General features: G+C 42.2%; 4 protein-coding genes and 4 pseudogenes across 5 annotated transcripts in view; 4 read left to right on the forward strand and 4 right to left on the reverse strand.

Moving 5' to 3' along the window:
- Nucleotides 1-91, reverse strand: part of LOC105484562 (SHC binding and spindle associated 1 like) — a 48,972-nt gene extending 48,881 nt beyond the window's left edge. The window contains exon 1 of the mRNA XM_011746303.3: nucleotides 1-91. This exon is cut by the window's left edge and continues 446 nt beyond it. The gene's annotated coding sequence lies outside the window, so the exon portion shown is untranslated.
- Nucleotides 92-1,721: 1,630 nt separating this feature from the next.
- Nucleotides 1,722-5,026, reverse strand: LOC105484941 (natural cytotoxicity triggering receptor 1-like; annotated as a pseudogene).
- On the reverse strand, nucleotides 4,140-7,071 carry LOC112427214 (keratin, type I cytoskeletal 18 pseudogene; annotated as a pseudogene).
- Nucleotides 7,072-38,845: 31,774 nt separating this feature from the next.
- Nucleotides 38,846-39,207, forward strand: LOC112427192 (HIG1 domain family member 1A, mitochondrial pseudogene; annotated as a pseudogene).
- Nucleotides 39,208-68,981: 29,774 nt separating this feature from the next.
- LOC105484563 (laminin subunit gamma 1) lies at nucleotides 68,982-192,234 on the forward strand. The gene is made up of 28 exons (XM_011746304.3): nucleotides 68,982-69,821; nucleotides 149,944-150,248; nucleotides 154,805-154,935; nucleotides 157,010-157,176; nucleotides 161,063-161,251; nucleotides 162,052-162,169; nucleotides 163,111-163,209; nucleotides 163,302-163,438; nucleotides 163,855-163,977; nucleotides 164,069-164,258; nucleotides 164,570-164,682; nucleotides 168,240-168,461; nucleotides 168,580-168,768; nucleotides 171,143-171,388; nucleotides 171,909-172,062; nucleotides 172,630-172,772; nucleotides 173,731-173,909; nucleotides 174,986-175,142; nucleotides 176,726-176,931; nucleotides 177,686-177,765; nucleotides 178,759-178,896; nucleotides 179,777-179,921; nucleotides 181,034-181,183; nucleotides 181,419-181,533; nucleotides 183,073-183,272; nucleotides 184,336-184,494; nucleotides 187,052-187,151; nucleotides 189,172-192,234. Exons 1-28 carry the CDS (start codon nucleotides 69,407-69,409, stop codon nucleotides 189,426-189,428), a joined length of 4,827 nt encoding a protein of 1,608 aa, XP_011744606.2. The 5' UTR covers nucleotides 68,982-69,406; the 3' UTR covers nucleotides 189,429-192,234.
- A 32,235-nt stretch (nucleotides 192,235-224,469) lies between these two features.
- Nucleotides 224,470-292,991, forward strand: LOC105484564 (laminin subunit gamma 2). 2 transcript variants are annotated; one of them, XM_071076819.1, is made up of 26 exons: nucleotides 224,470-224,735; nucleotides 225,861-225,958; nucleotides 230,795-230,974; nucleotides 233,644-233,865; nucleotides 255,698-255,886; nucleotides 263,642-263,777; nucleotides 266,557-266,655; nucleotides 268,999-269,135; nucleotides 269,937-270,059; nucleotides 270,970-271,159; nucleotides 273,346-273,458; nucleotides 274,435-274,653; nucleotides 275,243-275,425; nucleotides 276,101-276,346; nucleotides 278,713-278,855; nucleotides 279,945-280,101; nucleotides 280,410-280,615; nucleotides 282,485-282,564; nucleotides 283,696-283,851; nucleotides 284,588-284,732; nucleotides 285,474-285,626; nucleotides 286,423-286,537; nucleotides 287,480-287,679; nucleotides 288,164-288,322; nucleotides 288,416-288,515; nucleotides 291,249-292,991. In XM_071076819.1, the coding sequence occupies exons 3-26, from the start codon at nucleotides 230,917-230,919 to the stop codon at nucleotides 291,500-291,502; spliced, it is 3,783 nt and encodes a 1,260-aa protein (XP_070932920.1). In that variant the 5' UTR covers nucleotides 224,470-224,735; nucleotides 225,861-225,958; nucleotides 230,795-230,916; the 3' UTR covers nucleotides 291,503-292,991. The 2 variants fall into 2 exon arrangements, with proteins under 2 accessions (XP_070932920.1, XP_011744610.1); XM_011746308.3 differs by lacking the exons at nucleotides 224,470-224,735; nucleotides 230,795-230,974 and having other exon boundaries at nucleotides 225,746-225,958.
- A 3,337-nt stretch (nucleotides 292,992-296,328) lies between these two features.
- LOC105484565 (nicotinamide nucleotide adenylyltransferase 2) lies at nucleotides 296,329-472,274 on the reverse strand. Its single transcript, XM_011746309.2, has 11 exons — nucleotides 472,059-472,274; nucleotides 340,805-340,893; nucleotides 339,890-339,957; nucleotides 336,937-337,015; nucleotides 333,495-333,621; nucleotides 331,544-331,624; nucleotides 330,812-330,856; nucleotides 325,714-325,790; nucleotides 308,986-309,087; nucleotides 308,786-308,853; nucleotides 296,329-300,830 (listed from the first exon to the last, which is right to left on the reverse strand). The coding sequence occupies exons 1-11, from the start codon at nucleotides 472,141-472,143 to the stop codon at nucleotides 300,728-300,730; spliced, it is 924 nt and encodes a 307-aa protein (XP_011744611.1). The 5' UTR covers nucleotides 472,144-472,274; the 3' UTR covers nucleotides 296,329-300,727.
- Nucleotides 472,275-489,063: 16,789 nt separating this feature from the next.
- On the forward strand, nucleotides 489,064-491,664 carry LOC112426675 (endogenous retrovirus group K member 8 Gag polyprotein-like; annotated as a pseudogene).
- The last annotated feature ends 33,319 nt before the right edge of the window (nucleotides 491,665-524,983 follow it).

Consider the following 524,983-nt stretch of genomic DNA (forward strand, 5'->3'; position numbering starts at 1 on the left):
TGGCCACTTTTCCCGCCCTCGGCAGCTCTGGCCAGTAGGTGCGCTGCGCTTCAGGCCCGCAACGAGCGGCGGCTCGAGGGAGTCCGGTCCGGTGGGGTGTTGCGGCTCGGGGAGGGATGTGGGGCGCGGCCCAGGGCTAGGGGGCGCGGGGCCTGGGGGTAGAGCGCGGGGTCCTGCGGAGGCGGTCAGGGTGCTGGGGGCGCGCTGCTCAGAGCGGAGTGCCTGGGCTCAGAACAGGGGTGGGGGGCCCGGGCACTGTTGGCTGCAGCTCCGTGTGGAACCCCCACCAGGTGCCGCTCACACCAGAAGGTGCCAGTCGAGCCCCAACGCACTGGCTCTAACCCCAGCCCTTTCTCTCCCCCAGGGGAGGTTTCCTTAGGGTCCTCATACGTTTCAGGGTGATTACGAGTCACCCTCCAGGTCATCAGGACCTAAAAAAAGGCGCCACCTGCCACTCCACACACGTGTAATTGCACAAACGAAGCCTGAAAGAAAATTTATTTTCATACTGGGAGGTGACACTAACTGGAACCCTCTGGTTATTAGTAGAGGACACCCTAGTGACAAATCCAGCAACCTAGATTTCCCTCTCAGCCCCCACCTATTACAGGATTCACCAAATAAGATTTCCTTTACATTTTAAACAGGACTCTCACTTGTCGCCAAGATGTGGTAATACCAAGAAGTTAGTCTGTTTTCTTGTCTCTGTTGTGCTATTCAAAATTCTCACATAAAAGATTATATTATGTAACTGTTAAACTGGACAACAACTTCCAGCTGGGAGTGATACGTGCAAACTATGAACATTTTCACGATAAAAGTCTGTTCAAGATCCCACATTTTGGAGAACAACAGAGACCACTCACTTCTGGTATTTTACTGTTGAGTGTATATTGAGCCAATTGGAATTAACGTTTGTTTACAGTCTAGCTGTGAAATAGTGCACTGAAGCTGACAGCTCCCAAGGAGAACAGCACTGGGAAAACACCTGCCTGCCTTCACACTCGTCTGGAAGAACACTATGTTAAATTCTGAGTTTATTTTGAGGAAAATATTAATATCATGTTACTGTAGTTTAGGGAATAATTACAACATGCCTCATGTTTCCACTCTGTTCTTACTTTATTCCTTTCGTTGAGTCCTGGACTTTGTTTATAACGATACTAACTCTGCATATTTCACTCACGCACACACGAAAAAGTTTTACTCTAGTGTTTCTTCAAAAAAGTTTGTTTTGATAAATTATGGGTTTTTTAATTCTTAGGTTCTGTATAATAAAGACCCCCTGTCCTGGTCCAAAGTTTAAAAACAGCAACAGCTCCCTTTTCCTCCAAAAAGCAAATATTTGTTAGAAATCTGTTACATGCCACACAATTCATAGATGCCACAGTCACAGAGGTAAAAGACCAAATCCCTGCCCTCATAATCCTAATGAAAGATACAGGTGGGTCAGTAGATGATTGTGTTTGGTAAGGACCATGCTTTTATTTATGTATATGTACATAAATAAACATATATATTTATTTATACATAATTTATATTTATGTATATATACATGAAAAAAAATATATATAAAATATATATAGGAGAAAAGGACCTTTCTTCTCCGAAGAAGGGATACTTAAGTTGAGTTTTGAAAACAACTTTTTTTTCTTGTTTTTTGCCTCCCAAAGAAATTTAGCTTGTTTCTCCGACCTCCTTTCTTCTCCAGGATGCTTTGACAAATGGAATGCCATTGTCCCTTTTTCCTGCAATGACTCCCTTCTCCCTGGGTCCAACACAGAGCTCCCACCGTCCAGGCTCAAGATCAGCTTTCAGTTCCACCCATGGCCACTGCGTTTCTTGGTCATTCTTCAAGAGGTCTTTGTGTTCTCAACCTTCTCCTGTATTCCCAAGTGGAAGCTCTGTTGGCTCGCCCTCTAGTCCTCTTCCTGCTGAGCCAGTCTTCAACCAGAAGTCACACCAGAGTCACCAGGACAAGGAAAGCTGGGCCCATCTGAAGGAGATTCTGGGCAGTGTGGTCTCAGAGGGCACAGTCTTTCTGGAGTCCCGTCTGTGTGGTTAAAAGGTAGGTGTCCCAAGAGCCAGAAGAGGTGGGGTCTGGGTGTTCTCAATGTCCCCTGTGACCAGGAGCTTCACCGGTTCACTGGGGAAAGACCACACATGGTTGTTATAGGAACCAAAACACCGGTATGTCCCTCTGTGGGCTGTGGTCACAGGGCCCACGGGGAACTCCACCTGGAGATTCCCATATCTGCGCTGTACGCGCTGGATCTTCCCTCCTGTTACCACCAGATCCAGAGAGTCACTGGCCCCTGACCAGAGCTCCCAGTCAGATAGAAACAGCTGTATAGCCCTGCCGTGCAGGAGGTCGTGACCAGGATGTGGAATTCAACTTTGTTAATCCGTTCAGGGGGTTTTGGTCTCTCCATGGCAGAAAGGCTTCCTTCAAAGCACAGCTGGTATTCAACAGCCCCAGAATTTCCCTGGTGACAGATGGTCACCGGCTTTGCCTTTGGAATCATGAAACTGGGTTCAGCCCAGATGATGGGTTTTGGGAGAGTCTGCTGCTGAGTACTGATCCTCTGACTCAGACACAGCCAGTGGCAGAGCAGGGCAGGGAGTGTAGAAGGTGTCACTCAGATTCTGCCAGGCGAGTGCCAAGTAGCGGGGTGGAGACTGAGCCCAGCAGGCCAGGAGATGCACAGGATCTGGTGGGTGAGGCCCAGCACCTATCACCACGGGGCAGCTTTCACTTTGACTTTTTTCACAAGAAGGTTCACATCTCCTCTCCACCTCTGACCATGAGCCTACAGAAAGGCCATGGTCCCTATGACACATCTGACCATAGCTGTGGTCTAGCCAGCTCCTCTGATCATTGTCTGCTCAGCCCGAAATGCATTTCTGGGTCAACTTGTCAATTCTGCAATGTGGAAGTCATGCCCAGGGCATGGGTCAGTATACAGACCCATGATACTGCCTGAGAATCATAAAAATATAGGGAATTTCACAATGAGATACCATCTCACACCAGTCAGAATAGCTATTACTAAAAAGTCAGAAATTAACAGATGCTGGTGAGATTGTGGAGCAAAGAAGAAGGTTTACACACTGTTGGTGGGAGTGTAAATTAGTTCAGCCACTGTGGAAAGCAGTTTGGAGATTTTTCGAAGAACTACAAATAGAATTACCATTCAGCCCAGTAATCCCATTCCTGGGTATATAGCCAAAGGAAAATAAGTAAGTCTACCAAAAAGACACATGCACTTATATGTTCATTGGAGCACTTCATAATAGCAAAGACATGGAATCAACCCAGGTGCCCAACAGTAGTGCATTGGATTAGGAAAATGTGGTACATATACATCATGGAATACTATACAGCCATTAAAAGGCACAAGATTTTTGCAACCACATGGATGGAGGTGGAGGCCAATATCCTAAGCAAATTAACACAGAAACAGAAAATCAAATACCACATGTTCTCACTTATAAGTGGGAGCTAAACATTGGGTACACATGAACACAAAGAAGGGAACAACAGTCACTGGGGACTCCAAAAAGGAGGAGGGAAGGAGGGGGGCAAGACTTGAAAAACTATGTATTTGATACTATGCTCACTAGTTGGGCGACTGGATCATTAAAAGTGCAAGCTTCAGCATTACACAATATACTCATATAAGAAACCTGCACATGTATCTGCTGAATCTAAAAAAAAATAAGTAAAAATAGGGACTTTTTAACCTTGGCTCTTCTGTGTACAGCATGCACATGCTTGGGTAAGTTAATTGGTTTTGTCAGAATGGAATGATAACACTATCTTCTTCAATGATCAGTTATAATGTCTCAATAAAATAAAATAAAAGTGAAAAGAAAAGCTTCCCACTTAAAGACTTAATAAGGGTTGGGCACGGTGACTCATGCCTGTAATCCCAACACTTTGGGAGGCCAAGGCAGGTGGATCACAAGGTCAGGAGTTCAACACCAGCCTGGCCAATATGGTGAAACGCCATCTCTACTAAAAATACAAAAATTAGCCAGGAGTGGTGGCAGGCACCTGTAGTCCCAGCTACTTGGGAGGCTTAGGCAGGAGAATCACTCAAACCCAGGAGACAGAGGTTGCAGTGAGCTGATATCACGCCACTGTACTCCAGCCTGAGAGACAGAACGAGACTCTGTCTCCAAAAAAGAAAAAAAAGAAAAAAAAAAGAAAAAATTCTCTACTAAGGTTGTGAAGATCTACGGTAAGAACAGATGTTCTATTTGTGAAATTGTTAAGAAGAAAAAAGTAATTGGTGCATATATAGGGTATGGTACTATGCACGGTTTCCGGCATCCACTGGGGCCTTGGAATGTATCCTAGTGGATACGGGGGACTGCAAAGAAATGTGCTAATTCAAAACAGTGAGCAACGTTGGAGAGTCTCCCTGCAGGTACAAGAGGATGGACTGAGTGAGAAGTAGATTTCCCATATACTCTTGGGAGATGAATAACAATAGCAACAATTAGAGTGATGAAAGCGCAATAGTAGAAAGGGATCCCTCTCTCTCTCTTTTTTTTTTTCCAAGACAGAATCTTGCTCTGTCACCCAGGCTGGAGTACAGTGGTGTGATCTTGGCTCACTGCAATCTCCACCTCCCCAGTTCAAGTGATTCTCGTGCCTCAGCCACCCGAGTAACTGGGACCATAGGGATGCACCATCATGTCTGGGTAATTATTGTACTTTTAGTAGATACAGGGTTTCACCCTGTTGCCCAGGCTGGTCTCCAACTCCTGAACTCAAGTGATCCACCCACCTCGGCCTCCCAAAGTGCTGGGATTGCAGGAGTGAGCCACTGTGCCCAGGCTGATTCCTCTCTTTTGTCACCATCAAACTACTCTGTGCTATATGAGAAGAAAGGGGTGGAAGAGTTTTTCCCACTCTTCCACGTGTTCCTGAAAAGTGAAGCATGCACAGCCCCTGTCCCTCTTCTTGACAGAAAAGCCTTGTCTCTTTCTCACTTCCCAAATTTGGCTTGACTCTCATGGTGTAGTCAACTTCTTGAAGTTTGCAGGATAAGATGTCAGGCAGGATGAGGGTTCAAGTACCAAGTCTCTTTTTTCAATGCCTTCAACTCTTAGCCCTAAATTCCAGAATGTTCTTCCTTCATCCAGCCAGTATCCATCTATTCTACTTGTCCAGATAGTCCCTAACCAAATGTCCTTATAACATTTTGAGGGATGGCATCATTCTCATTTGTCTATAACATCTTTCCTAGAACCATCAGTTTTATAGGCAGTACAGGAAGCATAATGCTGGCATCTGCTTGGCTTCTGGGGAAGCCTCAGAAAACTTTCAATCATGGCAGAAGGAAAAGAGGAAGCAGGCACATCTTACATGGCTGGAGCAGAAGCAAGAAATCTAAAATAACTTATATAGCTTTTTTTTAAACCTCTGAACTTTCTATTAGCCTCCTGCTCCCCAAAGAGTATCCTGCTTCTGTTGGCTTAATGTCTCAGAACTTTGGTGTCGTTGGTCTCCAGACACCACTTTGCCATCCACTATCCAGCAGGTGGTGGTCTTTTGAATGGTTTGCATGGAGTTGCTGCTGTCCAGGGTATCACCAAGATTGAAGTCCTCACCATCTTCTAGCAGGCCGTGGCAGGTGGTGATCTCAGCCTCCAGCTTGACTTTGATGTTCAGCAGGGCCTTGTACTCCTGGGCCTGGCACTGTCCCTCTACCCGGATCTGTGCTAGCTCTGACTCCAAGTGCAGCAGGATCCCATTGAGCTGCTCCATCTGCAGGGCATAGTGGGCCTCTGCCTCCCTCAGGCTGTTCTCTAAGCTGGCCTTCAGATTTCTCATGGAGTCCAGGTTGATCTCCAAGGACTGGACTATACGTCTCAGCTCTGTGATCGTCATCTCAGCAACTCCAACCTGGGTGGATTGCGTGGTAACCACTGTGGTGCTCTCCTTAATCTACTGAGACCACTACTTGTCCAGCTCCTCTCGGTTCTTCCAAGCCAGCTTATCATATTGGGCCCAGATGTCTGCCATGATCTTGGCAAGGTCCTGAGATTTGGGGGCGTCTACCTCCAAGATCAACCCAGAGCTGACAGTCTGGGTTTGTAGGCCTTTTACTTCCTCTTCATGGTTCTTCTTCATGAAAAGCAGCTCCTCCTTGAGGGCCTCGATGTCTGTCTCCAGCTGCAGCTAAATGACACTGGTGTCATCAATGGCCTTCCAGAGCCCCTGGATGTCACTCTCCACAGCCTGTGCATGGCCAGCTCTGTCTCATACTTGACTCTAAAGTCATCAGCAGCAAGATGAGCACTGTTGATCTGCAGAAAAATGCGGGCATTGTCCACAGTATTTGCGAAGATCTGAGCCCTCAGGTCCTTAATGGTCTTGAAGTAATGGCTCCAGTCTCTGACCTGGGTCCCTTCTTCTCCAGGTGCTCCTGGATTTTGCTCTCCAGTTTCTGGTTCTCGGTCTCCAGGCTCCTCACTCTGTCCAGGTAGAAGGCCAGGCGGTGGTTCAGGCTTTGCATGGGCTCCTTTTCGTTCTGGATGCCTCCCATTCCTGCCAGACCCCCAGCCATCCCTGCGGCCAGGACCCCGACCCCATGCCACCCTGGAAGCTGGTGGAGCGGGACACGGAGGTTTGGGAACCAGAGCCCCAGACGTCTGCATAGATGCTGTCTGTGCTGCTGACTGGCAGGGGGCCATAGCTGGGCGCCTAGACAGAACCCAGGGACTGGTAGTTGGTGGAGGTGGAGCGAGTGGTGAAGCTCATGCTGTCTGCAGAGGAGAGCAAGAGACAGGACTCAGGCTTTGCTGACGACCTACTTTATACTAATTATGAAAGCAATGCCTCTACCCTGAGCCAATTTGGACAATACAGGAAAGGATAAGAAAGAAGAAAACTTAAATGAGCTGTAATTCCAATGCTCAGCAATAGCTACTACTAGATTTTGGTATATTTTCTTTCAGTATTTTTTTTCTATAACATTATTACAAAGTTTAGATCATATTAAATTTTATAGTTTGTTTTTCTATTTAGATAAGGATTTTCATATCATTAAAAATTACTTAAACACATAATTTTCAAGAGTGCCGTGTAATTTCTTGGTATAAATATAATTTGTATAACCTTATATTTTCAAGCATTTGGGCTACATTAATTTCTATAGCATCAAATATGCCATTTTGAATATCTTAGTGCATAAGCTTTTGCTTATATTTCAGATATTCCTCTAGGGGAAAGTGGGATTACTGAGTCAAGATGTAGAAACATTTTAATGTTCTCATTATTGCCAAACTGTTTCCCAAAAAGAATGTAATTAATTTCTACTTCTGTTAGCAGATAAAATTCCCAGGTTGGCTGAGTTATGAAAGAGAAGGAAACTGTAGGCACCTAAAGCAGGGACAGAATGCGGGGATGGAGTAAGGTAAATATTCTAAGCAGAGAGAGTAGTTAGTGGCTTTATTCAGGGGTAAAAGAACTTGGTCTAGGTAGCTGAATATAACAGGAGTAGAGAGGACAATTTGGGACAAAAACTCAGGCTGTAGAGATATGCATAAGCCATATTACAAAGAGTCACATATATTATGTTAAGAAGTTGAATTCTAGCCTTACTGATAAACTTACCCTTATTCAATTTTATGTCCCACCCCTGCTCCAGCACCCTCAGCATTCATTCCCATATAAATTATCCCAGCTCCTGCCAGAATATATTGACTAGCTCCTTCAGGGTATGGTTATTTTTCTCCCTTAGCCACTTTAGCAGTTCCCCAGCCAGTTATGTTGTGTCTTAACCCTATTTATTGGATTAGTGGCCAGGAGTAGATCCTCATAGTGGTGGCTATCATCTTCAGAAGCAGAAGCCTATGCATCATCTTCAGGTACAGGAGACTCTACCCTTTTATGAGGAGATATGAGCCCAGAGGGTACAGGGGAATCCGAGGATTCAATATTTTCAAGTGCATCAACCAAGATCTTCCTGTAACATCTCAGCATCTTACTCCTTCCCAATCAGAACCTGATTTTGGTGTGTCATTCCTGCTCAGGCTAAGAACTCAACCTTCTCTACAACTCTATTACCCTCATAAAAACCTGGAACTCTTTTTTTTCCTCCCCCTCAGCAAGAAATGAAAGTCATTTTTGTGTGTTGCAGTAGAGGCCCTCTAGCTTCCACAGTTCACCTTAAATTCATGATTAATTGCCTCAGCCTTCCTTTCTCTTTTGCCAAAAAGTCAATATTACCCAGAAAGAGCCGTTTGATTACACTGTCTTTATAATCACTACTTCCACAAAACCTCTCAGACTCCTGAAAACAGTACACCAGCAGTGCATTCCCTTCCCTTTTGCTGACTAAAAGATTTTGGCAATTGCACCTGCATAGCACACTAGGAGCTATCAGTATTTAAACTATCAAAGACAGTGTCCTTATTGACAGCTGCCTGGCAGGTGGGCCAGCACCAAAATATCATCTTATAGTCTATCTTCCACTAACTCTTAAACTGGGTTTCCTGGGAAGCAGACTCTGAAGCAATGATTTTCAGAAAGAGAATACAGGGGAATGCTTTTGAGAATGACACCTGTAAGGGAATGAGGGAAGCAGAAATGGCCAGAGTTATTGAACAGTAAATCATTTGTAACAGAGTCTTCAGCAATTCCTACTGGAAGCTCTGAACTGGGATGGCCCTTCAAAACTGTCCTACATTAAGGCAAGGGAGTGGGCTTTGTATCTTTACATCTGCCAGTCATTGGATATGGACTGCCTGTAGAGAGGAGACATAACCTTGATTGTGGCAGCTCCCTTTAGCTGAAATGAATGCCCAGAGAGGGACTCACGTGTGAGTCTTCATCAGCCAACACTCCCAGCAGTTGGGAGAGTGAATGTCGTGATCCTAAAATGGAGATGGGGGCAGCATCCCACAGCATCCACTACATTCAGTTATCACACCTGGGATATAAGATAGCATAGAACTCTCCAAAGTGGATTTGATGTTGACTTAGCTGACCTATTGGCTTAGGAGCAGGATTAGTTCCAGCACTTGAGACCATTTTCCGGAAGACAGTCCATCTTAGCTGTGGGTATTGATGGAAAATTAGGCAACTGCACTAGACTGCACAGTGTTAGTCAACCTATTACTTAGATTGGGACTCAAGTGACTTAAGAATGGAGATATGCAAAGAACTTGAAAAGTTTGAATGTCTGCATAATGGGTCTCATTAGACTCATGACTGAACTTCCTTTCCCTCCAGTGCTCGCTCTCTCTACAAAATCTAATTTTATTGAAGTTATATTGTAAAATAAATGATCAAAAGCATGAACTCTGGCCAACTTGCCTGAATTCAATGTCTTGACTATGATATAACTGGAAGTTTCTCCTCTCTAAGGCCTTGATTTCCTTGTCTATAAAATAGGACTTACATAATAACAGTGTTATGGTAATGAGATGATATATACTTAACATACAGGACAATGCCTGACACATGATAAGCACCCCATCAATGTCAAATCAGTCTATGCTTTCTCATAGCAGTTAAAAGCAATTATCATATTTGATTAGTGACTTAACTAGCAAGGCCTTATGTGCTGAATGATGCCAGCTTTGCTCTATAATCTTGGGGAAAAACTCATTTCCCCTCTTTTCTTGAAGGCTTTTCCTTGAGTTGGCTCTTCTGTGCCTTGAAGCAGTGTGGTACACGAGCCTAATGTTCAAGTGGGGGCCTGGGTAGAAAGAGGAGGGTGCTGCTGGGCTTGTTGGGCACTAGGAGCAACAAGGAGGGTCTTTGGTTTCTGCATACAAGGGCTAGTTTCCACATTAGGTTTTGTGGCCAAAAACTCCTGGTCTTGTCTTGCTCTCACAAAGACCTTGAATGGAATATGTGGCTATGACAGAACTGACTTGAGAATTTTAAGGTCCTGGGCATCTTTCTTTGTCTCTTGTTCCCAAGGATCTGACCAGTAGCCATTGTCCTGGCTTGTTCATGCTGTTTTCTTCACTTGGAATGCCCTTCCTGCTCCTCTCCACCTACCAAAATGTTTCTAGGTCAGGTTCTGATATGTGGCCCTAGTCAAAATCAACCCTTCTCTCTTTCACGTTCTCAGAGTACTTTCTGCCCCATATTATGCACTGGAAACACTTCATGTGCTAGCCCAATGACATTCATATTAGTTTTCATCCCCAGTACTTAACACAATGCTTGACATCTAACTAGTGAAAGTTTAAAGAACTGTACAACTATAGGGGTACAATTTTTCCCCCAATATTTGGGCTGAAATATGTATCTGTCCTTCTCTCACCCTCAGGTTGTGACCTCCTTGATGCCAGGATCAGGTTCTGTTCATCTTTATGTCCACTGGAGAGTTTACTTAGCACAGGGCTGTCACATCACAGGTTCTCAACAGATGTGCGCTAAATTCTATGAATCAATGTGAATATTTGTATGCTGTTATTATCTATGGGTTGGGCTGTCTGGGAGAGCTCTGGGTTAAATCCACAAGCTGTTTCCACATACGAATGATCCAAGTTATACATGCTTATTTTAAAATTAGAAGTCACTATTTTCTACCAAAAAAATTTCTTATCAAAACTTATATTCTTCCTGGTTCACTGTGAAGCAGAAAGTAGTCTCTGGGACTGCAACCCTGCAGTCTCTGAGCGTATAACTCTTTGAGATCTTTTTTCTTTCAGAAAGAAAAAGTTAAGCACTAATAAGTAATAATAGCTGGCTCTCAATAAAACAAAATAGATCAGAGTCACTGACATTTCAGAGATCCACCCAGACTCAGAGTTTCCGTGACATTTCATTATTATCTGGAGTAGGGATTTGGAGTTGAGAGCAAAGCAGATCTACTTGATATAAGAGCAGAGGCATAACAGGAGCTGGAGTGTAATGTAAGCAGCTCTGGAATGGGTAGGGGGTGTATTGAAGAGACAGCAGTGACCTGGAGGACTCACCTCCCCTTTATTCTAGTAAGGACTTTTAAACTGGCTGTAGGTAAAATGTTGGGACCAAAATTAAAAGGAACTGAAGGATCTCACTGGCAACAGGCTTGAGATTCTGCAGAGTAGAGAGAACAGCTCATTTATTTTACAGATATGTATTGAGCACCTATTCTGTGCTGGTATGGTATTTGGTGCTGGTGCTGAAGACAGATAATAAACATGATTTTTTTTAAGTAAAATTATCAAGAAAATAAAAACACATATCTACCCCAAAACTTGTACATTCATGTCCATAGCAGAATTATTTATAATAGCCAAAAAGTAGAAAGAACTTAAATGTCAATCAACTGATAAACAGATAAATAAAATGTGGTATAGCCATACAATAGAATACTATTTGGCTATTTAAAAAGGAATAAAGTACTGCTGATACATACTACAACATGGATGAACCTTGAAAGCATGCTAAATGACAGAAGATGAGGTCACAAAAACCCATATAACATATGATTCCATTTATATAAAATGTCCAGAATAGGCAAATCAAGAGAGACAGAAAGTACATTAGTGGTTGCCTAGGGCTGGGGGTGGGGGGTGCCAGGGAAGACGGGCAGAGTTTGAAAAGAAATGGGAGCTGACTGCTAATGGGCCCAGGATTTCTTTCTGGGGTGATGAGAATGTACTATAATTGATTGTGATGATGACTTCCCAACTCTGAGAACAGAAACCATTGAATTGTATGCTTAAATGGGTGAACCATATGGTATGTGAATTATATTTCAGTTTTTAGAAGTAAAATTTATGGTACATTATATGATAGGTGCTATGGAGAATGATAAAAATATGGAGATGGATAAGGCAGAGCAGGGATGAGGAAATTTTGGAGAGTAGTCCCGGGATATAATTTTTGTACCGGGCACAGAGGGAAGATCTCACCCGTAAGATGATATTTGAGTAAAGATCTGAAGGAGGTCAAAAGGAAAATCTTGGACTTTGACAGCTGCAAAATAAGGAAAGTTTTTTCCATCACAAAGTCATTTCCAGGATACAGTTCAGATATAAAGAACACAGATAAGTTAGTAGTAACACAGTTTTAGGAAGTCTTTAATACTAACACATTATTTTCATATTTCCCTATGTAAGAATTTAAAGGCTCACATCAGTCAGAAAACACTAAATGAGTACCCTGGGGATTTAGGTATTTTGGAAGTTTTGTGTGGTGGAGATTTGGTTTATATTATTTTGGAGGTGCACACTGGGATGCTGTGAAAGGCAGTTGTATTTCTTTTTCCTTTAGCTTTCCTCAATTGAAAAAATAAGTATTAACGAACACTTCATTTGGCGATTTATTCACAAATAATTTTTCCCTCTTAGAACACGCATTTTTTTCCTCCTCAACTCTTTGGCATTAACTTTGTAAATCACAAGGAAAAAACCCTAAAAACAAACAAACAAACAAACAAAACAGTTTGTAAACAAATATTCTGAATGGCAGTAAGAAACACAGTTCTTTGAAGCCTGTACCTCCTTATTTTGACCAGAGGAGAGCACTAGAGAGCTTTCGGGCTATTGAAGGGCCCCCAATCCCAAAGGGCTGGGTGGAGCCTGAAGCATTCCTTCAACCAGGCGTAGCTTAAGTCCTGACTCAGAAGACAACAGCACAGCATTTTGCTAAAGGGCAAGCTCAGACACATTTCCGTAACATATAACATTTCTTTCACCTCAGATGTGATGTTCTGCTAAATCTTCAACATTTCATAGTGTGTACTAACCCCCTGGTACTTGTTTTGTGTTCTGCTTTTGTTTTCAGCTCTTTGGGAGGTAAACAATGATTTTAATTTCATTTTACATATATCACACAGAAAAGAATCACCATACACGTTTAAGGGCACATGAACTCCACTAAGGAGAGGCAGTAATGGGTATGGAAAAGACACAACGTAAAACTTCCGACTAAAGTTACCCTGGTGGAAAGCCAATGGCCCAAACTTGTCTTAACCATCAGAAGTCTTAGGTTTCAATTTTGATAGGAAAAGACACGAAGAATAACATCAGCTAATTAGCTTACAATTTGAAAAGTGTATAAATATCTAATAAGGGAGCAGACATTTAAAATATATGATAACTGGGGTATCAAGGGCGGAAGACAACAGACACTCTCAACCACTGTTGATAGAAATAGAAACAGTTAAAATCTTATTGGAAGGCATTTTGGTAAAAAAAAAAAAAAAAAAAAAAAAGGGCCGGGCGCGGTGGCTCAAGCCTGTAATCCCAGCACTTTGGGAGGCCGAGGCGGGCGGATCACAAGGTCAGGAGATCGAGACCACAATGAAACCCCGTCTCTACTAAAAATACAAAAAATTAGCCGGGCGCGGTGGCGGGCGCCTGTAGTCCTAGCTACTCAGGAGGCTGAGGCAGGAGAATGGCGTGAACCCGGGAGGCGGAGCTTGCAGTGAGCCGAGATCGCGCCACTGCACTCCAGCCTGGGCAACAGCGTTAGACACCGTCTCAAAAAAAAAAAAAAAAAAAAAAGAAAAAGAAAAAAAAAACAAACTTTCAAAATTTTAAGTGTGCATAACTTCAACCCAGCAATTCCATCTCTAGATATAAGTTCCCCAGAAATGCTGCACATGCACACAAAAATTTTATTTATAATAGTTTTCATAATAATGATAATAGCATTTAGCACTTACTATGGGCTATGTGCCGTTCAAGAACTTTACATACGTTGACTAATTTATCTCTAAAAACATCCTGGCGATCCCCATTTTATTGACGAGGAAGCTGAGGCAGGGACAGGTTAAGTAACAGCTGTGGAGAGGTGGAGCCAGGATTCGAATGCAGGGAGTCTGATCCCAACACCCCTGCTCTTAATCACTATGCTATGCAATACAAGGATATTTATTGTAGCATTGTTTATAGTGGTGTAAAACTGGAAACAACCCATGTCTAGCACTAGTGGAATCGTTAAATAACCAATGATATATTCATATTGTCAAAATGAAGTCAATCTAGGGGTCCTGACTCGGAAAGGGCCCCAAAGGCATATTGTAGAGAAGGGGAGGGAGAGAAGCAATTCTCAGAATAATACATATCATATGATTCCGTTTGTGTTTCTTTTCAATTACACATTTGTATTTGGACATATATTCAAGCATAGAAAAAGGATGGAAGAACATATAGACACCAAACTGTACCAGTTGTAGTCTTTGAGGAGAGTGGTATTGGGAAGCGGGTGGTTGTAAAAGAGGAATTTCAATTTCATATTTTACCCTATGTAATTCTGTATTACTTAAAAGTTTTAAAGTAAAATATATTTACATACTACTTCTGCATCTTTTAAAAAACAGGAACACTCTTTCAAAGACTGAAAAAGGACACACTTGGGCTGGATGCGGTGGCTCACGCCCATAGTTCCAGCACTTTGGGAGGCCTAGGTGGGCGGATCGCTTGAGCTCAAGAGTTCGAGACCAGCCTGGGCAACATGGTGAAACTCCGTCTCTACAAATACAAAAAAAATTAGCCAGGTGTGGCGGTGAGCGCCTGTAGTCCCAGCTGCTCGGGAGGCTGAAGTAGGAGGATAGTTGAGCCCTGGAGGTCAAGGCAGCAGTGAATCATGACTGCACCACTGCACTTCAGCCTGGGTGACAGAGTGAGACCCTGTCTCAAATAAAATAAAATAAAATAAAATAAAGACATAGTGTAAACATCAAAGGGAATCTTAGCAAACAGTTCAGTCAACTCCTTGATAGTAGTAATAAAGATACTGCAGTGTTAGGAAGTAAAATGGAGCCTGTATTGTTACGCCTATAACGGCTGTTCTAAGCTACAGGCTGCCTGCCTGCCTGACTCCTGCCCCAGAGCTCTTTCTGTGTTACTACTTTGCCTTTCAGGCTGGAGAAACGTCTAAAAATGAGTTATGCACTATCTTAATGTGATTTGACAGCTACATGTTATTTCATAGATTCATAGTTATGTGGCCTTTTAAAATGTTTTAGAGGAACATATGTCACTCATTCATTTAACAAATATTTATTAAATAAAATAATTAGCCCGGCGTGGTGGCTCATTCCTGTAATCCCAGCACTTTGGGAGGCTGAGAAGGGTGGATCACAAGGTCAGGAGATCGAGACCATCCTGTGAATGGCGAAACCCCGTCTCTACTAAAAAAAATACAAAAAATTAGCCAGGCATGGTGGTGGCACCTGTAGTCCCAGCCACCCAGGAGGCTGAGGCAGGAGAATGGCACGAACCCAGGAGGCAGAGCTTGCAGTGAGCCGAGATTGCACCACTGCACTCCAGTCTGGGCGACAGAGCTAGACTCCGTTTCAAAAAATAAAAAATAAAAATAAATAAATAAAAAATAAAATAATTAGATGTTACTAATCAGGTGCTAATTGTTATATGCCAGGTACTGTGCTAGGCCCTGGAAATATAACATTGCTCAAGATACACACAGTTGTTGCCCTCAAGAATTATGGGAAAATATTCACCACATAACCACATAGGAAAAAACACAGTATGAAGCTGTATGTCCTAAATGAAAATGCACAAAAATGTTAACAGTTATCTCTGGAGTTTTAGGAGATTTTTATGTAGTTCTTTATGTATTTCTATGTTTTCTTTCTTTAAGAAGTTTTCAATTGGCATGTATTTCCTTCATAATGAGAAAAATATATTTTAAAGAATCAAATAGTAGCTCCTTGTGTAAGTTTTTTTTTTTTTTTTTTTTTTTTTTTTTTTTGAGGCGGAGTTTCGCTCTGTCTCCCAGGCTGGAGTGCAGTGGCCGGATCTCAGTTCACTGCAAGCTCCGCCTCCCGGGTTTACGCCATTCTCCTGCCTCAGCCTCCTGAGTAGCTGGGACTACAGGCGCCCGACACCTCGCCCGGCTAGTTTTTTTGTATTTTTTAGTAGAGACGGGGTTTCACCATGTTAGCCAGGATGGTCTCGATCTCCTGACCTCGTGATCCGCCCGCCTCGGCCTCCCAAAGTGCTGGGATTACAGGCTTGAGCCACCGCGCCCGGCCTCCTTGTGTAAGTTTTGAAACCTGTTGAACTATATGAAAAGAGAAGAGGGTCATTATACCAGGAAAAAGGAAATGTTTCCCTGAAAAGGAAAGGCTTGGACAAGTTCTTCTGTTTTTGATGCTGAACCATAAATCTATGGAATTTCCAAAGAAAAGGCTTTTCAGAGGGCACTTCTGGAGCTGTGAGACATCTTTTGTCATATTACTAAGGAACATCAGGCAGTACACTTTGGGGGAAAGAGCTATGGAAGCCAGTCCAGGCTAATGGTTTAGTCCTCAGGCTTTGGAGACAGACTGTATGGACGCAGATCCCAGCTCAACTGCTTTCTAGCTATGCAACCTCGAGAAACTTGTTTGCCTTTTCGAACTTTGGTTTCTCTATCTGTGAATGGGAATAATAATGGAACATACATTATCTGGTAGTTAGGAGAATTAAGCGAGATAATGTATATAAAGAGCGCATAATTGTGCTCAGTTTATGTTACCTGCCACTTAGCTCAGAAGCGGAATCAAATTCTCACTTCCCTGACAACCTACCTCCCCACCATACATACAGTCTGCACATGCATATGCACCCATACACCAAAGAAATACAGGCTATACCTTAGAGAAAATGTCTTCAGTATTGTTTCAGCAATTACACAAATTAACTCATCTACCTAACAATTGAACTAAAAATGGAACAATCCTGCATATTAAAATATAATGAATAGAAAATGATACACTAAAATGTTTTTCTTTTCGCAATGTGTTTTGGGCTTGCTCAATGCCCACAGAAATCAGTCTCAATATTTTGTTGTATCCTTTGCTTTATTTTCCAAATCCTTAAAGATAACTAACAATGGAGGAGGAACTCTGGCAACAAAAGAAGGCTTAGCCCTGTGTGCCAGAGCTCCCAATTAAGCTAAGGTCTGGGCGCTGCCCTGACATATGACAAGCAGAGCTATCCAGCTTGAAGAGACCATATAGGATTGGACAATGAGGACATCCACAGCACCCATGATACCTTAACCCTTACCCCTTGCCCATTACCAGAAAGCTGATGAGTCAGCACTTTGATACTTTGAAGAACCATTGTCAAAGACCCTGCTTTTGTGTAATGCAGTGTGTACTAGATTTTGAAGGAAAGTAAAACAATTTATTAAACCTACAATGAAATCATAAGATTATTTTCCAACAAGTAGTCCTATTGCTGAGAGTCCTCTTGTGACCATGATGGAAGCCAGCCTGAGTACAAACACAGCAGATGGCATAAATAATGGCAGAAAGAAGAAAAGCCATACTTCTGATCCAACTATGCCTGAAGCTTGGAACAACCTCTGGACTCCTCAGTTATGTGGGCCAATAAATACCCAAGCTTTTTTTTTTTTTGAGACAAAGTCTCAGTCTGTCGCCCAGGCTGGAGTGCAGTGGCCCGATCTTGGCTCACTGCAACATCCACCTGCGGGGTTCAAGTGATTGTCCTGCCTCAGCCTCCCGAGTAGCTGAGACTACAGGCACTGGCAACCATGCCCAGCTAACTTTTGTATTTTTAGTAGAGACGGGTTTGACCATGTTGGCCAGACTGGCCTCAAACTCCTAACTTCAGGTGATCTGCCCATCTTGTCCTCCCAAAGTGCTGGGATTGCAGGTCTGAGCCACCATGCCCAGACAGGTTTTTTGTTTGTTTGTTTGTTTTTTAATAAAAAAATACAAAAATTAGCCAGGCATGGTGGTGCGCGCCTGTAATCCTAGCTACTTGGGAAACTGAGGCAGGAGAATTGCTTGAACCTGAGAGGCAGATGTTGCAGTGAGCCAAGATTGCACCACTGCACTCCAGCCTGGGCGACAGAGAAAGATTCTGTCCCAAAAAACAAAACCAAAAAACCTAAGAGTTAATGTTGTAATGAAGCAATCAGGTATTTGGTAGAACAAGTGAGTTTCCCATTTTGGTGTTTTTGTCGTTTGTTTTGTTCTTTTGTTTAAGAAAGAGTCTCATTCCACTGTCCAGGCTAGAAGGCTGTGGTGCAATCTCAGCTCACTGCAACCTCTGCCTTCTGGGTTCAAGCAATTCTCATGCCTCAGACTCCCAAGTAGCTGGGATTACAGGCATGAGACACCAAGCCTGGTCAGTTATTTTTTTTAAAGTTTTTGGCCAGGCACCGTGGCTCACGTCTGTAATCCCAGCACTTTGGGAGGACAAGGCAGGTGGATCACTTGAGGTCAAGAGTTTGAGATCAGTCTGGTCAACATGTTCAAACCCCATCTCTATTAAAAATACAAAAATTAGCTGGGCATGGTGGCCGGCTCCCGTAATCCCAGCTACTCTGGTGGTTGAGGCAGGAGAATCGCTTGAACTCAGGATGCAGATGTTGCAGTGAGCCGAGATTGTGCTACTGCACTCCAGCCTGGGAGACAGAGCAAGACTCCATCTCAAACAAACAAACCAACGCTAATAGTTTATGTTGTATGTACTAGTAAAGCAATCAGGTATTTGGTAGAACAAGTGAGTTTCCCATTTTGCTGGGTTTTTTTGTTGTTTTGTTTTTTTGAGAAAGAGTCTCACTCTGTTGTCCAGGGTAGAAGGCAGTGGTGCAATCTCGTCAAGCAATGCTAATGACTCAGTCTCCCAAGTAGCTGGGATTACAGGCACACACACAACACCTGGCTAATTTTTGTATTTTTAGTAGAGACGGGGTTTCACCATGTTGGCCAGGCTGGTCTCGAACTCTCAGCCTTAAGTGATCTGTCCACCTCAGCCTCCCAAAGTGCTGGGATTACAGGTGTAAGCCATGGTGACTGACCCCTATTTGGTTTTGAGTCATAGACCCAAATTTACAGAGCATGGACTTTTATGCACAGTCGCACTGAGTTTTTAAAAAGAGTATGTTCCCTATCACTAAGAATTGCAAATCCTATTTCTTTTGGAGTACTCTGTAACTTAGATTCATTTCATGTTTTCAAAGTCTAAGCCATAAATGTGTTTGGCTGGTGAACATGTTTCATAGATCAACTCATTGGTTGCAGGTTTGGAAGGCTCGCCACATGAAGGAATTACTGCTGGATGAGAGATGCTAGAGCTTTGGACTGACCAGGGACTCTAGCCAGACCTAGTCTGGACCAGGGATTTAAGACCCAAGGGAACATAAGTGAACAGGCGCTGTTCAAGAGAGCCACTCACCCATCTTTTTCTGTGGATTTGTTCCTGCTGGGAACATACCAAACACGAAGGAAAGGGGAAACTAGCTTCATTTTAGATAAGGAACTGCACGACTTAAACATGATTTCTCCATACCATTCTCTTTGATCTTAGAGAGGGTGAGTAAGAGGGAAAAAATGTGCTTGTAGAGAGGTGAATGAGAAAAGTGGTCATATCTTTGCCTCATAAATGCTGAAAAACTTGAATCACTGAATAGTTTTAACTGGCTTTTGCCTGTTGAGATAATAACAATCACCTTTAGGCAGCTCAGGGAAGAATATAGTTATGGGGAATTTTAAAACTCCAGTAAAGGTCAGTTCAAAGTAGATTCCAATTTGTCTTATAAATGTAATTCATTGCATCTTGCCAACTTGAAAAGTTAATCTTTCCAAAGATCTTAGAAATGGAGGGTAACTATGGACTAGAAAAAAAATGGAACTGCCTGGGATAGAATGATTTGGGATGGGTTGAAGCTCCCCAGGCACAAAACAATTAAGATTTCATTACATTCATCATCAGGTGCCTCTCCCCAAAGTAGCACTTAAAGCACTCCACAATTTAGTCCATGTTGCCTTTTCTAGCCTTGTATCCTACTAACCTTTCCTTATCCCGTGCAAACGCCTGTGACTCCTTTCATATCATTTCTTACCTCTGGGCTTTTTTTCAAACTGCTCTATTACTGTTTGGAATGCCGTCTTTCCCTTCCTCTCTGCAATATCTGCCCATCAAATTTGCACTCTTTATTTAAGACATAGTTAAAACCTGACAGACTCCAAAATGTCTCACAAGGTGCTTGCAGAAAAGAATCTCACCATCCTTAATAGTTACATAATATTTTGTGTGTACCAATATCATACACTTATCACCATCTGTCTTGTATCACAGTTTATGTGTTTATCTTTCACATTTTCTTTCCAATGCATCTAGTGCAAGGGTCACACCTCGTTCATCTCTGAGCCTCCGTCTATGTGCTTTGCACATATTCTATAGTTCATAGGCTCAGTACGTTCCCATTTGGTTGTAGTACTTATTCATTACCCATGATAATAGCTCACTCTGATTCAGTCAAGCACTGTTTTAAAAGCTCTGCATACATTGACTCATTTAAAACATGCAATGCAGGTTACCATTATTATCCCCAGTTTACAGTTCAAGAAACAGATTACTTAAATATGCCCAAGGTTACACAGCTAATAAGGAGCAAAACTGGGTTTTGAATCCAGAAGATCTGCTTCCATAGATCATGCCCTTAACCACTAGGAGAAACCCAGTCAGCCCTCTGTATCTGTGGGAGGATTTGTTCTAGGACCCCTGCAGGTACCAAAAACTGTGGATGCTCAAGCCCCTTATACAAAATTGTGTAGTATAGTCCTGACGCACTCCATACTCTATCTGCAGGTTTCCATCTGGTTGGTTGAATCCTTTGCAGATACAGAGGGCTGACTGTATATACAGTCACCACTGATCTTATTGTATTCTTTTGAAGAAATCAGAGATTTGATGAGCCACACACTGGATGTAGAATTCTAGAGCTCTGGTATCAATAGTCCTGGATTAGGAGAATTTGGCTGAACATACATACATCCACCGACAATTGTAAGCTGTTGATATAGATATTTCTTATGTTTTTAGGCTGCCCAGCATCTTTGATCACTCTTGCTATTTTTAGGAAATCGCTGGCCTTAGGAATTCTGCTTCCCCAAGATACAAACCCAGAAAACTCAGTTCCCTGGGGTCCTTTGTAGCTAGAACATAAGCATATGAGATTTTATTTCAGAAAGGTTCTCACCCAGGAGATAGCTTTGGTGCTGGGCAGCAGTACGGGGCACTGCAAAGTCAGTCCTAGGCAGCAGGACCAATGGTGTGCCCCTCAGTGTGGGGAGGACAGAGGCGGCAGCAGCAGGTTCCTCATCAGCCAGTTCTGCACCACGGCCTTCAGTGTTATTCCTGGAAATGTAGCCTCAAACCAGTCCTCCCACTCTTCTGTTAGCTACCCAGTATCCTTTTTTTCTGTAACAGCTTTATTGAGAAGTAGTTTACATACCCTGAAATTCACCTGCTTTAACCCAATATCTTTTAAATAAACTTATGTTAATAAACTGCTTAAATATCCAGAGTCAGTTTCTCTTGCTTGTAACTAAAAATGCAAATTGAGTTGTTTATAATCATAAATGAAAGGGCATTTTCTTTGGAATGTTTTGTTGCTGCTTTCATTGTTATTGTTAAGTTATTTATCAGCCTCTCTTCATTTGTTCAACTGCATTTCTTTGGCTCACTTTTTCACATTCATGGTATACTTTATACTTTTTTTTTTTTTTTTTTTTGAGACGGAATCTCGCTCTGTTGCACAGGCTGGAGTGCAGTGGCACGATATCCGCTCACTGCAACCTTGGCCTCCCAGGCTCAAGTGATTCTTGTGCCTCAGCCTCCTGAGTAGCTGGAACTACATGTGTGTGCCACCATACCTGGCTAATTTTTGTATTTTTAGTAGAGATAGGGTTTCACCAAGTTGGCCAGGCTGGTCTTGAACTCCTGACTTCAGGTGATCCATCTGCCTGGGCCTCCCAAAGTGCTGAGATTACAGGCATGAGTCAGTGCTCCCGGTCCATAATATGCTTTTCAACAGGAAGATCATAAAAATGGCTTAAGTCAACACTAAAGTGTACTTTCTTAACAACCTTCACCTATCTGAGCTACCTGATGCCTATAGCATTAACTCTTGTAGCCAGGAGGTGGCTACTCCATTATGCTTGAGGCGTTTTGTTCTGAGACTTTTTTATGTCAGTTATTTTTAATATTGTGTCACCCACATCTAATTTGAGAACTAGAAAAGTTTAAGTGATTTAATCAATCAAGTGGTTCCAAGGCATTCAGCTTAGTTCTCAAAGAAACACTTTTCTTTCTTTTCACTTATATTTTATTTGCTTATGTAATTTTGAAAATTAAATTGTGTAATTAGATAATGCAAATGGAAATGTCAAACTTAAATATTGCCAATTAGGAAATCTATTCTTGGAGGCTACCTCTGCCTAATGTCACTGTGATATAATATGAAACACTGTGTAACTCATGAGAGAGGGAATACTGTCCTACATCAGTTTTGGAAGCCAGATTAGCTCAACAAATGTATTTTGCTTATCACCAGAGAAACTGAAGGCACCCAAAGAGTTCAGGCCTTTAACTGAAAACTGACAGTTACAGCAGAGGAATGAAGAGTCCCATCCCAAACAAGAGTTTGATATCTAAATGATAGCAAGATTAAGTTAAAAATGACAAGCTATTGGGGGTTTTTGTTCTTCTTTTTTAAATCTGAGGTCTTAGGGGTTTTAAACATTAAATCAGTCTGCTTACAAATCTTGCCTTAAAATGGGCTGGGATAAATTCAAGACACTGTAAGATACAAACAGTGTCTCAAATGGCATATTTTAGATAAACCTATCACTTATCTTTGCAGCATTCAGAATTCAACCTAAGTCCTCCCATACACAGCAGTGCCCTATAAACAAAGGTGCAGAGCCTAAGACAAATAGGGAGGATCACTGCCCCTTGGAAGTTCCTTCTAACAAGAAAGTAAATACAGTCAAACAATGGAGAAGGGCTGTGGTATTTTTCAGATATGGGCTAAATTCATCATGGTTCATTTCCAACGCACTCTTACTCAGTATGAAATGTTACAGTTCACAAGAAGGTGTGAGGAGGAGTCTCAGTTTACTTAACTTGCAACTGTAGTTTCGGAAAAAAGATAAAGGTTAAAAGTTATTTTTCTCATTCTAAAGTTTATTTTTGGTTTTTAAGGACTCTGTGGTTTCTAACGACATTGGGGCAAGGCATGCTTTTTTAAAAATATTTTTTAATTTTTTGCCGTGAAGTTACAGGATAGCTTATAATTACAGTAACTAGCTGGTGGTTTTTAAGAAGACGTGGAAAAGGGTTGCCTTTGTCAGTAGGCTGTTGGAAATAGACTACTCAAAGTCTGATGTTTAACTTCTTGAAGTAAACATTTAAGGTCACAGCAGTCCCTCCTTGTAAGTTTTATGTATTACTTCAGTTGGAGAGGTACAGGCATTAAAACAGTAAACTACACATTTGATCAATGAATCAGTCTCGCATGTTTAAGGGTTCAAAGTAAATTAAACTTATAAAATAAAATCGGGCTCTTAGATTCTAAATTATAACTTCATAATAAGTTCATAAAAATGTTTATAACTTTTAGAATTTCAATATGAAACCATGATTTTTTGACATTAAAGTTTGTGGCAGAAAGTAAAACCTTTAAAAGGTTTATCAAGCATTTCAAATTTGTTTGTTAAATTTCTATCAAACAGTAGGAATCTAAACATTCTAATAGTTGCTACACTTCTGGAAATAATTACCTGAAAGGAGATTAACATTTCTCAACTAGTTAGTGGCCCAGACCTCTGCTATTGTTTGTTAGTGAAGGGGCTATTCATTCATAAAGCTGGACCTACCCAACCGAACAAAGAGGCCGTTGGTGGCTGTTCAGGTGGACTCCAAGCCAAGAAAAAGGAATTGCTTCGTTTCCTCAAGACTGAACTTTTGATCAATGCTGTGCGGCCAGGCTAAGAACTTAGATGGAATTTTAAACAAGGCATTAATGGCATTTCGGAAGCCACCATCAAACATCCTCTAATTAAGGAAGCAACGTAACAAGGTAAATTGAACCAGACAGGAATTTATTAAGGAAATTCACCTCTATTACCACAAAACACATCTCCTGCCAAGGTCGATTAATAATAATCAATTATCGACTCTGGCACATCTCTGAATGTGATGTGGGTCTTACTTACCAGTGTCAAGTTTTAGTAACCAAAATGGGATTAAGTTTTCAAAATGCTGGGTAAACGCAGCGAAAAGACTGACAAGGCTTCTGCTTCAATGGGGTTTATGTTCTAATGGAGGAGGCAGGCTGTAAACAACTTTTTCAAATACATTTTTACAAATGTGATTAGTGTTTTGAAGGAAACAAAAATTTGCTGAGACAGAAAATAACAGAAGGGAACTAAATAAATAGGGTGGTCAGAGAAGTTCTCTCTGGGTTGGGAACTTTTAATTGAGACCTGAAAGATGAAAAGGGGCCATTCGTGGGGACCCTGGCAGGAGGAACATTGTAGGCAGAGGCAGTGCAAGTGCAAAGGCCCTACAAGGCAAAGGTCTTGCCATGTTATGGAAGGACTGACAGTAGCCCTGTACAGCCATGGCGTCAGACCCTGGGAAGGGTGGCACGAAGTGAGGTTAGAGAGGCAGATGGGGACAGATCGTGTAGAGCAGCTTTTCTCAAACATGTTTGACCATGGCTCATAGTAGGAAATATATTTTATGTCTCACCCAGTACTCAAATAAAACAAAATGTTTACATAGAAAATCCTACCCTTACAATGTGTAATGCCTATGATATTTTCTATTCATTTTAAAATACTAATCAATATCCACTAAATTTATTTCTTCGCCAACGAATGGACTTTTGCAAAAGCATCGATAAGAGTCTGGGAAACTTTTGGAAGCCTTTTTTAATTTTTATTTTATTATTTATTTATTTATTTATTTATTTATTTATTTTTGAGACGGAGTCTCACTCTGTCGCCCAGGCTGGAGTGCAGTGGCGCGATCTCGGCTCACTGCAAGCTCCGCCTCCCGGGTTCACGCCATTCTCCTGCCTCAGCCTCCCGAGTAGCTGGGACTACAGGCGCCCACAACCGCGCCCGGCTAATTTTTTGTATTTTTAGTAGAGACGGGGTTTCACCGTAGTCTCGATCTCCTGACCTTGTGATCCGCCCGTCTCGGCCTCCCAAAGTGCTGGGATTACAGGCGTGAGCCACCGCGCCCGGCTATTTTTTATTTATTTATTTATTTATTTATTTATTTATTTATTTATATTGTTGAGACGGAGTCTCCTTCTTTCGCTGAGGCTGGAGTGAAGTGGTGCGATCTCGGCTCAATGCAACCTCCGCCCCCTGGGTTCAAGCGATTCTACTGCCTCAGCCTTCCCAGTAGCTGGGATTACAGGCGCCCACCATCATGCCCAGCTAATTTTTAAATTTTTAATAGATATGGGGTTTCGTCACATTGGCCACGCTGGTCTCGAACTCCTCACCTCAGGTGATCTACCTGCCTTGGCCTCCCAAAGTGTTAGGATTACAGGTGTGAGCCACTGTGCACAGCCAGAAATCTTTACGGGAGAGCTTGATTGATAAATGGAAACTTCATTTTAGTCACTATAGAAAGATTGGATTTAAGGATAACAAAATAAAAGTGGAAGGATCTGTTACGATATCATTGTCAAAGCTCAGGTGAAAGATAATAGCTCGAGTTATGTTGGTGGCAGTCGAAGTGGAAAGACATTCAGATTCAGGATATATTTTAGAGGTAAAGCCAACAGGACATAGTGAGGAATTGACTGGATAGTGGTGAAGGAAAGGAAGGCATCAAGAGTTAGTCCCAGGCTACTGGCTTTAGTAGCTGAGAGTTTGATAGTGCTGTTTGTCAGGAGACTAGAGTTAGCACTGGATGTATGGTGAAAAATTTTAAATTCCATTTTAAACATGTTAAGTTTGAGATGACTCTGAGTCATCTGAGCAGTTAATTACACAAATGGAGTTCAGAGAAGAAGGCTGAGGGTCAATAGAATTAGGGTCTGAAACAAACAAATGGTATTTGAAGTTGTGGTAATGATGCGTTCTCCTAGAGAATGTGTGGATAAAGTTGAGAAAAGAAAGCACTCAGGAAGTACTTTCAAGGAGCTCTGATTTTAAGAGGTAGGATAGAGAGGATTAGGAGAGTTGGTAAAATATAGCGAGGAGAAGCTAGCTGCCTTTAGAATGGGAGCTGTGTCAGAGGTGTGGTGCCTGAGAACCACTGTAGTGGAATGTGAACCAAGGAGAGAAAAACTGCATTGAATATTAGTGAGAAGGGAACATTGCTCATCTGGCACTATAGAGGCCTTTGGTAACCTTGACAAAGGTGTTTCTGTGTTGTTGAAGGAACAAAAGCTAGATTGACCTTATACCCCAGAAATTTCACCCCTAAATTATAGCAAATAAGAAACTTGTGCACATGTGCACCAAGAGAACCGTACACAAAAAAATTCATAATTGCTTTGTTCACTGGAACAAGAAACTGGAAATGACCCAAATTTGTATCTTTAGGAGAATAGATTAAATAGATTATGATATATTTATAGTGTGGAATGAGTGCTTTAACTTGGGCAAGTATGTTGACAAAAAACACAACAAACAAAATAAAAAGTCCCAGAGTATATCTGTAGTATGATTCCATTTATACAAAGTTCAAAAAATGAAAAATAGCACATTGTTTAAGCATACGTAATAAGTAAGGGAATGATAAGCAAAACTGAAAAAGGCTATTACCTGGGTATGGGAATACTCAAAGATTAAACTCTGTCTGTGTTACACATGCATTTTGGTGTATATAAAATATTTCATTAAAAATAGCTACTTAGCGCTGTCTCCTGAATAGGTCTAAATATATTGACCGACTCGGTAACAATAAGCATTGCTAGTATCCTACCCGTGGTCTCCAAATACCATTTTTTACTGAAAGAAACAAGAACTCTCTGCAAAGGGGCTGATTTTAAGAAAAAGGGATTGGGAATATACAAGACAAAGCTAGAAAATCTTGTCTTTGGGGAATGGCTAGAGCGGTATCAAAAGAACACAGAAGCCAACTTGAAGTAGTTCCCACTGGCAAAGATGGAAATGCTTGATTATCATTAAGGATATTTACCCCAATGGATTGAAAAACACATAAAATGTGCATATCCTGCTTTTTAAAATACAAACTATTACTGTTGGTTATTCAAACAGTAAGTGAAAGAAGTTTCTCTTTATAGTATTCCAGATAATAAATGAAGAAGAACTGAGAAAATATAACCATTTTTCAATTTGTAATAAAATAATGGATTTAATTCTCATCAACTGCTGCTAACATCACAAAAGAGAGAGAAACAGACATTGTGTGCCTCCTGATGGAAGAGCACAAACCAACTGTGATGTCTAGCCAAAAGAAACTGAACCTGAATCTGATCCGTCTTCTAGATCCAACTACCAGTTTATAGAAAATACAGAGGACGGAGGAAATCTCACCTATACCACAGGGATGCATTCATTCTATGAAATCCATATTGTGAAAAATTCTAAAAGACAAAGAGCTCTGTTTTTTCAATAACCGCAATAAAAACACTACAAACTAGCAAAAGAAAAATCAGAGATGAGGGGAAAGCAATAGCTTCAAAGATACTTAAAAGATATCTCAACCACTCCCAATATGTAAACTTTATTTAGATTCTGATTTGTTCTAACTACTAAAATTTTCTAATAAATATATGAGACAATTGGAAATTCGAATACTTTGATATTATGATACTAAGAAATTATTAAATATTTTAATAGGTGATAGGTGTATTGTGGTTATGTTAAAGATAAATTTTACGTTTAAAATTAGTTTTATTTAAGGGTAAAACCTACTCATGAATAAATTACTTTGCTAAATTAGTGTAATTATTTAATTAGTTAAAATAGCAGATTAAAGGTACTTTTACAGCTGCTTCTTCCCAAATAAACTAGAATGAGAGAAAATACGTACATACATGTATGAACTTTAAAGTCATAAATCCACACATATAATATAAAAGATAAAGAGGGCCGAGCATGGTGGCTCGTGCCTGTAATACCAGCACTTTGGGAGGCTGAGGCGGGCAGATCACTTGAGGTCAGGAGTTTGAGACCAGCCTGGCCAGCATGGTAAAGTCCTGTCTCTACTAAAAATACAAAAATTAGCCAGGCGTGGTGGTGAGCACCTGTAATCCCAGCTACTTGGGAGGCTGAGGCATGAGAATTGCTTGAACCTGGGAGGCAGAGGTTGCAGTGAGCCGAGATCTTGCCATTGCACTCCAGCCTGGACGACAGAGCGAGACTTGGTCTCAAAATAAATAAATAAATAAATAAATAAATAAATAAATAAGATAAAGGGAAAGAAACAACTACAGATTTTTGGACTTCAGAGTAGATCGAAAACAGTATTAAGTGAAAGTTTCCTTGGCCAATCCAACTTGGAGAGTGTTCATTTGTTATTGCTTTAATTTCCATTTCCCTAATTACAGTCATGTGTTAATTAACAACGGGGATACATTTTGAGAAACTCATTTTTAGGCAATTTTGTAGTTGTGTGAACATCACAGAATGTACTTACACAAACATAGATGTCCTAGCCTACTACACACCTAGGTTATATGGTATAGCCTTGTGCTCATAGGCTACAAACCTGTGTAGCATGCTGCTGTACTGAATACTGTGAGCAACTGTGACACAATGTTAAGTATTTATGTATCTAAACATATCTTAACACAGAAAAGGTACAGTAAAAGTACAGTATAAAATATTAAAAACCGGTACACCTGTATAGGGCACTTACCATGAATACAGCTTGCAGGACTGGAAGTTGTTCTGTGTGAGTCAGGGAGTGAGTGGTGAGTGAATGTGAAGGCCTAGGACATTACTGTACAGCACTGTAGACTTTATCAACACTGGACACTTAGGCTACTCTAAGTTTATTTAAAATTTTTTTCTTTAATAATAAATTAAACTTGGCTTGCTGTAACTTTGTTACTTTTAAAATTTTTGACTCTTTACAATAACACTTAGCTTAAAACACAAACATGTTGTACATCTGTCCAAAAGTATTTTCTTTCCCTATGTCCTTATTCTATAAACTATCTTAATTGCTTTAAGCTTTTTTGGTGAAAAACTAAGGCACAAAGTTACACATTAGCCGAGGCCTACACAGTCAGGATCCTCATATCTCTGCCTTCCACCTTCATATCTTGCCCCTGGAAGGTCTTTAGGAGTAACAACATGCATGGAGCTGTTATCTCCTATGATAACAATGCCTTCTTCTGGAATACCTAGGACCAGCCTGAGGCTGTTTTACAGTTAGCTTTTTATTTTAATAAGTAGAAGAAGTACACTGTAAAATAATGATCCAAAGCATCATAAGTATGTATGCCAATAATATGGTTATTTATTATCATTATCAAGTATTATGTACTGTACATCATTGCATGTACAGTAGGTGGGTTTCCACTAGCATCATTAGAGGACTGGCAGCACAGTAGGTGTGTTTCCACAAGCATCACCACACCCATGTGAGTAATGCATTGTGCTACGACATTTCCATGGCTATGTCGGGATAACTACAATGTCACTAGACGATGGGGATTTTTCAGCTCCATTATAATCTTGTGAGACCACTGTCATATATGTGGTCCATTGTTGACCAAAACATTGTTATGGAGCACATGACTATACTAGTGAGGCTGATCATCTTTCTTATTGACCATTTAATTTCATTTTCATGAGTTGGCTGCTCGTGTATTCTGCCTAATTTTCTACTGGGTGGTTTGTTTTGAAATATTTTGGGTACTAATTTTTTATTAGTCACATATGTTGCATATATCTTCTCTGAGGTTGTCATTTGTATTTTAACTTGTTTATGCTATCTTTTGTCATATAGATGTTTTTAATTTTTTTTTTTTTTTCTGAGCCAGGGTCTGGCTCTGTTGCCTAGGCTGGAGTGCACACGATCTCGGTTCACTGCAACCTCTGCTTCCTGGGCTTAAGCCATTCTCCCACCTTAGCCTCCCTAGTAGCTGGGACTACAAGCACATGGCACCACCCCTGGCTAATTTTTGTATTTTTTGTAGAGTTGGGGTTTTGCCATGTTTCCAGGCTGGTCTCCAACTCTTGAACTCAAGCAATCTGCCCATCTCAACCTCCCAAAGTGCTGAGATTATAGATGTGAGCCATTGCACTCTGCCTTTAATTTTTATATAGTCAAATTTATCAGTGTTTTTCTTTGTGATTTATGGTGTTTATGTCTTAAGAAAACCTGATCTTTTCAAGGTCATAAAGATTTCCTTCTATATTTTCTTCTAAATGTTTTAAGATTTTACCTTTTGGCTGGGCATGGTGGCTCACGCCTATAATCCCAGCACTTTAGGAGGCCGAGGCGGGCAGATCATGAGGTCAGGAGTTCGAGACCAGCCTGACCAACATGGTGAAACCCTGTCTCTACTAAAAATATAAAAATTAGCCAGGGGTGGTGGCATGCGCCTGTAATGCCAGCTACTCACAAGGCTGAGGCAGGAGAATCACTGGAACCTGGGAGGCAGAGGTTACAGTGAGCCGAGATCACACCACTGCACTCCAGCCTGGACAACACAATAAGACTCCGTCTCAAAAAACAAAAGAAAAGGATTTTACCTTTCATACTGAAATCTTTAATCCCATCTGAAACTGATTTTTGTGTAAGATTTGCTGTAGAGATCTAGTAGTTTTTAAAAATATATTAATCGCCCAGTTGTCCCAAGATCATTTATTGAGTAGATATCATCTTCCCCCAATAATTTATACAGCTTTGTGTTACAAGCAATCCTTTTGTTGGATTGGGCAAGTAAAAGAAGACTTTGCCTTTTTAAGTGAAATCAAAACATATTATTAGAAGAGTAAGGAATTAGATTGAGGAGAGAAATTAATACAAAAAAATAGAATGAATAAGACATACTACTTGATTGTTCAACAGGGTGACCATAGTTAATAATAATTTAACCACATATTTGCAAATAACTGAAAGAGTGTAATTGGATTGTTTGTAACACAAAGGATAAATGTTTGAGGGGATGGAACCCCTGTTCTCCATGATGTGATTATTTCACACTGCATGCCTGTATCGAAACATCTCATGTACCCCACAAATATATACACCTACTATGTGCCCATAAGTTAAAAATATTTTTTTTTCAGACAAAGTTTCACTCTGTTACCCAGGCTGGAATGCAGTGGCACTGTCTCAGCTCACTGCAACATCCGCCTCCTGGGTTCAAGTGATTCTCCTGCCTCAGCCTCCAGAGTAGCTGGGATTACAGGCACCTGCCACCACGTCTGGCTAATTTTTTGTATTTTTAGTAGAGACAGGGTTTCTCCATGTTGTCCAGCTTGGTCTCGAACTTCTGACCTCGTGATCCGCCCACCTTGGCCTCCTAAAGTGCTGGGATTACAGGTGAAAAAAATTTTTTTGAAAGATTGACGAGAGAATAAAAAGGCCACAAAATGCTATGCTTTAATCTATAATGGCTCATTGTCGCTTTCAGTCTTTTTTTTTTTTTTTTTTTTTTTTTGAGACAGAGCCTCACTGGGTCACCCAGGCTGGAGTGCAGTGATGCGATCTCGTTTCACTACAACCTCTGCCTACCGGGTTCAAGCGATTCTCATGCCTCAGACTCCTTAGTAGCTGGAATTACAGGCACACACCACCATACCCGGCTAATTTTTGTATTTTTAGTAGAGACGGGATTTCGTCATGTTGGCCCCAGGCTAGTCTCAAACTCCCGACCTCAAGTGATCTGTCTGCTTTGGCTTCCCAAAGTGCTGGGATTACAGGCATGAGCCACTGCGCCCGGCTCATTTTCAGTTTCCTTTTTACAGAGAATAATTTGTTCTAGAACAAACTGAACATTTTTTTGTGCTGCAACTGAAAACTAACAGAGAATTTATATTAGACAAAACAAGAACTTGTCCTTTTGTAGCTAATGTGTTGCTACATAGACTTAAGTTTCATCCAAGTACTGATCAGATATTGGTTAAGCTTTTGCAGAAAGTGAACATATTGTGAGTAAATTATCCAGATAAGTTGCCTACTTTTTATCTAAAACGCCTAAGTACAACTTGCTATAGTGACGCATATGCCAAACTATGGTTAGGAAAACCAGAAATGTTCTGTGTTGAAAGATTTCTAAGTTGATAGAACCTATGACATCTATTAGTGGTTCTTTTAATAATTGTTTCACAAACAGCTCAGATCTGATAGCTACTTGAAACAGTAAATCACTTTTTTAAGCATAATTTTTTATATTATAGAGGCGGTTTTATGACAAAGCAGTATATTATGAGCCAATAGCCATAGTATAGAGAATTTAGAAAACTGAGGTTAACACACCTCATACAATCTTAATGTGTTAACACACAATTTTTGCTATTATTTTAGTGAACATTTTCAGTATATTTTTCACCTGAATACATTTTTATTAATAACTTTTTATTGCATTATACATAGACAGGTAAAAAGGCATTATTTTCTATTTGATTTTTCACCTCTAATAGCTTGCTTGTTATACATTCTTTTACTATTCTTCTAGCAGTTGCACTACAGATTCCAATATACATTGTTGACTTTCCTAAAAAAATAAAGGCATAAAATACACATAACAAAATTTGCCATTTTAGATCATTCTTAAATGAACAGTTCAGTAACATCAAGTACATTCACATTATTGTACAACCATCATCACTATCTACCTCCGGAATTTTTCATCTTCTCAATCTGAAACTCTGTACCAGTTAAACCATAATTCTCTATCCCCAGTCCCTTATCCCCTTACAGCCACTATTGTTTGTTCTGTCTGCATGAATTTGACTACTCCAGTTGCCTCATATTAAGTGGAAGCACACAGCATATACTCTTTTGTGGCTGGCTTATTTCATTTAACACAATGTCTTCAAGTTTTATCCATGTTGTAGCATGTGTCAGAATATCCTTTCTTGTGGCTGAATAATATTCCATTGTATATATAGACATTTTGCTGAACCATTTATCTGTTAATGAAAATTTAGGTGGCTTCCACCTTTTGGCTCATGTGAATAATGCTGCTATGAACATGGGTGTATAATTAACTTTTTGAGATGTCTGTTTTTAATTCTTGGGGGTATACACCCAGAAGTGGAATTATTGAATCATATGGTAATTCTATGTTTGATTTTTTTAGGAGCCTCCATACTGTTTTCCATAGTGGCTGCACCATTTTATATTTCCAATTTAAATTCACGGACACAGAACAAAGAATGGTGATTGATAAAGAATAGCGGGGAGTGGGGATGGAGAGTTATAGTTTAACTGGCACAGAGTTTCGAATTTAAAAGATGAAAAATTCCAGAAACAGGTGGTGGTGATGGTTGCACAATAATGTAAAGGTACTCGATGTCACTGAGTTGTTCATTTAAAAATGGTTCAGGCTGGGTGCGGTGGCTCACACCTGTAATCCCAGCACTTTGGGAGGCAGAGGCAAGTGAATTTCTTGAGGAGACCAGACTGGCCAACATGGTGAAACCCCATCTCTACTAAAATACAAAAACTAACTGGGCGTGCTGGCAGGCACCTGTAATCCCAACTACTAGGGAGGCTGAAGCAGGGAAATTGCTTTGAACCCAGGAGGTGGATGTTCCAGTGAGCCGAGATAGCACCACTGCACTCCAGCCTGGGCAACAGAGCAAGATTCCATCTCAAAAAAAAAAAAAAAAGGTTCAAACAGTAAATTTTATGTTATGTATATTTTACATAGGATTTCAATTTCTCCACATCTTCACCAACAGTTGTTATTTTCTGGTTTTTGTCTTTGTTTTAATAATAGTCTTTCTAATGGATGTAAAGGGGTAGCTCATTGTGATTTTGATTTGAATTTCTCCAATGATTAGTGATGATGAGTCACTATTGACCTTTTTAAGTCTAATTCCAATTATCACTTTTACTTCTTCCTAAACAGTGAAAGGACCTTAGAACACTTGGTCTCCATTTTCCCTCTTACTGCCCTATGTGCTGCTATCATCATGTAATTTAATTTAGATACATTTTTATTTTTGATTTTATTTTTTGAGACAGAGTCTTGCTCCGTCACCCAGGCTGGAGCGCAGTGGCGTGATCTCGGCTCACTGCAACCTCTGCCACCCGGGTTCAGCAATTCTCCTGTCTCAGCCTCCCGAGTAGCTGGGATTACAGGTGCATGCCACCACGCCTGGCTAATTTTTGTGTTTTTAGTAAAGATGGGGTTTCGGCATCTTGACCGGGCTGGTCTTGAACTTCTGATCTCATGATCCACCCGTCTCGGCCTCCCAAAGTGTTGGGATTACAGGCGTGAGCCACTGCACCTGGGCAATTTAGATATATTTTTAAACCTTTCAAGGCATTATGATTATTTCATATAGTCAATATTGATTTATATTTTTTGAAATATTTACCCTTTCCATTCTTATATTTGTTCTCTCATTTTAAAGTTTCTATCTTAGGTCATTTTTCTTCTATACCAAGAACATCCTTTAGTGTCGTCTGCTGGTTTCTTGCTTTTTTGTATTTGAAAAAAAGTTTTTATTTAGTGTTTGTTTGTTTGTTTGGTTGGTTGGTTGGTTGGTTGATTAGTTTTTGTAGAGATGAGGTCTTGCTGTGTTGCCCAAGCTGATCTTAAACTCCTGGACTCAAGTGATCCTCACACTTTGGCCTCCCAAAGTGCTGAGATTATAGGTGTGAGCAACTGTGCCTGGCTTTAATATTTATTTTAAAGTATATTTTTACTGGATGTGGAAGTCTAGGTTGGCAGGTTTTCCCACCATCATTTTGAAGATATGATTCATTGTTTTATGGCTTTCATCGTTTCTGTTGTGAGTGAGTAGTCAGTCACATTGGTGCTCTACTGCAGGTATCTGGGTTTATTTGACTTCTTTCGTATGGTTTTTCCCTTTGTGTTTGAGATTCAGCAGTTATACTGTGATGTGCTTAGGTGTGATTTTCTTGTATTTATCTTGTTTAAGAGTCTCAATATTTCTTCAACCTGTACAGGGCTCAATTTTTTTTTATTGGTTTTGGAAAATCCTTGGCTATTATCTCTTTAAGTATTACATCTGCCCGTTTTCTCTCTCTTCTCTATCTGCATCTCCACTTATATGTAGGTTAGACATTTTTAGTGAGTCTCATTTGTTTTTTATGCTCGTTTTGGTATTCCCCCTCTTTTATTCTCTCCATCTTCAGTCTGTCTCTTTTCTCTGACCTGTATTTCAGTTCACTAATTCTGTCTGCACTTACGTATTCTGTTGTTAAATCCATCCTTTGAATTCTTAATTTCAGGTTTTTTCAGTTCTAGAATTTCCCATTTGATTCTTTATATTTATTTTTAGTTCTTTGCCAAATTTCTCCATCTGAGATTTTCTTTCTATTGTTTTTATCTGTTATTTTGGGCAGACTTTTAGTTCCTATTTTGGTTTTAATATCAGCAGTTGAGTCCGGGTGCAGTGGCTCACGCCTGTAATCCCAGCACTTTGGGAGGCCAACGCGGGCGGATCACCTGAGGTCAGGAGTTTGAGACCAGCCTGACCAACATGGAGAAATCCATCTTTACTAAAAATAGAGAAACATTAGCTGGGCATGGTGGCACATGCCTGTAATCCCAGCTACTGGGGAGGCTGAGGCAGGAGAATTGCTTGAACCTAGGAGGCAGAGGTTGCGGTGAGCCGAGATTGCACCACTGCACTCCAGCCTAGTCAACAAGAGCAAAACTCCGTCTCCAAAAAAAAAAAGAAAACAACAACAACAAAAAAGCAGTTGAATACGGAAAATTGCAGCCTCAAATGACAGCTCACTTCTCTTGGTTTGTATGTCTGGCTATTTATTGTTCTGTGTCAGAAATTGTGTATTAAAAATTATGCAAAAAATTAATTTTGAGGCTCTGGATGACATTATCTTTTTCCACAGGTGATCTCCTTCTGCTCCTGACAAACAGGAAAGCTAGGGAAGATCAGTTTAATTCATTTAGGATTTAAGTTTATTCAGTGTTTGGCTTCAGCCTTTGTGAGGTCTGGTCTCTTTCTGATCTACCTTTACTTCTAGAATAGAGCCTGTCAGGTCTCATTCAAAAGCCTAGTGTTTACTGGACTTCTCCTCCTCCTTCTTGGGCCTGGGATTCCAATTTTTGTCTTTCTTGTACCATGAAATATTGAAAACTCTGCTAAGCATTGCACCCTTTGGCTGCTGCTTCCACTTTCAGAAGTGACAGGCACATCAAGGGAAAAAGCAATCCTAAAAAGGGCCTTTCTCCTTCTCACAGATCTTGGTCCTGCAAGGTTTTATAGCATTGAAAACTTTCTCTTTAAATCAGTTTGCTTGACCAAGCAATACATTACCATATGTAAGATAAAACTTTATTTAATTATCCTTTTTGTTTTCTTAACAGACAGGTTCTCACTTTGTTACCCAACTTGGAGTACAATGGTACAATCCTACAGCTCACTGCGGCCTCAAACTCCTGGCCTCAAGCTATTCTCCCACCTCAGCCTCCTGAGTAGCTGGGATTACAGGCATAAACCACTGCTCCAAGCTTTATTGATGCTTAATAGTTAAATATGTTAGCCAATCCAATTTCTACAAGGTACAGTTGAAATTTTTAGTCTCTCCAATAAACGGTCATACAACTTCTGCTTAAATATTTTCAGGAAGGACAAGTAGTTATACTCAAGCCAGTCCATTCCATTTTGGGATGGCTATAATTATAGTAATGTCTTATTACATTCAACAATAACAACAATAAACCCACTTATTTTCTCATAAATTTCTTAGTCCTACTATTAGCTTCTAAAACAACAGAGAACAAATTATTTTCCCTCTTTTCTAATGCATTCTTTAAAAAATATTAGTGTGGCTGTTGCATTCCCTTTTATTTAAAACAAACAAACAAACAAGTAAAACTGGCTGAATATTACTAGCTTTCTTTTTTTTTTTTAACCTAGTCTCTATCAAGCCAGGCCTTCCCCTGGCTATGATGGTGAGTTATTTTTAGACATATATGTGGGACTTTATATTTAGAACTATTAAATTTCTTTTTTTAAAATTTAGCTTAATATCTCAGTCTATTGAAATCACTTTAAAACTAGGTTTTTATCATCCCTATAAACTTTGTGTCATCTTAAAAGTGGCAAACATTCCTCCAAAATCTTAGGGACATTTATAAAGATTGTTGAATATTAAAGTGCCTTGAATAGATTCCTGTGGAAGTTGATGAGAGACTTTTCCAAGCTCGCTCCTCAACCATTAATCACATGTTTGGGCACATTCTACAACTAGATTTAAAACTGCCTAAAATTTATTGTCATTCCTATTTTTCAACCATCTTATTCACAAGAATATTTTCTGTGCCAAAGTCCTTGGAGAAAAAAACTATTATGTCTATAGCTTTCCTATAATCATATCAACTTAGCAATGCTATGAAAAAAAGAAATGAGTTTTATGTGCCATGACTTATACTCAATGAACAAATCACACCAGTTAATCCAAGTTTTTGGAAGGTGGAACATACATTTTTAAATGAATAAATACAAATGTAATAACATGTAGGCTAAGTGAAAAACTAAGAAAAGACATTATTAGAACTTGGAATTTTATAAATGCTTGTTGAACGTAATAGAAAATTTAACTTACTAGAGTCAACTGAATGAATTACCTAATTATTTTTATTTACTTTGTATCTGCATATATTTTCTCTTTCCAATTGGATTGTACTCTAATTATAATTCTTTTGTTCCTCATTCCTACTTCTATCCCCATTATCTAGTGTAATACCAGGTGCATTGTAAGAACTCAATCGTTGGTTGATTTGCTTTCTACCAGTGACATCAGTGAAATGCTTTATTCATTCCTTTAGTAAATATTTATTTATTTATTTATATTTTTTATTTTTGAGACAGAGTCTCACTCTGTCACGCAGGCTGAAGTGCAGTGGCATGATCTTGGCTCACTGCAACCTCCGCCTCCTGGGTTCAAGCAATTCTCCTACCTCAGCCTCCCTAGTAGCTGGAATTACAGGCACCCACCACCTTGCCCGGCTAATTTTGTATTTTAGTAGAGGTGGGGTTTCACCATATTGGCCAGGCTGGTCTTGAACTCCTGACCTCAAGCAATCCACCCACTTCAGCCTCCCAAAGTACTGGGATTATAGGTGTGAGCCACTGCGCCAGGCCAGTAAATATTTATTGAACCCTTAATTTATTCTAGGCATCGTACTGGGAACTGGGCTACCTTAGCACAATGCTCCGAAGTTGCTGTCAGTCCAATACAGAACTGGTGAGCAGACATCCAGACAAGTGGATAGGCACTTAGAATCCCATATATTAAAAAGCTAGTAAGAGATGGATTTCCTTTACTTTTAAAGGCCGATTCTAAATCTAAGAGACCATTCTAAAGCTAAGGGAAAAATCTCCTTGGCAGCATATATCCACCGAATATTTGAGTCACGATATATTGACAGATTAATTTAAATATGATCTTTTACCTGGACGATAATGTCTACCTTCTGCTGCCCCATGAGGTAGGAAAGCATTTTATCACATAAAAAAGTTATTGGTGGGGCATGGTGGCTTACTGCTATAATTCCAGCACTTTGGGAGGCCAAGGCAGTGGGTCATTTGAGGTCAGGAGTTCGAGACCAGCATGACCAACATGATGAAACCCCAACTCAACTAAAAATACAAAAATTAGCCAGGAGGTGGGCACACGCCTGTAATCTCAGCTACTCGGGAGGCTGAGGCATGATCACCTGAACCCGGGAGGCGGAGGTTGCAGTGAGCTGAGATCACGCCACTGCACTCCAGCCTGGGTGACAGAAAGAGACTCTGTCTCAAAAAAAAAATTTTTTTTAAGTTATTGATCTTTTTAATCTGTTAGGAAATAGAAATTGGTGGTGACAAAAGAGTATGTAAGAGATTGCCTGAAACTTTTTAAAAAATATAATCTATGAATATAAAAAAAATGGGCTTGTAAGGGGTTTTCTCACTCTAGGGAGATTTTTCGAGCTATCACTATGTCAACAGAAACAGATGTTTCCCTTTCTTCATATGATGATCAGGCATCCAAACTTACTTGAAAAGCTAGAGAGGCACCATTTGTCTGTATTGTAATGGCAGGTTTTGTAGCAATCGTTGCATATGGATTATACAGACTGAAGAGCAGGGGAAATAATAAAATGTCCCTTCATCTGAACCACATGCGTGTGGCAGCCCAAGGCTTTGTTGTAGGATCAATGACTGTTGGTATGGGTTATTCCATGTATCGGGAATTGTGGGCAAAACCTAAGCTTTAGAAGAAGAGATACTGTCTTGATCTTGTTGGAGGAGCTCGCTTCAGTTAAACATCTCATTATCGAAGTTACATATTAATGTTGAAAATAAACTATTTGAGTAGGTTCAGATGATGATAACATGGTATTTTGAATATCGGCTTCCTTTCTTTAGGCTTGATTTGCCTGTGACTGAATTACTAGTAATCACTGGTTTACTAACGAAGTCATTTGGGAGAGTCAAGTTAACACAAAAGAAACGTGTCACCTAAATCCACTTGGTGGCGTTGAAATGTCCAGCTTCTTAAACTGTTTAGATGAAATTAGTTCTAAAGAGGATAGCAGACCAACCCTGAAGTACTCCCAGTTTGTTGCAGAAGCTCGCATATTTTGGATGTTATATGAGTGTTATTTGCCCCAGTTAATTTAACTTTTTTCTGCCTGTCGTGTGGACTGGCTTCTGCCTTAGAACTCTGTCAAAAAAGTGCGTGGAATATAACTTGTAAAGCCTCCCACAACTGAAAGTATATATATATATGTGTGTGTTTTTAAACCAAATCTAGAAAGCTTACAATAGAGCTGCATAGTCATAGTATTTATTAAAGAATCACAATTGTAAGCATAAGAATAATTTACGAATTCTAGTTTAGTTCTTTTGTAATTGCAGAATTATATTTTTGCTGCTGTTATATTAGAATACTTTTTAAATGTCATCTTGAAATAGAAGCATGTATTTTAAGCACTCAAGCAAAGGTAAATGAAGAAACTTTAAAAATGTGTGTGTCGTTTATTCTTTCCATAAGAATTGTAAACATTAAACTAAATAAATTACTTATAATAGAATTGATTAATGATTTATGAGCAGGCTAGCTTGACCAGACATTATACGCAAACTTTTGTATACTACAGAATGCCATTGCACTTGTGAAATTCTCTTGTCTATCCTGAATTTACATTCCATGGTGATATCATGGTATATGCATTGTTATTAAAATAAGTGGCCATGTCAAAAAAAAAAAAGAAATTAGAAGGTTGCACCTCAACATGTTAATAGTGACTGACAATGGAGGAATTACTATTTATTTTATTTTCTTTGGGCTTTTTTGATACTTCCAAATTTCCCAAAATTAGCATATTTTATAAAATATTATTTGCAAAGAAGGTCATAGTTCATGAATCTCCCATACTTTGAGAGAAAGGACTACTTTTAATTTCAATATTGAGAATGCTGTAAGGATTAGGAACAGAGAAAAGACTGAATGAAACTAAATAAAATTCTTAGAATGAGAGAAGATATTGCTGCTTTATTTATCCAGGAACTGACTCTGAGTTTTAAATCCTAGGACTGCTACCACATGTGGTATTTCTCTGGTAGAAAATGACTTATCTCCATTTTGAAAAATCTGGTTCAAGTGGCAGGCTACAAAAGGGTTCTTTACCTTCCCTCATTCCAACATAAAAATACTGAGGTTTATCCATCTGTTGCAGGGCTCCCTACTTCATAATTTGTCTATAGGGATAAGGCCATGTAACCTATGTCACATGACTGGCATTTGAAATAGAAACAGATGTTAGCATTTTCTTCCTCACCCCACACCCTTATAATTTTGATGTAGATGGGAGGATTCAAAAGCCATGAGGATGCCCTATGTCAGACATGAAAATTAATCATACAAGGGGTATGGAAAGCTAAGGAACACGATACCTCAATGTGCCACATTTGCCATTTGTTCTCATCTCTTTCTCTCTATTGCCCTACTCTGTTCTGCATCACAGAGAATTGTGTTTCCCAGGATTTCTTACTAACTGCTTAGGTTCATCCAAATGGGAGGCAGTGGCAAAAGACTGGAAGGTAGGAAAAAGGGTGCTTCAGGTGATATCTCCAGCAGTCACTGTGCCTCCTCCGTGGCTGCAGCTCTTACTGGACATTCCTTCCCTCCAGGGTCCTAGCACTCACTGGGCAGTCCCAATTGTGGTGCTAGTTCCCTGTTGCACTCTGGCCTCTACACTCTGGGAAGAGCTCCCCACTGCATTGCCCCTGCTAATATCTTGGTGGCCACACTACCCCCTGGGATAGTGCAGCTTCTCAGTTCCTCCATTACCTATGGAATCAGTTTCTCATATTTAAGTCTCTTGGTTTATAAGTCTTGAAGGGGTTTCCATTTTCTGACTAGACCCTATTGTTATACTCTAGAAAAAGATATTACATAGTTCTGAAAAGAGACTCAAAACAATGAATGCAGTAAAGTCCATGTTAATTTTAATTCTTGGGAATGGTGTGGGTTGATTTCAGTTCTATTGTAAACTTTGGAAGCTTCAGATCAATGTTTGCCAAATAGGAAAAAATAAATACATTGATAATTAGGGGAAGGAAATGTTATTTTTAAGAGTCTAAGCTACATATTTAAAACAATAGACTGCTTAAAAAAGAAAATCTTAAGATATATAAAAAAATCTCATTTCCTCTGAAATATTGCAAATCATTAGTTCCTTTATGAAAAATTCAGTCAATATCTATTTAGAAAATAAAACTATTCGGCTGTGCTTTTACAAACAAATTTAAATTTATGATGTTTTTAAATTAAAAATTTAAATTTGAATTAAATAATTAAAAATGTATGGCATATCAGCTGTGTATTATGAAGCATACAAAGATGAATAAGACAAAAGTAGTTCAAAAGACAAAATACCAGAAAAAAAAGCATACGTATGAGGACAAAGCCCATGTGTAAAATCAGCCTTCATTTAATTTAAATTTAACTGACATTTAGATGATAGCTATTTTTGTTTCATTCTGGAATCAGAACAAAGATTTACTGTTAGGATACTAGTGATATAATGCTTTTATCTTTTTTTTTTTCCAATCAGCTTCCTCAGGTTGAAAATATAATGCTGATTTCATCTTATACCACCTTCCTTCTTGCTCCCCTCACTTCTGCTATACAGGCCTTATTGCTATCACTTAAACAAGCTAAACATGCAGCAGTGGCAGTGAAAGGATGGTTACATAACAGAAGATCAATCAAACAACAAAATATATTAATGATGATGGATGGCTGCCAGATTCCTCATTGTCAGAGAAGAGAGTTACAGATATGCGAAGGAAGAAAAGTGGAATGCACATTTTGTGTTGGATTGCAGTTAGAGATACAAGTGTGAATCCCTGGATTTCAGTGTGTATAAAAGTAAATGTAGACATAACATATATGCATTTCACAATTCTGACCTGGAATGGCAATTCCCCAGTATAATGAGTACACCAAGTGTCCAGAAGTTGGCTCCTAAATACTATTCTCCACTAAAAATAATCAGAACTCCTTATAAAAATGGCTGATTCCAGGGTGGTATAGGGAGGGTACAGATGACCCTGGAACATTTTATTGTGCCACTGAGAAAGAAATTACTTTAAAAATGATGGAGACATGTCAAAGGGACACAGAAGCCAATCTGAAGGAAGTTTCCATTGGCCCCAAAGGGGGTCTGTTTTAATAAGAAAACAGACTGCTTGGAACATAAACTAATAGACTGAATTTTGGTGAAACTTTATATAGTTTCAGAGTACCACTTTACAAATACTTATTAATTATAAAGGGAAAAAGAGTAACTGTAAAGTGGAGAAACCTGGCAGACAACATGTTAATCAAGTAATCAGAGTTAAATGGAACAAATCTAAGTTCTCTGCCCTCTGATAGGATGATACAGGAAGAACAGAGCATTACTTCCTGACAAGGATTCAATACCTGAACTCATGAGGATCCCTCAGACAAATCCAAATTGAAGAACATTCTACAAAATAACTTGCTAGTAATTCTCAAAAATATCAAGGTCTGGGAGGTCAAGAAAGACTGAGGAATTGTTTGGTACTGAAGGAGTCTAAGGAGATGTCACAAGTAAATTTAACAGGTAATTCTGTGTGGCATCCATTGTCTGTAAAGGAGATTTTAAGTGTTAATTTTCTGATTTCGACAGTTGTACTGTGGTTATGAATTCATAAAATATTCCAAGTTGTGGGGCAAGTTAGCAACTTGACTCTCAAATGATACAAAGACAATTTCTTTGTACTGGATTTGCAACTTTTCTCTGAGTTTCAGATGGTATCAGAATAAAACGACGTATACAAAGAAAAAGAATACACCTCTTATTATTCTGTAGGTTAGGTATTCAAGTGGGACTCAGCTGAGCAGTTTTTGTGCTCCATGTAGCAAAGGTTTGGTCACTCACTCGGCTGCGTTTAGCACGAAGCTGAGCTAGAAGTTCCAAGAAGTCTTCACTCACTGTCTGGCTCCTCTCTGCTCCTCCCTGCGTACCACCCTCTTCCCTTACATGGAGTGTCATCATTCAGGCGTCCAGCCCAAGATTCTTTCAGTCTGATGGCTGGATTTCCAGAGCCATAGGAAACAGCCAGGACTCGTAAAGTTCTCTTCACCTGGATGGTGGTTACACAGGCATGTTCGCTTTGTAAAAAATTAATCAGGCCGGGCGCGGTGGCTCAAGCCTGTAATCCCAGCACTTTGGGAGGCCGAGACGGGCGGATCACGAGGTCAGGAGATCGAGACCATCCTGGCTAACACGGTGAAACCCCCGTCTCTACTAAAAAATACAGAAAAAAAAAAAACAAACTAGCCGGGCGAGGTGGCGGCCGCCTGTAGTCCCAGCTACTCGGGAGGCTGAGGCCGGAGAATGGCGTGAACCCGGGAGGCGGAGCTTGCAGTGAGCCGAGATCGAGCCACTGCACTCCAGCCAGGGGGACAGAGCGAGACTCCGTCTCAAAAAAAAAAAAAAAAAAAAAAAAAAAAAAATTCATCAGGCCATATATTTAAGCTTTTGTGTACCTTATAGTATATATGAAATACTTCAACAGAAAAAGTAAAAATAAATTATAGTTACTGTTTTTCTAATTGCACATCCTCTTTTTTCACTTTTCTACTTAACACCATGCGACAGGGGCAGATTCTTCCTTGGATGAAGCCAAGATGGTAACGTAAGCGTGAGGATTTGATCACCTCCCTATCCAACCCCCTACAGACACAGCCTAGGCAAATATAAAATGGATAAGTTTTGACTTACTCTAGAAAATAAAGATCATCTCACCTCGATATCTCAAGACTCAAGGACTCTTCCCTGCGCTAACATGAGAAAGAAAGGCCAACCTATGTAGTCAGGTACTGCTGGCAGAAACGTGGTAAGTAGTAAAGAGAAATCCATATTCAGAATAAATGCTTACCTTTGCCTTCACCATAGTGGGAAGTGTTGTTAGACCCCTGAGTGTGCTGCATTTCAAGGTCTCAGTGCTGAGTTCTGTGGCACTGAGCATTGGTGCATGAGTTGTTCTCACTATATTCTTTCTTTGTTACACAATAGTAGAGTTTTTTAGCTGCCCACTTGGTTGCCCAAAATAAAAACGACATTTCCCAGCCTCATTCGCAGTTTGACCTCACAGATTAAATTCTAGGAAATAGGACGCATAATCTCCAGTTCATGCCCTTAAGGGGAAGTAGTGGGCTCCCATGCTAATTTCTTGACTTTATCCAGCTAAACTGTGGACTCAATTATGGGAGCTACAGTAGCTGCCATCAACCACAAAACGAAAATCGCATTTTGAAAATGACAGAAAAGCAAGTCGGAACAAATTAGGATCCCCAAAACTCTAAAGCCTGTATTACCTACGGGGATTTTAATTTAATTTTAATTTTTAGAATAATTTCAACTTTTATTTTAGATTTAGGGGATACATGTGCAGGTTTGTTACATGATTTGATTGCCTGTTGGTGAGGTTTGGGGTATGAATGATCCCATCATCCAGGTAATGAACATAGTTCCATAGGTAGTTTTTCAGCCCCTGCCCAACCTCTAGCAGTCCCCAGTGTCTTTTTTGGTGGAATGATTTATTTGCCTTTGAGTATATACCCAGTAACAGGATTGTTGGGTCAAATGGTAGTTCTAAGTTCTTTGAGAAATCTCCAAACTGCTTTCCACAGTGGCTGAACTAATTTACATTCCCACCAAGAGTGTATGAGCCTTCCCTTTTCTCTGCAGCCTCACTAGCATCTGTTATTTTTTGACTTTTTCATAATAGTCATTCTGACTGGTGTGAGATGGTATCTCACTGTGGTTTTGACGTGCATTTCTCTGATGATTAGTGATGTTCAGCATTTTTTCATAGGTTTGTTGGGTGCTTGTATGTCTTCTTTTGAGAAGTACCTGTTCATGTCTTTTGTCCACTTTTTAATTGGGTTATTTGTTTTTTGCTTGTTGATTTAAGTTCCTTATTCTACTGGCATTTTTATATGTAAGAGAATCACACTTCATTCCTATTACTTTTGCTTTGGTTAAGCCACTGTATTTTCAGACTAATTTATAACCTATTTTGTACAAGTACTTTGCAGTAGCAATCATGAAATCAACTTTGATAAGGGGAAGTCCATTTTGCTGAGCTCATACATAATCTCCATTATTACCATCATAGCTTGTTTGTACTTGTGTCCATTAAACATTAGAAGGCTGGAGAAAAAAGTTGACTGACATTCATTATGCAGGTCTACTTGTTCACCTAATTATTTCTCTGTAGGGTAGGGTAGAGAGTTGGGAGCTCATTCAAATGTGACATAAAGACCTCACATTCTGAATCTAGTCTGAGAAGCTCATATATATAGTTTACCCAAATCTCCTTGTTACTGATTCTTCCAATGAGCATTATTCCCAAGTCCCTGACCATTGGATAGCGCCCGTAAATCATTGTTGTTGTTCTGTTGTTGTTGTTGTTGTTTTGGGGGATTTTTTGTTTCTTTGTTTGTTTTGAGATGGAGTTTTGCTCTTATTGCCCAGCTGGAGTGCAATGGCACGATCTCGGCTCACTGCAATCTCCGTCTCCTGGGCTCAAGTGATTCTTCTGCCTTAGCCTCCTAAGTAGCTGAGGTTACAGGCACGTGCCACCATGCCTGGCTAATTTTGTGTTTTTAGTAGAGACGGGGTTTCACTATGTTGGTCAGGCTGGTCTCGAACTCCTGACCTCAGGTGATCCACCCACCTCGGCCTCCCAAAGTGCTGGGATTACAGGTGTGGGCCACCGCTCCCAGCCTATTTGTTTTGTGACACAGAGTCTTGCTCTGTCACCTAGGCCGGAGTGCAGTGGCATGATCTCAGCTACCTGCAACCTCCACTTCCCAGGCTCAAGGGATCCTCCTACCTCACCTCCTGAGTAGCTGGGACTATGGGTGTGTGCCAACATGCCTAGCTAATTTTTGTATTATTTGGAGAGAAGCAGTTTCACCATGTTGCCCAGGCTGTTCTTAGATTCCTGGGCTCAAGCTATCCACCTGCCTCAGCCTCCCAGAGTGATGGAATTACAGGAGTGAGCTACCATGCCTGCCTCATAAATCATTGTTTATTTTTGCCTTTGATCTTCTATCATTCCAGGCAAAGCAGATAACCACATTGCTGCTTGAAGTTCCTCTTACTAGAAAGGGAACTGTCTTTCAGGGCCACTTCCGGGCAGAGGTCTAATTCCATAGCAGCCTACTTCTTGCCAGCACCAGTATATATTCCAAAATCATCTGTAAATCAGGCATGAATTTTTCCTTGTCAATTAACCGATGATACTGGATCATGAAGTCATATACATGGATTAAGGGAGAGGAGCCAGTGTATAGCATGAACTGATGCATTGGAAGAATGAGCCACTGTGCTTTAAGGGCCTACTTCAGATGAAATTCCCAGTTTTTGCTTTCACTGGATGATGAAGCACAGGTCATTCCCAACTTTACCCTACAGTGGATTAGAGAAGAAGCACCCTGTTTGTGATGAGCAATCAGGCTGATTAATCATTTAGTGTCCTATGGCCATGTGAATAGTCTTTATCAGGTGAAGATTGAGGAGAGAATGTCTTTGTGATAAAATCCAAAGGGGCTTTGATGTGATTGTCTTGTTTAGAGCTGCCCCAGATTTCTAAGCAGCATTCCAAATTCACCATGAATACCTCAACCACCATTGTATCCTCTGGGACTCAAGGACCAGGTACTTTCATTGCAGCCGGGACCAGCTGACAGCTTCTCTCACGCTAAGCCTTACTAAACATGAATGGCATTATCAGTTACTTGGTAAAGAGGCCAGAGCAGTACACCCAATTATAGCACATGTTAACTCCAAATGAAAACAATCCCACCAAGTATTGTGTGTTTCTCAAAGTAGAGTTGCAAGGTGCATCAAGATATCTTTCCTTTTGGAGGGAATATCCTGATGTGACTCAAATAATTAGAATCCCAGAAACTTTACTGAGGTGACAGGACTGTGCACTTTTATGAGACATATCTACTACTCTTTGGCACACAGGACACCTGCACACCAAGATAGTGAAAGTGTACTGCTGTCCTCGTTAGTGAAAGTAGGCTATTTCTAGTGTTCTCAGCTTATAGGTAGAGAAAAAGGGCATTTATAAGATCAATAACTATATACAATATGTGATATTTTGTTGATTTGATCCGGTGAAGAGGTCATAGCTACAATTGTCAACTCTTCCTGATTAAGCTTGTAATGCCAAGACCTATTTGTCTTTAGCAAAAGTCAATGTCAAGTTCAATGAAGATAAGATGGGGATTACTACTTTCATTTAAGTATTTTAAGCTCTTTCAAACACTAATTTCTATGATTCTTCCAGGAATGCAGCATTGCTTTTGGTTTGCTGTTTTGATTGTGAGAGACCTTCTACTGGACCCTTTCTACCATAATAACACTTACTACTTGAATTAGGGTGTTAACGCTAGAATTCTTTTTTTTTTTTTTTTTTTTTTTGAGACGGAGTCTCGCTCTGTTGCCCAGGCTGGAGTGCAGTGGCGCGATCTCGGCTCACTGCAAGCTCCGCCTCCCGGGTTCATGCCATTCTCCTGCCTCAGCCTCCTGAGTAGCTGGGACTACAGGCGCCCGCCACCGCGCCCGGCTAATTTTTTGTATTTTTAGTAGAGACGGGGTTTCACCGTGGTCTCGATCTCCTGACCTTGTGATCCGCCCGCCTCGGCCTCCCGAAGTGCTGGGATTACAGGCGTGAGCCACCGCGCCCGGCCATTTTTTTTTTTTTTTTTTTTTTTTTTTTGAGACGGAGTCTCGCTCTGTCGCCCAGGCTGGAGTGCAATGGCCAGATCTCAGCTCACTGCAAGCTCCGCCTCCCGGGTTCCCGCCATTCTCCTGCCTCAGCCTCCCGAGTAGCTGGGACCACAGGCGCCGCCACCTCGCCCAGCTAATTTTTTGTGTTTTTAGTAGAGACGGGGTTTTGCTGTGTTAGCCAGGATGGTCTCGATTTCCTGACCTTGTGATCCGCCCGTCTCGGCCTCCCAAAGTGCTGGGATTACAGGCTTGAGCCACCGCGCCCGGCCTAACGCTAGAATTCTATCAGCTGCTGAGCATACTATCCCAATTCTACACTCTGGAATAAGGGGAGTAACCATAGGATGGGTTTTTTAAGTGTCAAGACCCCTTGTGAGATGGACTTAAGATCAACTCTATTTATGCCCTGACCCCTATAAGTTAAATTCCACTAATAATAATAATGTTCTGGGATCTCAGGGATTCGTGGCAGCTCAGAGCTGCCAGTGTCCACTAATACCTGAAAGTTATTTCTCCTCCCCCAGTGCACAGTTGTCTCAATAAGTAACGCAGGCTCTTTTTGGGAAAAGATAGGAGCTCTAGATTTGAAACAGTATTATGGTGAGGGGTCATGACTATTGGTGTGTCTTAAATCAGACTCCATATACCAATTCAAGGGACAGACTCAACAAAGAATTGTCCTGCATCCTGCATAACATTCAGTGTTCTCCCAGATATGACTCTATGTGAAAAACCTGTATAATGATCTGAACCTAGAACCTAACACCATTTAATATATAAACAGAAAAGCATTTTGGGGAGGTTTTAATACATACTAAATTTTCTGTAATACAAGAATTATATGCATACAGCTATTACTATATTTTGTTATATTTTGTTTAAAACTTTATCAAGAGTTGTTTCATCATTTTGGAAAAATCACATCACTGACTGCAATACTGCCTGCAAAATTTTATCTTCCAAACAACACATCTGTGTAAGTCTGCATATGGAGTTGTTGTAGTCATAGGTGATTCCACATATATATGCAAACACATGGCTACTTTATTGTGTAACTCTACTCTTCTAGTAGAGTTGTGCCTAAGAATTCACATGTAGAAATACTAATACTTTCCTTTTATTTCTTCTCTATGTCATAGTTAGAATATTAATGTTGATTTAAACAAATGTATAGGTAGGTCATATGAACTATGAATTTAATTTGAGAATAATAAAAGGTGTGTTATAAAAAATTATAAAAGGGGGCACTAAGTCCATAGGGTTGAGAATCACTGTTTCATAGAATAGCAAGGAATTTTTCTTATCTCAACTTAACTCAGCTTTAGGACACTGTTAAACCCCAGCCGACAATTAGAACTATTCTCAGCTGCTTGAGTTAGCTCACTGATTCCAGAATTTCTCATAGACACATGCCAATAGAGAAATTCAGCCAGTCTAAAATTACGTGCCTGCCTCCTGATCTAACACCCTTAGAATCCATTGTCACACATATTCACCAGGGTTTGGATGATAAAATTAGCACTTAGAAAAAGCCAGCCCACCTGACAGTTTTTGACTGGTTGTGCCCTCACTTAAGATCAATTGCAGCAGACATGATGTCTCCTAAAGCCTTGCCTTCAATGGACACTTCCTTCAAAGTAATCACAGGTGGTAATTTAAGTGTTTTGTCACTGGGTGCTTGGACTGCCAGTATCTCATCCGTTTTTCACTATTGTTTTCTGATACTATTTCATAGAGGATATGTCTTCTGGCATTTTACGAAGGCCAAAAAAAAAAAAAAAAGAATTTTATTCTGATAATGCTGTAGATGACTTTCAGAAGTATGTTCCATCTCACTCTCTTCTTTTGGATTGTCAGTCCACAAATGTTTAGCTAATGTCCAGAATCTACTATGTGCTGGACATTAGCTCAGTGTGGGAGGCAATAAGCCTGGCAATGTCCCTGCTCACATGGCATTTTAAAAATACTGTTCCTGGCTGGGCACGGTGGCTCACGCCTGTAATCCCAGCACTTTGGGAGGCCGAGGCAGGCAGATCATGAGGTCAGGAGACTGAGACCATCCTGGCTAACATGGTGAAACCCTGTCTCTACTAAAAATACAAAAATTAGTTGGGCGTAGTGGCATGTGCCTATAGTCCCAGCAACTTGAGAGGTTGAGGCAGGAGAATCGCTTGAACCCGGGAGGCGGAGGTTGCAGTGAGCTGAGGTCACACCACTGCACTCCAGCCTGGCGACAGAGTGAGACTCCACCTCGAAAGAGAGAAAGAAAGGAAGGAAGGAAGGAAGGAAGAAAGAAAGAGGAAGGAAGGAAGGAAGGAAGGAAGGAAGGAAGGAAGGAAGGAAGGAAGGAAGGAAGGAAGGAAACTGTTCCTTTCTCCTTGTTCTGCAGAATTGTTTCATAGTCCACCCTTAATTTTTATCTCTTTCCTCATTTCTCTCTGAGATGAAAACTTTCCAGACTTTCTGTCATTGTCCATAACAGTGACATTTGAGTAGACCTGATATCTAAATCTGGGTCATGCCTAAGTGCCTGCTAATGTAATTCAAAGAGAATATATCTACGATGTGAAGAACACTGTGCTGAGGACTGGACATGGTGGTTCACCGTGGCTTACAGAAGGGAGTGGGGTGGAACATCTAATCCCAGCACTTGGGGAGGCTGAAGCAGGAGGATGGCTTGAGCCCAGGAGATCAAGACCAGCCTGGGCAATATAGTGAGAGCTGTCTCTACACAAAATTTAAAAAATTAGCTAAGTGTGGTGATGCACCCCTGTGGTCCTAGTTACTCGGGAGGCTTAGGTAGGGAAAGATTGCTTCAGTCCAGGAAGTCGAGGCTGCAGTGAGCCAGACGGTATCTCAAGAAGACAAAACAAAACAAAAACCACTGTGCTAACACGTGTGGCAGATAATAATATATAATAATAGCTAACACTGAATGCTTAATAAGAGAAATTACTTTTAAGTACTTTGCATATACAACTTGGTTAGCCCTCAATCACTCTATGAGGTATTGCTGTTATTACCTGTATTCCCATTTTACAAAGGAAGGAATGGAGGCATTAATAGTGACTAAGAAGCTTGCTCAAGGTCACATACCAGTAATTAAATACAGGCTGTCTGGATCCAAGACCAACTCTCTTAAGTACTTCCTTGTGATAAATAAGATATTAAGTTGAAAAACATGCCTTGCCTCAAACAACTTGCCATCAAGGGAAAGCTGTGGAAATTACTATAACTTATCAGTCGTGAAAAGAGTCAACCAAGAGTCTTAAAGTTTCTTAGAACAGCTAGCTCAGGTAAACTTTCTGTTTATTTTTTTCTTTCTCTCTTTCACTTTTTTTTTTTCCCTAGTGATTCTCTTGATGATTCATGGAATTGTACTTCTGTATATTCACCTTTTGATCTTACTGCTTCTCTTTTCTACTACAATTGAGAATTTCTTAAAGATAGGAACTATATATTATTTCTCCTTTTATCTTTAGTCCCTAGTATATAATAGAGGACCACTCAACATAAAGACTCAATAAATTATTATATTCAAAGAAGTGACAGTAATTATTCATAATTAGTATCTATGAATACATTGTACCTAGGGGCACTATAGTATTTTAGAGCCTCTGATTGAGTAAGTCCCAATACTATTCTGGTAAGAGAGTTAAACATTATTATCCATGTTTCACAATCAACGGCTTAATTGTCAAAAGGTCGTGTGGCTTACCACAAGTTAGTCAGTAGGGGAAAAAACAGAATCTAGGAGGTTTTTTTTTCTTATTACCAAAAAAAAAAAAAAGATTTCCCCGAAGTTAAATTAATGCACATAAGAATATCAAAAAATATGGCAAAGATACTTTGTCAAAACCAAGCAACACTTAAACACAAAACATTAATTTATGTTAACTTTATGTAAGTTATTTTGAAAATCAACTCCAAAGATTATGTTCAGAAACTTCTTTTTATACTATTTTTGTTTTCTGCACATTATTTTAGTAATAAGGGCTATATCCTCCCATGAGATCTACAGGGCGGATATTAGATAAGCCACAGATGAGTTAACTTGTTTTGGCTTGAATGAGGAAATGTGGTGGTTCCAGATGCTTCCATGCTCCGAGCACATCGGATCCAGTAGGCAAGAGAAACTGGGCTAAGACTCAAACAAGGGAGGTGTTTTTAGCTAATCACAAAGTCTACTCTTCCAGTGTTTCCGTAGACAAGGATTTTTTTTTTTAAACAAAAATATTATTACAACATAGTTATAAATTCGTTTTTGGTAAACAAACTTCAACAAAGGATGATCCAAAAGGCTTGAATTTCTAGCCGCAGAAAGAGTTATTTTTACTCCTCAGTCTGTTCCGGTGACTGTTTTCCCTACTTTTGTTAATGGCTTCAACATCCATTGAACTGACCAAGCTAGAAACCTCAAATTCATTCTCCACAGCTCCTTCTCCCTCACCCTCATATGCCACTGGTTTTAGTTTTACTCATATGCCCATTCTGTCATCTAAGTAGATATATTTATTGTATCTACTTATATATCTACTATATCTACATGTATAATACATCTGTTATAACCTCCATTGCCTCTTCTAAAGGTTGAGCCTCTCCACCATCTCCAAGATGGTTTTACTGCCCCTGATAAAGTTATTTATTTACCTAAAAACCACCAATGAGGCCGGGCGCGGTGGCTCAAGCCTGTAATCCCAGCACTTTGGGAGGCCGAGACGGGCGGATCACGAGGTCAGGAGATCGAGACCATCCTGGCTAACACGGTGAAACCCCGTCTCTACTAAAAATACAAAAAAAGCCGGGCGAGGTGGTGGGCGCCTGTAGTCCCAGCTACTCGGGAGGCTGAGGCAGGAGAATGGCGTAAACCCGGGAGGCGGAGCTTGCAGTGAGCTGAGATCCGGCCACTGCACTCCAGCCTGGGCGACAAAGCGAGACTCCGTCTCAAAAAAAAAAAAAAAAAAAAAAACCACCAATGGCTCACCCTCATCTACAGATCAGAATACAACCTCCTGAGCATATCTGTGCCCTCTCTAATCTGTATAATCACCTGTTTTCTTCTACTTCCCTGAAAACCTCTACTCTGTCAGTTTCTTCTCAGCATTCCCCAGATATCTTCAGCATATCCTGCTCTTACATGTTTCAGTGTTTTTGTATGTAATGTTCCTTTAACTTGCCGTCCTTCCTCTGTCTTCATTACATGGTCAGTCCTAAGGCTTCCTTTAACTCCCAGCACAAATGTGGCCTCTCTCTGAAAGATGTCCTCAAATAATTAACCACTCCCATTTCATATTTGTGGCAGAGATTCTTGCTCCTCATTGAATAGAATCTCTTGATGCTACACATTTCCCAGCTCCTTTCCAGTGAGGTAAGGCCATGTGACTTCTTCTGGTCAAAGGGATGTGAGTGGAAGTGAGATGCGCCACTGCTGGTCCAAAACACCTAAGAGTTGGTGCATGACCCCCCAACTCTCTCTTCTCTTGGCAACTGTAAAGGTCTTATGACGAGATGGTAAAACCACAAGATGGAAATGGCCTAAACAGACCACATGCTTGGAGCTGCTCTGGGAAGTCCTCTGATCCTGCATTAGATTTCATGTAAGCAAGAAATAAACTTTTGTTGGTTAAGTCATTGAGCTTTGGGGTTTCACTACCACAGTGTAAACTCCCCTAACCAGCCTAACTCAACATCCTACATATCTCTATTTAGCCTTTTATTTTACAAAACTATAATAATGGATATTATTCTGTACTATTAACCCTCAAAGTCAGGCACTATACCTTATTTAGCATCTAACACAGTATTATAAACAAAATTGAACTTGAAAACTGGACTTTGCATCTTCAAACTTAATTTCCAAACCTGTTCTCCTACCAGTGTTTCTTATCTCAGTAAATGGCATCATCACTTACCCAGTCAGTCATTCAATCCAGAATATAGAAGTATCTTTCTTGTGTCTTTTCAAGCTTCTAAAGCCAGAAAATACCTTGGAGGTTCTTATTCTACCTCCCAAGTGTATCTTAAGTTTGCCATGTTTCTCCATTCTCTTATTCATCACTTTCTACCTCTTACTGAAGTGGTAGCCACCAGCTTTCTTTATATATACACACACACATATACACACACACATATATACACACACACACATAGAGGCATATATATGTATACACATGCACATATATAAGCTTTCATTTTATATATACATATGTAACATTATTAGGTAAACATGTGTATATTAACTTCAATAGTTTTTGGAGTATAAGTGGTTTTTGGTGACACAGATGAATTGTATAGGGGTGAAGTCTGAGATTTTAGTGCACCCGTCACTCAAGTAGTGTACATTAAACCCAATATGTAGTTTTTTTTTAATCCCTCTTTCCACTCCCACCCACTCCCCTTCTGAGTCTTCAAAGTCCATTATACCACTCTGTATGCCTTTGGGTACCCATAGCTTAGCTCCTATTTATAAGTGAGAACATGCAGTATTTGGTTTTCCACTCCTAAGTTACTTCACTTCGAATAATGGCCTCCAGCTCCATCCAATTCATTGCAAAAGATGTAATTGTGTTCCTTTTTATGGCTGAGTAGTATTCCATGGTGTGTATATACCACATTTTATTTATCCACTAATTGGTTGATGGGCAATTAGGTTGGTTCCATATCTTTGCAATTGTGAATTGTGCTGTGATAAACATACGTGTGCAGGTGTCTTTTCGATGTGACTTCTTTTCCTTTGGGTAGATACCCAGGATTGGAATTGCTGGATTGAATGGTAGATCTACTTTTAGTTCTTTAAGAAATCTCCATACTGTTTTCCATGGAGGTTGTACTAATTTACATTCCCACTAGCAGTGTATAAGCATTCCCTTTTCATCACACCCATGTCAACATTTATTGCTTTTTAACTTTTTTTTTTTTTTTTTTTTTGAGATGGAATGCCACTCTGTAGCCCAGGCTGAAGTGCAATGGTGTGATCTCAGTGCACTGCAACCAAGAGATTCTCCTGCCTCAGCCTCCTGAGTAGCTGAGATTACAGGCGCATGCCACCACATCCAGCTAATTTTTGTATTCTTAGTAGAGACGGGGTTTCACCATGTTGGCCAGGCTGGTCTCAAACTCCTGACCTCAGGTGATCCACCCGCCTTGGCCTCCCAAAGTTCTGGGATTACAGGTGTGAGCCACCATGCCTGGCCAGTTTTTAAATTTTTTAATAATGATCATTCTGGCTGGGGTAAGGTGGTATCTCATTGTGGTTTTAATTTGCATTTCTCTGATGATTAGCAGTGTTAATCACTTTTTCATATGTTTGTTGACATTTATACATCTTTTGAGAAGTGTCTATTCATGTCATTTGCCCAATTTTTGATGGGATTATTTTTTTATTGTTGATTTGTTTGAGTTCCTTGTAGATTCTGGATATTAGTCCTTTGTTAGTTGCACAGTTTGCAAATGTTTTCTCATTCTGCAGGTTGTCTGTTTAATCTGACGATTGTTTCTTTTGCTGACCAGCTGTCTAAATAGCTCTCTTCTATTATTTCTTTGTGATTCAGTTTTCTTTTGCAATAAGAGAAATGTTTTTTAAAATTTACAAATATAATCATATTACTTCCATGCTTAAATAATTCCCAGTTGTTTAGTATTTAGTATTCCTTTCAATAATTTTCAGTAGTGGCTGTATTTCTTATGTCATACACCATCTTATTATAATTGTTTATTTAAATGTTTGTCCTTCTCATTAAATTTCAAGTGTGTTCAGGGCATAGCATAGCCCTGTCTTGCCTATTCACTGCTATTTTTCCAGCTTCTGATACAAAACAGGAAAATAAGTATTTGTTGAATGAATGAACGAATACTGGGAAAATAGTATATAGTCAATAGGAATTTATTGAATAGATAAGCAACCACATATCTTCAAGCAGGTATGAATTTTTCCATACATTCTGAAATATTTTATCAGCATATATTTTTACTTGCAACACTCTTTTCTTTCTTTTATGCTATCCCACAATCCTTGCAACCTTTAAAATTCTAATTCATGGCTAATTTATTCACTCATTCACTGGGGGTGGAAGCTCTTTGCATATTAATTCATACCCACTTTATACATTTGAGTTATATAATATGACTTAAGCTTTTGTTATTTTGTAAATGTGCTTGAATAATTTTTACACTTATATACTCTATCTTCTAGACTAAATTATAGATTCCCCTTCAATTGAAACCATGATCCCTATTTGTTTTGAAACTCTTGCCTCTCCTCATACCTGTAACCTCCAGGTACTTAGCATGGCGTTCTGCATTTAGAGACCGCTTAATTTATTGAAGGATTGGCAAGGGTTAGGGTGTAAGAGTGAAAACTGGATGGGTGAAACGTCAACAGACAGATACTGGAATGGATCCTGGCTTTGCCTTGAGGGAGAAATGAACTTTGGGGAGGCTTCTAAGACTTGAGTCAGAGGTACAAGATCCTTGGTGTTAATTGTCTTAATTTTGTTGGGCTCTATCCCAAGATTCATTTTTTTTTTTTTTTTTTTGCCCAGGCTGAAGTGCAGTGGCATAATCTCGGCTCACTGCAACCTCCGTCTCCCAGGTTCAAGCGATTATCCTGCCTCAGCCTCCTGAGAAGCTGGGATTACAGCCGCACGCTGCCATGCCCAACTAATTTTTGTATTTTTTAGTAGAGATGGGGTTTCACTATGTTGATAAGGCTGGTCTCGAACTCCTGGTCTCGTGATCCGCCTGCCTCGGCCTCTCAAAGTGCTGAGATTACAGGTGTGAGCCACCGCGCCGGTCTTTTTTTTTTTTTTAATTGAGATAGAGTCTCGCTTTGTTGCCCAGTCTGGAGTGCAGTGGCATGATCTTGGCTCACTGTAACCTCTGCCTCCCGGGTTCAAATACCATCACATTAGGAGTTGGGGCTTTGATGTATGAATTTTGGAGGGGACAGAAACACTCAGTCTGTAACAATAATTTAAAGTTCTTTTTTTTTTTCTTGAAGCACTTCTGGCTGTTGGTTATTGCCATGGTGCCAATTTCCAGGGAGTTACTTTTATCTATTTATTTGTTTTTTGAGACAGAATCTCACTCTGTCACCCAGGCTGGAGTGCAGTGGCACAATCTCGGCTCACTGCAACCTCTGCCTCCCCGGTCCAAGCGATTCTCCTACCTCAGCCTCCTGAGTGAGTAGCTGCGATTACAGGCATGAACCACCACGCCCAGCTAACGTTTGTATTTTTGGTAGAGAAGGGGTTTCACCATGTTGACCAGGCTGATCTCAAACTCCTGGCCCCAAGTGATCTCCCTGCCTCAGCCTCCCAAACTGCTGGGATTACAGGCGTGAGCTCCCGGTCAAGGAGTTACTTTTTTTTTTTGAAACGGAGTCTTGCTCTGTCGCCCAGGCTGGAGTGCAGTGGCGCCATCTCGGCTCACTGCAAGCTCCGCCTCCCGGGTTCACGCCATTCACGGAGTTACTTTTAAAAATATTGTGCTGATTTTCATGTCCCCAAATTTAGCAATTGCTTTGATCTTGCTCAATATTCATGGGCTGTTTATTTTGTGAAACACTAAGAAGAATTCTTTGAGGGTGATCATTTTATTTTTCTGCTTAAAGTTTCAAAACCTGTGAAATATTTTTTGTTTACTTGCCTTATGTAGTGATTATATTGAATTCCTGCATTATAGGCTGGATTATTTTCTTTGCTAAAGCTGCAATGATGTCAAAGAATTCTTTTCTATTCAGATTGTCCTTTTCCACAACTCATTCCAGAATAAGCGATCAATGCTTCCATTAGCACAAATGTTCAGATGCTATTAAAAATAAGACAAGGGTGCTTTATGTCTGAAAAATTCTGTGGATGCTTATGCCTGAAAAATTCTGTGGATGCTCGTATAAACTGGACATCCAAAAAGTCATCCAGCTCTTTGAATGAAAATGTCATTCTTGTATTCAGTGAGTTCTCTGATGTCAAATTACTTCCTGGAATGACCTTTCCATAAAATCAGTTTGAATCAGTAGTAATCCTTGCTTTGGAAAAGCATATCCTATGTGGATAACAAATGGATATAGTGAACATACACCAAAGACAAGAGATGAAAGGTTAGTAGGAAATTATCATTACTGCAGTTAAAAAAAAAAAAAAAAGATCGGATAAAGGATTTAAAGTCCTATACCTGGCACACTAACATTTAAAAAAATCTTTAAAAACTAAAAAAGAAATTTTTTGAGACAGGGTCTCACTCTGTTGCCCAGGTTGGAGTGCAGTGGCATAATTTTGGCTCACTGCAACCTCTGCCTCCCAAGCAATCCTCCCACCTCAGTCTTCTGAGTAGCTGAGACTACAGGCATGCGCCACTATGCCCAACTTTTTTTTTTTTTTTTGTATTTTTAGTAGAGACTGGGTCTTGCCATGTTGCCCAGGCTGGTCTCGAACTCCTCGACTCATGTGATCCACCCAATTCGGCCTCCCAAAATGCTAGGATTACAGGCGCGAGCCACTTTCCATTACAATTGAAGGACTGTATAATTTGCTGAACAGTTTTTAAAATGTGATGTATGGGGAGAGGATTCTTTGGCTTTGCTGCCTGTAAGCTTACTTGAGTATGGCCATCCTGTCTCTGGACTTGGATAAAAATGGACCCTTTTTCCCTTCCTGTGGAACTAACATTGAATAAACCTTGTCTCTCCAGCATATTTATGAAGTCCTCGAGTGGTTTAACATTAAAGTTTAAGTTTTAACTTTAATAATTCAGATTGCAGCCATGGAAGAAATAATCTGTGTGCATAAATTAAATTGAATTTTTATTTCCCTGAGCTGATCTTATCTACAACAGTGATTCCTTTTTGCAGCAGAATACAAACTGAGAATACATGTATTTTTGTGTAATGGTTATTTATCAACATTATTGTTTGTAGATTATTTCTATTATGCCTATAAATTATGTTTTTACATTTTAAAAATTCAAAACAACTTTATGAAGATATTATTTATTAGCAAAACATCCATTCAAAGATAAATGTTTTGTTATTTCGGACATAAATATCAAACCTAGGTGAATGTTAATTTGTGACTGATAGTATGACAACATACACATAAGCCAATGTTTGACCCTTGCTATGTCTTTGATAAGTCAATATAATTTGAGAGGCAGTATTATGTAATGGTGAAGACAGAGACTGTAACCAGACTGCCCGTGTCTGAATCTCAGCTCCGCCACCTATTAGCAGTATAATCCTGAGTAAGTTACTGAATCTTCTTCACCTATAAAAAACCTAGGTGTTTTCTCACCTATAAAATGGAATGATAGTAAAACTATATATCTCATAGGATTATTGCAATGATTAAATAAGTTAACATATACTGAGCACTTAAAATGTCATTGCTACAAACTCCAAATAAGTATTTGTTATTGTTGTACATCAGGGGTAAGCACATTGACTCTAATGTCAGACATCCCCAGTTTGAATCCAGTCTTTACCAGCAGCCGAATGACCTTGGAGAAGCTACTTAAAATCTTCATCTGAAAATCGGGAAAATAACAAATACAAGGACTAACTAAAATAATAGAGGCAAAAGGCATAGAAGAGTGCCCAACATATAGTAAGTGGTGAGTGAATATTAGCTATGGGTATTATTTTCACATTAGAGAGACTAAATTATATATATGTCTCCTAAATATCAAACACAGTGTGAAATGATAAGTATGCTATCAAATGAAAAATGTTATTTCCTGTTTCACTAGCTTGGAGAATAACTTAAGGTCACATATTTTTAGTAGTAATATGACTCCAAATATCTATCCTGCTTATTATAAGAATGTCTTCCTTTCTTAGGTCCCCATATCATGGTAAGTTGGGGAACCCAGGGGTTGTTACTCAATTTCAAGGCATTGATTCTGATTATTCTTTTTTGCTGCTGAAAGACCATTGCTACTTCTGTAGTAGCTCCTCAGAGTAGTGCGTCAGATAGGTTCTGGTGCCAGCCCTCCTTTTCCAATTTGTTCAAACCACTGAGTCTTTCTTCTCATCTCTTTAAAGCACAGCTAGGACAGACTCCATGATTGATGCAAGGAAGAAAGTCAAGTTCCCAGTTACTTACTTTTAAATAACAATACATAGTAATAACAGACCGTACACTAAGAAAGACAACTAGAAAATCTCCTAATGTTTGGAACTAGAAAATCTCCTAATGTTTGGAAATTAAGCAACACATATAAGTAACCTATGGGTTAAAATAGAAATTGCAACCAAAATTAGAAAATGTTTTGAACTGAATAATAACAAATAATAAGCCACATCAAAAGTCATGAGATGTGGCCGGATGCGGTGGCTCATGCCTGTAATCCCAGCACCTTGGGAGGCTGAGGTGGGCAGATCACTTTGAGGCCAAGAGTTTGAGACCAGCCTGGCCAACATGGTGAGACCTTGTCTCTACTAAAAATACAAAAAATTAGCCGCGCATGGTGGCACGCACCTATAATCCCAGCTACTCAGGAGGCTGAGGCATGAGAATCGCTTGAACCTGGGAGGTGGAGGTTGCAGTGAGCTGAGATCGTGCCACTGCACTCTACCCTGGAGGACAGAGGGAGATTCTGTCTCAAAAAAAAAAAAAAAAAAAAAAAAAAGTAATGAGATGCAGCTAAAGTGCTGTTTAGAGGGAAATCTATATTCTTTAGCATGTGTTAGGAAAAAATGGCTGAAATTCATTATCTAGGATTTCATCTCAAGAGGTTAGAATATGACATCCATTGTTTAGTTCCCACTTATAAGTGAGTACGTGTGGTATTTGATTTTCTGTTTCTGCATTAATTCACTAGGATAATGGCCTCTAGCTGCATCCACGTTGCTGCAGAGGACATGATTTTGTTCTTTTTTTTATGGTTGTATAGTATTTCATAGTGCATACACACCATATTTTCTTTATCCAATCCACTGTTAATGGATACTTAGGTTGATTTCATGCCTTTACTATCATAATTAGTGCTGTGATAAACATACTAGTGCAGAAGTCTTTTTGATACAACTATTTATTTTCCTTCGGGTAGATACCCAATAGTGGGATTGCTGGGTTGCATGGTAGTTTTATTTTTAATTCTTTGAGAAATCTCCATAATATGTTCTATGGAGATTTAACTAATTTACATTCCCACCAACACTTTTGCTTATGTTTGAATTTTTTCATAATAAAAATTTCAAAAGGAGAAACACTATTGAAGAGGGAAAAGGCAAACCACAAAGAAGACATTTGCAACACATAGCACAAGGAAAGGAGACTATATCCAAAATAGGTAAAGAATCCCTACAAATCAGTAAGAAAGAGAAAGATAACTCAATAGAGTAATTAGCAAAAACATAAAGTGGCACAAAAGAAGATACCCAAATGGTTAATAAATATATGAAAAGGAGGCCAGTTGAATTAGTAATCAAGGAATTAGAAATTAAACCCACCAATTATAAAGTACGATCCAATAATACACATAATTTATATTTTGTGCAAATACGTATATAAATGGGAGTTAGAGTACCTCAAGTTCAGTGCCAATATCAAAATAATATTAGCCGAGAATAGCTACAATTTAAAACACTCGAAAATACCAAGTTTGGTTGAGGATGTGGTGAAACAGCAACTCTTGTATGCAGCTGATTGGAGCGAATATTGGTACAACCAATTTGGAAAACAGTTTGGTATTGCCTACCAAATTTGAATATATGCCTACCCCTATGACCCAACAATTCCACTCCTATGTATATACCCACCAAAAGTGTGTGTGTGTAAAAAAATGTGTCTGCAAAAAACAAGTAAGATGATAAAAACATAGTAACATCCTTCGGAATAGTTTCAAACTGGAAACTACTGAAATGTCCAACAACAGTTAAATGAATAAATAAATTGTAGTGTATTTATACAATAGAATAGCATACAACAAGGAAAAATAAGGAATTTTTGCACATACATCAATTGACACGTCAAAACCTAATATTGACCAAAACAAGCCATTCCCACACAACATACAATGTGATTTCATTTAAATAGCATTCAAAAGCAAGCAAAACTAATCTGCAGTGACATAAGCAAGAACTGAAGTTACATTTGAGGAGAAGTGGGGGATACTGACTGGCCAGGGACAGGACAGGGCTTTGGGGTTAGGGTAATATTTCATTTTTAGACTTGGGTAGTGATCACAGGAGCATACACTTTGTGATTCTCTCATCCAACTTTCAAACTATACCCTTGGATTTTATGTACTTTTCTATATCTACGCTGAATTTCAATAAAAGATGTCTATTACAACAAAAGAAAGATATGAACTAGGAGAGAGAGTTCTGATAAATGAAAAAGCCATTTTAGTGCATAGAATGATGGGGGAAATGTTTTAAAATCTTGCTTTAATTTGGTCATTACAATAAACACAATTTGGGTGGGAAGAAAAAGTAATTAACATTTGTTCAAATACAGATATAAACTAGAGATGGAGGCCGTTAAGTTCTGTGCCTGGACCATAATAATTTCAGCTGGAAATTTTTTTAAAAGCTGGTGTTACAACATTCCACCACAGCCCAAAAAAGAATATTACTCAAAGAGCTGTGAACTTCTAATTTTGCACAATATAACTTCCAGGCACACCCTCCAAAAAAATCTGTTGCAATATATACCAACATAATGGAATGAGGTGATAAACTATTTAATATAAGACAATTAAATTCTGGGGGAAACTACCAATAATAATAGCTTTGGTTTTAAAAAAATTACCTGGTCGGGCGCGGTGGCTTACTCCTGTAGTCCCAACACTTTGGGAAGCTGAGTGGGGGTGGATCACGAGGTCAGGAATTCAAGACCAGCCTGGCCAAGAAGGTGAAACCCCGACTACTAAAAACTACAAAAATTAGCCGGGTGTGGTGGCAGGTGTCTGTAATCCCAGCTACTCGGGAGGCTGAGGCAGGTGAATTGCTTGAACCTGGGCAGCAGAGGTTGCAGTGAGCCAAGATCACGCCACTGCACTGCAGCCTGGGAGACAGAGTGAGACTACATCTCAAAAAAAAAAAAAAAAAAAAAAATTACCCTTTCTTTCTAAGAGTAATCAGTTAACCCTGTCAGGGTCAACAACTTATTAAGGAAATTCTGAGTTCCCATGATAAAACCATGTTATCTACACATAAAAGAGTATCTCTGTTCTTTATAGTGAGATACAGTTCGCATTTGGTTAGCAGAATAACAAGATTTTTGAGATGTGAAGTTCTCTCTTTTCTTCATGGGAAAATTTTGAGTGGGGTGAGGTTGGTCTTTGCTACTCATTTTTGGAAATACTTCCTTTTTTATTGTACTTGTATATTGTTATAAATAAAATTCTGGTTTAAATATTATGAATTAGGGATGTGTCCTTTTGTCTCTCTTTCAAAACTAGTATCACGAGATAAACATAGTTTGCATTGGACGCATGGGTAAAAACAGGGGAACCCTTATACGCTGCTGGTGAGAGTGTAAATAAGTACAGTCACTATGAAGAACAGTATTGAGGTTCTTCAAAGAACTACAAATAGAACTGTCGTATAATCCGGCAATCCCACTACTGGATATATATTCAAAGAAAGGAAATCAGTACACCGAAGATATATCTGTTCCCTAAGTTTACTGCAACATTACTCACAACAGCTAAGATATGGAATCTACCCACCTGTCCATCAACAGATGACTGAATAAAGAAAATGTGGTATACACACACAGTCACACACAATGGAATACTATTCAACCATTAAAAAGAGTGAAATTCTGTCATTCATAGCAACATGGATGAGCCTGGAGGACATTATGTTAAGTGAAATAAGCCAGGAATAGAAAGACAAATGCCACATGTTCTCACTCATATGTTGAAGCTAAAAAAGTTAATCTTGTAGAAGTAGAGAGCAGAATAGTGGTTACTAGAGACTGGGAAAAGTAGTTGGGATGGGGGATAGATGCAGATTGGTTAAATTATATAAAATTACAGCTAGTTAGGAGAAATAAATTCCAGTTTTCCATATAGCACTATAGGCTGACTATAGTTAAAAATAATTTGTTATATATTTTTAAATAGCTAGAGGAGAGGATATTGAATGTTCTTAACACAAAGAAATGATGACTGGGCATGATGGCTCACAACTGTAATTCCAGCCCTTCGGGAGGCCAAGGTGGGAGGATCGCTTGAACCCAGAAGTTCAAGATTAGCCTGGGCAGCAAGGTGAGACCACATCTTCACTAAAATTAAAAAAAAATTAGTCGGGCATGGTGGCCCATGCCTGTGGTACCAGCTACTCGGGAGGCTGAGGTGGGATGACCACTTGAGCCCTGGAGTTGGAGGCTGCAGTGAGCTGTGTTTGCACCATTGCACTCCAGGGTGGGTGACTTAAAAAAAAAAAAAAGATAAATGTTTGAGGTGACATATATGCAAGTCACCCTCATTTGATGAATATACACTGTATGTATCAAAACATCATTAGGTACTCCATAAATATGTGTGATTATTATTAGAAAAGTAAATTTTTTTTCAAAACAAAGGAGTTTGGGCAATTCTGTAAAAAAAAAAAAAAAAAAAAGAAGAAGAATAATTGGGTGCATGGGCCTGAGTGGGGAGGAAGGGTTTTACCTCATACAAGAGGAATCCTGTCTTTACCTGAGCTCGCCACAAAAGATACCTTATCTTGTTTTGCTTGGATTTGTACCAAGGACCTAGGCAGGATCTATAAACGTAACACAAAGCATCATGTGTAGTCATTGTAACTTTGAAGAGGGATATTGTCATTCTCTTCCAGTATCACATTAATTTTTACCTAATTTTAAATTCTTATTTGATAACCTAAAAACTTTGGGAATGTGAGAACGCTCTTCCCTTATCCTCTTTCCTATCATGACCTTTACATAACCGAAAAGGAAACAGCATTGGTCAGGGAGCCAGAAAGAGCAGGTTCCCGGCCTGACTTTCCTCCTACTTGTCTTTGAGCCTTAATTTCTTCAGCTCCACATAGGTGATAACATTCTTCACTTCCGTGTAATTTTGAAAAGTGTAACATAGAATGTAAATATAGGCTAATACTGTCAATCATTATTAATAATTATTATGTTTAGGTTGCATTTCTAAATATAAAAAGATAAAGCATATAGTATAGTGAGGCTTAGGCTTGGGAAGAATACAAGGAAATGAGGTCAGAAAGAATAAGGACTGAAAAAATAAACGCATTGGTAATTATAAAAAGATAAAAAATGACAAAGTTGCAATGGAAAGGTCAGTGCAAACTTTTAAATTATTTTTCTAATTATATCACACATTCTAAATCCTGCTGTAGTAGACATCGGTTGTTTTTCCTGCCTTGTAACCTGCCCTCTTCTGGCAACAGCAAGCTTTCCTTTCGACTGCTTTTCCCACATTCCATGGTTTTCTGGTGGGCTGCCAACCACCACACACATGGTATTCTATTTACCTAGCTTTGGGGGTATGCCAGGTGACCAAAGTCGAGCCAATCAGCATCCTTCCTTGAATTTATAGATTATGAAGGGATAAATCTCTTTTCTCTGGAGTTTCACATTTTTTTTTCTTTAATTGGAGCTCTCTTGCCTGTACAATAAACAATAAACAATTTCATTTCCTCATCCTGCCTTCATTGCTGCATAGACACTGATAATTGGGCACTAAGATTATCTTTTGAGGGACCTGAATAAAACATTTTTCGTCTAAGTACCATGTCTGGTGGATAATGAAACTCCCCACCCCCTCCCTCTCCCCTCTCCCTCCCTCCATTCTCTCTTTTCTTTTCTTTTTCTTTCTTCTTTCTTTTCTTTCTCTCTTTTTTCTTTCCTTCCTTTCTTCCTTTTTTTCTTTCTTTCTTCCTCTCTCTTTCAGATAATCCCCTTCCCTCCCCTCCCCCTCCCTCCTCTCCTCCCCTCCCCCTCCCTCCCCTCCCCTCCCCTCTTCTCTCCCCTCCCCTCCCCTCCTCTCTCCCCTCCCCTCCCCTCCCCTCCCCTCCCCTCCCCTCTTCTCTTCTCTTTCTTGAGACAGAGCCTCACCCAGGCTGGAGTGCAGTGGTACAATTTCGCTCATTGTGACTTCCGCCTCCTGGATTCAGGTAATTCTACTGTCTCAGCTTCCCGAGTAGCTGGGATTACAGGCATGCGACACAACGCCGGGATGATTTTTTTTTTTTTTCTTTGAGACAGAGTCTTCCTCTGTCGCTCAGGCTGGAGTGCAGTGGCGTGATCTTGGCTCACTGCAACCTCCGCCCTCCCCAGTTCAAGCGATTGTCCTGCCTCAACTGCCTGAGTAGCTGGGATTACAGGCGCGCGCCACCACACCTAACTAATTTTTGTATTTTTTAGTAGAGTTGGGGTTTCACCACGTTGGCTAGGCTGGTCTGGAACTCCTGACCTCAAGTGATCCACCTGCCTCAGCCTTCCAAAGTGCTGGGATTACAGGCGTGAGCCAACGACCCCGGCCGGCCCGGCTAATTTTTGTAATTTTAGTAGAGTCAGGGTTTCACTATGTTGGCTGGGCTGGTCTTGAACTCAAGCAATCCTCCGCCTTGGCTTCCCAAAGTGCTGGAATTACAGGCGTGAGCCACCGCGCCCGGCTGATAATGAAATTTCTAAGCACTTAAGAACATGCATTCAAAAGGCTCTGGAGTTTTTTGAAAAATAGGGTAACCTGCAGTAAAATAAAATTTTACACACTTTCACTTTTTTTTTCTTTAAATACTAAGTCTATTTAGTAGACTGGCATCTCCAGGTGGCTAAAATAATTCGTTGATATCATCAAACATCTAATTAGTGTTCAAATTTCTCAAATTGTCTTAAAAATTCTGTTTTAACCATTGATTTGTTTGAATCAAGATCCAAATAACGGAGCAGAATTTTTATCACCAAGCCCACTGGCTGGTTACACTTTACCTCTTTTCAAAACAGATGTTTGTCACTGTAACACATTTCTATAAGCAAGAGAATTGAGGGATTAATTCAAGGTCTCTATATGTGCTTTACAAATATCAGATAGGCTCTGGTAATTAAATTACGGAAAATTCGCATAAGTAATATCTTGATGTTAATCTTGGACATTAGGACTCAAAAGGCAGCAATGACAAAGAAACCCATTTATGTTGATTTCACAGCCTTTGGGGGTCTCCTTGCCTTTATTTTGATTGTTGGAAACAGACCCACTCTTTGGCCACTATATAACAAAGTACTAAAAATGTATAATAACGCAAATTCATTAACATGTTTATTAAAATACAGACACGTTTATTACAAATCTGTAGCTTTATTTACAACTAACATCCTTATTTTTGTTCTATATGCCCACGTTTGTTCTCAAGTACAACGAAGGACTGAGAGAGCACATAATCCCCTCTAGGTGTAAATGAACGTATTTATTTTGCTTCAACTCATGTATGAAAGGATTAAAAAATTATTATAGCCCCCACAACTTAGTTCTCCCAAAGAGAAGGTGCCAAGAATGAGGCACCTTTAGCCATCCATAATCTCCACCCATCTCATCAAATAAACGGAACAGTGATGAACATACTTGCTAAGTAAGCTCAGTCGTGTAATACGTCCCTAGATTCCCCTCCCTTCTTCATCCGACCAGAACATTATCCTTAAGGTTTTCCTAACTAGCAGTCTGCGTCTAACACTGACCCTAACTATCCAGAGTCACCTAACATATGCTTATTTCTTTGTTTCAGATTCCCATTATCCCTATCTTAATGGGACAACTGGGTCCGAAACTATGCATGTGGTTTTTTTTTTGTTCTGTTTTTGCCGTGTACTTATTATCCACACCTTATCATCAAGTTCCTCAAAAGCTAGAACAAAACAAATCCGTGTCATCCACTATGTGCATCCTTCCTCTCTGCTTGGGGACGCCAAGGGTTTCAAGCTGCTGCCTCCTTGCCCTGGTCTCTGCTTGCCGTATCAGCCCTGGGTAAGCGCCCAGGTTCTGCTCAGGGACTAAAACTCATGATCTTCTGGCTCAGTTTCTGTGAACTGAGTCATTCTGGCACTGAGAATATTCCGTGACTCAGCAGGCCCGAAAAGGAGGATGTCAGAATCCACATAATTTCGAGTCTTTTAAAGGCAAGCCGAGGGACACAAACAACACAGCGGAAGAATTTCGCAGTGGGTCGTGCGTACCCAAGGGAAAAATGTCATTCCATTCCCAGCCTTTTCACTTCCTTCCTTGCCCCGGTAAAACGACTGGTTACACTTTAATTCAGCGGCAGGAAATCACTTCACAAAACTCATCTGGCTGCTGCGGGCCCTTCTGATTCTCCAGGGACAGTGTCGGCCCCATGGACGCCCCGGACTTCTGTTCGGGAGGGGCTGGCGCGGGACCCCGGGCAGCAGCGGGCGCTCCCGGGTGGGACCGACACCTGGCTGGGCGGGGACCCTCCTGCCGCAGCCCAAATGGGCGCGAGGCCCCAGGGACGACCCCGAGCGACCTCCTGACCCGGCGTCGCCCCTCTAAGGCGCCCTCCCCCGCCTCCTCCCGCAACCCAGAGTCTCCCAGGCCGCGGAGGCCGAGGACCCCGGCGACTCCCGCGCAGGGAGCCGGGTCTGCGAGGCCGCCCTTCCCTCCCGGCATGCACCATCCTGCCGCCCTCTCCTCCCCTCCCCTCCTCTCCCCTCCCCTCCCCCAACCCCCTCCCCGGCTCCCCGCCCACCCCGCGCGCCCCTCCCCCCGGTCGCGCGCAGCGGGCCCGAGCACGAGACGCCGCCGCCCCCGCCGCCGCCTGGAGTTGCCGGGACGGACGCGCAGTCCATGGGGCGCGCAGGGCCAGGGAGTTGCCCCAGGGACCGCGGGAGTTGCTGAGAGGAGACCGGGTTGGGCTTTCTCCTCTCCCAGACCCCACCCGACCCTGCCGATCCCACCCCCTGCTCCTTCCTCCCCGGGGGCGCGCACTCGGGCACGCGCTCGGAAGTCGGGGGTCGGCGCGGAGTGCAGGCTGCTTCGCGGGGTAGGTTAGGGAAGCGCGGAGGCGGCGCGCGGGGGCCGCGGTCGGCGAGCAGCGCGGTCCTCGCTAGGGGCGCCCGCCCGTCAGTCTCTCCGGCGCGAGTCGCCGCCACCGCCCGCCCGGGAGTCAGGCCCCTGGGCCCCCAGGCTCAAGCAGCGAAGCGGCCTCCGGGGAACGCCGCTAGGCTAGAGGAACGCGCCGGTGCCCTTGCCTTCGCCGTGGCCCAGCGTGCGGGCGGCGGGATGAGGGGGAGCCAGCGGGCCGCGTCGGCCCTGCGGCGCCGGGGGCGGCTCTGGCCCGTGTTGGCCGTGCTGGCGGCCGCCGCGGCGGGCTGTGCCCAGGCAGCCATGGACGAGTGCACGGACGAGGGCGGGCGGCCGCAGCGCTGCATGCCCGAGTTCGTCAACGCCGCCTTCAACGTGACCGTGGTGGCTACCAACACGTGTGGGACTCCGCCCGAGGAGTACTGTGTGCAGACCGGGGTGACCGGGGTCACCAAGTCCTGTCACCTGTGCGACGCCGGGCAGCCCCACCTGCAGCACGGGGCAGCCTTCCTGACCGACTACAACAACCAGGCCGACACCACCTGGTGGCAAAGCCAGACCATGCTGGCCGGGGTGCAGTACCCCAGCTCCATCAACCTCACGCTGCACCTGGGTAAGCGGTGACAGCCCCGTCCCCTGCTACTGCTCGCCAGCAGCCCAGCACCCGGACCGGCTCCGTCCCCGTAGCCGGCCTCACGGACCCAGACAGCCGCGTGTTGGCTCTCTGTTCCCCGGCATGGGCCACACAGAAACTCCTTTCTCCAACTTCTGAAATCTAGCTTTTAACATCCCGTGAGGGCCAGAATGTTCCGCACGAGTCTCTCTGCTTTCCTGTTCTTTCTGACTTAACGGGATTCTGGCTCTCTGATTATTCTGCATTTCGGCTGTTAGGATTGTGGTTCCTCCCCTCCACCTTTTTTTTTTTTTCTGAAGCGTTAATCAGAAACTCCCATCCCCACTTTTCTCTTTGCTAGCAAGGCCGTCACAGCGCATACTTGGATCAGAAACAAGAAGGTCTGCCTTAAACATTTTCGTCTTTAAAATGTTTAGATGTCCCTCCAGGGCTGAGGGTGATTGTTCTGTTAAGGGGGAATTTGAGAGGAGCAAATGCCTTCGCTGCCTATATTGCCTATGTGGAATTAAAACATAAATTCACTTTTGAAGTTATTGTTCTTTATAGCTGCTCAGCCTTAAAAGCCAATTTGACTGCTAATCCTGGTGCAGAATAAACAAAAGGAAGTGCACTCACTGTAATTGCTGGGCACAGCCTTGTCCCTGGGTAAAAAGGCTCTCCTTTACTGTCTTCCCTTTTGCTTTCATTCAAAGCAAGTGTAGAAACACGTATAAGTGATCTTTCAGAAATCAGGAAAGGGATGTATAGAAAACTTCATGGCAGGGCAGTGGATGAGGATGGACATGTGTATCTGGAAGTACCAAAAATAATGTTCGATCTAGGTAAGTTTTTCCTCATCTATTGAGATATGTAAATAGGCAGAAAGTTTCATTATTGTGTTTAACCGAGGAACCAATGTGTGAGAAACTGACGTTTGACTTAGCGCTTCACTCCCCATTGCCTTGGAAGGCTTGATTATTACCAGTAGCTGGTACTAACGAACTTCCAGAGAGAACAGACTGCCCCAAGCCATTCTTCTGTCAAGGGAGGGTAATTCTGTGAGGCTAATATCCCTTAGGGGTGTTGGAAAGGAACATGTTGTTGGCAAATGGTTCTTTTGATCATGGTTTTGCTGCTCTCCGGTACACTAAACTTTATTTAAGTATCAGGATTCCAGAGAAAGAATTTGACTTACAAAAAGTACTTTGAAAAGTGGGATTAAATTATTGTGTGTGGAATAAGTGTCAGAAAAGCAGAATTATTTAACATCTTATTTGCAGTTGAGTCATTAAACAAATGAAACATTTTGAAAATAATTTCATAAAATGATACTATGAGGTATCTGTTTTTCAGGGATTGAAGAAGTAAAGTGCACTGAGTTCAGTTTTTTAAAGGTGCCTTTCTAAAGACATAGCTAGTGACCGAGGGTTTCCTAAGATGTGTGGGATTGCTCTTTTTTTTCTCCTGTTATATTTTTTAAATTGGTCAAAATTATTTTTGAAATTTGTATCTAAGTATTTTTGTTTAACTTTTGACTTGTTAAAGTTTCTGTGTTCAAGTTTGAATACCCTTGAAGTCTTATTTTGTTCATTTTCAGATTTTAAAATTTTCAAAGAAAAGGCGTTGCCTGATGTCTCAAATCTCAGATGCCTGAAATTCAATCGACAATTACTGAACAACAGTCTCTTATTTACATAAAGGTGGGGCTCTTGGCTCTCTGAACTTTCTCTTGTAGGCACTGTGTAGCTAAAGGTCATTTAAGGTGATTTCAGAGGTAGATAGATTACTCAGTGATTACTACCCTGTTGCAAAGATAATGTGGTAGAGTAAGCTGGTATCAGTTAAGTTAGATTGCTCCCACTGGGAGGCAGGTATGTTAACTTTGGGCCATGGTTGATTAAAAGGTCAAAAGAGATCTTAGAGTTTGCCTCTAACATCACTTTTTACTATAAAATGTTTTATGCTTGGACTTGGTTTTGCTGAAATTTCCCTCAACTTTTGGTAATATTGTTGCTAAATGAAATTCATAAAACTGAGTTTAAAACTTTGTAAGTTAAAAGTATTTTCTTACAAGTATTGTGATTAACTGTAAAAATACGTACTTTTTAGTTTAAGCTAACTTGACTCGGATACTTGACTTACACTTGTTCTTGGATCAGAAATGACATCCTGGAAGAAGTCATGTGTCGTGGAGGAGGTGGGAAGGGGGAAAGGTTTGTGTGTAGTGAGGTTGAGGTTTCTCTTTCTCTCCCCCCCCCCACCTCGTCTTTAATGATAAGATTATATGTATACATGTATGTTTTGATCAACAATTTATGACAAGTATGCAAGGTGTTATATGTCACTGTGTGTTTTGATGTTCAGCATACTCACTCCCCAACTCCAGTTACTCCATGGGCTGCAGCTAACTGATTATTTCCCATGAATTAAAGTACCATGACTGTTTTGTGCATCTATTAAATCTCCCTTCCAGTTCAAATTTCACATACCCTTAAGCAAGTGATGCATATTGTGCTTCGCCCTTACAGAGCATGTGAAACTAGAAATGAGTAGTGTGAAAGAGCTAGGTCTAGGCACCACTTTTCTAGCCTTCCTTTTGATGTTGAACTTTCAGTACAGTAAACTTTAAAATAAGCAGTCAAATCGTACATAAGAAATGTAAGTAGTTATGTAAGTGTTTGGGCACTGACTTTTTTAAATTATAAAAATGAAACATGACATTGTAAATTCAAACAGTAAGTATAGTGACAAGTGAGTCTCTTTATCACTACCTGCTAAGCTCCATGCCCTAGAGACCACCATTCACAATTTCTTACATTAATATGACCCTCTAGAAATTTTTCGTGCATACACGTGTATATATCAAATTATAGGATCATTGTAACTGGTACTTTTTGGGAGGCTGAGGCGTATTTTAACAGATGGCAAATACAAATCTGATTATTGTACCTGTATCATCATTTGCTATACAAAAGCCAGGAAAATCAGCGTTGATTTTGAAAACGGCCATCTTAAAAGCTTAAAAGCACCATACACAGTAATCCAGGGTGCAGGGTGTAGTGTGTCCTCGGATAAAAAGAGTTAAAGTTGCTATGGGAACCAGAATTGCACTTTCTGCTTGTTATGGGGAGAAATCTCAACCAGCCACCCTTTTCTAAAAAGAAGTCTTTTTTGTTTCGCCATCAACTTCTGGATGGATTATTCAATTGCTGTTAAAAAGTTTGGCTTTTATGTCTTATAGTAAGTTTTTATCCGTACTAGTGGGGTAGTTGATACTATGATTGTAGCTGAGGATTTGCCTTTTATTAAACAGCCCCTTTAATTAATTTGATAATCATTGTGGATGGAAACTTGGCAGACAGGATCCTAATCTTGAGAAAGGTAGCTTTTCCTTTTTCTAAAAACAGTTAGATTAAGGAAAAGAGTGCTTATAAAACCAACCCAATCAAAGTTTATGGAACTCCTAAAATTAACACTGAGACCAGATTAGTTTCCAAGCTCCTCGTAAACTGTAGGAACCAGTAGTGATTAAATGAAGCTTTTAAATCTGTATCTGAATATCTTTTTGTGTGTGTGTAAATTAGAATAATTGATATATAGGCTATTGCCATTTATTCTCTTTGGTCCTCTGCTGAGTGTGTATGTATTTAACATGGAACAAATGGCAATTTCTCCCTCCAGGAAAAACCTTTGCAAGGTGGGTTCTCACTGTGTCAGGGAATAGCTCACTGTGGTGACTTCACTGTGGTATTTGTGCACCCTGAGGGGACACTATTTTAGTTTGTCTCACAAAGGCCTGATTTACATTTTGCAGGTTTCAACTTGAGGAGTTAAGGAGCTCTTCCTTAATGGCCAGCAGTTGTTGAACACAGTTTTATAAAGTTGCTGTTGGCTGTTTTCCTGTTCTATAGTTCACTGCTTTTTCTCCAAATTCCTTCTCCATTCTAAGGGCATTCAAAAAAGAATTTACACATTAGGTGAGAAGTTGGAGCTATAAGGCATCCTGAGCTCACCTCTTCCATTTGTCATTGGTCACATATGTGGGAGGAATCAAGTTTTGACTATTTCAATTCTAAATAATTTTTAAAAATTGGGTGTGTCTTTTGCTATGCACTCCTTCCTCCTGTGCATACTTTCTCATGTTATTGGCAGATATTCTGCAAACGTTTTAAAAAATACTCTTGAAGTATATACCACTGTACCTGATAGAAAGATGTAGAAGATTGAGGGTCCTGTCTTCAGAAGATTATACTCTATTAGGAATTTATACACTCATAATGACATTACAATAATAAATCAAGGATGTCTGTATTTTACATTTTACAGCTTATAAGGCCTCCAATTTATCACTGATGAGATTTCTCACAATGCGATGAAGGCAAAGATGCTTAGGGTTGTGATTTGCCAAAAGTCATGGGGGAGATACGTCTTTGACTACTTAGTTGATTGCATTCGTTCTTGCAGCTTGCAGCTTCTCTAACGAGTCTGTCAAAAGAATGTCTACTTTATCCTAAGCCACTTTAAAAATTTCACGTATACCCTGGTTCAGAGATACCATACTCCTTTGGTTTTCCTTGTTTTTTCTCCTGCCTACTCCTTTTTATTTTTGTTTCATTTTTTATTTTTATTTATTTATTTTTTTGTTAGATGAGTCTCGCTCTGTCGCCCAGGCTGGAGTGCAGTGGCCCCATCTTGGCTCACTGCAAGCTTCGCCTCCCGGGTTCATGCCATTCTCCTGCCTCAGCCTCCCGAGTAGCTGGGACTACAGGCATCCGCCACCACCACGCACGGCTAATTTTTTGTAGTTTTAGTAGACACTGGATTTCACCGTGTTAGCCAGGATGCTCTCGATCTCCTGACCTCGTGATGCACCCGCCTGGGCCTCCCAAAGTGCAGGGATTACAGGCGTGAGCCACCGCGCCTGGCCTTACTCCTTTTTATTTATGTTCCTAGATTCCTGTCTTTTCATGCTGTTCACGCTTTGTAGATGAACTCATGTTGGTCTCAAGGCTTTATTTGCAACTTCATTTGTAAATTTTTAAATTCTAAAGTTGTATTTCTAGGCACCTCTTTTTCCATATCTGAAAACTTGTTGGTTCTGGTCAATTTGGGATGTCCAGAGACCATATTCAAAACTAAATTCACTCCTTGTTGTCTCACCCAACTCAAAGCTCTTTTGGTATTCCCTATGTTAATGAACTACACTGCTGTCTAACCCTGAGGCTGTCAACTTATGTTGCCCAAGTCTCTCCTGAAAGAACCATGCTTGACAGGCTTCATGAGTAAAGACTACCCTGGGAAACAGTTAGGATCCACTGCTGTGAGGTGGGTCAGTTCTGGGTGGCTGTAACTTCACTCCTTTCTTTCCCACCAATCCTTACTATAATCTGTCCAAGACTCTACTTTTACCTTCTATATCTAGGCACTATGTGTCTTGAATGCTTATCTTTCCATCCTCTTTGTCCCTGCTTTACTGTAAGTTCCCATTGCATTTCACCTGGATTGTTGCCACAGCCTCCTAATAAACTGGTGGGCTTTCTACCTCCAGCTTTGCCCTTTATATTTGGGCAGCCATCCTTTGGATTGAGTGATGGTTCTAAAATGCAAATCTGATTATACAATTTTGCAGCTAAAAATTCTGCAGTGGTTCCTCAAGATTTTAGGATGAAGTCCAAACTCCTTGGCATGGTGTACAGGGTACTTTAAGATCTGGACCCTTTTGTCGCTTCGTGTGCTCACAGGGCTGTTCTTTGGTTTGGAACACTTCTCCCAGGTGTTAATATCCTTTAGGACTCCTTCCCCCGTTTCTCTCTCTCTCTCTCCCCTTTCTACCCTACTCCCTGGCTTGGATTAGGTCTCCCACTCACACCACCCTGTGGGTATTTATCGCAGTCCCTATCACACAGGATTATCTGTTTCTTTACTTGTCTGTTTCCACCTTTAAACCATGAAGTTTTTGAAGGACGAGTCAGGGGTTTAGTAATCTTTTAGTTCAGTTAAAGATGACTAGTATTGGTTAATTTTTTGTTATGTATTAGCACCAATGCAAATTCTTGGATGTGTAGTGATTCAGGGGATCGTTGCCCTGACCTCATTCTTAGATGAGGTGTAGATGCAGAGGCCCATGTGTCTCTATTTGGGGGTAGGCAAATGATGGCCTTCTTAGCCAAGTCCAGTCCAGGCCTGCCACCTATTTTTGTATGGACTGTGAACTAAGAATGGTTTGTACATTTTTAATTGGTTAGAAAAAATCAGAAGAATAATATTTTGTGACATGTGAAAATTTCATGAAATTCAAATTTTGGTTATCCATAAATTTTTGTTGGAGCACAGTTTAGCTCATGTAGCAAAGCATTGTCTGTGGCTGTTTTTGCACAGCAAAGGCAGAGTTGAGTAATAGTGACAGACTCCATATGTCCCAGCCCACAAAGGCTGAAGTATTTACTATCTGGCTGTCATAGCACAGGTTTGTTGACCTCTGTTCTGGAGCAGTACTTTCATGTTATATAGTAAGTCCCAAGTGACAGATGCAAGCACAGAGAGGATTCGCTTCACTATTTGGGTGGAGGCTGGAGGCATTCTGTCTCCAGTGACCCTTGTCTGGCATAGTGTTCATAAAAATATATGTACAGTGAGTGAATAAATGAATGCCTGAATTATAAAACTCCCAGAACATTGAACATTAATTTAAATTCTTCAAAGCAAAACTTTTGAGCTTGTGTTTATTTTTTATCAGTGCCATCTCTCCATTTTATAAGATATATGTAACTGTAATAGCTAATGTTAAATGTAGTATGTGGTTTTATTTCTGTAAATTTTTTCAAAAAGTACTAAGGTATGGAACTGGTATGGAATTGGAAAGGCCTATGATTGTCCTTTTTTGGGTAAAAATTAGACTGTTATGTGACTTGAAGTCAGCCTAGATAAATCTTAGGAGAAAACTCATGAATTCTCACATGTGAATATGTGTTTCTGAAATGTTAATTTGTATTTTTTTCCTTTAAAAATGGACATAAGCAAATTTTATTTAAAGCATATATATATATTCTATAGTTTCAGCTACTTGGGAGGCTGAGGCAGAGGGATCACTTGAGCTAAGAAGTTTGAGGCTGTAGTACACCATGATTGCGCCTGTTGAATACCCACTACACCCGAGCCTGGACGACATAGACGCTATCTCAAAAATTAAATAAAATATGTATATTCACATGTACATTGTTGAAATAGATTCTTAAAGGGAATTATTAAGCAGTTGAGGGGAGAGGTTACAGTGAAGTATCTTATTTGCTTGTTGTATATAGCATCCTTTTAAGTTTAGTGAAGTCATCATGAGTAGATTTAGAAGATAGGCATACTGTCTCTTTAGGATAGTGAAGAACTGTAAATGTAGAGTATGGTATAGCCCAGTGTATTCCACATTAAAGTGGTTAGGCTGTTGAGCAGTAACCACATATTCATCTAGAGTTAATAGGCAGCAGCAACAGTTGCTTCTTTTTTTTTTTTTTTTTTTTTTGACAGAGTTTCTCTCTTGTCGCCCAGGCTGGAGTGCAGTGGCATGATCTTGGCTCACTGCAACCTCCGCCTCCCAGGTTCAAGAGATTCTCCTGCCTCAGCCTCCTGAATAGCTGGGATTACAGGCATGTGCCACCACACCCAGCTAATTTTGTATTTTTAGTAGAGAGGGGGTTTTACCATGTTGGTCAGGCTGGTTTGGAACTCCCGACCTCAGGTGATCTGCGCATCTCGGCTTCCCAAAGTGCTGGGAGTACAGGCCTGAGCCACCATACCCGGCCCTGCTTCTTTACTTGTTCATTTTTCCTGCTGGACTTTATTGACAGCTCTACCACTGTTCTGTTTGGGTTTTAGGGAAAGGTGTTAAAGTTTAGAGCAGAGCTGTTTGTTTATTTTTACTGCTGAAAATTTCTGAGGTTTTTAAAAATATGGGATTGATGTTTCTTTTAAGTTGTCAGCTTGAAAGTGTATAGTTTCAAGATGATTTTGTGCTGATTTTATTACTTTGCCTTGGTTGCTTGCTATAAGACTTAAGATAGAACTTGCCCTGTGGAGAAGAATAGAGTAAAATAAAATAATTTAAAAATAAGGAAAAAAAGATTAAAAAAAAAAAAAAACAACAAACCACCTGTGTAACAGGGCCCTGCTGGAATTTGCAAGCATCCCCTTTCTTGTGACATGATAAAGTTAGGTGTTTGCTCATTTGGGTCTAAAACTGACAGCTTGCTAATAGGGGTTACCAGAAAACCCATTTATAGAAACATTCCTGAGATTTTAGAGTACTGCACCAGACTAGGGTGGCACTAATTAAGTGTGTCTGCTTTTCTATGCGTGTGCTCTTCTAGGGGCCAGCCTGAAATAAGTGGGCCCAGTCAGCCTGGTACAGCTACATATTCATGAAATAGAATAAAGCAGACTTCACTCTTTCTTAGACAATGGCACCCTCAGATCTCTTGTGGGAGAAGAACCTTATGGTAAGGCTGGGAAAGGAATAAGGGGATTTACCTTATTTCTTTTGAACTTTAGGAGTTACATTTCCTCAGTTCCCTTCTTTTACTCTTTGTTTCCAACCGCGTGTGGCCGCTTCCTCTTATATTGAGGCCAACGTTGGATTGTTTTATTTTTAGATTTTTGTTATTTTATCTTTTTGTTTTGAAAGTTGGAGGAGATATTAATTCAGAATCAGTCTTCTTCACATTGCTTGCTTTTTTTTTTAATTTAAAGAGACAAAGTCTTACTCTGTTGCCCAAGCTGGAAGTGCAGTGGTGCAATCAGAACTCACTGCAGCCTTGACCTCCTAGGTGCAAGTGATCCTCTTGCCTTGGCCTCCCACAGGGCTGGGAATAGAGGTATGAGTCACCATGCCTGGCCTCTTTTTCCTTTTCTTGAATTTGGTATGTGGTCTTGTGTAGAGTTAAGAACTCAGTAAATTTTGTTTCATGATGATAAATCACAGTACTGTGTATGTATGAAAGTTTCTGCTAACCAGAATGATTGTGGCAGTGACTCTACAGGTACCTGTCTGTTTTCAGAGACCTGGTTAATGACCAGTCTCTTTTTTTCCCATCTTCTTTAGAGTTCTGATTTTGTGTTCTATTCTTGAGCTGGGTGGAGCTCAAGAATAAATTTTACATATGTAAAATTTCAGAGCTATACATTTAATATTTGTATCCTTCGTTATATGTAAATTATTCCTCAAATAAAAAAGTTAATTAAGAAACTCTCAGCCAATTGTAGTACAATATAATATAATTGATTTTTTTTTTTTTGGTATGATTTTTGGCTTAGAATAGGAGAGAACACCATGTGAGGCTTCATCATCTAAAATATGTTTCTCTTACTGTCTTTCTCCCCTCTACCAAAAGTTGCTGGCATTAATAGGCATTGACAGATAGTTGTTGAGTGATCACATCAGTGAACTAGCTGGTTTTAATTGAGTTATGAGCCCATTTTCATTGAAGTACCTGCAGAGCCCTCTCATACGATCATGCTTGATAGACGCCTCAGGCAGTGCAGCATGGGAAACCTGGGGAAGAGCGGTCCTCTGTTCTCACCTCACTTTAAGCAGGTAGTGGTTTTGGTTGATGCTTCATCGTTTGATGTGGTAAGATGATAAGTCTGTGGGTTTTGCTGCAGGTTTAGAGAATTCTTTAAGAATGTCTTTCCGTGGCATATGCTTTGGTCACAATGTCTGGTGCTTATGTAACTTGCTATTTAATTTCCGTGGTGAAACATAAATGTTCCACATACCACTTAAATATGGGAAGACCCCATCTTCCTTCATTTAAACATGGTCTAGGTAATGGCTTTCTCTTATTGAGCCTTTTAGAAATAAAAAGTCTGAAGTTTGAATTATGTGGCTTTCTTGGAGAAACTTATTTATTTATTTATTTATTTATTTATTTATTTATTTATTTTTGAGACAGTCTCAGTCTTTTGCCCAGGCTGGAGTGCAGTGGCATGATCTTGGCTCACTGCAGCCTCCACCTCCCAGGTTCAAGCGATTCTCCTGTCTCAGCCTCCCGAGTAGCTGGGATTACAGGCACACACCACCATGCCCGGCTAGGTTTTTTGTATTTTTTTTTTTAGTAGAGATCGGGTTTCACCATGTTAGCCAGGCTGGTCTCGGTCTCCCAAAGTGCTGGGATTACAGGCGTGAGCCACTGTGCCTGGCCGGAGAAACTTACAAAGCTATGAAATATTTCCAATGATCTGAAAAGATCTACCTGCTTAAAATGAGATGAGCTTTATTGCATTTTGATTCTAATTAGTGGGACGAAGGACTTATGTAAATAAGACTGCTGGGGGGAAAATGGTTCACTCATAGACGTTGTAGTATGGGGTGTGTGAGTTATGATAGATATTGAAGGTGCTTTTTATATCCTAAAGATACTTTTATTTGTAATGTATTTGAGGAGATCAGACAGAAACATTGACCTGTAGGCAAAATAATTCAGTTGAAACTTTTTTTCTGAGATGGAATCTTGCTCTGTTGCCCAGGCTGGAGTACAGTGGCACGATCTCAGCTCACTGCAACCTCCGTCTCCTGGGTTCAAGTGATTCTCCTGCCTCAGCCTCCTGAGTAGCTGGGACTCTATAGGCACATGACACCATGCCCAGCTAATTTTTGTATTTTTAGTAGAGTCGGGGTTTCATCATATTGGTCAGACTGGTCTCGAACTCCTGACCTCGTGATCTGCCTGCCTCCGCCTCCCAAAGTGCTGGGATTACAGGAGTGAGCCACCGCGCCCAGCCCAGTTGAAACTTTTTAAATTGTTGGGAGAATACCTGCGGAGCATTTTGAAGAGTAGGGATTGAAGTCAGCCAGGAAAGCTTCCTGGATCTTGAAGAAAAGTAATAGACATGAGTGTAGAGTTTTTCCAGGAAGGTAGACTTGTTTGAATAAAGATCTAAAAGTAGTTAGATAATGGTGAAGGCATTATTTGCCATTCATGGAGCAATGAGGATGTGCCAGATGGATTCTGGGGAGAAGAAGAACTTGAAAGCGGGGTGACAAAAGAAAGTGAATTACCTTTTGTCAAGTGCCTGCTGGTTACCTCTTTTAATTCTTCAGACTTGAGAACTATTGTTAACCCCTGGGGAATAATTGTATGACTAGTGACTTTTCTGAGGTTGCATAGGTTGAAATCCAGACCTGCTTTGATACATAGATTTTGCCTTTGCCACTCTGCCATGTTAGGTCAGACCTGCTGTAAGTGAAAGTGAATTCTAGGAAGACCTCAAATTGAGAAGTGAAATGAGAGTGCTAAAGAACTAAGCATTGTTTCTCTGATAGACCACTGCTTGAGGATCTCTGGATTTAGATTGCTCCTGTTAAAAGGGCTTTACACTTATTCTTGAAGAACAGAGGATTTTTTTTTAATTAAAAATACATATTTTTTTATTTAGACAGGGTCTTGCTCTGTCATCCAGGTTGGGGTGCAGTGGCACGATCGCATTTCATTGCAGCCTCAAACACCTGGGCTCAAGCAAACCTCCTACCTCAGCCTCCTGAGTAGCTAGGACTACAGGCATATACCACCATGCCTAGCTAATTTTATTTTTTTGTAGAGATGAGGTCTCTCTGTGTTGCCCAGACTGGACCCGAACTCCTGGCCTCAAACAGTTCTCCTGCCTCGGCCTTCCAAAGTGCTGGGATTACAGGTGTAAGCCACCATGCCCAGCTGAGGATTGTTTTCAGTGGAAGAATTTTAGGTTTGGGGCACATGTACTAGTTGTATGATATTTAGCTGTTAATGCTTCTAGAAATTTCTAAGGAGTTTATTGAATTTGAGAATGAGGTCCTGGATTTTGTCAGTGTCTATTGATAGAAAAAAATATGCTGTACTTGTGAAAAGAAAATTTCTACACCTTCTGAATTTATTATGCCAAAGGGAAAAGTTAGGCCCTGGAAACTGAGTCACATAGCGTAGCTGTTTTTCTTCTCTGGTGCGTGACAGTTGCTTAGGGACCTTTGTGTTGAGACGTTACGTATAACCAGATACCCTATTCTTTATTCAAACCTAGACTAAGTGAAGCTGGAGGTAGAGACCCCTGTGATTGTTATTGCTTTACAATGGAATGTTAAGCAACCCCCTTAGAGTATAATAGTAACCAATCAAATCTTGTATCTGTATGTTAGCTTTATATAGAAAATGTTGTAATTCTGTTCTACTCCCCTATTTTTGCCCATATAAATGATCCTAACCTTTCCCAACACTGCGGAGTGCTGAGCACCATTCTTTAGTGTCAGTGTTTCCTGGACAACTGCCCTCACTCTTTGCGCTTGAATGAATTCTTTTTTTTTTTTTTTTTTTGAGACGGGGTCTTGCTATGTGTCCCAGGCTAGAGTGCAGTGGCGCAATCTCGGCTCACTGCAACCTCTGCCTCCCAGGTTCAAGTGATTCTTCTGCCTCAGCCTCCTGAGTAGCTGGGATTACAGGTACTTACCACTGTGCCCAGCTGATTTTTGGATTTTTTAGTAGAGATGGGGTTTCGCCATGTTAGCCAGGCTGGTCTCGAACTCCTGACCAGGTGATCTACCCACCTTGGCCTCCCAAAGTGCTGGGATTACTGGCGTGAGCCACCACACCTTGCCTTTTTTTTTTTTTATTCTGTTGCCAGGCTGGAGTGCAATGGCGTGATCTTGGTGCACTGCTACCTCTGCCTCCTGGGTTCAAGCGATTCTCCTGCCTCAGCCTCCTGAGTAGCTGCAATTACAGGCATGTGCTACCACACCCAGCTAATTTTTGTATTTTTAGTAGAGATGGGAGTTCACCATGTTGGCCAGGCTCCCGACCTCAAGTGATTGCCCGCCTTGGCCTCCCAAAGTGCTGGGATTACAGACGTGAGCCACCGCGCGCAACCGAATGAATTCTTTCAACTGGATCCTCTGTGAGAAAGACATGACTCTTATTTGTGAAGAACAAAGGATTGTTTTCTTTTTTCTTTTTTCTTTTTTTTTTGTTTTTTGTTTTTTAGATGGTGTTTCACTCTTGTCACCCAGGCTGGAATGCAGTGGCACGATCTTGGCTTACTGCAACCTCCACCTCCTGGGTTCAAGCAATTCTTCTGTCTCAGCCTCCTGAGTAGCTGGAATTACAGGCGCCCACCACCACGCCTGGCTAATTTTTGTATTTTTAGTAGAGATGGGGTTTCAGCATGTTGGTCAGGCTAGCCTCGAACTCCTGACCTCAGGTGATCCATCTACCTTGGCCTCCCAAAGTGCTGGGATTACAGGCGTGAGCCGCCGCACCTGGCCCAAAGGATTGTTTTCAATGGAAGACTTGTAGGTTTTGGGTACTTGAACTAGTTGCATGATATTCAGTTGTTAATGGTTCTAGGAATTTCTAAGGAATTTATTGAATTTCAGAGTGAGGTCCTGGATTTTATCAGTGTCTGACAGGAAAAGTGTACCCTATCCCATTTCCTCAGGGATGGTCAGTGCTTTCATTTATACAGGGAATGCCACCATCTTATCTCCTTTCTGCCTTATCCATGACTTCTTTCTGGTTGTTGAGAATTGCTGAGTTTAGTTCACTTGCTTACTTTATCTGACATTATTAAAGATAAGGCTGCCTGGTCTATCTTCACATTCTAGTTCTTTCCCTCTCTGCTCCAAGTAAATTCTAACCCTTACATGGTATGTTTTGTTGTTAAAGTTTGCTAACTGAATAGGTCTAACCCACCTTTTGTTAATTGATGGATAGATAGCTACTGTAGTCCCGGGAGCTTTCTTTGTCAGTATTAACATTATTCAGATTCAGAAGTGATACCATTCACTTTGATGTCTGTATATGTGAATTTGCAGATCTGTAAGTCTCTCTTTCCATCTTCCCCTCTCTCTTTCTGCCTCCCTCCTTTTCTCTTTAGTTTCCCCAGAGTGTTGCTGGGCTAAGGTTCAGTCAGAGGACTCTTAGATACCTTAACTTTTTTTGGTTTTATTTTTGAAGAAAGGGATCATAGTTCCCATTAGGACATGTATTTACAATGTGTTTTCTTTTGCTCTCCCACCACACTCTCCCTCTACTTCTAGATCTTAAAATTCTACGATTGTTTTTTCTCCCTCATGCCCCATCCCCTTTTTTAAAAAAGTCAGAACTCTTCTTACTATAGTAGAACTTTACAGGTTTGAGTTGGCTGATTAAATATACTAAGTATTACTGAATCACTGCCCTGCCTTTTCTGCTTTCTTTACAGACCTGTTTAGTATACATTGTATGTACTTTTTTTTTTTTTTTTTTTGAGACAATCTTGCTCTGTTGCCCAGGCTGTAGTGCAGTGGTGTGATCTCAGCTCACTGCAACTTCTTTCTCCTGGGTTCAAGCAATTGTCCTGCCTTAGCCTCCTGAGTAGCTGGGACTGCAGCCGTGGGCCCCCATGCGTGGCTAATTTTTGTATTTTTAGTAAAGATGGAGTTTTACCATGTTGGCCAGGCTGGTCTAGAACTCCTGACCTCAGGTGATCCACCCACCTAAAGTCCTGAGATTACAGGCCTGAGCTGCCGCTCCTGGCCCACAGATGAATTTTTTTTTTTTTTGAGAGGGAGTCTTGCTCTGTTGCCCAGACTAGAGTGCAGTGGCGCGATCTGGGCTCACTGCAAGCTCCGCCTCCCAGGTTCACGCCATTCTCCTGCCTCAGCCTCCCAAGTAGCTGGGACTACAGGCGCCCGCCAACACGTCCAGCTAATTTTTTTGTATTTTTAGTAGAGACGGGGTTTCACCGTGGTCTCGATCTCCTGACCTTGTGATCTACCCGCCTCAGCCTCCCAAAGTGCTGGGATTACAGGCGTGAGCCACCGCGCCTGGCCCACAGATGATTTTTAAATGCTCTTGCTCAGTTTCCTTTCTTATAGGGAGAGTGGGTGGCACCCTGTGCTACACCAGAGGGCTGAGTGTTGGGTTTAGAATGTCCTCAATGTCCTCCCTTGTCTCCGTTGTTTTTTATTTTGTTTTGTTTTTGGTCAGTTGGTAAAATATAAATACATAAACGTTTTCTCAGGGCTTTTCCATCAACTTTCTCCAGAGAGAGTGAAGGGATCCCAATGATTTCCAAGGAAAAAGTTTTGCAGTTTTTAGAAGCGGGGTAGTGACAGCATGATGAAATGAGCTGAATAGCTTTTTTTGAGTTTTCACTGGCAGGGACTGGGAAGTGATATTTTCCTGCCCTGGCATCACAAATCCCAATTAGAGGCATACCCCTATTTTGATGGTGCTGGTGACGTCATCTGTTTTGATGCCACTAAGTTTAAAGAATTTTTTCTTTTTTTTTTTTTTTTTTTTTTTGAGACGGAGTCTCGCTCTGTCACCCAGGCTGGAGTGCGGTGGCCGGATCTCAGCTCACTGCAAGCTCCGCCTCCCGGGTTCACGCCATTCTCCTGCCTCAGCCTCCCGAGTAGCTGGGACTACAGGCGCCCGCCATCTCGCCCGGCTAGTTTTTTGTATTTTTTAGTAGTGACGGGGTTTCACCGTGTTAGCCAGGATGGTCTCGATCTCCTGACCTCGTGATCCGCCCGTCTCGGCCTCCCAAAGTGCTGGGATTACAGGCGTGAGCCACCGCGCCTGGCCTAAAGAATTTTTTCTAAAAAAATTCTGGATCGTGATCTGATAGAGTTGAGCATGCCAGAATTTTCATTGAAATTGTGTTCTTTTGGAGGTGGGAATAAACAAGGGACTAAGGGTAAAGATTGTGGTGAGGTTGGGGGAGGGCTAGAAACCAAAAGAGCAATTGTGTACTTGAATTGCTTTGGTCATGTGATTGCCCCTTCTTTTTTTTTTTTTTTTTTTTTGAGACGGAGTCTCGCTCTGTCGCCCAGGCTGGAGTGCAGTGGCGCGATCTTGGCTCACTGCAAGCTCCGCCTCCCGGGTTCACGCCATTCTCCTGCCTCAGCCTCCCGAGTAGCTGGGACTACAGGCGCCCACAACCGCGCCCGGCTTATTTTTTTGTATTTTTAGTAGAGACGGGGTTTCACCGTGGTCTCGATCTCCTGACCTTGTGATCCGCCCGCCTCGGCCTCCCAAAGTGCTGGGATTACAGGCGTGAGCCACCGCGCCCGGCTATTGCCCCTTCTTGGGTAAAGGGTCATGATCAGTGGCCTTCAGTGTCTTGGATTAACTTTCAGAGCAGTCCATACATAGTTTTGAATTTGTGGTATTTTAGACAAGTTCATGGGATAGAAAATCTATTGGAGACTATAAATTCTTAGAATTCTACAAATTATGAGCATTTGCGGGAACATCTGTAATGCAGCTGTAATAAAATTTGTTTATTGTCAGGATTGCTTTAGAGGCTTTTGCTGGATTATTACTGTTTTCAGTGTTTTTGCCACATGCGCTGAAATAGCATCGACTCCTGGGTAGACTTCAGGATCATTCAGTTTTGTAGCCATTCTAATCAGGTTTAAAACATATGTCCACTTTAGAGCTCTTACGTCCTGGCACAGGCGTCTATGGTGAATACAGGCCATTTCAAGATGGACACTGATTCTGGAATTAACATACTTCCCAGATGTTTGTAGTACAGATTTGTTTTCTGTGCTGTCTGTCATGTGTTGTTGTGTGTCTGTCTCCATCTGTGCTTTCCTCTGTTTTTCCTTTTAGAATCCCTGGGGAAAGGTAGGGATCTGCTTTTTGGATTGGGAAATAGAATAGGCATTAAATTTTCGGTGAAAACCTTTGAGTTGGTATTGACATTTCTGTGAGAGGAGAGGCTGCTTTGTTCCCTCAAGGGAGACTGTTGGTGAGGGTGGTATTGGGGGTGAGACTCTGAATGTAACTAGACACGGACTTCTTCACATCTCTAGTGGTTTTCAATTATGAAATGGGCAACTGATGCTCTGAGTCAGCAGCCTTTTAACCATGCCTGACTGAAGAGACCTTGTGTTTGAAATTCACAGCATTGCCTGGATCCCTGCTGTCTTTTTGTGCCTCCCGCTAACACACAGCTGTTTTTGTTCATACATCGTTTTGTGTTCAACTGCCTGGTTACTTCCTCAGGTCCCTTTTATGGTGAATAATGGACACATGGGAGTTTGAACACCCAAGTGTGTGGTTATTCAAACAGGAAGTCTCAAGGAAGCACAGTAACTTTGTCAGAGGAACAAAAGATGGGACAGGAAAGGCTATTGATGATTCTAGGCTTCAAACATCTGTCGGGAAATCTGATAATTTCTGAAGTACAGATATTCCATAGCTTACAAACAAGATGGTTTGTTTATTTGGAACTTGTTCCATTTTAAAAAAATCAGGGTATTAAATCCTAATCCATAAAATAGAAGTGGTGGGAAAAAAAGGATATAATGTGGCATCATTAGTGTGAAAAAGAGGAGAGAGGTTCTGCCTGTGGCTTGACTGGGTTTCAGGAGAAAGGCTGGAGCAGCTCATCTTGACTGAAGGTAACCCTGAGGCTGTATCCAGGGGTGAGCACATAGGTGGGACTTGACAGAGGCTGCTAGAGCTGACAGAATTGGATTAAAAGATGATTTTATGCAGAGCTTTTGATGATTGAGCACTGGAGGAATATGAGATAAAGAAGAATGTAGGTTGCACTTAAAGAGCATGCAGTCCAGTGGGAGAGTAAGAATGTATCAACAAATATACTCTGAGACAAAACATAAAGTGCCTTGAGAGAAGGATAGAAATTCCATGTGCCTGCAAAGGAGATATGACTATAGCAGATCAAAATAAATGCTTCCCAGGACGTTTATCTGGTGACTGTTAAGATTCCTTATGACCTTGGGATTCCTTGTTTATGTGATAAAGGACTTGCCAGAAATAGTCAAATAAATCCTGATTTTAGATTTAACAATGAAAATTAAATCTGGAAGTCAAAGAAGGGGGAGCTCTGGGTTCATAGCAATTTATATTAAGCCAGCGGGGTGATGCAAATGCTAAAGGAAAGAGTACTGTGTCCGGCTTAATTAATGGAAGTGATAGTATTCAAAGGAGCACAACTTCTGTGCATCTTATTCCCCTGCCTTTAATTTCAGTCATGGTAAACTGTTCATAGTAAAACATGCTCCCACCGCGTGGGTACTACTACATTTTTTTCTTGACTCTTTACTTTTCTGTTTTTTTTGTTTTTGTTTTTGTTTTTGTTTTTGTTTTTGAGACGGAGTCTCGCTCTGTCACCCAAGGCTGGAGTGCAGTGGCCGGATCTCAGCTCACTGCAAGCTCCGCCTCCCGGGTTCACGCCATTCTCCTGCCTCAGCCTCCCGAGTAGCTGGGACTACAGGCGCCCGCCACCTCGCCCGGCTAGTTTTTTGTATTTTTTAGTAGAGACGGGGTTTCACCGTGTTAGCCAGGATGGTCTCGATCTCCTGACCTCGTGATCCGCCCGTCTCGGCCTCCCAAAGTGCTGGGATTACAGGCTTGAGTCACCGCGCCCGGCCTACTTTTCTGTTTTTTCCTTTGGCTGCTTCCTAATCATCTTTAAAACTCCTGACAAATTTCAACTCCTCCAAGAAGATTTTGCTAATTTCCAATTCCTCTGTTCCCTCCATAGCACTTGCCTTCATGTCATTTGATGTTTATACGTCCACTCACTTCTAAAATCCAGTAAGCATATTGCAAACCTAGGATGTGAGGGGTGCTATATTGTATCGTTTTCTTTTTCCCCCATTAGCTGAGTTCATCAAAGATGAGACGAATTCATAGATTTCTTAATTCATTCATTTACAAATATTTATTAAGCACCTGTTATGCAAAAGGTACTGCATAGTACTGGAGACAGGGCAGAGAAGACCTAGAGCTTAAGTTCTGGGTAAAAAAAAGCATGCAGTACAAGGGACCTGACCTAGGGAGGATTTCATTGACTTCCCCCACCGCCACCCCCACTGACTTTTATGCCCCTAATGTGTGTACAGCATAATACCTTTTATATGGTAGTAGGGGCTCAAAAAATTTGTTGAATGAGTGAATTTCTATTTCTTTGAGGGTATGGCCATAGAATGCAGATGAGTACAAGAAACAGCAATTTTGTTTAGGTTTTCCCATGATGGAATTTGCCTTGTAGATAGGGTTTTTAAAATTGGTCAGTCAGAATAGGATGGCTAGTACATGGTGTAGTTTCCTCGCCAGCATTGTTAGATAAAGAGTAAGTCACTGTATCAGAGAGCTCCAGTATAAAGTAATAAAGTAAATAAAAACCCAGTTTGAAATCATTGGAGTTTGTTTCTCCTTCAGGTGGTAGTTCTGAGGTCAGTGGTTCAGGACAGCAGAGTAGTTCTCCACACTGACATTCTGGGACTCATGAGTGTTTCCTGGAAATCATCTGGGATCCTTTAGGATATCATTCTACGTGCCTGGTTGAGGCTGGGTGATAGGCCCCTGTGCTTTCCAATTGGGAAGATATTGAGGAGTGTGTACCTAAATCTTAACACTTGAAAATCTTACCTCCCAAAAGTGCCGTAATACCTGAAAGTGTATTATCTGCACGAGAGAGAGCTTAGTCACTTGACCACTTCATAAACACAGTAGAGGCTGGGAAATGGGGTCTAGCTGGGTGGTCTTGTGCCTGGCCACAGATCTCTTACAGTGATGGATGGGTTGGTGGGGAGAGAACAGATTTTTGGCAGACAGCTCTGCCATGCCAACTCCTGTGCTGAAGAATTGGGTTTCTCCCAAGTTTTGGTCTTTCTGGAGAGTCTTCAGAGGTTCCCATTCTGTGGCTGGCAGTTTTAGGGAGTGGATATAGAAAAATAGTGACCACGCTCACTGTGGATCCTCACAACTTTAGCTTTTCAGGAAAAAGAGCCTCTGAAGAAAGGATGTGTGCTCATTCTCCTCTTCTGGGTGCACAACCTTCACTCCCTCACTTTGCAGAATTGGTTTATTCTTTGACCTTTTCCATTTTCATACCCCCAGCCCTCTCCTGGCACTGAGATCCCACTGTCCCTTCTTGGAATTGTGTACTTACACTGATGGACTCCATGTGGATCTGCCTCGGAGGAGCACATCCCACATGGGCATTGTCTCAATTCACTTGACGATGCTGGTCGTGTTTACCTTCCGCTGTGACAGACCAATCAGAGCTGTTTTAAAATCCAGATGTCTTTTAGGAATGAGAGTTCCAGAAGTGATAAATCAGTGCTTTTTGTGGCTTGAACATATACAGTTTTGTTGTGGAATCTTCTTAAATGTCTGTTTACCTTTTTCTTCAGTGCAAGTTCATTGAAGGCGGGAATCATGTTTTAACCATTAATTAGGTGTCCAACTTCGAGTGGGGTGCTTATGATCTAGTAGATATAGGAAGATGGGTGTATGTTACATAACACCCTCAGCAGTACCCCCCTCTCCAAGCAGTTGAATATATCTGCAGTAAAACGTATTCATATGAAATAGGCTGATGAAAGGCTATCACATAGCCTCACACTAGGTCATGTTTTGTTGTCACACATTATGAAAATCTTCTGCTGTTTAGGGCTTTTTGAATTGAGAATCACAGGTGAAGGATTATGGACTTACATCACATTTGATTATATAAGTTATATCACTTATACAGATAGTGATAAAACTACTGAAGACTATATAAAAATGTGAACAGTAGGCATCTGGTAAATTAGTTATCTAATTAAGCAGATAAAGTTTAATAGGAAATTTCATTTCATTGAAAGAGTGAAGTTTGACATGTTCTAAGAATTTGATTGAATGGGTTATTAAATTATGGTAACAATATTTAGAACTACAAATAGGGCATTACATAAATGTTTAAAAGAAGAAAACAAATAGGGTTGAATTCTGATAAAAAGTGACCTATTTAGAAAAGTATTTCTATTCCTCTAGGGACATGAGTTAATTTTGTTGTCGCTTGTTTCTTTTTTGTAAAAAGGCATTGCCTTTTAAAAATCATTTAAAAAAGGGAGTGTCATTTTTAATGACATTACTACCATGCATAGTTTTGTTAGAAACCTGGCTATGTTAAAGCCATTTCGTTTGAGATACATTTTGAATTGGAAGTTATTCTGTTTTTCTTGTTTTCAGAAGCAGATGCTTTTGGTGATATCTGTGTCCTGCTTGTCTGCTCTTTGTCTGTTTACCTACCTGCTTATCACAACTTTCTTACTGTCCAGTTTTTTTTTTAAATCCTTAATAAATCAGTGTCTAGGAATCTTTAATCACTCAATTTTGAGGATGACTGTGTAAATGGTTATAAATGATTGCTTTTTCCTGTTGTGTTCTGTCAGCTTGGTTTTTGCTTTCTAAAAGATTACAATCTCCTTGAATTGACATCTTTCTTTTTTATTTTTTTAAAGTCAAACTCATTCTCTTCATTCGCGCAGAGTCCTTTGCCCAAAATACATCATGTTGTCCTCTGGGCTTTATTGTCCTAGTTTCTTTTGGAAGAAAAATGCCTTCTTCCCCACATCTTAGAAGTGTGACACAGCAGTGCTTACTGTATCACTCACTCATTGGTCACTTGAGCATACCATCTTCTTTGGGAATCTTTTTTATGTTTATTTATTTATTTTCATATGCGCCCAGCATGGGAACCATGTTTTAAACCATTAGGTCAGTAACTTAGAGCTGGGTACTTGACTCGTAAAACGATAGGCATTTAAATATTCTTTGTCTCTTTTGATGAATCAGAAGACTCAACTCTAAACTGACAGAGAAGCATAGGACTAAATTAAAAAAATATTTCTGGACCATGGCTTTGGAAGGGTGTTTGGAAGAGCTGTGTTCACTAATCATTGGCGAAAGTCCACGGAGCTATTTTCTCAAGATTTAAGACATCCCCCTTTTGTGGACGGTAGTAATAGAAGACCTGTCTGTGTGTTCTGTTTAACTTTCCTTTAAGAACTGGAAAATAACTGAAACTAGCCACAAAACTGTTTCTTTTTAAGAAGCGTCGTCTTCCTTTCCAGGATCTACAGTGCCAAGTTAAATACCTTTCTTTTTTTAGGGTAGCAGAGTTTCTCACAGTGATACTTTTAAACGTTTCTGTTATATTAACTGTAAAGTGTCATGAAATTGATGTCTAAATGCTTTAAGAAAAATAAAGATCCACTAAAGCCTTCTTGTCATTTGAAGGTTATTAAAATATAATGCTTCTCTTGTAAATTCTTAATACTGATTTCCAGTGAACCCAGGGATTATTTCTCAGAGAGGAAATTCTGTTGTCACCTAGGCTAATAATTACCAAGTGCTCACCAGTAGCGAGTAGAATCTTCTCAGTAGGTTTTTTTTTTTTTTAAATATATATGGCCAGTTGTTGATTAGTATGAATTACTGTTTTGTACTTACAAGTCAATACAAGGTAAAATAGATAATTGTTTATGCAGACAAGTATTCTGTTTTAGTGCATATAAATAGGGAGTAGAAATAAAAGCTTCCATATGAAGTAGATTAGTAACTCTGGGGACATTTCTTCCAATTTTCCTCACCCCAGGTATCTACTACCATGGATTTTATGTTTTAGTCTTTTGCTTTCAAAAGAAAATAGTTTTATAATTCCTAAACAATGTATTGTTTGTTTTTGAGCTTAGTAAAAGTGGTATTCTATATGTGGTAAATTGCCAACTTGCCAATTGAGAAGAGTTCAGTATATTTTTGAAGTGTAGCTGTAGTTCATTCATTTGCATTCCTGTCTAGTTAAGATTATACTACACCTAAGCTTTTGATTATCCTGCTGATGGATTTGTTGTTGTTGTTTTACGAATAGAATGCTTCTGTGGGCGTTCTCACACGTGTCTCCTGATGCCTGTGTGTGAGATTCTCTCTACCTGGGTTGCTGGGTCATCATACGTGAGTTTTTCAATGTTACAAAATAATGCAAGTTGTTTCCCAGAGTGATCGTGCTAGTTTAGTTGCTTACCTAGCAGTGTTAATAGGCCTATTGATCCACATTGGGTATTGTGAGAATTCTCAAATTTTGATCATTTGGTGGTATAAAATTGTATCTTAGTGGTTTAATTTATAAAGGAGAGTATCTTTTCATGTATTTATTGGTCTTTCATATTTCCTCTCTGCAAAATGTCTCATCATGTTTTCTTTCCTCTATTGATTTGTAGAATTCTTCATATATTCTTTATACTAATCCTTTGTCAGTTATGTGTTTTCCTTATCTTTCAGTGTGTCCGGTGTGTAATTTGTCTTTTACATTTTTTGTATGGTATCTTTTGAACAAAATGTCTTAATTTTAATGTGATCACATTTGTGGGTACTTTTTCCGTTAGTTAGCCCTTTTGCGTCTTATGTAAGAAATCTTTCCTTATATTTTCTTTTAAGGATCTTCTAAAGTTTTGCTTTTCTACGTTTAAGTTTATCTGGAGTTGATTCATGTGCATTGTCTTTATCTGCTAGGACAATTTCCTTTCCAACTTATTCTTCTATTTTAGAAATATCTTAGCTATGTTTAGGCCTCTGCTTGTCCATGTAAAATTTAGAATCAGGTTGTCAAGTTCCTCAGTAAGCTGTTTGCATCTTGATTGAAGTTGCATTAACTTTGTATATCCATTTGGATTGAATCAACATCTTTATTATTGATTTTTTTTCTCCATGAACATGGTGTAATTTATATCTTCTCTATTTAACTCCAGTAATGTTTAATAGTTCTCTCCTCATGAGCCTTGCTCTTTTCCTGATGGATTTATTCCTAAATACGTTTTATTTTTTGTTGCTATTATAATTTTTTCTGAATTACACTTTCTAACTCTTTTGTCACTGGTATATAAAAATAAAACTTTTTTTTGTATATTGACCTTATAACCACTTGCTTAATTGTTTTATTCTAATAAATTTGTCTTTACCTTCTATTGGGTTTATATGTAGATAGTCATCATCTGTAATAATGACAATTTTGTTTCTCCTTGCCAAGCCTTAACTCTTTTACTTTTTTCTTTGTTGATTAGAACAATATACAAAATACATTAAAAAAATTCCCCTTAAATATTATGCCTTTACAAAGCTCTGCTAATTTGATAAGTGAGATATGTCTTAAAGTTTATCTCTTTTATAATTGTGGAGGCCATTTTTAATTCTGTTGCATAATATTTATTTCTGTAAGCTACTTCACTTTTTTTGTAAAGAGGTATGATACTAACAATTTCTTTCAGCTTAGTTTTTAACTTGTTTTGCTGTAAGACCATTTTAAGAAATGTTTTGGGTACAGGTTTCAGTGAATTAAAATAGCTCTAAAATATCAAATTAGGTAGTATACAGATATTATTCACCTCTTTGGTAAAATTAACTACCAAATTAGTTGCTGTTCATACTGTTTGATGCAATAAGTGGTAATTTGGAAAATGGAAACATTTCTATTCATAAAATTCACTGGAGATTTGATTGATACATGTATTTCCTTAAAAAACAAAGCAAACTGAACCAGTGGTAACTCGAGGAAGCATTGATAGAGGCACTTGGGTTTTGTTTTGTTCTTCGTAACTAAATCACTCGATTACAGAGTGTGATTAAGTTTCTCAAGCTTCTGAGATATTTTAAGTCAGTCTTTATATTTTTATATCAATTCTGTGGATCATGTATTTTAAGCTCTTTTTTCTCCTTCTCTTTAAAACTGTCTAACACCCTCTGAAACTTTATTTATAATCTGAGAAAGGATTGCATTTAAAAAACTTGGAACAAAGAGTGTTGAATGTGTGGGACCTTGTTAAAATGTTGTCTTGTAAAATGTGATAGATATGAGTCTTTTAAGTTTTGGGGATAGATAGGCCCATGTGTAATTTCTCTGTAAACACTACAGAAGTATTCTCAATTGAGTGTGGTACTGTCCCCATAGGGATATTTAGTGGACAGGAGGGGGTTGTGGGGAATTGGAGGGGATGGGAGACAGTCCCATACAACAAAGAACTGCCCAAATCCTGCCTAACTTTTCGATTTCTCACTGTGCATTTGTGCTATTAGAAAACCTGATTATAAACATCTGAGCCTAGAACACAACTTTGTCTTTACATATAGTTTTTTTGCATAACTTTATTATATGTAATTTCCCATGAGTACAACCACCATGTAAATAAATATATTTTTTAGCTTACCAAGAGTTAGTTCACCAATTAGGAAGGCCCCATCTTGCCAACACTGCCTCTCATGGTATTCAAGTTGCCCATACAACACATGTAAATCAGTCTGCTTTTCTAGCAATCAGAGTGAATCTGTGTACAAATTTGTATATTCTTAGCCTCTTTTTTCCTAAAATATCAAATATAAGTAAGTGTTGATAGTAGCTGAAATTTTGAAATTTGCTTTCAACCATCTTTTCCTAAATGTAAATAGCTATTACTGTGTCTACCCTGTTTCTTCTTATGGAACAATGAAATCACTAAGAGTAAGTGAACATTTTACAAGGAAACATGCTGATAAAGTTGGCAGAAATACGTCATTGTTCCTCATGTTGTCTTCTCTCTGACAGTCTGTAATATGTTCTGACCTGTTACACCTACTCAGTTAAAATGTCCTCTTCATCTTAAAACATACAGGTAAATCTGCTGGTGCTACGTTTCCCAACACTGATTTTTTATTGCAGTGTCCACTTATACCTCTGCCCTTTCATTTCCTGTATGCCTTGTACAGAATGACATCCAATTCTGTTTTTTAAAAGTATGAACTTGTTTTAAATAAGTACAAATGTCTGATAGCTTTGTTATGCGTTCTAGTATAGTAATCCCTGAGCTATTACCTATTAAAAGGCGTGTATTTCCTTTTAACTTCTGCTTTATGTTATAGTTAGAGCTACACACACATACGCCACCTACCCCACTTGTAAGTTATGTATCTTGTAGATTATATAATTAATGGGTTTTATTTTGGGATGGTAAAGGAGAAGCATTACAAAATATTTGTTATAGGATTGGGGGCATGAGTGTCTGTTGGGCTTGAAAATCTTCACTTTACAGCACCTCATCCTCACACATGTAGTCTTTTAAATAGTCTCCTGCCCCTGTATTCTCTCTCCCCTCCACTCTGTTGTACACAGGAAGCCAAAGCCCTCTCGAAAATACCAGGTATCACTTCCTCCTATTCAGATTCTTAGCCAAGTTGTTACCTGCTATTAACATTTTGGTATATATATTGTCTCAGCAACTGGAGATATGATGGCAGGGACTACATCTTAAATTTCTTCCTGTTTTTGTTATTAATATAGTTCTTTGCATCTCATGTATACTCCAGAAATGTTTGCTGATATTTCTAGTCTATTTTCCCACTCTTATAGAAGAAACTAAATTTGGAGCAAATTTTTCCAAGTTTTCTTACTAAATCTTCATATTTGTTGTATACAACTGCTCTTTAAATGGGTCTCAGCAGTATCATCTTAATATTTTTCTTGGTAAAATGCCATCTATAGCATCCCCGGGTATAGAGAAGACATATAGAAATGGAAAGGCTTTAATACTGGTCTGATTGTAATTACAGTATTAGAATAATTTGTGGCAGAAGCCTTTTTAAAAAATTAATTGTGGTAAAAGAAATCTAATTTTTTAAGTTTATCTAAAAAGGTTGTGTCAGTACCATATTCTTGATTTATTTTCTTGTAACTATTTTCTCCAGTTTGAAATTTAATTTTTTTTTTTTTTTTTTTTTTGAGACGGAGTTTAGCTCTGTCACCCAGGCTGAAGTGTAGCGGTGTGATCTCAGCTCACTGCAACCTCCGCTTCCTGGGTTCAAGCAATTCTCCTGCCTCAGCCTCCCATGTAGCTGGGATTACAGGCATGTGCCACCATGCCCAGCTAATTTTTGTAATTTTAGTAGGCACGGGGTTTCACCATGTTGGCCAGGCTGGCCTGAAACTCCTGACCCCAAGTGATCCACCTGCCTCAGCCTCCCAGAGTGCTGGGATTACAGGCGTGAGCCACCGCACCAAGCCAAAAGTGTCTGTTTTCTTATCTCCTTAAATACCATACTCTCCCATTCTCACCAAACTGAAACAAAAAAAACAAAAAAAGGCATTCTGGATCTTCTTCCTTTGTGTCAATTGTGTCTTTATTTTTTAACTGGATATCATAGGAACAGTTTGGGCAGCATCAATAGTAAATCAAATCTGTAGTAGATACCATTTGACATGTGTTTCCATGCATTATTTTTTTCAAATTCAGTCTCCTTGCATAATACACTTAGAATCTTATGTGCTAAAGATGTAGTTCCCACTCAAGGTAGTGTTATCTGCCAGTTGACTTTTATCAGTCAGATTTCAAAGTTGATGTTGGTTATACTGTGTAGAGTTTTATTACTTGTTCACTGTCCGTGTGAGCTTTGTTATGTTGTTTAGTCATCTTTTGAAAGATACTTTTGTCTCTATTTAACCCTATGTCTTATTAGAAATTACTTCTACATTGTGACTGTCATAGTAGTTCTTTGATATATTTACCTCACTTTATCATTGTTTCTGCTTGTTGTCTCAGATTCTTAAAGATAGAATCACTGGGCCGGACTCGGTGGTTCACACCTGTAATCCCAGCACTTTAGGAGGCTGAGACTGGTGGATCACATGAGGTCAGGAGTTCGAGACCAGCCTGACCAACATGGTGAAACCCCATCTCTACTAAAAATACAGAATTAGCCGGGCCTGGTGGTACATGCCTGTAATCTCAGGTACCTGGGAGGCTGAGGCAGGAGAATTGCTTGAACCTGGGAGGCGGAGGTTGCAGTGAGCTGAGATCGTGCCATTACACTCCAGCCTGGGCAACAGGAGTGAAACTCCATCTCAAAAAAAAAAAAAAAAAAGAATTACTGAATTAAAAGACATGGATATTTTTAAGGCCTTTAGATGTTTCAGTCTTAAACTCTGAGTTAGTAGGTTATGAGAATATCTGTTGCTCTGAGAATTACCTTTCCTCTTCTCCTTTCAAATATTTTTTTTAATCTGAGGTGTTTACTTTTCAATATTCAGTAGTTAATAAATCACGGCTATCTAGGATGCAACTCTGATTTTGATTGTTATGATGGATTAAAGATGACCACAAATGCTTTGACACCCCTCCTTTTGTGTGTGGACTGGGCTGTAACTGCTTTAACCAATATGGGATAGTATATGTGATGATATGGCAGTTCTAGGCTTAGCCTTTGAGAAGATGGGCAGCTTCCACCTGCCTTTTGGATCCTGAGCTGCCTTGTAGAAAGAAGTTCAACTATCCTGAGACCACCATATTTGAGAGGACATGAGCAGGCATTTCTGGTGAGCATTCCTAGCTGTGTCCAGCCTTTCCTCCATCCCCATCAAGGCAACAGGCATGATCAGCCCACCTGCCAGCTGAGTACCAGTCAGTCTGATTCTGGTGTGACTTTAGGCAATACCGTGTGGAGTACACAAATCACCCAGCTGAACCCATCCCAGATTCTTGACTCTCAAAATCATGAGATAAAAATGGTAGTTGTTTTAAGCTACTGAGCTTTGGAATAGCTTGTTGTGCAGCAGTAGGTAACTGGAACACTTACTGAGTCTCTGGGGTTATTGAGTTGGAGTGCCTATGCTGCTCTTCCCCAAGGGGAATCAGCCTTTTTTCCTTCCTGGAATGGTTGCTTAGAAGAACCTGTGGACACCCAGCGGAAGTTACACTTTTCTTTGGCTTTAACTAGAGAGCAATGGGAGAGGAGCCAGAAGTATCCCGAGGCTATGCATTTCTGCGTTCTAACTGAAGCCTGGCAGAAATTTCAAACCAAGTTATCACAGGGATCTTGTGTCTGACAGAGCAGACTCTCTTCTGGTCAGTATCCTTGTGTGTCTAATGAAGGGAAGACAGGTGCAGGGACCCATCTTCAGGGTGTTCTCCAGGATAGCTGTAAATGTAACAGTAGGAAAACAAGCTGTGATTATTCTTGGTTTCTGCTTATTTTTCTCTTATAAAAAATCATTCCTTTCATTGGTTTCTGCTTGTTCGTCGGATAAAAAATCATTCCTTTTGTTACCTGTCAAAACACACAGCCCCTGATTGCAACTCAAGGTGCTTTGCACTGTGTATCCAAGAGTAACCATCACTTCAGCTTCCCCCGTTTTCTTGCACAATCTTGTATAATACAAAACATTCATAATGAAAGATCGGGGTTTTTTTGTTTTGTTTTTTTTTGACAGAGTCTTGCTCTATCGCCCAGGCTGGAGTGCAGTGGCACGAACTTGGCTCATTGCAACCTCCATCTCCTGGGTTCAAACAATTCTTGTGCTTCAACCTCCTGAGTAGCTGGGATTACAGGCGCACACCACCACGCCCAGCTAATTTTTTGTATTTTAGTAGAGACGAGGGTTTTACCATGTTGCCCAGGATGGTCTTAAACTCCTGAGCTCAGGCAGTCCACCCGCCTCGGCCTCCCAAAGTGCTAGGATTACAGATGTGAGCCACTGCTCCTGGCCAAAGATAGGTTTTATTATTGGGAAAAAGTGTTAAGGTAGGTGAAATCTAGAGTCTTTGCTCAAATGTTGCTTTTTATTTTCTAAGCATCATCACTAGTGTTTTGCAGAATGTTCTCTCAACAAACAGTACTGCCTATTGAGGTGGGTTGGTTTGTTGTTCTAAATAGTTCTGCTGCCTCTAATTTCATTTCAAAGTCATTGATTTTCAGGTGCATTTGTAAGACTAGCATCATTAATATCAGCACTTAATAGCTAACATTTATTGAGTAACTACTATGTGCTAGGCATGGTATTGAGTGCTTTTCTTAGATTATTTTAATCCTCAGCACAACCCAGTGCGGATGGAGCACTCTCCCAGTTTACAGAGGAGGAAGCCGAGGCATAGAGGCCACATAGTTATTTGTGAGGAGTCAGGCTGTGCACTCTAGGGTCTGGTTATAGAGGCTGTTCTCTGCCTCAGAATAAAATGCCTTCTATACAATGTGGTTGTAATGTTAACTTTTGGGGACTGGTACCACTTGTTCCTCTTTCTTAAATTTAGGGGTCATTTCCAGTATTCTAATGGCAATGATGCTATAACACAACCCCTAGGATACTGATATTCTGTTATATTGAGAAGAAACCAGGGGTAATAAAGTCTTTGACATTTTAATGAACCAATTGCTTAGGGTTTCAAGATTAACCCACCCCATATATTGTAAGGTCACTTCTCTTAGCCTAAAGTTTACTTAGGTGAAAAACAGAACATTTTATTTCTTTAGTGTTTAGTTCATGCTAGACACTGTTCCTGGCTTGGAGACTACAAAACTCAGTGTGGAGCATTTGGCCCTGATTAAGAGGGAAGCCATTGATTATTCATAGACTTCTAAGACCACAGCCACCTTAGAGCCTTAGAGGCTTTTCCCACCCGACCCCTTCTTCTACTGAAGAGGAGCAGGCCAGGAGGCCAGTGGTTCCTCATGGTATCAGGATTCCTTGTTCTTGGTGCTCTACTGTGTTGCCTTTCCGTCTGCCATCTTATTCCTTTGATTAGTGAGAACTTTGTGCATCTTTTTTTTTTTTTTTTTTTTTTTGAGATGGTGTTTCGCTCTTGTTGTCTAGGCTGGAGTGCAGTGGCGCAATCTTGGCTCACTGCAACCTCCACCTCCCAGGTTCAAGCGATTCTCCTGCCTCAGCCTCCCAAGTAACTGGGATTACAGATGCCTGCCACCACGCCCAACTAATTTTTTGTATTTTTAGTAGAGATGGGATTCCACCATGCTGTCCAGGCGGTCTGGAACTCTTGACCTCAGGTGATCCACCTGCCTTGGCCTCCCAAAGTGCTGGGATTACAGGTATGAGCCATCATGTCTGGACGCATCCTTTCTTTATCATTCTCTTCCTAGTGTGTGAAATGTGGCAATAGATGTTTATAACCACTTACTAGGGATTGACTCAGCTATGAACTTGACATCTGCTTAGGGTGACTTATTCAGCCTCTTGAAGGCTCAATTTTCTTGTTTGTAAAAAAAATAGGGTAAAATTGACCGGATGCAGTGGCTCAAGCCTGTAATCCCTGCACTTTGGGAGGCCGAGACGGGTGGATCACGAGGTCAGGAGATCGAGACCATCCTGGCTGACATGGTGAAACCCCATCTCTACTAAAAAATACAAAAAACTAGCTGGGCGCAGTGGCGGGCGCCTGTAGTCCCAGCTACTCGGGAGGCTGAGGCAGGAGAATGGCGTAAACCCGGGAGGCGGAGCTTGCAGTGAGCTGAGATCGTGCCACTGCACTCCAGCCTGGGCGACAGAGTGAGACTCCGTCTCAAAAAAAAAAAAAAAATTGGGTAAAATTATACGCTATTACATGTAAAAAAAATACCTACTTTATAGGATTGATGTGAGGATTAAATGAAATAAAGGCATTAGGCCAGGTGCAGTGGCTCATGCCTGTAATCCCAGCATTTTGGGAGGCCAAGGTGGGCAGATCACAAGGTCAAGAGATTGAGACCATCCTGGCCAACATGGTGAAACCCTGTCTCTACTAAAAATAAAAAAATGAGCTGGGCATGATGGCGTGCACCTGTAGTTGCAGCTACTCGGGAGGCTGAGGCAGGATAATCGCTTGAACCTGGGGGGCAGAGATTGCAGTGAGCTGAGATCATGCCACTGCACTCCAGCCTGGGCAACAGAGGGAGAGTCCGTCTCAAAAATAAATAAATAAATAAATAAATAAAAATAAAAAAGAAATAAAGGCAATAATAGTGTTTATGTGGTGTTTGGTGCAAATCAAGCATACAATTGATGATTATTTTTCATGAGCTTAATAAAATTGAGGGTCTAGCTGGGGACACTTTTTGGAAGAGAGAGATTATATACAGTTACTGTTGCATTAAAAAGTCTCTTGTCTATGGAATAAGAATCAAGTAGCATTTTTATATTTTTATATTTCAGTCCTCTTTCTTTTTTTTTTTTTTTTTTTTTTTGAGACGGAGTCTGGCTCTGTCACCCGGGCTGGAGTGCAGTGGCCAGATCTCAGCTCACTGCAAGCTCCGCCTCCCGGGTTTATGCCATTCTCCTGCCTCAGCCTCCCGAGTAGCTGGGACTACAGGCGCCCGCCGCCTCGCCCGGCTAGTTTTTTGTATTTTTTAGTAGAGACGGGGTTTCACCGTGTTCGCCAGGATGGTCTCGATCTCCTGACCTCGTGATCCGCCCGTCTCGGCCTCCCAAAGTGCTGGGATTACAGGCTTGAGCCACCGCGCCCGGCCTCAGTCCTCTTTCTTTAGTAAAGATGGAGTAGAACTGGCCGAGTCCCTTCTGCTGCTGCCCAGTGCTGCTGAAAGGGCAGTGTGGTGCAGTGGTTAGAGCATGGGCTGTGGAGGCAGATGGATGTCAGGCCAGCCGTGCTTCAGCTGCCTGCTGCCATGTGTCAGGCCTCCTTGGATATAAAGTTCCATAATTTCCTCAGGTATTAAAAATGAGCCATAGTGTTTCCCTTATGGGATTGTAAAGATTAAACAGAATGGTGAACATAGAGCAGCCAGTGCAGCACCCACCCCATGGTCGATCCATCCTCTGCTTCCTTTTCCTTTTCTCTGATACTTGATGCTTGCCGTATGTGGGCTCCTCTTGCTCCCGGTTTCTGTTTCTTCCCTGTATGACCTTGCCAAATCTGGTGTGTTTTTGTCTTTCAAGGCCTGACCTGAGCCATCTTCATCCTTGAAGAGTTCTTCACCCTCCCCCCTACCCCCGCAACCACCAACTCATTGATCTGTCCTGAATTTCTCCAGTAATACCTGTTTGGCACTTTACTAGTCAATGAGGCGGCATAAAAGGACCTTGTAGACCTTGGAAGTCATTTAGTCGAACACCCTCATTATACAGGTGAGGAAGCTGAGGTCCAGGGAGATAGCAGTTGCCTAAGATCAGGTTTTGCACTTCTAGACTAGGGCTCTCTCTACCACACTATATACCATCTCTGTTTTTGAGCCTGTAAAACAACAAACACCAGAATAAGCATCAAAACCTGGAAATAGGAGATTATGTATGCAGACTTGTACTTCATGGGACAGAGAGCTGCTTCTGGGTTTGTACTGTGCTACGAAGCTGTATGCCTTATTTTACTTTAGTTGGTAGGTATACTATATGTGTAATTCTATTTTCTTTAAAATTGTAACACGTGAATTAATAAGCATACATTTACTAAGCATCTCCTCTATGCAAAGCTTTGAGGACTGTGAGCTTCATAAAAGCGTATGCGCTTTCAGGGAGTTCACAGCCTACTTGGGCTGTTAAAAAGCTGTAAGGATAAGGAAAACGCAATCCGTATTGAGGTTCTTAAGCTTTCCAAAGTGGTGTTTCCCCACAAGAACTAAGAGGAAACAGATTCAGAGAAACACAGATTGGTGTTCTTACCTTGTTCTCTCCTGTACCCTCTCCAAGAAAAGGTATTTGGTAGTGGAAGGTATATTTGTTTGTATTTCAGAGGCACAGTGATGTCTGTTTCACAGCCTTCTGGATGTGGCGAGGGACTTTATTTGGCCAACCCTCATTCCTTACCACTCCCTTTGCTATCTTTGATGGGTAAGCAGATTTCATGAGGCAGGCCAGTCTCTCGTTTCACCAGGTTGCCTGTCTCTCTGAAAACTTCCTGACTATCCCAAACCATATAGAAATTTATTTTAAAAATTTGACAGCTGGCTGGGTGCCGTGGCTTACACCTGTAATCCCAGCATTTTGGGAGCCCGAGGTGGGTGGATCACCTGAGGTCAGAAGTTTGAGACCCACGTGGCCAACATGGTGAAACCCCGTCTCCACTGAAAATACAAAAATTAGCCGGGCTTGATGGTGGGCGCCTGTAATCCCAGCTACTCAGGAGGCTGAGGCAGGACAATTGCTTGAGCCCAGGGAGGTTTCTGTGAGCCAAGATCACACCACTGCACTCCAACCTGGGTGACAGAGCAAGACTCTGTCATACTTTTTTTTTTTTGACAGCTGTCAAACTGTAGCCTAAGCCTGAAGGGTTGGGAAGTTGAAAATACATGTTATGTATATCACCCTCATTTAATCTCTATTGAGGATGTTCTTTTTTTCCTTCTTACATAAATATTATGTGCTCTAACTAAACTTATTATATATTTTTATGTGCAGTTCAGTACATAACGAATTGAATCACAATTGGAAGTCCTCTTTAGAAGGATTTGCTCTTGTTTGACAGATAATAGCAGACTTCATCGCTTTTTAAAAATAAACCATCAGTTTATGTCATTGAGTATATTTGATCCTTCTAAAAAGAGGTTCTCTCATACTTATTTTTTGTCTATGATGTAGTTTTCTAAAAGTTCGTCTCTATTGGCTACTTCATTTCTGTTCTAAATGTCGTAAGTTCTTGGAAGTGTGCTTAGAGGCAATTTAAGGATTTTATCTTAAGCCTGCTGACTGTGTAGTTGAGTGGATGCTAATATTTGGTCAGTTATGTTTCATACCTGTAACAGAAAGATATTGAGGGTGACTAAATTTTACGGTGCTTTGCATTTTGTACATCTTTGTATGTGTCTACTTCTTGAAACCATTGCTTTTTGTGATAAAAACTCGTCTATGGTTATTTCAATTTGCTTGGCAGGTGTATATTTAAGTCTGATTTTGTTTCTTCTAGATAGTTATTTGATAATAGAGATTCATATTGTTTTCTGTCTCCAGCAAATACTCACTGAAATGAAGAATGATAGATTTGGTAATTTGGGAGTCCGGTGTTTGAATGAATCATTAGAAAACACATCTTAAAGGATTCAGGTTTAAGTTTTTTAGTTCTTATACACGGCTCCCATTTTTCTGTAATGTCTTCTTATGTCTCAATACGTAAATATTTTGTCTTACGCTAATGTTTCTTGTTACCCAAATTATCTCCTAAGACTGTTTATGTAGACTTGAAATATTTCTTCTGTCTGTGGGTGTGGGTGTTCTGAGTACCTTCCCAAAAACATCCAGGAATTTTTGCCCACCTACTTGGTTTCCCTGTAGCATGAAAGAAGGTGATTAATGGGGGAGAAAAAAACTCACAAAAAGCTACCTACATGTTTACATGTATTTTAAAGGAAAGGCCTGTCAGCTGCAATCAAAGCAGCAAGGGCTTTTCAAGGAAGGTAATATCTATATATTGTTCTGTTTTGTAACATGTAAAATTTCGTCCCTTCAGGAAAAAATGTCTCACAGAAGATTTTCTTGCAAGATGACTGTGATATGACAGGCTCTGTTTTTATTATGCATAGGCAGCTGCTTCTGTTGTGTTCCCTGCAGCCTAGTGCATGTGTGTTTTCTTAGAATCATCTGGTAGTGAAGTAGCCTCTAGCTCGGGTCTTCGCAGGCAGAATATCCATGCTTTGAGGAGGCTGTATTAGCAATATAAGAAACCTACTCAGAGATAAGGGAGAGGCTTCATTGTTGATGATACTGTTTTTTTTTTTTTTTTTTTGAGACGGAGTCTCGCTGTGTCGCCCAGGCTGGAGTGCAGTGGCCGGATCTCAGCTCACTGCAAGCTCTGCCTCCCGGGTTTTTACGCCATTCTCCTGCCTCAGCCTCCCGAGTAGCCGGGACTACAGGCGCCCGCCACCTCGCCCGGCTAGTTTTTTGTATTTTTTAGTAGAGACGGGGTTTCACCGTGTTAGCCAGGATGGTCTCGAACTCCTGACCTCGTGATCCGCCCGTCTCGGCCTCCCAAAGTGCTGGGATTACAGGCTTGAGCCACCGCGCCCGGCAATGATATTGTTAACTCAGGCTCAGCTTCCTGGTTTGAGAGATGTTCTGAATACATATTGATGGATGGGCTATTAATAAATTACCGATGCATTACATCATGGTGGAACTTGGCATCCCAGACTGGATAAGCCCACTTGCCCTGTTATATACCAGCATTTGTGGTTTGTATTAATAACTCTGTAATCCAGCTACTTGGGAGACCAAGGCAGGAGAATTGCTTGAACCCGGGAGGTGGAGGTTGCAGTAAACCAAGATCACACCATTGCACTCCAGTAGGGGCAACAAGAGCAAAACTCCGGCCCAACAATAAAAATAACTAACTCAGATTGTGTGGCAGGAGATAATGGAAATGATCTGAGTGGCCACCTAATTTCAATGAAGAAACTAGCCAAGGTAAGTGACTTGCTCAGTGTAAGTCCACAGCTAATTTGTGGCCTTACTCAGGACATTGAACTGGATCTGGGAACAAATTATAAGATAGGTAAAACAGAGGGGACACAAATGTGAAATAGTGAGAGGATGAGGAGAGTGCAGTTCAGGCTGGGATCGTGTGTGGCATGTTTGTAGGAGACCACAGAATCTGAAGTTAGTTAGGTTTGGATTCCATTTACCACTTAGAAACTACGTGCATTAGAGTAAGAAATTTAATTTCTCTGACTGTAGGTTCCTTGATTATAGAGAAGTTGTAAGGATTAAATGAGATGACATGTCAGAAGTGTCTGGCACTGTGTGGGGGACATCACATGTTCCATGATGGCATATGTTTTTGTTCTGGTACCTGAAGTGGGAAGGGGAGCAAGGAAGGAAACATGAGGATTGTGATAGTAGGGAGGGCTCTGTTGATTTTGAAAGGAGAGTCCTTTCAAAGCAAGTCTTTAGAAACCTCACATCTGATCGTGTCACTCACTTTCTGCTTAGAAATCACCCTTGGCCCCTCATCATGTAACTAGACTTAAGTCCTTGTGAATGTGCCTTTCCCACTTGCTCCTTGCATTCCACTTGTGCTGTACTCTGGCAGTTCCTGGAACATAACATGCATTTTCATTTTCATCTTAAGTAGTGTGGCATGCACCAATAGTTGCAGCTACTCAGAAGGCTGAAGCAGGAGGATTGCTTGAGCCCAGGAGTTCAAGGCCAGCCTGGGCTACATAGCAAGACCCCATCTCAAAAAAGATAAAAAACACAATTACCCCTTTACCCTGTCCCTCTGTCCTGCATTTGCCATCCTTCAAGACTCAATTCAAACTTTATTTCTACTGTGAAGTCTCTTGGACCAGGCTCTCCTCATGTCTTACTTTCTCTTGCAGTGATTCACTGTGCCTATTGTGTTTCCATAGTACCCTGTACACAATATTACAGTGGTTACTACACTGTGTCCTAACGATTTGTTTACATGTCCGACTCATAATTATTACATTCCCTGGGGACAAGAGCTAGCTCTTAATCATCTTTGTATTCTTAGCAGTAGGGTGATGCCAAACACACAGTAGGCACTTATTAGATGCTTATATGACCGAATGAATGGGTGAAAAGCAGAAATAGAGAAGTTATCTTAAGTTGATATAACAGTATGAGCAAAATATGGATGCAAAATTAGTGTTATTGTGATGGCAGGAATGAGACAGTTTGAGAAAATATTGTGTTGAGAAGTAGATTTGTGTAAAATAGAGATAGGAAGATATGATCACTTCATGGAAGGCTTTGAATATGAAGCAGACCAATTGAGATGTGGTAGGAAAGGTAGCCATTTTAGTTTTTTTTGTTGGAAGTGACATGGTTAGATAGTAGAGTTGCAGGAAAATTAGTCTAATGGTACTAGGTTAAGTTATTGTAGCAATCCAGATGTGAGTTAATGAGGGGTGGGACTAGGGTGATGTCAATCAGAAAGGCAAAAGGAGAGACACTGAAAACAGCAAACCGCGAAACTCTGGCAAACCAGTTCACTTTTAGATTTCTCACATTTTGGTGTGCCAAGGTTCCCTTCAAAAATAAAGTCCTTTCCATTTTAGTCTTGGGTTATTAGTGTCTGAAAACTCTGCCTAAATCCTGAACTTATTTGTCAAAGGAACAGTTCTTTCAGTTTTAATTTTTGTCTTTAGATTTTTTTTTTTTCTTCCCCTAGGCTCATCTATATTGGGCTGTGAGTCCAAAAGGAAAGTTGGGAAATAATTTGTCTGTTCTCTTTGGCATTTGCAAGATGTTCCTGTAGTCTCATTATAACATGGTTTCCTGACATTTTGTTATGGTTGTTGTTCATAGTGCTTATTGGAATACAACACCTACATCTTTTTTTCTTTTTTAAAAAATTCCTGTATCTTTTAAGTTTTATGTTACTTTGAGATATTCCTATAAGTTCTTTTGATCATAGATTATGAAAAACGTCAAAAGGAATTCTAATCAGAAATCAGTTTTGCTCTGTGAATTTGTATGTTGAAATATAAATGATCTAGTTGATACATTCTATCTCATTTTCATTTAATATTGAGGTAAATGCACACATATAAGGCCATGTAAGAAGGGAATAACTAATGAGTGCCTATTCTGTCCCAGTCTTGGGCTTCACAGACATCATTTGTATTGAATGCTCATAACACCTGGTAAAGTAAATATTAATAATCTAGTAAGGAAATTAAGGCTTTGGGCAATTAATTTCTTACTGTATATCACTGGGACGTGGCAGAGAAGGATGCCTGTGTCTTTTTCTGACTATAGTGCCAGTTGACTCTGCACATTCGCATACAGCAGTTCTCAGATCTTCTTAGAATCCTTTATCCTATGAAATCAGACTCCCAATATATAAAACAGGTAAGAATAGTGTTCGGTTATATACATTTATTGTATTTGGTACATTAAATTTAAGGTGGAAAGCTATGTTTCAATCTTCACTTGGTTTCATCTTATAATTTATTTCTATATATTTTGTTTGCAAAAATTCAAAGTTTCAAAGATACGAAGATTCTAATGGCTTTTTTTGCTGCATCAATACTGTTGTTTTCTTGTCAGAACATGATTAAAAATTACAATGTGGAACTTTAATATAGCTTTTTGAATACTTTGTCTTGTAGTTTCAGGGCAGCGTTTGATTATATGGATGCAGAAAACTTGAGAAATAGAAGGAAATTTTGTTTTATTTATTTATTTTTTAATTTTTATTTTTTTGAGACAGAGTCTCGCTCTGTGGCCCAGGCTGGAGTGCAGTGGCGCGATCTCGGCTCACTGCACGCTCTGCCTCCCAGGTTTACGCTTTTCTCCTGCCTCAGCCTCCGAGTAGCTGGGACTACGGGCGCCCGCCACCACGCCCGGCTAATTTTGTGTGTGTGTGTTTTTTTTTTTTTTTTTTTTTTTTTTTTTTTTTTTTAAGTAGAGACGGGGTTTCACTGTGTTCGCCAAGCCAAGATGGTCTCGACCCCTGACCTCGTGATCCGCCCGCCTCGGCCTCCCAAAGTGCTGGGATTACAGGCTTGAGCCACCGCACCCGGCCTTTTGGAAATTTTGTTTTAAAGTTGTATTAGCTGAGGCGCTGGATCACCTGAGGTCAGGAGTTTAAGACCACCTGGCCAAGATGGCAAAACCCCATCTCTACTAAAAACATAAAAATTAGCTGGGTGTGGTGGGGCATGCCTGTAGTCCCAGGTACTCGGGAGACTGAGGCATGAGAATCGCTTGAACCCAGAAGGTGGAGTGAGCTGAAATTGTACCACTACACTCCAGCCTGGGTGACAGAGCGAGACTCTGTCAAAAAAAATAAAAAGGTTTTATTACTGGCCGGGTGCAGTGGCTCACGCCTGTAATCGTAGCACTTTGGGAGGCTGAGGTTGGCAGATCATTTGAGGCCAGGAGTTCAAGACCTGCCTGGGCAACATGGTGAAACCCCATCTCTACTAAAAATACAAAAAAATTAGCTGGGCTTGGTGGTGCATGCCTGTAATCAGAGCTACTTGGGCAGATGAGGCTCAAGAATTGCTTGAACCCAGGAGGCAGAGTTGCAGTGAGTCAAGATCACACCACTGCACTCCAGCCTGGGCGGATAGAGCAAGACTCAGTCTTAAAAAAATAAAAATAAAGTAGTATTACTAATCATATTTAGTGACATCCACAGTAATTATCAGTTCAGTACATTTCGAGGGCAGGAAGGGAGTTAGTGAATGCCTCCACATCCAATATTAAATTCATTGTTTGGCAGAAAAACCGTTTTTGAATGTACCTTGTAATATTTTAAGATGTTACTTTAAACAGTCAAAAAAGGCTGTCACCTTTTTACTCAAAGTTCCAGAATAGTCAAATTTCTTTTGTTTTACATGTTGAGTCTAAATGAACACTTTTCTGCAGTCCTGAGTGTAGTAAGATTGGAGCTTGTTCAGCAAGATAGGCAAGTTTGTGCATATGCGTTTTATTTCAGAGCTAAGTAATTAACATAATTTATCAACCAAAGTCATTTATTTTAGAAACACCTCATTAGAAAAACTCAGATCTGCACATTGCCACAAAGGAAATGAAAATAAGTTGGAAGTTGGAGTTGTATTGGGTATACATACCCTGGAAGTGAGAACTTCCAAGGTGCCTTAGTGAAATTGACAGCTTAAATGGCATTGTCTGTTACTGCTTGGAAGATGCTGACATCTGATGTTTGTAATTGACCACTAGAACATGTGTCAGCAGTTGCTTTTGTAGGGGACATGCTATTCTCCTGGTCTTCCCTGTCATTGCTTTAAATAGTACACTGTAATGTCTTATAAATCTTCCATGTATTTTTTCTGCAGAAACAAACACAAACACAAGGAAGATAGAGACACATCTGTCTCATCAATTCCATTTGAATCATTATAAAGAGTTTAGTCAAATTTATACATCGGATGAACTCATCAAATACGGAGGGTGCTCTTGCTTGAAATCTTCCCCGGATAGTAATATGAGATAATGTTCTTAATTTTATTAATGTAATACCTTGCTCATCCATCATACTTGATACAGATCCCTCCATTGCCTCTGGATACTGTTTACTTCTCACATAGTTCATTCTGTGTTGTGGTAATTTACTTTGAATGACAAATTACTTAAATTTTTATTGTCAGGCTTTAAGTATAAAAGAGACAGTAAGACCTGAAATTTGAAATCTGTATTAGGTATTGTGAAGCAAAGTGGGTAAGCTTTATTATTGTAGAATTGACTCTTAAACTATGGCCAAGTGCAGGTACCATCCAAGCAGGTGTGTTTAGGCTTTCGCTGGCATTGGAGCATGGTACAAGGCAGTAATGATGTAAGTGCTTTTATATATGTATATATATAGTCATGCATTACTTAACAATGGAGTATGTTCTGAGAAATGCATCATTAGGTGATCTTGTCGTGTGAATGTCATAGGGTGGACTTAGACAAACTTCGATGGTATGGGCCTACTGCATACCTAGGCTATATGGGATGGCCTGTTGGTCCTAGGCTATAAATAGCATGTGACTGTATTGAATACTGGAGGCCATTGTAACACATTGGTAGGTATAGTAAGTCCTTACTTAGTGTCTTCAATAGGCTTTTGGTAACTGCTACTTGAAATGACATTGTGGGGAAACCCATTTTACCATAGGCTAACTGATATAAACAGGAGTTAAGTTCCTGTGGCATGCTTCTGGTCACAAAAATATAACCAAACACAAACACTTCTAAAACTAAACTTTGAAATAAGCATGAGTTACATGTACAGTTTTAAAAGGTTAATAAAAACAAGTAAGACAATTTTTACCCAATTTTTGGTGAATCAGTGAGTAACAGTGGCCGTAGTGGTGGTGGGTTAAATCAAGGAATAAAGTTTGTAAAGTAAAAATTGTAAGGGGCACCTTCTGTTACCATATAATTAAAAAACAAACCAAAAAACCAAAACAAAGTAACAAATGTGGCAGGTCACCACGTACTTTTGGACTGTATCGTTCTTTCATTGTGATGCATTTATATGATTACTATATGTTCAATGAATTTGTAGTTTACAATAATTTGTATTAATTTTCTAACTTATTCTAGTTTAGGGTCATATGTGGCTGGAGCCTATCCCAGCAGTTCAGGAACCAATTTTGCTAGGATGCCATTCCACTGGAGGGTGCACTCACACACACACCCACACTCACTCAGACTGGAATCATCTAGACATGCCAGTTAACCTGACATGCACATCTTTGAGATGTGTACATGGGGAGAATGTGCAAACTCCACCAAGACAGTGGCCCTGGCTGGGAAATGATTTTTTTTTTTTTCTTATCAGCATTATAACTGAACAGTGTTGAAACAATGTTGAACGAAATGGCACTACTTAAGGATCTGTTGTATTTGTGTATCTGAACATACCAAAAGATAGGAAAAGGTACAGTAAAAATATGGTACTATAATTTATGGGAACACCATCTTATATGTGGCTTGTCTTTGAAACATTGTTATGCCGTGCATGACTGTATGTATAGCGAGGGAGACAGAGACTGTGTATATATATCGAAAGAGATTTAAGTAATTGACTTATATGAGTGTAGGGGCTGGAAGTCCAAAATTTGTGGGGCAGGCCAGCAGTCTGCAAATTTGGGTAAGAATTGATGTTGCAATCTTGAGTCCAAAAGCTGGAAACTCAACCAGAATTTCTAGGTTGCAGTTTGGAAGCAGAATTCCTTCTTCTGGAACTTAAGTCTGCTATTAAGACCTTTGACACATTGGATGAGGCCCACTCATATTATGGATTTGTTTTACTCAGAGCCTACTGATTTAAATAGGTTAATCCCATCTAAAAATCCTTTAAAAGCAATGGTTAGACTGGTGTTTGATCAAGCAGCTGGATACCATAGCCTAGCCAAGATGACACATGAGATTAATTGTTACGTGATATTTTTAATTATAATTTTTGAAACATTAATATTTTAAAATTAAGTTTGATTCAGTGTGACTATGTCTTTGGAAGTCTGGAGCTCTGAGAAGAATGAAAAGGTGTTGTTTACTTTGAGAGGCAAATAGTATTGAAAGAGCCAGTGATTTGCAATTGGGTAATTTGGGTTCAAATAAATTCCAGCTATGCCATTTACAGTTTGTGTGACTTTGGTCAGGTTTCTTGAACTTGAGTCTCAATTTCCATGTTAATAAAATAAGATATTACTTTATCAAGCTACTTTAATAAGCGAGAGAATGCTTGCAAAACTCCCACTGAAGTGACTGGCATATAGTGGCATTTAATACATGATAACTCATTATTATCATAGTGATTATTATTATAAGCTTAGGTTTATATTACGAAGTTTTTTATTTCCCTTTATATCTTTTAAACTATATCCTTTTACCAAGTGTACTGTACTTTCTATCATTTATGGGAAAAATTGAATCAAAATCTGGCATTCTCAATTTTAGGGTTCTTTTTTGTAAGAATATTTTAATTGAACAAATAAAAGAGACAGTTGACATTATGCCATCAGAGGGTTGGACAAAGGTTAACTGAGGTATCCTGAAAAGCATCTGCCATGCTGGAGAGGATGTGGAGAAATAGGAATGCTTTTACGCTGTTGGTAGGAGTGTAAATTAGTTCCACCATTGAGGAAGACAGTGTGGTGATTCCTCAAGGATCTAGAACCAGAAATATCATTTGACTCAGCAGTACCATTACTGGGTATATAGCCAAAGGATTATAAATCATTCTACTATAAAGACACATGTACACATAGGTTTATTGCAGCACTGTTCACAATAGCAAAGACTTGGAACCAACCCAAATGCCCATCAGTGATAGACTGGATAAAGGAAATATGGCATATAAACACCATGGAATACTATGCAGCCATAAAAAAGGATGAGCTCATGTCCTTTGCAGGGACATGGATGAAGCTGGAAACCATCATTCTCAGCAAACTAACACAGGAACAGAAAACCAAACACTGCATGTTCTCACTTATAAGTGGGAGTTGAACAATGAGAACACATGGACACAGGGAGGGGAACTTCACACACCGGGACCTTTCAGGGGGTCCGTGGGGGTCCCAGGGGGGGTGGGGGACTAGGGGAGGGATAGCATTAGGAGAAATACCTAATGTAGATGACAGGTTGATGGGTTGATGGGTGCAGCAAAACTCCATGACATACTGTATACTTATGTAACAAACCTGCACATTCTGCACATGTATCCCAGAACTTAAAAGTATAATTTAAAAAAAAAAAAAAAAAAAAGCATCTGCCCCAGAGCTGGGGCCAATAAGTTTGGCTTATTGTGTTTTAGTCATTGATATATAACTTTTCTGAAGTTATGTGTTACAGTTAAGTACTTTCTAAGAGTGCATTATAAGCTTAATTTATTGTTTTGATACCAGCATTTGTTAAAATGGAACAGTATTTTCTAGAAAAGCTTTAAAGTAGTCATATTCTTACAGATTTTAAATCTAGGATTTTGTCTAATTATTGATTTATTGAGTAGCTCTGGGTTTTTTTCAGAAATTAAAAAAAAATCTTTCATCTGTATGATTTTTCAGTTTTGTTTGGAATTCTTTTTTTGTCATAGCATTTTTAAAGCACTCATTTTAATTTAATAAAATGATGAGTGTGTCTCCTAAAGTTGACCACACAACTGCAAATTGTATTTTTTGCATTTCTTTGTTGGCAGTAGTTTCCTATTGGCTGTTCTGTACTTCTCTCTCTCTCTTTCTCTCTCTCTCTATATATAAAATATATTTTATTTTATTTTATTTTGTTTTATTTTGTTTTATTTTTTGAGAGATGGGGTCTCGCTTTGTCACCCAGGCTGGAGTGCAGTGGCACAATCTCAGCTCACCGCAACCTCTGCCTCCCAGGTTCAAGTAATTCTCCTGCCTCAGCCTCCTGAGTAGCTGGGACTACAGGTGCATGCCACCACACCCAGCTAATTTTTTTTGTAGTTTTAGTAGAGGCGGAGTTTTACTATATTGGTCAGGCTGGTCTCAAACTCCTGACCTCGTGATCCACCTGCCTTGGCCTCCCAAAGTGCTGGGATTACAGGCGTGAGCCACTGCTTCCGGCCACTTGTCAATATATTTTAAATTTTTTTTTATTTTTAGCTTGTCAGTATTGACCTTAATATTTGTAGTATTGGGAGTATCATGATAGCAGAAAGGACTTTGGAAAGTCTGTTATTAGAGGGCTTCACATGGGTGTTTCTGTAGTAAAATGAATGGTGAAAAGAGACTTAACCATTTATAGCCGTTAGCTTTGGATAAATCTCCCAGAAAATAAGTGGATTGGAGTCCATTAACCTGAGCTTCCGATAGCATAATGGGAGTTGAGCTTAGGGCCTGTTTCCTAGTAAGTAACCTACTGAGGCTAGATCAAAAGGATCTGGTGATACTGAGTTTCTTAGTACCAAATTGAAAATGGAATTCTTTTTTTTTAAAAAGGCCTTTGTTACAACCTTATTGCCTGAGATGATGTAACATGTTAATGGGTTATCCATTTTGTATTGTTGTGTGTGTGTGTGTGTGTGTGTGTGTGTGTGTAGAGAATACACACAATCTCAATGCTGAAATGTAAGCTAATTATTTTCAAGCACTTAGGGTATTACAGTCTAAGGTAAGAAACAGTAAGCTAGTACTCATTTGTTGTGCTAAGCAAATTACTAATTATTTAGGTGAGCATGAAGAAGAAATCAAAACCAGAAAGATTTAGGGATATTAATGTTCTTCAAGTTAGTTAAGAAAGTTAGCAGCAGCCACTGACTGCTAATGAGGACCTACTATGTGTAAGCACTGTACTACTATTTTATGCTCATTTTCCTCACAAGAACTCTATGAAGTAGATATTAAATTATTGCAGGTCTCCAGTCGCATATCCAGTACTCAAGGCAAGACATGTTTCACAATTCGTGACTTTTTTAGGTTTTTAGAAAAATGACACATGGGCCAGGCGCAGTGGCTCATGCCTGTAATCCCAGCACTTTGGAAGGCTGAGGCAGGCGGATCCACGAGATCAGGAGATTGAGACCATCCTGGCTAACACGGTGAAACCCCATCTCTACTAAAAATACCAAAAATTAGCTGGGCGTGATGGCACGCGCCTGTAGTCCCAGCTACTTGGGAGGCTGAGGCAGAAGAATTGCTTGAACCCGGGAGGCGGAGGTTGCAGTGAGCCAAGATTGCACCACTGCACTCCAGCCTGGCTACAGAGCAAGACTCCATCTCAAAAAAAAAAAAAAAAAAAAAAAAAGAAAGAAAGAAAAGTGACACATGTATATACTTTATATCAATCGTCCCCAACCTTTTTGGCACCAGGAACTGGTTTGTGGAAGACAGTTTTCCACTATTGAATTCTGCCTGGAGTATACGTTTTAAAATTCAATATGTGCCTTCATATTACAGACTCTCTACTGTACCCACTATATTGTGTATTACAACATCTGAACTCAGTGAATGGTTTTAGGTTCATTGTCAGGACTCTGGGTCCTTTTATATGGCATATAAGCATTTTAACTTGTTTCTTGCCATATTTTCAGAACAGCCTTGTGTATGTCTGGGAACAATAAATAGGCAGTTTCATTATCACTGTTGTGCTAGGGCATGTTCAAAGTTAGATGAGTAGCTGTTCATCAATATATGTAAAACCTAGACAGATGATTAGCTATTCATCAATATATGTAAAACCTAATTATTAAAAAATGTAATGTCCTATGTCTGTGCACTGGGAGATCCAGGAAAGGTAAAAGTTAAGTCATTATCCTCAAGGAGATTGCTGTCTAGTTGGAGGTGTATATTATACTGTTTGTTCTGTTGTTTCAGTGGGAGTTGGAGTGGGAGAGAAAGATATGTTAAACAGAAAGCCTGAAGAGAGGTGTGGGTGTCCGGTGTGTCAGAGAATGCCTCTTTCTTGTAGCGTCCCACCAGATTGTTTTGGGAGTTAGAAATATAACGCAGTCCCCCAACTTACAGAAATACAACGTAGACCATCTGGTATGTCACAGTTGTGTGGTAACAGCAGGAGGGAGCATTGGCTGCATCTGAGGGGAGAGCTGGGTGCTCCTTGCGCCTCCCTGGCCCTGGCAGGTCTCTTTGCTGATCTTGTGCTGCTTTCCGAGGAGCCTGTTTTTAGAATGTTTCTCCAGGTAGCCAGCACCAGTGGACCATCATTGAAGTAGGAGTGGGAGTTGAAAGAGATAGGGAGGGCCTTCCAGGTAGATAGTGTGGACAAAGGCACTGAGCCTGAAAAGAGAATGGCCCGGTTGAGTAATTTTAAGTAGTTTGAGATGGCACAGTGCCAGGCACACAGTCTCTTCATAAATGATTATTCAAAGATTGAGTGAGTGAACAGATGAATGAATGGGCTAGATTGTAGCATGTGTGTGGAATTAGGTAAGAGATTCTTAGACTTGGCCATAATTGCCTAGTAAATCATCCTTCCATAGCCCCTTTATAAGGTAAATACCTAGTCATAAAGTTCAATCTGTGATTCACTAGTTATATTTGCAAATTGCTTAGTCTCTGGGCCTGTTTCCTCACCTATAAACAAGGTAGTTAGGCTTGGGAACTCTTCTATTCCTTCCACCTTTAGAATAGCTGTGATTTTAAAAGGAACAGGGAACAACTAGTGCTTCTGTTGGGGGTTCAGAGCTGAGCCTCTTCTGCTGTCCTGGCTCTCTAGGCATCTCTCTGGCCTGTCACAGAGGTTTGATGACTGGGATGCCTTGTGGATGCCCAGATGTTCCTGGGATACTTCCAGTTTTGTGGGTGATGGTAATGTCTGTGTGTTCTTCCTTTGCCATCTGGGCCATGAATTTGAAAGGTATACCACCATTTATATTTAATATCTAGGGTGGTGAGATGAAAGCTCCTATTAGATTTTTATAACTAGAAATGGAATAAATGCTGTATCTAGTTAATAATTAGGAAAACTTTACTGATATTTTTTATTTGGGGCTTAAGGAGAAAATAAACTTTAGGGATTTTTTTTTCCTGCTTGAATTCAGTGGGGTCTTCCTCAAAATCTTAAGTGGGAGTTTTCAGTTCCCCTTGTAATGTCAACCTCAGCAAATTTCTTCTGTTAATATGGAAAGAATTGTTGGACAGGTGGTAAGGGTAACTGAGCAGTGGGTAGGGGTGAGTTCAAAGAAGAGAAATCCTACAGACGATGGTTGGTTGGATGATAAATATGAAGGATTGTGTACTGATATATTCCCTGTGGTGGTCTGCAAGAGTGTGTGGGAGACATTTGTTCTCATTTCCTGTTTCATCACAGCCTGCCACCTGCTGTGTCGCTATACAAAGTAACAGTACTTTTAAAGATTGCTGTTTAGGAAATCATGTTTTATATGTCAGGAAGCTGGGTTTTTTTTTTTTTTTTTTTTTTTTGAGTCCCATTAAAGACTGATCCAGGAAGCATCTCTCTGTATGAAAGTTGGTGTGTATGTGTGTGTTTGTGTGTGTGTTGACAACTTAGGAAATTGGTGATTGATGCAGAAAGGAAGATAATGAGTAACTTGGGATTGTGCCTGTATGGATGTTTTGTCTACACGTGGGTGGAGGAAAATACTTGACGCTGTGTTCTGTAGCTATTACCCTGTGGAGTTTCTCACTTGAAAATTGAAGCCGCGTCCAGGTACAGCTGTAATTCAGAATAATAGCAAGTATAGTACCATCTTTGTTTTTCTGGGCCCTGGGAAGACAAGTCTACAGCTCTTTGAGGTTCATGTGTGACTCTACATTCCGGCATCATTATTTGCAGGTTTGATATTTGCATGTTTGCCTACTTGCTAAGCTTTGAAACCACAGAAATCAATCTTTATGGTAGTTTTGTGGTCATTTGGGGACATCTACAGAGCAGTGAAAAATGTGAGTCCCTGAAACACATTCTCAGCTGAAGTGAAAGGAGGTAATGTTCTGCCTTCTTGTTTCAGCCGCCCTACTGTAAATAAGGATCACTTTCTCAGCCTATTTAGTGCCAGATTTTCCCCATTTCTGTCCTTTTTATTGGTGATTTCACTGCCTAACATGACCCTCAAGCATAGTGCTGAAGTACCCTCTTAAGTTCCCAAACACAAGAAGGTGTGCGCTTTAGGGAGAAGGTGCGTGTGATGGGTAAGCTTTATTCGGGTAAAACACATGGGAAACAAGGTTGTATTCTGTCCAGTTGACGAAAATGTTGAGACCAGAGGCTCGCAGATGTCAAATCCTGGAACAATGGTTCTGTATTCTCTAATGCAGTGTTATGTTATAGAAATACAAGTACCACGAGCAGTGACAATTGTATTTAGAGTAGAAGCTAATTGCTCCTAGTCATGGTTCATATGTCTGGGTGAACATGGGGCATTTTTATGCCTTGTGAAACATATTTTAAAAGTTACCTTTTGAAAGTTAAGGGAACTGTTTGGTTTGGAGCTAAGAACAAATAATAGCACATAGGTAGTTTGACTTTCTGAATTCTTTTAAGTCTGCTATTTGGAAGCACTGTTTGTGATAATGTGACCTTAGTGAGCTTCTGAGTGTGGATGAAATCTTGTTACAACACATTCCAAAGACCATGAGGCATGGGGACATTTAATTCAAGTGTCCTTGCAGGGTCTGCAGACAGCATTTTGAATATCTTAAACTCCAAGGGTCCTAGCTGACTTATGTATCTGTCTGCTTCCTTAGAGGCCAGTTTCATAGAGAACATTCTTTCCTCAGATTTTCAACATTGTATTTGCAAAGACCCTTATTTATGGGTGTGGTCACTTCTAGAATGAATGCCTCAATTGAAGCTGGGAAATGGTGGAAGAGACTTTTTCCACATTGCTATTACTGGGAGCTGTGAGAGACTATTGGGGTGGTGTGATTAATGAATGTCTTTTGGGTATTGTAGATTAAAACAGGGGTCCCCAACCCCTGGGCTGTGAACTGGTACCAGTCTGTGGCCCTGTTAGGAACTGGGCTGCACAGCAGGAGGGGAGCAGCGGGCAAGTGAGCGAAGCTTTATTTGTATTTATATCTGCTCCCCATTGCTTGCCTTATGGCCTGAGCTCTGCCTTGTGTCAGGTCAGCTGCAGCATTAGATTCTCATAGGAGCATGAACCCTGTTGTGAACTGTGCATGCAAGGGATCTAGATTGTGTGCTTCTTATGAGAATCTAATGCCTGATGATCTGTCACTGTCTTCCATCACCCCCAGATGGGACCGTCTAGTTGCAGGAAAACAAGCTCAGGGCTTCCACTGATTCTACATTATGGTGAGTTGTATAATTATTTCATTATATATTACAATGTAATAATAATAGAAATAAAGTGCACAATAAATGTAATGTGCTTGAATCATCCTGAAACCGGTTCCTGGTGCCAAAAAGGTTGCGGACTGCTGGATTAAAGGGCAGAGTCAACTGGACATCATTGCACCATCATTGCTTGGTGTTTTAGTAGCATTAAGACTGAAGTTTTGCTTTTTAAATTTACTTTTACATGTTGCTAGAGAGGATTTAGTTTTGCCTCTGGTGATACTCAGCTAGGTTTTTTAGAATGGTCTTTCTGTGGGACAAGAAAAAAATCTCAGAAAGCTAACAAAATAGGTAGGGATTTCTGGATATAAACCTAGGAGAAGTTAGGAACAACAGAAGTAAGCCTTGAATGCCTTTTCCAATTTGAAAAAAAAATAGCTATAAAAACAAAGATTTTGGCAGCCGTATAGGGAGACAGAGTCAGAGTTCAGGGCCTTTCAAAGATAGGTGGTCTGATAACCCTCCCAAACCTTTCGGCTTGTTCTCTAAAAAGCTTTTATCATCTGGGTAAAGGGAAAACAGAAATACACCATTCTGTGAGTAGAGTTGGAGCCAGCTTTGCATCACCTAGGTAACCCAGCAGGCATTCAAGCCTTGAACTTGTGTTAAGGTCAAGCCAGTTTGGTGTTACTCCCAGGTGTCTGGTATAAGCAATTGAACATTCTTTTAGAGCAAGATAGTGGGCCTCAAAGTACTCATATATATATGTATGTCTCTTCTAAAATACAGTGTCCAGCACATAGTCAAAGATGACCAGGCACATTAAAAAACAGGGCTATAAGTGAAAGAAAACCTAGCAAAATAATAGACAAGAGAAGCGGATACCCAGATTTCAGGTGTAGAAATTACAGCTGTGTTTAATATGCTTAAAGGAAAAAAGGACAAGTTTGAAGATCAGGCTACTGGAAACGACAAAAAAGTGGCATAGATTACATAGGTGAGAAAACAACCTTGTAATTCTGGAACTAAAAAAATCCATTGCTGGGTTTAATTTGCAGGGCTTATACATGTTGACCCATGATTTTTATTACTCCTTTTTCCCTTAGATGATTTGGTATCAAAGTTATACTAGCTTCATAAAGTGAAATGGAAAATATTCATTGTTTTTCTGTTCTAAAAAAATGAAATTATGCAATTATTCAAATGGAATACATACCAACATTAGTCATATGTATCTTTTATAAACTGACAGGTTAGTGCCACCAAGGAGTCACAAGTTTCTGTTCATAAAGAGTATTTTTATACAGAAAAGCAGTGAATTTAATAGCACTTTTTATTCTCTTGAGTTTTAGGGACCTATAACTCAGGAAAGGCTGAGTATTTGGAATGTAAGAGTGACATGTTCATGTGTAAAACAAGTGCTGTTATTTCAAAAATACATCATAAAAGTTTACCATACAGTGTGTGGTTTACCCTTGGAGATGAATAGAAGACAGAGGCAGTAAAGCCACTTACTTAGTAGTGGTTTACTGAGTGTTCTGCCACTCTTGACAGGGTCCTGGTCTAAAGCTGGCACTATCAGCATGTGAAAGACTGCAGTCCGTAAAGACCTGGGGAAGAGAAGACATTTTCTGTAGGAACTTAATTGTACAGTAATATTGAGCTGAGTTGCAGGTTTTATAAAGGAAGAGGAGGCTAAGTACTTATTGAAGGAAGAGCTAGATATAGAACACCTTTTCCCTTTATTCTATTATGGGAGATTTTTGACATTTTAGGAGTTAGAAAAGGTTATCTTTTTCATTCTGATCTGTTGGTTTTATACCTTTAATCCCCAGCCTTACTGTGAATTACTGGAGTCTGTTTTTAAAATCTTGGAAATTTTTTATTTAGTGCTGCAAAAAAGAAATATGAAACTTTACCTGAATACTAGGTAATTGAACAGACGTAACTAAAACCTCTTCCATTTATCTACCTTGGGTGTATATATTGGCCTTCATCTCACTTAGTTTTTATTTCCTGCCAAGTTCAAACACAACCTCAATCCCACTTAAGACTAAAAGAATTATACTGAAACAAGATTTGCCCACTGCTTATGTTTTTCTTGTCTAACGGAAAGTATTTTCCAAGATAGATTATTAAAATTATAGATACATTTGAGCAAGAATGAAAAAGAAAATGAACTCTTAGGTTACCTCAGAGTTCTGTCTGATGTGGGCTTTTTTTTTTTTTTTTTTTTGAGACAGGGTGTTACTCTGTCACCCAGACTGGAGTGTAGTAGTATGATCACAGCCCACTGCAGCCTGAACCTCTCCAGGCTCACGTGATTCTCCCACCTCAGCCCCAAGCAGCTGAGACTGCTGGTGTGCGCCACCACACTTGGCTAATTTTTACAAAGACGGTTTTTTGCCACGTTGCCCAGGCTGTTCTCAAAGTCCTGGACTCAAGCAGTCCACCCACCTTGGCCTCCCAAAATGTTGGGAATACAGGAATGAGTCACCGCATCCGGCCTATCTGATGTTTTTAGTCTCTTTACAAGCACGGGTTCTGAGTGGCTGTCAGTCCTGTGGTCTCTAAACTTTGATTAAGCATGCTAGTAGTAAAATATGTCTTGGCATACTCCTGTAATGCCTGTATATTGATTTATACTTATAAATAATACACATATATGGTATAGTAACATATATATTACAAGGATAGAAAATAGCTTAGAAGGATGTGGCAAAACTAAATATAGTGTTTTTAATATTTTCTCACACATCTCAAGGGACCTCTTGTTTACTCATTTTGGATACTGATGATCCAGACTCCCCACTTCTCCCAGAAACAGGGAACTTACACTTTCTAGAGTTGGCCCATTTCAAGTATTGTGTTAGTTTGTATAGTACAGTGATTGGAATGAGTAGCCACAAGCATTTGATGGAGCACAACTCTCATATTCTGGGAGAATTTTTAAAACTTCATTTCCTTTCAAACAGATCCTTGAGTTCTGGATATTTGAAATGTTTGGTTTGTGACTTTCAGTTACCTCCTTTGTGAAGAGGAAGAATAAGAGCTATTACAGTAACAGTTTCTTAATGTCTTGGCACTCTGGGACATATGAAATCAGTAGATTTGACATTATGTTGTCTGATCAATTTCTCTAAATGCTTCTGCAGCTGTCATAAGCAATGGCTCATAAAACCTCATTCTGTATTTTACCAGATCTTATAGCTGTGGATACAGAGAGAACTTTTTATTTCTTTAGCAGTTCCTTTCCCACAGTAAACCTGTAACTATGCCTCAGCAGTAAAGAAGGATGGAAATGAAGAATCCCATCACCCTTTGGAAGTTTGTGTGCTTTCCAAGCTTTTTTGTGATTGTTGGGCACATTTTATATTCATGCTTTCAGCTTACTTTCGTTCTCCTTTATCCCTGAGTAGGAAAAAAAGACGTTTTGTCTAGTTGAGATTTGTCATTTTTAATTGTTAGCAGTAAGGAACAAAAGAGTGCTGCAGTGGGATGTTTGATGAAAAATGAGAAACATGAGGGAAAGCACCTCAGTAGTTGTACTTTGCTCCTTCGATGTTTTCCATGACTGTTTGTTCATCCTTCTTAACCATCTTTGTCCATCAGCCCAGGGGAGCAGTGGAACCAAGCTGCTGGGTGAGAAGGCAGGAGGGGCTAGCCTCCTTTTTCTCTTCCCTAGTTCTTCCCCCTCACGTCAGCATATCCTACCTTGGTAGCCCTTTAGGAAGAGACAGTGTACCCAGACCGTATTGAATTCATCAAATCCCCCATCAAGACAAAGTCAGTCTGCCAGTTGCTTTCCTTCTTTTCTACCATCTGTTGCCAGTCCATCATGTGGGTATACTCTCTAATGTGGTAGGTTTGACCATTGGTTATTGAAGCTCAGATATACATTTGTATAGAAAATCACTGGCACTCAAAACATTTGTACACATACAGAAGAAAAATCTCTTAGAGACCCCACTGTGTCTCCCCTTACCATCTAATACCGTGTCCTAAATACTTAAACACAGAAAAATAGTATAACTTTATTCCCAGGTACTTAAGGAAGGACCTCTTGATTTTAGTTGTTACCTAGTGACTTTTCACTGCAGTCTCTTGAAGTAGCCAAGATTGCGTTTTATGAGTTCGTTTTGGTAACTGATGTAATCAAGAGATACTTTGGAAAACAGTGTGGGTTGCTTTTGTCGAATTTAGAGAAAACAGAAGAAAGGACCTAAAAGGAAAACAATTTCAAACTTAACTTGCCCCTGCATTTCTCCTTTTTTTTTTTTTTTTTTTGAAAAGCATGTATTCTTGGTGAAAGTCTTAGGGAAGTGATTCCTTTGAAGTACTCGGCAGAATAATTATATAGCATTTTCATTTTACATTGTGATCCCAGAGGTAATCCTGTTAGTCATTTTGGAGAGGGAAGGCTAAATGATAGCAGACAATGCTGGCTATTTGCAGGAATGCCTTTCCCTGTATCCTCTTCCCTGTTGTTTGTTCTCAGTGCTGTTGCTTCTGATGACTAGCTCTTTTTCTAAACAAATGTTTGTTTTTTCCGTAGGTTATTGGGGTACAGGTGGTGTTTAGTTACATAAGTTCTTTCGTGGTGATTTGTCAGATTTTGGTGTACCCGAGCATTATACACTGCACCCTATGTGTAATCTTTTGTCCCTTGCCCCCCTCCCACCCTTCCCATCAAGTCCCCAAAGTCCATTGTATCATTCTTATGCCTTTGCATCCTCATAGCCACATATCAGTAAGAACATACGATGTTTGGTTTTCCATTTCTGAGTTACTTCACTTAGAGTAAGAGTCTTCAGTCTCATTCAGGTCACTGCAAATGCCATTAATCTGTTCTTTTTTATGGCTGAGTAGTAGTTTTATGGCCATCATATATATATATACACACCACAGTTTCTTTATCAACTCCTTGATTGATGGGCATTTGGGTTGGTTCCACGATTTTGCAGTTGTGAATTGTGCTGTTATAAAACCGATGACTAGCTCTTACCAGTTTTCTCTCTCATGTGTTTGGGGCAATAAGTTGTCTCTCAAATTTATTCAACCCTGACATTATATTTTTCTTATCCCTTAAAAGTTGTGTTTTGCTTTTTGTTTGCTTGTGTGTATGTTTGTGTGTTTGCATTTTAGTGTACTTACAAAAGGTTTTGGTTCAGAGAGATTACTCCCAACAAGAATTTTATTACATTTGGTATTCTTGACTAGTTATGTATCCTATTGTTTTCTGCATCTGGAGATAAGGTGTTAACTGGAAAGATACTTACCACATTGGAATGTTAATTGCTTTTTAAAATGTGCTTAAGGCCCAAAGTTCAATTAATAAGATAGGATTCTCATATCCCAAAATCTTGAGCTAAGGGCAGGAACTAAACCTTTAATAGATGGAGTTGGCCGGGGGCGGTGGCTCACGCCAGTAATCCCAGCACTTTGGGAGGCCAAGGCGGGCGGATCATGAGGTCAGGAGATTGAGACCATTCTGGCTAACACGGTGAAACCCTGTCTCTACTAAAAATACAGAAAAATTAGCCAGGCATGGTGGCGGGCGCCTGTAGTCCCAGCTACTCGGGAGGCTGAGGCAGGAGAATGGCGTGAACCCGGGAGGCGGAACTTGCAGTGAGCAGAGATCACGCCACTGCACTCCAGCCTGGGCTACAGAGTGAGAGTCCGTCTCAGGAAAAAAAAAAAAAAATAGATGGAGTAATTTAAACTCATTCTTATGTTGTTGTTTAAAGGCAACGCTGTGAGATTAAGGGAATCATGACATGTAATTCATGTAAGAAATTGTAATAGTAGGAGCTTTATTAGCATATAAAGAATATTGAGTCCAGGCATGGTGGCTCACGCCTGTAATCCCAGCAATTTGGGAGGCCGAGGTGGGCGGATCTCCTGAGGTCAGGAGTTCAAGACCAGCCTGACCAACATGGAGAAACCCTGTCTCTACTAAAAATACAAAGAAATTAGCTGGCCATGGTGGTGCATGCCTGTAATCCCAGCTACTCGGGAGGCTGAGGCAGGAGAATTGCTTGAACCTGGGAGGTGGAGGTTGCAGTGAGCCGAGATCATGCCTTTGTACTCCAGCCTGGGCAACAAGAGCAAAACTCCATCTTAAAAAAAAAATATATTGGAAACAAGGAGGATTGAAGAGTGAAAATTTTAATCTCTGTCCTGCTCTCTGGGAGAGAGAGTGCTCTAATTTTAGACAACTAGACATTATTTTTAGACAGAACCATTGCTACAGAAGGGCAGTTTGCCATAATTCGATAGAACTGTTGCCTAAGAGTGTTCAGCTTTCATTTGTTCCATTTCTCTGCTTATCAAGCAACTTTCTGATCTCTAATCTGTTGTTTTTATTTGTTTGTTTGTCTTTGAGATGGAGTCTAACTCTGTCACCCAGGCTGGAGTGCAGTGGTGTGATCTCAGCTCACTGCATCCTCCATCTCCCAGGTTCAAGCGATTCTCCTGCCTCAGCCTCCCAAGTAGGTTGGACTACAGGCATATGCCACCACACCCAGCTAATTTTTGTATTTTTAGTAGAGACAGGGTTTCACCATGTTGGCTAGGCTGGTCTTGAACTTCTGACCTCAAGTGATCTGCCTGCCTTGGCCTCCCAAAGTGCTGGGAGGCAATTCACCTTCCTCAGCCTCCCAAGTAGCTGGGATTACAGGTGTGAGCCCTGCACATGCCCAGCCCTCTAATCTGGTCTTCTGTGAGGACTTGTCCTGTGCAGATATCTATTCCCATTGTTTTAACAAAAATAGCTTTCGTTGAAATTTTTACATATGATTGTTTATGGTATTTAAATCAGTTTGGTTATCACAAGTCAGTTCCCTGGAACCTAATCAGCATTTAATGGACTGATAAAAATTCTGAATTTGAAAAGCTGTAGATCAGGTGATTTTACTTGAAATAACTAACCAGCATTATTAGATTACACAGAATTCTGCCAAAAAGAAACATAAATGTTTTTATTACTGTAGTCATTTTACAGTGATACTCCAGATCCCATTGAGTAATAATAATGCCATCCATGACAATATTAAAAAGGTTTTTTTTTTTTTTGGATGGGCATGGTGGCTCATGCCTGTAATCCCAGTACTTTGCGGGACTGAGGTGGGTGGATCACCTGAGGTCAGGAGTTTGAGACTAGGCTGGCCAACATGGTGAAACCCCATCTCTACTAAAAATACAAAAAATTAGCACGTGTGTAATCCCAACTACTCCGGAGGCTGAGGCAGGTGAATTGCTTGAACCTGGGAAGCGGAGGTTGCAGTGAGAAGAGATTATGCCATTGCACTCCAGCCTGGGCGACAGAGACTCTGTCTCAAAATAAAAAATTTTTTTTTTGCTTTTTAAAAATTGTACTAGCTATTTTTTCCACAGGTGCTATTTAAGTTATCACAGTTTCTAGGCTGTGTCCTTCATCATTGATTATCTACATCCATATAGCTGATCACTGATGAAATATACATGTGCAAAACTTGGAGATGTGGACACTAGTTTTAGCTGCAACTTCTGAAGGGACAGGATGGGGTGGGGCAGGGTGAAGTAGTGGGTATACCTGGAGTCTTCAGTGGATCAGCCCCACTGTTGTCACCTCCCTTTCTCTGGAAGCTAAGGATTCTCTGTTAGATCTTTTATCTCCTCAGCTGCAGCCTTGGGGCTTAGGATGGTTGATAATAACCCCAGCTCCACTTATTGGTCACTGAGTTGAGTCAGACCTGCTGGGGATCAGAGGTTTTGTTTCTTCCTGTTTATTTCTTCCATCCTCAGTAGCTGGTTAAATCTCAACCATTATAGTTTGATGCCAGTATTTTAAATCCTGTGTTAAATAGGAAACTTAATGTTGTTAGACTGTGTGGTAAGGTTTTAGTTTTTAGTTTTTTTTCCAACACAATCCTTGGCTTTGCTGATTTGGACCTGATAGCTGGCCTTAGGACAACTTTTTGGCAGTACTAATGTTCTCAGATATTTTTAAAATGTATTTTGTTTATTTATTTATTTTGAGACGGAGTTTCACTCTTGTTGCCCAGGGTTGAGTGCACTGGTGCGATCTCGGCTCACTGCAACTTCCATCTTCTGGTTTCAAGTGATTCTCCTGCCTCAGCCTCCTGAGTAGCTGGGACTACAGGTGCCTGCCACCACACCCACCTAATTTTTATATTTTTGATAGAGATGGGGTTTCACTATCTTGGCCAGGCTGGTCTTGAACTCTTGACCACATGATCTGCCCGCATCGGCCTCCCAAAGTGCTGGGATTACAGGTGTGAGCCACTGTGCCCAACCTGTTCTCAGATTTTAATACTTTTGAATGTAAACTGCCTTCGAAAGGCTATAACACAGTTCATTTGGCTTCTAAAACAAGTGTTTTAAATGAAATTTAGTAACTTTATGGCAAGGTGTAGTGGCTCACACCTGTAATCCAGCACTTTGGGAGGCCGAGGCAGACGCATCACTTGAGGTCAGGAATTCGAGACCAGCTTGGCCAATGTGGTGAAACCCCATCTCTCCTGAAAATGCAAAAATTAGCTGGGCGTGGTGTGCACACCTGTGGTCCCAGCTACAGTGAGCTGAAATTGCGCCACTATACTCCAGCCTGGGCAACAGAGTGAGACTCTGCCTCAAAAATAAATACATCCATCCATCCATCTTTAGAGCATTTTTAGGTTCACAGAAAAATTAAGTCAAAAGTGCAGAAATCCCACATATTTTCTTCCTAGATCACCACACACATAGCCTCTGCGATTGTCAACTTTTCCTATCAGAATGGCATGATTGTTATAATCAATGAAACATTAACATATCATAATCCCCTAAAGTCCATAGTTTAGGCTCACTCTTGGTGTTGTGCATTCTAAGGATTTGGACAAATGTTTCATGACGTGCTGTTACAGTATCATTCAAAGTAGTTTCACTGCCCTGACAGTCCTCTGCTCTGCCTTTCATCTTTCTCTCCTCCCCTACCTCCAGGCAATCACAGAACCCTTTTACTGTCTCCTTTCTCAGAATGTCATATAATTGGAGTCATAGAGTATGTAGCCTTTTCAGATTGGCTTCTTTCATTTACTTATATGAATATAAGTTTCCTCTGTATCTTTTTGTGGCTTGATAGCTCATTCTTTTTATCAGTGGATAATATTCCATTGTATGCATGTACCACAGTGTATCCATTCAATTACTGAAGGACATATTGATTGCTTCCAAGTTTTGTCAATTGTGAATAAAATTTCTATAGACACATCTGTGTACATATTTTTGTGTGAACATACATTTTCAACTCAGCTGAGCAAATTCAAGAGTAAATCACCATACATTTATCAGAGCATTCATCAATTGTATGCTAAGAGTATATTTACTTTTGTAAGAAACTGCCAAACTGTCTTCCAAAGTAGCTGTACCATTTTGCATTCCCACCAGCGATGAATGAGAGGAGTAATGCTTTTGAATCCTAAAGAGATTGTGATGTTAAATGTACTTTTGATGATTTCCTTGTGGAAATGTCATTATGGTAAAGGAGGTGACTGGTGATAGGTGTGTGTGCAGGCAGGAGTTGAAGGGCAAGGATTTCCCAATGTTTTCCCATCTCCAAATTACCATAGCTCATCCAGAAACTGTCTTACATTTTAGAATCACTGCTGGAAATGGAGTTACACTGTGGAGTTACATTGTTAATATGATTATGCACTAATGTGCCTTCATTATATTAGTACTGATGATGAAAGTATCTCTGTCATTTTAGACATGTAACTAGGCCTGTAAAGATGTCTTAATTGGGGGTTTATTAGGATTAGTGTCAACCATATGGCAACCATATCCCAGTGCTGGGAGTCCAAGTTAGAACTGTGGCTTTGGACATTGCTCTTTAAGGTCAGGGTAGTTTCCCGTGAGGTTCTGCCAGCCTGAACCTTGATGTGGATAATATCATTTGTAATGTGGTGATATGGTGGCACAAGAGTTCTCTGGCCTCAGAAAACATAGCTTGTGTGAAGTTAGTGAAATGCTCATGCTTCTGCTGTCTGTGATACTGCATCTTTCAACATTTTTGGCCTTAACTGTGACTTGTTCTGGTGGGAGAACTTGGAAGAAGTGAAGAAAGATCAATAACTTTTTGAATTGGTGCAAGACAGAGAACGAAGAGAAGTATTGGGCTTTCTCTTACATTATTCTGTTACCATCAAAGGTAGATTCCCTATTATTGCCATATACAAATGCTCTTTCATTCCACAGGATTAGTGTTGATGATGATCTATCTGCCTTTAAAGGTAGATCTCAATTTTAAAGTTGAGTTTTCTTTTGTAAAGTGAGAGTAAAATGGCAAGCAGATGGAAGCATCTCAAGCAAGCCATCCTTCCATCTGGGTGAATTGTAGCTAATGTCCAGAAACAGTAAGAATCACACCTGGACGAGCTGCCAGCCAGCTGCCCATATGCTACCTGATGTACACTGGTATGTCCTGAGACTGAAACTTTGGTATAGGTACTGCTCAGTTAAATGTAGGTCATTCTCACACAGAATCCCATTTGGCCTACCATCTTGTTTCTTTTGAATCATGACATGAAATTTACTATGTAAGTATGTATAAAATATTAGGCTATTTATCATTTTTCCTTTTAGAAGATTTTAAAAAAGGTTTTTGCCAACTTGAAGGTTTAAAAATGTTAATATAAGTGAAATAATTGCACGTCTATTTAAAATATTCATTTACATGTTTTAAATCACATATATACAGAATTGGGATTGTTTTCCACATTCTTACATTTTACAGGACAATTTTATTCTAGTTTTTTTCCATACATCTTTGATATCAGTAGTTATTGAAGTCACTTTTTAGTCATCAGCATAATTTCCCAGATCATACTTTATTCATTTTCATGAATACATTGTGATGCAGTACTTTTTAAATTTGTGTAAGATTGCTGTCACTAGAAGTTTTATCTCAAGCCGTGCATACTGATTTACATAACGTTAGGATAGTTTTTTGCCCCCTTTCTCTCATTGGTTTATATGTGGGATCTTTACAATATAACTACGCACTCTCCTGCCTTTAAAAAGCATATTATTTACAATATTCAGCACTTTTAATTTTAAAGCCATATCTACTAAGAATGACTACATAAATCTGGGTTAATTTCCTTTTCTCTTAAAAAAAAGCAAAAGAAAACGAAACAAAATACTTTACATTACATATCCCAAATAAGCTTCTGACACTTGTATTATTTGAAGTCATATTAAGCTAATTTGATTTTCCCACAGTAATTGGTGGTGTAAAGTGAAGTACTTGGGAAGCTCTGTAAGAACTAGAAGATAAGACAGTTCTCCCTTTTCTGAGAGGAGAACTTAGAGGAGAAATTCTTTCATTATACTAGGCATATATGGTATTTAGAACTAGCCTGTGTCCCTATCTGTACATGTATTCATTTAAGTTCTCTGTGGGTTCCTTACGATGCATCCTTTTTTTATTGTGACATTAAGAGTGACAATAACAGGCATTTTACTCAATGTGAATATTCTTAAAATTCATTTATGAAAACTTCAGGAGAAACTCTGAAAGAAAATGTGGTTGAGGGTGTATATTTTATTGGTCCATTGTGTCAAAACCATCCATTCATATTTTATTACTTATTCAGAAGAAGAAATGTAAATTTGGTCGGGCACAGTGGCTCACGCCTGTAATCCCAGCACTTTGGGAGGCCGAGGCAGGAGGACCACGAGGTCAGGAGTTCGAGATCAGCCTGGCCAACATGGTGAAACCCCATCTCTACTAAAACTACAAAAATTTGCTGGGTGTGGTGGCACACGCCTGTAATCCCAGCTACTCGGGAGACTGAGGCACGAGAATTGCTTGAACCCAGGAGGTGGGAGGCTGCAGTGAGCTGAGATCACGCCAGTGCACTCCAGCCTGGGCAACAGAGTGAGACTCTGTCTCAAAAAAAAAAAAAAAAAAAGTTTATGAAATCATCTATTTGGGCTTCGATTTTACTGTTTGTGCCTTTCCTAAGGCTTAGCACACCCTGCTCTGTGTTGCTCTCTGATTGGTGGTTTCACTGAATTGTCCCTGTTTTTTTGTTTGTTTGTTTTGTTTTTTGCATCAGGGTCTTGCTGTATCACCTAGACTGGAGTGCATTAGTATGAACATGACTTACTGCAGCCTTGACCTCCCAGGCTCAAGGGATCCTCCCACCTTAGCCACCTGAGTAGCTAGGACCACAGGTGCACACCACCATGCTTGGCTAATTTTTGTGTTTTTTTTTTTTTTTCTGTAGAGATGGGATTTTACCATAGTTGCCCAGGCTTGTCTCGAACACTTGGGGTCAGGCGATCTGCCCACCTTGGCCTCCCAAAATGCTAGGATTGCAGGCATGAGCCAGCATGCCCGGCTGTATTCTTTTTGAGGGCAGGGGGAATGCATTTGTCCTTATAGGCTCCATTGCTGTAGGCATTTAGTACTGCTTGAAAATTAAATTAGAAAGTAAGTGCCACTTGGAAAGTTTATAAATATGCTTTATAAATTCTAAAGGTGTGGAAAATCGGTGATAATTGCTTTAGCCTCATACCATTCTTTTACTCTTGTTTTCTACCACTTAGCTATTTTTCTCCTTCTTATATGCCTTTTATTTTTCACACTAATATTTTTCTTTTTCACTTATCACTGGACATTTAAGAACTTGGAGTGCTTGATCCTTAGGATACATTTGTGTCCACTTAGGTCTTTTAGGGGAGCCCTTGAAGGGCACTAAGTATAAGCAGACAATAAAAACAGAAATGCCTATATCCATTAATAAATAAATAAATGTATATACAGGCCTTATTTCTCCTACATTACACAATTATACTGTATAGTAGACTTGAAATTATATTTTTGTGGAAAGAAGGAAAGTCAGGAGACAAATCTAGTGAAGGCTGCCTTGACTTAATAGTGCAGAATCACTGTGCAGCAATGTGCTATATGGCCGCATTGCGATTCTAATCCGCCTACATGCATAAGTCAATGGGGTCTTTGCTCCAAACTTGTGGGAGAATGAATGAGCCAAGTAGTGGTGGGAGTTCAGTTTAGTTCCACTGTTTTGTAAATTGGGCTAATTTTCAAAGGGATTCAGACGTTTACCTTTTCAAGTGATAGAAGCAAGAGGAGAGAATTCATCCTTTCTTGCTACTGAAGAATTTATTCTAAAACATTACATGTCACTTGTCCCTTGTGGCTAGATGTGGATAGAGATGTTGGATTATTTGTTTGGAGCCTGCAGATTGCACTGCTTCATCTTTTGTAGACATAGAAATCAAGAGTTATCTTTTTTCATCCAAAGATGGAGACAATTATTTGAGAACCCCATCATTAGAAAATTTTTAGCCTTTAAAATAGAACCTTACCTTCTGTTACTCATTGCAAATTATTTTAACATAAACTTACCTGCAGCTGGGCTTATAGGACTCGACTTAGTACAGAATATTGGCAAAAGCATCGTACAGGGTCAGAAAATTGCTTAAGTCTGAACTTGATTGGAAATCAGCTGATATTTCATGTCTCTGATGTCCCTCATCGTTGTAAAATCAGTTGCTGTGGCATTTTAACATTTCTGTAGAACATTACTATGAGAAAGTATTGAAAAGATCTAGTAATAGAGATATTTTCAGAAATCTAACAGATAAGATTGTAGAGTCAAGCTCTTTGGAGCTAGATGTGTACATTAAAGTTCATCTTGTATAAACTCTTTATTTTACACTTAGAAAATTGAGGTATGGTTGTCCCTTACTCCCTGGTACAGTACTTATCTCACTGTGTATCTTAATTATTTGTATCTTATCTCATCTGTCATATGGAATTCCTTTAAGTCAGGGACTCACCCTTATTTTATCTATGTATCTTCAGTACTCAGCCTGTTGCCTGGCACACAGGAAGTTTCAGGGTGTGTTTGTAAATTGAGTGAATCATTGACTGTATTAACCAAACAACAAGTCAGACTCACCTAGGTTCACTCTCTTTCTTCTACTGGGTTGCTGCTTATTTTAAAAGTCAGACAATTCTCTCCCTATAAAAGGCAACAACAAAAACATACCTCAAAATAAAAAGATAGCAGGGGATGAGTCCTGGCCCTCAAAATCTTGCGTTCTTGTGTGTGTATGTGTGTGACATGAATAAAACATGCAGAAAATAAAGAGGATAATTCCAGGTACTGATAATACCATGAAAAAAGTGTCATGAGCATCAAACAGTAATTATCCAAATGTCTTCTTTTTAGTAGAAATCTAACCCCACGCACTGGGCCTCAGTCCATCTATCTCACAGAGAGGAAATCTTGCTACTACCATGAAAGCTTATCACATGCTCATGGCTGAAGGAGTTCTTCTGGAAAGCCAGAGCTGCTAAAAGGAACTTAGGGGATCCGTTCCTAAGTTCCTCTAAGATCCCTTAGAGGGCTAGAGGCTTCTTTCCCTCTTGGGGATGCCATGTTGATTAATGAAATTTTTGCTACTTAGCTTTAGGAAAAGGGCATTTCTTTTCTTTTCTTTCTTTCTTTTTTTTTTCTGAGACGGAATTTTGCTCTTGTTGCCCAGCCTGGAGTGCAATGGTGTGATCTTGGCTCACCACAACCTCCACCTCCCGGGTTCAAACAATTTTCCTGTCTCAGACTCCCAAGTATCTGGGATTACAGGCGTGCCTCACCATGCCCAGCTAATTTTGTACTTTTAGTAGAGATGTGGTTTCTCTATGTTGGTCAGGCTGGTCTCGAACTCCTGACCTCAGGTGATCCGCCTCCTAAAGTGTTGGGATTACAGGCATGAGCCACCATGCCCGACCTGTTTTCTTTGATCTTGTTAAAGGCTGCCATGTACAAAGATTTTCTTTTAATGTTGATCTGTTTTTAAAATATGGAAGAAGGCCTTGAAAGGCATCGTCATAAGCTCTACGTCAATATCCAGAAAATATTGTCTTGTTTTAGAATTCTAGCCTGTTTTGTTTGGTAGATGAGTCAGTCTACTGTAAATAAATATTTGTTGAGCACTTGTTTTTTGACAAGCACAGTGCCCTAGGAATTGCAGTGTTTTTCAAATTGTGGGTCACAGCTCCCTAATGTCATAAAATCAATTTAGTGAACTATAACCAGCATATTCGATCAAATGGAATGAAAACTAGAATATCAGATTGCATCATGTATAGTATTGCATTATTTTATCAAACTTGAGTTTCAATTGTATATGTATGTGTGAGTTCAAGATTGCAATGTAAAGTGTCTTTTTTATTTGTGTAATGGTTAGAAAAGCTTGAAAAGCACTATTATAGAATATACCCAAAAGTATATATTCCTTGCTTTTGAATAAGTTAAATTTGTTGGGGCAAAGAGACATGAAAGAATAAATACTCAAGTAGTGAATTACAGTAAGTGCTATGTGTTCAGAAAAGTAAGATGATAATACAAGTTGATAGTGGCATGGATGGATATGGTGGAACTTGAACCAAACCTGGAAAGATGGATAGGGCTTGGAAGGAGTCAAGACTAGAGAATGGCTTAGGGGTGAGATGTGGCATATGGATAATAAAGTTGGCAAGACTGGAACAGAGGTTTTAGTTTACACTAGAGAACTGTAGGATATGGTTTGGAGATAGAAAATGAAGCACAATTGTCCAGACTTATGGGTGCCTTGTGATAACATGCCTGAGGAGTGTGCATTAGATCAGGTGAGCTGCACAGATTCTTAAGCTGGGGAGTGATAATGATACAGGGTGGGTTTATAGAATACTTTCTATCTTCTTCCTAACTCCTCTTTAGTCATGGAACTCCTAAGGGAATTTCTTCTAGGTAGGTGTTGGATACTAAGTCTCTGGCATCAGATCAAAGAGAGCCAGAAAGGACTTTGGCTGTTCTCCAGAATGTAAATAGAAAGGTAGAACAAGTCCCATTGTGGGTGCATGTGAAATACTCCCATGGAGGAGAACTGCAGTGCTATCTGTTTGAAATATGGCAAAGACTGGATTGAAGAACATTTCTTCTGATATCACTGTTTAATGTTTGCTCTCAATGTAAAGGGAAAAGCAGATTAAAGGGCCCATGTTTTTGAAGTGCTGGGAACCTGACTGACCTACCTGAAATATGCTATGTAAATAATTTGTGTGATCTCCTTACCCTCAAGACACCTTCACTGAATATGCTATCTACATAATTTATAAAACAGTTTCAAGCGTGATTGCAAAAAGTTTTTCCTCATTGGAAAGGGACATTCTGATATTTATCTGCCAAATTCTTTACTACTTTCCAATTAAAGATAAATTTAAAGAAGTTTCTGGAATGAAAATGTGCTTTAAGGGGAAGGTGATTTAACTAGAAAGAAGCTTTTTAAAAAAAGACTATTTAATGTATAACACTAAATACACCAATAATTTAGACTGACTTCTGATTGAAAGTTATGATTCTTTGTTGTGGCAGATTATCAAATGTTCTAAATTGAGACTATTCTAGGACATAGTTTTTAATCTAAGTCATATTAAATAAAGTTTATGGGGGCCCATTGTTTTAGACTAGCCTCTTGCACTAGGCCCCAGCAGACCAGACTAAACTAGAATGGAGTTGCTCATGCTGGTACATAATTCAGGTACCACATAATTAACCTGAATTCTGAAACAACCAATTGTTTCAGATTCACGAAAACCAGTTAGAAGGGGCCCAGTTTACCTGGTCATAAAAAGACGTCTTCTCTGTTTAACCCTAAAAGGAAAGTAACTTTTGAAACAGTCAACCTGCTTTTTGTTCTGTTTCTGCTTTTCTCAGACGTTTTTTGTCTATAAAACCAATTCCTCTGCTCAGCTCATTGGAATACTCATTCTATTTTATAGAGTAAGATGTTGCTCAATTCTGGAATCACAAAAGCCAATTAAGACCTTTAAATTTGTTGTAATTTTGTTTCTTAACAGTCATTAGAAAAAATAAGCAGATGCATCTAGGAGTACAAGATTATTTACATGTAGTCCAGGGGAATTACATACATTTTAGCTACTTTGTAGAAGATATAATTTAATCAGGAACACAATAGCATGTTCAAGCACAGCCCATGAGAGAGAAAGGGATACGAAGAACACTAACTTTGGTTTCTACGGGAGAGTGTGTAGAGTGTACATTCTTATTCCTTTGCAAAGAGGGTAGATGAATGAAAAATGAAGAAGGGGGTGTATTCGTTTATACTTACGAAGGCATCTGCTCACAATCAGTCGCTTGTAGAGAGAGTGCCAGCTGGCAGGGTACTTTCGTGATGTAAATTGTCCATCCGCTCAGAAGAGCAGAAGTACAAGGAGGCCTTGTGCGAAGGACTGAATTCCTACCCAGAGGTCAAGGGAGGGAGATTCTTGTAGATATCTAAATGAGATCTACTTACATTTTCCACTTTATTTGCGGTTTTCAACATGTCATTTTTCCTGCTGTCCCAGTTACGTTTACTGTTTGACTTGAGTAATCAGTTTCCCCCCTTCACTGCAACTGCTGCTTATTAAGCCTCTGCCTGGTGGGGGGAGGGTGGGTATGGGAGGGGGCACCGCTGGAAAAATGGTGTCACTTGTTCCAAGAGTGTTGTTTTCCTTGTCTTTCTGCTTCACTGGTTCATTTTTGTGAGCTGTATAAGAGCTAAAGGATATTATTACAGATTTTATTTTTTGAAATGCATCAAATCTCCATCCCCTCCCCTACCTGCTAATCTTTTTGCTTATTAAGAAAAGAAAGTGCTTCTTTCTGTGAAATCATAGGTAATTCTAGGGGTATCAAATGTAATTGAATTAAATCTTATAACATTTCTGAATGGGCTTCCTTCTGCTTTTTTTTCGTGAGAGTAGAGGAAAAATTTAAACTTCCTTGGACCAAATTTTAAAACAGTATGCCCTGCAGAAGAAGAGGTTTTAGTAGAAATCTTCGTTTTTGTATTCTTTCATTTCTTAGATCAGGAATCACCAAACTTTTTCTGTAAAAGGCCACTTAGTAAATATTTTAGGCTTTGCTGACCATGCAGGGTCTCCACAATTGCCCACCCCTGCCCTTGTAGCCAGAAAAGCAGCGATAAACAGTGTAAAACGTTGTTTACAAAAATAGGTGGTGGGCTAGATTTAATCTGCCAGCTGTGGTTTGCCAGCCTCTGTCTTGGATTCTAAGCTACTTAAAGTGTGTCCTAAGTGAGTCTGGAAGGAGGTTGGATCAGTGACCCAAGGAGTTTCTAAAGTGAAAAGAAAGCATGCCCTATAGATAGTTGTGCATGTCGTGAGATCATTTAAAATCCAGAATATCAAGTCTGGACTTTTACAGTGTTTTTATAATTCTTCAATCTTACTCTTTCCCCATTCTCTCCTTCTTCTTTTCCCTCTCCCCCCCCCCCCACTCCTTCCTCTTTCTTCTTCCCTTCCCTCTCTAATTACTATATGAACATCTGGCGCTTTGTACTTAAGCCCCCCTTTTAATATATATTTTTTAAATACCTAAAATTTCTTCTCTGAAAAATAAATATTTCTATGCTAGTCTGTAGCCAACAGAATGTAACACCCTCCCTGAAAACGCCGACATTACCCGACACAGACTGGGATTAAACAAGTCTAGGCTTCTAGACAAAGAAGAAGAAGTGTTTTCTTATCTTTTTGAGTGTACTGAAGCAGAAGTTAACTCTTTGCTTTCAGCTGTGTCCCTTACCATTGAGAATCCTGGTGGTCCTGTATCATTTTATTATAGGAAGGAAGGGTGGACACCAGAGAGGGTGGGGAATTTGGTTTACAAGGAATCTTGACCAATGCCTGCCTGTAAAGGATACCACTGTGAAATCCCCAGCAGTAGATAGGTTTTCTAAAAATCAAGTGTGTATTTCTACTTGCCTAGGATTTAGGGCCTTGTGAATGCATGTTGAATGATAGAGGAAATTGGCATGGAGGAAAATGTTGGGGAGTTTGGGCTCAGTTTGTGCAGTCACCCCCAGACTTGGATGTGGAGTGAGTATCCCTGTTGACTAACATCTGTGTGTGTCTTAAAGAAGACTGCTGCTTTTCCGGTTTACTGCCTATGCATGCCTACAGTTGATGCATGGAATAAATTGCACCTTGAAATGTCTGACATGAAAATCAGAAGAACTTAAGTTCATTCCACAGAAGCCTTTTGTTACCCGATTCTTTAAAGAATGAGAACCAGGATGGAGAAGAGTTTATAGTAGGGAAGTATTTCTCAACTGTAATTATACATAAAAATTGTCTTTATAAAAATACCGAGTCTGGGGGCACATGTTCTGGGGATCTCCTAAGGGCTGTGTCACAGACCATAAAGTTTAAAAAGAGAAAAAAACACACAAGAGTTTGGGACCTCACCCAAAACCTTGGGACCTCACCCAAAACCTTCCAAAATGGAACTTGTGGAGATGAGGCTCAACAATATGCATTTTCAAAAGCTCTGTGGGTGATTCTGGTAGCCAGTCTGGGACCTTACTGTGGGCCAGATGATGGGAACTACTGTAACAGGAAGACATAGACGTGAGCTGGCTCTAATGGAAAGGGACCTTCTAGAGCGCCTGTGGGTTTTGAACTGTTTGGGTACAGGTAACTCTTTTTAGTCCGGATACTTATAGTGATCCTGAAAATATATATTATGCCTTTTCTGTTTAGGAAATCTTTGGGAAGGCTTTTTTAGAGAACGTCTTTGTGGATGAAAGGGACTCTCTTGGACCCACTCCAGTCCAGTGATGCCACCAGAGAAAGTCCTCACTGTTGAGTAGAAACCCAGCTGCCCCACTGGATCCTTCCCATCAACACAATACATGATGTCTTCCCATCTTAAAAAGCAATTTGTTCTTGATCACCCCTTTCCCTCTCCAGCTACCACCTCATTTCTTTATAGAAAAATTACTTAGTGGGCTGGGTGCAGTGGTTCACGCCTATAATCCTAGCACCTTGGGAGGCCCAGGTGGGAGGATTGCTTGAGGCCAGGAGTTCAAGGTTGCAGTGAGCTATGATAGTACCATTGCAGTCCAGCCTGGGCAATTTAGGGCTCTCCTCTGTCTCTAACAGAAAATAAATAAGAAAAATTACTTGGAAAATTGTTTTTATTACCTGTTTCCAGTGCCCCCTTCCCTTGTACCCAGTATTCTCTTGGCTTTCATTCCTGTCAATTCTAACAAAACACTCAAGGTCAGACCTCCAGGTTGCCAAATCCAGTAGCCAGTGCTCAGTTGTCATCTTTCTTAGCATTTCAGGAGTGTATGACAAAGTTCAGTTGATCACTCTCTTCTTCTTTTTAAAAGAAGCTTTTTAAAATTTGGCTTCTGGAATTCTACTCTTTTGGTATTCTTTCTACTTCAGTGGCTATTTCTCTCCGGTCTCCTTTGCTGGGTCCTCCCCATTTCCCCCATTGCTAAAAGTTGGTATGTCCCGAGACCCAGTCTGTGTACCTCTTATCTATCTATATCCCTTCCCTAGTTGTTTTCCTCTAATCCCATGGCTTTGAATACTAACTGTATGCTGATGACTTCCAGATTTCTCTCTCCTGCTGCGGCCTCTTCCTGAACTCCAGACTTGTATATCCTAACTGCTGAATTGATATTTTCACTTAGAGGTTTCATGGGCATCTTCAACTTACTATATCTGAAATTGAACTCCCAGTTTCTTACTCTCCATCCCTCCATGACTGCTTCATCATTCCAATTGTATAAGGCAAAGCTTTCATGCCACATCCAGTCCATCACTAAAACTGGTTTGTTCCACCCTCAAAATAAGTCCAAAATACCATTATTTGTTAGCTGGATTGTTGCAAAACTCCTCTAACTCATCTTCTTGTTTCTCTGTCATCCCCTCTGTAGTCTTTGGTAAGTACAGCAACCAGAGTCGTCCTTTTGAAATACTAGTTAGAGCCTGTTACTCCTTTGTATAAAATTCTCCAGTGGGTTTTCATCTCATTCAGAGTAGAAACCAAGTCTTACAGTGACCTACAAAGCCCTCCATGTTGGCATCCCCTCCCCCTCTCAGCTTCTCTCACCTCATCTCCTAATACCTTTCCACCCTACTCACTGCTGCTTCAGCCGCACTGGCCTCCTCAGCACTCCCTGGAACTTGCCAGCATGTGCCTGCCTCAGGGTATTGCACTTGCTGTTCCTGGAATGCTCTTCCCCGAGATGTTGCACTGTTTCACTTCTTCAGGGCTCTGCTCAGGTATCACCTTATCCATGTCATGAGAACATCTCTGATAATGCTGAATTAAATAGGCTCTCCACAAACTTTCTATTCCCGCTTCGTTTTTCACCGTCGTCTGACACACAGAATTTTCATTTTTATTTTAAAATCTATCCCTTTCCCAGGCATGCTCCCTACTTCACTATAAGTTCTACAACGTTGAGACCTTGTCTTATTCTCTGCTAAGCCCCAGTGCCTAGAACAGGGACTGGCACGTAGTAGGTTTTCAGTAAATGTTTGTTGAATGAATGGAAGAATTTGAACTTGAGTAATTATCAAGACCAGTCATAGCTATTAACCTTGATCTAATGGCTGGTTGTGGTAAGAAATTAATAAGCAGTTGTGAAAACTGAGAAAGCCATTTTAGTATGTAAGATATCTTATGGTATTTGTAATTTGTAATTATTTCCTCTTTTGAGGACAGATGCAAATAGTACATGATCTAGGGGAATTAGGGACCGAGTTTATTAGGAATGAAACTAAAGAATAAAAGGCACTCTAGCAAAATGAAGGACTAGAGTTTTTTGTTTGTTTGTTTGTTTGTTTGTTTTTTGAGACAGAGCCTTGCTCTGTCACCCAAGCTGGAGTGCAGTGGTGTGATTTCAGCTCACTGCAACCTCTGCCTCCTGGGTTCAAGTGATTCTCCTGCCTCAGCCTCCTGAGTAGCTGGGAGTACAGGCATCCGCCACCACACTCAGCTAATTTATATATTTTTAGTAGAGATGGGGTTTCACCATGTTGATGAGGCTGGTCTCGAACTCCTGAACTAAGGTGATCTCCCACCTTGGCCTTCCAAAGTGCTGGGACTACAGGCGTGAGCCACCGCGCCTGGCCAGATTGAAGTATTTTAAATAGCACATCACAGTGGACTTATTAACTTCACTTAGCAGATAGTTGTTGAATAAAAAAAGTAAACTTTGGTCAACTTTTTGTGACTTTGTGGGATTATTGGAGTTGACCTTAGTCTATTACTATACCTAGAATCTAATACCTAGATTCTAGGTATTAGAATCTTGTTTTTTTAATTAGATGGTTTTCTCTTTTTTTTAAAAAAAAATATTTTTCACCCTTCTGTTATAGATAAAAGCCAAACTATAGCCAACTTTCAATAGTATATGAATATCACAGAACAAGAAATAGCTTCCCATAAAATTATGGTGTCTTTTTCATATCTTAACAATTATACATTTCTAAAATATGGCTTATGTAGCTTATATTTAATTGTCTTTTTATTTATTTAGTGTTATAATTAACTTAGTTGCCTTCTTTGTGACTCTATTAAATCTTATGTCAGTCAAATCCCTGTAGTGGGAACTTTGTTCAGCAGAGTGAATGGATTTTTTGCCTCAGCTTGCATGAGTGGGGGTGAATGCTGGCCTTGTTCCTTTAGCCCAGCTGCAGGACTTATTCATGCCTGTGGTCTACCACCATGAATTAGGTCTGGTATTGAGTCTTGGAAGCATGGGGTTTGGGTTAATAAGGCATATTCCCCAGTTCTTGGCTTAAAATTTCACTTAGGAATCTTATCTTTTTTGGTATGTCAAATAAAATGCCAAAGATATGCAGATCAGGATGAATTTATCATATGTTTTGATAGTGGAAAGTGTTTGTACCCTCTAACAGTGATTTGCACTTATTTGAAATTACTCTCCAAGGGTGTTTGACATTCTAGTGTTCAGTTAAGAATTCTCTCTGTATGCATGTAATGGCTGTTTTATGATCACATTTTAATTACCATGATTAGTCAATTTTGGCCCTTCAGTTTACTGAAGTGTATATGGCATTTTGGGACATTGCAATTAGGTAATGCAAGCAGAAAGCTTTTATTTTTGAGAACTTCTACATTAGATTAGTGCTGTGATCTTATTTAACCATAGCACCAAGTAGTATTTTGAGGGTGATAGGGAAAGAAAAGTGTCTTTTTTGTCTTAAACTTTAATTTTGATACTTCATGGAAAAATCTAATTTCCATAGAGATTATGGGTTTATCTTCTCCAAAATCATACTGTCTATTTCAAAACTTTTGTTTTCCTCTTAGCTCCATAGTGATAATCATTCCATTATTTTTATAAATAGCTTTTGATACAGAATTCTGTTAGCTTTGAGAAATTCTAAAATATCTTCTCTTTTACCCATCTGCTTTGTTATATTTCACTGTGGCAACATAGAATTGAGACTTTCCATATTCTATCTCTGCTTGTCTTAGTGTGTCTTTCGGTTCTTAACAATGGCTCAAGTGTGATAGGAAGTGCTTATTGCCTGTACTCAGAAAACATGATTATTGAAGCCCTTTGTTCATTCATTTGAAAGGGATGCTTTCTCAAATTGTAAGTTCCATTGCATTTGTTGTCATAAATTTAGTTAGGAATTACTGTTTTATACAAAGCTGTAAAGTTTACTTGTCTGCATTTTTAAGTTGTGCTAATCTAAATATACTTTCTAAGGGATTGTCCTCTTGCACTGTCGGCATTTGACTGATTGGCAAGGGGGAGGCAATGAAAAGGGAGTACAGAAATTTAGGGGAAAGGAACAGGATAATAAGTTTTTAAAAACAAACCATTTTAAAGATAAGTTTTAGCCAATAGAAACTAGCCCTTCAACAGGCAATAAGGAGGAGTGAGTGTTACAGCAACTAGAGTGACCGCACTGTACCAGATCATCTCAGTAGATTCCTTCTGTGCTTAGTTGTTCTGTAGGGCTTTCCGATCGCCTGCCTGTGTCTGCTTGAGGATCCCACAGTCAGTATTAACTTGGCCTTGGGTCGTCTTAATCGGTGAGACTCTGTTTGTGCAATCCATCCGCTGAGGTGGAACAATAACAGCTGGTGTGCAGCTGGATGTGTTGCCTGGGAACTCTTGTTTCAGCCAGCAGTTATGCTAACAAAATTGAAAACATTTTCAAATAGTTGCTTTCTGTGACTACTGTTTGTGTTAACTGTTTGGAGAATCCCATTTAGTAGCCTAAACACACCCCATCTCTAATTGACTTTGTGCTACAACTTTATTAGTTTTATATTCCTAAAATCAAGTCTGGCTTCAAGGAGAGCATTCCTTTTCTGACTTCCAGAGAGTTAGCACATAAGAGCCAGTGGTGAACCAGTGACTCCTAATTTGATACTTTAGAATGAACTAGTTTTCTTTTTCTAATTCAAGCTGTGGAAGGGCATTTTGCAATTTTGTGAAATTCTATATGGCCATTGTCATTCATTACTAAACTCTAAAGGAGGTTATTTCACAAGATCCTTATGGAATTTTTCTGAGTAGCACATAACAGAGAAGCATTTATGTTCCCCAGCAGTCAGTGCTTCAATCCAATTCTAAGACAAGAAGAGTTTCTCCCCTATTCTGAGAGATTAGAAATACTTCACCACGTAGGAGGCTTAAGCAGAATTCCTTGGCTTGGTCCTACATGAACAAAGGCTGGATTCTCATTGTTGATGCGGCCTGTTCCCCTCCTCTCATTCCCTCAGCCAGCATGAACTGTAGGACCCAGAGCAGGAAGTACTGGTTAATTTTGTGTGCTTCATTCTAAACATCTGCCCTTGAGTTTTTTGTTTATGGAAGGGATATGGCAGGGGGAGGAAGAGGGGCAGTAGAACACTCAGAAGCTAAACATTTTCTTGGTGGTGTGTACATCCATGGTTAGTCTTCATGTGCGTGAACATGGGGTGAGGGGTGGAAGATGTTCTGGTTGAATAGTTGCTGGAATACATCCAGAAATGCACTTACTGTTTTCCTTAATTGTTTGGCTTGGCTACTTTACCTTAAAGCCATACTGTCTACTTTGACTTGCTCCCACAGTGTGATGATAATTTAGTAGTGTCATCGGACTGGAAATTAGAAGATCTGGTCCTGTTTTCTATTCATCTACCTGTTAACTGAATCTTCTTACTTTGTCAATTGTGAAATGAGTAGGATGGACAGAGTAGGAAAGTATGGTGAGAGAGACGACATGGTAACCCTCCAGTGGAGTTATTTAACAGAATAAGAAGCTCCTTAGTGTTCCAGTTCTGGTTGTAGTTAATTCCAGATAACACACATACCTCGCACTTTGACCCCTCTATTCCATTTTCTGTATTTGCCTTCTTATTTATCCAGACTGGATTCCAAATTCCTTGAAGCAACTTTAGTCCCCTTGTCTTGTTGTTTTTCTGTTATATTGGCAGTGGGGATGCTGAATGCTGCAGTGGAGATCACACTTCCACAGAGATGTTCTACAAAGGCATGGCCTTCTGCTGTCTTTTTAGCCACCTGGTCTCTGCCCAGTAAGCCTTCTTTTTTCTAGTCAGCTATCTTTGCTGGACTTCACAGTGGCTATTAAGCAGAATTTCTTGGCTTGGTCCTACATGAACAAAGGCTGGATTCTCATTGTTGATGCGGCCTGTTCCCCTCCTCTCATTCCCTCAGCCAGCATGAACTGTAGGACCCAGAGCAGGAAGTATTGGTTAATTTTGTGTGCTTCATTCTAAACATCTGCCCTTGAGTTTTTTGTTTATGGAGGGGATATGACTTTACAGGCTACACTCCGTTCAAATATTCCCCACCCAACGTTACTCCCTGACTTTGCCGCCAGTCATTAGCAGGTATCCTTGAATTTTCGCTACACAGAAAAAAAGTCATTGGTAGAACTCGAATTTCAACTTCTGTCCCTTAAAACCTGCAAAGTCACTTTGCATATGTACCCAGACAGAGAGCAAAGAGGCAGGTTTCTTTCTGTAGAGAACCAGTCTCCCAACAAACATGGAATCCCGTTCTTGTTTTCCAGCTTGTTTTTCACCTTTCCCTCTCTGCTGACTCAAGTACAACAGTGTTTAATACACGTTCATCTCTACTATCAGAAAACAAAAAAGAAAAAAAGATAAGTCTTTCCTTGGCCCTGTAACCCTTCCAAATATCATCTTCCCCTCCTTCTCCTCTTCTTTAGCCGGACCACATGGTAGATTAACTACACTTACTGTGTCTGCCTGCTGTCCATTCTGAATAATTCCTTTTTTTTTTTTGAAAAGGAGTCTCGCTCTGTTGCCTAGGCTGGAGTGCAATGTCATGATCTCAGCTCACTGCAACCTCTGCCTCCCTAGGCTGGAGTGCAGTGTCATGATCTCGGCTCACTGCAACCTCCGCCTCCTGGGTTCCAGCGATTCTCCCACCTCATCCTCCTGAGTAGCTGGGATTATAGGTGCACACCACCATGCCCGGCTAATTTTTTGAATTTTTAGTAGAGATGGGGTTTCACCATGTTGGCCAGGCTAGTCTCGAACTCCTGACTTCGTGATCCGCCTGCCTCGACCTTGCAAAGTGCTGGGATTACAGGCGTTAGCCACCACGCCCGGCCCATTCTCAATTCCAACCACTACCATCCTGTCCCTGGAACTGCTTTTGGTGCAGCTGTGACCTCTGTGGCTTGAAGCTGATGGATACTTCTTAGTATGTTACTTGACACTACTAGCATATTTGAACCCCGTTGATTTCTCCCTCCTTGAAACTGTCTTTCCTTGGCTTCTGTGACATTTTTATTCTTTTACTTGCCTTCTTCCCTCTGGCTGGCCCTTCATAGCCTCCTCTGTCATCTTCCTCTGTGTGTGCTGTGAACGTTTGTGCACCTTAGGGTGGTCTCAGAAGTCAGCTTTCACGCAACACACTTACTCCATGGGCTTCAACTGTACTCAAGTCTCCGGTGTCCATCTACATACTAGTGAGTCCCAAGTCTCTGTTTCTAACTCAGATATCTCTCTTGACCCGTCAAACTGCTCACATCCAGCTCCCTACAGACATTTCCTCATCTACATGACCTGTAGGCATCCCCAAACTAGTGTATCTGAAACTGAATTCATCTTCCCAACCTGCCCCTGCGCCTGCCTCCAGTCCTGCCCACTCTTCTCTGTTCTCTATTCAGTGAATAGTACTACCCTCCACTTGATTCATTTTAAACTAGAAAACTGAATGTTACTCTTAATGCTTCCACCTCATGGAATGGGAAAAGCAACTTTGACAGTGAAACAGGGTACTGACAGTGACAAGTGAGGAGGCCTTCAAAAGCAGCTCCCTATTGCCTTGTAGTGCATCAGTTACTAAGTTACTGTTGAAAACGGCTTCCTACACCTCACTCAGGTCCATTCATTTCTCTCCATTCCTCTGTTCCCATTTTTCAGCCTCTGTCATCTTCCCTGGATTACTGCCACATCTTGACCTCCCCATCTTCGTTCCTGTCCCTTCCAACCTAATCTCCACACTAATCTTTCTAAAAATCAAACCTGATCATGTATTTTCTGGTTTAATGCCTTCAGTGGCTGGCCATTACCTTTAAGGTAAAGTTGCTCCTTAAACATGACCGTAGCCTGGCGTGCTCTGCTTCTTGTTTGCCTCATCTCCAGCCACTTTCTAGTTCTAGCTACCCTAGACAACTCTAATTCCTCCAGTGATCACTCCTCTGTGTTTTCTGGGCTTTCATACATGCCATTTCATGTGCCTGGACGATGGGTCCCTGTTTGCTTAGCTCATTCTAAGCATTCCTCACGTCTTGGATTTAGATGCCTCTTCCTCTAGGAAGCATTTCTTGAACTTGTAAATCTGGGTTAGATGATCTTCTCCATGCTTTCCAAACATGATGCACTTCCCCTGTCATGGAATCATCTCATGATGATTTGTAAATTGCAGCTGTCTGTATGCGCTGTTGGGTTGATGCAACTCTGAGGACAGTGCCCATGGCTCTCTTGTCCTGGAGGTGTGTGAGCCTCCATACAGACTGCCACAGAGCTCCCTCATTTCCAGCTGTGGCTGTAGGTTGTCATGAGAAAGGTAGCCCTGCAAATGAAGCTAATTGCCAGCAAGGCCAGGCCAGCACCTGCAAAGTAGACTGCATCAGAGTTTAATGCTAGCATAATTGCTTTCTGGACATTTTGCTACTTGTGGCTGTGCGTCTATGCCTGCAGCAAGAGACATATGCCTGGTTCTTTCAGAGTGTGGCTTTGTAGTATAGATGTTGATTGGAACACAGGATGACTTGATTGATTTTACCTTCTCTCCTTTGGCCCAGTCAGTTGCCATTGGGTTGCTAAAGAACAATGAGATATCAGAAAGATAGAAAATAGAGAAGCAAGGATAATCTGTGATCTATAGACTAGTGAGTGAGCCTTTGAACAATCCAGGCCACTTACTCATGAGTAAAATTACTTTAACCATTCTGGAATGTCTTAGATAGTGAGTCTCTGGAATGCCACAGATACTGTACTATAACCTCGCCCTCATTCAAAGGTGATGTCTTGACATTTTTGACGGAATAAAGAGATACAGGTAAAACTTGCATTCTTTTAACAGGAAGTGTGTAAACTGTATTTTGTGTGACCTCTGTCTAGGCAAAATGCACTGCATCCTAGATAGAATATTCATGTTTGTATAATATCCTTTGGTAATTGTATCAGGAATAGTCAGGTCCTTTTTTGTGAACATATTCAGAATCCCAGTTCAGGAATGTTCTTTATAAACCCTATTGTGATAATGCCTTATATTTGTATCGAATTTTACAATTAGTCAAGTATGTGTAGATCTTAGTTTGACCTTCCAGCAACTCTTGAAGTAGGTGGGGACAGGGATTGTCATCATTTTTACAAAGAGAAAATGGCAGAGCAGAAATCATATGGTTAGTGAAGGAGGGAGGCAGGATCTGAACTCAGGTCTCAAAATGCCCAGTCCTGTGTTCTTTCTGTCATGCCACATGGCTTTGTGTTGAAGCTAAGGTGTGCGCAAGTATGTTTCATGTATGTGGGGGACAGTTAATCCAGCCTCCTCTAAGATCTGGGCCAGTTGAGAAATAGTCAGATATGGCTCTTCCTGTCAGTATTATTATAGAGAACGCTCAGTTGAAGAATGTGGCCTGGACACATAGCTTGCATAGGCTTTCTGCTCTTTTCCTCCCTGAATTGACCACACCCACTTAGTCCCAGATCCAGCAACAGGATAGCAGCAGGCCCCACCCCACACAGAGGCAGAGCTGCACTGTGTTGCACTGAGTGCAGGAGTGGAGAGAGGGGGACTCCAGTCAGCAGCCAGAGAGAGACATAGCGGGGTCCAGGCCACACGTGAGGAATCGCTCCTTGTCTCTCAGGGACTAGTGGGTATGAGGAACTGAAAGTGGCAGAAGTCTCTCCTCAACACTTCTGAGAGCACAGAAGCTGCTGTTCTGTGGGTTTTGTAGGAGAGGGTTAGGATGGTTCTTGAATTGGCTTAGGGAGGAAAAAAACTGTAAGCTCCTCGAGTACAAGGATCCCTGTGTCTAACACATTCCGTTCCCTGATGTATATAGCATAGAGCTGAGCATAGATTTGTGCCTAACAAGTTCTTGTTGACCAAACTGGGATCTTCACTATAACATAGAAGTAGCAAAGTATAGATATTGTTAGAGATAGCAGGACCCAATGTGTGAATGAATGGTGTTTGTTTCTTTTACCCATGTGAAGACACACTGGCTGGCAACCAAGCCATCCTGACCATAAGACCACACTCTGGCTTTTGCAGTGAACTGTCTGCCCCAGTGACTGCTGTCTTTTCCTCTCTGCTCAGAGCTCATTTCTCATATATTCTCTTTTGAACATATTCAAACAACCTCTTTAGACCTCCTTTCTACCTTTCTCTTTTATTCCCCCATTTCATTGTTCATCTACTGAAGGAATTTTTTATTCTTCTTTCTTATTCTACTCCCTGCTATGTCTCTCAAACACTGTCCTCCCTTCTTCAAATGTCTGTATCTTAACCTGGTAGATAAGTAGAAGAATAGTGCTGATGATATTCTTCCTGCATCAAGAGTAACATTACAGTTAATAGAGAATAAGGTTTTTTTAAAGTCTTAAAGGGTCTGGAGACCCATTTAGAAAGTCAGCATATATTTGCTTTTGTATCTTTTAATTAAGCTTTTACTGAAGTACCAGCATTAAGAATAAATGTGCTTTTAATTCAATTTTAGTTTTAATTAATAGTATAAGTACAGTACTAACATATACCACCAGTTTTCATTGCACACAAAATTTCCACAACGCACCTCACGACAGGCCTTTATGAGCCAATTTATGGACCCAACTGCCATTTGTCATTTTGTGGGAAAATACGTAGTTTTCTGTTTTAGAATAGCCTGTCTTCTTGGTTTAATGTGTACAAGGTGGTTTGTATCCTTTGTCAAGTTCCAGACTAAGCTGGGAATATAGGGCATTTCTTTGCTTCATACATATGACTGACGACCTTCGATGTGTTTGTCCCACAGGAAAAGCTTTTGACATCACCTATGTGCGTCTCAAGTTCCACACCAGCCGCCCAGAGAGCTTTGCCATTTACAAACGCACGCGGGAAGATGGGCCCTGGATTCCTTACCAGTACTACAGTGGTTCCTGCGAGAACACCTACTCCAAGGCAAACCGCGGCTTCATCAGGACAGGAGGGGACGAGCAGCAGGCCTTGTGTACTGATGAATTCAGTGACATTTCTCCCCTCACTGGGGGCAACGTGGCCTTTTCTACCCTGGAAGGAAGGCCAAGTGCCTATAACTTTGACAATAGCCCTGTGCTGCAGGTAAGTTCTCACAGGTTGGCCTGAAGCCAGCTAGTTCTATAACGTGAGGTGCGGGAAGATTATTGTAGCGGGGCCTGTGGTCCCACTTCTGAGGTACCAGGTCAGAGTAGAATACTTGAGCAACACAGACAGAGAGCTTGATTCTGCTCTCTGTGTACTATTAATAAGTAAAGGAAAGTAGTTTTGTTCCTGCTGCCTGGTTGATGTTTGTTCGTATGCACTTGCAGGTCTATTCTAGGATGTAAACTTTACACATTTTTTAAAAAGTCAAACAATTTTAACGGTAGTCTCTGTATCTGAGGTGGAAACATTTTCCTTCTGACCTTTTGAAGAGAACATTTGACCTAATTACTCAGATTTCTTGAATTTTTTCTTACCTATTTGACAAAATAAAAAGTATTTTTTAAAATTAGCAAAGGGAAACAGTTGAAGCAAGACATTTACACATTTTTACACAGGAAAATCTTGATTAGGTTTGTCTGGCACCACTGCCTATCATTAAAGAAACTCCTCATCACCTAAAAGGATGGATGTTAGTAACAGGATATTAATTTAGGTACCCATAGCATTGTACTTAAACACTGTGATAGAAACATTTCTCTGTTTGAGAAGGATTTATTTGTCCTCATGAATTCTGCATGCATATTCCTCATACACCATAATATGGAATTCTTCTGTGTTGCTCAGATTTCTGCGAACTTTTCATATGTCCCGGCTATTTGATGATGGAAAAGCTGATGAGCCTCATGCTGTATTCAGTACTTGAACACAGAATTGGAGATGCTGCTGCATATGGCTGAAGTCAACAGCCACATGGGGATAGCCTGTATCAGTTGACTGCAACAAGATAGTCTGATCATGGGTTTTCAAATGCTGTGTACATTATGTGAAAAGCTGTTGTGATTTCTCAGTGGGAAATACCCCATTTTTCTAGGGTTTCTAATTTGGATCTTCTTATTCTTTCTCTCCATTATTATGTTCAGGGACTCTCTTTCTAATTGTATGGTTTTGGACAGTGACAAAAGATAAGAATGTATTTTTCTGTAGGTCTAGTTTCCCCCCTTCCATTGTGTTTCTGTAAGTTGCTGGGAGAGCATGAATGTGAAAGCTGTTGGTAAACTCTGAGGTTATAGTGAGCAATGAGTGTTCTTGCCAAGGCCTTGCAAAAAAGTGTTTCTTGCGATGGAGATAAGTTGTGTTCAAAATAAATGGCGGAGAGGATAGCTGATTTTGACAGATGAAAAAGCAGGGCCAGGCACAGTGGCTCATGCCTGTAATCCCAGCACTTTGGGAGGCCGAGGCAGGTGGATCACTTGAGGTCAGGCGTTCAAAACCTACCTGACCAACATGGTGAAACCCTCTCTCTACTAAAAATACGAAAAAAAAGTTAGCCAGGCATGGTGGTAGGTTCCTGTAATCCCAGCTACCCTGGAGGCTGAGGTAGGAGAATCACTTGAACCCGGGAGGTAGAGGTTGCAGTGAGCAGAGATCATGCCACTGCACTCCAGCCTGGGCAACAGAGTGAGACTCCATCTCAAAAAAAAAAAAAAAAAAAGAAGAAAGAAAAGAAAAAGCAGAAGACTGAATGCCCAGTGGAGAGGTGACCTTACAAATACTCTTTAAGTTGATCAGTTAGCAAGCATTTGCCAGACTTCTTTCTTTCCTACAGCAAATTATTGCATTTTCCTGTCCTGATGAGGCAACAATAGAAAGAACAGTGTAGTCAATAGGAAAATGCAGTAATACAAAGTTGTAACTGTGGTTTTCTGGCACCTTTGCTAACTGTACACCTGCTCTGCCTGTCTTGAGCCATTTCCCCAACTGTAGGAATTGTGATGTTTGTTGCTCTTTATGCCATAGAAACTCGTGAAACTATAAGAGGTGATGAGACTATGTGTGGTAAAAATGCTATGGGTGGCCGGGCGCGGTGGCTCAAGCCTGTAATCCCAGCACTTTGGGAGGCCGAGATGGGCGGATCACGAGGTCAGGAGATCGAGACCATCCTGGCTAACACGGTGAAACCCCGTCTCTACTAAGAAATACAAAAAATAGCTGGGCGAGGTGGCAGCGCCTGTAGTCCCAGCTACTCGGGAGGCTGAGGCCGGAGAATGGCGTGAACCCGGGAGGCGGAGCTTGCAGTGAGCTGAGATCCGGCCACTGCACTCCAGCCTGGGCTACAGAGCGAGACTCCGTCTCAAAAAAAAAAAAAAAAAAAAAATGCTATGGGTTATGACCTGGCATTAAAAAAAAATTGCTATGGGCATCTGCATAGACGTGGTCAGTCTGTTTCATTATGGAGTAACATGTGTCTCTGGATGTAAGAGCTCTGTCTCTGATATCCAGTTGCCAAAGAAGTTGAGCTAATTTGACTTTTAGCTGATCTGACAATGAGAGGGAACTCCCACCTCTCTCCCTCTCTTCATTGTTCCCTGAACCTCCCTGCAGAAGCTGTAATCTCCCAGATGGGGAAGGAGACCCTTCTTGGTTTCACCCTATTATAAGTATTACTAAGCATGTATCGATTTATGGTAATAATTTACGTTTATTGAAGCACTTACTGTAGCATACTATAATGTGACAAGCACTGTTCTAAACCTTTTGATTTTCTACCTCAGTTAACCCTCACAGTAACTCTGTAAGGTAGATACTTTTATTGTCTCCATTTTACGGGTGAGGAATCAGAGGCCCAGAAAGGACGTAACTTGCCTCAAATCACACAGTTTAAGTGGCAGAACTGGGATTCAGAACCTGCAGGGTCTAGCTCCAGGGTCTGTTCTTTAAAGATGCCCATTAGTAAGAAAAATGGCTTAGCTTTTTGAGAAGCTGTTATTCAAAGAGAGCTGTGATAAGGTTGAAGCCTGTAGAAGATATAATAAGCACTAAACACAGAGATATGTTTAGCTGTTTACATTACAGACGACTAAAATATTCCTACCGTTGTGGCTGTGAGTAGGAGTTGTTATTGGAGTTCCAAGTTTGGATATGGTGAAATCATCGTCTCTTCTCCTTTCTAATTATACTTGAAGGCTTTGTGGAGATTAGCTTTTATGAGCTCTCCATGTTGTTCTGTATGCCAGGTATTTGGTGTGGCTTAAGGCAGTGGTTCCAAATCAAGGCTGTGCCTCCCAGACTCACCTGGAGCTTTCTGAAAACATAGATGTCTGCACCTCTGCACTTGCTTGTTACGTCTCCAAAGGTGATTTTGTTGTGCAGTCCCTAGGAAGGACTTAAAATGGAAATGCTATCTTTGCGTGGTTATATGTAATACACCACCCCAAAACCTAATGGTTTTAGATAACTGTGATTTATGATTTCTCATGATTCTGTGTTAGCCTGGGTCACTTCGCCTGACAGGTCAGCTGGGGCCTAGGTCTCTGTCTCCCTGTGGTCTTCTATTATCAGGAGGCTAGACCAGGATTTATACCACAGTGGAAGTGATCTGGGAGGGTGAGTCCCTGTGCACAAGTACTTATCAAGCCTCTGCTTATGTCACATTTGTTGATGTACCCGCGGCTGAAACCAGTCACACCCAAGCCTAGAGTCAGCATAGAAAGAGACTGCACTGGGTGTGGACCCTAGCAGACATTATTCACTGGGATCATTAGCATAGCATTCTACCACACATGTAAATATCTGCCTAAAATTAGCTCAGTGTAAGGGCTTAGATCTCATAAAACCTAGGGAAAAACTCTACAGCTCCCATTCTTGTCCTCTGCCATTATGGTATACCTACCAACTTGATAAGTTGTGGTTTCTTCAAATTCATTCATTCACGTAGCAAATAATAGTTTGCATACCTCCTGCATGCTAGGGAAATTGCAGTGGACAAAACAGAAGTTTCCTGCCCTCATGGTACTACTTACAGTGTGGTGGGAAGGTTAGGGTGTGTGTGAAAAAAGACAATGTAAATAAAGTGAGAGTGGGAAATAGGAAGTTGGGGAGGGGTAGCAATGTTAGATAAGGTGGCCAGGGAAGGCCTCAGAGAGAAGGTGATATTGTGGGGAGGGTCAAGACAAACACAGACAACATCCTATTGGTTCAAGCCTATGTAATGATTTATTAGCAAGTACTTGGGCATCTCCCTCAGATCTGTCAGTAGTGGTTTGGGTTGGCAGGGAAGAATAGATGCTATAACATGGGCAGGGGCAGGCAATGACCAGCATCTCTGATCCAAGTGTGGTGCTCCATGAGCTCTGAGTTGGTATCCCTGACTGTATTTGGGGTGCGGATGCAGGATGGAGGGAAGGGGCATGTGTATTGAGTCCCTAATGTATGCTGCACATTATATTTTAAGCCTCTCAGCAGCCTTGCAAAGAAATTTGTTATTATCCTTGTGTTTTGAGACTCTGAGTAGTACAGTAACAAATCAAAGAAGGGAAGAGTCAAGAAGGAGAAAAATATTAGAAAATTAAAGAAGTCGAGTATTACAATAGATTGAGTGCTGGAAGAGGGCGTAAGCTAAATGATAAGTTAGTGATTGAGAACGTTTTGTCATGTTTATATCATTTTCAGTCCCTCCACTTCTCTTTTGTGTTTCTATTTTTGCTTCCTGACAGGAATGGGTAACTGCCACTGACATCAGAGTAACTCTTAATCGCCTGAACACTTTTGGAGATGAAGTGTTTAACGATCCCAAAGTTCTCAAGTCCTATTATTATGCGATCTCTGATTTTGCTGTGGGTGGCAGGTAAGTAAACTATTAAATTAGTCTTGAAAGTGTTTGGAGCTTTTCGTAGAGGTGAATCTAGCAACTTGTCCTACAACTGTGTTAATACCGTTGTTAGATGTTTTCTCTACCAAGAATAGGAGCGACAGTCCTTCCTGTGTGATAATGCTTAGCTGGAAAGACAGACAGCAGCCTAGGATATTTTCACTGTCAGATCTCGTTCTGGAAACTAAGCATGTAGGTTTTCCAAAACCTTGTCAAGTCCACACACTTAGTGAATTCTTATTGACAATTTAAGTACAAAGGCACTGTGAAGCACTTGAGGAAGGGTAAGACTCACCTTATCCTACTGAGAAGTCCTGACCTTCTCGGATCTTACAAATGAACAGGGTAGGAGATGTATGAATATGTGAAAACTGAAATACTGGTGGTCACCTGTTTTTTAAAAATAGATAAAGCAGCAGTAGAATAGATGCCACATATCAAGAATGATTCAAAACTGCCGGGCTAGAGAAGCAGATGGCATTTGAGCTGGGTCTTGAAAGCTTTGGATAAGGAAGGGGAGGATGCCTTGGTTGGATGCAAGAGAATGGACATGTCATAAGCAGAAGTTTAGAGATGGGAGAGTATAAACCCATTTAACCGAAGGAAAATCTCTTATGAATCTGTAGAGTTGTAAACCAGAAAGATAGTTTGGTAGCCAGAGACCTTAAATAGCAGATGAAGAATCTTGGACTTACCTCCCCTGTGTTAGACCGTGAGATCCCAAGAGCAGAAAACTTACTTTTGCTTACGTTGTTTCCTGTATGGGATTGGTGCTTAGTGTAAGTTGATGGGAACTGTACCCAGTGAGAAATCAGGCAGGATATTTGGAGTAAGACTCTGATAAGAAAACAGTGGGCCAGGAGGATTAATGTGCAAACAGGGTAAAAGTAGTGTACAATTGAGGGAATTTATATTCATGTTATGATGCTGGGTTAGGCAACAAATACATGACATTAAGCTGGTGGCAACAGAATGGAAAGGAACATATAGATGCATTTTATTTGAACCAGGACTTCAGTCAAAGGTGCTTTTTTAATTTTAAGGTTTAGTGATCAGGAGAATGGTTGGTACTATTAACAAAATAAAGATGAGCTACACTGATGAGTTTGGTTATACATATGTAAAATTTCAGGTCATGGGGGACATCAAAGTTTGTGCAGCAGTGAAGGATAAGAGCTTGAGAGAAGAATGAAAGCTGGAGATCTAAGTTTGGGACTCGTCCTGCCACACTGTCAATGATCCTGAAATGTTTTAGTGTATCAGTGAATGGTAGTTGAAGCTATGAGACCGATTGCTGTCATTAAGGAAGCAAGTGAGGGAAACATTACTACTCCACGGTGCACATTAGTATTGATGGGAATTTCCATGAGTCCTTAGTTTGTTATCATACTTGCATCTAGGGGATCTTCAGGGATTCTTGCTCCAAACAACCTCAGGGGATATTAGTCTGACTACCAGACATCCATATGGGGATGAGGTATCTAATGTGTCTCACCACCTTTAGGTCGGAATACTTTAAAATCATTATGGCGAATAATTGCTGATGTTCATCGACTTATTTTGTGGTTGTGCAATCCTGAGCACATAAATAAAGCGCTCCTTGATCTTCCCATTAACCTTATGAAATAGGCATTATCATCATCCCTGTTTTACAGGCGAGGCACAGAGGCTAAGTTACACTGGTAAGTGATGGGGAAGGGTTTCAAACCCAGGCAGCCTGGCCTCAGAGTCCATGCTTTTCTGAACCACTACATTCTGCTGCCTCTTGATACACAGGTTTGACTTCAGGAATTGATCCTCAGATATCCTCAGAAATTGTTAGGGACTTTCTTTTCATGTCTGGTTAATCCCTACCCCTGTTAAGTAAAGCTACCTTGTTTAATTTTTTTTCATCCTTGAAAATTCAGACAGCCATTACTTAATCTTGCTCAGTTCCTTAGTTTACGCTTTTGAATGGTAAAACTTACTTCTTTGGGTACATAGTTTTTCTGTGTGCATGTCTGGGACTTTGCAGCCATTCAATTTTTTGGAGCGTCTCTTCTCTCCCCAGATGTAAATGTAATGGACACGCAAGCGAGTGTATGAAGAACGAATTTGATAAGCTGGTGTGTAACTGCAAACATAACACATATGGAGTAGACTGTGAAAAGTGTCTTCCTTTCTTCAATGACCGGCCATGGAGGAGGGCAACTGCAGAAAGTGCCAGTGAATGCCTGCGTGAGTGCCCCATTGAGTGCCCCATGGCGTCAGTCTGTCGATTGTCTTGAGGACTTCCAAGGGTGGAAGAAGGAATGGGTGACTTCCTTTTATTCCTCCTTCAAAGGAAAGCTCTGAAAGGCCATGCTTTTTCTGTAATTTGAGTAGTATTCAAGTCAGAGGAAAGTCATAGATGAGGGCAATTCACTGTAAAGGCAAACTGAGGGTTTTGTGTTTCCTTCATGAACACACGTCCCAGAGTTGGAGGAGCATCTGCAAGGTTTAGAAGTTTATTTAGATGCAAATACTGGGCCAGTGTACTCTACTCCAGAATATGGTTTCTCTAGTCTTCTTTGTTCCCCTTTAAAATAGTATTATTTTTATGAATGCTCAGGCAGCCAAGGTAATTAACATGTATCAAATATAATGAATTCTAGGCTAAGATGGCCATTCCAAGATTATTTTATTATTATTATTTTTTTGATACTGAGTCTCACTCTGTCACCTAGGCTGGAGTGAGTGATCTCAACTCACTACAACCTCCGCCTCCCAGGTTCAAGCGATTGTCCTGCCACAGCATCCCAAGTAGCTAGGATTACAGGTGCGTGCCACCATGCCCAGTTAATTTTTGTGTTTTTAGTAAGACAGGGTTTCACCATGTTGGCCAGGCTGGTCTCGAACTCCTGACCTCACTCAGGTGATCCACCTGCCTCAGCCTCCTAAAGTGCTGGGATTACAGGTGGGAGCCACTGCGCCTGGCTGCACAAGATTATTTCTCAAAACTATTTTTTTCTTTATCTCACTAAAGAGTACAACAGGGAGAATTTTCCCACTCCTCCGATGGAGAGGTGGGTAACTTTGGGAAGAAGAATAGGTCCTAGTATTCCTAGAAAAAGGTAAAATGAAAAAACTTAAAACATTGTTTATCCCTTCACAATATCGTGGTTTATTCTGAACAGATAGAGAAAGAAATCTCAGGAGAAGGGAACCTTTTAATCATGATTTTAAAGCAGCGATAATTTTCTTATGTCCTTACAAATATTCTTTATCATGTTCTTTTAAGAATAAAGAGAATAAGAAAGAAGATACTCTTAACTTGCAGAAATTATTGGCAGAGACTGGGAATGGTGGCTCACGCCTGTAATCTTTGCACTTTGGGAGGCCGATGGGGTTGGATCACCTGAGGTCAGGAGTTTGAGACCAGCCTGGCTAACATGGTGAAACCCTGCCTCTACTAAAAATACAAAAATTAGCCAGGTGTGGTGGCACATGCCTGTAATCACAGCTACTCACTTGGGAAACTGAGGCAGAAGAATTGCTTGAACTCGGGAGGCGGAGGTTGCAGTGAGCCAAGATTGCACCACTGCACTCCAGCTTGGGCAACAGAGCGAGACTCCATTTCAAAAAACAAAAACAAACAAAAAAATTATTTGCAGAAACCCCGAGAAGGGACCACTATCTTAACTCATGACTATTTCCAATGAGCTGCCGAGTCTTTTCAACAAATCCTAAGATTTGCAAGTAAAATTTACAGCCTCCTCTAACATTTGTAAGCACTTGCTTGAGCTTCTTTAATTCTATTACTGAACTGTAATATTCAGTGTTGGAAGCTATACAATAAAGGCTGGTACAAGAATGAAATACTCCTAAGATGTGGCATTTAAATAAATGGACGTGTGCTTGAAAAGCATTCTGCTTAATAATGTCGTATTTTGAGTCTATCCAGGAAGTTACTTAAAAAAGCAAACATTGCCATTTCACCTCTAGCAAATGAACTGAGTACTGTAGCTAAAGGACTTTGATGACGAACTAAGTCAATTTGCTTTTCTCGTTAGTCCCCTCAGCACTGTGACACTTCAAAGAGTGACATTTCTGGATGTCGTGACAATACTGCATTATTGTCAGGATGCTAGGGTTAGGGAAGAGAACTACCTTCTCTCAAGGAGGGAGCCATGGCATTTGCTTTAGCTGTGGGTTGGGACGGCGTGGACAGGGGTGTTATTCCGCTTCACCGTCTCACAACATCAGATCTTTAGGTGGGCTGGGCTTGGTGGATTGAGGGATAAACTAGGGCGTCTTGAGGGAAGAGAAATAGCTAATGAAGAAGGAAAAGGGCCCTTTAAAACTAACTTAACAAAACTCAGATTTTTTGGTGGCAATAACTCAAGTTTCTAAAGAAGTTTACAATTATATTACTGTGCTATAAATAACTGATCATAAGGAAGAGAGAAAAAGAACAAAAGGGGCTGGGTATGGTGACTCCCACTTGCAGTCCCAGCACTTTGGGAGACCAAGGTGGGAGACTCATTCGGGACCAACCTAGGCAATACAGTGAAACCCTGTCTCTGCAGAAATAAAAAATAAAATAAAATAATTAGCTAGGCATGGTGGCATGTGCCTGTACTCCCAGCTACGCGGCAGGATGAGGCAGGAGGATCAGTTGAGCCTGGGAGTTTGGGACCAGCCTGAGCAACATAGCAAGACCTTGTCTCTACAAAAAATTTTTTAAAAATTAGCTGAGTATAGTGGCACACATCTGCAGTCCCAGCTACTTGGGAGGCTAAGGCAGGAGGAGGATCACTTGAGCTCAGGAATTTGAGGCTGCAATGAGTTATGGTGACACCACTGCACTCCAGAGTGAGACCCTGTCTCCAAAAAACAAATCAAAATGTGTTCATGATTTTGGTTGGAAGAAGTCTACATTAAGAAAAGAAAAATGTATACAAAAAAAGATATATTCAAATATTTTTTTAAAACAACAATATCCTGTTCGATTTGAAACCAAATAAAACTTCTTTTTATTTCTGTTATTTTATATTTTATTTAAGTTACTTATTTTATAATTTCAAGATACTGTCTACATTTAGGGAAGAATCAATAACTCAGAAAAAAATCTTTTTATTGTAAATATAGTAAGGAATTTCTGTGACTACAGATACTTGGTCTTAAAATATGGTTGTGCCCTGCAGGGAATATAGCTACTTAACAGATCACCCATTTGGAGTTGAGGCTTCCCTGTACATGGATGTTTCTGGAGGATCTAGATTTCTTTTTAATTCTGCTTTCATCTGTCGTGGCACTAATTTTAACCCATGTGTCTCAAGTTACCCCAGTCTAGATATATAAATAATCTGGCACTTTGGAAGTTAGTGTTTTAATGTATTTGACTCATCTGAGGCCTAAAAAGTTAAGGTAAATTGAAGCCTGCATATAAAATGCCACCTTGTTTTTGGAGCTGATATTAGAATAAAGGCTAAAGATTCAGGAGAATTGTAATTTGATTTGACTTTTACTTGTATATGAACAATTACCTGGAGGCAGTTTCTTTTCTAAGTATGGGAATTCCTTGTAATTTATGATGGTGCTATTTTTTAGAGGGAGGAACATTTCTTTATCTTCTGGCTATATATACCCTTTATTGACATACTGTTGGGTTTTGTTGGTGGTGGTTTTTTGTTTGTTTTTGAGACAGAGTTTTAGCTCTTGTCGCCCAGCCTGCTGCCCAGTGGCGTGATCTCAGCTCACTGCAACCTCCGCCTCTCGGGCTCAAGCGATTCTCTTGCCTCAGCCTCCCGAGTAGCTGGGATTACAGGCACCTGCTACCACACCTGGTTAATTTTTTGTATTTTTAGTAGAGACAGGGTTTCACCATGTTGGTCAGGCTGGTCTTGAACTCCTTACCTCAGGTGATCTGCCTGCGTCAGCCTTCCAAAGTGCTGGGATTATAGGCATGAGCCACTGCACCTGGCCTTCTTGTTGTTGATAAACAGTGCATCTGGTAGTCATTCTTAGTCTACCACCGTCTGTCTGTCTCAGAGATGTGGGAAATTATGTTTGGTTTTAAGTCTTAAAATGCTGTTCTTAAAGGTACCCAGATCTGATGTAACTCATGTGTTTTGACTGACAGCCTGTGACTGCAATGGTCGATCCCAGGAATGCTACTTCGACCCTGAACTCTATCGTTCTACTGGCCATGGGGGTCACTGTACCAACTGCCAGGATAACACAGATGGCGCCCACTGTGAGAGGTGCCGGGAGAACTTCTTCCGCCTTGGAAACAATGAAGCCTGCTCTCCATGCCACTGTAGTCCTGTGGGTAAGTGACAGGAAGATGGATTGAAAGACAAAATGATAGTTCCGTGGACCCCCAGAAAGGAAAGCTTTGTTTCCAAGGCATTTGCACAACTAAGTGTGGAAGTGTGTACAATATTGTAACACAGAAATGAGTCAAGATCTGTCTGTACCCCACACCTCCACCTTTTTTAACCAAGTTGAACTTTCAGATGAGTTTCTGGTGTGTAAGGGGGGGTGGTGGTCTGAGTAATGGTTCTGTAAATAATTACCAACAGGATCGTAGAGACAATTTGAACTTTGACTGTAAAAGGTTAACTGCTTTGTGAGTTCTTCCTTGTTAATGATTTTGTTTAGTCTAATCTCCTTAGAGTGCTAAACTATTCTTAGCATGTTGGTGTGTGTACAGAGATGCACAGCTTTCTTAGTCTAGCCCATTTCTTCAAGAGTTTGACCTTTATTTTTGTAATTTAGCCCTATAAATACTTAAATTCTAGACATGGGCCTTAAGGGACTGTGATCGCCCACAGAGAAGTAACTGGTCTTGTGTGTAGTGTTTCATTGGGTACAAAGTGATTTTCAACATTGATGAGTGAATTCATTTTAGCATGTGTCTAGAAACTTAAAATCCCATGGCTTAAAGGGGCATGATTTTGAGAAAGTTCTGATTTAAAATTTGGTTTTTATTCTCTTTGTGACCATCAGGAGATTGCATACTGGTTCTCAGGCATTGCTTTTAATTACCAGTTATCTTTCTTTAACACATTGATTTTACTTACGTATCTGGCCGAATTTTTGTTTGACAATAGGCACTTTACATTTTAGGCTCTCTAAGCACACAGTGTGATAGTTACGGCAGATGCAGCTGTAAGCCAGGAGTAATGGGGGACAAATGTGACCGTTGCCAGCCTGGATTCCATTCTCTCACTGAGGCAGGATGCAGGTAAAATATTTTCAAAGCCAGAAGAAGAGGGCAGAGTCTATATGTAGTCAACACATATTAATAGATCTTGTGGCTTATTGGCAGCATGGTAAATATTTTTCCCATAATAATTGTCAGCAAGACTGAGGACTAGCTGTAATGGTGAGCCACAGGGGTTTGGCTTGTACAGAGAGTAAGCAGAGTTTTAATGGGATGACTATCTTAGACTGAAACCAATATAAAAATGACTTTAGGCTCACTCCTGTAATCCCAGCACTTTGGGAGGCCGAGGCGGGCGGATCACAAGGACAGGAGATCGAGATCATGGTGAAACCCCGTCTCTACTAAAAATACAAAAAAAATTAGCTGGGCATAGTGGCAGGTGCCTATAGTCCCAGCTACTCAGGAGGCTGAGGCAGGAGAATGGCATGAACCTGGGAGGCTGAGCTTGCAGTGAACTGAGATCTCGCCACTGCATTCCAGTCTGGGTGACAGGGCGAGATTCTGTCTCAAAAAAAAAAAAAAAAAAAGGCTTTAGGATCCATTTTGTTCTATGTGTATTTCTTTTAAAAAAAAAAATCTGTTGGCTGGGCGCCAGTGGCTCATGCCTGTAATCCCAGCACTTTGGGAAGCCGAGGTGGGCGGATCACGAGGTCAAGAGATCGAGACCATCCTGGCCAACATTGTGAAACCCTGTCTCTACTTAAAATACAAAAATTAGCTGGGTGTGGTGGCGTGCACCTGTAGTCCCAGCTACTCAGGAGGCTGAGGTAGGAGATTCGCTTGAATCCTGGAGGTGGAGGTTACAGTGAGCTGAGATGGCGCTACTGCACTCCAGCCTGGGCGACAGTGTGAGACTCTGTCTCAAAAAAAAAAAACTGTCTCAGAGAAAGAAAGGGTTGGCTTTAAGAATAGAATTTTTCTCCCTTCTCTGATTGTTTTATCCATTTTTCATTGAATAGGCCATGCTCTTGTGATCCCTCTGGCAGCATAGATGAATGTAATGTTGAAACAGGAAGATGTGTTTGCAAAGACAATGTCGAAGGCTTCAATTGTGAAAGGTAGTGCATTCTTTCTCTGGCTGCATTGTGTTTTCTCTGTTACCATAGTTCAAGTAAAAAAAAGTAACCGAGTGTGTCTTAATCTTTTTCAGATGCAAACCTGGATTTTTTAATCTGGAATCATCTAATCCTAGGGGTTGCACACCCTGCTTCTGCTTTGGGCATTCTTCTGTCTGTACAAATGCTGTTGGCTACAGTGTTTATTCTATCTCCTCTTCCTTTCAGATTGGTAATTTAGACCTCATCCCCCAACCTGTTAGAGCTGTGAGACTACACTTAAAATATTTTTAAACATAAAATCAGTAACTCTTTGAGGGCTTTTTGATGGTTGGCAACACTTTGTATTATTTAGCATGCATAGTTTTTATAGTTTGGCCTTTTAATTTAATGAAAATGTACTTTTGGCTTTAGAATTTATCTCAATGAATAGTGATTGCAAATGTTATGTAAATAGTAATAAAGTAAAATATAGTTTGAGTGGTATAGCATATATAGGTACTGTTGTAGGATCCATTTATTTAAAAAGGTTTATTGATGCCTTTCTGTATACAAGGTGTGGTCTTACACATTTTTATGGTACATAGAAGACCTGAATTCAGGATGTTTACAGTGTAAAGTGCTTGTGTTTTCCTTCTCTACCTGCAGATGAGGATGGGTGGCGTGTGGAACAGAGAGATGGCTCTGAAGCATCTCTGGAATGGTCCTCTGAGAGGCAAGATATTGCCGTGATCTCAGACAGCTACTTTCCTAGGTACTTCATTGCTCCTGGTAAGTAAGGCTAGAAAGCAGTCTGACTTGCTGTGTGCCTCTGTTTAATCTCAGTCTCACATTCTTGCCCACCATTGTGTCTGCATTCCAGCAAAGTTCTTGGGCAAGCAGGTGTTGAGTTATGGTCAGAACCTCTCCTTCTCCTTTCGAGTGGACAGGCGAGATACTCGCCTCTCTGCAGAAGACCTTGTGCTTGAGGGAGCTGGCTTAAGAGTATCTGTGCCCTTGATCGCTCAGGGCAATTCCTATCCAAGTGAGACCACTGTGAAGTATGTCTTCAGGTAAGATAGCCTTCTTTGTAAAATGAGACTTGACTAGCATTGTGAAAGTGGTGTCTTTATTTAAGTTTAACTGGCCTCTAGATATATTTTAAAGAAAACCTTCTGGGTTATTGTGGTGATTTTGTAAAAGGGAGCCTTCCTTTGTTTACCTTTATCTTTTCCAATTGTACTAACAAATCAATAGTCTCATTTTTTATTTGATTTGATTGTCAGAGCATTGCGTTGTTGGTGGCATAAATGAATAAGAAATGTTTCCCCAACATCCAGAATTATCCTTACAGAGGTTAATGTGGCCCTTTCTTTCTCTCCAGGCTCCATGAAGCAACAGATTACCCTTGGAGGCCTGCTCTTACCCCTTTTGAATTTCAGAAGCTCCTAAACAACTTGACCTCTATCAAGATCCGTGGGACATACAGTGAGAGAAGTAAGTTATGATATAATTTAGGAGAGTTGTTTAAAAAGATGATCGGGTAGAAAGATTCGTGATAATGCAAAAGTTTCTCTTTCCTAATATATAACGCTGAGAAGTGTATAACAACCACATTATACATGAATTATATATAAGAACAATGCGTTTTTTAACTGCTTTCAAGGACCTGGAAAAAATTTGGTAAAATTAGTAAATAGTATTATTCACTAATTGATTACTCAATTGATCAGTAGGTCAATTGAGGTTACATTGTATATGAATAGATTTTCTAGAAAACCTAATTATAGGCCAGACACAGTTACTTACACCTGTAATCCCAGCACTTTGGGAGGCTGAGACGAGCAGATAACTTGAGGCCAGGAGTTTGAGACCAGCCTGGGCAACATGGTGAAACCCTATCTCTATTAAAAATGCAAAAATTAGCCAGGTGAGGTGGCGAAAGCCTGTAATCCCAGCTACTTGGGTGACTGAGGGATGGGAATTGCTGAAACCCGGGAGGCAGTGTTGCAGTGAGCTGAGCTCATGCCACTGCATTCCAGCCTGGGTGACAAAATGAGAATCTGTCTCAGAAAAAAAAAAAAAAAATTCTAATTATAATTCTACTGGCTCAAGTTGCCTCATCTTCATTTCTTTTTATTTACTGTTGTGTAATTATAATTTATAATTTGAGCCATTGGTTAAATTATTAAAAGTCATAAATTATTGAATGATTTTGTTATAATTTTAGGTGAAAAAGAATTTAAGACTTAAAATTTTTTTTTTTTTGAGACGGAGTCTTGCTCTGTCACCCAGGCTGGGGTGCAATAGCATGATCTTGGCTCACTGCAACCTCCGCCTCCCGGTTCAAGCGATTCTCCTGCTCAGCCTCCCAAGTAGCTGGGATTACAGGCATGCCCCACCACACCCAGCTAATTTTTTGTATTTTTAGTAGAGATGGGGTTTCACCATGTTACCCAGGCTGGTCTCAAACTCCTGACCTCAGGTGATTCCCCCACCTCGACCTCCAAAAGTGCTGGGATTACAGGCATGAGCCCCTGCACCTGGCCAAAATTTTTTTCCTAAAAAAATGTTTTAAACAAGGACCTTTTTCTCTAGCAAGGTGCAGCTATTTGGGGAGGTGGAGTTAGTGATGATGTGGTATTGGGAGAGGCATCTGCAGCTTAGATGTGTTGATTTTTGAGAAGCCTGCGTGAATATCCAGATAAAAATGGCTTATAAGTAGTTAGAAATATGAATCTGGGGCTTAGAGATTAGGACTAGAGATCCAGATTTAGAAGGTTGTCAACATATGGGCAATAATTTTTAAACTTGGAAATATGACAGAAAATATAGATGGGAAAGAAGGATGGAATCCTGGAAACAGTTAAGGTCCATGCTCCAAGACCCAGGGGCAACATGGCGAAACCCCATCTCTACTAAAAAGTACAAAAAATTAGCAGAGTATGGTGGTGCACGCCTGTAGTACCAGCTTCTCAGGAGGCTGAGGTGAGAGGATCATGTGCGCTCAGGAGGTCAAGGCTGCAGTGAGCAGTAATTGTGCCACTGCACTGTAGCCTGGCCAGTGGAGTGTGACCCTGTCTCAAAAAAATTAAATAAATAAGACCCAAGGGAGAAAAAGAATTTTAAGAAAGAGAAACAACAAGTTTAGGAAGCTAGCATCATTGGGTTTTGGATTGGGTGATCCCTTAATCATTGCTGAGTTTCTGTTTTTAGGAAGTGTTAAAACTGTCCAGGTGTGGTGGCTCACGCCTGTCATTCCAGCAGTTTGGGAGGCTGAGGCAGGAAGATTGCTTGAGGCTAGGTGTTCAAGACCAGCTTGGGCAACATAGCAAGATTCTGTCTCTATAAATCAAAAAACTTAGCTGGGTGTGGTGGCACACACCTGTGGTCCTAGCTACTTTGGAGGCTGAGGGCAGGGGGATGCGTGAGCCCAAAAGGTTGAGCCCTCAGTGAGCTGTGATCATGTCATTGCATACCAGCCTGAGTTTACAGAGTGAATCTGTCTCAATCAATCAATCAATCAATCAGTGGGGGGAGGGTATGAAACTGAAAGATCACAGTGCTTTAAAAAGTAATTTGAAGTTGAAGTAAAATACAGAATGTTCTGTTAAGAAGTTTGGCTATGAGGAAAAGACATGGGCTATAATTTGGGAGTAGGGACAAGATCGATGAAAGAGTATTTTTAGAATGGGGAGATTTAACAATGTTTAGAATTGGAAGCACAGTAAACCATAAAGTCATATCTCATGACCTAACTAGGCAAGAGAAACCTGTAAACATACTAAAGTAGTACGTTTAGGGTAGTAATGGAGGTGTCCTTCAGCCTTAGGTGGTCAATTTTCAAATGAATTTTATAAACAGCAAGTGCTATTTCATAACATGAAAAATACGCTTTAAGCGTAAGACTGCAAAACCCAAGAGTAGAATGGAGATTACAGGGAAATATGATGATGTTACTGAAGCCTCTACCTCTCTGATAAAATGTTCCTGCTGATGCTTGTATCAGGGGCACCACTGGATTGGATGAACCATTGATCTAATGCAATATAAGGTTTCCTCTGGTTTCTTATAGAAATGGAAAAGCATTGGGCTTTGTTGTATACTTGTAAGAAGTAACCCTGAGTATTAGAACTTTACTTGAGAGTTTTTGTTTTTTGTTTTTTGTGGGTTTTTTGGCTGTTTTACAGAGGACAGAAATTATATAACCTGAGTATTACCTGTTGACAGGTGCTTTCCCATCTGTCTTATCCTTGAATTCTGTAGTTAGTGCCTGCTTTTGTAGCAAAAGAATGAAAACACTGCTTAATGGCTATAGATGTAAACTCTTTTTTCCCCCACACTCTTGCTCATATCTCTTCTCACTTCAAATGATTGTCTAATGCTTTTCATTTTTCACATAGGTGGGGACTATAAAATTCAGCAAATCTAAGGGTACGTGTGTGTGTTTTAAAAAATGTAAAAGTTTGGGCCGGGCATAGTGGCTCACGCCTGTAATCCCAGCACTTTGGGAGGCCGAAGTAGGCTGATCACCTAAGGTCAGGAGTTCGAGACCAGCCTGGCCAACATGGTGAAACCCCATCTCTACTAAAAAAAAACAAAAACAAAAACAAAAATTAGCCGGGCATGGTGGCACGTGCCTGTAATCCCACCTACTCAAGAGGCTGAGACAGGAGAATTGCTTGAACCCAGGAGACGGAGGTTGCAGTGAGCCAAGATCACACCACTGCACTCCAGCCTGGGAGACGGAGTGAAACTCCATCTCAATAAATAAATAAATAAATGAACAAATTAATAAATAAAATAAAAGTTTGCTATACCACTACTCCAGATACTTAGCACTCAGTACCACATGATTTTTCTAAATGCTGTTTTCTAATTCTCTTCTCCAGGGGATAGATGTGGATATCTTGTTTAGTGTATCAGAGCCCAGTTAAGCTAATGGCTAATTTTCTCTGGAAGTTGGGGTCTAGTTACTTTTTAGTGTTACTGAGGTTACACAAGGTGTGGAAAACAAGCCAGTTTGGTGATTTTCTTTTCCTCACCATACACAGGTGCTGGATATTTGGATGATGTCACCCTGGCAAGTGCTCGTCCTGGGCCTGGAGTCCCTGCAACTTGGGTGGAGTCCTGCACCTGTCCTGTGGGATATGGAGGGCAGTTTTGTGAGATGTGCCTTTCAGGTTACAGAAGAGAAACTCCTAGTCTTGGACCATACAGTCCATGTGTGCTTTGCACCTGCAATGGACACAGCGAGACCTGTGATCCTGAGACAGGTGAGATGATCTTTGGCAGCTCTTAGACCTAACTTCTCTTTAGCAGTTGGGTAGAAAGTGCTCATTGTCTTACATACTTGTACACTTGCCTGTTTTCTCACACCTGCCCTCCAAATAGGTGTTTGTAACTGCAGAGACAATACGGCTGGCCCGCACTGTGAGAAGTGCAGTGATGGGTACTATGGAGATTCAACTGCAGGAACCTCCTCTGATTGCCAGCCCTGTCCGTGTCCTGGAGGCTCAAGTTGTGCTGTTGTCCCCAAGACAAAAGAGGTGGTGTGCACCAACTGTCCTACTGGCACCACTGGTAAGTCTGCTCGCTCTGTCTGCTTTCAGTGTTCCATTCTATAAAAAGACCTCGGGGAAAGGGGCTTCGGGGTTGTTTTGGATCTTTGTGTTTGGTTCAGTTTCAGTGGTTATGGTTTTCCTAATAGGAAACTGAGGCTCACTCTCCTTGTTTCCTTCCATCTCTCTTTTGGGTATCCCCTCATTGTCTCCGTCTCTCAACCAAGGGCTTTCATGTCACCTTGATCTACCATCTCCCCTTTAGATGATCAAATCTCGTCTTTAGGCTTCAAAAGCCTTTCTATATGATAGCTAAGTTTGTATTTCCAGCCCTGACACCTCTCCTGAGCTACCTACTTGCCATTTCCACTTGGGTGGTGGGCTAGAAGCCTTCCGCTTGCCTTTCCACATCCCTGTTCACCTTTCTCCACCCTGACTGAGAACTGCATGCACTGCATCAAATGCCAGGCTCCATCTGCATTCAGACAGCAGGAAGCACATACGGGAGCTCACAGAGAAGGAAGAGGGTGAGGACAGAGTATTTATCCCATGGCTCCTTCTCTATGGGGTTCTCTGGATTGATGACCTCAAATCAAAGTTCTCAGCTCCTGGCAGACCTTGTCCAAACAGCTCTTTTCACCTTTAGGTTCTGCTAGCTGTTCCACCTACCACCTGAGGGCCCAGGGTATGGAGCCTATCTCAAGTGCTACACTCTCCTCGCAGTTTCCCTACACTCCGTGCTGATTTGATTGTATCAGCCATTTTCTGCTGTGATCTTGATTCACATAGCCTAAGGAATTCAAATTTAAACAAATCCAAGTTAAATATTTGATTTCCTCCCTTTTCTTCAACCCTTTGTTTCTCCTCCAATCTTGTTCATCTTAGTAAATATGCTGCCATTAGCCTAGTTGCTCAAGCTGAAACCTCAGGGCTTATACTTGATTCATCTTCCTTTCAAGTCCTAGAAACAGTAGCAAATCTTACTGATTTTATCTCAGATCTGACCAGTTTTCACCACTTCCACTGTCACTACCCTGGTTCAAACCTATTATCTCTCACCTGGGATTGCCTAATTGTTCTCCCTGCTTCACCTGCTCCCCTACAGTGGATCCAATCTCCACATGGAAGCCAAAATGGTCCTTTAAAAATGTACCTCACATTATACCACTTTTAAACCCTCCAGTAGCTTCTTAATACACTAAAACCAAATCCCTTACTTACTCTGACCTCCATGCTCCTACATGGGTTTGAACTGCTTCCATGGCTTATCTTGTTTTGTCTGAAACTTTCTTCCCTTGGATAATATCCTGGCTGGTCTCTTCTCTGTCTTTCCATTGCTATCCCAACGTCGTCTTCTTACAGAATTTTTCCCCACCCACCAGTATAAAGTAGCCCTCACCTTCACCCCATCATGTTGCTCTATTTTGTTTAAATTTTTTATGCGTATCCCTATCTGAAGTAATCTTGTTTATCTGTGTGTCTATGTATTGGTCTTCACCAACCGCTGCATAAGCTTCATGAGAGCAGAGACCTTATCCACCTTGTTCACATCATCCTAATGACCTAGAACAGTGCTGGCTGTTATGTAGTAGAGCTCAGAAAATACTTGTTGAATGAATTAATAAACCTCGGATTCACCAGAAATTTTAGGCTAATTCAGGCCCTACTGATTACAAAGATATCATGAGCCCAACTTGAACTAATCATGGTAGGTAAGTGGAAAAGGAAGGATGAGGAGTGGTGAATTTAGGACAGTGGAAAGAGCCCTGGATTCTAGCTCTCCCTCTCTACCTGTCAGTTCTTTGGTTGCAGGCAAAGTACTTATCCTGTCTCTTCCTTGATCTATAATATTTAACACAAGCAGGCAGCAACTGATGATTTCTAAGTTCTCTTCTAACATACCCTGATTTTGTACCAATTGATACTGATTAACAAGGATTAGCACATGCCTGTTACATTTTAAGAGAATGGTTCTGCTCACCCTGTTGTGTGGGAAACCTATGGTGTCAAGAGTGGCACTTCACCTCTTTTAATATCATCTGCCAAAACAACATATACGAATGTACTATCCTTTGAGACTGGAGAGGTTTATAAACCTTGGGCTTAACTCATTTACAGAGCACTTTTAATAGATGGTTTGGGTTGATTGTCACAACAGTTGAAGTGAAGTAGGCAGACCAGGTGCTTCCTTTCTAGTGAGGAAATAGAGATGTGCTCAAGGTCACTCTGATGATCTGGCCCCATGCCAGGGCTGCAGCCCAGGTCCTTTGCCCTTTGTTGCACCATGTCTTCTCTCATGTGATGATTACTCTGGACTACCTGTAGCCAGTGGTAATCTAGCACCAAAAACGTCTAAGGCTTTTCTTTCTCATAACATCAGATTGTCTCATCCCCAGGTAAGAGATGTGAGCTCTGTGATGATGGCTACTTTGGAGACCCCCTAGGTAGAAACGGCCCTGTGAGACTTTGCCGCCTGTGCCAGTGCAATGACAACATTGATCCCAACGCAGTTGGAAATTGCAATCGCTTGACAGGAGAATGCCTGAAGTGCATCTATAATACTGCTGGCTTCTATTGTGACCGGTGCAAAGACGGATTTTTTGGAAATCCCCTGGCTCCCAATCCAGCAGACAAATGCAAAGGTAATCAGCCTTTAACCAGATTCTGTCACAGTTAAATGTCCCTTTATTGTGACAATTCTTATGTGTCTCTTAAAATACATGTAGTTGTTTAGTCCAATAGAAGTACATTGTGAACTGCTTTTGTCATTTAGAATTTTCTAGTCACCACATTAAAAAAGTATAAAAAGGACAGTCATGGCGTCTGACACCTGTGGTCCCGTAAAAAGAAACAGGTGAAATGAATACTAATGTATTTTATTTAATATATCTAACATATTATTTCTTATTGTAATCAATAAAAATTATTAATGAAATATATATTCTTTCTCAGGCTAAACCTTGAAAATCCATTGCGTATCTCACATTTATAGCACATCTCAATTCAGACCAGCCAGCCACATTTCAAGTGCTCAGTAGCCACATGTGACCAGCAGCTACCAACCTGGCAACACAAGTCTAAAGAATCTCTTTGGATTGTTTATATTTTAGTATTTCTCTCAGGTGATTTGTGTCTTTTGCTGTCTCTGTCTTCCTGCCTTAGCCTGCAGTTGCAATCCGTATGGGACAGTGAAGCAGCAGAGCAACTGTAACCCCGTGACGGGGCAATGTGAATGTTTGCCTCATGTGACTGGCCGGGACTGTGGTGCTTGCGACCCTGGATTCTACAACCTGCAGAGTGGGCAAGGCTGTGAGAGGTGAGACATAGGTGCCTTTGGTGGAAGTAATCTTTGCTTTTTCTGTTATAAAAAATGAATTTTTATAAGTTACGTTTAATAGTTGACTGTTCAGAAATTCCTGGAGTGCCTAATGTAGGCAACGCATCCTTCAGGGGCAATGCTGGAGAATTGTAATAAAGCTATTGAAAGAAAGGAGTGGAGCACAGTGGCCCCAGCTGTGCCAGAATCATCTGAACAACCTTTTAAAAGTACAAATTGCCAGGTCCTTTCTGAGGCACTTAGAATCAGACTCTCCAGGGTTGCAGCCTGGGAACTTCTGTTTTCAGAGTTGTTACTTAGTGTCCATACAGTCCCAGGTTGGAGAACACTGGTAGCAGTTAAGTGAGGAAAAGAAGTTCTGAATACCACTCATGAAAATTACTTGAACCTTAGGGGCTTAATAACCCTTAACATTCCATCTTAGTAACGCTTACCATTCAGTTTTCTGATACAAGATCAGTGCTATACTTAAAAAAAAAAAAAAAAGGTTTTGCTTAAAGTCTTTTTTTTTTTTTTGCCTGAGAAATGTCCTGTGTTCATTTTCAGGTGTGACTGCCATGCCTTGGGCTCCACCAATGGGCAGTGTGACATCCGCACCGGCCAGTGTGAGTGCCAGCCTGGCATCACCGGTCAGCACTGTGAGCGCTGTGAGGTCAACCACTTTGGGTTTGGACCTGAAGGCTGCAAACGTAAGGGGTGTTGGTGGCATACAACTCTAAGCCTCCCCTAATTCCAGTTAGTGTCTTAAGGCCAGAAAAGACTTTGACACCCTCCGTCTAGCCACTTGGCTCATAGTCAGGGCTGTACCTAAGTCATCGTAGATGCTTTATTTGATGAATATTATCCATTTCTAAAACTCTGCAGATCAAAGCCTTCTCTGGTTTCTTTGTATGTTTTCTTTTATAACATTTCTGATTCTTCCTTTTTCCAATCTTTTATTTTTTCCAAGGAAGTCTTCCTTTGATTACTGAGCTTTCCCACTGTGGTTAACGAAACTTCTTTATTGATTGCATTCTTAGTGCAGATAATGAAATAGTGGAGGATTGTGTTCACGATGTGTTTGTTGACTTACTGGCTTTAGTTGCTTCCCACCCTTGGGGCCCTTTTGGTATGATTACGTATAAACATCTGCTTCTCTTTGGCATAAACACTTGCCTGGAATTGGGCCTCAGAACAGATTGGCTTTTGCTTTCTGAATTCCTTCATTTCTCCTGTGGAATGTAGCATAAGTAATTGACTCAGTTCAGAGAACACAGTGAATAAACAAACTATAAGATAATGCAAAAGAAGCATTAGCATTTGGGTTTTCTAGTTCCTTAGAGAAATATTAAACAGTGGAGAATTGAAGGTAGAGATGAATTCTTGAAGTGCATGAAAAGAGCACTGGGACTTTCATAACTTCTCTAATTACTAAGTAACCTGAAGTGTGTCCCAAAGGTTGCACGTTTTCCTTTAAAGCTCATTTTGACTTTAAAAACTGTCCGTTTTCTCTGCTAAACAGACTTAGCCATTTAATATCTCATAAATAGTCCTGTTTTTCAGAAAATTATAACAATAGTATAGTCAGCTTATTGTTGCCAGTCTGAAATAAGAGATATACTCTTCCTTCTTTTGCTAATTATGTATTATTTTCTCCTTATTCTGCAGCCTGTGACTGTCATCCCGAGGGGTCTCTTTCACTTCAGTGCAAAGACGATGGTCGCTGTGAATGCAGAGAAGGCTTTGTGGGAAATCGCTGTGACCAGTGTGAAGAAAACTATTTCTACAATCGGTCTTGGCCTGGCTGCCAGGAATGTCCAGCTTGTTACCGTTTGGTAAAGGATAAGGTAAGCTGTCAATAGTGCATTCATTTATTCTTCCAGCAGACATTGAGTGGAAACTTACTGTGCACTAATCTTTATAGAAAAAGTGGTGAACAAGATAGATGTGGTCCCTATTCTTAAAGACTTATGTTCCAGTTGGGAGGCAAATAATAAAAAATAAATAAATAAACAAAACAAACACTGAGATAAGTGCCAGGAAGAATACAAAAGGAGAATAACTGGGGGAAGCTACTTTATATAAGGCCTCTCTACAGAATTCATCTAAGGTGAGATCTTATGGATACGAAGGAATGAGCCAAGTGAAAAGTAATGGTAGGTTTGTTCCAGGCAGAAGGAACCTGGCATTCAGAGGCCTGGGAGCTGGAGAGTGGCTGGAGCCTGCTAAGTGCGGAGAGTGTGGTCTGTGATAAGACTGGAGAGGTTGGTCGGGACAGATTATATGGGACCGTGATGACCATAGTAAGGAGTTTAGATTTGATCCCAAATCCAATAAGAATGCATTGAAGAAACTCTTAAAATCTAGGAAATCCAGATTATATTTTAAGAGGAGCGCTTTTGACTGCTGTGTGAACAATGATGGTTAGGAATGGGGCTTAATGGGAAGCCTCAATTGGATTGGATAAATATGCGTGTTTGGGGACAGGATAGGGAAAGAGAAGAATAAGGATGTGTCTTGAGTTTTTTGCTTAAGGTAGCTGGAGGCCTTATTTACTGAGGTGGAGAATTCATCAGGGAGAATAGAGGTAAGAGGTATAATTTTGGATGTTAAGTTTGAGATACCTATCAGAGAGCTGAGTGGAGATGTCACGAAGGTAATCTGACACTCAAGGGAGAGGTCAGAGCTGAAGAATCATCAGCATGCAGTCTTTAAAGTCAAAGGAATGACTCTGAAGGTTTTCTTTTGAAGCTAGAAAAATAAAGAAAAACTAGCCATGTCTTCTCTTCAGAAGTAGACATCCATGGAGTGGATAGAACTACATATTCATGGAGTGCCCATGATTCTTGCAGGAAGTATGATTGAGTTCTTCAAGAATACTTGTGTGTCCTACCTTTCCCTTTTCTTTCTTCTGTGTGTTTAGGTTGCTGATCATCGAGTGAAGCTCCAGGAATTAGAGAGTCTCATAGCAAACCTTGGAACTGGGGATGAGATGGTGACGGATCAAGCCTTCGAGGATAGACTAAAGGAAGCAGAGAGGGAAGTTATGGACCTCCTTCGTGAGGCCCAGGATGTCAAAGGTATGCATGATTGAACAGTGCGTGACTTCAGTGAGGTGGACCAATCTTTAGATGTGGCTCCTAAAGCAAGGTTAATTAGTGTGGTTTTATAAAATTCTTTCTCAATATTTAAACTACTTGTAGATTATAAATTATTTCATTTTTTAAACACTAATTCAAAAACAACCTGACAAACTTACTGCTTTAAGATATAGTAACTAGGGTGATTTTCCAACAGATAAAAAACTATTTGATATTGAAATTTCAAGCATTTTTTGAATCTGTTCTATTACAGGGTGTCTTAAAATAGTTTTAAAAATCATGAAAGGCATGCGTTTTCATAAGCTGCTTTTTTTTTTTTTTTTTTGAGCCAGAGTCACTGTCACCGAGGCTGGAGTGCAGTGGCCTGATCTTGGCTCATTGCAACCTCCGCCTCCTGGGTTCAAGTGGTTCTCCTGCCTCAGCCTCCCAAGTACCTGGGACTACAGGCACATGCCCACCGTGCCCGGGTAATTTTTTGTATTTTGAGTAGAGATGGTGGTTCGCCGTGTTAGCCAGGATGGTCTTGATCTCCTGACCTCGTGATTTGCCCACCTCGGCCTCCCAAAGTGCTGGGATTACAGGCATGAGCCGCTGCGCCCAGCCAAAAAATTTTTACATTATCAAATAATTGAGTAACCCTCCAAGCAGGACCACCATACACAGTTAGGCAAGAGTTTATAGAATATCACCTCTGTACATGCATTTGGTAGCCCTGCTTCAGTTTAGTTTTTTCCAAACCTGTATTCATCTTTGTTGGTCTTACCTTTGACTTCTCATCTTTTTTTATTTTATTTTTTACATTCCTTAGAAAATTTAGACCCCAACACTGAGCATGATGCTGAAATATGAATTGGTCAATTTACTTAATGGTTTTTATATATTAATAAAACCTCATGATACATGAAAGTTTTAATAATAGGGTTATATTTTATCTTTTGATTTGTTAGGACCTGCATATGAGATTTAAGTTGAATGAGCATATTAATAAAGAATAATTTTAAGAACTATTCAAAAACAGAGATCACTTTGAAAGAAATTATACTGATATGCTGGGGCATGGGGGTGGCAGAAGAGTCTATTTAGTTTAAAATGCAAAATGAGTTTAATTTGTCATACTTCAACATATGTTTTAAACCTAGTTTTTTTCTGGATTTTGAAAAATGTTTGGCTTTTAGGGCTGGCAGCATTTTTAACAACGTTGTATATTTATGACTAAATTGCACGTGCTGGTATTAAAGTCAATCATTCTTGCCTTCATCAAACATTCCTTGGGTGTCTTCTCTTTGCCATCCACTGCATAAGACCAGCGATATAGTGATGAGTAAGAAAGAGTTCATAGTCAAGTGGGCAGATGGGCACACGGTTGGAGAAGTGTGATGAGTATACAGAGAAGGACCTACTGGGCATGGTAAAGGCTGTCCAGCTATGCCAGGGGCTTTGCAGAAACCTGGCAGAAAGCTGCTATGTTTCAAGAGTAAAGATACATAGGGCCTCAGATTTCATGTGAGATGATACGATCCTCTTCAGATAATTTACAGACTTTCTTCTGCAAACCATTTTAGATGTTGACCAGAATTTGATGGATCGCCTACAGAGAGTGAATAACAGTCTGTCCAGCCAAATTAGCCGTTTACAAAATATCCGGAATACCATTGAAGAGACTGGAAACTTGGCTGAACAAGCACGTGCCCATGTAGAGAACACAGAGAGGTTGATTGAAATCGCGTCCAGAGAACTTGAAAAAGCAAAAGTAGCTGCTGCCAATGTGGTAAGTGATTGCAAACGTCTGAGGTGGGGATGGGGGAGGCCCTTGGGATTTGTAGCAAGTCTGTTACTGGCAGTGGAGTGCTTCTTCAACTAAATTGACTCCATGCATCTTTCTATTTGTCCCTAATTATGGAGCAAGAAAGCCACATTGCTCATAGTTGGCATGAAACAGTTATTACAAACTGGATAAAAACCAAGGGACATCTGGGTTATTTCTCTAGCTTTGTTCCTTCTATGGTACTAGGCAGTTTAATCTTCCTTTATCCTTTACTGAAAATAGAAAGAATCTGCAATCGAGGGTGGTGATATTAAATAAAGATCCCTGAAAATAAGAAGAGGCATTCTTGGGGCCAGGCGCGGTGGCTCACGCCTGTAATCCCAACACTTTGGGAGGCTGAGGCGGGTAGATCACCTGAGGTCGAGAGTTCGAGACCAGCTTGACCAACATGGAGAAACCCCATCTCTACTAAAAGTACAAAATTAGCTGGTCATGGTGGCGCATGCCTGTAATCCCAGCTACTTGGAAGGCTGAGGCAGGAGAACCACTTGAACCCAGGAGGCAGAGGTTGTGGTGAACTGAGATTGTACCGTTGCACTTCTGCCTCGGCAACAAGAGTAAAACTCCATCTCAAAAAAAAAAAAAAAAAGGAAGAGGCGTTCTTTTTGCCCTCTAACAAAAATTTAGTTTTGATTCTTGCTTTATTAAATTGAAATAATTCAGTCTTTTGAGAATAAGTGCTTTATTTCCTGTGCAGTCAGTCACTCAGCCAGAATCTACAGGGGACCCAAACAACATGACTCTTTTGGCGGAAGAGGCTCGAAAGCTTGCTGAACGGTAACTTCTGGACCTCTGTTTAATGGTTAAGTTGTGGCTTCCGTTATGGTGTGTGTGTGTGTGTTGTCTTATTCCATAACCCATAAACGCTTTCCACATAACCCACTTCTGCAAGGTTTGCTCTCTTTTCTAAGATGTTATCGGCTGTGTATACTCTTTTCTTCCTTTTAGTTTTACATTAGAATATTCACACTTTGAATATTAGAATACAGTGGCTTGAAGACAGTTCATATTTATATATCTCAAAACCATAACATTTTTAGATTCTTAACTTATTTAAGACTGTAGTAACTGAGTGAAACTAGCAGATTGTTGTTAATAAAGATTAGGCGTGGGATTTGTTTATGATTAGATAAATGATGTCTTGCTGGCATACACAGTTTTATATATACATTACTCTCAATTAAATTTAAAAATAGTTTTTCTGAAGAATTATAATTATAAACATTTTCTCTTATAAATTTATACCAATAATTTTTTGGAAAATATTCTCATCTCAGTTTTAGAAGGCTATTCATAAATTCAGCCCCACTGAAATGATCGCAAAATTCCAAATGAATGAGGTTTTCCAATATTTGTAGAATTCTTGCCCATGTTAGTATATGTACATATAATAAAGTAGTCTGGGCGCAGTGGCTCATGCCTGTAATCCCAGCACTTTGGGAGGCTGAGGCAGGTGAATCACCTAAGGTCAGGAGTTCGAGACCAGCCCGGCCAACATGGCGAATCCCATTTCTACTAAAGACACATTAGCTGGGCATGGTGGCGTACGCATGTAATACCAGCTACTCAAGAGGCTGAGGCAGGAGAATTGCTTGAACTGGGAGGTGGAGGTTGCAATAAGCCAAGATTGCGCCACTGCACTCCAGCCTGAGTGACAGAGCGAGACTCCATTTCAAAAAATAGTAATAATAAAGTAAGCATTACCTAAATTTTACTTATTTCCCTATCAGATGGTTGTTTCATGGCTTATTTTTTGTTTTATCTGTATAGTCATAAACAGGAAGCTGATGACATTGTTCGAGTGGCAAAGACAGCCAATGATACATCAACTGAGGCATACAACCTGCTTTTGAGGACATTGGCAGGAGAAAATCAAACAGCATTTGAGATTGAAGAGCTTAATAGGAAGTGAGTATAATTTAAAAGTGGTTTACACCCCTTCAGATGTTCTGGTAAGTAACACTAATTCAATGAAAAATTAAATGCTGGTGGATTCAGGGCATGCATTCATGCAGTAAGATTTCCTTTGTTAATCATGCTTTTGAAATGGCACAGTAAGTAGAGAAGGGCGTGTGGAGCCACAGAGATTTGGTTTAATTCAATTACTGTTATAACTACAGAGAATAGTAACAAGATGAGCCATGATACTTAAAATTCTGCACAAATGAAGAAGAGAAAAAAATATAATAGAGTAAGTAGAGGAAACATAATTGAACTACAAATCTTTAAAGGGTGTCTGAAATAAGAAAATATATGGTAAGCCATACATTATAGAAAAATTTTTCTTTTTCTTTTCTTTTTTTTTTTTTTTTTTTGAAACCAAGTCTCGCCCTTGTCCCCCAGGCTGGAGTGCAGTGGCGTGATCTCGGCTCACTACAACCTCTGCCTCGCAAGTTCAAGTGATTCTCCTGCCTCGGCCTCCCGGGTAGCTGGAATTATAGGCACCTGCCACCACGCCAGGCTAATTTTTGTATTTTTAGTAGAGACAGGGTTTCACCATGTTGGCCAGGCTGGTCTCAAACTCCTGACCTCAGGTGATCCGCCCACCTTGGCTTCTGAAAGTGCTGGGATTACAGGTGTGAGCCACCGCACCCGCCAAGCCATACATTATAAATAGAAATGATAAGAGAAAATGTAAATATGCAAAATGTTATTAAAATGCAAGCATTTTAATGTAGCATTTCCTTTGAGGTTTTGGGCATATTATCACATGATCATGTTAATCTGGTTAACATTAAGATGCTAAAAGCAGCTAAGTTGTCATTAAATCACATTATTTGTGTCTTAGGTATGAACAAGCGAAGAACATCTCACAAGATCTGGAAAAACAAGCTGCCCGAGTACATGAGGAGGCCAAAAGGGCCGGTGACAAAGCTGTTGAGATCTATGCCAGCGTGGCTCAGCTGAGCCCTTTGGACTCTGAGACACTGGAGGTATGGGGGCAGCCTGTACGCACAGCCCCACCCTGTCTCTCCCCCAAGTCTATGTGAGAGCCGACTGCTCTGCACCTCCCTCTGTCCTCCCACTGACTCGCTGCTAAAGTTGAGTCTATTTCACATACGCTAATAGAACTTACCAAGGTAGCCAGATATGGTGGCTCACGCCTGTAATGCCAACCCTGGGAGGCTGAGGTGGGGTGAGAGGATCGCTTGAGGCCAGGAGTTCAAGACCAGCCTGGTCAACATAGTGAGACCCCATCTCTTAAAAAAACAAAAACAAAAACTTGTCAAGGTAAAGAATCCTGTGATTGTAAACATTAAATAGCAAAGACTACTTTAATGATATGAACAATCACTCCTAAGTCTTTAGTACAAATCCAAATTATAATACATTTGAATTGGTTAAAACAGAGTACATGTAGACATTTACTCCCAGGCTCTGTCTAGTAGAGACCTAGAGAGAAATAAGAGAGAATGGTTTAATTAAAGGACTGTAGCAGGACATTGTGGGGCAGGTAAAATATTTTGGAATTGGTAGGATTTTATTTAATATCTGTACTCTAATCATGGATCCTCACTCCAAGCTCTGTATAAATGGTGTATTTTTTGCATTAAGCTTGAGATTTACTAAGTTTCACTTCTTATATCTGAAGTGTTGACTTGATTTTTATCATAAAGGTTTAGGTCTCTTCAGACATGTACAGATTGTCTGATTCTGTATATTTAGAATTAGAAAAGAGGCAGAATTAGTCTATGATGATAAAAATCAGAACAATGGCAGGCACAGTGTTGGAAAGATGGAGTAGAGATCAGGTGGAAAGGGAGAAAAGGGAGCTTCTTGGGTGATGGAAATCTGTATCTTGATTGGGGTGTTGGTTATGCAGAAATACGTTTGTCAAAACTCATCAAACTGTATGTGGATGCTGTGAATTTCAGTGAGTCTGAAATATATCTCATTTTTAAAAAGAAAGCCCATAAAATCTTGATCTGTGCAGTTCTTTTAAACATATCAATTGAGTATTATGAGTTACAGAGTTCCTAAGCCTACCTTTTCATTAGTTTAAATGTTTTATCCAAAGTGTAGTGATCTTACTTGATTTTCACAGAATGAAGCAAATAACATAAAGATGGAAGCTGAGAATCTGGAACGTCTGATTGACCAGAAGTTGAAAGATTATGAGGACCTCAGAGAAGACATGAGAGGGAAGGAACTTGAAGTCAAGAACCTTCTGGAGAAAGGAAAGACTGAACAGCAGGTTGGTTTGATTTGCAGGTCGCTTCATTTCTTGAGGCAACATTTGAACAGTCCAAATGGGTCTGTGGTGATCTTGTCTCTCTGATGCAGACAGCAGACCATAGTGCTGAGAGAGCACCCTAACATGTTGTATGCTGGCAAGTCTCAGGGTGGCACCTCTGGAGAGCCTTGTCTGTCCAGGAGACAGAAGGGATTTGCTTTGAGGGTTCATCCTCTCATCTGCCATGTGTTTGCAGACCGCAGACCAACTCCTAGCCCGAGCTGATGCTGCCAAGGCCCTCGCCGAAGAGGCTGCAAAGAAGGGACGTGATACCTTACAAGAAGCTAATGACATTCTCAACAACCTGAAAGGTAGAAAAGGCTGAGATAACAGGGGCAAATGCTTCTACCACTAGAGTGATTGTTTTTTTTTTTAATTACGACTTTTACCATATTTATTACTTCATCCCCAGCTCCCTACTTTTTTTATGCTAAAGCATTTCAAAGAGAAATCCCAGAACTCATGTCATTTTATCCCTGCATACTTCAGTATGGATTTTTTTTTTTTTTAAAGATATTTTCTTATTAGGCAAACTCACATAATCAAGATGCCTATTTAGAGAACTTACAGGCCAGGCACGGTGGCTCAAGCCTGTAATCCCAGCACTTTGGGAGGCCGAGATGGGCGGATCACGAGGTCAGGAGATCGAGACCATCCTGGCTAACACGGTGAAACCCCGTCTCTACTAAAAATACAAAAAACCAGCCGGGCAAGGTGGCGGGCGCCTGTAGTCCCAGCTACTCGGGAGGCTGAGACGGGAGAATGGCGTAAACCCAGGAGGCGGAGCTTGCAGTGAACTGAGATCCAGCCACTGCACTCCAGCCTGGGTGACAGAGTGAGACTCCATCTCAAAAAAAATAAAAAAAGAACTTACATAGGTAAATGGAGATTATCTTTCATTTTCTCTGCCAGTGGCATCTGATGCTTTGATGGTTTTTTTTTTCTTCACCCCAGACAGAAGAGAAATGTGACCAATTCACGGAGCAACTGTGAATTCATGTCTGATAAAATAGTCATAGGTTCTATAAATAGAGAAGCTTTACAGGATGCTTTACAGGATACTAGTTGAATGTATGGGCCAGGCACGGTGGCCTGTAATCCCAACACTTTGGGAGGGAGGATCCCTGGAGGCCAGGAGTTCAAGACCAGTTTCTCACTGGGGAATATAGTGAGACCCTATCTCTACAATGTTTTTTTTTTTTTTAAATTAGCCAGGCATGCTGACACACACCCGTAGTCCTAGCTACTTGGGAGGCTGAGGTGGGAGGATCCCTTGAGCCCAGGAGGTCAAGGCTGCAGTAAGCAGTGATTGTGCCCCTGCACTCCAGCCAGGGTGACAGAGTGAAACCTTGTCTCTCCAAAAAAAAAAAAAAATATTTCAAAGTATGGGCTCTGGTGTCAGGGGGTCTTGGTTCAAAACCTTGCACCCTGCACCACAGGTCATCTAACTTCTTTAATCCTCAATTTTCTTATAAAAATCATACAGCCTATTTTATGTCAAAGACACAAAACTCTTAACTCAGTACCTGACACACAGTAAACACTAAATAAATTGCCACTGCTTTTAATAATGGTTGAGGTAGTGGTAATGGGATGTTCAGCACTCTGCATTTTAAAGCACATTGTTCAAGTAAGAATTGTAGTTCCAGAAACGGGGAACATTTCTGTAACACTACCTGGGGGACCTTTTCTGTAGAGATGTGTAATTTCTAAAACTTCAGCCCATGCTGTCTTCCATTTTTTACCCTGACTTCCATTGTTCAAAAACAAAATTCAGTTGGAACTCCCTGAAAGGCCCCCTTTTTACTTGTTGGGAGTTTAGCTCAAATGTGTCCTTGAACTCGTTTCAGATTTTGATAGGCGCGTGAACGATAACAAGACGGCCGCAGAGGAGGCACTAAGGAAGATTCCTGCCATCAACCAGACCATCATTGAAGCCAATGAAAAGACCAGGGAAGCCCAGCAGGCCCTGGGCAACGCTGCGGCGGACGCCACAGAGGCCAAGAACAAGGCCCATGAGGCGGAGAGGATCGCGAGCGCTGTCCAAAAGGTGTGCGTTTCCTCTTCTCCAAGAGTCCCTGCCCATACCTTTCTCTAGTCACCTTCCAGTTTCTTTCCAGACCCTCAGAGCCCTTGCAGACTTTTTCCCTGAACTTCGGTAAAATTGTCTTAAACCATATTTGTCTTTTTTTTTTTTTTCTTTTGACTAGGTGTGAGAGTAGGTATCCACATTGATTGAGGAGGGGGAATCAGTAAAAGGGTGCTTTACTCTAAAATTTCTGCTGTGTCTCAGTGTGAGGTCTGGCTTCAGAGGTCTGTAGAGACCATTCCCACAAAGAATCAGACTTTTTCTAAATAAACATTCTTCTTTGACTCAGACAGGTGGTATTTATTTCAATACTATGTAGTGTGCCTTATCAATACAACTTTCAAGTCCCCCTTTCAAGCATATCGCCATATGTAAGCTACTCCTAGGAGAGACTTCCCATACTTGCCACTGCTAGGATTCATCTTAAAGAATAATGTTTTTTAGTCTGGCTTTCTCTTATTTCAAGGTCAGTCTGTTTTGTTTAAAAGAGAGATTGGAGCAATTTTAGAATTAGGTACTTAAGAATCTCAGAAACCTCTTAGTTTCCTTAGAACAGTTGGCTTTTATAAAATACTCATATTTTAGGATTGTGGTCTTTTTGTACATTATGATGAACTGCCAAGAAGAAACCAAGCTAGCTTTGAATTTAAATTTTATCTCAGTGAAAGCATCTAATCAATATGATGTTGTAGAAAGTGTATGCCATTAAATGTTTATTATTTGCTATCTGTGTGACCCCAGCTAAAAATGGCAATAATAGAAAAGAAGTTTCCAGGATTAAAGAAGAGGATACAAATGAAAGTGCTAGATAAAATACAAAATGTTATCATGTGGGTAGTAATTTTTTTTTTACTATTATTTATAACCCAAATTGATAATGTAAGTCATGAGATAGTATAAATCAATATATTATTGTTTCCGGATTATATTTTTGAGTCATTTTACAAATTATAAAAGGAATGGGAGCATACTTGAGAAAAAGGAAAGCTTTTTCAAAAAAATTGCAATTTGCTTTTGTGCCTAGAATGCCACCAGCACTAAGGCAGAAGCTGAAAGAACTTTTGCAGAAGTTACAGATCTGGATAATGAGGTGAACAATATGTTGAAGCAACTACAGGAAGCAGAAAAAGAGCTAAAGCGAAAACAAGATGACGCTGACCAGGACATGATGATGGCAGGGATGGTAAGAGGTTTTGGTATATTTGTTCATTGGCAGAAAGTGAACAGTGTTTAATAATAAAGATCCCCCACTTGTTAAGAAGGATCTTTTTTATATTGACTTCTGTTTTTCATCACGTTGTCTCGTCAAGAATTGGGTTAGTAGCTTACATAGAAGACAAAGAATTTGGATCTTCTGCCAGGTATTTTTGTTGCACAATTGTCGTGTCCCAAAGTTACTCAGTTAAAAGTAAAACATCGTTTTACACGTTTGACGTTTTAGGACATTAAAAAGTATGTATTTATATTTTTCAATGGGTAATTCATAAATGTTAATAAAAAAGGAATGCAGCGAAAAGTTAATTTTTCTCCTATTCTTGTTCTCCCAGCACCTTGCTCCTTAGAGACAAAGACAGGTTTCTTGTATGTAAGAAATTTTTGAAGATGGCATTGTCCACCACCCAACCAAAACATATGAAACTTACATCTAGTTTAATTTTTCACCTTTTGTGGTAATGTGTATGCAAGGTACCGTTTATAACAAAATTGACTTGTTAATGGATGGCCCAAGGAAGAACTAAGGTCCATTTTTCTGTTCTATGCTATATTTTGCTTTGAAACGACTTTAATGGAGTTACAGTAGGAATATTCTTTTTCCAGTTGGGTGTAGCAATCATGGTAATGACATACATGAACTTGTTTACTTGCTCGCTTTCAGTGGCAAGGAAGAGGCCTTTGTTCACTGCTGCCAAAAAACAGAGTCCCTCAGTGTGGGTCATTTTCACCTTGGGATGGAAAAAAGAAGTACAAAGCCTGTTAATCTCAGTGAAGACTCTAGGGAAGTGATAAAAGAAACTCTCCCTGTGCAAACACCTGATTTTATTATGCTTTTTGTAGGTGGGGGTGGGGGGTGGGTGTTGGTTTGGATTATCCTTATTTTCTCTGTCATGGTGTGGCTCAAGTAAAAATTCCCATAAAGGTGTCTGGGTGCAGTGGCTCACTCCTGTAATCCCAGCACTTTGGGAGGCCGAGGTGGGCAGATCTCCTGTGGTCAGGAGTTCGAGACTAGCCTGGCCAACATGGTGGGCATGGTGGTAGGTGCCTGTAATCCCAGCTACATAGGAGGCTGAGGCAGGAGAATCGTTTGAACTTGGGAGGTGGAGGTTGTGATGAGCCAAGATCACTCCACTGCACTCCAGCCTGGGCCACAGAGGAAGACTCCATCTCAAAAAAAAAAAAAAAAATTAATATAAAGTTAAAAAAATAGATATTTCTCACATATGTTGAGCATATATGGATTTCATTTTTAATATGGTTATAGAAACATTAGATTTAAAACATTGAAAAAAGAAAACAGTGTATTCTTTAGGAGCTTCAAAAAAGGATTTTGGTTTAGGTCAAAGGGTGAAAGAAGATTTTTTATTATTTTTGGTAAATAACTTCTAAGGAAACAAACCACCCTCACATGTACTATCTCATTTGTATTTCTGTCAATTCTGAAAGGCCAACATTTGGCCAGTATTATTTGAGTCTGTAATGTATTTTTTAACCAGAAGAATGAAGGTGTATAGCTTCATTCTTTTGAAAGAGGAGGCTGGAGACCACAGGTTAAATGCAGGGACATCGCTCTTGGCCGGCCCTGGCAGGGTCCTTTCTCCCTCGTTTTATACTCGCAGACAAGTTTGTGGATGCTCAATAAGGACAGCTGCCATTTGGACAGAGATTAATCATTTATTTTTGAAGGTTTTTTTGTCTTGTTTTCTTGTTCTTTTTTAAATCTTCACATTGTTTTGATCCCAAAATGTTTGCGTTGTCCTGACCCAAAACTAGGAAAAGCAATTATGTGGTAAGAGGCTCAAAGCCACTCACTTAAATCTCAACTAGATTTATTTGTGAGAACATCTGTTTTCCGATACTTAGATACTTCCTCTTCCATTGCTGTTTCCTATGACTCATGCACAGTTATTTGTTCAGGTTTCATGGAATTTCCCAAGTGTATTTACCTTTGTTTGGTTTTTAAAATGTAAATTATATTGCCCCAATAAACAAGTATGTGTGTCAGGGGTATTGTGGCTGGGTCATTGCATGTGGAAGGGGAGTTTACAGAAGAGCTTTACTTAACTGTGAAAATTTTCAAAGAATAGGACATTTCTAATAAGTCCCTAAGAGTGTCCCAAAGGACATGTTTTGGTTCTGAAACATAGTTTCTGTATTCATCCTTAAAAAATAACTTCTTTCTGCTTAATAGGTTTTACTATGAATATACCTCCGTATATTATTGAGTGAGAACGTGAGAAAAGGAGATAATTTTTGAAATACAAATATAGTGAGTGAGTGAGTGTAGGCATCCTGACTGCCTACTCATAACTTTGATGAAGTAGAAATAATAACATCCTCAATATGAAGATATGCAGCAGCCCCACCGGGAAAAAAAAGAAAAAAGGCAGTGAGAGATTTCAATTTCCTAAGTTAGAAAAGGGAAGAAAATCTGCAAATTTAAATTTGTTGGGTCATTGGGAAAAAAGATTTAAAGAAGATGAAAACATACAGTCAGGACTTTTTGCCTCATTTTTCCCTTACAGGCTTCACAGGCTGCTCAAGAAGCCGAGATCAATGCCAGAAAAGCCAAGAACTCTGTTACTAGCCTCCTCAGCATTATTAATGACCTCTTGGAACAGCTGGGTACGTAGCTATAGAGTCATTTTTGTCAGTCTCTGAATCTTTTGTACTGTTCTTGGGATCTGATACAGTACAGTTGACTCAAAAGCAGATGATACAGGTTTACATGAATCCCTTTTAAGTCGTTAATTATTAATATTTCCTTTTGCTCTTGCTTATTTTTGAAAGCCTTATAAAATCAGTGTTTGTCTTACACAGTAGGGTCTTTAAGAGCAACTTGCTGCTTTACCATACTGACGATTTGTCAGCTTTACATTGTGACCTGAATCATGACTTTAGGCCGTGTTAATGTGACAAGCACTTACTAGGTGCCTTCTGTGGACCTTGCCCTAAATAGAACATTGTGGTCTGAGGAGTTTCTTTTTGTATTTTGAAGATATATTGCCAGCTAGGGTGGTATTTATGGTCCAGTATCATTGTATAACTAAAGAGTGATTTTTCTTAACTCATCTTGCTGGCAGTATCTTTAAGGGATTTAAAGTAAAGAATTTCAATAGTAGAATAAAAGAACACAGGCTGGGTGTGATGGCTCACACTGGTAATCCCAGTACTTTAAGAAGCCATGGAAGGAGGATAGCTTGAGGCCAGGAGTTTGAGACCAGCCTAGGCAATATAGCGGTGGAGATCTCACCTCGTCTCTTCAAAATATTTTAAAAATTAGCTGGGTGTGGTGCTATGCGCCTGTAGTCCTAGATACTCAGGAGACTGAAGCAGGTGCGTCACTTGAGTTTGAGGTGATAGTGAGCTGTTGCGCTCCCCCCTGGACAACAGAGCGAAACCCTGTCTCAATTTAAAAAATGAAAAAGAACACTTAAAACTGGTCATGACTTTACTGCCTGGAATTCTCTTCATTTGCTAAGTAAGGACAGTCTGATGAGGGGAAAGCTTTCATGCCAAAAGAGAGAAAAAACTTGATTTTTCAAGGAAATCTATGCCTACGGAAACCTTCTTTTAATCCCATTTGGTAGGGTGATAGGGAGCAGGCTTCATTTTGGGACAGATGCACTTTTGTCACCGGACTCCGTTATAAAGTGTCAGCACTCCAGCCAGGACTCTTTGTAGCAAGGCATTATATTTTAATTTGCTAGCATTTAAAGCCTGGTGCATTTTGTTTTGGTGGGGGGCTACGGGGGTATTTTTTATTGGTCTCAAATGTCAAGAATAAGTTATGTACCAACAGATGGATATAAAATGAAAGTAAGCTAGAAGAGAAAGCTTTTTGTGGAACAGGTAGACTTTTAACATTAGTCTGACTCGGGTTAGTATATTTGCTTTGTTGCCTATAAGCTGTGCAAACTTGGGCAAATTATTTAACATCTGAGAATCACTGATGTAAAATAGTTTTGTGAGACTTTAATCAAGTATGCATGAAATGCTGTCCATTGTGTCTGCTTTTGTTTGTTATGGAAACGTTTCATTTCTTTCCAAAGAGCCTCTTTTTCTTGCTAAGCTTAAAGTGAAGACCGACTGAAATTATTTCAGCGTTTTACTCCTGGCCATTTTCCATAGGAAGGCTCCTAATAGTGTCTAACTCCTGAAAGCAGAAAGTGAGCTTCTAAAACTAACCCATCTTCCCTGGAATCTCTAAGAGCTGAGGGATTAGGGGTCTTAGAGATTTGTATATCTTTGCTGGCACTAAAATGACACATAGCTTACATGTATACACCTGGAAAAGGTATTAAATGTTATCAGATGACCCTCAAAACCACAAGTGAAGCTTAAGGTCTAGAACATGGTAGCTGTGCATTTAGGAAACATTCTGCAAAAGACATTGTCTCAGAAAAAAACACCCAGCTTGATATTAATTATATGCTCAGACCTATCCCTGCTGGGTTAGGTCAGCGTTTGTACTTGGTTTGCATATTTTATACCATTGTGTGACATCAACAATCTGCAAGTTACATTTGCAGGGCTGCCTGTGCAGAGTGGCAGCTGCTGGGCCTAGAGACTAGTGGAGGTACTTGTGAAGGGATCATTCTTCCTGAAGGTGTCTGTTCTCTTCTGTGTACTTTCTGACCTCCAGGGCAGCTTGACACAGTGGACCTGAATAAGCTAAACGAGATTGAAGGCACCCTAAACAAAGCCAAAGATGAAATGAAGGTCAGCGATCTTGATAGGAAAGTGTCTGACCTGGAGAATGAAGCCAAGAAGCAGGAGGCTGCCATCATGGACTATAATCGAGATATCGAGGAGATCATGAAGGACATTCGCAATCTGGAAGACATCAGGAAGACCTTACCATCTGGCTGCTTCAACACCCCGTCCATTGAAAAGCCCTAGCGTCATTAGGGCTGGAAGGCAGCATCCCTCTGACGGGGGGCAGTTGTGAGGCCACAGAGTGCCTTAACACAAAGATTACATTTTTCAGACCCCACTCCTCTGCTGCTGTCCATCACTGTCCTTTTGAACCAGGAAAAGTCACAAAGTTTAAAGAGAAGCAAATTAAACATCCTGAATCGGGAACAAAGGGTTTTATCTAATAAAGTCTCTCTTCCACTCACGTTGCTACCTTACCCACACTTTCCCTTCTGATTTGCGTGAGGACGTGGCATCCTACATTACTGTACAGTGGCATAAGCACATCGTGTGAGCCCGTGTATGCTGGGGCAGAGCAAGTAGCCCTCCCCTGTCTCATCGATACCAGCAGAACCTCCTCAGTCTCAGTACTCGTTTCTATGAAGGAAAAGTTTGGCTACTAACAGTAGCATTGTGATGGCCAGTATATCCAGTCCATGGATAAAGAAAATGCATCTGCATCTCCTGCCCCTCTTCCTTCTAAGCAAAAGGAAATAAACATCCTGTGCCAAAGGTATTGGTCATTTAGAATGTCGGTAGCCATCCATCAGTGCTTTTAGCTATTTTGAGTGTAGGACACTGAGCCATCCATGGGTCAGGATGCAATTATTTATAAAAGTCTCCAGGTGAACATGGCTGAAGAAGATTTTTCTAGTATATTAATAATTGACTAGGAAGATGAACTTTTTTCAGATCTTTGGGCAGCTGATAATTTAAATCTGGATGGGCAGCTTGCACTCACCAATAGACCAAAAGACATCTTTTGATATTCTTATAAACGGAACTTACACAGAAGAAATAGGGATATGATAACCACTAAAGTTTTGTTTTCAAAATCAAACTAATTCTTACAGCTTTTTTATTAGTTAGTCTTGGAACTAGTGTTAAGTATCTGGCAGAGAACAGTTAATCCCTAAGGTCTTGACAAAGCAGAAGAAAAACAAGCCTCCTCGTCCTAGTCTTTTCTGGCAAAGGGATAAAACTTAGATGGCAGCTTGTACTGTCAGAATCCCGTGTATCCATTTGTTCTTCTGTTGGAGAGAGATGAGACATTTGACCCTTAGCTCCAGTTTTCTTCTGATGTTTCCATCTTCCAGAATCCCTCAAAAAACATTGTTTGCCAAATCCTGGTGGCAAATACTTGCACTCAGTATTTCACACAGCTGCCAATGCTATTGAGTTCCTGCACTTTGTGATTTAAATCCACTCTAAACCTTCCCTCTAAGTGTAGAGGGAAGACCCTTACGTGGAGTTTCCTAGTGGGCTTCTCAACTTTTGATCCTCAGCTCTGTGGTTTTAAGACCACAGTGTGACAATTCCCTGCCACACACCCCCTTCCTCCTACCAACCCGCCTTTGAGATTCATATATAGCCTTTAACACTATGCAACTTTGTACTTTGCGTAGCAGGGGCAGGGTGGGGGGAAAGAAACTATTATCTGACACACTGGTGCTATTAATTATTTCAAATTTATATTTTTGTGTGAATGTTTTGTGTTTTGTTTATCATGATTATAGAATAAGGAATTTATGTAAATATACTTGGTCCTATTTCTAGAATGGCACTCTCTGTTCACTTTGCTCAATTTTTCCTCTTCACTGGCACAGTGTATCTGAATACCTCCTTCCCTTCCATCTAGAATTGTTTGGATTGTACTTGTTCCCACTACTTTGCTCTCTGCCTTGTGTTTGCAGCATCTCCATTCTCTAAAATTAATATCATTGCTTTCCTCCACACCCAGCCACTGTAAAGAGGTAACTTGGGTCCTCTTCCATTGCAGTCCTGATGATCCTAACCTGCAGCACGATGGTTTTACAATGTTCCAGAGCAGGAATGCCAGGTTGACAAGCTATGGTAGGATTAGGAAAGTTTGCTGAAGAGGATCTTTGACGCCATAGTGGGACTAGCCAGGAATGAGGGAGAAATGCCCTTTCTGGCAATTATTGGAGCTGGATGGGTCAATTTTATAAGAGAGTGCATTTTGAGCACTTTTAGGGCATCAGGAACAATGCTACTGATGGGTAGACTGGGAGAGGTGGTGTAACTTAGTTCTTGATGATCCCACTTCCTGTTTCCATCTGCGTGGGATATACCAGAGTTTACCACAAGTGTTTTGACCTGATACACTCCTGAGCTTTCACTCTGCTGCTTCTCCCAGGCCTCTTTTACAATGGCAGGAGATGTGGCATGCTCTTGCCAAGTTTTCACATCATTTCCTGGCTAGTTCATGTCATTAAGTGGGTACATCCTAACATATACGTTTGGTCAAGTTTGCAGAAAAGGACTGAAGATTGACTGCCAAGCTTGTTTGGGTGAAGTTCACTCCAGCAAGTCTCAGGCAACAATGGAGTGGTTTGGTTTGGTTTGGTTTCCTTTTAACTTACTTTTTGTTATTTTCTTCTCCACCTGTGTGGTATATTTTTTAAACAGAATTTTATTTTTAAAATAAAAGGTTCTTTACAAGATGATACCTTAATTACACTCCTGCAACACAGCCATTATTTTATTGTCTAGCTCCAGTTATCTGTAGTTTATGTAATGTAATTGACAGGATGGCTGCTGCAGAATGCTGGGTGACACAGGGATTGTTATACTGCTGTTTTTCCCTGAATTTTTTCCTTTGAATTCCAACTGTGGACCTTTTATATGTGCCTTCACTTTAGCTGTTTGCCTTAATCTCTACAGCCTTGCTCTCCAGGGTGGTTAATAAAATGCAACACTTGGCATTTTTTATGTTTTAAGAAAAACAGTATTTTATTTATAATAAAATCTGAATATTTGTAACCCTTTATATTTGGTGTGGCCTGAGTGTGGTACTGGGGACATAAGATGTTTTAAAAGATACAATGAATGAAAAGCCATACATAATATCTTCTTTGGGTGACTTATTTTCTTGATAACAATTCAGTATACATATAGTATATGTATGTATGTATGTACGTGTGTGTGTATATATATATACACACACACACACATATATATATGCCTCTCTCAAGTTGGGATGCTGCAGTGTAGTCTGGGAGTTGAACTTTTTCTGTAAAGAGCTAGATAGTAAATGTTTTAGACTTTGCAGGCCATGCACCTGTGGACTGTAGTTTACTGGAACCCTGGTGTAGCCTCAATACTCAATAACAACTGACAGCCTGGCACAGTGGCTCACACCTGTAATCCCAACACTTTAGGAGGCTGAGGTGGGTGGATCACTTAAGGTTAGGAGCTCAAGACCAGCCTGACCAACATGGTAAAACCCAGTCTCTACTAAAAATACAAAAATTAACTGAGCATGGTGGTGCATACCTGTAATCTCAGCTACTCAGGAGGCTGAGGCAGGAGAATAGCTTGAACCGAGAAGGTGGAGTGCAGTGAGCTGAGATTGTGCCACTGCACTCCAACTAAGGCAGCAAAGCAAGACTCTGTCTCAAAAAAAAAAAAAAAAAAAAAACCCAAAAAACTATTTTTAAATTTGTTGGACTTCCTAAATTAGCAGATGTATGTTAAAAGTTGTCTTTCTGTCTCTCAATACACACGTGTCTAGCTTAAGGTAGTTTCTTTAGATGATGAGAAAAACCTATGATGTAATAAAAAGTAATGTGCTAAACTAACAGGCTAGAATCAGGTAATTTTACTAGAATCGGGTAATTTTACCTCACTGTTTCTGGAGGGTGGACCCATCTGAAGGGACCTGAGACCAGGTGAGGACTTTGGGAGTTACAGAGACAGCAGGAAGGCTTTGGGTCTGCAAACACCTTCCCTTTACTCTTTGATGCCCCGTTTATTGCCCTGGGTCCCCGTGGATTCCATGCCACCTTCCCAATCTTAGGAATTGTTATAACTGTGATACCTGTAAAGAAGAACCTGGACTCCTCTCATTAGACTTCCTCGGAGAAAGCTTTAGAGGGCACTAATTACTAGTACTATTATAGCTTTCTTACATGCCCTGTTTCTAACCTTTATTGAGGACCGTTTTCCCTCATTTGTAGGACTAATTCAGATGTAGCTGTATGTCCTTTATCATTACTGTCAGAGTGATGAGTGAGATTTTAAAATTTTGCTCCTATTCCATCATTTTCAGGATAGCAGTTTCTCGAAAGTTGCTACTAGCATAATCTGATTCAGAATATCCCCAGAGGTTTACTCCATAAATAAGTAAATGTCCTAGCCCCTTAATACACCTGAACTCATCAGCTCCACCTGCATTAAGCTCAAAATGGAATGTCTGAAGAAGACCCCAGGTACCCAGGAAGGTGAGGAGGTGGGAAAGCAGGTGGATACATTCATAATGTAAGGAAGGACAGGCCCGAGGAAAGATCAGATCTCTCCAGGCACGTAGATTATGAAAACAGAAACGAGAATTGTAAATGGCAGATAATTTTGTCTGTTCACGCTAAGCAGGTTTAAATTAATAATAAGTAAAGTAAAAAATACGAAGCGTTTTAGGAAGTTATCTGTCCAAGGCTCCACTGGGGAACTATGATCAACTATAGTGCCTTATATTTGTATCGAGTCTCCTAGAATGACTATATTTGTTCTACATTAGTGAATGAATTCTAAATAATAGAAATCAAATGCATAAAGAGAATTATTTTTCTTTAAATCCAATGAAAAGCCAAAAAGCCCTGACTAGGAATTCAAGTATTAGAAACATCAGCATTTCAAAAGTTACAACACCTTCATGTCCTTGCCTTAACTTCTCTCTCTGCCTTGAATGTCCTCTCCTCTGCCCAGTACAGTAAAGCCTAAGGTCAAGGTATCACCTCCTGTGTTGGAATTGGCCAGTCCTTCTTGTGTCCATCACTTCTCCCACCTTTGCTCTGTCTTCTAGAATGGCCCTTGGGCACATCTTTATAGTTCAGGTGCCACTAATCTTTCCCTCCCGCTTTGCTTCCACCCCCAAAGATCAGGGTCTGTGTTATTCGTGTTATCCTTGGGGCTAGGAGACATACACTAGGCACTCAGGTTGTATGATAGTGAGAAGATAGCCTTTCTCCACCTATGCTCCCATACCTGTTACTTTTTTCCTACTGTGCACAGATATGGAGTCTTACGGCAGTTTGTTCATGCACTCTGTCAACTCCTAACAGCGTTCTGCTCTCTCAACATTCTCACCTAAGTATGGATTGGCCTCTTGTTTGCAGGAAGATAAAGCCACAGTCTTGCATTATATGGCACAGCACACACCACGTACACTGCCATGTGGTCAACAACTGGCTAGTGCAATCTGGTCTGCAGCGCCCATTGCCCTGGCTCCCAGCCTCAGACCCACCATTCCCAATGCAGGTTTTCCACACAGTTCCTCCTGCAGCCCAGCATTAATTTCCTTTTTCTCTAATTCCTGGAAACGATCCCAGTAAATTTCAATCAACCAATTAATTTGGTGTTTTATCCTGTTTGCATGTGCACTTTAGCAAGCCTTGTAATTAATACTGGCCATAAAGTTATTATTTATGATTAACTTAGTATAGTTTGTTTATTTCTATAAAAAAGTCAAGCATCAGGTCCTTGATCAAGAATGTGACCTTCTATTACACTGTTGTTCCCATGAGTAAGTCCAACTCAATTTAAGTGATTCTCCATGAAACATGCCTGGTTTGAAGACAACCCTTCCATCTTCTCATCATTCTTTTCACCTTGGCTATTAACAAAAAAAATCACTTGAACTTCAGACCGATGCTTTTCAGGCCCATCCCATGGTATCTGCCCTAATACAGAGATCCTTTGTCATTTAGTAACTAGATGCAGCCATCAAATTTTGTCCATGTTAATTTTGTTAATGTTAAGAATTTCTAATGCAATTCCTTTCTGAATATTCAGTGCCTTCTAGGATATTCTATTCTAATTTTCCTTACACTTCTCTGTTGATCCCCGTCACTTTTTCCACAGACATTTCTTTCCTCCTAACCATGGTCTCTGTGTTGGGGTTACTGCAGAGTAAGCACAAATCAGCCATGATCTGAAATGTCTGGGAGATGTGCTGTCCTAGTGTGGATTATAAGTTCCTGGGTTGCTGAGCCAGCGTCCAAAATAAAGGCTCAGGAGGTAAGCTATGATTTCAATGATTATATGTTCAGCGTGGTCAGAGAGGTGTGTGTTACAACTTGCTGATCCTTCGTGGCTCAGACAGTCTGCTCTCGGAGCTGTCTCACTTGGACTGATACAGGAGATCAAACCTGGCCGGAGAGAGTTTTGCCTCGTTGGTTTCAGATAGCCTGCCCTCTAAGTTTCTGAAGGACTTAGGAAGGATTGGCATTATCAAGATAGCGTGTATGATTATTTTCTTTCATTTCTCCCTCATTTGAAGAGAGTCTTCATTTGGCCAAGGGGGAAATTCAAAGCATAGTTTGCTGTTCCACCACCCTTACCATTGTTTTAGCACATTGCCTTATTCTCTCTCACGATTTGGATCCATTTTCCTTTTATGAAGGAAATATACTTGTATTTTATTATAAGCTGCCTCAAATCTCTTTTTTGGAAAGAGCGAGGCAGGATTTAAACATATTAGCAACTTACGCAATATTAAGGACCCACTTAGTGGCAAAATTATTACGTGGAACATGATTGTCCTCAAGCAACTTGGGCCACACACACCATACAGCTCACGCTCCTATCCTGCTCACATACCACACACACAGCTCACACCCCTCCCCCCCCCACACACCACACAGCTCACACCCTCTCCCCCTCACACACCACACAGCTCACACCCCTCTCCCGCTCACAAACCACATAGCTCACACCCCTCTCCTCCTCAGACACCACACAGCTCACACACCTCTCCTCACACACCACACAGCTCACATGTCTCTCCCCCTCACACACCACACAGCTCACACCCTCTCCCCCTCACAAACCACACAGCTCGCACCCCTCCCCTCACACACCATACTCACACCCCTCTCCTCACCACACAGCTCACACACCTCTCCTCCTCACACACCACACAGCTCGCACCCCTCTCCTCACACACCATACTCACACCCCTCTCCTCACATACCACGCAGCTCACAACCCTCTCCTCACATAACACAGCTCAGCCCTCACACACCACACAGCTCACACCCCTCTCCTCCTCACACACCACACAGCTCACAACCCTCTCCTCCTCACACACCATACAGCTCACACCCCTCTCCTGCTCATACACCTCACAGTTCACACCCCTCACACACCACACAGCTCACACGTCTCTCCCCCTCACACACCACACAGCTCACACTCCTCTCCCCCTCACACACTACACAGCCCACACCCCTTTCCTGCTCACACACCACCCAGCTCACACCCCTCTCCCGCTCACACACCATACAGCTCACACCCCTGTCCCCCTCACACACCACACAGCTCACACCCCTCTCCCCCTCACACACCACACAGCTCACACCCTTCTCCCGCTCACACATCACATAGCTCACACCCCTCTCCCCCTCACACACTACACAGCCCACACCCCTCTCCCGCTCACACATCACATAGCTCACACCCCTCTCCCCCTCACACACTAGACAGCCCACACCCCTCTCCCACTCACATACCACACAGCTCACACCCCTTTCTCCCTCACACACCACACAGCTCACACCCCTCTCCCCCTCACATACCACACAGCTCACACCCTTCTGTTCACACACCACACAGCTCACACCCCCTCCCCCTTACACACCACATAGCTCACACCCCTTTCCCCCCACACACCACACAGCTCAAACCCCTCTCCCGGTCACACACCACACAGCTCACACCCCTCTCCCCCTCACACACCACGCAGCTCACACCTCTCTCCTGCTCAACATCACACAGCTCACACCCCTCTCCTGCTCACACACCACACAGCTCACACCCCTCTCCTTCTCAAACACCACACAGCTCACACCCTTCTCCCCCTCACACACCACACAGCTCACACCCCTCTTCCCCCACACAGCTCAAACCCCTCTCCCGTTCACACACCACACAGCTCATACCCCTCTCCCCCTCACACACTACACAGCTTACACCCCCTCCTGCTCACACACCACACAGCTCTCACCCCTCTCCCCCTCCCACACCACACAGCTCACACCCTCTCCCACTCACACACCACACAGCTCACCCCCCTCTCCTGCTCACACACCACACAGCTCACCCCCCTCTCCCGCTCACACACCACACAGCTCACACCCCTCTCTAACACACCACACAGCTCACACCCCTCTCCCGCTCACACACCACACAGCTCACACCCCTCTCTAACACACTACACAGCTCACACCCCTCTCCTGCTCACACACCACACAGCTCACATGTCTCTCCCCCTCACACACCACACAGCTCACACCCCCTCCTGCTCACACACCACACAGCTCACATGTCTCTCCCCTTCACACACCACACAGCTCACACCCCCTCCTACTCACACACCACATAGTTCACACCCCTCTCCTGTTGGCCTTGTTTCTCCCTCTCTTCCCCTTTCCCTACTTAGACTCAAGGATAATACACATAAGGCTAGTTTACCTAGATAATTTTGCTTAATAAGGGAATTCACCTAAATTTTAACCCTCTTTGGCATATTTTTGTACTATTTTCATTTTCCTATTCTTTTTACTTTTTAATAACTTTTTTTTTTTTGAGATGGAGTTTTGCTCTTGTTGCCCAGGCTGGAGTGCAATGGCGTGATCCCAACTCACTGCAACCTCCACCTCCTGGGTTCTAGTAATTCTCCTGCCTCAGCCTCCTAAGTAGCTGGGATTACAGGCATGTGCCACCATGCCTGGCTAATTTTTTGTATTTTTAGTAGAGACACGGTTTCTCCATGTTGGTCAGGCTGGTCACAAACTCCCAACCTCAGGTGATCCGCCCCCCTTGGCCTCCCAAAGCGCTGGGATTACAGGCATGAGCACCATGCCTGGCTGCTTTTTAATAACTTTAATCAGTTTTTGCAATTTTCTTCTTTTAAATAAGTCCCATTGTCACAGCATTTTATAAATGATGAAATTGTTTTGTATTTTTATGAAAGACTATTTTTTTCTTTTCTACTTGTTAAACCCTTTTATTTTGAAATAATTTTAGTTTTGCAGAAGATTTACAAAGGTAGTACAGAGAGTTTCCATATACCCTTCACCCAGCCTCCCTCAACATTAGCATCTGACATAACTATGGTATATTTACATTATTAACAGTGGTACAGTACTATTATTTAAAGTACAGTCTTTTCTCTACTTTAAAACATGTTTTTTTCTAAGGTCCCATTTTGAAAGTAATACTGGGTTTTATAACAGAAAATCAGAATATTTGACATTAATACCCAAGTTATGGGGCAATAGGAATTTGAAGTCCAAAATAATTGATTTTACTTTTATATTATGCTCAAGACTTCCCAATATATAATATATTCATAGTTAACTGCAGATAATGACATTAAGCAACTTAATAAAATACCCTTAAAGTTTTAGAAAGAGATATTGAAATATCCATCTGAATAAACATGACATTCACAATATGTCACAAATTTAAGTATTTATTAGATATAGGAAATTTACTTACAAGGATTTGTTTTTAAATTTTTTGTATTAAGACATAATTTCAGACTTATGAAAAAATTTCAAGAGTAATAAAAAAATTCCCATTTTTTTTTTACCCAGATTCCCCTAGTGTTAATATTTTACTACTGTTGCTTTATCCTTTCTCTCTCTGGCTCTCACAAACGAGAGGGAGAGAAAAGTGTTTTAAGTTGCAGAGGTGATGCCCCTTTACCCATCATAATTCCATGTGTATTCCCTAAAGACAGAGAACATTCTTACATAATTATAGTATAATTGTTAAAATCAAGAAATTAACATTGATGCAGTGTTTTTAATCTACAGCCATTATTCAGATTTTACTATATGTGGTAGACAGACTAATGCCCACTGCAAAGATGTTCACTTCTCAGTTCCTAGAATTTGTGAGTGCATTAGATTACTAATGTAATTAAATTGTAAATCAGCTGACCTTAAAATAGAGAGATTATCTTGGACTCTCTGGTTGGGCCCAATGTAATCAAAAGGCTCTTCTAATAAGAAGAGGAATACAGAAGCCGAATGCGGTGGCTCACGCCTGTAATCCCAGCACTTTGAGAAGCTGAGGTGGATGGATCACCTGAGGTCAGAAGTTCGAGACCAGCCTGGCCAACATGGGGAAACCCCGTCTCTACTAAAAATACAAAAATTAGCCAGGCCTAGTGGTGTGTGCCTGTAGTCCCAGCTACTTGGAAGTCTGAGACAGGAGAATTGCTTGAACCTGGGAGGTGGAGGGCAGTGAGATGAGATCAGTCTGGGCGACAGAGCAAGACTCCATCTCAAAAAAAGAAAAAAAAGAAAAAAGAAAGAGGAAGACAGAAAAGGAGATCAGAGGGATACAATGTAAGAAGGACTCCGAACAATTGCTGGTTTGAAGGAGGAGGAAGGGGGCATGAGCCAAGGAATGTGGGGCAGCCTCTAGGAGCTGGGAAGGGAAAGGGAATGGGTCTTCCCCAGAGCCTCCAGAAAGAATGCAGCTCTGCTGACACTGGGATTTTAGTGCAGAGACCCCCATCTGACTTTTAACCCATAGAATCATAAAATAATAAATTAGTGTTTTTTTTTTTTTTTCGAGACGGAGTTTCATTCTTGTTGCCCAGGCTAGAGTGCAATGGTGTGATCTCAGCTCACTGCAATCTCCGCCTCTCAAGTTCAAGCGATTCTCCTGCCTCAGCCTCCCAAGTAGCTGGGATTACAGGTGCACACGACCATGCCTGGCTAGTTTTTGTATTTTTAGTAGAGATGGGGTTTCACCATGTTGGTCAGGCTGATCTCAAACTCCTGACCTCAGGTGATCCACCCGCCTCAGCCTCCCAAAGTGGTGGGATTACAGGCATGAGCTACCGCGCCTGGCCCTTTGTGTTCTTTTAAGCCACTAAGTTTTAGGTAATTTGTTATGACTGTCAAATATACCATTTGCCTTGATAATACATTTTATAGCAAAAGAAGATCCAGGATCATGTGTTGTGTTCAGCTGTCTTGTCTCCTTTGTTTCTTTTAGCTCCTGGTCTTTCTATTTCATGACATTGACATTTTTTTAGAACGAGGGTGTTTTGAAGAATGAGCCTCGATTTGCTTTGTCTGATGTTTTCTGTTGATTAGATTCAGATTATAAGCTTTTGGCAGGGAGATCACAGAAGTGATGCTGAATTCTTTTTAATAATATATTGAATCAGGAAGCACATAAGTCATTACTGGCAATGTTAACTTTGAAATTTGATTAGGGTCATGTCTTCCAGGTCTCCATTGCAAAGTTACTCTGTTACCTTTTGTAATAAATACGTATTTTGTGAGAAGATATTCTGAGACTATATAAATATCCTGTTACTCCCCACATTTTTGTCCACCAGTTTTGGTATCCAGTGATGATGGCTACTAAATGAAGATTTAGTAAACCTCCGCCTCCCGGGTTCAAGCAGTTCTCTGCTTCAGCCTCCCAAGTAGCTGGGATTACAGCCACCTGCCCCCACACCTGGCTAATTTTTGTATTTTCAGTAGAGACGGGGTTTCGCCATCTTGGCCAGTCTGGTCTTGAAGTCCTGACCTCGTGATCCACCCTCCTCAGCCTCCCAAAGTGCTGGGATTATAAGCGTGAGCCACCGCGCCCAGCCTATATGACATATATTAATTGGCATTATGCTGGAGGTAGAGCTTTTGCTTCTCCCTTATTTATTTACTTACATATTTATATTATTTTAGATTCATGGGGTCTTATTTTATTTAATGGGGTACAATATATTGTTCTTGATTTTTATTTTGATTCCTAATTGTTCCGTATTTGACCATTGGGAGCACTTTTTATTTTGTTTTTAATTGACACATAAAAATTGTACCTTATTTGTGGGGTACAGAGGGAAGTTTCAATACATGTGTACAATATATGATGATCAAATCATGGTGTTCAGCATATTCATCACCTCAAACAGTCATCATTTCTTTGTGATGAGAACATTCAGCCCCCTCTTTTCTAGTTATTTAGATATGTAGAAATATACACTGTAATATCATTTACTAGAGTCACCCTATTGTGCTATAGAACACCAGAACTTATTCTCATCTAACTGTAATTTTGTATTCTTAACCAATCTCTCCCCATCTGCCCTTCTTCTCTCCTCTCCCCAGATTCTGGTAACCACAATTCTACTCTATACTTCTGTGAGATTATCTTTTTTAGATTCCACAAATGAGTGAGATCATGCTGTATTTGTCTTTCTTTACCTGGCATATTTCACTTAACACAGTGTCCTCCAGCTTTATCCATGTTGCCAAAAAAGACAAGATTTCATTATTTTTATGGCTGAGTAGTAGTCCATTGTGTATATACTGTATACCACATTTTATTCATCATTTCATTCATTGTTGGATACTTTGGTTAATTCCATATCTTGGGTATTGTGAATAGTGCTGCAATAAACATGGGAGTACAGATTTGTCTTTGACATACTGATTTTATTTCCTTAAAATAGAGCCCCAGGAGTGAGACTGCTGGATTATGTGGTAGTTCTATTTTCAGCTTTTGAGGAACCTCCATGCTGTTTTCCATAATGGCTGTACCAATTTACATTCCTGCCAGCAGTATGTAAGGATTCCTTTTTCTCCACATCCGCACCATCATTTGTTATGTTTTTGCCCTTTTGATAATTGCCATTCTAATTGGGGTGAAGTGATATCTCACTGTGGTTTTGGCTTGCATTTCCTGGATGATTAGTGATTAGTACATGTTTTATGTACTTGTTGGTCATTTGTATGTCTTCTTTTGAGAAATGTCTACTCAAGTCCTTTGCCATTATAAATTGGATTACAGCTGATCCTTGAACAATATGGGTTTGCACTGGAATCACTGGAAAATACTTTGGAGATAAGTGGCAGTTTGAAAAAGCTCACAGATTAACTGCATAGTCTAGAAATAGTTTTAAAATAAGAAAAAGTTAAGTATGTCATGAATGCATAAAATATATGTAGATACTAATCTATTTTATCGTTTACTATCATAAGATATACACAAATCTATTATAAAAAGTTAAGGTCAGGTGCAGTGGCTTCACACCTGTAATCCCAGCTCTTTGGGAGGCCGAGGAGGGCGAATCACCTGAGGTCAGGAGTTCAAGACCAGCCTGGCCAAAATGGTAAAACCCCGTCTCTACTAAAAATACAAACAAAATTAGCCGGGTGTGGTGGCACATGCCTGTAATCCCAGCTGCTCAGGAGGCTGAGGCAGGAGAATCGCTTAAACCCAGGAGGCGGGGGTTGCAGTGAGCCGAGATCATACCACTGCACTCCAGCCTGGACAACAAGAGTAAAAACTCCATCTCAAAGAAAAAAAAAAAAAAGAAAGTTGGCTGGGCATGGTGGCTCATGCCTGTAATCCCAGCACTTTGGGAGTCCAAGGCAGGTGGATCACGAGGTCAGGAGTTCAAGACCAGCCTGGCCAAGATAGTGAAACCCCATTTCTACTAAAAATAGAAAAATTAACTGGGTGCAGTGGCAGGCACTTGTAATCCCAGCTACTCGGGAGGGTGAGGGAGGAGAACTGCTTGAACCCGGAGGTAGGAGGTTGTGGTGAGCAGAGATTGCACCACTGCACTCTAGCCTGGGAGACAGTGAGAGTATGTCTCAAAAACAAAAACAAGTTAAAATTTATTACAATTTACACACACAAACACAGGCTGTATGTGTTGCCATTTATAGTCAAGAGAAACATAAAAAACAAAGATGCAGCATTAAATCATAACTGCGTAACATTTACTGCGGTACATACTGTACTACTGTAATGATTTTATTGCCACCTCCTGTTGCTCTTGCTGTGAGCACAAGTGTTGTGAGTGTCTGCTTAAAACACCCTATGACATTAATCATCTCCACATGAACCGTTCATCTCTTCAGTAAATTGTGTATCACAGAAAAAAGTGATCTCTTGCAATTCCCACATCTTTGTCATCATGTTTAGTGTAATACCATAAACCTTGAATAATGGCATCAGACCCATATGAACTGCCACTAGTGATACTGGAAGTGCTCCCAAGAAGCAAAGAAAAGTCATAATGTTACAGGAGAAAGTTGAATTGCTTGACATGTACTGTAGATCGAGGTCTGCAGCTGTAGCTGCTACCATTTCAGATGATTCATCTTATAAACAGATTATGTAAATTTATGGTATTGATAAATACAGTACAGTATTATAAATGTGCTTTTTCTTCCTTAGGATTTTCTTAATAATGTTTTATTTTCTCTAGCATACTCTTGTAATCATAGAGGATATGTAATATACAAAATGTGTTAATTCACTGTTTATGTTATCATTCAGGATTTCAGTCAATAGTAGGCTATTAGTAGCTAAGTTTAGAGGGAGTCAAAAGTTCAATGCAAATTTTTGACTGCATGGGGGTCGGCGCCCCTAACTCCTGCATTGTTTAAGGGTCAGCCGTATTTGCTTTTTTGGTATTGTGTTGTTTGAGTTCCTTGTAATTTCTGGATCTTAACCCCTTGTCAGATGCATATTTTTCAAAGTTTTCCTCCCATTCTGTAGGTTGTCTCTTCACTCTGCTAATTATTTCCTTTTGCTGGGACTGTCTTTAGATGGGCTCCTTGATCCTCTGATACATCCCGGTCGTTCTTGAGTGTTGTTTTACTTTTGGCACATCAAGACATTTCAGGCTAATCTTCTACCTTCCCTGCCCTAGTCCTGGAATCAGTTATTTCTACAAGAAGCAAAAATAGGTTTCTTTGATTCTCAAAATGCCACTGACCAAGAGCAACAAAAAATAACAAAAAATAGGTTTCTCAAATGGATGTAAAACTCTCAAAAATTATGCTGAAATGTTAAGCAAACAGCTCATTAGACTAATTAGCTTTAGGAGACATGGACTTTTCCCCTCCCTATAGATGACTGCTTTTAAAAAATGCATTATCAACAAATACTTTTGGAACACCCATGGCTCTTGTAGCTTACCCTGCTGGTACCTATGGGTTTTATACTGTGACAAAGGCAACTTTTTTCTGTTTCATGAAACTTAAGAAGAGAAGGCAGCAAAAAATAAAACATAAAAAACAGTAGTCAGCCCGTTATCCACAGGGGATATGTTCCAAGACCCACAGTGGATGCCTGAAACCACAGATAGTACCAAACCCTATTATATATTTTATGTGCAGTCTGCTGAGATGGCTACTTCGTGCAAAGGGGCAGGGTAGCATATACGCTGTGGGTATACTAGACGAGGGGATGATGCATGTACTGGGTGGAATGAAGCAGGATGGCACAAGATTTTATCACGCTACTCAGAACAGCACACAACTTAAAATGAATTATTTACTTCTGGAATTTTCCATGTGATATTTTTGGAGCATGATTGTCTGCAGGTTAACTGAAACCACAGAAAGCAAACCCATGGATAAGTGGAGATTACTGTACACACAAAAATAGAGGAGATGTATTTTCATAAACTAGAAATACATAAGCATGTTAATTTAAAAATGCACAGGGAAAATATCTATATTTATGTCTATCTAATCAATGTATATATAATGAAGGCTCAGGACTGTTCATTATGAGAAGTCTTTGAAGGACAAATTGTATTTGTATGAAAGGGTATATTTTTAGCTGTGTTGGAGAGAATATAATCTAGAAAATGAGCTTGGGGACATGGATCCAGATATGAAAATGCATGGACAGAGATTCAGTGATATGCCACTGAGAAGCTGAGTTTTTCTGGTTTTCCTCTCATCCATTCCTCTCTGTGTATTGATGTCCTGGAGACCCAGCCCTGTGGTCTCTATTCCCAGAGAGAACTCTTACGCTCCCTGTGCTTATTTTCCATGTTCTAGTTTTTGGCTGATCATTGTTGGCCACTCTTGTAACATGATGTTGTCCTCATAAAACCAATGACGGCCGGGCACAGTGGCTCACGCCTGTAATCCCAGCACTTTGGGAGGCCAAGGCAGGTGGATCACCTGAGGTCAGGAGTTTGAGACCATCCTGGCCAACATGGTGAAACCCCATCTCTACTAAAAATACAAAAAATTGGCCAGGCGTGGTGGCGGGCGCCTGTAGTCCCAGCTACTCAGGAGGTTGAGGCAGGAGAATCACTTGAACCTGGGAGGCAGAGGTTGCAGTGAGCAGAGAGCACGCCACTGCACTCCAGCCTGGGCGACAGAGTGAGACTCGGTCTCAAAAAAGAAACAAACCAACAAAAAACCACATACACACAAAAACCAATGACAACATAGCAAGTTTTCAGTTATTTCAAGCTCTCATTGCTTATCTGAGGCTTTAAAGAAATGCCTGGTCATTAATCAGGGCCCAAAGTATAAAGATCTTACCATGTTGACATCAAAAGCATATCAATGATAGTCTACCGGTGTCTTATTACATTCTAAGGAAGGTCTGTCAAAAACTACTGAGGGCTTTATTATGCTCTTGCACTGAGCTTTATGTGGGTTGAATATGTAATAAGACCAAGTTTGTATCTGCACAGGATTGTGGACTGCAAAACATCTTCAAGAGTGGTAGTTCTCAAAGTGAGGCTCTGGGCCCAGCAACATCTGTCTTGCCTGGGAACCTCTTAGAAATGCATTGTCAAACCCCACCCTAGACCGACTGAATCAGACAGTAGGGGTGGAGGGATGGAGAACAGTGTGGGTTTAATAAGCCCCTCACCCAAGTGATTCATCACACCTAATATATCTAGTAACTAGTGTACTGGTTCTTAACAATTTTCCCCCTGGTGTTAGCTTTTACCATTTGTATATCCTATGTGTCTGCATGTTGGACTCAACCAGACATTATCTTTACTTTCAGCTGCCCTTGCTAGGGAACAGGTTGCAACCTCTTTGAATTAGGAAGAGAGAAGTTCAGAATATGTCTGTGCTCATCACAGAGTTAGAAACAATGAATGTTAACTCTTCTCTGAGTTTCTTAAGATACTGAGATACTCTAAGTATTATATACACATTGACTTGGTTAATTAATCAAGATGTTCCATCTATGGAGGACAAAAGCCTTCTGAAAAACTAGGTGGAGACTGATACAGCTGATTTTTAAAAACTTAACATAAGTATTTTAGTTCCCATTGGTTTCTCTACTTTTCACAAGATCTTCTAAATGGCAATTTTTTTTTTTTTTTTTTTTTTTTTGAGATGGAGTCTCCCTCTGTCACCCAGGTTGGAGTGCAGTGGTGTGATCTTGGCTCACTGCAGCCTCTGCCTCCTGGGTTCCAGTGATTCTCCTGCTTCAGTCTCCTGGGTAGCTGGGATTACAGGCTTAAATGGCAATTTCTCTTCATAGATGTGAACAGGCTGAGAGATGATGGAATGGACTGGGCTTCCTGGGGTTCATCATTACTCTCTATTGCTAGGACTTGGCACGTTTGTTCTGCATGGTTCCACGAGCATAAAATAAAAGTGAGCCAAGTCTTTTAATGTGGGAGATGCATTTGAAATCAGGACAACAAGTAAATATACCTAAAGACATCAAAACAAGTTCAATTAAACCTTAGGCCCTACTGAGTGGCGGCCACAGTTCATGGACAATTTAGCTGTGTGACCTCAGGTTAAATCTCTCAACCTTGCCTGTGTTTCCTGTAAATGGGAGCAACAACACTTTATAAGTACTTCACACAAATGGGTAAGTATATGAAACAATATACAAAATTTAGTATAGTCATGGCAAACTAAGTTTTTGTGGGGCCTGAAGCTTATACAATTTGGGAGTCCTATTTTAAAAAAAAAAGAATATGGGATTTCAAAAGCAAGCACAGGGCTGGGAGGGGTCCCTGAGCCCTGCTCTCCTCGCACAGGAAATCCACCTTTGTGCAGTTACTCTGTTTATTTTAAGCCTGGGGGGAGCAGAGCAATTGCTTCCTTCAATGTGGAGGTGTCCACCGGTGGCTCTGTCATCGGGCGTGTGCATGACTGTACTTCCCTCTGCCGCAGACACCTCAGCCGCCGTCTAGCCAGGCGAACCTGTTTGGTGTGCTCACTGCGTGATGAAGGCGGGTGTGGCTCCCAGGGGGAGTGTCCCGCCTCCAGAACATGGCCAGAGGCTACAGAATCAGACTTTTGCCAAAGGAAGAAAGAGCGCCCGAGAGGCATGTGTTCACGGGGCAACTATGAAAGGCTTGACTGGGCGGAGCCTTCACTATCTTTTCAGTTCAGCCTTTTAGTCTCAAAAATGGAAGAGGCAAAGCTCAATTCTTAAAGATCACTTCTTAAAAGATAATCCCATCCGCCTCCATCCTCATCAAATTGCATATCAGAAATGGTAGTTTTGGGGTTGCTCTCAGACCCGAGCCTGCTCCAGACTGAACAGCAAGGACATAGACCCTGACTTTTCAGCCAGGACTTGGTGCTAGATTTATTTTTATGAAAACAAGACAAAACAGCAACAACAACCAAAACAATGCTATTTCAGTGAGTTGAAAGATCTAAACTCTTTTTTTTTTTCTTTTTTGAGACTGAGTCTCGCTCTGTCACCCAGGCTGGAGTGCAATGGCATGATCCCAGCAGACTACAACCTCCGTTTCCCAGGTTCAATTGATTCTCCTGCCTCAGCCTCCCGAGTAGCTGGGACTACAGGCACCCGCCACTATGCCTGGCTAATTTTTGTGTTTTTAGTAGAGACAAGGTTTCACCGTGTTAGCCAGGATGGTCTTGATCTCCTGACCTCGTAATCCGCTCACCTCAGCCCCCTAAAGTGCTGGGATTATAGGCGTGAGCCACCGCACCCAGCCAGGGGAGAAAGTTCTATGAAGAAAAATAAAGCTGGGAAGGGAGAGAGAACATGTTTGGGGGTAGGGTGAGCTTGTAAATTTATACAAGATGATAGAGAAAGCCTCTTTAAGGAAATGGCGTTTAATTGAAGACTGGGCCCACGTAGATATCTAGAGAAAGCACATTCCAGGCAGAGGCACCAGCAAGGGCAAAAGTCCTGCAGTGGAAGTGGTCCCGTGGCTGGGGCTGTGTGAGAAGGAGGACAGTGAGACCCATGGGATGGGAGGTGGGGCAGGACACATAGTGTTGGCTCTTGAGGCCATTCCAAAGACTTTGGCTTTTACTCAGAACGAGATAGAATGCCACTGGATGCCTCTGTAACGAGGAATGACATGACCTGAGTCATACTATAATAGGAGTTTTCTGGCAGTTGTGTTAAAGTAGACCAAAGTGGGACAAGGGCAGAAGTAGGGAGAGGAGATGGGATGCAATGACAATAATCCATGCAGAAGACAAGGGGGTCTTGAATCAAGGTGATTATAGTGGAGGTTGATGAGAAGTGATCCAATTCTGATTATGATCTGAAGGTAGAGTAAGACAGCAAGATTTGCTGTGAAAGAAAAGAGTCAAGAATGACTTCAAGATTCTTGGACTGAACAAGGATATGGCAGACTGAGGCAGAAGAGGTCTAGGGAGACAGAACATCAGTCAGCTCTGCATGTATTACATTGGTGATATTAATTACCCATCTACATGGAGATTTCGATTATGCAGTTAGATATATGAGCATAGTGTTCAGGACAGCTGTGTAAGCAGGCTGAAGGCATACATTTGAAAGTCATCAGCATGTATGCTTAAAGCTTTGAAACTAGGTGGGAAAATCAAAGGAGTGGGAGTAGACATAAAAGAGATTCAAGGCCTGAGCTTCCGGTGGTTTCTTCTACATTAAGGGGCACTTCTATGTTAAGAGGTCGAGAGAAAAGGATTCAGCAAAGTCGACTGAGAAGGAGGTGCCTCATGGAGAAAAGCCTCATGAGCACAATGTCCTGGAAACCAAGAAAAGAAAGTGTTTTAAGGAGAAAGAAATGATCAGTTATGTTAAACGATGCTGTCAGGGTCAAGAAGATTATGGCTGAGAATTGGCCATTGAGTTTACAACATGGAAGGCCGTTGGAATAGTGGAGGCCAAAACCTATTCCATGGAGAGGTTTCTTGAAACCTAATTGCAGCAGTTTCAAGAGAGACTAGGAGAACAGAAACTGGGGAGAGTCGTATGCACAACTCTTTTGTATTGCTCTAAAGGGGAGCAGAAAAATAGGGCAGAAGCTAAAGTATAGCATGGGTTCAAGGCAGTTCTTTTGTTTTTTTAAGACAGGAAAAATCAACAGCATGTTTGTAGGCAGGTGGGCAATATCCTAGAAGAAAGATAAAAACCAACGATGCAGGTAGAGAATCCCTGAATGTGGTCTTTGATGAGGGCAAGGGAGGAGCCCTCCCGTTGGCCTGAGATGGTTATGTGATGGTGGGGAAGGTAGGCAAATTGTGGGATGTGGCTGTAGAAGTGTGTGGTAGAAGTTCTCTTCTGAGTACTTCTTTTTTGTGTGTGTCTTAGGAAATAAATCATTAGCAGAGTGACATGGGGGAGGAAGAGTGGAAGGTTTAAAGAAAAAGGGAAAGTGTGAAATGGTCTTTGAGGAGAATAGGAGAGCCAATGAACTGGGGAAATGAATCTGATGGCCAGGTAGTATTAAGAACCCCTTGAAGTTAATGAACATGAATTCAAAGTGAGGCAGTAAGTTGTGGGTGTGTGTGAAGGATGGACTCTAATGACTGACCATGGAATTTAAAATGGGTTAGGAGGGCTATGATGGTAAAGGAAGGTGGGAAAAGTGCAAAGGTGGCAGGTTCAATGGATCATAGGCTCCAGAGGGTTGAGGTATTATTAAAGTCTGGGCACTTGAGAGACTGAGCTTCAAGAATCAATGCGGTGATTAGAGATGGGGTGCTTGAAACTGAGGTTGTGGAAGAAGTACAGTTGATTGAAATGGCACCATCTAGATGTGATCACCGTAGTGAGTAGCTGAGGTAGATGTTTTACTAGATAATTTATTTGGTTAAGTCATCACACTTTTCTCTCTTTCAATCCTGTCCCAGTTGAAGCCACTTCAGTACATTGTCCTGAAGTTTTATTTCTCAAATAAAGCCTAATGAAATCTTTGTTCACTTTGTCAGCCCATAGGCCATGAATGACACATCGTGATTCATGGATGCCCTGGCTCTTTGCATCCTGCACTCAGACACATGACGGACACTTGATGAGACTCCTTAATACAAAAGGGTGGGTTTGAGTCCCACATGAATACTAGAGGACATGCTTGGGGTTGATGAAGTACACTTGAGTAATTTCTGTAAAGCCAATGGTTTAAATAGGGATATCTGATTTACTCTAACCAAATATCAGATTACTGTATTTCCTTTTGTGGTTGCATGTGCATTCTGCAAACTGGCATTCTTTTAGTGTACCTCTGCAAGCAAAGAATTTGGAAACTAAATACATATAAAACATAAATCAAAGCCCTTAGATTAGCTAGATCCCACCCCCCACTCCCCCCAATGAGCAATTGAGTTAATTAAAAGAAAAATATCTCAAGAATATAAGCTCCTATCAATAATTTCATTTAAAAAAATAAACAAAGATTTCCAAAATTTCCAAGTGAGCAAAGGGTGAGCAAAACTTTGACTTATACTGTCTGTATTAACTATAGTGCTAAATAAAAATAATGGTTAAGAATGAACAAGATCCAAATCTTCCAGAAAGATGATAATAATCACGCTTTACATAGTGGGTGACACAGTGAGGACACCTATTTTGTTAAATGAAGGTGTGAGTGCGCCTAATCTGGAAATGAAGTGTCATACTTTAGAAAAATACTGTTAGCAGGGGTTTAGTTGGCCAGAAACCACTTGCAACCCCAACATCTTCCCTGAACTTTCTGTGTAATCAGGGCAGTTCTCCATTTGCTGCATTTACAGGAAATGGGGAAATTGAGGAGGCTCTGAAATGGCCATGATAATTCTTTTTAAGAATCTTCACCACGATTACACTGGAGCTGTTTAAGGGGTTTTTTTCCTTCTGCTCATTTTAATGGCCTGAGATAATAGATCAAAATGAAGGCCTGTCCTCAGATGTGGGTGAAAGCACAGAAGAACAGGATAAGACAGGAATCAAGGCCTCTACCACTGGGGAATGCAGGTTGCTATATACCAGGCAATGGGTGGGTTTCCAAGGAGATGTGTCAGAGCCACGGAATGCTGCAACTGAGCTGTGCCTGACCCAAGGTGAGGGCGGGCGCAAGGAACCTGCTGGCACATTAGAGGTCTTTCTGTCTGGAGGCAAACTTTGGAGAAATGCACAACACTAGTCTATGTCTGTAAGTTCATGCTTTGGGAGCAAATTTTGAATTGCTTTCAGAGAAAACAAATATACTGATAGAGTGAAGATAATGGTGGCTAATGTTTGATCTGACCAAACAGATGTGGAAACTTTACAGGCTGATCCAACAATAAACTTCTCCCATTTTCCTTCAAATGAACAACCCCAAAGCATATACTTTTTAGTTTTACAAGGAAGGAGTCTCTCCAAGAAAAAGTTCAAGTGGATTTTTGGTTACCCAGCAAATTATTCAGAGTAAGACATGGCTTTTATTCTAATAATAATAATAATAATAATAATAAAAGGGTGTGTGTATGTGTGTGATTTTAAGAGCATGTTGATGCTAGGACAATCTGAACATGTGTGCCTTAGGAGGGGCATGTTTTAGGAGATTGCCTCCTTTTGGAGGAGGGGCAGGATGCATGCCTCCAAAGGGCGCCCAGTGGCCTGGAACACCGAAAGCACATTCTCAGGGCACGCAGAGGTAACCGGTTGAAACTTGCCAAAGGATGCTTTTCTATTTGGCTCACAGCAATTCATTTATATTGGTTTTGACCATCCCACTCATTTTATTTTTAAGTTCTTATTCATTTTCGGGCCTTTCCATATAGGGTTAGCAAGGAATTACTAATTCCGGATCTGCCCACTGTGACACTCAACTAGAAGATTAAGTCAGGTTTTAGAAACCTTGTTTTTGTCATATTTTCCCCATGCCCAGGCTTATGAACACTCCAAATACTAATACTTAATTACAGAAAATTCCTTCGACTTGGGGGAATTGGCTTTAGACTATTTTTTAGTTGGTGTTGAGTGAAAATAAAATAATTCATTCAAGCAAAGACTAGATGGGAAAAATTACTTGAGGAGAAAAGACACATCTCCCATACAGAGGAACTGCAAATGATTTATGTAGATATTCTGCCCTCAGAGAGGTGCAGGATAACTCCCAATCCGTAAGTGTGGGCAGCACATAGCGACTTCCTCTCGGAACACAGTGTGGAAAAGGGCGGGGAGAGTGATGTTACTGTGGGCAGCACGACAAACTCTACTTCACCCGGCGGCTCCAGAGTAACCCCAACGGTGAGAGTCACGCGGACGGCGTGTACTCTTGACACGATGAAATGAAAATGGCACTTGCCTCTGTGGTCTTCCTCGCCACAGCCAGTAACCCGTTCTGTTATAATCATGAGAAAAACATCAGACAAACCCCAGTTGGAGGATGTTCTACAAAACACCTCCCCATTACTCCTCCAAACTATCAAGGCAGTCAAAAACACGGACAGTCTGAGAAACTGTCACAGCCACGAGGAATCTAAGGTGACAACCAAGTGTGACGTGATATCCTGGATGGAACCCTGGAACAGAAAAAGGACACTGGGTAAAAACTGAAGAAAATAGGAAGAGAATATGAACATAATAAAAGTAATGTGCCAATATTGGTGGTTAATGGTAACAAATGTCCCTTCCTGATGTGGGATGCTAGTAATTCCCCTAGTAATAGGGGAAACTGAATGTGCCATGTATGGGAATTCCATTATATTCTCAATCTTCTGTAAATTTATAGCCATGCAAAAAAAAATCTGTTTAAGGAAAAAATTACTTGACTGAAAAATAACACTCCATCCACCCCACCCACCCCACCGACCCTGGCACCCCTGCTTTCCCAGAGTCAGCCTGATGCAGAAAGTCTAAAGATGAATTGTGCAGTTCGGGGTAGTTGGAACCCTGTAAATATGGATTATACAGCAGATGATGTTGTGAAGAGAAGTGTGTTTCAGAGCTCCCAGCTTTCCCATTCTGGATGTGCTTCCCCCTTTCCCCACCCTGCCACCCTAATGATAGGGCTAATACTTACATAGTATATTGGGCTAAGTTTGTAGCCCATGTATTGCCTTTCTCCTTCACAGCAGTCAACACTATGAAATAGGAGGGTTCTATTAGCATTACTGTATCCACGAAGAAAATGAGACCTAGAGAAGTTAAGGACCTTGCCCAAGATCCCTTGCCTGTAAGGATGGAGCTGGGATTCAAATTCAGACAGCCTGGGCCCCAGAGCCAGTGTGCTTTTAACTTTTGTCATTGGTCTACTTCCCTCCCGCATTCACTTCTCTTCCAGGTATTCAGAGGCTCATACTTCCTTTAAGCAGGATTATCCTTAGGATAAGAATAGTCAAGTTTACTACCAACCATGGTGTCAGCTGTACTGTGTAGACTCCATCACGAAATAATAGATGTGGAGGTGAGTGCTTGGAGCAGGGGAAAAGCGCCACTCTGTGAATAATGCCTGGTTAAAATTACAGCGTTGGCCCACATCCTATACTCAGATCACTGTAGGACCTGGATGATACTGAATCCCATCCTATCTTCAATTTTAGCCCTAAAACTAATGTTGTTCCTGTTTGGTGTCTTGGAAACAAACCAGCGTTGGGCATTTTCAAGTGGTTTCTATACTGAGCATTAGTAAACCCACAGGTGTGCCTAAGTGAGGATTTGTGAAGCTGAGCATACTTTCCCAACCCTACATTTCAGAAAAGTTGGCTTCCTTTTATTTACAAAATGAGGTGGAATTGGATGTACTAGTCCAAATGAAGAGAAATAGGTTCTCTTTCATGTTTGAAAGAGATGTACATAAGACTCTAAAAGATGTACATAACAATAAGTTATTCAAAATAGCAACTTCTCAAACCCTGCCCTTTTCCATAAATTTTTTTAAACAGTCAGAAAGTTCACAATTTAATAAAGACTGTCAGAAAGGCTAGTCAAAGAATAGGCCCATTCAGTAACTTCATAAATATAGGGGGTTAAAAAATGAAATCCTCCATGATGACTTCCTGCTGGAAAAGTCAAAGCTAGTTCAGACCACTTGGAGGGAAGACTTCACCTCCGGAACACACTGTTTGTTTTTAAAGTTCCCTAGGAGTGTGGGATGGTGACAATCTTTTTTTTTTTTTTTTTTTTGTTATCTGTGTTGCTAATGTTTCCAAAATGGACATCCATTGCTCTTGTCATAATAAAAGTAAACGAGAAAAGCTATTATTAAAAGAAAGTTCAGATTGCTATTTGGACAGGAAATCACTTACCTGGAAAATCATTGATGTGAGGCTCGGTGCAGTGGCTCACACCTGTAATCCCAGCACTTTGTGAGGCCAAGGCAGGCGGATCACCCAAGGTCAGGCATTAGAGAGCAGCCTGGCCAACATGGCAAAACCCCGTCTCTGCTAAAAATACAAAAATTAGTGGGACATAGTAGTGCATACCTGTAATCCCAGCTACTTGGGAGGCTAAGGCTAGAGAATTACTTGAACCTGGGAGGTGGAGGTCGCAGTGAGGCAAGATCGTGCCATCGCTCTCCTGCCTGGGCTGACAGAGCAGGACTCCATCTCAAAAACAAAACAAAACAAAAGAAAATCATTGATGTGAACGTGGAGAGGAGCCATTCTGCCTGTGACTGACTGACAGGCATTGCAAAGCAGTGCCCTGGTTTTAGGGATAATGTTTCTTCTATGACTGCAGCAGGACTCTGGGGAATTCCATCTAACACTGTTGGTGGGTTGAAGATCTGGCAGATGGTTTGGGTAGTCCAGTTCCATGGAATTAACAAATAACTTCAAGTCAATCCAACAAAACAACATATAGCCAAGGCTGGAACATCGATCAATGTCAGGAACAGATACTCATCACTCTAGAAGAGAGAAATGCAGATCAGTCAGTGGACTTACAAAAGTAAAGCCTTTCGTTCTGAAGTTTGTGTGCTCAGTTCTTTTCCAGTTTTGCTTTGGAAAGAACAAAAGAAAAAAATAGCCTTAGGTTGACATGGGAGGAGATCTACACTGAGTCTAAACTTTCCCTCTCTGTGTAGGAGTATCATAGTTTGGGGGATTAAACACAGGTCCAAAGCAGACCCATGTTAAAGTAAACCAGGGCTGGGCAGACTTTTTCTGTAAAGGACCAGATAGCAAATAGTAGAGGCTTTTGGGGCTTCATGGTCTTTGTTGGAGCTGTTGAATTCTGCCGTTGTAGTAAAAGTAGCCATAGACAATATGTAGAGGAAGACTGTGTTTTAATAAAACTTCCCCCAAACATCTGGCAAGCAGGATTTGGCCTGCATCTATAGTTTTCTGACCTCTGGCCTAAGCCAATCGTAAGTGTCCCATCCCTTTTGCCAGTGGTTAGGATACCAAGGCTTAAACCAATCCGCATGAAGCATTTTCCTGGTGATAATTACAGGTTCAGAGATGGCATATGATAGGCTCAATCAGGAAAGATTTTTGTTTGGAGTTTGAGGGAGAAGGGTCAGATCTCTCCTGTTTACAAAAATAAGGAAGCATCCAACCTTGATTGCTACTGGCACCCAGTCTACAACTATGAGGGGAATAAGCCTTCAGATGAAGTGGACGATGGAAGAGAAAGATAGAACTTGTATTCTTGATGATATTATTGAACTACAGGGTAATTTAACTCTATTTGCCACTCATGCTCAGAATTTTCTGTATGTAAGCCTATAAATCTACTTCTTATAAATACCACTATTTTTTTTCCCGAGATGGGTCTCTGTTGCCCAGGCTGGTGTGCAGTGGCACAATCTCAGCTCACTGCAAGCTCTGCCTCCCGGGTTCATGTCATTCTCCTGCCTCAGCCTCCCAAGTAGCTGGGACTATAGGCGCCCAAGTAGCTGGGACTACAGGTGCCCGTCACCACACCTGGCTAATTTCTTGTATTTTTAGTAGAGATGGGTTTTCACCATGTTAGCCAGGATGGTCTCGATCTCCTGACCTCGTGATCCACCCGCCTCGGCCTCCCAAAGCGCTGGGATTATAGGCATGAGCCACCGCGCCTGGCTATAAATGACATTTTCAGTTGAGATTTCTGTGACTTGCAGATAAATGTATCCCAGCTGATGGAAAGTTTAAAAATAAGTTTATGGCTTTCAAAGTTTGCGAACACTGAAGTGAGTTAGTTACACCTGCTGCCATAAAATTTCCTTCCCATCACAAAAAATGAATGTGAAAAATAGGGAATAAAAACAACTCTGATTCTTTTTAACTGCCTAAATTGGTGAATGCAGGTCTCCCAGGGGACAGGGAAGGTATCTTAGTTTGTTTTGTGCAGTTATAACAGAATACCTGAAATGGGGTAATTTATAAACAACAGAAATGTATTTCTCACAGTTCTGGAGGCTGGGAAGTTCAAGGTCAAGGTGCTGGCAGGCTTGGTGCCTGGTAAGGTCTGGGTCACCACTTCCAAGATGGCGTCTTAAATGCTGCATCCCACAGAAGGGAGGAACACCTTTCCTCAAATGGTAGAAGAGCAAAGGAGCCAAGAAAGAGAACACACTCCTAAAAGCCCTTTTAAAAAGGGAATTAAACTGACCCTATGGATGTTTTAATACCTAATCACCTCTTATTGTTCATACCTCTTAATACCATTACAACGGCAATTAAATTTCAACATGAGTTTTGGAAGGGAGAAACATTTAAAGTGTAGCAGAAGTTTTGATTAAATGACTCTTAATTTATGGTACTGAGGAATGCCTGGGTGGGTGGACACTTTCCCTGAGATGAGACCAATAACTTGAATGCAAAGAGGCATTGAAGATTTGAACTTTCTCTCTGCCTTCCATTAACACCCTCGGTCTATGTGCAAGTCTCTTCCCTTCTTAATCTTCACACTGTAAACCTAAGGAATGATTTATAAACATCAGCATAAGCATTATCTTTTTTTTTTTTTTTTTTTTGAGATGGAGTCTTGCTCTGTCATTCAGGCTGGAGTCTAGTGGCACAATCTTGGCTCACTGCAACTTCCACCTTCTGAGTTCGAGAGATTCTCCTGCCTCAGCTTCCCGAGTAGCTGGAACCACAGTCATGTGCACCATGCCAGCTAATTTTTGTATTTTTAGTAGAAACAGGGTTTCACCATGTTGGCCAGGCGGATCTCAAACTCCTGACCTCAGGTGTTCCACCTGCTTAGCCCTCCCAAAGTACTAGAATTACAGGCGTGAACCACCGTGCCTGGCAGCATTATCTCATTTTGACGTTTACTGGTTCTTACAAAGTTTCTATTATAGTTGTATGCCATTCTTTTATATTAATTTTAGTTGTATGAATGTATGGTTTGGCATTCTTTCAATAAAATAAAAAAATTGAGTTTTAGAATGGTTTGTCTTCCAGCAGGTCAAATCTGAATATGAATAACATTAATTATCTTCCTAACATTCTTTTTTTCTTCTTCTTCTTTTTCTTTTTTTAACGTGGAGTCTCACTCTTTTGCCTAGGCTGGAGTGAAGTGGTGTGATCTCAGCTCACTGCAACCTCCGCCCCCTGGGTTCAAGCGATTCTCCTGCCTCAGCCTCCCAAGTAGCTGGAATTACAGGCATGTGCCACCACACCCAGCTAATTTTTGTACTTTTAGTAGAGACGGGGTTTCACCATGTTGGTCAGGCTGGTCTCGAACTACTGACCTCAGGTGATCTGCCCACCTCGGCCTCCCAAAGTACTGGGATTACAGGTGTGAGCCACCGCACCTGGCCTTTCCTAACACTCTTAAGGGGTAATTTAATAAGGTATAACTTCTCTCTTCATACTAATGTTTAAACTTAGATATAGAAAGGTGAGTAATTCAACCTTATAAAATAAGTACAAAGCATGTATCATTTATTCATTCAAAAAGATATTACTGAGGGCCTAGTAAGAGGCAGGTACTCTTCCATGCCTTGCCATAATGCAAAGTCCCTGCCATCATGAAACTTATATTCTATAGGGGGAGACAAATAATAAATAATGAATCTTATGTTGGGGGGTGATAAGTAATAAGAAAAAACATAAAGCAAAGGAAAGGAATAGAGGCTAACTAAGCAGGAGCGGGAGGTGGCATGTGATTGTAGGCACCCTCAGGTGGGGATGAGCTTGGAGGTGGAGTTTGCTTCCTTGTCTGGAAAACAGCAGAGGGACCAGAGTGGCTGGAATAGATAGGATGAGGGGAGAGAACTGCAGAGGATGAGTTGGAAAGGTGGGGCAGGGCATATCACATATGACCTGAGATGACACAGAATGACTTTGGGTTTTATTCTGAGGAAGATGAGAAAATGGGTACCATTGGAAGAGTCCCCAGCCTACACACTCTCTGACGAGCCCAAATGTCCCCAGCATACCAAAGACAGTAATATTTAAGATCCCTCACTCTTCATCAAGCAGATTTACAGTCTTAACAGTTGAGTAGTCATTTATTAGAAAGATCAAAGTGGGGCTGGGCGCAATGGCTCATGCCTGTAATCCCAGCACTTGCGGAGGCCAAGGCATGTGGATTGCTTCAGCACAGGAGTTTGAGACCAGCCTGTTCAACATGGTGAAACCCCATCTCTACAAAAATTAAAAAATTAGCTAGGCTTCATGGCGTGCACCTGTAGTGCCAGTTGCCTGGGATACTGTGGTGGGCGTAAACAGAGAACATGCCACTGCACGCCAGCTTGGCTGATAGAATGAGACCCTGTCTCAAGAAAAGAAAAAAGAAAGAAAGATTGAAGTGGTTAATTCATTGTTCTCTTGCAATGAAACTTACTATATCAGGAAAAGCCTTGAAACTGTACCTCATAATCTTATTTTTTCCTTTAGTTCCAGCCTTCTTGCCTAGGATTTATCATCCTTTTCCATAGATTATGTAGGGTGGCACTGTATTACTTACCAAGTGTCTACCACAGTGCTGGCTCATAGCAAATAATCCAAGAAATTCCCTGAAGAAGGAAATAAAAGAATGAGCACAGTAAAATATTTTACTGAGACAAAATATTCTCCGCCTGAACCCGGGAGCCAGAGGTTGCAGTGAGCCTAGATCACGCCATTGCACTCCAGCCTGGGCGACAAGAGCGAAACTCCATCTCAAAAACAAACAAAAAAAAGATTCTCTATCAAAATTATCTCAATCAAATAAATTTGTCAGACTTTAATATAAAGAATTTAATATAAAGAATTTAGCCTACAGTGACCAAAAAGAGACAGGTTATAATCACTTTTTTTCTCTTTCCTGTATCATATTATTTTCTTTAAAAAGATTATATACTTTTGAAACCTGTGATTGTGATGATTGTTTTTGTAGGTAAATTCCATTTGTAGATGATTATAATACCTAAGTTTTCAAGAATGTACTAGAAAGCACATTTAAACACATTTTTCTGGGACATATTTTACAAACTTTAACCGTTTCATTTTTCACAGGATACCCTTCAAATATAGTGACTTTCCTAGGCAAGTATGAATGCCCTACAATTGTGGAAACAAAAATATGCACAACTCTCCAAATGTCAGTCTCAAGAAGGTAAAACTAAAAGAGCAAAGGACTTACTCCCAAGTTCTAGGCATCTAGTTTACGGGGTTTATTAATGTAAAAGTGATATTTGGTTGAGTGCAGTGGCTCACACCTGTATTCCCAGCACTTTTGGGAGGCCGAGATGGGCAGATCACTTGAGCTCAGAAGTTTGAGACTACCCTGGGCAACATAGTGAAACCTCATCTCTACAAAAAATACAAAAATTAGTTGGGTGTGGTGGTGCACACCTGTAGTTCCAGCTGTCTGGGAGTTTGAGGTGGGAGAATCACCTAAAACCAGAAGGCTGAGACTACAGGGAGCTGTGATCACGCCACTGCACTCCAGCCTGGATGACAGAGAGAGACCCTATTTAAAAAACAAAAAACCCTGTAATATATGCTAATGAAAATTCAGGGTCAGAAAATTTTATGTAACACGTAAGATAATTTCACAAGAACTTGGGCGAGAAACTATGGTACTGCTGACAAGAAGAAGCAGCATTTTGTTACAAGCAATCACTGTGAAGGAGGGACTTAGTGTGATATCCATTCATGAAAAGGGTTCCAGAGAAGGCCTTGGACCTGTACTGACCAATACAGTAGTTACTGGCCACAAGTGGCTATTAAAGTTAAAATTTAATTAATTAAAAATTCAGCTCCTGACTCACATTACACATATGGCTGGCGGCTACCCTATTAGGGAGCAAAAATATAGAACATTTGCATCATTGCAGAAATTTTCACTAGATAGAGCTGCCTGAGATTCTGTCTAACTCCCCTATACAGATTATAGATTCTGTCTAACTCCCCTATACAGTTACGCTGATAGAATCTCTCAAAAAGTTAGGCAAGCAACTTAGTCTGGAAAAGGAAGCATGGTTTTCTGGAGACAGGATCACGCTAGAATGGCTCTTCGGGAGCATAAATAAATTTAGAGATAAGATAGAACAATAGTCATTTGTTTAGACATTCAAAAAAGTTACTAAGATTCCACACCACAAATTATTTAAAAATTTAGGTACCCCAGAACTAGAGATAATACTTTGCTATACATACGGACCTGCTTAGAGAGAAAGCGCAGTTTTTTTTGGATGGAGGAAAATGTGCTGGAAGAAATATCCCCCAAAGATTGGTATAGTAAGCAATGTTTTCTACAATGATTGCAAATTACCTGGAACACGTAATACATGGTTTAATCTTCCAGATGGTATTTCACTGAAGTTGATGCTGAATATGAAATCAGTGCAGAGAAAAAGAAACCTTTTAGAAAAGCTCATAAGAACTGGAGTAAGCAGAAAGGTGAAATATGAAGTTCAGTGAAAAGTGGTATTATTATATTGAAAACAATCCAAATTAGAATTATTAAATGATGGGATCTGAATTATCAGCTTCTTACCAAGAAGTCGTCTAGACTGATCCTTTGGTTTTTATTTGCTGCTGATGACTGAGGAGGAGGGCCATGGCAAGCTCAGCAGACACTTTAGTGCAAATTAGAAAATGTGATGCCTCCAGGCAGAAGGCTAGCAAAAAGGTGCTTCTCTGGGTTCCTCAAAAAACTAAAAACAGAGCTGCCATATGACTAGCAATCCCACTGCTAGATATATACCCACTGCTAGATATATACCACTGCTAGATATATACCCCGAAATAAAGAAAATCAGTGTATCAAAGAAATATCTGCACTCCCATGTTTTTTGCAGCACTGTTCACAAGAGCCAAGATTTGGAAGCAACCTAAGTGTTCATCAACAGGTGAATGGAGGAAGAAAATGTGACACATATACACAATGGAGGACTATTCAGCCATAAAAAATGAATGAGATCCTGTCATCTACAACAACATGGATGAAACTGAAGGTCATATGTTAAATGAAGTCAGCCAGGCACACAAAGACAAACTTTGCACATTCTCACTTTTTTGTGGGAGCTAAAAATCAAAACAATTAAACTCATGGAGATGGGGAGTGGAAGACTGGTTACCAGAGGCTGGGAAGGGTAGCAGGAGGTGGAGGAAAAGCGGGGATGTTTAATGCGTACAAAAAAAAACTGTGGCCGGGCGTGGTGCCTCACGCCTGTAATCCCAGGACTTTCGGAGGGTGAGGCAGGCGAATCACGAGGTCAAGAGATCGAGACCATCCTGGCCAACATGGTGAAACCCCATCTCTACTAAAAATACAAAAAATTAGCCTGGCGTGGTGACACATGCCTGTAGTCCCAGCTACTTGGGAGGCTGAGGCAGGAGAATCACTTGAACCCAGGAGGCAGAAGTTGCAGTGAGCTGAGATCATACCACTGCACTCCAGCCTGGTGACAGAGCGAGACTCTGTCTCAAAAAATAATAACAATAACTTAAAAAATAAAAATAACTAAAAGAGTATAACTGAATTGTTTGTAACACAAAGGATAAATGCTTAAGGGGATGGATACCTCATTTTCCACGACATGATTATTACTCATTGCATACCTATATCAAGGTATCTCATATACCTCATAAATATATATACCTAGTATGGACCCACAAAAATAAAAAATTAAATTAAGAGAGCCTCTCTAAACAGAGCAATTAGAGAAAAGTTTTCCTTCCTCTAGAGGCACGCAGGCCTGTGCCAGGGTGCATGGCATGGCAAGGGAAAATCTGTGTTGAATTTCAGCGCTCTGCCAATCCCACCCTCTGAACTGTCCTGTGCCAGGTGCCAGCACTGGGCTTAATTATACTCGATGACCTGTCTGGAACCACTCCAGCCCCATCAGAAAGAGTTATGCCCCAGTATACAAGCTGCAGTGTATTCAAATGTAAGAAATTTTTACAATCTGATCTTTCTTTATCAAGACACATGGGAAAGCTTAGAAACTTCCAAAGTAACCAAAATCGTCACCAGGGCAGGCTACTAGAAGAGTGTAAAAGTAGGGTTTTTCAGCCAGAAAGGCAAAGAAACATATAGATGAAGTTTACAAAACCTTAAGAGATTGGAAAAAAGGATTAGCAAATCCTAAAGCACTAGAACCAGTAACAACTGTGAGGTCCTTGTATTAATAATGTAATAAAAATTGATTTTATTTATCAGACCAACAATACCTAGGAAATATATTTTAAAAATATTTAAAAGAGTTGGTTAAATTTGTGGATGATAATTCCATAGCATGCGAATTAGAAAATATGAGGATCTTTTAGACTGTTTTCCTAATCATTGAAGTTGGTGTAATGAGAGCAACCCATTCCCAAAACATCCACGGGTGCTTCTGTCAGATACAGCTTGGTTCGGTGTAAGGGCACATTGGTCTGAATTAACATGGCATTCTCTGTTATCATTCTTTCAGCTCTGTCTGTATTTCAGAGGAAACATCAACAATGTGGTTGACTGATTAGACAAGATCTGGTTCTAAGAGGAAGTTCATTAAAATAATATTTATTAAAATAAACGTATTTATCAAGTTAATAAAATTTCTTCAGAAATTTCCAACAAGAAAGATTAGCGCACAGATAACAATGAGACAGTTTCTTCTAAGATGGGTTTTACATCAGGCCTTGAAGGGTCCAAAGATTTAGAATTGCCACCCCCCAGCCCCACCCCTTTTAAAAGGTAATAGGCTGGGTGCCGTGGCTCACACCTGTAATCCCAGCACTTTGGGAGGCCAAGGTGGGCAGATCACGAGGTCCAGAGATTGAGACCATCCTGGCTAACATGCTGAAACCTCATCTCTACTGAAAATACAAAAAATTAGCTGGGCACACACACCTGTAGTCTCAGCTACTGGGGAGGCTGAGGCAGGAGAATCGCTTGAACCCGGGAGGCAGAGGTTGCAGTGAGCCGAGATCATGCCACTGCACTCCAGCCTGGGTGACAGAGCAACACTCTGACTCAAAAAAAAGATAATATAGAGTACAAGATTAAAACCTAAAATCCAAATCAACTGGCTAGGCGCAGTGGCTCACACCTGTAATCCCAGCACTTTGGGAGGCCAAGTCGGGCGGATCACAAGGTCAGGAAATCGAGACCATCCTGGCTAAGACGGTGAAACCCCATCTCTACTAAAAATACAAAACATTAGCCGGACGTGGTGGCGGGCGCCTGTAGTCCCAGCTACTCAGGAGGTTGAGGCAGGAGAATAGCGTGAACCCAGGAGGGGGAGCTTACAGCCGAGATCGGCCACTGCTCTCCAGCCTGGGCGACAGAGCAAGACTTCATCTCAAAACAACAACAACAACAACAACAACAACAAATCAACCAAAGCCCCCAAAATCTTACTTAAAAGGAGATTTTCTACCTAGAGCTCAAGTAATACATATCCATGTGTGTGTAGAATTTTTAGCTTAAGTGTAATCCACTGTAAACCAAAAAGTATCTGAAACAAATCTCAATCAATTTGGAAGTTTAGAAGTCAAAGTTAAGGACATCTTGCACCTGGAAGACAGACCTATGCCTTTCTCCAAAGATGATTTTGAGAGCTTCAATACTTAAAGGGGAAAGGGCTGATAATTGGAAAGGAGGAAGGAATGTTTTGAAGGTGTGTATAGATAAGAGGCAAACGGTTGCATTATTTTGAATCTTCGATTAGCCATTCACATGTAAGGGTGGGTAAAGGAATAGTCGCTTATGTATCCCTTTAGCTCATTGAATCTGCATTTTTACATAAGATAAAATACAGAGCAGAGGAAGTGATCAGATATGCATTTGTCTCAGGTGAGTAGAGGGATGACTTTAAGTTCTGTCCTTTGTCCGGTACCGGTGAAGATAAACTCTCAGTTTTCCTTGTCAGGGTGAAATGCAACAGAACTTGATCTTGGGACCCACAAGGAATTTCCTAGTGGGCAAATTGTGAGAGAGGTATGTAGCTTTTTTATCTTTGTAACTATCTTCTTTAAAAACAAAATGGGAGGCCGGGCGCGGTGGCTCAAGCCTGTAATCCCAGCACTTTGGGAGGCCGAGACGGGCGGATCATGAGGTCAGGAGATCGAGACCATCCTGGCTAACACGGTGAAACCCCGTCTCTACTAAAAGATACAAAAAACTAGCCGGGCGAAGTGGCGGGTGCCTGTAGTCCCAGCTACTGGGGAGGCTGAGGCAGGAGAATGGCGTGAACCCGAGAGGAGGAGCTTGCAGTGGGCTGAGATCCAGCCACTGCACTCCAGCCTGGGTGACAGAGCAAGACTCCGTCTCAAAAAAAAAAAAAAAAATGGGAGGCAGGTTTGTGTAATGCAGTTCGCAGCTTGACTCTTCCCTTTGGCTTAGTGATTTGGGGGTCCCATGATTTATGTTCCTTTCACACCATTTTATGTTTACCTGAGGCACATAGATGTATTCAGTTCCATGTAAACAATTCTGTGGCAAAACCACGTAGCCATATTGTGCTTAAGCTGAAAGTTTCTAAGTTAATTATAAGGGTTGTATTAATAGAGGACCCTAAAGAAAGAGAATAGCAAAGGCATTAGTTAATTTGATAAAGCAATGACGATTAAACCTTGTTTTTCTTTGTATTCATACAATAAAAAACAGAGCGCTGAAATAGTTGTCCAAATAATTCAGGCCTAAAATAAATTCACCTAAAATAGCCAGGTGGTTGAGGCAAATGTGTCATTTTGGTTTAAGTTGTCTGAATCACTGAATTAATTTTCCTACTTAATCTAAATAAACATATTGAGGCTATGAGAAATTTTTAGGTTAGTGAGGAAGGTCTCTAGATTTTTCTGTGATTATTTGTAGCTCTCTCCATCGTTGGAGCGCAGTGGAATAACCAATCTGCAGGTTTCCTGCAAAAGAAACACCCAGGAATGTTTGGGGATTTCTGTATAACCCAGCCCTAGAAAAGCTGAGTTCGGGATATAGTTACTAAATTCTTGAGCTCTTGCACACAGCTCAGACTATTTCCACTATGCCGAAAATAACTTCCAATTGTTCTAAGGCGTTCAAGAACTGAGTTACTTAATAATGTACTCTTATATCTGGATTAAGGTATCAGACCAACAGAAAACGATGCAAGACCTGATTGGATGACATAAAAAGATGTTGCATAAGAATCGAAGTCGTCGTACACTGAAGAATAACAAAAGGTAATATGACAAAGAAAATGTACCCCTAATAGCCAAACCTTGTTTATTGCTTATCTGCTGCAGAGGGGTGACTATGGAACATACAGTATATGTTATAAGGAATAGGCATGTCATATTTTATTAAAGATCCAATTCAATTTTTTTTTTAATTATAGAGTATATTTGTTCAGTGAGTGGCTTAATTTGCTTTTATATTGTAGTTGAATAATAATTCTAGAGAGAGGTATTGGTGTGGATTTGCATGGGAGCCTGGGTAACCTGAAAATGAGGATAATAATAACACCTGCTTCATGGGATGGTGGTGAACAGTGAACTCCATAATCCCTATAAAGGCTCTCATCACTGAGCTGGGCGTATGCAGAATATTCACTACAGTTTGGCTGTTAGTATTATAATTGTCAAGATTATTATTAGACATTGAAAATACACCCAAAGTTTGCCATTTAAAGGCAGAGGACAGATCTCTAAATGCTATAGAGTTTTTCAGACTTTGTAATTTAAATTATTATTATTATTATTATTTTTTTTGAGAGGGAGTCTAATTTAAATTATTAAAGGTGGAAAAAATTCAGATTTAAATTTAGAAAGACATTTAGAAACATTATTTCCTGAACTCATTTCTTCCTTACAAAGGCAAAAGTAGGATGTCTGATCTAAGGGTAGCCACCTCTCATTTCTAGCTTATCTTGTCAAGTCTGCATGTGATACAGCCCTGGCCCCCACCACTGCAATGGAGACAAGAATTTTCACTGCAGCCGGGCGCGGTGGCTCAAGCCTGTAATCCCAGCACTTTGGGAGGCCGAGACGGGTGGATCACGAGGTCAGGAGATCGAGACCATCCTGGCTAACACGGTGAAACCCCGTCTCTACTAAAAAATACAAAAAACTAGCCGGGCGAGGTGGCGGGCGCCTGTAGTCCCAGCTACTCGGGAGGCTGAGGCAGGAGAATGGCGTGAACCCGGGAGGCGGAGCTTGCAGTGAGCTGAGATCCGGCCATTGCACTCCAGTCTGGGCGACAGAGCAAGACTCCGTCTCAAAAAAAAAAAAAAAAGAATTTTCACTGCAGTGGTCTCCTTTGCCTCTCTCATTCAAATCCGAATATCTATGGTCCAAGCATAAGCATGGCTGAGGAATCTTGGGCAATGTTTCATCTACTAATCAATATTTCACAGAGGCATCGATGACCAAATTTCATTTTAAGGGAACACAACAACTGACACAGCCTTGAAATCTACCAATTGCCCCTCTTTCAGAGAATCTTTTGTCCTGTTTTGTTTTGATTGTTTTTTGTCTATTTTGCTTTCCTCAGCTTATGCCCCTCTTCTCTGTGCTCCTTCTCAATTTTTTTTTTTTTTTTTTTTTTTGAGACGAAGTCTCACTTTTTTGCCCAGGTTGGAGTGTAGTGGCGTGATCTCGGCTTACTGCAACCTTTGCCTCCAGGTTCAAGCGATTCTCCTGCCTCAGCCTCCCAGGTAGCTGGGACTACAGGTGCATGCCACCAGGCTGGGTTTTTTTTTTTTTGTTTTTTTTTTTTTGTATTTTTAGTAGAGACGGAGTTTCACCGTGTTGGCCAGGCTGGTCTTGAACTCCTGATCTCAACTGATCCACCCGCCTCGGCCTCCCAAAGTGCTGGGATTACAATCGTGAGCCACCACGTCCGGCCTCATTTTTTTGTATTGTTTAACAATTAATTGATTTGAATATTTCAGTCTATAATAGCTACGCCAAAAAAGAAGCAAATGAAGTTCTTCTTCATGTGCTGATTTCCCACCACATCTCTGGCCCAGATGTACCACCAGCCAACTACAGAAAAACGATCATGTCCCTTTAATAAATAAACGGCATTACTTCAGTTCTGCTCTGGCCTCTACCGCTCCCTGAAAACTAGCTGTGGGCACACCACATATGTTTCTGCAGAAAGTGGAAGCTTGCCACTTCAGCCAGGGTTTTGCTTCAGAGAACATTGTTTTCTGGAGTCCGGCCAGCCTCAGAGAATTTACCCAGACGATCCAGGAAACACTGAACCATTTCCATTTATGGACATTTTCCTTTACCAATTAAGAACAAAGGGGAGTTTAAAAAATTTTTCTTTTCTGATTGCTATATTTTACATTTAAAATTGTAATGTGAATGCTGACATAATTAGAACTATCTGGGGAGATTGTTTAAAGGGCAGGGAACTGGGACCAACAGCCCTGTCCATTGCTGGCATGTTAACAGCCAGTACTTCAGTTTTTATCATAAGTCAGTTTGAAAGCGGATGACATGCCAGACATTCCTTCTGAAAGTAAACTAAGGTAATGATGGAACTGAAGGGAAAAATCAACATGTTACTTATAATTCTACTTGGGGGGTTGGGTGGAGGGATGACCGTTCTGTGAAATGATTTATACAGCACTGTAGAAACAAAAGTCCCCTGGGCAATGACTGAGCTGCAAAAGCAACAATGAACAAAGGGGACTTCCAGGGCCTCAGCCTTCCTGGCCACACCCGGTGGGAATGCCCCAGTCCTTTTCCGCTCTGTGGTTGGAGAACCTCTACACAGAGCATTATCCTCACCAACATCAGGAGTTACACTATAAATGGACAAATTTGGGGAGGATCAGATGCAAATTCAAGCACTCACTTTCTAGAACAAAAGTCTGAGATGGGTTTAAAATTCATGCCCCTATGCAAACATTTCAAAAAGCATCTTTTACTTTTTGTAAATTGCCGAAACAGACAGGTTTCCAGAAGAAGGGTCCTCCTGCAGTGCTTGGGTGGTGTCTCTGCCCAAAGGTCTGAGCTGGCAACTTGGTGCTGATCCAAACCAGCAGAGATGTCAGGCCTGGTTTTGTCACACAACTTATGCAAACGCTGGTATGTTTCCGGTTGTTGCTTTGAGTTTGCACATTTGAATTAAAGTATCTGAATTATGAAATTTTTTTTTGAGATTTTCTCTTTTTAATATCAGTTTATTGAGACATTTTGTATACAATCCAATTTTAAGTGCACAATCGAGTTTGTTTTTTTGTTTTTTTTTTTGAGACGGAGTCCCACTCTGTCGCCCAAGCTGGAGTGCAGTGGCACGATCTCAGCTTACTGCAAGCTCCGTCCCCCGGGTTCTCGGCATTCTCATGCCTTAGCCTCCCGAGTAGCTGGGACTACAGGCGGCCGCCACCATGGCCAGCTAATTTTTTTGTATTTTTTTTAGTAGAGATGGGGTTTCACTGCGTTAGCCAGGTTGGTCTTGATCTCCTGACCTTGTGATCCACGTGCCTCGGCCTCCCAAAGTGTTGGGATTCGCGCCTGACCTTTTTGGGTTTTTTTTGAGACAGAGTTTCTCTCTGTCGCCCCAGCTAGAATGCAGTGGCATGATCTCGGCTCACTGCAACCTCCGCCTCCTAGATTCAAACGATTCTCCTGCCTCAGCCTCCCAAGCAGCAGGGATTACAGGTGTGCACCACCAGGCCCAGCTAATTTTTGTATTTTTAGTAGAGACGGGGTTTTACCATGTTGGCCAGGCTGGTCTCAAACCCCTAACCTCAGGTGATCCGCTCGCCTCAGCCTCCCAGAGTGCTGGATTACAGGTGTGAGCCACTGAGCCAGGCCAGCAATTGATTACTTTTGACCACAATAATATTTTAGAATATTTCTTCCATCCTCCAGAAGTATCCTCATGGCCCATTGCAGTCAGTCCCTGTCCCTGACAACCACTGATCTGCTTTCTTGCTTTGTAACTTTACCTTTTCTAGAATTCTATTTAAATGGAATCACATCAGATCTGGGCTTTTGTGCCTGGCGTGTTTTAGCACAATGCTTTGAGATTCACCCACGCTGTGTATGTATCAGTAGTTTATTCCTTTTTATTACTGAGTAGTATTAAGTTGACTTTTGTCTGGATTTGAAAAAATATATATTTATTTGGGTCATATGGAAAAGCAAATAGATTTTTGTTTTTGCTTTTTTGAAAAGCCATGTGTTAATTAAAGGTAATGTATTAAATTAAAGGTAATTTAATACATTTAAATCTTTACCTTTACCTTTTCCTTGAAATGTAAGATCCCAACCTGTCTGAAAGTGAAGTTTTAAATTCACATTTTTTTTTTTTTTCCGAGATAGAGTCTTGCTCTGTTTCACAAATTTTGAAACAGGCTAGGCACTGTGACTCAGGCCTGTAATCCCAGAACTTTGGGAGGCTGAGGCGGGCAGATCACTTGAGGTCAGGGGTCCAAGACCAGCCTGGCCAACATGGTGAAACCCCATCTCTATTAAAAAACACAAAAATGAGCCACGTGTGGTGGCACCTGCCAGCAATCCCAGCTGCTCAGAAGGCTTAGGCAGGAGAATCCCTTGAACCCAGGAGGTGGAGGTTGCAGTGAGCTGAGACTGTGCCACTGTACTTCAGCCTGGGTGACAGAGTGAGACTCTGTCTCAAAAAAAAAAAAGGAAACATTCGGTAAGAAAATCTGTATGTGAAGGAAATTTCCAGATATGCAGCAAAAATATGAATTCATTAATAGCATCCAAGTAAATGTTGGTAATCTGGGCATGAACTTGGATTAGGCCAAGAGTTCCACAAAATTTTCAAATAATGATTCAATAATTAATTAGTAGATGGGTTGAAGCAAAAACTTCATCTTTCTCATATGGTATTTGTTAGTAATTATAACAACAGAAAAATGATTAGTGCTTACTCAGAGATAATAATAATTTTAAAACAATAATTATTATTCTTATTATGACTACATCTGTATAGTACATATTATGTACCTGGTGCTGTTCTGAGCCCTAGATAATTCATTAACTCTAATAGCCCTCCTAGGTAAGTGTTTTATTATTATCTCCATTTTATAGATTAAGAAACTAAGGATCACAGAAAGCAAAGTAACTACCTTGATGAATAGAAGCTAGAATTTGGCCCTAGGAACCTGCCCAAGCATCAACATTTGGCCACTAGAACACTCTTAACCCCAGTAATGCACCAGAGAAGAATTCTCAGATTGGTAAAAGGGGTTGATATTGCCGCTGAGCAAGGTAAGGGATGAGGCCAGAGCAGGGGTGTCAAGCCTGAGCCGGACAGTTGTTTGGATGTGTGGAGAAGCCCAGAATAAGGCAATGTGAAGAGGTGGGAACTGAGAAAAGTTAGGGAGTGCCTGCCTTAAAGCATTTATGTTTTAAAAATGTTTTAAATCCTGCACTGTTCACATAAAAGAGGCTGCTGGTGGGTCTGGTGCCCAGGGGCCTGCTGTCCATTTGCTACCCGTGGTCCAGATGACCTCTGGGAGTCCTTCTAGAACTAACATCTTGGGAAAAATTGGAAATATTTGTTCAAAGTCCTTTGTGACTTGAATTTATCGATGTAGGCCAATAGTCTACAATCTGGCCAGGTTATAATGGTCATTGATAAATAACCTTTGATTGCATGTTGAATTCATTCAGTGATGTGAATTTGTCTTTTTTTATGGTACTTTTTAATCTGACCTAACAAAGAGCTAATGCATTGTAGAGTCATATTGCCTGATTTTAAACCTTGGCTTTGCAACTTACTAGCAGTGTGACTTTGAGCATGTTACCTGACTTTCGCATGCCTGTGTTTTCTTGTCTGTAAAATGGGGAAATTAATAGTACACCTAATTCATAAAGTTGTTTTAAAGATTAAAATGTTAATGTGATAAGGATTTACAACAGCGACTGACAAACAGTAAGCATTACTTATGTGTTTGTATTGCTATTATCACTGTGCCAAAAGGATGCTAGATGAACACATCTGTTCCAACTTTTAAGATATAATAAACTATAGCAATCTGTACTAAAATGAAATCTTCCTTCAAGACTTTATTTTGTAGGGCCCTGTCCCTTGTTCCTGCAGGACTGTGGTGAACTGCACAACATGGATGGGACTCAGGGAGAGGACCTCAGCCCTCACAAGGCACCAGCGACTAGGAGGGAAAATTCTAAAGACCTGGTCTCTGTGAACTGAAACCTTAGTTGTAGCTGGAGACTCTGAGTTTTGAGAGAGAAGAATATTTGTGTAATTTGTTTGAATCCTGGGTAGAGTAGAAGAGAATCAAGCCCTGGATGAGAAAGTTGGAGTTTCTTTTCTATTCCTCAGGTTTTGTTGCTGGAGATTTTAGATTAGGTGTCAGCCATTTTGCAGCAACCTGTCTTACCCCTACCATTCTTGGGTTCTGTATTCAGACCCCAGTTATTCCGAACACCCAGTTCATGCTCCACATTCTGTACAAAGCCATCCTTAGCTATCCCAGTCAGCCCACACTGGTCTCCATGACATGCATGAACTGAAGTTCTTAGAACCTTTGACACTTATGTCTGCCCTGGATGATTTGTTTGTTATCTTATGTTGTCATCCACAGAACAATCTAGAGAACATTCATACATTTAGTCAGCAAACAGCTATTTATTGGGGGCCTTTGTAGGCCTCGATGTTGGGAAGAAGGGTTGGTTGTTTTGGACAGATTGTGTATTTATAAAGCTCTAGCAATTTTTAAATCTCCAGCAGGAACCAAAACCTTCTTGACAGCCACCTCTCTGAATTATTGTCACTAGCCTCCTTAGGAGAAGGGACAATATAGTTTATGCCAAGATTTGCAATTGTCTAGATATGACTCACCTCACCTAGCACAGTGGATACCATTCAAAGGTGGTCTCAACAACTATTTTCTCTAGTGCCCAAGGAGAATAGCTGAGAAATACACTCTAAGATAAAAGAGTTTGGTATTTAGATCCTCTTTCTTATTCATTTCAACCCCATATTTATTAAGCACCAACTGCAAGCTAGATACTGTACTAGTTAGGAGTATAAAGTGGGCCAGGGATGGTGTTTATGCCTGTAATCCCAGCACTTTGGGAGGCCAAGGCAGGACGATTACTTGAGGCCAGGAATTCAAGGTCAAGTCTGCCTAACACAACAAGACCTCGTCTCTACAAAAAATTCAAAAATTAGCTGGATGTGGTGGCATTTGCCTGTAGCCCTAGCTACTCAAGAGGCTGAGGCAGGAGGATTGCTTGAGCCCAGGGGTTGGAGGCTGCAGTGCGCGATGATGGTGCCATTGAAAACAAAACAAAAACAAACAAACAAACAAAAAAACAAAAAGAAAACGATACTCAGTCTTTATAGGGAGGTTGGCCAGTCAACAGGTTACTTTATGAGTTGCTAACCCTGGTGAGCAGGAAGTTATGTGGGCCAGCAGAGGAACCCTTGGTTCAGCCTGGAGAAAGGAGGCTGCTGTATTTCAGAGAGGTTGACCCTAAGCTGGAGGGTGGAGAGGACCCTGTTGTGACTCTCCGACTGACTTGTCTTCCTTGATGTCCTTTAAGCCGGAGCTGATTCGAGCTGCTGCCGTATTTCTGAGTTAGCGCACTTAAGATTGGGCCTCCCAGTTTGAGGAAGGGGTGGGCTGCTATCTACCTCTGTGAATCTGCCCCGGACCACCCCGGGAGAGAAGGAGGGCTCCGGGGAATCCGGCACATTCCAGGCGAAGGCTCCCAGGCCGCAGCCTCTGTGCCACACCCTTGGCCCGGGCCAGGTGTGCGCCCTCTTCGCTGCAAGGGGGAGCGGGCGGCTGCGGGGAGCGCTTTTCCAGCCCGGTGTGTGCTGTGTGTGTTTGTCTGCCTCTGGAGGGCTGGGTCCTCCTTATTCACAGGTGAGTCACACCCTGAAACACAGGCTCTCTTCCTGTCAGGACTGAGTCAGGTAGAAGAGTCGATAAAACCACCTGACCAAGGAAAAGGAAGACACAGCAGAGCGCAGAGTGAGAACCAGCAGCCGAGGCGCCGGGCAGCGACCCCTGCAGCGGAGACAGAGACGGAGCGGCCCGGCCCCGCCATGCCTGCGCTCTGGCTGGGCTGCTGCCTCTGCTTCTCGCTCCTCCTGCCCGCAGCCCGGGCCACCTCCAGGAGGGAAGGTGAGTCGGCTTCCACGAGGAAACGTCTCAGCCCTGGGCTGAGAACCTGCCTTTCTCTGCAGACTGTGATGGCTGAACGTACCTCCGAGGATTCCCACTTTGTCCAGAACCTTGTTAGCGCTCCCTTCTCCTCCCCCATCTGGGGCTTCTCCAGAGACTGATTTTAAATGAGACTAATATGTAAAGTTATCTGCTTTTTAAAAATAGGAAGCCAATAAGCTGTGCCAAAAGAGAGTCTTCCTTACTTTAAAAATGTTCCTTCTTGATTTCTTTTTTCGACCAAGGGCCCCCTATTTGATCAGTAATATGTTGTTATATACGTTCTTTCCCCACCGTATGCTTTTATTAAGAGGTTTTGGTGGGAATGTTTCCCGTGACTATGAACACCACAAAGATTGCAAAGGAACCTCTTCAATAATCCTGTAATTCATGTTTCAACTTTCAGATAGAAAAATGAGCCTTAAGAGTATTAGCAATACCCTTAACTTTGGCATCACGTTACTTTTCGTAGTATTTTCATGTAATATTCATTCAACAGTCACTTATTGGGCACCTGTGTCATATATCATTTGATCTTATCTAGGGCACCTAGTTGGCTGTCATGTATTAGACGTTAAGTTCATGTCAACAACACTTTGTGAGAACCTAGCAACTGTTAAATGTAAGCATGTGTCGCTATGGCAACATTTCATGGGTGTTTTCCTTGTCACCTAGTTCTATCCATATATGCCTGTATAATTGCCCTGATGCTTTATGTTTATATTACCTCCTTCACCTGATGGCATTTCAATCATTATTTCAATACGTCCAAGGCCAGAAGCCATTTCCACACATGTGCATGCATGGATATGAGATAATGCTCACATGCACATGGAATTGTATAAACCATTCCCAATATTATTGTGCACTCTGGCTGATGCTGGCCTGAATTGGATTTGAGTGGCACGAATAATGTTTGAGCATGTGTTTGAATGCAATGCTACAGTCCTTTTTTTCTAAGATAGTCTTGGAATTAACTTCCAACCTATCATCTCTGACTACCATTTTCAAAACCATTTATGATTGCCACCAAAAAAAAAAAAAAAAAGAGTGGAGGTAACTATGTGAAATAATGAATATATTAATTTGCCTGACTAGAATACTATTTTACTGTGTATATCGAAACATCATGTTGTATACCTTCAATATATGTAGTTTTAAAATGTGATAAATAAAAGGTTCTGAAAATGGTCATGAAGGGTAGGTTCTCTTAGGGCTGGGATAAGAAGTCTCAGCCTAATGGAAGACATCCCCAAAGTAAGAATAGTGTCTGAATATTAGAATTTAAAGGGACTGCTTATGGATCAACTACTTGGAATCTCCTGATTTGAAAAATGAGAAAATGAAAATGTGTTTCTCAAGGTCACACAGGCAGCCATTGGCAGAGATGAAACTGGTACTTGATCCAGGGGCTCTTAGACTGGAGCTTTTTGAGCCACATTATAAAAGTAATAAAGGAATAAGATACATCTTTTATACATGAGAAGTAATTATTTAAGCAATTTTCTTGTTGGCTATAGTTGAGTGCATATGTGTGTATTAGGGTTAGGGAACAAAAATAAATATGTAGGATGCTATCAATCATTTAATAAAATCAGGCTTAAGAGGACAGAGCTAGGACTCTCAGTTCTTAAAAACATACCAGCTTCTCGGCATCCATCCACCCCAAGAAGTCAGAAATACCCCTGAGGCTCATTTCCACTTTCCCCTTCCTCGGTGGCAGATTGAGGTTTTATTCTCCCTCCTCAGAGGCCTTCATTTTGGGATTCAATGGGAATGTGAAGTTTGTTGTCAGGGTAGAACACACATGCTTTTTCATTCATGGGATGCTGGGATGTGCTAGAAGTTGGACTGAAAATATGGTACCTGCCATGTCCCAAAGTGACCGTGTCTGAGTGTCCTGTGGGCTGCACATACGAGAACCTAAGGCAGTGAGGTTGCTTCCTGGTTGTTTCCTTGCAGTAGAAATTATGACAATAGATGAAATCGGCAAGACTTTCAGGGCTGGGCTCAGCTAAAGCACAGGCTTTAGAGTCAGCCTGACCCGGCTTTACATTTTGGTTCATTCACTTACTAGTTCCTTATTAGTAACACTTGGTGTCTGCTTCTTCGTTGTTAAATAGAGGCAATGGTACTTCAAACTTGTAGAGTTTTTGAAAGGATGAACAATTACTGTAAAGTGCCTTAAAATGCCTGGAACCACATTTCTTTAAAAAATCCAAAGCCAACAGTACAGTATAGTGAACTCATTTGTCCAGAGATCAGGAAGACCAAGTCTCCCCTTCAGGATAGGATTGCCTGGTGTGACATAAAGTGTCATGTGGCCCCAGTGGTCTGGATCTTAGTTCACAGCAAGAGGTATGACTAGAGAAGGATTGAATAAGAGATAAGAAAGAGACTAGAAACATAGCCATCAATATGCTTGTGAAGGGCTTTATGTGCCAGGCTGTGCAGTAGAATGGCACCCTATAGGCAAAGAAGAGCTGTGTGAATGATACGTAAGCAGGAATGAGTGTGACTGGATTCATGTTTTAGAAAGGTCACTCAAGGGCTAAGAGAATGAAGTGGAGCTGGGGAAGCCAGATAAATGATTATTACAGTAATTCAAATGAGAGATGATGAAGGCTTTCATCATGGTAATGAAAGCAAAGAGGACACAGATTACAGGGACATTTAGAAGATGAAATCTGAAGAATCTGGTGATCCAATAAGTCTGCGTGTTAGGGATACGAGTACAGGAAAGTTGTGAGAAATAAGGAAGAGTCCAAGATGGATCCAAGGCTTTAGGTTTGTATATGGTTAGACAGTGATGCCATTAAAGGATGAGGACTATAAAAGAAGGGTCAGCCTGGGCACAGTGACTCATGCCTATAATCCCAGCACTTTCGGAGGCTGAGGTGGGTGGATCACTTGAGCCCAGGAGTTCGAGACCGGCCTGGGCAACATGGAGAAACTCCACCTCTAGGAGGCTGAGGCAGGAGGATCACTTGAGCCTGTGACGGTGAGGCTACAGTGAGTTGAGATTGCACCATTGCACTCTAGCCTGCGTGACAGAGTGAGACCCTATCTCAAAAAAAAAATAATAATAATAAAAGAAGGATCAGATTTGGGAACAAGGTTGGACAGTGAGTGGAGAGGAGAGAGTAAATTCTTGTGGGGACCTGTTGAATTTGAGATGCACATAGAGATATCCAGCAGTTCCAGTGAACAGCTGGAACTATGATTTTGAAGTTTAGAAAAGAAATTTGAGATATAAATTTGGGGGCCCACAGGTAGAAAGCAAAGCCTTGACCACAGACGAGATTGCCTAGGATATGGAGGTAAAAGAAACCTCAGCACTTAAACAAGAGACAGAGGAACAATGGAGCAGAATCAGGAGGAATGAGCACTGAGGATAGAGGAGAATCAAGGAAGAAGAGGGTTTTGTTAGTCAAAGGAAGACTGTCAGCAACATGGCAGTAATAACTGGTATTCAGATATCCAAATGTGTATATACAAGGAATGAGGACTAACACATCTGGATTTAGCCATCAGGTGAGTTTTGAAGCAATTGTTCTTCTAGAATGGCGAATTCAGAATCCATGATTATTACAGATCACTAATTTGGTTCCTCCCATGCCCTGACGCTAGAAAAAAGATGCTGTGGATAGTAGGAAGGAACCTTTGAAATGTTTATGCTCCCTTGCAGATTCTGTTATTTAAATCATTGAAGTGGTATAGCATCATACATAAAAGTGCAGGCTCTGGAGTAAGACTGCCTGGGTTCAAATCCCAGCCCTATCATGTACCTTTGTGGCACATTTATACTTTGGGACTTGGGCAAGCTACCTCACCTGTTACTTAGCTTCTATATCTCTAGAATAAGGATGATAAATTGATATGATCATTACACAAAAAGCACTTTGCACATTGTCTGGTAAGCACTTAATACATGTTAATAGATTACTATTGTTATTACAACTAACTGCCCTGCCAGTACTGAATTTGGTATATTGCCTTCTGTATTTTAAGTGGTAACATTTTTGAAGGGCCTCCTTTTTACTGTCCTTTCATCAGTCCAAGAAAGGTGCTGAGGAGCCTTCCTGCTCAAGCAGAAATGAGCTTCAAGTTTTACCCAACGAAACAAGGAACCCAAAGCAGGTTGCAGTTTCAAGATTGGATCTCGTATCATTACTTCTCTTTGCCTTTTTCATCCATCAGACCTCATCACATACAGATTCAGCAAATCTGATGCTTTCTAAAACGTGCTCAAATATAAGATGACCCCACAAAGATCATCTCTCATTTCCCAATGGGAAGAACTTCCCCCACATCCAAAGAAAGGATTTGGACAACTTGATTATGAAAACATTTAGCAATATACATGTAGTAGTCAAATGTCTCTTTATGTTTAATTTAGTAAATTAATTACACAGATATAGTGAAAGTCACATAATTGATGAAATAACATACTTGGATTGATTTGTTCACTCACATTTTATGAAGTAATTATACTCAAATTATATTCATTTATATTCATCTCACCAGATGACTTGAGATATAGTACTGTTTGAATCTGTTTTTGATGTGGTCACTAGAAAGTACATCATTTCAAAACATTTAAAAGATAGAAAAATTATCCCTCAATGTGTATTGTGATCTTCACAGCATGATCACTCTGAAAGGCTTATATGCAACAACTTTCAGCATTCACAATTATGAAGAAATGCACCATTATGAGAATTATTTAGATAGCTGGGCCCCTTTCTTACTGATAACTCTCCAATACATTGATTGAGGTCATTTTAACTTAATGTATCTTCCCTAAACAATATTTTTACAATAAAGTAATTGAGAAAGTACCCTATAATATGCAAGATTTTGAAAGGACTTAAATATGATCTTTTTTTTTTTTCCTGAGGGATAATTTTGGAAAAATTAAAACCTCTACCTTATATTCAAGCATGAACAGAGATATAGAATTGGGTTGGAGGTGGGCTGGAAATTCCCATGTGGGCTTAAATTCTGGGTGTTCTAAACTGGGGCCAGTCACTAGTTCAGCCTCATTGGCCCAAGAAGCTGAGAAAGATTGTTGATTTGTGATTAATGTTTATGGGAAAGTCAGGGCATAAAGTTAAGGTGTTGAGAGAATCCTGGGAATATCTTTCCCATTTAAGGTTTTAGTGGTTCAAACTTACTGACTTTTTTTTTTTTTTTTTTCCTGTCCTGGAGAAATTTCTAAGGGCAAGACTTGAATCATCTATTAGAGATCAGTGTAGAGGACTGGGTGCAGTGACTCATGCCTTTAATCCCAGCATTTTGGGAGGCCCGAGGTGGGCGGATCACTTGAGGTCAGGAGTTCAAGACCAGCTTGGCCAGCGTGGTGAAACCCTGTCTCTATTAAAAAATAAAAAAATTAGCTGGGTGTGGTGGCATGTGCCTATAATCCCAGCTACTTGGGAGGCTGAGGCAGGGGGACTGCTTGAACCTGGGAGGCAGAGATTGCAGTGACCCGAGATCATGCCACTGCACTCCATCCTGGGTGACAGAATGAGATTCCATATCAAAAAAATAAATAAAAATAAAAAAAGAGAGAGATCAGTGTAGAAATAGGAGCTCCATAGATTCTGGAATACTCTCATTTAGTCAAAAATTAAACCTAATAGGTGACTGAATCATTACTAGGCTGTGTTCTAATATAATCCCTAGATAGGTGATGTAACATTTGAATCATGTCCAAAGCCAAAGGCTAAGTCTTTTCTGTCTGTAGGTGACTGTATGTCTGCGTATATAATTCCCCAACAAGCATGTGCTTCTTTATCTTCACAACCGTGGAAATAGAAGAGAATGGTTCTTCCTCCAACACTGATCTAGGGAAGAACCTGAGTCTTTCCCTTCTCTTGTATCAGGTGAGGGGTGGAGATCAATTGGCCAAAGGTATACGGATCCTGCACTTCTTCAGGGCTTATATTTATAGAATTCTGTGTCTTTTTATTTATTGTGGGGGTATGTATCTCCTCAATAGAAAAGAATCAAATTGCAGCCAAATCATTTCCTACAACTAACTTAAAACTTGGACAAATCATCCAAATGCTCAGCTGCACTGATGTGGGGCATTTCTTACAAAATATTTTATGTTTCACCATGTTTTTCTCTTATTACAGTATTGTAAAACTAAAATGAGAGTAGGCCTCAGGGGTTCTCTACAAGAGCCTCTCATTTTTATACATGAGAAAAATGACACCCAGTGAGGTAAATTAACTGCCCAAATTCTCACTATTGGTCATAGCAGAGCTGGGCTCCAGCATGTTTCATCCTTTTATAGATAGGAAAATTGAGACACAGAAGAGTGACTGCCTTGACCAGGGCCAGATTTCAGTTGCTAGTTTAATGTTCTTTTTCTGAGATAATTCGTTGGCATGTTTCTCAATTTTCTTTTTTTGAGGTGGAGTCTTGCTCTGTCACCCAGGCTGGAGTGCAGTGGCACCATCTTGGTTCACTAAAACCTCTGCCTCCCAGGTTTAAGCAATTCTCCTGCATCAGCTTCCCGGGTAGCTGGGACTACAGGGGTGCAACACCATGGCCGACTAATTTTTGTATTTTTAGTGGAGATGGGGTTTCACCGTGTTAGCCAGGACGGTCTCGGATCTCCTGACCTCGTAATCTGCCCACCTCAGCCTCCCAAAGTGCTGGGATTGCAGGCGCGAGCCACTGTGCCCAGCCAGAATTTTCATTTAAACTAAGTTTCAAGCTTGATGGAACCTTTATCTATTGTTGAAATACCACCTGTATTTCAAAAGGAGACATCTATCTCATCTTTTCAGAAGTCTCCATTTGTGTATGTGATTCAATATATTGGCCTTTCCTTTAAAAATATCAGAGAACAACAGGTTAAAACCAAGCACAGCTCTAGTTTGTGAGGCATTGACAAGAGAACAGATTTCAAATTACCAAGTTTCCTCTTCCCTTTGTTCCACTCTGTTGTCAGGTTATCATGCAGCTTGGAATTGACCAAGGGGCTCAGTTTAGATAGTACTGTGATAAGACTTTCTCATTTATCAATCATTGTTCTTTAATGACTGTTGACACTTTGCATCTATATATACGTAGTCGTGTCCAGAGATTATTTCTCTCTCCCTGCTACAGACCATTGTAAGTTTTGGAGTCTTTCAGGAAGTGGTCAGTTTCATGGCCAAAATGTTGACCATGTAAGCTTTATACTAATACTTACTGCTGTTTCAAATCACTGCCCATTTTGCTCTTGGTAAAAGGATACTTTCTGGTAAGGGATTCCTAGTGTTTAAAAATCATTTTTCATCCCAAATAGCCTGGCCTACTTCAGGAAGGCAGTGGATCCAACAGTAATCTGAAGCTGCTGCTATTGCCCCACCCAGGCAGTTGTACCATGGTAGGAGGGGATCTTCACATTCTGAGATCTGCAGGGAGCAGGGGAGAGGCCACGGTGGACCTGCCATAGGAAGTGGTAGGTGGAGAAACAGCATATTTGTTCGACTGAGATGCAAGATACTCCCTGATGCAGTCTTCATGGTCCAGTCTCTTCTCAAAATGTTCGTTACTTCTTTTTATGGATTTATAAAGGTAGTTTGGCCCATAAGACCTCATTTAATTCATTCTTCTGACTTTAGGCAATACAGTGTTTTTGTTTTTGAGATGGAGTCTCCCTCTGTCACCCAGGCTGGTTTGCCGTGGTGCAATCTTGGCTACTGGATTCAAGCGATTCTCCCATCTCAGCCTCCTGAGTAGCTGAGATTACAGGTGAGCACCACCATGCCCAGCTAATTTTTATGTTTTTAGTAGAGATGGAGATTTTCCATGATGGCCAGCCTGGTCTCAAACTCTTGACCTCACATGATCTGCCCACCTTGGCCTCCCAAAGTGTTGGAATTATAGATGTGAGCCACCATACTCAGTCAGCAATACAGTTTTAATTCATCTTTTTTTCTGAAAAAAAAAAAAAAAAAAAAATCTGTAAGGAAGATGCTATAAACGCACTCCATGCATATTTTCCCAACATTGCAAATGCACATGAATTACCATTGTTCTTTTGTGAAGACTAAGAACTATATAATGGTATGTAAGCCCACACACATACCTAAATGCTTGTATGTTTGTGAAGGGATGTAGTGATAGCAAAAAATCTGTGCCTAATCTCCTTGTACAAAAAAAGTATTATTCACAAAAGCAATAAGGATTTAAAAAGGAAGATTTATTGTTTTTTTTTTTTTAAAGGAACCAATGAAACATAAATTTAAATAATTGAAAAATCATGGTTAACATATACTCCAATTATCTCCAAAAGGCATTTTAATACAAATTAGAATCTCCTTTTTAACTTTTCTTTGTTCAGACATATCATACATGATTTCTTTCCTTTTGGTCCTCTTTGCTTCAAGTATTTACCTCTAGCTTCCCTGGAATCTCTGATTCCCTTTATTTCAACTGCTTCTTAGAAGGGCATAGGATACCTTTTTCTAAGCCGTGCAAGAAATGTCCAGAGAACACTGTGCTCTTCGAATAACAGTTAAATGTCCTTTCTGTGCTGGAATGCTTTTCTTTGTGGGTGACTTCACAGAAATGTATAACCCATTGTTTCTGTGGTCAGAAGAGTGTGGAGTTCCATGCAGGTGGTGGCTGTCATATAGAATCTTACCACAATCACTTCCTGAGTCTGTGCTGCAGCTGAAAGCAGCTGGTTTGTGGTAGAGCCTTTGACAGTGCCAGCTATAACTCTGATGTCCTCATTTTGCCTTCCCTTTCACCTTTGAGCTTACTCAGACTGAACCCTCAGCTTTTACCTTTGCCCTCCACTCCTTTGCTAGTCAGACAAAATGTGGTGTCCCCAGTTTCCCTGTTCGCTGGGACTTTCTTCCCCCTCCTCATTGTCTGCCTGGGGCTGGTGTTCCAGTGGAGTGTCAGGGGAAGACATCTCCAGGTGTGAACTCCTGATGGAGTGAGTCCTCACCAGGCTGAGTCATCTACAGTTCACATGGGCACATTCCCAAGTCTAGGTTGTGATATCATGTACTATGAACTCTCGGTGAGAGAGGTGTCTCCTCTGAAGCCATAATCATTCAAAAGGAAATGGTAGTGATCTGAGTTTCACTGACTCTTGATGACTTTGGACTATTTAGAGTTGAAAAGACTCACCCGTACTTTATGATTCAAAATTGCCTGTGTGTTTAGAGAACTGAGCTCCGTCGTTCCTTCCTCTCATCCTTGCACTTCTTGCTGCAGCCTTACTCACACTGCTTGGACATTTAAATGTCAACTGGTGCCATACCCTTTATTTAAATTAAACAAATGATCAGGCTCAGGAGGATATGGCATCAGTCCTCTGGCTGTGGTGGCTTAAAATGTGGCTATGAAAAATTTGCGAAAGAAGACTAAATTCACTTAAAAGGCTTAGTGAGAGAAGTACCATTTCAGTTTTCTTATTCTAATTAGGGAACATATTGTGACATTCTTTAAAAAGATAAAACTGGGAGCAGATATTCACACATTAAACAATAAAGTTCAAGGCCAGTTTAAATGATGAAGGATTCAGATTTTGTTTTAAAATATCTGCTTCAGCCGAGAAACATATTAAAATTTGGAAAGAAAAATTCCATGTAGGAGGTTTTAAAACTAGAAAAATCCTTATAAGCATTTTCATCATCACATGTAAATATAATATAATAAAAATATTCATCTTTTCATCTTGAATATCTCAGATTTGAAGAGACAGATTTTTGCAAAGAGGATCATAGCTTCTGATGCCTTTGATATCAAACTGATAAATGACAGATGGTATCTTGCTTTAGATTGCATACATAATATGCAATTTGAATATTTTGTCAAAATTATTTGTTTTTCATAAATTTTTTTTTTTTTTTTTGAGACGGAGTTTCACTCTTGCTCCCCAGGCTGGAGTGCGATGGCACAATCTAGGCTCACTGCAACCTCTGCCTCCCAGGTTCAAGTGATTCTCCTGCCTTAGCCTCCCGAGTAACTGGGATTATAGGTGTGTGTCACCATGCCCAGCTAATTTTGTATTTTTAGTAGAGACAGGGTTTCACCATTTTGGTAAGGCTGGTCTCAAACTCCTGACCTCAAGTGATTCACTTGCCTTGGCCTCCCAAAGTGGTGGGATTACAGGTGTGAACCACTGTGCCTGGCTGATAAAAATGTTTAAAATACATTAGGATAAATTTCTATTTAAAGGACACTTTCAATAATTGCTTTTGTACTGAGAAGAAACTTTGCTAGATTTTTAAAAGTGGTTATATGCAACTGAAACTTTATTCACCATCTTCAGTATAGCTTTTTACATTTGGACTTCCCACTGAAAGACCTCATTATAGGTGACTTCATGGAGGCAACTGTTGCTGTCTTTGAACATAAAAGAGTTGTCGGTTTACATGAGAGCAGTCCTTTGACTCAGAAGAAGGGAATGGTATCCAATAAGGTGTATTAAGATTTAGTTTTTAGTGTAATTTCTTTGAAAAAAATGAAATAGGAGACCAGTTGAGATTGTCAGCCTCAACTCGTCTCTGCCCACCATGATGGTTTTCTTTTATAAAGCAAGAATTTTAAGAAGCAGAGGAAATGAAGACATAAAATGAAGTGTATGTGAATGAATGGAAGAGAGATGAAGATGTCCCAGTGGTGAGCGTTATATGAAATTAGGCGGGAAAAATAGATAGGATAAGACCATGATAGTCCTTGAGGCAATATTGAGGAATTCTGGTGCTTAACTTCAAAGGAAAGGAAAGAAACTACAGAATATTAAGCAGAGAAGTCGTGATACAATTTGTATTTTGGAAAGATTTTCTGATTGCTGAGTGGAGGGAAGGAAAAGGAGTTGCAGAGAATTCAGCTAGAAAGTGATGGCAGGCAAGAGATGGTTGAGGTTTGGTCTAGATATGGCCATAGTGGAGATGGACTTGAATGGATTTGAGATATTTAGTGGGTTATAGCAACAAAATTCAGTGTTAAATAGGCGGGTGAGAAAGATGGAGAACCTGTAAGGATGGCTTCCAGCTTTCTGACTTAAAGGCATGGCAATCACAAGTTTGGTTTTAAAGAGGTTTTCTGTGAAGAACTTTTGAGATAACCAATTGGAAATGCAAAGTGAGCTGGGCGCGGTGGCTGTAATCCTAGCACTTTGGGACGGTGAGGTGGGCAGATAATTTGAGGTCAGGAGTTTGAGACCAACCTGGCAAACGAGGCAAAACCCTGTCTCTACTAAAAATACAAAAATTAGCCAGGTGTGGTGGTGTGTGCCTGTAATCCCAGCTACTCAGGAGGCTGAGGAAGGAGAATCGCTTGAACCTGGGAGGTGGAGGTTGCAGTGAACCAAGATCGTGTGACTGCGCTCCAGCCTGGGCGGCAGAGTGAGACTCTGCCTCTTAAAAAAAAAAAAAAAAAAAAAAAAAAGGAAATGTAAAAGTAATAAGTAAATAAATAAAGTGGATGGCAGACTTGAGGACCTGAAGTTGAGGATGAAGTCTGGACCAAGGAAGTATCTTGGGATGTCAACACCTATGGTGGTTATCGAAGCCCTTGCCATTGATGAGATCACCCCAGGGGAGACTCAGACAGAGAAGTTGTGGAGATTAAGGAGCCCTGAGGAGCACCGACAGATTAAGGAGCCCTGAGGAGCACTGACATTTAGAGTTGGGGTAAGGAGAGGGGCCAGCAAAGCCTTGAATAGGGAAGGTCAGAAGGCGGACAGACACCTGGCAGCATGACATCATCACACCCAAGGGAAGAGAGTGGCACAAAGGAAGGAGGGGAAAAGATTTGATGTCTCAGAAAGGGAATGAGGGACACAAAATGCAGGAAAGGAAACACAGGGCACATCCTTTCCTCTAAATAAGAAAGATAATTGAATATCACCTTTTTTTTTTTTTTTTTTAATTGAGACAGAGTCTTGCTCTGTTGCCAGGCTAGAGTGCAGTTTCGTGATCTCGGCTCACTGCAACCTCCACCTCCTGTGTTCAAGTGATTCCCCTGCCTTAGCCTCTCCAGTAGCTGGGACTACAGGCGCCTGCCACCACACCTGGCTAATATTTTTGTGTGTATTTTAGTAGAGACAGTGTTTCACCACGTTGGCCAGGATGGTCTCAACCTCCTGACCTTGTGATCTGCCCGCCTCAGCCTCCCAAAGTGCTGGGATTATAGGCGTGAGCCACTGCGCCGGGCCAAGCATCATTTTTAAATGATTTATAGTTGGGCTAATTCACGGGAGATTATAGGTCACATCATATAAACTTACTGTTTCACTGAATCAGTTTTAGTGCACTAAGCAACTGAAATGGTAGCAAGAGCAACAAAGCACTACGTAATAGCAGCCAGCACACACTGTCAGGTTTAAACATGATGCTCAAATTCCTAGCTCCTGACATCGTCCCACACAGCTGCCAAGTACACTACCTATCAAGGCTGCCGGAGCACTGCAAACTGATCTCATGCTCTGAGGCCTGCCTCATCCCTTGCCCTCCTCCCACACAGCCCTAGGCTCGCTGCCTTTTGAGATGGCAGGCAGAAAGCATTGCAGCTCTGGGCTCATAGACCACAGATGGGTGGGCATTCCTGGGGTGGAAATAGTTCATCTGGTATGAGCAGCAACCTGAAAGTCCCAGACCCTTAATCTCATTGAAAATCTCATGTTCCTTTCACAATTCTTTCTGTTCCCATCTCACCATGGATTTTTTTGCTTGGAACATCAGTTTTTTTACACTGATTGTCATCTATGTAGACAATGGAAACTTTGTGTAATGTATTGGGGAAATTTGAAAGTAGGCTTCTGGACTTCAGGGAGATTTCTGTATGTTCAGGTTATTGTTTGGTTTTTCTTTTCTTTTTTCTTTTTCTCTCTTTCTCTCTCTCTCTCTCTCTCTCTTTCTCTCTTTCTTTCTTTCTCTCGTTCGTTCATCCGTCGTTCGTTTTTTAGACAGAGGCTCGCACTGTTGCCCAGGCTGGAGTGCTGTGGCACCATCTCAGCTCACTGCACCCTCCACTTCCCAGGTTCAAGCGATTCTCCTGCCTCAGCCTCCCGAGTAGCTGGGACTACAGGCGTGTGCCACCACACCCAGCTAATTTTTGTATTTTTAGTAGAGGTGGGGTTTCACTGTGTTGGCCAGGATGGTCTCAATCTCTTAATCTTGTGATCCACCCACCTTGGCCTCCCAAAGTGCTGGGATTACAGACTTTTCTTACAGTCAGACTACCTATATTCCTTCCTTCCTTCCTTTCCCCTTCCTTCCTTTCTTCCTTCCTTCCTTCCTTCCTTTCTTCCTTCCTTCCTTCCTTCCTTCCTCCCTCCCTCTCTTCCTTCCTTCCCTCCCTAATTTCCTCTCTCCCTTCCTTTCTCTCTCCTTCTATCCATCATGCTGTCCACCATCTTTTCATCCATCCATCCATCCATCCATCCATCCATCCATCCATCCATCCAAGCATTGCATTAGGTACTGTGGGGATATAAGGTGAGAAATGCTGTAGAAGAAATAAGTCATAGACATAAACAATGATGACACAGGCTAGAACAAGGCAAATGCTGAGAGAGGTGAGGACGAAGTGCTCTGGGCATTTATGGGAGAGAGAAGCTATCGGAGGTTATCCGCAAGGAAGTGCACAATCTGATTTACGCATCTGAAAAGAAGACTGGCTGTTACCTGGAAATGGATTTAGGGAGGGTGGAAGCAGGGAGTGCTCCCGATAAAGGAAATAGCAAGCCTAAAAGCCAGAGGTGGGACAGGGTTAGTGCAGCCTAGATCTGTGCGTTGGAGCCCAGTGAACTCTTGATGAGGTAAAGTTGGAAAGGTTGGCGGGGGCCACATCTGCTGAGTTTTGAAAGGAGTTTGGATTTTTAATTTTGTCATTACCGTTAAAGCAATAAAAAGCACGATGATTTCACAGATTATACAAAGACAGCGATTAGATCACCTTAGTGAAAAGCAGAGCATGTTTTTCAGTTCAGAACAATAAAAAAAGGGCCAGGCGCGGTGGCTCATGCCTGTAATCCCAGCACTTTGGGAGGCCAAGGCGGGCAAATCACCTGAGGTCAGGAGTTCAAGACCAGCCTGGCCGACAAGGCAAAACCCCGTCTCTACTAAACATGCAAAATCAGCCGGGCGTTGTGATGGGTGCCTGTAATCCCACCTGAGGCAGGAGAATCACTTGAATCTGGGAGGCGGAGGTTGCAATGAGCCAAGATCGCCCCATTGCACTCCAACCTGGGCGACAGAACGAGACTGTTTCAAAAAAAAAAAAAAAAAAGAACAATAGAAAGAGGACCTGGTTATAGACAAATAATCATATGTATGCCAAGTGATTGAAATTTCTCATAATTGTATGCCTCAAAAGGGCACTATTTCTTAGGGGAAATTTAAAATGAGATCCCAATGAACTGCGACTACTGATGATGATTATTCCAAGGCCTTGCCCTGAGTACAACCTGAGGAAATATTTTCTGTTTCCTTTTATTCTCCTAAGGCCACAGCTGGGAAACCTCCTTTGCCCCTTTGCTTCCTGACCTAACTCGTTGGAGCTGCATGTTTTAGTGAGGGGTGGGAGTGTTGTGAAATGAGCCCGAGGGATCCTGCACGCCTCACTCTATTGTTTAAGGAGGGGCTCCGGCTGCTTTGATCTGTGTCTCCCGGTGAGTGTGGGTGGTAGTGGGCGGTCCAGCCTGTGTCTGGCTGCCTGGCGGTCTTTCCTAAGAAGCACCTTGAGGGTCAGCGACTGTGTGCTATTATAGTTATTATTGTAATAAATGCTTCAGTGCCAGAGAAGTAGTATACAGCAGTCAGACGCAATTACCATCCATGCTTTACTAGACTTAAAGAAATCTGTGAAAATCTGACTCAGATGACTCTGTTTTGGATGGGTTTATGTAGGATTTGAGGTAAACTTGCAGAGTCTCATTTCCTTGGCTTTGGAGAGAACGCTGGCTGGCAGAATCAAGGATTTTGAGGGACCTGGAGTGAGGGGGCAGAAAATGGAGAGGATGAAACCTTGAAGAGGTGTCCCTGGCTCTGTACAAATGAATAGTCAAAGGAATGATGGATGGGACCTAGGTCAGAGTTCAGCGAAAGATGGAGAAAAACCTGCTTGTTTTATTTACTGACCCCAGAATGGCTTTAGGTCTGTTCAGGGTTCGAGTCTGATTTTTAAAATTTTATTTTCTGATGATCTGCAATATCTTAATGCCAGATCCCGAACACATACCTGGACTCCAACGCACAAATCCTTGCATGAGTTCTAGAATGCACCAGACTGTTTCCCACCTTGGGCTTTTAGGTTTGCTCTTTCCTTTGTCAGGGGCACTCCCTGCTTCCACCCTCCCTAACTCCATTTCCCCATAATAGCCAGTCTTCTTTTTAGATGCATACATCAGATCATGCACTGATTCCTGCTCAAGTAGGAAACCATGGATAATATGATACATGCTTGACAAAGGCAAATATCTTTGGCAAAATAAAACACTAGCAACCCTCTTGGCTGGGTGCAGTGGCTTACGCCTGTAATCCCAACACTTTGGGAGGCTGAGGCAGGCAGATCACTTGAGGTCAGGAGTTCACAGCCTGGCCAACATGGTGAAACCCCTTCTCTACTAGAAATACTAAAATATTCCATTGTATTTCAGAAGATTATAAAAGCTATAAGGTGAATTTTGAAGTCTTCATCAGCATATCCATATTAAAAGGAGATGACAGAAGCCAAAATAAAATAATTATGGGCTGACACGACTACTGGGTTAAAACAAGCATCGGTTTCATTAAAAATGGCTAACTTGAAGATAAATTGTTCGACTCCAGCTCTCTAGAGGATCCAAGGTGACCTTGATGGCCAGCGGAAGAAATCACAACATGAAACTCCTTGAATAAAAATTTATTGACTTAAAAAAAATACTAAAATTAGCTGGGTATGGTGGCAAATGCCTGTAATCCTGGATACTCAGGGGGCTGAGGCACGAGAATCCCTTGAACCTGGGAAGTAGAGGTTGCAATGAGCTGAGATCACACCACTGCACTTCAGCCTGGGCAACAGAGTGAGACTTTGTCTCGAAAAAAGAAAAACAACAACAACAACAACAACAACAACAACAAAAAACCCAAAAAAACCACACAAAAAATTAGCAACCTCCTTCTTTGAAATGTTACTAGCTCATAAAGTCTGTATTCAAGCATGTAGTATAACCTCCCTGTTGGATGTGAGGTGGTATTTATTGAATTAATAAGATAAATATACATCTCATTGACCAAGGATAAAAGAAGGAAGGGGGAAAAGGGGCTTAAATCAGCAAAACAAAATCTACTGATGAGGTACTTTGGAAAGAAAGATGATTTGTCAGGAACGGGTAAAAGAAAATCTGCAATAAAGTGATATAGACAAATATTTTGATGTATTTGTTATGTAAATAATTCATAAGAAAACATTGTGCCGTAAGAAAAACATAGATAAATGGACAAAGATCATGAACCAGACAAGTATGAAAATATAACTAAAACAGCAAACCGGCATATGGCACTTTCTACCCTCCTTCCCACCCATCTTACCACCTCCCAACTTCCTATTCCTTTCCACTGCTTTTTATATTTCTCCTTAACAAATACCACTATCCTAATATTCTCTCTCGATATTACTTATTTATCTTGTTTATTTTCTTTCCCCCCAAATTGCATGTAAACGCCATGTGGGCTGGGACATCTGCTGGTTTTGTTTGCTACCGTATGCATCCCATTACCTAGAACTCAGGGAAGGTCCAAGACAACCATCTATGGGTTTTTTAAAGTTCAACGGAACATTCATTAATTTGTTAAAAAAGACTAAATGCCTACCATCGACTAGGCACTGTGTGATATAATAGGGCTTCATTTTTCCTTTTTCAAAAGCATGAGATGTGTTTTCTACCTGTTAGAACTGCAGAGTTGAGTGCAGAGATTTGCCTGTGGGCACAGCTTTGTTTCAAAAAGAATTTTTTTTTTTTTTAAATTTTGGCCAAAATTTTACAACCAATAGATTTCATACACAAAGCCAGATTTCTGTCTTCTTTTAAAAGAAGAGTTGATGCTGACTACAACAGGCATCAATTGCATGTGGCTACAACTGGCAGGGGGTGAAGTGCTGCTTCTTACGCCCTTTGGGCAGGATCCCAAAGGACCAGGGAAGGTCTTAGAGTAAGGCAACGGGGAAGGACCACTTCCTATTGCCTTACTCTAAGCCTAGCAGTGCCCGCTGGCAGCCAGTAGGTGCCAAACCATGGTAGTAGTTGTGCAGGTATTGGTCACAGAATAAAAAAGACCACGTACAAGCTACGTTACACCATTTTATTAAGTCCAGTTGCAGGAATATTCTAGAATTTTAAATAGAAAAGTTGTTTCCTGCCCCCTGTCCCCCCCACCCACCACCCCCAGTAGCGAGAGTAAATACTAAATGATTTTAGGGAAGTTCGTCTCAATTTGGGAGATGATTTGAGGGAGACCATTTTTCAAACTCATTAATGATGAAAAGCATCATTCCATGCAAAAGGAGCCTGGAACAAGCTCTCCCATCATTCTCTTGGTGAGACCATTTTAAAGACTCAATACTGAGCTAAGTGCAATACAGCTGGGTGTTTAATCTCAGTGAAGCTTGGTAACTTCAAAGTCCTGCAGGCAAGGCTGTAGAGAGTGTCTTCACGGAGTTCTCATGCAATGCAGATACCCAAGGCCAATACACTCCCCAGACATGAGGCCCATACATCCCCTCACTCTAGATGGCATAGCCCTTGGCTTTAAGGGAGACCCATTTGAATGAGAAAGGGGTATGTATGCAATAGGCTTGGAATCTGTTGGGCAAGCTCTGGAGTGGAGATGTGGACTAAGGACCTCCATCCCTGGAACCGTAATGCAACTCCATTGAAGGCTGTGCATTTAAAGGACAATGGGGGCAAATGTGGTAGCTCGTGCCTATAATTCCAGCAGTTTGGGAAGCTGAGGTGGGAGGATTGCTTGAGGCCAGGAGTTTAAGACCAACCTGGGCAATACCACGAGAACCTGTCTATAACCAAAAAGTAACATATTTAGCTGAGTGTTGTGGCACACATCTGTGGTCCCAGCTACTCAGGAGGCTGAAGTGAGAAGATGGCTCGAGCCCGGGAGGCTGAGGCTGCAGTGAGCCATGATCACACTACTGCACTCCACTCTGGGTGACAGAGTGAGACTCTATCTCAAAAATAAACAAAAGAAAATAGGCTGGGTATGATGGTGCACACCTGTAATTCCCAGCACTTTGAGCAATCAAGTTAGGCGGATAGCTTGAATCCAGGAGTTTACGACCAGACTGGGCAACATGGTGAAACCCTGTCTCTGCAAAAACAAAAAACAAACAGACAGAAAAAAAAAAAAAGCCACAACAAAAATTAGTTGGGCATGGTGGCACACAACTGTATTCCCAGCTACTTGGGAGGCTGAGGTTGGAGGATCGCTTGAGCCTAGGAGGTCGAGGCTACAGTGAACTGAGATTGTGACACTGCACTCCAGCCTGGACAACAGAGTGAGATCCTGTCTCAATAAAAATAAAAATTAAAATAAAATAAAAGAAGGACACCCATTGTCTTCAAAGTAGAACTTTAGAGGGGGAGACAGAAGAGGAGGGATGTGATATAAAAAGATTATAACAAGTTTATATATTTTGAAAATATTGCTCTGAATAAATATATCATGAGCTGCCCTTGTGAAGTTAATTTTTACCACCATAAAGCGGGTTCTTTTTTTTTTTTTCTTTTTTGTGACAGAATTTCTCTCTTGTCACCCAGGCTAGAGTGCAATGGCACAATCTCAGCTCACAGCAACCTCCGCCTCCCAGGTTCAAGCTATTCTCCTGCCTTAGCCTCCCGAGTAGCTGGGTTTACAGACAACTGCCACCACGCCCCACTAATTTTTGTATTTTTAGTAGAGATGGGGTTTCACTATATTGGCCAGGCTGGTCTTGAACTCCTGACCTCAGGTGATCCACCCTCCTCAGCCTCCCAAAGTGCTGGGTTTACAGGCGTGAATCACTGTGCCCAGCCCCTGTTCTAAATAAGAAAGGCACGATGAAAAATTTGTAGTTATTTTGAGATTGCTTCCAAAAGGCATCCAGGGCAGGGAGGGCATTGGCTCATTGGGTTAGCCAGATGAAGAACCTCACAAGGACCGCTGAACAGAGAATTTAGCTCTTGTACGTGTATAGTCAAGTACTTGGTACAAATTTCACAGCACATGACAGCTGTGTGGCACATCTGTTGGAGATCCAAAAAATCAGTTTCACAAGCATTGGTTGGGAAAGATTCAGCTTGGCACTAGTTCTGAGAAAAGCCCTGCAACTTTGAATTGTGTGCAAATGTAATATGCTGTAAGTTCACTGAAATGTTAGTCTTTGCCCATGGATAAAAATATCCAGTCCTGTTACAAGCCAAGCTGTTTAAGTCACACTTACAGTACTGGTCATATGAAGAAGGATATTGGAAATTAGAATTTGTTCCTAGGATGGTAGACAAGAAGAATCTAGAAATTATGACACAGGAAGTGGTTGAAAGACTTGGAGATGACAGATCTCTAGTTCAACTTGAACAGGAAAAGACTAAGGAGGGAGATGCCATAGCTATCTTCAGATTCGCAAAAACCTGATGATGCAGGGCCCTTTGGTTGTAAAACAACATCCAAAGATTATGTCTGTTGGATAAATAAAAGAATAAAAAGAGAGTAGGGGTGTATGTCTGTGTCTGTGTGTGCGTGAGTGCTGTATGTATCTGTATGTGTTGTGTGTGTATCTGGCTTTTCAGGCAAGAGAAAAAACACATGATGAAAATTACAGACAGAGGTAGATTTAAAACACCATAAAAATGTTACTGTTTGTAATGGCCAAGCTGAATGACCCTCTATTAGGGGTTTATAAAAAGAACGTCTACATGCAATGGTAAACTCAATCTTGAGAAGGAACATAAAATGGAAAGATGAGGGCTTTGGAGTCAGACACATCTGGGAGCAAATTATATCTTTGCCATTTAGCTTTGTGACTTTAGGCAAGATACCTAGCCTCTCTGAGTATTCGTTTTTCCATCTATTAAATGGGGACAATAAAACCCATGTTAAAATGTGAGAATTAACTGAGCTGACGAATGTAAAGTCCTAGAAACGGTACACTTTGGATAAGTGTTAGCTGACTTTTCTAGATTAGATGTCATCCAAAGTAGAAAGAGTGAGTTATAGAAATTATTGTAAGGCAGTCACTTAGCAGCTCCATTAGATGTACGTGGTCACCGCTGGGCATGGTGGCTCATGCCTGTAATCCCAGCACTTTGGGAGGCCAAGGCAGGCAGATCACCTGAGGTCAGGGGTTTGAGACCAGCCTGGCCAGCACTGGCAAAACCCCATCTCTACTAAAAATATAAAAATTAGCTGGGCATGGTGGTGTGCACCTGTAATCCCAACTACTTGGGAGGCTGAGGCAGGAGAATCACTTGAACCCAGGAGGCAGAGGTTTCGGCGAGCTGAGATCATCCCACTGCACTCCAGACTCCAGCCTGGGCAACAGAGTGAGACTTGGTCTCAAAAAAAAAAAAAAAAAAAAAAAAGATGTACACGGTCCCCTTGTATCGTCAGTGCCTGACACAGAGCCTGCACAGGGAGCCATTCAGCAGGTGATGGCACATCTGTTGACTTTATTGTCAGCACTATGGGTAAGTCACACCCTAGAAACAGGTTCTCAATATGGCAGCATGGCCAACAGAGCCAGCCTGCGTAGGGAAGGGGGGTAGGTGTTGGCATCAGAGAGGTTCAAATCTCAGTTCTCCACTGGATTGAGTTACTTCACCTTTCCGAGCTGCATGTGTCTCTTCTGAGGCAGTACGTGTTTCATGGCAGTGAGTGATGAAATTGCATATGCAAAGGCATTTGATATTCTTTTCCCAGAGGGATCCTCTTTACAATCCAGGAAGGCAGATAATGCACTCTGTATGGAAGAAAAAACAAGATTCAGAAAATTGAAGTGATGTGCCCAAGGAAATAGCAGAATTGGTATTTGATTCTTTCCTTTTAACCTGAAGGCCCATCATCTTTCCGAGACCATGATGGAAACATTTTTTGGTGTCTCAGTGTGCCGGGTCCTATGCTGGCTGTTTCCGTGTATCGCCTCCTTTGCTGTTCGGGTCCCCATGGAGATGTTAGTCACTTTGCGAGTCTCTTTGGAACATCTGCAGGATGGGCTTCTTAGACACTTGAGAAAGGTCATTCTTCATGGGACACCTGGCATTGGGAGGAGACATCTGCCCAGACAGTCACGTCTGCTCCTCGCCTTGACGGGCACCGGAGGGATGGCTGTTGTGTATCTTGAGCAGCGACACCGTCGGCTAGTGGCTATGCTGAGTCCGCAGCTGCCCATCCTCAGGTCTCCTTGAGCCCACAGACTTGCTGCGTGGGATTACAGTGTTTTGAAATGAACTCCTTGCAAGCATTTAAATCAGAAATATCCGCATAAAAATGTAATTTAACAGTTTGGGTTTCTCTCGAGGAACTGGATGGTCTGGCAAACCTGAGCCCATGTTCTCCCAGGCAGCAGCCCACCAGCACTGCTGGTGCAAGGGGACCGTGTACATCTCCTTTAAGTGAAGCAGGCGTCCCCACGGTCCCCGCACTGCCAATTGCACTCCCATCCCTTCCTCCCCCAAAGAGTTTAGGTTACCATATAGTACTCATGCATAATTTCTATCAATAATAACATAAACACCTGCTAGAACAGTTCCTGAGGTGTTTTTTCTGACCATCTCTTTTGTATGCTTCCTCCCCAGTCTGTGATTGCAATGGGAAGTCCAGGCAGTGTATCTTTGATCAGGAACTTTACAGACAAACTGGTAATGGATTCCGCTGCCTCAACTGCAATGACAACACTGATGGCATTCACTGCGAGAGGTGCAAGGACGGCTTTTACCGGCACAGAGAAAGGGACCGCTGTTTGCCCTGCAATTGTAACTCCAAAGGTAGCTGAAAAGGGGGGAAAGAGGGAGAGGGAGATGGAGCAGTGGGGAGACAAGAGGGAAGGAAGGAGCGAGGAAAAGAAGAAGGAAGGGAACAAGGGAGGAAAAAAGAAAGAAAACAGGGGAAGCAAGTAGGCCAAGAGGGAGATGTTCAACTTCACGAGCAACTGGGAACCTACCAGACATTGGTCTTTTTAGCAGTTTCAGTCTGAAAGGAAACATGTTTCTCTTAAGTAGGGGTTGGTGGAACCAGCTGGGACCTTAAGGGCATATTGTCTTGAATTCTAATACAAAGAGTCACATTATTAACTGTTCCAGGCAGGTGACAGTCTTTTCCAGGCAGATAATAAAGGAAGCTTGCACTCTTTGACGGATAGTTCTTCATATCCATAGCCATCCATTTGACCAACCTCTTGAAAAATAAGGAATTAGAAAGATCTGTTTCTAGTGCTGTGCTAGGTGCTAGCAATATGAAGTTGTACTAATAAAGGAGACAGACAAGTAAATAGGAAAATTAAAGTCTTTCATTAGGTTGCTAACAAGATAAAACAAAATAACAAATAGGAAACACCTAATGGGGTGGCTGGTTCATAGGAGAGCTAGTTGTTTTTTGTTTGTTTGTTGTTTTTTTTTTTGAGACAGAGTCTCGCGCTGTCATCCAGGCTGGAGTGCAGTGGTGCCATCTCGGCTCACTGCAACCTCCGCCTCCCAGGTTCAAGCGATTCTTCTGCGTTAGCCTCCCAAATAGCTGGGATTATAGACACCTGCCACCACGCCCAGCTAATTTTTTGTATTTTTAGTAGAGATGGAGTTTCATTACGTTGGCCAGGTTGGTCTCGAGTGCCTGACCTCATGATCCACCCACCTCAGCCTCCCAAAGTGCTGAGACTACAGGTATGAGCCACCGCACCTGGCCAGTTGCTTTTTTTTCTTAAAAAGTATCCCACACAGTACTATATTCATATAACTGTAGGTCTTTGCTGTGCACACAGATACACACACTGTGTTGTATTCATTGTGGACAGACAATAAAGACAATTTAGTAAATATAAAGGGGGAGAGAGAGGTGGTTCTATAAATAAGATTTTTTTTAATGGTTCATTTGTCTATTATCTTTCTTGGCATTATCAACTTTTCTTGCTAGAAAGTGTTTAATAGCATCGTATGATAAATATTGATCCACTTAAAGCATACAGCCTTACTGCATGGCAATGACTTAGTGTAGTAGGTCTGTGCAACCAACTGATAGCTGCAGATTGAAAGAATCTAAAAATAGGCAGATTCTGGTGCAGCCATGAGTTGCCGGTAGAGTGGGTTGGGAGTCTTATAGAAAACTGGGTGACCCTGTGGTGAGATAGACCCATGTCACAGCAGTCACCCCCCAAATTCACCTAAGTTGCTGTTACAATGTAGTTTGACTCAGATTAGTTTAGCTTTGTTGTATAGAATTTGCACCCAGAATCTTTTGGACTTAGCAGTCCTCCCTATGAATCAAAGAACTTCATAAAAAAATTAAAAGACAAATTATTCCATTTTAATCAGCATTTAATCTCTCTGAAGAGCCCCTATTGCCTTAGGTCATGCAGCTTCATTGTGAGTCACCAGAGTTGGGTCATCCCAGTGGAATGATCAGTGAGAATGAAACTAGAAATTTAATTGGCTCAGCTTGAAAGCCTGGCCTGAAGACAAGGTTATTAGTCTCAGGGTAGACCAGGAAACTGCTGCCTAGCACAGAAGGATGGGAAAGAAGGATTTACCATGCCATCTCTTCTGTTTCAGCATGTAGTCTACTGCTTGCCCAGTGGTAGTGAAACTGGCTCCTTCTTTCTATTTGGGGAATAGATATCCCAGATTCAGTGGGAACAGCTTGGCAGGAAGTGGTGGAGCCCAATATTGATTTATGTCTTATATGATAGTTAACATGTGCCATGTGCCAACCCTGGGCCAGGCACTTTTCTAGGTGTTTTTAATCCAGTAATTAATCAATCTTCACAAATAGCTTTATAAAGAGAGGGCTATGTTTTTGTCCATTTCACAAATGATGTAGCAGAGACTTAGGGAGGGAGGGGAAGAAACTTGTCCAAGTTTATAGAGCTAAGGGGCAGAGTAAGAGTTCAGGACCAGGTTTGTTGACATCAAAGGTAATAATGTAGAGTATAGTGGTAGGTTATGGAGCCAGACAGCCTGGGTGCAAATCTGGACATGACCACCACCACTAGGTCACTCTGGGCAGGTTCCTTAACCTCTTGCTGCTCCAGCATCCTCATCTGTTAAAGAGTGATCATGATATTTATGTCACGGGATCCTGTGGAGATAAAATGGTGTTTGACAAGCACATGGCAGGCAACTCGGTAAATTGTTAATTGATGTAGTTGTTTTTCTTATTAAGACAGTGGGGAAACTGAGACCTAGAAAAGTTAATGAATGGCCTAAAGTCTTCCAGCAACTGATTGCAAGAACTAAAGTTGTAAGCCAGATCTTCTGACCAAGAACAGTTCTCTTATTCCTTCTCTATGAAAGAAAAAAAAATCAGAATGGCATTTTTCTATGCCCAAAAGCAGACAATTTATGTGTACACAAAAAGCTTGATGGATATTATTTCCTAAGATCTGACTAATGCTTTATAATTTTCCAAAACATTTTCATAGATGATGTCCTTTTCAGTCCTCATAACAGTCTGACAACCTGTGTTAACACATCCCACATCCCCTGTTAAAGAGATGAAGAAACTGAACTTTCAGGGTCCAAACTGCCGAGGATGAAAGACACATTGGTGGCAGAGACTGTTCCCACCATGTGCTGTCCCCAGCTGCTCCTCAGCTGCACATGTCACTTAACCACTAGCACAAGTTTAATTCCCTATGTGATTTCTCAATCTCCCAATTAGCCAGAGGATATTTTTCACTTTCAGATAGTAACTTGACAGAGGAGTGTGTTGTATATTCAATTTCAAATGCAAAAGAACATGTCTTACAAAAAATGCTATCATTACATGTATGTCAAATGAAGCCAACGGTATTAATAAACCCCAGAGTAGTCACCAATTTTGGACTTCATATCGATTTCCCATAAATGTAGCAACTAGGCTTATTTTTAGATTATGACTTTGTGGACTCAGCAACAGGGCTGAGTTATCTTCAGCTCTTCCAGCCGCATATTTAAGCCCTGATAACCATTTGCAGATACTTTGAAATTCACTGTGTGTGCAAGTTTTTCCCCCCATGACAGCTAAGTTTTTGAGGTCTATGTGATATTGGACTTACTCTCTTAATTTTATATTTTTCACATATCTTTGATGCTGACAGTGTATTATTCAGACTATACCATTTGAGTAATTATTTAAAACATGTTTTTAAATGCAAGTGTATATATTTTTAAAAGGGTTCTCAAAAGGAGGCAAGTTCTCTCAGTTTATATTTTTTGTTTATTTTTTTTTATTGGGTTTGTTGTTGTTGTTTTGGGACAAGATCTCACTGTGTGGCCAAGGCTGGAGTATAGCGGCTCCATCATGGCTTACTGCAACCTCAAACTCTTGGGCTCAAGCAGTCCTCCTCCCTCAGCCTGCTGAGTAGCTGGGACTACTGGTGTGTTCCACCATGCCTGACTAATTTTTAATGTTTTTGTAGAGACAGGGTCTATGTTGCCCAGGCTGGTCTCAAATTCCTCGGCTCAAGCAATCCTCCTGCCTCAGCCTCCCCTAACTGCTGGTATTACAAGTATGAGCCACCATGCTCGGCCCTCAATTTTAAATATTAATCAGTTTTTAATACCTTCCTGAGTCTTCAAATGCATGTAGACTGTATCTACATAAACCATGAATGTGCTTACTGGGACACAAATTTGAAACAGGAATTATTCCTTGTCTATTCTTTAAAACCAATTGTTCACAATCCCTAAGTACAGTTCATGATGTGGGAATTGGGGCAGGTGGTTTTTTTTTGAGTGAGACTTTGAAGAACCAGTGCTATTGTTTTGGAACATGAAATAAGTTAGTCATATTCAGAGTTAGAGCCCAAATGACCGTCTTCCCCCACTTTATAAAAATAATTCATTTCTGAAAAACTACTGCAAGGTGAGTTTTCTGAAGTTGAAAGTGTAATTACCATTAATTCGAATGGAGAAAAAATGTGTTTCTGGTACCCAAATCAGCATCCATTCATGTTAAAAACAACCACATTTCATCATAAGGGACTTCTATTTAATGTTACTTATCAGAGCATTATTCAGAAAGGAAATTTCCTTCCTTCTGCCCACCACTCACAGAGCAATGAGCATGAAGTCTCTCAACATCAAACCAAATAACCTCTCTTCATTCTCATTTTATTTAAATGCTCTCTTGCCTTAGGCTCTGAAAACCTTCTTTCTCTCCTCCTCCCCTCACCCTCCTTAGACTTCTCCTCCCTGCCTTCCATTGCTTATTGTTTGATTAGACCCTGTCCTGAGACTTCTCCCTCTCTGATCATCCTCTCTCTTTTTTTTTTTTTTTTTTTTTTTTTTGAGACAGTCTCGCTCTGTCGCCCAGGCTGGAGTGCAGTGGCCGGATCTCAGCTCACTGCAAGCTCCACCTCCTCCACGGGTTCACGCCATTCTCCTACCTCAGCCTCCCAAGTAGCTGGGACTACAGGCACCCGCCACCTCGCCCAGCTAGTTTTTTGTATTTTTTTTTTAGTAGAGACGGGGTTTCACCGTGTTAGCCAGGATGGTCTCGATCTCCTGACCTCATGATCCGCCCGTCTCAGCCTCCCAAAGTGCTGGGATTACAGGCGTGAGCCACCGCACCCGGCCCATCCTCTCTCTTAATAGATGGGCTCTATCTCTGTCCTTACCACTTCCTGTCCTCTCTCCATCTACTTCTGGACTGATCTCACATTTACTATGGCTTCCTATTCAGCCTGTGTGTTGAAGGCTCCTAGATCTTCATCTCTAGACTCTGAGCTCCAGATGAGCATTTCCACCTTTATATGCCCCTAGAAACTCAAGTTCATATATCCCAAACTAAACTCATTATCTTCTCTTGATGATTCAGCCTGAGATCTTGGTCCTCCTCCTCCTGTCTTCCCTGGTTTGGTAAATAGCATCACAGTCCAGTCAGGCATGCACTCTGGGGACCTGAGTGTCATCAATGTGATCCTCTCCCCCTCGTCATTCCTAACCCAAGAGTCATCTCAATCTGTTTGTTCTATATCCACAGTGTCTCTCACAATGCTTTCCTCCTTCTCTTCTCACCGAGACCCCTCTAATCCAGGCCATCATGGCATGGGAGGAGACAGGCTCATCTTGTCTTCCCCAAGCCATCCTGCAGACTGTTCTAGAGTTCTCTTTCTAAGTGCAGGTCTGAACTTATCACTGCCTGCCTAAACCTCTGAGAGTTCCTATTATGCAGAAATTGATCTGTTATTCTGCTGTGAACTTTTAATTCACTACTAAATAGCGTGAGCTAATACATATAAAGTGCCTAACTCAACATCTAAGGAGATGCTCAAAAAATGTCATTTACGCTATTATCACTGAACGCTCCTTCAAGCCTTGCAAAGTTGACATGTAGATGTTCATAGACTCAAACTGTGAATGTGACTCATTTATTTCACATTCCACATGCTGCATAAAGTCTTCATATAGACACAGAACTGATACCTTTATCGATTTGACTTCTACTAGTGAATTAAAAGTTCACAGAAAGGTAATAGATTTAAAAAACAAACATGTAGAGACTGGTCAATGTTCCCTTGGCTTCATAGACTATGGATAGCCTAATCCTTACAGATACTTAAGATACAGGCCGGGTGCAGTGGCTCATGCCTATAATCCCAGCACTTTGGGAGGCTGAGGCAGGTGGATCATGAGGTCAGGAGTTCGAGACCAGCCTGGCCAACATGGTGAAATCCCGTCTCCACTAAAATACAAATCAGGCATGGTGGCACACACCTGTAGTCCCAGCTGCTCAGGAGACTGAGGAAGGGGAATCGCTTGAGCCAGGGAGGCAGAGGTTGCAATGAGCTGAGATCATACCACTGCCTGGCAACAGAGCAAGACTCCATCTCAAAAAAAGAAAAAAAAAAAGATATCCAGATTATGGCCAGGTGCGGTGGCTCATGCCTATAATCCCAGCACTTTGGGAGGCCAAGGCAGGTGGATCACCTAAGGTTGGGAGTTCGAGACCAGCCTGGCCAACAGGGAGAAACCCCCGTCTCTACTAAAAATACAGAATTAGCTGGGCATGGTGGTGCATGCCTGTAATCTGAGCTACTTGGGAGGCTGAGGCAGGAAAATCACTTGAACCCGGGAGTTGGAAGTTGCCAACAAGAACGAAACTTCGTCTCAAAAAAAAAAAAAAAAAAAGATACACAGATTATTTTACAATTCCACTGAACTGCAGGGGGATTATAAGGTAGCTGAGGTGTACCTAGCTAGCCTTCCACCTCATCTTTTGGCTTTCTCTCAGCTCCTTCCACAACAGCCCAGCCCTCTTCCTTGGCATACACACATTAGTTGGACAGATTTCTGGGCACCTGCCTTGTGTCAGGCACAATGCTGAGCAGTGGGAATACAGCAGGTGACATAAGGTGAGATCATCCTAAATCAAGTAGGGCTGAGGACTGTGGTAGGGGTGGGATGGGATTTTAGATGCAGGAGTCAGAGAAGATTTCTCTAGAAAAGTAATATTTAATCAAGACCTGAGTGCTGAGGATGTGCCAACTAGGGGAAGTTTGAGGAAAGAGCATTCCAGACTGAGGGAACAGCAAGTGCAAACACCTTGAGGGAAGCTGCTTAGCACTTTGCCCCAACCAAGAGGGTTGGGTCGCTGGAACCTAGTGAAGGAGGGTAGGAGATGAGGTAAGAGAGGTACGGTCTTGCAGGCCATGATAGAGAGTCGGCATCTTATTCTGCTTGGGGGAGGCGGGGCGCTGGAGGACCTAAATATCTGAATTACATTTTTAAAGAACATCCTGACTTCTCTGTGGACTATGGAGAGGCAAGGATGGAGGCAGGGAGGAGAGTGTGAGGCAGGGCCCAGGTGAGAGAAAGTGGAGGCTGGAATGGAGTGAGTGTGGAAGGGCAGGTGGTGAAACCTGGGGGCATCCCACGGTGACACATTTTGTTGCCCTGAGTTTTTCATGAACACTCAATCTGAGAGGACCCATTTACAACTAGGAGCATATCTGTAAAAAGTGGAATCATAAGACAAGTACAGTCCCCTAGGAAAGGCACACAGGGTGCATCCCGCCAGGGGGCGCACCACAGGGGATACTCTCCAGCACTCTTGGCAGGTGGATATTTTTGGTTAATAGCCCTTTTTAAGCTCATAAAAATCATACCGTATAAGCACTGACCCTTAAAAGATGGCTTTGCCTGCCAGGGATAAGAGAGAATGCTGCTCACTTTCAGATACGAACTCTCTTCTAGGAGGCCAATGTGCTCATTCACAAATTTTCCTTGAGATCTTAAAGATTTGATGGACTTCTTTTAAAAAGCGGTGAGCTGTATGCTACCTACTGTCACAATCAGAGTAGACAGACAGAGACAAATGCTTTTATGAGTAATTTAATTCTTCTCCCTGAGGAAGACATCCTCGGCTGTCAGCACCGTCCCCGGTGGGTGGAAGAACACGCAGACGATGTGAAGTGACTGTTAAAGGCAGCAGATGGTGCTTCTTACTTCGTGTTTACGGAGCACCCATAGGGTGATAGTTGCTTCCAATGCCGCATACACTAAATAGTTCCTCTTCTTCTTTCCTTTCCCCTACCTTGTGGGTTTCAGGTTCTCTTAGTGCTCGATGTGACAACTCCGGACGGTGCAGCTGTAAACCGGGCGTGACAGGAGCCAGATGCGACCGATGTCTGCCAGGCTTCCACATGCTCACGGATGCGGGGTGCACCCAAGACCAGAGACTGCTGTGAGCATCTACATCCCACCATTGCTGTCACTAACTCAGTGATGACAATTATAGAAATCTTAGCAACCACTTGTGTTTACTGAGCCCCTACCCTGTGCCAAACACTGCTTTGAGAGTACATGATGTGGGCTATCTACTTTAATCCTCACAATACCCCTAAGAGGTTGGGATTATCATTATATGCATTTCAAAGATAAGAAACTTAAACAATATGAGGTTAAGTTGCCTGATGTTACTGGTGAGGCGGGACCTAATGCTTAAGCTCAGGGTTTTGGGTCCAGAGTCCATGTCCTTCTCTCTGGCAACGGCTTCCCTCTAGATGAAGGGAGGCAACGAGTCCTTCAAGTAACCTGGGACTCATTTTGGCCCCAGTGAATTTAGGTAGAACTTTTCTGCATAATCTTGATCCCCTTTAGTTTGGAATGTCCTGTATCCCTGCTCAAATTTTTTTTGGAAGATGAGTGAGTATGCATTAAATATCACATAACCAATTTGCAGAGATGCAGAGCTGGCAAGCGTTGGGATGGCTTGGTGGGGGCTTGGCAGTGAAGCACTGGGCACTGGCTAGCAAGGCTCTCACAGAGGAGGCGCGTCCCATTGCCCACTTTGCTGGCTCCTTGCTGGGACAGGAACTGCCCTTCAGCCACACTGCATTGTCCCAGTTGTCAAGGTCCCCAGTTCTCATACTCTCTTGGCATTTGTTCTGGTCCAGCTTTCCCTGACCCTTTCAGATGGTCTTCAGAGATCACCCCTGCCCCAGTCCTCCTTTGTAACCCTTTTAAAACATAACCCTCTGTTAGCTCCACCTCCCTGACCCAATTCAGAATGAGATAAAACTTATCAAGGTCCTTCAAGGTCCTCCTCCCTCTCCACCCTCAGCCTAGGTGCCTGCTTGATTTCTCACCGCTTCCCTCCCTGCTCCCTGCACTCTGCAGAGAAGCCACACCAGCCTTCCTTCCCTTCTTCAAAGACCCAAGTGCATGTGACTTTGGCACATCCTGGAGCGCTCTGCCTTCCCCAAAGCCGTGCAGCGCCTCCTGCTCCATCCCCACCCCACTATCTCCTCACAGAGGCCTTCCTGCACCAGTCCCACCCCTCTGTGTTCTCACTCTGCTGTTTCACTCCATATCTTATTTTCTATTCATGTTTGTCCATTTCTACCACTAAAATGTAAGCCCCCTGTGGCTCCGTCTTGTTTGCTTCTGTGTCCCCATGCCTGGAGTGGGAAGAGGCACCTCGAGGGTGTCCAGTGCATCTGCAGCTGTCCCTGTGCCTGCTGCCCTGGCACAGGACTCCTGTGGAATGGGGACTGTTCCTATTTCTCTTAGCATCCCTGGTTCTGAGCAACCAGTAGATGCTGAATATGTGTTTGTCAAATGGTCCAGATAAGCAGTAGAGAGGGAGCTAAGAAGGAAGGAGGCTGTGAGAATTCAAAGATAAAGATTGGCAAAGAAATTCCAGCCATAAGCATTGCTAGACTTGGCATGTGACTGGATGAGGAATGTGAGGGAGAGGGAGGGGTCAAGGGTGCCCCAGGTTTGGGCAGGATTTGGGTGGGGTCACAGGGCAGGCAGAGGAGGAACAGATCAGTAGAGAAGAGACAGTAAACTTAGTTTTTGAGCAATGAGATAAAACACATGACTGCGTGCAAAGTGGGTGACAGAAGCAGGGGTGGACGAGATAGGGAGATTGTGCCAGAATTCAGTGAAAGCCCTGATACCTTCATTGAGAAAATCTTGCCACAGACAAACAAAAAAAAGTCCATTAAACCCAGCAATCCCAGCAATTCCACTCCTAGGTATACATCCAAGAGAAATGAGAAAGTAGATATCTGCAAGTAGATATCTGCACAAAAACTTGTACACACACATTCATAGCAATATTACTCATAATAGCTGAAAAGTGAAAACTGTAACCAAAAAGTATATATGTATTCCGTCACCAAAAAGAATTTATGTACTGACACATGCTATGACATGGATGAGCCTCAAAAGCATCATGCTAAGTGAAAGAAGCCAGTCATGAAAGACCACATATGGTATAATTCCATTTATAGGAAATGTCTAGAATAGGCAAGTCTGGAGAGACAGAAAGTAGACTGGTGGCTGCCGAGGGCTGGAAGTGGGACTGGAGGGAGGAGATGTAGCAGGGTTGGGGACACAACTGCTAAAGGACACAGGATTTCTTTCCAGAATGATCAAAATGTTCTAAAAATTAATATTGATGGTGATGGCTGTACAGTTCTGAGAATCAGCTAAAAACCATTGGATTGTATATTTTAAATGGGTGAATTGCATGGCATACGAATTACATCTCATTTGAGGAATTACCAACGGAAAGAACTGAATGGAATAAAATAGCAGGTAGATGGAATTAATCATGATAAAAAGCAGACATCATTGAATTAAACAATAGGGAAACAAATGATAATTTTTTTAAAAAAATGTAAACAGAGCCAAACAGTCAACCAAAGTAAACTAAACAGTTGAGTGATGAACCTGGTTTACATTCTGGCACAAACCCCTGCTCTCTTTAGGAGTGGCTGACAGTTCTCGGCCCAGCTGCCACCCACCAAGTACACTCTGAGCAGCACTGGTGGAGGCAAGTGAGTCCTCAGGTGTGTGAGAGAGGTCCGCACAGGTGAGGATGGCTAGGAGAAGCCTCATCGAAGAAGGACTTGCCCAGCTTAGTGATGTTTGCTCATGAGCAGTTGATTTTTATGTGCTACTTGTGAAGCATTTGGAAGCATGTCCCTAATTTTCTTTTTCTTCTTTCCCAGAGACTCCAAGTGTGACTGTGACCCAGCTGGCATCGCAGGGCCCTGTGACGCGGGCCGCTGTGTCTGCAAGCCAGCTGTCACTGGAGAACGCTGTGATAGGTCTGTGTGAACTGTGGCCCTACAAACAGCAGAGAGAGTCCCTTGCCAACTAAGGGATTAATCGTCTGAGTGTAATTATGGAAAAGGGATACTTGACAAATGTTGATGACTTTCTTCCTGCTCTGCCCTCAAAAACTAAGCTTTTACAAAAAACAAAAAAACAAAAAACAAAACAAAACTAAAAAACCACTGAGCGCCCAAATCTCACTGGACTCCATACTCTGCTCTGGGCCCCTTCTCTTTGTTTTGACAGTGGGAGAGGCACAGGGCCCCAGAGATTCGCCCCACCAGCTGGCTCCTAATTCCAGGTGCTCTGTCTGAGGCAGTAATCCATAGTGAGATCCTGGGACTCAGGCTGGTTTCAGGAAAGGCCTGGCCCAATTAAACATGCTGTGAAAATTCTTGTAAGAGGGCCTATCACAGCATATGGCCATATATAACCATCGTGTACAAAAAAGGCACTGCCCTGGGGATAGGATGGCAGTTACATGCACACACACGTATGGGCGTGGGGCTGTGAGGGCGAGGTAAGAGCCCCTTGGGCCAAGCCACACTGGAGGAGGTGGAGCAGTGAGGCACCATCCCCCAAGCTGCCGGTGCAGGATGTGCCTTAAGTACAACTGTGCTCAGGCTTTAAACTCTTCCCTCCCAGAGGTTGTTGAGCAGAGGGCTGTGAGGCTGGTGTCAGAAGCAAGGCTTCCTCCTCATTTCCTTAAAAGTAAGAAAGCAGTTCTTTGGCACTCTGCCAATCACTTATACCTGCACAGAGGAAATGCCAAATACACTCCTAACTTGTGTTTTCAGGGGTTCCTGGCTGCTGAGGTGAAGGCAGGGAAATAAAGCTTAAGTGTTAAAAGGGAAGTCACTCGTCGAAAGCCTTTTTAATTTCAAAATAAAAGACAGAAATAGAATGCCACATAAAATAAATGTTATCACCACCAATGATAAGAAATAGACCTCTGCTAAAACTGCGTCCCAGTGACAATGCTCTCCCCCTCCCTAGAAGTGACCTCTATTCTGACTTTTATGGTAATCACTTTCTTTCTTTGCTTCATAATTTATTACCCCAGTGCGTTCCTAAACAAAATCGTTTAGTTTTGTCTAATTCCCTTCCTTTCTCTTCTTTTTTCTTCCCTCCCCATTGCTCCTCTCTTATCCTTCCTTGTTTTTTCAAGCTCTTTTAATCGGCAGGTTTCTTCTCCATAGAAATCATAATAATTCTTTTAACTCTTGCTCTTAGAGAAAAAACAAAGCGTGTTTAGTTACAACTGTCCTCTGAAGCACCTGCCCTTCACAGCTACCCTGCTTTTCTGTGATACTGTACTCAGAACATTCCCCCCAACATGAGGTGCAGTAGCTTTTACACTACATGATTTGGAGGCAGATGTACATGATTTTCAATCTTGCCTCAGCCACTTACCTGCTATATGTCAAGAGTTTCTTAACCTCTTGGCCTTAGTCTCCTCATTTAAGAAAACTAGAAATAGCAATTCCTCATAGAGTTGGAGGGAGGTTAAATGAGAGAGTACACTCAAGGTGCCTGGCACAACGTAAGTGCTAAATAAATGATCATTGAAACCATCATTGTTTCACATTATTTCATGTGGAAGGATGTAGTTAACTTGAGCAGAGGATAAACAAGTCCTCCCCAGCTTCCCCTGCCCTCTTCTCTGTGACTCCAGCATCGAAGACTCGCCTGGCAGCCATGGTCCTCACAGAAGCCACTGGAGGGCTTGAGTTGGGAGCGGAGGTGGAATGCAAGCCTACACCTGGCTTTTGGAGAGTGTCTTAGCCATCCTTTTTCTTTGTCATATCCTCACCTGCACTTTTCCCTAGTGAGCCAGAGCCCAGGTGCAAGAGTCAGAGATGGGGATCAACACCTAAGTGGTCTTGGGGAGGGGTTCAATACAGCTAAGTAATGCTGAGGCAGGAGCCTCACCTTCCCTGGTCCCCACTTCCCAGTCTTTGTCCCCATTAAGCAGTAGCTCCAAAACAGGGCAGCTTTGCATAGCCCTGCCCACACCATTCTGCTCATCTGACCACCACTCAATTTCCTACCAAGGATTGGCCAACTACTCAGATGCCAGACCACCAAGACAAACGTGGCTCTGTTCTACAAAGGAACAGAAAGTGAATGTTCCCTATGCTGTCTCATTTAGGGGGTCGTGATTCCATCTGGCAGTCTGGGGGTGGGGTAGTATGTGAAATCTGGTATTTCCCTCCTCTGAAAATTAATAGGGCCAAGTGGAAGAGAAGGTAGAGAGAGGATGACTCATTCATCATATTCTCTCTACAGAATAAAAAATAACCTATAATATCCTGATTTCTACAATGCTACTGCAGGTGTCGATCAGGTTACTATAATCTGGATAGGGGGAACCCTGAGGGCTGCACCCAGTGTTTCTGCTATGGGCATTCAGCCAGCTGCCGCAGCTCTGCAGACTACAGTGTCCATAAGATCACCTCTACCTTTAATCAAGGTAAAGCCTTCCATTTTCTAGGTTTTAGTTTTTGAATGTTGTATAGGGCTTTGTACTTACAGACAACCACCTCCGTATTCACAGGATGGATTCTCTTTAGCAATTCTCTTATAGTATTTAATGTACATTATTTTGTCAGGGCACTCAGGCATACTCTGATGTCTTGAAAAAGTCATAGGCTGAAAATAGTTCACTCGTATAACTCAAAAGAATAACTACAAAAGAGATTAGATTTTTATTTCCTTGAATTTTCCATCCCCATCTATTTCAAAACCACAAAGGAATCATTCATTTGGTTTGGAGAGTGTATAAGAGTCTTCCTGGAATTCACATTCACTAATAATGCTGTTTTCACATATAATAAATGAGCTAATTTATGTGAAATTAGTTCCCAAGCTACAGAGCACTATAAAAATATTGGAAATTGATATTATTTCAACACTCACTAAGTCTGAGTTTCCCTTTGAAAAGCCTGGGCCCTCTCACTTCATTAAGGCCAGAGCCTGTTTATATAAATATAAAAAATGGAAATTACAGGCAGAAGAAAACCTGCTATCTTATCGCAAGAGTCAGACTCAAAGATGAGAAATCCTAGCAGCTGCGGGGCGGGAGCAGGTGAAGTAGAGACCCACATAGAGAGGTACATGGATAATTTTAAGGACCATTTACAAATGTGGAAATATTGAGAAAACCCCACTTGCTACTCACCACTAGGACTTGTTGGCAAGCAAATCTTTCCTTGTTTAACTTAATAGATGAGGAGGGCTTTTCCAATGCAGACTGATTTTGTTTGTGTTCCAGATGTTGATGGCTGGAAGGCTGTCCAACGAAATGGGTCTCCTGCAAAGCTCCAATGGTCACAGCGCCATCAAGATGTGTTTAGCTCAGCCCGACGACCAGACCCTGTCTATTTTGTGGCTCCTGGTATGTGAGGAATGATTTCTCCTATGGAAGCCAGCTTATAGGACTAGGAAGTCAGGATAGAGAAATTGAGTTAGAAATTGTGGAAACCATATCACTTTGCATTCAGGGTAGCAGCATCTCCAGAAGAGAGTTGGGGGTTAAGCCTGATTTGAGAGTCACTAATAAATGGCCCCAACAGAGTAGAATGGGGTGTCCCAGAGGTCAGACCCTGGTTGAGCTGCCTCCTTTAATCAAATGAGAAGTTTCTATGTTTACCACCAAGGCAAGAAATCAAGGACTGTGGCCAAACCTATGGATCTATTGAGAAGCAGGTGGAAAGCAAAAACAAAGCATTTCTTAAAACTTCAAATACTTGTAAGTTAAAAAAAAAAAAAATCAGTCAGTGGTATGTGCTTTGGTGGAAAAGCACTGGCTAGAATTCTGACCCCAGTTCATTTCCTCAGCACATATGTGATTCTTGGGCAAGTTGTTCTCTTAACTTCGCTGAACTTAAGTTTTCCCTACTGTTAAATGAGAATACTAATGCCTGCCTCCCAGAATTATTGTCAGCAAATGTGATGATATTTATGAAGGCATTCTGTCAACTAAAGCATTATGTAACAAGTCGTGCTATGCTGATAGGCCTAGGATTTTTACAAAACAGTCTGTCATAAGGGCCACATCATGAATCATCTAATAGATGGAATTGTCTTATAACAAGGCCCTCTTATCATTTCAGTAACTAACCCTCCTTCATAGCCCAAAGTGTCATAGCTATGTCCAGTACCAGGTCCTGACTCTCCTAGCAAGGAGTTTTGGGGCAGCATGACACACGACTTCAACAAAAATTGCCGACACCAGTGCAAACTTGCATTTGTTTGCCTCTCCAGTTTCACAACTGATCTCAATCTTTTAAAACTCTGTTTCACAGCCAAATTTCTTGGGAATCAACAGGTGAGCTATGGGCAAAGCCTGTCCTTTGACTACCGTGTGGACAGAGGAGGCAGACACCCATCTGCCCACGATGTGATCCTGGAAGGTGCTGGTCTACGGATCACAGCTCCCTTGATGCCACTTGGCAAGACACTGCCTTGTGGGCTCACCAAGACTTACACACTCAGGTAAAAAGAGAGACCACAAGTAGGTCAATTAGAGCAAACTGTGATTGAAGTTTGAGTCCATTCTTTATTCGTTCAATCATCATTCATTTGTTCAACAAGCCTTTCTGAGCACCTTTTACGTACCATGAAGGTTGCTATGTGCTCAGAAAGGACATTATTCCTTCCCTCAAGCAGCTGACAGGCTAACGGGAGAGAAAAATGAATAGATAATTACAGTGCAGTTTGTCAAGGGACAGAAATAGACAAGGTAGACACAGAAGTTCTGAGCACATACAGGAGGCATGACTGAACCACACTGGCATGATGAAGGAAAGCTTCCCAGGACCACATGACAAATGTGAAAGGCAGACCTCTAAGGAAAGAAAAGGAAGGAAAGGTTAACAAGGCGGAGGAAATGCAATGCTTGAAGAAGGTTTTTGCATTTAGAAAATTCCAAATGGTCGAGCATGAGTGGAGCATTAAGTCGGCGAGAGGAGTGCAGTGAGAAGTGAGGTAGGAGAAAGAGGTGGGAGTGACTTTATGGATCTTTTTGTGCGTGTCTACAGGGATTGCATGGTATCCTATAGAATAGGGGTTCTGCATGGTGTTTGCAGAGAGGCTGGAGAAGGGAGCTGTGCCTACTAAGTGCTCAGTACTGCACTGGAGGCTGAGAAATAAAGATGGAACATGGTCTTTGCCTTCCAAGAGCTCATGGTCTAGTACAATGTATAACATGTCAAAAAGCAAGCATAATACAGTAGGGTAATTGCTTTAGGGGTGGTGCATGTTCATGGGGTCTTGGAAAGTGCCTGATTCTGCCTGGAAGCATCAGGGAAACCTTCAGGAAGCGGCAATGTGTGGGCTAATAATGGAAAGGTCCACAGGGCTTTTCCAGGGAGAAAAGTCAGAGAAGGGCAACCCTTCTCTGTGAATGTATGTGGGGATGCAGAAAGGCATAATATAGGGGAGAACTGGCAAGCAATATTTATGGCTGGAATACAGCATGCAAAGGGAAGATAGGTAGATAACGTTTGCAAAGGTTGGAAAAGGACCCATCATGTTGGGCCTTGTATGTCACGTCAAGGAGCTGAGATCTTGTCCATGCTGGAAAGACGATGCAGAGCCATTGAGAGATTGTTAAGTCAAGTGTGATCATCAGGTGTGAAGGCTAGGTGCAAATACAGGCACCATATGGGTGATAGTTTGGGTAGGGCCCTTAACTGGACCATCAGAACACATTCACAGTGGCTCAATGGAGAGTAGTTAGGGGCCTAACCCAGGGCAGAGGTAATGGCAAAGCTCTCCTGCCTGGAATGCCCATTCCCACCTTCCAGGCTTGGTGAACTTACTCTTTGAGATTCAGCTTCCACGTTCTTCCTTTGTATTAGCCTTCTCAGAATCCCAGGTAAAGTTACAGTCACTTTGTGTTTCCATGGCACTCTGTGCATGCATTTGTTATAGCATTCATGCCATCTTATTATAACTGTGTGTCTACCCACCCGACTCCCCTGGCTGGATGGTGATCACCTCTCCCTGTTGTCTGTGTCCTCCAGCCTAACAGAGCTTCTAGCCCAAACCAAGTGCACAGTCAACTTTTGTTTAACAAATCAGTGAATGAAATGAAGGTGGGTAGGGTTGTTCCTGTAGGAGATACTTCAGTAATAAACAAAACAAAGTTTAGAAGAACAGCACAGGGGCTGGTGATATGTTACAGTGAGCCACTACGATGCCAAATTAAAAAGTATTAAATGTGGACAATGTAAAAGTGGAAACTGGTTTTTGAAAAAAGTAAGTAAAATGTGCTCAGATAACAAAGAAATGATTTTTTTTAAAAAAGACGAATGGTTGCTCTTGAGAATCAGAACTTCTGGAACGTGGAGATATTCCTAATACTAGCTTATGGGTGGCCAGGAATAGAAAGTGGTATCTGAGGACTTGGGATCAACATGGTTTCAGGTGACGTCACCCCTGGATCTGGACTTCCCACACTGGGATGCCCTCCATCACTTTCTCTGGGGTTTGCCCTCCCCATGGAGCGAGGAAGGTCCAAGTACATGCCTATGAAAAGGCGTCTCTCAGTCCTGTGCCCCCTTCTAAGCAGGACTGGGAAGGGGCTTAGCTGTTCCCATATCCTCAGGCATAGTTTATAACAGGTAGGTATGTGGTAAGAATCGGATTTTTAAAGCTTTTGATTTTAAATTATGCAGGTTAAATGAGCATCCAAGCAGTAATTGGAGCCCCCAGCTGAGTTACTTTGAGTATCGAAGGTTACTGCGGAATCTCACAGCCCTCCGCATCCGAGCTACATATGGAGAATACAGTAAGTGGCTGAGATAAATGAATTTCTCTCTTCTTAGGTTTTAGTTTAATTTGATTCAGCTCTCTAAGGTGGTGGCAGTCTCCAAACAAGTAGGTAAGTTATTTGATGATTCTGACCTAGAATAATTGATTCGATCTGAATTTTTATATTCTAGAAGCTTTTTTAGAAGAAATGTTTCTCTAAAAAGACGTCAGCACCCAGCACCAGTGAAGGGTGAATGACGCTATCTTGCTAAAAGGACCACTTAATTTTTATTAAAGCTGATTATCTGAGAAAGATAATCTACAATAAATGGACACATTTCCTTAGCTGGGAAATGGTACCTACAACACAGTCTTATTTGTTCCTTGAGCAGCTTTTCCTTTTGAGATTATACTCTATGCTACCCTGTTTGAGTCATCATGTATTCTATTAATTCCTTTGTTTGTTTGTTTGAATTTCACATGTTGGGTCCTCCTAATCCCAACTGGAATTATTTAACAAGAGTTCCTTAAGCTTTTCTGCACTCACTCACATAAAAAGGAAGCGTGGCTAGCATGCACCATTTCCATGTCATTGATGCAGCAAATAAAGTCGGAAGCAGAAACGTGTAACAATGTATTGACTCTTACTGTACGCCAGGTAGATTTTAATACATGCATTATCTAATTTAATTTTCACAACAGACATAGGAGATAAATACCACTGTTACTTCTTGTCTATAGTCGAGGAAACACAGTCATGGAGAGGCTAAGTGACTTGCCCAATTTACACAGCTAGTGAGGGTGGAGTCAGAGTTTAAGCCCTGGGTTTTCTGACCCCAGAGCCTGTGTGCTCAGTCACAGTGGGGGACTGCTATACCTCTCTACGTGGCATGATGTATGAACACCACCTGTCTTTGTTAGGGAGTTAAGAAAAATAAAATCCCAAGAAAGATCTGACTTGAGATCTTCACACTGTACCACTTGCAACTTCTAAACTGTTCTCTCAATTGCAGGTACTGGGTACATTGACAATGTGACCCTGATTTCAGCCCGACCCGTCTCTGGAGCCCCGGCACCCTGGGTTGAACAGTGTATATGTCCTGTTGGGTACAAGGGGCAATTCTGCCAGGATTGTGCTTCTGGCTACAAGAGAGATTCAGCGAAACTGGGGCCTTTTGGCACCTGTATTCCTTGTAACTGTCAAGGGGGAGGGGCCTGTGATCCAGACACAGGTGAGTGAAATGACACCTGGACCAGGTGGCTGGGGTGTTGTGTGGAGGAGAGAGAGCTGTGTAAGAAAGACCGTGGCTGAACTCACATCAGAGGTGGGAAAGGATTAAGGAGAGCTGAGCTGGAGTCAGGGAAGATGGCCATGGTGCCTTATTACACTCAATCCTATTCATTGTGGAAATGCCACGAGGTTGTGAGAAAGGTGCCAGGTTACAGGAAATGGTCGTCATGGTTCAGTGCTGAGTAGGGGAGTTGGTGTCGAGTTGCAAGAATTCTGTGGGGAGATCAAAGACAAGTCCGGGTCTAAATGAATGTGCAGACAAGTGGTGTCAGGCCACAGAGAACATGGGGAACAGTGTTAAGTTATGGATAGTAAAAGAAGTGGGTGTCTACTTTGGATAGGGGAGCGAGGGTGAGATTCAGGGCCTTGGTCGTGTGTAGATTTGGGTCTGTGGCAAGGGTGAATGCCAGTGCTCAGGCACTTTGACATTCTCCGCTCTGACCCATGTTGAAGGAAATGTATTGTCTGACCCTGCTCACTTCTCTGCCCCTCCACACTTCTCTGCCCCTCCACTCTTCACCTACTCTCAGGAGACTGTTATTCAGGGGATGAGAATCCTGACATTGAGTGTGCTGACTGCCCAATTGGTTTCTACAACGATCCGCACGACCCCCGCAGCTGCAAGCCCTGTCCCTGTCATAACGGGTTCAGCTGCTCAGTGATGCCAGAGACAGAGGAGGTGGTGTGCAATAACTGCCCTCCCGGGGTCACCGGTAAGGCCACGGGTCTGCTCCGCTACCTGCCTCCTCCTGTCCTGATGCCATGAATGTGTGCAAATAGCTTCTATTCTGAGGAATTTCTAGGAAATTGTAATGACTTCGGGTTCACCTAAATGTGCTCATTCTAAAGATAATGTCTTAAAGATAAGATATTGCGATGCCCAAGAGGTAAAGTGGATTAAGCAAGAGCAGAGTGCAATTATGGGGGAAAACACCTGAAGCTGTTTTGAGAGGTTTGTCATTAGAAGATGACATTTTCAGACCAAGCACATGGTTTGTTTCTTAATGAACTGAGATAAAGAGGGAAAACTTAGTGACCTCTTAAATGTCACGTCCTTCTGCTGGTCAGTCTGAAAGAAGAATGGATTCTTCAGCAGCCGTTTTGGGGGTATTGCTCAAAACCTTACTACTTCTGTGGAGCTGCCTGCTTTTTCCCAGCCAGCTAGTTAAGCCTCCTAGTGGCGCTGCTGTGTTCTGCAACCTGCGGTGGGCATGGAGTGAGAGGGCCAGCCCTGCCTTGACACCTGCTCCTGAGGGCTTTGTTCGGGGGTCCCTGGAGAAGCACATTTCTCTGGTTCTTCTAGAGGGTGACTTGCAACTTTAGGTCTCTGCATCTGGTCTTCCTCCCGATGGATGTCGACCTAGGCTTGGTCATTTGTTCCTTTCCAGGTGCCCGCTGTGAGCTCTGTGCTGATGGCTACTTTGGGGACCCCTTTGGTGAACATGGCCCAGTGAGGCCTTGTCAGCCCTGTCAATGCAACAACAATGTGGACCCCAGTGCCTCTGGGAACTGTGACCGGCTGACAGGCAGGTGTCTGAAGTGTATCCACAACACAGCCGGCATCTACTGTGACCAGTGCAAAGCAGGCTACTTCGGGGACCCGTTGGCTCCCAATCCAGCAGAAAAGTGTCGAGGTAGGACTCCACCCCAGGCAGGCTGTGTCTGTGTGTGCCTGTGTACATATGCGCTTGCTTGCCATCTAAGCAGGGGCAATGGCAGTTCATATTGCGATGTTACTTTGGTTCTCTGACCAAATTGACCCGTGAGCACCTTGGGCCTTTCTTCATCTGTCAAAGGCCTTAAGACACGTTTCCCCTGTAGCCAGGTCTGGAAGACAGAGCTAGGTTAAAGCTAGGTGGGAGAAGTGAAAAGGGTCAGGTTTACATTCCTACGCAGAAGGGGAGATAACACGGGGCCATATCCTATGCCCAATCCCAAGCAGCGAGGCAGGGAAGTGGCCACCAAACCTGTTGTAGGAGAGTAATAAGTGACTCGAGAGTAAGCCTGAGCAAACTCAAGTGGGAAGGGGAGTGGGCTGTAAAGTAGTTTAAGAGACTCTCTCAGAAGTCAGCATAATTGATGTATAGAAAGGTAAGAGTCGAAAGTTCTCCTAACAAGACAGCTTCAAAGTAGCAGCTGTAGTGGAGCATTCCTGAGGCCTGCTGCACATCAAAGCATGAATGTGCAGACTGGTCCTCTTGCCCAGCTCTGCTTTCAAATCTTTGTACATCTTATATTCTAGAGGCAAGTTCAGTTCTAGAGGAGCTGGCCTGCCCCACAGACTCACCCCTCAGTCCCAGGCTGACCTTGGTGCCCAGAACTCAGAATTTTGTTCACCCTAACTTTGTTTATAAAGTCCAGAATGGGGCCAGGCATAGTGGCTCAAGCCTGTAGTCCCAGCACTTTGGGAGGCCGAGGCGAGTGGATCACCTGAGGTTGCGAGTTCAAGAGCAGCCTGGCTAACATGGTGAAACCCCATCTCTACTAAAAATACAAATATTAGCTGGATGTGGTGGTGGGTGCCTGGAATCCCAGCTACTCAGGAGGCTGAGGCACAAGAATCTCTTGAACCCGGGAGGCAGAGGTTGTAGTGAGCCGAGATCATGCCACTGTACTCCAGCCTGGGCAACAGCACAAGAGTCTGTCTCAAAAAACAACAACAACAACAAAAAAAAGTCCAGAGCCACTCTGGACAACCAGGTTAGAAGACTCTTGGTTCCTCATGAAGACCCGGAGGTTTGCATGGAGCTCACAGCCTCCCACTCACACAAGAGTCTCCACTTTGAAGTGCTTGAGGACCTCTGCAACCTGAGGCTTCTACTTAGTGGTACAAATCCCTTGGGGAATTCTGGACCAGACCAGCCCAGACCCCAATCTCTGGGTTGGCTGTGATGTGCTAGAAAGCACCTCATGAGAGGAAAAGCCCATGTGACACCAGCAGGACTGAGTTCAAGTCCAGTTTTGTAACATACCTATTATATTGTGCTAATTATGCCAATTGCTCCCTCTGAGCCTCAGTTTCCTCATATGTATGATTAATATTTAACTCAAAGTGGTGGATAAAAGAAAGCTCACTATACACACTATAATTCTAGTTATATATTCTAACTATATTCTGTCTTTAATTGTAGCTGTAATTCTAGGTTACTAACAGAAATTTCACTGGCTTTATACCACACATTTCTTCACTCAACTATCCTTTATCAAGCACATACCATGTACCCAGTGTGGACCTAGATACTGAGGCTATAATGGTGAATAAGTCATCCCAACTCTCGAAGAGTTTGTATGATAATAAGGAAGATATACAAATATGTATGCAAATAATGACAATACATGTAGATATGTAATCAGCGTTTTGTGCGCACTGAAGATAGAACAACCCAGAGAATCACTGTCACCCAGAGAATCACTGTAATCATCAAAGTGTCTCACCCACTATCATATCCTTAACTCCTATAACAGAACCTGGCTTAATCAATTTGATTGGATGAATAAAGGTATTACTTTCTTAACTGTATTTCCTACACCAGAGGCCGCAGAACAGAGGAAAGAACACTGGCCCTTCCTGAGCTCTCATTGTCACTTGCCATTTACTTGCCATGTAACGTCAGGCAAATTACTCAACTTCCCTGAGCTCACATTCCTCATCTGCAAAATAGAGGGGGATGTCTACATCTGGCATGTAATGGGCCCAGAAGAAATGTTATTCACCTTGAAAGCAAAGCCAGAGTGCCTGCAGAATATCTAACAGGCTTTTAGTTTAACAGGGGGAGGAAAATGAGCACTGCCAGAAAGGCTATAATCTCCCCGCAGGCACACACACCAGGCAAACCTGCCGCGTGATTCCTAAGACCTATCTGTATTAAGAAGGTGCATGGAGGCGTAGAAGGATTCTCTGCTGTTGGAGGCTTGATCTCCTTCCTTGTATCTTTGCTCTACCTCCAGTTTCTAGACTAGTTTGATGTGAATGCTCCATTTGTCTGTCTTTTGTCTCTAGCTTGCAACTGCAACCCCATGGGCTCAGAGCCTGTAGAATGTCGAAGTGATGGCACCTGTGTTTGTAAGCCAGGATTCGGTGGCCCCAACTGTGAGCACGGAGCATTCAGCTGTCCAGCTTGCTATAATCAAGTGAAGATTCAGGTATGCATTCTTCTCTTTACCACCCCTAACCCCACAGAATCAAATCCTTAAGTGTCCACTGGGTGGTTCTGTCACAGATCTAGGACCCTCCTAGTCTCCTGAGGATGGGAGTGTGATTACTATTTCTTTCTTTAAAAATTGCTGTATTAAAAAAATTCTGTATGGTGATAATACTTCAGGTTTATGTTCTTATATATACCATTTTCAAAACCTCTTTTGCAGATACTGTTTCATTTGGCACTAATGATAACTTAGTTGAGTTGAATGGAAAAGTATTCTGACCTCAGTTTTCATTGGTCAAATAAAGTCTCAAAATACTTGAAATTTTTCAAAGTGATATGGCTAGGTGGAACTCGGAATCCCGACCATGTCCCCTAACTGAGTTCAGGGCTCTTCCCACTATAATATGTCACTTTCCAGCTTGATTTTTTTTTCAACAGATGTCTTTGTAAAACAAATGAAGAAAAACATAAACATAAAAGATACCAGGAGTCCAGAAAGTATCAAGGCTTCCCAAACAATAATGGCCTCCAGAAATTTCTCATTTGAATTCCAGAGAAGAATGAACTTGATGTTCTTGTTAATTATTAACTATTTTTCTTCCTGGAGTGAGGATTGGGGAAGACAAAGGTCCAAACAGAACTCCAAATGTAGAACAAACTCAACTTGTTTTTTAAACTGATCTATTTAACAAGCCTTTTACGCATTTCCTTTGCGTCAGGCACTGTTCTCTTGTCTCTAGCTTGCAACTGCTTTCACTTTACAAATACTAACTGCATAGTAAAGCTTGAGCTTTACAGATGTTAACCCAGGTAGTCCAAGTAATAACTTTAGGAGATACTATTCTTATTTTCATTATCCTAATTTTATAGATAAAGAAAGTGACTTGCCCAAGGTCATACAGCTAGTGAGTAGTGAGGCCAGGATTCAAACTCAAGGACTCTAGGCTCCAGGGTCTAAAATTTTAACCACTATGACATGCTAAGCGTTTCTGGACTTTTAGTATTATCCCCAGGGTACCTGGTATTGGACAATCCCTTGGGTACATGGTCTCCACCCTCTGTTCTGATCTTTCTTTTGTGGTTTCAGATGGATCAGTTTATGCAGCAGCTTCAGAGAATGGAGGCCCTGATTTCAAAGGCTCAGGGTGGTGATGGAGCAGTTCTTGATACAGAGCTGGAAGGCAGGATGCAGCAGGCTGAGCAGGCCCTTCGGGACATTCTGAGAGATGCCCAGATTTCAGAAGGTGATGAAGGCCAAATTCCCTTCAGACAGAAGAGAATTCATAGTCCTAGAAGGAATGGCTACGTTAGGTCATAAAATCTTCTATGGTTATCAGTTCAGCAAATATCTCCAACCAGCCCTTGCAGAAGTGGAAGGACTGTCTGTGACATTCCCCCTGCAACTTGAATGATGGAGATAAAAGAATGGTTGCATGCATTTCTCTATTGTGTTTTTGTCATTTGGCCATAAGCCAGTCAACCCTCTGTTATGTTTGCTAACTCTATGCTGACCCAGAAAGTGCTCATGCTCCCTTTCCTTCTTTGCTTTCAGGTGCTAGCAGATCCCTTGGTCTCCAGTTGGCCAAGGTGAGAAGCCAAGAGAACAGCTACCGGAGCCGCCTGGATGACCTCAAGATGACTGTGGAAAGAATTCGGGCCCTGGGAAGTCAGTACCAGAACCAAGTTCGGGATACTCACAGGCTCATCACTCAGATGCAGCTGAGCCTGGCAGAAAGCGAAGCTTCCTTGGGAAACACTGTAGGTTTTGCTGGGCTAGGGTATTGAGAATTACTGCTGTGTTGGGAGATCTACTTCTAGATCTCACTGACTCATTTTGTTTCTCAGTGGCTCACTTTCTGCTTCTGATCTACCTGACAGGTGGTTGGACTTCTTTTCCTTGCAACAGTCACATCTATTTATGTCTTTGGCCTTCTGCAGTTTCCTATTTTACTGCATTATGTTCTTCTCCCTAGTTCATTTATTTCTAACTACATCCTCATCTTGGCCCTGCCTCACCTCCCTTCTGCCTATCTCCTAGCTTGTTAACTCCCAGAGGGCAGGATTTACTTTAGTTCATATTTACTTTCTCAGCCTACAGTACAGTGTATAGCTGTGGTAAATGTCTGGTGCATGAATGAATGGATGGATGAATGAATGAATGAATGAATGAATGAATGAAAAGGAAGGAAGGAAAGAAGGAAGAAAGGAGGAAGGAAGGGACAGAGGGAAAGAAGGATAAAGGAAGAGAGGAAGGAAGGAAGGAAGGAAGGAAGGAAGGGAGGGAGGGAGGGAGGGAGGGAGCCCAATAAAGACATGGTTTTGAAAATGGGAAAAAAATGCTGCCAATATGATTTTCTTAATGTAGTTTGTAATGTGGTAGGAGGGAGAGATTTGATTGAGCACTCTTCTATTTCTGAATGAAGAAGGCTATGGTGACAGTAATGTAAATGATGGGTGGGAGATGAATAGAGGAAGTGGAATGATAATCAGATACTATAATAAGGAAGTCACATTGAAAATAATGTGTATTGCCGGGCGCGGTGGCTCACGCCTGTAATCCCAGCACTTTGGGAGGCCGAGGCGGGCGGATCACAAGGTCAGGAGATCGAGACCACGGTGAAACCCCGTCTCTACTAAAAATACAAAAAATTAGCCGGGCGCGGTTGTGGGCGCCTGTAGTCCCAGCTACTCGGGAGGCTGAGGCAGGAGAATGGCGTGAACCCGGGAGGCGGAGCTTGCAGTGAGCCGAGATCGCACCACTGCACTCCAGCCTGGGCGACAGAGCGAGACTCCGTCTCAAAAAAAAAAAAAAAAAAAAAGAAAAGAATGTGTATTGATTGTTTCCTTTATTACGAAAATGTTTGCTGTAGAAAATAAATAAAAATTCTCTATGATCCCATTACTATCAAATAACTACTGTTAAAACTTGGAATATATTCTACTGGACTTTAAATTCATATAAAAATATGTACATGTATATATTTTTATTTTTAATTTTTTTGGCTCCCAGCAAGAAAAGAATTTTTGTTTTGTTTGTTTGTTGTTGTTTTGGGGTTTTTTTATGTATATATATTTTAATGCATCTATATCTATATACAGACTTTTTTGAACTTGGATTTCTTTGTTCTTGTCTATACATACTTTTTTTTTTTTTTTTGGAGATGGAGTTTTGCTCTCGTTGCCCAGCCTGGAGTACAATGGTGCGATCTTGGCTCACTGCAACCTTCACCTCCCAGGTTCAGGCGATTTTTCTGCCTCAGCCTCCCGAGTAGCTGGGATCACAGGCGTCTGCCACCATGTCTGGCTAATTATTGCATTTTTGGTAGGAATGGGGTTTCACCATGTTGGTCAGGCTGATCTTGAACTCCTGACCTCAGGTGATTCACCCGCCCTGGTCTCCCAAAGTGCTGGGATTACAGGTATGAGCCACCACACCCAGCCTATACATACTTTTTAAAAATAGAATGATAATGGTGAATAGAGGCATGGTGTAAGTGTCAGCGTGTGGAACCCTGTGTGACTAATGACAAGTGGTTCTGACAGGACAGATGCTGCACCTGCTTAAGTTCCATGGCCAAGTGCAAATCCTTAACTGATTCGCCTTAACCGATTCTCCTTTTCCCACAGAACATTCCTGCCTCAGACCACTACGTGGGGCCAAATGGCTTTAAAAGTCTGGCTCAGGAGGCCACGAGATTAGCAGAAAGGTGAGCAGCATTAGAGGGCACCTCTGCTTCAAGCCGTCTCTGCCAGGTCAGACTTGAATAAGACGGTAGGGTATCAGGGACCCAAGCATGATATTTATTCTCTCCAGGCTCCTTTGCAGCCATTCCCTACCTTGAAACCAATTTTTAACCACTTGGCTTTTACTGCATGTAAGTGGCCACTGGGCAGGGTCATTTGGCAGGAGTTGGGGGTGAGGGTGTTTCTTTCCCACATTTCCCTATGACTCACAGTATGGCTGTGGTGTATGTCAGATGTGATTCCTCGGGCCACGTGAAATGAATCAGCCCTTGGAAGAGAAAGCTCTGCAGCTTTCAGGGACTCCCACACCAAGCCTGGGAACAAGTAGCAACGAGTTGTTTGTTAGCCTGTGGGGGCCAAGACTGCAGAGGGGGAACTTCCTCCTGAAAACCGGCTCTGCAGGGCCCCAATGATAACATGCATCTCCCTTCATCCTTGACTCTGACTAGAAATCCTATGGTGTTTAAGAGGTTTGCTGGTAGGGGAGTGCTCAGCAGGGTGGCAGACTCTGTTAATCCCAAGTGGAATTCAGTCAGCGGAAGAGGGCTGATTTGTGTATTTGTAACATGAGCTGCCTCCTGAGTGCATTGATTTTTGGTTTTGTTTCTCTGGGTTTTTTTCAAAAAAGCACTTTTTAGAACCAGGAGGAACCAAAAGTATCCAGGGAAATTTTATAGACATGCTTTGTCCCCCTAGTGGTGGGTCCAGTTTAGAGCTGAAGCGAAAGTGAGTAGGGGTTGGATCCTGGGTGAAACAAGACCTAGAGGTTTCTTCCTGCAGCAAACAACTTACAGATGCAGTGTTTTATCACCTGAGACTGCTCCCACCCATCTCCACCCTCCACTCCGCTCCGGGCCTCCAGTGATTATGCCATAAACGGAAAAGATCACTACAAGGTCTATGACATGAGGCGAATTCTCCAAAACACCTTCTGCTTCTTGATAGCGCCTCTAATTCCATGTAATTTGGGTCAGTTCTGTAGGGTTTTTCTAAATCAAACCAGCTCCCATACTCTTTGCCCTTCGTTTAACTGAACGACCTAAAGGAAGCCCTTTGCGTGAAAACTCTTATTCTTTTGTTTTTAATCCTTTCAGCCACGTTGAGTCGGCCAGTAACATGGAGCAACTGACAAAAGAAACTGAGGACTATTCCAAACAAGCCCTCTCACTGGTGCACAAGGCCCTGCGTGAAGGAGGCGGAAGCGGAAGCGGTAGCCTTGACGGTGCTGTGGTGCAGGGGGTTGTGGAAAAGTATGTTCCTAGGGGTCCTCCCGTGGCTCATATACCTTAGATACTCCCAGGGCAAAATGCTAACTGTACTTGAGGGGCACCGTACTAGCTGTAAAAACATATTATTAGTGAGAATAAGAGGGCCGAATACATGGGAGTTTTACTTTGGGGAAAAGTAGATATTTTTAAGACTGGAAGAAAAAAAGGTTGGTTAGTCTAAATAAAATTTATGTTTTGATTGTGATTACAATACTTGGAGGTATGGTCACTCTCTGGTGTATGAAGGGTGTGAGTAAATCCATCTGATGGCATGGGGAGATATAAAAATACAGAAATATATTTCTGTTATCAAGAAGTGGGGAACTTGGGATTGAATTTTTCTGACCCAACCTATATAAATTAAAAGGCTTATGTTTAGTAGAGAGGGACACGTATCTGATAAATAATTTTATTTGGTTCTTCTGGTTATTCCAACTACATACTTTCAGGACAACAGGGTGAAATTTTGCTTTTATTAAGAAAAAGAGGGGGGCTGGGTGTGGTGGTTCACTCTTGTAGTCTCAGCTACTTAGGAGGCTGAATTGGGAGGATTGCTTGAGCGTGGGAGGATGAGGCTGCAGTGAGCTGTGATCATGCCACTGCACTCCAGCCTGGACAACAGAGTGAAACCCTGTCTCAAAAAAAAAAAAAAAAAAAAAAGAATTCTCAAAGTCCTCTTTTTGTTACTGCGCCCTTCCCACCCCACCCCCAATACCAGATTGGAGAAAACCAAGTCCCTGGCCCAGCAGTTGACAAGGGAGGCCACTCAAGCGGAAACTGAAGCAGATAGGTCTTATCAGCACAGTCTCCGCCTCCTGGATTCAGTGTCTCAGCTTCAGGGAGTCAATGATCAGACCTTTCAGGTGAGGGCATCTGGCCTGTGTGCTTGACATACAGGAGGGCCATAAATACTTTCTTCTCTGGGGGTGCCATAATATTGTTCAACCATTCAGTTTTTTCTCCATGTTGACCATTTCTGTTTTAGAGTGGGAAGAGTATTTAGCCTTCTTAATTATCCATTTCCTTGTTCTTAAACCCCAATCCTAGTCTCAGGAAGGGCTTTGACCCATACTAAACCTATTACTGGATAAAAGTTTTATGTATCTTCCTTAGTTGTGGGGACTGTTGAAATCTGTGGGAAATTTTTATAAAGTTTTTTGTTTACACTTGAGTCCAACCTATAGTATATCTCTATGTATAGCCACTCGGAGATGACTTGTTCTCAAAAGTTTTGCATTGTTTCTGCCATCAGTTCCCTTAACAATTCCAAACTTACTCGATTAAGAAAATTTTGTTTACTACCTACAGAAAAAAAAATTCACAATTCCCATGGATATATGCTCCCATGAATATATAAACTAATATGTAAAAATTTAAAAAATAAAAAAGAACAGACACAAAGCCTGTTTGACATTGAGGGGACCTGCTGCCTTACTTTCATGGGGCATACTGACTCATTAGGTTTGGGGCCTGGATGGCTAGTGACTATTTTCTTGGCTTCTTAAGGCAGTTGCTATTTTCAAACAATGGTGCCAGGTCCTAACAAAGCTGGTGTGGTAACTGGTAAGCAGAAGTCAGACTCCTTGGTTTCTTTGGGCTCACAGGTGGAAGAAGCAAAGAGGATCAAACAAAAAGCTGATTCACTCTCAAGCCTGGTGACCAGGCATATGGATGAGTTCGAACGTGCACAAAAGAATCTGGGAGACTGGAAAGAAGAAACACAGCAGCTCTTACAGAATGGAAAGAATGGGAGAGAAGTATTACTTTGTTAATTCATTAACTCAATAAACATGTATTGAATGCCTACCATATGAATACATATGGCAAGAAGAATAATCAAAAGCTCTCTGACCAGGCACGGTGGTTCATCCCTATAATCCCAGCACTTTTAGAGGCCAAGCCGGGAGGATCACTTGAACTCAGGAGTTTGAGACCAGCGTAGGCAGCATAGTGAGGCCCCTATCTCTACAAAAAATAAAAAATAAAAAAATAGCTGGGCATGATGACACATGCCTATAGTCCCAGCTACTTGAGAGGCTGAGGTGAGAGGATCGCTTGAGCTCAGGAATTCGAGTGAGCCACGATTACATCACTGTACTCCAGCCTGGGTGACAGAGCAAGACTTTGTTTCTGGAAAAATCAACAATGAAGGCACTGCTTATGGAAGAAGTAACAGTTGCAGAGATCTTGGTGTGATTAGCTCAGCTCCACCCAGTGAGTCAGCCCTCAAACCTAGGAATAGGACCTAGGCCTCTTGGGTCTAATTTTGGTCTAGCTCAGTCTACTACTTGACTTCAGGAAATATTTAGAGTTAAAATTATGATTTATAAAACCGTTCCTGTCCCTGATGGTGGACTAGAGTTTGACCATTCTCTATATGGAATGTGTCGTGGACTTATAAAGTTTGCTTTGTCCCAGATTGTAGAGGGGTTTGCTACAGCACCCCTAGATTCTGCAGTGAATCACAACAATCTGCTGTCATGGAATGTGTCAGAATGATTTTGCCAGCAGGAATGTACTTCCTCTAATCTTGTTCTGTCTGCCTTTTTATAGAAATCAGATCAGCTGCTTTCCCGTGCCAATCTTGCTAAAAGCAGAGCACAAGAAGCACTAAGTATGGGCAATGCCACTTTTTATGAAGTTGAGAGCATCCTTAAAAACCTCAGAGGTTAGTACTTCATGGTTCAGGTCACTTGAGTATTTTAAGGGTATAGCCATGACTGATTTCCTTTGAATTCTCGTATATCTCTCAAAGTGGCAGGTATATTGGGATCCTTAGTAAATATCTTTCTAAATAAAATATTAATCCATTAATATTTAATGTAGTAGTAATAATAGAGCTAGATGTCAGAAGCCTTGAGTTCTGATTTCTGCTGGGCCACCTGACCAGGCCAGACTAGCTGTGTGACCATAGGCAAGTCACGTAACCTTTCCAGAACCTAATATCTTCCTCTTTAGAGACAAGGTTAAACTATGTGATCTCTAAAGTCCCTCACAGATGCAACATACTACTACTGTACAGACATTTTTCCTTTTCCTCTGTAGTCTGGTTGGTTCCAGTATAGAACTGATATGTTTCTTTGTGGTGATAACAGAGCAACCTTTGTCACTGCATCTAGATCCCATGAGATTTGGATTTGTGCCTTGCAGATTTCATTAAAATGTCAGGCTTCTTCAGTAAAGCACAAAAGAGAAACATTCCTAAAATTTTGAAATTTTTTTCATGGAAAGTACTTCTCTATCCATTCAAACCCAAACCCAATTCTTATCATTGGAGCTTAGGGCTTAAAGCTCTGGCTTGATGCTTTGGGCTTCAAAGATTCTACCTGCTTCTGATCCACTCTGCAGTTTCTATACTCTTGCAGCGCTGTGGAACTTGGGCTGATTTTCGGTTTCTCTAAGCAACAGAATAATTATAACCCCTCCAATGCATCTTTTAAGATGCTTTCTCTTAGATAAGAAAGTTAATTCCAGCTGCAACTTCCCACACCCTCACCCCCAGTCAGTAATAACACTCTTTCAGGAATTTTTCTTTACAACATCAGCCCCTTTCACTCATTTGTAAGTTTGCTTTCATCTTCATGGCAGTTTTTTCTTTTCTTCATTTCAGAGTTTGACCTGCAGGTGGACAACAGAAAAGCAGAAGCTGAAGAAGCCATGAAGAGACTCTCCTACATCAGCCAGAAGGTTTCAGATGCCAGTGACAAGACCCAGCAAGCAGAAAGAGCCCTGGGGAGTGCTGCTGCTGACGCACAGAGGGCAAAGAATGGGGCCAGGGAGGCCCTGAAGATCTCCAGTGAGATTGAACAGGTAAAAGAGAAATCAACATGTGTGTTGGTACCAGTAGCACCAAACACAAGGGTGGTGTGGAGGGAAAGAGAGCATTGAGCTTATTTTAACCTCTGAGGCTCAGAGCCCTGTTGTGGTCCATGGCAGCCCCAGATTAAAAGACTATGACAGCAAAGAGGCATGACAGAGAATGATGTGTTTTTGGTCCTCTGGGTTTTCCCAAATGGTTCCTATCTCTTGTTCAACATTTGGTGAGCGTTGAGTTGAGAGGGAAGCAGTGTCTTGCCACTGACCTTCCTAGTCCCTAAAAACATACCCCCAAATTAGCTTGTTTGAGGCAAAGCTTGGCAAAGGGTGTGTCCCTAAGTCTGATTCTCTCATTATTCATCTAACTTACTCCATCAGGGCCTGGCTGCAGCTGTATTTTTTCTACGGTTGTCTTTGGGATGCTTTTGTACCTCACCTCTATCTCTCCTTCCGTCCCTGGCTCCTTTTCTTCTCCCAGGAGATTGGGAGTCTGAACTTGGAAGCCAATGTGACAGCAGATGGAGCCTTGGCCATGGAAAAGGGACTGGCCTCTCTTAAGAGTGAGATGAGGGAAGTGGAAGGAGAGCTGGAAAGGAAGGAGCTGGAGTTTGACACGAATATGGATGCAGTACAGATGGTGAGTTCCTGTTGCTTTCAACAGGAGATCCCTTTCAACTTGCCAACATGGAAAATACCTTTTCAAGGCTGGTTTGTGCTTATTTGTCCACAGGTGATTACAGAAGCCCAGAGGGTTGACACCAGAGCCAAGAACACTGGGGTTACAATCCAAGACACACTCAACACATTGGATGGCCTCCTGTATCTGATGGGTATGTGAAGTACCCACATTCTCCAGGGCTTTGCTCCAGAACACTTGCTATACCTAGCCCCAGTGAAGGGAAATCTCAGCTTTCCTTAAGAATATCAGTAAATGTGCTTTGTTTCCAGGCCCAGATACTTTGGGCAGGTTCCCTTACATTTATTGGACCCTGTTTTACCATTGCTAAGATGGGTCACTGAACGCCTATTGCACTTGTGGGTAAAGGTCTGTGGGCCAAAGAACTGGGTGTATACAAGCAACTTCACAGAACATGAGACAGCTTGGGAATCCTGCTTAGGAGTCTGGCCTGGACCCTGAGAAGCCAGTGGACAGTTTTAAGCAGAGGAATAACATCACCACTGTATAAGATCCCTAGGGCAGCCAAGTGGAGAAAAGCTTGAAGGGGGGTTAGAGAGAAGGCAGGTTGAGACCACTTAAGATATTGTTGAAATAATTGAGGAGAGAAATGACAGGAGCCTGCTCTAAGGCAGTAGAATGGTGGCTGGGAAGATGTGAAGGAAGATTCTGCCAGTCTGTGAAGTCAAGAATCACTTGCCGGCCGGGTGTGGTGGCTCACACCTGTAATCCTAGCACTTTGGGAGACTGAAGCGGGTGGATCACCTGAGGTGAGGAGTTCAAGACCATCCTGGCCAACATGGTGAAACCCTGTCTCTACTAAAAGTACAAAAATTAGCCAGATGTGGTCATGGGTGCCTGTAATCCCAGCTACTCGGGAGGCTGAGGCAGGAGAATCACTTGAACCCGGCAGAGGTTGCAGTGAGCCAAGATTGTACCACTGCACTCCAGCCTAGGGGACAGAGCAAGACTGTCTCAAAAAAAAAAAAGGAAAAAAAAAAAAAAAAGACTCGCTTGCCAATTTTACATTTGTTCCTTCCCAAACCAAAGTTATACCTTGATGTAACCAGTGGGAGGAATTTGAGCTGCTCGGGTAAATAACCCAGAAGAAATGTGGTGAGAGTAGGCCTGTGAGATAATTTTAGGAAGATCTGATGGCATGGTGTGGAAGAAAATCAGATTTCCTTACAGAATCACTCCCAGAAGAAAACTTATTTTGGTTAAATTTCTGGATTTAGATAGAGCTGATATCAAACCCTTACTTGGACTGTTTTATCAAGCTTGGACTGCAGCAGATGTGGAACTAGGGATTCGTCACAGATTCCAGTAACATTTAGGAAAAGGTTTGGCTCTGCTATTCCAGTTCAGTAGAACACGTTTAAAACTGGATTTTTCTGTAGGGTGTCATCATCACCCTTAGAGACCAATATTATCTGTGTTGTTAGAGTCTTGGGTCTGCTTTGTGATCCAATGAGCCTACAACAGTAAAATGCCCTCAAAGGATTGAGAAGAAAAAAACAAAACAAAACCAAAAACCTCCCCAATTGAAACTTTAGCAGGGTTGTTTAGTGTTCTTAAAAAAAAAAAAGGCAATGAAACTAATGAGACCTGTAAAGAGAATACAAGAGAGTAGGGACAGCAGGGTAGATGGAAGCTATTAAACATTTACTATGTGTCAGGTACCATGCCAGATGTTTTCATGGTGTAATATCATTTGTCTTGTAAAAGTCCTCTATGGTGGGTTTTATCATTTTTATTATTTTATTTCATGAAGGACTGAACTGAGGCTCAGAGGTTAATAATGCCCCACAGGTCACATAGTAAATTGTAGAGGCAGGATCCAAACTGAGATATTTTTGCCTCCAATGCTTGTGTTCTTTTCTAGTAACTCGTGCCACCTTCCCATCGACAAGGTTATCTTGTTCCCAAGCTTACTTAACTTCCTCTGCATGTCAGAAAATCCTAAATTCCTAAATTCTCTCTAGCCCCAAGTGAAAGATCCATTTGGATCAACATTTTTGTTACAGTGTTGTTTCTACTCTGTGTGCTCTCTTAAGTCCTGGAGCAATAAGAGATTAATTGTTCTAGGTATAATAAACTCATGCAGTCAAATACTATCACTTCAGCTCAGATACGTGAGGCAACTTGACCTTGAGTTCGAATTGACCAAGGGCCACTCAAACCTATTTGAACTAAATGGGTCTGGCCAGGTGCCCTTCATACTGACGTTAGTTTTAAATGGTCTATGGGTAACACATACCTGAACGAATGTGATTTTATTTTAAATTGGAAATAAAATAACATCTAATCAGATGACTGCTGTTTCAGGCCAGAATGATGTCTGACATCAATTTCTAGCAGCTGGAATCCATTCCCCAAATGGCAAAGCATACCTTGGCCTCTTTAACCCTGAAGCTCAGCCAGTTTCTAAAGGTCTTCTAATAGAAAACAGCAAGATATTTCTTAAGAGTGGTTTGGAAAGCATAATTTGGAGTTGATTCTAATCCTAGCAGTGACCTATGTTAGGCAAAGGGCTTGGATAGTGCTCAGTCCCCTATGACCTTCAGTCCTCTTTTTTTTTTTTTTTTTTTTCTCAGAGCATTAACTACTGACCCTAACATGAAAGGAAAACTCCAGACATCATGTTGCTGAACTAGATAGCTCAGAGTCTCGAATAGGGTTGTTCATAGTCCAGTAGCTAGGCTAGCCTTCTCAGAACTCTTTCTAGATGATTTCTAATTTAAAATAAGCTTTAAAATTCATGGTATACTATTTGCTATAGGCAAGTGGAAACGGGAATTAGTTATGGGTATAGAAAGGCACTCATGTTCAAGGAAATCTAACTACAGGTTTTCTATGTTAACTCATGTCTCATTCCTTGAAATAGACCAGCCTGTCAGTGTAGATGAAGAGGGGCTGATCTTATTGGAGCAGAAGCTTTCCCGAGCCAAGAACCAGATCAACAGCCAACTGCGGCCCATGATGTCAGAGCTGGAAGAGAGGGCACGTCGGCAGAGGGGCCACCTCCATTTGCTGGAGACAAGCATAGATGGGATTCTGGCTGATGTGAAGAACTTAGAGAACATTAGGGACAACCTGCCCCCAGGCTGCTACAATACCCCGGTTCTTGAGCAACAGTGAAGCTGCCATAAAGATTTCTCAACTGAGGTTCTTGGGATACAGATCTCAGGGCTCGGGACCATGTCATGTGGGTGGGTGGGATGGGAACATTTGAACATGTTTAATGAGTATGCTCGTCAACTGACCTGACCCCATTCCTGATCCCGTGGCCAGGTTGTTGTCTTATTGCACCATACTCTTTGCTTCCTGATGCTGGGCAATGAGGCAGATAGCACTGGGTGTGAGATTGACCAAGGATCTGGACCCCAAAGAATAGACTGGATGGAAGGACAAACTGCACAGGCAGATGCTTGCCTCAGAATAGTCATAAATGGAGTCCTGGAATTTGGACAAGTGCTGTTGGGTTACAGTCAACTTATTCTTTGAGTAATGTGACTAAAGGAAAAAACTTTGACTTTGCCCAGGCATAAAATTCTTCCTAATGTCAGAACAGAGTGCAACCCAGTCACACTGTGGCCAGTAAAATACTAATGCCTCATATTGTCCACTGCAAGCTTCTTGCTGATCAGAGTTCCTCCTACTTACCACCCAGCATGTGAACATGTTCTCCACTTTCAAGCTGGAGGAAGTGAGCAGTGTTGGAGTGAGGACCTGTAAGGCAGGCCCATTTGGAGCAATCGTGCTTGCTGGTGCCTGCCACCTTTAAGTTCTGGACCCGGGCATGACATCCTTTCTTTTAATAATGCCATGGCAACTTAGAGATTATTAAAGTGTTTCCTACCAGCAAAGCAAATGTTAGAAAGGCATTTATGTTTTCAGTTTAAGAGTGATAGAAAAGTGTGGCTTGGGCATTGAAAGAGGTAAAATTCTCTAGATGTCTTAGTCATAATTCAATCCTACTTTTCAAACACCAAAAATGATAAGCATCAATGTATTTTATCTTATTTTCTCAATCTCCCCTCTCTTTCCTCCACCCATAACAAGAGAATGTTCCTAATCACACTTCGACTGGGTCACATCCATCCCTCCATTCATCCTTCCATCCATCCTTCCATCCATTACCTCCATCCATCCTTCCAACTTATATTTATTGAGTACCTACTGTGTGCCAGGAGCTGGTGGTACAGTGTTGACATAGTCTCTGCCCTCATAGAGTTGATTGTCTAGTGAGGAAGACAAGCATTTTTAAAAAATAAATTGAAACTTACAAACCTTGTTTGTCACAAGTGGTGTTTATTGCAATAACTGCTTGGTTTGCAACCTCTTTGCTCAACAGAACATATGTTGCAAGACCCTCCCATGGGGGCACTTGAGTTTTGGCAAAGCTGAGAGAGCTCTGGGTTGTGCACATTTCTTTGCATTCCAACTGTCACTCTGCGCCTTTCTACAACTGATTGCAACAGACTCTTGAGTCATGATAACTCCAGTGGGAATTGCTGGAGAAACCAGAGGCACTTCCATCTCGGCTGGGAAGACTATGGTGCTGCCTTGCTTCTGTATTTCCTTGGATTTTCCTGAAAGTGTTTTTCAATAAAGAACAATTGCTAGATGCCTGGGGTCAGTTTCTGATTTACTAAACTCTAAGCCTATCACGGTACCAAAGCAATGGAAATGAAAATGCCACAGACATGGCAATAGGTCCTAGAGTTAGCATCTTCAGTTCCCACTTCTGAGCATCTTACTTTGCTCTTTCCAACCATAAGGGATTGATGATGCTGTCAATGAGATTTTTATGAGGTTTAACTTATGCTGTCTCCTAAGCATAAAGCTTTATTTCTAGAACAACTCAAGCTGGGTGGAGGGGGGTGGTATAGTTAATATTCTTATCTTTTTCATCAGCTATAAAATGCAGGTTGTGGTGCATATGTCATGCTTTTTAAGAAGTTAAAGTGTACTAAATTAAGATCATGAATTGGCCATCTACATAAGCGACTGAGGAAAGAATCCTGCTTGTGTCCATTGACCCCCAAATTCTGATAGGTCTGGTCACTTTGCTTTACCTTCTGTGAAAATGAATTTGTAATCCTGTCTTGGCATACCCAATTACACATTCTACAGATCTCTTGCTATAATAAACAACCAGTGCCCAGACTCCACAGTCATTTCAGAGGCCCTGCCATTTACAACATGTGACTTCTGAGGTTGCCTGGGGGATGGAGGGTTATGGCCATTCCAGCAGGTTGTCACCAGCTGATGGAAAGGGAAAAGAACATGGAGTAAGGAGACACAGGAAGGCCAAGCTTAGGAGGGCCTCACATGCCATGGTCCAAAACCCATGAAAACAATCACATCTACCCTGCAAAGGGGTCTGGAAGATGTAGTCCTTTGTTGGAAGCCACTTCTCAGTGACAATTCTACATTATGAAAGGAGAAAATGCATTGTCGGTGATTGGCTGTCTCTTCCAAGTGTAAGATTAGACAGTATGTGTTGTGGGAAACTTGGTGAGGGATCCCATTAGTTAATAACCATGATATGTGTAATCATATAAGGATTCCTCAATGGAATAGATTGTTTTAAAAGTCATAAGAGGCTGGGCGCGGTGGCTCACGCCTGTAATTCCAGCACTTTTGGAGGCCGAGGCGGGCAGATCACGACATCAAGAGATTGAGACCATCCTGGCTAACACAGTGAAATCCCGTCTCTACCAAAAATACAAAAAATTAGCCGGACGTGGTGGCGGGCACTTGTAGTCCCAGCTACTTGGGAGGCTGAGTCAGGAGAATGGTGTGAACCTGGGAGGCAAAGCTTGCAGTGAGCCGAGATCGTGCCATTGCACTCAAGCCTGGGTGACAGAGCGAGACTCCGTCTCAAAAAAAAAAAAAAAAAAAAAAAAAAAAAAAAAAAAATTTGTAAAGCTGTCTGACTGTCTTCCCTGACAAATGGGAAATGATACCTGAGTAGAGATGGGGAATAGACAAATGACTTATGGGACTTCCCTTGGTGTACAAATAATTCTCTCATTTCTAAGGACCTGAAAAGTTATCCGTAAGAAGAGAGAAGGGGATGTGGCTTCCCCAGCACCTAGACTCATGTTGTCAGTCCTTAACCTGACCCTGCCAAGATAAGGAAGCTTTCCTTCTGATTTTTCATCATTATTAGTAGTTCATAGTGAAAGCTTTCTTGAACTTCTCCTCTGAGAGTTTCTGGTTAATTATGCTGTTGGTAAGCTATTACACACATCATCTACTTTAACTCTTAGGGACCTCTCTTTGGAGAGAGGGGTGGACGTGAAACTGCCCATAGACTATAACTTCTTAGCAGATGTATTTCTGGTCTTCTCCGAGGATGTGGTTTCTTTTCAGTACTCTCCAGTACTTCTCTCAGCCTCTTGGGAAGCTGGAGAAAAGGACAAGAAAATGCTTAGTAATATTCAGTGTTTTGAACAAGTCTCAAGGACCAGGAATATGTTTATTGTGTCTTCTTTTAATGTTTTGCATGGCAATGGGAAGGTTATGGATTCTTGCTGTGGTTCAATTTTCCACCTGGAGAACATAGGTTAGAATTTTTCTCTCCTTTCTTCATACTATTGGCTACATGGAACTTTCTAGGAAATCCGAAGATCTAAAGCTTACATATAGGTCATAAGGGAAGAAATGTCTATGTGCACATATGTTAATTCATATTTAGTATATATATTTTATAAGTTAGCAAATTAAACCAGTGTTTATATTTCACTTTAAATGAGCTCTTGGCTGAAAGCGGTGGCTCATGCCTGTAATCCCAGCACTTTGGGAGACCAAGGCAGGTGGATCACCTGAGGTCAGGAGTTTGAGACCAGCCTGGCCAACACGGCAAAATTCTGTCTCCACTAAAAATACAAAAATTAGCTTGGTGTGGTGGCAGGCACCTGTAATCCCAGTCACTCTAGAGACTGAGGCAGGAGACTCACTTGAACCCAGGAGGCTGATGTTGCAGTGAACTGAGATTGTGCCATTGCACTCCAGCATGGGCGACAAAAGCGAAACTGTGTTTCAAAACAAAACAAAACAAAACAAAAACAAAACTCAAAGCAAATAAATGAGCTTTCATCATTATGTACTCTCAGGACAAGGGAAAAAAAAGGCAGTGTTTAGCTTTGTGAACAAAATAGCAAATGTAAACACAAGTGATCAATTTACAAACATATCAAGCATCATTACGATGTGCCACGAAACCCACACAGATGCATACAAAGCTGCCACATCTCAATTTTAAGCCAAAAATAAAAGATAAAAGAAAAAAATACTAAGAACCCCAAAAACCAAATGATTCGTTTAAAAAATTAATCTGATAAACAAATGGCTAACCCTTCAATGAACTAGCCTAACAGGGAATTACTGTTTCACCTTCTGAATCATATCTGATAATTAGCTAATGGCAATCACCATTCACACCTAACCCAATACAGGACTGAAGGTGAAATAAGAACTGCTAATCACAGCAGGATTGAACAGTTAACAAATTATTCATTTTTGCTTGTTTACATTGCCAAAGCAAATTATGAGTTTAACAAGTTCTGTTTTAGTTAAGATCTTTCAGGCTAAAAAGTTGTTCAAATTTTTCGTTTTCACAAATATAATTTTATTTCATAAAGTACTAATTTCATTGAGGAGCCAAAGTTAACCAACACTGGACTATGCAGATTATCAAGATCTAAGATTTAATGTTTTAAAACTAAGAAAATGGAGACACAATTTACAAATTTGCTAATTATTCTTCCCTTTATCGTGCTTGGATGTGGCTGTACATACTTTTATATTACACATGTGGCATCAGCTGAACCAGGCAGGAAACTGCTTGTTCTACATACATTTTTACAACTGTTGTCTCCTGTCAAGTAAGATTATGAAGAAAAAGTGATTAATGCTGCAACTCACAGAGAAGGTTCTTGAGCAAGACACAAGACTCTTGTAGCATTGTCTTATTTATTAACATAATTGAAACATTTTGCATAAAACTCTTGCCCATGACTATTCTAGCAACAAAATCGTACTCAAAATATTTCACTGTGAAATGGTATTGCAACTTGAATATCATTTTTTATTAATGAATTGATTCCATAAAGCAAATCTTACTCTTAAAATGGCAGATTATGTGATCAAAAAGTGATTCAAAAAAAGCTTCCCCCTCCCCATGCCAACCCTCAAGACCATGTGGATCCAGCTGAATCCTCAGCCCTGGGACTAGACTAAGGTCGAGGGAAAGAGCCGTTACTCATTCCTAACCAGAACAGGCTAATAGGACACTCCAAACTCACACTACAAAGAGACCACATGAACAGTCGAGTGTGCTGGGCAGCTATAAGATGGTGCAGACTGGATGAATCTGGCAGAGCATATTCATCGCCATTACTACAATGCTATTCCTAAGGTGTCCTAATTGTATGAGCTACAAAATCGGTCCCTGTTTCCATTCTTCCCATCTCACCTGTTGGCCCTTCTGCAGTAGATAGCCTTAGGAGAGATCCTGAGCTTTTCATATTCTTCCGTTTTATTTTTGCATTACTGTTTGGATGAGTAAAATGTAATAACATGCTTCTCTCTCTTAGTCCTCTAAAAGAGTGTGTGTGTATGTGTGTGTGTGTGTGTGTGTGTGTGTGTGTGTGTGTGTGTATCAGTTTGGGGAGAGTAGAATTGGGTTGTTAAGTAAAAGTTGTTTCTCCCTGTAATTCTCTGCCTTTTGCTGTAGTTCAATTATTGAGTCTCACTTTCTATTTAATTTGAACAGCAAGTTCTTTAATTCTTTCTGAGAAGCTGGAGCTTGAAACTAGAGAACATTGTTGAAAGGCTGGCCAAGCTAAGACAGGAAGAACGGTGTCTCTAGAAGCTCTAGCTTTGGGTTTCAGGCACTTCAGTAAGAGACTTTTCCCCCTTGTTCCTATGTACATTCAAGGAAAATGAAAGCAAGAAGGCTCTAGAGGCTACCTGGGGTTGGGGATGTGTGACTGAGGTACCCACTAGCAGCACAGCTCTCCGGGAGGACCATTCCTTAAGGACAGAGTTATTGACAAAAATTCCTTCTGCCTGTTCTTACATCAGCCACTTTCAGAAAAATGGGAGGGATATTTTTTTGCTGGTGGGCAGGAAACAAAGCTCCAGACCCCTCTGGACATGATTGTTCCAGTCCATGCCTTTCTCACAACCTCTGAGCCATGCCAGTCTTGGATTGGCCTTGCAGGAAGGAGCAGGACCCCAGAGGCAAAGTCGGGGCCCAGAGGTTATCCTTTTGGCACCTGGGGCACCACTTCAGATTCTGAATCATCTTTCTGGTATTGGCTGTGGCTGGGTCACAGTCACAATGTCGTGTCCTGGATTCAGTTGTGCTGTGACCTTTCCCTAGCAAATGAAAGGGGGCGTGTGTGTGTGTGTGTGTGTGTGTGTGTGTGTGTGTGTGTGTGTGTGTGTGTGGGGAGGGGGGGCGGGGCGGTGATGGGAATGGACGATTCTATCCAAAAGAAGATTCACTTTCTTTTTATATTAAATAGGAAACCTGTTTTTAGTACAGCACCTGTAATCCACAAAGATAAGATCTGCCCCACTTCATTCCTAGAAATCTACTTCTATGGCACCTGTTCTTTGTCTTCATTCATCTCACTTTCCCTCCCCACTCCCACATGCCTTCTGCCTGTATGCAGAGAGTGCAGAGCCAGCTTCATTCCTTCTCGTGGGCTGTAGACCAAATGGGGCTTGACCACAGCAGAGTAACAGAGAGGACCAAAGAAAAAGAAATCGAGTCTTCCTCAGGTCTGCTCATGTGGGTCCCATAAAGTCTACCCATAACTCCAAGTCCTTAAACAAGCCATGTTTCCCAGGAAATTCAGGCACCTGTTTTCCTTTGTTTCATTTCCTGGCTTATGACTGTCCTGCCTGGACAAAGGCTGTTCCAGATTTCGCTCTCCAGCAGTAGCATCATCCTGAGCACTCTCTGCGTCTCCCTTCACCTTCCCCAAAGCAATTCTTTCTTGGATTCATGGAGTCCGTTTCTGGGATTTCTTCCAAGTTGTTGAGATCTCTTTCTAAAGGAAACCTAACAGTGGCCTTCCTTACTATCACACCCTACCCTGGGACTGGTGTTACCATCCTCTGTGTGGGGAGCACCTGGGACTGACATAATTTAAAAGAAATATGCCAGGGTAAGGCTTGGGAAGTGTAGAAATCACATGGGTACCTGGTCAGCAACATGAGGAAATGGAGGGTGTGGTGTGACGGCCTAGGGGTCAGGGAAACAATGTCTTCTTGTCAGGCTTTACACCTGCTGGCTGACCTGGACCAGCCATTTAATCCCATGGGCCTCTGCTCCCTCACCTTTTAAAGGAAAGTGTTGGATCAACTGAACTCTAAAGTGTTTTTCAGTTTATTACTTCATGATCCCTAGTCAAACACTGATACTCAAAAATAGGATTTTCCTTCCTTCCTCTTAAGATTATTTTAAAAAATCCAAGAGGAATAACAGACTCTCTGGATGCTGCTCTACCATGTTCTTCTGTTCCTTTTCCCACAACTGAAGGATGTTGCAGATGTGAAATGTGTGGTAAAGAACATTGTCTTTGCTTTCAGGTCCCACATGGCCCCTCCTGGCCATAATTGGTACTAGATTTTGATAGAAGTATCCTAATACTCAGGGACTATTTCTCAAAGACCAGAATCCCAAGAGCCAGAGACTGGATGAGAGACAAAAAGCATAAGAGAGCAGTTTCCTTATGGCTCTCCAAGCAGGACATGCATGAGACCCTAGTAACCAGAAGGAAAGCTGGCAAAACTGTCTGCATGAGCAGAGAGGAAAGTAGAAAATTAGAGAAAAAAGGAGTGAAACAACTTAGTGGCTCCTGAGCCCTCCCAGATCTCCCTTCTGGGAACCCCCTCCCCTGTTAGGGAGATTTTCTCAGACAGTTCCTGCCGCTTCCGGGCTCTGCAGGGGCTAGAACCAACCACAGAAACAAGGCCAAGGCACTGCCTCTCAAGAAGGAACTGACCTCAGGCACTGTCTGAGTTACCTCAGCTAGAGAGGGTGAAAATAATCAGTTATTATCAGGGCAACAAATTGCTTTCTCCTAGTTCATCCTGGACTTACAATATGAAAGAGACATTTCCCGGCCCAACAGACAATACATAATTCCAATTAGCAAAGACCTCCAGGACTGAGTGGACTCCTAGTGTTGTTTTGTATAGTTTTGCTTTTTTAAAGACACGACTGCCTGATCTGGATCTAGTCCTGCTTATGTGATTCTTCTCAGATGCAGGAATGTGTCTAAGCATGGCCTCCAAAGGTCCCTTGGAAATCCCTGGCTGGTAGGGAACCTGCACTGTGCCATCAGCTACAGCCCACATAAGTAAATGAACAGATGCCACCAGGAAATGAGGATGGACTGGCTCTGTGTGATCATAAGCTCAGAGCAACAGGGAAATGATCATTTGAAACTAAGAAAACAGATTCAAATTATTCTGAGAAAACCGACTATCCCCAGACTTGCGTCCCAGGTTTCAGAAGCTGAAAATCTCACTCCTGATCAAAGGTTGCTGCTGCTGCTGCTACTGCTATATGTGTGTGTGTATGTGCATACGCAAGTGCGCACGCGTGTGTGTGTGTGTGTGCGTGGTGCTGGAGAAGTGGAGGTTGCTTGGCCTTCTCTACTGGGTGTGGCCCTGATGCACTCACTACTGAGTGCTGAGGCTGGCTACAGTGTCCTATCAGAGGGGAAGTAATACCACAGGAGCACATCAAGACTACAAACGTAAAGAACCATGGACACTGATTTCATCCAAGTTCTACAGGGAGTGAACAAAGAAAAATAAATAAACAAAAGAAAGAAAAGAAAAACAGCCCTTTGTAGTAAAGGGCATGCTGGGAAGGCGAGAGCCAGAGCTGCCTCCCCAGAACATGCTGGGAGGAGAGGCACCAGAGCCACCTCTCTAGAGCATGCTGGGAGGAGGGGCACCAGAGCCGCCTCCCCAGAGCATGCTGGGAGGATGGGCACCAGAGCCGCCTCTCTAGAGCGTGCTGGGAGACGGACACCAGTACATCTCCAAGGACTGCACTTCCCCCGACTCCCACCCCATTCCCTCACCCACCCCCAACCCGGAGACTAGAGGAAAGTCTGTCCAAAGATGACTGTGGAATAGGGAATGCCATGGTTCTCTGCAGGTCCCCCACACTATGGGGGGTTAAGTCAGCAAATAGGGAAAACAGTCAAGACGAGGAGATTGAAAAACAGAGAGGCAGGAGAGAAACAGGGGGCTGACAAAGATGGAGGGGCCATTGTGTTGCTGGAGGACGAGGGGAGAGTGGAGCTGAGCGCTGTGTAGCTGCTAGCCGGAGGCATTGATGTACAGCTGGCTTTTAAGGATGTAGTCGATGACCGGCTGGGACAGGTAATCCACAACATGGCCATCCCCATGCTGCAGGGCCAGCCTGCACAAGAAGAGATGACAATCAGATGGACGTCCACACCCAAAGCAAGCCAGGAGGACTGACATGCCCCATGTCTCCCCAACACCCCATTTCTAGCCTTTTCTCAGGTTGAGTAAATGGTTCTGTATTAGGAAAAGCCCTCTTGCCTCCACAACTCCTTCCCTACCTTGGTGACATCATTCATTGTGGTTCTGCCACTTCCTAGGCGAGAGGCCTTGGGAAAGTTATTTAAGCCCTTGTGTTCTTCAGCTTTTTTCCTCTAAAATGAGGGTAATATCTGGGCCCCTCTCATTTAGTTATTCAAAGGATTAAATGAGTCATTATGCAAAGCACTTAGAAGAGCACCAGACACACAGCGGGCATCTAATGTATTCACTATTCTTTTTTCTCAAATAAATTGTATTGTGTATATTTAAGTCATACAATCTGATGTTGTAAGATACACATGTATTATCATCATATAATATAGTATATACTATCTATGTTATATTACATATTTATTATATATTTTATAATTTTTATATTATACTATATTATTTATATAATAGTGTTAATATTATATATTATTTACATAACAGTGTTAATATTATATTATTTATATAATATAGTTTAATGGTTACAGTAGTAGAACAATATTAATATATCCATCATCTCACTCAGATACATATTTGTTCTTATGGCGAGAATAGCTATAATCTACTAATTTAGCAAAAATCCTAAATATAATACACTATATTAGCTGTCATCCTCATGTCACACATTAGATCTTTCAACTTGTTTGTCTTACATATTTGCTACCTTGTATCCTTTGATCAATATCTCCCCACTTTCTGCCCTCCACACTTGACCCTGATAATCATGTTTTATTCTCTATCTGTATGTTTAAGATTCCACATATATTCCTACATATTTGCTACTTTGTATCCTTTGACCTATATCTCTCCACTTTCTGCCCTCCACACTTGACCTTGGTAATCATTGTTTTATTCTCTACCTCTATATTTAAGATTCCACATATAAGTGAAATCATGCAATATTTTTCTTTCTGTGTCTGGCTGATATCACTTGGCAGAATGTCTTCCAGGTCTAGCCAAGTTGTGGCAAGTGGTAGGATCTTCTTTTTTAAGTCGAATAATATTCCACTTCCGTGTGTGTGTGTGTGTGTGTGTGTGTGTGAACACATTTTCTTTATTTATTCATCCATTGATGGAAATCTAGGTTGTTTCCATATCTTGGCTACTGTGAATAATGCCACAATAAACTTGGAAATGCAGGTATCTTTACAAGGTGGTGATTTCATTTCCTTTGGGTGTATACCCAGAAGAAGGATTGCTGGGTCATATGGCAGTTCCATTTTTAATCTCTTTAGGAACCTCTATACTGTTTTCTATAATAGTTGTACCAATCTACATTCCCACCAACAGTTTACAAGGGTTCCCTTTCTCCACACCCTCATCAACATTTGTTATCTCTTGTCTTTTTGATAATAGCTATTCTAATAGGTGTGATGTAGAATCTCATAGTGCCTTTAATTTGTATTTCCCTGGTGATTAGTGATGTTGAGCATCTTTTTATGCACCTGTTAGCAATTTTTAATGTCATCTCTGGAGAGATGTCTACTCAAATCCTCTGGTGGTTTTTTGTTTGTTTGTTTGTTTGTTTTGAGAGAGACAGGGTCTTACTCTGTTGCCCAGGCTGGAGTGCAGTAGTGCAGTTATGTCTCACTGGAGCCTCAAACTCCTGGGCTCAAGCAATTCTCCTGCCTCAGCCTGTCAAGCAGCTAGGACTTCAGGCACATGCTACCATGCCTGGCTCATTTTTGTTTTTGTTTTTTTTTTGTTTTTTTTGGTGGCAACGGGTAAGGATAGAGACAGGGTCTCACTATGTCTGGAACTCCTGGCCTCAAGCAATCTTTCTACCTCAGCCACCTAGTATGCTGGGATTATAGGTATGAGCCATCACACCCTGACCCTTTGCCCAGTTTTTAGTTGAGTAATATGTTTTCTTGCTATTTTGAGTTGTGTAAGTTCTTTATAAATCTTGGATATTAATCCCTATCTGATATATGATTTGAAAATATTTGATTGTTTCCTTGCTGTACAGAAGCTTTTTAGTTTGAAGTCTTATTTATTTTTTTACTTGCTTTTGTAGCCTGTGTTTTCGGCGTGGCATCCAAGACATAATTGCCAAGACCAATGTCAAGGAGATTTTCCCCTATGTTTTCTTCTGTTTTTTTTTTTTTTTCCCTCAGGTCTTACGCTTAGGTCCTTTATCATTTTGAGCTGATTTTTGTGGCTGGTGTAAGATAAGGTCCAATTTCATTATTCTGCATATAGAAATCCAGTTTTCTTGGCACCATCTATTGAAGAGACTATCCTCTCTTTATTGTGCCTTTTTGGTACCTTTGTCAAAAATCAGTTGACCATGTATGTTTGCATTTATTTCTGGGCTCACTATTCTGTTCCACTGCTCTATGTGTCTGCTTTTATGCCAGTACCATACTATTTTGATTACTATAACTTTGTAATATCATTTTAAATGAAGAAGTGTGATACCTCCAACTTTTTTTGTTCTCATAATTGCTTTGGTTATTCAGGGTCTTTTGCAGTTCTGAGCAAATTTTAGGGTTGATTTTTCTATTTCTGTGAAGTATGAATGCCCCTATTGGGATTTTGATAGGGATTTCATTAAATCTTTATATTGCTTTAGGTAGCATGGACATTTTAACAATATTAACTTTTCTGATCCATGAGCATGAAATGCTTTTCATTTATTTCATTTATTTGTGTCATCTTCAATTTCTTTTGTCCATGTTTTATACTCCTCTATGTACAGATTTTTCACTTCCTTGGTTAAATTTATTCCTAAGGGTTTCTGTTTCTTTCTTTCTTTCTTTATTTTTTTTTCCAGACAGAGTCTCACTCTGTCACCCAGCCTGGAGTGCAATGGTGTGATCTTGGTTCACTGCAACCTCAGCCTCCTGGGTTCAGGTGATTCTCCTGCCTCAGCCTCCTGAGTAGCTGAGATTACAGGCACATGCCACCACGCCCAGCTAATTTTTGTATTTTTATTAGAGTCGGGATTTCACCATGTTGGCCAGGCTGGTCTCTAACTCCTGACCTCAAGTGATCCACATGCCTCGGCCACCCAAACTGCTGGGATTACAGGTGTGAGCCGCCGCACCTGGTTGTCTAACTGCTCTTGATAGTACTTTCAGTACTATGCTGAATGGAACTGGGGATAGTGGGCATTCTTGCTTTATACCAGGTCTTAGAGGAAAAGCTTTCATTTTCTCCCCATTGATTATAATGCTAGCTGTGGGTTTAAAAATAAATAAATAAATGGCCTTGCTGGGTGCGGTGGCTCATGCCTGTAATCCCAGCACTTTGGGAGGCTGAGGCAGGCAGATCACAAGGTGAGGAGATCGAGACCATCTGGCCAACATAGTGAAATCCTGTCTCTACTAAAAATACACAAAAAATTAGCCGGGCGTGGTGGTATGCGCCTGTAATTCCAGCTATTCAGGAGGCTGAGGCAGGAGAATCGTGTGAACCTGGGAGGCGGAGGTTGCAGTGATCTGAGACCGTGCCACTACACTCCAGCCTGGGTGAAAGAACGAGACTCCATCTCAAAAAATAAAAATAAAAATAAATAAATAAATAAAAATGGCCTTTATTATGTTGAAGAACTTTCCTTCTATATTTAAACTGTCAAGAAAGGATGTTGAACTTTGTCCAGTGCTTCATCTGCATCAACTGCTATGGTCATGTGGTTTTTATCTTTCAGTCTATTTATGTGATGTATCACATTGACTGATTTGCATATGTTAAACCAGCCTTGTGTGCCAGGGATAAATCCTACTTGATCATCATGTATAAACTTCATGTTGTGTTGTTGAATTCAATTTGCTAATATTTTATTGAGGACTTTTGCATCAATGTTCATCAGAAATATTGGCCTACAGTTTTCTTTTCTTGCGGTGCCTTTATTTTTTTTAATACAGAGTCTCGCTCTGTTGCCCAGGCTGGAGTGCAGTGGCACGTGATCTAAGATCACTGCAACCTCCGCCTTCTGGGTTCAAGCAATTCTCCTGCCTCAGCCTCCCAAGTAGCTGGGATTACAGTCACATGCCTGGATAATTTTTGTGTTTTTAGTAGAGATAGGGTTTCACCATATTGGCCAGGCTCGTCTTGAACTCCTGACCTCAAGTGATCCACCAGCCTTGGCCTCCCAAAGTGCTAGGATTACAGGTGTGAGCCACTGTGCCTGGCCTCTTGTGGTATCTTCCCATCTGGCGTAGGTATCAAGGCGATGCTGGCCTCATAGAATGTGCTAGGAGGTATTCCTTCCAGCTGTATTTCTTTGAAGAGTTTAAAATGTATAGGCCGGGTGCAGTGGTTCATGCCTGTAATCCCAGTACTTTGGGAGGCCGAGGTGGGTGGATCACAAGGTCAAGAGTTCAAGACCAGCCTGGCCAACATAGTGAAACCCTGTCTCTACCAAAAATACACAAATTAGCTGGGCATGGTGGCAGGCACCTGTAGTCCCAGCTACTTGGGAAGCTGAGGCAGGAGAATCACTTGAACCCGGTATGCAGAAGTTGCAGTGAGCCAAGATCACGCTACTGCACTCCAACCTGGGTGACAAAGTAAGACTCTGTCTCAAAAAGAAAAGAAAAGAAAAAAAAAAAAAACCCAGAAGTATTGGTATTAATTATTCTTTGAAAATTTGGTAGAATTCAGCTCTGAAGTCATCTGGTCCTGGCTTTTCTTTGCTGGGAGGTTTTTAATTACTACTTCAATCTATTTGTTATTGGTTTTTTCAGGCTATTCCTGATTCAATCTTGCCAGATTATCTTTTTAAAGGAATTTATCCACGTCCTCTAGGTTACCAAATTTGTTTGCATATAATTGTTCATAATAATTCTTTATGATCCATCTTATTTCTGAAACATTTGTTATAATGTCTACACCTTCATTTCTGGTTTTATACATTTGAGTCTTTTTCAGTCTAGATAAAGGTTTGTCAATTTTGTTTATTTTTTTCAAAAAACCAACTCTTCATTTTATTAATTTTTTCTATTTAGTTTTGCTCTAATCTTTATTATTTCCTTCCTTTGGCTTTAGTTTGTTTTTCTTTTTCTAGTTCCTTGAGGCATAATGCTAGGCAATTTATTTGGGGTTTTTCTTCTGTTTTAATGTGAGCATTTATTGTTAGAAGCTTTCCTCTTAGAACTATCCTTATTTTATCCTTTTGGGTTCCTCTGCATGCTGGCCTCAAGAGTATGAATCCTCTTCCAGCGATTCTTGGGATTCACTACATCTTTTCTTTCCTACAGGAGCCCATGGAGGAGAGGCACCAACAGGTATAAAGGACCCCAGTGACACATTTTGGCTTCTGCACAGTTTTTTTCCAGCCTTGGTCTGGCTGCTTCCTGTTCTCTCCTAACACAATAGTCTAGGTGTCAGACCCAAATGAATTATTTTTAAAAATTCAAATATTCCTCCACATACCTAGATTCTAAAAGGCGTCTGAGTCCTGCCTGTGAGATCTCACTGGAGACCAGCTCACTGCCTTTCAATGCATGCACAGCCCTTGAAACCACCTTGCAAACTTATGACTGAGACAGTGAAAGAGATCTAACTTAACTGACTCTATCTTGCTTCTAACCTCCAAGTTGTCCTTGTTCCCGGTGTAGGCTGAACTAACTTCGGGAGAAACTTAGTTCATAGTTTATAGTTTGGGAGAAACTTAGTTTATAGTTTAAAAAAAGATGATAACAGCCCTTTCCCAAAACAGACCTCCTTCTTGCCTGGGGACTACATTGCCTTTGTAGGACTAACATTAGCCACAAGATTAGAAATTATGGTTTAGGAGTCATGCAGCTGAAGGCTACAAGATCTGACCCTCCCTAAACTGCTCCTAAGATCAGTGCTTGCGATATTTTGTAGACCCTGCACTTGATGGACCAGCTGGCACCATCCAGATCAATAAACTGGCTCATTTGAACTTGCGCCCCGCTCCCACCCAGGAACTGACTCAGTGCAAGAAGACAGCTTCGACTGCCTATGATTTCATCTCCGACCAGTCAGTACTCCTGGCTCACTGGCTTCCCCAACCCACGAAGTTATCCTTAAAAACTCTGCTCCCCAAATGCTCAGGAAGACTGATTTGAGTACCAATAAAACTCTGGTCTGCCTCACAGCCAGCTCTGCGTGAATTACTCTTTCTCTACTGCAATTCCCCTGTCTTGATTAATCTGCTCTGTCTAGGCAGCCAGCAAGGTGAACCCCTTGGGCGGTTACACCCTGACCTTGCAAGTTAGGTCCCTAAGTGCCTCCTCACATAGTTAAGCTTTTTGAAAAAGTGTGTATACCTGTGACTCAGAAGCAGATTCCTAAGCCCACCCCCCATAAATTCTGATTCAGTGGGACTGGGCGGGACACAGGAATTTGTACTGTTGTATAACTCTGCATGGCGACTCTAATGTGCAGCCATGTTTGGAACCACATCCTACTCCTCTCCCCTTACTGCCCATTGCTTCTGCCCTCACTTCACAGTGGATGCTACCCTTGTGAGTGCCTCTGTAATTGCCTTCCAGGGAAGAAGGCAATTACTTTTTAAAGTCCTGGTCTCATTTGATTTCTCTGAAAGATGGGACGCAGATGGCAATGCTCTCCATCTTTGTATCCTCTCTCACCTTGGCTTCTGGGCCACCACTGCTGGTGGTTTCTAACTGCCTTTTAACTTTCTATCAAATGCTAAAATGTTTGCAATGTTCCCCATAGTCTTCTATTCTTGACTCTTTCTGTGAGCTTGTCCACACCTAGAATTTTAATTGACACTTACATGTTCGTGGCTTTCAGTTTTACACTTCTAAGCCTCTATATTCTGTATACTTCACCATTCCACTTAACATTTCCACTTTGGGTTTATGGTAGAAACTGGTAACTGGCCCCTAACACCCATTCTTTCCTTCTTTGGGTTAGTAATAAAGCATACTGAGTTTTATCTGGGTGTGTGGCTGCCTAGCTACACAGTCTATTTCCCAGCTGTCCTTCACCCCTGAGTCAGTGTGATGCAAAGGGAAGTGGTATGCACAACTCTGGGTCACCTTAAAGACAAAGCTTCTTGCCATGGGCTTCACCTTGCCTTTTCCCACTGGCTGAGAAGAGCCACCGTTGCAGCAGCTGTGCACCCAGAGATGGAAGTTTTATATGGATGAGGCCGTAGATTCCATCTTTGACTTCAGTAAGAGGGAACTAAACATCTAACATTTAAAACTCTGAATACTGGATTTTTGTTTTGTTTTGTTTTGGCAGCTTAGCCTGTACCCTTGTCAAATATTATTCCGTAAGTACCTCCAACTAAAGCGTCTACAACTGAAAACACCCTCTTCTCCCCTTAAAGCAGGTAAGACTAGCTAATGGACTGTCCCCCCTTTTAAAAGTAAATGGCTGGGGCCGGGCACAGTGGCTCACGCCTGTATTCCCAGCACTTTGGGAGGCCGAGGTGGGTGGATCACTTGAGGTCAGGAGTTCAAGACCAGCCTGGCCAACATGGTGAAATCCCCATCTCTACTAAAAATACAAAAATTAGCCGGGCGTGGTAGCATGTGCCTGTAATCCCAGCTCCTCGGGAGGCAGAGGTAGGAGAATTGCTTGAACCTGGGAGGCAGGGGTTGCAGTGAGTCAAGACTGTACCACTGAACTCCAGCCTGGGCAACAAGAGTGAGACTCTGTCTCAAAAAAATAAACAAAAAACAAAAAACAAAAACAAAAACAAAAACAAAAAAAGGTAAAATGGCTGGGAACAAATGAGGTCCAAACAGAAAGCTAAACACCAGGGCAGCAGATGTCTGCCTGAATCTTAGGGTCATCTCTGATGGAGGAAAGTTATGCGGAGACTTATAAGACGGTTTGACTAAAGTCTCTCCGGCCATTTGTCAAACATACCTGCTCTTGGTTGAGCTGACAACAGACATGGGATGGTTGATGTCATCCTTCACCACCATGATGTTGTTCTGAGGACAGAGCAGAGAGAGTCAGTTGCCAGTCCCTCCCACTAAACTCCTTTTGCTCTCTCACTCCTCCAGCTGCCAGGACTCTCACACAAGGGCCATATCACAGATGCACTAGCAGGATGGAGGACTCACTTTGTATTTGCGGAGTATTGAGGAGTGATTCATGATTCGGTCTGTGTCGGCTGCATCCCGGGGCACCACCACAATCCCAAAGTCGCCAACAATCACCTCCATCTGAAGAAACAGAGAGAGGGCGCTTTGGTGAAACCCTGATCCCAAACTCCTACCAAGCAACTACTTAGCAGCGCCCGCTTCCATTCATCCACATGCAGCCCCAAACTTTAGTCCCAAACTGGCCTTCTTCTCAGCCCCATCAGCCAGCTCCTTCAAGGAACAACCCTCAAAGGTGTTAATAGACTAAGTGAAAGCATTGACTGGTACACAGAAGTCGCTTAATAAATACCCTAGACTTAAGGAATAAATGAACTCTTACATGTCTGGCAAGATCTCTCCAGTTCCTGAGGCTCCCATTGAGTTCACAATGCTGCAGAATCACATGAATGACATTGCGTCCTTACCTGGTAAACACCCTCTGGAGTGAAACAGATCCCTCTGTTCAGCAAGCACATTTGAGCCCTCAGATGGACGTCATGAGAGGGACCAAATGCTCTTCCAGCTCACCCTCATAAAAACTGCTGTGGGACTCAAGGGGTAGCCAAGAGCTAGAACTAGAAGTTCTTGGAATGCATCACTGGGCACCCAGGCTGTGGTAGGGAGATGATGATGATGATTAGGGTCACTTCAGAGATCAGTTTTTGATAGACGCGCGGTGCCATGTGAGAAATGAAACTTTTTTTTTTTTTTTTGAGGCATGTTCTCAGTCTGTCTCCCAAGCTGGAGTGCAGTGGCACGATCATGGCTCACTGCAGCCTCAACCTCCTGGGCTTAAGCAATCTTCCCACCTCAGCCTCCAAATAGCTGAGACCACAGGCACATACTACCATGACTGGCTAATTTTTTAAAATTATTTTTTTGAAGAGAAGGGGTCTTGCTATGATGCCCAGGCCAGTCTTCAGCTCCTGGACTCAAGTGATTCTCCCACCTCAGCCTCCCAAAGTGTTAAGATTACAGACGTGAGCCATTGCACCTAGCCAAACCTTGTTTTCATTTAAAAGAAATAACATTTTTATTTTCTGACTGTAGATGCAATGCAAGCTTAGAGAATCTAGGAAAATAAAAAGAAATAAATCACAATCACACAATCCAGGTAGTGACTGTGAATGGTTGAGTGTATATCTGTAGTTTTTTTTTCTCTCTGCAAATAGGTGTATATATCCACAATTGGATTAAACTATAAAATTAGTCGCTTTACCTACCTTTTTTCACTAGCATTATATTTTGAGAATTTTCTTACATTGTTAAAAATTATTTGAAAACATAACTTTTAATAATCTGTACATTTTACACTATGTGTACAGTTACTTCTGATTTTTTGCCATTATACATAACACTTTAGTGAAGATCTTTGTACATAAATCTTTTATCACACCTCTGATTATTTCCTTAGGATAAGAAATGACATAATTGGATAAAAGGAGATAAGCTGGACATAATTCAAGCTCTTGAGACATATCACCAAGTTGCTTCCGGGAAATTTGTGCCAACTTTTATTTTGAAAGAGCCTGAAAGTTATGGCATTTAATACTCTTGGATCTACCCTGGGCATATTACTGTTTAGATCTTGCCAATTACAGATCCCAGACGGGGGAAGGGAGGAGGAGATAGGTGGCTTCTAAACAGCACAGTTCATTGAGCAAGACCTGATTTGAGGGCAAGGGTTTTTTCCCATAATTATCTAAACAAGTGGCACAAAAACAGATATACTGGGGCACGGTGGCCCCTTCTCCCCAGAGGATTTCTACACCAGCAGAATTCCATTTCTAAGCCTGATTTACTGGTTGTGTGTGTGTGTGCACATTCTGATTATTTCTGTCCACTTTTACTCTGCTTCTCCTACTGCTTACAACTGGACCTACACTTGCAGCTGGAGCTCTGATGTCGCTGAAATAAAAAGTTAGCTAAAGGTGTCTTAGGAGGAAAGTCGTAGAGAGAAGTTAAAAAGCTAGGTGTAGAATATCAGAGCCCCCATTGGATCATGTAATCTAGAAGATACAGAGCATTGCACAACACACTGCATCTATTGGTGTTGTTCGTATCAGGTAAACTGACACCAAACCTCTTGTCTTATAAACCAGAAATGGTAGGGAGAGGCAGGGCAGGGAGTTGGAGTTAGAGTCAGCTCCTTCTGCCATGGCATTTAGGATATTGCACTGGGACTCACTACTTAGACACTGGTTCTCAAACTTGGCTGCACATTAGAATCACCTGAGGAGCTTTAAACATTTCCAAAGCCTAGCTCACATCTAAGATCAATTAAACCAGAATCTCTGGTGCTGGAACTCAGGCAGCAGAAGTTCTTTAAATTCCCCAGGTGATATCAATATACAACAAAGCTGGTGAACCAGTGGTCTAAGTACTTAATTAAAGTTCTGGGGAAATTGGCAGAGAAAGAGACAGAAAAGAGAAAGGAGGAGAAGAGCAGAAGAGAGTGAGGAAGAGAAAGGAGGGAAGAGGAGAGGAGGACAGGAGAGAAGACAGAATCTATCCAAGCTGGTATCCATGGGGATTCCTAAGCTGCGTGGTTATGTAGATGTTTCAAGATAATCTAGTATAGATTGCATAATGTAGGATCTGCCTTCAAATTGATTCTGTAAACTTGATGAATGTTTCATATATGATGTTTGTAATAATGGGTCTATAAAAAGTGAGCATTCTAGTTCAAACCAGGAAAATAATGGCTCAGAATAGCAGTCCTCATGGGGGAATCGCCCTGTGGGTGACAACAGTGCAGCTGCTGCTCTGCACTCAGTACCTAATGAACTGAGCGCCCAGTGAATAACTGTGCCAGGCTGTTCAGTGGGTGGCAAGCAGATGGAGGCCTTACTGCTTAGGATGTTTTCCTTTTCCAAAAACAGTGACAGACTTGTCCCTGGGAATCACAGATGGGTCGAGGAAGAGAGGATCTATGAGACAAGATCTACAGCTTTAGGGCATCACGGCCAGGGTTTAGGCCAGAGACTGCAGATACTCTCTGCTGCTTTGGCCAGACACTGTTGTTTTTGTAGCACCAGTTTGGAGAATTATGGGAGAAAATCTGGGTGTCTTGCCCCCAAAGCAGGCCTTGCTCAATGAGCTGCACTGCTTAGAAACATTGTTCATGGTGGAGGGTATTTGTGTGTGTGCGTGTGTGCGTGTTCGGGAAGGGAAGGTACTAGGTGCTAGAGCTGGTGAGATGTGCCCTCAGTCCAACGAGTGCCCATCTCCCTCTAGGAGCTTAGCTGTCCTTCCCACCTCAAGCCCCCATTGCCTGCCTTCACCAGGCCTCAGGACACTACCCTCTCCTGGTTGTCCTTCTACCTCTCTGGCTGCTGGCTACTCCTTTTTGGGCCCCCGTGCTAATTCCTCCTGTTCTATCTGACCTTGAGCCACTGACCTCCTCCAAGCCTCAGTCCCTGGATGTTTTTTCTTTTCTATTCACACTCACACCCTTCATGATTTCATTCAATTTTGAAGCTTTAAAAGCACACTAAAGGCTTCCAAATTAATGTTTCCAGCAATAACTTCTCTCCTGAACTGGAGGCTCATATGTCAGCTGCCTTCTCAATATGCCCACTTGGATAGGCCATCTCAAACTCGTTATGTCCATGAGCCCCTGGCCCTGCTAACATAAACAAACAGTTAAACCAACCACTCCCCTCAAAGAAATGGTTTTCCTGTCATCTTTTCCATAAAGAGAAATTCTCTTCCTTTTTTTTTTTTTTTTTTTTTTGAGACAGAGTCTCGCTGTTGCCCAGGCTGGAGTACAGTGGTGTGATCTTGGCTCACTGCAACCTCTGCCTCCCGGGTTCAAGCAATTCTCCTGCCTCAGCCTCCTGAGTAGCTGGGATTACAGGCGCGCGCCACCATGCCCGGCTAATTTTTGTAATTTTTAGTAGATACAAGATTTCACCACGTTGGTTAGGCTGGTCTCGAACTCCCGAGCTCGTGATCCGCCTGCCTTGGCCTCCCAAAATGCTGGGATTACAGGTGTGAGCCACCATGCCCAGCAGAAATTCTCTTCTTATAATTGCTCACACAAAAAGCTTTGGTATTTTCCCTGATTCCTCTCTTTCTCTTATATCCCACATTCAGTCTATAAGTTAGTCCAATGGACTCTACCTTCAAAGCAAATCCAAGAATCTGCTCATTTCTCACCATGTCAGCCCCTTCTATACTGGTCCAAGGCTATTTTGTTAGGCTGAATAATGAACCTAAAAGATATCCAGGTTCTAATCTCTGGAACCTGTGAATATGGCAAAAGAGACTCTGCAGATATGATTAAACTAAGGATCTTGAGATTACCCTGGGTTATCTGGGCAGGCCCTAAATGCAGTAACAAGTACCCTTACAAGAGGCAGAGGGAGACTGGACTCAGAAGAGATAAGATAATGGGAGATGGAGCAGAAAGAGATTTGAAGATGCTCCACTGTGGGACTTGAAGTTGGAGGAAGGGACCATGAACCAATGAATATGACAAATGCAGCTCTAGAAGCTGAAAAAGTCAAGGAAACTAATTTTCCCCTAGATCCTCTGGAGTTGTTGGCTTTGCCAACAACTTGATTTGGGCCCAATAAAACCTATTTCAGACTTCTGACTTCTGGGACTGTAAGACAATAAATATGTGTTATCCTAAACCACCAAGTTTGCAGAACTAGGAGACTAGCTCACCTCTATCATCTCTCGTTTGAATTTCTCTGGTCTCCCTGTTATTTTCTTGCCTTTTTTTAGTCTATTCCCAATAGCCAGACTGATAATGTTAAAATATAAGCCAAATCATGTTGCTCCTTGGCTTAAAATCTTTCACTTAAATGTCACCTTCTTGGTGAGATCCTCTCTGGCCACCCTAATTAAACCTGCATCCCTTGTGCGCTCCCACCCCTTAAGCCTAAATTCTCACCAGAGTTGCACTTTCACCCTTTTGGTTCTCTGAGCAGCACTAAGGTGGTTGGCAAGAATAGTCACTTTACAAAATGTGGCAAAAAGGGAGCCAAGAAGAGAGCACTTGATTCATTTTATAAGACTGGTATGATGTAAAAATACCAGCTATATGTTTCATATAAGAAATAATGGAAAAACACCAGTCCCAAGGATGCGAGAAACCAAAATTGCATGGAGCTGTGATGGCCTCAAGTGTTGTGCATTTGAAGTGAGTTTTGCTCATCTGCAAAATGCTGAAGTTGCATTTAGAAAATTCAAGCTAATTACTGAAGATCCCCAGGGCAAAAACTGCCTGACTCACTTCCACAGCCTGGATCTTACCTGTGACAAAATGTGTTCCACGGTCAAAAAAAATGACAGACCATGACTGAAGCTCAGTCTGAATCAAGACCACCAATGGTTATTTGCTTCATCTATTCTGCGTTGGTTTTACTAAAAAGAGGCAACAATCGGATATGGAAGACATCTTAGGCTCAGGTCTGCCAAATCTTGGAGAAGATGATGGTAATAATGACCAGGTGCAGGGTGGAGGGGTTGTTGTAGACAAATGACTTGAAGGAAGTGGTCAATAAATTGATCCCAGACAGCATTGGAAAACAGAAAAGGCTTGCCAATCTGTCCTCTCCGTGATGTTTTCATTAGTTTTTCCACAGCCGCTACCTTTGTGTGAAGGTAGTGGCTCTGGAAAAACTACTGCGGGGAGAGATAGGGGCTAAAGTTGAACAAGCTAGTGGATAAAAGCCACTGGACCAAGAATCTGTTAAAATTCAGACTTTAAGGGTGACAAATAAAAAGTATTATTTGTGAAAATAAAATAAAATAAAATAAAATAAACGACAACAACAAACATATTCCCCAGACCTCACCTGAGAAATTTTGATATAGCATGTGTCAAGGGGCTGGAGCCTTTATCTTTACAAAGTTCCCAAATCCTTCGGATATACACCCACCTTTGGGAATTGTTGCTTTAAACCACATGGACAATTACCTAAGCTGCTAATATTCTGGCCTGGTTTAGGATGGGGTCAAAATGAGATACTCGTGGGACAGGTACCTCAGCACCTCTGAGAAGTCCAGCAAGAATAAGGACATTCCCCCTGTGCCCTCAGGAGCGGGGGGTGTAAGGGCAGACATCTGACCCCAGGAAGCATAGGGCACTCAGATCCCCTTCCTATGGCGCCTGCAGGAGTGTGCCCAGGCCTCTGGAACTGAACTCTTGTTTCTGCTCGAGGGGACCAGCACCTCCTGTCTTCATGAAGAGCTCTCTGTGGGTCTTGCCCTTGGGGTGGAAAGGTGGGGTGGACGAGTGGCCAATGTGGTAGAACTGTCCTGATTGGTAAATCTCATTCCTGATGGTGACCAATGTGACCCCACACCGTGGGCAGGATCAGGACACAATCTTCTCCCCCTGCAGCACACAGTGGCCCTCACTTTAGCACTGGCCTGTGTCGAGCCTCAGAGGCGGGGGTCTGTGGCATTCATCCTGCTTCTACTTCCTGCTCACAGGCACAACTTTGATCATATCTTTTCATCTTCTGGTCAAAGGCTCCCCAGGGGAGGTAGGGAAAGGGATGGGGAGAGGATGTGGGAGGTGGTAGACTCTGCTTCCCCAAACGTGGGGAATCTGAGGGAAGGATATGAGACATGTTGAGGCAGGAAGCAACTTGGCCTTGGAAGAGAAAACACTCATGACCCAGGCAGCAGAGCTCTTGGAAGGAACGTAGAGTTTGCATCATCCCTCCAAGAGGCTGAATTTCAAGACCTGCCCTGCTGGATTTAAAGGGATGCTTTGAGGGGGTGGATGCCTTGTGGTCTTAGCCAGGCACTTTCCTAGACACTAGGGATGCAGGGTTGAGCAAGGCAGATATGGCTTCATCTCTTGGACAGATCACTGTCTGGTATGAGACATTAAACAAATGATTATTTTCAATTGTATCTACTGCTGTGAAGATATGAGTAGGTTGCTACTGGGTGGCTAATATCTTACAGTGACTAATATATCATGGGTAACTGGCAAAAGTTTGGGCCATATCCCATGGGGGAGGCAAACTGTATTATGAGCTGAACTCCTCTAACCAAGTTGTTCTCAACTTTCATTCAACAAACTTTTATTGAGCATGTATATGGTGAACTGGGCACTGTTCTGGTATCGGCGAATAAGACAGGCAAGCTTCCTGTACTCAAAGGGCTTACCTTCAAGTAAGGAGAGATCATAAACAAATAAATACATAAATAAGAAAACATCATGGCAAGGTGTGATGTCTCACACCTGTAATCCCAGCACTTTAAGAGGCCAAGGTGGGAGGATCACTTGAGCCTAGGAGTTCCAGACAGCCTGGGCAACATGGTGGTAAGACCTCATCTCTACAAAAACAAATTTTATTTTAAATTAGCTGAGTGTGTTGGCACGTGCCTGAGTCCCAGCTACTTGTGAGGCTGAGGCAAGAGGATCGCTTGACCCCAGGATGATCACTTGAGTCTAGGAGTTCAAGGCTGCAGTGAGCTATGATCACGCCACTGTACTCTAGCCTGGGTGACAGAGTGAGACCCTGTCTCTGAAAAATAAATAAATAAAAGGAAAACATCAAATAGGGTTAAGTACAATATTCATTATAAAACCAAATGACCTTTATGTTGAAACCTACGTGATATGAAGGGATGGGTACAGGGATATCTAGGAGAAGAGGATTCCCAACGAAGCCACAGCTAGTACAAAGACCCTGAGGTGGGGAAAACTGTTCAAATAAACTAGGTGGGACTAGGGTACGCGGCGGTTGGAAAAGTAGACAAGGACCAGATCATGATGAAGATGGGGTTTCATTCCAATTGCAAATAAACGCCATTAGAGTGTTTTAAACAGAGGGCTTGACTTCCATTAGCAACAGGATCCAATGTATGTGGATTTGCCCTGGCAGGCTTAACTGGCAAGATCTTCTGCAGGGCCATCCTGAGATCAGCGTTCTGAAGCCTGACTTTCCCTCCCAAACAGTGCTCTCTTCTCAGGTACAGTACATCAACGACTGCAGCCCACTTGTGTTTCTTCTCTGAATAAGGATTAGTCAGGGATGCACATGGGCCCATTGGGAAGGAGGGGAAGAAACATTGATTAAGGTGCCTGCTATGTGCCATGCACAGTACTAGGAACTTATCACATTTAATCCTTATGACAACTATCTTCTGAGATATTATTTCATAGATGGGGAAACAAAGACTCAGTGAGATTTAATAACCTATCCAAGTTGCACAGCTAACAAGTGAATGGAATCCACTCTGGTCTGCCTTAAAGACTCTTTCCTCCACATCACACCTCTTCTAGATCCATTTTTAAGACTCATATTGTAGTGACTTGAAACTGTTTTGGTTAAAAAATTTATATTTGAAAATATATTCTACCTTATTTTTCCCCCCAGCTTACCACAGCTACTTGGGAGGCTGGGGTACTCTGCATCACCCTTAGAGTATTATAATTTTAGAATACTTCTGGATGACTTTAAAAAGATGCCAAGAGAGAACTTCTGGCAAAAGTCATGCAGTACGTGAGCAGCTTCTGAAACATGCTCCCTCCATTTCAGGAAAGGATGCTCCACCCTTGCTCTAGCCCCTGCCACTCTCTGGAGGGAAGGCTGGAAGGAAACTAGTAGGGTCAGAGTTCAGCAGGTGGAAATGCATTTCCAGGATGGCCCTCTTAAAGAAAAAAAAAAAAAAAAGAGAGAGAGAGAACCATTCTTAAGAGGGGCTTCCCAAATGAAATCATCCCCCCTCCCACTGCCAACTTAACTGGGGGTGTGGGAAGGCAGGGGATTCCAGACTCAAGTCAACAGCCTGGAAACCAAACCAACAGTGCCTTTCACATGAGAACAACCAGAATCCCCCATTGGTAGAAGCTGAGCCTCCTTCCCCTGAGCCTGTAATTTGGTATCATTTGGTATCAGTCATATCAGTGTGGGGGCCTAATCCCTGGGGTGCAAGAGTCCATCAGGCTTCCTGGCTGGAGCTGGACTGTCTGATAAAAACCATCTGAGCCTGAATAGCCAAATGTTTGTCTTTGTTCCATTTATCCTGGGGCCCTGGGATTTCTTCTGGAGTGGCTAATGCCCCAGGCTCTTCCTCTGTTTATTTTCTTTGGTTGTTTTCCCATAGCTGATGGATGTAGGAAGCAGTTAGCCCATGGCTGGTTGGCTGGAAAAATGTAGGATACAGCCAATTAGAACCAGCCCGTGGAATGCTGGGCTTTGAGGAGTGCAAAGAGGAAAAAAGAGAAAACAATTCCCTCAGTGGCCATCTCTGGTGGCTGATGTTCCATCCCCAAGTTTTTGCTCCTTTGGGTTAAATATTGACTCTTGCTCATTTGAAATGGAAATACTCCTGAGAGCAGCTAATACGTGTAATCATTAAACTTAATGATTTTGCTGCTTGCTCAAAAGTTAATACCATCTCAAATAAATACCAGGATCCACCTATTTCAAGCAACCAGAACATCTCCCCAAAGGTCTTGCTTCCTCCACTGAATCTTTTATATCCTCTTTCCTCCTTAAAAAGCTCTTCTCTTTCCACCTACTTAACCTAGTCCTGCTCACAATTGAAAGCCCAGCTCAAGGGCCACCCCCTCCCACAGAAAGTAAAGTGCACAGTCAGGTACTTTGTCTACTTTGTTTTCTCACATGGCTGGGTGCTCAATAAATATTTTAAAATAAGTGAATAACGGCCAACATTTATGGAATGTGTACTAGGTTCAGGAACTCTTCTAAACTTTTCATGTGTTATATTTAATAGAGTATAAAGAAATACTATAATGAAAAAGTAAGATACTTTTAGACTGCAAGTGCCTCAAGGATAAATGCATGCTATGTTTATCCTGGACACTTAATAAGCATTTGTTGAAAGATTGATTGAAGAAAGGAATGCTTGAATCAGAATTTTCTTTTCTTTTCTTTTCTTTTTTTTTTTTTTGAGATGGTGTTTCACCCTTGTCGCCCAGGCTGGAGTGCAGTGGCGCTCTCTCGGCTCCCTGCAACCTGTGCCTCCCGGGTTCAAGCAATTCTCCTGCCTCAGCCTCCAGAGTAGTTGGGATTACAGGAGCCCGCCACCACGCCTGGGTAATTTTTGTATTTGTAGTAGAGATGGGGTTTCACCATGTTGGCCAGGCTGGTTTTGAACTCCTGACCTTAGGTGATCCACCCGCCTTGGCCTCCCAAAGTGCTGGGATTATAGGCATGAGCCACCACTCTCGGCCTTGAGTCAGAATTAATTTGCCTGCTGGGCACAGTGATGGACAAAGCAGTTGGCAGCATCGGATCCCTATACAACAGGTTTTGTTTTGGGGAAGGGAGTGAGTGCAGATGCCTTCTGCTTCACAAATCTGCCCATGGTTGACCCTATTGCCTTTGGCCTTGGCTTCCCACAGTCCCTGATCCATGCCTGGATGCCTGCACTGATGCTGGTGTCAGGATGCAGAAAAGCAAAGCAAAGGAGCAGGTCTCCTGGGAGAGACTAGTTCTCCAATAAAGAACTCGGGAATGCAGTGGCGTGGCAGGAGCTGGGTTCTGATCTCCGAGGCTGGTCCAAAAGTCTGGATCTTGATTTCCCATACAGCAACTCTATTCTGTTACACTTGAGAGAAACTCGATGACTATGTATGGAATTTTTTCTCCACGGAATGTAAGGGGAAGGGTGTGTCACTGGTCAGAGAAGGTCAGAATGTGCTGTGGGCTAATGGATCTTTATGCCTAATGGGAAATGCCACAAGGGAGGTGTCTGGGGGGGGGATGGGGGTCATCCCATTAGTCATGTAATTAGATTTCTGGATGGAGAGCTTTGGTTCAAGAATCCAAAGTGAAAGAAAGAGCAAAACTGACTTAGTAGAGAGTGTGTGTTGGTGCTGGAGGAGGCCTTGGCAGTCCTGCTGTCCAACAGACGGTCTCAGCCAGTTCCCAGCCTGGCTGGAGGCCAGGCTGCTCCACAGCCCCTTCAAGCTTTCTCCCCAGACCCGTTTGAACCAGTGGCTTCCCTCCTGCCTTGTTTCTGAAGATTCTGGAGAAGATATGAGAGGCTGGAGTGTGGGGCCGGGGCCTAGGACGTTTCCAAGAAAAAGCTTTGATCTCTCTCCTGCCCTCCTGTCCCCAGTCATGGGCAGTGTTAAATCAAGTTTAGCCTAAAGCTGCCTCCCTGCATATTTTAAGTTCAGCCTAAAGGTTTCTCTGTACATGCTGAACTATAACAAGTGGAGATGTTAACAGGCTTTAGCTTACATTTGTGCCAATCACCAAGTTTTGGCCAATCAAATGTAGCCAGCTGTTCGAACTGTGTTCAAATAAGGCTGTTTCTGTACTTGACTTCCATTTTCTGTACATCACCTTCCTTTTTCTGTCCATAAATCTTCCACCACATGGCTGCTCTGGAGTCTGAGAGCCTACTCTGGCATGGGATGCTGCCTGATTCACCAATTGTTCATGGCTCAATTAAACTCTTTTAAATTTCATTTGGCTGAGGTTTTTCTTTTAACAGCAGATTTCAGGGTTTTGGCCTCATGGTCTCCAAGCAAAGGTCTATGGTCAACAAGTATCACTTGGGGCACCAGGTAATAAAGAGAAATGTGCTCTGAGAAAGGGATGAATGAACGGGCAAATGAATGAAACCTGAAGCAGAAGCAGGTCTCACATATCTCATTTCCAGGAGTCTCATGGTTAGGAACAGACATTCCTAAAACAGGCCGTTTCCAGGCAAACCCCAGATGGTAGAACTTGCTGGTACAATAAGCAGAGCTCATTCTGTACCTACTCCTGAAAGATGTTCCTTTTCCAGAACTTGAGATCCACCCTTCCCCAAATAAGGGCAGTGGACTAATTCACTGACATGCTAACTAGTTTTGTGCTCCCTATACCCTCCTCTGCCAGCTCTGTTTTTTCCCTTCCTTCCTTCCTTCCTTCCTTCCTTCCTTCCTGCCTTCCTGCCTTCCTTCCTGCCTTCCTGCCTTCCTGCCTTCCTGCCTTCCTGCCTTCCTGCCTTCCTGCCTTCCTCCCTCCCTTCCTCCCTCCCTCCCTCCCTTCCTTCCTTCCTTTCTTTCCCTCCTTCCCTCCCTCCCTCCCTCTTTCCCTCCCTCCCTCCCTCCCTCTTTCCCTCCCTCCTTCCCTTCCCTTCCCTCCCTCCCTCCCTTCTTGCTTTCTTGCTTTTTGGAGTCTTGCCTTGCCACCCAGGCTAGAGTGCAGTGGCGCATTCTTGGCACACTGCAACCTCCATCTCCTGGGTTCATGCAACTCTTCTGCCTCAGCCACCCAAGTAGCTGGGATTACAGGCATGCACCACCACACCTGGCTGATTTTTGTATTTTTAGTAGAGATGGGGTTTCTCCATGTTGGCCAGGCTTGTCTCAAACTCCTGACCTCAAGTGATCCACCCACTTCAGCCTCCCAAAGTGCTGGAATTACAGGTGTGAGCCACCACGCCTGGCTGGCCAGCTCTATTTCTAGCAGAGAGCCAGATCTTTTACGGGAGGAATTTGCAGGACAAAACCAGAATGCTTTAAAGTCAATGACTTTATTTTAATATTTATTTATTTATTGAGGCAGAGTCTTGCTCTATCACCCAGGCTGGAGTGCAATGGCACGATCTCTGCTCACTGCAACCTCTGCCTCCTGGGTTCAAGCGATTCTCCTGTCTCAGCCTCCCGAGTAGCTGGGATTACAGGTGCCCGCCACCACGCCTGGCTAATTTTTTGTATTTTTAGTAGAGATGGGGTTTCACCATGTTGGCCAGGGTGGTCTCAAACCCTTGACCTCAGGTGATCTACCTGCTTGGCCTCCCAAAGTGCTGGTATTGCAGGCGTGAGTCACAGCGCCCGGCCTGAAGTCAATGCCTTTAAACTCACTGAAGAAATTTTGAACCTAGTGCAGTGGCTCAGGTTTGTAATCCCAGCACTTTGGGAGACCGAGGTGGGAGGATCACTTGGGCTCAGGAGTTCGAGACCAGCCTGGGCAACATAGTGAGACCTTGTCTCTTAGGGAAAAAAAAAAAAAAAAAAAAAGACATTTCATTAGATGTCCTGAAGAGGGGAGAGAAAATAGGGAAGATGACTTGGGGATAGAAAGAACAAAGAAGAGGTTCTGCTGCCCTCCCACCAACTTTCCCTACAATAGGAAGAGGCTAGAGCTCTGTGGAGCCCACTCCTCCTCCTCCTGGGCAGCACACCAGGGGCAAAGCCTCAGAGGAGAACGGGCCTGGTGATCACAATGGGGCCCAGCACAAGGCCTCCAGACTCAGCCAGGAGTTTCCTGCTCCCGGTGGGTGCAGAGCAGGGCACCTTTGACTTCAAGGGACCACAAAGGCTTGGACAGGGAAGATGTCTGTGGTGACCATGGTGAACTGAAATTGAAGGACTGTCCTCATGTTCGGGGTGTGCAAGAGTCTTTCAGGTCTGCTAATTAGTAATGGCTGAGACGAAATTACCACCATCCCTGTGGGATAGGGATTTGGACTGGTATGTTAATTTGATATAAATACATTAACATGATATTTCCGGCACACCTCTGTCGCAGGCTGAGATTCACACTCATTATGTGAGGAAACAGCTTCTTGAAACTTTCCCCCCTCTGTCTCAGACTCAGTGATTCTAAGGACCTCTAAGGATCACTTGGGCTCAGTTGAGGCAGGGGACTGAGCAGTTGGCTGGCAGGACGTGGAAGCAGGTCTGCTCCAGGCTCCAGAAAGCCATCTGGAGGAAGCTTGAGGGTCTGCTTCACCCAAATCCTTCTGCTGCCTCTGCAGGGGACTGGATTTCTCACCACCCTGGACAAGCTAGATGTGGGTCCCTACTGGCCTGGGACGTGGTACCCTCTGTGCATAGCTAGGCTGGGTGTCCTGGGACTCCAGGGTGGCTAACCCGGGACTGAGGGAGGTCCCAGGATATAAGCATTTCCATTTTTTATTTTATTTTATTTTATTTTTTAGACAGAGTCTTGCTCTGTCACCCAGGCCGGAGTGCAATGGCGTGATCTCAGCTCCTGCAATCTTTGCCTCCAGGGTTCAAGCAATTCTCCTGCCTCAGCCTCCCAAGTACTAGGACTACAGGTGCCCACCACCACGTCCAGCTAATTTTTTGTATTTTTAGTAGAGACAGGGGGTTCAACATGTTAACCAGGATGGTCTCGATCTCCTGACCTCGTGATCCGCCCACCTTGGCCTCCCAAAGTGCTGGGATTACAGGTGTGAGCCACCGCGCCTGGCCTAGTATTTCAGTTTTAAAACTGGGTAAGTCTTGCAGAAACGGGGACTAGTTGGTCACCTGATCTTGCTGTTGGTTCATTATCTCATCCGTCCCTGGCTTCCAGGGGATGTTCCAAAGTCATCCATCTCAGATGGTGATTGGAAATGGGATGGGAGAATCCCTCCCCTTTTTCCACAACCACCCAGATGGGACAGAAATTCTATGATCTCCCTGGGGAATCCAGAAAGGGAAGAGGGTTGGGGCTGGGACTTGCCAAGTAGTCAAGTGGGAACGTATTTGACCCAATGAGTTCACTCCACCTCTGCTGTCACATCCCTGGTAAATCAACAGCTACTGGTTTCTCAGATTTTCTGTCTAAACCAACCAACCCTGGTCTCAGCACCAGGGACCAACCAGAAAAGGAGAGACCTGGGGCTCTTCTCCCTGGTCCAATAATGTTGGTATCTGACAACACCAAGACCAGCCGTTTTGGAGAGAAGTTAGAGGACCTGCAATGTAAGTCAGCAATCTAACTGGGAGGAGCAGAGAGGGATTGGCCTGCAGCAAGGCCCCGAATTGTGTAAGTTTCAGGCTCCAGGAAGCCTGGGTCTGCCCCTGAGAGGAGGTTCCTCACCCATCACACTTAGTAATAGCCCTCAGGGATTCCTGCTCCACAGCACTCCAGGCTGTGCCACAGCTGCTGACTTTGTCTCTCTAAATTCCTCCAGGACGGCCTAGGCCTCCGCAATAAAATGGGGCCCCAGGTGATTGCCCAGATTTGCCTGGATTCTTGAAAGAGCTTTGATGAGCTCTTGTACAGAACTTTGCCACATTACTTTTGACTTTCACAGCTCCTTGTGAATTATCGAGGAAAGCAAAAGCTAATTAAGCCACATAATTTAGAACTGAAAGGAGGTTTAAAATCTCCTACCTGAAAGGAGGTAGGAAATGGTTCCAGGGTGGAGAGGACTGTATATTTCACACAGTAGACTTTACTTCCTGGAAACTTTCCCTCCCATCTTGGTTATCCCACAGCATGTTAGCATTTATGCCCTTCACCCTGCATAGCTTTGTGTGTATCTGTGTGTCTAGGTAAATTCACTTATTAGCTTTGCTGAGCTTGACTGTGTGTCAGGTGCAGGGGCTAGGCACTTTCAAAACACAATACCATTTAAGCCTTCCAAACCCAGGGGATGTAGGCACTCTTATTAGGCTCATTTCAGGGATGCAAAAAACTGAAGCTCAGAATATATTTTGTTGGCAGGGAACAGTGGCTCACGCCTGTAATCCCAGCACTTTGGGAGGCCGAGGCAGGCAGACCACCTGAGGTCAGGGGTTCAAGACCAGCCTGGCCAACATGGCAAAACCCCGTCTCTACTAAAAATACAAAAGTTAGCTGGGCATGGTGGCGAGTGCCTGTAATTCCAGGTGCCTGGGAGGCTGAGGTAGAAGAATCGCTTGAACCTGGGGGGCGGAGGTTGCAGTGAGCCGAGATCACACCACTGCACTCCAGCCTGGGCGACAGAGTGACTCTGTCTCAAAAACAAGTAAAAAAAAAAGCAATATATTTTGTCATGAGTTGTGTTGGAGTAGAACTCGAATCTTGAGCCTGACCCTGTCCTGCCTCTGTCCTGACTCTCTATCTCTGTCCAGAGACACACAAATGTACACGAAAATATTTCATATGTGTATGTCATGCCACATATTACTTGGGGACAAGGATTGTGTGGTACGACGTTTCTTTAAAATCTCAGAATGCTGTAGATAACATTCTATAGATTTCATAGATTAAAACAACAACAACAACAACAAACTGAGGCAGGTCCAGAGTCACATAGCAAGTTAATCAAAAAGCACTACGTCTAGAATTGTTGCCTTGGGAATTCAATGTGCATACAGCTATGGGTTTGGGAGCTAGCATTAGCTTAGGCTACCAGATGAATGAATTAATGAAGGGATAAGAATGAATGTATGTGTGAAGAGTGAGTCATTTATGGGTGAGCTGGTTTGAGATCATCACAGTCAGACCTGGCAACGAAAGGTGTCATTGAGCTCCTGAGTGGTGTAAGTTTAACCTCCTGGTTCCCTCAATGCCAAGTCAATTGCCAAGGATCCTGCTGACCTCTTGCCATGAACTTCTCCCCTCTGGACCAATTTTCCCTTGTTGAGGGGATTCCAGGGTGGTATTTACCACCTCTTCAAAAGGAATCAAAGGAAAACAAAACACACAATAATCTCAAAAGGGCAAAGATTTTTTTTTTTCTCCCTTCCTTCTCCTCACCTGCAACACATGAATACCCCAGCACTATTTGGAGCCAGATACTGCATGATTCAGCTTGCTTTTTTCCCAGGGGCTTTACTGGAGCAAGCTTGAGGAGGAGTAACTGTAAAAATGCAGTAGGAGATAAAGCTTGGGGGTAGGTGAGAATTTTCTACCATAGTGATATGAATGGACTGCCCTCTTAGGAGTTCAGAAGAAGTGAAGACAAGAGGCCAAAATCAAATGTACCCTTCCCATCCCTGCCAGTCCCAGCTGGGTGCCAGGCGATAACCTTGCTACTCACATCTGCCTCGTTCCAGAGCCCCGGGATGCAGAAGGACTCCAGCAGGTCACTACCACACAGCAGCAGGATCCGCAGCTCTGAGCAAGGGGAGCAAAGTTTGCAAAGGGAGTAAGTGGAGGCCTGGGAAGTATTAAACCCTCAGCCTTCTTCCCCTGGTGAATACGTAACTCTCCCACCTCTGGGGCTGTGGGACCCAGTTCTCCCAGGTGCCCCTGCCCCTGAGTGTGTGCAGTGCAGAAACTCCTGCTCACCTCTCCCTCGGGCTCATTTCCAGACCACCTTCCTCCCCTGTGGGAGGAATTATTCATGCAAGGAGAGTAGGGCACAGGGGGTGATCGACTGCCCTGGCTTTCCCAGGACATGGACCTTTGAGGGCTAAGCCAGGATGGCTTATGATCGTTTTCGTAACAGTGGCTGAGCCAGCTACGCATCTTGTCTAAGGTCTGAGGTACTCTCTTGCTCCCTGTCAAGCTCAAACGTCAACGGAGTTTGGATTCTCTGTTTCTGTGCATTGTCTGGGGTTTGTCTCCCTGACATGGGAGGGGGTGTGAGGGGACATTGAATGTACCTTGAGGTAGATGAGTGTATAAAATGTGCCACATGGCCACTATCCCCAGCAAATGGCTTGAGAAGCAAGGCTGAGGCCCCTCCCAGTGCTCATACTTTTCCTGGCACCCAGGCACACTTCCTGCTTGTCAGTTGTGTTTCTTCCCTCATTAAGCTCACTCTGAATTATCCCAGTGAGGCCCATTGTTGTTTAAAAGAGGCAGCAAACTGACTCACTTATTAAAACTGGGCAGTGGGGAACAACATTCTGAGAACACCATGAGGAGAGTCCTCGCCCAGGATGTGGCTCAAGGTGGAGCATAGCGTGGCTCCCAGGCGTTGCAGTCGCTCCCATCGAGAGGCCGAGGCTGTTGGGCATCTTGTCTGAAACAGTGAGGCAGCTCTGCACTGAGGGTACCACCAGCCTTCCAGAGACAGCTACCGGCACAGGCCCCGGAGCCCCGAGGCCCAGGCGAGAGACGAAGAAGCTGTGGGCAGCCCTGCCTGCCTTAGACCCTGTAGCTAATTCTGGGGCCTGATGGGGGCTTTCAGGTGGTCAGCTGTCCCCTGCTGTGGAGTCTCTAGGTGGGACTCCTAAAGCAGGGGAGAGGCTACTGGGCCAATGGTGGGCAATGCCAGCATCTCATGGTCCCAGGGTCAGGGCAGCCTTCCCACCTCAGGGAGTCCCACTGAGGACTGGATTGTAACTATGAAATATTCCTGCCTCCTGTCTTCTCTCCTGTCTATCATACCTTAGTCTAATGATCTGTTTGTGTGCAGGGATTGTGCTTTATCTTTACAGCCCCAGGGTCTGGCAGAGTCACTGGCATACAGTAGGTGCTCAGACATGTTGAATGGATGAGGCAACAGATGAGCTGACAGCAGAGGTCCTGCAGGCTGCCTTCCGGGCAATCTGGGAGGCGTGTGGTGGCTATTGTGGCCTCTGCTCTTGCAGCAGGGGCCACTGGGGGAAATGTTTGCCTGAGTCAGTGGCTCCTCTGTGTTGCGCCATAGGATTTCTGGCCCAACTCCCCAACTGTGGAGAGGAACCACGCTTGGTATTGCAGACGGGGCTTATTTCTGGGATTCTGTTGTTCCTCAGGCCCACTTGGAGCCACCCAGGGTTCTAGGTCAGTTCTTTGTTGAAAGGGCACGTCTCTGTAATTCTGACTGCCTATGCATTCAGTTAGATCAAGCTTGTCCAACCCATGGCTCGTAGGCCACATGCGGCCCAGGGTGGCTTTGAATGCAGTCTAACATAAATTTGTAAACTTTCTTTTTTTTTTTTTTCTTTTTTTGGAGACAAAGTCTCCCTCTGTCACCCAGGCTGGAGTGCAGTGGCATGATCTTGGCTCACTGCAACCTCCACCTTTCAGGTTCAAGCAATTCTCTTGCCTCAGCCTCCCAAGTAGCTGGGATTACAGGTGCCCGCTACCACACCTGGCTAATTTTTGTATTTTTAGTAGAGAGGGGGTTTCACCATGTTGGCCAGGCAGGTCTCGAACTCCGGACCTCAAGTGATCTGCCCACTGTAGCCTCCCAAAGTGCTGGGATTACAGGTATGAGCCACTACACCCAACATGTAAACTTTCTTAAAACATTATGAGATTTTTTTTTTTGGCAATTTTTTTTTTTTTTTTTTTTTTTTGCTCATAAGCTATTGCTAGTGTTAGTGTATTTTATGTGTGGTCCAAGATAATTCTTCCTCTTCCAGTATTGCCCAGGGAAGCCAAAAGATTGGACAGCCCTGAATTAGATGGTCACATCAACAGGGAATGTGCTGGCCCTCAGCTTTCACTACATCAGTAGTTCTCAACTGAGGGCAATTTTGCAATTGCCAGGGGACATTGGGCAATGTCTGGACATTTTTGGATGTCAGGACTGGAGGGGGAGGGTGGCATGCTACTGGCATCTAGTGGGTGGAGGCTAGGAGTGCTGCTAAACATCCTACAATCTGTTCCCAAATGTCAGTTAGTGCCAAGGTTAAAAATCCCTGCTTACACAGGCATGAAAATAAATCTCTTTCCTATTCTCAAGCCAGGGACGCACTATCCCAATCAAGTATAATATGAGACTTTTGTTTTTTAAGCCAAAGCACAAAGAGTTCAAGAGTGGGGTCTCTGCACCTTTTCTTGCAGGACCAGTGCAAACATTTAAGTCACAGACAAGCGGCCCCAGCAGGGCTTGAGATCCCACGTGTGGCCACTGGAGGGCAGCAGTGACTTCTCCCAGTTAGTCGTATGAGGCTAAGGCAAGTTTCCAGCCCACCAGCCTGTGGCCTAGGGCAGCCCTGGAGGAGCAGTCAGTTGTTAGAAGCATGTAAATAGGGTCAACAAGTGCTAATGGAACTAGGAGAAAATCGCTTTTCCTCCTCATTTAGTGTGCAAGGAAATATCAAAAAGGGGGACATGTGAGCCCCAGGGCCTTACCCAGTGCAGGAGTCGGGAGGCAGCATAACTCCCTTCCAGTTTCTTTGGGCCTCCTTCCCCAGGTCACCCTGATTCAGGGCCACGAGCCAGAATGCACGCTGTCTGTCCACACTCCCCTCCCAGGAATCCGGGCTATGTGAAGCCCGAGCCCTGCAGCCCATCCCAGTTTCCACTGCACGCAGCCACCACCTGGACCATGCCAGGACCTGAGCCCAATCTGACAGCTGTGGCTGTTGAGCTGTCCTTTCTCGGAACCTAGGTGTTCTCCATTCTCTACCCCCACGGTCCCTTCTCCATCACGTGCCGGTAGACCCTCCCTCTCAGCGAGCACAGGAATGTGGAAGGGGACAGGCAGAGCCTCAGGGAAACCAGAGGTGAGAGGTCGGTCACTCCCCAGCTGCATTTTTGGACCCTGGCGGCTGTCTCACCATAACTCCAGAGCTGCTATGGAGCAAGAAGAGTAAGCAGAGGCCCCTGCCCCTCCCAAGGTAGCCATGAGCTACTGGAAGTGAACACAGCAATATGCTGTGCAACATTGATCACCACTGACCTCTCCCAGAGGGGACTCCTTGAGTCAGGGTGGGGAAAGCCCGATCCACCTGCCCCGGGCACTGGGAAGACAAGCAAGGCCACGGTTCAAGCTTGCCACAATACATCTCTGGACTAAGGAAAGAGAAATACACATTGGAATACAATGAGAAGTCCTAAGGCTGCTCTGAGCTCTGCCGGCCAAGAGACTGCGTGGGAAGGCAGCAGGTGACGGCCAGGCTGGAACTGCAGGGAAGTGGAGTGCGGGAGCTTTCAGCCCAGTCCCGGCACCTTCACTCCCATCCTTGACTGTTGGGTGTTCTGGGGCTACAGAACCTAGAGCCAAATGCTCCTGCCTGTTTTGGGGAGCAAGCAGGAAGGCGGGTGCTCCTTCCTGTGGCCTTCAGAGAGTACCTGCTGGTCAATAAAGGATATTAAAATATAGTAAAATAATTAAGAAGTGAGGAGTTTTGAGTCTTCATTCCTTTTGTTTTTAATTCAATTTGATTTTAAGTTAATGTAACTTAATTTTTAGTAATGCCTGTATTTAAAACTGGTTCACAAAATTCCTGAAAACTTTACAAATGGTTGTAGGAAACCAACTGAGCCAATTCAGGGACACCACTGCACCTCAGGCGAGAGGATGAGACCCAGAGAAGCCCCTTGAAATGACATCACATCTGCCAGGTCTGCAGGAAGAACCAAGTGCTCAGGACAAACCCTGCCTCTCAGGATTGCAGCGGGAGCCCTGACTTCCAGTTCTTGGACAGAAAAGTACCGGGAGGGGATGCTTGGAGGATCTTTTCAGCTGGAAGTTGAAGATCGAGGGTGTGGACACCAGGCTGTCTTGCCCTAGAGCTCCAGGCATTCCTGATATCACTGACCCTTCTTCTACCCTGGTACCTGTGCCAGCTCCAGTTCTATTATGGTGTCTCCCTGCCCTTTCCCCAGCGTCTCCCACTTGTGTCTCTCACCCATTCTGAAACCCTGGGAAGATTTCAGTGTTCCTATCTGCTTCTCAACTTGCTTGTAGGGGTCATCAACGCCTTCCCACCCTGACAGATGTGTAACCGCCCTCCACTGGCTCGGGCCCGCCCTGGCCTGCTCTGGGATTGGGTTGGGCAGGCAGCCCTCACACACAGTGAAGTGCCTTAGCCTCTGCCCAAGGCTGCAAGGGAGGTGTGGAGGTGGCTTTCAGTCCCCTCTCTATTTCTTCATCTTCACGCACTGAATGAGGAAGGCGGGGGTGCTCTTCCGCCTCATTTGTGTGCAGTGTCTGTGCTCAGAAGAAGGGTCTTTCCAACTGGTGCCAAAGCTCAAGTTTCATGTTTTTTAGAGGAAGGAGAGGCTCTGAAGGAAAAATCACCAAATGATCCAGTCCTATCTCTTGGGAGCTGGCCGGAGTCCAGTTGAGAGATGTTAAAGGGAGCTAACTATGAATGCAATCTTAGCCTGGGAACGATCCGTCTTCCGAGAGGAGACCCTGCTGCAAAACAGTCCCGTGTTTTCAAGCCTCTCTGTTCCCCATGTTGCCTGTCATGAAGGCAGGGGGCTCCAAATGTCCCCATTTTCCCCACTTTCACAGTCCCACTCACCGATCTCTTCATACCGCATCACCGTGCCCAGATTGGCATTCTCATCTAAGGAAGAAAGAAGGAAAGAAGGGCATTAGGGAACCGGCTTCCTTGTACCCAACACACAGTCTGCCTGAGGGCCTCAGCAGGAGTTACTGGGATGGGGTGGGGTGGGTGCAAGTAAGGGGGTGGTGTGCCACCCTGCACAAGTGACACCTGAGGAGGGTGAATGGAGAGCACAGTCAGGCATAAAATGGACAGGAAGCTCTCCTCCCGCTCCAGGAGCAGCACTTCACATTGCTGGGGCTTTCAGAATGAGATAGCCTGACTGGGGAGTCAATGATGAACACACACATGCTCATGCTGAGCGCCTTCTGTTGTTTCTGTATTTGAGTGAGCTGGCCACAAGAGCAACATCCTTACAACCTACAGAGATGGCTTTTGGGGTCACAAGAGGTGGCCGGCTCTCAGGGATTACCTGGTTTAAAGTACAAGCACACTCGGGGTGCAGAACTTTTTCACATGGTGGAATGTAGCAAGCGCCTGCAGGAAGCTGAGGAAGACTGAGTCTTTGATGTGCTCTTGTGTGTGCAATGCCTGTGTGGGGTAATACGGTGTGCACAAGTATGTGCACACACACAGTCACAGGAATTTGCGGTGGGGGGAATGTGCTTGAGGATCTTTGCTGAAGCAATGAAGGGAGGAGAGAAAGAAAAGAGACAGGACTGGGAATCAAGTTCCTTAGTTCCTCACCTACAAAGGTGAAACGCTCCACCGGTGGGCGGACACAGCAGATCCGGCTGAGGCTTTCTCCCACCTTCCCCAAGATCTTGGCTATGGGAGAGAGCAAGACAGACAGGGACAGAGTGGGAGAGAACCACTCACAACTGGCACTCATGTCGGCCCGCCATTGGGGCCACTGTAAACATCAGGGTGCATGGATGGGGCAGGAGTGGGGAGCAGGAGGTAGCAGGAGGGTAGAGAGAAAGAACAGAAATATGACAGCACAAATTTCTTCTTCTCATTCACAGTCTGAGGCACACACATTGTGAGCCCTAGACTGGAAGCCATTTTCTGGTTATGTTTATTTCATTGTTGGAAACTTGGAAAATATAGAAGAGGGAAATACATAAAGAGGAAAACTTAAGGCACTCATAATCCCACCCCAAGATATAACTACTGCCAACCTGTTGGTATATTATTTATTTTCTTTCATGTTTTAAATGTGTATTATGCAGGTATGTCTACATAAATTGGATCAGATTTTCCATTTAAAGGCCATATAGGCGGCTGGCTTCTTTCATTTTCTATATCATGAACATTTCTTCCCCAGGTTTGTCCCAAGCCTATCCTTAGCTGCTCCTCCCACTGGACAGCTACACCCACATCCAAGGAGACTCAGCAAAGTACATGTTTGGAACCATTTCTGCTGGGCTAAGGCGTTCCTTCCCATGCAGATGGTCTTTAGAATCATCAGACATCCTATTTGGCTGAGAGGGATCTGGTTTTCAATTATCCCTCCGGGCTCCAAGCCAGCAAAATTTTCTGAGCCCCCCACATGTAGCTGTATGCAAACTGTGAAATTCTGACTTTTCTTTGTGAATTACCCTGTTTATAATAGACCAATAATATAATAGCTTATGGTCTCAAGGCTTGAAAAGTAATATCAGAATCTGTCTCTTGGAGTTGGCTTGGAGGAAAATTTCAGAGCATGGACCTCGGAGCCTGCCAGTACTGAATATGAATTCTAGCTCTTCTACTTTTGAGCTGTGTGACAAATCAGCAAATCGCTTTTCTTCTCTGAATCTGTTTTTTATTTGAAATGAGAACATAGTGTCTATATCACAGTACTACTGCATTAAATAAGAACGCAGGTAAAGCACGAGCATCATTTGGGCACATAGTCCTAGGTCTGGGGTATGTGTTGGTGCTCTCTGTCACTGGATTGGTGGCTAAGAGTGTGGGGATTCAGGGTGCAGACCGCCTGGGTGTGACTCATGGCCCTGCTTCTTCCTCACTGTGTGACCCTGGGCAAGATCCTTAACCTCCCTAGAAGAGGCAGAGAAAAATGCTCCATTTTGTACATTCAATTCCCAGTTAACACAATTATTTCTTAAAATTCATGTATGTTTTTGAGACAGGGTCTCACTCTGTCTCCCAGCCTAGAGTGCAGTGGCACAATCCCCCACTCCCTGCAACCTCTGCCTCCTGGGCTCAAGAGATCCTCCCACCTCAGCCGTCTGAGTAGCTGGGACTACAGGCATGTGCCACCATGCCTGGTTAATTTTTGTTGTTGTTATTATTATTATTATTTGGTAGAGGTGGGGTCTCATCATGTTGCCCAGGCTACTCTCAAACTCCTGGGCTCAAGCCATCCACCCACCTCAGCTTCCTAAAGTGCTGGGATCACAGGCGTGAGCCACCAGGCCCGGCCCTATGCTTATATTTAAATGCAAGAGAAGAGTGCACACCACCACCTGCCTCTCTCTGATTGTGACTGGTTTGCTCTGATGCTCAGTATTCAGGGTTCTCAAAGTATTGTCTGTGGACTAGCAGCATCAGCAGCACCTTGTTAAAAATACAAGTCCTCTTTCCCCTCCCAGACCTACTGAATCAAGTTCTGGATGGATCCCAGCAATCACTATTTTAACAAGCCCTCCACATGATTCTGAGGTTTGGGTACCCCACATCAGTGTTCCCCTACCTGCAGTGGGCTTGGTGGGCACGTTGCTGTTCTGGTAAATGGGCTGGGGGGTCTCGTTTTGTGGCTGTCCGATCACAGGCGTCATGGAAGGTGTGTTGACATTGGAGAGGATGCAGCCAGTCACCCTCTAAGGAGAGGGAGAAGAGTGTTATTAGCCACATGACTTTGAGAATCATTTCAAAGTTATTTCCAAATGGTTATCAGCTTGTCCATCATGGAGAGGCCACCCAGAGCTGAGGAAGAGCCCTGGGGATGGTTCTAGACCCAGCTGCATCACGTGGTCGCTAGGCTGGCAGGAGTAGCTCAGTAAGAAAAGCATGAGATGTGGTGTTATAATGGGTCCTGGGGCCAAATTTGGGCTCTGCCTCCTAGCTATGTGAGCTTGGACAGTTACTTCATCGCTCCTGAACCTCAACTCAGGAGTCTAACCATATACCCGCCTTTTCCAATTGTGGTCGGGTCGCACAGGCGAGTATATGCAAAGTGCCTGTGGGGTGCCTGACACATGGCAGGAGCTCCGTCAGCAGCAGGTGATGCTGGAACCTTCTGTGTAACATGAATATCTGCCCCCCCCAAATGTTTCATGGGGCTCAAATGAGATCATGTCTGCAAAAGGGCTCTGTAAGCTTGGGAAAGGTCACACAAACACAAGGCAATATCACCACCTGCGGCTTCTTCAGGCCAGAGTTGTCAGTAACACAGCCAAGCAAGAGGGAGAGCGGTGCCAGGCAGCACAGGATGTGTTTGTGCTGCGGGAAGCAGGGTGGGTGGGTTCTGAGCACTCTCTCGCCTGCTCAGTGTGAATACACATGCCAGAGCCAAGCGGAAATTCTGTGTGCATTATCCATTGTCCTGAGTTATCTGCCAGGCTACTCCTCGCCAGTGCTGCAGAAAACACAGAGCTGATAAGACAGCATTCCTCACAGCTGACCCACTAGCAACCCCACTGGGCCGAGGTGACGGGGAGAGTGTGGCTGTTGGGCAACAGAGAAACAAAGGATGAATTCCCAATCTCTTTAGCTTCACAAGGGCCACTGCTTATTCGAGGTTTCTTTATTCCCAAAAGCCAGCTGCCTGGGTACCCACCACCCACTCCTGCACGCCACCCTTTCTGGATTCAGATTCTGCTGCCAGGGGACCCCCAGGCCCAAGGCTGGGGTGATTTTCTAGGCACCTGTTCCACAGGCCATCCTGTGGGCAGAGCAGTGTGTGAGTCCTTCTCAGCCCTAGAAGGGCAGGCATTTGTCCTGTGGGGTAACCTGTCACCTTTGTAAGACTCCTGATAGGAGGAGGTCACATCTGACCACATCTGGGAGCCAGCTGAGGTGGGTACCGTGGGATCTTTTCACCTCTCGGTGGGCTTCTTTTCCCAGCTGTGGCTGGTGGGGTGGAAGGGGTGGTCTGCCTCCATGTATTATTTCACCAGCAGAAAAGAAAACACTGCATTCCTGTTTCCTGACTGGTCTGGTAGCTGAGGAGTTTCTTCCTCTTGCTGCACTGTAGGTCCCATTTGACTTGTTCTATCTCAGAGAAGTAGAAAATGGCTGGCTGCACTCCCTGATCCTGCCCTCGCCAGCCCCCATGGGCTCCTGCGTTCTCAGAGGCCTTGACATTGGAGAGTTGTCCCAAGTCACCTGTTAAGTCATGCATCTATCTCTGCGGTTGGTCTACTCTGCATGCCGGGAACACCTGCCTCATGCTTGCTAGGAGTTTGAAGGCTGAGAGTTCTTAGGAAGCAGCTCCAAGCTCTTACTCCAAGGCAGGGGGGCCGGCAGTGACCTACGTTCTTTGACAGCCTCTGCCCATTGCTGAAACAGCTGGGGCTCCTGGTGGAGCTTCTCTGGCCTAGACTCATTCCCTGGGCATGAGTAATACAGGTAGAGTTCAGGAAGCCTGGGCATTTAGACAACAAATGATAGCCAGGCTTTCCAGCCAGTATTGCCAGCACTGAGGAATGCCTGCAGGGTCCCCATTCCTCCCTTCTGTCGTGGAGCCTGAGGCTTCTGTGTGACCAGAAAGAGCACAGGCCCACAGGTACTTCCCAGGTGACATGTAGTGTGAGAAATAAACTTGTGTGAAGTCACTGAGCTTTTAGGGATGTTTGTCATCACAGCACATCTTTGCCTATCCTGACAGATACACTCTTACACAGTGCCTTTCATTACTGCTATTGTGGAGACCAGCACAGAGGAGCAAGTCAGTGTGGCCCCAAGTCAGCCTCCTTTGAAGGGGACCAGAAGGGTCAGGATGTGTGAGAAAGGTTCTGAAAGCCAAAGGGAAAGGAAATTAGTTTTCTCCAATTGCATGGGGGAGAAAACAACAGATAGAGAACAGCCAGCTGGTCCTCTCTACCTCACTTGCCCTTGGCTCCCCAGGACAGAGCTCTGAAGCTCCACATCTGTTAAAATAAAGCCTGGCTGTGCACCTGGTGGAGTGTGGGGTGGTCAGGGGCTGCTCCCCAGGAAGGACATGGTGACAGGCCCTCTGGCAGCAAGGACACAGATGGGACAGAGGCTCTCCCTGTAGGAAGGCAGTGCCAGGTGGATGCTATCTGGGGCTGTGGAGGGCTCTGCTGCAGAGTCCGTGGAGGCGAGCAGAACTGATTGTTTGCTGTCTTGGTTGGTCAGGCTTCTCGCCGTCGGTGGCATTGCTTTTCGTCCTGTCACTGTGGAGTTGATGGGTTGGCATTGATCTGGGAAGGGTGCTTCCTGCACACTCTGGCCAGTGCTGCTGGCTGGTATGGAGCCCATTCTAACCTGGCAACCAGCCCTGAAGTCTCTGCAGCCCAGCCACAGGCCCCAGGCTCCAGTGGGGAATACAGAAGCTCTCGCCTATCTGTGTTCACCAAACACTCACTGTGTGTGCTCAGATATGTGGTCTCCCCTCTCTGCTCCCTTTCACGCACTAATAAAACAGGCATCAGACACCGTCTGCCCATGGGGCTCTTGTGAGGAGGAATGGGTGGGAATGGGGTGCAATGACTGGCAGGTGTGACGTGCCAATGGGGTCCCCACAGGCAGGGCACGGGGCTTGGCTGCTTGTACCTCCCCTAAGTGCTCCTCTCTTCTCCTGCCTTTCGTTGCCCAGTCTCCTCCTCCCTCACTTTCTGAAGTCCTATCACTGTGGTCTCCTTAATCCCACCTTGAACTTGCTCCCAGCTGATAAAAGCTGCCTACCATACCCAGCAGCAACGTCCCAAATGGGAAGTCAAGACTGAGGGTGGAAGACAGGGAGTAGCCCCTGGTGCTACTCGGGGTTTCTCATTCATTGTTCTTTGTGCTATACACAGGCTGGTCTCTCTCGAAACAGGCAGAGAAATAAGAGGCTGAAAGTAGGTCGAGAGGCCAGCAGCACCCTCTCCTCTCCTTGCCTGACTTCTGCGGGTCCAGCCCCTCCCCTGCAGCCTGGTGGTTCATGCATCCCCAGGCTCAGCCCAGCTCACCTTCATGAGGTCCCGGTGGTGTTCCAACACGCTGCAGGTCGTCTGCCAGGTGTCCTGGTAGCACTCCCAAGGGTCCACCCTAACATCATCAGAAAGAAATTTCTCTTGGTTTCTGTTCTCATACTCTTTCCTTATTGTTTCCTTCCAAAGATTATAGCTCAGGAAGCATGGAAGACCTGGCCATACCATGTGCTTAGATCTTGAATCAGATAAAACCCAGGTGTGAAACACTTTTCTGAGCTTCAGTTTCCTCCTTTGTAAAATGAGAAGAGCATGGTATAGGCTTATGAGAAGAGATGCTGGTGCCAGTCTGCCTGGGTTTAATTCCAGCCTCAGCTCTTTGCAACTGTGTGGCTTTGGGAAAGTTATGTGATCTCCCAGTGCCTCACCTTCCCCATCGGTAAAATGGGAATAACAACAGTAACGAGCTTACGGTCTTGTTAGAAAGGCTTGGTAAGTTTTATGTGTACAATGCTCAGTACAGCATCTTGCTCCTATTATTACCTACAAAATAAACCCTCCTTTGGACCCTTGAGGGTTGTGACAAGGATTAGCTGAGCTGGGCCTTTGTCAAGTGGTAGCCAGGCTGCAAGCCCTCGAAAATCAGTCTTGCCTGCCTCCCTCTGCAGTGAGGTGCTTTATGGGTGTGGAGGTGAGGCATGGCAGGCAGATGAGAGGGCGCAGACACAGCAATGGCCAGCCCCTCTGAGATACTGCTTGTGAAGTAAGCAGGGATCCAGCCCCAGACTGAGGCAGCACTGGGCCTTAATTGCCAACTTAATGATTTTTTTTTAGATGGAGTCTCGCTCTGTCACCCAGGCTGGAGTGCAGTGGTGAGATCTCGGCTCACCGCAACCTCCACCTCCTGGGTTCAAGCGATTCTCCTGCCTCAGCCTCCCGAGTAGCTGGGATTATAGGCACATGCCGCCATGCCCAGTTAATTTTTGTATTTTTAGTAGAGATGGGGTTTCACCACATTGGCCAGGCTGGTCTCAAACTCCTGACCTCAGGTGATCCGCCCACCTTGGCCTCCCAAAGTGCTGGAATTACAGGCATGAGCCCCCACGCCCTGCCTTCGCAAACATTTTCTTAGCAGTCGTGCATCCCCTTAACACCACCACCCTACCCCACCACCCCACCTAAAGTGCCCAGAGGTGAGATCTCACTAGCTGAAAACCCTTAGAGAGTCAGCTTGCCGTTTGCCCGGAGCCTAGCTCCCCCTAGGCAGGCCCTGTGCCCGGGAGCGCACCTGTGCCAGAGACAAACACTTCATCTGGCTAAATGGGCTCCCAGTGTTAGGCACCCCATCTCAGCCAACCCTCATCTCTAGAGGCAATGCTTAGACTCCCTAGTGATCTCAATTCTCAGGATTCTGATTTTCCAACCTAGAGCAGCCCAGGGAAGGTGGTAGGCACTCAGTAGTTGTTGAATGAATGAGGGAATTATTCCAGAATCTTCTAAGCACATCCAAGCAGTAACAGTCTCCTGCCCAGTGATTTCCTCACTGGACCCTTATTCAAGGTCCTCAGCATCCCCAGAAGATCAGGAGTTACAATGTTAAGAGGCTTCATTTCTTTTTTTTTTTTTTTTTTTTTTTTTTTTTGAGACGGAGTCTCGCTCTGTCGCCCAGGCTGGAGTGCAGTGGCCGGATCTCAGCTCACTGCAAGCTCCGCCTCCCGGGTTCGGGCCATTCTCCTGTCTCAGCCTCCTGAGTAGCTGGGACTACAGGGGCCCGCCACCTTGCCTGGCTAGTTTTTTGTATTTTTTAGTAGAGACGGGGTTTCACTGTGTTAGCCAGGATGGTCTCGATCTCCTGACCTAGTGATCCGCCCGTCTCGGCCTCCCAAAGTGCTGGGATTACAGGCTTGAGCCACCGCGCCCGGCCAAGAGGCTTCATTTCTAATCCTTTCTTCCCTATGGATGTATCAATGTATCATTGCTCAAACCCTTTGATTTCTCTGGGCCTGTTTCTCGCCTGAGAAAAAGCAGCCGTCTCTCTACCAAAGCTTTGTCGTTAGGGGGATGAGAAAGTCTATAAAGGGCATGTGCTTCTCACACAAATCACTGTGCACGAATGGCAAGGATCACTGCTGAATTATTACTGTCGCTTCCCTTCACTGCTCTCATTCCCGCCCACCCTACTCTTCCCGGGCGAACTCTCTGCATTCCTCATTCTGAGGTCAGCATCCCGTCACTTTGCCTCTTTCATGGAAACCTCTAGGTGCTGCTTATTTTTCCATAGAGGGGGAAATTACAGCACACACGGCATGCCATTATTTTTTTTAAACATCATCTTCTCATGCAAATTATAATGGTAGGAACTTTGGGGAGCATCATTAGCATAATTAGTGGAAGCTTGCTTTAATTACACTGCAAGCTCAGTGGAGGGGTTGGGGTGGAGTTGCCTTCCTAGCAGCACGTCTGGCCAGAAAGGCATTGAGCAGGAAAGCCACCTAGTGGGTGTGATTTGGTGTGGCTGCCGTTAAGGGCAGACTCGCACCTCTCTCCTGGGGCCAGTGTGGGGCCCTTAGGCAGCCTGAGTTCAGGAATGGGAAATTGCAAAGGCCGGGGAACATTCCCTGAAAGGTAGTGAGGGTTCATGGAAGTTAGTGGGAATGAAAGTGAGAGGCATTTCTGATTTTCTGGTCATGCTTCACCCAAAACCCAGTGATATTTCTGGAAGCTCCAAGAATCACGCCAGGACTCAGAGATGCCAAAACAGGTGCAACATTCAAGCTCTTTCTTTACTTTCATGGGCCTCATAGTTTGGTTCAAAAATAAAGTTACCGGTATCCCTGGAGGTCTACGTATTGCCTCCACAAGGCTAGCATCTTGCCCCTGCCTCCCCATCCTTTCAGGATCCAAATTACTGCTGGAACTCTTCTTTTTTCCCCACCTCACTCCCAGTAAGTCTCCGGGCCACCTGCCTCTGGCATCTTCAGGCCAGTCCTACCTGATCCAGTCGGAATTCTGGACGGCCAGCTGACACATGATGAGACGGTGCCGGCTTGACACGAGGCCCTGGGAAGCAACAGAGCAATCATTGGGAGACTCCCTCTGTTCCCCACAACATCCTTGGGGTACCAGCCCAAGCCCACCCATTGTTAAGGTGCAGCCTTTTTCCAGTGGTGAGAGGGAATGAGGGATGTGACCCCTTTACTTGTCCGTTTGCCACAGGCAGGCCTGGAATGGTGGTGGGGAAAGGAAACGAATAAAGGGTGTGTGGTGTATACCACCCCAACAGGGTCGATAGATGAGCCTCCATTTGCAAAGCAGCCCCTCTGTGCCCTGCAGAGATGAGACTTAACTCAGCAAATGTGGCCTTGTCTTATGACTCAGTCTGGCTCGTTAGGTGAGTTTTCCCAGAGCCCACCAAGGTGCATCTGTGGGAGAAAGGGGGAATGATGGGTAGAGCTCCTAGATTTGCCGGAATATGTGGTAGGGAGGGATGGGCAGGGAAATGAATTTTAAATCAGACTATATGAGGCATAGGCCATTTTCTCCTAAAACCCTGAGAAGACTTGCCCAATGCAGCTCAACCCATAACCAGCTGCCAACCTGGCATCCACCATACCAAACCACACCCGGTGGGTGTTCCTGCTCCCCTTTCAATGAGTCCTGACCGGCCTGTGAGTGGCTCTATGGTCATGGACAGCTGGTCTTTCCAGCTGCTGCTTCAACACCCATCCACTCAGGTCCAACTGTGGTCCTGAGATGGGAAGCAGGATGGATGCATGGACCTGGGCATTTTGTGTCTCCAGGAATCTTAGCAGAGACAGAGTTGGGGCAGTTTTTCTGCCAGGAACTATCAGGCCAGGGATGGGAGGGCGGGAGTTGAAGGAGGACAGAGGCACAGGAAGGAACCCACCTGTTTTCCATAGGAGTCGTGGACAGGGGAGACAATCCCGCCAATCACAATAAACCTTCCAGTTTTGTGCAGATAATCCCTGGCTCTTTCTAATTAAGAGAAGAAATCCATACATTATAAAGAAGAAAGGCATGGATTAAAGGTGATAATTGAAATCAATATGCTCTGCTCTGTAATGCTGAGGTTTATTTCCCATCTCTCTTGCCATTTAAATAGAAAATGTCAACTTTCAAAGCAAACATTGGTGATTCAAAAGGTTACAGAACCAGATTTCAGCCCTCAAAGCAAAAGGATTTAGAACTCAGAGTTTTAAAAGTCCTCTGTGGGAGGAGCCAGTGTAGCTCAGAGGGATTTAAAACAAGCGCCTCATTAGCAGCCGTTAGAGCTACAGATTGGAATTTACCCCTATTGTCACTTGCAGAAATTATAACGTGGAGGAGTAGTGTTTAAAAAAAAAAAAAAAGCCTCCTTATAATATGAAAGATGTGCTGATTGCCTCATCTAATTATTCAGAAGAGAAAAACCACCAAAACAAATTTAAAGGGCCTTGTAGATAATTACAGAGAATTAGCAATCAACCCAGAAGACCATCATCTTAGACTTGGTTGAGACGAAAAATTTGGCCAGATAAAAGCCTTTTATCCTTTGGAAGGTATGCAATATTGCTTTTTCAAATCTATCAGAGAAACTCAATTTTATTTTCGCAATAAATTTCGGCAAACTAAGAAGGGGCTGAAAAGTCTGGTTCTATCTTACTTCCAAAAAAGTTCCTTTTAAGAATGTCAACAGAGGCCGGGTGTGGTGGCTCACACCTGTAATCCCAGCACTTTGGGAGGCCCAGGCGGGTGGGTCATGAGGTCAGGAGTTGACGACCAGTCTGGCCAAGATGGTAAAACCCCATCTCTACTAAAAATACAAAAATTAGCCAGGCGTGGTGGCAGACACCATAATCCCAGTTACTCCGGAGGCTGAGGCAGGAGAATTGCTTGAACCTGGACGGCAGAGATTGCAGTAAGCCGAGATCATGCTACTGCACTCCAGCCTGGGCAACAGAGGGAGACTCTGTCTAAAAAATTAAAAAAAAAAAAAAAAAAAAAAAAAATGTCAGTAGGGCCTGAGCTTATCCCACTGAGGAAAAATCTGGCATGGAGTTTACAGTAAAGGAATTTTTAAGTAGAAGGGAGCCTGGGCAGCAAGGCTGGCTGTGTAGTTTACAAGCAAGTTTTCAGAATGACTTTGCTGGATTTCTTAACACTTGAAAAAAAGATCTCACCATATTTGCTTCTTTTTTTTTCTTTCTTTGTTTTTTGAGACAAAGTCTCACCCTGTTGCTTAGGCTGCAGTGCAGTGGCACGATCTTGGCTCACTGCAACCTCCACCTCCTGGGTTCAAGCAATTCTTATGCCTCAGTCTCCCAAGTAGCTGAGATTACAGGCGTGAGCCACCATGCTTGGCTAATTTTTGTATTTTTAGTAGAGACAGGTTTCACATGTTGGCCAGGCTGGCCTCAAACTCCCGGCCTCAAGTGATCTGCCCGCCCTGGCCTCCCAAAGTGCAAGGGTTACAGGCATGAGCCGCGGCACCTGGCTGCTTCTTTTTCTTTCAATGTGAAATTTCTTAGATTTAAAAAACAAATAGACTATTTTTAACACCGTTTTAGATTTACAGAATAATTGAGGAGATTGCACATGGAGTTCCATATATTTAGACCCTTCCCACCTTTTTACCTCCCTCCATGCACAGTTTCCCCCATTATATTAATAATTTTGCACTAGTGTGGCACACTTGTTATACTTGACAAATCGATATTAACACATTATTAACTATAGTCCGTAGTTTACATTAAGATTTACTCTGTGTTGTAGAGTTCTGTGGGTTTTGACAATTGTATCCCTCATTATAGTATCATACCCAGTATTTTCATGTCCCTAAAAATTCAGTGTTCCACCCATTCATGCCTCCTCTTTTCCCAAACCCCTGGCAACCACGGATCTGTTTACTATTTCCATAGATTTGACGTTTCCAAAATGCCATATGGTTGGAATCATACAGTATGTAGCCTCTTTGGACTTGCTGTTTTCACTAAGCAGTATGCATTTAAACTTCCTCCATGCCTTTTCATAGCTCGACAGCTCATTTCTTTCTTTTTTTTTTTGAGACGAAGTCTCGCTCTTGTCTCCTAGGCTGGAGTGCAGTGGCACCATCTCAATTCACTGCAACCTCCGCCTCCCAGGTTCAAGCGATTCTCCTGCCTCAGCCTCCCGAGTAGTTGGGATTACAGGCCCCCGCCACCACACCCAGCTAATTTTTGTATTTTTAGTAGAGATAGGGTTTCACCATGTTGGCCAAACAGGTCTCAAACTCCTGACCTCAGGTGATCCGCCTGCCTCGGCTTCCCAAAGTGCTGGGATTACAGGCATGAGCCACCGCGCCCTGCCGACAGCTCATTTCTTTTAATAACTGAATGATAGTCTATTGTCTGGAAGTACCTCAGTTTAGCCATTCATTTACCAAAGAACATCTTTGCTGCTTCCAGTTTTTAGTGATTATAAATAAAGTTGATATGACATTCATGTGCAGGTTTTTGTGTAGACATAGGTTGGGGAATCTACACAAGGAGCCATATGAATCACATGGTAAGATTATGTTTAGCTTTTTAAGAAGCTGTCAAATTGTCTTCCAAAGTGGTTGTGCCATTTTATATTCCCACCAGGAATGAATGAGACTTTCTGCTGCTCCAACTTATTACCAGCATTTGGCATTATTTGGATTTTGATAAGTGGGTCACTCTGATAAGTGTGCCACATTTGCTTTTTTTTGCTAGAGTCTAGCTCTGTTGCCCAGGCTAGAGTACAGTGGCACCATCTTGGCTCACTGCAACCTCTGCCTCCTGGGTTCAAGTGATTCTTGTGCCTCAGCCTCCTAGGTAGCTGGGATTAAAGACGTGCATCACCATACCCAGCTAATTTTTAAATTTTTTAATAGAGATGGGGTTTCACCATATTGGCCAGGCTGGTCTCGAACTTCCGACCTCAGGTGACCTGATCGCCTCAGCCTCCCAAAGTGCTGGGATTACAGGCATGAGCCACCGTACCCGGTCCCACATTTGCTTTTTAAAAGAGTTGTAGTACTTCACTTGTTTTCAGATTTTATTCTGAGGTCAAATTAAAGGCCTTGCAACAATCTCTTCTGATACTTGAAGAAACTGCACAGCCTCTCCCTGTTTCTCTTGGGCCTTCACACTCCAGTCCTCCTTGGGGTTATTTCTATCTGGCCTTTGGCAGTCACAGACCCTCTGCTGCAATAAACCAGACCTTCTTTACTCTCCCTGTTCTCCAAATAGTGCCTTCTCCTAACTCTTCACTTCCCAAGCACTTCATTCAAACCCAGCTCTACCCTACCCCACGTCTAGCATGCCTGCCCTGCCCAACATCCTCCTGCTCTGGACTTATTGCCCGGCCACCTCACTAATCTCACTATGCATCCAGTGCAGTCCAAGGGACCTGGAAACTGTTTCTGTAAAATGTCTCCTTTGCAAAGTTGTTATGAGGATCAAATCAAATTACAAAAGTAAAAGTGCATAGTGCTAGGTGGTTTTACTGGAGAATTCCACCAAACTTATAAAGAACTAAAACCAAGTCTACATAAACTCTTCAAGAAAGTAGAAAAGGAAGGAACTCTTTTTCTTTTTCTTTTTCTTTTTTGAGACGGAGTTTAGCTCTTGTTGCCCAGGCTGGAGTGCAATGGCGTGATCTCTGCTCACTGCAACCTCTGCCTCCTGGGTTCAAGCGATTCTCCTGCCTCAGCCTCCCGAGTAGCTGGGATTACAGGGATGTGCCACTATGCCCGGCTAATTTTGTATTTTTAGTAGAGACGAGGTTTCTCCATGTTGGTCAGGTTGGTCTCGAACTTCCGACCTCAGGTGATCCGCCCACCTTGGCCTCCCAAAGTGCTGGGATTATAGGCGTGAGCCGCCATGCCTGGCCTAGGAAAGAACACTTTTCGATTTATTTTATAAAGCCAGTATTACCCTGATATCAAAACCAGGCAAAGATAGTACAAAGAAGAAACTACAGACCAATATCCTTTATGATTGAATACTCAAAAATCCTTAACAAATGTTAGCAAATAGAATCCAGCTATATATAGAAAGAATTATACACTGTGACTAAGTGGTATATATTCCAGGGATACAAGGCTGTTTTTTCAGTATTTGAAAAATCATTCAATGTAATCCATCAGCAAGCTAAAGAAAAATCTCATGATCCTATCAATTGATACAGAAAACGCGTTTGACAAAATTCAACATTCACTCATGACAAAAACTCTCAGTATAATAGGAATAGAAAGAAACTTCCTCGACTTGACAAAAAGCATCTGCAAAAACCTGCAACTAACATCATACTTAGTGGTGAAAGATTGAATGCCTTCTCCCTAAAATCAAGAACAGGGAAGGACGTCTGCTCTTATTGCTGTTATTCAACCAGAAGTTCTAGTGCACACCATGAGACAAGAAAAGGAAATAAAAGCCATACAGATAAAAAAAAAAAGGAAAATAAAAAACCTGTCTCTATTTGTAGATGACTTGATGATCTACCTAGAAATCCCAAAAAATTTACAAGGAAACTCCAGCAGCTAATAAGTGAGTTCATAAGTTCATAACTTATCACAAGGTCATAAGTTACAAGATCAACATAAGAAAATTAATTGTATTTCCATATGTTAGCAACAAACAAATGAAAATCAAAATAAAAATACAAAGCAAATGTTAATCAATCAAATGAAATACTTAGGTATAAATATAATAAAACATATATAGGGCTTATATGTTAAAAACTATAAGATACTGATGAAAAAATCAAAGATCTAAATAAATGTAGAGACATATGCATTTTAAATCTTAACTGAGAGTCCTTTTCAAGGATGCCTTCAACCCTTTATTCCCATATGCACTATATCTATGTTGCCTCCGTGAACACAGGAACAAATATTTGAATTCAGTGCCATGACAAATAACAGAAGATGCTGATAATCCTGAATTTCTTTGGGTGATCATGCTTCTATTGAGTTGGATGGCATAGTCTAGTGGTTAGGAACAACAACAAAAAAATAAAGGGACATACTATGTTATGGATTGGAAGACTCAACACAGTCAAGATGCTAATTCTCCCCAAAATGATATATAAATTTAATGTATTTCCTGTCAAAATTACAAGATTTTTAAAAATGTAAATATCAACAGAATTCTAAAATGTATATGGAAAGTTATAGGAGCTAGAATAGTTCATAGCAGCTTTATTTGTAATAATCAAATACAGGAAACCACCCAAATGTCTTATAATAGGTAAATGGTTAACTAAATTGTGGTACGCCCATAGCAGGGACTATACTCAGCAATAAAAAGGAAAAAATTGGCTGGGCACTGTGGCTCATGCCTGTAATCCCAACACATTGGGAGGCAGAAGTGGGTGGGTCACTTGAGGTCAGGAATTCGAGACCAGCCTGGCCAGCATGGTGAAACCCTGTCTCTACTAAAAATACAAAAATTAGCTGGGCATGGTGGGTGGCACACACTTGTACTCCCAGCTATTTGGGAGGTTGAGGTGGGAGGATTGCTTGAACCTGAGAATTGGAGGTTGCAGTGAGCCAAGATGGTGCCACTGCACTCCAGCCTGGGTGACACAGTGAGATTCTGCTTCAAAAAATAAAAAAATAAAAACAAATAAAAATAAAAAAAGGAACACATTATTGATATGTGCAACAATTTGGATGGATCTTTAGTTCATTATGCTGAGTGAAGAAAAGGCAATCTCAAAAGTTTGCTCATTATATGATTTCATTTATATAACATGGTCAAAAAGTTGTTCAAAAGTCTGGACATTTCGGCTCATGCCTATAATCCCAACATTTTGGGAGGCTGAGGCAGGAGGCTCGCTTGAGCTTAGGAGTTCATGACCAACATGGGCAATATAGTGAGACCTCTGTCTCTTAAAAAAAAAAAAAAAGTGTTAAGAAGATTAGTGCTTTCCAGGGGTTAGGGATGGTGGGTCAGGGAAAGGGGTAGGTATGACTTTAAAGCTGTAGCTTGTGGGAGATCTTTGTGGTAAGGAGCTAGTTCTATAGCTTACTTGTGTTGGTTCTGTAAATCTACCCTTTTGATAAGATAACATATAAACTATACATACACCTTATGCCATTGTCAATGTCCTCATTTCAATAGTCTACTATAGTTACAGAAAATATAACTGTTATGGTCTGAATATCTGTCTCTCCAAAATTCATATGTTGAAATCTAATCTCCAACATGTTGCTATTAAGAGGTGGGGCCTTAGGGAGGTGACTAGGTCATGAGGGTGGAACCCTCATGGATGGAATTACAGACCTTATAAAAGAGGCCTGGGGGACCCCATTTGCCCTTCCATGTTGTGAGGACACATAGACGCCACCATTTAGGCTGGGCACAGTGGCTCACGCCTGTAATCCCAACACTTTGGGAAGCTGAGGTGGGTGTATCAGAAGGTCAGGAGTTCGAGACCAGCCTGGCCACTATGGTGAAACCCTGTCTCTACCAAAAATACAAAAATTAGCCGGTCTTGGTGGCACGTGCCTGTAGTCCCAGTTACTCAGGAGGCTGAGGCAGAAGAATCGCTTGAACCCAGGAGGCAGAGGTTGCAGTGAGCCGATAGTGCACCACTGCACTCCAGCATGGGTGACAGAGCGAGACTCCATCTCAAAAAAAAAAAAAAAGAAGGCACCATTTATCAGGAACAGGCCTTCACTAGACACCACATCTACGAGGGCCTTTATCTTGGACTTCCCAGACTCCAGAACTGTAAGCAATAAATTTACGTTATTTATAAACTACCCAGTCTAACGTATTTTGTTACAGCAGCCCAAATGGACTAAGTAATCAGTAATCACTAGGGGAAACTGAGTGAAGAGTACATGGGCTCTCTCTGTATTAAACTTGCAACTTCCTGCAAATCTATAGTTATCTCAAAAAAAAAAAAAAGGTTTTGAAATGTTCATGGTAAATTATAGAACACTGCAATTTTAAGGTGGTGGTGTGCAAACCCAGGCAATGGCAAGCAAGCTGGAGGAGTTAGATGCTTCTGAAACTTTATTTCTGCTCATACCTTTCTATCTTTGCTGCTGTCTAGATTCTAAGATTTTGGTTTGTTACATTGTGGGTTATGTTGTCTAAAGCTGTGCTTCTTAAACTTTGATTTACATATGAATCCTCTGGGGGTCTTTTTAGAATATAGATTCTGATTCTATAGGTCTGGGATGGAACCTGAGATCAGAGTCAAGATTAGCATGAGGTAAGTGCGGCAGATTTGTTTAAGTGCTGAGTCAGATCTCGCTTTTATTTAAAATGTTGATATTTTGTGTATCATGGATTTTTGGCAGTGATTTCGGTATTTTAAAATATTGTTTATCTTGATTACTGAGTTTTGGGGCACCTCCTTCCATTTTGCACTATAGGCGGCCATCTCTCACTCTAGTCCCAGGCTTGCCTGAGATTCCGCATTTCTGGCAAGCTCCGAAATGAGACCAAGGCTGCAGGTCTGCAAATTATATTTTAAATAGCGAGGGACTAAAGACAGGTGGAGCAGCCCCTGCCATGTTAGAATACCCATAAAAGAAGCTCTCCTCCCTTCCCCACTCCACCACCGTCTTCAACTTGCATGACAAGGGCATTTCTGCACATGGTAGAAAGCCAGCCCATTGGCAAAGCTGTAGCTATGGCCCTGGAATTTAATTTCATGCCAGGCTTCCCAAAATGAGGTCTATTTTTGTCCATCAGTTCTGCCCCAAAAAAGGAGCCAAATTACTCTAACATTGGACATGCAAGTCAGACCCGTTCTGCATTTGGTCACCATCTTTGCTCCTGTGCTCATGGAGGAGGACCCCATGACCATTGCCACATCCTGTCCTCAGGACCGTGAGGGTCCACTGTGTCTCATGGATCATTCCAGGCCACTTGGAAACAAGTAAATCTCCCTTCCTTATAGCTTGTGCTGGATTCTTGGATGTCCAGCCAAGGACAGACACAACACACAACATGAGTGATTTGCCCATTAATAAAAATTCATGAGAGACTGGGCGTGGTAGCTCACGCCTGTAATCCCAGCACTTTGGGAGGCCAAGGAGGGCAGATCACAAGGTCAGGATATTGAGACCATCCTGGCTAACACAGTGAAACCTCATCTCTACTAAAAACACAAAAAATAAAATAAAAATTCGCCAGGTGTGGTGGCAGGCACCTGTAGTCCCAGCTGAAGGCTGAGACAGGAGAATGGCGGCGTGAACCTGGGAGGCGGAGCTTGCAGTGAGCCGAGATCACACCACTGCACTCCAGTCTGGGCGACAGAGTGAGACTCTGTCTCAAAAAAAAAAAAAAAAATTCATGAGACACACATATCCTCCTGGCTACTCAGTGAACCTGGCTGACATGTGTAATCTACTCCTTCCTTCTAGGGAGTTAGTGGAAGAAACACTGCGGTCAGAACATCAACACTAACTCCATTTTTCCTTTTCAGCTGCAATTAGAAATGACCCCTTCTGAATTGTAGTCATAGCTGGAGCTGCCTGTATTTTCCTTGTTTGTGAATTTCACAAAGATTGTCTGGATTTGTAAACATTCTAAATTTTAGGAAGACCAAGTGCTGGATGATAAAGGAAGAAACCAAGCTTTGAGTGCCTCTTAGCAGGGTTATTCCTGCTAAGGAGTTAAGAAAAAAACTTTAAGGAATCATCCCTGTGGCCTCCTAAACTGAACCTTGAGTGTTCCCTAACAAAAATTTAATGAGTGCTTATTACGTTGAAGGCTCTGTGCCAGTCGCTGTAAGGGACATAGAGAAGTAAGACACAATTCCCATCTCCAAGAAGCCGAGGTTTCTGATGGGGGACACAGCATACACTTTGCTGAAATAATAAGACACCAAAATGAACAGCAGAGACATTAAGTGCTATAGGACTTCAGGGAGGGACTCATCCAGTGGGATAGGGTGGCCTAGGAAGCCTTCTTAGAACAGATTAGACCTAAGCTAGAATCCAACAGCAGAGAAGAGGGTGTTATTAACTATGTCTTTTTATTTTCTGTATTTTGATGTTTGACATTTGGGGACTTGCTGACCCTTGAAGGGAGGAATTATCCCTCTAGCCAATTCCTAGGGATAGTAAATAACTGGCCCTTGAGCACACTTTTCAAATGCAAACCAACCAATCCAGACCAACCACCCCCCAACCACCTTCACCACAGGGCTGTCACACTCAGGGTCACTGTTCCCCTACCCTAATCTCCCCAAGGCTAGGTACCAAACAACTAGGGATATCCCCTATGCCCCAGAGGCTGCTGAATTTATTTAAACTAGGCAAAGGACAGCCTGCCTCACCTGTCATTCCCAGAACCACAATCACATCTTTTGCCCTTGTTTCTCCACTCCCTCTGCCTTCTGACTGACCCTGGAGCCTCCTTGCCGGCCCCTTATGGCTCAGTGTGCCCCATCCTCTTGGGACCTGTGAGTGTAACAACTTTCTTTTCAACAGCAGCCATCTCCTGATCTGTTGGCCTTGTCATATCTAAGAAATAATAAAACCTCAATTTTAAAACAGAAGGAAGATACTCACTCCAGGGGGACAAAATGAGGTGAGCAGATGAATTGAGTCAGGAATGAAGTCTCTAAGCCCTACTGAAGCCTCCTTTTCTTGGTTTTGTTTGAAGAGCAATGATACCATTTTCATCCATTGTCACCAAGGGTGTCTCACCCTCCCCCACACAGCCGGAGCACCTTTGCAAAACTGAGGGGAAGAGGCTAGCTGGGAAGAAGGCAGGGAAGAATTAGGCCAAATCAGGAGGTTATTGTGTGCCAAACCAAGGAATTAACTTACTCACCATTTGTTGGTGATCTGCTCTGTGTTAGGTGCAGTGTTAGGCACTTTGGTCTGTATTTTCTCATTCTAAATTTCACAACAACTCTGTAATAGGTGTTATAATCACTGTTTATCACTGTTAGGTGATATAATCACTGTTTTCCAAATAAGGAAGCCAAGGTTCAGAGTCATTCAGCAGTTTTGCCTGAGATCACAGAGACAGGAAGTGGCTGTTGGAATTTGAAGTGGGATTTGAACATAGCATTTTTGACTCTAAGGTGAGTGCTTATTCGATTTGGTCCTTTAGTCCCAGATCCTTCCGTTCCAGTCTGGATAGTTTTGGGAAGCAGGGAGTTAGGTGCTCACATTCTTCAGGGAGCATGAAACAGACAATCCTACCAGGCCCTCCCTCTTCAAATTGTCCAGCCTAAGCCTTAAGACAGTTTTCAAGTGAGATAGTTCTACTTGAGTCTGAAGTCAGTCTGAAAGCGTAGTATGGTCCACAAAGTTTGATCCATAGATGGGACCACAGGAGCCTACCATGCCATCCCTTGGAACTGTTAGCTGAGTGGGCTGAGGCCCCCAATAAATACAGGCTAGTTATGGATTTCCTCTCCACAGGGAGCAATTTTCCTTGCTCTTCCTCCAGCTAGCCAGTCATGCCTAGGCCAGCCGTCTACTAACACTTGTCCTTAGGCCTCTGGGCAGAGAATGGGGGTATATCAGCACAATGCCCTCTCCCTGCCCTCATACCCTTTACTCCAATGCATTGTGGAGCCAGCATCTTCCCAGGCTTGTGTCTGTGATTCATGACAGCAGCTGGATTTCCCAACTTACCAACACTTAACGTGACTTGTGTCTTGGGTATTTCAGTTTGAAGCTGGGTGGAAGTTTTCTAGGAAGACAAAGGAAATAGGAAGTGGTGGAAGGCATTTCTGGAAGAGGGGGCAGCACATACAAAGGCATGAAGATAGGAGATTTTTCAGGTATTGAAGAAAAGATCTATATGCCAGAAAGAAAGATGTATGTAGAAGAAGGTAAGGCTGGAAAGAAAGTGGGGAGATAGCATGATAGGAACTGGACTTTTTTAGGGGAAACAATTGACCGCAGAAGGCACATGATGGCAGCTGGATTTCCCAAGGGGATGATGGGTTACCCACATCTGGTATGTTCTTCTACCCAGACTCAGTGGCCGGTGGCTGACCAGCAGAAGGGGTGGCTGGGCTTGCATGCATATAGAGATCAGGATGACGTCCCTAAACGGACTTGCACAGAGCAGCCCTGCAAACCTTAAGAAGCTCCGCTGGCCGCTGGCGACAGAACCCTGTTTTCTTGACCATCTGCACCTCCCTCCATACCATGTGCCTCAGGCTGTCTGAACTCACCAGAGAGAACAACATACACTTCCCAGAGCCCCTTGCAGGCCTGAATTTCCTCTAGTTCCTGGATTTCCATCTATTTGTCTGGCTTTTGCAGCCACTACTTGCAGCCCTGCGCTGGCCATCAGGGAGTAACACAACGTGGCGCAGTTGCTCCCTCATTGCTGCTGATCTTGTTGGCTACACTACCTCTGGCTTGGGAGACTTTGAATCCCTTTGTCCTCACAGCTAGGAAATGATTTATGACCCTCCCTTCCATAACTGTCACTTCTGCCAGACCATGCTGATATGCTCCGGCTTGTAGGAGCCACTCCAGAAGTGTGGCCTCTGTTCAAATCCTTTCCACTGGAAAAGCTACCCAATTCCCATCCCCCATCCTTTCCAAATCAGACTCCAGGCTTCTTGGAATTCACCCATTGTTGAAAAATGCTTTTTTTGGGGTATATATTTCTTCAGAAATGGAAACTTAAATATATATGTAAAAATATGACACGAACTAAATACATATGTAAAAATACGACACAAAACCAAGGTTTCCCCTTCAGTGAAACTCAAAAATACATGAGAGAATTCTTTCAGAAACCCACAGACTATGGTACTAAATATAGCTGTGCGGGGGGTGGAGTGGGGCGGGGGATAGAGTGGAAGGTGAGGAGGAAGGAATGAACACAGGAGGAGGACGTGTGATGCAGAAGCCCACCATGGCTCCGCAGTGGAGTATCAAGTCTGTGTCATTCGCATGGAATCGGGCTCTATTTTTAACTACATGTCTATTTTATTCTACACTTTTATTAACCTTTCTGAGTACAAGCGTACCACATAGGCTTCTTAACATAGGGACAATTCGAGCTTTGAAATAGACTTTATCCAGGAGATAGCTGTTTTTCTTGGGTAAAACAGGTGACAGAATATTCAGCACAGATACCTTTTTGTGAGGGTATGGCCGTGCTGAGGCTGCAGTGCGGGGATGTTTGGAAAGGTCAAAGGTTGCTTTTTCCCTAAAGAATGACATTGGAAAAACAGTTTCCTTTACAGCTTTTTTTTTTTTTTTAAAGAAAGAGTTTCTCTCTTGTTGCCCAGGCTGGAGTGCAGTGGCATGACCTCGGTTCACTGCAACCTCCACCTTCCAGGTTCAAGCGATTTTCCCACCTTAGCCTTCCAAGTAGCTGGGATTACAGGCATGCGCCACGATGCTCGGCCAATTTTTTGTATTTTTAGTAGAGATGGGGCTTCACCATGTTGGCCAGGCTGGTCTCGAACTCCTAACCTCAGGTGATCCACCTGCTTCGGCCTCCCAAAGTGCTGGGATTACAGGTGTGAGTCACCACGCCCGGCCCCTTACAGCTGTCTTATTTGTGTTTATCTTCCCTCTCTATTTCCCCTAGTAAGAATATCTTCATGGAACAGAGTCCCCTTCTAGGGAACCAGCTGTCCAGGTTTGCGGGGACTTTCTTGGTTTTAGCACTAAAAATCCCATGTCCTGGGAGACCTTAGTCCCCGACAAACTGTTGGTTGGTGCTGCAGGCTGAATAATGGCCTTCCAAAAATGTCCACACTCTAATCCCTGGAACCTGTGAATATGTTATCTTAACATGGTAAAAGGAATCCAGATAGCCCCTGGAAGCTAGAAAAGGCAAAAGAATGGATTTTTCCAGAAAGAATGTTTTCTTCCAGAAAGAACATTCTTTGATTTTCAAACTTCTATAAGATCATAAATTTGTGTTGTTTTAAGCTAGTAAGTTTCCAGTATTTATTGCAGCAGCAATAGGAAGTGAATACACTTGGTTATCCAGCCCCTCCCTCAACCAGGAAGCCCAATGAACCGCTGAACCACTCATGCACTGAACCGAAGAAGCTCAATTACTGCAGAAGTGGAGAAACAAAGTCAGCTCATTGAAAATGTACCATGTGTGAGAATTTCAGGGACACAGAAAGACACAGTTTTAAATTAATTCCACTGTTATTTTGGATTTTCTCTAAAAAATCTGAAAGTAAAGAAATGCACAATAACCTACAAATGCCCCAAAATAAAGCCTTTGTAATTCCTTAGGTTAAAATACTAACCTCCACCTAGAGGCAACAGAACCTGTTTACAGGTTCAGGTTTAAATCCTGCCCCAGGTGTCACTAGCTGGGTGACCTTGGGTGCCCAACTAGTTACTCAATTGCTCTGGCTGCCAACTCTTATCTCTAAGCTGGAGGTAATAATATTAATCTGGCTCACAGTGCTGTTAGATAAATGGTATAAAGAGTTTAGCACCGCACCAGCACTCAGGGACGTTGGACATATTTCTATTTCCTGAGGAAGTCCAATCACCCCTTGGGGAGGAAAGTAGAGGGGGACAGGGAAAACTCAAAAATTCTTTGGAAAAAAAAAAAAACAAACAAATGTGCAGCTTGCCAATGTGGGAGTTATTAAATCTAAGAAGATTTTCTTTTGACCAGCAAAGCTTGTCCCTGGCCTGGCCTCAATGAGATGTTTTTCTTGGTCTTGCTGCCCCTTTTGTCCTGCTGTCCCTTAGAGAGAGCAGATGTTTCCTTTCCGGCTTAGAAAGCCATCTCTAGAGAATGAGGGTCTGACTACAACCAGACCCTGATATCTTCTCTCCTCTTTAAGTGAAACCAAACAAAGGGTTCTTTTTTTTTTGAGATGGAGTTTTGTTCTTGTTGCCCAGGCTGGAGTGCAATGGCGTGATCTTGGCTCACTGCAACCTCCGCCTCCTGGGTTCAAGCGATTTTCCTGCCTCAGCCTCCTTAGTAGCTGAAATTACAGGCACCCGCACTGTGTCCAGCTAATATTTGTATTATTATTTTTTTTTTTAGACAGAGTTTTGCTTCTGTTGCCCAGGCTGGAGTGCAATGGCATGATCTTGGATCGCTGCAACCTCTGTCTCCCGAGTTCAAGTGATTCTCCTGCCTCAGCCTCCCAAGTAGCTGGGATTACAGGCTCCCACCACCGCACCTGGTTAATTTTTGTGTTTTTAGTAAAGACAGGGTTTCACCACATTGGCTAGGCTGGTCTTGAACTCCTGACTTCACGTGATCCGCCCACCTTGGCCTCCCAAAGTGCTGGGATTAGAGGTGTGAGTCACGCGCCTGGCCTAATTTTTGTATTTCTAGTGGAGATGGGGTTTCATCATGTTGGCCAGTCTGGTCTCGAACTTCTGACCTTAGATGATCTGCCCACCTCAGCCTCCCAGAGTGCTGGGATTATAGGCGTGAGCTACCGCACCCCGCCCACAGTATTCTGAGTAATGTCAGAGCAGCCAAGGTTGGGGAGGGCGTGTGCTGCACTTGGGCAGATTTTGACGGACTTTAGAGCCTCAGCTGAGGTGTGTTTGGATGATGGATGGGGGAGAGCCGCATGCAGGAACGTCAGGCTGGTCCACAGTTCTCCAAGTTATTGACTGAGCTCTGCTGGCATTGAGACAGAGGAGGTTTCTGCTGCGATGGACGACATTGCTTTGAAAGATTTCATGTGTCTTATGAAAGTCTCAGAGCTCATAGAGGATTTTGCTGCTTCTCCCTCAACTGACCCAGAGGTATGATCCCAGTGGACGCCAGCATGAAACAATCTTGAAATGGTCTTTAGGATTCTGATGTGAAATAAGACACCACTGTGTATCACTTAAAGCAAATGTTTTTAAAATGCCAATGACTAGTGCTGGTGAGGATGGGGAAGTGTACATGCTAACACATGGTTGACGAGAGCATAAATTGATAAAGCCTTTTAGGAGGGCAATATGGCAGTCAGCATCTAACAAAATGAGAGATGGGCATGACCTCGACCTGGCACTTCCACCTCCAGGAATCTATACTACAGAAAAAACTTGCACATGTGCACAGAGATGTATTCAAAAAGATGGTTCACTTCAGCATTATTCGTAATAGTAAAAAATCGAGAATAAAAAAGGAAGCTGTTAAATTTCGGTACCTCCATTTGAAGGAATATTATATAGCCATTTAAAAGAATAAAGTAGATTTGTCTAATCTGACATGGGAAGATCTCCAAGACACATCACTAGATGGGAAAAAAATATCAAATCACAGAACAATACCAAGTAAAACTGTGAGTCTAAAGTAACTTCAGATAGTGATGATAAGAGCAGCAAAGAAAATAACACAGGGAAAGAAGGTAGAGATTGGGTGCTGTGGGCTGCTGGGGAGAGAAGCAAATGGCAAGCCACCAGTCACACGACAGTGAGGAGGAAAGTGTCACAGAGAGAGGGAGCAGCTTTGTAGCCCCTGAGGTGGGAGAGCTGCTGGCATGGCTGCAGCGCTGGGAAAACAGGCTGAAGTCAGAGGCTTGAAGGAGCAGATAGAAAAGGCCTGGAAAGCCCAGAGAACAAGTTTCGGATTTTATTCAAAACCTTTGGAGGGTTTTTGTTTATTTTGAGACAGGGTCTCACTCTGTGCCCTGGCTGGAGTGCAGTGGCGCAATCACGGCTCACTGTAACCTCAAACTCCTGGGCTCAGCCTCCCGAGTAGCGGGGACTACAGGTGCATGCCACCACACTAGGCTAATTTTTAAATTTGTTGTAGAGATAAGGTCTCAGTATGTTGCCCAGGCTGGTCTCAAACTCCTGGCCTCAAATGATCTTCCCACCTTGGCCTCTCAAAGTGCTGGAATTATAGGCACTGTGCCCGGCCTTTGGAGGGTCTTAAGCAACAGAGTGATCTGAGTTACATTTCAGAGATTGGCTGTTGGGTGGAAAATCAATGTAGGGCAGCAAGAGCAGAGGCAGTGAGATCATTTAGGAGTCGATTCCAGGAGTCTGAAATAAAACAGGCCCGAATTCACTCATCTCTAGGCCTCATGTCACTCCCTCTGAGTTAAACACGATACTATGCACGTTAATGTGTTTGATAACTATGATATTAGTTTTAAAAGTAAAAAGGCCTACATTAAGTGGAGAGTAATATTATAGTAGAATTGAATTTTGTTACAGCTCATTCATTACACAGATTGTTTTGTTGTGATTGTATCCAACCTGATCAAATCCCGTCCCAAGAATATAGCAGTTTATTCAACAACCTGGTTTTATCTCATTGGTTTATGAAATGGATGGCAGCACTGTCCCCCCAAGCCCAAGACTAGAAGGGAGACCCCAGGAATTATGAAAACCTGTACAAAATTCCTAAGTAAGGCTAAGGTCCCACAGCCTCATGCTCTTAAGTGGGTTGCTCAAGTGCTTCTGCATACTTCTCTCGCTCATTTTGGTTTTGTTCATTTTTTAGCTAAAGTTGCAGTGCTCTCTGGAAGATCAGACTTTATCTTTTTCACCCTAATTCAAGGCATGGCAAATATTTTATCCTGGGTGAACCTTCTCAGTACTTCCCTGAAAATATTGGGTGGACACCTGAAGAATCATGGAAATTCACTTTGGGCAGTCCATAGCTTTGTTCTTGGAATGTAAAAGACGAATTTGTTGACCTTTACCGAGAGGGCAGTTTTAATTTAAGAGGAAGGAGAAAGACTGCCTAGAATAGGTAAATCTGGAGAGTCAACCTGGGTGGGTCTCAGATGGGCTCTCCCAAACATTCTTAAAATACTGTATTTCTAATTGTTCAAAGACCTTGGCCTGGTGGTCTGAATCTTAGTATCTCTAGGCCAGCTTCCTGTACTGCCCTGATCCTGGAACCGCTTTCAAAAGCTCCTTGCATGAACAGCAAATGCAGAGTATAACATCATTCTAATGCTTTAGAACTAGCACCAGAGTAATACAGCAAACCCTGTCTTCCAGAATGCCTCTGATATAAAATCATAATTACTCCTCTTTCCTTCATGAGCCTGAGTTTGAGTCAAATGCATCCAGCCTGCTCTGATCTCTCTCCTGTCTCCAGTGGTTTCCCAGGAAAACCAGGAAGACCCTTATTCCTAAAAAGGTTCTAGATCAATCATTTTCAACCAGGGTTAATCACCCCCCAGGGCACATTTGGCAATGTCTGGAGACATTTTTGGTTGTCACAATTGTAAGAAGAAAGTGCTACTGTCATTTAGTTGGCAGAAGCCAGGGGTGTTGCTAAACATCCTATAATACACAGGATAGCCCCATAACAAAGAATCATCTGGTCCAGTTTGTCAACTGTGCCAGGGTTGAAAAACCCTGTTCTACACATAAACAAGGCCTCTGTTTCAAAGGGAAACTAGAAACTCATAATGCCAACACAGGTGGAAGAATTACAGCCCAAAGGGAAGGGAAAAAGAAAAAAAAACAAGGACATTGGAATTTCAGAGTGTTTTTCCACCCCTTTTAGCACAAGGGACTGTTATTGGAAAAAGTGACCAAGTCAAATAGCATATGACAAATGTCCTGCGTGACAAAGGGATTTCCCAGCTACTTACGCAGATCGTAAGAGATTAGTCCTAAGGTTCCTGCTCACCCTGTGAGGCTGCTCATGGAGATCTGCCCCTGCTTGAGTGGGGCGCCCTGGTCTAGAACCAGCTCCTGCTCAACTGCCTTCTTCCTTCACTATCCACTCCCCTCCCTTTGTTTTGACAAACCAAATTCCAGTCTAGGGTGTCAGGTACTGAAGCTTCGCAATACCCCCTGACCTGACAGAATTAATGGTTTCTGTGCCCAGTCATTAAGAGCACAGGATTTTGGAACAAGCAGAGTGAGCGATTTGGGGAATTCTTGGCCAAAGATCAAGAAAGCCTGTTTCTCCTTACAGGCCCTAATTAATTAACTGGCTCTTTATGAAACACTGTGAGGGAACAACTCAGACAAGAAGCAGTAAAGGGATTTTTCAGCAGTCTTTTATTTTCTAGATTCAAAACAGTGTTAGGTAATAATTAGGCAAAGCTAATTGCACTGGTGTCTTAGCGCTGGGAAGGATATTTTCTCCTGAAAGTGAAAATGGTGGGGATGGACAAAGAGGCCTGTCCCCAGTCAAGCTCCCTGACAGGACCTGCCGACCGCTTCTCAGGGGTCTGCTTTACGACCTGAATGATTAATGGCCACCGTGAAATCTGGTTACTGATTTGCTTTTCTCACACAGGATCCAAGAAGTGGGCTTCTTCTCAGAACAGAGTTAAGAAAAGAGTTGTGCGGTTCACCTCACACGTCTGGCCCCTACACACACACAGACACACACACACCCGCACACACGCCCTGGTGTTCTGCCCAGTGTAACCATGTGATATAATTTGGCTGTGTCCCCATTCAAATCTCATTTTGAATTCCCACATGTTGTGGGAGGGACCCCGTGGGAGGTAACTGAATCATGGGGGCAGGTCTTTCCTGTGCTGTTCTCGTGATAGCAAGTAAGTCTCATGAGATCTGATGGTATTATAAGGGGGAGCTTCCCTGCACAGGCACGCTTTTTGCCTGCTGCCCTACATGTAAGATGCGACTTGCTCCTCTTTGCCTTCCAACCATGATTGTGAGGGCTCCCCAGCCACATGGAACTGTGAGTCCATTAAACCCTCTTTCTTTCGTAAATTGCCCAGTCTCAGTTATGTCTTTATCGGCAGTGTGAAAACGGACTAATACACCATGACAGATTTAGAAACTTATAAGCATACTATGAAGTAGAAGATAATCTTTTTTTTTTTTTTTTTTTTTGTAGGCACATTAGTCACAGGTTTGAGATTTCTTTTGTAATTTCTTTTCAGTTTAAATGATTTAAGCCTTTTTTTTTTTTTTTTTCTAATGAGGTCTCACTATGTTTCCCAGACTGGTCTCAAATTCTTTGGCTCAAGCAGTCCTCCTGCCTCAGCCTCCCAAGTAGCTGGGATTACAGTAGGCATGAGTCACCATACCTGGCAATTTCAGATTTTTCAACAAGCTGCAAGAATAGTACAAAGAACTCCCATATACCAATCTCCCAGATTCCCTATTTGTTTACGTCTTACCACATTTGTTTTATTTGTTTTGCTTTCTGTATATTTATTAGTTTTAAAACTATTTAGTAGTAATTGCCTTACACTTCCTAAAAAAAAGGACATATTGGTGACAGTTTGTCAAGCTCATCTTTTTTCAGTTGAAGAAAGTATGAATGTTTGGCAAATGGCCTACAAGTCTGGGCCTACTAAATAGGATTTTCCAAGTATCCCCCAGGATATCTGGGTTCAAATCCTGACTCTACTTCTTTCCAGCAGTGTGACTTTGGGTACCTTCTTAAGTCTCAATTTCTTCATCTGTAAGGTGGGATAATGACCGTATCCCTCTCAGGGTTGCTGTGAGGATCCAATGAACTAAGTGACTAAATAAGTCCACGCACACATAGGTTCACCTGCGTATGCCACCATGTTCAATAACAACATTGCTTCATTTTTGGCTACTATTATCTCCTTTTCCTTTCTCATTTTCTTGTAATTATTCGGGGTTATTATTCTCCAATATTTCCCCAACTAGTGTCTTTTCCAATGAAGCCCAATTCCAGTTTTCACTTGTGGAGCTGTCATGGAACACTCAATCTCCCTAATTTCTCTCTCCCACTGCTAGCCCCCAGCCCCATCCCCTGTTCCCCCAACACACACACATCCTGGTCTTCTATTCAATTTAACCAGAACAAATTCAGAAGCTTACAAGCATACCATGGAATACCAAAGAACAAAGAACCATTTCTTGTAAGGTTATTAAAATACTTGTGATTTAAAGCAGGACAACCCTGAAGAATCCAGCATGCCTGAGATCACACATCTCTGAACAAGCAGTAGGCTGTGATTGGAGTAATTACCCCTGAAGAGAGGGAGGTACCTGGCTTCTGGGTATTTGGGTCAATCAGCTGGACTTTCTTTCCTTAGGCATGGATAATTGGGTATTTGGTTAACAAGGAAAAAAGAAAATTAATGTTTAATATACACATAATATTCCTGGCACTTCCATTAGATGTTTAGAGATTTTCACTTTTAAGCATTTCTTTTTGTGAAACATACTTTTTTTTTTGGAGATGGAGTCTTGCTCTTTTGCCCAAGTTGGAATGCAGTGGTGTGATCTTGGCTCACTGCAACCGCTGCCTCCTGGGTTCAGGTGATTCTCATGCCTCTGGTAGCTGGGATTACAAGCACATGCCACCACGCCTGGCTAATTTTTGTATTTTTAGTAGAGATGGGGTTTCACCATGTTGGCCAGGCTGGTCTCGAACTCTTGGCCTCAAGTGGTCTGCCTGCCTTGGCCTCCCAATGTGCAGGGATTACAGGCGTGAGCTGCTCTTCCCGGTCAATGGGAAATATACCTTTTAAAATCCAGCAACAACAGCACATATTAATTGATTACTAATTATTACCAATGGGCAACCCTCAAGAGGAAGGCCGGAAGAAGGGTCTTGAAGCAGAAATCTCTGCTTGCAAGGGCCGCAGCTACAGCTGGGATTTGTCTCTAGGGCCCTGATAGGTGTGCAGCCACCGAGAACAGGGTGGCTTTTGCTGAGCAACAGCTTTGAGCCACGTGTTTATGAGACAGGCTCTACCAACAGCAATTGTAGATGAACAATGGAAGCAGTCTTCAGTGTCTGCTGTGTGGAACCTTGTGCCCGTTTCCAGAGGTGCACATTCACTCTCTTACATGCCGTCAAACTTTGTGCAACTATTTGCCTGTAGGATAAGATCCAAACTCCCAAACAGAGCAAATATAAAGGGTTCTTTAAATCTGAGCCCTACAGCTCTCTCCTGAACCTCCTGCATGCCCTTTTCCCCCAGCAACATATGCCTTCACTCTTGTGTTCCTTCTGTCCCAAATGCCCTTTCCTACCTTGGTAACCCCTGCCAACCCTTTAAAATCCAACTTTCCATGCCACCTTCCCTGACTTTCAGAGCTGGAATTGATCTGTCCTTCCACAAGTCCATAAATGTCACTGTAATAGGTTTGATCCCATTTTCTTGGGAGCAGTTCCAGGTCAGGCCTGTGCTTTACTCTTCCTTGCATCCCCAGCATCTTGTCCAGTGTCTGGCACCCAACTGATGCTCAATTACTGTTTGTTGGGTTAAACTGGAAGGCATAACCAGGTCAGGGGCAGAGCAGCCTTGGCTATGGCGTTTCTCTGTTTCTAGCTCCTCCTTATCAACTAGACATTTGACAATACTCAACAAGCCCTCATGGTGTGCACAGCCTTTTGCTGAACTACAGTGTATGCATATGTAAAAATGCAGGCACCTTAAAGAAAAGAATTCACTGGACATGGTGGCTTATACATATAATCTCAGCTACTCTCAGCTGAGGCAGGAGGCTTCCTTGAGCCCAGGAGTTTGAAGTTACAGTGAGCTATAATGGCACCACTGCATTCAGCCCTGGGCAACAGAGTGAGACTCCATCTTTAAAAACAAACAAACAACAAACAAACAAGCAAACAATCCTAAGAATTCCCAGTCTAAAGGTAAATTGCCTGACACAAGTGTAGGAACCTATGGGGGAAAACGTTGTACACTTTGTATATGCTAGTTTTGTGAATGTAAGTTTCTAACATCAGCTCATGCAGATTTCAAAAATCAAAAGTTTAACGTCCCATCTTAATATTAAACCAATTATATTTTTTCTCTTGTCATTCTGATCATTGGTCTATCTCAACAAAAATATGGGGAAAAAATAGAGGCAAATATTCACTTGGCCATCCATCATGCTGTGATGGCTGTCCATAGCTGATTCTGAAATCACTCGGGGCAGACACACAGATAGGAATAAAATAGTTCCACACATATTTTTAAAGGGTCAATTGATATCTCAGTTGTTTTAACAAAATAAAGAATAGCACTAAGTTCACCACTGACAAAATATTCCCATGTTGGTGAACACTCAAAAATGTGTCACGCATTCAGTAACATGTGCAATAACAAGCCTTGGATTCCTTTAGAGGGTACAATCCACAGAGGTCAAGTTTGTGTGTGTGTGTGTGTGTGTGCGCGCGTGTGTGTGTATGTGTGTAATTCAATCCAAATTAAAGACATCATATCCAAATTACTTTTAAAATATGAGTAGCTTTGGGAGGCCGAGGTGGGTGGATCACGAAGTCAGGGGTTCAAGACCAGCCTGACCAAGATAGTGAAACCCCGTCTCTACTAAAAATACAAAAATTAGCCAGGTGTGGTGGTGGACGCCTGTAATCCCGGCTACTCAGGAGGCTGAGGCAGAGAATTGCTTGAACCTGGGAGGCAGAGGTTGCAGTGAGCCGAGATCATGCCACTGCACTCCAGCCTGGGCGACAAAGCAGACTCCGTATCAAAAAAAAAAAAAAAAAAAAAAGAATACCTAATGTAGATGACGGGTTGATGGGTGCAACAAACCACCAGGGCGTATGTATACCTATGTAACAAACCTGCACGTTCTGCACATGTACCCCAGAACTTAAAGTAAAAAAATAAAATGAGTAGCCCATGAACTAAAAAACCAACAAATTTAGAATAACGTAAGTCTTTAATTTTTGATTCTTAGAGCTTTTTCTCCTTAATTGGTGGAAATTAAACACCCACCCTAGGAGAGGGGTCAGCCAGGACCTCTGTTCTTGAGCTGTTTCTGTCCATCCCTGACATTCTCTGCACATTAGGGTGTTTGAGGCAGCAAGGCACGCTCTCCTGGGGAATGAAGGTGACATCACAGGCCCAGAGTCCCCACTGACCCTGAGTGCTCCACTTCCCAGGGACTTCCTCCCTGGAATCTGGAATTCATTTTGGCACAAGTCACGGAGAGCCATGTGAACGATGAAGAGGAAGAGGGTGGCAGGGCTCAGTGTCTGTGTCACAGGGTCCATCACCCCCGACTCTTCCCTGAGATCAGTGGCTGCTCAGTGGGGTGGGGAGCTAAGAGGAGAGGGCTGGCCCCTCTGTCCCCTGCAGGCCCTCCAGCTTGAAAAGAGAGCAGCAAATCCATGCCCCCTCACCTCCCTACACACATTCTTTCTGACCCATTTTCTTTCATGTCTGTGTAGATCAGATGCTGAGTCAAACAGCAGCCCAGGATTTCTTCCTGGGCTGCTGCAGTACCAGCTCCAGAGCCAGGGCCAGCTAGTCCCCCGCCAGGCACCTCGGGCCCCTGAGCTGGCCAGGCACTGAGGCCTGAGGGACTGAGCGCTTTACTTGCACTCTGGAGGGCAGTCACTCTGTCTCATCCAGCTTGCTCCCTTCCTCAGCTCCACCCCACAGCCCTTACCAGGGTTCCTTCTATATTGTTGATATTCAGCAAACATTGATTCATTGGGTAAGTGAACGTAAGCAGAGCTTGCCATAGGGAATATTATGTACTAGGTAAAATTTGTTGGAAATAACCCTTTATCTGATTCCCCTTCTTTCCACTTACAGAAATTGAAGTCTTTCCCTCCGGTCCTGCATGTTGGGACTCTAATTCAGCATCCTTGGCATGCCTATGTTCCAGATCTCCATCCCCCATGCCCTCAGCTGGTTGTTACCTAGTAGTCGGACACTACTAATCATTAGACCTGTGTCCCTTCTAAATGGGAACCATCAGGTCATACCTCAAACATGGCAGCCTCAGAGTGGTGTGAGCCTGGCTGGTCAGCTCTTTTATCCCAGAAAGTAGGCTCAGCTTCATCCCCCCATATCTCAGCCCACATCCTCCAGCATACCCTGAGCCTAACCAATGAATTTTTTTTTTTTTTTTTTGAGACAGGGTCTGTCACCCAGGCTGAAGTACAGTGGCTACCTCTGGCTCAAGTGATCCTCCTGGGCTCAAGAGATCCTCTTGCCTCAGCCTCTCAAGTAGCTGGCATTCAGCCACCATGTTCAGCTAATTTAAAATTATTTTTTTGTGTGTGTGGAGATGAGGTCTCACCACCATGTTGCCCAGGCTGGTCTGGAACTGCTGGGCTCCAGCTATCCTCCTGCTTGAGTCTCCCAAAGTGCTGGGATTATAGGCATGAGCCACTGTGCCTGGCCATGACCCATGGATTTTTATGTACTCTCTTACCCACTCCCTCATCACCTACAATCAAGTCACCTCTTGCCAGTCTTTGGAAGCCAGGAAGACTTTTAGAGTTGACTCTGTTTTCCTCTCATTTTATTGACAAAGAAGTAAAGGTCCAGAGACTGCCTAAGATAACCCCAAGGGTTGGAAATGGATTCACGAACCCCCACTCAAGTCTATTAACCCCAGGGCTATTGACACTAGCAGAGGGAAAGGCTTCTACCCAGATTAATGCCAGGAGCTAGTCAAAGATTCTTGACCAGTGTCCAAAAGAAAAAAATATTTAAACTACATCCACTGTGGGCTGGATTCTATGCTGAGCACTAGAGTCACAGGTAGAGCACCGACTGTGAGAGACAAATACACAGTAAACAAACAAATACAGTGTTAAAGGAGACGTAATAGCCAAAATGTCTGAGTGTCTGTTAAGTGCTGGGCACTGTTCTATAGCCTTTACAACTAGTTATTCTAAGGACAGAGGTAAGTTCATGGTCCTATGGAAGCTCTGAGTTCTACTGACACAGTGGGAAATTGGGCTTCGACTCCCAGACACTGGGCCTGGGCTAGCGAAGTCCCTGCCTCACCTCCCCAGCAGGCCCTGGGACCCCAGTGACATGGCCTGAGCCTTGGATCCTAAGACCTCCTCTCACTTTTGTGTTACTGGGCCTTCCGTGCCCCAGTCTGAAGTCCTCTTGCCTGTCTTCAGGCCACAGTCTGTTAGAGAAAAAGTCCAGGCTGGATGAGGAAACGGGGCTCTGCCTTTGAGACAGGAGGTGGGGGGACTGCGGAGGTGATGGCCCACAGGTGGAGAGGAATGACTTGAGTTCTGTGCGTGGAAGTCAGGGCAGCTCTGCAAGATTTTTTTCTGGCCAGTTTTGGATTTCCAAAACCAGAGAGAGATTCATTGTGTTCGCCTTGAGAAAGGAAATCCCCCAAACAGGACAACGGGGGAGGAATTTCTGAGGCAGAGAGTTTCTAGAACTGAGAAGGGAGGGTTTAGGGAGGCCAGGACAGAATCATTGCACAACCCTCCTCTCTCTGGGAAAAACGCTCTGTCCTTCCTGCCTTGAGTCAGAGGCCACGGGCTCCATCTGCTGAGGGCTTGTAGAGACACACATCAAACAAGTCCCAAACTGCTGACCTCTACTTCTGCCTTTGCTGAACTCCCTCAAATCTGATGCAGGAGCAGAGGTTTGGGGCCTGGGAGCCTGGGGCAGGAAAGAGCCAAGGGCAAAGAAGCACAAGCCAGCTATGGATTTTTAATATCATTTTGTTGTTATTATTTATTGAATCATCACATCAGCTCTATTGGGGGTGGTATCATTAAGCACAATTTATAGAGGAGAAGTTAAGGACTTGCTTATAAGGGCAGAAATGGGAATCATATAGGGACTCAAAGCCCCTGCATTCTCCTCGTTGCAATGCTACTGCCTTGTGGGGACACCGGCGTGTGCACGCCCCGTACCCCCACACACACACTACCCATGACGGTGCTGCAGCAGAAGCCATGCTGAAGTAGAAGTCAAGATTGCTGAGCTCTAGTCCTGACTCCACTGGAAACTGGCTGGGGGCTCAGGACTCTAGCTGATTCACCCCAAAAAATCTGCTCTGGTTTCTTCCATTCTGCCAACATTGAGCACCTACTGTGTACCTGTGCTGAGTGCCAGGAATACAAGAATTCAGAAAATGAAAGTCCTGCCCTGGAGGCGTTTACACACGAGTCAGACTTATAAACACCAGAGAACGACTTATAAACAGATCACTTCAGCACAGTGCCTACATTTCCAAGCAGTTGTAAAGTTTAGGTGAGATGATACACGCCGCTGTTTAGCAAACCCAAGAATTGCCCCAATGTTCCCAAGGTTGAGCCAGCTCTCTTAGAGGCAGCAGGAGAATCACAAGCAGGCTGGGACACTCTTGGTCATCCTTCCCTTCTTAGCAGCGCCTCTGTACGCCAAGGCCAGGCCTGCCGTCAGCTTCCACTTGCCATGGTGACAGTGCCATCTGCCATCCTTTGTTTCTTCCCTCCTTCCTTCCTTCTTTCCTTCTTCTCCTCTGCCTCTCTCCCTCTCTCTTTCTCTCTCTCTCTCCCCCTCTCTCTTTCTCTCTTCCTTTATTTTTTGGCTTCCACTATTCTATGTGTCCGCAGCAGGGAAACCGGTAGGATATTCCTTCTCCATCTGACAAGAGTCAGCAATTGGGGAACTTCCATAGCCATGGGGTTGAGAGTGGGATGCAACCTAAGATGACCCTGGGAGGGAGTTTTCCATGATCTGCCATGTCTCTGAGCATCTGCAGTTCCCGTCCTCTCATTCCCATTTTTCTGGACTTATCTCATTATGATAGGAAAGTCATTTATTTACCTCTATTAACAGCCTCTCCCCTTCTCTGCCCATGGGGGGGAATTCTGGGATAGCCACTGTCTCTCTGGCTGAACTAGGGTAAAGGGAAAGGAGGGAACTGAGTGAAACCAGACCAGGTGAATTGATTTCCTCTAAAAAAGTAACTCTGATTTCCTGATGAAGGAGAAATAAATAGATCCTGAGGATGAGATGAGAGGAGAAACAAGATGAGAATCTTCTGGGCTTAGAGAGAATTTTTAGGAATGAGGAGAGAGGTGATAGTATTTCAGAGGTAGTATATGTGAAATATACAGAGGAAGATAATGTTTTTGAAGTGCTGCTCTAGTTTGAGTTGAACATCCTTTTGGTATTCTTTGAGAGATTTTAGCAGAGATTAAAATTTCTGGCCCGGCGCGGTGGCTCATGCCTGTAATCCCAGCACTTTGAGAGGCCGATGTGGGCAGATCCCCCGATGTCAGGAGTTCAAGAACAGCCTGGCCAATGTGGTGAAACCCCCGTCTCTACGCAATAAAAAATGATAAAGGGGATATCACCACTGATCCCACAGAAATACAAAACACCATCAGACAATACTATAATAAACACCTCTAAGCAAATAAACTAGAAAATCTAGAAGAAATGGATAAATTCCTGGACATATACACCCTCCCAAGACTAAACCAGGAAGAAGTTGAATCCCTGAATAGACCAATAACAGGCTCTGAAAGTGAGGCAATAATTAATAGCCTACCAACCAAAAAAAGTCCAGGACCAAACAGATTCACAGGCGAATTCTGGTAGTGCCAGAGCAGCTTTAGTCTGTAAGGTATTTGAAAGGAAACAGAAATATTTGGCCAGGCCACGGTGGCTCACACCTGAAATCCCAGCACTTTAGGAGGGAGAGGCGGATGGATCTACTTGAGGTCAGGACCAGCCTGGCCAACATGGTGAAACCCTGTCTCTACTAAAAATACAAAAATTAGCTGGGTATGTTGGCATGTGCCTGTAATCCCAGCTGCTCCGGAGGCTGAGGCGGGAGAATGGCTTGAACCTGAAGGGTAGAGATTGTGCCACTGCACTTCAGCCTGGGCAACAGAGTGAGACTCTATCTCAAATAAAAAGAAAAAAAGAAAAGAAAAAGAAACAAATATGTTAATTAATGTTACTTGGACTAGATTTTTGGTTTTTGTTTTGTTTTGTTTTGGTTTTGGTTTTGGTTTTGAGACAGGGTCTCGATTTGTCACCCAGGCTGGAGTGAGGCTGGAGTGCAGTGGTATGATCACAGCTCACTGCAGCCTCGACCTCCTGGGCTCAAGTGAACCTCCCACCTCAGTTTCCTGAATAACTGGAGCCACAGGCATGTTCCACCACATTTGGCTAATTTTTTAATTTTTTTTTTTTTTTGTAGAGACAGGGTCTCGCTTTGCTACCTAGGCTGGTTTGGAACTCTGGGGCTCAAGTGATCCTCCAGCCTTGGCTTCCCAAAGTGATAGGATTATAGACATGAGCCATCGCACCCAGCCTGGGCTAGATATTTGGATGCCTCTAATATCCTTCACAGTAAAGATGGAATTCCTTTTAAATTACAAGTAAAGATTGAACTGACTTTCCTGCATGTGACGCCCCTCTGAGACTGAATTATGTGGGTTTCTGGATTCATAAGGATTGCAAATGTGAGAGATTGTGTCATTTGAATGTGACATCCTTTAAGGGAGAACATGACCAGGTGTATGGTCCCAGGCTGTCAGACCTGGGTATGGGGGCCTCATGCTCCACTTCTTCATTATCTTGTACTGCACCTGCAGCCTTGAGGCTCAAAGGACAATTGAAACTCTAGAGCTAGGTACCTTCATCTCATCTAGAATGATCCTTCTCCACCTGACCCATCCAGCTGGGCAGATTAGTCCCCACTCCTACTCCTGCTCCTCCAAAGCTGGGCCTGTCCCAACTGCTATCCCCAGCTGAGAGCTCCCACAGATTACCAGACCAACAGTCTACAGACTGAGCAGCAGCAGCTCTCAGGGGATTAATGATCCACCACCTGAGTCCCAGTGGCCCCTCAAGAAGCCATCTGGAGCTAAAGCTCTTCCCCTTACCCAGATGACGGGGTGAAATTTTCCGGACCACACAGCAAAGCCTAAGGCCCTCCCAAACACTTGGGACTATTCAAGGTGCAGTCCCATGATTTAAAATACCATCTGTCTGCTGGTATCTCCCAAATTTATATTACCTTGCAGACCTCTCCTCCGAGCCCTAATCTCAGAAATCGAATCATCTGCTTGACATCTCTCCTTTGGCTGGCTCTCACAAACATCTCAATACATACAAAACTAGATTCTTTATTTTGCTTTATTTTTATTTATATATTTTTTAGATGGAGTCTTGCTCTGTCACCCAGACTGGAGTGCAGTGGCGGGGTTTCGGCTCGCTGCAACCTCCGCCTCCCGGGTTCAAGTGATTCTCCAGCCTCAGCCTCCTGAGTAGCTGAAACTACAGGCATAAGCCACCATGCCGGGCTAATTTTTGTATACTTAGTAAAGAAGGGATTTCGCCATGTTGGCCAGGCTGGTCTCGAACTCCTGACCTCAGGTGATCCACCCACCTCAGTCTCCCAAAGTGCTGGGATTACAGTCATGAACCACTGCACCTGGCCACAAAACTAGATTCTTGATATTCATCCCTAAATCTGCACCACCACTTCCTCCCTCCCTGCAATGGTGACACCACCTAGAAACCAGCTGCTGAAGCCAGAAGCCAGGGAGTTATCCTTACTTCCTCCTTCACCCTTCACCCTCATATCCCATTCATTGGCAGCCTCTAAAATTGCTAGCTTCTTCCATCTCCACTGCCACCACCATACTCCAAGTGACCCTATGTCTTGTTTGGACAACCAAAGGATGGAGCTTAGAGAATGGATTGGAAAGCGAGCACATGTAAACACGTATGGAGCCTTCTGCCCTACCCTCATTATCATTGCATGGAATCAAAAAAACTTGGAAATCTGAGAATGCAAAGAAGTGGACCCACCACCTTCTGCAACTCTGGAAAGAGACAGAGATTCCAGCACCAGCAAGAGATGCTCCATTAGTATGGGTGAGCAGATTTAGGCAGGATGTAGGTCTGAGATACTACCTTCCTTACAACCTTCCCCCCAGCTTGTCATCCTTGCTTCCTATGGCATAGGGAACACATCTGACAAAGGTAGATGTAAAACCTCTCCCCCATGGGAGAGAGGAAAGAATCTCTTAGGATTTGGCCTCTCTCCTATGAGATTTGGCCTAAGAGGCTAAGAGAGAGAAAGGCAGGAGAGGAAGCCTCAGAGGCTGGGGTGGAAGAGAAGTTTATTTAGGCAAATTAGAGAGTGAGGTTTAAGAATGAGCCAAAGTCGGGTAACAGTTAGCTGAGACTTGAGAGCTTGGGGGCCTGCTGGGGGATCACCATAAAGTGAGCAAGGGGACCCAGTGGTGGGTCAGGGTGGATGACTCAAACTGGAGACCTGAGAGGTGGCATAGCTGAGATGAAGGCAGATGTAGGAAGGGGAGATTCCTCAGCTCCCCTAGAAAATAGATACCAAGGTGCATGAATACAGCAGATGCCAGCAGAAGATCAATATGGGTCAGACACCCTTCCTGCAATACCAGGAAGACACACCAGCCCTTTGGAATTTTGAGCACATCCAGAGAGAGGGAAGAGGAAGGGAAGAATTCTGAAACTGCTGAGAGAGTACTCAAAAGAGACTGTGAGAACTGACGATGCTTCTTGCATTGACAAGGGGGAATGAGCTAAGCTGAATTTCATCATAGGAAAATAAATACAATTAAATGTTTGCACATTGAACTGTTTGAAGTGGGAAATTTCCCACTTGTGACATGTAAATCCTACCATACTATTTCCTTTACTTAAACTCCGAACTGCTTATCTTGAGCCAGAAGGCCCTGCATGGTTTGGTCTACTTTCTTCACCATCCTCAGTTCAAGCCTCTCTTCCAGAACCACCAGTGCAAACCACTCTGGCTTTCTTTGAGTTCCCCCAATACTCTGAGCCTTTTCTTGCTTTCACACTTGCTCTCCATGTCCATTCCTCCTTTCCGATCCATCAAAAGGATGCCACCTCCTCCGGGAAGTCTTCTCAGATCACTTTCCAAATGGTTTCCCTGTGCCGCCCTTTATCTCAGCACCTTACTGCCATCCTCTTAGCACTTCACACTGTACTTCCCTCATCTTTGCTTGCTACCTGTCTCTTCCATTAGACTTAAACTCCCTGGGGGCAGGGTCTTAGCCTTTCCTTCATCACCATTACATGCCTATCTCCTGGTACTGTGTGTAGTAGGTGCTTGATCAATGTGTGTTGAATGAATGGATCTCTGGACTCCAAGGCCCCACCCAGCAGAGTATCTAACACAGGGTGGATGTGGGTTCAGTGACAGTGACCAAGAACTCCCTTACCAAGCAGACCCCGAGGAACCAGAAGTCACATCAAATTGTCTCTCTGGGTAGAGCATACGTGACTGGGGGCCCTGGCCCAGGGTTTCCCGTTTTGCCACTATCCATCCTGATCTGCTGAAGTGCGAAGGAGGAAGCAAATCTAGCCCAGCCCCTGGATTCTCCAAGTCAAAAAGCTGAGGCCCAGTGAGATGATCTGACTTAGTGGTAGGAGGGGACTCAGAATCTCAGCTTCCCAACTCCAACTCAGCAAGCTTCCCCGCACATTTCACCCTCAATTCAATTTCTTCCTCTGCATAGAAAAGGAATTTTATTCCCTCTCTTTCAATTGAATGCAAACATGGCCAACTTGTTTAAGAACTAAAATTCATAAATACTCTGGAGAAATACATACATTTATCTGCATGAAAAGATGGAAAAATGAGAAGTGTCGTATTCTTTAAGTGACTCAGGACTGTCTTTATGGTTGTCTTTAAGCTACTTTAATGTTGTAATGGCTTGACTGAGGAGAGCCCTCCAGAAACCTCTAGAGAAAATGGCTCAGTAGATCCAAGGTTGTACACCTGGGCTGGAGTGCCTTTAAATAAAACTCCCTTTCACCTCATTTGATTTCCTCACTGCAACATTTCACACATAGCAAACGTACGTCTGTTGCTCCTGTCTTGTTTTTTAAATGTAATTTCAGAGTGCTTTCAATATTAAAAGAGCCATAACCTTTTCTCCCCTCACACTCTAACAATAGTTAAATCATGTGTAATGAGGGTCAACCCTATTGCCCAGTACATAGTACAATTCATTTCACATAGTGGGTGCTCACAAAAGAAGGAAATAACTATTTATAGAGCACCTATTCTATCCTGGGTACCCAGCCTAGGTGCTGATGTTTAGAGGTGGACCAAGCAGACATGGTCGCTTCCATGTCCCTGCCACGAATTTACAACCTGAGGAGGGAGACAAACAGCACACAAGTATTTAAGCATACACATAAACACACATATACATGTGAATCGAGCAAGGTGGTATGAGAGTAATGGACGGAATGCAGTCATCAGGCACACACAAGACAGGGGAGGAGGCCGGGCACAGTGGCTCACGCCTGTACTTCGAACACTTTAGGAGGCTGAGCTGGGTGGATCACTTGAGGTCAGGAGTTCAAGACCAGCCTGGCCAACATGGAGAAACCCCGCCTATACTAAAAATACAAAAATTAGCCGGATATGGTAGTGCACACTCATAATCCCAGCTACTTGGGAGGCTGAGGTGGGAGAATTGCTTGAACCCAGGAGGTGGAGGTTGTAGGGGCTGAGATCATGCCACTGCACTCCACTCCAGCCTGGGCAACAGAGTGAGACTCCATCTCAAAAAAAAAAAAAAAAAAAAAAAAAGACAGGAGAAGAGAACTATTTAGATACGGTTGCGAGGGAAAATATGTTGTGAGGAAGAAATAATTTCACTTTGAGGCATGAATGAAGAGGAGGATCCAGGGGCAGAGACTTAGAAGCTTAGCTTTCCATATGGAGACAGCAGCATGTGCAAAGGCTCTAGGACAGGGAAAATGTGATGTTCTAGAACTTGAAGAATCTATATCACTAGGGTGGTCAATAGGCACCATATCATGTTGGGTGTGCTCTAACGGAAATAGGAAGTTACTGGGGGATTTAAGAAAGAGAGTGACATGATCTTACTCATGAAAAGCACCCTGGGCTGTGAGAAGAATGAATTGAGAAGCTCGCAGAACAAGATTGCAATGGACAAGGTGAGACTCCATTAGAGAGATGGAAAGAAGAGGATGGATTTAAAATATACATTGGAGGAAGAATCACCAGGTGAGCTGAAACTTTGACTCTGAGGGTTAAAGAAGGGACTGGATAACCAGGTGGATGGAAGGGGACTGGGAGAGGACCAAGAAAAAGAAATGAATAGGATTAGTCTCCAGTCACACAACAGAGAGGGAAGGAGTGGAAATAGCTATCCCCATCACCCTTTCTCAGCAGTATTCATAATTATATTTTATTTATTTATTTATTTATTTATTTATTTATTTATTTATTTTTGAGACAGAGCCTCACTCTGTCACCCAGGCTGGAGTGAGGTGGCACAATCTTGGCTCACTGCAACCTCCGCCTCCCAGGCTCAAGCAATTCTCCTGCCTCAGCCTCCCAAGTAACTGGAATTACAGGCACGCACCACCATTCTCGGCCAATTTTTGTATTTTTAGTAGAGACAGCTGGTCTCTACTACATGTTGGCCAGGCTGGTCTCAAACTCCTGACCTCAAATGATCCACCCGCCTCGGCCTTCGACAGTGCTGGGATTACAGGCATGAGCCACCACGCCTGGCCGTAATTATATATTTTTTAAATAACAAAGTGGAGACAGAAATTTAAGATAACTTCTCTCAGTTCACACGGCGAATTATGAAGACGTATTGGCTCAAGCATCAGTACTCCAAAAGGGCCATATTTGCAGGCATTCCTTCTTGCTACCTCGACAGCTCATGTATACCAGTGCTTCTTACTGTTTTCCAGCAACTCTTCTGAAATTCAGATATCTGTACACTTCACAGACATCAGTATGTCCCAGAATCGTTTCCAATGGAGTGGTGGGTAGGGGTGAGTGGCTGAAGAAGAGCAGGGATGTTTATTCGCCAGCACTGAGTTCTCTATACTCACAAACTAGGTGATTTCTCAGTGCCACAAGGACATTTCTGAGTCACTTGGGCAGATCTCTTGGGAGCAATGCTTGGAGAATTAGAAATAAAAATAGTCTTCTTGGCTGCTTTTTTTTTTTTTTTTTTTCCTTTTGCCCTGGGAAGCTACTACTTTCCCTCCCTCTCCTCCCTGGCCCTGTCTACTCCCTGGCTCCCTTGGGTTTCAGAGGAGCTGGCACTAAACACTGCTTTTTCTCACTTGACATCCTCTCTCCAACTTAGCAAGCAGCTTTTCTGCCAAATCTCCAGGTCGGTGGCTCATCAACGTCAGCTGCCCCCACAGCTTCTAAGGCAGGCGGAGAGGTTGCTCCCTCCAGGACTTGGGCCAGAGAGGGGAGAATAGGGGTCATGGGAGTGAACCATCACCTGGTCTTGGACCACACAGCATTGCAGCTGGACTCCAGCCACTCACGCACACTAAGTTGGCAGGTCCCTGAAAACTGAAAAGGGAGAGGGGTCAGATGCCACAGGCCAGGACCCTGGCTTCCTGACTCCCTGGCTTCCTCCCCACCCATCAGCTCTACCCCTTCTCACCTCCAGAAGCTTTGGAGGGGCTATGATTGTTTTGGACACAGATTGAAGCTGAGATCAGCAAAATATAAACCCTCAGAGAGCATTTTGAAAAGAGCCTCTCTGGTGCTAAATGTTAATAAACCCTTCTGGGAGAATCCTCTTTTGGAATTTGCCATTTCTGCCTCTCTGCCATTCCTCCTTGGGCAATGTCCTTGGGCAGTAAACCCTCTGTTCTCTTGTCCTTTCTGAGGGAGATGATGATCAGGACAAAGCCCTAGCCAGCCCCATGAGTCAGCATGGTCACTGCTGATGTGACCATCAGGCCTGGTGTCAGGAGCTAGCGATCCTCCTGGCTCTAGTTAGGTGACTTGTCTCTGGGAGCCCTGCCTACAGTCCTCCCAACCTCAACACCTAGTGCCATGGGAACGATGTTCTGTACCAACAAACCTTTGCCTCCTGTGGGGGAGATCTTGTGGAATGTCTGCCCCAATCTACAGAGTCTCCTAGCCTGACCTGTGGACTCATGGTAATAGTTGGTAGCCGCCTTGTAAAATGTGACCCTGCTTCCCATTCCACCATCAGTTGATTGGACTATAAGAGCCAATAGAAATCCTTCCCCTGGTATTTGGATTACAGGAGAGAGAGACAGAGGAACATGGAGACAGAGATTTGGTCCTTCTGTGGGGCTGTGGTTGTCTGTTTTTGTACTGTGCATCTAGAGGGGCAGAGGTAGCAAGTCAGTAGAAATAGCAAACAATGTATCAGCTACAGAGAAAGAGGCAAAGATGACAGACCGACATACTCCAAGGGTTCCCCACAGCTTTCCAAATCAGGGTTCCTAGCCTCCCTGAAGCCCACTTCTGCCTATGGGGGTTCATGATTTCTATTCCCCTACCAGCATAAACTAGAGTAACAATCATGCTATTGTATTTCCTTAATTCAAACAAGTATCATCCATTTTAATTGCATGTGTGTGTGTGTGTGTGTGTGTGTGTGTGAAGAAACACTAAATTGAAGATAAATATTGTGAGATTTATTGCAGTTTCAGAAATGCTCAGCATGAAAATCATATATCTTAGCATTGAGGAAATACGATACTTTAAACTCCCTGATCCAGACTCTTAATTAGGTAAAATGGTCCATTTTAACCCATTAAAGTGTACATTCCTCCAAGTCATTCAGGAGTGGTTGGAAACTATCTGTTACCACCTGCATGGGAGGAGACCTACTTGGATAATCTTCGGCTGGATAAGAACAGCTTTTAGCAATTTCCTACTGAGCCTGCCATGGGGATGACCCTGCTAAGGTCATTATTCAAGCCCTTACTGTTCCCCTCATGGAGGGCTGCAGCCAGAGCCACACTGAGCTGTCTTCCTTTCCAACAGATACTGCCCACCCATCGACTTTTTGCTGAACATATTCACTTTCCTTCCTGCTCCTACCTTTTCTTGATAACACCCAAGGTGAGATCCAGGAGGCTGCAGAGATGGTTGGTTCCAAGCTTGGCTGAGTGCTCTATGGGGGCATTGCAAGCATCTGGTGTTAGAGAGGTATAGACGTCATCTAATCTACTCCCTCCTCTGAAAGTCATGGAACTGGGGCTCAGAAAGCTTAAATACATTGCACGGGGTCACCCAGCCAGATAGCGGCACAACCCAGACTAGCATTCAGGTTTACTGACTTCCGGTTCTGTGCTCCATTCCCTCTATCATAACTCCTCTTCCCCCAAAAACTAGGAGGCCAGATATCGAACGGGGAGACAATGGGAGCCATCATGAGATGCAGCAAAACAGTCACTGAGCATATGGATCTGGAGCCAGAGTGTCCAGGTTCAAATCCCAGCTCTACCACTCCCCAGTTGCATGAACTCAGGCCAGCTACTTAGTGACTTTATGCCTCAGTTGCCTCATCTGTAAAATGGAGGTAAAAACAGCATCTATCACATAGGATTGTTATAAACATTATTTGAGTCAATGTGAGTACAGCGTTTTGAACAGTACCTGGCACACTGTACACTCTATTTGTGTATTTGGTAAATAAAATCAAGCAGTCTCTGAAGACCCAGGATTTGGTTAGGCATCTGGAATTAGAGCTATCCTGAGACGTCAACTGAGCGGAGGCCCTCAACACCAGGCTCTGGGACTGTGTTACAAAAGCAGCCAGGCAGAGAGCAGAACAAAGGAGGGTGGGACAGGTGCTGGCTTTCAGCTTGGACTGCTTCACCATGGTCCCTACCTACACTCCCTCCCCAGGAAGCCTCCCTGCTCTTCCTCAACCATGCCTTCACTAGGTGAGAACATTGTTGGTGGCATTGGCGCCACGGCTGACTGGCCAGTTATCTCCCCATCCTAAAGCAAAACTTGGTGGGCTATGCGTGCCTCAGGAAGTCTGGGTCGACCGCTACAAATGTAAGCATAGAGCTGGGGCACTCCTGAATTAATGAGGCATTTCTTAATGACCTAAAAATATATTTCTTTTGCCAACCTGCATCTTTCATGGTTAATTCAAATAGAATCAGCGAGGTGAATTCTATTCCAATTGGTAGTTCCTCCCCACTTTAATGTCCTTTCAGATATCTAGAGTAAAATATGCAGAAAATCGTTTCTACCTCCTTCAGGGTTCAGAGCTCCCAATCCCTGAGTAAATGATCCTAATGTTTCCTTCAGATCTCCACTCAACCACTCAGACATGCTGAAGGAGCCTCCTCTGTCTCTTTTCTTTCCTTTCATTTCTTTTTCTCTCTCTCCCCTCCCTTTCCTTCCTTCCTTCCTTCCTTCCTTCCTTCCTTCCTTCCTTCCTTCCTTCCTTCCTTCCTTCCTTCCTTCCCTCCCTCCCTCCCTCCCTCCCTCCCTCCCTCCCTCCCTCCCTCCCTCCTTCCTTCCTTCCTTCCTTCCTTCCTCCCTCCCTCCCTCTCTCCCTCTCTCCCTCTCTCCCTCCCTCCTTCCCAGGCTTTATTCAAGGTCCAGGCTGATTTTCAGCCTGCTACTCAGCTGGGAGCCCCTGCAAATGAAACCCCTCACTGCTTTTCCAGCAAAAGCACAGAGGCATGTGAAATCATGAGGAGCAGGTGGGGGTGGCTGTGGTGCACTGAGCACTGGAACTGGAAAGAGGGCAGACATCAATCACAGCTGCTGTCATAAAACATGCATGAAAAGCAGGGTGGGGTCTGGGGGAGGGTTGCCAAAGCCTATTTTTCAGCTCACAGCTGGGGACTTGAGGAGGAGACAGGCTGACGACGGGAGGCGAGGCGAGGCGTGAAGGAGAGAGAAGGGAGTTGGAGGGTGCAGCGCTGCATAGACAAGATGAAAGGCAGGTACCCAGAAGCTGAGAGCCAGAGGGAAGCAGAGGCAGGTTTGGTCTCCAACAAGAGGCAGCCAAGGGAATCAGGAGCCTGGAATGTAAACACCTTTTCTTCCTACATGAAAAGCCACCAGTCTTTCTTTTTCCAACTCCCTACCTTTCTGGGGGCTCCCTGCTCTCTCCTGTTGGGCCAGTGACCTGACACTCCCGCAGCTGCCTGAGCCTTCCAGACAGCCCTGCACCTGCACACTGCTGCTGCTGGTAACGCAGGACCTTCCCTCCCCAGAGGAACACAGCCCGCCTCCACCCACCCAGGCTATCTCATAGCCAGCCGCACGCCCCTTGGTGCATAGTTTTTAATTTTTATTTATTTATTTTTTGAGACGGAGTCTCACCCTGTCGCCCAGGCTGGAGTACAGTGGTGCAATCTTGGCTCACTGCAACCTCTGCCTCCCCAGTTCAAGCGATTCTCCTGCCTCAGCCTTGTAGCTGGGGTTCTAGGTGCTCGACAACATGCCCAGTTAATTTTTGTATTTTTGCAGAGACGGGGTTTCACCATGTGGGCCAGGCTGGCCTCAAACCCCTGACCTCAGGTGATCCACCCGCCTCAGCCTCCTAAAGTGCTGGGATTACAGGCGTGAACCACCGTGCCTGGCTTCCATGTTGCACACTTTTGTAGCCCTCCAAATCAAACCTGTGTCCTCAGATGCAAGCTCTGCCAAAGCACTATGCATACCTCCCAGCCAGGAGGGCCAGCTTTCTGTTAGAGAACTGTTTATTTTTAACATAAACACAAAGCCAATGGGCCTTTTCTAGAATTTTCTAGACTCAGCAGGGCCCAGAGTCTTAAAGTTAAGCCTGCTCCTTTGTGTGTTCTCTGATCTCACCAATGTGGGATTTTTTAATAGACAACTTTATCTTACCTAACTGTCTTTTGGGGAAATGATAACCCAGGATGTGCCTCAGAATTAAATTATAAGAGGCAGAATGTGATATTAATCACTGCGAATACTCAGGTTAAAAAGCACTAAATGCGAATAAATTAGAGTACTCAGTCACATAGACTGGAACCAAAGTGGGGGGAAACTGAGGGCAAACGGAATGGAGAAAAGGCTTAAAATGAGGTTTGGGATTTATAGGAACACATGGGATGAAAGTGAGATGCAACCAGACACTGTTACCAGCCAACCCTGCGTATGGGGGCGGGGGAGGAGATTCCAAAAAGCCAAAAAGACACTTGCCTGCGTTTTAGCCTGACTGACAACATGCTAGCCAAGCCCAGGAGGACCACCCAAATTCACTTTTAAACTATTCTGGACCAGAGGAAATGCACAGCTTCCTTGGATCTAACAATTTCTCTAGGGATCCAGACTTACCAGGGGAAATTCTCAGCCTCGCCCAGGTCTGGGTGCACTGTCTTCTCACCCTCCCTGCTGATTTCTGGGCCTTCAAAAACTCTGCACATTTATCCTCATTTTGTTTGCAGTAGCAGCCATCAGCCTGTTAGGAACCACAGGGTGACAGCTCTCAGAGATGATGATCTTAGGATGGCCTTATGGCTGGACCAGGCCATGAATCAGTGTTACCAGGTAATGACATCCACTCTGATACAAAACTGGGATGAAGCTGGCTCCCATTGGAAAACCCCATAGAAAAGGACTCCAACCAGCTGCACGAATCTCTTTTAGGGGAAGGAACAAAACCCAGGTGGAAGCCAATGCCCAGAGAACCCTCCAGGGGATACCTGGAGCTGGTAAAAGTGTGGTCACTCCAGCACTCGGAGGCATTTACTAAACATCTTCAGAGACGTCCTTGGACCTAAAGAAAATTCAGGCTGGAGGTGCGATGAGAGGGTCATCTCTACTATCGTAGGCAGAATAATGGCCCCCCTGAAGATCTCCACATCCTAATCCCCAGAATCTGAGAGTATGTTATCTTATATGGCAAAAGGGGCTTTACAGATGTGATTCAGTTAAGGATCTTCAAATGGGAAGGCAATCCTGATTATTTAACTTAAGCATCCTTATAAGAGGGAGGTTGGAGTATCAGAATCAGAGAGGGAGATGTGAGGAAGGAAGCAGAGGTCAGAGTAATGTGGGGCCATGAGCCAAGGAGTGCAAGCAGCCTCTGGAAGGTGGAAATGGGCAGGAAACAGATTCTCCCCTAGAGCCTCCAGAAGAAATGCAGCCCACATAATTTGTTTTGGACTTCTGACTTTCAGAACTGTAAGACAATACACTTGTATTGTTTTAAGCCACTAAATTTCTGGTAATTTGTCACAGCAATAATAGGAAACGAATACACTTTCCAAGCAGTTTGACTTCCCCTTAACTCAAGTCATTGCTGGATAAACCTGAAACATGGTGCTCCTTTTGGCTTTCTTCACAGATAATCTGCTGCTGGTTCTTCCCCCTCCTGACTTACAAATGCTGCCATTAGCTCTGTCGTTTCCAGCTGTGTCCTTGTTCTCTTCAACTATCTGAGGGACCCACCAATGCCGTCTAATTGTCCCCAGTAAGTAAGAAAGCTGAAAGGAGAAAATAATCTCATTGTTCCCTGTTAAGTAAGAAAGATGAGAGGAGAAAGTGATAAAGTGAAGTGCAGACGCTTTGGGAAACGTGCACCATGCATCTTCCTCACCCCTTTTTTTTTTTTTTTGAGGCGGAGTCTGGCTCTGTCGCCCAGGCTGGAGTGCAGTTGCGCGATCTCGGCTCACTGCGAGCTCCGCCTCCTGGGTTCACACCATTCTCCTGCCTCAGCCTCCCGAGTAGCTAGGACTACAGGCGCCCGCCACCACACCCGGCTAAGTTTTTTGTATTTTTTAGTAGAGACGGGGTTTCACTGTGTTAGCCAGGATGGTCTGGATCTCCTGACCTTGTGATCCGCCCGCCTCGGCCTCCCAAAGTGCTGGGATTACAGGAATGAGCCACCGCTCCCGGCCTCCCCACCGTCTCATTTTTTTGAGACAGTGTCTTGCTCTGTCACCTGGGCTGGAGTGCAGTGGCGCCATCTCTGCTTACTGCAACCACCGTCTCTTTCAAGCTCAAGCAATTCTCCTGCCTCACCCTGCCCTGTAGCTGGGATTACAGGTGTGCATCACCATGCCCGACTAACTTTTGTATTTTTAGTAGAGACGGGGTTTCACCATATTGGCCAGGCTGGTCTCAGACTCCTGACCTCAGGCGATCCATCCGCCTCAGCCTCCCTGTTGTGCTGGGATTATAGGGGTGAGCCATCATGCCCGGCCCTGTTGAATTTCAATAGACTCTCTGCTTTCTATGAAAGCCTCCTCAGGCTGAAAACCCAGATTCAACTAAGTTCATTTCAGTACACTCAAGAGTCTGTGTCTGCCCTGCCAAAGGGCCCATGGAAGGCAGCTGAGGTAGGTACAAGGCCACCCATTCTTTTTTTTTTTTTTTGAGACAGAGTCTTGCTCTGTCTCCCAGGCTGGAGTACAGTGGCATGATGCAACCTCCACCTCCTGGGTTCAAGCGATTCCCCCACCTCAGCCTCCTGAGTAGCTGGGATTACAGGCACCCGCCACCACGCCTGGCTAACTTTTGTATTTTTAGTAGAGATGGGGTTTCACCATGTTGGCCAGTCTGGTCTCGAACTCCTGACCTCAAGTGATCTGCCCATCTCAGCCTCCCAAAATGCTGGGATTACAGGCATGAGCCACCGCACCCGGCCCAAGGTCACCCATTCTTCAGGTCCTGACCCAAACTGCCAGGACAGCTGAGCCCTGGGTTTGGGAGACTCCAGGGTGCCCTAGTGAGGAAGCTCTGGGCTCACTTCCTGTCTGTTCTGGGTCAGGAAAAGGTTACACGATATTGTCCTAAGTGGAGAGAGTTAAGGAACTGGAGCACAACATGGAATTAAGTTAACATAAAAATCTGATTCAGCCAGGTCTCCCAGCATCTCACTATATTGATTAATAATAATTGTTAAGTATAACCTACCAGGTACCTTACAGATATCTCCTCATTTACTCCACTCAGCTGTTCCATTATTCCCATTTTGCTGGGCTTCTGTGAAAAGTCACCGAACAATCACAACCAAAATAACAATTCACCAAACAACTAGTTTCCTTCTTCTTACTAGATCCCATCTCTGTTAACAGCAACACCATCTACTTAGATGTCCAAATTAGAAAAGTCTGGTAGAAACAACATGGTCTCTTCCTACTCTACACCTCTGCACAAATCTGGCCCTATGTCTTGAAAAATCTATACCTCTGGCTGTGGATGCTAATGGGAAGGAAATAGCCCTTCACTCATTAGTGTAAAATGTGAATGAACCACCAACATGGCTACTACCTGAGTCTCCTCTGCACCCCTCTGTGGCGAGGTGATGTGAGGAGACTCTTTTTCTGATTATGGATGCTTTTGCTACAGCCAAGCTTGAAGATGTTTCTGCTGTAGTCATCTTCAGTTCCAGCTTGGCTATGTTTCCTTGGGATAGACATGGGAGAAATGTCTGTATAATGCCTTCCTAAACCTTGGGGAAAAAATAGAACTTCCCTGGTGTCCCAGGGTGGGGTTAGTTGATCATACCTTTGTGCTCCCACATTGCACATACCCCTTTTTGCAGTTATCCCTGTGTATTTCATTCATTTTATTTCATTATTTTTACTATATGTTTTGCCAACTAGATTATAGGCTCTCAGAAGTCAGGATCATGTCTAATATATCTTTTGATCCCAAGCTTTAGCCAGTGCTTGACACATTACAGGCACCCATCAATGTTTGTTGGATAAATAATCTGTGAATACAACAGGCTGGCCTATCTTTGGGCACAGGATGATCTCAGGAGATAAGGAGGTTTACAAGGAGAGTAGGAGGGAGAGACCTTCACAACAAGGGTATCTGAACGCTGTGAAATTCATTTCTGTGAGAAACTAAAACATAGTCTAAAATTCTTCTCTAAATGTATGTGATTTCTTCTCATACCAACTTTATTCCCTGGCAACAGACTATAATGTTTTCCTAAATCAGCCCGGTGAACTTAGGCTTGTTGGGTTTTAACCAACAGTAGCACCGTAGTGTTACTAGAGTAGTGCCACAATCAAATCTAAGCCTAATAGACTAGGATGCAAGTCATTTAATAACAAAAAGACAAACAAGCCAATTAAAAGAAAATGTATGAAAACTTGATCAGACATTTCACAAAAGAAGATATATATAAGCAGCCAATAACCACATGAAAAAGTACTCAATGTCATTAGAAATCAAATAAATGCAAAAGAAAACTACAATGAGATACCACTTCATACCAGTTTGAAAAACCAATATGTTTTAAAACCTTTTTATTTTCAAAATAATTGTAGCTTCACAGGAAGTTGCAAAGAGAGTATAGAGAGAATACTCTTCACCCAGTTTCCCCCACTGGTTATATCTCATATCACTTCATGTGGATTTGAAAACCTACAATTAAAAAGACTGACATTACCAAATACTGTTGGTGATGTGGAGGAAATGGAATTCTCATACTGAATAGGAATTCAATCCTATTGCTGGTAGGATTGTCAAATGGCAACCACTTTGGAAAGCCATGTAGTAGTTCTTTACAAAGTTAAACACCAGATGATCCAGCAATTTTATTCCTAAATACTTACCTAAAAGAAATGAAAACCCATGACCACAAAAATACTTACATGAGAATGTTTATAGCAATTGTGTTTACAATAGCTCCAAACCAGAAACAACCCAAATGTTCATCAATAGGAAAATGGATAAATAAACTGCAGTAGATTCAAACAATGGAATACTACATATCAACACAAAAGGATACACTATGCTACTTGCAAGAACAAAGATAAGCCTGTTGGGGTAAGTCTATCAGGAATAGAAAGCCAAATACAAAATAATGTATTCTGTTTAATTTTATTGATCTAAAGGTCAAGAATGCAAAACTAATCTATAGTGGCAAAAATCAGAATAGCTGCCTAAGGGGGAGGAGGATTGCCTGGAAGGGAGCAGGGGAAAATTTCTAGGGTGATGGGAATGGTCTGTATCTTGATTGCAGAGTTGGTTACACAGGTGTATTTATCAAAATTTATTGACTTGAACATTTAAGATCCATGCTTGCTACTCTATGTAAATCTTTTCCTTAATTTGAAAAAAATGAAAATAATGAGAAAAAAGATTTCTACAATGAGAGAGAAAGAATTACATAATGAAGGGATAAAAATAAGAAAAAAATTAGGAAGAGAGAGAGTCCTGTTGTTTACTACCTGTCAGTAGCATTACAATTTTTTAATCATGAATATGTTTTACTTCGATGAAAATACAAAAACAAATTTATCTCTTTAAACTTCAAAATCCTCACATCACTATTTGATATATTATTTAGTGTTATCATTGCCATACAGGTTTTATAAACAAAAAACCCAAGACATAAAGAGGTTGAGTCATTTACTGAGAAATAAGACCTTGAATCTAGGTTTTCTTACTACCAACAATCTTAACCACCTCCACTCCACAGCAGAAAAAAAAAAAAAAAATCATACGTTTGAGAAGCATTTGTAATTGAGAGTTGCCATCAGTTTGTGGGCTTTTGTAATTATTCCTTCAAAAGCAATGGACCAAGAATTCAGCTGAAGCTTCTCTCTGCTGGAAACAATCGTTTCCTGCTCCATTTTTAAATGCTTAATCACTTAGATACCTTTTGCCATCAATACTCTCCATCCATTTGCACTTTTATTGCCACTTTCCAAGGGTCCAAATGCCTCGTAGATGATTCTAGATGTCACAAATCTGGCTTCTTTATGGAGAGAGGCCTGTGCTGTGCTTAGATGTTTAATGCAAAAGTAGTGGAAATGCTGAGATGTGCATACACTTGTCAGGCTGTTTCTTTATTTGCTAGTGAAATCTAAGGAATAAACTGGTTGTTCTCTTATTATTGATTTCAAATAGATCCCCTCCCTAAAGAAAGGGTATGCCATGAACTATAACAATGGAAATGTTGCCAGGAACACTGGCCTGCATCTGTAGTCCTAGCTACAGGAGGATCACTGGAGCCCAGACCAGCCTAGGCAACATAGTGAGACCCTCATCTCTTAAAAAAAAAAAAAAAAAAAAAAAGCAAATGCTACAGGATACAGATAGAAGAGTGGGAATAGATCTGACAGATCATTAACCATGAGGCAGATATCATAACTCTGAGTTCTTCCGATGAGTCAGGGTGCATCTGAAAACTGCAAGACACTAGATTTTACTTGAAAGCTAGAAAGAAATTCTGAGATCATTTATTCCAAATACCCTCACTTTGCACATGAAAAAATTAGGGGTGGGGTTGGGGGAGAAATGACAACAGTGTAGAAATAGCATAGGAGTTTCTATTTAAAAATCGTAGCTTTATGTTCTGGTTTTCACTTACTAGAGGTACAATCTTGAAGTGCTTAACCTCATGTTCTCTTCTGTAAGATGGAAATAAGAGAACCTGTTCTGATGACTCACACGGTCTTATGAGAATCAAATGAAATAAGGTTTGAGAAACAGTTTTGTCAACTTTACATTAATGTGTATTATTACTGTTGCCCAAGTTGGTAAATGGAAAAGCTAAAACTAGAACTCAGGTCTCCTGAGTACACTCCATCCATCTGAAAAACTGCTTCTAGGCTACTCAGCTGACCTCAGAGGGCAATTTATTATTAACTCCAGGACTTAGGAAGTAGCACTGGCTTCAGGAGGCTACAGAGGAGGAGCAGGAGCCGACCACTATGGTGAGACAGTGCTGGCTTGGGGAAAAGAAAGAAGCAACTAGAAACCATCCTGTGTCAGGCAATGTGGCCAGGCAGCCTTTTGGAGACTGTCCCACTCTGTCTCAGGCTATGAGCTGGGATGTAACAGGGTGAGGAGGGCAGGACTGAAAGGGCATCAGAGTCAAGTGCTTCTATTTAGTAAGGCTGATTTCGCAGGGTCCTGCCAGGCACCCCTCCCCAAGGGCCCCCTTAGGGACAAACATCCCGTCATGGGTAGGCACAACAGCTCCGGTTCCTGAGATGACAGTTTTAAATCCTCAGGGATGGGTACCCAGAGTCAGTGCCTGGACAGCCCTGCTTGAGTCCTTTGCAGCATTATTGTAGAGAGTTTCAACAGCATCAGAAGGCCAGTCCAGAGGAGCAGTACTGGGTTCAAATCCCAGAGTTGAAGGTCCTTGGACAAGAGATTTACCTTGTCTGAGTTCCAATGTCCTCGTTTAAAGCTGGGATAAAGGGTTGTTGTGACAGATGATCACAAGGGTCAATATTAACTGAACACCTACAGTGTGCTGAGCACTGCTCTCAGCATTGACACGGCTTGTCTTATTTAGTAGTAACGCAATGCATTTTTGATAACTGCCCTGGCAGTCAGGGAGGTACCATCTGTACCCCAAAAAATGAAGCTGCTTTTGAGAGAGCTTCTTTATCTCTGCCTTCTTGGTGGCCCAGTGAGAGGTCCTGAAGGAGCTGTGTCTGCCTCAGGTGGGTGTTGGAAGCATTCATGAATGCCTGGAACCACAGGCATGTCCTGAGCAGCCAGACCATTGCTATTACTAACGATCAAGATCCTGAAAGCAAGAACACATAAGGGGGAATGTCGGTTGCCATAGGCCCTTGGCAGATCAGCAGAGTCACGTAGGCCAATGACAATGATTACAAGAAGCAGAGAGCCTGGTCCCATCACCCTCCTTAAGGTCAGTTGCCAACCAGCCTTGCAATGGCCTCAGGCTAGAGAATCAGACTTTCTGGCTCTCCCCTTCTGGGGGGCTGCCTCCCTGCTGCGGGCCAAAACTCTGAAGAGCAGACATCTGTACTGGCAAGCCCAGCCTCCCTCAATGGCTTCCACAGAAGACATCCTCAAATAGATACAGCTGGTTAGTACCCAGGTGGCAAAGTGGCTGAGAGACATTTGGATCCTGGCACTGTTTCCCTCGGATAACTTCTTTTTTATTTTTTTTTTTGAGATGGAGTGTTGCTCTGTCACCCAGGCTGGAGGGCAGTGGCACAATCTTGGCTTATTGTAATCTCCACCTCCTAGGTTCAAGCAATTCTCCTGCCTCAGCCTCCCTAAGTAGCTGGGATGACAGGCGTGCGCCTGTAGTTTTGTAGTTTCGCCATGTTGGCCAGGCTAGTTTTGAACTCCTGACCTCAGGTGATCTGCCTGCCTCAGCCTCCCAAAGTGCTGGGATTACAGGCATGAGCCACCGCCCCGCACCTCTGGGTTAGCTCCTTCTTATGGACAGTCAGACTGGGAAGCTCTGCAAAAACTTGCTTGACTTAGATGTGAGCATATCTGCCTGGGTGCTGAGAGGTATTTGTCCTCCCAGGCCTCCCAAGCTGGGCTGAGGAAATGCAATCCAAAGATGATCTGCTGGATTGCTGGTTTGATTACAGCATCCCCAAGTGTCCTAAGGGCAGGGAGCAAAAGGATTGTGACCCAGAAGCCCCACCTAACGACCTGGATTTATACGAAGGGTTGGGTAGTGATTGTTAGACTCATATGCTTTACTTGTGGGAAGGCTGTAGCTCACAAAGGCTCCACATGCGTTATTTCATTAGATCCTGATGATGAGCTGTGAGCTGAGGCAACACCTTTCCTTGGTTTACCAAGGAGGAAACTGAGGTTCTGACAGGCTGGGCGACTTGCCCAAGGTCATGCAGTGGATGGGTGGCTGGGCTAGAACTTGAACCCAGGTTGGCTAAGCCCAGGTCCTTGGCCCTTTCGTCTGTGGCAGTTTGCTCAGGTTGGTAGATCGAGCGCTGCGAGTCAAGAAGGCATCTGTGTGGCTCACTGCGAGACTCTGGGACCATCAGGTCTTTACTATGCACCTACCCATTAGTTGCTCCCATTCTGAAATGGCAACCACAATGCTATATAAATAATATAAGTGAGGCATTTGGGGACAACTGGCCACACATAATAGACGCCCAATAAATGTTGGTTGTTGTTAAATATGAGAAAGTCCAAGCATGGTAACTCATGCCTGTAACTCCAGTGCTATGGGAGGCTAAGGCAGTGGATCGCTTGAGCTCAGGAGTTTGAGACCAGCCTAGGCAACATAGCAAAACCCTGTCTCTAAAAAAAAAAAAAAAAAAAATTAGCTAGGCATGGTGGCAGGCACCTGTAGTTCCACCTACCCGGGAGGCTGAGGTGGGAGGATTGCTTGAGCCTGGGAGGAGGAGGTTACAGTGACCCATGATCATGCCACTGCACCCAGCCTGGGCAGCAGAAAAGAGGGCGGGGGAGAGAGAGAGAGAGAGAGAGAGAAACAAAAAACAAAAAAACAAAACAAACAAAAACAAACTGTTTCCTCCACTCCAGGTTACTTTCTGATCAAGTGTTTATGATTACATAATTTCCATCAAAGAGGAAAAAAAGTCCTTTCAGGAGCACACAGGAAAGTATATCAAAGTAGTTATACTACCTGATGGAATCTGCGCTCCATTCTTTCCGGTGATTTGCCCCCAAAGACATTTACCTAAGGTGGAATCCCACCTGTGAATTAATTGAGGGGGAAGTTTCCTCACAGACCGAATACATCCAGGTGATTGTTTTTATCTTCCTTCCTCACTTTTTTTTTTTTTTACACCAACCCTTTGGCATTGGGGAACCCCTGCCCACTGCCCCTGCTGAGGCCCAAACATGCACAGCAGTGTCTCCGAGTGAGAAACCTTCCACACTGCAAAAAAATCTCCATGGTGCTGGCTGCCCTCTTCTCAGACTTACACTTTAAATCTCCTAAAGAGAACTACAGGCCAGGCAAGGTGACTCATGCCTCTAATTCCAGCACTTTTGGGAGGCCAAGGTGGGAGGACTGCTTGAGACCAGGGGTTCAAGACCAGCCTAGGCAACATAGCAAAACCCTTGTCTCAAAACAAAATTTTTTCAAAAGAATAACACATTAATAAAAAATAAAGAGAGCTACCTAATGCCTCTCTGAAACAGACTGGAGGATGCTTAGGCCCACAGTGAGACTATCACAGTGCACATCCTTCTTTTATGTGTTAATTTCACGGAAAAGGGGTAGAGCTTAAGACTTTTCTAAGAAGGAACTAGATGATTCCTCTTCCCTGTTAGGTTCTCCAGGGTTTTGTCTTCCACTCTCCACTTACTCTACACACACTTCCTCTTCCCCATATATGACTTTGATTTCCACTTCTATGTTGGCAATCCCAATCTTCATCCCCAGACAGTTCTCTCTCTTGGTCTTCAGACCTGCAATTCACATGATCTCTTGACATAGCCTGTTGCATATTCTAAAGTCATCTCAAACTCATTTTTAATTTAATTTTAGTTTTTTTGAAATAGGCTCTTGCTCTGTTGTCCAGGCTGGAGTGCAGTGGTGCAATCACAGCTCACTGCAGCCTTGACCTCCTGGGTTCAAAGGATTTCCCCACCTCAGCCTCCCAAGTAGCTGGGACTACAGGCATGTTCCATCATGACTGGCTTATGATTATGATTATGATTATTATTATTATTATTGTTGTTGTTGTTGTTATGGTAGAGATGGGGTCTTGCTTTGTTACCCAGGCTGGTCTCAAACATCCTCCCACCTCAACCTCCCAAACTGCTGGGATTACAAGTGTAAGCCATTATACCACCCAGCCTCAAACTCATTTTAGCCAAAGTGCAATGCAAGATCTTTTGTCTTCATGTCTGCACCTCATTCTCCTTCCCATGTCACCAGATGTCACCCCTGGACCTTTGAGGCCAACCATCTTGGACTCCTCCTCTCTTACCCCTACATCCAAGCAATCACCAAGCCGTGTACTGGAGATTCTTCTTTCTGAATTTCTCAAATGGATGTCCCTCTTCTCCTTCCCCACTACTACTCACATTCATACACTCTAGTCCATTCATTCTCTTTCATTTGGTGATTCATTCATTCAAGAAATACCTATTGAACAACCACAATGTTCTCATGCAGGCCTTAGTTTATCTGTCATATGCTCAGAGTGACCTTTCCTGACCATCCTGTCTCCAGTTGCTTCTCATCCTAGTCATTACATTATACTACCTAATTAAAAATTTCCACAACTTTTAACTTCTATGTTTGTTTTCTTGTTTACTCTAAGTCTGTCTCACTAGAATGCAATTTCTATGCTATCAGAAATGTTGTCTTTTTCAGTATTCTGAACACCAAGAGCTTCACAGATGCTCTGTAAAAATTACTTGAATGAATGGAGATTATACTTTGAGATAAGGCACTAGAACTTACTAACTCTCTCTCCTAGATTTTTGGAAAAGTCTCTTTATCTGTCTACTGACCCCCTCCAATCTATCCTTCAAATTTTTTAAAGAAGTGATTTATTTTCCCTAATTCACAAGTCTGATCTTGTCACTACTCCTTTTAAATATTCCAGTGACTCCACATCTTACAGTACAAAAGCTGAGCTCCTTGGCATTGAATAAAAGGCCCTTCAGGATGGGGTCTCTCCTCCCTATCCACCCTCTTATCCTGCTGGCCCCTAACTCCACCCCCAGCCAACATCCCTACTTTCTTTAAACTGAGTCGCACTGGGCTATTCGTAGTTCTCCAAATGAGTCACAATGTGTCCTCTCTCAGGGTCTTTGCCCATGATATTCTCTGTCTAAAATGCCTCTCCCTCGTTGCTTACCTCGCAACTTCTACTCATCCCTCAAGCCTTGGGTTAAATGCTGAGAAGCTTTTCTAAATTCTGAGGCAAGTAAACATCATTTTCATCATCATTATCCTCATCATTATTATTAGTTATCATCTATTGACAAATTATTATGTGTTAGCACTGCGCTGAATGTATAGCACTGCGCTGAATGTATTTAATCCTCACAACAGGACAACGAAGCAAGCATAATAATCATCTGCATTATAGATGAGGAAACCGAGGTTTGTAGGGGTGAAGTAGCCTGTCCCAGGTGGTACAGTATAACTGGGATTTGATTCCAGGGCTGACCCATTCCAAAGAGGCTGCCTTCAGCCACCACGCGGCACTGCTTCCTGCTGTTCCACCGGCCTTTGTATATACCCCGTGATAGCACCTGCCTTATTTCCATACAATGGTTTGATGGCACATCTGTCGCCTCACAACACTGTCAGGTGTTTGAGAGCACAAATTTGCCTTTTCATCTTTATATTCCCAACACTCTACTTAGAGCTGACACTTAGTAGGTGCTTTATAAATAATAACTGAGTGGATTAATGCAGGCCTTCTCGGCTTCAGCACTACTGACATTTTGGAACAGATAATTCTTTGTTGTGGGGGCCGTCCTGGGCATTGGAAGATGTTTAGTAGCATAAACATAAATAAACTCTGGAAACACTTCCAGAGAAGGCAGAACAGAATATTTAGAGGCCCCACGAAGTACTAGGCATTTAAAACCATACCTCATTTAAACTCTATTTTACAAATGTGAGACCAGAAGCTGAGAAAGGTAGAGCATCTTTTCCAGGACCACATGGTTAGTGATGATGTAGCTTAGGTTGAGCACAAACCTGCCTCCCCAGCAAGGCTCCCTCCCCATCCGGGGGCCAACTCTCCAGCCGTTCTGTGTCTGTTCTCCACTGGTTCAGAGCCACGGCGGGGAGAATGATTGTAAAACGTCATCTCCAATCCCAACTGCTCTTTCAAGGACCCCATCTCCTCATTTCACCTGTTGTAAATCTCTCCTGGACATCCTATTGTAAACTAAAATGACACTGCTAACACACAATCTTCTCTTCTCTTCCCCTAGCCCACCCTGCCATCCCCTAGCTGACTTGCTTCTACTAACATCACCTACCTCTTCAGGTTATTAAGCCTTGAAGTCATCTTTGACTCTTTTCATCCCCTACCTTCTCCCCTACTGTGGTTGAATATTTGACCCTCTAAAATTATGTTGAAATTCAATCCTCATGATAAATTATATATGTATATTTTACCTCAATAAAAATAAGAAATTATTACCCAAAAAAAGGAAACTTAATCCCTAATGTGGCAGTATTGAGAGATGAAGCCTTTAAGAGATGCTTAGGTCATGAGGGCTCTGCTCTCATGAATGGATTAATCCATTCCTGGATTAGTGGATTAGTGGATTAGTGAATTAATGGGTTATGATGGAAGTAGAACTAGTGGCTTTATAAGAAGGGGGAGAGAGACCTGAGAGACCTAATCGGCCCTCCCCCCATGTAATACCCTGTGCCATTTGGGACTCTTCACAGAGCCCCCCCAGCAGGAAGGCCCTCGTCAGATGCAGCCCCTCGACATGGGACTTCTCAGCTTTCATAACTATAAGAAATAAAATCCTTTTCTTTACAAATTACCCAGTTTCAGGTACTGTGTTATAAGCACCAGGAAATGAATGAATATATCCCCCCACATCTAATCATTTTTCACCTCTCACATCTGTCCCCCGATTCCCAGCTCCAATTCCACTGCTGCTGGGTTCTCCTCGCCTTTCAGCTGGGCCGTTTATTAGTAGTCCCTCTCTGTGATGGCCTCCAGGGTTTTTCCTCTCAGTTCCATCGCTCCCATTGCCACCAGACTGAACACCCCTGATCTCACCTTCAAGGTCAACACAAATGAGTCCAAACTCCAAATTTACCTTTACTTGCCTTTCCTCTACCCTTCCAGCCTCTTGTCTTCGATTTCCCAGCCACAACCAACATGTTATCACCCCCAGTGACTCACAGCCTCTGTATCTCTGCTCTTACTGCCTTCTGCCTTGTTAATTAACATTTATAAAAGGCCACTGGTTGGGACTGTGCTCCTGCACCAGGCACAACAGACCAAACCAAAATGGAGCCCCTCGTGCTGAAGTTCCACATCACCAAGCCAAAACTAAGCTGTTCCTCTGACCTTCCAAGAAATCAGGAGAGGGAGATAATTGCCGAGTTCCCAAACAGGGCAGTTTTAGCAGGCATGATAAGGAAGTCTCCTCTGCTTCAACCTTTACAAGGAAAGTAACTTTGAAATGGCCGACCTTCTTTTTGTTTTATGTTTCGCTGTCCTCAGCCCTTTTTTGTATGTGAAACCAATTTCCTCTGCTCAGCTCATTGGAACACTCATTCTATTTCACAGAATGAGGTGTTGCCTGATTCTAGAATCACAAATAAATGCCAATTGAGATCTTTAAATTAAATTTGTTGTAATTTTGACTTTTGACAGCCTAAACAACCCTACACCCCATTTTTACCCCATTATAGTGATTTCTCACCCTTTTTCTTTCTATGACAAAGCAAAACAAGAGCAAACACATAGAAACTCACCCTACTCTTCAAGACCCACTAAGATTCCACCTCCTCCATGAAGCCTTCCTTGACCTTCTGGGTGGGAAGTCACTTTTCCTTCCTACAAACAGCTATTGCATTTCCTTTGCATCTTCTCTGGTTCTTAGTCACTTTCTTCTGTGAGTATTCCATCACTACTATAGAGAACAAATTCCTGACTCATAATCTGTGAAAGGGGATGATAATAGTACCTCCCAGCTGGGCACTGTGGTTCACGCCTGTAATCCCAGCATTTTGGAGGCCTAGGTGAGAGGATTGCTTGAGGCCAGGAGTTTGAGATCAGCCTGGGCAATACAGTGAGATGCCATCTCTACAAAAAAAAAAAAAAAAAATACAAAAATTAGCTGGGCATGGTGGCGTATGCCTAGAGTCCCAATTACTCAAGAGGGTGAGAGAGGAGAATCACTTGAGCCCAGGAGATCGTGGCTGCGGTAAGTCATGATTGTACCACCGCACTCCAGTCTGGGTGACAGAGCAAGACCCTATCTCTAAAAATGATGATGATTATGATAATAATAATCATAATGGTACCTCCCTCATGGGGCTGTTGAGAGGATTAAGTTAGATTAAGTACATTATTATATGGAAAAAGCTTTGGAAAGTGCCGGACACATAGTAAGCATTATAAAAGTGCTTGCTATTATTAGTACAATACTGCCCTTGTGTTTCTGAAGCCCTTAGCACTGGACATAGGAATTATTAAAAAACACCCCTGAGTCTGTGAGTGACTGCAGGAGCGCTGGTTTTTGAAATGTAGTAACAGCTGTGCAGCATATAGCAGGGGCTCCCATTCAGTCCCAGATCTTTAAATGGAAACCATTTTTCCTTGAGTACTACCACTCTCCTGGTGTTAGATGGCCCCTAGTCATCACACTCTTTTAGACCAGTTGACTTCAGCCCTTTTTATTCATGCCAACATCCTGAGAGAGCACATGCCTTCCTCAGAAACTCAGCTCCCTTCAATGGCTGCTTGGGTTGGGAGGGGTGAAAAAACGGGGACATGTCCACTAAAAGGTAACCCTAAAGAGATTCCTGATATACCTCCCCCATTCCCACACTGCTCCCCCGACCCCTCCCATTCATCTAGAAAGATCTGTCTTTGACTGCCTTCCTTTAAAAGACAGGACCTTTTTATAAAATGCCCTGCTCTTTTATTTTCCCAACATGGGTGATATGTTGGTATGTTCTCCTTTTCCATTTGACATGAAGTTTAGTTAAAACAGTCAACCCAGTAAAGGCATCTTTTAAAGGTTTTTTTTTTTTTGGTCCCTTGAATAAACAACATGGCTTGTTTCCTCTTAAGCTGTGTGTGCGCACACAGGTCCACAAGCATGAGTATGTAAGTGCACACACATGCCATACTGGGAATAGAAGTAATTTATTCTGGGAATGCTGAGTGAGTTACTATTAAATCATTTGTATCTCCTTCACCATCAAAGCCCATCCACTGAGCTCCCCGTCTATAAGAAACTGCACCAAGCAAAATTTAATCCAATATTAGATTCACCAAAATACTTATGTTCTTTGTTCCTAAGACCCTTTTCTCAGTCAAAAATAAGAGAAGGAGATTGGGGGTGTGGGGGGATGATGGAGAACATGTAAACATTTTTGCATAATACATCAGACCAGACTTGCAGCCCAGTGTTTGGAGACTTGCTGGAACAAAAGGTCTTTCCTGATACATGCACAGTAAGGGGCATTTCAAATAGGATCCTTTTGCTTTAACGAAACAAAAACAAAAACTTCTTTCCTTCACTCCATCCTGCCACACATTCCAGATGGAAGGAAGGTATTATGCTTTCGGAGATCTTGTGTTTTGGCGAGATCTAAGTTCACTATTTCAGTCTTGATGCTTTCATTAGCCAAAAGATCAGAATACAAATCCTGGCCGGGCGCGGTGGCTCAAGCCTGTAATCCCAGCACTTTGGGAGGCTGAGACAGGCAGATCACGAGGTCAGGAGATCGAGACTATCCTGGCTAACACAGTGAAACCCCGTCTCTACTAAAAAATACAAAAAAAAAAAAAAAAAAGAATACAAATCTTTGGAAGTCAAGGTAGTGTCTCCTCACATTGCTTAGGAGAGATATGGCACCAGGTTAGGTCTTTGCTAGGAGAAAATGATGCCAAAGTGAACACAGCATGGACTCAGTGCACCAGGGTGACCCAGGTACATCCATTGCAGAGTGTTACCTGCAAAACTCTGGCCCAGGTGGCTTCTGACCCCAAAGGGCCCAGCTCACCTGCTCTCTGATCTACACTGTCCCAGGCATTGGTTTCTGGTGTTCAGAAATAGCCCCGGTGAAACCTGTCATATGGATTATGTTTCTCCCAAAGGACAGAGCTCTGCTGGTTTGAGATCCTGAATCATCAATTTAATAACACCATTCTGCATGGCGGAATGGAAAGCAGGCTTGGAAATGTTTGTTGCCAAGTTTAGCTGCCTCTGCTCTTTCAGGCAGCCTGGGAAGAACTGTCCACATTCACAGCCAACATCTCAAAGCCTTTGCCTGCTCACAAAAGGACCAGTCATCCTTAAATGGTCATGGACAGAAGAGGCAGGACAACTCACAGGCAGCTCGGATGCTGAAGGCAAAGGCAGAGGAAGAAATGAAGACTTTAAAAGCGTTCTCTTTCCAGCCCCCGCTGAGAATTTTAAATGCCTTTGCCTCTGGCGTATTTGAAGTCTGCATTTTATAGTCTGTTTAACTTACCCAGCAAGCCTTTGGGGCAGGCAAGAGCTGCCTCTTTGCATGTTTGTGTCTAATGCTGAATGTGCTGTTGGCACTCAGAGCAGCAGAAAATAACATGGCTAAAATCCATGGCAGCAGTGGGTGGCCTGGGCCCAGAAGGTAAAAGCCAAAGGAGAGATTTCCTATCTGTGTGGTGTAAGGAGGGCAGGAGATTTACAGACCTCTGAACCAACATTGGGGAAGGAAGGGAACATCAAATATTGATTTTCTCCTGGAAATGGATCTTGGCCTTGCAGACTGGGAGCCTGGGAGGAGGAACTAGGAAGCCCACCCCTCTGAGAAGGAAAGCTCAGGAGCCAACCAGATGCTGACTTTGCTAGAAGATGCATCTCTCCAGCCGAAATCAGGATTCCCTTGTTTGGACTGGCAGAATATAGTCTGAGGCTCCAGAGTTAGGCTCTGTCCTGGACTTGCTATACAACCTTGCCCTACCAGGCCACCATCCCACACATTCATACATTGAATCCCTGCTGTGCACCAGACATTATGCAAACACTGAGCATATGAAGATATACAAGATACACACGATCCCTGCCCTCATGGAGCTCATCTTCCAAGGGGATCACTGTAGAGGGTGGTAAGTGCTGTGAATAAATGAATGGGGAGAGGTGATGGTCAAGGTCTTCTTTTTTCCTTCCTCCACACACCAAGTAAGAGCCATGACCCAGGGTGTGCAGGAGAACAAGGGAGTCTCTGTTCCCAATCACCAGCTGAGATCGGGGAACTGTCCTGGTCAGCCCCTGTCAATTTGGGAAGAAAATCTGAGAGAAATCCATTCAAAGATACTCTGCAGGCTGATAAAGGGAAGAAGAAAAAAGGGGGAGGGAAAACAGAAAGAAAGAACGGGGCCCTCCTTCAGAAAGTGAAAAATCTTATTACCATAATTGTACCATTCAAAGAATGTAAGTAAGCTTTAGTAAGGAATATGCATGTCTGACTTTCAAAGGCCAATGCTTCTTTGTCAAAATTCACTTTTGTTATTAGGCTTGATCACAGTTCAGCTCCTGGAATACTTGAGTGAACAATTTTACATCTAGATGAGACTCTTGGGAGTGGAGCAGAAGGAATTCTTTATGAACATCATTAAAGGAAGCTGCTACAGAAATAAAAGGAGAAATAATAATTTCCATTTGTTGTATGTCTACCACGCGCCACACATTAAACATAATTTCACTTAATCTTCACAAACAGCCCTTCTGAGTAGGCATTGTTTTCTCCCTTTTATAGTTAGGTGAAGTAAGGCTCAAAGAAATTAAGTACCTTAGCTAAGATCACAAAGCTATTAAGTGAGAAAGGTGGGATTTGCACCATGAGCTAGTTCACTGAGTTCAACACGGATTTGAAGGAAAATTTTCCCAGTTCCAGAATTGTGTCAGCAAAATGGCAATAAAATGTCACTGTGGAGTCTTGTGCTAGGGATTGCAAGGCCCCGGAGAACTGTGTCCCATCACCATTGTTAACCAACCTATCATCATTCAGCATCTCTGTCCTCTCCTTCAGTGCCTCATACTCCAGGTCTTACTGTTTGTTCAGCCACTTATGTCTTTATTTGTTACTGATTTCATGGAAAATGATTTGCATTACATAGGAGCTTTCTGGATATAATACTATTATCAAAAAAGAGGCCCAAAGGCATGATAAGATTTTCAGATACTCTGACAGAGTGCGTGGATTCCCGGCAGCACGCTGTTCCCTTGATGATCCACAGCGCCTAGAAAACCTCAACCACAGGTCAGGTACTAGACACATAGTTGGGCATTGATAATATCTTCTGATTGGTTTATTCCTTTCAGCCTAGGGTCTTTGTTGAAAGGACTGAACCTCTAGAAGAGTGGTGAATTCCACAATGTTGGCAGCATTCAAGTCAAGGCAGGCTGGAGATAGGGCATTGGGAATTCTTGTTCTAAAGTGTTGGACTGGGTGAGCTGCTGGTCCTTCCACAATCCTGGAGGAGGCTCTAATAGGGTCCCTATAAGAATACAGAAACCAGGTACCCTTGGAAAGGGAGACTATGAATGATCAACACATCCTAAGGGAATGTCAATAAATCAGGAGACAAGGTGACCAGGGTGTGATTTGTGAGGACATAACAATAAATGACATGAGCATCAAGACAGTTGAAACCCAGTGACATGCAATGTGCTACCAACAAGGACACCGTCTGGGTGGATCCCGTGTAAGCCCAAGGGAACAGACTTATCAGTACTTATTTTCCCAGGGCTCTCCTGGGGAGAGAATGTCTAGTTCAGGGCATCTGAGCATTCTGGTATAACCCAAAAAAGTGTCGTTGGGCAGGGAGAGTTCATCTGGGGTTTCTCTTCAAGATAAAAAAGCCTTCAAAATCATCCACCTCCCTTTGCTCTGAAGCGCTGATCACTAAGCAAGTTTCCGATTACCAATTTAATCTCCTGAACACCTTGACATTGAATAAGAGATGTGTGAGAGGCCAGGTGCAGTGGCTCACACCTGTAAGCCCAGCATTTAAGGAGGCTAAGTCGGGTGGATCACCTGAGGTCAGGAGTTCAAGAACAGCCTGGCCAACATGGTGAAACCCCATCTCTACTAAAAATACAAAAATCAGCCAGGTGTAGTGGCATGCGCCTGTAATGCCAGCTACTCGGGAGGCTTAGGCAGGAGAATTGCTTGAACCCGTGCGTCGGAGGTTTCAGTGAGCTGAGATCACACCACTACACTGTAGCCTGGGCAGCAGAATGACAGTCTGTCTCAAAAAAAAAAAAAAAAAAAAAGAGTTTCGAGTGAGAATTCTGGTCACTGAAATAGAATATCCACCATTATAAAATCCAAATATGGACATTTGTATTTATATGTCAGTTTATTGCAAGCCTGGTTATTGTAAGTCCGTCTATGAGACTAGCATCTATACAACTAATGGCTTGTCCCGGGAACATGGTGACCACACCAAGGCCCTTCACTGTGGAAAAGGCCTCACCTGGTTGAAGCCTTGAAGTCTCAGGCAGCCCCATGCTCACCCCTCTGTGACTGAGGTACTTTACAGCTCCGAGATTCTGTGATTCAAGAATTCTCTGACTGCTGCGGAGATGAAGTGCTAAGGGGTATACATGGCCTCTGCATGCAGCTGACCAGGAATATGAAGAGAGGGTGAGAGAGGAGGCTCCAGCCATCTTTTTCTGAATACATCCTCTTTTTCTGTTTCTTTTTCTTTTTTTTGAGACAGAGTCTCACTCTGTCACCCAGGCTGGAGTGCAGTGGTTCACTGCAACTGCAGCCCTCCGAGTTCAAGTGATTCTTCTGACTCAGCCTCCCAAGTAACTGGGATTACAGGTGCCTGCCACTGCACCCGGCTAATTTTTTGTATTTTCAGTAGAGACGGGGTTTCACCGTCTTCGCCAGGCTGGTCTTGAACTCCTGACTCGTGATCCACCCACCTCGGCCTCCCAAAGTGCTGGGATTACAGGCGTGAGCCACCGCGCCCAGCCTTGAATACATCCTCTTAAAAAGACAGAGACTAGGGCAAAGGTTCTCAGAGATCTTTCTGAAACAGTCAGTAGGATCTTTTCCATTCATCCTTCTCCTTTTGATATTTTTTCAAATCAGAAAAGTTGGGAGGTTTTGAAATGCCCTAAAAGAGCTTTAAGCTAGTAGAAAATCTCACTCCATTGGAGCCTTAAAGTCAATCGTTCTCTGAGGATCGTGCAGCAGACCAGGGGAAAGACACATTGTGAGGTGGTGTTTCTGGGGCCTCTAACCTGAGACCACATCATCATGTGGAAAACCATCTGAAACTCTGCCAAATGCCCAGGACCCAAATCATCACAAATATCTCCAATCTCAGACATGAAACTGAAGAAATACAACAGGTTTTCAAAGTAGCAGTTGACTCACCCCCATATTGCTGGATTGCTGGTCTCAAAAAAGAGGTGGCATTACCATTGCCATGGGAACTTCCACTTTGACTTACTGGTATTCAGATCTCCAGCTGGGAAATTCCTGTTCCTGTCTCTGATTGCGGCTCATGACCTACTTCTACTCGCTTGAGCGAGAGGCCCCAGTGAGATACCTGGGAGTCAGGAAGCTCCAACCCTCCTACTCTGGAATTGGCTCCATTCCCTCTCTAGCAGAGGGCAAGGCATATCACTCCACGGTTCAGTGCTGCCTCAGTTCACTAAGGATGGCAATGGCAATCTTTCTCTGATGAATGTTTTATGAGTTTAGTAGATAAAATTTGAAAGGGTGCAGAGCCTCTGTATCTGGACAATCCTTTTTCCCCACTATGTTTGTCACATAGGAAGCCCAAGCCCACACGTCTTGTTCCACATGGCCAGAGCCTTGCCCTTATCTTCAGATAGTCAATTGCTGCAGCAAATATCTTACCTAGCCCAAGTGACAGGTGGATATAGTCTGGCTTGAGAACAAAGAGATGAGAGGGGAAAGAGATGACGGAGGAGGAAGGACAAGGAGTAAGGTTAGATAAAAACTGTCAGTGGATATGGACACAAAATTTTCATCACTTTCTCAGGAATCATTAGATTTGTCCTGCTGCTATAATTTAATCTTACTTGCCTGTGACCGTCTTTAATGCTTTTTTATTTATTTATTTTTTTGAGACAGTGTCACTCTGTCCAGGCTAGAGTGCAGTGGTGTGTTCATGGCTCACTGTAGCCTCAACCCCACAGGCTAAGGTGATCCTACCTCAGCTTCCTGAGTAGCTAGGACTACAGTCATGTGCCACTATGCCCAGCTAATTTTTGTATGACCTTGTTTGTAGAGACAGGGTCTCACCATGTTGCCCAGGCTGGTCTCGAACTCCTGGGCTCAAGTGATCCTTCCACCTCGGCCTCCCAAAGTGCTGGGATTATAGGCGTGAGCCACTGTGCCCAGCCAACCATCTTTAACTTTTTCCTCTCTCTCTGCCATATCCAATCCATCACCAAATTCTATCAGTTTTATATTCAAACAATATCCCAGAGTTACCTACTTCTCTCAGTCACCACAGGCACCACCCACCTACCACAAAAGCAACCATCTTTTGCCAGGACATCTGTAAAAGCTTCCTAACAACCATTTTTGCTTCTCTCCAACACATCTGCCATACAACAGTAATAAGTTAAATTTTACAAACATAAATCAGAACATGTCAATTTTCTGCTCAACAAGGTTCCTTCCATTGTGCTTGGCATAGACCCATGGTCTTTCTACTCCACAGGCCCTGAATGGTCCATGCAACCCCTGGCCCATCCACTGCACCCACCAGTTATGCTGGTGTCCGTTCTCTCCCTCCCCCGCCCCTTTCTTCCTCAGTTTCCACATTATCACCCCTTGCATCCATCTTTCTCACCTATTCATCCCTCAAGGCTCTGTTCAAATGCGATTTCCTTGGAGAGGACATCTGAGAGTCTTCCAATCTGTGTTAGGTCCTCCTCATATGCTCTCCCAGACGCCTCTTATTTTCCCCCCAGGGAACTTCTCACAGTTTGTTATGACGTATTAGTGGTTCTCCAAGTGTGGTTCCAGACCAGCAGCACCAGCAGCACCTAGAAGCTCCTTAGGAATGCAAATGACTGGGCTGCACTCCAGGCCCACCGAATCAGAGACCAAGGGTGGGGCTCCAATCTGTGTTTTAACAAACTCTTCAAGTGATTCTGATGCACACTAAGGTTTGAGAACCAGGCCCATATTGTTATTCCCGTGGCAAACTGATTGACATCTGTCTCCTTTACTTGAGTGAAAACTCCATGAACTCAGTGTCTGGCACAGAGCAGGCACTTAATAAAACTTTGTTGAGTGAATGAATTAATAGATGTGCATTACATTGGTTTGTTGGGAAAGAGGCTAATGAGGCCCAGATCAGAAATGTAGCCCCAGCCTGGGCTCCTGTGGCTCACTCTGCTCCGTGAAGTGCTGCTCTAACTCTCCAGCAGGCCCCCGGCCCAGATTGTGCTCACAGTGTGTTTCTGGGCCTGTACAGGCCGTGTTGCTGTTCAAACCCATGGAGCCTCTGCTGCCCTTCTCCTAGACTCAGACAATCAGTGAAAGGTTTTTGACAGACAGGGTTGTACCATTATCCTCTTAACCTTTTAAATCCTTCCTCTAGAAATCTCAGAGCTCCACTGAGCATATGGTGAGCTCAGAAGTGTCTTCATAGAGCAGGGCCTCCTGCTCAAAAGCCAGAACCAATGGAGAAGCATCTGTCACTCAGGAGGCGGAGCATCTGTCACTCAGCACATGGAAGTAGTCAACTCATAATAACCAGCTAGCACACCTTGCGCATTTACTATGTGTCTGACACTATTGAGAGGCGCACAATCTCATAGAATCCTCAGGACAATGCCAGGAAGTGAGCTATTTCTCCAATTTACAGATTTTTTAAAATGAGCATTAATGACTTCAGTATTTTGTTTTACATTCCTCCTTTAGTAGTGGTAGGGCAGGACTTTAACCTCATTCTGTCTAAATAGACACCTCATTCATAACCCTTATACTATACTGTTCCCCATAAGTCATAGAAACCCATAGACTCTTAGAGCCACCTCAGGTGAGCAGTCAGCCTGTTGGGTGCCTTTAAGCAGCTTGTTGGCTCCCAGAAGCTTTCCAATCAGCAATACTAGGGAATGACCCAGTGTACCTGGGCACCACCCAGCCAGGTGGGTAGTTCGCATATACCTGCTAAATACAGAGAATGAAAATGTAGCACCATCAACGTGTGCATCTGTCCTGGATCTCAAATCTTTTGTTTAAACTTGTGTTTGGACCTGACTTCCATTAGAACATGGACCCCTGTGGATCCTACTAACGTCATGCCAGGCACAAGATCAGCTGGGTAAACTATGGGCCTGAGCCAATTGGTTATGCCTAACTGTATTCATAGTATATAAACACGCTGAGTTAACTAACAAGGAGGTGAGAAATGTTCACCTTTGGAAGGAGCTGAAATTTCTTAGGCTGCCAGGGCCATTTATAGCAGTCTTATAGAAGACGGAGTTTTCTAAATTAAACTTGGTATGTCTGAAAATAACTGTCTAAAACCCAAGCAACTTTTTACACATAGAATCAGGTCTACCATTAGAATTCACAGCCAATATTTAACTTTTGTTATGGCTGCACAGTATTCTATGGTGCATAGGTCTACTGTTAGAATTCACAGCCAATATTTAACTTTGGTCTGGCTCTGTGCCAGGTGCTCTATGTATATTATCCATCTGCTACGGATAATATAAAAATGAATATGACACAACCCATGTCTCAAAAAGTTTATAATGTATGATTTGTGATGGCTATGGTGAGGTGGGGGGCAGAATGTGGAGGATGTTGGTGAGGTTTAGGGAAAGCACACTAAAATAATACGTGGGAGAAGACGGGTGGCCAGGCCAAGGGCTTCAGTGGCTCAGGGAAGAGAGACATCAAATTCAATAGAAGATCTCATCTTTAAGGAATCGCCTCACACTGTCTTCCAAAATGGTTGGACTAATTTACACTCCCATCAACAGTGTACAAGCATTCCTTTTTCTCCACAACCTTGCCAACATCTGTTATTTACTGACTTTCTAATAATAGCCATTCTGACTGGTGTGAGATGATATCTCATTGTGGTTTTGATTTGCATTTCTGTAATGATCAGTGATGTTGAACTTTGTTTCATATGATTGTTGGCCGCGTGTATGTCTTCTTTTGGAAAGTGTCTGTTCACGTCCTTTGCCCACTTTTTTTCTTTTCTTTCTTTTTTTTTTTGAGATGGAGTCTCGCTCTGCTGCCCAGGCTGGAGGTGCAGTGGCACGATCTCGGCTAACTGCAAGCTCTGCCTCCTGGGTTCACGCCATTCTCCTGCCTCAGCCTCCTGAGTAGCTAGGCCTACAGGCGCCCACTGCCATGCCTGGCTAATTTTTGGTATTTTTTTTAAGTAGAGATGGGGTTGCACCTTGTTAGCCAGGATGGTCTCAATCTCCTGACCTCGTGATCTGCCCACCTCGGCCTCCCAAAGTGTTGGGATTACAGGCATGAGCCACCGCGCCTGGCCCTTTGCCCACTTTTTAATGAAGTTGTTTCTTTCTTGTAAATAACTGTTTAACTCAGTAATTCCATTATTGAGTATGTACCCAAAGGAATATAAATTATTCTATTATAGAGGTGCATGCACACATATGTTCATTGCAGCACTATTCACAATAGCAAAGACATGGAATCAACCTAAATACCCATCAATGATATATTGGATTAAAAAAAAAAGTGGTATATACACCATGGAATACTATGCAGCCATAACACAGGTATCTATGCAGTCTACAGTCCTCCACTCTACCAGCAGAGCTATCGAAGAGTGCACTATGCAGCCATAACAAAGAATGAGATCATGTCCTTTGCAGGGACATGGATGAAATTGGAGGCCATTATCGTTAGCAAACTAATGCAGGAACAGAAAGCCAAAAACCACCTGTTCTCACTTGTAAGTGGGAGCTAAATGATAAGAATGCGTGGACACATAGAGGGGAACAACACACACTGGGACCTATCAGAGGGTGGAGGGTGGGAGGTGGGAGAGGATCAGGAAAAATAACTAATGGGCTTAATACCTGTCAATGAAATAACCTGTACAACAAATCCTTGTGACTTGAGTTTACCTGTATAACAAACCTGCACATGTACCCCTGAACTTAAAAGTTTAAAATATATGTATAGTTTTAAAAACTAGAACATCTCAGGGGAATCCTCACAAAGAACATGATTTTCTGAGCTGAGCCTTGAAAAGTGGGGAGGAAAGAGGGAAGGCCTGAGTAAAGGTGCAAAAGTGAAAACATTGCAAGTATATTCTGCAACATCTTGATCCAAGTGTCTAGACTGAGAAGGGAGAGCTGCAGAGTAAGCCAGACGGGAAAGGGAGAGCGACTATGAGAGGGAAAAACAGGGAGACAGGCCTCATCACTTTTTTCCCTTTGTCACGTGGTCTGCCAATTTTAGTTTCCTAAACATACTGAGTCCTAGATGCTTCTAGAATCTCCCAGCATGCTAAGAATGTGCAGCTTTCCTCTCTTTCTGCCTTCCCACCTTCCTCTCCTTTCTGAATAGCAGTAAACTGAAAGGTACAGGATGGACGATAAGGTTGGTGCAGGCTCCCCGCCAAGCCGGTCCTAGTCACTCAGGCTAAGCTGTACAAATGATCCAAAGGTTGCAGCATCCTGATGATACAGAGCTAAGCAACTGTTGATTTGAAGAAAGTTTGAGCAGATAGGCCAACAGAAAATAGCTGGACAGATACAGTGCAGTTAAAGTATCATTGCATATTGAGCTGTTTAAATCTACTTACAGAAATTCCTTTCTATCTTGACTTTTTTTTAAGAAAAAGTGTGATCTAATACTAATTACAGAACACATGGGGCTGATTTCATGATACAGCTAATTTTAGGTAATGTTTATAATTCTATCACATTTGCAAAAACGTCCCTCCTTTTGGAAATGGAGGCTAGGGCATGTCCCAGGTTCCTTGAAGCATCCCCAAAGCCACAATTACCAAAAGATTATGTTAGTAGAATAAGAACTTTTTCATAATAGACATATTGCGCTACCATTAGGAACATTTCCATAAAGACATGAAGAACTGAGGAAAAGGAAATCCCCTCTTTCCCCCACTGCCCACCCAAGAGATAGAAAAGAAGAGGAAACCAAGTGGTGTGTGAACCACCAAATTCCCACACTGTCTGGTTGCATGTGGGACGGGAACAGAAGAAAAGCCCTGAAAAGCAGACACCGGCAGTCTTCGCCTCTTAAGTTCTTGGATCATTTTATAACTTGAACCATGTGATCTCAACTCTCTCCCTTCTCTACGCGAGGTTGTACTGGCTTTGGGTAAACCTTTGTCCAAGCATAGGAGAGCAGGACAGATGGAATCTTATCCTTATAAGGGATATGTGAGGTGGAGATAGCTTGGGTCGCTGGGAACATCACCCTCAGTGCTGCCTCTTTTTCTCTTCCATGCCAAGATCTGGCTCAGCAGTGGGAGAGGGAAAATGGAGACATGTGTGATTCAGAGTCCAGTGGAGATGGGATACAGGTGTGCTCGAAAGGCAAGAAGCCCTGGGAAGCGTTTGTTCTTGGAACTTTAGCTAGGATATAAATTTTTCTAGTTATTCTTATAGAGACACCTGCAAGATAATGATAGGCTTTTTTTTCTCACAACATTTTAGAATCTTTCTCCTTGGGTCCTTGATGTTGGCTCCTAGCATATACTCATCCTTATATATAGTTAAGTGTAAAACATTGGATTTTTGCTGGCTTTGGACACTATTATGGTGGGCTAAGTCTAAAGGTGAATTAAGTGCCTTCTTACACACTTGGGTTCCTTCAAGCCTGACAATGAGTCACTCAACTGTGCTCTGTCCTTATTTCTGTATCATTTCACTTTCCATTATGAAAATGCTCAATAGTTTGCTCTCAGAAGCCTTGCAATACATTTCAGACCAAAGCTAAATAGATTTCACCAAATTCCTGGAAGAGAGGAAATATGAAGCCGAATTCATAGATGAGAAAGCCAGATTTCAGCCAAGGAGAAACAGCCTTTTAAAGTTGACGTGGAAAACTTAGACTGGGCAAGATGGAAGCTGCACAGCCTACCTACACTCCCCAGGGTAAGATGCTTGAGACAGCTTGTCATTCCTCACCGAGAAATATACTAGCTACTCACCTCTTCATCTTCCTCCTTCTATTTAGCTCCAGGACCCAACAATAATTGAAATTTTTAGACTCCCACTTCACAGGTCTCCCCTACCCATCCACGAGTCTCCTAGAGGAGGACCCTGCTTGTAGCCTCCTATAAACATCCTCTGTCTAGGGAGTACATAGCAGGGAGGAATCTGAGAGGTGCTCTGTGCAGAACTGAGGTCTAGAAATGTCTGCCAGGTCATCTCTTAAGATCAAATGACAGCAAATTGCCCATAATGGAAAACAGGCTGAAGGAGTAAAGTAAACGAATCTAAAAAATTGGCAGTGTGCCTCTCACTGCAAAGACTCTGGACCGGAGGTTGCATATAGTAAGCTGACTTTTCGGGTTTCCCCAGGAATTAAAATAAATGCAGATCCTCCAGGATTAGTTTTTCCCCAAGCACAAGTGTTCTTTTATTGGTGGAAGCATTTTTATAAGCTGTGTTGTTTTGTATTTTAAAAAATAATACATAATTATAAAAATCTCAAACCTTAGAAAAACAGAGAAAATATCCTTCTTTATTTACCCTACCTCTCCACCAACCACCATCTCCAGAGTCAACCATGTTTTAACTGTAAATCTGAAAGGGGTCTTTCTATCTTAATGATCGTCAACCTCAGAGCCACAACACTGAACATGTATGCTTAAGAGGCTGTAATAAAATTTCTGCACATTGAATGCTCAATACATGCCAACCACTGTTGCGAGCATTCTGGCATATGTACACTTATTAAATTGACACAACATTCCCATGAGGTGGCAGAGGCAAGATTCAAACTCAGGCATTTGACTACAGAGTCTGGACTGAATGCTACTTACATCACCACCACCCTTATCCTCCCCATCGCCACGTGGTCCACACTTGGCAAGCCACTACTTGTTCTTGACTCTCCTGCCCAAACCTCTCTGGCCTTTAGCTTTGGAGTCAGACAAATCTGGAATCTGGGCACAAATTCTACCTCCACCACTCAATAGCTGTGTGACTTTGGGCAGTTTTCTTAACTTCTATGAGTCTTAGATTTTTTGTCTGTAAAATGAAGAGACTAATATTGCATGAGTGAGGAAGTAAACATAATAAACTATAACACAACTAGCAAAATATCTGGCACATTCTAGATGCCCAATAAATATTTTAAAATAAATGAACAAGTGAAGGTGCAATGGCAGATCCTAGTACTAAGTCTACCTTCATTATGCTATTATATTATAAATGATGGCTGTGTCTCCTATTGACTGGATGCTCTCTAGTACTGTAATCTCTGTGAGATACACTAATATTACTTGTATTTAGTGAAGTATCCCCCCACAGATTCAAAAGGGGTGTTTTCATTCTCCTTTTTGGCTGTTTATCAAGAACCTCATTTCCGAAGCTGTCATTTACAGACACTCCAAGCAAGCATTGTGCCAGTCATTTTATTTTATAATCAAATCCTAAATCTTAGTGGCACATGCTCAGTGCCCTAGAGTTTTTCCTAGGTATGGCTACTTGGCACTTTCTAAAGCCAGCCCTCTGGTCTCAGATGCATTTTCTATGATAACTTTATTTGCTTATTTATTTGAGATGGAGTTTCGCTCCTTCGCCCACACTGGAGTGAAGTGGCATGATCAGGGCTCACTGCAACCTCTGACCCCCCAGGTGCAAGCGATTCTCCTGCCTCAGCCTCCTGAGTAGCTGGGATTACAGGCACTTGCCACCACACTGGCTAATTTTTCTATTTTTAGTTGAGATGGAATTTCTTCATGTTGGCCTGGCTGGTCTTGAACTCCTGACCTCAGGTGATCCACCTGCCTCAGCCTCCCAAAGTGCTAGGATTACAGGCATGAGCCACCACACCCAGCCTCTATAATAACTTTATTGAGACATAACTCACATATCATAAAATGGGTCCTTAATTTTAAAGTGTGCAATTCAGTGATTTTTAGTGTCTTCAGAGTTGTGCAACCATCACCACTATCTAATTCTACAACATTTTCATCACCCCAAATAAAAGAAACCCAATATCCCTTAGTAGTGATTTACCATTCTCCACTGCCCCCTGCCCCTGCAGTCCCTGACGGCTACTACTCTGCTTTCTATCCCTACAGATTTGCCTATTCTGGACATTTCATATAAATGGAATCATACAATAGATGACGTTTTGTGACTGGCTTCTTTCCATTAACAAAATGCTTTAAAGGTTCATCTATGTTGTAGCATGTATCAATACTATCCTCATTTTTATGGCTGAATAATATTCCAGTATATAGATATAGCATGGTTTTTCACCAGTTGATGGGTATTTGGGGTTTTTTTTCTTTTTATCTATTATGAATAATGCTGCTCTAAACATCATGTACAAGTTTTAGTGTTTCAATTGTTCTCAATTCTCTTGCATATATACCTAAAAGTGGTATTGGTGGGACATATGATAAGTCTATGTTTAACTTTTTGAGAAACTGACAGATTGTTTTCCAAGGCAGCTGTACCATTTTATATTCCAATCAACAATTGTATGAGGGTTGATTTCTCATACAATTGTTGATTTCTCATACAATTTCTCCACATCCTCATCAACACTTGTTATCGTTTGTCTTTTTTATTATGGCCATTCTGGTGGGCGTGAAGTGGTATCTCACTGTGCTTTTGATTTGCCTTTCCCTAGTGACTAATGATGTTGAGCATCTTTTCAGGAGTTTATTTGCCATTTGTATATCTTCTTTGGAGAAATTTCTGTTCAAACCCTTTGCCCAGTTTTTAATTGGGTTAATTGTTGGTCTTGGATAATTTTATGACTGCTATTGTAAGCATGGTGTGTTGGAAGGATCACAGGCTTACCTGTATTTGACCTGTATTTCATTCTGGCTTCATCACTTTGTTATGTGACCTCAAGAAAGATTTTTTTTTTTTTTAATTTCTCTGAACCTTAGCTTTATTATCTGTAAAAAGTGATTATATCTCTCTTACAGGGCTATTGTGAGGAACAAGTGAATAAAGCATCAAACACAGTTTGGGGCACCCTATAGACACTCGACATTTTGTTAGACCCTCGCATCCTTCTGCTCTCATTTTAGACATGTTTTTCCTTAGGAAGCTGTATTTGATTCTAGCAGACAAAGTGGAGTGAGTTGAAGTCTAAAAGGCAAGGCCCCCAATTGGAAGAGGTCAGCGAGTTTATTATGAGGAGTCCCCTAGACACACACACACACACACACACACACACACACACACACACACAATTCCTTCAGTCAGCATAAGATCATCCGGACAAATATAAACTGTTTCAGTAGCTGAGAAATAGGAGGAAAGGGACAGTTATAAAAGGGGAATTGTAATTCCTTATTCCAGCACCAGTACTCTGTACAATCTTTGCAATTTTGAATAGTAAGGCTTTAAGAATAGGGTGGCTTGAGAGGATTGGATAACATGACATTCAGAGTCTGGCTTTCCATAAGAACAAGTCTGGCTCTTGCTTATTAACAGTCTGGTAATGCACAAGGCCTGTCATTTGTTCTTTCTCTAATGAATGGATAGAATGTTTAATTTCCTGATGGGCAACCTAGTAATTTTAGGCTCCCGCTTCCAAGCTTTTGTCTGCCTTGTTCCACGTGCATAAAAACAACCTCCTTCCTCCTGCTATCATGTGCTGTCTTTCTTTCCATTAAAGCCCAGCTCAAAGGCCATTTCCTCTAAGTAGTCTATTCTATTAGGGGAGGATAAGCATTGAATGTGTGGCCAGACTGATAACTGCACTTAGTCACCAATTCTGCAATAATTTATTGAGCAAGTACTATCTGCAAGACCTTGTGCTATGTATTAGGAACACAAAAGGGAATATGACACAGTCTGTGCCTTCTGAGCTCATAATGCATTGGGTAAGATGGGTGTGTAAAGAGATATTTACAAATAATGTCACATTTCAATGATTGCTCTAAAGCAGTTTTCATCATTGGAGCTCCCAGGATAGGACTTGCAGGAATGGCAGATACTGAAGTTTCATCTTTCTTCAGATATCCCATTGGCAACTCTTTCATTTGCATACAATCACTAGAAGGGAGCAGTGAAAAACATAACCCATTGCTTCATTATTCTATATTAAATAATATTTTGGAGGAGGAAACCAGCAAAGAAGAGAAGGAATGAAATATAATAGATTTGTAAATGGTTGTTCTAAAAAGAAAAGTGAAAGAGAAGTCATAGGAAGGTATTAAATTAAATGTATAGTTTAATTTTGTTATATGTAAGTAGAAGCTGCAGGGATAAATTTAAGCAAGTGGAGAATGACTTCTTTCTTTCTTTTGTTCTTTCTTTCTTTCTTTGTTGTTGTTTGTTGTTGTTGTTTTTTGAGACGGAGTCTCGCACTGTCTGTCACCCAGGCTGGAGTGCAGTGGTGCGATCTTGGCTCACTGCAACCTCTGCTTCCCAGGTTCAAGCAATTCTCCTGCCTCAGCTTCCAGAGTAGGTGGGATTACAGGTGCCACCACCACACCCAGCTAATTTTTTTTTTTTTTAGTAGAGAGGGGGTTTCACTATGTTGGCCAGGCTGCTCTTGAACTGCTGACCTCATGATGGAAGGATGATTTCTATCTCCCATGTCCCCCAGAATTGCACAAGGGTTCCCATCCACCCAGTCCCTCTGCTTCCCAGGTTCAAGCAATTCTCCTGCCTCAGCCTCCAGAGTAGGCGGGATTACAGGTGCCCACCACCACACCCAGCTAATTATTTGTATTTTTAGTTGAGATGGGATTTCACTATGTTGGCCAGGCTGGTCTTGAACAGCTGACCTCGTGATGGGAGGATGATTTCTATCTCCCATGTGCCCCAGAATCGCACAAGGGTTCCCATCCACCCAGTGTCCCGTGAACAGGATCCTCAACCTCCTCTAGGCCTCCATTTGCTCATATTTAAAAGGAAAAAATCAAACCAGCGTGTTCTGAAGATTCCTTATAGTTCTGACAGCCTATGAATCAGAGTGGGCAGTTTATTCATGTATTTATTTATAGCTGTGAGAAAGGAAGAAAATAAAAGTGGCAGGAAAAGTGGAGGTGGCTTAACATTTATTTGATTGTAGAGGGCAGTGAGAGAGTGAGAAGAACCCTTTGCATTTCTTTTCTTTCTCGGTGGTCTGGGGAGAACCACAGATGGTGGCACAGCGCCCTGTGGGCAATAGAGGGGCAGCCCAGGGAGGATTAGGAATTGAGAAAGACAGCAAACAGGTCCATGCAGCATCATTTTTCTAGGTTAGGAAAATGTACAGCCAATAGTTTGTGGTAACCAGCCTCCAATGTGATAGAGGAGATGTGGGGATGGAGAATGGGTTTTAAAAATAAAAAACAGGCCAGGCACGGTGGCTCACGCCTATAATCTCAGCACTTTGGGAGGCCGAGGCGGGTGAATCACGTGATGTCAGGAGTTCAAGACCAGCCTGGCCAACATGATGAAACCCCATCTCTACTAAAAATACAAAAAATTAACTAGGCGTGGTGGCGTGCGCCTGTAATCCCAGCTACTCAGGAGGCTGAGTCAGGAGAATCGCTTGAACCCAGGAGGCGGAGGTTGCAGTGAGCTGAGATTGTGCCACTGCACTACAGCCTGGGCAACCAGAGCAAAAATCCATCTAAAAAAAATAAATAAATAACAGTGACAGGTGGCCCACAGCCCCTGAGAGATGTTCGAGACATGGTGTTGTATAAATCCCAGGTATGTGACTCCCTGGGGGACACTTGTCACGATGTTTTTGTAGCCAGGGCTGAATGCGGCAGGATGCCAGCATCACTCTGCAGGCACAGACTGCAGATAAACCACCCCTGACTCATATCTCCAACTGAAATAACACCTTGAACCAGCCAACTTCCTTTCCTCTTCCATCAAGAATGCTTTATCCTCTTATTTCTTTGAATCATGTATATCAGATTCCATTCTCTCTGGTATACCACTACACCCTGGGGTAAACTACAACTGCCAAAATAGCAATTAGTACCTCCTTAGAAAGAAACCCAAGAAATGGCTCCCAATCTACTAACTACATGCATGGCAGAAATTATCATTGTATGACCCATCCCGTCTTTCTGACCTCATTCATTTATTCTCCCATTTATGTATTAATTCACTCACTCAACTTTGGGCTGTTAAAAGCTATACACCTTGGGCAAATCACTTTACCTCTCTGCCTCATTTTCTTCCCCTGTAAAAAGGGAAGTATCTACTTCACAGGGTCATTTTTAGAATTAAGTGAGTTATCGCATGTGAAGTGCTTAGAACATTGGCACAAATTAAGCACCACGTAAGCATTAAATATCATCATCATCATCATCATCATCAATTAGTATTAGTATTATGTAGTAAGCCAAGCACTCTGCTATCCACTGTGGATTCCAAGATGATTAAGTCTCAGTCCTTGACCATGCCAGCACACAATGGTCAGAAATAGTAAATTTGCAAAAAGTGTTATTATTGTTGATATTGCAGGAAATTTCTTTGAGACATGGTAAGAAGGTAGAATGGAATAGATATTAACAGAATGGGTGTGAGAGTGAGATGGGGAGGAGTCTGATGTGGGTACAGGGATAGATGGTGGTGCCATTGATACACTGAGTGAGTGGACTGAGGGGCATTTAAGAAGCATAGATGGATCTTATGCTAAGATGAGTGATCTGGAACAGAGATGACAATCAGAGGAGGGAATGAGAGCCAGCAATGAGTGTGAAGACCTCTATGCCTTTTTGCATGCTGTTACTTAAAATATCTCACCTCCTCCTGTCAACCATGCAAAACCTGCTTATCTGTCAACACCTTCTCAGACATCAGCTCCACTGGGGGTATCTTTATCTGAGCACCACCCTCAATGGAGTGAACCACTCTTTATGCTCCAAGTTTGTCTTACTTGATTTCACATGTTACACTTAAAGCAACGATCCATTTGAAAATCTCTGTCCCTGACTTAGATATGTCTCCCCTAAGGAATGGAGGTTAATTCCTAGCCATCTTCATATTTCCACATCCTAGCACGGGGCCTGGATCACATCCACACTTTTCTCAGCTTAGTAAATAAATAAGGGCTGGGAGTGGTGGCTCAGGCCTGTAATCCCAGCACTTTGAGAGGCTGAGGCAGTCGGATCACCTGAGGTCGGAAGTTCGAGACCAGCCTGACCAACAGAGAGAAACCCCATCTCTACTAAAAATACAAAATTAGTCAGGCATGGTGACACATACCTGTAGTCCCAGCTACTCAAGTAGGCTGAGGCAGGAGAATCGCTTGAACCCAGGAAGCAAAGGTTGCAGTGAGCCGAGATCGTGCCATTGCACTCCAGCCTGGGCAACAAGAGCGAAACTCCATCTCAAAATAAATAAATAAATAAATAAGCATAAATAAGACACAGTTCTGCAAATAACTTATAGTTTTATTATAATTTTAGGTCAGGCATTAACTATATGAAATCTGAAATAACAGAGGCCCATGCAATTAGAGAGATATTCCAAAGAGGCATAGCAGTAACTTTTACATGAGTAGTCAAGGGCAACAGATTTCAACACATTATTGACCACATAACTCTTTCAGTAAAAATATTTTGGGCACAACTTGTCATATATAATTTACTAATCCATAAATTTTATATGTGTCTTATTTTACTATTGTGCTGTGTACATTGCAAATATACACAAAGATAAAAATTAAATGAGGATGCAATAACAATATAAATAGAAGTGTCAATATTTTCTTCCTGTGCCCAGTGGATTGTCTTGGCACACCATTTTAGATACCAGAGGCCTAGAGCACAGCTATTCAGAATGAGGTCCCCCAGCATGGCACAAGCTATTCTGTTACTAGTCTGCAACTCAATAAGCAAAGAAGTGGAGAGTAAGCATCTAGAAACTTCTGTAGTGATTTTGGTAGGTCTATGTATGTCTGCTGAATGTGATAATTAAACGTGGTCTTGTGTTTTGTATCTCTTTGTTTCTTATTTCATTTTCTCATTTATTTACTAAACAAATTTAGTAAATAATATTTATTATATAAAAGTATTGATCCCACAGTGGATTGGAAACTGAAAAGAAATCAAAATAAAAACCTGGTCTTTCACCACAGAGAGCTTGAGAAGTGCTAGAACAGATGGCAAGTCTTAGAGCCATTAGCTCGGGGGGCCTTGAAGAGCAAGTCCCTGCAGAGTCACGGGGTCCTCTGGGTTCAGAATTAAGGGGCAGCATCATGGCTGCAGTGGACTAGAGAGGATTCCTGGAGGCCAGAATAAGGACAGAGAAGTCTTTTCTCTTGACTGCTCCCTGCCCCTGGTTGCTCTGTCTCATCTCTTCTGAGCTCCTGAGGCCTCTACACACCACACAATAAATGCCGTTGATCTGAACAGAATTGGGTGTTTGGGGAGAGTTACATAAAGGAAGTCCGAAGATCTGAAGGAGCTCAACCCCTTACAGGGGTGCTAATTCTGTCCCCAGATTGACCGTGTGTGTCTGCCTTCCCTCCTTTGTCCCATAACATGCCGCTTGCTGTTCCTGGTCTGAACTCTAAGCACTTTGCTTTAGCACCTTCTAAGCACCTTCTCCCCTCCCTATTGACACTCCATAAATATTTGTTGGCAAGGCTGGTGAAAACATTAACACACAATTCTCTTCTCAGTTATCCTGCGTTGATACCATTTAATTGGATGTATTCCCCAGTAGGTTCATAGTTCTTTTGTTCTTGCTTAACCATCAAATTCAGCCACACATCAGAGCCGGCAACTCATGAAGTTAGTCTGTGCAAAATGGGGCAATTTAGCAAGCAGTGTTCCATTTATAACCTTGCTGCTCAACATGGGCAGGGAGAGCTCTTCTATTAAAATGCACAGTCACCAGTCCCTTTCCTGACAGCTGCCTAATCACGAGCACAGGGAAGACTTCCAGGTCCTGGCTGTGAGACCCCTTCTCACGGCAACTCTGAGCCAGTGACAGGTGTGCACTACACAGCTCTGCCCCTGGCTTCCGGGACTTCTCTGGAAGAGATGAAAGTTGGAGCATATAAGAGCTCACATTTATGGAGCATTTAATATGAGCCAGGTTCAGTCTTAAGTGCTTAAAATGCATAATCTCATTCTCGCCTCCCCAAATCCTTTGAGGAAGGTATTCTTTTTTCTTTTCTTTTCTTTTCTTTTTTATTTATTTATTTTTGATGGGGTCTTGCTCTGTTGCCAGGCTGGAGTGCAGTGGCGCGATCTTGGCCCACTGCAACCTCTGCCTCCTGGGTTCAAGCCATTCTCCTGTTTCAGCCTCCCAAGTAACTGGGACTATGGGCACACACCACCATGCCCAGCTAATTTTTTTTGTATTTTTAGTAGAGACGGGGTTTCACCACGTTAGCCAGGATGGTCTCCATCTCCTGACCTCATGATCCACATACCTCGGCCCCCCTAAGTGCTGGGATTACAGGCACAAGCTACCACACCTAGCCTATTCTTTTTTTCAATTGTGGTAAATATTCATAACAATAAAACTCAACATTTTAACTATCATTAAGCAAACAGTTCGGTGGCATTAAGTACATTCCCACTGTTGAGCAGCCATCACTGTCATCCATTTTCAGCACTTTTTAATATTCTCAAACTGAAACTTTTTACCTATTAAACACGAACTCCTCATTCCTTTAACTCCTCATTAAACACTAACCTCCTCCTGGTCCCTGGCAACCACCATGCTACTTTCTGTCTTAATAAATTTGTCTATTCCAGGAATGAGGATGGTACTCTTCTTCTTATCGCCATTGCAAAAGAGGAAACGGAAGCACCGACAGTTTAAATAAATTGCCCACGGACACACCACTAGCAAACAGAAGAGCCGGGATTAGCACTCAGGAAGTCTGGCTCTGGAACCCGCTAGGCCATGCTAAAGAGAACAGAGGACCCTCTGAGAAGAGGAAATAGTGCCTCTTTTCCTTAATGCCACCTGCATTCCCAACACACGGCTGCAACCTGATCAGAAGCAGAAGGGTGGCAAAAGGCTCCTCCTTCCAGGACCCAAGGTGGAAAAAAAGAGCCTGGGATGATTTCTACTGCTGTGTTCATCCCTCCTATTACTTCCTACCACTACTACCAACTCCCACCACATATATACACACACACATGCACACACACAAAACACACACACACACACAGGCTGCGGTTGCAAAAATTTGAGTTCTGGTACCAGACAGACCTGGTTCCAGGTACAATTCTGTGATGTGCTAAATGTCTGCCCTTTCCTGAGTTTCCATTTCCGCTTCATTCATGTGGGGATGGTGTTATCTATCTTACTGGTATGCTGAGAATAAGGGTTAAATGAAATGAAGTCGTGAAATCATCAGGCAGAGTGTCTGGCAAACAGCAGAAACTCAATAATTGTGAACTCCTGTCCCACTTCTCCACTTCACCCTAGAAGGAAACTGCAAAACCTCTGTGAATGCCCTGGAACCCAGCCAGCCTAGGAGTGCTCTTCATATCAGGTGTGCTGGGGCATGAGGAAGAGACAGGGTTGAGGGGAAGGACTGGTTGGGATCCATTGATTCTGGGGGAATGAAATAAAATCCCCAGAAAAATATGCATACCTCTTGCATCTCAAGTATTGGCAGGACAGTTAGAAGGGGTCACTGGTGGGCTCCCAGTAATACTGATGCTGTAAAAGCCAAGCTGCTGCCTGAACTTCTGTCCCTTGGCCGGCGGGCAGGCTGGACAGCTCCTGCCTGTCCCAGTGCTCTCCTACTATAGCCCCAGAGCCTCAGGGAGGGTTGAGGATGCTGGGGAGGGTGTGGTAAATGCATGTTGAACCAATGACTGAGTGAGTAAATGCATGGTGCCTGACCACAGTGCCCCGCATGTTTTTACTTAGGAAAAGCAAACAAATGACCTGGACAAATATTTCAGGATGGATTCCCCCACACCCCCTACAGGTGAAAAAAAGAGGCCAAGGGCAGGAGTCGTGTATGTGGACACTGATTTTGATTGATACTTTCAGCCACCTGGGGCATTAGACGCACTTTATAAAACTCTTCATCCCAGAAGAAGTTGATTACTAAGTGAAGGAAGCTGATCTGAAAAAGGCTATATACTGTATGATTCCAACAATGGGACATTTTGAAAAAGGCAAAACTGTGGACACTGTAAAAAGACCAGTGGTTGCCAGGGGTTGAGAGGAGGGAAGGACGAACAGGCAGAGCACAGAGGATGGTTAGGGCAATGCAACTGCTCTATGTGATACTGTGGAGGTGGTTACGTGTCAATAGACATTGTCCAAAACCATGGGATGCACAACACCCCGAGTGAGCCCTGGTGTAAACCATGGCCTCTGAGTGGTGTGTGGATGCAGCTCCATCAGCTGTAACTAATGTACCCCTCTGGTGGGGGATGTTGATAATGGACAAGGCTGTGCATGTGTGAAGGTGGGACTCTATGGGAAATCTCTGTACCTTCTCTCAATTTTACTGTGAAACTAAAACTTCTCTTAAGAAACTTTTTTTTTTTTAAAGGAGTTTGAAGGGCCTGAAACTCCAGGGTGTTCTGAGCTCTGCTGGGTCTACTGCTGGCTGGAAGGCAAAGAGAGGAAGCTGCTGTGCTTCCCAAGTACCTTCTTTTCTTTTCTGTTTCTATTTGTTTGTTTTTGTTTGTTTGTTTGTTTTGAGACAGGGTCTTGCTCTGTCACCCAGGCTGGAGTGCGGTGTTGCAATCATGGCTCACTGCAGCCTCGATCTCCTGGGCTCAAGCAATCCTTCTGCCTCAGCCTTGTGAGTAGCTGGGACCACAGGTATGCACCACCACGGCCAGCTAATTTTTTTAACTTTTTGTAGAGATGAGTCTCAACACATTGCCTAGGCTGGTCTCGAACTCTGGGGCTCAGGTGATCCTCCTGCCTTAGCCTCCCAAAGTGCTAGGATTATAGGCACAAGTCCCTTTACCTGGCCATATCTTCTCCTCTTTGCAGGGAGCAACATGAAATAAACAAAAGATGACCTATGTCCGCTCTTCTAGAAAACAGGGGCTGCTTCAGGAGGATGTTTGAAACAAGTAAGGGTTCCAGAAACAAGGCATGCCTCTCAAGGAACTGTGCTGCCTGGCATTGGCTAGTGAAAAAAATTAGAAGCAGAGGATATCCATCAAACCAGAAAAACAGAGACACAGAAAAGAAACCAAGAAGGTGGAAACAGAAACAATGACTACAGAGAAATAGACTCCACACCACAGAAAGCGACAGGAAAAGTCAGAGAGAACAGTAAAAAAATAGAGATTGAGCAAGGGAGTGAAAGCAAGACACCAAAGCAGAGCTGGGAAGAGTGAGACAGAAAAAGCCTCAGCCTCCAAATGCAGAAATTTAATGATTATCTGTGTTAGCCACCTGTATGGCTCCCAGGTTCTTCCTGTTCCTCAAAATATAATAGATCCCAATGTTCAATGAAACTAAAGTTCAGAACCAATTGCTTGGTTCCTTGACCTCTTCCCACGTTTTGTTTCTGCAAACAAAACAGCAAAAATGCCCCCTCTCTTTACTTTCAAGGCTAGATGATTTCCAAGGAGATTTTGGAAAGCAAAATCCAAAAGTGTGATCCTGGAAGGTGACCAAGCTGGACAACTGGGCTTCAAGGCATGTTGTTATAGAGATAAGATACTCTACGACATCAAAAAGAATTCAGCTCTGATGCCATGTGTGCAGGTCAGCCTGGAAATTGGGTCAGGAGCCAACATCAAAGGTTAATCTCCCAGGGCCTGGAGGTGAGAGATTCTCCGTGGATTCTTCTTGTGAATTGGAGGGGCCAAGTGTCTTTCATCTTCTAGGCTCCACGTGGGAGGGGCCGGCTCCCCCAGGGAGGCTATCAAGTCCAGGCCCAGTTGTCTCACCCCTGCAGCTGACAGACTCTAAACAAGCTATTGGGCCAAAGGGCCCTCGGAATGGGGCCAAGTGAGCCGCGTTACTGAGGTAGTCAGCCCTAGGTGGTGAGAGAGGCCCAGGCCATTCCCTCCAGCTGAGAGTAGCTTCTCTATTCAGTCCAGCGTGCTCTTCAAGTTGTCATTTCCTAGTACTTTAACATGAAAAGGTAGGGCAACATTGCAGAATAAAATGTCTGGCTCTCTATAAAAGTCAGTATTCTCTATGTGGTCAGAAACCTAAGGTCCTATCTGAGGGGCCTGATTGCAAAAGGGTCCTTTACATGGGGCGTCATGCACCACCAAATCCTTCTCTCTTCTCCTTTCCACGACCCCGTGGAGAGAGAATAAGCAGAAATGTAACAGGGTCTGACTGTCATGGGGCAGCACCAGGCCTGACAGGGCTGTTGACTCCTTCTGTAATAACCATTGGGGGAAAAGCCTCAGAATATCCATGAAATTCCATGGAGTCACCAAGGAAAAACAAGTGTCTACAGCAAGGGTCTGCACTTATTCTAAAGCTTCTGCCACTTCTGTTGAGATGGTTGAACTTTATTCTTTTTTTTTTTTTTTTGAGACAGAGTCTCACCCTGTTGCCCAGGCTGGAGTGCAGTGGTGCCATCTCGGCTCACTGCAACCTCCGCCTCCTGGGTTCAAGTGATTCTCCTGCCTCAGCCTCCAAAGAAGCTGGAACTACAGGCATGCACAACCACCCCCAGCTAATTTTTGTATTTTTTAGTAAAGACGAGGTTTTACCATGTTGGCCAGGCTGGTCTCAAACTCCTGACCTCAAGTGATCTGCTCGCCTCGGCCTCCCAAAGTGCTGGGATTACAGGCGTGAGCCACTGCACCTCGCCAGTTGAACTTTATTAATAATTAAGAACTGCTACCTTGTATTGAGCAATCATTATGTGTCACTTTGCTAAATACATTTTGTATATTATTTCATGTAACTCTTATGCAATAACTCAGATATTGGATACAATAACTCAGGTGTTGCTGTCCCCAAATTTTAGGTGAGGAATCTGAAGTTCAGAGAATGTAAGTAACTGTTCCAAGGTCATCCATGTAGGGTTGAGGGTCTGAACCAATTCCCTCTATCCCGAAGTCTGCACTCAACCAGTATACTGTGGCACCATTTATTTTAACAAGAAGTATTGCCAACAGACAAAAAGCACAAAAGTGATGGTTTCTCCAAAGGAAAGATAGACTTCAGGAATCTGCTTGCACCCCCTTGGCTTTGGGCGCCTCACCTGTGCAATTCCAGACCAGGCCATCTGTCCTCAAGAGACCGCTGGCCTCAGAGCCTTCTACCCCTTTGAGAAGAGCCTTTCTCTCCCCACTTATGGGGGATCATCTGCTTAAACTAGGCCAGAGTCATACTCATTCATTCCAGAAGGGGCTGTGATTCACATCCGAGCTTCAGAAAATGGTTTAGTTTGATTTAAAGGGGAGATGAAAGCAAAATAAATGCTGAATACTGACAAATTTCTCCAGATCTTAATTTACATTCGTTTTGCTTTCAGATCATTTGATTTGTTTTTATTTTCAAACTGTGTTGTACCACATGCAAGGAAAATAGATTTACTTAATCTGTATCCTGTGATTTCATTGTTTATTAATATCAATACCAAGTAGATGAGGAGTGCTAAGAGAGGAACATCAGATGACTTTCCATTTTCTCTCTAGGAAGCCATAATGAGAACTATCAAGCTTAGGAGTTTCAGAGGCTTAGACAGTCTTCAGGGCTGACAGCCACACTAAGTGTCATTTCCCCAGATGCTCCCTTATAGTGAGACTGACCCTGGCACAATGCAACTGGAAGACTTTAGTCTCCTCCCTAGGAATAGGATGTGTGTTGATGTTCCTAGAGTGTGTCTAAACACGCTCTACATTTAGCTCGAGTGTTGACATTCATTGATCCATAAATGTTTCAAAAGAGGGAAACATTCCAGCCTGACTTTTCATGGAGGCAGAGAATCAGGTCTTTCAGGACTGGGGGCAGGGAGTCCTCTTAGGACAACCGCCACAGCTTCCTAACTCATGCCCCTACCCCCATCGGCTTTGTCTCTCCTTTGTCCTCCACAGACCTGCCATCATAATAGGATCTTACCACCTTTCTATTCAGAATTCTTCACCATTAACTACTAAAACAAATAAATAAACAAACAATACAACCCATGGCCAGTGCTTCCCTTTATCTATCCAATCATTTAACAAATATTTATTGAGCACCTGCTCTGTGCCAACCATAGTCTGGTTCTGGCCAGCCTCTTCAGCTACATCTTCTACTCCATTGTCCGCCAACTCCACACCCTACTCCCCAGTTACTCTTCAGCGCTTTCCACTTCCTGAGACTGACTTGTGTTTTCCCTCCCCTATGCCTTTGCCCAGGCTGTTTCCTGTGGCAAATTCCTCTCTTCCACACACATATATCCAAGTTCTACACAGTTTCAAAGACAACTCAAGTCTCAACTCACTTTCTCTATGAAAACTTCTTGGATTTCCCCAAGTCAGCATTAATTCTCTGACCATGTGCAGCCTCCCCGATCTCCTGGAAGAAGTAGTTGCTCCCCTCTCAATTCCTTGACCACCATGCTCTTTCCAATCCCTCCATTATTTTCTTACACCTTGGTGGCATTACTTCTTGACTACTATCCATTGAAAGAAGAGTCCACATTTATTCTCCTCCCTCCACCTAAGTCCAGAACAAAGCCTTTCAGAGTACTTATGAGTCAATGGGCACGTGAACACTTTCTCCTCTGTTCTCTTGGCACTCTGTGTTCACAATTAGGTTACTGGTCACACTCTGGTATTAGAACCACCAGTGCTGTGTAGATAATTATAAACCACTTAAGGGCAAAACTCTTGTCTTGTGTATCCTTTTCATCTCCCACCACATCTGAAAAGAAACACCTCACTCAAAGTGGTCACTCACTAAATGCTATTAAGATGAAAGGTAAAAAAATTAAATTCCCATCCTTCCAGGTGGGCCTAGGGGGTACTGGGGAAGACCTAAGAGTGCTGAAGAGGTCGTGATATCTTGGCATCCAGTTCCGTTCAGCTAACATTTATGAGAACAACCTACGTATGTTATTACTATTAATGTACTGATATAATCAATTAATGGTATTAATAATTAACATCATTCATTGTTAATCTCATTAGCTGAGAATCTATTAAGTGGGTCACATTTGAGGGTCGAATTGGAGAAACAGAGGTGAATATGACATGATTCTCCTTTCCAGGAGGTTACAACAAAAATATAGAAGATAGAGCTACGTGAAAAAACAGCCAAGTTCTACAGCAGTGGCTTATGAGTGCTGGCTGAGGACTTGTGCTGGTCCATAACTGAGCATCCATTGATCTACGATGAGGAGCAGAAAAACTTGACTTCACTTTATTGAGGGCTAAATTTATTCCAAGTAAAGGATTGTTCACTATTCCAAGAGTATATCCTTTGTACTTTGGTGGGTGGGTGGGTGTGTCCTTTCGTATTGCCATGATGTGATGACAGATGAGTGATTTTTGGTTTGAAAACTAAAAAGTTGAGAATCTAACGTTGATCCTCCCAATTATTTTTTATTTTAATTTTGCTGTCCCATGAAATTCAAACCTGGAATTCACCATTTCCCTATATAGAACTTTATGATCTTGAAGATGCATTTGACTGTGTGGTAGGTAGAGTGAAGACAAGCCTGTTTTCCATTAAATATCATGGCCCTATCTATAGGGGCTCCAGCAGCCCCTTCATGCAGAGGTAGAGTGCCCATCTCCTTGGGCCTGAGAACTGTTTGAGAGTTTAATTTTCTTGAGAGGAGTTCAACTCTGCTCAGTTAACTATCAGAAATCTGGTTCTCCTTGTGAATTTTTCTTCAGGAACCCCACCAAGGGCTTCCAGGGAAGATCAAGGAGAAAGTTCCCCTCTTGGTTCTGGGTGGGAGAGGAGAACAGCAACTGCTGGAATTTCATCTCCCCTGTCTTCCTCAAGGAAGGAAATATTCAGCAGGAAGCGCGACACAGCTATAGTCTGAAGGCAGTGGTAGAAATTCACGAAAGCTGGGATAAGGGAATAGGGAGGAAAAGGAACTCCCTACCTGTGGTAAAGAGACAGGAATTCATGCTGGCTGCAGCATTACATCTGGAGAAGGGGTAAGAACACCTGAGAGAGCCACAACCCTGAGTTCCAGATTGACAGTGACTGCCTACAACTGAGGCTTAATCAGAACATCAGAGAAGGGACCCTCCCCATACCCACCACCTCCATGCTGTCAAGCATCAAGTGAAAACATCACTGGAATGCAACTGGGAGTGTGGCAAAAGGCAGTTCTGTCTCGGGAGCCGTGCAAAGGGAGACTCAAATCCAAGCAGAAATATTAGAAGTCATGCAGAGTACAGACATTGACAAAAATTCTCTTTTAAATTAGTCTACACCATAAATACAAGTTACTGTTAAAGGAATTGGAAGACTTTGGTGCACTAAGGGTAACAGCAACATGGACTTCAAACCCAGTCCAACCTCTGACTAAATTAGCATAAACTCTCTACACTAAGGATCTACCAAAAGGAAAAATGGATTCGCTTCAAGAATGAAAAATATTCTCCTCATTATCTACTGTCCTATACAACATGTCTAGTTTTCAACAATAACAACAAAAAGTACAAGGCAACAAAAAGGCAAAGGAAAACAAAGTCTGAAGAGAATCACTAAAACAGGATTCATAAATGACACGGTTGTTGGAGCTATCAGATTAGAAATTCAAAATAACTATGATTTATATGTTAAAAAAAACTCTAATGAAAAAAGCAAACAAGGATCAGATAGGTAATTTCATCAGGTAGTTGAAAACTATAAGAAAAAATTAAATGGAAATACTAGAAATCAAAAACACAGAAACAGAAAGAAAATGTTATCAGTGGGTTCATCAGTAAACTTAACATTGCTGATGGAAGAATCAGTAAATCAGTAAACTTGAAGATAGGTCAATAGAAATGATCAAAATTGAAACAAAATTTATAACATAATAATAAAGTCGATTTTAAAAAGGTAAAAATAGGCCAGGTGCGGTGGCTCACACCTATAATCCCAGCACTTTGGGAGGCCAAGGTGGGTGGGTCACCTGAGGTCAGGAGTTAGAGACCAGCCTTGCTAACATGGTGAAACCCCATCTCTACTAAAAATACAAAAAAATGAGCTGGGCATGGTGGTGGGAGTCTGTAATCCCAGCTACTAGGGAGGTTGAGGCAGGAGGATTGCTTTAGCCCAGGAGGTTGAGGCTACAATAAGCCATGATCATGCCACTGCATTCCAGCCTGGGTGACAGAGTGAGATATAGTCTTAAATAAATAAATAATGAGGTTTTTGAAGATAGCATCAAATTGGATCTTTTTAAAAATCCAATCTGACAATATCTGCTCTCTCTCTCTCTATATATATATATACACTTTTTTTTTTTTTTTTTTTTTTTTTTTTTTTTTTTTTTTTGAGACAGAGTCTCACTCTATCACCCAGGCTGGAGTGCAGTGGTGTGATTGAGATCACTCACTGCAACCTCCTCCCGGGTTCAAGTGATTCTCCTGCCTCAGCCTCCCAAGAAGCTGGGATTACAGGCATGTGCCACCACGCCTGGCTAATTTTTGTATATTTAGTAGAGGTGGGGTTTCACTATGTTGGCTAGGCTGGTCTTGAACTTCTGGCCTTAAGCAATCTGTCTGCCTTGGCCTCCCAAAGTGCTGGGATTACAAGCATGAGCCACCACGCCTGGCCAATATCTGCTTTTTAACTGGTGTGTTTAGACCATTCACATTTTAAATGATTATTGGTACGACTGGATTAAAACTTGATACCTTGCTTAATGATTTCTATTTGTTCTAGTTTTTCTTTGCTTCCATTTTCTTTTTCTGTCTTCTCTAGGTTTAACTGAAACTTTTTATGATTCTATTTTTATTTTTTTATTATTATTATTATTATTTTTAGACAGTCTCACTCTTATCACCCAGGCTGGAGTGCAGTGGCGCTATCTTGGCTCACTGTAACCTCTGCCTTCTGGGTTCAAGCAATTCTCCTGCCTCAGCCTCCCGAGTAGCTGGGATTACAGGTGTGCACCACCACACCCAGCTAATTTTTGTTTTTTGTTTTTTAAGATGGAGTCTAGGTTTAATTGAAACTTTTTATGATTCTATTTTAATTTATTTTATTATTATTATTTTTAGACAGAGTGTCACTCTTGTCGACCAGGCTGGAGTGCAATAACACAATCTTGGTTCATTGCAACTTCTGCCCACGGCCATCATGCCCAGCTAATTATTTATTTTTTGTAGAGATGAGGTCTTCCTATACTGCCCAGGCTCGAACTCCTGGGCTCAAGCAATCCTCTCACCTCAGCCTCCCAAAGGGTTGATATTATAGGCTTGAGCCATCATGCCCAGTCATGAATCCCACTTTTAATATAAAGACATAGATAGGTTAAAAGTAAAAGGTTGGAGAAATATAATACATGAAAATTCGAACTAAAAGAAAGCTGGAATAGTTAATTTCAGGCAAAGTGGACTTCAGAACAAGGAATATTATCAAGTATAAAGAGAGACATATAAAAACAAAGTATTCAAGTCACCAAGAAGACATAACAATCCTAAATGCGTATGCACCAAACAACAGAACTTCAAAAACGAAGATCTATCCTTAATTGGTAACAGTCATCACACTCCAGGATTTGGTCATAGACTCTGTAGCCTTGAACTCTCTCAAATAGTAACAAAAGATATATTCATGATACAGTCATATTAAGTCAAGGGATTGCTTGAAAGATAAACAGACCACCCATTTCTATAGTTAGTTTAAACTTTTCTTTCTAATTCCATGAAACCATTAGAAAGCTGTGCACTTGAACCGTAATATTTTAGTCCTTCATGGAACTGTTTTCTTAATTGTACTTCAATGTTCTGCCAGAAACTTGAACTGAGAGATATTATGAGAAACAACCTATACAATTCCCTACTGGGTTTACCATAGGGTTATTGTTGAGAAAGCTATCCCTCACATCACAGTGTTCTCTTCATAAGGGCTCATGAGAGAGATTTTGTTCAGGTTTCAGAACGAGGAAAGTCTCTATTTTCTCTGATCATAATTCTCTATTTCCTTTGGCAGCTGGGAAGCTCAGGAAAAATGTCTTTAGACCATGGAAACTTATGGCATGCATTTTTTAATACTAACCTTACCCCTGAATTTATTTTACTTTCCTACCCTTATTTTCCTTCATCTCAATTTTCTCATCTGTTTATTTTTTATTTTGCTATGGTTTTGCTGTAGTTTTTCTTTTAAAACCAATTTTATTGAGGCATGATTTGCATGCAATAAAATGAATCCATCTTAAGTGTATAGATTGATACATTTTGACAAATATTACCATATAATTTTTGTTATCCATATAAAGGCAATTTTGAAATAAGTAAACATAAATATCACGAGACAATCTGTGCTAAGCATTATCATAGAGACACAAACGAATGACTATGGGAATATGAGAGAAGGTAAAAATTCTGACTGGACAGATAATGGTATCAGAAGGGGTGCAGCTCTTGGAAAATAGTTCTCATTTTAAAAAGTAATATCTCTCCTTCAATTTAAAAAATGGAAATTCGACAGCTCAATGTGGTAGGAAAGGTGAGTTAGAAAGGGAAATAGCTTGAATAAAAGCATGAAGCAAGAGAGGTAGGCACTGTTTCAGTTCAGCTGGAGTAGAACGTGGGAGGAAAAGAAATATGGAGAAATGAGCTTCTTGTCAACTTGTAGGAGGTTCTCAAAACAAAACAACATCTTCCCACATTGTTGTACAGGTAATTGGGAGCCAGAGGAGGTTTTCAGTAGAGAAGAGACATAATGGGACTTGTGTTTTAGAAAGGTCAATCTGAAGGCAGTGTGAGGAGTGGATGAGGGCCTGGAGGTAGAGGGGTCAGTGGAAAGGCTTCTTCAGTGGTCCGGGGATGATATAATGAGGACCTGGATCAATCACTGTGAGAATGAGGGAGAGATAGAACGAGCTGAACTGTGGCAGAAAATCTCTAGGAAGGGTCAAAGAATGGTTGTGAAGGTGTGTGGGAGACAGACTAATTACATATATGACCAGGAGGATGGGCATCCCCATGACTCCTGTTCTGGACAGAAGATTGGCAGGCCTTTGGGTCTTCCCTCTCTCAACCTTTGCAAGCAGAGAAAGTGCAGGTTACCAATCAAAAACCAACCTCTTTTTGGGCTGGTCATGGTAGTCACTCCCTTTCCAGTTAGTCCCTGTAACCACAGCCAATAGTGCCTACAATAATAATGGGTACTATTTTACCTCAATAAAAAATAAATAAATAAGGCCAGGCACAGTGGCTCATGCCTGTAATCCCAGCACTTTGGGAGGCTGAGGCCGACAGATAACTTGAGGTCAGGAGTTCAAGACCAGCCTGGCCAACAAAGTGAAATCTCATCTCTACTAAAAATACAAAAAAATTAGCTGGGCATGGTGGTGTGCACCTGTAATACCAGTTACTAGGGAAGCTGAGGCAGGAGAATTGCTTGAGCCTAGGAATCAGAGGTTGCAGTGAGCCGAGATCATGCTAGTGCACTCCAGCCTGGCCAAAAAAAGCAAGATTCTTTCTAAAAAGTAAATAAATAAAATAAAAAATAAAAGAGTAAAATGGTAACTAATAACTAAAATAACAGTTACTCTGTGAGGCACTATTCTAAGCACTTTACTTATTTTAACTCATTATTCCTCACAGAATTACTATGAGCTACGAGTTATTATATACGCATTTAACAGATGAGACAATCAAAGCAGAGAGAATAACAATCTGGTTCGAGATCACATAGCTGGTAAAGAACAGAACCAGATCCAAACCAGGCATCTGATTCCAGAGTCCACACTCTGTTGCATTACGCTCTGATGTTGATTACTCTATGTAGTCCATTCTCACATTGTCATAAAGAACTACCTGAGACTGAGTAGTTTGTAAAGAAAAGAGGTTTTATTGGCTCACAGTTTCATACACTGCACAGGAAGCATGACTGAGGAAGCCTCAGGAAACTTACAATAATGGTGGAAGGTGAGGGGGAAGCAGGCTCATCTTACATGGCTGGAGCAGGAGAAAGAGAGCAAAGTGGGAGGTGCTACATAATTTTAAACAACCAGATCTCATGAGAACTCACTTACTGTCATGAGAACAGCAAGGGGGAAATCTGCCCCCATGATCCAGTCATCTCCCACCAGGCCCTTCCTCCAACACTGGGGATTACAACTCAACATGAGATTTGGGCAGGGACACAAATCCAAACCATATTATTCCACCCCTTCCCCTCCCAAATCTCATGTCCTTCTCACATTGCAAAATATAATCATCACTTTTTGATAATCCCCCAGTCTTAACTCATTTCAGCATTAACTCAAAAGCCCACATTCCAAAGTCTCATCTGAGACAAGGCAAGTCCCTTCCACCTATGAGCCTGTAAATAAAAAACAAGTTTATAGTTAGTTACTTCCAAGATACAATGAGGGTATAGGCATTGGGCAAATACTCCCATTCCAAAAAGGAGAAATCATCCAAAACAAAGGTCTATATGCCCCATGCAAGTCTGAAACCCAGCAGGGCAATCATTAAATCTTAAAGCTCTAAAATAATTTCCTTTGACTCCATGTCTCATATCCAGCCCATCCATCAGTCAGGAGCAGGCTTCCAAGGCCTTGGGCATCTCTGCTCCTTTAGCTCTGCAGGGTACAACCTCCTCAGCTGCTTTCACAGGCTAATGTTGAGTGCCTGCAGCTTTTCCAGATGCCTGGAGCCTGGAGGATGGTGGCCCTCTTCTCACAGCACCATTAGACAATGCCCCAGTAGTGACTCTGTATGGGGTCTCCAATCCCACATTTCTCCTCCACATTGCCATAGTAAAGGTTCTCCATGAGGGCTCTGCCCCTGCAGCAGACTTCTGCCTGGACATCCTTGCATGTCTGTATATCCTCTGAAATCTAGGCAGAGGCTCCCAAGCCTCAACTCTTGTCCTCTATGCACCTTCAGGCTTAACACCACTTGGAGCTGCCTGAGACATATCGGGGGCTTGTACTCTCTGGAGCAGCAGCCTGAGACATATCGGGGGCCCTTTTATCTATGGCTGGAGCTAGAGTGGCTGGGACACAGGGAGCAGTGTCCTGAGGTTGTGCAGGGCAGCAGGGCCCTGGGCCCAGCACATGAAACCATTCTTTCCTCCTAGGCCTCCAGGTTTGTAATGCAAGAGGTTTCCACCAAGGTCTCTGGAATGCTTTCAAGGAAATTTTCCCATTGTCTTGGCTACTAACATTAGACTTCTCATTACTCGTGTAAATTTCTGCAGCTGGCTTGAATTCCTCCCCACAAAATGAGTTTTTCTTTCCTACTACATGATCAGGTTACAAATTTTCTAAACTTTTATGCTTTGCTTCCCTTTTAAATATAAATTCCAGTTTCAGATAACCTCTTTGCTTATGCCTATGACCATATGCTGTTAGATGCAGCCAGGCTACCTCTTGAATGTTTTACTGCTTAAAAATTTATTCCACCAGATACCCTAAATCATCACTCTCAAGTTCAAAGTTCCACAAATCCCTAGGGCAGGGGCCCAATGCCTCCAATCTCTTTGATAATGTGTAACAAAAGTTACCTTTGCTCCAGTTCCCAATAAGTTCCTCATCTCCATCTGAGATCTCCTCAGCCTGGACTTCATTGACCATATCACTATGAGTATTTTGGTCACAACAATTTAACAAGTCTCTAGGAAGTTCCAAACTCTCCCTCATCGTCCTACCATCTTCTGAGCCCTCCAGACTCTTCCAGACTTAGCCTGTTGCCCAGTTCCAAAGTTGCTTCCACATTTTCAGTTATCTTTATAGCAATATCGCACTTCTCAGCACAAATTTTCTGTATTAGTCCATTCTCGCATTGCTATAAAGAGCTACCTGAGACTGGGCAGTTTATAAAGAAAAGAGGTTTTATTGGCTCATGGTTCCACAGGCTCTATAGGAAGCATGACCAAAGAGAAACTTGCAATCATGGTGGAAGGTGAAGGGGAAGCAAGGCACCTCTCACGTGGCTGGAGCAGGAGAAAGACAGTGAACAAGGAGGTGCTACACACTGTTATTTTTTATTTTTCTGAGACAAAGTCTCACTCTGTCACCCAGGATGGAGTGCAGTGGCACAATCTCAGCTCACTGCAATCTCTGCCTCCAGATTCAAGTGATTCTCCTGCCTCAGCCTTCCAAGTAGCTGGGATTACAGGCATGCATCACCATGCCCAGCTAATTTTTGTATTTTTAGGAGAGACAGGGTTTCACCATGTTGACCAGGCTGGTCTTGAACTCCTGGCCTCAAGTGATCTGCTTGCCTTGGCCTCCCAAACTGCTGGGATTACAGGCATGAGCCACTGAGCCCAGCCAGTACACACTTTTAAACAAGCAGATCTTGTGAGAACTCACTCACAATCATAAGAACAGCAAGGGGAGAGTCTGCCCCCATGATCCAATCACCTTCCACTAGGCCCCTTCTCCAACACTGGGGAATCCAATTCGACGTGAGATTATGATGGGGACACAGATCTAAACCATATCATTCTGGGCCTGTAATAACTTCCCAATTCACATCTTTACTCAAAGATATCTCTCATTGCCTTGAGGTAGGAAGTGTTAATATTCCCGGCAGAGAGTAACACAAATGTGAGAGAAAGCATTGAAGATTAATGTCTGTGGTATATTTGGTGCCCAGCCAGTCACTAGGTATAACTGAGTAGAGTGTTGGGCAGGATGTTGTGTATATACTGTGACCAAGACCATTACAAAATATGGAATAGGATTGGGTGTGGTGGCTCACACCTGTAGTCCCAGTGTTTTGGGAGTCTGGGGTGGGGTGAGAGTCACTTGAAGTCAATAGTTTGAGACCAGCCTGAGCAACTTAGTGAGACCCTGTCTCTACAAAAAAAAAAAAAAATTAAAAAATTAAAAAAAATTAACTGGCACAACCTGGGAGGCTCAGGCGGGATGATCACTTGAGCCCAGGTGTTTCAGGTCACAGTGAGCCATGATGGAGCCACTGTGCTCCAATTTAGGTGACAGAGTGAGACTCTGTCTCTAGAAAAAAACCAACAAAATATAGAATAGATGCAGCAAAAACATTGGCAAAATGAACATCCATAGATATATATGTGTGCCTGCCTGTTTAGAAAATGCGAGCTGTTTGACAATGGCTGAAGTTGGCTGAAGCAATAGCCTAAAACTCACAGATACCAGAAATTCCTGGAAAAATATTCACCAGCTATCTAACAATCTAAAAATACACCTATGGAAGATAATCTTGAAAGACAGCAGGCACAGGTCTAATTGAGATAAAACATAACCAAAGCAGATTACCCGTCTGTAGACCTGCTGAACTTACATACATTCTGTGAAGACAGGGGTGTGGCCTGGCACCATCACAAAACCAAAGCCATGTGATATAAACAGACAGAGCCTGGGTTTGTTTTTTTTTTTTTTTTTCCAGAGAATCCTCCACATTTAAACTATAGGCATTGCCTGTCCTCCCTTCGTCACCTCACATATGAGATTTGGCCACCCATACTTTTAGGCAACAGATGGGAACTATCTGAATGTGTGTACATAATTGGAATCAACAAACATTAAAGTCTGCTTATGGCATCATTTGAAATTTGCCCCAACTCTCTAAGATATTGGAATGATTCCCTGTCATATGAGGACATGTGACTCTTATTTGATCATTCCTCTCTCAGACCAAGACACAGTGCCTGTCCTCAGGATGCCACGTGTCTACCTAGAAAGACAGACAGGCAAATCGGAGCCTATGAGTCATTGATGAGGGTCTGAGGGGATGAGGCCTGGATGCTGAGAGCATAGAAGGGAACTAGGCTACAATGTCAGGGAGTTCCAGAGAAGAGACGTAAAAATTGAGACCGGATGCTGCTTGAGAGGACTGTGCTAGGGGACTCAAACTTTTTTGTGTTTCTTTTTGTTTGTTTAACTCTACTACAGCATAGTATTTAAATATATTTTGTTACCTGAAGGACTATCTTTTAAGCAAAACTTATATCCACTTCGAGAAGATTAAAAGTCACAGAAGATCTATGAGCAAAGGTATCACAAGATACCTTTGAGAGATTTAGAAGGCCATATATATCCAAATATAAGGTAAGGTGTCCCCCACCAAAAAAACTCCCTCAGGAAAGAGAGAGTTATCTCATGTATAAACCCTTACAAAGTTTCCAATATCTTGAGGTGCCCTTTCGATTACCTTATTTTGAATAGCAATGTACTATTTGCGGGAAGTTATACTCACCTAAAACAAATGCTATTTATGCTAAGTTTGAGTGTTTATAGAAAACATCTCATGAAACTGGTAAAAAGCAAAAGCAAAGAAATTTGACACAAACGTAATAATTATTTTTGGGGAAATAACCTCACAATAGCAAAGGCTGGTCATTATATATGAATTTTTAAAAGAGCACTTTTAAAAAGCAAAGTAATTAGTTTGGATATTATTTTTTCATAGTTGAGGTCATACTATCTTTCTATAGTTACGTATTCTGCCTTTTTCACTTGACATTCTTGTGTCAACATTTTGCACAAAATGAAAAATTATTTAACAATTATAAAAGCAATATAATAGTTTTATATATTATATTATGTATTATATACAATATATATTACATATTAATATATATATTTATATGTTGTATTATAATTATATATATTATAACTAGCTATAGGATAAATGAAAAAATCAAAACTGTTCTTACATTATACAAATGGATGCATAGTTAGGACACTTAGAGTAATCATAAAATTTTATTATACAGAGATGCAAGAAATACTTTATATCAAACTACTTAGTTAAATGCGAAGATGTGCTCTGGAAAACTATTAAAAAATGTTTTGATGATTTAAAAATTCAGTTTAATGATAACAGAGACATTGATATTGAAAATACTTGTGATTAGTTTGAAGAAATTGTTTGATAAAATATGCATGAAGAAAAGAAATAATAATATAATATATAAATATATTAATTTATATTTATAAATAATATAAATTATAGAGTATAATTCTAAATCTGTATAAGTAGTTGTATTCATGAATTAAATGTTATTTTAAAATTTCATCTACAGCTATAAGTTTATATTTCTATGATGGAAAAATCCTGTTTTTTTTTTTTTTTTCCTGTTTTTATTGAGAAAATGTGAATGACCCTTGATTTGGAATATAAAATTAATTCATTGCCCAAACCCTGTACAGCACCTAATGGATAGATAAGACTAGTAAGAAAAAAAAATTGAAGAATTCAGAAAATTACAGTAGCTTTGGGTCATTTAACATCGAGGTAAACAGCCCTTATACCCCACACACCTACTTTATAGCAGAGAACAAATCTGGATCCTTAAAATTCCACAATAGTTTTCAATTTGCCTACAAGGTCTAACACCAATAACCTTAACATTCACATGCTTCCACAATTTGTCAACTAACCTACTATGTTTCCACATCTATCTCTTGGTCTTAACCTTGTGCATTCAATGTTGAGACAAATCAAACCAAACAATATTTCAGTGCTGGCCCTAGATGCCCAGCTGCTGTCCTTTTGCTCATGGTATTCTCTCTAATAAAATGGCTTTCCCCTCCTCTTCCCCACCAAATGTCTGCATCCTCCCCATCTCCAAGGTCCATCTCAAATACCACTTCATTGGTGTTTTCATATGTCTCATGTAGAGTTAAGTCTCTTTTTTGTAATTCCAAATCTGAAGTGCCGAAGGATCGACACTGGTGGCCTTCCTGTTTGATTGGGAGTCAACAGGTAGATTCTCAGCCGGGTGGTCTTAAGGTACTAGTGAGTGAGGTCAGTCCAAATAATAATAATAAACCCTTAGAGAACACCAGAATAATGTTAATAATAGCTAATCTAACTAGAAATTTGCTATGTGCCAGGCGCTCTTCTAATTACTTTATATAAATTAATTCATTTGATCTTCACAAGAACCTCACAAAGCAGGTACAATGATATCTGCAGTTTAATAGATAAAGAAACGACAGCCCAGGTTCCGTAACTTACCCAAAGTGGTCCAGCTACAAGTGACAGAGCTGAGAAACCATGGACCTAACCATCACACTCTCCTACCTTAGTGAGGACTACCAGAAAAAAAGACGAGCCATGAGCAGGAAAACAGCCTGGTAAACTGAGGAAGATGGAGGAGCACACATTTATTTGGGGAAAAAAAGGTGAAACCTTAAGCAGGCAGGGATGTAGCAAACTGGGGGCAGAGTGGGGCCCTTCCAGAGTTTTCTTCCCACTCTGGGCCAATTTCAGGGTCCTAAAGAAAAACACCCTGCCAAATGCATCGGAAGTTTCATGGCATTGTAGGTAACTCATCACTTCTAAAATTACTAATAAACTTGTCACATCTCCCTTATGAACCATATGGTCTTTGAGGACCTATGTTCAGTTCACCTGCTACAATATCTAGAACTCAATGTTGCACCTTGTAATTATTGTATTAAATAGTTTTCCATTATATTATATTATATATTATATATAAAATAATTCTCCATTATATTTTTCTTCGTAGCATTTCTTTGTTTTCTTGTTGTCAGTCTCCCCCAACTATAAACTACATAAAGGCAGGGACTTCATTCTTGTTTACCCATGTATTTCTGGTGCCCTAGAACAATGCCTGGCACACAAAAATAACTCAGTAAATATTCATGAGTTCTTGAAAAAGAATGGGCTTTGAAGATCCTCAGCAGACCCTTGTGGGCAGCCTTTGTTCTTGCCAGCCAACCTTGAGTAAGTGTACCAACGTGATTCCATTACCCTCAAAGCAAACACACGTCATGGAGCACAAGGAAAAGAAAGAGTTTCACTCTTGATTTCAGGAAGGAGTTAGGGAATGGAGGAGAGCGTCAGCCTTACGCAGAGCACAGCACTTTACTCTTCCCTAAATCTCCATCGGGCATCTCTGTCCCCAGCCAGCTCCTCGCCTGCCAGCTGGCCATCCCTCCACCCTCTCACAGTGTCACTCCTCCAGCACTGCAGGTCCCCAGCTAACATTCCTCCTGAATCTCTATATCCCCTTTATTATTCTGCAGAGTAATATAGAGTCTCCAGTTCACCTTCTCGCACCTGTCATCTCTGTTGAGCAAAGGACACATTCCCTTGGGATCCATCTTCCAGGAGGAAGCATGGAAATTAAAAATAATTTTCTCTTTTAAAAATATTTTTATTTGTTCTGTCACATACCAAGAATTGAATTTGAAGCTAAGCTTTACTATTTTGTAGTTGCTGTATCTCAGTCAGATTACATAACCTCTCGCCACCTAGGTCTTCTCATCTTATAAATGTGGGGATAAAACCAACTTGACAGGGCTGTTTTGAGAATTAAATGGGACAAAACAGGCAAAAGCACCTTGTGCAAAGTAGGTATTAAAGAGGTTAGATTAGCTGGGCATGGGGCACATGCCTGTAGTCCCAGTTACTTGGGAGGCTGAGGTGGGAGGATTGCTTGAGCCCAGGAGGTTGAGCCTGCAGTGAGCTGAGATCATGCCACTGCACTCCAGCCTGGGCAACAGAGCAAGACCCTGTCTAAAAAAAAAAAAAAAAGGAAAGAAAGAAAGAGAGAGAGACAGAAGAAAGAAAGAAAGAAAGAGAAAGAAAAAGAAAGAAGAAAGAAACAAAGAAAGAAAGAGAAAGAAAGAAAAAAGAAAGAAAGGAGGGAAGGAGGGAGGGAGGGAGGGAGGGAAGGAAGGAAGGAAGGAAGGAAGGAAGGAAGGAAGGAAGGAAGGAAGGAAGGAAGGAAGGAAGGAAGGAAGGAAGGAAAACATGTTAGTTCTCTCTTTGTCCTTAAAATGAACTCTTAACTATCTAAAAGGACCCCTGAACCAAAGGTTTTACAGGATAGTGCAATAGAAACTCATCACAATATAGAACATTGTTTCTGTGGTGCCAGGGGTTTGGAAGGCATTAACTACACAGGGCATTAACTACACTGCTGTGGGCAGCAGTAATACGGGAAGGTGGGGAACACTGCTGTTTTTTCTGTGTGTTTACAAATCAGAAATTACTGAATAGGGTGAGCTGCATGAACATCACTGTTAAAACAGATACTCAAAAATGCCCATGGTACCAGTCAGCCTTGGAAAATGAGACACACAGATCTTAATGAATTAAGTGCTCACTTAGTGCTTACAGTGAGGAAATGTCAACAGTCAAAGTTACCTTCACACCCTAATCTTGTCTCCTCGCCCTCAGTCCTCAGTTTCCTTATGATAATAGAGCTGAGCCTGAGAAGGCATCCCATCCTGTCTTCATCAGCACTTTGTTAATGCCGAGTATGCTATCACCACACATTGTGATTTCTAGGTGAGTACATCATAATTGTCTTACACATACTTGTTGGCTACTTGATTCTGATGGTAGTTATACAAATTATACTTAAAACCCAAATTGAAGACTCTTGGCTGCTGTTTACAAGGGAGCACTTACAATTGAAAAAACACAAAATAATTCACGCTTTGGATGCATGAATTGCATAATTCATTCATTATGGTGAATGAGGTAAACCAAAGTAGTTTTTGCCGGGGAGAAATGTAAAGGACAGCACATTTGTCTAGAATGAAAGAAACAAGTAATTCCTCTTTCAGGCCAGAATGGACTCCCTAACTAATGATGTGACGGTGAAATACAATCATGTGATGCTGCATGCATTTGGAACATTTTGAAGGTCAGCTTGGGTCAGAGCAAAACATTTTTTTTCTTTTTATGAAGTCAATTTCTGAAAATATCATGACAGTTCTGATAGCCTCCACAGCCTGAAATCATTTGGGGTGATGCACATGAGTTTCAGGCAAAACTTATGCCGAAAAATTCACACAGACCTGACCAAGAAGGTTTGAAGGAGGGATAGGGCCACCTGGTATTTCGCAGCATCAATGAGCATGGAAGAGTTCCCTCACTGGAACTAATGCCAAAGGCCTTGGAGCAATGCCTCCACATCACATCACTTAGGCTCTGGCTCTGCTGCTTTTGCAGGCTTCTCTCTTCAAATCCCATTGCTTCCTCCCATCCTCATCCTTACTCTGCAAGGATGACCTTTCTCCCTATTTCACTGAGGAAACAGAAGCTCTCAGAAGGGAATTTCTCCATGTTCCCACCACCTCTATCCACCTACCTGTATTTAACTCTGTATTCTCTACTTCCCTTCTACATATGGATGAATTGTTGGTGCTTCTAGGCAAGGCCAACTCCTCCATTTTGACTTGACCCAATACCTATAACCTACTCTAACATGCTTGGACATTCTTTCGAGACTTCTCCCTTCTCAGTCTTGTACCATCCGTTCTTCCATATCTTTTGGATGATTCCCATCTGCATAAAAACAGGCTGTTATTTCTCTCATCTTAAAAAAAAAAATAAGCAAAAAACAAAGACCTTCTCTTGACCTGTATCTTCCAGCCATACCTTATCTCTGCTCCTCTTTAGAATAATATTCCTCAAAATAATGTTTAAACAGAAGCTCTCCATTACACTCTTTTAATTTCTTACGCTCACTCCAGTCCAGCTTCTGCCCCCTCCATTCCAGAAAATCTGCTCTTGTCAAAGCCTTCAAAGTGGGCTTCCACTTCAGTTCACTCCAACAATCAATTCTGCATGCTCACCTTAATTGTCCTCTCAGAAATGTCTGACATGATTGATTGTGCCCCCTAAACACTGATGGCACCTGACTTCAAGGACACCACTCTCTCCTGATTTTACTGTGTCTCCCTGGCTACTCTTTCACTGTTAGCATTGCTGCTTCTTCCCCATCTCCCCAGTCCCCAAATATGGCAGTGCCCCAGGATTCAGTCCTTGACCTCTTCTCTAATGCACTCACTCCCTTGGTATTCTCAGTCAGTCCCATGGCTTTAAATACCAACTCTATGCTGATGCCTCCTGACTTTATTTATTTATTTATATATTTTTATTTTTGGCTCAGGCTGAACTATGCTTACTCAACATCTCCACTTGAATGTCTAATCATCCCTTCAGAAGCAACATGTCCAAGACCGAGCTCCTGACATTTCCTCCCAAACCTGCTCTACTCACAGATACCCCATACCAATAAATGGCAACTCCATTCTTCCAAGGGCTCAGGCCAAAAACTTTGGCTCATTCTTAATTCCTTTTTCTCTCTCACCAAAGCCGGTTCAACAGCAAATCCTACTGATACTTCCTACAAAATATATCTGATACCCTATTACTTTTAACCTCTACCTCCCTGGTTCAAACCACCATCACCTCTCCTATAGATTACATGCAGTAACTTCCTAACTAGTTGCCCTATTGTTATTCTCAACCCCTATGGTCTATTCTCCTCAATGCAGCCAGAACAAATATAATGAATGTCAAATCATGTAACACTTCTCTTCAAGACCTTCAAATGGCTCCCTTTCTCCATTGGAGTAAAAGCCCAAGTCCTCACAATGTTATATAAGGCCCTACACAAGTTGGGCATCCACTATCTCCCTAATCCCATCTACCACCCCCTCTCTCTTCCTCCACTCCAAATGTACTAGCCTCATTGGTTTCTTGGATATGAGAGGGAAGTGCTCAGCTGCCGGCCTTTGCACCTGCTGTTCCCTTTGCTGGGAATGCTTTCCCAGAAGCATTCTTCATATGGCTAAATCCTCCATCTCCTTCAAGTCCTTGCTCAGGAATCACCTCAATGTGATTCCCCCAATCACCTTTTGCAATTGCAATCCCCCAACCCCATACTCACTATTCCTCTATCCATTTTATTTCGTTTTTAATTCCTGATACTTGTAACCCTAATGTACTATATCATTTCCTTATTTATTTAGTTGATTGTCTTTCTGCCTCCTCTAGACTGTAAACACATGAGGGCAGGGATTCTGTCTGTTTTATTCTCTGTGACTGTCTTAACATAGCAGGCACTCAAGTGGTGGTGGTGTTGGTGAGCAAACTCACAGAGAGCATCTCTGGAGATTGCATGATCCCTAGCTGCTCCAGGAATTAATTCACCTCGAGTGGAAGATAAATTCCTTCTCAGACTAAATACACTTTTACTTTATCAAGATTATATAACTTCAATTGTCATCATCATCATAATTCATGTTTACATGTTACAGTTTTCCAGCTTACAAAATTCTTTCTCTTATATAGTCATATTTCAACCTCAGGACAACCCTGTGAGTTAAATAGGGCAGACGGTGCCAATCCCATTTTACAGATGAGGATGCTAAGCCTCAGAACGGTTAAACGCCCAGCTTCAAGGTCACCCAGATGATGAATGCAAACTTGGGATGAGCCTTGGAGTAAATCCTAAGTCCCCTCACTCAAGGACCATGGCTACTACACTGTCGGCTTAAAAAAACAGCTTGCCCTTCTCTGGAGTGCTTGAGTGAATACTGACAGAATCTGGAAACTTCACTATCCTAATGTGGCTATTTATTTATTTAGAGACGGAGTCTCGCTCTGTCACCTAGGCTGGAATGCAGTGGCGTGATCCTGGCTCACCGCAACCTCCGCCTCCCGGGTTCAAGTGATTCTCCTGCCTCAGCCTCCCGAGTAGCTGGGATTATAGGCACACACCACCAGGGCTAATTTTTGTATTTTTGGTAAAGACGGGGTTTCACCATGTTGGCCAGGCTGGTCTCGAACTCCCGACCTCAGGTGATCCTCCCGCCTCGCCTCCCAAAGTGCTGGGATTACAGGTGTGAGCCACTGCGCAGGGCCTTGGCTCTTGATTTATTCAAAAAATATTAACTGAGTACTTCCCAGATTCAATATTGTTCTCTAAATGGGATACTGTTCAGGACAACACAGACAGGGACAGGTTATGCTCTTATGAACTTTATGTTCTCAGAGAAGAGATAGACAATAAACAAATAAACGAATCACCTAAAATAAGTCAGAGGATGATAGTGCTACGAAGGGAAAAGGGATAGAGGTTGATGAGAAGCATAGCAAGTGAGCTATGTTTGAGATGCCTACTAATAAGTTATTAACATGTTACCCACAAATTTTCAACTGGTAACAGGATGGACAGTGCCTCTAATTACTGGCTGGGGATGCTACAAATTGTATTATCATGCATTTGGGTATCAAAGATGTTCAAGATTCTCAGTCTAGGTGTCAGGGAATGGGGATGATAGATGATAATAAAGCAAAACAAAGCAGAGCCTGGTCAAGGGTTTCAGAAGATAGTGCTAAGACAAACATTAAGTTGTAAGAGCACTGATTTTATTCATGACAAAAGAGCTTTCTAATAAATGAAGCTGCCCAGCAGTGAAACAGGCTGGAAATGAGCACCTTGTCATCAAAAGTATCCAATAAGCAAATTGATGACTTCTTTTCCAACTGCAAATTTGATTATTTTCTATTCTGTAGAGCTTCTCTCTACCCTAAGTCTCCATTATTTGCAGTGGAAGGCTCTGTGAGGATGAGAAAAGGCAATGGGGTAAGGACAGGAGCAACAATCTGGCCCAAAACCATGGTTCTTTTGCCAGCCCTCACAGAGGATGGGAGTCACCTGTCAGCCCCAGATCCTTCCAGCAGTGGCTAAAGTTGACTCGTTTTTGTTTTTTTTTTAGACAGAGTCTCGCTCTGTCGCCCAGGCTGGAGTGCAGTGGCGCAATCTCTCCTCACTGCAGGCTCCGCCTCCCGGGTTCACGCTAGTCTCCTGCCTCAGCCTCCCGAGTAGCTGGGACTACAGGTGCCTGCCACCACACCTGGCTAATTTTTCTTTTTTGTATATTTAGTAGAGACGGGGTTTCACCGTGTTAGCCAGGATGGTCTTGATCTCCTAACCCTGTGATCCACTCGTCTTGGCCTCCCAAAGTGCTGGGATTACAGGCATGAGCCACCGTGCCCAACCTCAAGTTGCCTCTTCTACAGTGAGATTAGGGGCATAGCCTCCTCTAGCCTTCCACTGAAGAACCCACCAGGGGCTCAAAAGTGAAGCCACCAGTGGTTACAAAAAAGAGAGGAGCAAACTGTCTTTGGCAGGAGGCTGCCCCTTTAGTGATTTCTGGATGCTCATTGACAATGTCCACATGTCTGCAGGCCTCTCAGAGATCCAGCCAGCCCACAATATCCCAGGATGACAGTTACCAACCCTCCTTTGCTTTTCAGCCACTCTCCCACCCCTTCACTACCATGGGCAACCAGACATTCAGGGGTGACTGCATACTGGCCCAGGAAAGATATCATGGGACAGACACTAGCAACAACTGCTAATATTGCTCCCATTTATCCATCACTTACTCTGAAGTATGTGCTAAAAACTCCATATGTGAAAGGATGGTCTATAACCCTTATACATATGCAGAGGCATGCTTGGAGAACTACATCTGACCAGAGTTTAATTAACAGTGGTGGCTTTTGCTTGCTGAGCAGGGCAGGCCAGTCTCTATTACCTTTTCTACCACTCTAAATCCCTTGATTTGGCTGCAAATCAAGGGATTTAGAGTGGTAGAAAAGGTGATAGAGGTGGGTCAAGGAAGCTAAGTAGGTGGCAGGGGAAGCCAGGGCATTTTGTAGAAAGGACATGGCCAAGAGGAGTTTTCAGGAGGAAGAGAGATGAACCCACTCCCATTAAGAGAAGAACAAAATGTCCTCTCCCTAGAGTTGAGTGGGATATTTGGAAATGGTGGGTGATGTACACTATAACACCTGCCATCTCCTTATAAAATATTTAGTGAAATTTACATCACTTGTCAATACATAGGGGCTGGAGCCATGATTTTGCAGGGGGTGAATTGAAGCACTGGGACTCAAGGTGAGAGCCAAGAGGTCCAAGCAGGTGCCTTTACCATATGGTCACATTATTTCGTTTAAGTCTTACAGCAGCCCAATAAAGCAGGTATTACACTTTTTACAGTGTGTTGGGAGAAGGGAGGCTATTGAATAATAATCTGTAGACATTCCTGCCAACTGCAATGCAAAAGAAGGGGGAGAATTTCATATTTGTATCTGTCTACTCTGATCCTGTACCTTTGGCGTAAAGGTGAGTGTGGCTTCTTCACAATGTTCATCCTCATCACCCAGACCCTTCTAGATTTGGTCCCAGTAACTCCTAGTTTCCCAGCAGTGACTCCTAGTGTGCTGTTGACCCCTTCCTTTTGCTCCTGTCACTTCCCTCTGGGTTTGTCCACAGGTCTCCTTGGTGGCCTGCAGAGTCCTCTGGCCCTACCACACTTGGATGCCTTCAGCAAGATCCCCAGAGCAGTGCCAGCCTCTCTGCAAACAAACCCTGGCACTAGCTTACTTGGTAGACATAAGGGCCAGAGGAGGCTATCTTCTGTCTTTGCATTGTCACAACCCCTAACACAATGCTGAGAGTTCCTTTATTATAGTAGGTAGGTAGGCATGAGCAGGGCAAGAGAGGTCTCTCCTTGCCCTACCAGGAATGTCAGACAACCGTCAGGTGATTGTCAGGTGGTTGTTAACTGTCTCTCTAAAATAATAATTGGTTGCAGCCAGCAACAGGGAAAGGCAGTCTCCCAATAGACAGAAAACACCTGAAGCTGGTGATCAGCAGCTTCCCAATAAGATCTCAGGAGTTGGGTGAGTGAGCTCAAGCATGTGCACTAAGAGGCAAAACGGTGGAGTTTAACTGGTATATGACCTCAGGACATTTGACTGGTAAGGGAAGAATGCCTCAAGTGAGCGTGCATATAACTCCAGTAAGCACACTGCACATGCTCCCCTCCCAAATGCTAGTCAGGCCACTGCACATACGGACAGCCTGCCCCAAGAGAAGAATCTGGGAGAAGGAATGCAAGACCTTGGGAGCATGCCAACATATGAAACCCAAAGTCAAAAGGTCAAACCACACACTTAATCTTTCAAGTCACCCCCTTGGCCCTCTTCCAGGTGTACTTTACTTCCTTTCACTTCTGCTCTAAAGCTTTTAAATAAACTTTCCCCTGCTCTAAGACTTGTCTCAGTCTATTACTCTGCCTTATGCCCCTCAGTCGAGTTCTTTCTTCTGATGAGGCAAGAATTGAGGTTGCTGCAGACCTGTATGAATTTGCTGCCACTAACATATTTTGGTACCATGTGACTCGGATACATTCTGCTGCTAACACCTTCACACTCAACAAATGAGCAAGGCAGAATCTTGCAATAGTCAAAACTGTGACCTCCAGAGTCAAAGCACATGGGTCTACATTTCTGCCCACCAAACACTTGCTGTGTGGTGTTGAGACAAGGGTGGTATCAGGAGAACAGAAAATATGCCTGCACTTCCCTTTCTTGAGTGTATACTTTTTACTTTGCAATAATCTCCATACTTTCACTGTTTTCCAACCCATCCTTGAATTCCCTCTCATGACAGTGTCAAGACCCTGGATACCAGCCAGGGTTGAGGTTCTGCTAGTGTTTGCGGACCTCTCCTATCCCACTGGTATCAACTTGACACAAGTTGCCTAACCTCTCTGATCATTGGCTGAATGGGGATGATAATGGGATTGTTGTAAGGATTAAATGAGGTAAGAAAAGGAAATCACTTAAAACAGCTCCTAGCACATAGTAAGTGCTTGTAAAAGAAAAGAAAATTTCAGGACCCTCTAAATGTATAATATGCTAAGAGGGACTACCAGGTTCCAAGATGGCCAAATAGGAACAGTTCCAGTCTACAGCACCCAGTGTGAGCGACACAGAAGGTGGGTGATTTCTGCATTTCCTTCTGAGGTACTGGGTTCATCTCACTGGGGCTTGTCGGACAGTGGGTGCAGCCCATGGAGCATGAGCCAAAGCAAGGTGGGGCATCACCTCACCCGGGAAGCATGAGGGGTTGGGGAATTCCCTTTCCTACCCAAGGGAAGCTGTGACAGACGGTACCTGGAAAATCAGGACACTCTCACCCTAATACTGCACTTTTCCAACAGTCTTAGCAAACAGCACACCAGGAGATTATATCCTGTGCCTGGCTCTGAGGGTCCCATGCCCACAGAGCCTCACTCACTGCTAGCACAGCAGCCTGAGATCGAACTGCAAGGCAGCAATGAGGCTGGGGGAGGGGTGGCCGCCATTGCTGAGGTTTGGGAACAAAGCGGTTGGGAAGCTTGAACTGAGTGGAGTCCACCACAGCTCAAAGAGGCCTGTCTGCCTCTAGACTCCACTTCTGGGGGCAGGGCACAGCTGAACAAAAGGCAGTAGAAACTTCTGCAGACTTAAACATCCCTGTCTGATAGCTTTGAAGAGAGTAGTGATTCTCCCAGCATGGAATTTGAGGTCTGAGAACAGACAGACTGCCTCCTCAAGTGGTTCCCTGACCCCGAGTAGCGTAACTGGTAGGCACCTCCCAGTAGGGGCTGACTGACACCTCATACAGCCAGGTGCCCCTCTGAGATGAAGCTTCCAGAGGAAGGATCAGGCAGCAACATTTGCCGTTCTGCAATATTTGCTGTTCTGCAGCCTCCGCTGGTGATAGCCTGGCAAACAGAGTCTCGAGTGGACCTCCAGCAAACTCCAACAGACCTGCAGCTGAGAGTCCTGACTGTTAGAAGGAAAACTAACAAACAGAAAGGACATCCACACCAAAACTCCATCTGTACATCACCATCATCAAAGACCAAAGGTAGATAAAACCACAAAGATGGGGAGAAACCAGAGCAGAAAAGCTGAAAATTCTAAAAATCAGAGCGCCTCTTCTCCTTCAAAGGAACGCAGCTCCTTGCCAGCAATGGAACAAAGCTGGACGGAGAATGACTTTGACGAGTTGAGAGAAGAAGGTTTCAGACAATCGGTAATAACAAACTTCTCTGAGCTAAAGGAGGATGTTTGAACCCATAGCAAAGAAGCTAAAACCCTTGAAAAAAGATTAGATGAATGGTTAACTAGAATAAACAGTGTAGAGGAGAACTTAAATGACCTGAGGAGCTGAAAACCACGGCATGAGAACTACACGACGCATGCACAAGCTTCAGTAGCCGATTCAATCAAGTGGAAGAAAGGGTATCAGTGATTAAAGATCAAATGAATGAAATGAAGCAAGAAGAGAGGTTTAGAGAAAAAAGAGTAAAAAGAAATGAACAAAGCCTCCAAGAAATATGGGACTATGTGAAAAGACCAAATCTACGTCTGATTGGTGTACCTGAAAGTAACGGGGAGAATGGAACCAAGTTGGAAAACACTCTTCAGGATATTATCCAGGAGAACTTCCCCAACCTACAAGGCAGGCCAACATTCAAATTCAGGAAATACAGAGAACACTACAAACATACTCCTTGAGAAGAGCAACTCCAAGACACATAATTGTCAGATTCACCAAAGTTGAAATGAAGAAAAAATGTGAAGGGCAGACAGACAGAAAAGTTGGGTTACCCACAAAGGGAAATCCATCAGACTAATAGTGGATATCTTGGCAGAAACTCTACAAGCCAGAAGAGAGTGGGGGCCAATATTCAACATTCTTGAAGAAAAGAATTTTCAACCCAGAATTTCATATCCAGCCAAACTAACCTTCGTAAGTGAAGGAGAAATAAAATCCTTTACAGACAACCAAATTCTGAGCAATTTTGTCACCACCAGGCCTGCCTCACAAGAGCTCCTGAAGGAAGCACCAAACATGAAAAGGAGCAACCGGTACCTGCCACTGCAAAAACGTGACAAATTGTAAAGACCATTGATGCTAGGAAGAAACTGCATCAACTAATGAGCAAAATAACCAGCTAACATCATAATGACAGCATCAAATTCACACATAACAATATTAACCTTAATTCTAAATGGGCTAAATGCTCCAATTAAAAGACACAGACTGGCAAATTGAAGAAAGAGTCAAGAACCATCAGTGTGCTGTATTCAGGAGACCCATCTCACAAGCAGAGACACACATAGGCTCAAAATAAAGGGATGGAGGAAGATCTACCAAGCAAATGGAAAACTGGAGTTGTAATCCTAGTCTCTGATAAAACAGACATTAAACCAACAAAGGTCAAAAGAGACAAAGAAGGCCATTATATAATGGTGAAGGGATCAATTCAACAAGAAGAGCTAACTATCCTAAATACATACGCACCCAACACAAGAGCACCCAGATTCATAAAGCAAGTCCTCAGAGACCAACAAAGAGACTTAGACTCCCACAAAATAACAATGGGAGACTTTAACACCCCACTATCAACATTAGACAGATCAACGAGACAGAAAGTTAACAAGGATATCCAGGAATTGAACTCAGCTCTGCACCAAGCAGACCTAATAGACATCTACAGAACTCTCCACCCCAAATCAACAGAATATACATTCTTCTCAGCACCATATCCCACTTATTCCAAAATTCATCATATAGTTGGAAGTAAAGCACTCCTCAGCAAACGTAAAAGAACAGAAATTATAACAAACTGTCTCTCAGACCACAGTGCAATCAAACTGGAACTCAGGATTAAGAAACTCACTCAAAACTGCTCAGCTGCATGGAAACTGAACAACCTGCTCCTGAATGACTACTGGGTACATAACAAAATGAAGGCAGAAATAAAGATGTTCTTTGAAACCAATGAGAACAAAGATACAACATACCAGAATCTCTGGGACACATTTAAAGCCGTGTGTAGAGGGAAATTTATAGCACTAAATGCCCACAAGAGAAAGAAGGAAAGATCTAAAATTGACACCCTAACATCACAATTAAAAGAACTAGAGAAGCAAGAGCAAACACATTCAAAAGCTAGCAGAAGGCAAGAAATAACTAAGATCAGAGCAGAACTGAAGGAGATAGAGACACAAAAAACCCTCCAAAAAAATCAATGAATCCAGGAGCTGGTTTTTTGAAAAGATCAACAAAACTGATAGACTGCTAGCAAGACTAATAAAGAAGAAAAGACAGAATAATCAAACAGATGCAATAAAAAATGATAAAGAGGATATCACCACCAATTCCACAGAAATACAAACTACCATCAGAGAATACTATAAACACCTCTATGCAAATAAACTAGAAAATCTAGAAGAAATGGATAAATTCCTGGACACATACACTCTCCCAAGACTAAACCAGGAAGAAGTTGAATCCCTGAATAGACCAATAACAGGCTCTGAAACTGAGGCAATAATTAACAGCCTACCAACCAAAAAAAGTCCAGGACCAGACAGATTCACAGCCGAATTCTACCAGAGGTACAAAGAGGAGCTGGTACCATTCCTTCTGAAACTATTCCAATCAATAGAAAAAGAGGGAATCCTCCCTAACTCATTTTATGAGGCCAGCATCATCCTGATACCAAAGCCTCGCAGAGACACAACAAAAAAAAAGAATTTTAGACCAATATCCCTGATGAACATGGATGCAAAAATCCTCAATAAAATATGGGAAAACCAAATCCAGCAGCACATCAAAAAGCAATTTGATTCCCACCATTGTCAATTTGGCTTCATCCCTGGGATTCAAGGCTGGTTAAACATATGCAAATCAATAAATATAATCCAGCATACAAACAGAACCAAAGACAAAAACCACATGATTATCTCAATAGATGCAGGAAACACCTTCAACAAAATTCAACAGCCCTTCGTGCTAAAAACTCTCAATAAACTAGGTATTGATGGGATGTATCTCAAAATAATAAGAGCTATTTATGACAAACCCACAGCCAATATCATACTGAATGGGCAAAAACTGGAAACATTCCCTTTGAAAACTGGCACAAGACAGGGATGCCCTCTCTCACCACTCCTATTCAACATAGTGATGGAAGTTCTGGCTAGGGCAATCAGGCAGGAGAAAGAAATAAAGAGTATTCAGTTAGGAAAAGAAGAAGTCAAATTGTCCCTCTTTGCAGATGACATGATTGTATATTTAGAAAACCCCATTGTCTCAGCCCAAAATCTCCTTAAGCTGATAAGCAACTTCAGCAAAGTCTCAGGATACAAAATCAATGTGCAAAAATCACAAGCATTCCTATACACCATTAACAGGCAAACAGAGAGCCAAATCATGAGTGAACTCCCATTCACAATAGCTTCAAAGAGAATAAAATACCTAGGAATCCAACTTACAAGGGATGTGAAGGACCTCTTCAAGGAGAACTAAAAACCACTGCTCAATGAAATAAGAGGACACAAACAAATGGAAGAACAATCCATGCTCATGGATAGGAAAAATCAATATTGTGAAAATGGCCATACTACTTAAGGTAATTTATAGATTCAATGCTACTCCCACCAAGCTACCAATGACTTTCTCCACAGAATTGGAAAAACTACTTTAAAGTTCATATGTAACCAAAAAAGAGCCTGCATTGCCAAGACAATCCTAAGCCAAAAGAACAAAGCTGGAGGCATCATGCTACCTAACTTCAAACTATACTACAAGGCTACAGTAACCAAAACAGCATGGTACTGGTACCAAAACAGAGATATAGACCAATGCAACAGAACACAGCCCTCAGAAATAATACCACACATCTACAGCCATCTGATCTTTGACAAACCTGACAAAAACAAGAAATGGGGAAAGGATTCCCTATTTAATAAATGGTGCTGGGAAAACTGGCTTGCCATATGTAGAAAGCTGAAACTGGATCCCTTCCTTACACCTTATACAAAAGTAAATTCAAGATAGATTAAAGATTTAAATGTTAGACCTAACACCATAAAAACCCTAGAACAAAACCTAGGCAATACCATTCAGGACATAGGCATGGGCAAGCACTTCATGACTAAAACACGAAAAGCAATGGCAACAAAAGCCAAAATTGACAAATGGGATCTAATTAAACTAAAGAGCTTCTGCACAGCAAAAGAAACTACCATCAGAGTGAAAGGCAACCTACAGAATGGAAGAAAATTTTTACAATCTACCCATCTGACAAAGGGCTAATATCCAGAATCTACAAAGAACTTAAACAAATTTACAAGAAAAAATCAAACAACCCCATCAAAAAGTAGGCAACAGATATGAACAGACACTTCTCAAAAGAAGACATTTATGCAGCCAACAGACACATGAAAAAATGCTCATCATCACTGGCCATCAGAGAAACGCAAATCATAACCACAATGAGAGACCATCTCACACCAGTTAGAATGGCGATCATTAAAAAGTCAGGAAACAACAGGTGCTGGAGAGGATGTGGAGAAATAGGAAAACTTTTACACTGTTGGTGGGACTGTAAACTAGTTCAACCATTGTGGAAGACAGTGTGGCGATTCCTCAAGGATCTAGAACCAGAAATACCATTTGACCCAGCAATCCCATTACTGGGTATATACCCAAAGGAATATAAATCATGCTACTATAAAGACACATGGACACGTATGTTTATTGCAGCACTATTCACAATAGCAAAGACTTGGAACCAACCCAAATGTCCATCAATGATAGACTGGATTAAGAAAATGTGGCATATATATACCATGAAATACTATGCAGCCATAAAAAAGGATGAATTCATATCCTTTGTAGGGACACAGATGAAGCTGGAAACCATCATTCTCAGCAAACTATCACAAGGATGGAAAACCAAACACTGCATGTTCTCACTCATAGGTGGGAACTGAACAATGAGAACACTTGTACACAGGATCGGGAACATCACACACTGGGGCCTGTCATGGGGTGACTGCACCCATTGACTCTTCATTTACATTAGGTATATCTCCTAATGCTATCCCTCCCCCCTCACCCCACCCCATGACAGGCCTTGTGAAGAAATGTATACAGATGTAACAAAACTGCACGTTGTGCACATGTACCCTAGAACTTAAAGTATAATTTTAAAAAAATGCTAAGAAGGTAGTTAAGCCCTAGAGACTGAGTCACATAGCATGTTTGCAACTTCTATATCTTAGATTATAGGCTGACTCTCTTCTTCTTTGTTCTTGTTCTTAAATGACTGGGAGAGACCAGAGATCAGACCTCCTTCCCTTCAAATAGTTGATCTTTGTTATAGATTAACTGCCTCCTTTATTGTCCTGAACCTAACTCAGACTCAGGTGGTGCCAAAGACCCTACGACTGTCAAATCTTCATTGTGGAAAGTCAAATATCTTTCCTAAAAGAATAAGACCATCTTTACTAATCCAGTAGTTGTAACTATGCATTAAGACTTATATAGAAAGATGTTGAAATTTTGTTAGCCTTCCCTAAAATTTGTCTGTATAAATGATTTCAAACTTCTATGCTTCAGAATACTGACTTCCATTTTCGGAAATCTGTGCATTCCAGGTGGCTATCCTCAAACTCTGCACTCGAATAAACTCTCTTTAAACTAGATTCTGACCCATTTGATTGTTTTTTTGTTAACATGCTTGATAAATATTAGTTCACATGTTAATTTATAGTGATTATTTATCGGAGGGGATACTCAGAGTTACTCACAACACAGGCCAAAAAATTTTTTCAGAATGTCAGGCCACTGCTGCTCCCTGTTCCACTCCCTCAAGGCAGGAGGAGTATCTGTAATTTCCCACAAAGGTCTTTCGACAGGTAACCTCTGGGGATAATTCAAAAAGGGAGGGGAAAGGAAGCTGAGTATCACCTAATTGACAAGTTGGTTTTTCTTTCCTCTTGCCCATTCCTTTAATCTCTGCAGATTGGACTTTACCCCAAAGCTGCTGTCATGCAGTAAAACATCATGTCATGCATAAACAACATCATGTCTTTTTTTTTTTTTTCCGAGATGGAGTTTCGCTCTTGTCACCCAGGGTGGAGTACAAGGACTTGATCTCGCCTCCCAGGTTCAAGCAATTCTCCTGCCTCAGCCTCCTGAGTAGCTGGGATTACAGATGCCCACCACCACGCCCAGCTAATTTTTGTATTTTTAGTAGAGACGGGGTTTCACCATGTTGGCTAGGCGGGTCTCCTACTCCTGACCTCAGGTGATCCACTGGCCTCGGCCTCCCAAAGTGCTAGGATTACAGGCATGAGCCACTGCGCCCAGCCAAACAACATCATATCTTATTCCTATTTCCTCCCTCCCAAACTTTTCAAGACTGCAGAAACATGTCGTTTCTCAGTTTCTTTAAACAACAACAAAAAAATGTTTAATCGCAATAGCCTGAAATAAGTCAATTTGCATGTAAAAGAAATGTGTGTGTGTAAATTACTGTGGGTTCTATTAAGTTGGGGGAAGGGACAAGTGAAGAAGAATAACCCCCCCCAAAAAAATGGCACTAAAACATCTCAGTAGCCATGGGGAGTCCCCACTCAGGAAACTGCCCTTACCCACCTCCCCACCATTCCTTCCATCCACTGTGAGAGCTCAGTACAACAACAGATGAAACCACAAAGAACCAATCGTAACAAAGCAAGTGCAGTGCAAAGGGCAAATTCCACATGGAGAAGTTGTTCAGGCCTTTTTAATGAATATTCATAGCCATATGATTTACTGGGCAAACTGGGATGTTGGGTTTAAACATTCCACAAGGGGTTCAGCAGGGAGTTCTTTATTCACTACATTTAAATGCAAATGATAACAAAATTGCATGACAATACACATTGAAAAGTTGATTTAATGCAGCATAAGAGAAGGATTAGGGAATCAGTAAGAAGGACTTTATTTCAATTCTTTACGGGGGGTTAAAGTCAGGCCAGACAGAAGCCAAGAATTCAAATGCTATTACAGGAGACAACCTTGTCACCAAACAGGATTTGTTTAATTATTTTTCTCCTCTTGCGAAGAAATAGAAGAAAAAAGGTCCCTATTTTTGTTCATCAAAGATATCTATAACTACCCATTAGTACTCCTGATCAGCAGGAGTTTATCTCACCAAACTGATAATAATTCAGGCAAAAGCCCAGAAATGTAATTTTTTTTTTTTTGAGATGGAGTCTCACATTGTTGCCCAGGCTGGAGTATGGTGGCGCAATCTCAGCTTACTGCAATCTCTGCCTCCCAGGTTCAAGTGATTCTCCTGCCTTAGCCTCCTGAGTAGCTGAGACCACAGGTGCACACTCGGCTAATTTTTGTATTTTAGTAGAGACGGGGTTTCACCATGTTGGCCAAGCTGACCTTGAACTCCTGACCTCAGGTAATCCACCCGCCTTGGCCTCCCAAAGTGCTGGGATTATAGGCGTAAGCCACTGTACCCAGTCTTAGAAATGTAATATTATACTTAGTTAGCCTGTGCCATATTGAGGGGGAATGCATATGCTTAGAAATACTGGAAGCATTTCCCAGACCCTTTTTCTGACTGATGAGAAACGCTGGCTGTTGAGGGGCTCCAAGTTGAAAACCACTGATATAGGAACATCTTCTAACACAGACATTCATGGCTTTGAAAAGATAGAGAACTAAATGCTCCATTTCACGGGAAGAATGGCCCATTGTGTCCAGTAGGAGCTCTACTCTGGAGGGAAGCCTTGGAGGCCCCTCATGATATGAGAAAGATGTGAAAGACAATGCTTTACAGGCAATGTCAATGCTAAATTGTCACCCGCTGTTGGTCTAGAGTGGAAGCATTATTATATCTGCTCAAAGATCGGAATTAGACATCTTCCCTTACCAGTCCTGTCTGCAACCCAAATGGTCAAGCAAAAAATGCAAAATGGGGAGGAAAAACATCCTGTCTGTAAATGCAGGTCAGATAGACAGAAAAGAAATTATGTACCAACTAAAAGGATCTCAGGCCAGGCGCGGTAGTTTAAGCCTGTAATCCCAGGACTTTGGAAGGACGAGGTGGGATGATCATTTGGGCCCAGGAGTTTGAGACCAGCCTGGGCAACATGGTGAAACCGCATCTCTACAAAAAATACAAAAATTAGCCAGACTTGGTTGAATGTGCCTGTAGTCCCAACTACTTAGAAGGCTGAGGTGGAAGGCTCACGTGAGCCCAGGAGGTCAAGGCTGCAGTGAGCTGTGATGGCACCACTGCACTCCAGCCTGGGTGACAGAGCAAGACTCTGTCTTAAAAAAATAATAATAATGAAAGAAAGGATCTCACCTTCGAGACAATAGGATTCTAGGATTTGCTTCAAAATAATATAGGGCAAGGATCGGGAAGTGGGTAGGGGTATCAGCACATCAAAATGAGGACGGAATTGATAATTATTGCAGCTGGGTGATAAGTACATCAAGTTCATTGTTGTATTGTTCTGTTTATTTTTGCGTATGTTTAGAATTTTTCATAAGAAAAAATGGCTTTTTTATTATTTGGTTTTTAAAAGATTCCACTTCAACCAATGTAAATATGACACTATCCACCTCTGTTGGGACAAAGTCATCATTGCAGGGAACAAGGTCATTTAGCCGCTTACATGGGAGCCCTGGGAACAGGGAAGCGTCTACCACATGGCCAGGAGGGAGGAGCTTGACAAAACTGAGATTTTAAGACATGGACAAGAGTTGATTGGAGCTTTCAACAGAACTCTTTTTAGTTTTATTGTTTTTTGTTTTTTGTAGAGACAAGGTCTCACTCCAAGAGAACTTGTTTTAAAAATAACAGCCCTTTCAGTGAAATATCTAAAAACAAACTTGATAATTCCAGAATTCAGAAACGCTTAGTCTCAGCCCTGCCTGGGAACGTGCAAAGTGTCTTTGCTATTCCAAAGGCAGGATGTTATTCCCAGTGTGTGGTTGACATCTCACACAACTAAGTATGTGCTCTGACCCCCAAAGTTCTGGAAGGTACCACATCTTGACAATACACCAGTCAGACTTTTTAATAAATTGGAATAGCTTAGCAGTTACTCCACCAAATGACAAATTTTTCAGAATGTCAGGACATTTTATCATGCAAGTAGCTATAGCTTACCTAACTTGATTCATTTAGGAAGAGAGAGAGTGCCATAAATAAAGGGATTACTCACTATGCTAAGTTCAATGATAGATAAGACAGCACAATCAGGCCACATCAGAATGCAGCATCACAAATTGAATTGAATAGAGGGATGTAGACAATGAAGGTATGTTTAAAGGAGATAAGACAGAATGCTATGAAGACTGGGAATGTAATGACATCCAGATAAAAAGAACTAGAGCTTGTGAAGCCGAAAGAGAAGGGTGCTGGGACAGAGTAGCTGTCTCCACCTATTTGAATGTCTCTCAGTGGAAGATAGATTAAACTTGCTGCATGGATCTTGAGGAAAAGAACTAGGTCCAACACATGGGAGTCTCAGAAGCCCAGTGTCAGCTTGATAGAAGGGACAATCTTGAAAAAAGTGCAATTGTGCCAAATGCTATTTGGCTGCTTTGGAAAATAGTGCATTCTCTGGACCTGAAAGATCTCAAGAAGAGATTGGACAGATACTTGTAAAGATGTTTTAAAAGGGATTTCAGAACTGGAAGACTATCTGCACAATTTTGAAATCTGCTTCAAACAGAGATTCTGTGATTTCTGAAGATGCAAACTTAATTGATAAACCAATGGTTTTTGTTTGGTCTGCTCAAAGTACAGTAAGTAGTTTACAAAGCTTCACTTCACTAGGTGCCATGTGCCCAAAACTTTTTTCAAACTGTGACTGAATAAAAAAGAAACTCAACTGCTCTGTCATTCCTTTTTTTTTTTTCTTTTTGAGACAGAGTCTTGCTCTGTCACCTAGGCTAGAGTGCAGTAGTGAGATCTCAGCTCACTGCAACCTCCACTTCCTGGGTTCAAGCGATTCTCCTGCCTCAGCCTCCTGAGTAGCTGGGATTACAGGCGTGTGTTGCCAGGCCTGGCTAATTTTTGTATTTTTAGTACAGATGGGGTTTCACCATGTTGGTCAGGTTGGTCTCGAACTCCTGACCTAGTGATCCACCAGCCTCAGCCTCCCAAAGTGCTGGAATCATAGGTGTGAGCCTCCGCACCTGGCTTGATCTGCCACTCTTAAACCTACTTTTGCCTCACTGAAGAATCGTTCCTGCATGTCCCATGCACCTGCCTGAAGTGTCCAGTGGACACTTGACTCCGTATTTTTCACTCCTGCCAAGTTGCACACTTCATAGCTCCCAAACGTGACTTGCAGTTCCCACTGTGGATATCTGGGAAGAAGCATGAGCTTTTCCATCTTGAGGCAAGAATTATCTTGATTTTGAAGTCCCTAAGTCACTGGCACCTCGTGTTTGCTATCTGTCCTGTTTTTTCAGTCCTGTCTTGCTTGAATCTCTGTTTTCCTGTATTTTCTGGTTCCTAAATGCTTGCCTTTTTTTCTGATCATCTATTTTGCCTAGATGTTGAGATTTTGAATATTCCTAACAGTTTAATCATTCATTCATTTGCTAAATATTTAAAGTATCTCCATGTTCCTAGAACACGGTGCTAGGCACCCTAGGAGATACAAAAAAACCCACATGACCTTGCCTAGAGCTTATATCTGATGGATAATATGAGGCATGGACAGAAATAGCTACAACCCACAGCACAATGTGCTAAGTGCTATAAGAGAGGTACAAACCAAGTGCTATCAATGTTCGGAGGGAAGTGAGGTGCTGCAGAAAAACTAGATATGACTGCCCGAGCACCATGTAAAAGCCTGATGCAATTGGAGTGCTAATTTTCTAATCCTCAAATATAAGGTATAGAAGGTATTAAATTTAAAGAAGGAGGTAGCTATGAAACAAGAAAAGGATAAATGTGTTCTGAGAAAGTATACCTAATGTTCAACAGCAGATAAATGTCCAACGTTAGCCAGAGTGTGGTGAATCAATGTCCACTGTAAACCAAACGCCAGAAAATCATCCCCGCCATGAACATGGCCATTTACGCAGTCAGCCAGAAAAATTACAATTATGAAATTGAAAGTACATTTGCTGCTTAAATGAGTCTTTTTAGAGATTTAGTTTACACTGAAAATTGTTCGTCAAACAGTTCCTCTGGGTAATGGACTTCAACAGCACTTCCTATTTTAAGAACATTTTAGATATTTCCATTCCAACACCCAGAGGTAGGTTATACCAGGGGTTGGCAAGCTTTCTGTAAATGTCCAGAGAGTAAATGCTTTTGATTTTGCAGTCCATAAAGTTTCTGTCACAACCACTCACCTCTGTTGTTTCAGTGTAAAAACATCCAGAGATAATACATACGTGAAATGAGAGTGGCTATGTGCCAATAAAACTTTATGAATACTAAAATTTTATTTTATGAAATTTATATGTGTCACAAAATATTATTGTGATTTTACATTTTTTTTCAGCCATTTAAAAATGTAAAAAGCCATCCTTAGCTCGCAGGCCTTACAAAATCAGGTAGCTGGCCACATACAGCCTGCAGGCCATAGTTTGTCAACCTTGAGTTATATCAATCACACTATTTTACAAATGAGAAAGATAAGCCTCCAGGAGACTAAGTATATTCCCAGATCAACAGCCATTCAGTTTATTAATTTCCATATAAACAGAAAAAATGGAGTGGTAGGAAAAACTGGGGCCTTTATCCATTTTTTGTCAACATTGTTAACAGCAAGAGAACCTGATACATTATCTATAAATTTTGATTCCCTGGGGTATAACAAGTAAATAACTTTTAAATAGTGCTTAGCAAGATTGGTTCATGGAAAATGAAGCAATTATGGCTTGAATTTATATGTATAATATTTATTGTCTTAATTTTAATTTAACATGAACGACAGGTCTCTTTTTTTAAAAAAAAGTCTTCTTTTAAAGATCTTGTAGTTCATGTGATGAGCTATGCACTGCTAAATATTTGCTAAATATCTGCACATAAATATTTGAAAAGGAATATGAATAGTCATGGATGTAGTTTCATCTCAGTGCTCCGTGGAGGAAGTATTCCACCTCTCTGTGGGCACTAAGATGAAGGGTTGGAAAAATGTTGAAGAATAAAGCATTGGCTGGGCACGGTGGCTGACACCTGTAATCCTAGCACTTTGGGAGGCTGAGACAGGAGGATCACTTTAGCCCAGGAATTTGAGGCCAGATGGGGCAACATAGTGAGACCTTGTCTCTAAAAATAAAAAATAATAATAAATTAAATTTAAATTTAAAAAATAAATAAAGCATCAGAAAACCCAACCCCTTACCATCGTGTCACTTTATTGAGTCTTTTAAATGGTAAATAATTTCAATAGTCATGGAGAATGATATATTTTTGTTTTTGTTTTCTTAAGACAGAGTCTCTCTCTGTCACCCAGGCTGGAGCACAGTGGCATGATCATGACTCACTGCAACCTCAACCTCATGGGCGCAAGCCATCTTCCCACCTCAACCTCCAGAGTAGCTAGGACTACAGATGCACACCACCACACTTGGCTAATTTTTAAATTTGCTGTAGAGATGGGATCTCCCTATGCTGCCCAGGCTGGTCTTGAACCCTTGGCCTCAAGGGATCCTCCCACCTCAGCCTCCCAAAGTGCTGAGATTACAGGTGTGAGCCACTGCCCAGCCAGAACCATAGTTTTATAAGAACAGAAATACACTTGATCAAGACCTCCAGGATTAGAGCTAAAAACAAGTGTCAAAAGACAGGATCTCCACAGTGCTTACTTTTCAGACAATTAAGCCTGTGGAGAAGAAAGCAGGCACATATCCAAATCCCATAAAATCATGGAAGATAAAACTAGGGTGAACCGAGTTCACCAAATCTGGGAATACTTGAGCAACAGGGGCATTCCAGTGAAGCACAGTAAAATCTAGATCCTAGGCAAGAACAAATCACGGGAGTGACTTTTTTGCTGATTTGTTGTTATTTTGGTGGGTTGTACAGCAATATAATTTCTCACTTGTGTATTTCATCGACAGATATACTTTATGCAGTGTATAATGGTTCCATTTCAGAAAATAATAAAATCGTGGCTGGGCATGGTGGCACACCCCTGTAATCTCAGCACTTTGGGAGGCTGAGGCAGGCAGATCACCTGAGGTCAGGAGTTCAAGACCAGCTTGGGCAACACGGTAAAATCCTGTGTCTATAAAAATAATACAAAAAAAAAAAAATTTAGCCGAGCATGATGGCAGACGCCTGTAGTCCCAGCTACTCTGGAGGCTGAGGCATGAGAATCACTTTAACCTGGGAGGCGGAGATTGCAGTGAGCTGAGACAGCACCACTGCACTCCAGCCTGGGCAGCAGAGTGAGACTCCATCTCAAAAAATAAAAATAAAAAATAAGTAAATAAATAAAATCATGAAAAGAAAGAAAAAGAAAAAATCCTCTTCATTTCAAAGAGTGATACAGAAATAATAACTTTAAAATGTTTAGATAAAATCACAATGAGGCCGGGCGCGGTGGCTCAAGCCTGTAATCCCAGCACTTTGGGAGGCCGAGGCGGGCGGATCACAAGGTCAGGAGATCGAGACCACAGTGAAACCCCGTCTCTACTAAAAATACAAAAAAAAATTAGCCGGGCGCGGTGGCGGGCGCCTGTAGTCCCAGCTACTCAGGAGGCTGAGGCAGGAGAATGGCGGGAACCCGGGAGGCGGAGCTTGCAGTGAGCCGAGATCGCGCCACTGCACTCCAGCCTGGGCAACAGCGTGAGACTCCGTCTCAAAAAAAAAAAAAAAAAAAAAAAAAATCACAATGGCAGCTCCCTACTGAACTGCTAACAAAGGGAACATTGACATTTGGGATGCAGGTCCAACATCTGCCGTGTACTCCTTTGTCCATCACCTTTTGAGGCCTGCTAAAAAAAATGCTGGGTCAGATCTGAACCCTTGGCACTGTCCCCCTCCCAACCTGTTTTCTGGCTCTCTCATCTCCTGTCCTTCCCTCCCTTGCCCACCTGCACTCTAGCAAGTTCCCTGGAAATTCCTTAATGTGCCATGCTGTTGAGGCTTCCACACATATCCCGCTCTCTTCCCAGAATGTCATTCTCTCTCTCTCTCTCTTTTTTTTAATTTCCTTTTTTTTTTTTTTTAAAGAGATGAAGTCTCGCTTTGTTGCCCAGGCTGGTCCTGAACTTCTGGGCTCAAGTGATCCCCCCAACTCAGCCTCCCAAGTAGCTGGGACTACAGGCACATGCCACCACACCCAGCTAATTTTTTAAATTTTTGTAGAGATGGGGTCTCATTATAAAGCCCAGGCTGGTCTCCAAATCCTGGGCTCAAGCAATCCTCCCACCTTGGCCTCCCAAAGTGCTGGGATTACAGGTATGAGCCACCACGCCCAGCCAAGAATGCCTTTTTCTATTCTGTCCACTCGGCAGCTTTAACTTTCAAGCTCAAACTCTCACTAACACCTGCTCTAATGGCCCATCTACCATGTCCAGAGTGGTAATTTCCTCCATGCTCCTACTTTACCTCATTCTCACCTCTTTTGTAACACTTTTCACTTCAATTGCTTTGTTTAGTTTGTTATCTCTGCTAGAGATCAATAGCCATAGAGCCCTCCTGACTCTACCCTTCCTGCCAGTAAGTCTACCATAGACTTGAGATGAGGAATCTAACATGTCACTCATTACTCATTCAAAAAACATTTTTTTTTTTAGATGGAGTCTCGTTCTGTCACCCAGACTATAGTGCAGTGGCGTGATCTAGGCTCAGTGCAACCTCCACCTCCTATTGTCCCACCTCAGCCTCCTGAGTAGCTAGGATTACAGGCATGCACCACCACGCTGGCAAATTTTTTGGAATTTTTAGTAGAGACAGGGTTTCCCCATGTTGCAGGCTGGTATGAAACTCCCGACCTCCAGTGATGTAGCCACTTCAGCCTCCCAAAGTGCTGGGATTACAGGCATGAGCCACCACACCTGGCCTCAAGAAACGTTTAATGAGCACTCACTGTGTGGCAGGCACTGTCCTAGGAGCCTGAGATATATTAATGAGCAGAGTAAACTAAGATCTCTGCTCTTGAGGAGCTCTAGCTGGGGAGACAGGCATTGAATAATAAGCATAAGAAAACAAGAAATAACATCCTTAGTTTAAATGTGATAAGCACAAGAGAGAAAAGATATAAGTAGAGCAGAATAAGAGGGACTGGGAGTGTGTGAGGTGCGATTTTAAATTATATGATCAGGGGAGTAGGATCTGCCAAGTGGACGATGAGGAGAAGGTTACATTTGAGCAGAGAATTGGAGGAGGGGAGCGAATGAGACATGGGCTACATGGGGAAGGGCATTCCAGGCAGAGGAAACATTCAGCACAAAGACTGTAAGGCCAAAGCAAGGACGTTCCGTGAGGTTAGCTAAGAATGAAGTGGAAGTGATGTGTTAGGGTGGAGGTGGGGGCAGGGTGGCTGATCATGGAGGTCTATAGGCCATGATGATGACTTTGACTTTGATTGAGTGAGATATGGAGCTATGGAGGATTTGGAGCAAAGGAGCAACATGATCTGACTTAGATTTGGCTTACATTTTGAAAGGATCGCTCTGGTTTTTTTTTGTTTATTTGTTTACTGAGACGGAGTCTCGCTCTGTGGCCCAGGCTGGAGTGCAGTGGTGCAATTTTGGCTCACTGCAACCTCCGCCTCCCAGGTTCAAGTGATTCTTCTGCCTCAGCCTCCCAAGTAGCTGGGACTACAGGCACGTGCCACCATGCCTGGCTAATTTTTTGTATTTTTAGTAGAGATGAGGTTTCACCTTGTTAGCCAAGATGATCTCGATCTCGTGACCTCATGATCCACCTGCCTCGGCCTCCCAAAGTGCTGGGATTACAGGTGTGAGCCACCATGTCCGGCCTAAAGGATCACTCTGATTATTTGTTAAGAATTGAGTGTTGCAACCAAGAGTGGAAGCAAAGAGACCAGTTAAGAGGCTATTGCAATAATTCAAATGAAAGATAACAGTGGCTTGCACCAGGGATGTAGATGGAGAGAGGTGGTTGGTCTTAGTTATATTTTGAAGATAAAGAGATTCCAAAACATTTGGACATAAATAATGTGTACAAAACAGGGAATAATTAAGCATTAGTCCAAGGTTTTTGGCCTAAGAAACTGGAACAAGAATAAAACTATAAGCATTTAGTCTTATCTAGGGAATATGCTTTACTGTCTCTTCTACTGCCTGGTAAATATTAAATGAGGTCAATATGTTGCAGCATGTCTACTCATGTGGAGGCAATTTGATGTAGGAGAAAAAACAGAAAAAGACTGCTATTTAGCTGCCATCACTTCCAGGGGTTAGCCTCAGAGTCTTGCTCCCTCACTACTTCCTCCTCTTAACCTCTTATTGCCATGATCAAAAGAATTTTCCTGGCTGGCTCACTTGTATAATGCTAAAGAGAATTACGCATTAAATTTAATAAAAAACAGCTTAATGGCAGTATGGTTTAAATAAGCTCAAATAAAGTGGCTTCATGATCAGGATGATAATGGGGAAGATGATGATGCGGGTAGTGGTTATAATATTTGCCTTTGCTGCAGAGTTTACAAATCATGGAGACACTGGAAGATGTAAAAAGAGGAAGGAGCCAATACCAGGAGGATGGCCTTGGTCATACCACGTAAACCACTGAAAGATCTTTTTAAGCTAAAAGACTTCTGAGGCTAGCTGCCAAACTATCCAAAAAAAGCAAATGTGTTCCATGCAATTGAGTGCTTATAATTGGAAGATCTCTGGAAGTGGAAAACTTCCCTCCCTGTAAACTGATGCTGCATTGACATATATTGAGATATGGAACATATTCATAAATAAAGTTATGTAATTCTCTATCAAATGAACTCCTATATCTCAGGTCTTAGTCTATAACATTGAATCCTAAAGAATTATTTTAAATGCCTTTGTTTAACTAAAATTTTGTGTATTGAATATGTTTAAATTTTTTTTTTTTTTTTTTGAAACGGAGTATTGCTCAACCGCCCAGGCTGGAGTGCGGTGGCGCAATCTCGGCTCACTACAAGCTCCGCCTCCCGGGTCCCCGCCGTTCTCCTGCCTCAGCCTCGCGCATAGCTGGGACTGCAGGCACCCGCCACTACGCCTGGCTAGTTTTTTGTGTATTTTTAGTAGAGACGGGGTTTCACCGTGTTAGCCAGGATGGTCTTGATCTCCTGACCTTCTGATCCGCCGGTCTCGGCCTCCCAAAGTGCTGGGATTACAGGCATGAGCCACCACACCCGGCTAAAAAAATTTTTTTAAGACAAGATCTTGCTCGGTTGCCCAGGATGGAGTGCAGCGCTGTGATAATGGCTCACTACAACCTTGAACTCCTAGGCGCAAGCAATTCTCCTGCTTTAGACTTCAAAGCACTGGGATTATAGGCATGTGCTACCACACCCTGCCTGAAAAAATATTTTTTCATTCCTTTGTGTAGTTAGGATCTTTTTGAGCAATTCAGGATGATCCAAAAACCAAGCGTGAACAAGAACTGTGCTAGAAAGTGTATTTTACAGCATCATTAAACATTAACTAAACCACCACCACATTCAGGACACTGTACTGGTGACCAAGACGACAATTATATAGAAAAATTAAGACTTGAAGTTTTTCAAAGAAACACTTTCAAAACTGGATTTTCATTCTCTCTTCCAGTCATGCATGGATTACTTTTAAACTATTGCCTATCGATAGAAAAATAACAAAATAAATATATTATCTGTCTACTTTTTCATTTGCCTCTTGTGTCTGTGGATATCTTTGAAACAGAGGGGTTCAAACTTGAATGTTGGCAGGTTATGCTTTTTAGTTTGCCTTCACACTTTAGGCTGTTCATTTGACTTAATCTAAAATTGGAAGTTTATATGTTATATATGGCACCCATAACATTTCAAAGGATGTTCCTACTAAGCAATAATTCAAATGATTTGAGAAATAATTGAATTATCTTAATTCTGATAGTTCTAAGCAGAAAGGCTTAGAAATATAGAATAGGAACAAGTAAAACAAAAAGAGAAGAGAAACTGAAATAAATATTTCAAGACTCTTAGGACATCAGCTCTGTTCTTCATTAGACCATATTGCTTAGTTTGGAATACATTCTAGACAGAAGATTTGCCTCTCATGGTTAGGTTGTTTTCACATGAGGTTCAGTTAGTCAGTGCAGCAGAAAAAAGTAAACTGATCAACAGTTTGTGTGAACACAAATGTCTACATTTTCTTTTTCAGCCCATTATTCTTGTGTCATGAGCAGACACTGCTCCTGCTAGTGAAACCACCTTGAGTGATCCATGAGTTACCACTTGTGTACCTTCAACTTACCAACAAATTAGGTAGGATTCCCAAGCATCTACCTCTTTTTTTTTTTTTTTTTTTTGAGAAGGTGTCTTGCTCTATTGCCCAGGCTGGAGTGCTGTGGCGAGATCTTGGTTCACTACAACTTCCACCTCCCAGATTCAAGCAATTCTCCTGCCTCAGCCTCCCAAGTAGCTGGGATTACAGGTGCCTGCCACCACCCCTGGCTAATTTTTGTATTTTTAGTAGAGACGGGGTTTCATCATGTTGACCAGGTTGGTCTTGAACTCCTAACCTCAAGATCGGTCCCTTTCAACCTCCTAAAGTGCTGGGATTACAGGCAGGAGCCGCTGCGCCTGGCTACTTTTTTTTTTTTCCTTTGAGACAGGGTCTCACTCTGTTGCCCAGGCTGGAGTGCAGTGGTGTCATCATGACTCACTGCAGCCTTGACCTCCTTGGTCTGACGATCCTTCCATGTCAGCCTCCCATTGCTCAAGCGATCCTTCCACCTCAGCCTCCCATGCAGCTAGGACTATGGGCACGTGCCACCATGTCCAGCTAATTTTTATATTTTTAGTAGAGATGGGGTTTCACCATGTTGCCCAGGCTGGTCTCAAACTGCTGGGCTCAAGTGATCCCAAAGTATTGAGATTATAGGCATCAACCACATGCCCAGCCCCAAGCATCTACTTAAGCGTAATGTCACAGCCATCATCAGAGTGGTGGGCAAGTCAAAAGTGGTTTTGTGAACTACTATCAGTTATTCCTAATTTTACAGCCTCAACATTAAAAAGAGTCAAATTTAGGATATTGATTATCTTCCATTTTATATATATATTTTTAAAAAGCAGAAAACCTTTCTTTTTGCATTTTATTTCCATACTGTTAATAAATTTTATATCTTTCTTGCATGAATAAATTTTAATAATCTAACTGGAATCTACTGGGAACTTTCATTATAAGACTCAGACATCCCAGGTCACAAAGAAACTTTGCATTTAGGTATTCTGTCACATCAGTGCTTGGTTAGAACACATATTACCAAAATTTTCAAGTAAGAAGTACGAATCTTTACTTTCCCCACCAACCCCTAAACCTGCTTCTCCTCCAGCATTTTCTATTCATCCACCTTGGATAGAAACCTACAAATTACCCTGAACTACTTCACCATCACACACTCATCACATCACGAAATGAAGATCTCTCTCTCTCTCTTTTTTTTTTTTTTTTTTGAGATGTAGTCTTGCTCTGTCACTCAGGCTGGAGTGCAGTGGTGCGATCTCAGCTCACTGCAACCTCTCCCTCCCGGGTTCAAGCGATTCTCCTGTCTCAGCCTCCCAAGTAGCTGGTACTACAAGCACATGCCACCACGCCCAGCTAATTTTTTGTATTTTGAGTAGAGACGGGGTTTCACTGTGTTAGCCAGGATGGTCTCGATCTCCTCTCCTCGTGATCTGCCTGCCTCAGCCTCTCCAAGTGCTGCAGTTACAGGCGTGAGCCACCGCATCCGGCCAAATGAAGATCTCTTTTACCTCCTAAATAACGTTCAGATACACATTCTCCATCCCAGAAACCACCAGCCTGGGCCAGGTGACCATCTTCTTTGGGTTGAATCCTTTATTGCTGAAACACATGCCTAACTGGTCACCACATTCTTGCCCTTCACCAATCTATATTAAACATTTAATTAAATCATAATTTAAAGATATGGCTATGTTACCCCTTTACTTTAAAAACAATGCAATGTCTTCTCATTGTCATTGGGATAAAGTCTAAAATCTTTTTTTTTTTTTTTTTTTTTTTTTTTTTTTTTTGAGACGGAGTCTCGCTCTGTCACCCAGGCTGGAGTGCTGTGGCCGGATCTCAGCTCACTGCAAGCTCCGCCTCCCGGGTTCACGCCATTCTCCTGCCTCAGCCTCCTGAGTAGCTGGGACTACAGGCGCCCACCACCTCACCCGGCTAGTTTTTTGTATTTTTTAGTAGAGACAAGGTTTCACCGTGTTAGCCAGGATGGTCTCGATCTCCTGACCTCGTGATCCGCCCGTCTCGGCCTCCCAAAGTGCTGGGATTACAGGCTTGAGCCACCGTGCCCGGCCTAAAGTCTAAAATCTTTAAAATGACTTAGGAGCCTTCGTAATTGTTCAGACATTCAACTACCCCTCTCTAGTCTCACCTCTCACTCCCCTTCTCCTTGAGCCATCCTGAACTTTTCCTTGTTCTATTATTCTATGTCTCTATCTCTTCACCCTAGCCTTTGTACATGGCTGATTCCTCTGCCTGGAACAAGATTCTATACATTCATTTAAAAAATTTATTCAACAACTATTATGGAGATCCTACTACATGCTAGGTACTAGGAAATATATCAGTGATGACACCAGGCATTGTTTCTGTCTTCAAAAAGCTTAAGGTCTACCATGGGAAGCAGCCATAAAACACATGAGATGAAAGTTATGGCCTGGAAAACATAAGGTGATGTGGGAACAAATGTCAGGGTAGCCAGACTTAATTTAGGAGTCAGTGGAGGTTCCCTGAGAAACTATCGTTGAAGCTAAAATCCGAAGAATGAATAGGTGTTAGCTGAGGTAACAGAAGAGTGAGAAGAAAGGAGGAAGTTGGAGGAGTTATGGAAAGCCCGTTCTAATGACAAAGTTAAATGAAAAACATAAGAGTATTAAGAAAAGAAAGACCTTTTGGGTTAGACACAGATATCTTTGTTGGATATATTTTGTTGGAGGTCTGTGTTGCCAAGGAAAAAAATTTGTAAGGTTCTCATGACCCTTTGTTGACAGCTAAGTTCAAATGGCTTCTTCTTTCATAGGTGCTATTGCAATTATAAGGAAATAAAAAAGAAGCGTCATGAGTGAGAGAGTCTAGATATAAAGAAAGAGGTTCTATACTGATTTTTGCTGATGAATTCGACCCAGTGACTTACACATGTACCTCTGCCTTATCAATCGTAAAAGTGGATACTATTATTCAGTTTACCTTGCAGGATAGGATCAAATTAGATAGTGGTACAAAGGAAAAGAGTACCACATGTGCTTAATAACTTTTATAAGGCCGGGCGCGGTGGCTCAAGCCTGTAATCCCAGCACTTTGGGAGGCCGAGACGGGCGGATCACGAGGTCAGGAGATCGAGACCATCGTGGCTAACACGGTGAAACCCCGTCTCTACTAAAAAATACAAAAAACTAGCCGGGCGAGGTGGCCGGCGCCTGTAGTCCCAGCTACTCGGGAGGCTGAGGCAGGAGAATGGCGTAAACCCGGGAGGCGGAGCTTGCAGTGAGCCGAGATCACGCCACTGCACTCCAGCCTGGGTGACAGAGCCAGACTCCGTCTCAAAAAAAAAAAAAAAAAAAATAACTTTTATAATATAAGAATTTTGATCACATTCAACAGCTTCTTGATTTATAGCAGTTCTATAGGGGCTGCATCTCCAATTCTGCAACAAGTAGAAGGCTCTCTTCATTACCCTTTAAGAAGAACAAAATTGGATTACGTCTCTTCAAATGATCCAGCTCAAAGCAAAAAAAAAAAAAAAAAAAAAAAAATTTGAAATAGAAAAACTGGAAAATCCATTTATTTTACAATTATTAAAAAGTAGGATACAGCTGGATGCAGTGGCTCACATCTATAACCCCAGTTACTTGAGAGGCTGATGTGGGAGGATTGCTTGAGGTCAGGAGTTGGAGACCAGCCTCAGCAAAATAGCAAGACCCTGTCTCTAAAAGAATTTTTTTTCATTAGCCACCAGGGTGTGCCCATGGTGCCTGTAGTCCTAACTGCACAGGAGGCTGAGGTGAAAGGTCCGTTTGAGCCCAGAAAGAGAACTGAATTTGGTCATTTCTGGTTGTCACAGCCAACATGCCCTCCTCTTTTTGGTCACATTCTCCTGGATGCTGGTGGAGGGACCATTGCTGTGGAGGAAGGCGGTGGCCGTGAGCATGCACCCAGCCTAAGCATGCAATTCTACTATGCCACAGGCTCGGGTACATGGAGAATGATTATAGTAGATCTTGTACCATTTGAGTTATCAGTATTGTGGATCTTTTTGAAGAAATATGACTTTTCAAAGAAATACTAATTTTCAAAAATAGCGGCTGCCATAAGTTTCCAATTCCAATTGTTCTCACTGAAGCTTATTTCAGAAAGCTCTCCCTGGTATTAACCACCTGACCTGAATGACTGACTCCTTGCCACCTGGTCATCCCTCTCTGTCAGGCATTAGACCTCTGACTGGCTTAAAGGGAGGAAAGATGTTAGACTTTGGTAATTTTGGGAGACAATATCAGAGCGCGGTAAAAAGAAAATAGTTTTTGGAGTCAGGTACACCTGGATTTAATCCACAGTTAGCAGAAACAGGAGTTTGAGGCTGCAGGAAGCCGTGACCCTGCTGCTGCTCTCCAGCCTGGGCAACGGAGCAAGACCCTATATCTACAAATTAAAACAGAAAAAATACAAAAAATAGCTAGAAATATTTCTGCTGTGATGAAATTCCCCAATTCCTCTGGGTTTTTTTTAGTAGCCAAATTAATCTGAGCTATATTTTCTTACTTTTCTATTTAAACTTTCTCTCTGACTTCCCAGTGGTAGATTTATTGACAAATATAGCTATAAATGTAAAGAAAGCCACATTAAATTATAATCTCTACATACTTAAAAACTAAGCAGTTACATTTTTTAAAACTTCCACATTATCTTCTTATGTAATGAGGCAGACCCATGAGATATGACATCATTCATTTATGGGTTTACTTTGCCAAAAACTTTTACTCATTCTGAAAGCATTTTAGTTACAGTTGAGTATACAAGTGTCAAATATCTCTCACAAATATTATTTTTTCCTGTATGTTTCTATAGCTTCAAATAGGAGAAATAATATCAGCTTCCCTTTCAGAGTAAAAGAAAATTTCATTCTAAAAAATTTTACAAATATTGAGAATTGTACAAGTGCTACTTTACAAAAATGAAGAGTGAGTCTTTAGTTTTGAATGCCACTTCTCTTTTTGTTTATAGTCTTTCTCTTTTTCCTTTGGTAAGAAATTGAATTTCAAGATACAGGAGCTCTATTTAAAATGTCTAATTTCAAAGTCCTGTTTGTGTCTGTTTTTTAAAAAAATTTATTACAAATTTCAGTCACCTTAAAGAAAGTTTGAAAAAAAATTTTTAAAGACAGAATCTGGCTGTATTACCTAGAATAGAGTGCAGTGTGCTATCTCGGCATACTGTGACCTCTGCCTCCCAGGCTCCCACCTCAGCCATCCTCCCACTTCAGCCTCTAGAGTAGCTGGGACTACAGGCATGCACCACCATACCTGGCTAATTTTTATATTTTTTGTAGAGATGGGGCTTCACCAGGTTGTCCAGTCTGGTCTCAAACTCCTGAGCTCATGTGATATGCCCATCTTCGCCTCCCAAAGTGCTGGGATTGTAGGAGTGAGCCACCACGCCTGGCCAAAAGTTTGATAATTTAGTTGTATTAATTATTTCTGTGTTGTCAGAGAGAAAATTTTAAAAGCCATTTGAAAGGAGGAAATAGTTAATAAATAACTGGTTTCTTTAGAGATGAGACAAAGATCTTAAGGAAATGCATATATAGGAATCTCGCTTAGTTGATGGTCAACTTAATTCTGTTAGTTTATGGTTCATGAAAATAGAGTGTTCATGGAATTCTGCAGTCAGAAGATGAGTGGGCACTTCCTGCAGCCTTTGTTGTAGTACGAAGGTCTTTGCAAGAGGAATCAGGAACATGAGGCTGAAGTCTCAGTGCCACCTATTCTCCATGTGTGTTCATGAGAAAGTCACTTGGCTTCTGTCAGTTTCTTATTTGTAAAATAGAGGTAATAATGTATTTCTTATAAGGTTTTTAATAGGAATAAGTAACTTAACGTAGATGAAAAAGTTTTGTTAACCAGAACTGCTCTACAAAAATAAATTATAAAATTTATCCAGAGCTCAAAGATTCACATAAGAGATTCTACCAAAAATAGTTTAATGTGTATTTGTGTTCTTATTCTTGCTTCATTTTTACTTGTTTATGTGCTAAATTCTTCATTAGGTAATAAGCTCCTTAAAGCCATAGTGAGTGAACATATCATATCCTTTTTTTGTGTTGCTCTCTGAATTATACTTTAATGGACATGCAAAGGACTTTGTTGACATTCTGCCCTGGTCCTCAGTTCTTACACCAAGTAAATAATCGCTACTGCCAAAAGTCTCCTTTTCACCTTTCTATATCTAAACCCTTCCACTGCAACTCAGGCCTATTTCCACATAGTCTATCCTTGAAGCTCATGGAGAATTGGCAGGTCAGTGTTTGCTTAACAAAAGCCTTTATTACTGTTAACAAAGAATCTTCAGTTGCAGGACAGAATTTTTGGTTCTCAATCCAAATCTGTTTCTCTTGTAATCTAAAATAAGTGGGATTTCATAGCTCCAGGATGAAAGGAGTAGTACCCACTGGGTCACCAAAGATTCTTAGAGTCACAGAGTTTCATCCCCAGCCCAGTGGCTCTTCCCTACTCCTCCTTTCTCTTGGTTCCAAAGGAAAACCCGTCATTGCCTGGTCAAGGGAGAGGAGTAAAGTGCATCAACATAAATTGCCAGAGGACATATGGACAGACAGGAAAAGAAGGAAAGGGATGAAGACACCAGCATCAAAGGGCACTGGGCACTGACATTCCTTAGAAGACTGATGAGATGCTCTTGTCTACCCTGATGCTTGAACAGAAGTCCTTATTTAACAGGCAAGTTGGCATTGGTTCTTAATAAAAGACTTTTAAAAGCTGAACGAATGGTGAAGAAGGGATGGCTGTTTCTCAGCCTCCCTCCTTCTATGGTGTAGATATGCCTACCCGATTTGCCCTCTGCTCAAAGTAGTTCTATATTCTTTCCATGAGGTTTTTAACAAGCGATCCCAGTTCAGCGCACCTTTTAAGTTTAAAGATGAATATTTTTAGCCTAAACCACCTCGCCCTGTCTTTACTGCTGTAATGTGGTTCTCATTAAACCTCCCCAGGAGGGCTCGCGCAATCCTCAAGCTCCGGATAAACACGTGTGCACGCATCCAGCTCCGGCGCGCCCTGCATTTCAGCACCGCCGCCTCTGGAGAGCGCCTCGCTGGCGGGCCAGGTCAGGGCCTCCCACCCGCTCTCTCATCCATCCCAGCCCACTCACTCTTCCCTACTCCTCGCTTCTCTCAGTTTCAAGAAAAAGCACCCCCAACTTCTAACTTCTCAATTCGTGCTTCTAAAGTGACCTCCGCGTCCCTCTTTCCGTGTCTAAACGCTCATGCCCCGCTCCTTTGAGTCCTACTAGCAGCTGCGAAGCCGCGTGGTTTCCCACCGGTGGCGCGAGACCTCCAACAGGCATCCATCGATCACCTTTCCCCTGCGGCTCCTGGACCCCGAACCAGCCAGCCAGATGCCCCCGCTCGCTCTCTCTGGCTCCACGCCCCAAAGCTTCTAAGAAACAAACGCGCGATGATGAGTCCCCTCCCCCCAACACGCACACGCATATACTCACACACACTCATTCGCACATTCATACACACACTAGACGCCTCAAACCTTCCGCGTGCCATGGCCACCCTGGGCAGAGCCTCAGCCAACTTGGGCCCCGATCCTTCGGCGCCGGCTCCCGCAGGGCCTCCCGCAGCCGCCACCCGGCCCCCTCCCTGTCCTAGGCAGCGGGTTCCTGAGGCCGAACCTAGGCGGAAAAGGGCCCCCTCCCTATTCGCTCAGCATCCACCTCGCACGGGCAATACACGGCCCACAATTCCCAAACACTCGTCCCTGGGCCGCCCAGAACCACCAGCCAAATCTGAAATTAATCTTGAAGCCCCAGCCCCTGTCACTGGTGTGTTGGGCGCGAGTGTGTTTGTGAATCCGAGGCACATACATGATTTAACTCCTTGGAGATTTCGGCCCATCCTAAACAAACAGCACGTTATCTCCAGCCTCCTCCTCCCCCTACTCGGCGCCCCAACCTCTGCCCCCATCCCGGTCCTCGCCAGCCTGGTAGCCGAACCACCACACCGCCGCACTCCAGTTCTGGTATCTCGAACCCCTGCCCAGCCCCAAATGACACTTGTCTCTAGTCCTCTCCCATCCCCCACCTTTGGCCCCCTGCAAGCCGGGTCTGGCCCCAGCAAGTGACGCCTCGGAAACGCAGTCTGCCTCCCCTCCCCCGAGTCCAAAATAAAGGGGCCGACCTCCACCAGCTGGATCAGCCGGCGCACCCCTCCGAATGGGGCACACGCCTTCCCGTTCGATCGCCCTGGAAAACACAGGTGCCTGGGAAAGGAGAGGAGCGGAAGCGGCTTCCAGAGGTGGGCGGGAGGACTCACCAAACATCTGAATGTGCCCTTTGGTGATGGGATTGAAGCTGCCGCAGGCGAGCAAGATAACGTGGGTCTTGGTGGTCTCGGTCATGGTGCAAGTGGGAACCTCGCGGTGGTCTAGGGGTTGCCTCTCTTTTTGTGTCTCGTTGTGTCTGCAGAGGGAGAAAGGAAGGCGAGGCTCCGGCGGTGGATGCTGTGGACTCCAAGGAGCCGCTCCAGACGCAAACCGCGTCACTCTCCGCCTCCCCTTAACGCTTGCAGCTCCGGCAAGCTCCGAGGCTGCTTTTGTATTGCTCTGCTCTCTTCTCTCCTCGGTCTCTCTCTTTTCGTTCTAGCTTCCTTGCCGTCTCTCGTCCTGGTGCCCCACCCCATCCTTTCTATCGCCCCCAGCCCGCTTCACTTCATCACTCTCTTCCTTAGAGTTTATCCAGAAGGCAAGACGTGGTACCCAAGCTCGGAACCAAGAGCTCACAGCATGGTGTGGGCTCTTTCTGCCTCTTGCCTCATCTTGATTCAGTTTTCCTCCTCAGTCTAACATTTTTCTGTCCGCCCTACTTTCTCTAACATCTCCAAGTTAAAAAATGTTTCATCTTAAGATATTTTTTTCTTTCTCTCTTCCTCAAAATTTTAAGTGAAAAATGACCATTGTTTATTTCAGTAGCATTCATTTCTGCCTTTCCTTTTTCCCTTATCTGATGATCCAAACTATTGAGTCCAAATCTTGATCTGTTGCCGCAGAGAGATAGGGGTAATCTCAACCCTTCCTCTGCTATACTGATCCTTTTTGTGGCTGAAGCAATGCTATCCATTTGAGAGAACATGAAGGGGGCAGAGTTACTAAAACTGTATTAGAAAATTATGGGGATCCGCCGGGTGCGGTGGCTCATGCCTGTAATCTCAGCACTTTGGGAGGCCGAGGCGGGTGGATCACGAGGTCAGGAGTTCGAGACCAGCCTGGCCAGCATAGTGAAACCTTGTCTCTACTAAAAAACAAATACAAAAACTAGCCAGGCATGATGGCGTGTGCCTGTAATCCCAGTTACTCGGGAGGCTGAGGCAGGAGAATTGCTTGAACCCGGGAGGCGAGGTTGTGGTGAGCTGCGATCGCGCCACTGCACTCCAGCCTGGGTGACAGAGCGAGAATCCATCTTGAAAAAAAAAAAGAAAATGATGGGGATCCTCCATAATCTACCAAAGTTGAGACAAAGACCATTTAACAAATGTTTCTTGAGGACTCACTGTGTGTCAAGTATTGCTATAAACCATGCTGGTGAAGCAAAGTCACTGTCTTCATTTTACTGGAGGAAGATAGACAATAAATATTAGATGGCAATTGTGCAATGCACAGTAAGTGAATGCAATTTACTCTCTCACAGAGCAGAGAGTGAGTGGAGAAGAGGAGATGAATCAAGTAGTCTGAGAAGGCCCTCTGGGGAGGTGACATTTCAGTGAAACCTGAGCGACAAGAGTAGTTGCTAGCCCACATATTCAGGGACAGGGAAGGGCTTACTGTGCTCATAGAAATGAAAGGCCAGTGTGGCTAGAAAATATGGGCAAAGGGAAAAATGATAGAAGACTGAGCAGCAGGTGATCAGGGCCAGATCAAATGGGGCTTGTAGGCTAGGGCAAGAGTTAGACACTTTTCTAAGTGGAATAATAACAAAAGGAAGCCATTGAAGCTTTTAAGCAGAGGAATAATATGTAATTTACATTTTTATAAGATCTGTCTGGTTGCTGGGTGGAAAGGGAGGCCAAATGGGAAGACAAGGAAAGCATTTAGGAAAATCTGCTCACTTAGGCAAGTGGAGTTGTCCTGAGACTAGGGTTTATAGAGACGGGAGCAATGAGAAGTAAATGGTCTCAGGATACGTTTTATAGATTTTGAAATTTGGCTTAAACAATATGTAGACTGAAATTGAGAATAGTAGAGGAAGACAGATGTTCTATGCTTATGCAACAGAAAGAATCAATAATTATTTGCAGATGAACTGAATATAGAGGATAATTCTTTTTTTTTTTTTTTTTTTGAGACAGGATCTCACTCTGTTATCCAGGCTGGAATGCAGTGGCATGATCTCAGCTCACCACAGCCTCGACTTCCTGGACTCAAGCAATCCTCCCACTTCAGCCTCCCAAGTAGCTGGGGCTACAGGTGTTTGCCACCATGCCCAGCTAATTTTTCATGTTTTTTGTAGAGACGGGGTTTCACTATATTGCCCAGGTTGGTCTTGAACTCCTGACCTCAAGCAATCCACCCACAGCAGCCTCCCAAAGTGTTGAAATTAAAGGCGTGAGCCACTGACCCAGCCAGAGTCAATAATTCTTAACTTAGAGATTGACAAGTACAAATATGTACCTATCCTGGGCTTCCAGTTTCTTGGATAAATTTCCATGCCATATTAATGAGTTGGTCACTGTTTTTTTTCTTATCCAAGAGCATATAGTAGGTGTGGAGTAAATATTTGTTAAATTGTGATGAATAGCAAATCAACCCTAATATGCATAAAATTTCTAGTTTAAATAGAAGACTCCTAAGAACTGATGTATATTCATAATGGGGTTTGTATCTTCCCTAATATGATATGCAGATTAGTGGTGTAAAAAGAGCAAGAGCTTGTAAAGGGAGGCTGACTCGGGTACGAAACTCTGACACTCACTAGCTAGGCAATTGACATAATTATAGTTAAGCGATAAATATTTATTGAGTGTCAGCCATGCACCAAGCACTGATTTAGGGGCTGTGAACAAAACAGAGTCCCTAATTTAATACAGCTCACATTCCAGAAGAAATCAACAGACTGTAAACAAATGAATAAACATAATGGTAAAAAGTACCATAAAGAAAAATAAAGCAAAATGTGAAGAAAAGAGAAAGAAAGAAAATCGTCTTTTATTGCAGTGGTCAAAGATGGCCTCTCTGATAAGACAGTACTCAAACAGGGACCTAAATGAAGTGAAGGCATGTGTCACTTGAATATCTAGGGAAGAATATACCAGGCAGGACTGCCAGTATAAAGGGTCAGAAGACTAAGAGTGCTTAGGGGTGTTTGACAAGCACACCAAGCTGACTGGAGAAAACAAAGAATGTGGAAAGCACTCAAAGACAGGTCCAAAAAGTAGGACAGATCATACAGGGCCTTGCAGGTCTTGATTAAGGCTCTGGTTTTTTCACTGAGAAGGGATGGGAAGTCATTCAAGGGTTTTGAGTGGAGAAGTGACATGAGCTGACTCAACGTTTGAAAAGTGTGTTTTGCCGGGCGCACTGGCTCAAGCCTGTAATCCCAGCACTTTGGGAGGCCGAGACGGGCGGATCACGAGGTCAGAAGATCGAGACCATCCTGGCTAACACGGTGAAACCCAGTCTCTACTAAAAAATACAAAAAACTAGCGGGGCGAGGTGGTGGGCGCCTGTAGTCCCAGCTACTCGGGAGGCTGAGGCAGGAGAATGGCGTAAACCCGGGAGGCGGAGCTTGCAGTGAGCTGAGATCCGGCCACTGTACTCCAGCCCGGGCGACAGAGCCAGACTCCGTCTCAAAAAAAAAAAAAAAAAAAAAAGAAAAGTGTGTTTGGCAGGAGATATAAATTTGGAGTCTTCAGTATAGTTTATATTTAAAGTAATGGGACTAGATGAGGTTACGTAGGGAGAAACAGAGTGAAAAGGAGGTCCTCAGGTTCAACCCTGGGGCACACCAAATTAATAATAGTAGTTAACATTCATTGGGTGTTACTGGAAGCCCAAGCACTATAAAATGTTTACAGATGTTAACTCATTTAACACTCACAATAACTCTGTGAGTTTGTATGATTTTATTCTATCTTAGAGATAAGCCTACAGGGGCACAGGGAAATTAAGTAACTGGTCTGGGTTCAGACTACTAGCATGTATGGAACCAGATTCAAACCCTGACAGTTTTGATTGAAGGCTCTACTCTTGACACCTGGCTACTCTCTCATCTTGTTTCACTGCTATGTTATACTGGCCACGTTTGTAAAATGAGGATAACAATACCCACCAAGCTGCAGAGTTGTGAAGATTAGAGGTAATGTATGTAGAACACCTAGCATATAGTAGATGATCAATAAATGAAAGTTTATAACTGAGAGAATAGGACTTCTCAGCAGAGATTGGAGAACAGACTAAGAGATACCTTACCATGTGCTAAGGTCTGAATGCTTGTTTCCCCCAAAATTCATATGTTGAAACCTAATCCCCTATGTCATGGTCTTAAGAGGTAGGGTGATATGGTTTGGATCTGTGTCCTCACCCAAATCTCATGTTGAATGTAATCCCACATTGGAGGTGGTGCCTAGTAGGAGGTGATTGGGTCATGGTTTAACACTATCTCCCATGGAGCTGTTGTCTTGATAGTGAGTTGTTATGATATCTAGTCGTTTAAAAGTGTGTGGCACCTCCCTCCACCCACTCCTCATGCTCCAGCCATGTAAGACGTGCCTGCTTCCCCCTTGCCTTCCACCATGAGTAAAAGCTTCCTGAGGCCTCCCTAGAAGCCGCTATGTGTTCTGTACAAGCTGTAGAACCATGAGCCAGTCAAATCTCTTTTCTTTATAAATTACCTAGTCTCAGATATTTCTTTAGAGCAGAGCAAGAACATACTCATGCATAGAGCCTTTGAGAAGGGCTATATAATGAGCTGGAAGCCCTCATAAATGGGATTAAAAGAGGCTCAAGGGAGCTCATTTGTTCTTTTTACCATGTGATGACACATCTGTCAACCAGGCACCAAGCCCTCACCACACACCGAATCTGCTGATGCCTTAATCTTGGACTTCCCAGGCTCCAGTAAGGAATAATTTCTGTTGAATATAGCTGTTCCTAAAGCTAGATCTATCCATTAGACTTCCCAATTAAATAAATCAATAAATTCCTTATTTGGCTTAGTTCCAGTTGACATGATAAAGGCTTAGCAATAAATGACTTGCCCAAAGCCATACAATAAGCAAACTCTAATTTCAATAGGGTTATTGTTACTTGCTTCTGAAATAGTCCTAAGTAATACAAGAAAGTTACAACCTCTAGAAGTGCACAGTTGGCAATCTTGAGGCACTTCAACTCCAGCAATAGAGTGAATATGGGTATGAAAACTGAGACTAGCAAGTCTAATTGGTGCAAATTTTTCTTATGCTTCCATTTTCACTGAAATTAGTTTAGTTATTACTAGGAGGTGTACTTTACGGGTTTGCTATACGGATCAAATAAAACCATGTGTGGGCCGGGCATGGTGGCTCACGCCTGTAATCCCAACACTTTGGGAGGCTAAAGTGGGAGGATCACTTGAGACCAGGTGTTCGAGACCAGCCTGGCCAACATAGTGAAACTCTGTTTCTATTACAAATACAAAAATTATCCGGGCATGGAGGCACATGACTGTAGTCCCAGCTATTTGGGAGGCTGAGGCACAAGAATCGCTTGAACCTGGGAGACAGAGGTTGCAGTGAGCTGAGATCATGCCACTGCACTCCACCCTGGGCAACAACGAGACTCTGTATCAATAAAATGAAATGAAATAAAATAAAATAAAGTAAAATAAAATAAAATAAACCATGTGTGAGTAAAGAGCTTTGTTAAAAAAGCATATCACCAACTTTAGGTTAAACTTCACAGTTGCGAAATACAAACACCAATTGTTTTTAAGTGTTCAGTTGTTTCTACTGATGCATTTGTCAAGAATGTTTCTGGAAGTCGCAATCTTAGAGAGTAATGGCTTTGGGGATATTCCAATAGTCTGAATATCAACCAATGAAAACAAATTGCCAAAAACATACCAATAATGAGTTTGTTTTCAGTCAAACCTGGTTTATAAGATGTAAGAATATCAAGTCTTGCACAATAGATGCACCTTAATATATATAGTGATTTATTCTCAGGGATGCTTATTTTAACTTAGGTAATATTTTTTCCAATATTTCAACTTTCTGACAGCTGGAAATTAGGCTATAAAGAAGGAAGTGGAGTCATTCTCCCACTGCCTAAACCTTCCAGTTCACTCGAGCCAGTTCAGTTTTCCAATAGCTCAAGGCAGACAGACCAAACCAGAACTTTCCATGCCATAAATACCTGTTATGAAGGGGCAGGCTTAAGTGTCTATTGGGTCTGAGAGAGATGTGCATATGTGAAGTCTAACAAAGTGGGTATATATGCTCATGGGCATGTAAGCTCACCTGTTTCCCTATTTACCTAGACAAGATTGATTATACATTTTCATCACAAATTAGGGTAAAACCATTTCATGTTTATATAGCTGGCTTCCAAAGTAATATTAGGGGCTGGGTGCAGTGACTCACACCTGTAATCCCAGCACTTTGAGAGGTTGAGGTGGGCAGATCACTTGAGGTCAAGAGTTTGAGACCAGCCTGGCCAACATGGTGCAACCCCATCTCTACTAAAAATACAAAAATTAGCTGGGTGTGGTGGCGCATGCCTGTAATCCCAGCTACTCGGGAGGCTGTGCCACTTCACGCCAACCTGGGCTACACAGCAAGACTCTGTCTCAAAACAAACAAACAAACAACAAAGTAATATTAGGGATCATCTTTCATAGGAAGAACAAAAAGACACACCTATATTCCTGGAGTCAAGTCCTTCAGTTTCTAGAATCAAGTCAGCTATTGAATATTTATTTCATGTATTTCCATTAAAAATATTATCCTAAGAAAACCCTGCTTCTTTGGGAAGAAAATTTTCCACATTTCTATATTCTTCTCTCTTTTGCTTTCTTCACTTTTCTTCAAGATAGATATCATTAGGATAGAGCTAAAATGATTGGCATTTCTCTCTTTCTTTTCCTCACAAGCAAACATTTTTATGTCCGTGGAATAAGCAATGTCCCTAGATCAAAATCCTCCTTCTTGCAGCTTTAAGTCACCAAAATTTCACTCAGACTTATAATTTATGTAATTATTCAAATAATAATTCACAATTGAAATACATTCCCCATTTTTTTAAGAGCTGGGGTCTTGCTATGTTGCTCTGGTTGGTCTTGAACTCCTGGCCTCAAGCAATCCTCTCACCTGGGTCTCCCAAAGTACTGGTATTATAGGCATGAGCTGTCTCACCCAATTTATGTTCCCAAATTTTAAAACCTAATTATCAATTATAAGCATAGCAATACTTCCGGCACCACAGTGAAAGAGAGAAAGTACACAGGTTGCTGTAACCAATAAGCATTGCATACCATTAGAAATAATAAATTTATTCAGCTAACTCAGATATTTGCTCATTTGTTCATCATGGCTTCTTTCAGATACTGGGGGAGGTGGTTCAAATTGAAAATTTTATATTTTCAATTATTTTCTTGAGACTGAAAATCTTACTACTTATAAAGTTTTCCCAAGAGCAAAAATAGGAGACAGAAAAATCAGTACTAACAGACTTGAAAAGGGTATAATTGATTAAGAAGTAAAATCATTCCCTGAAATGACATCTGAGAATATCTCTGCCTCCTTCCTTTAAGTCACCCAAATGAAAAACACATTTCGCTCAAGGGAGTATTAAATAAAGGATAGGGAGATTAAAATACAAAATACTTTTTCCATTAGGTCAATACTTCACAATGTAGTTAAGTCAGATCTAACTTGGAATTTCAATCCCATGACTCCCAAATTTATCAAATGTAAAAAATAACAGTGTCTCAGCTGAGCTACTCCAAACAACTCTCCCATAATAACTAAACTAATTTCAGACGAAATGAAGGCACAAGAAACATTTGCACCAATCAGACCTGCTGGTCTCAATTTTCACAACCCAGATTCCTTCTATGGCTGGAGTTGAAATAATTCAAGGTTAGTAACTGTGTGCTTTCCTTTTTTTTTTTTTTTTTTTTTTAAGACAGAGTCTCGCACTGTCACCCAGACCGAGTGCAGTGGCACCATCTTGGATCAGTGCAACTTCCATCTCCCTGGTTCAAGGGATTCTCCTGCCTCAGCCTCTCAAGTAGCTGGGATTACAGGTGCCCACCACCATGCCAGGCTAATTTTTGTATTTTTAGCGAGACAGGGTTTCACAGTGTTGGCCAGGCTGGTCTCGAACTCCCGACCTCAAGTGATCCACCCACCTCGGCCTCCCAAAGTGTGGGGATTACAAGCATAAGCCACCACACCCGGCCCACTTTTAAATTTTATAAGTTGCTTGTATTACTCAGGATTGTTTCAGAAACAATAACGGAAACCCTATTCAAACTGGGGTTTAAGTCAAGGAGGAAATTTATTGACCTATTTGATTGGGAAGTCTAATGGGTAGATTCGGTTTTAGGGACTACTATATCCATGAATTCTGATAATATCATCAAGATCCTGTTTCTTTTTCTCACCACCACCTATTTTACTTTCCTCTATGATTCCTTTTATTCACAGATAAGTGCTCTCCATATTGAAACAAGGTGGCTGCTGGCAGCCCTAAACAACATTGTCCTTACAGGTCATAATCCCACTGAAAGACAGGATCTTTGCCCAGAATGCCAATAAAAGTCTCAATGAAGACTCTGATTAGGCCTACACTGATCATGTGCCCATTCTTATCAATCACTGTGACTAGAAAGAGGAACTGGTTGGCCAAACCTGGGTCACTTGCCTACACTAGGCTTGAAAGGGGAGGGGAATAGGAAGAAAAGCCAACTTCATCTGAATTTCTCAGACTGGGCTTGTAATAGAAGGTAGAGAAGCTTGACAATAAATACAGTGTTGCTGTAAGAAGAAAATATGTAGTGTAGACATCGAGTTATAATCTGAAAATGTCTTCTTAATATCTGCAGGTCCAGCACCTTATAGAAAGTAAACTGAGATTTATTAATTTTTGTGGGAGTGTAGAAACTGATGAAAAAAAAGGAAGGCATTCCAAGGGAAATGTGATCCTGGATAAATTCAGGACATTTAGGCTGTGGCTTCTAGGGACTAAGGAGAATGTGGGAAATGCTGTCTTGAGGGTGAGAGATGGGAGCTAAATACTCTCTGAATCCAACCTGGCCTTGTGGGCATCTAGAAGCTTCTAAACTTCGCTCTTTCTCTCTCACTCCCTCCCTCCTACTTACTCCCTCCCTCCACATAATCTGTTATCTATGCCATGCATTAGCATTATCCTTCTCTGAAAGTTTCTTGGTTCCTGCTGCTCCATTAAAATGATTTGAATTTTCACGGCCTAAACTATGGCACAGACTTAAACATGACCTCCAGTTCCCAACATCTGCTCACCTCAGTTTCTGTGTCTTGGTTCAAATCACAGAAAGAGAATCCTATTAGCTCAGCTTGAGTCATGGGACCATTCTGATATACTCACCTGGGGCCAAAAAACAGGTCTGCTCTACCCACCTCTTTGGCAAGGGTTTTAAGGGGCACCGTCCCACTTTTAATACCCCCAAACACACTCAAAATTTGGTTCCACCATGAAAAACAGGGTCAGAAACTGGAAGAATAGTAAGGGTTGCACAACATGATACTTTTAGTTACCCCTATCATGGCTGCTTGGACAAGTAGCTCATATCAAAAGATTATCCTAAAAAGAAAATGGTTGTTCACCTGAAATATCTGCAGCATAGCTGCAGGATTTGAGGATACCAAAACAAAAGCCAAATGCAAATGTAGTCCCTATATCATCTTTTTTTCCGCATGACTATAAATTTGCAATAATGTTAAATAACTGTGTTAAATATCTAACATGGGGCATATGCTTCTGAAGGCCACTAACTGATCAGATAGCACTATCTGTTACCTAAAAAGGTGAATTATTTAAAGAAGTTTTGCTCCCTAATAAAAAGGAATAAAAAGAAAAAGAAAGAGAAAGGAAGAAGGCAGGCAGTGAAAAATGTATACTGTACTTTCCAGCCAATTACTTACTAAATATCTCCAGAATTATTCCACTTTTCTTGATCTTTCTGCCACTCCCCAGGTTCTCCTTCTTAAATTACTGAAGAATTCAGGTTGGACTTTTTGCAGTAATCTTTTCCTCCTCTCAGCCACTCTGTATACTCCAGCCAAAGGGATTATTATGGTTTAAGTGTGTCCCCCAAAGTTCATGTGTTGGAAACTTAATCACCAATGCAACAGTGGTGAGATGTGGGACTTTTAAGAGGTTATTAGGTCGTGACGGATTTGTCCTCATGAATGGATCAACATCATTATTGCAAGAGTGGGTTTGTTATAAAAGTGAGTTTGGTACCCTCTTGCTCTCTTGCCCTTTCATCATGGAATGACACAGCAAGAAGGCCCTCACAAGATGCTGGCCCCTCAATCTTGGATTTTCCAGCCTCCAGAACTGTGAGAAATAAATTTCTATTCATTATAAATTACCCAGTCCCAGATTATTCTGTCACAGCCGCACAAAACAGCCTAAGACAGGGATGTTTTCTAAATTATAAATCAGATCAGATCACTGTTTAACTTTAAATCATTCAATGGCTCCTCAGTACTCGCAGAATAAAATGCGAATTCTTAAAAATCTTACAAGTCCCTCATGATCTGGCTCCTCATTGCCTCTCAACCTCACCTTACTCCCTTTACTCTAACCACACACTGAACTCCTTTTAGTCATCAAATGTGGCGTGCTCTATCCTAGCTGGTAAATACTGTTTTCTCATCCTCATCCGTGATAACTAACTATAACTCAACCCAGAATTTATTAATTTACTTCCCGAGCCTTCTGTGGGCCCCCTGGATCTGTGTTAGTGCCTCTTCTCATATGTGCTGTTTTTCTTGTATTAAAGCACTTATCAGTGTCCTTTATTGTGATTACTTTTTTATTTGTTTACACCCTCTGCCAACATTTATTCAGACCCTGCCATGCACTAGGCAGTATGCTTAGCACTTTATAGACATTATCTCATTTAATTTTCACTATATCTCAATGATGTAGGTTCTTTGATTACCTGTATCTTACAGACACGGTGATAGACTTAGGGAAGTTAAATTGTGTTCAAGCTAATATGTGGTGAAGGCAGGCTTTGAACTTGGGTAGTCAGCCAGGCCCTCCTAATGCCTTACTCTCCCAAACCCTTCATGAGAGCAGGAACCACTTCTATCTTGTTTACTATTACATCCCCAGAGTCTGTCACAGTTCGACACATAGTAAGGGTTCACAAAATATTTCTTTAATAAATGTGGAATGATTTTTGCTTACGGCTAGATCCACTTTTCATGAATATTTTAAAATTTCTACTCTGAGTTAGATGTCTTAAAAACTAGAAAAAAAAAACAGCCAGGTGTTGTTGCTTATGCCTGTAATGCCAGCACTTTGGAAGGCCGAGGTAGGTGGATCACTTGAGGCCAAGAGTTTGAGACCAGCATGGGCAACATGGCAAAGCCCCATCTCTACTAAAAATACAAAAATTAGCCGACCATGGTGGGGCATGCCTATATTTCCAGTTACTGGGGAGGTTGAGGCACAAGAATCATCAGAACCTGGGAGGAGGAGGTTGCAGTGAGCTGAGATGAGATTGCACCACTGCACTCCAGTCTGAGCAACAGAGTGAGACTTTGTCTAAAACAAAACAAAACAAAACAAAACAAAAAAATCATAGAAAAAAGGACTGCCAAAAAAAAAATCTCAACAGGTATTCATAAAGCCTGCAACTATAAGATCTGTGCACCCTGTTCCTTCTCCCATCAAGCTCTAGTTTAGACCATAGCTGAGTGGTTCATTCTTTGTAAAGATAGAATTCCTCCCTTGAGTGGGTTATTGTTAGCTGGAAGTAAACATCCATTCTCAAAGCCCCCTATGTATGCTTTTGAACTTTAGGAGCCAGAAAGTCAGAAACTACATTTTTTCAGATTCCCTTGCAGCTAGATTTCTGGATACTAATTAGACTCTACCATGGAGATGCCCTCAGGTGAGATTAAAGTAAGGTGAAAGTCATTTTCCTATTGTTATTGCTGCTAAACAACATTGTAAATGTGTATTTGAAGCCAAAACCCATCTTTCAGTAGTCACCAAAGTCATGAGCATTGAGAGGCAGTTTTGGCAGCTGACCTGTAGACTACAGCCATTGTGGTGTACCCTTGAAATCCAGAGTGCACTGGTGGTCCCTAACTTCAGTTTCTTTAGTGCTTCTAATGAATTTTATAAGCACTTAATTTCTTGTTTTTATAACCCCTTTCTTCTGGAAATATATAAGGTTGTTTCTGTTTCCCCAATTTAAACCTGACTGACACACTCCCTTAATTGCTGTATCTAGCTGACCCCTTTTTATGTAAGCAAGAACAAATCATATGTAAATGCAGTTATTTTGGAAATGTAAATGTAGTTATTTTGGAAATGTAAATGTGTGATGAATCAAAATTAATTGACAGGAATTAGAATAATGGATGAAAGAATTACAGGGTATGTGTGCGTGTATGTGTGTGTTTCACAAGTTGAGGAAGAGAGATGTTGAAAAAGATGAATCAAGTGGAATGACAGAAGAAAATGAGCAGAGAATCCTCAGGTTCTATAAGGGAATAGCAGAGCAGATTTGGAATTAATAATGAGTCATTATTAAGAATTTAGTCTAATAACTGTTTACATGTGTGGAGCTATTTAGAGCTCCCAACGTTTCCTCATATGCTATTTTATTCGATCTTAACAACGAATGATTCTGTGAGCTAAGTGTTTGCAGGCCCTTTTGTGCATTTTGCACATGAGGAAAGAAAGTGAGGCCCAGAAAGCTCAAGGTTGCAGCTGTAAGTGGCTGGGTCAGAATGTTGATTCCAAGTTCCAGCATTCTACTCCACGTAGTTAGCTATATAAATTACTTTTGGTTTAAGAATGAGGGACAACTGAGGAAGAACTCAGACTGTCAAAGACGATAAGCATGCTATTTTGAACCTGAACACAAAGGTTGTAGGGCCCAGTTAGAAAGACCCTTTCCTTTCTCAAGACTAGGAGATACCTTTCCTTGTTTTTTTTTCAGTGACCAGTCTCCGAGAGGTAGAACCTGAGTGAGCTGGCAGTGGAGCTAAGAAGCTAAAAGGATCCAGTCTCTATGTTGGGTAGTTAAAACTTGGCATTTTGTAAATAGTCTTCGCTTGATATTCTCATATCATCAATCTTGCACTTACGAGTTTGGCTGGGCTGGGTGCAGTGGCTCATGCCTGTAATCCCAGCACTTTGGGAGGCTGAGGCGGGCAGATCACCTGAGGTTGGGAGTTTGAGAGCAGCCTGACTAACATGGAGAATCCCATCTCTACTAAAAATGCAAAATTAGCCAGGTGTGGTGGCACAAGCCTGTAATCCCAGCTACTCGGGAGGCTGAGGCAGGAGAATCTCTTGAACCCGGGAGGCGGAGGTTGCAGTGAGCTGAGATCACACCATTGCACTCCAGCCTGGGCAACAAGAGTGAAACTCCATCTCAAAAAAAGAAAAAAAAAAGGAAAAAGAGTTTGGCTGAATTCTTATTGGTTTATCACAGAGAAGGGCTCTGGGGCAAAAGGAAAGGCTAATTGTGATTCCAAGGTCACATTAGTCTAAAGAGAAGGGCACTCTTTGAGTGCTTTGAGTCGTGACTTATTGTGTGTGAGACGCCTTCTTTGCAGAGGGGCCCTGGTGTTTGGGTTCTGCCAGCAACAGGAGTCCCTCGCAGCTCTTACCCTTCCTTTCATCTTAGTCAATCCTACTTTAAGATGCGAATAGGCAATGAGCCTTGCTTGGGGAAAAGAGTGAGCTGTCCCCACTGGTGCAGAGTCATATACAAACAGCTGCTCAAAAGTGGTGTGAGAAAGGGAGGATGAATGAGCAGTCATTTCGGGAAACTAGAAGGCGTTGGCTCTAGGATTTATTTCCTCTGCCTGAATGGCACTTCAGGATAAGGTGAAAGGAGGGAAGAGTGTCTTCTGCCCCTTTGGTGACTGGCACAATGATAAACACAGATTCATCTGGCCCTGACCTGGGAATTGTGAAGAAGAAAACTCTTTCTTAGGGAGACTGTACAAGGAGGACTTCCCCCACTTTTGTCAGGTCTGGTGGCATTTGCCCTGCGCTAGTCCCTGTCTCAGGGAATACAGGCAACTGTCACCCTAGGGTTCGCTGGGCATGGAGCATCCCTGGAAGAAAAGAAGATATGAAAAGAGGAAGGAATGAGCTCACCTTGCCTGCAACTGTCTCTCAGGGGAGAGTGTTTAAGGAGACTCAAAGAAGAGGAGAGGAGTCCAGGAACTGAGAGCTGCTGTATGTGTACAGGTGTGTGTAGAAATTCTGAAAGTTACTGGTAGATGCATTCTCAAAAAAGAGGTGCAGAGGGCAATATAGCACACTAGACTTCCATAAAATACACCCACAGTCTTAAGACTAATGGGTGGTCATATAGCTATTTAAGCTGAAGCTGAAAAGACCCATTTAGAGGTTCCAAGCCTTGGAAACCCTGAGATTGCATTTTGTAAAGTGGGTGGGGAGGGTATATTATCTAACTCACCTTTATGGCTGCTTTTGATTCATGTTGTTCTTTTAAACTGCCCTGTACACACATCTACCAGCCTGCACAGGCCAGATGGTCATAAATTTTTCTCCTGCCCTCACTCTGGATGGGAGCTCTTCTTACTCTCCACATCAGTACAGGAAAGGTATTTGCAAGAGAAGGAAGTAAAGGAAACTGACAGGAGACTATTAAAAGTCTTTCTGACTTTTGGCCGGGTGCAGTGGCTCACTCCTGTAATCCCAGGACTTTGGGAGGCTGAGGCAGGTGAATCACTTAAGGTCAGGAGTTTGAGAGCAGCCTGCCCAACATGGTGAAACCCTGTCTCACTAAAAATACAACAATGAGCCAGGTGTGGTGGTACATGCCTGTAATCCCAGCTACTCCAGAGGCCGAGGCACAAGATTCATTTGAACTCGGGAGGCAGAGGTTGCAGTGAGCCAAGATCATGCCATTAAACTCCAGCCTAGGCGATAGAGTAAAACTTTGTCTCAAAAAAAAACAGTCCCTGTGACTTTTTTTTTTTTTTTTTAGATGGAGTTTTGCTCTTGTTGCCCAGGTTGGGGTGCAATGGCATGACCTCGGCTCACTTCAATCTCTGCCTCCTGGCGATTCTCCTGCCTCAGCCTCCCAAGTACCTGGGATTACAGGCACCCACCACCATGCCCAGCTAATTTAATTTTTGTATTTTTAGTAGAGATGGGATTTCACCATGTTGGCCAGGCTGGTCTCAAACTCCTGACCTCAGGTGATCCACCTGCCTCGGCCTCCCAAAGTGCTGGGATTACAGATGTGAGCCACTTTGCTCAGCCTTGGCTTTTTACTCTAAACCTGGATTTGTCATGTAGGGGCTTAGAAACTAGCAGGGATTATTATCATCATTTTCCCAATGAGAAAATAGGCAGCAGAGTCAAATAATTTGCCCATAATCATTCATCTATTACACCTGGCAGAGCCAGGATTTGAACAAGGTCTGCCTGAGTCCATGCTGCCTTTTTGAAGGAAGACTTGTGGATCAGGGTACACAACTACCTCTACTGCAGGACTCTAATGTAAGTGAGAGTATCCAGCTGCTATCTTTGATCTCTCTTGACCCTCACCTATGATAACAAGCCTGGATGAGGACAGAAAGAACTGCTGCACTACCCCACTTTGCAGCCCAGTGACATGTCCAGCAGGCTAAGGACACCAGCTTATCTGAAAGTGACTGCCAGCCAGAGTCCCACCAGTTGGAATTCCAATCATGTGTGGGGTGGGTAGGGCAGCACTCATTGCCTGTGATCATCAGTGCCCTTGTTCTGCTCCCTCCTCTCACCCACCCCACCCCTGCCAAGGCCTCTCTAGCCCTTCAGTTGTGAGGCTTTGAGAGGTCTCAGGCTCAGCATATCTCTGTCAAAGAAGACTTCCTGACAGAAGGTAAGTGCAGGCCAACTGCAATGAAAATGCTTTAAAATCTTCCTTTAGGCCCTAATGAGTATAAGCTGAAGTGGTTTCCAAGATGATTTGAGCAAATTCATTGTGGGGAAAAGAAAGATCAGACTGTTACTGTGTCTATATAGAAAGAAGTAGACATAAGAGATTCCATTTTGTTCTGTATTTGAGATGCTGTTAATCTGTGACCCTACCCCCAACCTTGTCCTTGCAAGAGACATATGCTATGGTGACTCAAGGTTTAAAGGATTTTGGGCTGTGCAGGCTGTGCTTTGTTAAACAAGTGCCTGAAGGCAGCTTGCTGGTTAAAAGTCATCACCATTCTCTTAATCTCAAGTACACAGGGACACGCACACTGCCAAAGGTCACAGGGACCTCTACCTAGGAAAGCTAGGTATTGTCCAAGGTTTCTTCCCATGTGATAGTCTGAAATATGGCCTTGTGGGATGGGAAAGACCTGATTGTCCCCCAGCCTGACACCCGTGAAGGGTCTGTGCTGAGGAGGACCGGTACAAGTGGAAAGAAGGCCTCTTGGCGGTTGTTGGCAGTTGAGATAGAGAAAAACATCCGTCCCTGGACAATGGAACATCTCGGTATAAAACCAGATTGTATGTTCTGTTTACTGAGAAAGGAGAAAACCGCCTTAGGGCGAAAGGCGGGACTTGCTAGCGCAATGCTGCTCTTTATGCACTAAAAAGGTTTATGGAGATGTTTACATATTCATATCAAGGCACAGCACTTTTCCTTAAACTTATTCATGTCACAGAGATCTTTATTCATATGTCTTACTGCTGACTTTCTCCCTACAATGATCCTATTATCCTGCCACTTCCTTTCCTTTAAGATGGTAAAGATAATTATCGATAAATACTAAGGGAACTCAGAGAACGGTGCCAGCGTGGGTCCTCTGTATGCTGAGTGCCGGTCCCCTGGGCCCACTTTTTCTTTCTCTATACTTTGTCTCTGTGTCTCATTTCTTTTCTCAAGTCTCTCTTTCCACCTAACGAGAAACACCCACAGGTGTGGAGGGGCAGGCCACCCCTTCATCTGGTGCCCAACGTGGGTGCTTTTCTCTAAGGTGAAGGTACGCTCGAGCGTGGTCATTGAGGACAAGTCGACGAGAGACTCCCGAGCACATCTACAATCAGCCTTGCGGTAAGCTTGTGCACTCGGAAGAACCCAGGGTAACAATGGGGCAAACTAAAAGTAAATATGCCTCTTATCGCAGCTTTATTAAAATTCTCTTAAAAAGGGGGGGAGTTAAAGTCTCTACCAAAAATCTAATTACGCTATTTCTTTTTTTTTTTTTTTTTTTTGAGACAGAGTCTCGCTCTGTCGCCCAGGCTAGAGTGCTGTGGCCGGATCTCAGCTCACTGCAAGCTCTGCCTCCTGGGTTCCCGCCATTCTCCTGCCTCAGCCTCCCGAGTAGCTGGGACTACAGGCGCCCGCCACCTCGCCCGGCTAGTTTTTTGTATTTTTTAGTAGAGACGGGGTTTCACCGTGTTAGCCAGGATGGTCTCGATCTCCTGACCTCCTGATCCGCCCGTCTCGGCCTCCCAAAGTGCTGGGATTACAGGCTTGAGCCACCGCGCCCGGCCCTAATTACGCTATTTCAAACAATAGAACAGTTTTGCCCATGGTTTCTGGAACAGGGAACTTTAGATCTAAACGACTGGGAAAAAATTGGCAAAGAATTAAAACAAGCAAGTAGGGAAGGTAAAATCATCCCACTTATAGTATGGAATGATTGGATCATTATTAAAATAGCTTTAGAACCGTTTCAAACAGAAGAAGATAGCGTTTCAGTTTCTGATGTCCCTAAAAGCTGTGCAGTAGATTGTGAAAAAGAGGCAGGGATAGAATTCCAGAAAGGAACAGAAAGTTCACACTGTAAATGTGTAGCAGAGCTGGTAATGGCTCGGTCAACGCAAAATGTTGACGATAATCAATTACAGGAGGTGATATATCCTGAAACGTTAAAATTAGAAGAGAAAGGTCCAGAATTAGCAGAGCCATCAGAGTCTAAACCACGATGGCCAACTCCTCTTACAGCAGCTCAGATGCCTGTAACTTTACAACCTCAAATGCAGGTTAAACAAGTACAAACTCCACAAGAAGATCAAATAGAAAAAGATCATCTCTGTCATGGCAATGCCAATCCAAATACAGTGTCCACAATATCAGCCAGTAGAAAGTAAAACCCAGCCGCCAGTAGCCTATCAATACTGGCCACCAGCTGAACTTCAGTATCGACTGCCCCCAGAAAATCCATACGGACAGCCACGAACATTTCCAGTGCCACAGGGCAGGGCACCATATCCTCAGCTGCCCACCATGAGACTTAATCCTACAGCACCGCCTAGTACACAGGGTAGTGCATTATATAAAATTATTGATGAGGCAAGAAAACAAGGAGATATTGAGGCGTGGCAATTCCCAGTAATATTAGAATCAAGACCACCTGGAGAAGGGGCCCATGAGGGAGAGCCTCCCGTAGCTGAAGCCAGAAATGAGTCCTTTTCTATAAAAATGCTAAAAGAAATGAAAGAGGGAGTAAAACAGTATGGGCCCAACTCTCCTTACATGAGAACATTATTAGATTCCATTGCTCATGGACATAGATTCATTCCTTATGATTGGGAGATTCTGGCAAAATCATCACTCTCACCCTCTCAATTTTTACAATTTAAGACTTGGTGGATTGATGGGGCACAAGTACAGGTCCGAAGAAATAGGACTGCCAATCCTCCAATTAACATAGACATAGATCAACTATTAGGAATAGGTCAGAATTGGAGCATTGCTAGCCAACAAGTAATAATGCCAAATGAGGCCACTGAGCAAATTAGGGCTATCTGCCTTAGGGCCTGGGAGAAAATCCAAGACCCAGGAACCGCCTGCCCCTCCTTTAATACAATAAGACAAGGCTCTAAAGAGCCCTACCCTGATTTTGTAGCAAGACTTCTTAAGATGCTGCTAAAAAGTCAATTACCGATGAGAATGCCGGTAAGGTCATAGTGGAGTTGATGGCATATGAAAATGCCAATCCTGATTGTCAATCAGCCATTAAGCCATTAAAAGGAAGGGTTCTGGCAAGATCAGATGTAATCTCAGAGTACGTTAAAGCCTGCGATGGAATTGGAGGAGCTATGCATAAAGCTATGCTTATGGCTCAAGCAATCACAGGAGTTGCTTTAGGAGGACAAGTTAGAACATTTGGGGGAAAATATTATAATTGTGGTCAAATTGGTCATCTAAAAAAGAATTGCCTAGTCTCAAATAAACAAAATGTAACTACTCAAGCTACTACAGCAACAGGAATTCCTTATATTTCCCAAGGACAGGCCATAGTTGAAAGAACTAATAGAACCCTCAAAACTCAGTTATTTAAACAAAAAGAAGGGGAAAACAGTAAGGAGTGTACCACTCCTCAGATGCAGCTTAATCTAGCACTCTATACTTTAAATTTTTTAAACATTTATAGAAATCAGACTACTACTTCTGCAGAACAACATCTTACTGGTAAAAAGAACAGCCCACATGAAGGAAAACTGATTTGGTGGAAAGACAACAAAAATAAGACATGGGAAATAAGGAAAGTGATAACCTAGGGAAGAGGTTTTGCTTGTGTTTCACCAGGAGAAAATCAGCTTCCTGTTTGGATACCCACTAAACATTTGAAGTTCTGCACCTCCACGGAGACGGAAACATCAAAATCGAGCACCATTGACTGGCAAGATGAACAAAGTGGTGATATCAAATATAGATGTGCGGGAAGTCAGGGACCTTGAAGGGAGGGACCGGCTGAAGCCACCGCAGAAAAACATAAAATGTGAAGATTTCATGGACATTTATTAGTTCTCCCAAATTAATACTTTTATAATTTCTTATGTCTGTCTTTAATCTCTTAATCCCATCATCTTCTTTGTAAGATGAGGAGGATATGTGTCACCTCAGGACCCTGTGATGATTGTGTTAACTGCACAAATTGTTTGTAGAGCATGTGTGTTTGAACAATATGAAATCTGGGCATCTTGAAAAAAGAACAGGATAACAGTGATGTTCAGGGAACAAGGGAGGTAACCTTGAACTGGCCACCGGTAAGCCGGACGGAACAGAGCCATATTTCTCCTCTTTTTAAAAGCAAATATGAGAAATATCGCTGAATTCTATTTCCTCAGCAAGAAGTATCCCTGAGAAAGAGAATGTGCTCTGAGGGTAGGCCTATAAACGACCCCCTTGGAAGCATGCCACCTTTTACGGTTGAAGCCAAAGGGATGAAATAAGCCCTGGTCTCCTGTAGCGCTCCCAGGCTTATTAGGACAAGGAAATTCCTGCCTAATAAATTTTGGTCAGACAGGTTGTCTGCTCTCAAACCCTGTTTCCTGATAAGATGTTATCAATGACAATCATGCCTGAAATTTCATTAGCAATTTTAATTTTAATTTTAATGCCATCCTGTGATCTCATCCTGCCTCCACTTGCTTTGTGATATTTTATTACTTTGTGAAGTATGTGATCTCTGTGTTGGTACCAGAAACGGAGGCAACTGCAGGAGTTGCTGATGGCCTCGCAAATCTTAACCCTGTCACTTCCGTTAAGACCATCTAAAGTACTACTATTGTAAATTTCATATTAATCCTCGTGTGCCTGTTCTGTCTGCTGTTAGTTGGCAGGTATACCCAACAGTTCCAAAGAGACAGCGACCATCGAGAATGAGCCATGATGACAATGGTGGTTTTGTTGAAAAAGAAAGGGGGAAATGTGGGGAAAAGAAAGATCAGACTGTTACTGTGTCTATATAGAAAGAAGTAGACATAAGAGACTCCATTTTGGGCCGGGCGCGGTGGCTCAAACCTGTAATCCCAGCACTTTGGGAGGCCGAGATGGGCGGATCACGAGGTCAGGAGATCGAGACCATCCTGGCTAACACGGTGAAACCCCGTCTCTACTAAAAAAATACAAAAAAACTAGCTGGGCGAGGTGGCGGGCGCCTGTAGTCCCAGCTACTCGGGAGGCTGAGGCCAGGAGAATGGCGTGAACCCGGGAGGCGGAGCTTGCAGTGAGCCGAGATCCCGCCACTGCACTCCAGCCTGGGCGACAGAGCAAGACTCCGTCTCAAAAAAAAAAAAAAAAAAAAGAGACTCCATTTTGTTCCGTATTTGAGATGCTGTTAATCTGTGACCCTACCCCCAACCTTGTCCTTGCAAGAGACATATGCTATGGTGACTCAAGGTTTAAAGGATTTTGGGCTGTGCAGGCTGTGCTTTGTTAAACAAGTGCCTGAAGGCAGCTTGCTGGTTAAAAGTCATCACCATTCTCTTAATCTCAAGTACACAGGGACACGCACACTGCCAAAGGTCACAGGGACCTCTACCTAGGAAAGCTAGGTATTGTCCAAGGTTTCTCCCCATGTGATAGTCTGAAATATGGCCTCGTGGGATGGGAAAGACCTGATTGTCCCCCAGCCTGACACCCGTGAAGGGTCTGTGCTGAGGAGGACCAGTACAAGTGGAAAGAAGGCCTCTTGGCGGTTGTTGGCAGTTGAGATAGAGAAAAGCATCTGTCTCCTGCCCGTCCCTGGGCAATGGAACATCTCGGTATAAAACCAGATTGTATGTTCTGTTTACTGAGAAAGGAGAAAACCGCCTTAGGACGAAAGGCAGGACTTGCTAGTGCAATGCTGCTCTTTATGCACTAAAAAGGTTTATGGAGATGTTTACATATTCATATCAAGGCACAGCACTTTTCCTTAAACTTATTCATGTCACAGAGATCTTTATTCATATGTCTTACTGCTGACTTTCTCCCTACAATGATCCTATTATCCTGCCACTTCCTTTCCTTTAAGATGGTAAAGATAATTATCGATAAATACTAAGGGAACTCAGAGAACGGTGCCAGCGTGGGTCCTCTGTATGCTGAGTGCTGGTCCCCTGGACCCACTTTTTCTTCCTCTATACTTTGTCTCTGTGTCTCATTTCTTTTCTCAAGTCTCTCTTTCCACCTAACGAGAAACGCCCACAGGTGTGGAGGGGCAGGCCACCCCTTCAATTCATCACATAGAGAAGGTGTCATTAATACATAGTAGAGAGTTTATTTCTTCATATCTATGGCACTGAAAGGGTGCTCGGAAGTAATCAAACTTTTCATAATTAGGAATGATGGGTCTTTTGCTTTCTTAGCCTCTGTGCAAAAAGTGCAGAAGCCATAATGTAGATTAAAATTAAATATGCTACCAAAAAGGCAATTTCACAATACAATGTGTAAGTAACTACCTTAGTGGTTGACTTGGACACACTGTTCTCTCTATTTTCTTGCCATTCTGCTATTTAGCAAATCCAGGACACTGAAAAAAAAGAAAGTATTTTTCATATGAGAATGACCCAGATCAAATTAATTTACCAATCTTGGAAATGGGATTCAGAGGGGGAAGAACGAAGCTCACTCATACTTTTTCCTAAAAGCTCCATTAACAAAAAAGGCAAGATGGGGTTTTTCCAAACATAAAGTGGGGTTTACAAGTGTTTGTTTCTTTGGGGTGTGTGTGTGAGTGTATGTGTATGTGTATGTGTATGTGTGTGTATGTGTGTGTTTGTGAAGAGGGAGTTGTCTTAACAGGAACTTTTGTTATGAGAAATGTGCATATTATTGAAAATAATACAACTAAGAAAAACGAAAGTAGAAAAGCATATCATATATTAGTCAAACTTCATATATGTAAATATATATTTACACAAGAAATAATTAGGGAGTGAGTATTTAATTTTTTGTTTGAGAGAAAGATTCACATGTAGAATTTCTCTACATACCAAGATCCTGATTGGACACCCATGCTTCAGGATTTAGCAAAATTTAATTTACACTCACATTTTTAGGCACACAAAGCTTTTGAGTAAAAAAAAAAAATACCAGAAATAAGATAGAGTGAATAAAAATACATTTTTAACAGAAACAGTCTTTCTGTATAAACAAAGAAAAGTCAAGTTTTGGATACAGTAAGAAGCCAATATTGCGTTAATTTCTAGGTTACCTTTAGTTGCTGCCTTGATTAACTTTCTGTCACACCCCCTACCCACCCACCCACACACAAATGACACTTATCTTAAACAGGGTGGCAGAGGGGGAGTTCAGAAAAAAAAAATGCTTAAAAAGATTGGTAGATACTTTTGTATACAAATAATGAAATTATACCAGGTGACTAGTGTTTATTCATTAAAGCTTCCATCATTAAAGATTAGTTCTCGGCCTTCCCTGTTTAGCCCAGTCCTTACCAATAAGCTGCAGTGTAAATATACATGCTGCTAAAATTATTCCATAATTTAAAAAACTCAAATGAACTTAAACTTATCTTGTTTTCAATTAGTCTAAATAAATTAGATATTAGTATAGAGATTACAAAGTTATTTAAGAAAGAAATTCCAGAATCAAAAAGTGTTTGGGTGAGGGGGAAAGGACAAGATGGAGGAAGGTGAACAAGATGGAGCAGTCCCTGTTGTTTCCGGGTTCTTCATCACAGATTTTCCCGTGCCCGGGGAAAAATTCCCGTGCCCGAGAAAAGAACCAAATCCACTGAGCATGTGCAGAGTGACGTCAAGCCCGGGACACCGAAATTCAAGAAGCCACTCCTACGCACACACCCCAAACTCCTCCCCTTCCAGCTCCCAGGCATAAAAGTCCGCTGCCGGTAAGCGCCGGTGTGACTTCTTCCGCCCCCCCATTTGTGGACCGGAGAACATCACCCCAGAGCACTGGCACGACTTCCCTGGCCCTCCACACCTGAGGACGAGAGAACCTTGCCCGAGAGTGTGTGCATATTTGCAATAAAAGACTGCCACTTTCTTACGTACTTTGGCCTCATGTTTAATTACTTAGCTCTCCTAAATTAAGTTACATTAAATTAAATGAAAACAAAAAGAGTAGTTGAGGTACTTTTTTTCTCACTAAACTTGAAGGTTGCTTTTGAGACAGAAAGTAGAAGAAACTTTTTTATCGAAGTATAACTATGTGACCCACTTCGGGCCAATGATATATGAGGGGAAGTCTGCTGGGGTGGGAGGAGGAGTTTACTTCTGGGAATGACTTTTAATCCTGATCAAAACAGATGAGGGTTCAATACAATTGTATGAAGATGTAATCTTGGAGCTGCAGCAGTAATTTTATTACCATGAGATGAACATTCAAGACTCTGAGGGCGTCAGGGTGGAGAAAACTGATCTTTAATGGCATTGTGGAGCCACTTCCCAACCCCAGAACCATCTATTGCCAGATATATGTATTAATTGCTTAAGCCACTATTTGTCATGTGTTCTGTGACTTGCAGCTCTATGTATCCTGGTGGATACAACAGACCTAGCAAAGGAAAGGATACATTTTTTTTGGTCAACATCTCACTCTGTTTCCCAGGCTGGAGTACAGTGGTACAATCACAGCTCATTACAGCCTTGAACTATTGGGCCCAGGTGATCATCCTGCATCAGCCTCTGGAGTAGCTGGGACTACAGGCACATGCCACTACACCCAGCTACTTAAAACAAATTTTTTTTTTGTGGGAGCTAAATGATGAGATCTTATGAACGCAAAGAAGGAAACAACAGACAAGGGTTTACTTGAGGGGGAGCGTGGGAGGAGGAAGAGGAGCAGAAAAGATAACTATTGGATACTGAGTTTAATACCTGGGTGATGTAAAAATATGGACAACAAACCTCTGTGACACCTGTTTATCTATGTTACAAACTTTCACATGTACCTCCAAACCTAAAATAAAAAGTAATTTTTTTTTTGGTAGAGACAGGGGTCTCACTATGTTGCCTGGGCTGGTCAGTAACTCCTGGCCTTAAATAATCCTCCCACTTTGGCCTACCAAATCCCTGAGGTTGCAAGAGCCATCACACCTGATCCAGAAAGCATTATTCAACCAGAGCCACCATTACTCCATTTGGTGCCTCTATGTAACTTAGAAACTAGGTGCTTCTTCCTCCAGAGGGGTGTCAAGTCCCACTTACCCACTTTGCCAAGTGCCCTTGTGCCATCACAGGTAACTGTGTTGCTTCCTTATAAGTTTATGGAAGGGCTGCCTCTGTTCAAAGGACTCAGGTTGAGGCTGCCAATTCCAAAAGAGGAGGAGAGGGCAATGTGAGTTCCTTTTGCTTTCTGTCACATTGCAAGTGCATGTATTGCATTGCTTATATATACTCTCGCAATGTGAAAATATGCACTTATAATGTGACATGGACTATTATGGTGCAGATTAATTATCTCATTCTTCTTCTCTGATCTACCTGCAGCACTTCATTTGTACACTTAGCATGACATCATTTAACCTTCACTTGATGCATATAAGAAATTTACATATTAGGTTGGCCACAATGCATTAGCTAGAACTATGTCATTTTCATCATGTTTAACCAAAATTTCAAGTTATTAAATGAGGCATTTTTATAAAAACATCTAATTAATGTAAACACTATAAAAACTTAGTTTGGTCTGCAAAACTGGCAAAATTAATCTACATGAGTACAGCAATAAACGTAGGATAATGATTACTTTAAATTTAAGACATGTAAAGTTAACAGAATCTGACATGACATGCTTTTCCACTCATTAAATAATATATGCTGTTACTATGGGTACTCACTGATATACACTAAACTGGAAACAAACACGGCGACTAACACTGTATGATAAGATCCAGAATAATCTTATATTAGATGATCACAAAATATAAACATACACTTTAAAATTCTCCTTGAACTCTTAGATCCATTTGAAAACTTCACATAATGTATTTAAAACATCCAGGCTAATACTATACTTTCTTTTTTTTTTTTTTTGAGACAGAGTCTTGCTCTGCCGCCCAGGCTGGGGTGCAGTGGCAGGATCTCAGCTCACTGCAAGCTCCGCCTCCCAGGTTTACACCATTCTCCTGCCTCAGCCTCCCGAGTAGCTGGGACTACAGGCGCCCACCACCTCACCCGGCTACTTTTTTGTATTTTTTAGTAGAGACGGGTTTCACCGTGTTAGCCAGGATGGTCTCGATCTCCTGACCTCGTGATCCGCCCGTCTCGGCCTCCCAAAGTGCTGGGATTACAGGCTTGAGCAATACTATACTTTCAAGGATCATTTCTATTTTATTTATTTTTTATTTTTATTTTTTGAGACGAAGTCTCACTCTGTCGCCCAGGCTGGAGTGCAGTGGCACCATCTCGGCTAACTGCAAGCTCTGCCTCCTGGGTTCAGGCCATTCTCCTGCCTGAGCCTCCCGAGTAGCTGGGACTGAAGGGGCCCACCACCACACCCGGCTGATTTTTTTTGTATTTTTTTAGTAGAGAGGGGGTTTCACCATGTTAGCCAAGATGGTCTCCATCTCCTGACCTCGTGATCTGCCCATCTCAGCCCCGCAAAGTGCTGGGGTTACAGGCTTGAGCCACCGCGCCCGGCCAAGGATCATTTCTATAATTAGTTGAAACATCTAGGTTGACAGGCGGAATAGACAAAGCAATCATCATAACTAGACCAGATATGACATAGATGTTAGAACTAGACTGGGAATATTATAATTATGATATTAAAATTACTACATTAATATAATATATAAAGATCAAAAGAATAGAATATATAGCCCATAAAAAAATGCACTCACATACAGTCAATTGATTTTTTCTTTTTTTTTTTTTTGAGACGGAGTCTCACTCTGTCCCCCTGGCTGGAGTGCAATGGCGCGATCTCGGCTCACCACAAGCTCCGCCTCCCGGAATCACGCCATTCCCCTGCCTCAGCCTCCTGAGTAGCTGGGACTACAGGCGCCCGCCACCGCGCCCGGCTAATTTTTTTGTATTTTTAGTAGAGACGGGGTTTCACTGTGGTCTCGATCTCCTGACCTTGTGATCCGCCCGCCTCGGCCTCCCAAAGTGCTGGGATTTTTTGTTGAGACGGAGTCTCGCTCTGTCGCCCAGGCTGGAGTGCAGTGGCGCGATCTCGGCTCACTGCAAGCTCCGCCTCCCGGGTTCAAGCGATTCTTCTGCCTCAGCCTCTCGATTAGCTGGGACTACAGGCGCCTGCCACCACGCCCAGCTAATTTATTTTTTATTTTTAGTAGAGACGGGGTTTCACCGTGTTAGCCAGGATGATCTTGATCTCCTGACCTGATGATCCACCCGCCTCGGCCTCCCAAAGTGCTGGGATTACAGGCGTGAGCCACCGCGCCCGGCCATCAACTGATTTTTGACAAGATTCAAATTCAATTCAACAGAGAAAATACAGCGTTTCAACAAATGGTACTGGAATAATTTGACATTGAAAGGAAGAGAAAGAGAGAGAGAGAAGGGAGGGAGGCGGGGAGGGGAGGGGAGGGGAGGGGCAGAAAAGAAAAGGAAAGGAAAGGGAAGGAAAGGAAAAGGAAAGAAAAGGAAAGGGAAAGGAAAGGAAAAAAGAAAAGGAAAGGAAGGGAAAGAAAGGAAAGGAAAGAGGAAGGATCTTACACCTATGCAAAAATGAATGCAAAATGAATCATACACCTCAGTGTAAAATGTAGAAATATAAAACCTCTAGAAGGAAAACAGCATTTTGTATGATCTTGGGTTTGGTAATGAGTTTTTAGATATGAGACCAAAAGCACAATCCATAAATGGAAAAATGTGATAAACTGGACTCATCAAAATTAAAAACTTTGGCTTTTCCACCAAACCGCCCCCCCGCCCCAAAAAAAATGCTGTTAGTAGAATAAAAATACAAGCTACAGACTGGGAAAAAAGTTCCAAATCATGTATCAATAAAGAACTTGCAACCAAAATATAAATAATTCATAACAAGAAAAACAACCCAATTTTAAAAAGACAAAAAGAGATCTGAGCAGATACTTTTCCAAAGAAGATTCACAAGTGGCAAATAAGCATATGAAAAGATGCTCACAATAGTCATTGGAGAAATGCAAATGAAAATTACAATAAGATACCTCAACATACCTATTAGAATGGCAACTTTTTAAAAAAATAATAGTTCCAAATGCTGATTAAGACATATGGTGCAACAAGCACTCTTGTTCATTCCTTGTGGTAATGCAAAATGGCAGAATTGACTTTGTCAGTTTCTTACAAAGTTAAACATACACTTATCATATGGCCCAACAATACCACTCCTAGGTGATTACCAAAGTGAATTGAAAACTTGTATTTATAGAAACCGATAAATGAATATTTATAGCAACTTTGTTCATAATTACCAAAAACTAGAAGTAACTGAGATATCCTCAAGAGGCAAACAGATTAACATATTGTGGTATATCACACAACAGAATACTACTCAGCAATAAAAAGAAATTATTGATTCACATAACAACATAGATGAATCTTAAATAAATTTTTGCTAAGTGAAGGATGCCAGACCTAAAGGACCACAACCTATTTTATTTTATTAATATGACATTCTGCTAAAGGCAAAGCTATAGAGACAGATAAGACAGATCAGCGGTTGCCATGTGTTGAGAAGAGGTTGACTGCAAAGGGGCCACACAAGATAATTTTTAGGGTAATAGAACAGTTTCACAAAATACTGTGGTGGTAGATTCTTTACTCTATGCATTTGTCAACACTCACAGAAGGTACATTCATTCTAACTAAGGTATAATGTATTATAAACCTAAGTGAAATTTACTGTATACAATTTTTTAAAAAATCAACCACGATCTGGGGAGATTCAGGATGAAATGCAGACTGACAAATCTGTGTTACAAATATATGACATAACTTGACTAAAATGGTTGGGGAAAAAGGAGTTGACCTAAGTAACTTTGGAAAGGTGTTTTAACTGGATACTGTAAAGCTAAAGCAAAATCAACTATACATAAATGCTTTTCTTTAATTGGTCATTATGTTTCAGGCAGGAGTATGAGTTAGCAGTTCTGAAACTACTTTACATGTATACTAAGGCTGAACAAATAAGTAAATAAATTGTAGTTAATGGAAGCCAGCTTTCTCACTGTCAGAGAAAGAAGTTACAAACAAGCAAGCAAGCAGAGAAGACTGAAATGAATCCTGTGGTTCTAAATAAAGTTGGCAATAACAATATGAATTCAATGTGTGTGTGCGTGCGTGCGTGCGTGCGTGTGTGTGTGTCCCATTTGAGACCCAGAGTTTAAGGTTTTTCTAGGGGGCTAGTCCTAAAAAGGTATTCTCTGCCTGGCAACTACCAAAATGTCAGACTCTCTGAAGGAAGCAGTGGTTCAGTACCTCAAGTGGACAAAACAGCCTTAACAAAGTAGGAGACTTTTCATGTTGGTTTGGGGAACTTTTCACAAGCCAAGTTCCCAGATGTCAGGCAAGAGTTAATCTTTAAGCAGCCTCTTCTAAGGATATCAGTCTTGGGTTTGCAGTATTGATTCTTTCCTGTGTAGGGATAACAAATAGAAACAGGAGCCAACCTGAAACCACCCCTAAAAACCCAAATTGGAACAATTTGAACAAGAAAATCAATAATTATATTATTGGATTACAATCCAAACAAACTATATATATATAAAATAAATATATAAATATAAATATATATAAAACATATATATAACTATATACTTTATATATATTTTATAACTATATATTTTATATATTTTTATTTATGTATATTTATATATTATATATTTATAATATTATGTATAATTTATAATATTTTAATTTATAAATTATAAATTATAAATTATAAATTATATTTTAATTATAATTTTAAATATAATATATAAATTATAATTTATAATTTAAATTACAAATTATAAGTTATATAAATTATATAAATTATAAATTATAAATATATAAATATTTATAAATATTATATTTATAAATATATATTTATATATTACAAATACTTATAAATATATATTTATATATAGAAATTCATATATAATAAATTATAAATATATTTATATATTATATATATTTATAAATATACAAATATATATTGTTTATATATTTATATATAATATATTTTTATATATTTATATATAATATATTATATATTATATTTTATATATTTTATAGATATAATATTTCTATATTTTATATATTTTTAATGTATTTTATATATATTATATTTATATATTTTATATATGTTTTATATATTTTATATAAATATATATATTTTTATATTATATATAAAATACATAAAATATATATATTTGTTATATTATATATTTTATATATTTTCTATATTTTTATGTATTTTATATATTATATGTATTTATATATAAATATATAACTATATATATTTTATATGTATATATTACAAACAAGTAAATGAATAAACAAATAAATAAATTAGGGAAGAAGAGCAAACCTTCCTTACAGAAGAATTCTAAATTATAAGTGTAGAAGGAATGAGGGACACTTAAAATCACTATCAGAGCACATTAGTAATATCTGCTGCCAGTAAGATCCACTAAAATTAATAGGTAAAACCTTAAGGAGAAGCAGCATATTTGTGTAGCCTGATAGTATCCCATCAAAAAATATTAAGTAATTATTGTGGTAGCTTAAACATATGTCCACGAATTATTTGATAATCCTTCCTCTAGAAGATGAAGCCTGATTCACTTCTCCTTGAGTGTAGATTGGACTTACTGATAGTTTCGAATGAATAGAGAATGGAAAGGGAAAATGCTAACTTTACGGTGAAGAAACCTGGCAGGCACTACCTTAACCAAATCACAGTTAACATCATCAGTAAACAAGTTATATTGATCATGTACCCTCAATATGATGTGATGAGAGGACAACTCTACCTCCATGATATTGTTTTCCAAAAATCCATAATTCAGTCCAATCATGAGAAAACTTCAGAAAAAGCCCCATGCAGGGATATTCTATGAAATACTTGACCAGTGGTCTTCAAAATTGTCAAAGTCATGAAAAAACAAGACTGAGAAACAGATTGAGGGAGACTTAGACATGATGATTAAATGTAACACAGTCTCCTGCATTAGGTCTCAGAACCAAAAAAGGAAACATTAGTGAAATCTGAATGAAGTCTGTAGTTTAATTAACAGTATGGCACCAATAATTTCACAATTTCAATCACTGTACTGTGGTTATATAACATAACATTAGCGGAAACTAGATGAAGGATATCCATGAACTTTCTGCACTGTATTTGCAACTTTTCTGTAAATCTGAGCTTATTTCAAAATAAATGTTTTTAAAAAGTACCTGCACTGGCACATACTAGCTAGTATCTCATGTTAGCTTCTCTTGGTTAGTTCACTTGATAATGCTAGAGAACAATAGTGCTGGGAAATCTCTCTTGTTGCCTCTACTCCAAATAAAAAGTGTTTTTCTAAGGATAAGTGATTGTAGTGGCGTTTGTAATTGCTTTCTTTAGTCCATTCAGGCTCCTATAACAAAGTACTGTAAACTCAGTGGCTTACAGGCAGCAGCAATTTTTCAAAGTTCTGGAGGCTGTGAAGTCTAAGATGAAGGCACCAGCAGATTCAATATCTGGTGAGGATCTGGTTCATAGGCACTTTCTCAGTGTATCCTCATCTGATGAAGGGGGTGAGAGGTTTCTCTTCAGTCCCTTTTATAAGGGCACTAATCCCATTCATGAAGATAATGATCTAATCACTTCCCCAAAGGCCCCACTGTTACTGAGCAAAAGGGCTCACTACCCAAGGCACTAGACCCAAGGCACTAGAAGCCAATACTATGACACCAGGTTTTTGAGAAAAGCTTTTATTGTGAATCAATCAACAAGGAGAGAAGAGTCCAGATCAAATCTGTCTCCCTGTGCTGTTTTTAAGGCAGTCATTTTATTAGAAAGGGTTTATGGGGTAGATTCTGGGATTAGCAGGTGACTAAAGAAAGGGGAGGTCTGGAAGGTCCTCAGGCATGCACAATTATCTCTTCATGCTACCTCATGAATCACATTTGCAAATTTGGGGAACTTAGTAGGAAACATGGTGGAAATGAAAATTTTATCCTGCAGAGACTCCAGTTGACCATGTTGGTTCCAATAAATTTCAGTCTTTTATTTTTTTTTTTAATATCACAAGCAGAGGGAGTTTCAACATTTCAGCAAGTTGTTTCTTTTCTTATCTGCCCTCATACAAGCTCAAGAATTTCTGTTATTCACTGGATTCTTTAACTCTGTGGCACAATTTCACCACCTAATAATACCATCATCCTAAGAGTTAGGATTTCAGTATATGAATTGGGTAGGGACACAAACACTCAGACCATAACAATAAGCTTGGGAAATTTCTTTGCCCTTTAAATGAACAATATCATGATGAGAAGATACCAGGCTGACCCTTTTAAAAGTTAGTGCTTCTGACCAATGTCAATTTTGAGTAGCTGAGGACACGTTGGTTTCATTGTCCTGTTAGTGGAAGACTGGTTTTCAGAGTGTCATCATGGCTGGAGAACCAGGTCTGGACACATGATCACTCAGGGGCAAGGTGAGTGAGCTACGCATGCCCCTGGTGCAGGCCCTACACCTACCAGCTCAATTATCCAATCCCGTGTTTTGAGGTTGTTCGGAGGTATATGATCCAGGATGCCAACAGTAAAACCAGAAACACTTAAAAATGAGGCATTGTAAAAACGATGGCAAATTATTGTTTTGGTCTATTTCAACCTTGCTTTTTTTTGTTTGTTTGTTTTTGTTTTTGTTTTTTTAATGCTTACCACTGGCCCTAAGTGTTCTAAGTGCTAGTGACTTCAACAGTGGTCAAGTGAGAGGCTGGGTAAGGGTGGAGTGGTAACTTTGGAATATAGACTTGTAAAGCTGTTTTGTATTGTTACCTGTGCTTCATCCTACATTAAAATGTTTTTTTCTTTCATTGAAGAAGAGCTTTGTAGTTTTACCTTGGCTAAGCTCTTTCTTACTCAGAGGCTTTTGCAAAGCCACACTGAAGTCATTTTTGCTTATTATTTGTGCTTCTACCTACTTCCAAAAAGGATCTAAGATGACTTATTCCCCAAACAATTGTGCTAACCCTAGGCCTTCATTCTCTCCCAGACCATCTGTTCCTCTTTACCATGAAGTCATAGTACTATATTTGTGACAGCACAATCATTTCCATGGCAACAGGATGTGGTCCTCATCACTGAATCCTGATTTCACTCTGACAAAGATCAAGCAGCAGGGGATTGGGTAGTATATTCTGACATTTTCTATTCTTTTTCAAGTTTAGTGTCGCTCTGAAGAAATTCCTACTTTTGATTCTAAAATTTTATACTCAGCCTAGGTATATGTTTTTGCAGAGTTTACATACGAAGTATTTGCCCAGCAAATAATTAGACATGCAAGCCAAAACTAATAATTTGAGAAAAATCACACGAATCTATACACACACACACACACACAATGATATGTAAACTTGCTTGAAAGTGAGATGATTAGCAAATGCCATTCTGGTTTGGATAAAAGAAAAAAGAACAGCAAATCCATTTAAAAGACAAGAAACTTCTAAGCCTAAGAAATTTGCTTTGATGACTGTGATAAGCAGTGGAAGGGACCTGACCTAGTTCTTACTCAATGCTTTCCTTATCTTCTTTAGCACAAATAAGACACAAAAGGGCCTTCCCATGTGAGCTCAGACTATCTGACCAGGGAAAGATAGATGGACAGCTTTATTCATATGAATGACCAACATTCATATAATTTTCTCCATTTGCTTTGATTGCACACACTTTAATTACACAGTATTTGGAGAAATTCCTTAGAATACTATTGCTATACTATGAAATTGAGTTAAAAGTATAAACTTTAAAAAGGGAACTAGTTACTACAGCATCAGAAAAAAATACCTAATTGGTCCATTAATTTAGCAGCTTTACAGGACAGATGGCAAAGACTGTTATAATGAGGCTCTGCTAGACATATTATATAACATAATGTATACCATATATATTGTATATAGCATGTTACATATGTTTAATGTCATATGTATTATGTAAGATACATATGTCAGAATAAAAGAGTAACTTGTCAGACTTGATCATGTTCCCTTCCTCTGTTCTCCTCCAGCTTCCTTGCTGAGTCTAAGGGGTAAGTCACGGAAAGAAATAGGGAGAAAAGGTGGTAAGGGACAGAAAGAAGAACTGAAGGAGAAGCTAAAGCAATTTACATTAAAAAGAAAAAAAGATAAGAATTACCCGCAGTGTAAGGAAGGGGAAAGGGACAGAGAAAGCAGAGAGGTGAGAGGTGAAGAGAGTGACTGAAACCAGAGCCTGAGCATTTGGACAGCAGCTGCTCTGCAGTGTGGGGCTTTGGGGAAAGGAGGATTTTGACAAAGTTCCATTGTTTGTGATGGGATGTGATTGATCACTTTGCTGCTTTTTCAAGAGCCTTCAGTGGAAATAAATTATTTTTCAAAGCTCTTTAAAGATGGATTTGTGATTTTTTTGAATGAGACAAAATATTCAGATGGACTCTAAGGCTACAGGAAGCCTTATTCTGATTTTACAAATATATATGTAATCAGCCTCTCTTGAGGAAAATAATCGATGAAAATAATAAGTGGTGCTACCATTGACTGCTATCTCTGACCCTTGGACATTATGTTGACCAGAGCTGTCCCAGTCCCAAATAATGTAATATTTGCTGTAGGTGATGTCCAGAGATGGGTGGCCTTCCGTGGTCTGGAATTTCTAATTCTAATGGAACTTAATTTTAGCCTTAAAGGATTTAGGAACTTAGATGAATCAAACGTGGAAGGGTAGAAAAAGACACAATGATTGCTTCAGAGAGCCCTAGTGCCAAGCCAGTTTTTGAGGCCTATGAGAAGGCAAAGGATAATTACAGAGACTATCATGATACATAAAGGACAGGCTTCACGGACAATTGTAGCATTAAGGCCTGCTCCAATCTCATACTGGTCTGAGTCTTATTACAGACTGTAGTTGCTTCAAAAAATGCAGAGCCTTTACTCACGCATAGGAGTATGGTAATAAGTGGGAAGGAATTCCTTCTGTGAAGGTCATCATCACTTTTGATCTCATTATTTTCCTAGTGTGAACATCATAATAGAGGATATGTAATGATTCAGGGGAGGACAAGGTAAGACAAGGTGAAAATGATCATCAGGATAGAAACGGTAGGCCAGGGCAAGAGTAGGAAGGCTCAGCGATTCCCAAGTGTCCCACCTAACATTAGTGCATGAGATGCGCTGTGATAAAAAAGAGTTCTGTGGGAAGACAATTTTGGGCACACTGCATAATTGTTTTTCCCTTGGAAAAATACCCACTTGCATGCTATAGGCTCTGAGGAGTCCCAACAAGAAAAAAGTTTCTGCTTAAACTACTGTTGCCCAAAATTATTTGATCATAAAACACATTTCAGCAACATGTATTAACATTCCAAGAGACTGGTATTATTCAGAATATACATTGACTAATATTGGGGCAGATGATGTATATAAAATCACCTTGGCTGGGTGCAGTGGCTCAGGCCTGTGATCCCAGCACTTTGGGAGGCTGAGGTGGGCGAATCACGAGGTCAGGAGATAGAGACCATTCTGGCTAACATGGTGAAACCCCATCTCTACTAAAAAACAGAAAAAATTGGCCAGGCACGGTGGTGGGCACCTCTAGGCTCAGCTACTCGGGAGGCTGAAGCAGGAGAATGGCGTGAACCCGGAGACAGAGCTTGCAGTGAGCCAAGATTGCGCCACTGCACTCCAGTCTGGGCGACAGAGCAAGACTCCGTCTCAAAAATGAAATGAAATAAAATAAAATAAAATAAAATCACCTCATAACAGGTTATATTACTGTGATAGCTTTAAAAAATATTGAAGGGCACGGGCCTACTGTCAACCTGTATTCAATTACTGTGACTTTTGGCCTTCCTATAACTTTGGTGTAGGATTTCACCCTACTATACAGTCAGGGCTTGCTTCATAAAAACTGGGTAGGGTTTGTATGTAACACTCTACAAAGCTTCATCCCTTCCTTCAGTGCTCCCAAATGCTCATTACCTTCATGATGCCTGTTACTACCCAGGAACTCTCATTTGGCAAATCTCCAGGATGTAAACTTTTCTTTGCAGAATTGCATGCATCCGTGTCTTTAAACTCCCAACCACCAAACCAACCTTATTTTTCAAGAAACAGCTTTCTGCTAGGGAACCAACAAAAAAATCCACCTAATGTTACCAAGTTAGCCAGGTTACATATTTGCAGCCTGACAGGGACTCCCGGAAAATATAATGCCTTTATCCTAAAATAAAAATAAAAGAAGTTTCATGGTAGGGATTTCCAGAACTGGGACACGTTAATAAAAGGAAATGTTTTGAGTTAGATAGGGCTTTAACGATCCACAGATAGTATCCCTTGAGAAGTTACCTCTTCTCTTTAAAAGAAGGGGACTCAGTCAGCAGGACGATGCTCTCTTTGAAGGAACCATGCTTGACTGTGTGATATATTTCTTTTCAAAAACACAAGAATCACTGGCACAGAGTCTTGTAAGTGTGTGTAGGGGAGGTATCTATGTTTAATGAATAAATAACTGTCTCTGCCTGGGTTTGGACTTAAAATTTTTTTTTTTTAATTTTTGAATAGGTAACACACTCATGTATACAAAATCAAAAGACACAAAAGAGCGTATCACGAAAAGTAAGTTTCTCTTTTTTCTCAGTGATTCTGTTTTCCTCCCCAGAGGCAACCACTATTACCAATTTTTAAATTTCCTTCCATGGACATTCTATATATAAAAATGTATATATGTATTTTTAAACATATATAATTTTTCTTTTTTTACACAGATGGTAGTGTAATATACACACTACTCTCTTTTATTTTTTTCATTTATCAAGATATCTTAGATACCTCTCCATATGGAGAGCTAGTGGCTTGGCTATTTTAACAGCTGAGCGTTGTTTACTGAATGCCTGTGCCATTTTGTTTTGCCATTCTATTGAGGGATATATATATCGTTGCCAATCTTTTGTATTTTTAACAATACTGCATTGAATAGACTCACTGGATAAATACCTAGACATGGAATATGTGTCAATACGTATGTGCATTTTTACTTTTGAAAGATATTTCCAAATTTCTCTCCATCCCTTACACATCCGTAAACTATTTATGACTGGCTACTTCCTCAAACCTTCATCAAAACAATATTTTATCAAATATTTTAATCTTTGACAGTTTGATAGGTGAAAATTATATGGTTTTTTTTTTTTTTCACAACACAGGAACCACAGATAGAGAAGTTGCAACTCAGGTAAGTAGAGTGGTGCTAAATTAAAATAATAAGTTAACCTTAGATAAAAAGTAATTTGAGATTTAAGTAGGTTACTTCAAAAAATTAAAGACGGCCAGGTGCTGTAGCTCACGCCTATAACCCCAGCACTTTGGGAGGCCGAGGCAGGCGGATCACAAGGTCAGGAGATCGAGACCATCCTGGCTAACGTGGTGAAACCCCATCGCTACTAAAAATACAAAAAAAATTAGCAGGGCGCGGTGGTGAGCGCCTGTAGTCCCAGTTACCCTGGAGGCTGAGGCAGGAGAATAGGGTGAATCCGGGAGGCGGAGCTTGCAGTGATCGCCACTCCACTTCAGCCTGGGCGACAGAGCGAGAGTCCCTCTCAACAACAACAACAACAAATTAGACACTTTCTACCAAGAGGCCTTACACATGCATAATTCTGACGGACACTTTTAGAAAAGGAAGAAAGCCCATACTCTCCTAAGAGTTTTCTAGCTTCACAATTCTGTGATTTCTGTAACTCCATGGAATAAGAAAATACTGAACAGTGAGAAGAATACTTTCATTACCGATCCATCCATGGATCGGTAATGAATCCATTTATTTTCCAGTTTAGAAAATAAAGGGAAAACGTTTCTTTTGTAAATCACTAAATATAAATCAGGAGAAAAGAGCGTGACTACAGCTGTCTCCACTTCTGATTCACCTCAGCCTCCTAGTCTGGTGGCCACATCCAGGACCTTAAAATCAGCTGGAGCCAGTTAACCTCCCAAATTTCAAATTCATGCCTCTTACCATTTGACCACAGCTTCTGGCCTTCCAGTCACCTCATTTCATTATTGTCACCACACTTGTTCTCTCAATTGACTAAGCCTTTCCCCTTTCCTTTTTCTCTACCCAAGACTACCCACTTTTCTGAGACTGGGCAATTTACAAAAGAAAGAGGTTTATTGGACTTACAGTTCCATGTGGCTGGGGAGGCCTCACAATCATGGCAGAAAGTGAAACGCACGTCTCACATGGCAGCAGACAAGAGAAGATTGAACTTGTGCAGGGAAATTCCCATTTTCTAAAACCATCAGATCTCGTGAGACTCCTTCACTATCACAAGAACAGTGGAGGAAAGACCCGCCCCCATAATCCAATCACCTCCCACTGGGTTCCTTCCACAACACATGGGAATTGTGGGAGTTACAATTCAAGAAATAAAGATAGGCTGGGCGCGGTGGCTCAAGCCTATAATCCCAGCACTTTGGGAGGCCGAGACGGGCAGATCATGAGGTCAGGAGATCGAGACCATCCTGGCTAACACGGTGAAACCCCGTCTCTACTAAAAAAAATACAAAAAACTAGCCGGGTGAGGTGGCGGGCGCCTTTATCAGCAGTGTGAAAATGGACTAATACGATAGGCCTGCACAAAACCCTCCAGTGGCTTCTCATTCCGTCAAAAAGTCCAAACTCCTTACCTTGGCCTGAAGGCCTTATGTGATGTGGCCTTTGCCTCTCTTCCAGATTCATCTCTTCCCACTTTCCACTTCTTCCTTTCTTCCAATGTTTCAAGCACATTTCTGCCATTCCTTCTTGCCTGAAATGCACTTTCCTTAGAACATAAACACAGATCTTGTTCCCTCACTCCTCTAAGTCTTTTAAAAATACTTTGATGGAAATATGAAAAGACAGTAACAGTTCATTTGGGGTGATAAGTACATGGATGCTTTATATTATCATTCATACTTTGAAATATTTTGTTTGTTTTCAGGAAAGGACAAAGAAAGACTGAGTGTTGTCAGTGATGTCTAGGAGCATGGGCCCAAGCCAACCTCATGCAGCAGAGAAGCAGAGGAATGACTTCCTGTGCACCCAAGGGCCTAAAGGAGTTGACAGTCTAGCAGCATCCAGCATGCTCTGACAATCAGATGGTTGACGATGGTGATCTTCAGACTGCCAGTGCAAAGAGAAGGTGGCTGCAGTATGTGTAGCAGAGGTCCCTGAAACCCCGTCCACCCGCTATGGCATAATACAATTCCGAAACTCTGAAATGTAGATACAATCCAGAGAAAGGCAGGGAATTTGCCAAGATTATATGTTAGGATGGAGGCTTGCAATTGAAGTTGAATTTATTCACAGAAAAATTAAGTATTTCATAAACATCTAAGTTTATAGTGCATGTTTATGTTAGGAAAGAAGGAAGCAAAGATGGCTAGTGATATAGCTACATTTCTCACTGGGGAGATGTTGAGAAGTGGTTGGATCCAGAATATATTTTGAAGCCAAAACAGACAACTTGATGGGGATTTGAGATGTGAGGAAAGAGATTCAAGGATGACTGAAGTTTTTGGCAGAGCACCTAGGCCCAGTGCCTGGTGATGTCATTTACTGTGAGAGAGACTAGTTAGTACTATATGGTGAAAAAGTATAGGAAGGGATAGTTGTTGCAATATTTGTTTGTATCAACAAAACACTAGAAACAACCCAAGAACGAATGAATGGGAACAAACTGTTGTGTATTCATTCTATGATATACAGTACAGAAATTAAAATAACAAATTAACTTTATATCAGTATATGGATGTATTTTGAAAACATTCTGCAACATCAAGTTGCAGCATATTTTATCCATATGATACTGTGTGCATACACTTTTAAAAAACAATACAAGATATTGTGTTTTTCTACAATTATGTAAAACAAAAGCATATCAACATGGACTAGCAGATTTGCACCAAATTCATGATAATGATTACCTCTGGGGAGTAAAGAAAGTAAAGGAATTATGCTAGGAAGGACATATGGGAGACTTGACCTTTATCTTTATTTTTGTTGTTGTTGTTGTTGTTGTTTTTGACAGAGTCTCGCTCTGTCACCCAGGCTGGAGTGCAGTGGCTGGATCTCAGCTCACTGCAAGCTCTGCCTCCTGGGTTTACACCATTCTCCTGCCTCAGCCTCCCGAGTAGCTGGGACTACAGGCACCCGCCACCACGCCCGGCTAGTTTTTTGTATTTTTTAGTAGAGACTGGGTTTCACCGTGTTAGCCAGGATGGTCTCAATCTCCTGACTTCATGATCTGCCCATCTCAGCCTCTTGAGCCACTGTGCCTGGCCTATATTTGTTTAAAAAATACTTTGATGGAAATATGAAAAGACAGTAACAGTTCATTTGGGGTGATAAGTACATGGATGCTTTATATTATCATTCATACTTTGAAATATTTTGTTTGTTTTCAGGAAAGGACAAAGAAAGACTGAGTGTTGTCAGTGATGTCTAGGAGCGTGGGCCCAAGCCAACCTCAGGGAGGTCCTCCAACACAGATCTTGTTCCCTCACTCCTCTAAGTTTTCTCAAATTCACCTCAGGGAGGTCCTCCCTGTCCATCTTACCTAAAATAGTACTTCCAGCCCCTATCCCTTTACCCTGCTTGATCTGATACATGTGTTTATTCATAAGTTTGTCTCAATTTCATGAGAACAGTCTTGTTCATCATTTTATTCCCAAGGCCTCGTATAATGCTTGGTTTAGATAGGAACTTGATAAATATTTATTCAATAAATACATGAAAAAATGTTTCCTTATACATGTTTTCAACCTTTTTTTTCTAAATTATACATGTTTCTGGCTCATAGACTGTTTGCATTTTCAACTAGGCAAGGTATTTCCAAATTGCTCTCCTAAGTGGTTGTACCAATTTACATCTCAACAGAAAGTAAGATTTTTTCATTGCCCTATATCCTTGCCAACACATGAAATTGCCAGACTTAGATTGACCAATCTCATGCATGTTTTGATTTGTATCTATCTGATTACTAGAGTGAGGTTGAGCATATTTTTTTTTTACTTCATTTTCTATTGGATTATCTTTCTCTTATTTACAAAAGTAATATATGTTTTCTGAATACTAATCTTTTGTTTAGTATATGTTACAATTACCTTCTCCCAGACTGCAGCTTTCCTTTTAGTTTTGTTTATGGGATATTTTATCAAACAGAAGTACTATATTTGGAGTGTTCAAATATATTAGGTTTTTCCTTCATAATTTGTGCTTTTGATGTTACATTGAAGTAATCTTTCCTACCCCTGTGATCATGAAATGTGTTCTCCTATAATTTCTTCTAATAGTTATGAGGTTTTTACTTTGTTCCAGGTTCAGATCTTTTCCATCTGGAATTCAATTTATACCAGCGGCTCCCAAACTGTAGTGTGGGGATACCTGTAGAGTCCCCAAGACCCTTTCAGGAGGCCTACAAGGTCAGAACTATTTTCATAATCATACTAAGATGTTATTTGTCTTTTTTGCTCTCATTCTTTCATGAACAGTGGAGTCTTCCAGAGGCTACACAACATGTAATGATGTCATCACTCTGATGCCTAATAGAATGTGTGCTTATCTGTTCATGTGTTTTACAGATTTCTCAGTTTTAATTTCTAATATGACAAATATTAACGGATATAACCCACATCAACAAAAGCTCTGTGGGACCTTCAGTAATTTTTAAGAGTATAGACCGGGCACGGTGGCTCACACCTGTAATCCTAGCACTTTGGGAGGCTGAGTCGGATGGATCACCAGAGGTCAGGAGTTCGAGACCAGCCTGACCAACACAGAGAAACCCCATCTCTACTAAAAATACAAAATTAGCCAGGTGTGGTGGCACATGCCTGTAATCCCAGCTACTCAGGAGGCTGAGGCAGGACAGTCACTCGAACCCAGGAGGCAGAGGTTGCAGTGAGCCGAGATCACTCCATTGCACTCCAGCCTGGCAACAGAGCAAAACTCTGTCTCAAAGAAAGAGTATAAAGAAGTCCTGAGATGGATAAGTTTTAGAATTGCTGGCATAAGGTATAAGAAATGGATCTAATATTTTTTCTTTTTTTTTTAATCATAGAAAGTATTTCCCAAACTCACTAGGTTTATAATGTTTCCTCTATCATATTTCAAGGTCTCATATGTACATGTGTCTACCTCAGGGTTTTTCTTCATATTACAACCACTGTACTATTTAATTACTACAGTTCTATAAGGAACCTTCCTTTCTGGAAAGGCAAATTACACTTCCTTAAGTTTTTAGAATTGTCTTGGCTTTATTAAACTATTCTCTCTATAAATAAATTCAGAATCAGCTTGTCAAGTTCCATAAAAAAATCTTGTTGAGAATTTGATTGAAATTGCATTGAATTGTGGAGAATCATACTTCTCATAGCATTGATTTTCTGTTCTGTGAATTTAGTATTACATATAACATGTTTTTTATTACAGTCTTCTTTTTTTTTGCCCTTTGCTATGTATAACATTCTTCGTAAAAGTTTTGCACATTTGTGTTACATTTGTTCCTAAGTATCTTATTATTTCTGTTGCAACTATACATTTCATTACATAGGTGTATAGATTTCCTATTACTTAGGTATACAGGATTGCTATTGATTTTTCACATTGATCATACATTTAACCATACTACTCAACACTTAGTCATTCTAATTTTTTTTCTTATAGAGCCTCTTGGAGTTTCTGGCTGAGAAATGGTCCTGTGCACACATATTTTTTATTCTTCCTTGCTAATCACTGAATACTTCTTTTTCTCTTATCTTAAATACAGGGACTAGAACTTGTAGTATGATGTTTAATTGTAGAGGTTTCAGCAGGCTTGTTATATTCTTGACTCTAATAGGAATGCTTCTATAGTCTCATAATTAAATATGTTATAGACTCTTCATATACCCACATGAAGTTAATATTTCTAGTTAACTAAGACATTTTGTTTTAAATTATAGTTCTTAAATTGTTAATGCTTTGTTTGTATCCATTGAGATGAGTATATAGGTCTTCATCTTAATCTGGTAATAAGGTAGATTACAGATAGATTTTAAAATCGTAATACTATCTTTACATTTGGGGCAAATTTTATTTGCACCTGATGTATTATTTTGTATACTTTGTTGGATTTGATTTCATAATTACTTTATTTAGGATTTTCGTGTCAATGTTAAAAAGTGAGATTCATCTATAATTTTTTTTGTCTGTAGAGTTGTCCTATTTTGGTATCAAGATTATATTAACTTTGTAAAATAAACCAGGTAGCCTTTACTCTTCTTGTCTAAAATAGTTTGTGTGAGTTAGCACAGTCTGTTCCATGAAATTTGATAAAATTCACCTGTAAAACCATCTGGCCTGGCTTCTTTGGCAAAGGATGGAAGAACAACTGGGAAGGGACTATTGGGAGACTTTTGTCTATTGATCTATTGTCTTTATGATGCTTGATTTATTCAGATTTTATATTTCTTCTAGAGTTAACTCCTTTTTTTTTTTTTTTTTTTTTTTTTTTTTGAGACGGAGTCTCGCTCTGTCGCCCAGGCTGGAGTGCAGTGGCCAGTTCTCAGCTCACTGCAAGCTCCGCCTCCCGGGTTCCCGCCATTCTCCTGCCTCAGCCTCCCGAGTAGCTGGGACCACAGGCGCCGCCACCTCGCCCGGCTAATTTTTTTTTGTGTGTGTGTTTTTAGTAGAGACGGGGTTTCGCCGTGTTAGCCAGGATGGTCTCGATCTCCTGACCTTGTGATCCGCCCGTCTCGGCCTCCCAAAGTGCTGGGATTACAGGCTTGAGCCACCGCGCCCGGCCGAGTTAACTCTTAAATTTGTATTTTTCTGGTAAGTTGTGGATTTCACCTCAGTTTTCAATTTACTGACATAAGACTACACAATATTATAAAATTTCTAGTATAACCAATATTTTAAATTTCTACTCTACTGTATATATCTCTATATTCTTCTTTGAATTCCTCATATTGCTTATTTATGCTATCTTCTTTTCAATGTGGCTTGTTAGAGGTTTATTTATTTTATTGGTTTCCTCAAAGAACCCATTTTTGAATTTCTTAATCAATTTTACTTTTTTTTTTTCTTCAGACGGAGTCTTGCTGTGTCACCCAGGCTGGAGTGCAGTGGCACAATCTTGGCTCACTGCAACCTGCACCTCCCAGGTTCAGATGATTCTCCTGCCTCAGCCTCCCAAGCATCTGGGACTACAGGCATGCACCACCACACCCAGCTAATTTTTTTGTATTTTTAGTAGAGATGGGGTTTCACCATGTTGGTCAGGCTGGTCTTGAACTCCTGACCTCAAATGATCTGCCCAGCTCGGCATCCCATAGTGCTAGGATTACAGGCATGAGCCACCACACCTGGTCTGTTTTTGTTTTCTGAAATGACTCTGTTCATTTTCCAGATTCTAGGGGTAGGTGTTTGCTCATTTACTTGAAATCATTTTTAATAAATGCATTTAATACCATACATTTCCTTCAAATGACTGAGTTACTTGCATTACACAAGTTGTTCCATGCTGTATTTTCTTCATTATTCTGTTCTAAATGGTTTTTATTTTTAAGTTTAAGTCATGAGTTATTTATGAGTCTGTCGTTAAGTTTCAAACTTGCTAAAATTTATTTCTAACTTAACTAAATTTTGGTCAGAGAATGTAGTCTGTACTATGGTGATTTTTGAAATAGCTGGCCTGGTATGTGGTCAAATTATATAAATGTTTAATGTGTGCTTGAAAAGAATATTTGTCGGGTGGAGGGTTTTTATATATGTATATAGATAGATATTATAGAAATCTTTCATTTCATGGAGATGATCCATTCCTACTGGAATAGAAATCCAGATTTTAAAATAATCTTAAACTGACTTTAAAACAAATACATTCAATAAGATAAATAAATAAAATAAAAAAGAATCAAAGGTTAAGAAACAAACACAAAAGACATGAATAAAGTAAAGATAAATATGAAAAATAATTACATAGGATAATGGAGGCCAGGCATGGTGGCTCATGCCTGTAATCCCAGCACTTTGGGAGGCAGAGGCAGAAGGACTGCTTGAGCCCAGGTGTTCAAGACCAGTCTGGGCAATATAGGGAGATCCCGTTTCTACAAAAAAATTTTTAAAAAATTAGCCAGGCATGGTGGCATGCATCTGTAGTCCCAGCTACTCAGGGGGCTGAGGTAGGAGGACTGCTTGAGCTGGGAGTTTGAGATAAACTCTAAACTGGTCAGAGAAATAATTATTGAATTGTGAGAGTAAAGAATTGATCCAGAATTCAGCATGATATCAAAGAAAAGACATATTGTGGCAGTTTCAAATCATAGCCACAAATTCTTTGATACTCCTCCCATTAAGAGGTGGGTCTAGCTCCCGCATTCCCAAACTGGGTGAGCTTGTGACTAAGTAAAGATGGAAATGGCATTATATATGACTCGTGAGGCTAGATAATAAAAGTTCATGCATTCTACCTTGTTTGCCAGAACACTCACTATTGGAGCCCTGGGCTACCATGTAAGAAGTCTGACCACCCTGAGGCCACTATGATGTGAGGAAACCCAAACCACATGGAGAAGTCATGTGTAGGCATTCCAATCTACAGTCTCAGCAGAGTGCTGCCTCTGTCCCTCTAGCCTAGAGGCAGGTGAGTAAAAATTCCTCCAGTCATCCAAGTGACCACCCACTGTTCAAGTCTTCTCATCTGACACCCTGGATATCTTGAAATAGAGTCAAGCTATTCCTGATGTACCTGTTCAAATATCTATGTTGCAGAATCTGTGAGCATAATACAATATTAATAGTTATTGCTTCTTGCCACTATGTTTTGGAGTGGTGTGTTTGTTACATAGCAATCTATAGACTGAACACATGAAGGATGCATCTAATAGTAATTTCAGAAGGAGAGAATAAAATGAATGGTGGAAATAATATTTATAGAAATGATACAGAGAATTAAAAAATGAAGTTGCATGTTAAGTGTGAAATAATGAAAACAAATTCATACCTCGATGTACTGTAGTGAAGACACCTAACATTAAGAATAAAGGGCAAATTTTAAAAGCCGCCCCAAAGAAAGAACACAGATTACCCATAAAAGAATGACAATCAGGCCAGGTGCGGTGGCTCATGCCTGTAATCCTAAAATTTTGGGAGACCGAGGCGGGCAGATCATGAGGTCAGTACTTTGAGACCAGCCTGTCCAATATGGTGAAACCCCGTGTCTACTTAAAATTCAAAAATTAGTTGGGCATGGTGGCGGGCACCTGTAATCCCAGCTACTCGGGAGGCTGAGGGAGGAGAATTGCTTGAACCCAGGAGACGGAGGTTGCAGTGAGCCGAGATTATGCCACTGCACTCCAGCCTGGGTGACAGAGCAAGACTCCATCTCAAAAAAAAAAAAAAGAATGACGATTAGATACCAAACTTCTCATTAGCAGCAATAGAAACCAGAAGCCAATGCAGTAATATCACCAAAGGACTGGGATGAAAATACCTGGCAACATAGGTTTCTATATCCAGCTATGTGACAATTCAAGAATAATGAAATAGAAAACTTTTCCTTAAAACTGACTTTAATAAACATACATTTTTATTGAAAGAACTACTAAAAGATGCATTGTAGCAAGAAGAAAAGTGAATTCAGAATGAAAGTATTATATTAAAGAAACAAATGGTAAAAACAAAAATTGATAAATTATGTTGATAAGTCAAATTACACATTGATTGTATAGTAACAGTTTTATGTTCTGATAAATATGGAACTAAAATTCTAGATAACAATAACTCCCAATACATTAGGTAGATAAAGCAGTCTTGGGGCTGGAGGATAACTGGCTTTAAAAAACTTTAGAAATCCGCCAGGCGCGGTGGCTCACGCCTGTAATTCCAGCACTTTGGGAGGTCAAGGTGAGCGGACACGAGGTCAGGAGATGGAGACCATCCTGGCTAACATGGTGAAACCCCGTCTCCACTAAAAATACAAAAAATTAGCCGGGCATGGTGGCGGGCACCTGTAGTCCCAGCTACTCAGGAGGCTGAGGCAGGAGAATGGAGTGAACCCGGGAGGCGGAGCTTGCAGTGAGCAGAGATCAGGCCACTGCACTCCAGCCTGGGTGACAGAGCGATACTCCATCTCAACAACAACAACAAAACAACTTTAGAAATCGTTAGGAAAATAAATGGTTAAGTATGCATGTCAAAATTTTAACAGTAGCTTCTAAAAGAATAGATAAAATATAACCTACAAAGTTCAAATAGGCAGAGGTAAAAAGCAAGGGAATTTTCAAAAGTTATCAATCCAACAAAGGCAGGAGAAGCAAACAAACAACAACAACAACAACAAAAAAAAACAAAAAACGAACAAACGGAGAAATCATTGCAAACAGAAAATCAAAAGTATATTGGAATCCCAGCACTTTGGGGATCCCAAAGTGAGCTGATCACCTAAGGTCAGAAGTTCAAGACCAGCCTGGCTAACATGGCGAAATCCTGACTCTACTAAAAATACAAAAAGTAGCTGGGTGTGGTAGCACGTGCCTGTAGTTCCAGCTACTTGGGAGGCTGAAGCAGGAGAATCGCTTGAACCAGGGAGGCAGAGGTTGCAGTGAGCTGAGATCATGACACTACACTCCAGGCTGGGTGACAGAGCGAGACTTCCTCTCAAAAAAAAAAAAAAAAAATCGGCAGATATCAAAAGTAGACATTAGTAGAGATAAATTCAAATAGATCATACTCATATAAATTGAACTTTTCAGTTAAAAACAGAGACTGTCAGGATTAAAGACAACAACAAAAAATCAGCTATATGCCACATGCAAAAGGTGTGGCCATAAAAAAACAACATAGAAAAGGTTAAAAATAAAGGTAAAAGTTATAGCAAGCAAATGCTAACCAAAAGAAAGTTGAAGTTTAATATTGGTAGCAGACAAAAATAGTATAAAGCAAAAAGTATTAATAAGGATAAAAGTAGGCCGGGCGCGGTGGCTCAAGCCTGTAATCCCAGCACTTTGGGAGGCCGAGACGGGCGGATCACGAGGTCAGGAGATCGAGACCATCCTGGCTAACATGGTGAAACCCCGTCTCTACTAAAAATACAAAAAAACTAGCCGGGCGAGGTGGCAGGCGCCTGTAGTCCCAGCTACTCGGGAGGCTGAGGCAGGAGAATGGCGTGAACCCGGGAGGCGGAGCTTGCAGTGAGCTGAGATCCGGCCACTGCACTCCAGCCTGGGCGACAGAGCGAGACTCCGTCTCAAAAAAAAAAAAAAAGGATAAAAAATTACATAATAATAAAAATTAAAAATTGCCAAGAAGTTCTATTTAGTTGACCATATAACCATGATGTAAAACAAAAACCAACAGTATTACACCAAAAATTAGTAGATCAACTCTATATTGAAATTTAAAAAAAAAAAATTTTTTTAAGCAAGTTCTCACTGTGTTGCTCAGGCTAGGCTGAAACTTCTGGGCTCAATGGATTCTTCCACCTCAGCCCCCTGAGCAGCTGGATCTATAGGTGCATGCCACCAAGCCCAGGTGCTATATTGGAAAATTTAAATATGTCTTTTTAGAAATTCACAGATCAATTTAACAAAAACTAAATTGAAAGTTGGTTGATGTTTTTAGTATTGTTTTCCTTGTGTACAAATTGTAATTTGCAGGTCATCTAGAGTGATAGTTTTTCCTTATTTTTTTATGTATTCCTTCAGTTTCCTGTTTTAGTGTTGCGTCCATGTAGACCTGAGACCCCCTGGCTATGTGTCTCAGGATGTGTCCTTCAGTTCTGCCTCCTGAACCTCAAAGTAGGTTGGCCTAAGTCTCGTGTGTGCTAGTTTGTTTGTTTCCTTTCACCACCATAACTAAGCAGTTTTTGTTGTTTTCTATTTGCTTTGTTTTTTAAACTCTAGCCCAGGGTAGAAGTCACTGTTTTTCCCAAATTCCAGTTTCACAATGAACCTGACTAAGGTGCCCTACCATGTTTGGGGTGCCTTTGATCTCCACTTCTCAGAAGGATTCAAACTCCTAGCAAACTTCTACCTGCTTCCATACTAGAAGACCATTGAGACTGTAGCTCTAGCCCCCACTAACCCAGTTGTGTTAGTCTTTTTTTTTTTTTTTTTTTTTTTTTTTTTGAGACAGAGTCTCGCTCTGCCGCCCAGGCTGGAGTGCAGTGGCCGGATCTCAGCTCACTGCAAGCTCCGCCTCCCGGGTTCACGCCATTCTCCTGCCTCAGCCTCCCCAGTAGCTGGGACTACAGGCGCCCGCCACCTCGCCCGGCTAGTTTTTTGTATTTTTTAGTAGAGACGGGGTTTCACCGTGTCAGCCAGGATGGTCTCGATCTCCTGACCTCGTGATCCGCCCGCCTCGGCCTCCCAAAGTGCTGGGATTACAGGCTTGAGCCACCGCGCCCGGCCTCTTTTTTTTTTTTTTTTGAGATGGAGTCTTACTCTGTCGGCCAGGCTGGAGTGCAGTGACGCAATCTCGGTTCACTGCAACCTCCGCCTCCTGGGTTCAAGCGATTCTCCTGCCTCAGCCTCCCGAGTAGCTGGGATTATAGGTGTGTACCACCACGCCCGGCTAATTTTTGAATTTTTGTAGAGATGGGGTTTCCCCATGTTGGTCAGTCTGGTTTCGAACTCCTGACTTCAGGTGATCTGCCCGCCTCGACCTCCCAAAGTGCTGAGATTACAGGCATGAGCCATTGTGCCCCGCTGGTCTTTCATTTTGATGCCCAGAGATGATTATTTTGTTAATGAACCCAGAGATGTCTTTTAATTTTATTATTGAAGTTCTTGGAAAAGATGTAGAAATTCAAAGCATGAGCTCCACAAAATGATTTTGACCGTTTTCTTATGACATTCTGGATGTGGGGAACTCTGGTCTTGCTACCTTTTTTGGCTTTCCTTAGTAATATGGATTCAGGCTTCTTGTATTCTCAAATGCCAGAAATCTATTTGGCATCTCTGTAAATCGCAGGACTTCTGGCTCAGGTTGATGCAGAGTATAAAATCCTCTGTTTCTTGCTCTCCTAGCTGACTTAATGTATACAACAATTAGAGACATTAAAACAATGTATTCTGATACTGAAACTCTTGCTCTTAAATTAGTCTTTGTCCTAAATTTCTTCAAAGTCTGTGCATTTTTGTAACCTTAACTTTTGAAATCCAGTAGGGAAAGGGTGTAAGAAAAGATGTGGAGGAAAATTGTGGAGGAAAACCCCACAATTACATCTCATTATTATTATATCAGAGAAGAGATGTTCCTCTTTGCATTTGTGTTCTGGAATCTACTTTTTCTCATTTCCCCAGAGGCCTCACTCTTATCTACCTCTCTCTCTCTCTCTCTCGCCTTTTTTTTTTTTTTAAGAGACAGGGTCTTGCTCTGTCTCCCACGTTGGAGTGCAGTGGCATGATCACAGCTCACTGTAGCCTCAAACTCCTGGGTTCAAGAGATACTCCCACCTCAGCCTTCCCAGTAGCTGGGACTTACAGGTGCATGCCACCATGCCCAACTTATTTTATTTTTGAGATGGAGTCTCCCTCTGTTGCCCAGGCTGTGGTGCAGTGGCATGATCTTGGTTCACTGCAACCTCCACCTCCTGGGTTTAAGCGATTCTCCTGCCTCAGCCTCCCCAAATAGCTGGGACTACAAGTGTGCACCACCACGGCCAGCTCTTTTTTTTTTGTATTTTTAGTAGAGACGAGGTTTCACCGTGTTGGCCAGGCTGGTCTCGAACTCTTGACCTCAGGTGATCTGCCTGCCTCAGCCTCCCAAAATGCTGGGATTACAGGCGTGAGCCACCGCACCCGGCCTATTTTACTTTTTATAGAGATGACGGTCTTGCTTTGTTGCCCATATGAGTCTTAAACTCTTGGGCTTAAGCGATCTTCCAGCTTCCGCCTCCCAAAATACTGGGATTACAAGCATGAGCCACCATACCTGGCTGGCCTCTATCCCTGATTTTTCTATATGGGATGTTTTCCTGCTGAAGTCTCCCGCCTCTTTATAAGACAAAACTCCTATCTTTCATTCATTTTGTAGGCAAGCTTTCTGAAAACCACACAAGTAGCTTTAATTACTATCTACCTGCTGATGACTCCCAAAGCTACAACTCTAGTACAGATTTCTCTTTTGTTCTCCAGATACACAAGATTTCTTAACCCCAAACAAATGTAACTCAGCATGTCCAAAATAAATTCATTATCTCCAATTCCCATACACCTCTCCAAACCTGTTCCTTCTCTTACATTTTCCATTTTCATCCAGTTTCTCAAGCAGAAACCTGAGAGACTTCTTGATTCCTTCCCATCCAATAAACCACCCAGTTCTGTCATTGTATTTCCATTTAATGAATTTCTATATCACATATTTGTTAAGTACCACTAGAACCAAAGCAGTATAATGAATTAAAGATGAGGTTAGTCTGGGCACAGTGGCTCATTCATGTAATCCTAGCACTTTGGGAAGTTGAGGCGGGTGGATTGTTTGAGTCCAGGAGTTTGAGACCAGCCGGGGCAACATGGTGAAACCCTGTCTCTACAAAAAATTTAAAAATTAGCTGGGTGTGGTGGTGCGCACCTGTGGTCCCAGCTACTCAAGAGACTGAGGTGGGAGGATTGCTTGATCCCAGGAGATCAAGGATGCAATGAGCCATGATCATGCCACTGCACTACACTCCAGCCCGGCAACACAGTGAGACCCTGTATCAAAAAAAAAAAAAAAAAAAAAAAACAAAAAACATAAAACAAAAAACAAGGAAAAAACCCAAAAAACATGAGGTTAAAGTGGTAGAATGAAAAAAGATTTTTAAATTCAAGGTCAAGATCATTAAATTCAAGGTAAAAGATAGTTTGGGTAAAGAAAACATGATTAGTATTACCAAATGGGTGTGGTGGCTCACGCCTGTAATCCCAGCACTTCGGGAGGCCAAGGTAGGCAGATCACTTGAGGTCAGGAGTTTGAGACCAGCCTAGCCAACATGGTGAAACGCCGTCTCTACTGAAAATACAGAAAAATGAGCTGGGCGTGGTGGCATGCGCCAGTAATCCCAGCTACTTGGGAGGCTGAGGCAGGAGAATTGCTTGAATCCTGGAGACAGAGGTTGCGGTGAACTGAGATTACGTCACTGCACTCCAGCCTGCATGACAGAGCAAGATGTGTTTCAAAAAAAAAAAAAAAAAAAGGAGAAAATGAAAATTTACAAGAGATTATTAGATTTAGTTCAAAGGTTCCTGGCTCTCTATCTGAAGCTTACCTGAGGGGTAAAAGAGAACTTTCTGCAGAATATACAGTAGTTTACAACAACTGTCTGGACTACATTATTTTGTTTTGTTTTGTTTTAAATGGTATTTCCACTCATACTAAAATGGGTGAGAGTATAGTGACATTCCACCTTGTACCCAAAGTCCATTGTTTCTCAGCCTTTTGGCAAAGATTAAGTGTAGTATCAAGTGTACACAAAGTCCAAATTCAAATGGATACAATCTGTTTTGGAGAATATTGACCATTGAGGCAGGCTGGAGTGCAGTGGCATGATCTTGGCTCACAGCAACCTCCATCTCCTAGGCTCAAGGGGTTCTCTCTACTCAGCCTCCAGAGTAGCTAGCTCTACAGATGCGTACCACCATGCCCAGCTAATTTTTTTTTTTTTTGGGGGGGTAGAGACGGAGTTTTGCCATGTTGCCCAGGCTGGTCTCAAACTCCTGGGCTCAAGCAATCTGGAGAATGTCAGTCTTTTAAATGGCAATATAAAGTTTCTTAGGGTGTATAGCTTCTTGAACTGGATCTTAAATGGAACAATTTCCAACTGTCATAGATTTTAGGCAGCAAATCTAGGGATGCCCCACTCAGAATGTAGAGACTGCTGAGTCTGGAAGTATATTTTAGAGGCAACAGGGTCCCTTTTCTTTATTTTAAGACAGATTGGGGATCTAGCCTCTTCTTAAAATCTCCCATGGAAAACAGATGATAACAGATGGGTGTCTAACAACTATTACTACCACCAGGCAATGTGCTTCTTTGCTTATCTATCTCTTCTTTTGCCTCTTTCAGACTTCATGGTTTTCTTTTTTCTTTCTCTCTTCCCCTATTCTTTCTTCTTTCTCAATTCGGTTTTCCT

Source organism: Macaca nemestrina, chromosome 1 (assembly GCF_043159975.1).
Source record: "Macaca nemestrina isolate mMacNem1 chromosome 1, mMacNem.hap1, whole genome shotgun sequence".
In the NCBI taxonomy this organism is placed as follows: domain Eukaryota; kingdom Metazoa; phylum Chordata; class Mammalia; order Primates; family Cercopithecidae; genus Macaca; species Macaca nemestrina.

Excerpts from the sequence above, each read along its gene's own strand:
- LOC105484563 (XM_011746304.3), top strand. The coding sequence starts at position 69,407 with ATGAGGGGGAGCCAGCGGGCCGCGTCGGCCCTGCGGCGCCGGGGGCGG. Across the intron at positions 163,978-164,068 it reads TAGGTACTTCATTGCTCCTG|CAAAGTTCTTGGGCAAGCAG; the intron begins GTAAGTAAGGCT and ends TCTGCATTCCAG. Across the intron at positions 187,152-189,171 it reads TGACCTCTTGGAACAGCTGG|GGCAGCTTGACACAGTGGAC; the intron begins GTACGTAGCTAT and ends TCTGACCTCCAG.
- LOC105484564 (XM_071076819.1), top strand. The coding sequence starts at position 230,917 with ATGCACCAGAGAAGAATTCTCAGATTGGTAAAAGGGGTTGATATTGCC. Across the intron at positions 230,975-233,643 it reads TGATATTGCCGCTGAGCAAG|GACTGAGTCAGGTAGAAGAG; the intron begins GTAAGGGATGAG and ends TCTTCCTGTCAG. Across the intron at positions 288,323-288,415 it reads ATATGGATGCAGTACAGATG|GTGATTACAGAAGCCCAGAG; the intron begins GTGAGTTCCTGT and ends ATTTGTCCACAG.
- LOC105484565 (XM_011746309.2), bottom strand. The coding sequence starts at position 472,143 with ATGACCGAGACCACCAAGACCCACGTTATCTTGCTCGCCTGCGGCAGC. Across the intron at positions 337,016-339,889 it reads CAGAATTCCGACTGGATCAG|GGTGGACCCTTGGGAGTGCT; the intron begins GTAGGACTGGCC and ends TGATGATGTTAG. Across the intron at positions 330,857-331,543 it reads GGAGCGTTTCACCTTTGTAG|ATGAGAATGCCAATCTGGGC; the intron begins GTGAGGAACTAA and ends TTTCTTCCTTAG.